At 39.2% G+C, this 576,716-nt stretch overlaps 1 protein-coding gene across 2 annotated transcripts; it reads left to right on the top strand.

The window, feature by feature from the left end:
* Positions 1-179,220: 179,220 nt before the first annotated feature.
* Positions 179,221-470,811, top strand: lingo2 (leucine rich repeat and Ig domain containing 2). 2 transcript variants are annotated; one of them, XM_061726173.1, is made up of 5 exons: positions 179,221-179,933; positions 229,732-229,795; positions 270,921-271,015; positions 342,006-342,092; positions 467,807-470,811. In XM_061726173.1, exon 5 carries the CDS (start codon positions 467,819-467,821, stop codon positions 469,658-469,660), a length of 1,842 nt encoding a protein of 613 aa, XP_061582157.1. In that variant the 5' UTR covers positions 179,221-179,933; positions 229,732-229,795; positions 270,921-271,015; positions 342,006-342,092; positions 467,807-467,818; the 3' UTR covers positions 469,661-470,811. The 2 variants fall into 2 exon arrangements, with proteins under 2 accessions (XP_061582157.1, XP_061582158.1); XM_061726174.1 differs by lacking the exons at positions 179,221-179,933; positions 229,732-229,795 and adding an exon at positions 238,376-238,437.
* Positions 470,812-576,716: the final 105,905 nt, after the last annotated feature.

The following is a 576,716-nucleotide window of genomic DNA, read 5'->3' as shown; positions in this document are numbered from 1 at the left end:
TGTGACCAGAGTGAAGCTGTTTGGTTGTTATGCACAGAGGGACACATACACCTGCTATTGTACTTGTCCCTCAAGAACACTGATTTGTAACGCTTTGGTTCCAGACTTAGAATAAACAAGCGCCGCATGGACAGCTCTAACCTTAACTTTAAACCTCAGATGTAATGATTCTTTGTCCGCACCAAGTGTTTATCCCCAGCTGACAGGTGAGTCACTACAAAACAGAGCCCCCCACTGTGTGATTACACACGACACACAAAATAGCATTTTTATTGCTTCACTAGTTCTTACTGTATGCTTTTGTACTGTGAGGAATGATTTCCCCTCCTTAATGACAATGCTGAATAACATCTATCTGTGAGTGTAATGCCATTGTGTTGAGTTTTCAGAATGAAGGTCACATCCCTCTTTAAAACATAGGCCTGTGGGCACAGAGTCTTGGACAGCAGCACGCATCCGAAGGGGCTTTCAACATGTTTTGGGCCTTAACAGCAATTTCAGATAGAAGTTGGGATGTTTGCTTTGTTGACTGACCTTGCACCTCGTACTCCCTGCAGGAAAGACATTGTGTATGATCTGGTATCCAGCTGTCTGAAGCAGGGTTAAAGAAGCTAAATTCTGACAGAGCTTTAAGCTGAACTCTTAACCACCGACTCGTCCAATAGAACATAAAAAAAGAATGCATTATTGCTTTTGAATGCTGTGGTATTATCACAAACTGGTGTGATGTTTTTGACTTTTAAAAAGATGAGGAAAATGTGTCTCAATGACATTTAAATTCTTCCGTTAAGTAAATAACAAAACAAATGTCTGTGCCTCATTTCAGGCAGCACTTGTAAATTATAAATCCAGCGACTGTTTGCAGTCATTTTTTATTTTAAAAAGATTGTATTAGTTATTGCAGGAAAAACAAATGACACCAATTGTTGTCTTAATGTGAACGAATGTGTCACAACAATGAAATGACTCACAGGGGAAGGGAATTAAGGCTTTCTTACTTTGGTCCAGCAGTCGTTACCATCTGGAATTTTAGCCCTCTAGGGAAGTATTTAATTAGCAGTTCAGTCCCAAATAAAATGACAATCAATGATACCTAATAATTTCAAATACAGATGCTGTGCTAAGGGCTGAAAGAGTGGGAACAGCTCAATTTTGCTTGACTGTGATGTCCCACATGGAGGCTCTGCATCTGACAGCAACAACCTGTGGTTAAAGAGAGACAACATTCATTGATTTTTACCAGTCTGCAACACCACTGGCAGCTCTCAGTACATCTGTGTGGGCCGACTTCTGCTGTCCAGTCACAACTACCCCTAATTATCACAGACGGTCATAAATGTGAGAAACTGTGGTGCAGTACAGCCGTCATGATATAGTGTGATGCCATCAGTTGAGTTTATCACCTGGAAAGTAAATGCATAATTGGTGCATATGCACAAAAACCCACGTGTAGAATATAATTGAATAGAATAGACTTTAATTGTCATTGTAAAACAATGTTTAGAACAATATCACAATAACATGTAGTTCAGAATCTCTGGTAAAAAAAAAAAAGAATTCAAAAGTAGACAAAGTAAAAACAATAACATATACAAGAGAGTGTGTACACAATTGCATAGTGATGTAAAGTTTCTGTTGTCAATGGTGTAAACCGTGTAGACAGTTATTGCAGCAGGACAAGCGTGGTGCATGGTGATAACTTATGTACATCATGCCTTTTTCAGACTGTGGATACATGTGACTTTAGAGCAGTTTATGACTTTAGTGCAGAAGGCAACAGTATGTAATAGACAGTTTCACTTGTGTTTTATAATTTGTTTCTACTGTATTTACATATAATAGTAGAAACTAAAGATCAGGCCTTGAGTACAGGAGCGATAGAAGGCAGGGTCTACCATGTCAGACAAGAAACTAGCTGCACACTGTGTAAAGATGCCTCTAAGACAACCCAACACATAATAGCGGGACATAAGATCCTAGCAGGTAAAGTATTAATGGAATGACACAACCAGGTACCAAGAACATCTCCCTGAGAATGGGTTGGAAGTCCCAAAGTCAAGGTGGGAGATACGTTCACCAGTGGTGGTGAGAGAGAGAGAGAGAGCAAAGAACCCGTGGGACTCCGAGATCCAGACCCATAAATTGGTGATGGCTAACCAACTGGTTGGTTGTGGCGGTTGACAAACTCCAGAAGAGAGCAGTGGTGATTGACGTGGTAATCCCAAGCGACAGCAATATCCACCAATATAAAGTTCCAATCTCCCTATTTCGCCAATGAGTGACTAGTTTTCTTTTTATCCAACCTGAAAACAAAGAAGTCGTCACAGAAAATAGATGTGGTCTGCGTCAACCCAAGTAGTTACATTTCAGGGGAGGCTAAGTACAGGTAATAGCTTAGGGTTCCCTGCCACAATGGATAATAATCAGTTTTCATTCTCTGTATATACTTGGATTCGGATTTTAGATGGATTAAAAAAAAAAAAAGTGAATATCCTATCAGAAACAAGCCCATCAGTGTTAAAAAGCTTTCTTCATATTTCAAAAGTATTGGTACTATATGGCAATAAATAATGTGAAACGAGCCCTACATCCTTTTAGCAGTGCTGTAGAGAATCATAATTAAATGCAGTTTTTTTAAAGTATGTTTTTCATTTTAAAATTAAATTTGCAAAATCTATGTTCAGTATTAATGTGATGAATTACCCTAACTTAGTTTCACCACTTTTGCCACAATGTTGCCTCAGGCGGTTCACAGTACAGACAGGAAATGTTATACAGGCAAGGGTTTAAAAAAATAAATAAATAAGAAAAATAAATAAAACTCTCTGCTGCTTTCAATTACTTGGAAAAATGGCATTATTTGTTGGCCTTGATTTATGGGAAAAACCAAACTTTTGATAAAATTTTCAACAGCTTTCCAAACTAATGTAGCATGGAGGGCCAGCGATTGAACTCCTGCATTAGCATAAAGAATAAAAATGAATAAAATATTGTAACACAAAAGCCTTTGAAAAGCAAGCAAGTTCATCAGACATGACGTGCAATCTGAAACACGACAGATCACCTTGGGAACATGCAGCTCTGCTTAGAAATCCACTCATTACAAAACATTACTATTGGTCCATTTACATATGAACATAGATACTTCTTTATCTATCATCAAAATGAGGTCACAATAACGGATGCAAATATAACTTTTTATGTCTTTGATTCATGGGTAGATTGGATGAGTTTTCTAAAAGGACAAAATGGCTTTTATTCTTTAAGATGAATGTAACTAAGTACATTCAACAAATGTAGCCAATAATTTCAGTCTCTTTAATATATATTGTTTCTGTGAATCTTCATTATTTTAAACATGGAGAAACGTGAACGTTCTTCTTCATAAATTGCTCCCAAGCTTACGTTTTACATTTCTGAATCTAAAACGTGTTGATCTATCTATGATGGATCACTTGTTCATGCTGCATTGATTACAATTGAGATTTTGATATAACAGCTAATGAATAATCAGCTGTTATATGTGACCCTGTAATAGTATAACTTGTCACCATCCAGCCATCACATACCATTTTATTTCTCTCCTCTGAATTATAAATCATCCACATTTCACATGTTCATTTTTGTGGTCAGGTGTTACATTTACATTATTATTCAGGCTGCATTTGAATATTGGGCAGATTCATTTTTAAAGTGCTGAAATGAAGCATCTCCATTCCTGTCTATCGCGTAACTTCTGACAGCCTTTGTAGTTTTGTGTTTAGAACCTTCATGACCTACAGATAAGGTGTTTTATGGCTCATTACAATTAAGATGTATTATAGTTGTACTCCTCTGTAAGTTGCTGTAAGTTTGGATAAAAAGCATCTGCTATATATTGTTTGTAAAAACAAAGTATTATTGTTCATTGGCACTGCTATGTTTGTTTTCTTTTATTCTGAATTTAGCGGCTTTGGCAGGTAAGTGATCTGGTAAATTTGCTACTACTAGTCTAAATAAGTTTAGATAACCTGGTGTCTAAACCTATCCAAACAATAAGTGCAGCAGAATATTGATCTGCTAAGTTCCTCCTTTACCACATACCACCTATCCAGTTGTTTTTTAGCAGATGAGGCTAATATACAGCAACATACTGTAAATCAAATGTTGATGTGATTTATATCTAGAGTTTCCAGGAACCATCTTGCTGTTGCCTCCTTGCAAGTAGGTTCCTGGTTCAAATCCAAGCAGGAATCTTTCTGAGTGGAGTTTGCATGTTCTGCTCGTGCTGCTCACGCTTCCTCCCACAGTCCAAATAACATGTATGTCAGATTCATTTCTGATTCTAAATTGCACATTGTGTGTGTGTGTGTGTGTGTGTGTGTGTGTGTGTGTGTGTGTGTGTGTGTGTGTGTGTGTCTTTACCTCTAGTTCTCCTCATTGACATAACACTGTCAGCGTCCCCTTTTAATAACAAGGTATAAAAGGGAGGGACCCTGTTGTTTTTTTTTTTTTTTGTTTAATAGTCAGTGATTGGCTTTTGTGAGCGCACAACTGTTTGTTCGGGTTTATGATTTAGTTTTATTTTGTAACAAGCAGGATTTAAATTGTTTTGGTTTTGTATTTCAGTTTTGGGATTTATTGTATTTTCTCTTCTTTTTAAGTCTACTACTTATCTTTTGGCCTCATTTTGTTTATTTTTTCTTTTGGGTTGTATGTTCCTGAGCGACTTTGGTCCCTTTTGTGTAGAGCATCCATTTACGGTCCATCTTTTTGCTTTTTCCCTTGTGTGTGTCTATTTGTTTGTGGTGTGAAATGTTGATTGTGGTGCTCCCATTTTTAGGTTGATACCTTCCCTCCCTCAGCTTAAGCACAAAGGCCTCAGCCCTGGAAAAATACATCTGGTTTGTTCCAAGTTTGCTTTTACCAGCTAGATTTATCCTGTTTTATATAAATAAACATTTATATTTTTGGAATACCTCTCTCGCCCACTCAATATTATGAACTTGTGTTGTTATTTGTTTAGATTTAGTTTTACTTTAGTCCTCTATCCTATGTTAGTTCTGAGTTAAGGTTTAAGTCATCAGGGCATGATTATTATTATATGATGCATCCAATGTTTTCAATTGGCAGGAAGGCTGGCCTTCAGGCAAGCCTGTCCAGCACCCAGCCTCTTCTCTGAAATGGATTTACTATTGGATTTACTACTACTAATACTGCAAATACTTCACCCCATAATTTGATCTGTATCCATTTATGATTTTCCTATCGACAGAGCCGAAAAAAAGTAAAATAGTAGGATGTGCCACAAACAGTGGGTGTCTGTGCCCACGTGCACATCTCCAGGTGCACAGCCTCATACGAAACCTCACGATGTCACTTTATCAGCCAAGGGCAAGCTGTCAGTCTCCTCACACCTGGCTTGTCTCTGAGAAAACCTGTAGGTTTGCAGAAGTGTCCCATGGTGGATGTCACAATCAAAAAGCCACAGCTACAGAATAGATTCATTCTGACGTTCCCAGCTACAGTAGTTATACCTGTCGACTCCAGTTTGAATGCAAGTTAAGTCTTGGAAATGTAACAATCTGATCTTAAAAATGGGGGGGGTAACCTCATAAAATGTTTTAGTACCATTTCATTTTTGATCATCATGCAATGATTTCACCCTCCTTTTAAAATGTTATTTATTAGAAAACATGAAGGGGGCGGACTTTAGCCAGCAATGTTTTTTGCTTATGATTTGTGTTTTTTTTTTTTTTTGTTTAGTTCTGAATATCAACAGACATGTCATATAGAAATCCCTTAACCTACTTTTTAAAGTGTGTGTGTGTGTGTGTGTGTGTGTGTACACACACACACACACACACATTTAATAATCAAACCAAACAGCAGAGTTTGCAGCAGATCATAAAAGACGGACACTATGATTCAAATGCATGTCTGAACAAGTAGGTTTTGAGATCTGATTTAAAAACTAGAACGGAATCAATATTTCTGATGTCAGGAGGGAGGGAGTTCCAGATAGAGCCCTGCGCGGGACTGTTTTCTTCATCCCGCTCCCGCTGAATTTCTGACCATTACCGCCCGAACCTGCAACATGTGTGTTCCACTCCCGCCTGCTCCCGCAAAACTCTGAGAATTTATGGCTGCACGGCACACAATAATAGAGATGCATTGATTTTGTGTCTTCTCCCGACCCGCAAGAGAAATGACTAAGACAAATCTATCTGATTTAATGTTAACATGACAGTTCATAGGTCACCTGACCAAAAGTTAGATGCAAATCCATCATTGTCATCATCGCACAAGCTTTTTCGTCTTTCGTACACGCATCAATTATGTGATTGAGGTTATAGCAACGAGAGTAGGCTGTGAGAGGCTCAAATAACACTAGTAAATAACATAAAATAAACAAAGTTAACGAATGAAACAAATTAATTTAACAAATGAATCGCTTGGCCATTATATCGCTGTGGAGGAAGAGAATGTTGCTGACTGACTATGGTCCCAATCCCGCGTCTCTCTTCCAAGATGCTCCACAGACACTAAACGCAATTTCTCCAGATATCTCACTGGCCTTGCTTTGTCTTTGTTTTGTAAAGACCTTGTTTCAGGTTCTTTTCCACGACATTGATGTCCATCTTGTCGCTAGACTACATCCCAATCCCACAGTATTTATTTTTAGTCGCCCGCTCCTGCCAGATTTGCGTTGGGACCCGGCGGGACCCAATCCCAATGCAGCCCTCTAGTTCCAGAGACCAGGTGCAGAGTGGCTGAAGGCTCTAGATCCCATGGTGGACGGGCTGGTTATATACATGCAAAGGAGGGCAGAGAGGTATGAGGGAACGAGGTTATGGATGGCCTTAAAGGAGACCTATTATGGCATTTAATGTATATTTTAAACAGGCCTTGAATGTCTTAAAAACAATCTAAAGCTTGTTTTTTCTACATAAATCAGAAATTCAGCCTCTGGGCCATGTCTCTAGTTTTACCGCTTCTAACCCCTTTTTCTGTGAGTGAGGCCTATGGTGACGTCACCCTAGGCGCAGATTCAGAATGGCTTGCGTGACACTGGCAGATTCAGCGGGCGGGGGGAACAGGCCTTGCAGATTTTCATGGGATTTTATCTTCCCTGTGTTGGCAGGGTGAGGGGAGACCACTTTATATATGTTAAAACAAGAAAAAACGTGTTTTTCATAATAGGTTAAAACGTCAAAAGGAGGATTTTGTAGTTGATACAGTGTTTGATGGGCAGTCAGTGGAGTTGGTGTGGAATGGGAGTGCTATGACTGATTTATTTATATATATATATATATATATATATATATATATATATATATACTATACAGAAAGAAAACATGGTGAGAAATTTGTATTTTACGAATCCAGCCTGCTTGGAAGACCTAAGGATGGAGCAAAATCCCAACAAAACCAATGTGAAACTGGACCGCAGCACTCCCCCTTCCTGTTGGACTCAACTGTCAAGTGTGAAGGCAGCAGCTGGACTGCGGTGCACCCTAGCAGCTATACCGAGACCTCCGATGAGACTGTCAGCACACTCTCTTGCGGTCGGTTTATGGCGTGAAAACTCCACGACCTGAACACCACATGTTTGACCTAAAAAGGCTTCCATTGACTGCTGAGTTGTGAATACACATAATCAAATCAAATCAAACTTTATTTATAAAGCACCTTTCATACATAGAATGCAGCACAAAGTGCTTTACATAAAACAAATACAAACATAAAACGTATGAATGCCCTGCCCCCCTCCCCCTCCCTGTACACACACAGACAGACACAAGCACATCAAAATTCACCCAAGTTACACACAGACACGCACGCAGACACACGGTGTAGACCGCAGCTACAAGGGAGGCCTCCACAGAGACCATCCCGGCCCGGACGGATAGAGGAGTCCACACCACAGCGGTGAAGCCGCTCCCTCCCTCTGACCTGTATCAAGTCAAAATTGAATTAAATAATAAGCACTTTTGCATTTATTTTATTTATTCTTTGAGAGACATCCCTTTTCTTATTTTGCATTATCTACACTGAAATTTGTATTCTATTTTATGAAAGACTATGTATCTATAAAATGGGCCCTTCTATGTTAGAGGGCATTTTGGTACTTGGCGCTGAGAAAAATCATGGAAAATGTGGGTCGGTATGTTCAAAAGAAAGACAGGGAAAAAAAGTAATTTAAAGACTTTCAACATGATCTGAGGCAATATGGAGGCAACAAGTAGCGCTTCACAGACATGAGCCAAGGACCCCAAGAAAGAATGGCACAGTGAGGAAAGATTCAGTTTTGCAAGATCATTCAGAGATACTTGCAGTCTTTTTGAGGTTTTTTTGTACAGTGTACAGATAACGGGTTGAAGCAAAATGCAGGACATGAAAGAGTGGTAATGCTAGGGCTGCTATACCTAAGGTAAAAAGCCTGGCAATCAAGTAATTTGGAGGTTGTCAGATTCTATGTTTGAAAGCATATGATTAGAGAGTGGAAGACCCCAGGTGATGTTCATGAAGGGAAGAAAAGGGTCCAGGTAAGCAACAAAAAACACCAGAATTTAAATAAATAAGTCCAGTTTGAGCAGGCAAAGAGAGTAATGAATACAGATGAACCAACAACTTGATGGTGAGTGGTTGGGTTAGATTGATAGGCAGGTAAAAAGAGAAGGAAAATAGCTGATCCTGTTGCATATTGATGTGAAGGCGTTTTACACCAGGACGTAGAAGCCACACAAGCTGATTTTCATGTCTTAATTTCTCCTTCTCTACTCCTCTTCCCTTGTTCTTTCCTTTAGAGATGAAAGCGAAGGAGGTGAAAAGAAAAAGTCAAAGAAACAAGCATTTTACCAAATGAAAGATTCTTGCTTTGAAGCTGTCATTTTAAACCAATGAAATGTGATAAACAAATGATTCACAATTGCAGCACCTGTCCAGAGTCTTGTTACAACCACTGTATTTTATAACTTCTGTCAGATCCGTCATAATTTAAACATTTTCCTTTGGTCCTTAAAAGTTAAAAATGAAAAACTAAAATACATGGAAAGTTAACTTTGCTTCCTTTTTTTATTGTGAAGTATTTTCTTTTGTGCATTAGATCCAGTTTTGCTTCCCACCCGTGTCTTACATCTGCATTTCTTGTACTGACATCATATTACTCTTTCCCCTCCTGAATACGGATATACTACCAACTTCCCTTTATTTATTTTTGTCCTGTGTTGTTCACCATGCTGTGCCAAACCCTGATATCCACCTTATTCCTGGAGCCTCTACTGTAGAAACGGCTGTGGGAGTAACTTCCGGTTAGCCGCCGGAAGTTCCGTAACGCCATTGACTAACCATGGCAGCTGAGCATGAACAGCGGTTTATTTTAAAGCAATTTGCTTTCAATCTAGCAGAGAAGTTACGGTTTTGTTTTCTGACATTTAATGTTTAACATGTTTATCAACCGTAGCATTTACTAAAATGTCCTTGCGGAGCTCGGGTACGTCGTTTTGTGGAGGAAAACCTGCATCATACTTTGTGGCTCGGATCCGACAGACTGCCGGAGGAGAGACGGGAATCCTCAGAGGATTGACAGGAATATCATGAGAATATCAGGTATGATTTCAGGTTAATGTCATGAGAATATCAGGTGTGATTTCAGGTTAATGTCATGAGAATATCAGTTATGATTTCAGGTGTATGGAGGACACAGCATTGTAGTATTTGTCTGGTAATGACAACCTTTAGTATTATTTATTATTATTTTCTGTGCAGTTAAAATACAAAGTGTGTTTATGGCACGGACTGCAGGGCAGCATTAGAATAAAAATACAATAGTTTCACTACAGACATGTTGATAAGAAAAAAGTTTTTTGTTAATTAAATTTTAAATCTTAGCTGTGATCAGTACTCAAGTTGTAAAAAAGAAATCAGGGGGGGATGGTGGATTTTATCATATGGGGATAGATCATTTTTGCTGATTACAAATAATATAATATATTACAAATAATAGCAGTGACCAAAAAACCTGCAGAAATACTGCAGGAATGACATAGCAGCAGTTAAATGCAGCCTTCTGTAAGCTTTAAATATCCACTGGGCTTACATCAAATACATCAAAACACAACAATAAAAAACACTTTTCTGAACTTATCAATATGACTCTGTCCTTCACAGGATAAGTAACATGGATCACTGCAAAAACTCAAAATCTTAACAAGAATATTTGTCTTATTTCTAGTTAAAATGTCTCATTTTAGTAAAAAAATCTCATTACACTTAAAACAAGACTCATCCCTGGAAAAAACAACAATTTTCACCTGTTTCAAGTAGATTTTCACTTAAAATAAGTAAAAAAATCTGCCAGTGCAACAAGACTTTTTTTGCTTGTAATAAGAAGATAAATCTTGTCCCACTGGCAGATTTTCTTACTTATTTCAAGTGAAAATTTACCTGAAACAGGTGAAAATTGTCACATTTTTGTGGTGATGACTCTAACCAGAATGTTAAATGTAAATGTTGAAATAGCAGTAAAACCACTTTCATTGATGAACTGACATAAGGGATGGAAAGGGGGGATGGCAGTTTTACAGGGGGGATGATTTGGACCGTTTTTATTTCAGGGTGGGGATGCCATCCCCCTTATCCCCCATCAACTCCAGTACTGGCTGTGATAATGTACCGGTATTTTCCTAAACTTCTGGAGGGCTTAGGTGATGTGGTTGCAGGTGGGGGGTTGTGGGTCTTCCCCCAGGTACATTTGATGAGGGGGCTGGGGGTGTTATAGTGGTAGGGAAAACCCTAATGCATCATATCTTATCTTAATAATTGTGTACTGTATTGCTCCCTCAGATGAGCCTGACCAGATGGATCAGAAGGAGGAGCTGTGATCAACACCAAAGCTTCCTGTGATGCCCAAACACAGTGGTCAGACCCAGGGATGGAGGACCACACCTATTCTATTATTTACGTGCTGGAGATGAGGTGATGGGTGACCATGGTTTCACAGTTAGAGACTTGCTGGAGGAGCGTAGGGTGAAGCTAATCATTCCAGCATTCACACGCAAAGGATGCCAGCTGACCAGTCAGGAGGTCACTCACACACGCCGCATTGCTCATGCAAGCATTCATGTTGAAAATGGCACCTGAAGGTGTACAAGATTCTTTCTCAAACAGGACCAAATTAACTTTGTGCCCAAAATTGACAAAATGCTCAAGATTTGTGCTGGTTTAGTGAATTAAAGAGCTGAGTTTATTTCAAGTGAAAAGTGAGAAGACATTTAATATTGCACTTAAACATACTTACATATTTCATTCATTTAACATTTTCTGAAAACAATTTAGGTACCGTTACACTTACAGTATCTTTAACACACAACTCTCAACAGGTTAAGTGCTGTATGTAGTTTGTAGAGCTGCACTTACATATTTCATTCATTTAACATTTTCTGAAAACAACTGAGGTCCAGCTGCAATTGTTGTTTTTTTGAGGAGATAAAAGTCTAAATATTGTGATTTCAGTTAGTCAGGTGTGAATATTTTCTGGTTTCTTAAGTCCTCCGACAGTAAACTGAATTTCTCTCACTTAAGACACAAATGTAATGTGCTTTTGTTAAACAATATTTTTGTGTTAAAATGTTTTGATTCATGTCCCTATATTGTATGTCCTAATGTGTCAGGAGGGGATCTTTCAGGTTCTGTTTTTAATAAAACTGAAAACAAAAATGAAGTCTGTTGTACTGTTTTCCCCCTAGCTTTATACAGAGAGGCAGAGCTGAATCTTCTTTGTACCAAATTCATCTACAAATGTTTGTGTGAAGTATGTGTGAAAAGTTCTGGAGGTGTTTCATGTGTGTAACTGAAGTCTTTGTCAAATGAAATTTGGAACTCCAGGTGCTCAGTTTGTGTCCAGATAACCAGCTTGCAGCTCTGCAGCCCCAGGCACATCACTGCCAGCTGGACCTGAAAGAATAAATATAAAAGATGGCTTACAGTTTGTCTTAATGTAGGTTCACAAGTAGCCTACCTGTCACATTAGTTCATAGATTATAAGCAGTACTCGAGTTGTAAAAAAAAAATCAGGGGGGGTGGTGGATTTTATCATATGGGGACAGATAATTTGTGCTGATTACAAATAATATAATATATTACAAACAATAGCACTGACCAAAAACACCTGCAGAAATACTGCAGGAATGACATAGCAGCAGTTAAATGCAGCCTTCTGTAAGCTTTAAATATCCACTGGGCTTACATCAAATACATCAAAACACAACAATAAAAAACACTTTTCTGAACTTATCAATATGACTCTGTCCTTCACAGGATAAGTAACATGGATCACTGCAAAAACTCACAATCTTAACAAGAATATTTGTCTTATTTCTAGTTAAAATGTCTCATTTTAGTAAAAAAAAATCTCATTACACTTAAAACAAGACTCATCACTGAAAGAACAATTTTCACCTGTTTCAAGTAGATTTTCACTTAAAATAAGTAGAAAAATCTGCCAGTGGAACAAGATTTTTTTGCTTGTAATAAGAAGATAAATCTTGTCCCACTGGCAGATTTTTCTACTTATTTCAGGTGAAAATTTACTTGAAAGAGGTGAAAATTGTTATTTTAAGTAATACGTTATTTTTCTGGTGATGACTCTAAATGTTGAAATAGCAGTAAAACCACATTCATTAATGAAATGACATAAGGGATGGAAAGGGGGATGATTTGGACCGTTTTTATTTCAGGGGGGATGCCATCCCCCCTCATCTCGAGTACTGATAAGTAACAATATTTACCCACCTGGAGGAGTATCCACTTTGCCCATTGGGAAAAATGAGATACTTCTCATCTTCTAAGCATTTCTTCACTTCTTCAGGTCGTCCTCCCATCCCTCAACAGCAGGAGGCAGAGGTGAGATGATATTGTCCCGTTTGAGCTGTGACAGGTGGTGTTTCCACATGTTTTATATCTCCGACGCTCGGAGAAAGAGGGTTAACGCGTTCACTCAGCATGTAAACAAACGCCGGTTGGGGCAGCACCGGAAGGAGCTCCCACAATTCGCGCAAAGCCTCATGGGCCGTAGGAATAAGGTGGATAAGAGTTGGGATTAGTGGGTTAGTGATGTCTGAGTTTGAAACCAGGCTTTTCAGTGACTTGAAAAGGGCCTTACTTTAATCTGGGGAGATCAACATGATCACTAACACTGAACTCATGATGTTTCCCACACCCGCTTTATTCACAGTTTCAGATTTTAAAATCAGCTAAATCCTACAGATTCACTTACCAATGATCACTGACAATTTCTGTGATCATACCTCTGCTCAAATCATGCGGAAACACCAGGCAGAAGTACTGTTTGACATACAGGTACTACTAAATAAAAATTGCCTATTAAGTTACAATGAATACATGTTGGCTGGTGAATGATAGAAATGTAGTAATTCAACCTTTGTCTTCAATGTGCATCAGTACATTTACATTGTGACTTAATTTGCTGGTGTAATCACAGTAAAATTTCGATTCAGAAACAATGTTCTGTTTGAGAATAATTTAGACAGATTTTTCAGTAGTTGCATCATTTGAATTGCAGCAGCTTAGTCATTTTTTCATTTGAATGATTTTCACACTCTGCATACTTTTGCTTCACACAACCTGGTTTTCTCATGAATGAAGTGTTGCAACTAACGTGCATTTTTGCATTAACGAACTGCCAGATGACGTGAACCACCCCCCTTTTTATGCAACTGCATACTGAGACAGAGGCAGAAAAGCTGGGGTTTTTTAGCTAATGGCCACCATCATAGTCCCAATTATCTCTAACTACGACTTTTGTTTCCTTGATCAGCTTTCTTGAAACTGTGGCTTTATTGAAATCCCTTCATAGTATTCTCTCCTGTTTCCTGCCCCCGCTGTTTCTTGTTTTGAAAAATCGGACTACCTGCCACAGCAGTGCCTTTCAACTTTGAGAGTAAAGAAACCTACTTCTTCCTGTAAGCTTCTGCCTGGCTCCTCACCTTACTATTCACCAGGCATTCATTGGCCACGGTTACATGATCTTTTTTAATTCGGAATTAATTATTCCAAATTAAATAATTCTGAATTAAACTATTTTCCTTCGAGTTTACATGGAAATAGGAATTCCGAATCGGGGTTTACATGGAAAACACGTTTGATCAGCTTTATCAAATTACTCTTAAGGTCTGGGGGTTGGGAAGGTTCTGATTGGATAGGGGGGCGGACCGGAAGTTACGTCTACCGGAAGAAAAAAAAAACGTAGCCGCTACAACTTTGAAAAGCTCACAAATTTTTTTTTTTTACTTGTCTGCACACGTATTAATGGTTAATACCAACCTAAGGCATATATATGTGCATTGTTAATATATTTATTTCATTAATATATATATACGCATACATACGCATACACACATATATATATATATATATATATATATATATATATATATATATATATATATATATATATATATATATATATATATATATACACTTACAAACCCAGGTCCTCCAAGCTATTTATTAAATAAATGGTCTCTGCTCTTGACCACCGTTTACTGCGTGCTGCCATCTTGAAACTTTGTTTGGAAAACAAGCCCAGCACGGAATATAATGAGTGTATATATGATCGCAGAATTATTCTATTCGGATTTAAAATCGGAATAAACCAGCCACTTATTTCGGAATTAAGTTTAATTCAGAATGGCCATTTTTATTTGGAATTAGGTGTTTACATGGTAATTTTTACTCATTTTAAATCGGATTTAACTTTAATTCTGAATTAAAGAGGAATTAAACTTCCCATATAAACACACTCATTGACCCCTTTCAGTTGTTGCACTGATATTAGTAATAGTTAATGATAATCCATGAAATCCAGTTACAAATTGTCGACACTAAAGCAATGTTTGAACACATTCTAAAATGGATTGAGATCTGATCACTGAGGGCGCCTTTTAAATGGATCTAGGACACTTCTGTCTGTTTGTGGGAACTGATTTGGGGACTGCCTATTAAACAAGAGTTTTTGACTTAAGCAAAGAATCATTTGATTTTGAGGTTAAATCTCAAAGTAAAGCTTTGTTATTCGGTTCCTTCATGTTTGTGGTAAATAGTTTCTTGCATTGTGTTTACCCTGATTTGTATTGTACCTATCCCCTTCTGAAATTGAGCTTTCCAGGGAATTTTTCTTTTCTCCCGCTAGGTATGCATAGTTTTTTTTGTAGCTCCTGCTCTTGACAAAAAAAAAATGCGGTTGGTGTTTGCAAAGAAAAATGTATGTGCCTGTTTTTTTGCATTTGTTTCCAGAAGGTCAAATCTGATCACGCAAGATCCATTTGCGCAAAAATTTTAATGCCAGGTCTGAATACAGATGCCAAGCGTCGGCCACTTATGATGGGATTTCTTTGAATTCATGTTAATACAAGGTATGAATGGGGCATTTAGGACAAGACTATAAAAGGTGTTTGTGTTAACATTTTTAGCTCTGGATTGAGTGTGTTAGACCTCACTTAGGTCTTAGGACAGATGGCAAAAACGTTCACAGGAAGCTCTTCCTGAAAACGTATCCGCTGGGTACATTTAAGAATTGAGATATCGTTGAAAAGATGTTCAAAGACAGGGGGTACAGAGGAAGAAGGTGTAAAAGAGGCATAAATAACAGAAATGACATGAGCCTAGAGATACTAGGAGCACAGGGGAGGCAAAAAAAGGAAACACTTTGGAGTCTTCTGGGTGTTTGACCAGAGCCTGAACACACAAGTAATGAGAGGAAAGCTGTTTGGGAATGCAGCCATCGGTTTGTTTAAAGGTAAAGAAAAGAGGCCCACAAGGAAATTAACCTACTACATGAACGCAAACATGTTGGAATTTCATCTCTTGGGCTTGTTTGCTGCCTCTGGCACTAAAAGAACTGAATATATCAAAGGCGTGATAAAATCAAAACATCACGAGGCATTTTGTAGCATTTGGAGTTCATGTTGATTAATTTTTGTCTAATGAATTTTGATAATCAATAAGTTGCATGTCTTTATAGTTTCTGAGCTTAAACGTATCTTGTTATCGGCTACTGAGGTGCTCAGTGACATTGTGGTTCCAGTTGAAGTCACAGTTCTTCAATAATTTGCAGAAAATCGAGTGGGAATTGTACGGTGCCCTTGTCTAAATCCCCAGTGGGAAAAAGTGGCCTTTTCTGGACAATGGATGAACATGAGGGATTCATTACTTGTGAAACTGGGCCCTGACTGGAATCATGTTTCAGATTAAATTCCAGGTCCTGTTTGTAAATGAGAATTTGTTCTCAAACCTTTACCTGGTAAAATAAAGGTTTAATAACAAAAAAGAACAAAAAAGAAAACGTGTTTAAAATTAATTAGTTGTGACAATAATGTAGTCATTTATTACCTCACTTCTCCTTCATCTTCAGTTTATTACAATTTCAACAAGATGTCCCCTACTGCCAGTCGCTCTGCTGTTGATTATGTTTACTATGTGCTTGTATCCTAAACTAAACCCTTATATATTTTATGCTGAGCTGAATGTAACTGATAAGCCCAACTGGGGATTTGCAGTGCAAATTAAATCCAGCTGGCATTTGGTAATGCTAAGTATGTTTTCTCAACACAAGTACATATTCAATAAATAAATAAATGGGAAATGTGTTACACGATGTCAAAAAAAAAAAAGTGAAAAAAATAAGTTTGAGCCGGATATCCTGGATCTCATGGCAAGACACCAACTTAAGGCAGACAGCAATAGCATGAAGCAGTAATTGAACATATATTTTGTGATAAACTGAATTCCTACAGAGAGAGCTGAAAGCTGCCTGGATTAAAAGAATTGTGGAAACCTTCAAAACTTTAAAAACACAACAGTGAAAGGACAGCAGAAACTACAAGCAGATTGCTATGATTGCATAAGAATTCTCCAATGGATAATGGTGCCAGCCTAGTCACATTTGTCTTTATTATTTCAATCTTGTGCGTGTTATTTTTGGTTCAGTAACCATGGAAATTCAATTTTATATTTGAATACGTTTTCGCCATAGAAATGTGATATATTCGCTTTTATTTATACAATACCCTCAATTAGGTTTTTGAAACTTGATGATGCCCAGACAGATAATTTGTGCGTATTGGAAATTAATACTCTTGTTCCACAATCTGTTGTTGTTTGAGGTTTTTCAGTCAGGATTTAGACTACATCATAGCACAGAAACGTCACTAATGACCCTTCTTATGGCCACAGAAAATGGACTGGTGTTCATACTGGTTCTGCAGGACCGCAGTGCTGCTTTTCACACTATGGATCTCAGCATTTTACTGCCCAGGTTAGAGCATGTTGTTGGGATTAAAGGGGCAGCATTAGGGTGGTTTAAATCATGTCTATCTGACAGATTCCAGTTCATTCATGTTAATTAGGTTTCTTCTGCACAGATATGGTGTCCCACAGGGTTCAGTGCTAAGGCCAATTTTGTTCAGTTTATACATGGAGCCCTTGGAAACTATTATCCAGAACCACAGCAACAATTTTATATCTATACTGATGATTCACAGCTGTATTTGTTTATGAAGCCAGGTGTAACAGAACAGTTGACCAACTAATTGTGACCGTATTTTTATTTAACAATGTCAATGTTTTCTTTGGCAGATACAGACTATCCTGGGTTTTCTTGTTTGTCATTTTAGTAAAGATATCTACATAACCATTTGAGTACACCAAGACACAAACCAGTATTCAAAAATGTTGTTCTGTTTATTTGGTTGAAACTGTTTATCTGTAATCAAATCACTCACCATACTTCCCTTGTGTTCCTGGATCAAAAGGGGAGGAGCTGACCCCTTTCTGTATTTATAGGGTTTTTCCTAATTAGTGAGATCATGGGAAAGGGTTAAGTATGGGGGAGATTTGCTGTGTTTAATGATGGAAATTGTTAGATTTTTCCACTGTTTAGTTGTGTATTGTATTTAAACTCAATTAGTGATTATTGTTATTTAAGTACTTGTTTGGGTTTATGTATCATAATATAAACAATGTGCTTACCTGAAAGTGGGAGATAGCAAGGGTAGCCATTTTGTGCATGGGGTTATTAAAGGCTGGCCTTTTGTCTGTGTAAGGAGGTTAATGTAGCAGGGTGCATGTGATTTTCAGTTTGTTCGATTTCAGTTAAAGGGGACCTATTATGGCATCTAATACCTATTTTAAACAGGCCTTGAATGTCTTAAAAACAAGCTTTTGATTGTTTTTACTAAATAAATTAGAAATTCAGTCTCTAAGTCTTTATCTTCCCCGTTTCCTTCTCTATGTGGGATTCTGAGTGGGCGGGGAGGCTATGATAATGAGGCTCTGTGCTGATTGGCTGCATGACGCAATGACGCAATCATGCGAATGACGCGATACACTGCTACGAAAAAATGGTGGAAGTGGAGTTAGTTGTGGGCGTGGTTTCACGCATCGTTCCTGTCCTGACGTCACAACGGGAGCAGAATCTGAACGGCTCGTAGAAGCCACATCACACTGGATGGCTCATCCGGGCAGCTGTACAGACACTGCAGAATTTGGTTGCTTTCCTCCTTCTCTGAGTTGGCAGGCTGAGGGGAGACCACTTTATATATGTTAAAGCAAGAGAAAACGTGTTTTTCATAATAGGTCCCCTTTAAGTTCTTTTTCTTTTTCTTTTTAAAATATTTTTATCTGGATTTTTTTTCCCATTTTCTTCACCCAGTGCTCCTGCTGCACGTTTTTGTGAGTGTGGCTCACATTAGCTACCCAAGGGAACACTGGGAGGACATGCAAACTCCACAAAGAAAGGCCCTTTCGCCAACCCCACCCAGGGTGTAGGTGCTGAAGTCATGGGGGAAGTAAACACACCCTCAACACCCACAGCGTCCCCGGCGATAATTGAACCCAGGACCTTCTAGATGGCGGCTGCACTACCAGCAGCACTACCAGCTGCACCACTGTGCCTTGATTTCAGTTACATCTCAGTTACGTTCAATTGGTAAAACTGTTGAGTTATGTTTTCTTTCTTTGCAATTCGTTCCTGATATATTTTGTTGCAACTTGGAAAAATAAATATTCCAAATTTTAAAAGACGTCTGCCAACTGCCATCTTTCTGCCATTCTGGTCACACAACCTACAACACAGAGGTTATTGTTTTTGGACCCAAACACCTTAAGGACGGATTAGCTGATTTTGCGAAACCTTGGAGTTATTTTTGATCAAGATTTCTCGTTTAAACAGCATATTAATCAGGTTTGTAGGACACCATTTTCTTCATTTCCATAATATATCAAGGAGGAGTGATGCTGAAAACTAATTCACACGTTTTTATATTCTAGACTAGATTACTGTAATGTCTTTCTAGCAGAATGGACGAATAATTCTCTGAATAGCCTCTAGCTGATCCAGAATGCAGCAGTGTGAGTGCTGACTGGAATCAGCAAGAGAGACAACGTGTTAGCCTCCCCCTATCGCCTCCTCGTAAAATATAGAAACTAATTCAAAATTCTGTTACTTCTGTATGAATTCCTGAACGATCAAGCTCCTCATTATCTACAAGACCTGATAGCGCCTTATGTTGTTAATAGAGTTCCACGCTCTCAGAGTGCACGTTTACTTGTAGTTCCTAGAATATCCAAATGTAGATTTGGAGGACAGGCCTCTGCTATCAGGCACCATTACGATGGAACCAACTTTAAATTTGGGTTAATGATTGGGTTAAAATATTTCTGTTTCTGTAGTAAAGCCTACAGTTAGAGTAAAGTATAAATATACAATTTTTTGTTTTATTTAAATTTGAATATACGTATATTACACTTTGACTTGCAAATAACATTTAGTTTTAATTTACACTTTAAACAGCATGGCAACTATTTCACACATTTTTGAACAGTCAAATGAATCCTTGATTTTAGATTGAATTAAAATGCAGCTGAAAAGTTAAAAATTCAGCTTAATGTATTTACATGCAAGTTTTACAGTAACAGATCTTGACACGCAAGCACAGAGGGTACAACAGAGTGGTTGTCATTTCTGATGCCAGAAACAAACCTCATGCAGTATTCAGCTTTAGACATGAATGTTAAAGTAAGTAACGTTTATTTATAGAGCACCTACATAAACCATTTACAAAGTGCTGTACAATAATATACATACAATACATGATAGCCTTAGATAAAAAAGAACATTAAGAAAAAAAACAACACAGCATTAAACAACATAAAACATCACTTAAAGACTTGTCTGAATAAAAATGTTTTCAAATGTCAAGTTTTTAAGTCTCCGGTGAGACTATAAGACAAATATATAATAGAGCATTCCAGAGTCTCAGTGCCACCACCCCAAATGCCCGGTCACTGGATGTTTTGAAATGAGAATGAGGCACCAGCAGTAATTTAGATCTGTAAATGTTAAAACAAGAATTTTAAAATTGATCCTAAAACTGATGGTAGGCCAGTGAAGATTTTGAAAATCGGAGTAACGTTTTCTCTTTTCTTGGAGTTGGATAAAAGGCATGCAGCTGCATTTTAAACAGACTGCAGGAAATTCAGGCATCTTTTGTTCAGGTAAAAAGAGAATTAAAGCTGCAAGCAGCGATGAACGGGCCCTCAAACCCTTGTGCACGTTCAGGTGTGCTGCAGTGGAAGCGTTTGTATGACTTGCATGTAGATTTTTCAGGCCTGGACATTTAGCGGATGACACCACCCACGACTCTCTGTATCAAACCATTCAAAAGTTATGGCAGAAAGTAGGAACTATCAGATATCGACCAATCAGATGAAGCGGCGGGGCTAATTTGCACCAATTATGTTCAAGGACTCAAAACCATGTCCGATGACACCACCAATGACTCTCTATGTCAAACCATTCCAAAGTTATAGCAAAAAGTAGGAACTATCAAATATGGACCAATCAGATGAAGGGGGGGCGTGCTTTTTGGCGTCTATTGTCGCCACGGTAACACTTTTGACTGAGAAAAGTAATGCGCATCGTCGCAGGATCTAGACGCACATTTTGATGTATAACACACCTGGGTGCATGTTACGTTTCGGGCGAAGAAACGGCCGAAGAAATGGCATAAATTGCGCCAAAATTACACGATTAATTCAAAATGGGTGACTTCCTGTTCGGTTTCAGCCATGGCGCCAAGAGACTTTTCTTTCAGTTGCAACATGATACAGGTGTGTACAGATTTTCGTGCATGTACGCCAAACCGTATTGTGAGGCTTGAGGCACCAAGTTTTCTAGGGGGCGCTGTTGAGCCATTAGGCCACGGCCATTAATGCAAACTGTGAAATATCAAATTTTTCACCAGGCCTGGCTTGCGTGCAAAATTTGGTGACTTTTGGGGCGCGTTTAGGGGGGCAAAAAGGCCCTCATTTCGTCGTTTGCATTTTTTACCTTTACTATAAAAAGTAATTAAGACATGTGTTACAGTCACTGTCACTAGACACTGGCAGATCTGTTGAGACTGGAGACACCAGTGGATTAATTGTTTCAAACAAGACTTTTGGATTTCGCTTGACAAAAGATATAAGATTAGCAAAATATCCAGCCCTGGCATCCTCTATCATATTATTCAAGACCATTAAACAGTCCTTCAGATACTCTGAACAGGTTTTGCAGATTTCTATAGATGTTCGGTCCTCTTACAGTCATTAATCCAATGTGGACAACTCTTGGAGGACGCTTATAATAATCATAATAATAATACTACTTATTATTTTTAAGTTCCTTTTGAAAAACCAAGGACACTACAACAAGCAAATTAAATAACAATGGATAAAATCAGCGTTTTCAAAAGGGGCCACTTTTGCAAGAACAGATGTGCATTGATTATAAAATAACAAAATAGCAATTGTCTTAATCTGACACAGAATCTGAGTTCAAAGTAAATAAATCACAGAAACAATCAGCCACATCCTGGTTAATGATGGACCGATGAATAAATTGTCTAGGTGACTCAGAAATCATGTTCAATTACTTAATTTTGTTCAACACATTGTAAAGGTCACACTTTAGATTTGATGTTTTTACAAGGGTTTGTTATTGAGCAGGTGTGGGTTGAGGACTGTCTCATCAGTAATCAAAGTTGTGTCTTTTTTAATCTAAGATTCCATAACATTTAAAAACTCAGAAGCACAAGCAGTATCATCGATGTGCAAATTAAAATCCCCAATAATATAAAACTTTTTCCAACCTTTTAAAATGGAAAGTCATTGAAATCCGATAAAAAATGCTCCAGCACGCCCAGGAGGACTGTGAACTAAAATGCAGTAATTTTGACTGGAACGAGCATTAAATCGACCCATCCCAACAGCAGAATCATTGCTGGTCTCATGGACCACTGTCCCAGAAAGCCTGTGCAGGTGCCGACCGTGCTTATGGCGGTAAGAAGACATCACTATACTTGTTCTGATAGGATCTCCTATCCTGACGAATTTGAAGCAGAGAATGCCGATCGTACATTATGTAAAAACAGCTCAAACATCCATAGATAGGACATTGGACAATATAATATGTAAAAACATTATGTAAACATAAGAATATCTCAATAACAGTGACAAAGTGACCACAGCAGTGGCAGAGCCAAGCACAGGTCATGCCTGCCACATCAATAAAAATGACAGAAAACCATTAAGCCTGTTTTCCTCAAGGAGATGTACATGAAGAACCTGTCACATCCACTCCAGCTCCATACCTGTCTCAGGCCCCGTTTACACATGGCAAAAACGGTGGTGTTTTCCTACGTTTTGGGAAGCTCAAAGTCACCGAAAACAATTATTTTCTGAAAACTCCGGCCAAAGTGGAGATTTACAAAAACTCTGTCTTCACGTTTGCTTGTAAACAGAGTGAAACTGACATTTAGGCTTCAGAACGTCACATTATGCGAGAGAAACGTCACCAGCGTCATGTGTGCGACCCGTGTTTACAATTTGTTTGGCCACCGTCAATATTTTCTTGTATTTTGCCTGTTTTATATTCTAAAGTCACACTTAAAAGTAACTCCACTTCTCTGTCACTCCAAACGAAAGACTCTCGTTCATCTTGGAAGTAACTGGAAGTTACTCGTGTCATTTGTTGATGTTTTTTTCCAGGATTCTGATTGGCTAGCGTGACTTTATGCTTCTCGTTACACTGCCCCCTGTTGGTTTGGCTGCTCATAGCACCTTAACAGCGTATTTATGCGGGTTTGTGTAATTTATGGTATTTTTCAAAACGTAGAGGGGGAAATATCCGTTTTTGTAAATACCCGGCTATGTGTAAACGTGGCCCCACTCACCTGCCCGCTCCGTCTCCTCATGTCACTTTGGTTTCTCCCGCCTTCCACACCTGCGCCGCATCTGCAATCAGCCCTGGGCTTCTACTCAAGCACTCCACTCCCAGCCCGTCACTGCCAGATTGTTCTTGTGTCATGCCTGACTTTCCAGCGGTTTTCCCCGGACTGATTGCCTGTCCCCGACCCGTTCGCCTGTCTCCGTCCTGGTGATCACCTCAGCCTTCTGTCCCTGACCACGAGTTCTGCCTGAGCGTCTCTGGTTTCTGTTTGCCTGCTCCCTGGGCTGCCTGGCGATTCTTCTGACTGACCAGCGTTTCAGTTCCTGTGTTCCAGCTTCCAGATCTGCTAAGCGCTCACACCAGCTGGTTTCTGATATTCGCTCTCCTGCCACTCTGATCTATTGCCTGGTGTGAGGTTGGCTTTCATAAAGACTTTTACTGAACACTCCGTGCTGTTGTGCTGCACTTGGGTCCTCCACACACCCTTCTCAGAACCAGTATCTGACTTGAGAATTGCATTAACTCGTCTAACCAGGAGCTGCCCCGTTTGCACTTGTTGAAACATTGCTGTTTCCCTGCATTGTTTTTTTCATTAAAAGCACCAATAAACTGTTGCCTACAGCTATTGTAATCTTGCTTGTGTGAAAGTTTTAATTATGTATATCCTCTTAATCATATAAGACACAACTGACACAATACAAACAGGTGGCCACACAAGCTGCATACACATATGTATGCGAACATAACCCAGACCCTTACCAGACTTTTTTTTTTTTAAAAGCCCAGTATGAAGCGCAAATGTTCCCCATATATCATAGTGTCATCTAGTATAAATATAAATGACCATAACAAATGTGTTGCCACATGATTTTACATTTGTCTTTCTGACTCCCTACAAACAACATCCTGTTCCAAGTACAATTCATATATCAACAGATCTTATCTCGGTATCTTATTTCTTTCTTTTCCTTTTCTCTTTTCAACGCCATATATTAGGAGTTACGTAGACTTATTAGATTTCTTGTAATGACAGAAGTCATTGCCCTGCATCAACTTTTTACTAGTTTACGAAGAATATTCGGACGATTACATGATTGACAAACAATATGAATTTCATCCTAAGTTAAATCAAAGAAAGGTAACAGCTGTGATGAGAAGAAAGCCACAGTGGAGAAAGATTTGAAGCTTTTTGGGTTTCATTATCAAAGGGAGCAGAGATTAATACCCTGCTCCACCACAGCCGAGGAAGAACACAATTAGGTTCTGACAATACAAATTCTCAAAATGAATGACCTGCAACAGTGGTGGACCAGTAACTATGTTACTGTTCAAGCTGCCAGCATTGTTTTATGCGAGAGGAAACCAAGCTATTTATTTGGATGTTACCATTATTTGATAACTAAGTGTGAACTAATAAAATAATTCCTTCTCGATTGTTTATGTACGGTTTTTACCAGCCTAACGTTGTTATGACTAATAATCCCACCACACGAAACAGTGTCACACTCCAACACACAACCGTTGTCTTTTCCACGGGTTTATTTTCCTCGGTAGCAACTGCACACATGCCAACTAAAACAGCGATCGTGCTGTCAGAAGGTAATCAACTGAAACATATAAATATAAACTGTATAAATACAAACATTCCTATATTAATTTTACACACATTTATGATATTTAACACAAATTAAAAGGATTTCGTTTACTAAACTCACCAGGTCAGCTTCACCGGTTAAACCGAGTCGCAGTATAAAAAAACCACAGAAGAAGAAAATTAACAGTGGATATTGCGACCGTTAGAATAACCGTTTACACTAAGAATAAAACAATATGAACCGTAGAAGGCAAAATAACATGCCTGAACAAGAATTCACACAGTTTATAAGGAGCTATAAACATGCATTTACCAATAATCCTCCATTAAGCTATACACATTAGTGTTACCCCAGCACCAATTTGTTAGTTGGGAGTATGGTATCATTTTTAGTAACATTAGGTTATAAGTCTAGAAAACTAATGTTGGCTAGGTAGGCTAAACTCAACTTCACATGACTGCTTTGGGGCTTATTTCTCCCAAAATATCTGCTGTGATTCTCAGGGTAGTTTGTGTCCTGTGACCATGTCAGGTGGTTACCTGTGCAGCCAGGCTTCCTTGATGATGTCATTACACTCGCTGGTTTTGGTGCTGTTGCAGTTGGAGGATTTTTTTTTTTTTAAATCATCACAACACTGGAGCTAATATAACTCTCTTTTGCCAATTTTTCAGTAGAACTAGGGGCCCCTGTGCTCCTTGTTGGAAAGCTGTAGGTGAACAGTTGAATCTTGACTTGAGGACCTGGCTCTCCTGTGGCTTACTGGGTTACAGATACTCCACATGTGAAGTGATTGTTTAGATTCTCCTTTATGAAGGTCCCCCCGGGCTACGAGAGGAGGTCTGCTGGTGGTTATCCCTGCTGTCACCAGGTGAGAGGCAGAGTAAATTGGACGGGTTGGCAGTCTATTACAGGGCCACAGAGACACAAATACTTCAGTACCTATGATAATTTTCCTCCTCACTGCTCCATTTAAAAAAAACAAACACGTATTTAGATTTCTTTGCTGACTTGACAAAGGCCCAGTATGTGTATTCACAGGTTATTTGTGCTTTCTTTATGTGGTTGTGACCTTTTTCTTTTTTATCTTTCATACTGAGTACAGTTTCACCCCGGTGTAGTAAACTTTGGTGGGTGAGTCAAAGCAGACATTGGTTTGTGTGTATACACAGAGAGAAAGACTGGTTGATTCCCAAAGACACGTAAAATAACATTTACTGAGTTGGCAGCAATATAAAGTCTGCAAAAGTCATCTAGTGGCAGATGTGGCTGTGTTTAAACTGACCTACGTCACTTAAAATGTTGGGTAATCTGCACTTATCTCCTGTAATGTAGTTGGTTGGTTTTTGATGTTAAGTGTTTATGCTCTTTTGTTCTTTAATGATTGCTGAAAGGGTAAACGCTCCAATGATCCAATTTAGTGAAACGTTGCCCTTAAGGGGCAATTTCAGAAATGACTCTGATTTCTGGAGCTGAATGTATGATTTCTGCTTGAGAGACATGAATTTGCCCCCAAAATACTGATTCGTCTCCACCCTCTATCTCTATATTATATTTGTTTGTTTGTTTACGAACATCACAATTCTATTTTAATGGACTTTTGATGATCATTGAGCAGATTTTCCTTGCAATGGTTACTTGGCTTCAAGCTAACCTCGTTGTGTCTTGACTGCCTGTAGATTTGGCCAGTATTTTCCCAGTTTTTACGACACAAAGTGCAGTGTCAGCAACTTGTGGTGTTATCGAAACTTTAATCGTAATCAAAGGCCCTGTCAACTCAATTGTTGAGTGTGTACTGCTCAGTTTGGGAGAAAATTTCAAATGTTTTCAAATTGCACCTTAGTGAAGTAACACAGCAAATTAGAGATAATCTTACATGCAAAAGTCAAGAGTTATAATGTATAAAGTAGCTGCAGGTTTGCCAATACACTAAAGGTTCTCCACCAAAATTGAGCAAAGCAGTAGAATTACTTACTGATATTTGAGATCAAGTGCTTATTAATGGGTTCAGTTAAAGAATGTTTCCCTTTCAGAAAGCAGGTTTAATGCAAACTCTTAGCATGTTAAAGCTGAAGGTTTTCCATTTTCAGATAATTACTTCTATTAGTACATACATACATATAAAGTAGCACAACTAAATGCTCGGCATTTGTTTTGTTTGCCTTGATTTGTTTTGATTTTGACTATATTTATAAATGTGACGGGTGGGACACTAGGACCTGGGAGCCACCTACCTAGACTTATGCAGAGCGGTAACCTGAGCCTGTATAAACCATGGATGTATTATATAACTGGATACAGTGCCAAAAATGGCCGCCCATTCATTTCAATGCATTCTGCTCAGCCAGCGCATGTGCCGAAAAAATTTCTGACTTCCTGGTTTACTTCCTGGTACACGGGCCCATAGAGCATGCGCAGTTGAGTCACCTCCCATGATGCTCTGGGGCCTCCCATCATGCCCCGGGGCAACATCAATGGCACCGACACGGCCGTGACGTCACGCCCAGAAAGAGACTTTTCTTTGACTTCTCTGGCCGTTATAAAACATTTTTGACGGATATAAAGTCCATGACTTAAAAATATAGAATACAAAGATTAGTAATTGCCAGTGATTACAGCTGGAGGTGTCCTGTGAACAGTTTTAGAGGCTTCTCTTTTACTATTGCGGTCTATGGGAAAAAAGCTTTCTGGGCCCCATGGGATTTTTGGTTGCAGTACCGCGGCTGGACACTGGAAAAAATCGGCACACCTTCTGAGCGCGAGACTGGGGGGCTGGTATAAACTCTCGAGAGAAGAGCGGAAGTATCGTTTGTTCTTGTTTGCTCCGTTGGGATCAGTGCGTGCGTGTGTGGGTGTGAGTGCAGCACCTGTGTGTGTGTCTAAAGTACCAAGACTGTGAATGGTGCTGTTGGGCCATAATTGGCTACAGATTCCACACAAACCGTAGCAGCAGAAACAGGTATGACCAGGGGTTAATTTGTGCCGGATCCTGCCGGAACAAGATCCGGCACCTCTCGATTTTGGCCTCCCTGTGTTCCGGGACTTATTTGGGCAGATCCGGCAACTCTCGTATATATATAAAACAATAATAATATAAAAAAGTTTTTTTTTAATGTATAAAAAATAATAATATGCATAAATTCATTTAAAGAACAAATCCCAAGCATTTCATGTTGTTTAGAAAGATTTAACGTCATTTGAAAGAGTCGGAGATTTGTTGATGCAATGAAAAGATGGGCCAGCAAACCATGCCCCTGACCAAAAAAACGTTGGAAATTTGCTGGATCTGGGGAGCCAGCAGCGAGCAACGCAAACATGTCAAAAAGACAGCTGAATTTACTGTCTTTTTTTCAAAAAGAAGGAAGAGTTGCATGATTCTTCAAAACGAATCAGAAAAGCAACAAGCGGCGATGAGGGCAGCTGCAGCACAATCAATGTGGTCCTTGCGCCGCGGACCACATACACATGAATGGATTTGTGTCGGTTGCTGTGGATTATGTTCTCACTACAAATAAAAAAACGGGCTGAAGCCCCCCATAATTTGATCTCAGCCCCCCAAAAATTAAGAGGACATTTTTCCCTTTCCAACAATACCAATATTGTGTTTGTACAATTTAAAACTGCGTTATTTTGGGGTTGATGCAGCCGCGTCTCTGCCTGCAGTCACTGCACTGTGCAGCAATGTCCCGCCCATAGCAGCATCTGATTGGTTACACACAGAGACAGGCACGGGAAACAGCCAATCAGCGGTGAAGGCTGTGCATGCTCTGTCTCACACAAACAGAGGGGGGAATAAGTTTAACCGGGTAGAGAAGCTCCGGAGAGGATATGTTTCCAAGGTAAGTTAAGGCAGCAGACACCCTATTATTGTTATTCTAGCTTTCCAAAGTGCACCAGATTGATGCATTTAAATGCATTATGCTCAAAAAATTTCCCGGGTCCCCTCGATGTTCCGGGACCTCTTCATGGACAAATTAAGCACTGGGTATGACTCATGCATTGGCATGCAACCACCCTCAGTATGATTTTGCATTATATTGTTAATTTAAAAATTAATATTATTTTGTTGTCTTACTGTGTTAGTCTGGACCTGGATTCCTGTGAGGATCCTGAGCCTTACTCCTACTTGCTGGGCAAGTAAATGCTGTAGGCCCAAGAGGTAGGGTGTTAGATGGCCAGTATATATGATAATGGACAAGTATAAGTATTCAGTGTCTAATTGGTCTGTGTATATTGCAGGCTGGACTGGTGACACAGCGGTCAGCAGGCAGCTATTGCTCCTTTCCTCAGTTTTATTTTTATACAGTTTTATTTTTATACAGTTTTTAATTTAAGCGTTGCTACTCTCGTGCCTCAACTAGTTTTCTAGGAAAATTCAATTCAATTTTATTTATATAGCGTCTAATACAACAGAGTTGTCTCTAGACGCTTTCCAGAGACCCATACCCAGAACATGACCCCCGAGCAGTTATTACATAAACAATGGCAGGTAAAAACTCCCCTAGTGGGAGAAAAACCTTAAGCCAAACAGTGGCAAGGAAAAACTCCCCTTTAGGAGGGAAGAAACCTTGAGCAGGACCAGACTCATAAGGGGGGACCCTCCTGCCGAGGGCCATACTGGTGGGTCAGGGACGGCAGCAGCACAGCAGGCAGGTGGAAGCAGCAACGGGATGACCAGGGGTGGGGACCGCAGGCCAGCATGCAGCTCCCGAAGCTCCGGCCCAATCATCAAGTCCCAGAAAAGTCATTTTATTTTGGTGTACCTCGTACATGGTGACCGGTGTGTCACCATGCACCACAAGAATGTTAGATGTAAGAATGTATGTCAGATTCAGGGCTAGGACTGGATAAGTGGTTACTTCATTCCTACTCCGTTTCGAACATGTTGGTGGATCCCTGAGGTCTTCCCAAGTGCTGTACATATATACACATTTGTATTCTGTTTTTTTACTTTTTTGTACACTTTTTTTTTTTTTTTTATCATGCATGTTTGAAATAAAAATCTTCAAATCAAAAATCAAATCAAATATCAAATCAATATCATTATTGATTTGATAACAATTTACATTTACATTTAAAGCATGATTCTGATTCTGACATGGCTATAGAGTCGATTGAGCTAATCATGATTTGATACCAGAAACTGCGTTTCTCATCTTAAGGTTTGTCAGCGATGGAATTTACATTTTAATAAAGACTTTGTTCAACCTATTTTCTTATATAGACCCCAAGTGTCTTTCCTGAGTTCTCCATAGTTGATGCCAGGTTGTTTGTTTTTTTTTTTTGCTATGCCTCAGTATCTTCACTTTTGGTGTAAATAAAGTATTTAGTTTGATACTCCTGGTTCATGGTCTCCTGCTTTAGACTCATATATTCCTAAACATCAACAGCATTAACAACAATGAAAATGCTGGTTTTAAAACGATACAGATCCACGTGCCCATCATTGTATCAGAGCACCTCTCCATCCACATGACATCGCTATAATCAGGTATCATATGGCCGTTCACGTTTCCATGGAAACTGCATTCATTGTAGGTTGCTCTTACGATGGCTCCTGTGCATTTAGGCAATTGCAGTGCTATTGACTGAAGAAATTAGTGAGCAGCACGTGCTCCTCATCTCCATGTCATTGTTGTTATTGTTTAATATTCTGGTGATGGTCACAGACTACGGACCCGTAAACTCATAAGGAAGGATACATAGTGACCCAAAAGATCAAATCCTGAAGCAAATCTGTGTAACTACCGTATTTTCGCGACCATTCGGCGCACCGTGTGGAAAGGCGCACCCTCATTTTTGTGTGTCATTTTTAGATTTAAAACATACATATGGCGCACCGACCCAAAAGGCGCAGTCTACAGAGCAGAGCTGCACACACGCGTGCCGCAAAACACGCCGGCCGGAAAACACACACACCCGCTGCAGAACGCACACACATGCAGAACGCACACACAAGCACACAAGCGCTTATTTAAAAAATAGAGCGGGAGCAAAACCTCTGTTTCTGCATTAAAGAGCTCCGCTAATTCAGCTGCGCCAGTCCGAATTTCCTCGGTGTCAGTCACTTTCTGCACAACAGTAAATAAACTTTTCATACCCCGTTGTGCGGATCCTCCACCGCGCAGAGCCCGTCTCTCCCCAGCGGGGTGGAGCAGCGCGTCCCGGGTCCCGGGTCCCGCGTCCCGCGTCCCGCGTCCCGGGTCCCGCGTCCCGCGTCCCGGGTCCCGGGTCCCGGGTCCCGGGTCCCGCGTCCCGCGTCCCGGGTCCCGCTCCGCGCTGGATCCGCTCCGCGCTGGACCGGGTCCGCTCCCCGCTCCGCTCCCTCGCGCTGGACCCGCTCACACACGCGCTGTCGGGGAGCCGGTACCGGGGTTTGTATCCGACAGGAGCTCCAGTCCGAATTTCCAGACCTGTCTCAGCCACCTGATCATCATCATCCCTTCATCCAGCCCCCCCTTTCCATTCGTCCTTATAATGACTCCGACTGGAAACGTCTTATGCAAAGTTTTTCTTTTAAAAATCCCCATAGGTTTCTGTCCATCAGCTGCGCCCGGCCAGCACCACATAAACCAGTAAGTGTGTGTCGCGCCGCGAATACACACCCGCGCATGTCGGGATCCGGTACCGGGTTTGTAACCGACAGATTTGGCTGCAAATTTCGGAGGGTGAAGCTGATCAGACCTGAGACAGACCCCAGAAATCTCTGCTCTTAAAGCGGCCGGGAACCAGGTCGATCGGACCGCTTTGGGAACCAGGAAGTCGGCTGCAGCAGCGACCATCACCGCGCTGCTGCAGCCGCTGCTTTAACCGGGGAAAGTGGACGGTTCCGACCAGCCCCCGGGTCTGGCACTCAGAAGGCGCGCCGATTTTTTCCAGTGGCCAACCGCGGTACTGCAACCAAAAATCCCATGCGGCCCAGAAAGCTTTTTTCTCATAGACCGCAATAGTAAAAGAGAAGCCTCTAAAACTGTTCACAGGACACCTCCAGCTGTAATCCCCGGCAATTACTAATCTTTGTATTCTATATTTTTAAGTCATGGACTTTATATCCGTCAAAAATGTTTTATAACGGCCAGAAAAGTAAAAGAAAAGTCTCTTTCTGGGCGTGACGTCACGGCTGACGTCACAGCCGTGTCCGTGCATTCCACGGATGTTTTATATTAATATATATTATATAATTATATTATATTAATACATTAATAATATATGTAATGCTATACATGTAATAATATACATTAATTAAGATATTATATTAATACATATTATATTAATACTCGCGTCATTGCCCCGGGGCATGATGGGAGGCCCCAGAGCATCATGGGAGGTGACTCAACTGCGCATGCTCTATGGGCCGCTGTATGCGGAAGTAAACCCGGAAGTCAGAGATTTTTTCGGCTTATGCGCTGGCTGAGCAGAATGCATTGAAATGAATGGGCGGCCATTTTTAGTCTCCAATCCAGTTTCTATAATACATCCATGGTTCCGACATGCAAAACACACGCGCGCTGCAGAACAAGTGTGCTTATTTAAATAGAGCGGGAGCAAAACTTAGTTTGATTGTATTTTATTTCACTTTACACATCAAGCAAATCCTTAAAAGTTTTCATCTTCTGTTTCGCATTAAACAGCTCAGTGGATGGTCTCATTCAGCTTCACCCGCCCCCTTCTCCCTTTACCGTTCTCATGGCCGGCCTTACATTACCGTAATTCAGGTAATAGACACGGCGCACCGTTTCTTAAGGCGCCCGGCACATTAAAAAAAAAAAAAAAAAAAAAAAAGTTGCGCCTTATGGTCGCGAAAATACGGTACACCACAATTTCTAAATATGTTTCAGATTAAACAGTAAACAGGCTCTGAAGTGGATCATATGTTTTGAGTATTTGAGAGTCACACTTTCTGAAAAAATATAGACACCAGGCATAACCATATGAAAAATTGTTACATTTTAAAATGTAACTGCACTTGTGTAGATATATTCAGCATTGCTGTTGAGGTAGATTGGCAAAAAGAAAATCTTTGCAATATGTATTGAATGTCTTATGCTTTAAAATATGTTTACAGGGAGAATTGAGTAAAGAGTCAGGTAAAAATGACTAGAAGGAAAAAAAGATGAAGTAACGGGACTGCGTCTTGACAGGAGACTATAACACAGCCAGCTCCATAGATCTCTGCCTGAGGGTCTGAGGCTGAACAATAGCTCATAGAGGGTTAGAGGTCCAAAAATATGGCTTTAAGCAAGACCTTGACAAGCACTAAAACTTATCAATCAAATTCTAAAAATCCGTCAGGAAGCTGAAAGGCGACCAGTGTTAGCATGCCAGAGTCAGAGTGATGTGGCCCCGTCTCTGAGCTGATTTAAAGTCCGGCTGCAGCTCTAGCTGTTGGTAAATAGTGTCACAGTAATACCGGAAAATGTAAACTCGTGCTTGTTTGTGACAGACATCACTAATCAAAGTTTAGCAACATAGGGTTGAAGTAACCGAATCACTGCAGCTTTCATATGGATGAAGGTTATATGGAACATGTCGTAGTGTTTAGGTGGAGCTTTATTTGTAAAATGGTAAAGTGATGCCCATGTTTGAACTGTCACACTTACATCCTTTATGTTTAGAGCAAATCAGACCTTTTAAGACAGCCAAATATGTGACACAAAGAAACGTTTGCAACAATCTAGTTGTAATTAAGACGGAGTATTTAGGACTGAAGATAATACCGTTTCATGGTCACCAGTGAGCATTATTGATAATTAATTTTGAAAATCATCTAAAAGGACAAAAGGAACCACTTATTTTGTTGGTATTTAGCAAAATGCTTAAATAATGGTATTTTGTGAATATATCTGTTTCCATGTCACTTCAAGGAACAATCTGTATCTAGAGAATATGAGATTAATGTCATAATAAAATGTCTTTATTTTTGGAAATTTGGGAATTGTTTGTTATTTAAAGATAATAAACCATATACAACCATATTAATATTGTATTGTAATAAATGCGAGGCAAAGACCAGGAGCAACAATTGCAGAAGATTATCCTACAAAAAATGGCCCATTGTTGTGATGAGATTTTATCAGGTTTCCACTCAAAGTTTTTTTGTGAGACTCTATTTAACATACATAAAGCAAAAAATGGAGAAACGGTCTGTACAAAAATAAAGTTAAAAGTCCCATATTATGCCTTTTTTTCCTTCCTTGTTCATATTGAAATGGCACCACAGTGGAGTCACTTTACTTTGACAGTGACTCAAAAACTCTGGGTCTTTTAGAGTATGTAGCCTAAAACTTCTATGCCGCAGTGAGCAGTGTTAGTGACCACTGCTTAACCAAACGTTATTGCCAGTCACAGCGACAGAAACAGATGGAAGATTAACCGTTTTGAACTGAATAATATCCAAAGCAGGCAGGACTGACCCCACATGGAGATAGATAAGTGAGCTTATTTGATCTGTGGTTGGAGTTTTGAGGAACAATCTCCACATGCAAATTCTGCTCTTGTGAGCAGAGAGTCCTTTTTGGGGAAAACAAAAAAGAAAAGAAAAAACAGTCTCTTTCATACTGTGCACTGCTTAAATCAATGATGCTGCTCTTAAAATGATGGCTAGATAGTCTGCAAACTTTAAATTACAGTTTAAGTCAGTTTAGAACCTTTGAAAGTCAGGAACATCATAATGGGACATTTAAACCCATGATTCAATTGGTAAAACTTTATCAAAAATAGTTTTCAATATAATTTCATCATTCTCGACATCATAATCATACTTGGCTGTGAATTATGGCCAACCATTTCCACACATATCCCCCGTTCTTTAGAGAAGTAGTTTGTTCAGAACACCAAACTGTGTTGCTACGATGTTTCGTCTGGGCTGTGTAAAGGAGCTTGAGGCAGGATTGAGGCAGGATTTATGAAAAAAATCCGTATACGTTTTAAGTTTTCTAGTAATAATGTCAGATGAAGCGTTCCAAACCCAAAAGAATGAGCCCTCTACCGTATCTCTCCATTGCCTTGAACAGGCTGTGTGCTGCAAAATGTGCTGCAATTCGGACTCCGAATTTCCCGCGCTGGGCGGCGGATGTGACGTCACATGACGCTGCATGCACGTTCTCCCCGTTCTCCCGTGCCGGCTTTGCTGTTGGCTGCAGTACCCCCGACGGCCGTCGGGGCGAAGGGTGGCGCTAGAGACTCTCATTTCTTAAAAGGAGCCTCATGCTCCTTTAAAGGGGACATATTATGGCATTTAATGTATATTTTAAACAGGCCTTGAATGTCTTAAAAACAATCTAAAGCTTGTTTTTTCTACATAAATCAGAAATCCAGCCTGTGGGCCCTGTCATTAGTTTTACCGCCTCTAACCCCTTTTTCTGTGCTTCATTTTAGGGGAGGGGAGGCTATGATAATGAGGCTCTGTGCTGATTGGCTCCCTGAATGACGTGTAGCAGGGGAGGAGAATAAACCTTGCTCCGCCAGAGCAGCCGCCTGCGTCGTACACAAACTGTGTCCCATGCGAGAAGCTTCTGCGACAAAATAAAATCCACTGCTTTATTTTTTTTGTATTGGACTGTCCTAACTGGCCGCGAGTTTAACAGTTTCAGTGTGGACAGAGAGCGTCCGATGTCACGCAGCTCGATAGTCGGACGCTCTCTTTCAGTTACACGCTGTAAACGGATCTTAAAGCCTGATTTACGGTTCTGCGTTAAATCGACACGTACCCTACGCCGTAGGCTCTTTGTTGGTGTAACGCGGAACCATAAATCAGCCTTTAGTCACCTCGTCTTCACACAGTAAGAATTCTCATCATTTCTTATGTTACAAGACAGATGAATCATGTTAACTGTAAATAAATCACAACACTGAATTTTCACAAATGGCAACTTTATTGTTAAAAAAATAAAATATGAGTTGTATATAAATAACATTTATGCACTATTTCAGCCGGATCTGCCCGGCGGATGCTGCGCGCTGGCCCCGCAATCCCACGGCGGGCGCCCGGCGCATGGCTCTGGGGCGCATCGCCCGTTACCGGTGATCAAACTGACAGATTTCGCTGAAAATCTCGGAGGGTCAAGCTGATCCAGCCTGGGACGTACCCCTGCTCCCAAAGCGGCCAGGAACCTGGAGAATTTAGTAGGACGGACCCCGCTTTGGGAACCAGGAAGTAGGCTGGAGCAGCGCGCATCACCGCGGCTTCAACCGGGGAATCTGACCGGTTCCGACCGGCCGGGACCGGAGGAACCCGCCTGGACTGGTAGCAGGGGCTCCCGGGGACCGACCAGCGGGATTTCAGCCGGATCTGCCCGGGGGATGCTGCGCGCTGGCCCCGCAACCCCACGGGGGGCGCCCGGCACACAGATCGGCTCCGGGGCGCATCCTATGCGCATCGTCGGTTACTGGGGATAAAACCGACAGATTTGGCTGAAAATCTCGGAGGGTGAAGCTGATCCGACCTGGGACAGACCCCCGAGGACCCAGCTCCCAAACCACCCGGGAACCTGGATGATTTAACCCGGATCCGCTCCGCCGCGGCGCCGCGTCCGACTGGCTCAAGGAAGGACCGCTCCAGCCGGCGGAGAGAGCTGGTTGTGGGCGTGGTTTCAGCAGCGGAGGCCAAACCTCTGCGCCTCAGGTGACGTCACCCTAGGCGCAGATTCTAATCGGCTCAAAAAAAAAAATCACGTGACACTGAGGGAATCTGTCGGGCGGGGGTCAGAGACCTTGCAGAAATTCATGGGATTTTGTCTCCCCTCTGCTGGCAGGGTGAGGGGAGACCACTTTATATATGTTAAAACAAGAAAAAACGTGTTTTTCATAATAGGTCCCCTTTAATGTGATGATATTCTTCTTCTCATCTAATGTATTATACATTTATTTCTTTATCTACTACAAATTCTGTAACATTGATACTTTTCACACTTTTTCCTCTCCTAAATACGCCTTCACTTTAAAATGATGGACTCCCAATTGTTTGGAAATGGACTTGAACATAAAAAAAACCCCAGCAATGATTGCTTCTCAAAGATAATTTTATCCTTGGAATTAACTTTAATGCTCCCGTCTGCCTAACAGCCAAGATCTCTCTTTTATCGAGATGCTAACACCTGCCGATAATCTATTAATCAAGTATATGTGATTAGCAGCATCTGGCTGCATCTCACCCAATTCATTTCTGTGAAACCAGTGAGGATGTGCTCATTATGGGCAAATATTTAAATCCCTGGATTTGAAAGAGGGTGTACTTTCTTTTTCACACGACATCTGATTTCCTTCAGAAAGTCACACCAAGGAGAATGCTTTAAGGGCTGATTTAAAGAGCTGACAGTTTTAGCGCACCTCAGGCATTCAGACAGCTTGCTCTACAGGTGCCGAGCATGGCAATTAAAAGCTTTGATCCTAGGAACACTGAGAAACCTGCCCCTCATGACCCAGTGGATCTGGCTGCTTTGTAAAAATGCAAGTAGATTAGAGATTTATTGAGGCACCACACCATTTGGTGATTAAAAGACAAAAAGTGAGGTTTTAAAACATCTCCTTTGATACGTAGAACGTCCAGGCGGAGATTTAAGGACTGGTGAAATGTGCTCGTACACCTTCTTTTAAATGAGTACGGGGGTTACACCATTGTGGACAAACTGTGGCTTTTTGCATATTTTTTCAAACGACAGGGCACATGTAAGCACTACTTCAAACAGTGACTATTGAAACAGGTACTACATGTAAGGTGGGAACTAAAAATTATGATTGGTTGATTCTTTAATTTGTTTGGGAGAAAAGTACCAAGTTCTTTCTCTCTCTCTCTCTCTCTCTCTCTCTCTCTCTCTCTCTCTCTCTCTCTCTCTCTCTCTCTCTCTCTCTCTCTCTCTCTCTCTCAGTAGCACCAAGTGAACGGACAGAACACAAAAAAAAGATGTTAAAATGCCGGAAAGGAACTGGAATTTACTGGGATACCTTAAACAAGGAAGCCAGGGACCGGTATTTGGAGAAAATAATGATTATTGCCACTCACTCGCTTTATTTTATACTATATACTATATACTATTTATACTTTTACTGTGACCACCAAATAATGTGGTTTTCCTGTCCTCCACCTCATCCACAACATCTCGATCTCAGTCTCCATGAAATTTAGTGGCACGGTGGCTCGACACGTCTCATTCATCCTGACGCACAGCAGAAACAGGCTGCAGGAAGCCGCTGCGCATGCTCAGCAGGCTCATTTATATGCAAATACAATCATCATGTAGTTTGCATTGCCCATTTATGGTATAATGTGGGCGTGTAGAGGGCGGGGTATGAGGCGAATTCATGTGCGCAACCTTCCAGCTGGACTGTGATTTATAAAGCGAACATTGCGTGCAGATGTGCGTGCACACGGTTTTATAAATCTGGATTTTTTTGTGCGCACGCCATTTTCGGCTTTTGGGCGGACGTGCACTTTTAGTATGGATCGTACACACTCTTTTATAAATGAGGCCCCAGGTTAGTGTAACTGCTTGAACGTAGGTTCCGATTACTGATGTTGATATTAAGTAGTGAGCCAGGATATGAAAGGCTGCTTGCAGTGATGGTTTTGTAGATGAAGTGATACCAGTGGATCAGTCTACAGATGCATGGCTTGATAGTACAATTAGCAAGTTAATGTAGTTTTGTGGTTCAGTCTTTAAAACATAATACGTGAGGATTGTGGTCATACTGCTGTAAGTATTTTGTATTTATTTGTTCATTTATTTGACAGGGACAATGCAGTCAAACATAGATACAAGCTTGCAGCTGATGTGGTGCATGTAGAGTTTAAAGCTAGTGCTAATTCTCTTCCACAACATTGCAGTACAATATAAAATTAATATACATCAATTAAAAATAGCATACAATTCAATAATGCAATATTGAATTTACATAATATAAAACCTTCCCTCACTTACTCTACCACGCAAATATACACACTATTTACAGATGAGTACAGTTTTGATTTTTCTTTAACCAGGTTTTAGTTTTGGTGATGACCATGTTAAACTCTGAGATGGATTTAATTTCTGACGGCAGTATGACGTATGATGTAAATCATGAGCCGTGATCTATGACCTGTCTATAAAATCCAAACCACAGATATAAAATTCTTTCCGACTTCACCATTGCATAGTTCATAGTTCAGGTTTCAGATGGGTTTTCTGCATTCTGCTCTCTTCTCTTAATTTGCCTTACACAGACGTTTGCAGCCATCTGTTTCAACACTACAAGGTAGACAGGCCTTAAATTGAGTTAAACATAATTCATATGGCCTCCTTCTGTAGTCTCACTGCACTGTGGAGCCAGTATCTATTAAAAGCAGAGCTTTGTATTTAAAAGAAAACTGGAGCATTTTTTTCTGCATCATAATACGGTATGTACTGCAGCAGCTGAGATAACCTCTCTGCAAACGCTCCGTGTGAACTGGAAGTTTAATGACTGAATGCCCCTCAACACCTCAGGCTGCACCAGCATCTGAGAGAATTACTGGGTCATTTTATAGCAATATTTGGGATGGAATAAGGGATGCAGTCTGAAATAGTGGACGTTGGCTAACTTTTCAGCATATCGAAAAGATCTAGGCTTTTGAGGAGATTAGAAAAAAATTTTAACATCAACTCAAGCAGAATAATTCAACCGTTTTTAAAGAAGTGAAAGAATTTGTTTGTCAAGCTAAAACAAAAAGAAGACATCAAAGAATTCAGGGCACAGTCTACAAAAGGTAAAGACAGATCCTGTATCTCTGTTTCTCTTTGAAAACAGAGCGTCTGCTTCACAAAGAAATAATTGAACTGCAGCTGTCAGCAGAAGAGTTGTTAAACTTGCTCTTGGTTCTGCCGTCTTTTTCTGCTGACGGTGACCTTGATGGGGACAGGCTGGCCATGGACGCCTCACGCTGGTTTGAGAGGGATTGTGTGCTTCGTCTCATGGAGAGCCAGCCATCTGGGATGGGGATATTCATCACACTACAACGCTAAAACACACAGCCACTGGCACAACCACTATCATCGCCATCATCATCACCACTCACCAGCATCATCACATGTTCCCAGGCTGTGTGAAAACTCTGGACTGCCAGCTTTACTGTCTCACAAGTTGATGTCACGCAAAGTCATCTTATCACCCTGGGCAATGATGCTGGCTAAATGCAGGAATTATTTAAATCACTGTCTGAAATCCAAAAGTGAAATCCATTCCCCTTTTAAGCAGTGATTGAAGAACAACCTTTTATTTTCTGATGTCATAGGATTATTTGCAGTTCATCCTGACACTTGTGCCCTTAATTGTGTTAATCTTTCGAATAACACTTTCAGATTTGCACAGTTGAACAGAGGAACCAGCACAGAAAGGTGAACTGCACAGCTTTACTGAAATTTAAGTGTATTTTTCCTCTTTTTATGACAACTCAGGTGACCTTGAACGGTGCACAGAACATGAAGGGACGAATAAATGAATGAACAAGGGCAAAGAACATAGAGAGTGCATGCTGTTTGATGTTTTTATTTTTAATTTTTAAGGTATGATATAAAATCAGGCAAAACTATTTATCCTTATAATCTGAAGTGATCTGATTCCACTTAAATCATGCTGGAGTGTACCTACAGTACCTTTCTCCTTTGGTGAGGTGCAGATTTGCCTTCAATATCATTGTTAAGATTAAGATAAGATAAATGTGTGGAAGCTGGATAATGCTACTCTGATCAATGTCACAATATCCTGTGAATCTGAACAGCCCACTGAATTACATATTTTCAGTCCAGGGCGCCCCCCCCCCCCAAAAGTAGTCATGTTATGTTTGAGCTATTAATTAGGTAGTCACTTCAAATATAAATTAAAGCTGCAAGCAGCGATGAACGGGCCCTCGCGCGTGCAATTTTCACCAATAAAGGTCAAGGACTCAAAACCAAGTCCGGTGACACCACCCATGACTCTTTATGTCAAACCATTCAAGAGTTATTGCAGAAAATAACTGTGGGCGCTGAAGTGCGTGTTAGTTCCCCCATGACTTCAGCGCCCACACCCTGGGTGGGGTTGGCGAAAGGGCCTTTCTGTGTGGAGTTTGCATGTTCTCCCCGTGTTCCCTTGGGTAGCAATGTGAGCCACACTCACAAAAACATGCACACAGTCCTGGGCTACACATGCCCCCTCTGGCCAACCGGGGCGCCAGATGGGGTGGGGAGGATCTGGCCGGAATAACGTGATCCTTCCACGCGCTACGTCCGTTGGTGAAAAGATGCGGCCTGCTCACTCCTCAGGTTAAAGAGGAGACCTGAGCTCAGTGCAGGGCCCTCCCTGGGTTGGTAGAGGGGAGCAATGCCCAGGGGCCTCATTTAAAATGGACTGCGTAGGATTCATACTAAAAGTGCACGTACACCCAAAAGCCGAAAATGCCGGGCGCAAAAAAAAATCCGGATCTATAAAACCGCGTGCACGCAGACTTGCACGCAATGTTCTCTTTATAAATCACATACCCGCTGGAAGGCTGTGCAGCTGAATCCGCCTCATATCCCGCCCTCTACACGCCCACTTTTTACCTTAAAAGCGTAATGCAAAGTAGTATTTGCATATGGATGAGCCTGCTGAGCATGCGCAGTGGCTTCCTGCAGCCTGTTTGGCGTCAGAATTAATGAGAGGGTGTCCAGCCACTGAATTTCACTGAAATCTGAGATCGAAATGTTGTGGATGAGGTGGAGGACAGGAAAACCACATTATTTGGTGGTGACAGTAAAAGTAGAAAAAGTATATAAATATAGGCTATAAAATAAAGCGAGTGAGTGGCAGCACGCCGTTGCTGCGCTTAACGCCGTGAGTGACCTGACGCAACAGGGGGGACATGTCCCCCCGTCTTCTCAAAATCATGTTATTTTCCCCCCCACTTTTTACAGTTTAAAAACTAACGGTAGGCTCATCCTGTAATTGGAAATCATCAACACACCCTGTGCGAAAGCCGGCCCGGCAGCCCCGCTTCACCCCCCGCTCCCCCCTCCCCTCAGAGCTGCTCTAAGCTGATTTATGGTTCCGCGTTACACCAACGCAGAGCCTACGGCGTAGGTGCGCGTCGCCGCGTACCCTATGCCGTAGGATCTGCGTCGTTTTAACGCGGAACCCTAATTTAGGCTTACACCCGCACGTAAAGGTTTCACGCGCGCGTAAAACTCATTATATACATGAAAAAAAATCTGTGTCCCTTTAGAGCCCATAAACGCTCTACGGACCCCCTCATTTGTTCTGTCCTAAGGCGGTGGGTGTGAGGACTTTCCCGGCGTGTCACCGCGGCTGCAGCAGCAGCACCAGAGTCCTGACTGACGCTGTGCTTCACACACAGAGGGACACGATCAGCGCTATTTTTTTATAAGTCTGATATATGTTGTGATATGTGATGACATTATTAAGAGTATGACATGAATCTGGCTTCATTTCACCCCCTCACAGCCTGCCTCGCCAGTTCCCCGTGTCTTACGTAAATTCTTACGGGTGAGGGCTGCCGTAGGGATCCGCAGATTTTTCGGATAGTTTTTTCGTTTTAGATCCAAGATCAGGCGCTTTTTCTGCACAAGCAAGCTTTATAGATGAGGCCCCAGGACTGTTAGGTAGGAGCACTGCGTGATGAAAAAAAAAAAGGGAAAAAATCGGGGATAAAAAAAAAAAAAAGGATCGAGACGCACATTTTGATTTATAACATACCTGGGTGCACGTTACGGTTTGGGCCATATTAACGGCCGAAGAAATGGCATAAATTGCGCCAAAATTACACGATTAATTCAAAATGGCCGACTTCCTGTTCGATTTCGGCCATGGCGCCAAGAGACTTTCCTTTAAGTTGCAACATGATACAGGTGTGTACCGATTTCCGTGCATGTACGTCAAACCGTATTGTGGGGCTTGAGGCACAAAGTTTTCTAGGGGGCGCTGTTGAGCCATTAGGCCATGCCCATTAATGCAAACCATTAAATATCACATTTTTCGCCAGGCTTGGCTTGCGCGCAAAATTTGGTGACTTTTGGGGCACGTTTAGTGGTGCAAAAAGGCCCTCATTTCGTCGGAAGAAAAACAAGAAAAACAAAAATTCCCACAGATACAATAGGGCCTTCGCCCTGTGAGTGCTCGGGCCCTAATTAGATATACATTCTCCTCAAGTGAAGGATCTTTTCATTGCTGTATGCTCCCTTCAATGATGTCTGTGTAATACTTTTTCCATAAAAAAAGAAGAAAAGAGAGGTAGCCAGTGTTGAATTAACTTCATTCCATGTACCCACCTCCCACTTTACCTCCCTTCATTTTTATCTGGCCTTCAGAGCGGTCGAGGCCTGGCTGTGAGCCTCACATAACATTCTCAGTCATTTAACATGCCAGTACAATCAGAATCGAAACACAGATTTATAAAACCGGCAACCCTTTTCTCATAACCAGCTCAGGGCCAGATCAATGTGATGTTATGTGTTCTGTGTGTAAGTACTGCAACATTTTAAAGGGGACGGACCAGATCCACCAACAATGTATCAGAACACACTGATTTGGTGCTGATAGCCTCCTCTTGGTCCATGTGAACTGGTAAAGGGAACAGCAGTGACTACACAAGGATATATTTTTTTTGGTGCTTCGATTTGGTGCCAACGCTACATAAAAATGGCTGGTGACATCAGATTAAACATTAGAATAATTGCTGGAGCGTTTCTCCCACCCGTCTGTTGCTCAAGGTGCATTGCGTGCATCAGTTTGACTTCTGGCTCTGGCAGTTTTCCTTTCATCACTCATCTCAGGGTTTCAGAGTGTGGTCCACCGGGACTCGCCACTTTCCCTGTCCCCACAGTCGACTTTTTGCCCTAAACCATGTGGAGTCAAGGATCCCTGCACTCAAACCCCTCCCATGGACTTTGCTATTTGACAGATATCTGGACTGTCAACACACTGCTGCAAGGGCAGTGGGGATGGAGATCAAACACAGAGTCCCGCCATAACTTCTGTAATAATCATCTCGTAAAGTTTTAGAAATCAGGTTTTGTTCCTTTATCCCATTCAGTAGAATAAATCCACTCTGAATCACAGAAGACAGAAAAACATCAACATGAGTTGAAGCTGCTTGTCAACCCTTGAAATTGTCCTAACAATAGTGCTGGGTTGCAAATTTGCAGTCACTGCGACAGCCAAGTCTGTTATGTCTAGTGCGTGTGCGTGTGCGTGTGTATAGATGCAATGTCCTTTCAAGCAAAAAGCTGGTGGAAGAAAATCCTCTGCTTTACTAGTCTTGTTGACTATGTGGCCGTATAGACTTTAAGGGCGCACGAAAGATTTCAAACGGATGACTAATACACCAGAGAAACGGTTGTGAAAATACAAATTCTTATTTTATTTAATTTCTATAAAAACCAGGATTCCTTTTAAAACAATACAATATATGACACAATCACATCCCTGTATTTTGGGGCAGGGATGAGGGGATCCTCGCTAATGATAGGGCTGAGGCCCACCAGCAGGGGGGGTTACCAAAGGAATGGATCAATGGTCCAGAGATTCACACCATGCAGACACACGTGTCACACTAACTATAAACCAAAAGTAAGTTAAATAAACCAAGAACTGCAAACGTAGGATAATAAAAATCAAGAGGCACAGCAAACTAAGGAAAACTAAGCATACGTGAAATTCACACACACGGAAAATAAAGCACCATCACCCAAGGATTGGCTTGCCACCCTGCCGTGGACGCTCAGCACCTGGAAAGCAAAGAAACCAAAAAAAAGGGTATTAGGAGATGAACAAACATACAAAACAGCACAAAAGTAATAGAAAGAAAAATAAAGAAATTAACCAATGTGGTTACCAACCACGCACGAACTCAAAAAGCTCTCGAGCCCCAAAACAAATAACAGGTATGGAAAGAAAAAGAACACAATAAACCCGGCCCAAAAACCTATTGGTTATCTGCAGTTATACAAATGGACCTCCTGCCAATAGGTTTTAAAGCAGGGGCAACAAAAAGAACACAAATTAACCCAAAAGAAGAATATCCCTCACACCACGCTCCAAACACACACTCTCTCTCACACACGCACACACACGCACACACACACGCACGCACGCTTGCTAAAAACTAAGTGTATCAAAAAGTCTTGGATGCTCGAAGGTCTTGCAGCCTCTTCACGTGAGCGGCCGCGTCAGTCCAGCCAGACCACGGCTCTGTTTCTTTCCCGTAGATAAGAACGCTGGCAAGAACGGCAGTGGGGGCTAAAACCAGCAACACCTAAGGACGTACAAAACACTTAATTGATGCCACAAATAAGAAATAACTGCAGCGAGATCGGGATTCATAAAAATAAGACACATACCAGGCGATGTAAGGCTTCTTAATTTATTCTAAAGCAGCTCGCTGCATTTCACGAGTCGTCTGCGCTGCAGACGCTCCCAGCGAGCCAATCATCCTCAGAAGGCGCAGCTGCGACCGACTGAAAGGACGCTGAACGACGGACGTGCTGGAAAAGTGATCAGGTGCAGGTCGGCAGTAAATTAAAAGAAAAGTAACCAAAGAGTGCGGTCACAGAATGCTGTAACCAGCCGACTACGTACCAGTTGCATGAATTCTTGCCACAAGATCCGCTTCTGACACGAGCCGGCCAAAGCCACAGGTGGATGAGGAACGAGACAGGAACCGACCGGAACCCGCAGTGGGCGGGGGCGAAGAGTCGCGCTTTGTTTCCGGGTTCGCCATCACCTCCCCTTAAATAGGCTGGCGACGCATGCCATTGGTCAAGGCTGCGCACTCACAAATAAGCACTTAAGTGCGTCTTACCACAACTACTTAAAGCACTTTTACATTACAAATCACATTTATGCACTGCTTTACACTTAAGCGATCAATACAGATTATTCTAATGTGTCTTTGAAGTGTTTATACTTATTATTGTTCTTTTCAAATCTTATTATACATACATACACACCATTGAATGAAGGGAGGCATTACTGGGTCAAACATCTTGATCAAGGACATTTTGAGACAAATCACAAGAAGTCATTGTCTGCGTCTTTAAAATATGTTCAGGAATACGTACTCTTTCCCATCACTATGTATACAGTAGCTAAAGTGCTTCTATTAAAAATCATGCAAAATTACGCAGCCACTTTCATATTATTGTTATGGCAGCATAAACACATAATGCAGTCCGACTGTAATAATACTTGTCTTGATTGAACGCTCATTATGATTACGTTAATACTGCCAAACATTTAACATACATACATCCATTTTCTCTACATGCTGAATCCAGTTCAGGGTCACAGTGGTCTGTTGAAGCCTATCCCAGAGGATTATGGGCAAAACGCAGGTTAACACCCTGGACGGGACGCCAGTCCATTGCATTCTGCATGGTCCAATTGTATCAAAGCAACATCAAGGATTTTTTTTTTTTTCATGTTTTAATATTAGCTTCAGTTTCATTTGACGGAATATTTGACAATTTTTAGGAAGCCTTTTTTGCCTCTCACTATCTCCCTCCTGCACTAATGGCAGTAATGAGGCAAAGTAAGTTTGGACTCCCATCCCACTCTTCTGCCTTGGCAATTGTGTATCGCTTTATGACACAATGTCAATGTCATCTTTTAAAGTGCCTGTTTTAAACCAGTAAGGGCTCTGATTTAAATGTAATGTTACAGAGATACAACTTCATTTGCAAATGCAAACACAGAATGCATGTTTCATTAATATAGATGTTACACTAAAAGTGGAGTGACATCGGATGTTACCATTTATAATTTATGACTATTTTGCCTTGGTTGTACTTGGCTTGCTGTCTTTAGTCTCACTAGACCACACTGACATATTTTCCAGCTATAAGATCAGTCAGAGAAAGGTTCATGAGATGATTGCTGTTGGGTTCTTTTTTAATTAGGCTTGCTTGCAAGTTTGTTGCATCATTGTTGAGAAGTTCTGTAATTAGGGGAAATCTTATATCTTATGCACAGGCTGTTGTCTGAGAGTCTATGAAGATTTGTAAGGGTTTTTTTTTTCATGAAAAAAACGTATAGTCACACATTGTGAATATTTTACATTGCATTAAAACTTAATTTTGTTCCCCTGTTGCTTTGTCTTAGAGACATACAAATCCTTTGTTGCTTTCACTAAACTCAAAGTTTTCACAGTACTGCGTGACACTTTCAAGCCGTGAGTCAGTTTACTAAACTTTTGACCCCTGTATTCTGTTGCTTTGTGTATAATTAAAGACAAAACATGAGAGATAATTTTCATCCGGCAGCAGCGCAACATTACTTATTCCTCCTTGTTTACAGTAATTCATTTGTGATGATTAGTAAAGCTGGCTGATTGTGCTGTCGACAACAGTTGTGACCAAAGGATCAATAGTGTTTTGTACTCTATAACAAGCTCTGTTGAATGGCAGATAATTGGGACTGACAGTCAGACCTTCAGCTGCTTGCTCAAATATGTCCAGGCTGAAAGAATGTTGGGATCCATTTTTCATTAAGGTATAAGAAAACATGCATGGCATGATGTCAAAAATATATTGGATCAACACAACGCATACTTTAATATTTTCATAAAAGTAAATCAGAAGTTGGCTGAAAAGTACTAATACAGTGACAATGAATTTACTACATACAATGGAAGTTTCTAGGTAGACAAGTCTTCAAGAACGTGGATATTCCCCATTTTGAAAACTTTACAGATTAATTCACTCCATTTGTGAGTTCAACTACACCCCCAATTTCCCCCAAAATTGGGACGCTGTGCAAAGTGTATATATACAAAGAATCCAATGAATTGAAAACGAATAAATGCATAATTTATTCCCAATAGAGTATAAAAATCAAACTGACACCGTTGAATCCGAGACTTTTGTCATTTCATGGAAAATACCATTATTTGGAATTTGATGCTAGTAACATATTTCAAAAAATGTTGGTGCAGGGTGTGTGTTTATCATTGTGTAGCATGCCTTATTTTTTTAGTGTCTTTCTGGAAACATCTGGGGAAGTGAGGACAGCAGTTGCTGGAGCTTTAGGAGAGAAATTTTTCTCCATTCTGGTCTGATGCAGAATTCAAGCTGCTCAACACTGCCAGGGCTTCATTAATGGATTTTCCGATCATGAGTTTCCAGATCTTTTCTACTGGTGAAAGGTCTGGACTGCAGGCAGGCAGGCTAGGTTAGCACCTGGATTCTTTTCCTGTGCATTTGTGGATTGCACGTTGAACTGTGTTCACGGACAGTGACGTTTTCATCTTAGCAGTGATTTACAGTAGAGAATCATGCCTGTATTTCAATGCAGTACCATCTGAAGGTCCAAAGATCACGAGCATTTACTTTTAACCTTCGGCCTCGTGACTTATGCATTGAGATTCCTCCTGATTCTCAGAATCCTTTGATGATACTACACACTGTAGATGATGGGAGCTTCAAGGTCTTTGCAATTTTATGTTGAAGAACATTTTTCTTGAAATTGTGACAAACTGCTTCGAAAAGCTGTGGACCAGAGTGGCGGATCTCTGTCCATGTTTACATCTGAGAGGATCTACCTCTCTGAAATGCCCAATTTATAGCCAGTCATGTTACTGACCTGTTCCTCATTAACCTGATTAAATGTCAACTACTCCCCAAGTTGTTTTTGATTTGTGCCAAATACCTTTCCAGCCTTTTGTTGCCCCTGTTCCAACTCCTTTGAGATACAGTATGTTGTTGCCATCAAATTTTAAATGAGTTAATGTTTTCCATCAAATGGTAAAATGTCTCAGTTTCAACCCTTGATATGCTATTTATGTTCTATTGGGACTAAAATAGTGGGTCATGAGATTTGCAAATCATTGCATTCGGTTTTTATTAAAATTTACACGGCATCCCAACTTTTTGGGAATATAGTGCTTTTATTCTGAAAATCAACTGGCTCTGATTCCACAGGTAGTTACACCCCACAGATTGCAAAGAGCTACATGTTTCCACTCCCTAATGGGAGGGTCAGCTCTGCTGGCTCCTTTGGCCCAGCTTCTGAGACGAACAGACCGCCACCTGTCTTATGCACGCCAACAGCTCCCCAGGAGAGGGGAACAGGGTGAGTCTGTTCAACTCTTCTTACTATAGGTTTCCTTCACCACATGGTAAGGGCCTGATAACAGCCACTGAACCTTGTCTGATGAAAAAAATCTTGCGTGAGGCTTTTTTACTCAATAGCCAAAGGTATGAGTGCAACAGCTAATTAACAGAGCTGGAACAACAAAAGAGCAGCAAGATGCATCTAAAACAAGCTTTAAATCTTTGTTTTTTTTCACGAGCAATGGTGTGTCTTGAACTGTGGTCAAACACACTGATCATAAGGAGTAAAGGATTCAAGTTGAACGGGCCCTTGCGCGTGCAATTTTCACCAATAAAGGTCAAGGACTTAAAACTAAGTCCGATGACACCACCCACGACTCTTTATGTCAAACCATTCAAAAGTTATAGCAGAAAATAGGGACTATCAAATATTGAGCAACCAGAAGAAGGGGCGGGGCTAATTCAGGCCAATGAAGGTCAAGTAATCAAAACCGAGTCAGATGACACCACCCACATGTCTTTATCACAACCCGTTCAAAAGTTATGGCAGAGAATAGGGACTATCAAATATCGACCAATCAGAAGAAGGGGTGGGGCTAATTTGCACCAATTATGGTCAAGGACTCAAAACCAAGTAAGATGACACCACCCACGACTCTCTATGTCAAACCATCCAAAAGTTATGGCAGAAAATAGGGACTATCAAATATGAACCAATCAGATGAAGGCATCTATCATTGTCACGGTAACGCTTTTGACTGAGAAATGTAATGCGCGTCGTCTCAGGATCGAGACGCACATTTTGATGTATAACACACCTGGGTGCAGGTTACGGTTCGGGCCGTATTAACGGCCGAAGAAATGGCATAAATTGCGCAACAATTACACGATTAATTCAAAATGGCCGACTTCCTGTTCGGTTTCGGCCATGGCGCCAAGAGACTTTTCTTTAAGTTGCCACATGATACAGGTGTGTACCGATTTTCGTGGATGTACGTCAAACCGTATTGTGGGGCTTGAGGCACAAAGTTTTCTAGGGTGCGCTGTTGAGCCATTTTTCCACGCCCATTAATGCAAACCATTAAATATCAAATTTTTTGCCAGGCCTGGCTTGCGTGCAAAATGGTGACTTTTGGGGGCACGTTTAGGGGGGCAAAAAGGCCCTCATTTCGTCGGAAAAATAAAAACGAGGAAAAAAAATTCCTACAGATACAATAGGGCCTTCGCACTGTCAGTGCCCGGGCCCTAAAAATAGATCTTGACTGTGATTTTTGTAAACATTTGATTTAGAAAGTTGTTGAAATAATGTTTTTGATTAGGTTTTTCTGCTGTTTAAAGCCTGGATATTCAAAGTAAAATCATACTGTGTTTTAAGTTGGCACATTTTAACAAAACTCCTACAAATGCTGTTGAACTGGACTTTCAAAAGTGCTTCCTTTTGAATATTTGTCCTGTTTAACCATATCTGAACACAGACACACAGTCAACACACAGTCATGAACTCTCTGGTCAACTTCATGGACAATATGTCTGCCATTTTGTAAACCCATCCCACTGTTTATGTGGGACACAGCTACAAATGTTGGTAAGGTTTTGTTTTCTGCATGACCAGTTTTATCACACTGCCAGTTAAGTCTTATTTTCTCCTCCAACTCTCTCACACACACCCATACATTTACCATGGGGAAACAGCCATGCTGGCTTCACGCTGAGCTGTGTAGTGTGTAGTTGCCTTCCCCACTGTGCATGCTCAGGATTTGATGCAATATGTTGTCTTCTTTTGGCAAACTGTTTTGAATAAGCTCCATATGAGCTTAGCTTGAACTGCAGCGGGACAGCTTGGTGGTTAGCACTGTTACCCTATAGCAAGAAGGTTACTGGTTTGACTCCAAGCAGGGATCTTTTCTGTGGGTGCTTCTTTCTACAGTCCAAAACCTTTTATGTCAATCTAATTGGTTCCCCATCCCCACCCCCAAGTGTGTGTGGTTGTGTGTGGTCGTCTCCTCCACTTAAATTAATCACTAGATAAACCTTTCTCATCTTTCCCAACATGTTAAAAGTGCGATTAGCGGTTATATGATTTATATGAAGTATTTACCATGAAAACACAATACTGCAAAGACAGAAGTATTTTGTGAAAAAAAAAAAAATTCTTTATGGATGATAATATTGTAAACTGGAATTAATTTAAAAAAAGTTGTAATTAATTTTATGACTAAATAGGTGTACCAAATGGCATGCCAAATATGTTAGTTACATTGTTGTTAGACATTTTAGTTAAACATAAAATCAAACTAACTGGAAAAACTAAAAAAAAAAAAGATGCTTCATAGGGAAGCAATAAATCCTGCATGTATTTTGGTCCAAGACCATGTAGAGCTTTGAAGACCAGTAATAGGATTATAAAATCTAGACTTTGACTCACAGGAAACCAGTGATGTGATCTCAGGACCGTTGTAATAAAGTTTAGCCTCCTGGTGCCAGTTAGAACTCTGGTAGCAGCATTCTGGATTAGCTGCAGCTGCTTTTATGATTTTTTTTTTTTTTCTTGTTCAAATGTGTGAAGACGCAGATTACTGTAGTCTAGCCTACTGAAAATTTAAAAAAAAAACTAATTAATTGCATTAATAAACTTACTCACTGAAAGTAAGGGACTGTAGTGGTGTGGTGAGACTGAAATGTGAAGCTTTCTGTCATCTGCATAAGTATAATAGCAAATGCTGTAGTTTTCCATTATCTGAGCGATGGGCAATATGCAGATATTGAATAACAGTGGTCCAATGGTGGACCCTTGGGGGACCCAGCAGGTTAACTTTGACCCTGGACAGGTCACTAATCTATCACAGGGCCCCAGAAACTCAAATGATATAGAAATACCCATGCTCACATTCATACCTTCTGTCAATTTAGAATCAACAATTTGCCTAAAATGTTTGTTTTCGGGGTCTGGGAGAAGGCCAGACAATCAGAGAAAAAAAACAATGCAGGCATAAGAAACGAAGAATGGTCTTGCTGTGAAAGAGCGCTAACCATCACATCTACACAACCACTGCTTTCATATTAACTTTTAAACTGTGCTTCATTTGTCACAGCAGAAGGATTGTGCAGTGGTTATTGGCGGGGGCCCTTATTCACAGCAGCACAGTTTGTCTCCGTAGCAGTGTGGGTTTACTTAGGTGCTTCAGTTCTCCATTAAAGACATGCATGGTTGATTAAATGGTGATTCTAAATAGCTTATAGATGTCAGTGTCATCATGTATTGATATTTGTCTCTCTATATTACCCTTGTTATAGACTGGTGACCTGTACAGGATCTATTGCTTAGGCAACATCAGGTGGGATAAGCTAGAGCGGCAAATCACCCTCTGCAAAATGTAAAAGGATAAAACAATGTGTCCAGTAATGGATATCTAAACCAGTTTTTATTTTTCCTTTTTAGGAGGCAAGTGGATTGAAGTTCAGCATTATAACCAAGAATTTCAAATATGTTCTTGTTTCATAGACAAGAAGCTAGTTGTATTGAGTTATCTGTAAAACATATTGTGATCTTAACTCCAAATCAAATGTTTGAGCCAATTTTAGATGTCCATCGGTAACAGGGGTCTTGAAAATCTTTCACATCCAAAATAGGGAATTATTTGAATAGAGGTTTGATAAGGCTAAAGTGGCAGATTTTTCAGGACAGCCATGGATGACAATTTTTATTTCTAGTTGGGATCAGTGTGCTTGGAATGTAAATGTACTTTATTTATATAGCCCTTTACAGCCACCTCTAGGTGAGCCAAAGTGCTTTACAGAATAAAACATACATAAATACAACATACAATCATAAGACAGAGCAAAAAAAAAAAAAATTTAATAAAAGAAAAAGAGTAAAAAGTGTCACCACACTACTGGGTATTAAAAGCCATTCTAAATAAATAGGTTTTAAGCCTTGATTTAAAAAGCAAAAGGCCTTACAATACTTATTGGTACAATGAAAATATACTATTATTGTGTTTTTAGTATATCACTGAAGAAAGGTACAGCAGCATAGGCCATTTGTGAGAAGGCTCAGCAATACAACCACAACTAATAACAGTGGCACTCAGAAGCTCTCCTGCTATGATGTTGGAAAATATTCCACTTGAGTGCCCACGCTGTTGTTGTTCTCATAGCTGGCTGAGCCGGTGTCCCCGACTGGAACCCTCCACCCCATCCTGGCCCCTCCATCCCAACACTTTCTCTGCACCATTCTGTCTTCATTTCCTGTGCAGCTCTTTCCTTTCTCTTTCTCTGTCCCCTCCCCTCTGAAACTTTTTTTTTCTCTCCTATGTCCCCCTTCTTATGTCGGGTCCTGTACTTCCCTCTGTTACAAGGATTCCTTGAACTCGCATCATGTGTGGGTGAGCAACCCCTAAAAGCAAAGGGCTCCTCTTGCCACAGGTGAATCACTTTGCTTTGCTTTTATCAGGTGGACACAGAGTCCCACAAAACCTAGGCATTTGTGTACGAGTAGGAGCAGTGAGTTTCAGATGTACGTGTTGTAAAGCCAAATGGCTATGAATAATAATAAAGAGGTGAGACATTCATCAATCCTCTTTCTATTTTCATGTCATCTCATGCAGGGTCAGAGAAGAGATGAGACATAGAAGCAGGCCGGATGTCCAGCACACATCTTCCAACATGTTTTCAACTGGGACTTATTTCTTTCTTTTTTTTTTTTTTTTTTTTTGAGTTTTATACATAGATTTATTGGCTACATAGCTCTGAGGGAAATTGCATAAAAAACCAAATAAGTCACTAGTATAAATTCATTGTTAAACAACAATAATAGGTATTATTACACCAATGCACCATGTTATTACATTTCCTAGAAAATAAAAAAAATTGTAATAATCTCAAAATGCAATAACTTATTACATAATGTGGCAAAATTGATTACAAAATGGGGCAGTTTATTACAAAATGAAATGAAAGTTATTGCATTTTGGACGTTTATTACAAAATGCGGCTCAACAAGGCTCTTCAGTTCTGAAGGATCTGATGTTCTATGTGCACCAGCCTGAGATAAACCTCCTTTATCATAATAATAATATATATTTTACATTTATAATGCCATAATTCAGACCCAACACTCTCCACTTATTTCTTATTTCTTTTAAGTATCTTAAATGTATTTGTGGACATGGTGATTCATTAATTCCTGATGAATTATCTTTTGAACAGAAGAGAGATTTATTTTTTCCTTTTGAAGACTAGGATCACTTTATTTATTTATTATTCCAAATGCATTTACTCCCCCAAAATTCTGACCCGTTTCATAAATTGACACTTCCCTGAGTAGAAAGAAAACCTGAGTCACAGCTGGCTTCCAAACTACAATACTTGTTTTCAATATTATGGGACACATCTCAAGGTCTACTAGAGCAGCTCTCTAGGGTTGCCTAGCTACGAGGCAATCGCATGTCTCTCAGCTCCCACTCTTTTCTTGTGTCTTGTTCAGCATGAACTGAATGTTTGCATCTCCAAGGAGAGAAGCTGGCTGCCAAACACTACAAAGAGAACCACATCAACACATGTTAATCATTCTCAACAAAAATATCTACTTCTTGTCATATAAAAAGGGTCTCACTAAATAATTAAAAGCTGACAGGGATTGATGAAGTTAGTAAAATGTCAGGACAGCCTCTAATAAACTATCTTGTTCATCTTACGTACTGAGTGGCTCAACAGCACGTGTCAGCGATGGATGATACTGGATATAGGAACACTGATTTTTAAAGGAGACATATTATGCCCCCTTTAATTTTCTTTTCATTTTTTGTCAAAGCTTGACACAATTGCCTGAGATCTTAATGAAGTATCTGACATATTTTAGTCAAAAGTCCAGTGTGAGAGCTCCCTTTTCAACCGTGCCTTCATGGCAGAAGGTTTAAGAGAATAGTGTCAAACACTTGACTACCATTCACCTTCCTTTTGTCTATGGGATGCTTTTTATTTTTTTAAATCAGTGTGACAGTTTTGTTTTACCCACTTCTGAGATACATTTGATCTTAAGTTTGAAGATAGAAATGAAGAGTCACAGAATCCTGTAAACCTGATCTGATCATGGACAAATGTATTGTAAGACCTAGGCAGCCTTACAAACGGTGACAGGGTTGTGACAAGTTTTTGAGTTGCTTATCACTTCTTAAGGTAAAATGTAGTCTGTAGGCGCATAAATTCTCTTTTACTTTTTGTTACGGAAAAAAATGTAATATCAAAGCACATTTCAGAAATAAAACAAAGTCAAACCAGTCCAATTAAATACAGAGCGACTTGGCTCAATTTTGTTCCAGTGAGTGCACTTGCATGGACAACAGTACTACAATATTAATCCAATTAACGTAATACTCAGAATAATAGACGACCATGTAAACAGGGACCTTAATCCAAATATTGTTATAATTGCCATTGGCAATAATTGCACTAAGACGTGTGGAGTAAGCCGATCATAGCTGCATTATTGTAGACGTATAAAACACCTTAATAACAATGGAGTGTCCTTTTAGGGAGACTTTGTTGCACCAAATGGCTCCCATACACTTGCTTGATGCTTAAGGACAAAAAGCATACAAGAAATGGAACTTAAATAAGAATCTGTACTTGAAGTTCTACAAAATCTAGAAAAAAAGGTAAAACTACATGATATCAACTAGATTCTGGAGGGAACACTGGATGAGGGCGGGCACGATTACATTTCCCCAATTCCCATTTCAGCTTCTCTTCATTGACTTCTCCTTACATACAGTATAAAGCGCTCTTAGGCTTCATCTTAAAGTGCCCTATTATCACAATAAAGCACTCCGACTAAAGGGTTACTTGTAGTTCCTAAATTAGAATGACAATTATCTGCCATTTTACGTAATCTGAATGTCAACTTTTTTTTTCCCCTTTGTTTCAATCAGCATCCTACCATTTCACATTGCTACTTTAATCTCCTAAAACTTTACACGGACACACAATGCATGAAACTGTTCAGATTGGTCCACACCATAAGTTTTTATGGGAAAAAGCCACATGAATTAAAGATGTGTTGTTCTTCAGTTTGATGGAAACACACCAAAGATAAAACCAAATTAAAGCTGCAAGCAGCGATAAACGGGCCCTCGCGCGTACAATTTTCACCAATAAAGGTCAAGGACTCAAAACTAAGTCCGATGACACCACCCATGACTCTTTATATCAAACCATTCAAAAGTTATGGAAGAAAATAGGATCTATCAAATATCGACCAATCAGAAGAAGGGGCGGGGCTAATTCAGGCCAATGATGGTCAAGGACTCAAAACCGAGTCAGATGACACCACCCATGACTCTTTATGTCAAACCATTCAAAAGTTATGGCAGAAAGTAGGGACTATCAAATATGGACCAATCAGATGAAGGGGGGCGCGCTTTTTGGCGTCTATTGTCGCCACGGTAACACTTTTGACTGAAAAAAATAATGCGCATCGTCGCAGGATTGAGACGCAGATTTTGATGTATAACACACCTGGGTGCACGTTACGGTTCGGGCGAAGAAGCGGCCAAAGAAATGGCGTAAATTGCGCCAAAATTACACGATTAATTCAAAATGGCTGACTTCCTGTTCGGTTTCGGCCATGGCGCCAAGAGACTTTTCTTTAAGTTGCGGCATGATACAGATGTGTACTGATTTTCGTGCATGTAAGTCAAACCATATTGTGAGGCTTGAGGCACGAAGTTTTCTAGGGGGCGCTGTTGAGCCATTAGGCCACGCCCATTAATGCAAACCATTAAATATCAAATTTTTCGCCAGGCCTGGCTTGCGTGAAAAATTTGGTGACTTTTGGGGCACGTTTAGGGGGGCAAAAGGCCCTAAATAATAATATGTACTGATGGCAATACATTGCTATAATGTCTCAATATATTGTGATAATTTATTGTACCCACAATTGGATAGAATAGCTTTGTATAACTGAATGTTCTTATTAGATGGAAGTTCTCCTGAATCTAGGTGTATTGATATAACACAGACTTATACCTAAGAAAAAATTGACACTGATACATTTTAAACAGTTCTAGCCTCTGCAGTTTTGTAAGGAGTAATTCATTTCAACATCTAGAGATTTCACGTGCGTACATTCTCTGAACCTGCTTTATCCTCTTCGATTCTGGACACATGACAAGTCGATCACAAGGAACAGCACTCCACTCCTAATTAAGAATTCCTAATTATCTTAGCATGCATGTCTTTGAGCTGTGTGATGGAAATAAAGCAGCCGGAAAGGAGTTTCAAACCAAGAACTGTATTGCTGGGAGTTAGCTGTGCCAGCCACTACACTGAATAGTAAGACCTTCTTGCAAATAAAGGTTGTGACTTAACAATTAGAAGACCCAAAAGAGCCATTTAAAATCGACTTACCTAAATCATGAAATAGGCCTCTAAACCTCTATGGAAAAGGCACAGTAAATGTAAAATAACCTCAGCAGGAATGATAATGTGATGGTGGCATTAAACAGTTGGCAGCCAGGACTTCGAGGGCTTTGAACACAATAGCAGTATTTAGTACAAATTATCTTCAGAGGGTAGAATGATCTGAAGTTATTTACTCATCTGTAACTTCATTTTTTGTTTAAAAAGGGTGACTTCAGAACCAAGTGCATCGCAAGAAAAAAATAAAAGAATAAAATGCAGGAGACATTGATGTGCTTGATGAGGTTACGCAGGGCTGTCGTTTGTTTGAATTTCAAACTGGTGTTTCAAGTCACTTGTGTTTCAAGTCAGTATTTCAGTTTATATTTAGACTCAAAGGTTCATACATAAATAACTAATTTACACATCCAGCTCATAAAGACAAATGCAACCCAGTTTTTTTTGGTCACTTGATAAATGCAGGGGTGATAGTAAAAAAAAATCCTGAGCCTGAACTTTTTTTCCCTGGGAGGTAAGCGAGCCCCTAAGCCAAGATATATGCCCCGATCAACACAATTGTCATTTTTTGTCCTCTTAAAGTGTAAGTCTGGTGTAAATTGACCCATGGTCCTGTTGTTCAAGCTCACCACATGCAGCCCATAGAAAACAGAATGAAACACATTTATTTTGGTGATTTCGGTTAACAGCCTGGAGCCTGGTGACGCGAGGCTAGAATCAATCTGATTGGCCAAAACCCAAGACCACCCCCTACACTATTACTGATTGGCTTAAGTATGGCTACTGGTGTGGTTTTGAGTGAAAGCATCTCTCGGATCTACACGAACGTAGTGCTGGGCGGTATGACCAAAAATTTATATCACTGTATTTTTCAAAAAAATTATATCGGTTTCACGGTATATCACGTTTTTTTTTTTTTTCATGCACAACTGGGTGTTAACCACATTTTCTAATGATTTGGAAAGGAATTGCTGCAGTAAATTGACTTAGAATGGCCTATTTTACTGTCATGAGGAGGAAATATTGTAGAAAAACATTAATGTCCACACTAGTATAAATACAGGTTTGCATGGCCTAACAAAATGATGCCGTTTACAATGAGGTGGCAGCACTTATGATTCTAATGTAGGGCTGAACGATTTTTGAAAATAATCTAATTGCGATTTTTTTCCTCAATATTACGATTGCGATTTAATATGTGGTTATTTTTTTTCAAGGTCCTGTTCTCATGTATTTTTCAACTACACAAGCAATAAATCAGTCTGTTTCAAGTAGATTTTCACTTGAAATAAGTAGAAAAATCTGCCAGTGGAACAAGATTTTTTTGCTTGTAATAAGTAGATAAATCTTGTCCCACTGGCAGATTTTTCTACTTATTTCAAGTGAAAATTTACTTGAAACAGGTGAAAATGGTCAAATAAGTTATTTTTCTGGTGTTATTTTTCTGGTGATGACTCTAAATGTTGAAATAGCAGTAAAACCACATTCATTGATGAAATGACATAAGGGATGGAAAAGGGGGGATGGCAGTTTTACAGGGGGGATGATTTGGATCGTTTTTATTCAGGGGGGATGATTTTGAGTGTTTTTATTTCAGGGGAGGGTGCCATCACATCACCCCTCATCCCCCCTCAACTCGAATACTGCTCACAGGGAACTCAGAACTTCTTCATAAATAACTCAAAAATCCCAGAGAGAAAAAAAACACCAGCAAGCTAACAAACAAACCAATAAAGCTCTGAGTTAACAAAACGTACCAGGAATGAACAACTGGTAGCCCCGCTGTTTTAACCTCTCATCCTCATCAGCTGATGGGCTGCAGGTGTGGTTTAAGGCTGATTTATGGTTCCGCGTTACACCAACGCAGGCCATACGCCGTGGGTTACGCGAACTACGGTGTACCCTACGGCGAAAGCTCCGCGTCGATTTAACGCGGAACTATAAATCAGGCTTCACAGCGCCCGGCTCGTACTCTTCGCCGCGCGCAGCTCCTCGCCAACTCCGCGCTCATATATTTAATACATTTATGAAGCCCATATATTTATAAAGCCTCACTTGGCCGAGCCCTAACGCTGGGGCCATGGTAGATTTAGGTTACACGCGGACAGGCAGCACTGTTGACTTTTCCCTGCCGGCTCTGCTCACTCGTTTCACAGTCCCCACACAAACAGTGTCCAGCGGCGCTACGTTCCGCTGCGCCGCGCGGCGTTCCCAACGTTGTGTTCGCTACTCACCGGTATTACGGTATATGAAAAATTCATATCATAAGAAAAATAAACGGCAAACCTGATTTTATTTATTTTTTCTCGCAAACACCTCGGTATGCCGGAAATCCGGTGTGACGCCGGAGCGCTATCACCCCTGTAAATGCTTGCTCAGTTAAGGCCCTCTACCAGCTCCTCATCTTTGTACTGCTAAATCCCCCACTTTAGTCAACAGCCAATTGCATGCTGTTTCTCTTTGTTTGATGCTGAGCAGGTAGTACACGGTAGGTCTATCAGGTAAGACTTAGGGCCAGTCCCAATACACCCCCTAGCCCAGGGGTGTCCAAAGTCGGTCCTTAAGGGCCGGTGTCCTGCAGGTTTTAGATGTTTCCCTGCTTCAGCACACCGTGATAAAAGTAGCTGTGTCACCAACAGAGTTGTCCAGGCCTTGATGGCAAGCTGGTGACGACCGTTAATTTGAATCAGGTGTGTTGAAGCAAGGAGACATCTAAAACATGCAGGACACCGGCCCTCGAGGACCGACTTTGGACAACCCTGCCCTAGCCCTACTTTTCAGCCCTACCTCTAAATTTTGCGCGTTCCCGTGAGGGTAGTGATGTCCCAATTCCTCTTTGCATGTAGGGGTAGTGGGCATAACAAGGGCTATGGAGTATGAATCAAGCCCTTAAAAGTGAGGGATTTCAGATGCTGACTCGCCGACCGAGGGCTAGAAAGATTTCCCAGAATGCTTTACGTCATCATTTGCATACTGAATCAAACAAAAAAACATGGCGGACATTTCTCATTTTTTTGTGAATAAAATCAATATTTTGAGTTAGTTTCGGCATAAAAATGCGTTTTGATTACATTTCTACCGAGAAATATATATTTTACTTTCATAATATTCACTCAGTGAATGTACATAATCACTCGCTTGCCCGTTGTTGAGAAGTTTTTTCAGATCTCGCCAGAATAAAGGCTGATTTAGGGTTCCGCGTAGGCGTAGGTTACGCGACGAAGCGCGCTGTACGGTGCGCGTCTCCGCGCGTCGCCGCGTAACCTACGGCGTAGGCTCTGCGTCAATTTAACGCGGAACCAGCTGCTGCTCCCGAGCCGGCGGCTCTTCTAATCCCCGAAAACATCGGAGCAAATTTCTTAACAGGTGTTATTTGGATAAACTGAGCCCAGGTTGGGGATCTTAACGGTTACTTTTACGCCTGGAAAAAATATTAAAACTTAAAGGAGCTTGAAGCAGGATTGAGGCAGGATTTATGAAAAACAATCGTAAACGTTTTAAGTTTTCTAGTAATAAGGTCAGATGAAGCGTTCCAAACCAAAACAAATGAGCCCTCTAGTGTATCTCTCCGTTGCCTTGAACAGGCTGTGTGCTGCAAAATGTGCTGCAGTGCTGGGGCCGAGTTTCCTGCGCTGTCCTGCGGATGTGACGTCACATGACGCTGCATGCGCGTGTTGGCTGTAGTACCCCCGACGGCCGTCGTGGTGAAGGGTGGCACTATAGAGTCTAATTTCTTAAAAGGAGCCTCATGCTCCTTTAATAAAGTGGCATATTAACAGCGCTACAGCGGAGATTAAAACAGCTTTTAGCTCTCGGCTTGACTGATATGGTGTGACGTATGTGCAAATGTAACTACGCAGTCGCTTACGTACTCGAACGTAAACCACGCAGTGACGTAGCAAGTGGTGTCGCAATTACAAAGCCCTACCCCTTGTGGCTTCATTTTGAGGGTGAAGTGGTAGTGGGTGAGGGCTAGTGGTAGTGAGTGAGGGCTAGTGGTAGTGAGTAGTGTGAACATTGGGATTGGCCCTAAAGCTAGTAAGTTAAAGACGACATTAAAAACCTCTGCAACCCTTGAAGAACTACAGAGCTGGTTTATCCATGTGTCACTACAGATAGCTTATGTTGCACACATATAGTACATCTGAAATGTGTGTATCAGTGTAAAAATATACAGTATTTATCTTAAGTAGGAATAGGTGCATTGGCTGGTTTGATCTGCAGCCCTGACTGGGCTCCACAAGGACGATGGCCTCCATGCATGGCATGCTTGCTCAACCAAGTGAGTTATCCAGCTTGCCACTAAAAAGTTTTAATCCCTAAACACAAACTCTTTTCACCCTGATACTGGTTGTAAGTGACACACAATCATTCAAGCTATTTTAGAGAGTCAAAGCATAAAGATACACACAGCACACGAAGCAAATGAGATAAATGTCTGTATTAAACTGGAAAAGGCCATTTCCATCATATTCCAAAATACAATTCCAATCAGCAGTGGAAAAAAAGGAAAATGCAATATGGCATATAAAGCCTGCACAAACAACTGGCTGCTACGCTCCTTAGACAAAAAGGTTATAAACTGAGAGCTGAGCTACGATTTCACAGATTGCAACGATACGAGGATCAGTACTCTGTAAGAAAAAACACTACTGAGCAAAAAAAATAAAATCTCTTTCAAGTCATCATTAGGGCCCGAGCACTGACAGTACGAAGGCCCTATTGTATCTGTAGGAATTTTATTTTTTCCTTCTTCCGACGAAATGAGGGCCTTTTTGCCCCCCCTAAACGTGCCCCAAAAACCATTTTGCACGCAAGCCAAGCCTGGCGAAAAATTTGATATTTGATGGTTTGCATTAATGGGCGTGGCCTAATGACTCAACAGCGCCCCCTTACAAAACTTCGTGCCTCAAGCCCCACAATATGGTTTGACGTACATACACGAAAATTGGTACACACCTGTATCATGTCGCAACTTAAAGACAGGTCTCTTGGCGCCATGGCCGGAACCGAACAGGAAGTTAGCCATTTTCAATTAATCATGTAATTTTGGCGCAATTTATGCCATTTCTTCAGCCGTTTCTTTGCCCAGACTGTAACGTGCACCCAGGTGTGTTATACATCAAAATGTGCGTCTCGATCCTGCGACGATGGGCATTACTTTTCTCAGTCAAAAGCGTTACCGTGGCAACAATAAGACGCCAAAAAGCGCGCCCCCTCTTCATCTGATACTTTCTGCCATAACTTTTGAATGGTTTGACACCGGACATGGTTTTGAGTCCTTGACCTTCATTGGCATGAATTAGCCCCGCCTCTTCTTCTGATTGGTCGATATGTGATAGTTCCTACTTTCTGCCATAACTTTTGAATGGTTTGATATAGAGAGTCATGGCTGGTGTCATCCGCTAAATGTCCAGGCCGGAAGAATCTACATGCAAGTCATATAAGCGTTTCCACTGCAGCCTGAACGTGCACAAGGGTGCGAGGGCCCGTTCATCGCTGCTTGCAGCTTTAATTATTATGGTTATTTGTTGTTACATGTATTAATATATATATATATATATATATATATATATATATATATATATATATATATATATATATATATGTATGTATGTGTGTGTATAAGTATATATATGTGTGTGTTTTTCAACGAGTATGAATAGCCACATTTTATGATGATCTAGCTGAAAGGGTTTAGGCCTGGGGCATGGTGGTGCAGCTGGTAGTGCAGCTTATCTTACAGACTTTGGAAACTGTTTTTTTGACCAGTAATTTGTGTTTGGCTCCTCTAGTGTTATTTCCCATTCTCTTCTGAGTTGTACTCATGCCATGTGGAGTAACATACGTACTTATCCTGGCTGTTATGATGTCTAACAGGAGGTTCCATGTTTCACAAAGTAGTTGGATGGAATCGCCTCTTTCTGGGGGTCCTTCATGATGTGGCTTTGGGTTAACATGGCATGAATTCCATCTATTAATTAGTAGCTGGTTCTTTTGTGCTGCTCGATATTCACAAAGTGTAATTAGTTTCTGCAACCACTTGGTGTGTATCATGTCCAGCCGCTGTCCAACTCTTCATACTTGAGACCTTTCTTGGATGTTTGCCATCGTGATGGTGACTATTCCTTGTTCTGAAAGAATGCTGTGGCGACTAGCCATGGAGCACTATTATGTGTTGCTTGTTTCTCCCATACTGTATGATTTTATTTTTCCATTACTGTTTTCATTTTTTGTGCAAGGATTCAGGATTTTTTAAACAAAATTTAATCTGGCTCTCCTTGCAGTGAGAGTAATTAAACCCTTTGTGTGTCTGCTTATGACATATACATACAATAGCCTGTGTTTGTCCTAGATTTTCATAGTTTTCTTTTTTTGGAGTTATCCCTCACCAAACTGTTTTGTATCAGAAGCATCAGAAAAAGTCTTTGGATGCTTGCTGGTGTTCAAACCTTTTGGCTTCATTGTACACCTAATAACTGTTGCTTTCTTAATTGTCTGCATGTTCCCTATTCCAGCTCTGGCAATCCACTCATCCTTGGTTTATGTAAAATATACAGCTATTGATGCACCTGTTCAGGAATGTTGCCACTGACACTGTTATTACTCTACTTACATTTTTTTTTTAAATGATACCTGGTGCGTAAAGATGTTCAGTATATTTTGTCTAAACATAAAGGGGCCTTTACCTTTTAATGTAATATGGTTTTTGACCAACTTGCTTAAGGGGATAGCCGAGGTATGGCACTATCTCTTAGGAATAGTGCACACTGTAGAGAACATATCAGAAATGCAATTGGTTCATGACTTACTACAACTATGTTATTATAAAACAGAATTCAGACTCATGCAAATGGATCTCCTTCAGTGTGACCAGTGGGAGCTGGCTCCCTGCAGGGGGGAGAAAGCCTTGAGGTGCAATTTTACATATGCACATACATTTTATTTAAAACATTTAGCAGAAATTTAAAGATATGTTATACCTAGATACAGTAATAACCAACTATTTGCTATGTGAAGAAATACTGGTGTAATGATGATCTAATGAGTGCGGAGTCATTGAACCTTTTGTTATTCCTATTGTACGAAGCCGGGGGGCTGCATGTGCTTGTTTTTACATGTGTCTGACAAAGTAAGCTTCATCTTAGCTTCTCCTACATTAAATAAACTGTATAATTTTTTTTTAATACATTTTTATCCCCAATTTTTTCCCCATTTCATCACCCTGTTCTCCTACCTAAGTATAAGTCCTGGGGATTGCTCCCCTCTACCAACCCCAGGAGGCCCTACACTGAGCTCAAGTCTCCTTCTTAACCTGAGGAGTGAGCAGGCCGCTTCTTTTCACCAGGCAGGGTGGGGTTTCTCTGGCCGGACATAACGCGTGGAAGGATGACGTTATTCCGGCCAGATCCTCCCCACCCCATCTGGCGCCCCGGCTGGCCAGAGGGGGCATGTATAGCCCAGGACTGTTGCATGTTTTTGTGAGGGTAGCTCCCATTAGCTACCCAAGGGAACACGGGGAGAACATGCAAACTCCACATAGAAAGGCCCTTTCGCTGACCCCACCCAGGGTGTGGGCACTGAAGTCATGGGGGAACTTAAAGGGGACCTATTATGGCATCTAATACCTATTTTAAACAGGCCTTGAATGTCTTAAAAACAAGCTTTTGATTTGTTTTGCTAAATAAATTAGAAACTCAGCCTCTGAGCCATGTCTTTATCTTCCCATACTCAAACCTCATTATCTATGAGGGATTCTGAGTGGGCGGGGCTATGATAATGAGGCACTGTGCTGATTGGCTGCCTGAATGACACGATACACCGCTACGAAAAAATGGCGGAAGCTCCAGCCGGTGGAGTTAGTTGTGGGCGTGGTTTCACGCATCGGAGGCCAACCTATGTAAATTGCATTTTGGTTACATAACGAAAGGGAGCAGAATCTGAACGGCTCGTAGATCCACATCACACTGTATGGCTCATCCGGGCGGCTGTACAGACACTGCAGAATTTGGTTGCTTTCCTCCTTCTCTGAGATGGCAGGCTGAGGGGAGACCACTTTATATATGTTAAAGCAAGAGAAAACCTGTTTTTCATAATAGGTCCCCTTTAACAGAGCACTCAGCACCCACAGCGTCCCCGGAGAGAATTGAACCCAGGAGAGTGCATCTGCCTGAAATGTATCATTTCGCAATGTCATAGTATCAGCAGAAGTACTTTCTGAAATCTTCTACAAAAACTCAAATATTGTGAGTCTAGGTTGTCTCCAACAACAAAAGTTTTTCCGGTCTGGCGCCGTTTTCCCACTCATTTGGACGTACAGTAGCTACAGCTCGGTTTGCAAAATGCATGTGTCCCTGATTCAAAGAAAAGCCCTTTAGTTCTTCTGAGGAGGAGAAGACGAGCAGCAGCAGCAAGGAGGGGATGGGTCCATGAAATCCTCATGAGAAGACAGGATTTGGGGGAATACAGGCTCGTTCGGGAGCTACAGCTCCATGATGGCCAGGTCTACTTCAGGCTGAATCATATTTTATTAAAAAACCTTTCTGAACTATGTTGTTGTTTTTTAGCTCATGTCAGTCATTTTAGCGGACCTGTAGTGCTTCAGTTTGCAAAAGTATTGACACGTGGTCTTTTCATAACCATATATTGATCAATGATTCAATTGATCCCCAGATGAGGCATGGAAATGCTATATTTTATTTTAAATTGACATTTTATTGTTAAAAGAGCAAAAGAATATCACATTTCTACCACTTTTAAACACACCAGGTGTGTCCAAATTCTGTGAGATTTCTCTCCACTTTTGTCCCTTTTTATTGATGTCCCGATAGTCCTGCAGTCTCATCCCACAGCTCCTCATAGACTCACAGCCAAGATCATTCTTTCTTCCATGTTGATCGGCTCTGATCTACAAGCTGCAACTTTTTTTTCTCCCTCCACCTTCTTTCCTATTGGACACCGCCGAGATGCCATCACAGGGCGCACGGTGAAATTAAAAAAAAATGCAATTCTACTGTTGTAGATTAGAAACGATCAAGATGGAAGAAAGAATGATCTTGGTTATGAACTATAGAAATATAGCCTCCTTTTTCTCAGATGAACACCCGAATTTGTTTAGAATTTGATTATTATTTGTGTGTGTGTGTCTGTGTGTGTGCGTGCGGCGTTCATGTCCGTTACCGCTGTTGAATCTACGTTGCTGAATTGCTGAATCTCGTGCGAAACGACACTACATGACATTCAGCACCCACCAGCAAAGACATAATTCGGCGCCTATGCTGTACCTGGTTTTGAATTCCATCCAATTGCAAAGGGACAGTTCTAAGCCTGTCTGTCACACATGCTGCTAATGTGTCTCCACATAAGTCTCAAGAGGCAACTTGTGATCAGATCTCACTTATCTGCCCATCGTATAAATAAACAAGTACATATTTTCTTTCTGAAAAGACCAATTGCATTGATGTTTTTTGGGGTTTTGTTTTCTTACCTGTGGTAGGTAGCAATGCAGTAAACTGCATATAGGTTGAAAAAACCTTAGGCACATATTGTTAGCTGTTTTTCTAATGGTGTGACTCTCAAGAGTGTTGAACTGGATTGAAGGTGGACAGATGCAGAAAAGAGAGTTGTGGAGATAGAGATGGGGGTAACTTTCATATCTGTAGGCCTGTGCATATTAAATTAGTTACTGTTTTATAGCATTTAAAGGCCATTTCAGGTTTATTTTCATTTGAAGGCTATAAATATGCAATTTTCCCAGGTTAAATCAAGGTCATTGATTGTTTTAATTGTGTTTCTGTCTTCTACTAGAGTGATTTACATGGACAAAAAGTTTACTCTAGTTTGCACATTAAATCAGATCCATTTTCTACCTTTTTGTAAGCATTTGGAGAACACACACAGATGATTCACGTTGTTGCAGTAAGTGGGTTTGAAAGGTACATCAAAAGAATGAGTCCACAGTCCTAAAACATAACAAATGAGATGCCTGATTTCCAGGTAGCTTTGATGTGCGGTTTCTTGCTGTTCCCTCATGTTTTAGCCATAATACAAAATATCTGCAAGTAGGCATGACTTTTAGAAACCTGCAACTCTGTCAAACCTTTGTTCATGGGTAATTTTTTGAAAGTATGGCTCCTGCACATACTGATACTCATTATGCACAGTTCAAAAGCAAAGATTATTAACTTAAAGGTTTTATAAAATGAATACCTTTTTTATAAAATTTATTTTTTTAATAACACAAACTCTAGAGTCTATATCTATAACATATACCATACCTCCCACATTATTTATCTATAAATACCCTGATGGCTGCTTAGCAGGTATCAACATTTTCAAAATATGTGATTATTCATTCTTTATTTGGGAACTTGCTAGAGATTTAAACGCATGAATTAAAAATGAAAAATATTCTTTAACTGCTTATCAGCCACTTTTACATGTTTTTACATGAAATATTAAGTTATTAATCATACCGATCTTGAAAAGAAAATGCTTTGGTGCTTAAAATAATATTATGCTGCCATTATAAGCTCATGAAATGGTAATGGAGCAGGCCAGACTTTAGCTGAATAAACTGGTAAAATGACCTTGATCACACATTCAAGATAATTATCTTTTTGAAAATCAATGGTGAGGCTTTTGACAAATGTGATTGTGAAGACAACTAACTGCGGTGTGGTCAGTTTTCTGTTTCAGTCAAATCTGTTCTTGCCAATCTTTTATTGGTATGATGCCAACAGTCAGTACAGAATTTCTAACTTGATTCTTGGCTTACACGCGCATGCACACAAATTAGAATTGCAATTACAATGTCAACATCACTCTGCAGTGATGTGCAAAACTAAGCCAAACCTAGTTTTTTGGTTTGTCAAAGTTTCATCATCGATGTTTGTTTGTTCACATTATTTCAGATACAAGCAGATAATACAGACGCCTGCCTACCTTAAACCCACATATAATGGAATCAACCAGGCTAGGGATATAGGCCTAAAAGACTTGCAGGTGCCCACACACTGAGCACAGCTGTTACGATACAGAGACTCTTCCTTGAATATGCTGGATTTGTTGAACAATTACCTTCGAGTTGCTGGCTCGGCTTTTTGCTTTGAATTGGTCACTATAGTTCCTCCGCAGTCCTATTGAGTTCTTGATAATGGCTCACAGTCTCTTGTTTTTTGTGCAGGTGTGCGGCATCGAGTCATACGTTTTCTTGTAGTCAAACGAAGCAGTGCATAGCCTTTGTTTGATCTTACAATCTTACATGACTGTTCTTTTTGCCTTTGTGGTGTCAGACAGGAGCTTCCATGTTGTGCAGATGCAGGTTTTTGGATGTAAGTTGAGTAGAATTGCCCCATTTTAGACGATCCTTAATAGTTAGTCACCTTCACCCTGGTGTTGAGCACTCTGGGTGGCTCCAAAGTATTAGTGCTGCTACGCCCCTTCATGGGCAGAAGGTGTATATCATATAAGGGTCTGATGCTGTCCAACTCTTTATTACTGAGTCTTTCTTGGATGCCTGCCATTGTGATGGTCACTTCTTCTTGTTTTGAAAGATTGCTATGGTCAGTTTATAGATTGTGTTGTGTTAACTGATGCCTCATTTTCCCAATCATTCCTTTTTTTGTTTCCTATTATTCAGTTTTAACCTTGGATGGGTTTATTTTCCTGCCAATGAAAGTACACATCAGATAATTATATATCTCAACCATATATATTTTATCTAGTGTGATCATGCATTTATTTCTAAGGTCAAATCACAGGCAGATATTTGATTAACATCTAAAAGTCAGTAAAAGCAAGCACAGCAGTCCTAAAGAGAATTTGTATTACAAGCAAATAGCAGATATTGACTTTTGTAACTCAGAACAGCGTAGTAAGATGTTTCCCATTTGGAAGACATCTTTAGGACTCTTACAACGGTAATGTGTCACCCGTTTTTTTTTAAGGTTTTAATATTGAATTCAGGACAAAGTAGCATGAAGTTAGTTATGATTTTGTTTTAATTAATGACTTCAAATTTATCCAATTTTATAAATATAGTGAAAGAAAATTGCATTTGTATGACATTATGTGCGCTCTCCTAAAACCTTACTTTCCACGTGCGTGCGTGCGTGCGTGCGTGCGTGCGCGTGTGCGTGTGTGTGTGTGTGTGTGTGTGTGTATAGATATATATGCAATGTCCTTTGATAAGGATCTGTGGTAAGTGAAATTCTTTTTACAATTAAAAAGACTTCAAATTGCGGAGATCAGCACCGCCTCGCACGTATTACACTGCTCTTCTGACTCCGCCGCTGCATCCCGACGCTGTAGCGTCTTTTTCTCCTAGAGCCCGCGGTGCAGGTGTGTTTTTTTTAGAGAAGAAAATAGTTATAGGTCGTTTTTTCGCTGTTTTTTCTTCTGGGCAAAAAGATTCTTATAAACCGACATGCCAACATTGGTTATATTTGAGACTGTAATGAACGATTCATCAAAGAGTCCCGTTCCTGAGCTGCTGCTGAAGCTCATTGGCCGTTCTCAGCTTGTTGCCTAGCAGGAACTATCAAATATGGACCAATTAGATGAAGGGGAGGCGTGCTTTTTGGCGTCTAGCGTCGCCACGGTAACACTTTTGAAAGAGAAAAGTAATGAGTGTTGTCGCAGGATGGAGACGCACATTTTGATGTATAACACACCTGGGTGCAGGTTACAGTTCGGGCCGTATTAATTGCCGAAGGAATGGCATAAATTGCGCAAAAATTACACGATTAATTCAAAATGGCCGACTTCCTGTTCGGTTTCGGCCATGGCGCCAAGAGACTTTTCTTTAAGTTGCGACATGATACAGGTGTGTACCGATTTTCGTGCATGTACGTCAAACCAAACAAACAAAATTTGGTGACTTTTGGGGCACGTTTAGGGGGGCAAAAAGGCCCTTCTTTCGTCAGAAAAATAAAAATAAAGAAAGAAAAAATTCCTACAGATACAATAGGGCCTTCGCACTGTAAGTGCTCGGGCCCTAATTAAAAAAAATTATAAGGAAAGAGGTAAAATAATAAAAAGCACAAGTTGTTCACTAACCCTAACCCCAAGTATTTAATTTAGGAGTACGCTTAGGGTGACCAGATGTCAACAAACCAAATGTGGGACAAAGAGCATGTTTGTGTGGGACAATGTGGGACACCTGGACACATTACCAATACTGAGAGGTAGACTAAAATTTTGACATAATGTAACTTAAAAAATTAACATTTCTATTACGTCCCTTAGCTCTTAGTACAGCCAAAAAAGACAGGTACAGTATTTAGTTCAAGGAACTTTAATGGAGCACTTCAAGTGTTCACTTTGTCCATCCATAAAAACTTTTCACTCAGTAGTGGCTATAACCCAACTACTGCATTCCATTAACACAAAATAAAATAAAGAAATTAAGTAAAACCAGATTAATAGAAATCAGAACCAGTCAGGAGGGAACAAAATAAATGTAATTTCAAGTCTTTAAAACCATCCTCCTAAGCCAATTGCATTTCACTTTAAATTGGGCACAATGAAACATATCTGATAAAATCAAATCATATTAATAAATCAAAACCAGCCAGGAGGGAACAACAAATAAAATTCAAGTAAATATTTTGTTATGTCCATCACAGCAACAACTGCAGCCCACTGCACTTTAAGCACCACGGAGAGCAGCTGCATGGCTGAAACACAACAATAGCATCTTATTAAAATCTAGCTCCACATTGGAGGCCCACAATATTCTATTTATCTGTCTGGTGGCAGTCGTCTTTGGCTTTCAGCAAGAATACATCCATAGACCGGGTTGTCTCTTTCTGAGCCACACGTTTCTTGTGAGTGTCACATACACTGTGTCGCTTGACATCATATTCCCCGCCGTGTGAAATAGAAAAATAACTGGCAAAGTTCGCAGAAAACCCGCTGTGAATCGCCTTTCACCTGTTTCACCCAGTCATATTTAATTTCCCAGTCTTTGTTATAGCTGCATCTCCTCTTTTTTGTTGTCGTTTCCATCATTTAGCCTGTTCCTCCTCCAGTTGAGTCGAGACTGTTTTCAGCACCGCCACCGTTGCGCGTGTACGCGCAGCTGCAGCAGCAACACACGTACAGGTTAAACTACTACACTTGACCACACGTGTGCGCAGTTTTATTGACAGCATCATCATCATCAAATAAACAGCCCCGTGATGACAGCCTTCTCTGTTTTCTTCGCAGCCATTGGATAAAAGCCAGAGGTAAAAAAAAGAAATACAGATGTCAATCAAATTGCGGGACATCATCTCAATATGCGGGACGCGGAAAAAGTGATGAAAATGTTGTGCAGTCCCGCACAAAGCGGGACATCTGGTCACCCTAAGTACCATTCAGTAAACTAATGTTTTAGGCCTGATTTAAAGTGGCTGACGGTTGGAGCAGACCTCAGGTCTACAGGAAGTTTGTTCCACCGGTGAGGAGCAGAATAACTGAACGCTGCCTCACCTTGCTTGGTTCTGGTTCTGGAACCACAACAAACCAGATCCAGATGAACCTCAGGGGTCTGGGAGCTTCATAGGAACTAACAGATCAAGCATGTATTTTGGTCCAAGGCCAGTCAGTGCTTTGTAGACCAGCAGTAAGATTTTAAACTCTATCCTTTGACTCACTGGAAGCCAGTGCACTCGAGGGATAACGATAATCAGTTAACAACAGGAGAGAAGAGAAAGTCACCCTTCAAGGCACAAATCAGTGCTAAAACTTAGGCTTTGAATATACTTGCTGTTTACATTGCATATATGTACACATAATGACTGCCACATGTTTATTGTTGGTTTGGTTTGTGACAAAATATGTGCAATACACACAAACTAATGTTAATGAATGTTAAAACTGCAGGAATTATTTATGACTTAACAAAATAACAGAACTGACCATGACTCAAAAACATCCTTTTTTTTACCTTGTGTTTTTCAGGCCATCTAAAATATTTGATTAGGCTAAACCTGCGGACCAGTTTCTTCTCTTGGTTGTGTATCCTGAAAGCTCCTGGATTCAAAACAATAAAGAGTAATACCCCAATAAATGTAAAATTAAAAGAGTCACTTCAAAATCATAAAGTTGTGAGAGGTGTACACAAACCAACTCTAGTGGATTTTTTTTTCTCCCATGAAATGTGAAAACAGGATGAAGTGGATGTTTTCACTTTCACAAGTTTTGTTGGAGTCTTAATTAAATAGGATACCTGGTAACGTACATGCATTACAACACAATAACCACATTAGTTATTCAGAAATATAAATTACCATCTATTCCTGACACAGAGGCAAAATTGGTCTGACTCTAACAATAAATCCCATTCTGTACTTCTCCACATCTCAGGCAGACGAATTACCACACAATGAGTCACAGTTTTACAATGAAATCATTTGTTTCACAGCAACCATCCCAGGTTGTGTCCTATGTTTGATGACAACATAGCCAGTTCCTGGCTGGTGTCTATAGCTTTATTGTCCTGTTAGTCTGATATGTTTTAGAGTAAAAACAAGAGTAAATGAAAATCAGCCTCACCTGGCACCCTTTGTCAAATGCTATATATGCATGAATGCATCAATGCAATCATATCACACGACATGTTTTTTCAGAATCACTTTGATATCACATCTGTGCTCACTTGGATTAAGAAGCATGCTATGAGTTGTATGCTGTTTTACTATTTATACTGCTGTACACATATTGTGTAGTGTTGACTGCAAGGGGTTGAGTAAAACAACACATGCTAGCCATTACTATGCGCTGAATGCTACCATGAATGTAATTTTGGATTGTCATCTGATAATTCTGTGACAGGGGTAAGAACCTTAAAGGAGCTTGAGGCCGGATTGTGGCAAGATTTATGAAAAAAATCCGTATACATTTTAAGTTTTCTAGTAATAATGTCAGATGAAGCGTTCCAAACCCAAAAGAATGAGCCCTCTAGTGTATCTCTCCTTTGCCTTGAACAGGCTGTGTGCTGCAAAATGTGCTGCAATTTGGTCCCGAATTTCCCGCGCTGGGCTGCGGATTTGACGTCACATGACGCTGCATGTGCGTTCTCCCCGTTCTCCCGTGCCGGCTTCACTGTTGGCTGCAGTACCCCCAACGGCCGTCGTGGTGAAGGGTGGCGCTAGAGAGTCTCATTTCTTAAAAGGAGCCTCAAGCTCCTGTAATGGAAGATACCAATTTTAAAAATAAAAAAAAAAAACAAATAACAAGTAATCAAGGAAAAAAGGAGTGTCAAATGGTAGGCAATAGGACAAAGAAACAGGAACAGGCAAAGGTCATAAACAAGAGCTGTTATTTTTCTGACCATGGAGAGTCCAAAATAAATACAGCAAGAATGAAGAAATAATTGACTAAAGGAATGCAGTTGTATGGCAATTTGTACAACATCCATGACATCTGCAAGTTATATTATGGCTTAAAGAAATTCTTGCATTATCTTTACATAATGTAAAAAAATAACCTACAATGACTTTTCATCTGTGCTCAGGATGAAATCAAACAAAGCATTATAATTCAGAAACTGTGGACAATGCCAAATCACAAGCAGAAATGTTATATTATGATTTTCCCTTTTGCTGTGAAAAACTGAGAGCCAGGCATTATAAAGAGCTGACTTACTGACAAGGCTGCCACTAAAGTTGCTTTCGTCAACAAAAATTATGACTAAATATCATCAACATTTATCACCTGAGGAAAACGAGATGAGACACAACGAAAATGCTGGTCATGTGATGATAACGATAATTAAATGTATAATGCAATATCGTAGATGAATAAAAACCAGACTAAAATGTAGATTACAAATTAAAAACTATGCTAAAATGTGTCTTATTTTTGTTGAACAAAACGAGATGAAATGTTCTACAATATGCAGCAGTTTGCCTTCTGACTGGGGGGAAAAGCAATGTGATCACTTACACTGGCTCTGTGTCCAGTTCAGGATCCCATTTCATGACTTTATTGCTTGTTTTTAAGTGTCTCAAAGGCATAGCACCAACCTACTTGTGTGAGGTCTTGAAGCCTCATACTCCAGTAAGAGCACTGACTTACACTGGGTTACTTACCAGGTTCTGCTGGATGTTCCCAGATCAACACTAAAAGATGCAGGTTATGGAGTCTTTTCAGTCATGGCCCACAGACTGTAGAATAGTGTACCTTTTTTTTAATATAAGAGCTAATAAAATCAGCAAACATCCTTCATAATTTTTTGAAATTCCTTTTTTTTTAATTGGCTTTTAGTTCCAAGTGAGCAATATTCAACAATAAGAAAAGAATCAGAATCACATAGGATGTCGAGACGACTCAAAAGCGTAGTAATCTTCCTCCAGCACACCCAGTCAACACGGTTGACAACCTTTTCCACTTAGTATATCTAAAGTACTGAACGCAAAGTAGGGATTTTAGTTTGGACCTGCGGGGGTTCCTCAATGGTCACAGTGTGGGGTTGTTTTGGGAATGGAGTCATGGACCCCTGCTAATAGAAACTTCCAAATGTTTCCTCCATGTTGTATGCATGCCCATCTGGGGTCCTGGCAATCAGTGCGTTTACATGGGAAGGTTAATTCCTCTTTAATTCAGAATTAAAATTAAATCCGATTTAAAATGAGTAAAAATTACCATGTAAACACCTAATTTCGAATGAAAATGGCCATTCCAAATTAAACTTAATTCCGTAGTAAGTGGCTGGTTTATTTCGATTTTAAATCCGAATAGAATAATTCCACGATCATGTAAACACTCATTCCGCTTTAAATTAATTCCGGTCTTTCTGCGCTGCTCGTTCCCTCGCCCTCTGTCGCCATGACGCTTTTATTCCGTGCTGGGCTTGTTTTCGAAACAAAGTTTCAAGATGGCAGCACGCAGTAAACGGTGGTCAAGAGCAGAGACCATTTATTTAATACATAGCTTGGAGGACCTGGAAATAATTAAAAGAACACATGGCAGGAAACATAAAAATTATGAGCTTTTCAAAGTTGTAGCGGCTAAGTTAGTTTTTCTTCTGGTAGACGTAACTTCCGGTCCGCCCCCCTATCCAATCAGAACCTTCCCAATCCCCAGACCTTAAGAGGAATTGCATAAAGAAAGCCGATCAAGCGTGTTTTCCGATGTAAACCTCAATTCGGAATTACTATTTCCATATAAACTCGAAGGAAAATAGTTTAATTCTGAATTATTTAATTTGGAATAATTAATTCCGAATTAAAAAACATCATGTAAACGTGGCCATTGTAGAGTCTGCTGGGGAGTCTTGGCCTAGGCTACATAGCCCGGCACTGATTTTTGGGGACCAGCTATCTTTCAGGTCTTTCTCAAATGTCCATAGCCATGCTTCCACATCTGAGAACCTCACCTCAAATTATGCCAAAAAAAAAAAAAGTTTTGTCATTAACACTCAAAAAGTCAGAGGAGTAGCTTAATATACGACACTCTGGGTAACTTGTGTGTGTGTGTGTATGTGTGTATATTTTCTCAATTTGATAGTTTTTTGATTTCACAATAAAAGCCACACACACACACACACACACACACACACACACACACACACACACACACACACACACACACACACACACACACACACACCATTGTAACTCGATGTCGTCTTTTGTTGTTCTTTGTACTGTAGGTTAATTAAAAAAAAAAACAAGATTACTAAAAGAAAATTTAAAAAGTGCAAATCATTACTTAGACTTTGGGATTTTTATTTTATTTTTAAAAAAAAAAGTATTTTATTTTATTTTATTTTTTGGGGACTAAAAAGCAGACTTTTATAGCCTGCTTTATTGGCTTAACTTGTATTGTTCGAGTGACCAAGTATCTTTACAGCTTGAGAGAGTGCAATCAACCGGCCAATCCAATTACTGTCATCATTTTGATATATTAACGGCAGCTCTGTGGTTCTTGGCATGTTATAGTTGATTCTAGGGGTCATTTGCTACTTAATTGACTTGCCAGGGGACAAGAACCCACATAGCCAAAGGGTTTTCTAGCTGTTTACATTTCCCCCATGGCTTGATGTTGATCCTGGCAGCAGGTGCATATGGCAGGATTACTTTCAGCTGACTTGGATTGCCCTGGGGGAAAAAAAAGGAGAAGAAACAGGCTTTGAAAGAACAAGGAGAAACTGCAGTTTAGTTGATGCAAGAGTGAGTGAGCACTGTGGAGTGCTGTATGTTGCAGGGTCAAGTACAAAATGCTGAAATGGCTCAATGCCAGTCATGATTTACTGTGAGTCGCAAATGATGTTGGTATCGTCATTCTTGCAAGACTTAAGGACAATTCAAATTAATCAAGATCCCACCTCAGGGTAATGAATTCAGTCTGGTCCTAGTGTGGGAGTAGTAAAGAGATGTTAAGGCTGACAAAGCGACGTACTGAGTGGAGACTTTTAAAAGGAAGTGTTTGGTACATTTAGAAGGATATAATGAATTGATCAAATCACATTTTGAAGCTTTTCAAAAAACAAAACAAACAGAAAAAATAAATGAATAAATAATGGACTGAATTTCCCTTTCATGGTGTTTATCGGGTTAATAATTCATCCTTGCGTAGTGCAATTCTCAGTGTAATTATTGCATAATGCGTCTTAGGATGTCTGAACAGTATCTGATGCTGGCTGTCATGGGATCATAATTAATTATAAAAAGGATGAGATATTAACTAGTGGGGTTCCTCATACACATTCTGAGGTCTTCAAAAAGCCTAATCACTTTGCTGAAAACATCTTCAGATAAAAACTTTAATGAACAGGATGGCTCTAAGAAGTGGTGTAGAAGTGGACTGTTAAAGGGTGTGGGGGGTGGAGAGTTTTGTCTGAATCTAAATATTTAAATAATTTAAGGACACTTACTGATCCGTCAAGTTACTACAGGGGAAGACACTAAGGTAAAATGGCAGATATAGGCCCGGCTAAACTTCAACTTTGGAGGATACTTCTATGATAAAACTTTAAATCAAGATCAGTGTTAAACTATCCCATGATGCATCATGGATCTAGTTGACTTCACATCTGTTTTGCCTCTGAACGGCTTTTAAATCCTGAGACGAGCCAAGATCCACTCAGCCCTGAAAACGCAGATCTGTGGTGAGTGAAGCTTTGAGCCACAAAAGAAGCATTAAATCGGAATACTGTTCTGCCAAATGGAAAGAGAAATAAATACAACCTTGGTTATCCCATTTTTTTTTATTTAATTTATTTATTTAGTTACAAAGATTTTTGGATAATGCTTTGAAAACATAACAAGTGCTGCATTGCTAATCCTTATGCAAAGCACGCACTAGGGGGAATTCAAAAGGAATGGTTTGAATAATAAATGCCCACAGCTGGAGAAAAAAAAAAAGTAGATAGGGAGAGGACTGCATCAGCAGATCTGGGACAAACAAGTAGGACAGAGGGGGCTTGGCACAAGCGGTACATTTTGACTAGTCACCCTGTTTTCCTACAAGCTATCTGAGCCACTAGCAAACAAAGAACTCAGCACTTGACTTGTATCATCGAAGCCCTCAAGACTAATTTCCACACTGCTTACTGCATCATAGTCATGTTCTCTCTCTCCCTCCTACCTCTTCCACTGTCTATACCTCGCTCTCGGTGGCTTGCAACCCATCTGAGCCAGTTGTGAGCCATCTCATACAAGCCACTTCCCACGTTATAAAAAAATGATTGTACCTCTTAATTATCTTCCTGCTTGTTGATTTTTATTCTATTTTTCTTCAAAAGCAGGAGTGATGTTTTCCGTTGGTCTCCCACCACTGTTTCTTTTCATACTTGACAATGGGACATGCAACACATTTTCAAAACAAAGATTCCTAACCTGGAACAACATTGGAAAACGGACCAAGCTGAACAGTCATGATAAGCAGGGGCGATTAATGGCCCCATTTGTATGATGAAAAAACAATAAACAAACACATTTAAAAAAAATATGATCAAATAAAGGACAATGCAACACCCTGTAAATACTCCTGCAGAATCGCTTCGGCATTGTAAGAATGCTTATATTTCTGCTTACCACTGCCTTCACTGTGGATTCCTCATAGTTAAAATACAGTTCAACTTGTACTCAGATACTCAAAAAGGAATTTAGAGATAATTGTCAAATGAATTATTCAGTTTTTATAGTTTTCATTAGAATCCCCCATGCCCCCGTGCTCGGGGCCATAGTCATTAGATGGGCATCATTAAGGGTCTCTGCCAGGCTGAAACCCATTTGCAGCTGCTGGATTTCATGCCAGTGGACCACAGTTTTTAAGAAGTGCTTAAATCCTACTTCAGTTGGATTCATTGTGAAAACGGAAACAAGTTCACAGTGGTTCAAAGTCCATGGAGGTCCCACTGAGATGCCCTTTTGTCCTTTTTTGTGTGACTGCAAGACTCTCTGCCCTCCATCTGCAATGATCAGGAATTTCTGTGGGCTTAAGATGGGGCCACCATGTCAGAAGTTGAATATCCAAAAAATAATCACAGTTTAGGTTTCCCTGTGGGATTTTTAAAATCCAACAAAACTAAGGGTGCTTTCACACCTGTCCCGTTTGGAGCAGTTGTCTCCGAAACAGGGAGCGTTTCCCCCTAAAGATTGGTTCGTTTGGTATATCTGAACACAGCAATCACGCGGACAAAACAAGCGAGCCGAGATCCCCTAGGAGAGGTGGATCTCGGCTCCCTTCCATTCCAGACCAGGAGCGGTTCCTTTGCAGTGAGAACATAATCGACAACCGACACAACTCACTCATAAGCTGCTTTCACAAAGAGCGCGGTTTGCGCCGCGCCCACCGCCGGGTAGGGCGCAAAGCCTCCACCTCCTCCTCTGCTATTGGACACAACTTTCTCTCTTTTCCCTTCTCTCTCTTCTCCCTTCTCTCCTATTGGATGTCTTCACATCGTGGCACGGGGAAATTAAAACATTTTCAATTCCAGTAAACGCCGTGGCAGAGCAGTCCACTCCTGCGCCACGGCAGCACATACACAATGTATGGGATTGCCGGCGGCGGTCTATGCTTTGCGCCCTCTGTGAAAGGGGCTATAACCATTGTTGTTTTTCCTGGGGTACGGAAGAGAAAACTCCTTCCGCGTTCATTTCTGACCAATGAGAGAACAGTTGGTTTGCGCATGGCATTTGTTAACAGCTTTGAACCGCTACAGACGGTTGCCTTGTGAACACAAACGCCACAAACGAAAAAATTAATCAACTGTATCAATTTAGCCCCTGAATCGGAACAAAACAAACGGGCCACAGGTCTGAATGCACCCTAAATTGGACAAGTACCCAGGATGATCCTGGTCCTGGTAGAGTGAATGAGAAGAATCTTCATACATGTACAAGCCTATGCGTCTTGAGCAGGCATCAGTGAAGAAAACTAAAGATGCACCGATCGATCGGCCCCTGATCGGGATCGGGCCGATAATGTCCCTATCAGTTTTGATCGGAGATCGGAAAATAATAGTTCAGAGCGGCCGATCTGATGACGTTTACAACAACAAACCGCTGCCCGCGTGGGCGTTCCCGCATCTCAGACCTCAGTGTGTCCAAAGGAGATACCACGATGAAGAATGTTACAAAAGAATTTCAACACAACGAAGCTGATAAGACATTTGAATGTTCGTCACACGGAGTATATTGAGTTTTCAAAGTTGGCTGCAGCAGAAAAAAGGGAGAGGAAAAAAGGAGCGCGCAATAACGGCACTAACTCAGCTGTAACACCTGTAACAGCGACTTATAAACGACAGGAAGAAAAATAAAGAACTACATCGTAAGGTAATGAATTCATATGCTTTGTTCATCAACCGCTTTCAGTTGTAGAAGACATCGGGTTTAAACACGTTTGCAGCTTGGATCCCGGTGCGCGCTGCTGCCGCCGCGGTGCGCGCTGCTGCCTCGTAAATATTTCACTGATTAAATGCTGTCGGAGTTTTACCAGACTATATACAGTCCAAAGCCTCATGCAGGACGACAATCGTGTCAGTCGCTTCAGGAGTGACATGTGGAGCTCTAGTGTGAAGAGTTTCACGCTTCACTCACAATAGTTTCCTCACACGCGCCGGATGCTACCGCTAAAGCTTTCACAAAGCTTAAAGCAGCACAACGGAACTTTCAGCTTTGTTGAGTTTGGCGCCTCCTTTGGACAAAAATCGGTAGTGCTTTACCAGAAAGAACACTCCATTTCCCATGAGCACCAGCGCGTACTGCCGGAAAACCCCCGTCCCCGCCGCTGCATTTGTTTTGATGAGACAAGACGGGACGGACTTTCAAAACGACTTTCCTGGTTTCAGCGGTCGTTTGCAGGATGGATAATGAAGAGGTAATGTATCTATTTTTGGCTAAACAATATAATATGACGATGTTGAAAAACACTAAGTTCAAATTGGTTTTATTAAGTTGTTTCAGCGAGATAATGCGCCCTACAAACTCATACGCTCTGCACCTTTTTCCTGTCACGTTTTTTAGAGGGACTTCGTCATAAATTAGTAGTCCAACATACTTACTGAAGAATATAAAAAATACTTTATAACCTGTGAATAACTGAATGCCCATTCCTTATATTTTGCAGATCAGCCCTGCACAATTTTACAGTTCTCAGGAAAAATACTAGAAATGTTCTATACATTTTCTTCGCATTGCATTATTTCCTCTAGTGCTGTAATTCTATTCAATTGTATTATTATTTTATAAAGCTTCCTCATTGCGAATTACACATTTTTATGATCACTATTATTTCTCTGTCTGTTGTTGATATTGTCAGTAATTTTAGAATTACCAAAACCCAAGACGAATCCCCAGTATGTGAAAACATTCTAATTTTGATTCTTATTGATCATAGAATTCTACATTTACATTTGTATCATAACAATTCTGTCTCTTGTTTTATCAGGAATCTGCTGTTCGTGAGAACACCTCTACCTCTGCATCATCAGAGTTTGAACCCCCACAAAGACAGAACCGACACGCAGCATATATATCATATATATATATATATATATATATATATATATATATATATATATATATGCATATATATACATATCGCCAGTTTGTGCTCTGGCAGCATGATGTTTGGAAAATAAGAGACACCTTTCCAGACCCAATGGGACAGTACACTGGTTTCAGGGCTCCCTGTCTTCTCTAGAATGGAACCTTTATGAGGATTACTGCAAATATTTTGATATTGTTTTTTTTTTTGTTCCATTTTTTCCTGTACAGTTGTTTTTGTGTGTTTAAAATAAAGACATTTGTGCAAAACAAGACAGACTTTTATTTACACACCTTTCAGAAAATAGAACATTCTTGAACTTTGTCATTTGCATAGTGACAGCAGTTATCCCATACATACAGTACTCGAGTTGAAGGGGGATGAGGGGGGATGGCATCCCCCCTGAAATAAAAACAGTAAAAATCATCCCCCCTGTAAAACTGCCATCCCCCTTTTCCATCCCTTATGTCATTTCATCAATGAATGTGGTTTTACTGCTATTTCAACATTTAGAGTGATCACCAGAAAAATAACACCAGAAAAATAACTTAACTGGGACAAGATTTATCTTCTCATTACAAGCAAAAAAAAATATTGTTCCCCAGGCAGATTTTTCTACTTATTTCAAGTGAAAATCTACTTGAAACAGGTGAAAATTGTTGTTTTTTCCAGTGATGAGTCTTGTTTTAAGTGTAATAAGATTTTTTACTAAAATGAGACATTTTAACTAGAAATAGGACAAATATTTTTATTTTGAGTTTTTGCAGTGAACCATTTTACTTATCCTGTGAAGGACAGAGGCATATTGATAAGTTCAGAAAACTGTTTTTTATTGTTGTGTTTTGATGTATTTGATGTAAGCCCAGTGGATATTTAAAGCTTACAGAAGGCTGCATTTAACTGCTGCTATGTCATTCCTGCAGGTGTTTTGGTCAGTGCTATTATTTGTAATATATTAAATTATTTGTAATCAGCACAAATTATCTGTCCCCATATGATAAAATCCACCATCCCCCCTGATTTTTTTTTACAACTCGAGTACTGCATACATACTTATTATAAACAATAAGTAATCTGTATCACAGTAGCAGTAATGAACAACTGTATGACAGGATAAATTACTCTGAATAAAGTAAACAAGTGTAAATAGAGTAGTAGAAAAATAAACTAAAAATAATGAACTGATAATAAAAACTGAACTATGAAACAGTGTAAGAAGTTACTGTAAATAAATACAATGACTATAGTAGCAGTAGCATCTTGTGTCCATCCTTGTTTCGTGCTGGGAGAGTCCGCGTGTGATTCACTGCTGGAGTAGGAGAACCTTCTGCATGAGGATGTGATTCTGGAAGTTTTCCAGATCTGATGTAGTCCTGCAGAGTGTGAGAATAAAGATACAAAAAACATTATGTCTTTCTGATAATTACTGACCTATAAATCATTCAACATATTTTGTTGATCACAAGTTTGAATTTTTTTCTTTGTTGAAGTCACTGTAATTATGCAGAAAGTAAAAGCAAGTAATGTATAGCTATAGAAAAATTAGAGAAATGTATATATTTATACACTCACAAGATAAAACGACACATTATAAACACCATAAGGTTTCTTTTACTACTCTTGTTATTATTTTAATATAATTTTCATCTGGAAGTGTATACTTTGCCTATATATTTCATTTTTCTGGCAATATTTTACTGTATCTACAAATGTGTTGCTTTTACCATCAGTGTATAAGTATCTGTATATACAGACCTGAAGAGTCACATCGTTTACATAGATATTGACATTTGATACAGTAGCAACACTTACACCAGCTGTAGTAGTTTCAGGATAATTGTTTTTGTAAAACACACTGACATAGGGGTTGACAAAAGTGCATACCTGGAGGTGATGAACGTCTTTACATCCTTCAACCATCTCGTCCAAGACGACGGCTACAAGGGCTTGTAGCGAGTGAACGCCGGGCCAATGTTTATTCTCCACCGGGCATTTAGCTTGTTACTCTCCCGCTTTCTTTTTTTCGCCTCCTCCGCTCCGTTAAAACTTTTATTTTCTTCGTTTTTTTCGCTGCTTCGGCCATGATACCAGCTCCTCGTTTAGCTCAACACCAGCTTCTGCTGAGCTCAGCCTCTGCGCTCCAAGCCCCGCCCATATTTGTCTCGACTACGAATCGGGAAGGAGGGGGAAGTGACGTATGTGCCGTAAAGCAGTCAAAGTCGTAAAATTTGTAGTTTTTTAGTGTGGCAGGGTTCCTACCATGCTCCTCAAAGTTACATAGTGCCAGTGAAAGCGATACAGACCCCCTCAGATCATGACAGAGGTGTCATTAAACCTGTTGGAAGTTGATGTACCATCACAATGACTCTGGAAATATGATATTAAGGTGGAAAAGTTACGTAGTGTCGCTTTAATAATTCATAATTAATTTTTATTTTAAGATTTAATTCCTCTTTCCACAGGAAAACTAAGGTTTATAGTTTACAACTTGTATCAACTTTTAGAGAGTGACATGTCTGCTGTTGTCTGTGTTGGTGCACATGTTGTACATAATTATTACCACAGGAATATGGAGCTAGAACAGTCTCATAATTGACAAATGCACAGGACAAGTTTTACAAATGCATAGACCGATTTGCAAATACACACACCGTTTCACACATGCACAGAACAATTCACACGTGCGAAGGACAAGATATACAAATGTATTTTTGATGCACACACAAATATAACCTGATTTACAAAGGTTTTTTTGTCTGTGAGCTGCGCTGGATTTGTGTGTGACTTTTGAGACTCCCCTGACGTGACTCGATCCACAAATATGTTTTTTTTTTTAACACGGAATGATCTGCAACCAATCAGATGTCTTCATTTGTTCCAGCCAATCATATGAGCGCACCCCACGTGGGGGACGCAGAGCAGTGGATAAAACACGATTTACTCTAAACCAATCAGATTAAAGGGGCGGATACACCTGCTGTTTGAACTGCGTTAGCGCCGTTCGCTTAGAAAAGTGATTAATATTTCGAGTTGGTGGAGTAAAGATAAATAAACAGCAACAGGAGATAAAAGATAAATAAACAGGATGGAGAGGAGATCACTGCTCTGCTTTTCTTGTGATTTTGGTAAAGAAAACAGCGCGATCGGAGATGGTTTGTGGGGCCGTTCAACCAGAGCCGTCAGCAGACTGCACTCCAATCCTGCCGATGCAGCAACTGATGATGCGAAACAGCGGAGATATTTCTGTATTTGAACTACAGGTGTCTTTCAGGAGAACGGGCCTGTTGACAGGGGTGAATATTGCTGCAGGTCGTGTTCTGGCTCTGGCCGCGAGTGGCGCTGGTCCCGGTCAGAAACCAGCTGACCACAGTGACCAGACGTGGAGGTCAGAAACAAGCAGCGGTTATCCTCACATTTATGATGTGACATCGCCACCACACAGAGACAAACATGTGTCAAAACAGCGGTGGCAGATCAACACATTCCCGGTGCAGAGTCATGCATGGGAAGATGCAGCCGTGATGATGCTGTTCGGGGTTTAGTCCATCGATCATCAAACATCTGAGCTGGATACAGAGGTTCTTCGGTTATCAGTCGACTGATACCGACTTTACTCCAGATATTTTGGTAAATTAATCTCCTGATATGCGCGTGCTGCTCCACCTGGCCGCTGCAGCTCGTCCCGTCAGGCAGCGCAGCAGCTCTCTGCTGCGGTCTGTCGGGTTCTGAATCAGCAGGACAATCCCAAGTAACACGTAGTCAAACCAAACTGAGCAAATACATAAATATCTCCGCTGTTTCTCATCATCAGGTGCTGCATCGGCAGGACTTGGAGTGCAGTCTCCTGACGGCTCTGGTTGAACGGCCCCACTTCTTTACCGAGATCACAAGAAAATCAGAACAGTGATCTCCTCTCCATCCTATATCTGCCTCTTTTATCTCCTGTTGCTTTTTATTTATCTTTACTCCACCAACTCGAAATATTAATCACTCTAAGCGAACGCAGTTCAAACATCAGGTGTATCCGCCCCTTTAATCTGATTGGTTGCAGATCCTTCCGTGTTAAAAAAAAAACGTATTTGTGGATCGAGTCACGTCAGAGGAGTCTCAAAAGTCACACACAAATCCAGCGCAGCTCACAGACAAAAAAACCTTTGTAAATCAGGTTATATTTGTGTGTGCATCAAAAATACATTTGTATATCTTGTCCTACGCACGTGTGAATTGTTCTGTGCATGTGTGAAACGGTGTGTGTATTTGCAAATCGGTCTGTGCATTTGTAAAACTTGTCCTGTGCATTTGTCAATTATGAGACTGTTCTAGCTCCATACAGGAAAGCTGAAGCTACTAAACTACACTTACTCTTTATAAGCCGAGTTTACACCTAATCTCCTAATTTTTATACCTAATAATACAATGTCAGTGTCGTGTACATGAGACAACAATATTGACAAATTTATGTATTTCCCCCTGTGATCGGTGATCGGCAAAATCGGGATAGGCCGATACTGGTTTTTCGAGATCGATGATCGGCCCTCAAAATCCTGATCGGTGCATCTCTAAAGAAAACCAGTGTCTTCTCTTTCAAAATTAGAACAACTAATTCAACAGCTACTTATCATAAGCTGGCAAACTAGTTTTCTTTAGTCCCGGTAAGGAAGTTTAAAAAAGTAAATGATTCATGAGCACAAGAATGTTTCATCTTCAGTTGTAAGGATCGCAGAGGTCTGCTAGGGCTTATCCTTGCTGTCATCTGGTGAAGAGTGGAGTACAGGTTGGCAGAACATTGCATACCTTTTTTTGTTTCATGTAAAAAAATAATTTTATTTCATCATCATCATCACATATTGATTTGAGAGCGCATCTGTAATGTCTAAAAAAGCGACCTCCTTTTCTCATCTTCAGCCATCTGCAGCATCCTTCTCCATATCAGCAGGCTGGTACATTTCTGATTAATTTACATAGTTTGATCCGTCATCAGTACCAGTTGTCAGTAAGTTTGTAAATTGAATGGACAACATCATAAATTAATCATAAAAATACAGCCAACTATGCATTCAAATAGCTTGAATAAGCAAGTGTACAGCAAACTGTCAATCACAGTCGGGTCAGGAACATGCAGCAATACGAAAAGGAAAGTAGGACTTCAAATAAAAAAAAAAAATACCACAAAAAATAGCACTGTATTCCTTATCGGGTCTAAAATAGGAGCTCAATAGAAACTCTGCTACTTAGATTTGTGGCTTGGTTTCCATTAAATAACATTGTGTATGTCATCTTTTGCTGCACATCTTTAGCTTTATTTTACTAATTTTACAACACGGCAAGGACAAAGTGACTTTGTTTTTCACAGTTGTATCCTAAAATCCTCTGTTTTGTCCAACTGCGTGATACAGAGTCGAGGGAACCTCCATGGGCTTTATGAGGGCTAAAGGTCCTTGTTGCAGCCGACCCAGTTCAAGTCCCAGTCGATGACCTATTGTAGGATACCATCTCCCCTTTCTCTTTGTCCATTTTTCTGTTTCTGCACTTGCCTCAACACCAGGAGTGCTCAAAACAATCTTTTTTTTTATTTGTATTTTTTAAGTAGGCTACAATACGGTAGAAAGTTGATTTTTAATTTTAAAAAAATATATATTTTTTTAATTTATGTTAATTAAACTTGCAGATACTCCTCACTAGTTTTAAACTGTAAATATTTAAATATTCCCCACACTCTGGCTTTATTTTATCTCATTTGTGTCAGTGTTCTGGCCTCTTATTGAAGCTCTCATGTTTCATCGTGAAAACTTCTTCTCAAATTCAATAAAAATAAAATATTCTTTACATCCATTGATGTGTTTTAATTTGTATTTCTTGAGAAACTTTTCGCTTAAGTTTAAACATGACTGCAAGTTTGTGATACTTTGCTCTCCAGCGAGGCGGAATGATGTCTTGTTGATAAGTCCTAATGTGAAATTCAAATGATTAAAAGCTGTTCCGACTGACTTACCTTGTTGAACAACTGCTTTCAACTCTGACATTTTTGTAAACACAAAACGAACATAAATGTGCATTTAAATTCATGATGTTTGTTGGTGGTCCTCATTTGTTTACTTTCACTAACAGGGCTGAGATGTTTGGAATTTTTCTCGGAGCACGTCATATGCAGCTGTTGCTGTCAACAGTTTTTTATCAGGAATACTGGTGTATTATTCAGATCTGGTAAATATTAAATGGCAACTGACTACTCTGTTTTAGAATCTGAGCATGTTTCGGTGCCTGTTTCTGTCCAGACACTTATTAGTAGTGCGGAAACACAATCAGCTCAACAGAATTATGTATGACAAGGTTGTTATTTTCTTTTTTGTTTTGGGGATTTTTTTGTGTATTTTTTTTTTTTGCAGTTTTTTTTTTGTTTCCCAACTGCATTTCCGGTGATTTGTCAATGTTTTGCAGTGCCTCACATAGTTTTGATTTCTCAAGAGAAAAAGGACAAGGCAAAAAAGACAAAATTATAACTTTGAACACGGCTTGTGGAGGAAAAGATGACATTTTATCAAGCGAGAAGTTATATGAATGCGTTTTTGATTGTAAGGTCATCAACTGAAATCATTTAGTAAAAACTTGATATCAAACAACGACAGAAAATGAGTGATGGGGCTTTGTTAATGAATTGCTACTGAAGCGTCCTTGAACATAGGAACTGAAATTAAAGCTCAATTGAGCTACAAAACTGTGGATGACAGTAATTACAGACTTATTTTTCAACAATATTACAATTCTCAAATTAATCTTTTGTAAACCTGACGATTTATTTAAGGTTAGCTGAAGTAGAGGCATAGCTATTCTGTCTTTCAGCTCAGGCGATGACAAAGATATTAGATGCTTTATACATACAGTCTCATTATAACAAAAATGTATAGATTATATAGGCATTTAGACTCAGGTTGTTGCTCATCACTACCAACTTCTCAATGTCAGTATTATCTTTGGAGAGTGATGAAGGTCAAAGACCCTGTCCTGAGATTTTGGTCCTCAGGGATCATTTTGAGGACCCGGTAGTTGTACAAGCGCTGGCAGTTGAACAATTTGCTCCTTAGAATAGGCTAATGAACTAGTAGGGGTAACTGGAACGGACCATGGGTGAGCGTTTTGCTTGAGTCGTCTACCTGAAGTAGCAAACAAGTGTTTTCTGACTGAGGTACAGTGTTATTAGACATGACCAGAGGCTTTGAAAACAAGGTACTGTAGATGTATATTGTAATTTTCTTGGGCACATGTTGAGTAATTTTCTAATGTTGGTTACATTTCTGAGGACAGAATTTCCTTTTCATATTTATATTCTCAGGGAATTGTGCAAGTGCTTCTTACTAAGTGTAGTGTTCTCGTGCAGTGTGTCAAAACTCTGACTAAACACCAAGTTAAACCGTTGCTAATGAAGACAGTCGTAGTAAGGTTGAGCGTTTACTGTCACACTTCTTCATTTAACATCCTGGGAAAAACTGTGAATAAAACAATACAAAATATTCTGTGTTTTTAACTAAATATTGCATTGTACATGAATTTAAACATGAATTCACATCGCTCTATGCACTTTAAGTAGAAATTAAAATGGCTACCAGCATGTTTTTTCACTTGTAAATAAATGTAAATAAACTTCCTTTTTTAACCGCTCATCAAATATAATTTTTTAACAAAGCATTACTGTTTATATTTTTTAACATCTTAAACATTAAATATATGAACTTATGGCATTGCCTCTATGTTTCCTAGCAGATGGACGCAGATTACTTTCAGAGCATGCACCACATGTCTGCCAACATTTTCTCAACAACAGGAAGTGACCTAACAGGACGTGATATCATCAGTGACCAAATATCAAAATATATCGTTCTTATAAACAAGTTAAACTTATAGCAGATTAATACACCATTTAAACTGAAATAAATACCAACGAATTATTTAAGGGACAAATAAATAAAAAACAAAGGAATGTCTTAGAGGTAGCACACTAATCATTCATCTCTTTGTTTACAAGGTGTTTCAAAAGTTATGTTTGGTTTGTTTTTTTTTTGGCTTCCCAGAGGGATTTAAAGTCTTTGATAGTTCTGGCAGACCTCACAGAAAGTTGAAGAGCTGCAACTGAAACGGCTCTGCCTCCCCTAGTCACAAGTGGGGTTCTGGGAACCACCAAGAGAATTAGATCTTCAAATCTCCGGGTTCTACTAGGACGATGTCTATGTAAGAGCTTGGAGAGTAAAGACTGGATTATGGTTCTGCGTTTAATCGATGCCGAGCGTGCGCCGCAGGTTGCGCCGCAATGAGCAGCCCACGGCGCACGCCACGTTGTGCCTGACGCGCACCTCCCAAAAATTTTAACTACGCATCAAGAGGTCGCAGACCCAACGCAGATCAAGAGGGCTGTGATTGGTTTGCTTGGTAGCAACGCATTTCCGGTTCCGGTTCGTGAAGCAGTAGTGAACTTTCAGCGCTCTTTTCTTCGTGTGTGTGTGATTTTTTTGTTTTTTGCACAATAGTTGTCCTTATCTCTTTGATTCACTGTGACCGGAAAAGTCGGATAAACCATTCAAGAAAAGAACGCACCCCCCTAGCGGTCGTGGGGGGTATTGCAGTGACAATGGCTAGCCATTGGGTTGGTCTACTGTCAGTTATATCAGAAATAAAGTTATTGTGGATGGATGGATGGATGGATGGATGGATGGATGGATGGATGGATGGATGGATGGATGGATGGATGGATGAAAACCCACGAGATCCAAAATGGTGGAGGAGATCAAACGTATGATTGTGCCACACTCTCGCAATATGTGTAGCACAAGAAAAACAAAACTGGTAAAACAAAGAACAAGGTTCCTCTGTCCAGACACGAAAAGACACCCTCTTAAGCGGTAATTGTTATCTTAGATAAGACCAGCATTTCTCTTGATTTGGGTAAACAGCTAAATGGTTGAACAGCTCTCTTTCTCCCTTTTTGGGGATGACGGGATGGGATGTCACTGGCACTGGCACCAGTTAAACAAATGTCGTTCCACCTCATGTCTGACATGTGTTGAAATGACAATAAAAACTCCTTGAATCCTAAGCTGTACCTGGAGCTGTGGCCTTCCCAGCTTACAAGGTCAGAAGAAATGATGTGACAGTCTGATTCAGTGCGGAAGAGTGAGGGGACTGCAGTATTGATGGGCCGGCCTGCTGCTACGCCTCCACAGTAAGCCCTGATGGGTTTCAGGGTTAAACACAAATGAGGATGTCATACATTGTCTCAAACCTAGGTGTGAAAAAAGAAAGTGCAAGGCCTGCTGGGATTTTGAGTAATTTTGCAGTTCTTTGGTACCCATGTGTTCAGGCCTTGTTGTACAGGGACGATCTTGGTGTTAACACATGGCTGTGGCCCAACACCAGAGAGTTGGTAATTTTCATTCACTATTTCATGCTGATCTTCTCAAGTTCTGAGATATTTTTGGCTCACTTGTATGCAGACCGTGTAAGAGTTATTCTCACATTTTGTGAAAGTTAGGCGTCTGTGTGAGTGTGTGTTGGATTGCATCCTGTTCTAGATGACAGCTGGACGGGTTGCAGCAGACCCTCATGACCCTGAATAGGAATAAACCGGTATGGATATTGGTAAAATGGAAAAAGTAGCATAATACTTAAAGACTCAATGCTGTGCACAGAATATAGGGTCGGATGATTTAACACTTTTTAAGGTGTATAATTCCCCACTCAACAATATAGTTAATGACATTACAATTTTAGGGGCATTAGTTAATCTTTTAATGTCTTTTCATAATGGAAATGGGCGCAATATTATAAATCAACTGAAAACTCTGGGTGGCATCTAACAGTATACCTGATAACATTTTATGCAACCCTTTTCTCAAAAATGTACATTCCTTGGATACGCAGAACTTGGTCAGCCTACTTAACAAGTCTTACAAGCTAAAAATAGTTTTTCTCACCAAAATGAGATGTATATAATTTGGTTTTTAAATGTGTTGTCATTGTATGACCACCACTGTGCTGTGATAGGATGCAATTGAGGGACCAAGAAGTGCTGTTAAGAAGAGAATTAGAAGGCTTAATTGTCTATCACTGACCCTGCACATGAATGATACTCTGAAACACGAGAACACCATAACAAAGAAGATACTGCTAAACGAAAGACCTTCTCTATGTAGTATTTCACCAGGAGCATAACACATTACTTTAAGTACCATCACACAAGTTGTTGATTTGCATTGCAGATTTAATTGCATACTTAAAAACAATTCTGATGTAAGCAGGAAGAGAATAGATATGCATATATTTTAACATTTATGGACAAGTGGAATAAAATTAAGAAGCATTTAATAGAAGTGGCACAACGTGGTGCTTGAAGTTACTTTGATGCAAAGTAGCAATTAGAAATGTCCTAAAAGATATTACTTACATAAAATCCACACAAACCTAATGCAACTATAAAGTGATGTAAATAAAATACTGTTTTATAACTGTATATTCTTTACTTTCATTTATCTTAAGAGAGATAAGGAAGACAAATCTGAAGTTGTTGTATTTGATCATTCCAATTCATCAACTGCACCTTGCAAAAAAAAAAAAAAAAAGCTCATAGTCTATTGAGCCAGTCCCCAAGCATTTTTGAGTCTAAAATTATTTGTTTGAGAAGTGGTTTGAGAAGTGAATCAGAAGAATTGGATGAGCAACACATTTTTTATGAAAATGGAATAGTCCAAAAACATGCATGTTAGACTAATTTGTGCTTCTAAGTAGCTCATTGGAGTGAGTGTGGTTGTGTGTAGTAGTTTGCCTACATATGTAGCCCTAGGATACACTGATCACGTGTCCATGGTAAACCCTTGCCATTCGCCCTGAGAGCTGCGAAACGCTCCAGAGGAACAAGCGGGTATAGAAAATGCATCAATAGATGGTTTCATTAGGGCCCGAGCACTGAAAGTGCGAGGACCCTATTGTATCTGTGATGTTTATTAGGGCCCGAGCACTGAAAGTGCGAGGACCCTATTGTATCTGTGATGTTTATTATTATTATTATTATTATTATTATTCTCGCCGTAAATAAATTGCCTTTTTGGAGGCCTTAAAATGCTCGAAAACTCACCAAATTTTGCACACGCTTCCAGAGTCGCGTAAAATTACGTATTTTATGGGTGACAGGCATGGGTCCACAAGAATGGGCTCTATAGCGCCACCTATTTTATGTTTTTTGACGAGCCCCACAATATGGTTTGACTTACAGCAATGACCTTTATGTGAGTATTATATCAGACAAAGAGCTACAAAAAAGTCTTTTGGACCCATGGTCTAAGTTACACAGGAAGTCCGGCATTTTGAACAGAAAATGTCATTTTTCATGAATTCTGGTCATTTCTAGGCCTCGTACTTTAACGAACTCCTCCTAGAGATTTTATCGAATTGGCTCACAAGTTGGTTTGTACAATCTAGACACATGGCCGACGCTAAATTGCGAAGCTTTTAAGTTTCTGCCAGAGGGCGTGATTGTAGTGATCCGGCGAAGTTTGAGGTCATTTTTAAGCTTCGCCATCAAACATCAATTGGCTGTAATTCAGCAATACATGATTTGATGTGGTCGAAAACGTATGTGCATGATTGTAGGCTGAGCCTGAAGACATCTATGGTGGAATATTCAGGATCGGTTGTAGCGCCACCTGTTGGCACCAGGAATTGTCATGTCTTCTAGTATGCATCTGTGCTCCAAACGAGATCAGTTTCTTGATCTCAAAGTTGGTGAGATAATAGGTAAGACATTGACGATGAGTGACAGAGAAAACTGTAAGTTTGTGTCAAAGGGCGTCGCCGTTAGTGGTAGTCAAATTTCGGTGTCTCGCCATGAACATAAAAGTTGTTGTAACTTAAACATAATTGGTCAGAATCAACCCAAAATCAATACATGTAATCAGGCTTCCATTCTGAACAAGTGGATATGACAATCTTGGATGAACTCCATAGCGCCACCTTTTGGTCAGGTATACATTTTTCATCAAATTATGTGCTACAATTGCTGTTTCGTTCATCCAATCTTAATGTGATCGACACATATGATTGGCAGTAGGTCCCTTGTTGACCGTGTCACGTATCGTGGTCGTAATTTGAAAGGAATTGGCATTTTTATGTCACTCTGTATTTCTGGTAAAATATTAATTAAAAATCAGAGATTTTGTGTAAGGAAAATTAAATGGCAGTTTCAGATAGCTTACAACAGGACTAAAAAATCATACACTGGAACATATTATTTTTGAAGAACTCCGTCACTCTAAAAATTAAAAAAATGAACTAATAACATAAAAAGCTATGTCTTTGTCACAAAATGTCAAAATTGACATCCGACTTCATAGATATGTTGTTTACTATAATGAGAAAAAATATCATGTTAATTCCATAAGTCAAAGATACATGAGTGATTTTTAAATAATATTTATGTGTGATCAGGCTGCCTGACATGTTGATCTCTCAGTCTCTCAGCTCCAGCAGCTCCAGCAGAGTGGAGAGGGGAGGGGCTGAGCTCCCGCCGGGCGAAGGTGTTTGGAATGCGTGCGCAGCTCCCCCGGGGGCGGGGGGGTGGGGGTGGGTGGAGGGGGTTGGGGGGGTGGAGTTTGGAATGCGCGCGCAGCTCCCACGGGGGGAGGGGCTGGTGTTCAGCGCGGCCGCCATCTTGGTCAAGGCGCCGCATTGACTGCCTGAGAACATCGGGCGTGGCCGCCATCTTGGATCGGTTTTTTTTTATTTATTTTTTTTACTTTATTTAAAAGAATTATCACAAAACAGTATACACGAACAGTATACAAATAAAAAACAGAACATGTGCCAGGGGTGATGTTTGTTATTCAAGAAGATTAAACATATAACACAAGTCTACGGTTTTAAAAGCCTTTTCATTTGTTGATTTTAGGATTAATTTCAAGTAAAGTTCCATTTCTTTCTGGAAAACAAAAAAACAAGGGGTTTTCTTTGAAAATTTACTCTTATGAATATGGAATTTGGCAAGAAATAAAAACAGATTTATCAAAAAGTAACATTTTCCTTCTTTTTTAGAGAAACAATGGAAACCAAAAACAACATTTTCCCAATATAAATTAAAATCTATACCAAAGGAGTCAATAATAAATTTGCTAATATCTGCCCATAGTTTTTTCGAATGAGAGCAAAGCCAAAATAAATGGACAACTGTTTCTGGATGTAAATTACAGAAGGAACAATTTGTATTAATGTCCTTTTTAAATTTCTGCATGTAATGGTTAGCAGGATCATATTTATGTATGATTTTGTAAGAGACCTCCTTAACCTTATTTGTGATTAAAAACTTGTTAGGAAGCATCCAAGTTTTTTTCCAATCAATATGATCTGTGAAACGATTCCAATAAACAGTAATATTAGGGGTAGCAACAATATCTTTTTGAAATAAGGCACGTACCCTTTTATTATTATTCTTTTGGGTCAGTGAAAAACATATTTTACCTATTGGGGAGTCAGTTGAGAATGGGACAGACACATTTGTAGACGAGGAAGTACAACTGTTTTTAAAAAGCATTAAGGTGCCTGATGGAATAGCATTGGCGACAACTGAGAATTCTTCAGGAGTTACTTGAAGACTATGTCGTGATGAAAAGTCTCTGTAAGACAGCACAACTCCTTCCTCATTTAGCAGCGGACTCACCAGCCAGATCCGGTTCTGAAACCAGGTTTAAAAAAAAAGGGATTTATTTCTAACTAGGATATCTCTATTGTTCCAAATAATATAACGGTGGGGTGAAAAGTTATGCTTATAGATGAGAGTCCATGCAAGGAGGACCTGTTTATGAAATACAGATAACTTAACTGGAATTTTTTCTACATTATAATTACAAGACAGTATGAAATGAAGGCCTCCAAAACGAGAGAAAATATGGTGGGGAATAAAATTCCAGATTGAGGTGGGATTCTTCATAAAATTTTTCGCCCAATTAATTTTGAATGTATTGTTTAAAGTTTTAAAATCCAGGAAATTAAGCCCTCCAGATTCATAAGTATTCATGACTATACTTTTTCTAATGTAATGTATACGATTTTTCCATAGGAAATTAAAAAGCATCTGGTTAACAGTTTTACTAATTTTATTATCTAAATGTAGTGAGATAGCAGCATAAGTTAGTCGAGAAATTCCTTGGATCGGTATCGCTTTGACTCCAGTGCGTTCACTTCTATTGTGGAAGGAGGTGTCTGCATAAGTAAAATAACTATAACTTGCTTAATTTTCAACCGATTTTCACGCAGTTTTCTTTGTTACAAACGGCAGACATGTAGCTACGATACAGGATGCTTGATGTACGTTAAATATGCAGGCTTTCATGCTAAAATACGTTCTGCAGGTAGTCACACTACTGGTTATGCTATTCAGGTATACACACACACACACACACACACACACACACACACACACACACACACACACACACATATATATATATATATATATATATATATATATATATATATATATATATATGTATGTATATATATATATACATACACAAACTCTCATCTGTACCGCCATGATTTTCTCTGTATGTGTGTCTCTTTCTTTCTTTCTTTCTTTCTTTCTTTCTTTCTTTCTTTCTTTCTTTCTTTCTTTCTTTCTTTCTTTCTTTCTTTCTTTCTTTCTTTCTTTCTTTCTTTCTTTCTTTCTTTCTTTCTTTCTTTCTTTCTTTCTTTCTTTCTTTCTATTCTTCTGACGAAAGGAGGTCCTTTTTGCCCCCCTAAACGGCCCAAAAAGTCATCAAATTTTGCACCAAGCCAGGCCTGGCGATAAATTTGATTTTTATGGTTTGCATTAATGGGCGTGGCCTAACGGCTCAACAGCGCCCCCTAGAAAACCTTTCTCTGCCATAACTTTTGAAAGGTTTGACATAAAGAGTTGCGGGTGGTGTCATGGGACTCGGCATTGAGTCCTTGACCATACTTGGTGACAATTAGCCCAGTCCCTTTTTCTGATTGGTTGTCCCTATTTCCTGCTATAACTTTTGAATGGTTTGACATAGAGAGTCGTGGGTGGTGTCATGGGGCTCTGTAATGAGTCCTTGAGCTTCTTTGGCCTTAATTAGCCCCGCCCCTTCTTCTGATTGGTCGTCCCTTTTTACTGCTATAACTTTTGAATGGTTTGACATAGGAAGTCGTAAGTGTCATTTCTGATATGCTTATGGGGGGTGGTGGCCGTGAGTGCGAGGGCCCGTTCATCGCTGCTTGCAGCTTTAATTATTATTATTATTATTATTCTCGCCGTAAATAAATTGCCTTTTTGGAGGCCTTAAAATGCTGGAAAACTCACCAAATTTTGCACACGCTTCCAGAGTCGCGTAAAATTACGTATTTTATGGGCGACAGGCATGGGTCCACAAGAATGGGCTCTATAGCGCCACCTATTTTATGTTTTTTGACGAGCCCCACAATATGGTTTGACTTACAGCAATGACCTTTATGTGAGTATTATATTAGACAAAGAGCTACAAAAAAGTCTTTTGGACCCATGGTCTAAGTTACACAGGAAGTCCGGCATTTTGAACAGAAAATGTCATTTTTCATGAATTCTGATCATTTCTAGGCCTCGTACTTTAACAAACTCCTCCTAGAGATTTTATCGAATTGGCTCACAACTTGGTTTGTACAATCTAGACACATGGCCGACGCTAAATTGCGAAGCTTTTAAGTTTCTGCCAGAGGGCGTGACCGTAGTGATCCGGCGAAGTTTGAGGTCATTTTTAAGCTTCGCCATCAAACATCAATTGGCTGTAATTCAGCAATACATGATTTGATGTGGTCGAAAACGTATGTGCATGATTGTAGGCTGAGCCTGAAGACATCTATGGTGGAATATTCAGGATCGGTTGTAGCGCCACCTGTTGGCACCAGGAATTGTCATGTCTTCTAGTATGCATCTGTGCTCCAAACGAGATCAGTTTCTTGATCTCAAAGTTGGTGAGATAATAGGTAAGACATTGACGATGACTGACAGAGAAAACTGTAAGTTTGTGTCAAAGGGCGTCGCTGTCAGAGGTTGTCAAATTTCGGGATCTCGCCATGAACATAAAAGTTGTTGTAACTTAAACATAATTGGTCAGAATGAACCCAAATTCAATACATTTAATCGGGCTTGCATTCTGAACAAGTGGATATGACAATCTTGGATGAACTCCATAGCGCCACCTTTTGGTCAGGTATACATTTTTCATCAAATTATGTGCTTTAGTTGCTGTTTGGTTTATCCAATCTTAAAGCAATTGACACATTTGATTGGCAGTAGGTCCCTTGTTGACCGTGTCGCGTATCGTGGCCGTAATTTGAAAGGAATTGGCATTTTTATGTCACTCTGTATTTCTGGTAAAATATTAATAAAAAATCAGAGATTTTGTGTAAGGAAAATTAAATGGCAGTTTCAGATAGCTTACAACAGGACTAAAAAATCATACACTGGAACATATTATTTTCTGAGAACTCCGTCACTCTAAAAATTAAAAAAATGAACTAATAACATAAAAAGCTATGTCTTTGTCACAAAATGTCAAAATTGACATCCGACTTCATAGATATGTTGTTTACTATAATGAGAAAATATCTTGTGAATTTCATAAGCCTGAGTGGGACCGTTGATTTTAGATTAATATTTATGTTAAATTCACTGGATTCTTAACTCTGACTGACTGCCTGCAGCGGGTGACAGCAAAGGAGGAGAGTAGAGAAAGGAGGGGTGCTCCCGCGGGGGACGGAGGGAGGGGTGGGGGGGGGGGGGGGGGGCTTGTTATGCGCGCGCATCTCCCGCGGGGGGCGGGGCATTGGAGCTGACGTTCAGCGCGGCCGCCATCTTGGATAAGGTACCGACGGCCATCTTGGAGAGGCTGGCAGAGATTTAGTTATGAAACAGGACGCTGTCACACATTAAAAATACGTACTTTTATGCTGAAAGACTTTGTATTATGCTCTTTTACAAAGACATGGTATGGAATATTGATAAATGTATAAATTAATTAATTGTATAAAGAAACAAGTTTGATTGTTCATTTGAATTTATTTGAAGGGGAGAGGGGTGTGTTGTTGTATTTATTTATATATATTTATTTATTTATTTATTTGAGAGTGAGAGTGAACTTTGTAATATTATAAGTCCTCTTGGCTTCCTATTCCTATCCATTTTTCATCGACTGTTTTTTGTTTTTTTTTTTATAGCAAAAGGTGCAAATAAAAATATACACCGTCGGAATTCGGAAACTGATGATTATTTCTTCATCCACTGCATCTTTCATCCACTGGTGCGTTCAGGGACAATTGGAATTTACTCAATTTGGCGAGAATTGACCATTGTGGTTTCTCCTGTTTACTGGTGTGATGAGTGATATCTAAATATTGTAATCTTTAAAGGAGCTTGAGGCTCCTTTTAAGAAATGAGACTCTCTAGCGCCACCCTTCACCACGACGGCCGTTGGGGGTACTGCAGCCAACAGCGAAGCCGGCACGGGAGAACGGGGAGAACGTGCATGCAGCGTCATGTGACGTCACATCCGCAGGGCAGCGCGGGAAATTCCGGGCACAATTGCAGCACATTTTGCAGCACACAGCCTGTTCAAGGCAAAGGAGAGATACACTAGAGGAAACATTCTTTTTGGTTTGGAACGCTTCATCTGACATTATTACTAGAAAACTTAAAACGTATACACATTTTTTTCATAAATCCTGCCTCAAACCTGCCTCATGCTCCTTTAATTACCAACTTCATCTAATTAATGTTTTTCATCTAACCTCAGTAGTGTGAGATATTGTTTCAATGGGAAACTGCACACAAACTCAGCAGCGGTTGGTGTTGTTTTTCCTATGGGCAAGCCAGGCCTGGCGATAAATTTGATTTTTCATGGTTTGCATTAATGGGCGTGGCCTAACGGCTCAACAGCGCCCACTAGAATACTTTTCTCTGCCATAACTTTTGAAAGGTTTGACATAAAGAGTCGTGGGTGGTATCATGGGACTCGGTATTGAGTCCTTGACCATAATTGGCGAAAATTAGCCCCGCCCCTTCTTCTGATTGGTTGTCCCGATTTTCTGCTATAACTTTTGAATGGTTTGACATAGAGAGTCGTGGGTGGTGTCATCACATTCTGTATGGAGTCCTTAACCTTCATTGGCCTGAATTAGCCCCGCCCCTTCTTCTGATTGGTTGTCCCTTTTTTCTGCTATAACTTTTGAATGGTTTGACATAGGAAGTCGTGGGTGGTGTCATTTTTGATATGCTTTTGGGGGGCGGTGGCCGTGAGTGCGAGGGCCCGTTCATCGCTGCTTGCAGCTTTAATTTCATTTATTTTGTTGTGCATTTTTACTATCATTTTTATTTTTTCATTTATCGGCTTTCAATATCAAACATTCATGTCCTCTACAGTAGTGTATTTTTAAAGCCTACATACATTGCTAAGGCTAAAAATTATTAATGTTCAGTGCAGTGCAGCTGAATCAGCCGATTTCTGTCTTCTCTGTGTAGTCGCTCTATTTGTAAATGACTCTCCAAAAGTAGCACCACTCACAAGATACAAAAAAATCATGCTTATCCTTTACCTTTTATTACCTATATTTTTGAAGTCATGATTTTGAACACAAGCACTGTATTTTTACATATATTTGCAACAAGTACACCAGCCTGGGTTTGATTCGATATTTGAGAAAAAAATATTTGGTTCTGGATATTACTAATTGAAAGTCTCCTGTTGCAGCTCCATTCCTTTCATTATTTTGATCCGGGGCTGTTACGGATTGTGATGTGGAGATTGCTCAGTCTTGTGTGGAAACTGACCTTTTGCAAAGCTCTGTATAAAGCCATTTGCACCTGCTGGGTGGTGTGGACTGAGTGATTTAAAAGCTTGACAGTAGTGACTTTGGCCATAATGACATGGTGATTTACTGCTGAATAGGTGGAGCATGAAAATCAGATGCTGTCAGATTCAAAATCTGTGAAAATACTCATTTGAAGTGTCTCCAAAATTTAGAGAAAAATAATCTCCAAAGATTCCCTGATACAGTGATTCATGAACATTTACCTTAAAGGGGACCTATTATGAAACACATGTTTTCTCTTGCTTTAACATATATAAAGTGGTCTCCCCTCAGCCTGCCAACTCAGAGAAGGAGGAAAGCAACCAAATTCTGCAGTGTGTGTACAGCCGCCCGGATGAGCCATCCAGTGTGATGTGGCTTCTACAAGCCGTTGAGATTCTGCTGCCGTCGTTACGTAACGAAAATGCAATTTACATAGGTTGGCCTCCGATGCGTGAAACCACGCCCACAGCTAACTCCGCCGGCCGGAGCTTCCGCCATTTTTTCATAGCGGTGTATCGCGTCATTCAGGCAGCCAATCAGCACAGTGCCTCATTATCATAGCCCCGCCCACTCAGAATCCTGCATAGATAATGAGGTTAGAGAATGGGATGCTAAAAACATGGATAAGAGGCTGAATTTCTAATTTATTTAGCAAAAACAATAAAAGCTTGTTTTTAAGACATTCAAGGCCTGTTTAAAATAGGTATTAGATGCCATAATAGGTCCCCTTTAACATTCATTGAAACAATAATCCTTTGAACTGTTTTGTTCTGCATTGACGTCACAAAATCCTTGAGTGTTTTGAGATGAATGCCTAATCTGTATCCCTAGTGATTAAGATTCTAAAAAAATGATTAAAATATCCTTTGTTTTTCATTATATAAGAATGATTTCAGACAAAAACAAAGATAATATGTATGAATATAAATTCCTTAAATTTTGCCAGAGATCATCACAAAATATAAAATGTTTTGTTTCATTGTTATTATTACTAAATAATCTCAAAGCAGCCCCACAGAAGAATTGGGCTTTTAAATACAGGAGCCCTAGCCACAGGCAGACACTGGGAGCTTACAAAACTTAGAAACGCAAAGACAAAAGAATCAGAAAACTGCAGAAATAAGAAATCTTTTTAAATCTGAATAGATTTCCACATGAATTGCTTTCTTACTAAAAACCAATGCACATTAAATTTGGATTTGATCTGAAAAAATGGGTCAATTTATTTAGGCTACTCGCAAATTGGTTATAAATACATAAAATACCTTTTTGCGTCTTTCAACATAGCATTCAAGAAGGGAAGCTAATATAGCCTGATGTAAAGTTGTATGCAAAAAAGGCATTTCTCGACATGAAGGAAAAATTCTGTTGCCTTTTTATAACCACAAATACCTCTTTACCAGTAATAATACTTGATGGAAACAGATGTCTCCACTGGGCTTAACAGCAAACTTCAAAGGTTTATTTTGTGTTATATTGCAATGTTTTATAATGATGCTTTGCTTTAAACACAAAACACACATTTTAAGAAATGATTGGTAGGAATAAAATGTACATTAATTTCCTTAATTTCAACTTATCATCACTGGTATTTTTGTGTCTTTGCACATGTATATATTATTTGTTTTTCAGGTTTAGTATTTCTTTTGTACATTGGTCATTTTTTTTATTTTTTATATTGCTCTTTTAATTACTTACTTTTTTAGGATATACTTTTTTATATCTTTTCATACTTTCGTGTATATTTTCTATCTTTTGTAAAAATTGTTGAGCGTGTGTATGTTTGCTGCAACACAAGTGAATTTCTCCTCTGGGGGATCAATAAAGTTTTATTCTATTCTATTCTTAATTTAAGTCTGTTGGTCCCCTTCGGCAGGCGGGCGCTCCAGTGCATTGGGGATCCCTGGCTCTAGGCCTTGTTTCAACACTGCAAGAGAATATTTTGTGCACCTTCTCAGTGTCCCAATTTAATCAACCCGTTGACATTTAAGAAACACAAGCTGAAGCTTATATACACACAATGCCTATTCATTAAGATAAATGTGCTATATTTCTAATACATTCTCCTGTTTTAAAAACCGTAGACTTGGTGCAATATTTTTTTCTTTTTGATTTTGGCCCCGTTAAGAAATTACATATGACATGGACAACAAAACGTGTAATGTGCAAAACAGGTCTTAGGGTGTTTAGGTTACATATTGTGAATAACATGGAAATTGAGATATAAGGCATCAACAAAGTAGTCACCATTTATGTGAACTTTGTATAGAGGGAATGCGCATGACGTCACAGATGTGACTTCACAGCGGGTTTCGCCCACTGAGTGGCAGAAAGACTGAGTGGCAGAAAGACTGAGTGGCAGCGTAAACTTTCAGTTTCAGCAACTCGAAAACATCTAAAATGGGAAAGAGCTGTTGTGCGATCAACTGTACTCATAGATTTAGCAAGAAATCGGAGTTATCGTTTTACAAACTGACGAAAAATAAGCTTAAAAGAGACAAATGGATCGCTGCAATTCGCAGAAACAACTGGATTCCAGGCACCGACACGTGGATTTGCGGTTCCCATTTTGTATCAGGTAATGTTGGATTTTTGGGTAGCTAACGTTAAACGGTCAAATCATAAAGTTCGGTGTCCTCATCACTTTAATTTCTCCAACAAATCCTGCCTTGAAGTAGGACCAAGCATCAAGACTTTTGTAAGCCTTCAAGCTTTGCTTCGTGTATTTCCCCGGCGTAGAAATTAAGTACATATAAATATCAGGAAACTGGATTCGTGGCCAAATATTAATGTCCATGGACCACTGGTTCTTGGGGTAACTGTACGGGTCACTGTCAAGTCCAACTGCCTTTAATTTAAGCCCATAATCGGCTGTTATCCCGTCTTCTCCACTAGTTGCGGCCATTTTTGCTGATGTTTTGCCACTTTGCCAGTGAGAGTAAGGGGGCGTGGTTCAGTGGGGAAGTGACGTCAATGCAGACCCTCTATACTCAAGTTCTATGCGTAGTTGGAGGCAGTAGTAGACTTTTTGTGTACTTTCAAAAGGTGTGTAACTACTACAATTTCTTGAATTCCAAAACATGCATGAATTTTGCCCTGCTCTGCTCACAGCACAATATTGTTGAATGACCCGGATAGCTCAGTGGGTTGAGCAGGCGTACCATACAGACTATTGCCCTCGTGCAGGTGGCGCAGGTTTGAATCCAGGTCTGTCACTCTGCCTGTCTTCCCCCATCTCTCCTGTCCAGAAATAAAGGCCACTAGAGCCAAAAATGACCTTTCTTGGAATAAAATGGAAAAAAATGAGGCCCCATTATCTCCACAAACAAGCACGCATCCCATTATTATTTTTGCCATGCTCTAATCAAAGTTACTGCACACAACTGATAACAGAATCCTAAAACACGTGAAAACAAAACAAAAAGACAATAAAAATCAAGCTAAGCATTGCAGAAACACTTGGACAGCTGCGATGCAGACATATGAGGGTGTAGATTAAGGTAGCTACAGTAGCGCCATATCCCTACAAATTATTTGGATTGACAGAACTTGACATCTTTTAAATAAAGGAATGCATTTTCAGTGTGCTACCATGTTTTCAGAACGACCAGTTATAATTGGATTAGCTGAGTGGAGATATGATGTGTACACATCATATCTGAAAGAGGTTCTTTCAGGGCTGAGCAGGGACTATTTCCGACGTCACCACCCTCCGCGCCAGTGATTGGTCGGGGGGCGGGGCCGTCAGACGTTTGAATCAGGAAGCGGGAGTCAGACGAGAGCGACCCGCGGCTCGGGGCGATTTTATTATACAGCACAAACGTCTGTTTGGTGATCCAACTCTGAGGTGCAGATGTTCATAAACCTGGTGGCTGTCGAGAAAATTAAAAAAGGGATGTAGACGGGCTGTTTTACTCTCAGCCGCTCGCGGCTCCAGCTGATTTCTCATCTGCGCCGACACAAACAAAGGTGCTGCGCAATCGAGTACGTCACTGCGCCGACACAAACAAAGGTGCTGCGCAATCGAGTACGTCACAGCAGCTTCACCCCAACCTGCCCACTTCTCACCTGGCTGGGTGGAGCCGCGTCGAGCCGAGCCGGGCTGAAGCGAGACTAGTGGAAAAGTGGCATTAGATGCTACCCTGCTTCAGCACACCGTGATAAAAGTACCTGTGTCATCAACAGAATTGTGCAGCCCTGGATGACAAGCTGATGACGATGATTAATTAGAATCAGGTGTGTTAAAGCAGGGTAGCATCTAAGACATGCAGGACAGTGGCACTCGAGGACCAGGGTTGCCTACCCCTGCTCTAGATACTAGCTATTATTAACATGTCTTGCATTAACAACCAAAGGGTTCATTCTGGCATCAACAAAGTGCACTGGAGTTTTCTTCTGAGGTGGTAGAATGTCTTCACAAAAACTCACAACATTCATCTTGAAAAAAGCACTTTCTGAGATCGTACATACTGTGATATCCAATATATTTTTCCTAGATGTAGATGTGCAACACATTTAGATCTGCATTTCTGGTGTTGGTAAAATGTTTAGTTAAATCACTATCAGAAGGTTTACCCAAAGTGAGATTGTCCTTTAGATAATTAATGCAAGGACGTTGGACAGCCTTATACGAAGAACTGAAGTTCAGGCTTGTCTCAAGTCCTCTTCCAAAAAGTTATTTTTTTCCCCATACAGTTCAATAAATATTTTCCGTCCAAAAAAACCTTCCTGTTGGTTCTTAATGTGTCGATATGAATATTTCCAGTAGCAGACGGTCTCAGCTACAGGGCCTGTAGAGTATGGGTTTTAATGAAGACTGGCTATTTAAAGGAGTTTACACAACAAATGCAATAGTTGTTCTCCCAGGGGACTTTGTAAATGAGATAAGAGTTTTACTCATCCAATAACAAGATATTTTTCCAACTATTTATTTCCTGTCTTTCCCTGAAGGCTGTTGCATGTTTGTGAGCTAATATGCTCTTTTGGGCCTGTTTCGATTACTGCTGAGTATGCACCTCTAAGTCGCCTATCTCTGCTGTCAAGAGGCTGTTAAACCCAAAATGGATGATGATCATAGATTTTCTTTTAACCAGATATTCTTCACTCTCTATGCCCAAATTGAGCATTGTCTTCTTTTCCATACGTTTAGTGTTGTGGCCATTAGCATCGTGACAGATATAAATGAAAGATAATTTGTTCGGGTTGGAGTCAAAAGTCATATGACCTCTTCCTGTAAGCAGAGAGATTTTGTAACACAATATCCAATTAGACTGGAGATGCTCGTGGTGGTGCCAGGCCAATTTGAGGGCAGCAACTGCAGTTTGCTGGAAGGATAATTGAGTCTGCAAGTTTCAGACAACTTGGTGCCATTACAAAGTAAACGCTTGACTTTTTAAATGCCACTGTTGTATTCAGCATGCAAACAATACAACGTCTGCAATCTGATACAGTTTAAATTTAAAGTTTGAACATTTCCAAATGAAAAAACTTATCAAAGCAATACTTTCAATATATCTGAATATTCATCCCAACTGCATCAAAACTGTCTGAGAGACACACAATCAGATTTTCTTTCAGAACGCCCAACCCTACTTTTAAAGTAATCTATTTCACTAAATCAGATCCACAAATTTCTTTTTTCTACCAGAATACATTTGATGTTGTTGCAAAACAAGTTTAACTTGCCACCCAATATGCTTTCGGGGAAAAAAAGATTTGTATCAGGTAGGTTTTGTGAGAGGATGCGTTATAATGCAAGAAGCCAGATACTTTCATCATCTACTTCTTAATGCCTGAACTTAACCAATGGCTTTTTAATGCCCTAACTAACCAGTGCCTAGAATTTAAAGTCAACAGTGACAGGAAGCAGATCTAAAATTCCAAGTTAATTCATTAAGAGCCAAGCCATCATGAACAATTAAACAAATAAAATAAAACCCTTATGCGTTTGCCTCAAGGAGAATAAAATATATCAATTCAAATATGGCCCTCATAAATAATTTTTGAGGTGAGTGAGAGGTGCCATGGAGGACTTTGCAGCACCGAGACGGACACAAGAACTCGTCTCAGTGAAGTATGATCTGAATTATTTTAACACGCCATCCTGAATGCCCACCCAGATTTCCAGGGGAAACGGGAGGATTTGGTGGATTGTATTGATTATATGAAGGCCTGGATGTAAATTTTTTACACTTTAGATCCAAATAAAAGGACCTTAGTTGTGTAGTGATTACTGTTGCCTCTAAGGTACATGTTGACTTGTGTTTTTTTTTTTTTAAGTAAAACTTAAAACTTACAGCAACAAGCCTGGGTGTAAAATTGGACAACAACTTTACTTTACGCAGAAAGATTCACTTCCTGTTTTTTTTTTAATCCTTTTGTAACTCTTTTCTTAGTCTTCTCGGCTTCTATCTGCTCAACTAGATTCGGATAAGGAGACTGGCAGTAGCACTGAACGTGACAGCAATTAATCTCCACCTCACATAACACACAACACAAGATATGGCATGAATGTTCGTATTCAACAATCACAATCACAAGAATTGAATTCACAGGATGAAATAGAATTAGCAAAAACAGGTAAGTACCGGTATGGAAAATAACTAACATAAAATAAAATGTATCTTTCCCCTTTAATGGGTTGAATTGTCCTTTTTATAAAGGGTATGCATTGACATCACTTTCCCACTGGACCAGCCCCCTTACTCGCACTGAGTGGCAGAAATGGCTGCAATTAGTGGAGAAGACGGGATAACAGCTGATTAAAGGCTTAAATTAAAGGCAGTTGGACTTGACAGTGACCCGTACAGTTACCCCAAGAACCAGTGGTCCATGGACATTAATATTTGGACACTAATCCAGTTTCCTGATATTTATATGTACTTACTGTAATTTCTACGCCGGGGAAATACACGAAGCAAAGCTTGAAGGCTTACAAAAGTCTTGACGCTTGGTCCTACTTCAAGGCAGGATTTGTTGTAGAAATTAAAGTAATGAGGACACCGAACTTTATGATTTGACCGTTTAACGTTAGCTATACCAAAAATCCAACATTACCTGATACAAATTGGGAACCACAAATCCACGTTTCGGGGACTGGAATCCAGTTGTTTCTGTGAATTGCAGCGATCCATTTGTCTCTCTTAAGCTGATTTTTCAGCAGTCTGTAAAACGATAACTCCGATTTCTTGCTAAATCTTAGAGTACAGTCGATCGCACAACAGCTCTTTCCCATTTTAGATGTTTTCCAGTTGTTCAAACTGAAAGTTTACGCTACCACTCATTCTTTCTGACACTCATTGGCGTAACCCGCTGTGAAGTCGCATCTGTGACGTCATGCGCATTCCCTCTATACCTTTTGTTCCCACTGCTTATTTCAGTTTATTTATTATCTTTCAGAATCCTCCCAGAAAAAAAACAGTTCCTTAAGTTCCTTTATCAAGTTGCTTTTTGCAAAAAAAATGTAAAACAAAAATAGGAAAAAAGTCAAAAATACTGAGATCTCAGAAATTAAATTAAATTAAAATGTGTGACTACTCAGGACTGAGTCCTGGCCAGCTTTGCCAACCGTCCCAAATCTAAAAAAATTTGAATATTTTATGAAATCAATAAACAATTCAATCATCAAAATTTTAACAAATAAAGGTTTAACATATCTTTCTTTGCATGTAATGAGACTAGGTAATATATTAGTTTCACCTTTTAAGTTGAATTATTTTAAATAAATTAACTTTTACACCATATTCCAATTTTCCGCACAGCATTTTCATCACTTTTTCCGCCTCCCGCATATTGAGATCGACATCTGTATTTTTTATTTTTTTTTTACCTCTGGCTTTTATCCAATGGCTGCGAACAGAGAAGGCTGTCATTACGGGGCTGTTTATTTGATGATGATGCTGTCAATAAAACTGCGCACACGTGTAGTAGTTTAACCTGTACGTGTGTTGCTGCTGCAGCTGCGCGTACACGCGCAACGGTGGCGGAGCTGAAAACAGTCTCGACTCGACTGGAGGAGGAACAGGCTAAATGATGGAAACGACAACAAAAAAGAGGAGATGCAGCTATAACAAAGACTGGGAAATTAAATATGACTGGGTGAAACAGGTGAAAGGCGATTCACAGCGGGTTTTCTGCGAAACTTTGCCAGTTATTTTTCTGTTTCACACGGCGGGGAATATGATGTCAAGCGATACAGTGTATGTGACACTCACAAGAAACGTGTGGCTCAGAAAGAGACAACCCGGTCTATGGATGTATTCCTGCTGAAAGCCAAAGACGACTGCCACCAGACAGATAAATAGAATATTGTGGGCGTCCAATGTGGAGCTAGATTTTAATAAGATGCTATTGTTGTGTTTCAGCCATGCAGCTGCTCTCCGTGGTGCTTAAAGTGCAGTGGGCTGCAGTTGTTGCTGTGATGGACATAACAAAATATTTACTTGAATTTTATTTGTTGTTCCCTCCTGGCTGGTTTTGATTTATTAATATGATTTGATTTTATCAGATATGTTTCATTGTGCCCAATTTAAAGTGAAATGCAATTGGCTTAAGAGGATGGTTTTAAAGACTTGAAATTAAATTTATTTTGTTCCCTCCTGACTGGTTCTGATTTCTATTAATCTGGTTTTACTTCATTTTTTATTTTATTTTGTATTAATGGAATGCAGTAGTTGGGTTATAGCCACTACTGAGTGAAAAGTGTTTATGGATGGACAAAGTGAACACTTGAAGTGCTCCATTAAAGTTCCTTGAACTAAATACTGTACCTGTCTTTTTTGGCTGTACTATGAGCTAAGGGACGTAATAGAAATGTTCATTTTTTAAGTTACATTATGTTAAAATTTTGGACTACCTCTCAGTATTGGTAATGTGTCTGGGTGTCCCACATTGTCCCACACAAACATGCTCTTTGTCCCACATTTGGTTTGTTGAGATCTGGTCACCCTAGCTGAAATCAGGACGTCTCTTATTTCTATTTCTGAAAGGTGGCTGGCAACATAGACATATATACGTAGACGCCCCATCGAGCGCTGCTGAGATACGTCAACGCCGCAGCCATATTGGATGTGGCAAGACTGCGCTGGAAACTAATACAAGTAAATTGACTTATTTTCATAAAGCGCCTTTCTACAAAGAAATTTACGTTTTACGTCTCATTTATTCATTCACAAACGCACTAATATACTTGGGAAACAGTTAGGCACCAAATATAATATATTTAATTTTCTTAGATGGCAAAAATAAGAACTTTATTGATCCCACATAGGAGTAATTCATGTTATATAAGCTATAGAGAACAAGCTAACGCCGAAAAACAATATATATCCCCCCCTCACAAAAATAAGAAAAATAGAGAAACATATTTTTCTTATCAACAAAACAAATTTAAATTTTTTCAAGTAACAAAATAACATATTTGAACCATTTTTCAGACAATAAAATAAGTGAAAAACATCTGAAAAATGGTTCAAATATGTTATTTTGTTACTTGAAAAATGTAAAATATGTTTATGTAAAATATTCTTTGTTGATGAGAAAATATGTTTTTCTATTTTACTTATTTTTGTGAGGGGGGATATATATTGTTTTTCGGCACTACCTTGTTCTCTATAGCTGATAGAACATGAATTACTCCTATGTGGGATCAATAAAGTTCTTATTTTTGCCATCTGAGAAAATTAAATATATTATATTTGGTGCCTAACTGTTTCCCAAGTATATGAGTGCGTGTGTGAATGAATAAATGAGACGTAAAACGTAAATTTCTTTGTAGAAAGGCGCTTTATGAAAATAAGTAAATTTACTTGTATCAGTTTCCAGCGCAGTCTTGCCACATCCAATATGGCGGCGTCGTTGACGTATCGCAGCAGCTCCATGGGAGGAGGAGACATGTCTATGGCTGGCAAGCCGCAACCCTAGTCCTGGCCTACCTCACTGATGCCCGCACTGGTTCCGATGGACCAAGAGTCTCCATAGCGCTGATACAGGTTGCAGTTGAACCAAGAGTTTTATCACAACTTCCACAAAATATCAACATGTTTGGCCGCCGAACGAACGGGACACTTTTGCTCTGCGGCCTCATGAGGTAACTTTTCCTCTCACCTTCTCCTTCTCACACACACCGACGCCCGAGGCGTTCAGGTGAGCTCAGAAATTCCACTATTGGAGGAGAAGCAACTACAACACGGGAAACCACGATGCATTTGAGGAAACCACGGTGCTTTTGAGTTTTGTAATTCTAACCAGGGTTACACTTTCTTAAAACATTTTCCTAAATGTAGCTTTTTACATATTCATAATAGGTATATTATAAATTATAAAGTCGTTGCAAACTATTTTGCTCAAAAGTGGAACAGATCTGGTGATAGTAGCAAATATTGCTACTTAAAGGAGCTTGAGGCCGGATTGTGGCAAGATTTATGAAAAAAATCCGTATACATTTTAAGTTTTCTAGTAATAATGTCAGATGAAGCGTTCCAAACCCAAAAGAATGAGCCCTCTAGTGTATCTCTCCTTTGCCTTGTGCTGCAAAATGTGCTGCAATTCGGTCCCGAATTTCCTCAAACTCCTTTTACTAGAAAACTTTTTTCATAAATCTTGCCACAATCCGGCCTCAAGCTCCTGATGTGGATGGTTGTTTACTTAATCTTTTATTTTTGGTTCAATTTATTATTTCAGGAATTGTTGTGAATGTTTTTTCACCCTTTTTTAGTTGGATTATTGTCATCTTTTGTATATCTATGTGTGGACCCCAGGAAGAATAGTCTTCCCATGGTGAAGACTAATGGGGATCCTTTTTAATTAACAATAAACATAATGTAATGTATTGCTCTGTATTTGTGCCTGTGTTCAGCACTTTGGTCAACTGTGTGGTTTTTAAATTGCTTTATAAATAAAGTTGAGTTTATTTCAAAAAGTGGCAGGAGCTTTGTCACATATGTGTCCCTGGTAGTATCAGAAGAAACTACTGACAATGTATTCCAGCTTAAATTTCCAGGCAGAATATTTTTACGAGCTTCCATGAATTTGAAACAAGAGTCGGTGACAAACATGTCATAGAAGCTTGTCGAAAATAGTAAGAGTTTGGCCAACTGAAGTTTTGAAAAACAGGATGACAGAACAGTTTTAATAAAATGTGGGCAGTTTAAATGTTGCTTCTGTGTGTTGCAAATGGACTAATAGTATATATATATATATATATATATATATATATATATATATATATATATATATATATATATATATATATAATGTATGTGTGTGTATAAACAGAACATTGCTCTACGACCGAAAGCTGGTTGGCACATGCATATGCATCAGTCAGACTGTTTTTAGGATTCAAGTATTTAGTGTGTTTGCCTTTTTGTTTCCTGTGATGAGGTTGGATGTTAATCTCACTGTATATGAAACTATTTGCAAACATGCACCTGCTTGTTTTCAGAAACTAGATAACGGTTGACTTAATCAGTGTTGTTTTTACACTTATTTGCCAGGAAAAATATTGAAAGAAATCACTTAAAAGACCATTCATTCATTTTCTATGCGTGCTAAATCCTTCCAGATGGAGCCCATCACAGAGATTCAGCATTATCTCTGAATAGGTTTCCAGGCAAACAACTCTCAAGGGAGTAAGTGTAACTGTTTATGCTCTCAAGGGAGTAAGTAAAAGTATTTACCTGCAAATCATAACTTGCAGTCAGTGACACAAATAATGTAGATGTGGGGCATACAAAACATGGCAAACCCAAGAAATCTGAAAGTATATACAGACAGGACAAACAACTCCAGGCAAGAAAAATGCATGGGGACCATTTACAACTCGGTTGCAAATGCACAGAAATACATTTTCCGATTCTCCAAAGTGTAGTTCTTTTTATAGGACCTGTGTCTAGAATGCTACCATAGAAGACATATTCCATATTGTCAGAATACAGCACAATCCACAGGAAGACTGTTATACTCTGCTAGCACACTCTAGGGTGTCAAATGTTACAATTTTGTCAAAGTCAGCAGAACTTCTTGGAGCAAGGAAAATCAAGGAAATGGTTTGCACAGTGCAGTTTGAGGCTTAAATCTGACTTGAATGCAGACTCTGACAAAGCTTTGATCTGTGACTTCTGTATGGTACAGTGCACCACAGTGTGGCTTGTTTCTCATGTGGACAGATTACTGTTATTTGCTGTATGAACAGAAGGATGACAAAAAAAAATCAGCGCTGAAACAGCACCCAAGATGCTGCAAGTGAAAAAAAGTGAGTACAAAGCCAGAGCTCTGGGCAGCATTATAAATTGAAGCTGTTTGGATAAACTAGGTGTTTATCTGCTCACAATTACTTCAGGTCTGCAGTTTATTCAACCTGGAGGTACAGTACAGCGCACTGATAGCTTCATACAAAAGGGCACACAGAGAAAATAATAGACAGCACATCCAACAGTAGGTCACAGATCTGCCAGATGTCCAGGGTTGCCTTATATTTGACATGTAGATATTCTGTTCCAGGGTGTTGGCACCCTGAAATTATGAACTTGGGACACAGAGTTACAGTAAATTGTTAAAATGCTAAAACGACTGAGTTGCACATGTATTATTTTGGGGGGAAATATATTTTCATTGCATATAATCAGAAATTAATATAATTATTCATTTCTAAAATTTGGGTATAATGACAAATTCCACGTTTTGTCAGTTCCAGTCAGAGAATATACAAAATGTATGTCAGTGTATGTTTATCAAATTTACATTTCCAATGTGTTCTAGAGAGACAGAAAAAAAGAGGGATTAAGCATTTTGTGTATTTCATATTAATTCATGATTTCCAGTATTGAAGGAACATCCAGTTCCACCACCCACTGACTCTTTCATCCACTTAGCTCTGAGCTGCTTTCCCACCTCTCTGAAAGTGATCCAGCTTACAAAGACTTTTCATAGCTGTATCGGGTATTCCTGTAGTTATTTGTCAGAGTGTACTACTCAGCTGTTTTCAAATGTAAGGACCAATAACTACTTTTTTTTTCCATTTTGTGAGATCATTTTATACTGTCCTCAGGGTGAGCCTTACAAAATAACATGAGTGAGAGACAAATAAACAAAGTCATGCTAGCTTGGTATGTGACATTAACTATTGTAAAGTAAAGCAGATTCTGAAGAGCCAGCTGAATGTGGAAAAAAAACAATGCAAGTTTATTTGTATAGCATATTTCATGTACAAGACAGTTGAAAGTGCTTTACATAAAAACAGTAAAACGGGCATTAAAAATAGAGTTTAAAAGCAGGATAAAACAAATTAAAGAGACATTTGGTAAGAAAAGAATAAAATGTATAAAAAAATGAAAAAATACAATGCATTGTGGAAGGTTACTGAAATTCAGCAGTAAATAAAGGTTTTCAACATCGACTTAAAGCAGCTGGGAGTTTCAGCAGCCCTGATGCATTCTGGGAGTTTGTTCCACGAGTTAGGAGCATAAAAGCTGAGCGTTGGTTCTGTTTGGTTTTTATTCTGGGTGCAGAAAGTAGGTTTGACCCTGACAACATGAGGATTCTGGTTTGTTAATAATAATAATGGACCAGGAGATCAGAGATGTATTTTGGCCCTAACCGAGCAGTGTAAAACTTATTTCCATTTCATGCCACATCAAGATCATAAATGACCTCAAAGGGCCAGTTGTGCTGTACTTAAGGTTGCTGCATGATGGAGACAGGCTGCTTTGATTAGACAATTATGGGCCCGATTTACTAAGATCCTAAATAAAGAGTACTCAATTGCGTGTGCACTGAAAAAGTTTGCACGTGCTGTTGTTGTGTGTTTTGCGGGTGATCAACTAAGATTGCGTGCGCAATTGATAACAGGTGCAAACCGCAGTATTTAAATGAGGTGTTGCGTGTCTTGCGGTTTGCGAGCGCAAAATGAAATTTGACGAGTTGGAGTTAGAGATATTAGTAGAAGAGGCAAATTGTTGTGCCGTATTCAGCACCCCTGCCGTGAAAAGCACCCCCTCGTATATTCAATGATAAGTAGACCAAGAAAAAAAGCAACACACTGACACTTCAATATATTTATATATACACACTCACACAAACACATACTTAGGAGTTTATATTATATATATTTACAAATATTATGGAAGACAACACAGTAAGCAGGCTATTAATTAATGACATCAATAACCATTTACCCGATTATTGTTATCTGTGACTGTGATTGTGGGAAAGTATGACTATTGTGGAATCCATGAGCGCATTTAAACATGAATCATTAACACAAAACTGGACGCTAAACAGAACGTGACACGGAATGAGAATATAATTTTTGTCAGACGAGGGGGTGCTTTTCACGGCAGGGGTGCTGAATACGGCACAACACCGGGGTATGACAACTGCAGAACAAGTATTGGCGCACAATAAGAAACACTTTTTTCTCCATGAAAACACGTGATTTATTTATTATCACAACTAAAAAAAATGAAGGTGCCTCCTGTGGCAACCTTTTGCTGAATAATACTCGATTTAACATTCAAATAAAATATTTCTCCTTTTGCATGTGGAGAATCCTCACCAACTTGAGCCATCCCCACCCCAGTCCTCAAATCAGGCACCAACAAGCATCCCTGCGTAATGCTGGGCAGATTAGCACCTTCCTTTCGAACGTATTAAATACAGACGCAATCACAATCCCCGCAAAAACTTTCAGGCTTGGTAAATCTCATTGCGTGTGGTAAATGGAGATATTTGCATTTTCCCCTCCCAGTATTTAGCGATTTCTAGTGGGTACGCCCCATATTGATTATTCATCAGGGCAAAAGTACTAAATGAATAGCGTGTGCTATTTTGCTCATTTGAGAGGCGCAGTCCTCTTTGCACGCTGTTAGTAGATCAGCTTGCACATTGGTTTGCGGGTGATGTCAAGTTTGCACACGTTTTTATGCACGCAAACCTTTAGTAAATCAGGCCCTATGACTTTTAATGTCGAGAGGGCCACATAAATACTTATGGCGACCAGATTTGGGCCGCGAGCCTCAAGTTTGACACATTCAGAGATTTATAAACCAACAGCAGAATTTTAAAATCTATTTAGTGACAGACATGAGGCCAGTGTAAAGATGTAGAAACTGGAGTTATAATGGTCAGCTGTCTTGGGCTTTAGTGAGGACTCAGGCAGCAGCATTCTGGACTAACTGCAGCTGTTTGATTTAATTTTACGTAGACCTGTGAGAACAGCTTTACAGCAATCCAGGCTACTGAAGTTAAAAGAATGGACAAACTTTTCCTGCTGATAGAATAGAATAGAATAGAAAGCCTTTATTGTCATTATAATAATATAATGAGATTAAGCAGCAGTTCCATAAAAGTGCACACATGGCTATGTAAAAACAAAATAAGAAACAGACAATATAAATACACTATGAAAATGAATGAATGAAAGAATATTGCACATAAATTAGTGAAAGAATATTGCACATGAATGGATGAAAGAATATTGCACAGTATGAGGTAGCTTATGAGTTCAGATACATCAATGCTTTAATTCTCGATATGCTCTATAGGTGATAATACTACTATGAACGTGGCTGTTAAAATTTAGGTCTGAGTCCAGAACCACACCCAGGTTTCTGGCATTGGCTCTTGGTTTTTTGGCTTTAGTGCTTGAAGCTGAGTGCTGACTTTTAATCTGTTTTCCTTGGCTCCAAAGACAATTGTTTCCGTTTCCAAGTCATTAACACATATGTCCTGCCAGTAATCGGATGCTCTGGTGTTATATAAACCTGGCTACAGCAGACGATGGAGGGTAGTTATGTCTAGACAGGATATATTTCCCTGGTATTGTAAACCAAGCAGAAAAACTGGTGAGTGTCAAAGCTGCCACCCAGGACAGAAAAAAGCAAAAGATCCACTTATAGAGCGCAAGTTTATTTGCATAGCACATTTCCTGAACAAAGGCACCTCAAAGTGCTTCAGAGAAGCATTAAGATGAAGGGAACATAAACAATTGAAATAACAAAAACAGCATATGATCGCAGATTACAATATCAAAAATAAAATAAACTCAAAATACATATAAACACAAACCCGGATTGGATATTCCATGTGCTGTTCAATCCCATTATGACAGTCTTGTTTCCCTGCTCTAGGGAAACTTGTGCTAGGAACATGCTAGGACGCCACAAGAGTAACCGATGCCAAGGTCTCTCGGGTATAAGATACAGGGTACATGAAATGCCATGACCAAGTAGCAGTAATATTTTACAGAATCCTTACAAACACCAGGAACCTGGACCACATTACACCGGTCATGAAATCGCTACACTGGCTTCCAGTGAGTCAAAGGATAGAGTTTAAAATCTTACTGCTGGACCAGAATACATGCTGGACCTGAAGCTCCCAGACCCCTGAGGTTCATCTGGATCTGGTTTGTTGTGGTTCCCAAGAACCAGAACCAAGCAAGGTGAGGCAGCGTTCAGTTATTCTGCTCCTCACCGGTGGAACAAAACAGCTGAGTTCAGATATTTACTCTTCGTTAAGTGAAGACAATGAAGAGAAACAGATTTTTTAACACTGATGGTTTGTATCCGTTATCTGGGTTGACATCTTAAGTAGGAAGCAATAAACAGGGACGCTGAAGGTCTGATATGTTTGGTAGATTGGTTTACGTACAAAGAACACCTCCCTTTTTAATATAAATACGACTGGATCCATGACCACCACGTGCATTTCTCTCCTGCCTATGTGGTTTGAGAGAAGTGTACCTCCGGCCGGAAAACATTGTGCATGATATAATAAAAGCTTATAATAACTTTGATTCTGTTCACTGGTTTTCTTATGGTGCACCAGACAAACGAACACGTAATATCTTTCATTTGCCTTGCCTTACAGGAATATCACACCAAGAACGAGTTGAACGTCCCAAAGTAAAATTGGGAGTTGCCTCCAAGGGTGGGGAAAGAATGAAAGAGCAACGGTCTTGTGGGAATTCCATATCTGCACAAATAAACTTGTGATGGGTAGTAAACCTTCAAAACCCAGGAGGAATGGAAATATATATATAAATATATAATAAAATATAATATAAAGGAACATGATATTTGAAAAATACCAGTAATTCAAAGAGTAAGTATAAAAAAGATGTGTAAAGTGGGGGTTTTAGTGGAGCCTGGGGTAATTGGAACATTCTGGATGTTGAAACCCAAACAGGGAGTTTGATCCTGGGAACAACATCACCTACTGCTATTTTCTTTTAGTTCTGATCTGGTACCTCAGCTGGACATCTTCTGACTTCTGAGGGAACTAAGCATAATCAGTGTTTCATCTGCTGCAGAAAATTTCCTCAGCCAACCACTGTGTCTATGCTCCTCAAAGTTCCCAGTTCCTTTCTACTTCTTCAAAGGAGCTTGAACAGGACATCTCGGCACCCATTCTGCTTTGAAATCTTTTACTGGTAGTGACCTTGCCGATGTAGGATAACTATGTATCTAGTTGCTGTGCTCAGTCTCGTACATGTAACATGAAGATGTCTACGACTGCCGAGGAGAGCTGGCTGTTCCTCACCCAGTTTTAAACCTCCTTTGCTGCCGTTTCTGCTACTGTGTTAAATGACTGTGTTTCAACCTACATATAATGATGGTCATAGGCACGTTTGGTATAATTGGTTATTCATATTGATCCTACGGAATCATTAACTTTGTGTGTCCACATACAGTCTTACTGTGCAGCAGGGTTTTTGCGTGTGTGTGTGTGTACATGTGTAAATAGCCAGATACATGGATACAATTGGAATAATTTAGGTTTACTTCAGTATATAATGTCTTTCACTCTTCAGCTATGGCGTGTCCATTTTTTTGCAAAAGGTTTTCGTAGAATGGCGATGCCTGACTCCTTCCAGTTTGAGATTCTAGCTTATTTAAGATTTCTACTTGTCAATTAAGAGAAAAGTGCTTTGGTAAGTGCCATGCTGTTAATGTCTTCTTTTGGCATTCCAGACATGTTTAAATGAATAGCCAGTCTCTCCATTCACATGCCCTCTCCTCCTGCCAGTGTTCGCTTGCCTCATTTATGCAGGAATTATCATAACCATGTCAAGCACAAAATTTAAGACGGCAGTAAATACTGACTCATCGGTGCACTGCATACTGCAAGTAAAAGAAAATCATACTACGTCCAAACTCGTGCACATTTGTTCCAAAACACCATTTTAAAGGCAAAAATATTTCTTCATCCACACCAGTGTTTCAGCTCCATGTGGTAGATATTGATACATATTACACGTCATATACAACATATCACATCCCTGCTGTGAAAGCATATCACATTACCATCTGTGCTCACTACCTGACTTACATGAGTTAAAAAGAAACTAAAAACCTCACTGGAAATGACCTTTGCTGCAAACTGTTCTTACAGTTGTTCATAATGGCTTTCCTCCTACGCACGTAGGCATCTGCAGTGCTATTAAATACAGAATTTTGCTGCAAAACAGTGGATCTCAAGGAAGGCAAATCCCCATAGGAGTTGGAGTTGCCGTTGCGTTTCCAAATTGCTTACACTGTTGTTAAGACACATCTGTATGCTCTTTCAGTGATGGCCATTAGATATGAATATAGATGGACACCAATAAAGATGCCGACCAAATGGATAATTTCCAAATGTTTTTTATTATTTTGTTCTGTTTTCTTAATTCACACTAATCAGCAATGACGGGGATTTTGAAATTAACTTACCTCTTCACTTTTTAAGTAAACACCAGCAGTGACTGTATGTAACAGAGGCAGAGGTAGGAAATCTTTCTAAAAAACAAGCCACACAAATGAGATTTTCTTTATTTTTTGCCATTTTTTTCACAAGTGTTTAATAATTTATTGCAGCTCGTGCTTGCTTCTTATTTAATTTGGATTCATCACAGATCCAATTTAAGATTCAAATTAACTGTGAATCCCCAATTCTTAACACTAGAAGCTTTCAAGCCCCACCTACAGTACAAGCGCCATGAAATGAATTACCAATTATGCCTTCAAGTGAAAAATACTACGTTTTAAAATATATAAAACATGTTCATGGCACCAGCACACTCCTAAAAACATGCCAAAAGGCACACAGAACACCACCACCCATTCCCGTCTCTAACCGTTTTTCCCCATTCAGCGCTGAGAAACCGAGCTCTATTTTGAGACATGTGAGGCCGACTCCAGCAACCATAGTTAGGTGCATTCCAGGGTCCAGAGCGGGCGGCATTGAAGTAAATTTGAAGCTGCTGGCAAAGAGTAATTGTAAATTCAGTTAAGTTATCATACATGTCGGCACTAATGCGTTTACAGTCGTTGTCGATTCTCTACACTAACCAAGCACAGCGTGATAGAAGCATTAATCAAAATAACCTTCTAAAAATAAAAACCAATATGCACTTAGTGCCAATTAAAGACCGAAAAGTTAGATGCGGATTACTAAATAAACAATCCGTATTAGTAAACAATATAATTACCGAGACCAGGAGTGATATTTTCTGTTTATCAAAAACTTGGCTAGAGGAGGAAGCTGCCTGGTTACTTTAATTATCATATTCCTGGTTGAGTCAGAGGAGTGGTGCCGATATAGCACTCCAGTCTTAAAACAAAATCTAAACTTAAATGCAATTTTATAATACGTTCAAAAGCCTCGTGCTTAGTATAAAACCCCTGAGCTGGAAATCAGAGAAGCCAGTTTTGTTGGTGGTAGTGTACCGGCAGCCTGCTGGTGTTTATGATTATAGTTTCCAAATTCAGTCTAAAAGATTTGTAACGTGTGGCTCAAGTGTGATGGACTGGGACACACTAAAGTAGTGGTTAGTTGTGATATATCCATATGATATATATATAGAGTTGACAGGTACATAATTTCTGCATCACCGGTGAGAGTTAGATTACGAAAAATAACTTGTTTTTGCTTTGTTCTTGTGCTATTCAATGTTTATTCTTGATTTAACTACTCTGACTCAACGTCACCATAATAAAGTTTCATGTTCCATTACGCTCTGAATTGAGTTACTAACTGGTCAGAGACAAATTACTAAGTGGTTGGCTCCAAGACACCTCATTCATTAAAATGTCCTACAGCTACAGGTAGTAAGGATATGTTAAAAAAAAGATTTTAGAAAAGTGTTGTGTGTTGGAAATCACTTGGCATGAACTTGTTGCATAATTTTCACCAAAGGTGAAAGCTTTCATGTTTTTTACAATGTATTGCAATGTTTTTGAATGCATGCCCCTGCTTTTAAGGCCAAGGTAGGAAATCTTATCTAAGTGCATCTAAGTGTTTTGTGTGAACAACCTGTAAAGATATTAAGTCATCTGTCTTACTTTGGTCTAATAACTGGAGCTGTTGGGCAACTCCTTATTTGAACTTCAGTCAATGACAGAGCAAGGAAAGAAGTGAGGTCACTGTTAGAAAAGGGATACTGGCAAAGCTAAAGGGTTATCATCTAGACTTTCAGTGTGACAGAATACACTTTACAATACAACCCCAAAGAAGCTCTTTTTTTGTTTTCTTTTTTTTATTCCCTGAACAATGTTTTTTGTCATTTATTTGTTACCAGTAATTCGTGTTCCAAATGAGTCGTGGTGCAATTTTCACATTTTGTTCCTTCCATCAGACCATTTTCAACAAATCAACTCCTGTTTGTTGGCAAACTATTGTTTGGAGAACTGTCAAGTGATTGAGTCGGTGTCTGTTGTGTAGTTTGGGACCCCAACCTCCCTGCACATCGGCCATGTAGCGTGACCACCAAAGTGATTTGAAGACTTTTAACATTCCTCTTGTGTTACCCTTCTGTTCCTATCTGCCATGTTAATGGGTTGAGAGAGGCTTGTTTTAATATAATAGGTGTGGCGCCCTGAACATTTCTTTTCACAAAATATCTCTCGTTTTCACTCTAAAAAAATCTGAAATTGACATTAAGAGAATTTTATGAATAAATAAAATGTTTTTACATGATCTAACTATCAGTGTGACATATTAGAACACATCTCTTAAATAATTTATCATTTATATTTTATATATTTTATTCTAATGTTATTAACCATAGCAACATCTGTAGTATTATGGGTAAATGCCAACCCATTCATTTTTTATATAACAAAAAATACTTAAACCTTTTTTTTTTGTTTTTTCCACAACTCTGTTGTCAAGTGATATTGTGACCATGCAGTCCAGCAGTCATATTGGGGACTACATATTTTTCTCATTTTTTTTTTTTTAAGGATGCTGCTTGCAGCTTGTCCTATATAAATGTGTAGAATACATGCATAGCTGTTTTTTTTTTCATCACAGGCTGCCAAACGTTTAATGGTACATTTTCCTGACCTACTGGGCATGTAATCCTGGAAGGAGCATTTTCCACAAAAAGGGACAAAATGTTCATCTACTATCACCTATGGCCCTGGCTTTTAACATCAATGGACGTTTTGATGATCAGTGGTCGTTAAAATGAACCAGGGGTCAATTTGAAGACATTTGCAGTAGCTCCCTGCCATGTATACCAGGAGGTACTGAGTTCCAACAGATGTTACCATTTTTGAACTTGTAAGTTCCAGCAGGAGTGGAACATCAGACTTGTCTGCCTCTATGTCCTCTTCTTGATGCTATATGTTGCCTTGATGGAATAAACATATTTAAATGGTACTTTTAAACATTTAAAACCTACAAATGGGTCAGTGACTGCCCTAACACAACAAGATTACAAAATACTGAGTCTAGTCTGAACAAAAAATGAAGAAAAAAAATCGACCACTGAATCTTGTACATTGTGAAAGCAACCATAGGGCAGAGGTGGACGAGCTTCACTGTGGTTATGCTCTGTCCTCAGGGCAACCTTTGGCCCAACAAGGTGAGTTTCAGAAGCAGAGTACCTCCATATACTGCCTGCTCAGCTGGATTGTTCAGATTACAAGTTTACCTGGGGGTTTTGAGATGACGTAAGAATCATGCAGTAATCTGCAAGACATTTGTCATGTCATGTCCTTTTTGATTATCAAAGGATGAGCTGTGTTTATGTCATTTTCAACTTCTATGCAAAGAAAAAAGATAAATGTGTTGCTCTATAACATCAAATAATATTTCTCCATTTTACATGTCTCCTTCCAGCATCAACATAGACATCAAGTTTAATCGTTATTACAATAATTTATAAAAGATCCGCCACTCTACCCCACATTTATTTTTTACTTTTATATGTCAGACTAAATTAATGAAGAGAAGCAGAAGGTTCCTTTACGATTCTTACAAGGGGCCAAGCCCTCTAAAAGTTTACCATGTGTAACTTGATAGAGGCGTGAATCAAGATAACCTTGTAAAAATAAAAACCGTTATGCATTTAGTGCCAATTAAAGACTGTAAAATTACATGCAGACAACTAAATATACGATCTTTAAGCTCAAAGTCTCTATAGGTAAGCATTCTAATTACAGACACCCGGAGTGATATTTTGTGTTTATTAGAAACTTGTCTAAACAAGGACGAGTATGTTACTTTACGTGAATTAATGGCACCCAGCTTTTTTAATTATCATATTCCCCGAAGCATGGGCTGAGGCAGAGGAGTAGCAGCCAACTATAACTCCAGTCTTGAAATAAAATCTAGACCTAGATGTGATTTAAAGCCTCACACTTAATCCAAAGCTGGACATCAGAGAAGCCAGTTTTGTTGGTGGTAGTGTACCGGCCCCCTGCCTATGCTTATCTAGAGTTTGTCTGTGTTTTAAGATTTTCCTATTTTGGTTTATTGTTCGGTACAAACGGAAGTTATCATTGTGGGTAAGGTAAGTCAAGTTTATTTATATAGCACATTTCAGCAAATAGGCAATTCAAAGTGCTTTACATAATAAATACATGAAAAGTGAATAGAAATAGGAAAAAACCCATTAATATGGATGTTGAGAGGGATAGCTTTAAGTTTGCTTTTAATTCTCTTTTAAAATCGATGGGCATCTTGCAAAAAGCAAACGAAGTAACACACTGCTTTAATCATACCCTCAATCTCGTCCTCGCCTACAGTATAGAACCTGGTCATTTTAGTGTTGTCTGTGAACTCCCTCCTATCCAACAACTATTTAATAACATTTGAATATAACATTGTCAATGCTAGAGCACATAATGAAAGGTATTATTTTAGAATATATATATATTGATAATGCTTTTGGCAAATTTAAGGAGGCTGTTGTTTTACATTTTCCTACATTAGAATATAGTGAAACTATCGAGGGCTATGACCTAAATTCTACCGCTGCAGAGCCAGCATTGATTTGTTTGTCAGGAATACTGCAGCTTTGCTGCGCTCAGTTTTCGATGCAGTTGCTCCTTTTGACAAAGAAGTTCTCTAACCATAGGAGCTTGACTCCCTGATATAATTTTCATGTCCAGATCCTGAAACAAAGTGCGTAAATATGGAAAGGAAGTGGTAATCTTGTAAGTCTGTAGATTTTCATTGTGCATGGAAGGATAGTCTAATAGTATATAAAAAGCCCTTTGGAAAGCTAGAACACCTTATTTTTCATCCTATCTTCATAGAAGATAATAAAAAATAATCCATATTTTCTGTTCAGCACTGTAGCCAGGTTGACAAATAGTCATAACTTGGTTGACGTGTGCATTCCTACAGATCTCAGTAGTGAAGACTTTGAACTTCTTTAGCAGTAAAATCCTCATAATTAGAAAAGACATTAACCAGTCCTACCCGGAATTTCTTAATCTTCAATAGCCTCCTTAGATGCCAACCTGACTCTAGACTGTTTTCTTTCTGTAGACATCCCTGACCTGAACTCAGTCATCAATAAAGCAAAACTCATTCACATGTCTTAGACCCCATCCCAACTCAACTATTCAAAAATATTTCTCACTTATTAGTACGACAATATTGGGCCAGATAACCTATACCTAATTTGAGGATATGTGCTGCAGGTTTTTAAATTTGCAGTACCTAAACCTTTACTCAAAAAAACGCTCTCTTGACCCAGACTCCAACCTTCCATTCATATCTAAAATTCTGGAAAAGTTAGTTTCAGAATTCATTATAACACAGAAACAGCACTGGTTAGTCACTAATGACCTTCTTATAGCCTCTGTTAATGGATTAGTGTCCATACGACTCCTGCTGGAACTCAGTGCTTCTTTTGATACTGTAGATCAAAGAATTTTAATGCACGGGTTAGAGCAGGGGTTCCCAACCTTTTTTGAGCCAAGGACCAGCAGAAGTATAAACAAAAAGCTCAGGGACCGGTTGACAATTTATGTCAATTTTAATAAACATTTTAGAAAAAAACAATGCATTTTAAAATGCAGGCTATCATCAGCGACGTTAGCTGATGTTGTGGCCTTTAAAACTTGCTTCTGCAAATGTAACTCACGTTTTTTCCTTTCGAAAAAATCCACTGGTTTGTCTTTGAGAGAAGGATGTTTTGTATTTAAGTGTCTTTGGAGCTTGGATGGCTTCATTGCTTCGTTGCCGAGCGTTTCTCCACATAAAATACATAGTGGGTTTGGCGCCTCCAAATCGCCCGTTGCAACAAATCCGTATTTTATATACATAATGTCGTACTTGCGATTAAAGCTTTTGCTTTTCTTTTTGGTAGGATTTTCCACTTGTTCATCACTATTTCTTTTACTCGAACAACCAGTAAAGAAACGACTCATGGAGGTTTGCTGAGGTCCGCTCATCTCTGCAGCTGACTGTACCTGCATACAGCACCTGTGCATGGCGCTGTTCAATCCGGTCGGGTACCAGAACTTATTGTCCGCCAAGCCATGACAGGGCTGCCACTCAAAGAAACACATTTCGATTTATACAAGTTTTGGATGAAATTATATGACAAAAAAATGCAAAAATTGTTTTCTTAAATTTAGTATGAGGTTGCTTTAATTATGTGGCAAATGATAATAAACACGAGAAAGATGGGTACTTCAATGAAAAATAGATATTTTATTCAAATTTGCTGCTGTTCATACAAAAAGTAAATAAAAAAAACAACAATTTTCACCTGTTTCAAGTAGATTTTCACTTGAAATAAGTAGAAAAATCTGAGATTTTTTTGCTTGTAATGAGAAGATAAATCTTGTTCCACTGGCAGATTTTCCTACTTATTTCAAGTGAAAATTGACTTGAAACAGGTGAAAATTGTCAAATGAGTTATTTTTCTGGTGATGACTCTAAATGTTGAAATAGCAGTAAAACCACATTCATTGATGAAATGACATAAGGGATGGAAAGGAGGGGTGGCAGTTTTACAGGGGGGATGATTTGGACTTTTTTTTATTTCAGGGGGGATGATTCTGACCGTTTTTATTTCGGGGGGGGTGATTTGGACCGTTTTTATTTCAGGGGGGGATGATTTGGACCGTTTTTATTTCGGGGGGGGATGATTTGGACCGTTTTTATTTCAGGGGGGGATGATTTGGACCGTTTTTATTTCAGGGGGGGATGATTTGGACCGTTTTTATTTCAGGGGGATGCTGGCTTTAGTTCTTCTGAGGAGGAGACGAGCAGCAGCAGCAAGGAGGGTCCATGAAATCCTCATGAGAAGACAGGATTTGGGGGAATCCAGGCTCGTTGGAGCTACAGCTCCATGATGACCAGGTCTACTTCAGATTGAACAGGGAGCAGTTTGACAGCCTGTTGGGGAGTGGGTCCTCAGCAGGATGACAACCACCTTCTCTCCTATTGGTCGCACCGAGATGCCCTCACAGCGCGATGAAATTAAAAAATGCTCAAATCAGACGCAGGCAGGTGAAACGCCCGTGGCAGGTGGCCTCTCGCGCGCCGCCAAGCTCGCCAGCAGAGCGGTCCACTCTTGCGCTGCGGCAACACATACACATGAATGGGAAAGCCGGCGGCGGTCCCGCTTTGCGCCCTCTATGTGAAAGGGGCTTAATATTGTTGGCCCCTGAAGGTTACATTTGGCCCCATAATGGCCCCTGTTTCAGAAAAATTCTAGAACCCCCAGTGCCAAGTTTTGTTACCCGCAACTGCGCTGAGACGCAAAAAAAAAAAAAGCTGCACTGAGACCCTGCCGTGCAGCGCTGCTCTTGGCAGAGATTGTATGAGGTGAAGTGAAGTGAGATGCCTCACTCCATTGGGAAAAAAAACGTCTGGTGACAATTTTGATTATCGCTTTTTGTCGACAACGTCGACGAATCGTTGCAGCCCTAATTATGATCGGAACACAAGCCATTCCACGGCCCGGTAGTAACGGCTCTACGGACCGGTACCGGTCCGGGGACCGGGGGTTGGGAATCACGGGGTTAGAGCATGTTGTTGGGATTAAAGAGACAGCTTTAGGTTGGTTTAAATCATGTCTGTCTGACAAATCTCAGTTGGTCAGTGTTAATGAGGTTTCTTCTGCAAAGACGAGATTCTGCTACAGTGTCCCACAGGGTTTAGTGCTAGGGCCAATCTTGTTCAGTTTATACATGTATATGCATAGAACTCCTGCTAATAGATAATTAATACTCATATCGTTTCTCTTTTACCTTTGACAAAATATATGTGCCTCTCCTCATCATCTCTCTTTTTGCCATTCTCTCTTTCCCATCTCCCTTTTCCTGCTCTACCTGGCTGGCCTGATTGGAGGGTTCCTCCTTATGAGCCAGTTTTCTTCACTCTTAAAGGGGAGTTTTTCCTTGCCACTGTTTAGCTTAAGCTAGAGATCCTAGAGATAACTTGTATTGTAATGGATACTATATACATGAAAAAAAATTGAACTGAATTGTTCAAAATTACAATTGTTGAAATCCTCTCTAAATATCAGACTGTTAATCTTGTTGAGTCTCATCAGCATATGATATTCTCAACAAACTGTGTCCAGAATATAATTGTATGAATTATATGATGATCAAAAAGAAGAACATAAGGAAAAATAACTTGAACATTGCGTGGGTGCTCATGAGTAGTTTCCTTATCTGTCAGTCTCAGCTCATCCTCATTCAAAATGCATTTCCATGCTTATAAGGAGTGGGTGTTTCTTCCTGAAAGAAAACATAATATGAGGCTTACATTTATAGTTCTGCCATATAGAAAAACCTCCACTCTGGATGTCAGTGATAATGTTTGGTGAAAGGCAGAAAGAAAAACTGCAGGCTTTGTACTAGTAATTCAGTTCCACTTTTATAGTTTATGGTTTCTTATATCTGCAATTTAAATGTCACAGTATAATAATTTCCTCAAAAAATACAAAGATTTCCCTTTTCCAACAGAGAAAAAGAGGGATGATATTTTTTTTAAAGAAAGCTGTCAGTCCTACTTCTATACTCAGAGTACAATCATCAGGTTTTATATAGTTCCTTCCCTTAAATGTTTATTCACTTTAAAATCATTCTATTATTATAACTGTTCGTAAATGAATGTTAATATTTTCATGTCGTAGTATGTTGCTGACAAAAAGTAGGCTGAGAAACCACAGTGTTTAACAGTCAACTGTGTGTGATGCCTTTTTCAGTCCTGTCAAAGAGAAAGTGACCTTTTGGCAGACAGTCACTGAAAGACAGGCAACAAATGAAGACGTCCCACACAAAGGTCATGCTCTTCTTCAAAAAGGACATCACAGAAAAAGCATCCGACTGTAGTTATGACGAAAGGGTTGGGGGACTGAGGAAATACTATTCTTCTTTGGCAAAAAGGTTGTGCAGGGCTTATGAGTATTATGTAGGGCCAAATGCCAAACAGATTCAGCCAAACAGAAAAAAGAGAGGGAAAACAAAAAACAAATGAGTGGGGATGCCTGAGACTTTTTTTTCTCTAGAGGCTTATGTACCTTTGTCTGTGTGTGAGTGGATGAGCAATCTTTATTTTGCTTCACGCAAAAAAAGTGCTTGAATAATACATTATAAATGTGTTATAGAGGAATTTGGAGGTGTAACATATTTGGCACTTACCCTTTGACTTCTGTGATCCTTCCATTTGAGTAAAAAGTGAATTCAATCTTTTTCATAAGTGACTTGGAGAAGAATAGTGATGTTTTCCGGTCAAACTCTTTGGTGTTCAACATGAGTGATATGAATTCTTTTTTTTTGGACAAGGCAGAAAGTCTTTGAGCTTGCAATTTTGGGGATTAAGGGAAAGAGGAAATGTCATATTGGATATTGCAATGTCATATTTGTTTTTTTTTATGCCCCCCCCCCCAAAAAAAAAGAAAGGAATAGCTTTTGTGGAGCTACTAGTGACCGCATCAAACAATTATCATCACAAAAGGATTAAGCTTGTGGTTTTTTGTTGCAGATTTCCAGTGCTTGACGTGTGTTTCCGTGTGTTCCTGCTTCCTGGATTGGCAGTGGATGTCGTCACCCCCCCCCCCCCCCCCCCAAAAAAAAAAAATGGGTTTGTATGTGTATATTTATGTATGTGTACGCATATGTATGCGTATATATATATGTATATATATTAAATATAGTAATAATGCACATATATATACCTTTGGTTTCTACCGTCATGGTATCAATCATTAATATGTGTGCAGACAAGGTAAAAAAAACTTCTCCCTCGCCTCCCGCTCGCTCGCTTGCATGGGTGTCTGGGCCCTTGGTGGCGATGCCCGTGGATTGGCTGGATGCCTCCCGTCACACTCCGTCGCTGCTGAGATATCTCTGCTACCGGGGGGGTGGCTGCCTGTGCCCCCTGGGACGGGTTGGGTGGGAGTTGCAGGCCCCGGGACTCGTGTCTCGGTGGCTGGCTCTCCAGTGTTGCTGTGGGGGCTCAGTGTGCTGGTGTTGGTGCGGTGCCTTGTACCGACCAATCGGCACCGGGGATATTCTGTTCTTGTTCTGTCACAGGGGAGTGCTGGGTGAGGGGCTGGTGGGGGGGCTGGACATGTGTGGTTGTAGGTCTATACATGTGTATATATGCATGTGGAAATGCATGATACATTTATAGATAGTAACAAGTTTGTTTGTTTTTTTTGTTTTATTTAGGATCCCCGTTAGCATTAGCAACAGCATTAGCTATTCTTCCTGGGGTCCGACTAGGGTTGCCACCTTTCAGAAATAGAGGGATGCCCTGATTTCAGCAGCGCAGGAGCCAAAAAAAAGCCCCAAAACTTCTAAACTGAATAAAAATGTGTTTATTTTATATGAAAAAACAAAATGCTTTGATTTAAAGTTTAAAGTGCTTTAATAGCATTGAACTTGCATGACTGTACAGACAGCCAACCATATAGCAGCTGAAATAGCCTCCTATGCTACGTATGTCCATATCAGCCCAGATGTAATATAGCCTACAGGTGAAGAATATGGTGTAAAAGTTAATTTATTTCAATAATTCAACTAGAATATAGTGTAAAAGTTAACTTATTTCAATAATTCAACTAGAATATGGTGTAAAAGTTAATTTATTTCAATAATTCAACTAGAATATGATGTAAAAGTTAATGAAAATACAGTACAAATCGTGTCCCGTATTAGTTCAATACAGGACGCAACATTTTTTTCTCAAATAAAGGACAATTCCGTATTTTACGGGACGGGTGGCAACCCTAGGTCCGACATACATTATACATACAAAACAATAATAGACACAACTCCCCTAGTGACAAACAACACAGAGGATAACTAAATCACCATTTTTCTCAGATGTAAATACTTCAATCAAATCAAATCAAATAAAACACCTTCATAACAATACCTGCCTGAAATGACCTTATATTATATTATATATTATATTATATTATATATTACATTCTTTGACCACTTTTCACCTTTATTGTGATAGGGTTTACATTACCTGTAATTCTATTCAAACTTCACTCTGTTCCTTCTAAATGTCAAATCATCATTCATTACATTTTTAAAAGATATTGTTTCAACTGAAACTTAAACCAATCTTTGCTACCCGCATGAGAAATATGAACTGTTATAGAGTTCCAGCCAAATCTGTAAAAAAAAGTTATCTGAATCATAACTGTTCTAACCCTTGGTAGTATGAACCCCCTTTCTGATGTGATTCTTGTATTGTAACCATGGTGAGCAAAATGATAATATAATCTGTCCTACAGTTGTTTCGGAGACGTGTCACCAGTATATTTCTCAGAAAATTTAACAAAGTATACGTAGACCTTTGTCTTATAGATAACCAGCCTAGATTCTTATGCATGCTGGACACATCAGATCTATAAGGACACAATAGAGCACAACTATGCGTATACAAGTATATGTGTATATGTATGCTTCAATGCGTATATAACAATCTGAGTAAGAATTCTTGTAATGAATAAGATTGTACAAGGGTGTAAATTCACATCGTAAATAATGTACGCATTTATGTATAGAAGAATACAGGGACTCAGGTAAATAGTGTTTTAAAGACAGTGACATAATTGTACATGACGAGAATCACTCAGGTATCTGCCAATTTATACTCGAGTATACCACAATATAAATTTATACTGTGTAAAATATCCTAGTATTAATATGTCAAGATATTTGGTATCTAACAACGAGGGTCCATCTGAAAAAATAGTATGGAGTTTAAGGGATAGGAGTTCATAAGGTTTTTTACTTCTTCTTGCTCCTTTTCGAAAATGTCAAGACTGCTGCTGCTACCAAAAAAAAAGTGTCTCTTCTGCATTCATTGTTTAAATGTTCAAACATGTCGGTTACTTACACTATCGTGTTCGAAATAGAGTTTTTGAATTTGAACTCTTCAATAGTGTAAAGGTGATGTTATAGAAGGTTTGTTTTGTTCTTTTTTTACAGTCCATGATGGTAATTTAAGTCTTAATGGCAGCTCAGACAGCTCAAACACAACCCTAATTAATCAATTGCAGTTGTGCTGCAAGTAAGTCTGTATTTAACACAGTATAATTGCATAAACCAGCTTTTCAGTAGTAAGATAAGAGAAAAAAAAAAATATTTCACCCTGTCAAGGCTGCATCATTAAATGAGTCAAATGTAGATTCTGTATTTTATAATCTGTAGCTTACCTTTTTATACATAATGCAATCTTTAAAATGAAAGATAAATGCAGCTTGAGTAATTAAAGAAAAAAAACTAAAAACTTTCTCATAATTCATTCCAATTTATTCATTTATTTCTATGTGAACATGACTAATAACAGTAGTTGTGTTGATTAAGAATTGATAAGGCTTCAATTAATTTCAGCTACATCTAATAATTACAAAGAGATTCAGGAGAGTAATACAGTGGAAACAATTTTACACTCAATTGTCAAACAAATTACACATAATGAGGCTTTTTTGGAAGGAAAACAACCTCCATTCTGGCTGCTTTTTGACTGAGACTGTGCCCAGTTGTGTTGTGAATTCATGCCAGGTCTGTCTCTCCACACATTTGTAAGTGTTGCGTGCTTAGCATAGGCAGTATGTGTTGAGGGTCTCTGCTGACCTTGCCCTAGTTTTGCATGAAATCTATGCTCTCTCCTTGCACCTCACACAACATCAGGCTGACCTCTTTCAGGCCGTCAGTCCAATGAGGCCTCATTAAAATAGGTTTCGAGGAGAGGTTAGATTCCAAGCTCCCACCCCACCATCCCAATGTTTGACCATCAAAGCTTGCAAGACTGGACTGTACAGCTTAACATTTTATCAGGACAGGTTGCAAAAAGATGCCATCCATCCTCTTTTACCCATGATCATTTATTGAAATATTTTTATTTTTTATGGTGTCTACTAAATTACTCAGATGGAAGGCAATTATTATACACAATACAGTGAAATCTTATCATGACTTACAAGAATTTGAGTGAAACCATTTTAGTACCTCTGGAATGAAAGCAGCTGCAAAAACATCAATTTCTACAGGTACAAAATACCATAGAAATCACCAATGGGCCAACATTTTTGCCATCCTTCCAGGAACCGTTTTAACATTTCTTTTACTGATAAAATGAAGCTATTGTGTTTGAACTAACATAGCAAATGAATATACTGTATGTCATTTGAGGTTTCCTATCTTGTCACATTAATGTAGATCAAAGTACATTATTTCACACTATGCTCAGCCCTTAATCACAAAGTCTGCTTCAAAAGACTGCAAAGTCAACAAGCGCTGCCAGCAAATAGCAGTAACAATACAAAGTTGCTGCTCAGAATGAAGTGCATGATATGTACAATGACTGAAGTGATGATATGAGATATAAGGGGCAGATTCACCTACTGTAGACAAAACTGTTGGTAATTCTGAACCACAATTCAAAAGGTGTTTGAAGTTCCTAACCAAAGGTTAGCACAAGTATTCACATTCAGTGAAACCTTACTGAGATTACAAATTTCACTCCATTAGCAGCATTAAACGTGTAAGCACGAGTATAAATATACCAGATTGTAAAACAACTGTAACATAGTTTGGACCTTTTCTTTTCTTTACTAAATTGTCAGAATATAAGATCATCTTATCAAGGTCAGAGAATCTTGCCTTTTCAAAGGTTATTCTTTTAAAAATGCATGAAACCCTTCTCAATGGCACTTTGTGCAGCCATGTCTGAACAGACAGCAATTTGATCTAGATGCATCTTCTGAATACCACAGTCTTCAAGGTCCTCTCGACAACAAAGAAGCACGTTTCAAATTCACATACGTGAGAAACAAGATAAAACTTTATGTTTTTTTTAATTAGTATCAAAACTTTGTCGTGTCAGAGGTGGGCATAGTGATCCCTGTTTTCATGTCACACAAGTGTGTCCAATACACGTCCCTAAGTTCTGAAATAAGCTTATCTAGTTGAGTGCCGGTGATTGGCTGCGTCATATATTTGTTTGTTGTTTGTTTTGACCAACGAGACGGTCTTTGAGTACCTTTTGATGTGAGGACAATCTATGATTTGAAAAGGGAGCGCAGGCACTGGTGAGTGTCCCGGGTGATTTATCCCTGTGTCAGTGTTATTGGAGGCTCATCCTATCAAACAGTTGGAAAACAAAATCATAATTAAAGACTTTTTGTAGTGGGGATTTAACTTTCATTATGGCACAAGACAGCATAAAGCCCCCAAGCTTTGCTACATGTTCAGCCAACAATGTCATAAAGTGCAATATGGCTGCAGCAACGTCCGTAGTGAAAAGACCAAATGACTCTCTTGCCAGACATAATCTGCTTTGTATGTCATGTTGACATGAACAGAATGTTAACGCATATTGCACTTTGATGCTGGCAGCACCGGCACAAAGCTGATTTAAAAAAAAAAAAATGCAATAGAACACAATGGAAAAACATTGCCCAAGTGGCATCTGAATTGAACAACAATCATAGAGCCCTAGCCATCTAGAGACGGTGTGGTGTATTAGGACTCAAACCACTACGGCACTTTATGTTCATCTTTGCAAAGCCCTGGGATGATACAATATCCCTGAAAGGAGTCTAGCCTCTGGCTCACACTTCTAGAAAGACACACTGCTGGCATGGATACAAACAGAAATGGCTATTTGTTTATCTTTCTTTTTTCTTTTTTCCCACACCAGAACAGCAGCTGATGTGGAGAACAGTCTGAACACAAGTATAAGTTGTTCCCAGTGAAATTCATGTTTCACAGGCAATATTAAGGGCATTTCTGCATTATGAAGAGCAAGTGCAGAGTTGAAAGATTCCGGATTCAGGCAATGGCCCATAAAGAAAGAGAAAAATCACATGGTGGGAAGGTTTCAGTCTGATTTTTATCCACCTTGTCATGAGCACATTATGTCACATGCTCCTAGGCCTGTTGTGCCACAGCAATCTCAGCAGGGATTTGGGAATTGTTTTGGTGGCAGTGATAATGAGATGGAAACCTCAACATCTTTTAGAGTTTTGAAAAAAATATGACAAAGCCACCTCGCAAAGCAGCATTGGTTAATCTATTCCACCCACACACTGATGAAGAATGCATTATACAAGCTCAAGTTGACATCTTCCTCTGGGATGAAAACACCGTTTCAAAAATTGCCTGAACCGCCCTTGACGATATTCCTTATTCTGGAGCTGTAAGTGAAACCCAACACTACACACATTAATTTTATATGTGCAAATATTCATTTATGGTCACACATAAACCCTCAGAGTAAAATACACAAATCAACATGAGTTGTGAAGTCCAGTTTCTTAATTTATCTTGTCATAATGATTGAAGTTATGGGGTTGCAGAAGTGGAACGAGAGCATTTAATAATACAGGTGTTACTGCCAGGAGAAAGCAGGAAGGTGATCTTTGTAAGACCTGAACATGGTTGTTGGTCATTAAATTGTCCGTGTGGAAAATGTGATTTTTGTCACGTAAATTTACAAATTGATATAATCTTATATTCTTTTGCCTCATCCTTAAATGAGTCTGCCCCTCAAAGTTGATAAATCAACCGCACGATGAGGGACAATTGTGGAAACAGTGTTCTCTTCAGCATTAAAGATGTTTATGTATTTTGTTTTCTGTGGAGGCTGAGTGTGTATAAACTGAACGCGCACAAGAAAACCTTTCTAATGTTTTTGAACCTTTTATATGTATTAATAAAATTACTTTATATTTAGAATTGGAGCATTGTGAATGAGGGCTCGCCCACAATGATTTTCGAGTTTAAATAAAGATATATATATATATATATATATATATATATATATATATATATATATATATATATATATATATATATATTTGGAGAAAGTGGCTCCAGCAAATCCCTGGAGCAACATCAGATCTCTGTCCAGAAATGTGTAGTCCTAGGAGGAACAAAGATACTGAATACAACCCTTAAGCTCAGAGCCCTCTGGTAGAGGACCTTAGCTTGAAGAGGCCAACTGCCCACAGAGAGCGTGTGTGTGTGTGTGTGTGTATTGCACAGAACAGTAGTCCAAAACTGGGCCAATTGCAGTGACACTTGGAATGTGGCCAATTTAGCTGTGCTTTAACATGATACTACTGAAGTAGTTGTTTTTGGATCAAAAGAAGAGCGTTTAGGATTCAGCACACAGCTTCAGCTATTACAGCTACAAACCACTGATAAGGCCTGAAATCTGGGACTCATGGACTCGGAGCTGAATCTTTAGAGACACATTAAAACAATTATAGAGTCGGCCTTCTATCACCTGAAGAACATCTCCAGGATCAAAGGACTAATGTCTCAGCAGGACCTTGAAAAACTCATCCATGCGTTTATCTTCAGTCGATTCGAGTACTACAACAGTGTCTTCGCATGTCTGCCTAAAAATTCAATCAGACGGCTACAACTGATCCAGAATGCTGCTGCTCCAGTTCTCACCAGAACTAAGGAAGTGGACCGCATCACTCCAGCTCTGAGGTCCTTACACCAGCTCCTTGAACCTCAGTGAATAAACTTCAAAATACTTCTATTAGTTTATAAATCCCTGAATGGTTTAGGACCAAAATACATCAGAGACTTGCTGTTGCCATATCAACCAATCAGACCTCTTGGGTCTTCTGGTCCAGGTCTGCTCCGTGTCTCCAGAATCAGAACCAAACATGGAGAAGCAGCATTCAGCTTTTATGCTCCCAGATGTGGAACAAATATGCAGAAATGCTGAGACCCTCAGTTCCTTTAAATCAAGGTTAAGAACTCTAAACAGCTCCAAAACTCTGTAAAAAACTTTACAAACTTTAACTAAATTATTTAAACCATTCTGAATTTAGAAAGAACAATGTTAATTTCAGTAAGCAGTACTACATTGTAACTCTAGCTTAAAGGGGACCTATTATGAAAAACACATTTTTTCTTGCTTTAGCATATATAAAGTGGTCTCCGCTCAGCCTGCCAACTCAGAGAAGGAGGAAAGCAACCAAATTCTGCAGTGTCTGTACAGCCGCCCGGATGAGCCTTCCAGTCTGATGTGGCTTCTACGAGCCGTTCAGATTCTGCGTTCAGATTCTCCGTTCAGATTTTCGTTACGTAACCAAAATGCAAACCACGCCCACTACTAAACACCATGTCCTAACTGCATGCGAGCGTCCAACTATCGCGTCGCACTGCGTGACATCAGACGCTCTCTGTCCATCTCCCTCCAGCCAGCTGCCACTTTATTGAGGTTTTTGTAGTGAAATGAGGAGGTATCATAGAGATAACTTCTCATTTCAACTAACTGGATCAGCCGTTCCTCATCCATGACCGTTTCCTACAGCGCTTTCATCCGGCTTTCAACACGAGCGACAGGAAGAAAATAGAAGCAGGGCGTCCGACAAATGTTCTGCTCAAAACGTCGCGCTGCGTCGCGCTGCGTCGCGCTGCGTCGCGCTGCGTCGCGCTGCGTCGCGCTGCGTCGCTACGGCCAGTTAGGACAGTCCAATAGAAAATAAAGCAAATGGATGGATGGAGTTGATTTTGTCGCTGACGCTCGCTCGCATCGCATGCAGTTAGGACACGGTGTAACTCCGCCGGCCGGAGCTTCCGCCATTTTTTCATACCGGTGTATCGTGTCATTCAGGCAGCCAATCAGCACAGTGCCTCATTATCATAGCCGCCCGCCCCCTCAGAATCCCGCATAGAGAAGGAGGTTAGAGACTGGGATGATAAAGACATGGCTCAGAGGCGGAATTTCTAATTTATTTAGCAAAAACAATCAAAAGCTTGTTTTTAAGACATCCCAGGCCTGTTTAAAATAGGTATTAGATGGCATAATAGGTCCCCTTTAAGTCTAACTTCACTTTGCCACTGCACTGTGACTTATAATATTTAATTCATTTATTTAATTAATTTGTTTCCTTTTACTTTTCATGTTTTTCTTCATACTTTTCATTGTGTAAAGCACCTTGAATTGCTTTGTTGCTGAAATGTGCTGTACAAATAAACTTGCGTTGCCTGGCTTTGCCTTGTCTCAACAGAAACATTTTGAACTGAACCTGCAGCTGCACCGTCACAACGACAACAGCGTCAGCCGTCAGCTTTGCCTCTCCTCGGCTCAGCTAAGGGGCTCAGGAGCAACAGCAACAGCATTAGGACTGCAACCGTGACCTGGACCTTCCAGGCTGCTCTTGAATAGTGCAGGGGGAAAGGTAGCTTTTCGAATGCAGGTCGCTGAAAGAGTGACTAGCTCGACCCCGGGCTGCCTCCGACCACAGGCCATCTGCTCACTGGCAGCTTCATCTAGCAGAAAGCTGCTTTGACAGTCGCCTGAGGTCTTAGCCAGAGGTTGCAAACGTTTGGCAGTCTACTGCCCGAACTATTCAAGGCTCACCTGTAGCAGGTAGCAGCAGTCTGTCAGAACCCTTAACAACACGAAAAGCCATATTATCGTGAAAAAATTAGTAATTGTGCTCTTTTTAAATTCTTAAATCACAGATATGATGTCAAATTCACTGAAGATGCTGAGGGCTAGTAGGTAACGTGATGACACCTGGTCATTAACACGCTATATTGACATACTGTATACATGTATTAAGTCATACTGCGAATTAGGCATGAGACAATAATAATTTATCTGATCGGTCATGTAGAAATTCACCATTGTACAGCCGTCATGGATGTAAAATCTTGCCATGGTGACTAAAACCTTTTTTCTGTACCGGACTGTAAATATGTCTATTTCTGCTGCAAAGTTGGACATTTTAACGTGGGGTTCAGTGGAAATTGACTCACTTTTGGGGGGAAGCCCCATGCAGTCTTTTGATGAATGGCAATTTTTCCACCTCAGTATTACGACAGCTCCTTAAACCTGATGATGACCTGTGGGTTTAACTCAGTGTTCTCAAAAAAAAAAAAAAATCACATTAACCACTGAATATCTCTTTTCTTGCATGTTTGCTCAAACCTGACCAAGGTAAGTTTTGACAATAATCAAAATAATTTTTTTCGGACTCTTGTCCCTACACTAGTTTTTTTTAACATTTACCCATATGTAGGCCCAATGCAGTCAGAAATTCGTTGAAATACAACAAAAATTGAATATGCAAGCAGCGATGAATGGGCCCTCGCGCGTGCAATGTGCACCAATTATGTTCAAGGACTCAAAACCGAGTGACACCACCCACAAGTCTTTATGTCAAACCATTCAAAAGTTATTGCAGAAAATAGGAACTATCACATATCGACCAATCAAAAGAAGGGGCGGGGCTAATTTGCACCAATTAAGGTGAAGGAGTCAAAACCAAGTCCGATGACACCAACCACGACTCTCTATGTCAACCATTCAAAAGTTATGGCAGAAAGTAGGAACTATCAAATATGGACCAATCAGATGAAGGGGGGGCACGCTTTTTGGCGTCTATCGTCGCCACGGTGACTGAGAAAAGTAATGCCCATCGTCGCAGGATCGAATCGCACATTTTGATGTATAACACACCTGGGTGCACGTTACAGTTCGGGCGAAGAAGCGGCCGAAGAAATGGCATAAATTGCGCCAAAATTACACGATTAATTCAAAATGGACGACTTCCTGTTCAGTTTCAGCCATGGCGCCAAGAAACTTTTCTTTAAGTTGTGACATGATACAGGTGTGTACCGATTTTCGTGCATGTACATCAAACTGTATTGTGGTGCTTGAGGCACAAAGTTTTCTAGGGGGCGCTGTTGAGCCATTAGGTCACGCCCATTAATGCAAACCATGAAATATCAAATTTATCGCCAGGCCTGGCTTGCTTGAAAAATTTGGTGACTTTTGGGGCACGTTTAGAAACGTTTAAAAACGAGAACGAGGAAAACAACAATTCCTACAGATACAATAGGGCCTTCGCACTGTAAGTGCTCGGGCCCTAATAAAATGATTTCCTAACTTTATTGGCATAAATGCTTCAGATTTGCAGCTTCTGTGCCACTGCCAAATTGGAAGCTACACTTTGAAGTAAACTAAAGCTTCTGGTTTCCAGATAGTTTAACTGCAGATCAGCTGAACCCATGATCGGTGGTACTTCTGTTGGTGCCTCTTGACCAAGTCCTTTTACTTGGTAAAATAAAATGTTTTATTAAATAAGTTATGGCACTACAATTAATTTCAACCCATGTACAGCTGTGGGTTAACTTTGAAATGTTGGCATTTAGGTAAAACACTGCTAACATCTAAAACTAACAGCAAAACAGCCACATGCTAACCAAAGGTGCAGTTGGCCCAGCAAAGTTATCAGAATTCTGTTGGATTATTCTCATGCAATCAGCAAAAGTGCAGAAGGAATACTGAAAAAAAAAACAAAGCAAAATCCAGGGAAACCCATGACAAGCCACAAGTTACAAACAAGGAAACTATTGACAAAGTATTGACATTATGAAATCATGCATATTATAAATCCATGATTCAAAACATGCTCTTAACATTGCACAGATACGCAATAACCTCCTCCCCTCCACACTCCATGAGGCACCAACAGAAGAGAGCAGCAATGTCTGATAGGCAGCGTTTAATTCCAGTCCTTTATTAAGAATAGGTATGTAGATGATTTTGCAGCACAGCAGCCCATACTTTGTATTCAAAAGCATTTCCTTGCCCCATGCAGTTGTATTACTTTCAGTTACAGCTCATGAATAACATCAAACAGACCATGAAGTGCATAGAAATAGAAAATTTGATAACTATGAGGGTGTATCCAGTCACTGTTTGAAGTACCTTTGAGCCTCCGGATCTTGAGATGTGGGCATAAGGAAATGCATATTTCTGTAGTGCTGTGTAATAAAAATCATTGGATAAATTGGTTGATTATAAGATTATGGACATGGTATAAGAGCGAAAATTGCCAAAGGCATAATATAGTAGTAACGAAATGAGAGGCTGCAGCTTTCTAATGTTGGTTTCAGACCAATGTTTATTCAAAACACACATCAATGTGCCTTCTGCCTTTTGGACATATTCTGGAGAAGGAATTTCCACATTCAGTATATTTCATTATTCATTTACTCTGCTTACTTGAGGTATGCATGCTTATGAAAATGATTTGGAATACTAATATTTGGAGCAAATAGTTTATTGTACACCTATCACTGAAGCAACCAGAAATGTCAGTAGAATTGCAAATCTGTGTTTTCTAAAGAGTATCTAAAGACTGCATTTCAGCAAAAAAGCTTTTAAATTCATCCTTGAAGACATAGCAAAGACTTATCAATTTATTTGAGCTCCACAAACTTAATATGTTAAAAGATCATTATAAATTGAGGATAGTAAGACACAATTACATAATACTGTTTATATATATTCAATATGCGCATATATTTTTTTATATATATATACACATACTCCCTATGTGTTTAATTTAGATTTCTCAACAATCGGCTGTAAAAATGTTTTGTATTCAACAGCTCACAAACCCTTTTTTTTCGGTCTAAATATTTTAAGTAATAAAAACAAGACATATGTTCTTAAAAAAATGACTATGGTTGGACAAGGTTACATTTTTTTAAGTAAGAGATATGACAGATTAGTAGGCTCCGTTCAGTTTTTCTTGTAGAAATGTTCACCAATACTGCTGGCAGCTAAATCTGGAGTGAAACAATTTGTAGATATGTTTTAAAATCACATTTCTATGCATCTCCAGATGTGGTATTGATCCATTTCGTGAGGTTAAAAAAAAAAAGTCAGTGCTTTTGGAATTTTATAAAAACAATGTAGAAAAAAAAAGTTTTATTACAATATTTACAATGTAAATATTCATAACCCTGGTTAAAAAGATAAAAAATTTCATTTTAAAAAAAGGCACAGGGATGTTCCATCCAAAACAACGCTTTATAATTCAAGAGGAAACAAAAATATTGAAAGCCTCAGCATTATTTTTACTCTCATAGGAGGTGTTTTGTGAATGTCCAGCTAGAAGATGGCCCCGGGGCAGAACCAGAACACACTGCAAGGATTATCCTTATGGGATGTCTGAGGAACTCCTTGGTATTCCCAAAGACAGACTAGAGCAGGTGATTGAGGAGAGCGAGGTTTGTGCCTCTGATTAAAATCCCTGCTACCTGAGCTCAAATAAATGATAGTTGTTAGATTGATGGATGAATAGCTCAATAAATTAAGGTTTTACAAATTCAACCTCAGAATAATGACACATGATGCACTACATCATGCGTCATTATTTATTCAAGGAAAAAATATCCAAATTTAGACAGTCTGGACAAATAATGTTGATTTGGTAGCTTTGGTGAATCATTTTCGGTATGATGTCATGAGCCTCTCACCTCATTGAAGAAGATTTTGGTCGACTCCTTTTTAAGGGACAGTACAATATAATAATAAATATATATATTATCCTGGATCATCAGGTTGTTTTTTGTTTTCTTTAATTAATTAGTTCCCATCTGACAGTATGTAATCACTGTATAACAAACATAATTGCTTTCCAGATGGAGCCTGGATAGAAAAATAATGTTTTCTTCTTCCATCTTCTGTGTGAATGTTTAGATGATCAAAAATGAAAAGATTTAAAATTTGCATGACGTCCTTCTTTTAATTCATTATAAATTATCATGCATCTTTTATCTTAGTTTCTAAAATAATTTTACTTTTAAACTTGTTTAGAAACTTGATCATAGTTTAACTACTGATTTTATCAGATTTTTATCAATTGTTATTTTTTGTTAAAATTTTAAATCATGCTTTTTATTTATGTTTTAATGTCTTTATAAAGCACTTTGAATCACCTTGTTGTTATATTGTGGTATAGAAATAAACTTGCCCTGCCTTATATTGTTTAGACGAAAGGTGTGTTGAGTGAAATTCTGTCCATATAAAGGCAGTTTTCAACAAATTGCTACACCCCACCACAGATACAGATCTAATGAGGGAGAAGTGTGATCCTTATACAAATGCAATTTCTTTGCACGTGACACAGTGGTGATGCACATTCTGCATTCAACAAACACTGACACATTTAATATGAGGTGCTTTCACAGCCTCCGTTTCTTATTGAGCGCTTGTCAACTTGGCAGCCTTGCAGATATTAAGCCATAACAAATACCATCGAGCTTCTACTGTAGGATGTCCTTAGTGTCATTGGTGATGTTAATGCACTGGAAAGAACCCCTCCCTTCACCACTTTCATTTCATGTTTCTCTCCTTTCTTCTTCAGCATATATGTAGAGTTTGTTCCTGTGGGTCAGCGAGTCAAACGCAAGATAAATAGATGCAGATGAAATACATTGCTATAGGTCCGTACAAATATTGCCTTGTAGATGCAATTTTTCATTGTATAAACCCACACTGACAAATGAGCCTCGATGATAAGTGGGGATATGTGCATGGCAATTGATCATCCCGTGAGCCATGCCGAACCTTCAAACCATGCTCTGTTGGCTAAAGTGGTTTGAGGAGGGCAGTTTATGTTTCAGCCCTTAATTGGTTATCTAAATCTTCATTATTCACTTGTTTAGCAGTCAGCACTTTATGGTGCCACTTGAACCTCTTTGTGAAATGAGAGGCATGAACCCAAATAGGAAGATGCCTGCTCATTTATTTGGCTACTCAGAGTAAATAAAAGAAATGAGCAATACATACACCTTGGTGTGCCACCATACTTTAGCCTCCATAATTGTGGTCATAACTTATTTCAGGCATGTCATCTCACACAGCAACCTGCAACCTGGTGTTGTTTCATCAGCCTGTGCATAGTATAATACCACACGTCACATGCTTTTAGAATGTACATAATTGCCAATTCAGAGTATTATTGAATTACATAATAGTATAGTAGAGTGTATGGCTTTGTTATATTGTGCTGTACATAATGTGCTGCCCCTGGGTTCCAGTGCTGAGTGTGTTTGTTGTTGGAAGTTTATACGCAGCTCTATCTCTGCACACCGACTATATTAATGCAATGAATTTACATTGAATTTATAGCAAGTGTATCTACCAAGCTAGGGTGTATGCCATCTCTCTCTCTCTCTCTCTCTCTCTATATATATATATATATATATATACAGACACACACACACACAATATATTGCATAGTAGCTGTGATTTATCGCAATACTTGGAAGATGATTCCAATGCAGTTTTGTTCCACAATTACTGCAGCAAAAATATATAGGTACTGAAGCAGCAAACATGGAAAATATAGAGATTTATTGCTATAGTTCCAGCCGGAGGTCATGTCAGCGTTAATATCTATGATCTAAAGTTAACCATACGTCCCTAAGCTTGTGTAATCAAATATCTTTTATGTGTGGCACTTGAGAACAATGCATTCAAGTGAGACGTTCTCACATTATGCCTCTTCAAGACCTCTCTGCCATGAGGAGCAGTATTACATTAGTGCCACTTTGATTATCCTGGGTACTTTTGCACATTTTAATTAAGTACGGGTCACATATGCAGTGACACTCTTTTCACATCTTATCTGAAAAAAGAGAATAAAAACTTGGTGTTTTGTAAAGTTTCTGGCTATCTTTTCATCACTGTGGAAAACTGAGCTGCTGAAAAAGGTTTCCATTCCCACTGACACTTCAAAAGAAGAAGCTGGTGACACAAATGATTGGTATAGCATATCTTGATCATATTGTACTTTACACAGTGACTCTGTACAGGATTAAACAAGCATAGAAAATGGATGGATATTGTACCTTAAAAGACAGTACCAAATAGGAAAGGACTTTCCAATCTAAAATGCTTATATCTAAGAGAGAGAACTCTTCCCCCCAGCCACAATGACAATTGTTGTTTTTACTGCATAGAGTCATTTTCCAGAGATAAAACAACCCAAAGATGATTATTAGATCGTAGAAATTGCAAACGTGCATTGATATGATAGTAGTTGGAGCAGTTTTCAGAAAAGAATTCAAGTTTGCAGAAAAATGGACTGGATGGACTTACATCTAAAAACAGTCTTCTTTATACACTTTCTGGACACTTACAATGTTAAACAGTCTTTGGTTTGTGTGTAGGGACTTTATTCCCACTGCTATTTAAGTGGAATTACATTTTTGTGTGTTTTTGAGAGGTTAAAAATAGCAATTCATATTGATGTAGGTTGATTACTGCCCGTGCTGTAAACATCTTTTTTTTTTTAACCCAAACTACCTCAATTCCTAGTGTTTTGATCCCAAATGAAAGTTGACCTTTCCATCTAATAATAGATCTGGGGTTGTTTTTTAATATTACTTTTTTAATAGGCTACTTTTTTGTATTTTGATAATCAGTGGGAAAATAAAAAGGAAAATCCAAGTGCTTATTGTTTCCACTGAGTTTTTGAGATCAAAGCCCCTTTCAGACATCGTCTCAACTAATGTGTGTAACCCTCTTCATATAAATATTTACTGTTATGTTAAAAAGGATAAAAATGTTCTTGAGCATGGGGAAAAAAATCATGTAAGTGTTTTATTAAAAAGGAAACACATGCATCTTATTTTGAAATTCCCGGAAATTAAAGAAAGGCAAACTCCGCCCCTTCCGGTGTCTGAGTTGGAAAAAGACGGTTTGGAAAAAAAGACGAGAGAAAAGAAACACGTAAGTGACATTTTTCTTTGTTAGAAAATTGTCAGATAGACCTGGATAACCACCAGTGAAGCGAACCCTGTTCTGTTATTCTGATATTTTTGTGTTTGTGTTTATTTGGACTCTTCTGGGTGAGTTTAACTGTTTCTAAAATGAGTAGTTCATGGCTGTAAAACTTTAATGGCGGCCGCTGTGTTGTGAGCAGTGCTCTTACGCTGTTTAACTGACACTGGTTATATGTACGTTGTAGAGCAGTGGTCCTCAACCTTTTTTCAGTGATGTACCCCCTGTGAAATATTTTTTCAGCCAAGTACCCCCTAACCAGCGCAAAGAACTTTTGGTTGTAAAAAAAAAGACCTAAAACAGAGCACTGTGCCGTCAGTAACTGATTTATTAAACATAAAAATATTGCTGCTATGCTTCAACCACGACTCCATCGTTGGTCCAAGTGATTGACAGGTGAAACCAGGTGATTGACAGGTTAGGTGGAACCAGCCTGGTGTGGGGGATACTCTGCGGTTTTAGGATAATAAGTTGAATAGCCTACTCCTGAAGATAAAATTCATTTTATTAATTTAGACTTATATTTTCCTCAATTATTTATGAAATATTTATTTTTAAAGGATTTTTGCATGGATGCTACTTTTTAAATATAGCCTATGTATTTTAAAATCTCACATACCCCCTGTATTGCCTTCACGTACCCCCATTTGAGAACCACTGTTGTAGAGTGTGTGTATGCATATGGCCCTTTCGCACTCGTACCGCCTTAGCCCGGCTCGGCTCGTCCCGGCTCCACCCGTTTTGTCCCCGTTTGTTTTTCCACAGTCAGGTCAGAAGTGGGGGGGTTTGGGTGAATCTGCTGTGACTTACTCGATTGCGCAACACCTTTGTTCGTGTCGGTGCAGATGAGAAATCAGCTGGAGCCTCGAGCGGCTGAGGAAAAAAAAAGCCCGTCTACATCCCTTTTTTAATTCTCTCCTCAGCCACCAGGTTTATTAACATCTGCACCTCAGAGTTGGATCACCAAACAGATGTTTGCGCTTTATAATAAAATCGCCGCGAGTCGCCCTTGCGCTGACTCCCGCTTCCTGATTCAAACGTCTGCCGGCCCCCCGACCAATCAGTGGCGCGGATGGTGGTGACGTCAGAAATAGTCCCGGCTCAGCCCGGATAGAACCTCGCCAGAATGGTTACAGAAAAAGTATCGGCTTGGAGCGGCTCTGCCCGCCTCAGCCCCTAGTGCAAAAGCGCAAGGCTGTGGCGGGTAGAACCGAGCTGAGGCAGGACTAGTGCGAAAGGGCCAATAGACAGCTCTCCGTATCCGCCCCACAGAGCGCTGCTGCGATACGTCAACGTCGCCGGCATATTGGATGTGGCAAGACTGCGCTGTAAACTAATACAAATAAATTGACTTATTTTCATAAAGCGCCTTTCTACAAAGAAATGTACGTTTTACGTCTCATTTATTCATTCACACACGCACTAATATACTTGGGAAAGAGTTAGGCACCAAATATAATATATTTTATTTTCTCAGACGGCAAAAATAAGAACTTTATTGATCCCACATAGGAGTAAGTCATGTTATATCAGCTATAGAGTATAGTGCCGAAAAACAATATATATCCCTCCTCACAAAAATAAGAAAAATAGAGAAACATATTTTCTCATCAACAAAGCATATTTCACATAAACATATTTTTTTAAGTTTTTCAAGTAACAAAATAACATATTTGAACAATTTTTCAGTTATTGTCAGAAAAATGGTTAAAATATGTTATTTTGTTATTTGAAAAATTTGAAATTTGTTTTGTTGATGAGAAAATATGTTTCTCTATTTTTATTATTTTTGGGAGGGCACTACCTACCACTATTTTTGTTTTTCAGCACTACCTTGTTCTCTATAGCTGATATAACATGAAATACTCCTACGTGGGATCAATAAAGTTCTTATTTTTGCCATCTGAGAAAATTAAATATATTATATTTGGTGCCTAACTGTTTCCCACGTATATGTGAATGTGTGAATGAATAAATGAGACGTAAAACGTACATTTCTTTGTAGAAAGGCGCTTTATGAAAATAAGTCCATTTACTTGTATTAGTTTATGGTGCAGTCTTGCCACATCCAATATGGCGGCGTCGTTGACGTATCGCAGCAGCGGGCAAGACCACTCGATGGGGCGTCTACGTATATATGTCTATGTGTGTATGTCCCCATGTGCACCAAATTAAACTAAAATGCACAATACAATGCACTGAAAAAAGGCGTTTTGTTCTGTTGTGTGTCGGCAGCGCACTGTCGCCATTTTGAGACGTCAGGAGAGCCCGTTTACGTATTCCTTTGGTAAGAAAACCTTTTGCATCACTTTTGGTTTGTTTTATGACTTTATGTTTACACTGTTAAATCAAATAGTAAAAATGTGAGCTAACCACTGTGATGGAAAGATTAAGACATTTAGATATATATAGAAAATTGCTCTGACTGTTATGCAGGTCAGGTTTTGATGTATGATTCTGCGTGCTGATCCAGTCCAGAGGTGGCGAGCCAGCTGTACCAGGACCCACGGATATCTGCTGATTTGGAGAGTTTGATTTCTTCTGGACTGCCTGAACTTTGCTGATCCTGCTTGGTGGTAGGATAAAATTGCATTTCACCGTTCTTCTGCATACTCTGAAAGGAGGAAACCAGAACCCACATTACAGTGGTGTGGATTTATACCACAGTGACTGACTCAAAATCCCCCGGGGGTGTATTTTGTTTTTATTTAGTGATCTGGGCCCAGCTTTCAGTTTGTTTATTTTGATGATCATATTTGTGTTTTCTTGTGGACTTGTTTTTTTTTCTGGACTGTTTAATACAGGTACCTAAACTAATGGCGCTTTTCCACTAGTACTTATTCAGCCCGACTCGGCTCGTCACGCCTCTACCCGTTTTGTCCCCGTTTGTTTTTCCACAGCCAGTTGAGAAGTTGCCAGGTTGGGATGAAGCTGCTGTGACGTACTCGATTGCGCAACCGCTTTGTTCATGTTGGCGCTGATCAGAAATCAGCTGGAGCTGCGAGTGGCTGAGAGTAAAACAGCCCGTCTACATCCCTTTTTTAATTCTCTTGTCAGCCACCAGGTTTATGAACATCTGCACCTCAGAGTCTGATCACCAAACAGACGTTTTGCGCTTTATAATAAAATCGCCGCGAGTCGCTCTCGCGCTGACTCCCGCTTCCTGATTCAAACGTCGGACGGCCCCGCCCCCCGACCAATCAGTGGCGCGGAGGGTGGTGACGTCAGATTTAGTGCCGGCTCAGCCCGGTTAGAACCTCGGCAGAATGGTTACAGAAATAGTATCTGCTTGGCGCGGCTCGGCCCGCCTTGGCCCGTAGTGGAAAAGTGCAAGACGGGGGCGTGGCGGGTAGAAGCGAGCTGAGGTGGTACTAGTGGAAAAGGGCCATAAGGGTGCTTTCACACCTGTGGCCCGTTTGTTTTGTTCCGATTAAGGGGCTAAATCGATACAGTTGTTTTGTTTCTCGTTTGTGGGGTTTGTGTTCACAAGGCAACCGTCTGCAAAGCTGTTAACAAATGCCATGCGCGAACCAACTGTTCTCTGATTGGTCAGAACTGAACGCGGAAGGAGTTTCCTCTTCCGGACCCCGGGATAAACAACAAGCCCCTTTCACAGAGAGGGCGCAAAGCGTAGACAGCCGCCGGCTTTCCCATTCATTTATGTACTACCGTCGCAAGACCGCTCTGCGGACGAGAGGCCGCCTGCCGCGGCGTTTGCGCTGCGCAAACCCTGCCGGAATTGAACATTTTTTTATTTCACCGTGCCGCGCTTTGACAACATCTCGACACGGAGAGAAGGGGGTGGAAGCTGCGCCGACTCTTCTCCTTGCGCCGGTAGCAAATACACATGAATGGAGTTGTGTCGGTTGCTGTGTCGATTATGTTCTCACTACAAATAAGAAAAACAACCGCTTCAGGTCTCGAATGGAATCGGGCCGAGACCACCTCTCCTAGGTCATCTCGGCTCGCTTGTTTTGTGCCGCTAAATGAACCGATCTTTAGGGGGAAACGCTCCCTGTTCCGGAACATCTGCTCCAAACGGGACAGGTGTGAAAGCAGCCTAAGTTTGTTTTGTGGCTTCATTAATTATCTCTCCTGCTCCAGTAGCCGAACCTAATCTTTAAATATAAAAAACTAACTAAGTTCCCGATTAATCACTTCTATATTGAAGTGGGTGTTACATGTGCCCTTTTCACTTGGGACATGGGAAAGGCAACATTGGCTGTAGTGACGTGATAATTTTCACGATGGTACAGGACTGAACTGTGTGGTGTCACGTGTGACCAACAGCGAACAAAAGAACAGTATTCGACGCAACCCCTGTGAGGTGAACTAATATGGAGTAAAAGATAACATTTTCTTGTTGGACAACAACAGTCATTACTTAATGACACTTTTTAAAATTTCTCTTGGTTTATTCTTTGCTTAATGAGAGTAATAGGTTGCATACGGTGTCCTACTGAAGGGTCCCAAACCTTTTATTTTTTTGTTCTCCTTATGAAGCCATGGCAATAGTATAAGACTTAGTTAGCATATTGCACTGGAGGCATTATTTAGTCACTGCAGCCCTTATTTTCAATGCAATAAATGAAAACATTCCAACTCAGTGAATAAAAACATTCCAACTCACCAGTATTACTGAATTACTGGGACTCCTGAGGTTGTTCGCCTACAATTAATTGGCCCCAGAGAGGGATAACGGGAAACAGCGACACCTCTAGCATACTGTTATAAAGAGCCTGGTTTTGGACAGATCTGTGGTTTCATCCAAAGTACCTGGTAACTTTTAGATGATGCAATGCCCCATTTTCCACTTGCTATCACCAAAGTTCCAGTGAGGGAAATGTGTGCCTATCATTCAATGTCATGATGAAACTTAATTTCCATTTTTTTTTTGTCCAATCAGCCTGATTTCAAGGGTCACTGGATGATGATGTCATCATCTATGAATTTATCATCAGAACACAACACAGTTCTTAAAACAATACAACAGCTTTCTATCTATGATTAATTATTTTATTTTTATTTTTTTTATTATTTTATTTATTTACACATACTTGAAAATAAGCACTGTCCCAGTTTAAAACTGTTATTGGGCTCTTAACCCAGACAGTTACGGGTTTTCTTCTTTGGCTGACACACTGTACGTACTGTCAGGATTTATCTTTTCAACCATCTATCCATCCATCATCGATACCCACTTATTCCTATTCAGTGTCAGATATCTGCTGAAACATATCCCAGTTCAGGTGAAAGGCAGAGCCACATATAAACACACAGTCACACTTGCTCCTATGGGCAATTTAGAATCACTAATTAGTCTAACTTGTTGTTTTTAGACTGCGGGAAGAAACTGCAGTGACAATCTTCATCAAAATTAAATAAATAAAATGTACTCTCAAGAGGAAAGGGAATTTCCAACACAGCAAAAATGTTGTAGAGAATAATCAGCTGATTTTAATAAAATATTGTTTTACAAAACTGAAACAACTGATAGGTGCAACTACAGTGCAAGCAAGAGACCATCACCTTGTAAGTTGATTATGATTACAATGTTATATTTACAACAGAAAAAAAACAGTTCCTGTAATTTAGAATGAAAAAACGTACCATAATTGTGTTGTCAGTTTACACTAGGCTGAACAATTAATCGCGTTTGCAATATCATAAAACGCGATTTTGAAATTGCAACATGAGCGATTTATAGAGTTTTGACGTGATGGGAGAGTGAACGAGCACTCGACTGCATCGACTCTTCATGCTGAGCTTTACTCAGCGCAATGGCCTCTGGCTAGTCCGTTTTATACAGTCCATGGGCTAGGTGTAACAGTCTGAAGCTTAATCAGCTGAAACTGTCCAGAACAGGAACAACATATCCAGACTGTATGGATATTTGAGTTTTTACAAAAGGGAGATACAATGCAACGTCAGGTGGTAAGAGCAAGCTGTGCTAACGTTTCTACTGTTTGATATTCATTGTATACAACAAAAGTAAGACATTTGTTGCACAGGAACCATGTTTTCTGCTGTGCATATTGCAATAAAGTATACTACTTTTCACAATCTATTGTGGAATATATTGAGTGTGCTTTATAGGGATTAACCATTATCACGACATATTTAGCCACCACTACAGAATGGTGAGAGTGGAATGTAGTGGACTATTGTTTATGGGATGCTCTCGGGCAAAGCCAAAATCTTTCAAGCATGTCTTGGGTCTATTCTGTGGCCAAAAAAACCTCCTTTTACAAGATTTGTAGGAGGCATTTTGTTCAGATGCCCGAGCCACCTCAACTGACTCCTCTCTGGGAAGCACCAGTGATTCTGCTCCACATCTTTCACAAATTACTGAACTTCTCACCCACTCTGTCCTGGAGAGTCCTGTCATTTCAGTCGCCTGTACCCACTATCCACTGTTTTTGGTCACTATCCACAGTTCATTACTATAGGTGAGGGTAAGAACAGAAATCTTCCAGTAAAAAGCGAATTTTGTCTTACTGCTAATGCACTCATACCCTCCAAGTAGTATGTGCAGGTGTGCAATTTAGAGCATATTGTTTAGAACAAAAACAGTAGCAGGGGCTCTGATGCCTTTGATATTTTCTGTTTGTGTGTTGTGTGGCAACAAAAAGCAATAAGCAGACATGACCAAAAGTTGGTGAAAATGGATTGCTTACTTTAAAAAGTGACAACAAAATAATTCCTTGCAGTTTGATTTTATATTGGCTGCCTATGATAAACAAACAAAACAGTGGAAGGACTTCAAATAACCTTCATGTTATGACATTGCAGAATACTGTTGGTTTTAAAAACATGGGGGATAGACAAAAATAAATGTTTACTTGAAAAAACGAAAACAATGTTTGATTAAATCCCAAATGCTCTTTTTGTTGCTGAGTGAATTGACAGTAACGGGCATCTCTGGCTGAAGGAGGGAAAAAAAAGAAATTTCACAAAAAATAAATAAATGACACAGTATAATGGGTGTCGGACAAGAGACAACTTCACAAACATAATAATACCAAATAATAATTAAAGCTGCAATCAGCGATGAACGGGCCCTCGCACCCTTGTGTACGTTCAGGCGTGCTGCAGTGGAAGCGCTTGTATGACTTGCATGTAAATGTCTTCAGGCCTGGACATTCAGTGGATGACACCACCCACGACTCTCTATATCAAACCATTCAAAAGTTATGGCAGAAAGTAGGATCTATCAAATATCGACCAATCTGAAAAAGGGGCGGGGCTAATTCATGCCAATGAATGTCAAGTACTCAAAACCGAGTCCGTTGACACCACCCACGAGTCTTTATGTCAAACCATTCAAAGGTTATTGCAGAAAATTGGAACTATCACATATCGACCAATCAGAAGAAGGGACGGGCCTAATTTGCACCAATTAAGGTGAAGGAGTCTAAACCGAGTCGGATGACACCACCAACGACTCTCTATGGGAAACTATTCAAAAGTTATGCCAGAAAATAGGGACTATCAAATATTGACCAATCAGAAGAAGGGAGGGGCTAATTCAGGCCAATGAAGGTCAAGTACTCAATACAGAGTCCGATGACACCACCCGCCTGTCTATCACAACCCGTCAAAAAGTTATGGCAGAAAGTAGGAACTATCAAATATGGACCAATCAGATGAAGGGGGGTCGCTCTTTTTACGTCTATCATCGCCACGGTAACGCTTTTGACTGAGAAAAGTAATACCCATCGTCGCAAGATCTAGACGCACATTTTGATGTATAACACACCTGGGTGCACGTTACGGTTCGGGCCGTATTAACGGCCGAAGAAGTGGCATAAATTGCGCCAAAATTACACGATTCATTCAAAATGGCCGACTTCTTGTTCGGTTTCGGCCATGGCGCCAAGAGACTTTTCTTTAAGTTGTGACATGATGCAGGTGTGTACCGATTTTCGTGCATGAACGTCAAACTGTATTGTGGGGCTTGAGGCACAAAGTTTTCTAGGGGGCGCTGTTGAGCCATTTTGCCACACCCATTAATGCAAACCATTAAATATCAAGTCTTTCGCCAGGATTGGCTTGCGTGCAAAATTTGGTGACTTTTGGGGCACGTTTAGGGGGGCAAAAAGGCCCTCCTTTCGTCGGAAAAATAAAGAAAGAAAGAAAGAAGAAAGAAAAATTCCTACAGATACAATAGAGCCTTCGCACTGTAAGTGCTCGGGCCCTAATTAATACAATAATAACGGGTACCACAGTTCAAAAGCAGTGTTATTAATCATTGATTTAGTCAGTTTCCAAGTTATTTCAGTAACGATTGTGGGTTCTTCATGCTTCAACAGAAGTGTGCCAGCACATTTTTTTCACGTGTACATACCAACATGCGTCTGAAATTAAACAACCTCTGTGAGTTAATTCGGGCAGGCAGTCTCCGTAGTGTGTGTGGTGTTACATTCACCCTTTGTACGGTCCATTCCAATTACACCATCACATTCTTTGACCTTTACAAGGAGCTAGAAGTATTTGTTCTCAGATGCCTTTGGATGTCTCGCCAACCGAGCTCACTGCCATTCTCCAGCGGTAACCCCACCTCCCTCCCGGCTTCCATCTTTGGACTTCGATTCTCTGGAGGGGTCGTGTTCTGCAGCCCTATTTCTATATAAGCCTGATGAATGGTGAGACTAAACACCAAAATCAAGTATAGTGTCCCATTTAAGTGTTTGAAATATTACTGTGTCGTCTGTTGTATGACTGAATTGTACTTCCATTAGTGGTTTCACTGCCAACAAATTGCCAACAAAACAGTTCTTCTTAGCAACAATTCCCTTAGATATACAAAGCATTACCACTTAGTCATGCAACTCTGCAGGGCTGATAATAGGTTAATAATTAGAGTAATAAAGAAAATGTACTGTTACAATTCTGGGGATAACTTACGAGGATAATCAGTTTGAAGATAATCTACTCTGAAAATAGCGTATGTTTGAAAAAAAAAAAATGTGAGGATTTTTTTTAAATGATATTTGATCATAAGCATATAGCAGGCAGTTATAAAAGCTGGTATAATCTAAAAGGCTTACTTTCCATCCTATTGTGGATTTAATTGCTACGTCCTCAATGATAACTTGTTTTTATTTCTTTTCTTATCTATGAAGACATTCTTTATTTTTTCAAGTCTTTAAAAAAAGAAACATTCAGCCAAAAAATCTGAAAGACTGAAGTGACATTGAAAATGCAAAACATTGTCTTCAGTTCCTGTCATTCACTATTACTCCCTATAACTGTACAATGTATTTAGGATGTTCCCCGTTGAGTTTGGGAATTCTTTGTCAACCACAGCAATGCAAACTTACATTCAACATTTCCACTTAAAAATATACTCTGTGGGAGAAAAAAAACATCTTCTCAACCTCTGATCTTTAGAGGAATCTGGATGGATAGACACATGTACTGTGGCCAATCATGTGAGTATTTCTGTGCCATGGGACCAAAATTGAAAGAACCATCCAAACTGTTATCAGAACGCGGTTGTGTTGTGATTTTGCTTAAAGAATAAGACAATGTAATGCATCGCATCCTCAATGCCAGGTTATAATTCAAATAGTTTGGGAAGGACCAGCAACATTTTAAAAGTAGTGAAACCTGTACTGTTTTAGAATATAATCCAAGTCAAACATTAAAGGAAGATGGCAAGACAAAATATAAAATAACTTGGATTTTTGTTGTGAGCTGTGTATGAACAGTAAAACATACAGTATTTCAAGCAATGACTGCATTAGTTTCATTTTTAATGTTTTCCATATTGTTTCCACTTTTTTTCTTTTTTGTTGATTATCTTATTAATGCTAGACTTTCTGAATACACCTGCAGCAGTTGCTCACAGCCTGACACAACTTGCAATGCAGAATCTCATACACAAAAGGAAATCCTCTTAAGTATTTGGAGATAATTACAGATCATTATACGGCACGTCAGGGAGCGCGGTGGCCTGAAGCCTGTGCCAAGTGGTTAATACTGGGAACACTTGGTTCATACTAACTAGAAGCCAAATCATTCAAAGTGTGATGATTTAAATATTGGAACATTAAATAATTCATCTGTAGTATAACTGATGCCATTAAAAGCACATTGGTGCATGATGAGTCATAGTGATTTAATTTAATAGTTTTTGTAGGGTTCATCAAATTACAATAATGCAAAGTACTGTCTGGATGCACCTTGGTTACATGTAACTTGCTCTACTTCTCCCTACCGTCATCTATTAGTGTAGACCAAATTGGGATGAGTTGTTCACACTGTTCATTTGCCAAACCCCTCTACTGTGGGAATGAAAAAAATTGTACACACAGAAGATGTGTGTTGTGGAATTTAATAGTACTCTGCTTGTCCTATGTGACATAGGGGGAACCTACGTGGATGAGTCATTGTATATCAAATCAAACTTTATTTATATAGCACTTTTCATACAATACTAACACAAAGTGTTTTAACATAATATAATCAACATTTAACATTTAACACACACATGGTTAAAAACACACTGCTGGTCATTTTTACACATCCTCACATTAAAACCCACACAGCACACATACACGTTAAAACATAATTATGAACATCATAAATAAACATCATAAATAAGTACATGGCTTGACGCTGAGGTGAGGAACGATATCTATCCACACTAAGAGCCCCATGTGGAAAAACACTGGAATTAACATATTAAACAGTAAAAACAACATTAAAATAAACCTAAGAATAAACTAAAAAAAGTTAACGTAAAAGAATAAGTACATAATCGAATAATTGAAAAATAAATATTTAAAATAATAAGAAACAACTACCGGTAGATAACGATAAACATAACCACACTAATTAAAATAAATGAAATTCAGTTATAAGCCAAACTAAAGAGCTGAGGTTCTCTGGTAGGCTGTTCCACAGATGAGGACCGTAGTAGTGGAACGAGGTCTCGCCAAAAGTTTTTGTTCTAACTTTAGGAGCAATTAAAAGGCTGGTGCCAGAAGACCTCAGGTGTCACGGTTGATTACTTCCTGTTTTATTTTGAAGCCCATCGGTGCGTCCGAAATGTCATACTAAACAGTATATACTCAAAAAGTATACTTAAGTTCGGCACACTTTGAGTAAATATCAGTAGTATGCATTAATTTGGACGTACTATTCAGAGCCACACGGCACTTCTTGCTGTTGGGAGGGGGAGTTGTTACCATGGTAACAACTCACAGCAGCAGTAGCAGCACCGCTCCGCTCTTTCCCGTTTATTCTGGCCGAAACAAGATGACATTATATAATATTATTATATACGAATATTATAATATTATATAATAAAATTATTCTACTTAATATTATACTTATGACATATACGTATCACTTAGCAACCAAACACTGCTGCATTGCATTGTGGGAAGTTTCTGCTTAGCTAGTGTCCTTCAATCCACACTAATACATTTCTCCAGAATGAGTATGGATAGCGCATACTAGTGTGTACGTACTAATGTTTCGGACGCACTAAAAAATCTCACATACTGTTTTTGGTACTCATTAGGGTGGAAGTATGGAATTTCGGACGCAGCTCATGTCTTTGTGTTTGAGTTCTTGTTTGACCTTCCTGTTCCCCATCTGCCCTGATCGTCTGCACCTGTGTCTCGTTAACCCTTGTGTATATCTAGTCTTGTCTTTTCCCTGCTCCCTGCTGGTCTTGACTGTTTCCTCCCTCTGTGTTTTCCATGTGTTTGTATTTTTTTTATTCTTGTTCCAAGTTTTTTGCCGTCCTGCAAAGCAGCGCCTTTTGTTTGATTAAATAAATCTCAGTATTTTTGGGAACTCCTGCCTCCTGCTCTCCTGCATCTGGGTCCTATTCCAACCGCTTCGTGACATCAAGGTCTGCGAGGGCTCTTAATTTAAAAGTAGATCAGATGAATAAGAATGCCCAAGACCATTAAGACATTTACAAACTAATAAAAGATCCTTAAAATCAATCCTGAAACGCACAGGGAGTCAATGCAGCGATTTAAAAACTGGTGTAATATGGTCTCGCCCCCTGGTCCTCGTCAGGAGGCGTGTGTGGCTCAATTCTGTAGTAGTTGTAAACTTGAAATACTCTTTTTAGGAAGTCCAGAGAGCAGGGCATTACAGTAATCTATTCTACTTGAAATAAAAGCGTGCATCATAGTAATAGTGATTCTTCATATTGCATTTGTTTTTCACTCTTGCTCGCTCAGTACTTCAGTTTGAAACTGAATTACAGCTCTGGCTGCAGAGGTACGTTTAAATGTTGCAGAAAGTGCAATATTGGCACATGATTTTGCTATATAGCTCACTATTAATCCTACAGAAACAATAGTGCACCCTTAATTCAATGCATCAAATCATGCAATTTAGGGCTGCACGATTCTGGACAAAATGAGAATCACGATTTTTTTGCTTAGAATTGAGATCACGATTCTCTCACGATTTTTTTCCAATATAAAATTTATTGCACTTATTACTTTAACTTTGCAACAGCTGAACAAAAATATAATAACAATAAACATCTCTTGTCTTCTTTACACAAACCTTTGAATAATTTAAACAATAATAACAATTTTGAACAATATTTGTTCCTCCCTGAGTTGAACACCCTTTCAGAAAGGGGACTTGTAACAGATCCTGTAGTTCTGAGGCAACAAATTATTCCTCTGGCTGCTTTTTGCTGTAACAGCTGACATTGAACATAAAAACAATAAACATCTCTCTTGTCTTTAAATAATTTTAACAATAACAATTTTAACAATATTTATGTGCAATATGTGTCAGGTGATGAGAAAGGTAGATGTTTCTCCAAATGTAATCCACAATCATTAACAAAATATAACAAACATGACAACATGATAGTTGACCATGACAGGACTACAACAACCTAGAACATAGGCCTAGTCCTTTTTTTATGCAGCCATCTTTATAAAAAAAAAAAAAAAAAAAAAAAAAAAAATTTTTAAATCGTCGTCATTCGGAAATGAGATCGCTTTCAAGCATGAATCGAGATCGCGATTTTTTAACGATTAATCGTGCAGCCCTAATGCAATTCTAGGCTTTTGATCCTGTCTAGGTTGGGTGTTTAACAGAACCACACCCGATCTCCATTTGAATTGGGACCACTTCTTTTTGAGTGTTCGCCCACTTGTTAAAGCTAATCAGAGAAAGAAAGAAAGAATGAATGTGATATCAACAGGATTAGTATTAAGCCGGGCATACACTGCGCGATTATTGGCTCGTTTTGAGCCGATTTTCCAGTCATGCGACTATTTTTTGGATCGGGACGGATTTTGACCCAATCGTTGCTCGTGCCTCGTGCCGTATACGTGCGGTAACGACGAGAGATTAACACCTCACGACGAGAGAGTAACACCTCACGACGAGCTCCCGATCACGAATCGTGAGCTCGCAAGAAAATCAAGCTTGTTTGAAATCCTGGTCGCTCCTCGTAAAGGAATCGCACAGTTTGAAGCAGCTACGACCTGATTTGCCTCATCCTTTCACAGAGAGCATGCGCAATCTCTGATGTCACGTCAAAAACTATTATTTGTAGTTTAAAGGTGACCTATTATGGCATTTAATGTATATTTTAAACAGGCCTTGAATGTCTTAAAAACAATCTAAAGCTTGTTTTTTCTACATAAATCATAAATCCAGCCTGTGGGCCCTGTCACTAGTTTTACCGCTTCTAACCTCTTTTTCTGCGCCTCATTTTTAGGGAAGGGGGGGGTATGATAATGAGGCTCTGTGCTGATTGGCTCCCTGAATGACGTGTAGCAGGGGAGGAGCATAAACCTCGCTCCGCCAGAGCAGCCCGAGCCTGTAAATTATCACAACACTGAATTTTCACAAATGGAAACTTTATTGTTAAAAAAATAAAATATGAGTTGTATATAAATAACATTTATGCACTATTTAAGCCGGATCTACCCGGCGGATGCTGAACGCTGGCCCCGGAGCCACGCCGGGCGCCCGGGAGCAGCGCTGCTGGAGCAGCGCGCATCACCGCGGCTTTAACGGGGGAATCTGACCGGTTCCGACCGGCCGGGACCGCAGGAACCGGCCTGGACTGATAGCAGGGACTCCCGGGGACCGACCAGCGGAATTTCAGCTGGATCTACGCGGCGGATGCTGCGCGACGGGCGCTGCGCGACGGGCGCTGCAACCCCACGGCAGGCGCACAGATCGGCTCCGGAGCGCATCCTGTGCGCATCGTCGGTTACCGGTGATCAAACCGACAGATTTGCCTGAAAATCTCGGAGGGTGAAGCTGGTCCAGCCTGGGACGGACCCCCGAGGACCCAGCTCCCAAACCACCCGGGAACCTGGATGATTTAACCCGGATCCGCTCCGCCGCGGCGCCGCGTCCGACTGGATCAAGGAAGCACCGCTCCAGAGCTGGTTGTGGGCGTGGTTTCAGCAGCGGAGGCTGAACCTATGGAAATCTGCTCCTGTCGTTACGTAACGACAGGAGCAGATTCTAATCGGCTCAAAAAAAAACACGTGACACTGGGGGACTCTGTCCGGCGGGGGTCAGACACCTTGCAGAAATTCATGGTATTTTGTCTCCCCTGTGCTGGCAGGGTGAGGGGAGACCACTTTATATATGTTAAAACAAGAAAAAACGTGTTTTTCATAATAGGTCCCCTTTAAGTGTTGCAAATTCACATTACAAATCATGTTTTAATAGCAGGAAAAAAAAGACTGCATTTCCACGTACAGTGCGGGTCGCCGCGTACCCTACGCCGTAGGCTCTGCGTTGGTGTAACGCGGAACCATAAATCAGCCTTTAATGTGCGCTCTGTGCGCACACTACACTTCTCTTCTCTGTTGTGCTCATTTCGCTGGGAGTCCGGGTCCCTCCGCCGAGACACAACTTTTGCGGTATGCGTTCATTGTTGTGTCTAAAAATGATGCGCAGTGCCCACCCAATCAGAAACGGTACAGATATTTGGGGATTTTTTTTGTATATATAAAAAAATTAAATTATAAAAAAAATAAAGGATCCCCATAACCTTTGATCGGGTGGGCAGGACACACGTTCGGGTGGGCACAGCCCACCCCTGCCCCAAAACCGGCCTCGAGTTCCAGTAACAGAGGTCCGACGGGAGGATTATGAACGTATGGTGTGAGCAGACGGAGCATCCGAGCATCGGGTCGTACAGTGTGAGACCATAAATCGTGGGCTGTGAACTTTTGAACTCCACGATCTACTCACACAGTGTGAGGGCAGTCTCAAACGATTTTAAAATATCGCACAGTGTATGCCCAGCTTTAGACTGTTTATCCGTATGTAATATTTAAGGAATCGCTGTTCCTGACAGAATAAGAGTCATTGTTTCTGTTGCTAGAATAAATGTGATGTTTTATTTTTCATATATGTTGAACCATAGGAATTGCAGAAATCAGTTTTGTCTGAGGATAAGACTACACCATTATATGACCCACTGTTATATTGGTTTTACTTTGTCAGCCTACACATGCATTTCCAGACCCCTGACTTCTGAATGCAGATAAAACAGAAAAATAGAAACATTGCTCGTGATAATGTTGTTCCATTCAGTAATATTTTAGATGTAATTTTAGAAATGCCTGTTTATGTTGTCCGCCTTTATTCCGCCTACACAAATGTGGTGTGCCAAGAACATGTTTTGTGTGTATGCATCTGTTTTAATTTACATAACATTTTCTAAATTAAGAAATAAACGATGGCCGAGGATTACTACCGCTGCAATAAAACAGTCAGGCAGAGACACATTTTAGGTCTGTTACCGTATTAACCTGAAGCAACATGTGTGTATTGCATAAACGGTGGTTCTGGTCCAGTTGAACGAGAGGTTAACGTATTTTTGAAGTATGCAAAAAATATTATATTTAGCAAAATCATATTATCTAAAATCTCAAATATCATATATAATGTCAAAAGAAATGAATTTAAACCATCTTCTGTCAGTTCATCCGTTAAGGTTGAAATCTTGGAAAATAAGGCATATTTTTGTCTACATTTGACCGTTTCAGATTCTCTGCTTTTTTAAATTGAATTAAAACGTGAATTAAAACGTTCTCCTCTCTAAAACACCTGTAACCTTTTATATACCCCTCATTCATATACTGTATACAGATGTATATTTTTTCAGTCATGTTTTTGATCTGTTTGGTGTGTTCTCTTGATCCTTTCTCTTATTTTTTTCTGACCCATAACTCCAACCTGATCAAGCCCTCCCTTCTCCTCAAATGTTTTCACTTTTTCTAATCAGCTTCTCTTCAGCTCCACTCTGTTCTTTTTCCAGATCATCAGTCTACTCTGTGCCCTTGCCTTACACGTCATGCTTTACTTTGTTTTCTGAACCACTTCTGATTTCTACTCCAGCTTGCTGACTGTGTTTCAATCTACTGCATTTCTTTCTTTTTGAATTTTCTAACTATTTTGTTTAAACTTGTCTTCTGCCTGTTTCTGCATTGTGCTCTTAAGCCAAACTTTAATGAAAGAAAAAAAAAAAAAGGTAAATTGAGGAGCTTGCATGTTGGCACTGTTAACTTTTCTAGATTCAGAAAATGTTTATTAATTAAACATACAGGAAGAATAAAGTAAATCTTCTATCTATTTACAAACTTGCAAGTAAGGCTTTGAAGTTTGAATTATGTCTTCAATTTTTCCTCAACTTTAGGTTGAGCACTTGTGTTGCCTTCCATCTACAGCAGGGGTCGGCAACCCAAAATGTTGAAAGAGCCGTATTGGACCAAAAACATAAAAAACAAATATGTCTGGAGCCGCAAAAAATGAAAAATCTTGTATAAGTCTTAGAATGAAGGCAACACATGCTGTATGTATCTATATTAGTTATAACTGGGTACTCGGCTGCAAATGTAGCTGCTAACGTCTTTCCACATGACTCTTTTTGTTCTTGGACAACTTCTCGCTACAGAGCAAACATTCAGGCAATGAATGCAAATGATTCGCTCCAAGAAACGTTGAATCCTCTTTTTCTCCTCAGTTATTTTTCTCTTTTTCCCTTTGGAAACGATCCCTTTGGCCGGTTTGTTTACAACAGCCACCTACCCTGGCGCCGCCCTGCTGATAGCGTCATAGCGTGGCTATGATGCGAATCTATGGAAGAGTATTAGTGCCAGGCAGGAGAAAAATAAAAATAATATTTTTAGAGGAGGAAGATTTTTTTTTTCATTATGCACTTGAAAAAAGTCGAAATGTCGAGATTAATGTTGAAGTACAATTTCGAGGAAAAAGTCAGTGTCGAGAAAAAAGTTGAAATGTCGAGAAAAAAATCGAAATGACGAGATTAATGTCGAAGTACAATTTCGAGAAAAAAGTCGAAATGTTGAGAAAAAGTCAAAATTTCGACTTTATTCTTGAAATTGTATTTAAACATTAATCTCGACATTTAGACTTTTTTCTCGAAGTGCACAATAAAAAAAAATCTTCCCCTCTCAAATATTTTTTCTCCTGCATGGCCCTAAATAATCTTCCGTACAAATCTTTGTTAACAGAAATGTTGACATTTTGTATTCTACATTTTTACAGCATTGGAAAACATTAATAATGTTTGTGTCATGTTTGTCCTCCTACAGAAACCATATGAAAACAAAAAATATATTTCCCTCCCCCATCTATATCCATTTTCAAACATTTTTGAAAAAGCTCCAGGAGCCACTAGGGCGGCGCTAAAGAGCCGCATGCGGCTCTAGAGCTGCGGGTTGCCGACCCCCGATCTACAGTATATCTTTGTTTCTAATACTGTTTGGTGTGTTCTTGACATGACCTATACAACTTTAGATATTTATTTGGGATTGATGCATTACCTTTAGTTACCATTAGTAACTATTTCCTCTTGCAATATAAACATGCTTATGGATTAGAGTAAAAACGTCTTTATTTCTTAGAATGTCTAAAGACACTTCCAACAAAATTAATACAAGGAATAACTGTCTGCAAATAGTGGAGGAGATTATATACCATAGTAGCTCTTGTCAGACTTATCACAGTTTAAAGCTCCTGGATTCTGTTTTCATTACTATATATATATATATATTTTGTCTCTTCCCTTATTTGGTTCAGTCTGTAGTTTGGAACAGCGTGGAACTCTTAAAGTCATCCATTTGTGCATTTTGAAGTAGGGCTGGGCGATATGGCAAAAAAAGTGATCACGATTTTTTTTCCCATATTGAATGATCTCGATTTTTAATCACGATTTTTTTAAATCAGAAGATCCCCCCTCCCTTCTGGAATAAAATAGAAAGAAACCAGAGATTAGTTTTTTTTTTATTAACAAATAAAGCAAATAGCATGTTTTAACAAGAATCCAGAATGCTACCAGTGGTACCCACCGAAAAAACTAGATTTGAGGCCGAAACTGAAGCGGAATAAAATTTAAAGATTTGGCTGAATACTGAGTACTGAATAGCCTACGGAATGCGGTTGTTCACAGTTTTTCATTTATTTTGCCATTTTTTTCACAATTGCATAGATAAAATTGCAATGACATTATTAAAAACAAAAACAGTAAACTAATATGAGTTGAGCCACTGTCAAGCAGCTGGCGATGCGGTTGCTTAAATTGACCAACAGGTGGCTCTTTAACATCACAGATTGTGTACTGTGACGCTGGTTGGTAATTAAGGAGTTAAAACTCACTCGCCACTTACAGGACTCAGTAGCCAGCAGAAACGGCAGTTTTATTACATTTATTAACTGTAGTACCGCTATTATGAGAGGTTATTTCTCACAGTATTAGCCTAAAGGGACTTAAGGCTGATTTATGGTCCCGCGTTACACCAACGCAGAGCCTACGGCGTCATCTGGTGAGCTCTGCTTGTTGCCTCCGCGCTCCGACACGTTCACTCCGCTGAGCGCGCACACGCACGCACGCACGCACACACACACCCATGTCGGGGCCGCGGAGTTTCTGAAGTTGGCGGTGATCAGAGTAATTTGTGGTACAAGCAGAGCGAATCACAACTTTAATGAGTGCGGTTCGAATACACAATACATCCATCACGAAGGGCATTTTGTGAATCCATCACACCCTCCTCCTGTACGCTCAGAAGAAGTTGTCCGGCGAAATAAATAAATAAATAACCGCTAACCGTGAGTCCCGGTCGGCTCGAAGCTAAGCTAACGCTAGCCTGCGGTTGTTGTCTTGTAGTTGTATTCTCTCTGGTCACGCTTGCTTCCACCAGTGCAGGGGAGGCAGATGTGACTACTTTACTGCCTATGGTCATGCAACTTGCCGCGGCATGTCATGCGCATGATCAATTAATGCAGACAGCGCAGTGCCAGGAAAGCGGGTTGTGATTGGTTGTCGTGCACTTTGCTGCAGCATGTTTTGCACGTGATCGAGAAAGTAGACCCACAGCTGATCACCGTGATCGAACTTAATTTGATCGCGATCACAAATCGAGATCGTATAATCGCCCAGCCCTATTTTGAAGTATTGGAAACCATTTGAATTTAATTTACATATTTTTAATCCCTAAAGGCAAATTAATGTATTGTAGTGTTAATGTATGGGTATAATCAACCAGTAACCAAAAAGGAAAAATGGAAATTAAACAATTACGTAACTATAATAAAAATCCTGCTCAACAACAGTTGAAGTGACTGATAAAATTTCATCATTAGATTTAGATTTAAAATGTACATTATGTTGAGATGTATGTGCAACATTCTTCTTTTCTTTCACAATTTGCACGGTACAAAGCAGCACAACTGTAGTCATCTGCCATTTCTGCGGATGACAGGACTCTGAGTCTTACTGGAAGTCTGGGGTAATACAGAGTAAAGAGATGATGAGAAAGCAATCCTGCGAGGCCGACCACCTTCTCAGAGACACAACCCTCGAGTCGCTCGAAATGTGACCTGTCTGTCAGGTAGCCAGTAATCCAGCTGTGTGTGGAGGCATCCGCCTGCACTTTCTGGGGCTTCGGAAACAGCAGTACAGGCGGAATAACGTTAAACATACTGGAAAAATCAAAAAGGTCACATCGATCCTCACCGAATACTGATTTCAAGTAGTCACCAGTTTGGAAACTGTGCTGTCCTCACGACACGTGACTATGCGAAGCTACACAGCCAGCGAACAAAATAAGAGGTCTACACACAAGGCTTGCTTTTCTTGAGTTTACTGAAGCTCTTTTTTGAATCCTTTAACAAGTTTTGTTTTTGTAACCACACTTAAATTGAATAATGTAGCCTGATTTTACGTGCCTTATTAGGGCCCGAGCACTGACAGTGCGAAGGCCCTATTGTATCTGTAGGAATTTTTTTTTTCCTCGTTTTTATTTTTTTTCTCGTTTTTATTTTTCCGACGAAATGAGGGCCTTTTTGCCCCCCCCCCCCCTAAACGTGCCCCAAAAGTCACCAAATTTTGCACGCAAGCCAGGCCTGGCGAAAAATTTGATATTAATGGTTTGCATTAATGGGCGTGGCCTAATGGCTCAACAGCGCCCCCTAGAAAACTTTGTGCCTCAAGCCCCACAATACGGTTTGACGTACATGCACGAAAATCGGTACACACCTGTATCATGTCGCAACTTAAAGAAAAGTCTCTTGGCACCATGGCTGAAACCGAACAGGAAATCTGCTATTTTGAATTAATCGTGTAATTTTGGCGCAATTTATGCCATTCCTTCGGCAGTTAATGCGGCCCTAACCGTAACGTGCACCCAGGTGTGTCATACATCAAAATGTGCGTCTCGATCCTGCGACAAGTGCACATTATTATTTATGTAACTTATTCGTAATATGGACAGATTACTGTCCTTGACCAAAGGGCATCACGGAAACATTCTAAAAAAAATCTGGTATTTTACTTTAAACATTGTACCATAGGTTTTTGGTATAAATAATGTCAATGCATGACTTTGAAATGGTTATAAGGAATCAGAAATGGTCATTCATGGTGCTAAACATCGTGTATTTTGAGTTTCATTACAGTAATCCTGTCAGGTGTGAAATCCAACAGGTCAGAAATGAATAAATTGTGGATTTAACTAAAAGTAGCTGAACTGACTCTGGCATAGGGAAATCCACACTGGCTGTATTTGTCAAACAGGACGTTATGTACATTTTTTTTTTATACAATCTGTGTTCAATTGAGTAGATCTACACATTAAGAGCAATAATGTTAATGATAGAAAACATGTGGGCTCCAGGGTTAATGGATAATGTATGATTCTCTGACAGTTTGGCACAAAATGATGTCTTATTCTTGCTTCGGAAGAATGTTCCTTTGGTAGATGCTGCTTTTACACCAATTTCTGATACAGTACTTTCCTCAAGCTTGGGTACACAAGCTTGTTCCATTGTGAAATCTGATTAGTTTTATTTGTTTTTTTGTTTTTTTTACCTTGTCTGCACACATATTATTGATTGATACCATGACGGTAGAAACCAAAAGTGTATATGTGTGCATTATTACTATATTTAATATATATACATATATATACGCACACATATGCGTACACATACATAAATATACATATACAAACCCAGTGTTTTTTTTTTTTTTTTTTGGGTGGGGGTGGGGGGGTGACGACCTCCACTGCCAATCCAGGAAGCAGGAACACACGGAGACACACGTCAAGCACTGGAAATCTGCAACAAAAAACCACAAACAAAGCACGAAACCGGCACGGAGCCAACCAAAACAATAACAGCAATCGACCTAAATCTTGAGATCTGATCGCAGTCTGAGCTAAGCTATCGCTACCGCTACCTAAACCCAAAAAGTTTAGTTTTATTTGTTTACCTTGTTTCTATCGCCGGTTCCCACACATCTGTGTACTACCAACAAAAGTATAAAAAAACTCAGTCATTTAATGCTTAGTTTTGATACCTTATAGCCATAAAGGCTTTATTGTTGAACACGCAGTGAAGCACCTCAGTCACACCCGTCTAATCGTCCAGTCCTGATGTGACAATGCAGCAGCAGTGTCGAATAACCTGTGGAACACTATTAGTAGCTCTAATCTGTAATGGAATATGCGAAGAGGACTGAAAGTCAGCTGCTGAAGACTTGTCATCACTATGTCCTGCAAGTGCATTGCTTAGTCTGCATGTCCTTTGTTTATAACAAATGTTCATTAGACTGCTGTAATCTGCTTTGTGGAAGTTTTAAATTGATTCCTGTTTTTGTTAATGGATAACTGGCTTGTTCCATGAGTTTAAACTTCATAAATATTGTACATAAGAAAGCAAACTGTTCCAGTTTCCTGTTCCAGTCCTGTTGTTTTGGGTTAAATGGAACATATCAAGTGAGTGAATAGAAATCTATTGTTTTTCCGCCTTTGTGAGACCGTCGAGACTGTCAGTTTTAGAATAGAATAGAAAGTCTTTATTATCATTATACTGGTACAATGAGATTAGGCAGCAGCTCCGTAGAAGTGCACACATGCAAAGACTATGTAAACAAAGACTGTGTAAACAACTAAATGAGAAACAGGAAACATATATATATATATATATATATATATATATATATATATATATATTATACACTATAAAAATGAGTGAATGAGAGAATAATAATGCACATGAATGGATGGAAGAATATTGCACATTATGGATAGAGAATATTGCACAGTATGTGGTACAGTAGTTTACTGGTTTAGAAAGTACACAGCTTTGGGGAAGAAGCTGTCCCTGAGTCTGTTTGTTCGGGTTCGTATGGAGGGCAGAGGGCAGCCGATGATCTTCTGTGCTGTGTTTGCCACCCTCTGCAGCCTCTTTCTGTCTGCTTCCGTGCAGCTGGAGTGCCACACTGTCACAGCAGGTCAGCAGGCTCTCAATGGTGGAACGGTAGAAGGTCGCCAGCAGCTGTCTGTTCAGGTGCTCCTTCCTGAGCACCCTCAGGAAGTGCAGCCGCTGCTGAGCCTTCTTGACCAGTGCAGTGGTGTTGACAGACCAGGACAGATCTGCGGTGATGTGGACGCCCAGGAACTTGAAGGACTGCACTTGCTCCACACATTCACCGTTGATGTACATGGGGGCGGGGGCGGCTCTGTTCCGCCTGAAATCCAGGATGAGTTCCTTGGTTTTGGTGGTGTTCAGTGCCAGGTTGTTCAGTGCGCACCACTCACCAAGTTTAAAGACCTCATCTCTGTAGGCCGCCTCGTTTCCCCCTGTGATCAGCCCCACCACCGTTGTGTCATCAGCAAACTTGACAATGATGTTCTCTGGGTGTGCGGGGCTGCATTCCGATGTATAGAGGGAGTACAGTAGTGGGCTCAGTGCATTCAACACTGTAACAACTTAAAAAAAAAATGAACATTTTCTAAATTTAGTGTCCAATGTAACTTCCTATATGCTGATTTTTTTATTTATTTTAACATTGATATCAGCTAAAACTATTGTCGAGGTATTGGTATTGATATCAATGCTGATGAATGTTAAATCATACTTGGCCCTAGCCAGGCTGCAGAATTATGTTTACATATATTAATGATTTGGCCTAGAAATACACATCTGTGGTTCTTTTCCACTCTCAGTGTAAAACACTGAATTTTTGTGCCTCTATTGTCTACCTTCAAAAGGAAGTGTCATTATGACTGTGACCAAACCCCAGCTTTGGTGAACATGGACTAAAATATTGGAAATAACCTAAACAGAACCCACCCTTGACCACAGTTATGTTCACATGGTGTTTCCATAGCAATTAACATAACATGTGCTTTTAGGAAACAAACATAGATTACTGATTAGTCTGAGTTTAATTAACCAGGTAAAAGATAAAAACCCACTTTCTGGAATACCTACTTGTGCTGGTAGTGTATATTCTTTTATATTCTGCTTTTTATGAGAACATATTTCTGGAGTTCTTGCCTGCAGCGCCTTTAGTTTTTGTTCTGTCCATAAGCTAACAAGATATATGTTTTCTGGCTTGTTGCCTCTTGTTTTCTGTTTCCTCCCTACCAGCCACTCATGATTATCTAGGTTGCAATCAATTGGGCTGGTTATTTATTATCATAATATTGGAGAGATATAACTTCCTCTGAATGGAGCGACTGTGCTGAGTGTCTGCCTGATCTTTACTTTAATGAGGCTTATTATTAACACGTCAGAATTTAAGATGCAACCGTTGATCAAAGCGGTGGAGAATTTTTCTTACGGCTAAACATATTGGACATTTTGTGGAAATGCCTATCTTAAGTGATTTTCAATGTTTAGTTGACTATGCCAGTAGTCACTTGTCCCGAAAGGTAGAATGAAAGAAACAAAGCATGGTTTATATCACACATATATCAGATTCAACTGTTGTGCCAGGTCATTTATTGTATCTGTAGGAATTTTTATTTTCCTTCTTCTGACGAAACTAGGGCCTTTTTGCCTCCCTAAACGTGCCCCAAAAGTCACCAAATTTTGCACGCAAGCCAGGCCTGGCGAAAAATCTGATATTTAAAGGGGACATATTATGGCATTTAATGTATATTTTAAAAAGGCCTTGAATGTCTTAAAAACAATCTAAAGCTTGTTTTTTCTACATACATCAAAAATTCAGCCTGTGAGCCATGTCTATAGTTTTACCGCTTCTAACCTCTTTTTCTGCGCCTCATTCTTAGGGAAGGGGGGGGTATGATAATGAGGCTCTGTGCTGATTGGCTCCCTGAATGACGTGTAGCAGGGGAGGAGCATAAGCCTGGCATTCAGTTACACGATCTTAAAGCCTGATTTACGGTTCTGCGTTAAATCGACGCGTACCCTACGCCGTAGGCTCTGCGTTGGTGAAACGCAGAACCATAAATCAGCCTTTAGTCACCTCGGATTCACACAGGAAGGCTAACACACACACACACACACACACACACACACACACACACACGTGTGGATTTAAAAATAGAGCGGGAGCAAAATTTAGTTTGATTGTGCTTTATTTAAGTTATTACATTAATCAAACCCATAGAAATCTCCATCCTCCGTTTCTTCATTCATCCGAGCCTGATCAATGAGACCATGAGAACTGCGACGGGCAGAGCCTGCAGCTCTCTGGGGGGCGGTTCCTCCCGGAGGAACCACCGCCCGGTCCTCCCGGAGGAACCACCGCCCGGTCTTCGGGCAGAGACGGGTCTTCAAGCCCGCCTCTGCAGAGCAGCGTCTCCTTCTCCGCTCCAGGCGCCCCGCCACAGAGCCTACGCCGTAGGCTCTGCGTTGGTGTAACGCAGAACCATAAATCAGCCTTTTGCTTGGATGATCTGAAATGAACAGAAGAAAAAAAAAAAAAAAAAAAAAGGTCCGTGAGCGGCCCCGGAGCTCCGAGCTAAGCTAAATACTTAGCCCATGCAAAGATCATACTTGTAGACAAATATAAATAACGTTCTTACCGCTGACTCGTGTGCAGTTGCCGGGTCCGTGCTGTTGGTACTGATCCTTTTATAAGGGTAAATGTTGATGCAAAATCTCATTTCTACTCTCCCTCGCTGTTCAAACAGCCACCGCTTGTAAACACTGGCTGGAGCTCCAGCTGGCGTAGCTGGCTGGTTGTGGACGTGGTTTCAGCAGCGGAGGCTGAACCTATGGAAATCTGCTCCCGTCGTGACGTCACAGATTCTAATCGGCTCAAAAAAAGTCACGTGACATTGGGGGACTCTGCAGGGCGGGGGTCAAAGACCTTGCAGAAATTCATGGTATTTCGTCTCCCCTCTGCTGGCAGGGTGAGGGGAGACCACTTTATATATGTTAAAACAAGAAAAAATGTGTTTTTCATAATAGGTCCCTTTAATGGTTTGCATTAATGGACGTGGCCTAATGGCTCAACAGCGCCCCCTAGAAAACTTGCGCCTCAAGCCCCACAATACGGTTTGACGTACATGCACGAAAATCGGTACACACCTGTATCATGTCGCAACTTAAAGAAAAGTCTCTTGGCGCCATGGCCGAAACCGAACAGGAAGTCGACCATTTTGAACATTTTGATTTAATCGTGTAATTTTGGCGCAATTTATGCCATTCCTTCGGCAGTTAATACGGCCCGAACCGTAACGTGCACCCAGGTGTGTTATACTGTACATCAAAATGTGCGTCTCCATCCTGCGTCAAAAGCATTACCGTGGCGTCGATAGACGCCAAAAAGTGTGCCCCCCCTTCATCTGATTGGTCTGCCATAACTTTTGAATGGTTTGATTTAGAGAGTCGTAGGTGGTGTCATCCGCCAAATGTCCAGGCCTGAAGAATCTACACGCAAGTCATACAAGCACTTCCACTGCAGCACGCCTGAACGTGCACAAGGGTGCGAGGGCCTGTTCATCGCTGCTTGCAGCTTTAATTATATTTATTGTTTGAATTTACAGATGTCTTTCTGATGGGAAAGAATACACCACACTGAGGGTTTTGGGGCTAAAAAATAAATAAAAATGCTGTAGATGAGTGTCTCTCAATCCTGGTTCTCAAGTACCACTGCCCGGCATGTTGAAGATGTTTCCTTGCTCAAACACAAACATCCTAAAGGGTCATTGACAGACTTGTACATACCTTAATGCCAAGCAATTCATGTGATTTATTATTTTGAATCAGCTGCATTAGCACAGGGAAACACCCACAATACTGTATGCACTCGAGGACCAGGTTTGAGAAACATTGCCAGAGATCAACCTTTTATAAGAAGATATATTTGTTCCAGTTATTCCACAGGCTGTAAACAGATTAAAAATTCAGACAACATGGGGAATTGTCACTTTCATTGGAAAAATTCAAGGCTCTCAGCCTCGCGTTGTTTAAGGTGTATGGTTTGTTCATGTTCAGCGGTGCCTAATAAACTTTGACAGAGTGCTAAACATTGCTTAGCTGACTGCAATGAAAGTCAACGTCCCAACTGATCAAGAGGCTTCATAACACAATAGTTGCAACAGAAATGGAAACAAATATGTGCTCAGCCAAGAGAGTACGAACTATAACAACTGACATTTATCTACTAATTTGCAAGAGTTCACATGATAAAGTCTAAATCTCTGTGTACTTTTATGTCATTTCATACACTGTATTTCTCATTACTACTGCTACTTTTATATTTTCAAGTCGGATAAAGACTATATGCTGCAATGCTTGTAAAAGCTTCTGTTCTTCGACATTTATCAACTCCAACTCAAATAAGATCTTCTTTATTTGCTCTGTTGCCTGAGGTAAATAAGTAAAACAAAGTTTTAATGAGTGAGAAGGACCCCAAAACTGCTGCTGTTGAGTATTTGCTGGTGAAATTACAGACAAACAAGAGCAGATGTAAGTCGCTTTGGATAAAAAGCATTTGGTAAATGACAGCAGCAGCAGTAGCAGCCAGGTATAAATGCCGATTGTGACATAGGTGTGAAGGTGTGTGTATTTGCAACTTAAAAATCATAAATAGGCTTTAGGTTTAAAATCGGTGTTAGACAGTCTGAAATTGCACATCATGTTGGTGTTTGCCCGTCTGTCTGGCTGCACACACACCAATACATACACTCTGTCCTTGGCCTGCAGCAGCCAGGTTTTTATTGTTAGATTAAGATTGAAATTATCCCACAGAAATAGGCAAACCCATTGGTGCTTGTTGTGGTTTGCAACAACATGCTTGGTTTAGTCAATACAGCCCTACAAGTATTGGAAAAACCTTCTACTGGCCAAAATTATGCCATCAAACCCTCTAATTGTATTGATTTCTCATAGTTTAGTAACTGAAATACAGTCAAAACCTCTCACTCCAGGCAGCTGCGAGAATGAATGAAACATCTTTGTCTGAGATTGCATTTTTTGAGTCTCCACGACAATAACAACAGCAAAGGCAGCTGTAACAAAAATGGCCAAAAGTTTTTTAACTGATGGCTGTTTGGAACAATGATCTTGAGTGGAAAAGCTGGAAACCACGCTGGCTCATAAATGAGATTCATGGATGTCCGTGCCGTTACCTGAGCGAGAGAGCTTACCCATGCTCATTTGCAAACTGTACAGCAGAAAAGGTTAGAGATAAGCATGCACGTTTTCTTTAAACAGTAGAAGCATTTGTAATTTACATTGATTTGTTTTTGCTTCTTTTAAAACATTAATTAGATTTTTTTTATTTAAACATTTTTTTTTTCTTTTTGTTTATACTGACAGTTGACAGACGTCTTTAACTACACTGTACCATCTGACAGAGGCAAAGCACCACCCGTCCCTTAACAACAATAAAAAAACCTATTTTTTTTATTTCTCCTTGTTTTCGTAGGTCATGAACAAATCAACTTTATTTGGCTTAATATATCACACTGGAATGTCATGATCAGGACTGCATTAAATTGCCATGGGCCCTGGGGCTACAGTTGTTTTCAACGAGCTCTCTCCCCCATCAATTATTGCTCCAGCTAACCTGCACAAGCATTAGCTACACTGGATTTGCATATGGCAATGCATACACAAATACAATATAATAAAACTTTGGCTGTTTTAGAATACAGGTTACATTTTTGTAAGACCTCAATGAAACAGTGTAAAATCAACACACTCACTCGTCAAAGTCCAACTTTCTATGGGTTTTCTACACTTGTAACAACACACGCTTGCCAAGACTATAAATTCAGATCCCATTATGTATCAATGCCCACAATAAAAAAAGGAACAGATTTCCTAAGACAAAGCTGTACAACACCAGTAATTGAAAGGTCCATCCATCCTTCTGTCTACAGAGAAGTGGTGCAAACATAAGCACATTGAATACTGTGAATCAATAACAACTGCAAGTATAAAACTCAGTACCTAGCTTTAGAAAGTCTTCTTTAGTTTTGACAAAACAGATGAAGAAAATATGAAAAAAAATAACTGACAGGTTCATGATGAAATCAGAAAGGGGAGCTGTGCATGGTTGTTTGTGTCTGTGTGGCTCCATGATAACCTGGCCAGGGTGTACCCGACATTTCATCTAATGACAGCTGAGATGACAGTAAATAGAATAAAGCAAGAGTAGAAAATGACTGGATGATGAACCTTTTGAATCTGTCAAAAATGTGAATTCATTTTAGATTGACAATGTGTACCCAATTTGTTTTAATGGCAGCCTATATGTGAGCTGTATGCGGTCCACGGACGAATGTAAAATATTTAAAATTAATGAAATGTCACATGAACTGACAGGAGGTTGAGAGATACTGGCTAGAGATAGTCCGGCTCTTGGGCTCTGGAACCCAGCTCCTGGAAAGGGGCTGGACCCTCCACTACTCTGGAGTTGCCCAGGGTGAGAGACGGCAAACTGGTGTGGGCTTGTTTATAGCCCCCCAGCTCAGCCGCAGTGTGTTGGAGTTTACCCCGGTGAAAGAGAGGGTCGCTTCCCTGCGCCTTCGGGTCGGGAAAAGGTCTCTCACTGTTGTTTGTGCCTACGGGCCGAACAGCAGTGTTGGGGTCCCTGGGAGGGGTACTTGATGGTGCTCCAACTGGAGACTCCATTGTTCTATTCCATTGTACTGGGGGACTTCAAGAACGACCCCCAGGATGACCCCCCTGCAGGCCAGAATCCACTCCCAGCATGGAGGGCTCCCCATGAGGAAAACACTGGAGCTAAAAGCTACAAGAAAGCAGGATAAGATATGCTATGAGGTTAAAATACACACTAAAAGAGTTTAAAAGTATAACATAAAATCCTAAAAGTAGGTCTAGAAAGCAAGACCTGCTAAAACAAGCATAAGAACAACTTAAAACCATAAGACTGTAAGACCTGGGTTAAAACAACAAGAACAGCTAGTTAAAACAAGGGTATACGAGAAAGACTAAAAGGAATCAGCTAAAAGCCAATTTAAAAAGGTGAGTCTTGAGCTTTTAAAAACATCACGTGGGCATTGATAGTGATACCTGTAGGGGTGTGATTGGGAGGAACGGCCTCCCCGATCTGAACCCGAGTGGTGCTCTATTATTGGACTTCTGTGTCACAGTTTGGGTGTCCATCAGTGCACGTGGCACCAGGACACCCTAGGCCGGAGGTCAATGATCGACTTTTTTTTTGTATTCGGCCGTATGTCTTGGACACTCGGGTGAAGAGAGGGGCTGAGCTGTCAACTGATCACCACCTGGTTGTGAGTTGGATGTGCTGGCGGAGGAGGAAGTTGGACCCAAACGTATCGTGAGGGTCTGTTGCGAACGTCTGGCTGAGCCCTCTGTCAAGGATATCTTCAACTCTCATCTCCGAGAGAACTTCTCTCAGATCTCGGGGGGGCTGGGGACATTGAGGTGGACCATGTTCTCTGCCTCCAATGTCATGTGAGGTTTGGGAAAGAGAAAAAATGTATTTACTTTTTAACTACATTAAAATTTGATGATTTGCACACTTGGGAGATATAATATTAGCCTTGATGTAGCCAAAAGAAAAATAATTCAACTATTCACCAGATATGGCTCAAGTGTCCCGCTCACCTGAGGATATCTGTAAACAGCTGTCACTTCTGTACCTTAAGGAAAGTGAATATACCAAAAGTCTGTGGTGTGGCACTAATGGCGCTTTTCCACTAGTACCTACTCAGCCCGACTCGACTCGCCTCGGTTTTGCGCTTCTCCACTACGGGTGGAGGCGGGTGGACGCGTGCCGAGTAGATACTTTTTCTGTATCTATTCTGCCGAGGTTCTAAGCGGCTGAGTCGGCTGTACGGGCGATAAGGAACGGCCAGATCCACCAGGAGCTCTGTCACTTCATAGCTGCTCGCGGCTCTAGCTGACTTTTCAGCAGCGCCGAGACAAACAAAAAAAAAAAAAACGTTGCCGCTCGAAGCTTCTTTCACTCTTATTTTTAACTTAACACGGGCCACAGACCTAGCAGCACATATACAGTGGGGAGAACAAGTATTTGATACACTGCCGATTTTGCAGGTTTTGTAAGTCTGTAATTTTTATCATAGGTACTCTTCAACTGTGAGTGACAGAATCTAAAAAAAAAATCCAGAAAATCACATTGTATGATTTTTAAGTAATTAATTTGCATTTTATTGCATGACATACGTATTTGATCACCTGTCAACCAGTAAGACTTCCGGCTCTCACAGACCTGTTAGTTCTTCTTTAAGAAGCCCTCCTGTTCTCCACTCATTACCTGTATTAACACCTGTTTGAACTCGTTACCTGTATAAAAGACACCTGTCCACACACAATCAAACAAACTCCAACCTCTCCACAATGGCCAAGACCAGAGAGCTGTGTAAGGACATCAGGGATAAAATTGTAGACCTGCACAAGGCTGGGATGGACTACAGGACAATAGGCAAGCAGCTTGGTGAGAAGGCAACAACTGTTGGCACAATTATTAGAAAATGGAAGAAGTTCAAGATGACCGTCAATCTCCCTCGGTCTGGGGCTCCATGCAAAATCTCATCTCGTGGGGCATCAATGATCATGAGGAAGGTGAGGGATCAGCCCAGAACTACACGGCAGGACCTGGTCAATGACCTGAAGAGAGCTGGGACCACAGTCTCAAAGAAAACCATTAGTAACACACTACGCCGTCATGGATTAAAATCCTGCAGCGCACGCAAGGTCCCCCTGCTCAAGCCATTGCATGTCAAGGCCCGTCTGAAGTTTGCCAATGACCATCTGGATGATCCAGAGGAGGAATGGGAGAAGGTCATGTGGTCTGATGAGACTAAAATAGAGCTTTTTGGTCTAAACTCCATTCGCCGTGTTTGGAGGAAGAAGAAGGATGAGTACAACCCCAAGAACACCACCCCAACCGTGAAGCATGGAGGTGGAAACATCATTCTTTGGGGATGCTTTTCTGCAAAGGGGACAGGACGACTGCACCGTGTTGAGGGGAGGATGGATGGGGCCATGTATCGCGAGATCTTGGCCAACAACCTCCTTCCCTGAGTAAGAGCATTGAAGATGGGTCGTGGCTGGGTCTTCCAGCATGACAACGACCCGAAACACACAGCCAGGGCAACTAAGGAGTGGCTCCGTAAGAAGCATTTCAAGGTCCCGGAGTGGCCTAGCCAGTCTCCAGACCTGAACCCAATAGAAAATCTTTGGAAGGAGCTTAAAGTCCGTACTGCCCAGCGACAGCCCCGAAACCTGAAGGATCTGGAGAAGATCTGTATGGAGGAGTGGGCCAAAATCCCTGCTGCAGTGTGTGCAAACCTGGTCAAGAACTACAGGAAACGTCTGATCTCTGCAAACAAAGGTTTCTGTACCAAATATTAAGTTCTGTTTTTCTGATGTACCAAATACTTATGTCATACAATAAAATGCAAATTAATTACTTAAAAATCATACAATGTGATTTTCTGGATTTTTTTTTTTTAGATTCTGTCACTCACAGTTGAAGAGTACCTATGATTAAAAATTACAGACTTCTACATACTTTGCAAGTGGGAAAACCTGCAAAATCGGCAGTGTATCAAATACTTGTTCTCCCCACTGTATCATCTCCTCCAGGTTCTACATCTTTAGTGTTGTTGTCTTCTCCGTTTAGATCACACAATCAAATACGTCACAGCAGCTTCGCTCCAACCTTCTACTTCTCATCTGGGTATCGCAAAGAAACGAGGGCAAGGCGAGTCGAGTCGGGCTGAGTATGTGCTAGTGTAAAAGTGCCATAATTTCACACAAAAACCAAAAATAAACTGGTAATGTTATTGATTTAAAAATACTTTATTTTCCAGAACTTCTAAGGTTTTTTATTAACCTTATGTCAATTAAAAGTATTTTGGCTATTGTAGCATTTTATCACGGTGACTTGAATAATTGGCATAAATAGAAAATATTTACACCTTCATCCAGTGTTGATGCCACATTGGAACAACTATTGCAGCCATGTCAGTTGCAAAATGTATGATGTGTCAAGTTTACTTCACTTAATCAATAGTAAGGGATTTACCATTGATTATGAATATAATTAAAGCATTTCTATTCAACTTTGCTTTTTCTGTAAAGCGCCCAGTGGTTTATTTTTGTTTTTAAATGCTGCATTTTAGAAGAGATGGAAAAAGTGAACTGAACTGAATTGTGTGGCAATTAAATTGTGCTACTGTTTTCCATCTAAACTGAACATACCAACGGTTGCACATACGGTACCAGTTTAAACAGAAAAATCATTCTCATTTTTGCTGCAAAGTTCAGATTTATCAAAATAGCTTATGAGATCCCCAATAGCTTAGTGGCTTGGCGGGCATTAGTTTTCATGATGTGTTGAAAAGTGTTAACAGTTGTTTGGCATGAAAGAGGAAGATTGAGGACACATGGTTATATTGAAATAAATGATCTGCTGTTGCAACTCCAAAAGGAAAGAGTCAGAAGGATAAAATAAATAATACTGTTGTTGGTGTGGAGTGATTTTAAGTTTTTTAGCTTCACGGGACAATGTTACTATGCAGTGAATGATCTATAAATATGTAGGAGTTGTGAGATACTGGCTGTTCGGGACTCTTCTTTATTTTTTACAGGATTTATTTTTGTACAGAGTAACTTAAGTAATAATCACTGAACATGCACATATGGTGATACTAAACTTAAGGGTAACATATAAAGTGCATAATTGTACAACTGTTACTGCAAATGCACTCTTTCAGGGGACTGTGTGCAGACTACCACACCTACAAAGTTTAGTATTGTGTTGTTTGGAAGACAATAACTTCTGTCTTCTTGACCCAAGTAAAATGCATATGGAGTCACAGATGAGTTTTTGTTTAGGGTAGATCCTTGTAATGCTAGCCCCCGTAACATGGTAAACAGTGATTTTTAAATGCCTTTCGCTTCTGTAGCTTTTAAAATATTCAAAAGAAGTGATTCTCCTTTCAAAACATCCACCGGGTGGAAGTGGTGCCTGATGGGAAGTTGATGACAAGTTATGTTTACCTGGTCTTGACTCTCTGTACAGTAAAGACAATTTCCAATTGATCCTTTGGATATATAGCTTAAACATAGGAAGCAGCAGTGTTTGCCCCTCTTGGAAGATTTGCTAACCAGCCTTTCGTGGTGTCTGTTCATTTTTATCCAGCGAGCTTCACTTACAAAAAGCATTTGTTAAATCTGAATATACAAACGTGTACAGATGAGCGGCAGAATGAAACAGAGTTTCTTGGTGTATTTGTCCAGACCTTTGAGCTTCGCATCTAAAACGTTTCCTTCAGGTTGACTCAGATTTCTTTCGCCATTTTGTTAAATGTGTTCATTGCTGTACTACGCAACTTAAGCAATGATTAATGAACATCCACATGTGGCGATACTAAACTTAATGGCGATATACAGTATTTAAGTGTCTAATTATGCAGATTTGCTGCTGCTGCACTTGCATCGTCTCCATGCATTATTCTGCTCTTGCTAGCTATTTTTGTCTTCCCTTCAGTCACTCTTGACAGTTGGCCAGTATTGTATATTAAACCAACCTCACTAAAGAGAAAAGTTATGACAAAGAAGAGATGCAAAACATCATCAGCCCGAGGGATAATCAGCAATCAGGTTACGAGGATGAAGAAAGGAGATTAGATTGTCTCTTGGCTCGGTGCACTTTTCCATGCTGCCGCGCTTCCTCTTCATATCTACTTAATTTTACATATTTATCAAGCATTATTTGCTTCTCTGAGGAATATGGGCGGTGAACCTTTCTGTCTGACATGGCTGGAAATGGCACAGCCGTAATTGTCAAAAGCCAGAGCTCGAGAAGTGCATATCTCAGTGTGTGTATAAAGGGAGGGAGGGGAGGAGAGCGGAGAGGAAAGGGTGGGGAGGTGCAGTGAGAAGCAGGGAGGGTGCTTGTACGAGGGAGGGTGAAAGCGAGGGAGAGAGAAAGAGACACACAGCAGGAGAACGAGCAGCTCGCCTCATTCCGCTGCTTTGTCAGCATCCATTCTGTGAGAACCTATTCCGGAGAGTCGCCGGCTACATAACACACAAATTGGAGAGGAAGAAAGGAGAAAATCCACTGATGAAGGATCTTGTGGAAAATAACGCATAATCAGGACACACTGGCAATCCCTGTCACCTCTTATAGCATTGGCGGAGGTGTGTGAAAGTTTTCATCCTGGGGGGGATACCCTCCCCTTGATGTGAGGATGAGCAGCAGATGCTGAATTTCACTCCGAAGGCAGGAGCGCTGTGAGGACCGGCTGGTGGATTCACTTGCATTGGAGCTAGTTGCCCACACCAGAAAAGATCCTACACTGGCTTTTTTTCTTCCCTTTTGCCTTTTCTGTTTTCCTCTCTCTTTCTCAGTCTCTTACAAGAAACATCTTTCAGTAGAACACGTTACATTATTTTACCTTGGCAAGGTGGAGTATCAGGGGGAACCACTGCAAAAGAAATCATCCTGAACCAGGAAAGTCAAAGGAAATGGATTATGAACAAATGTGGTAAAGGACGTTCAGTTCACAGAAATTCAGCTGGAGTCAGAAACAGCTCTGATTTGGTTTCTGGGTCTGAGAGACTTGGATGATTTTTTTTTTTGCATTTCATTTTCCCGTTTGGTGTGGAGCAGCTTATTTTCTGACATCTTGTGGTCTGTAACGGTTTGGAAGGAATTTCAAGGTAAGGAAGCATCATCTGCTTTTTCACATCAACATCAGTCTCCAGTTTTATCATCTTCCTCTCTATAGAAAGAGGAAGATGAGAGAGCTGAAAGACTCAACGTGACAAATGGTGATGTGTGAGAGAGAACGAATTATGAAGAGTATTATCCTTACAGTTCTACAGAAAGTTGGAAAATGTGGCTTATACATATGATATTGATTTTCAATGACTTATAGAAAACATAACTGCCTTTTTCTTTTTTTTAATGGCTACTAGAAGGCTACTCCCCTCTGCAGAGAAAAATGTATCCATGTGCATCTGCATATTTGTGCATGTGCATTTGCTGAGAAGGGAGATGCCCGTCTGCAAAGCAATTCATTTTGCTCCTTCTGTGCTACATGGCAGTTATTGCCAGGGGAGGCTGCTGGTGGAATGGGGCAAAATTGGAGCAGTTTTTCGCTTAGGTGTCTGTAACATCGAATATCTGGGCTGAGAAATTACTTTTCTACACTGGCTACATGTTTTTCATGACCGTGAACGCTTCTGCATTGTAAAAGCTGCTGCGTCCCCTTGATTTTTATATCTCTTCAGACGGATAACTGATTGTGTCCGGTACTGAACATGTTGGACGCCCTTAATTATATCTTCACGCTTAGTTTCCATGTATATCTGATTTAGATTGTGGTCCAGCAATACATCCTTTTACAAATCTCATTCAACTCTTATTCATAGAAATTGTTTTTCTTAGTATGTCTCGCTTATAAAGTTTCTTTTAAAACTGAAATCCAGACTCTTTTAGGGGACTGAACAGACTTGAAAGGTATAGTCGTGTGTTGTTTGGAAGATGTAATCTACTGTCCACTAATCAATACCAGACACGTCTGACGCTAACTCCTTTTGTACATCATGGTTGAAATATTTATTCCTTGAGCATCATGCCCGCCCCAAAAAAAATAAAAATATATATTTAAAGTAACTGAATAATGAATAACCTGGCTATGCTGTCACAGACCAGTTTTTGGGGTAGATACTTGAAATGCCACCTCCTCATTTAACATCGTAAACAGTCACCATTAAATGCCTTTGCCTCCTGATATAAAATATTCAAAAGAAGTGATTCTCCTTTGAAAACCTCCACAGGGGGGAAGTGGTGCCTGATGGGAAGTTGATGACAGGTCATGTGTACCTGGCGTTGACTTTCTGTACAGTCTAGAAATGTTCCAATTGTTCCTATGGATACAGTACATAGCTTAAATATAATAAGCAGCTGTGCAAAAATGTTGTATTGAAATCACATTTAACCTTCAGCAGACTCGATCTGTGTTTGTCTCTCTTGCTAACCAACCATCCATTCTGTCTGTTTTTCATTTTTCGTCCAGCAAGTTTCCCTTACACAAAGCATTCGTTAAATCTGCATACAAATGTGTACAGATGTGCGTCAGAATAAAAGGCAGTTTCTGTATTGGGCTTCTGCGTTGGTGTATTTGTCCAGACCTTTGAGCTTCGTGCCTTTTGATGTTTTATTAAGTGTTAACTAGGGGAAGGGCTGACGCATTCCCTCTGATATGGAATAGCATGGCAAAAGGAAGGCACTAAGATGGACTTTGCTGTGTGCTTTAGAAATGCTCTATTTATTTCAGTGCTCAGGATATGGTCAATTATCTGGTTTAGCAACTGCATACGTGCATAAATGTATCTTTGTTGTGCACGTGGACACTTCTGAAGGAGGGTCATTGGGTTGAATGTGCATTTTTTTGTCTAAACACGGAGTGAGACCGTGTGCACAGGTGAGTGTCTGCTTGGGTGTTTTTAATCCCTCTTCCTCTATGTAACAGTAGGCTCTCTGGCACCCCCCACCATCTCTGATGTAAATAAAGGAAGAAAAGACAAGGCCCTCCATTTTCAAAGCTAATATGCATCCTCTGAATCACACAAACTGGACCGAACAGAGGGAAGGAGCTCCCTTCTGCCTCATGATTATCCGGTGCTGCTGACAGCATGCTCACATGGCAAACAGCTTTGAAGGAAGAAATGCAGTTTTTTTTTCATTTAGTACTCATAATGACTGCCTGTGTCAGGAAGCATACACGCCAGTAGGCTGCGGAAATCTGACACATCGACTTCAAATATGATAAATCAATTGAAATCTGTGTCGCTATGAACAAAAGTGATAGCATAATTCAAACACGGCTTGAAGCTCACTTATTAAATTTTCATCAGTGTTTGTGAATGCAGGATTATTTGTTTTTGTATTCAAATAGACCAGGAAAAAGGTGGAGATAGCTTACATTTAATCAGCTTAGAATAATTTCTAAGACTTAAATACAGGTTGTGTTTCTAGATGGCATAAACTGAGAATTGGGTGTCATTCTGTGGAATTGTTAAAGTCACATGGACAGGAAACCTTTCATGTGTAACCTGTGACACTTTCAAAAACAGCATGCTACACATGTGTGTACACTGCAGTGTACAGTATGTACTGGATGATGGGATGGCAGTCTCAGCAGTCACATGGCCAACCAGCTTCTGTAGTGGCCAGTTGCATAATGGAGAAGAGTGTGTAAGGTAGACTGGACATTTTCCTAGAAGTAGCAGTTGTTCGCACACTGAATACTTACTTTGGTACTATACTAGTAATATTTGTAGTTTCTAAAACTGCCACTCTGTACTTGTCTAACCATAATCCTGTGTTTTGAACGCCTAAACCATGTATGACAGACAGATTCTTATGCTTATCATTCCTAGCTGAGAGCAACATAGAGGAGTAAGAGGAGTAAAGAAAAATATATGACCCTGAAATGGGGAGAGAGGATGGGTGGATGACAATTGTTCTGCGGGGAAAAGGTCTCCAAGTAGCATTTTCTTGCCTTGACCTCTATAGACTTGTGCACCAACAATAAATCCCTGTCCAAACTATAGATGACACATATACATACAGTATCACGGATGTAAATATGGGAGAAAAAGGACAAAACCGTTGTGTGTTGCTGAACCGATTCAGTATGCGTATACTGCAGGGAATGCACTTCCTGCAGAAACATGGCATTTTGTTGAGGCCTGTATGAAGTGTTGTCTTACATGTCGGCCCAAAATCTCTTAAGTGTTCAGCTGCATTGAGATCTGGTGACTGTGAAGGCAATAAAAACAAAGAAAAACAAAAAGTTTTACATCATTTCCATATGTCAAAACAATGCATGACCCTCCTCTGCTCTCTGGCCCAAACCTTTTCACTCTTTTGATAAGCGTATGTGTTTTCAAGCTTGTCAAGATTTAGAAAAGTCTCTTTTAAAAGAGAAACACATTTTGGAGGAACAAAATGTGACATTTCTGCAAAAGTAATGAGAAGCAAAACAATTTTAATTGTTTTTGTGTTTAGGGCTACAAAGAAGTTTAAAGATCATCTGCAATGCATTTATGCCTTTCCAATACCTAAACTAAGATCAGGTTCAGCTTAAATTGTTAAAGGCTGATGTGTAGTGAGCTTTGTCAAAATAAAACCTGTACCCAGAAGCAGTGTATTTATAGCCCATCGATTAGGGATATGGAAGAAAAATCAATGATTCCAGGCTGAAACACTGGGTTTCAAGTTTATTTCGTTTATCCCCCCTCTGACATCTGAACACAATAATACATGTACACTTTGTAGAGTACATATTAATATCTAGCTTGTTAAAGCATTTCACATGCATCCCACTCGTCCATTTTCTGTACTTGCTTCCTCCTGTACCGGGTCCTGGCTGGGTGGGAGCCTGTCCTGGCTGTCATCAGGCTCGAGCTGGGATACACTGGCCGTGTAACCCGACTCGTGCCTGATGACAGCCAGGGTCACACAGATCCAAGAGAGACACACAACCCCACTGATCAACCTAAAATGCACATTTTTTGTGAGATTGTGGGAGTATAGAAATACGGAATACGGAGTATTAGGGCCATGCAGGAGAAAAAATATTTGAGAGGGGAAGATTTTTTTTTTGTGCACTTCGAGAAAAAAGTCGAAATGTTGAAAAAAATGTCAAGAATAATGTTGAAATACAATCTCGTGAATAAAGTCGAAATGTCTCCTCTGGCCCATCAAGTCCTAATACTGATAACTACACCGTCTTTTTTTGTTACTGAAGCTGATTCTGAAGTACAGTTTCACCAGTTCATCTATGGGCATATGAGGCATTTTGTAAAGGCAGTCACATGCACTGTTTGTTATAGTCTCAGAAGGTTGGCTTTATTCACAACATTTCGACTTTTTTCTCAACATTTTGACTTTTTTCTCGAAATTGTACTTAGACATTAATCCTGACATTTCGGCTTTTTTCTCGACATTTCGACTTTTTTCTCGAAGTGCATAATGGAAAAAAAAATCTTCCTCCTCTAAAATCTAATTTTTATTTTTCTCCTGCCTGGCCCTAATACTCTTCCGTATAGAAAAATCTTACAGGAACAAAAAAAAGTTTTACCACAGAAAGACCGCAGCCAAGATTTAAAGCTGTTACTTTCTAGCTGTGAGGCATCAACTACCAGGCCACTATTTGTTTTGACCTAATAATGTTTGAGTTAAATGGGTAGAATAACTTTCAATTGCAAATCTATGTAACTTCACCATATATACCATCACATTAAAGGCTACTATGTGGCTGTAAATTAGAAATACATTGGCACTGTCACGTCATCTATCACGAGCCACGCGTCTGTGTAGGATATACATCACCACCTGGCTGAGACAAATCCTTATTTTTAACGGAGGACTGGTCAGGTGGAGACCAAGCCGTGAACGGATGCGGCTGATCTGTTTATAAGCCCCTTTGAATCCCTGATGAGGGGAAACAATATGCTTGAACAGCTGGGTCATTTATGGAATATGCTTACTCATCATCATTGTTTACTGCCTCTTATAAAAGGAGGAAACAAGCGTGCTTTGAGAATGCTTAAATTAAAGACAAATGACTACATATCTGATGTGTAAAAGAGAGAGAATGTTTGCTTTTATTTTTCCGTTGAGGATACTGTGCTAAGTGACTGCTGGTGGCACTGCAGCCCTTTCATGATCCGGTTTCTTGGGAGAGGCAGCTTTGGGCAGGAGAAGTGATCTGCCAACAGCTTTAAATGACATTGACCTTGTTGCCTGTGTCACTTTGAGGTTTGACCTTCTCAGGCAAGCAGCTGAGGGCAATCTGTGTCTAACAACCTTTAAAAAGTCAACTTTTGTGTGTGTTGACAAGGAGCATTAGCATGGGTCGGGGGTGATGTGGCTGGGTAAGAATAGGAGGTGCAGCATGCAGCAGCTGAGTGTGAGCAGGGGACGAGGAAAAGGGCATTATAATTTTGGGGGGCTGTTCTCTAAATCTGAAGCCTGGCTAAAATCTTATTTAAACATGTCACACAAAGTGCATGTGGATAAAGTCATATTTAATTGATTAAAACGTGATTTCACGAGCTAGCAGAGGTATATAAACGGACATTCAGTTCATTCGCAGGTCTTTTGAACAGAGTATTGTTGCTTTTTTACAGTTCCAACTAACTCCTATTCCTATCTTATTCCCATTCTTCCTTTTAATCTGTTCTTGAATGCAGGAATGGCATGGTTGAATTATTTCTCTTGTAAACACTGACCCTACATTCTTTTTTTTTTTTTTTGAAGAGCTGTGTTTGAGTCTTGTGCTATTAAATCACGTTTTCCACCTTATTTTGCCTTGGGCATCCTGGTTTCAATCTTCTCTGGGTTTCAGACTTCTGTGCGTTTCAGGTGAGACCACTTTTTGACTTTTCATTTGCTAGTTAAGTATAGGTCAAGGTTGTTTAAAATGATTTGGTGTAAAGTACAGCTTTTGAAATCCTTGTCAAAGCATCATTGGATCAGGTACGGAAAACACTTGACAATTTGTCTGAGAAATATTAATATCTATTCTGTGGTTTATAAGTTGTAACTATGACAACATTTTGCTCTCACAAGAGGGGGAGAGTACAGTACATACTGATACCCCATGCAGTACATTGACCATAATGTTTTACAATGTTTCTTTTCAGTATGTAAATGGATATTGTGTCAACACTAATTCAGCCAGGAATCGTCGACCTAAAAACATTATTTGATCCACAAACATGCAAACACAGCAGCCATCCCTTCCATCCCAATATTGATCATGAAAGCTGTGCACACACCCCAATGACACCCAAAGACAATAGTTATTCCTAAGTAAAGCCACTGCAGCCAATTATTTTGGTTCAGGTTTGGATCAGCTGCTTCAAGACATCCTTTTCCTTGAAATGGGATCCTTAATTGTCACCTTATTAAATTTGCTCTTTATATCATTAACATCTTCACTCTTACATTATAAATATTCTGGGCATTTTTGGGCACCCACAACTTCTTATATATCAATGAAGCGTTTCTGCTTCATTGATTCTGAACCAAACACAGTTCAGAATTGTATTGTAATTCAGGAAACTTTTGAAGAACATCTTTAAAAAATAGTGTAAAAGATTTGAATGCCTAATTAATGCTAAAGTTTAAATATGTGCATGGATCATATAAACATATTTGAGTCAGTTATTTAGATAACAAATAATAAAAAAGAATGTCAGGAAAAAGATGTTTCAGTTGGTATCAGACAGGCAGTGGTTTAAATTGCATTCGCTGTGAGCAGCCAGCCTTTTACCCGGAAAGGTTAGGTCATTACACACTTCACAATATCTCTACTAATGCCTCTCAGGTGGGGGGGGCGTTCTCAGATTGTAGTCTTTTCATTGCAACAATACTGGAAATGTCAGTACGTGGATACATCGTTTGACTCAGTGGGGACTGTGGAATCTCCGGCGCTACTCGGGTCTTGTAGTGGACGATCTCCCGTAACCCCACCGCCGCCAGATCTGTGAAAGGTTCTCGGCAGGACACTGGGCAAGCACTAGTTAGTGCAGGTCGCTGATCCTTTCCTCCTTCAGGCTTATGGCTGGTATATACCAAAGTGTACTGTCCGTGTTTGTTAGTTGCTAATGCTATAAGGAGTCTGTCGGAACAGTAAGGATGCCTACAAACCTTAAAATCCAGGAGACTTTTAAGGATGAATTTACTGACCTCCGGGGTATTCACACAATACTTTGCTGAATCTCGTTGGTGAGTTTTCATCTCTTATGAGGATGTGAATGCTTGTACGAAGCTTTAGCTCAGTGGTCCTCATTCCTGCTCCTCGAGAGCCGCTGTCCTGCATGTTTTTGATGTTTCCCTGCATCAACACACCTGATTCTAATTAGTGGTCATCACCAATGTTTCCTCCAGGTCTGCACAGTTCTGTTGGTGACACAGTCATCTGTATCAGGGTTTACTGGAGCACGGAAACATCTTAAGATATGCAGCACAGCGGCTCTCGAGGACCTGGAATGAAGACCACTGCTTTAGCTTTTCATTCAGGGAAACATGATGGAAAAACAGAGAAAACAAGATGAGATCGTGGCTGCACTATTATATACAGTTAATTTCTGTTGTTGCCATGTCTTCTGTGGAGATTCAGAGCCTAAATGCCAATGTTTTACCATGCAATTGTCATTAATATTATATTTCAAAGCCCTGGACAACATTCATTTAATTGTCATAACTGTACCATTTCATCATGAAAGCGGCAGCTGCCATCCAGCCAATGCTAACAAGCAACCAACTTAAATGACTGTGTGCTGATGCTTCACTCCTGTAGTGTGCAGTAACCGTCTCTATTTTAGGTTGTTATATAAGCTCACAGCGTCAAGGAAGTGATGCAGTGTTTTCATTTCAATGTGTTCCTTGCTTCATTTCTTACATTTGTGAAACCTCAAATAACCATAAGTTAGGCGGAGCACTCATTAGCAACTTTGTCATGGTTTTTCCTCCTGAGCTGGAGAACATACTGAATAGATAAGAATGTCTTCTCTCCCATCCTTTCCCCTCTGCTCTCTTTATCTCCTCTGCTCCGTCCCTCTTTTTCCTCCCAGCTCGCTTAGTGTGTTACAAAAAGCTTTATTGTCAAGTTGAAACTCTAAACGTTTCAGAGTCTTTCAGGGAGGTGATAGAGGTTCTGATGGCAGCACATAATCTTCTCCCTGTTGTGGTTGCTCTTGTTCGCCTTTTGGTTACAGAGCGATGCTCTTTGAAGATTCAGTAACTTGTCTGGAGCAAGACTACTGTGTGCGTAAGACTATGTTGTTTACGGGTTTACACACAGTAGAGGGAGAGCAAGTAAGATTTGTGCAGCGTGACAGAAAAAGAGGTATTCGGGTCTCAGAACTTGTCAGGATGTTATCAAGTCTTCTTAATGCAGTTTTAAATGATTAACTCTGAAAACATTGTTTTCTTTCCACTCCACTTGTTATTTTACATGTTGGAGCAATCATTTTTAATGGTAATAATGTGATAGTCTGCTGCCATAAGTCTCCAATTGATATGACTTGAGAGACAGAACATTGTCAACATCAACAAAGCGATTCAGTCTGTCATCCAGAGGATTTGCATGTTTCCAGGTACTTGATATTGACTGTCCGACTGGACTTCTTTTTACACTCACTTAGGCTGACTGCAGATGTAGATACATTTCCATATACTGTACTTCTCCCCCAAATTGCAGAGAACAGTATGTCTCTTTAGCAGTGGAACTAACACATTATTATGCCTGCTCTCATGATGGCCCAGCGTCAGATGCCCAAATGATATGCATTGCTTTTAAAATGTATGCACTCACAAAAAAAACAGGAGAGCCTCTTTGTGCATCACATGTTCAAAAACCACAGACGAGAGAAAATAAATGACTTCACATGCCTTTGTGAATAAGATTGCAGATGACAGCACTATGACAACTAGCTCTCTCCTGTCAAGCTTATAATACGAACAACTCATGGCAGAGATTAAATGCACGTGTCCTGAGAAATAATCAACGCACACGGAGTGAATTGAGCTTGCCAGCCACATTAGATATCACACGGAGTGCTGTTTGATAAGCTGGGAATTAAACCTTCAAATTCAAACATTGACCTTTACTTCCGAGTATACAAAAGCCACTGCTATTGTCAACATGTGTAATTCCTAGCTTTGGATGCCAGTATGTTGGCTGTGAATTATAAATCAATGAGCACATATTAGTGTAAAATCCTCCAGCTCCTGGGGCTTCGCACACGACGGAAGAATGAATGAGGGAGACAAGGGCATCTCAGAGGGTATCAAGCTGTCCAGTGCTGGATGTACTGGACACAACCTGGACCTGATCCATGCATGTGAAGAGACACGGGGCTCAGAGACTCTGCTCTGGGAGGAAATAAATAAAAACAATAAAACAAAGAGAGGAAAAAAAGGGCTCTATGCTTGGAGACTGTTGTATTGTGTTGGGCAATGTCCACGTACCATGACATGGAAACCAAAGTCATGAATCATAAAATATGTAGCCCCTTAAAATAAATACAATAGGGATTTCAGTGATATTGCACGCAGTGTTTAACAAACTGCTTGCTTGACAAGCATTGGCTGAGCTGTTTGTCGCTTCACTTGTCCATCAACAAATTGCACAGTTTTGTGAGATTGTGGGATTCCCAATCAAATCAATGGATTCAGGGGACTGACGAATAAACATACAGCAATGAGGAGAGTGATTTAGAAGTATTAAAACATGCATGATAGAAAAAATATTTGATGTAATTATGAGACATTAAATTATGGTTTTAATATAAAAATGATTATCTAACCTCAAGACATTACACATACAGAAATGCAACACACTTATACACACAAACACATTATACTGTATGCCTAAGCCTTGTAGACACATTTGAATTCATTTTGATGCTATGCATATGAGAAAAAGCATAAAAGCATTCAGCAGAAAGTGATATGATTATCGTATTTGACTCCATCAGTAACTCTGTTTGACGTGTAATAATGATTTAATACATAAGCAATTTAATGACCCTAGTCACTAAGGATACTAACCCAAATGTCACCATATTTTTTTTATGTTTTATCTTGAGCAGTTTATATGGAGTCACAGTTAAGGCAGGACAACATGAATTTTCCACATGAGGCAAACGAGGCAGATAGCACAGCTGATAATCAGAGCGTTACTTCACTGCCCTGCAGGAAGAACAAATTAGGCTTTCTGTGTGTTTTTATGGGGCCACATGATTAAGTCATCACCTTTTGAGAAGTTGTTACGAGAACTTTCTGTACTTGTAGCTATTTTGACATGCCACCTCATGAAATGTGAGAGTAAGGAGTACATTATCTTAACAATTTATTTTCTGTTGGGAGATGAAAGCCTTCTACCAGTGTTTTATGACCACCACCTTTTGTCCTTAGTACACTAAGTCGCCCTGATTTTCCCCTCGTCTGATTTGACATCTGTCATATCCCATTACTGTTTTTGACTAGTTACCATCGGGAGGGAAAAAAATCCCTGCATAAATAATGTATTCCTCGGCTGTATCCACCCCCAGATCAATGGCAATATAAAGACCATCTACAAAGAGGGTTGGCTCAAGGCCATATTTGATCACTTCCACTGTGCACAATCACTGTTCCCTTTTTTGTCAGCCCGCTGAGACTCAATTATTTCCAAGTGTTTGTAAGCTATTGTTGAAAGAACACGAAGTGAATATTTGAAGTTGGTGAGGGGAAGAAAATCTTTGATGAGGCAAGCAGATGGAGGGTAATGTGAGCTGTTAAACAGGGAGAAGGGAGGAAAAATGAGTGGAGAAGAAAATGATAGGATGCTACATCCTGTGCCTGGGATTCTGGGAAAAGTTTTGTGCGAGACTGCAAACTAGCCTCTGCTGTGTTCATGCAATATGCCAGTGCAAAGGGGAAATTGAAGTGCACTTGATCATTTCAAAGTAGCTCACAGAGGAGTTGACACCACTTAACCAGACAGGAGGAAATGCTGTACGACTTCAATGCAGCTTTTTATTTCAAGAAGCTTTAAACTTTTCTTTTTCAACAGCAAATCTTAGACATTGTTTATTGTTGCCCCCTAAGATCAACCAGAAACAAAAAATGTATAAACGACCCACAAAGTGTCTAAGGTCAATAATGAATATAGTGAAGAAGCTGATGCATCTTGACTGTTGGAGGAACTGCTGACATACTCTTAATCCTAATTTATTTTTCTAGGCCTTTCTGGACTTATCTCTACATGACCCAGATGGTTGGGCTCATGGCCCAAAATTTCCACCTTATAAAACCTTTTTTTTTCTTTCAGCATATCAAACAAAGCAAAGCCTTCAGTCCTTCAGTGAAGATTGATGGTGCATCTGATTGACACGACTCACCCACTCTGACTGTGCCACGGATAATGAGTATTTGTGTGCAGGGCAAAGCACACACTAAAATTAGATCAAAGTTCTGAAGTCTAATATAGGTATCAAACAGTGGGCAGGAGTAATGCTCCAGAATGGGCCTTTTCAGTTACTCAGCTGTCATAACACCGGTTACGTCTGGATCTGCTAAAGGAAACCTCTTTGATGTGCACTCTTTTAGCAAAAATGGTTTTGAATTTTGTGATCTTATTTTATTTCCACGCACATAACATGAACGTAAAACAGGGTGCTTTCTAGGGGTGTAACGATACACTAATCTCACGATACGATACGATACACGATATTGAGGTCACGATAACGATACGATACGATATTATAGCAGTATTTTTTTAACAACCTTACATGAGGAACATATGAAAAGAAAAAATGGTCTTTTATTTGAAAGACACAAAATACAAAACAATGCTGTGCATTTGCTGTATTGTACAGTTTGTAATGCTTTATAACTGTTTAAGTTTTAAAGAGAAAGCCAGGCCCAGCATTTTCCACAAACTGAACTAAAAGTAAATGTCAGGTTTGCATTATGCATCTTCAGTTTCATACAAATAAAAATATTTAGCCACAAACTGAATAGTTTCTCTCATGTATGATTTGACTTTTTTCTTTTCCAGAAATTTAACAACTAAAATCAAATAAATAAATAAAAGTAAATGAATACATACAATTTTACATCATAAAACAGATTGATTCATGCTCACCTTATAAGTGTAAGAGGAGATTTATTTTTGTTAAGAAGGTTATTTTGGTAATTCAGGGTTCATTATTTTATAAATATATTCTGTAAATTAGGGACTATAATGACACTAGTCAGTTTATCTGTAGTGCTTAGTATGTTTTAGATTGGGCGGAGTGATACAGCACTAGGTGCTGTGTTGATGTCCTAAAATCCTATGCTGTTGAGCGGACATTAAAGTACTCTCGGTCTCAGCAGAAGTTGTCGCCGTGTTTATCCTACTCACAACCCGAAAAAGGTTTAATTTAATAAGGTAAGGCTTAACTCTACACCAGACTTAAACGTTCAGAGCTCAAAACCCCCCAAAGAGTCCCGTGATCGGGACCGCAAAACGGGACTAGTTTCTTCTGAGCGGAGTAAGATTTTGGTCCGCGGGTCAACGCGCGGTCGGCACGCGCGGTCGGCACGCGCGGTCGGCACACGCGGTCGGCACGCGCGGTCGGATGCGCGTTTCTAGTCATCACAATAGATTAATATTAATAACCCAATATCGCGATACAGTTTGTCACCTCCACGACACGTATTGTGACGTTTTTGTATCGCAAAATTTCGTGGCACGATATATTGTTACACCCCTAGTGCTTTCAGAATCATCGGTCAGAACTCGCAGATTGGTTTCAGTTAAAGGTATCATCTAGTAAGATCTACACGAGCTGAAATTATTCAGTACTTCCACAATTACATGTCAGCCACACATAAGAGTAAAAAATTTACTTTTCAAATGAAATAAAATCCACTGTGATTTATATGTAAGAAGTTTTTGAGTGTATAAATAGAACCCAGTTCAAGAACAAGGTAACGTCGCACTGATGCTCCAGGTTGAACATGAGGCAAGGCAAGTTTATTTGTATAGCCTAATTCAACAACAAGGTGATTCAACTCTTTACAGAGACATTAGGGTCTGACTTTTGATGGAAAAAATGTGGGACTTTAACAGGGTTTGAATAACTTACACCTTGGTCCCAATGGGCACTGACTGCCGTGTTCCTGCTGTGCTGTACAAGCTGTGAATTGTTTCGCAGGAGCAACCGGCAACTCTGTTCCAAGAAAGAAATATGCTGATTATATTGTGCTATTTACCCACGGCTGAGCCACATTCATTTACACCATATAGGGTGTAAAAAACACTGAACATACCCCATGTGATGTCAGCCATAGGTTTTCTAAAGAATGCTTTTAAAGCCTCTCTTATATGGTGGCATGTTTTATATGGTGGTATGTTTTAAATGAGTGGAATAAGCAGGCCCAGATGCCAGCTAGACTCCCCCACCTTAGTTTATTTACCAGAAGATGGCAGTTTCAGCATTACTGGCTTAGCTTATGCTAACCAATATTACTAATTAATATTACTTTACACTCATTCTGATCTGTTCTGTCCAAACATCCTTGTAGGCTTGCCCAACCTGGAACCGAATGCAACTGGCTTAAGCTTGAATTATGGTTCCACGTTAAACCAACGCAGAGCCTACGCCGTTGCCGTGACGCCGTCGTGAACCCTTCAGACTTCTCCGTCACTCCATTTCGCCGCGGTGCAATACCCCCCCAGAAGCGCTAGTTGATACTTTGTTTAGCTTCCGGCTTTTCCGGTCAGAGTGAATCAAAGAGATGAGGACAACTATTGTGAAAAAAACCAAAACAACCCAAAAAAGAAAAAAATCACAAACACATGAAGAAAACAGCACTGAAAGTTCACTACTGCTTCACGAACCGGAACCAGAAATGCGTTGCTACCAAGCAAACCAATCAGTGGCCTGCGGCAGCCGACGCAGCCCCGCGGACGGGGAGGTCGGCCTGCCCGGCGGCGGCTCCGTAGTTTACTGTTGTGCTTGGCTGCCACGTTAATGGACAGAAACTGCCTGCGAGCGGCGTGGGAGAGATGGATGACCGGCATCATTTCCGAGGTGCCGCATGGCACGGAAATGACTCTGACAGCGAAGAAAGTGGAACAGTTGTCAGGACTGAAGCCCGATCGCGCTGATCGGGCCAGAGTGGCCAGTGAGCTGCGCGCCCGGCTTGTGCCCGTCGCAGCGCTGAGCAGTTCTCCTGGTCTCAGCCCGTCGGGGCTTCATCCGCTTCATGCTCAAGATAAAAGCCCGACGCTTGTTTTAATTTTTGATTATTCATTGGTGATTTAAAAAATGTTAGTACTGTAATAAAGACTTAAATAAAGCACAATCAAACTCAGTTTTGCTCCCGCTCTATTTTTAAATACGCACACTTGTATGCTTGTGTGTGTGTGTTGTTGTAAGGTGGTGCGCCATTTGTGTGTGTAGACGTTGCCTTTTCGTACGGTGCACCGTGTGTGTGTTAAATACATTAATGACACACATAACTGAGACGGCGCCTTTTTATACGGCGCGCCGTATGGTTGTGAAAATATGGTAGTTTAATTTTTTGGGAGGTGCACGTCAGGCTACAGCGTAGGCTACGGAGAGCCTCCCGCGTAGCCACGAAACCTACGGCGTAGGTTTAAAGCTAGGGATGGGAATCGAGAACCGGTTCTTAGTGAGAACCGGTTCCCAGTGTTTCAATTCCTTGGAATCGTTTGCCTTTTTCCCAAACGATTCCCTTATCGATTCCAGTGGGCGCGTATGACGTCACCAAGCACGTTGCGCACCGTGCGCATTCGCGCCCAGCAGGAAAACACGGGGACAAAGCGGCATAAATGCTCGAAAGTTTGGTTACATTTTACCAAAAAGGATGACAACAGGGCGACAATTCTTGCAATGTGGACATTTCAACAAAGGGGGGAAACTGTTAGGACTCGGCCGGCTGATGTGCTGGGAGCGCGGAGTCAGCCGGCGTGTGGTAAGGCTGATTTATGGTTCCGCGTTACACCAACGCAGAGCCTACGGCGTAGGGTACGCGGCAACACGCCGCACGTCGCCGCGCGTCGCCGCGTACCCTACGCCGAGGGCTCTGCGTCGATTTAACGCGGAACCATAATTCATGCTTTAGAAGAGCTGCGCTCTCGGCCACGCGGACGTGCCGGGCCGCTCCGGCGGACAGCGGAGCTCCTGACACAGCTGCAGCTCGTCAGCTCATTTATGGAGAAGTTAAAGAGCATCCACCGCTAGATTCTCCATTCATCAAGGCAGGGAAGAGTATCAGGCCAGAATAGATGAATGTCACCAGCAGTGACTAAGTTTGTGGTGTTGAACATGTTACTGGACATTCTTGTGTAATTGCTACAAAATAATTTGTTGTTTTTCGTTAATTTCTACAGAAGAATATTTATTAGGGCCCGAGCACTTGCAGTGCGAAGGCCCTATTGTATTTGCAGGAATTTTTATTATTATTATTAGGGCCCGAGCACTTGCAGTGCGAAGGCCCTATTGTATTTGCAGGAATTTTTATTAGGGCCCGAGCACCTTCAGTGCGAAGGCCCTATTGTATTTGCAGGAATTTTTATTATTAGGGCCCGAGCACTTGCAGTGCGAAGGCCCTATTGTATTTGCAGGAATTTTTATTATTATTATTATTATTATTTTTTTTTTTCTTCTGACAAAGTGATGGCCTTTTTGCCCCCCTTAACGTGCCCAAAAAGTCACCAAATTTTGCACCCAAGTCAGGCCTGGCGAAAAATTTGATATTTAATGGTTTGCATTAATGGGCGTGGCAAAATGGCTCAACAGCGCCCCCTTGAAAACTTTGTGCCTCAAGCCCCACGATACGGTTTGACGTACATGCACGAAAATCGGTACACACCTGTATCATGGGACAACTTAAAGAAAAGTCTCTTGGCGTCATGCCCGAAACCGAACAGGAAGTCGGCCATTTTGAATTAATCGTGTCACTTTGGCGCAATTTATGCCATTCCTTCGGCAGTTAATTCAGCCCGAACCGTAACGTGCACCCAGGTGTGTTATACATCAAAATGTGCGTCTCCCTCCTGCGACCACACGCATTACTTTTCTCTTTCGAAAGCGTTACCGTGGCGACGCTAGACGCCAACAAGCGCACCCCCCCTTCATCTGATTGGTCCATATTTGATAGTTCTCCAAAAGTCACCAAATTTTGCATGCAAGCCAGACTTGGCGATAAATTTGATATTTTATGGTTTGCATTAATGGGCGTGGCCTAACGGCTCAACAGCGCCCCCCGGAAAACTTTTATCTGCCATAACTTTTGAATGGTTTGACATAGGAAGTTGTGGGTGGTGTCATGGGACTCTGTAATGAGTTCTTAAGCTTCGTTGGCCTTAATTAGCCCCGCCCCTTCTTCTGATTGGTTGTCCCTTTTTTCTGTTATAACTTTTGAATGGTTTGACATAGAAAGTCGTGGGTGGTGTCATTTCTGATATGCTTATGGGGGGCGGTGGACGTGAGTGCGAGGGCCCGTTCATCGCTGCTTGCAGCTTTAATTATTATTATTATTATTATTATTATTTTCCTGACAAAGTGAAGGCCTTTTTGCCCCCCTTAACATGCCCAAAAAGTCACCAAATTTTGCACCCTAGTCAGGCCTGGCGAAAAATTTGATATTTAAAGGTTTGCATTAATGGGCGTGGCAAAATGGCTCAACAGCGCCCCCTTGAAAACTTTGTGCCTCAAGCCCCACGATACGTTTTGACGTACATGCACGAAAATCGGTACACACCTGTATCATGGGACAACTTAAACAAAAGTCTCTTGGGGTCATGCCCGAAACCGAACAGGATGTCGGCCATTTTGAATTAGTCGTGTCATTTTGGCGAAATTTATGCCATTCCTTCGAAAGTTAATTCAGCCCGAACCGTAACGTGCCCCCAAGTGTGTTATACATCAAAATGTGCGTCTCCATCCTGCGACAACACGCATTACTTTTCTCTTTCAAAAGCGTTACCGTGGCGACGCTAGACGCCAAAAAGCGCGCCCACCCTTCATCTGGTTGGTTCAGACAGAAAAAACTTTGCGCCTCAAGCCCCAGAATACGGTGTGACGTACATAAACGAAAATTGGTACACTCCTGTATCATGTCGCAACTAAAAGAAAAGTCTCTTGGCGCCATGGCCGAAACCGAACAGGAAGTCGGCCATTTTGAACATTCTGAATTAATCGCGTAATTTTGGAGCAATATATGCCATTCCTTCGAGAGTTAATTCAGCCCGAACCGTATCGTGAACCCAGATGTGTTATACATCAAAATGTGCGTCTCCATCCTGCGACTACACGCATTACTTTTCTCTTTCAAAAGTGTTACCGTGGCGACGCTAGACGCCAACAAGCGCACCCCCCCTTCATCTGATTGGTCCATATTTGATAGTTCCCCAAAAGGCACCAAATTTGGCATGCAAGCCAGGCCTGGCGATAAATTTGATATTTCATGGTTTGCATTAATGGGCGTGGCAGAATGGCTCAACAGCACCCCCCGGAAAACTTTGTGCCTCAAGCCCCACAATACGGTTTAACGTACATGCACGAAAATCGCTACACACCTGTATCATGGCACAACTTAAAGAAAAGTCTCTTGGAGCCATGGCCGAAACCGAACAGGATGTCGGCCATTTTGAATAAATTGTGTCATTTTGGCGAAATTTATGCCATTCCTTCGGCAGTTAATTCAGCCCGAACCGCAACGTGCACCCAGGTGTGTTATACATCAAAATGTGCGTCTACATCCTGCAACACCACGCATTACTTTTCTCTTTCAAAAGTGTTACCGTGGCGACGCTAGACGCCAAAAGGCGCGCCCCCACTTCATGTGATTGGTCCATATTTGATAGTTCTCCAAAAGTCACCAAATTTTGCATGCAAGCCAGACTTGGCGATAAATTTGATATTTCATGGTTTGCATTAATGGGTGTGGCCTAACGGCTCAACAGCGCCCCCTAGAATACTTTTATCTGCCATAACTTTTGAATGGTTTGACATAGGAAGTTGTGGGTGGTGTCATGGGACTCTGTAATGAGTCCTTAAGCTTCGTTGGCCTTAATTAGCCCCGCCCCTTCTTCTGATTGGTTGTCCCTTTTTTCTGCTATAACTTTTTAATGGTTTGACTCCCGCTTCCTGATTCAAACGTCTGCCGGCCCCGCCCCCCGACCAATCAGGGGCGAGTAGGGTGATGACGGCCCCGCCCCCCGACCAATCAGTGGCGAGTAGGGTGATGACGGCCCCGCTCCCCGACCGATCAGCTGTTGTAATGTGGTGATGTCAGAAATAGTCCCGTGCTCAGCCCGGTTAGAACCTCGGTAGAATGCTTACAGAAAGAGTAATAAATGAAATTGTAGTTTTACTAATATTTATACCTTACAAATATTTAAAAAATGAGGAAAAAACGAATTCCAGACATTTTATTGCTATGTTGGTCTCTCCTAAGCCAGTAAGTCAAAGCGAAAGGAATGGCTGAGACATAGCTCACCCAGAGCATATCGGTCTTTGGTTCCAGAGGTCGGGTGTTCGAGCCTGGCTGTAGCTTATGATGAAATTTTTGTCAGCAATTTTTTTTTTTTTTTTACTTCAAAATGTGCGTCTCTGTCCTGCGACGACGCACATTACTTTTCTCTTTCAAAAGTGTTACCGTGGCGACGCTAGACGCGAAAAAGCGCGCCTCCCCTTCATCTGAACGGTCCATATTTGATAGTTCTCCAAAAGTCACCAAATTTTGCATGCAGGCCAGGCCTGGTGATAAATTTGATATTTCATGGTTTGCATTAATGGGCGTTGCCTAACGGCTCAACAGCGCCCCCTAGAATACTTTTCTCTGCCATAACTTTTGAAAGGTTTGACATAAAGAGTCGTGGGTGATGTCATGGGACTCGGTATTGAGTCCTTGACCATAATTGGTGAAAATTAGCCCCGCCCCTTCTTCTGATTGGTCGTCCCGATTTTCTGCTATAACTTTTGAATGGTTTGACATAGAGAGTCGTGGGTGGTGTCATCAGATTCTGTATGGAGTCCTTGACCTTCATTGGCCTGAATTAGCCCCGCCCCTTCTTCTGATTGGTTGTCCCTTTTTTCTGCTATATCTTTTGAATGGTTTGACATAGGAAGTCGTGGGTGGTGTCATTTCTGATATGCTTATGGGGGCGGTGGCCGTGAGTGCGAGGGCCCGTTCATCGCTGCTTGCAGCTTTAATTATTATTATTATTTTTTTTTTTTTTCTTCTGACAAAGTGATGGCCTTTTTGCCCCCCTTAACATGCCCAAAAAGTCACCAAATTTTGCACCCAAGTCAGGCCTGGCGAAAAATTTGATATTTAATAGTTTGCATTAATGGGCGTGGCAAAATGGCTCAACAGCGCCCCCTTGAAAACTTTGTGCCTCAAGCCCCACGATACGGTTTGACGTACATGCACGAAAATCGGTACACACCTGTATCATGGGACAACTTAAAGAAAAGTCTCTTGGTGTCATGCCCGAAACCGAACAGGAAGTCGGCCATTTTGAATTAATCGTGTCACTTTGGCGCAATTTATGCCATTCCTTCGAGAGTTAATTCAGCCCGAACCGTATCGTGAACCCAGATGTGTTATACATCAAAATGTGCGTCTCCATCCTGCGACTACACGCATTACTTTTCTCTTTCAAAAGTGTTACCGTGGCGACGCTAGACGCCAACAAGCGCACCCCCCCTTCATCTGATTGGTCCATATTTGATAGTTCCCCAAAAGGCACCAAATTTGGCATGCAAGCCAGGCCTGGTGATAAATTTGATATTTCATGGTTTGCATTAATGGGCGTGGCAAAATGGCTCAACAGCGCCCCCCGGAAAACTTTGTGCCTCAAGCCCCACAATACGGTTTGACGTACATGCACGAAAATCGCTACACACCTGTATTATGGAACAACTTAAAGAAAAGTCTCTTGGAGCCATGGCCGAAAGCGAACAGGATGTCGGCCATTTTGAATAAATTGTGTCATTTTGGCGAAATTTATGCCATTCCTTCGGCAGTTAATTCAGCCCGAACCGTAACGTGCACCCAGGTGTGTTATACATCAAAATGTGCGTCTCCATCCTGCGACACCACGCATTACTTTTCTCTTTCAAAAGCGTTACCGTGGCGACGCTAGACGCTAACAAGTGCACCCCACCTTCATCTGATTGGTCCATATTTGATAGTTCTCCAAAAGTCACCAAATTTTGCATGCAAGCCAGGCCTGGTGATACATTTGATATTTCATGGTTTGCATTAATGGGCGTGGCCTAACGGCTCAACAACGCCCCCTAGAATACTTTTCTCTGCCATAACTTTTGAATGGTTTGACATAGGAAGTTGTGGGTGGTGTCATGGGACTCTGTAATGAGTCCTTAAGCTTCGTTGGCCTTAATTAGCCCCGCCCCTTTTTCTGATTGGTTGTCCCGATTTTCTGCTATAACTTTGGAGTGGTTTGACATAGAGAGTCGTGGGTGGTGCCATCAGATTCTTTATGGAGTCCTTGACCTCCATTGGCCTGAATTAGCCCCGCCCCTTCTTCTGATTGGTTGTCCCTTTTTTCTGCTATAACTTTTGAATGGTTTGACATAGGAAGTCGTGGGTGGTGTCATTTCTGATATGCTTATGGGGGGCGGTGGCTGTGAGTGCGAGGGCCCGTTCATCGCTGCTTGCAGCTTTAATTATTATTATTATTATTTTCCTGACAAAGTGAAGGCCTTTTTGCCCCCCTTAACATGCCCAAAAAGTCACCAAATTTTGCACCCTAGTCAGGCCTGGCGAAAAATTTGATATTTAAAGGTTTGCATTAATGGGCGTCGCAAAATGGCTCAACAGCGCCCCCTTGAAAACTTTGTGCCTCAAGCCCCACGATACTGTTAGACGTACATGGACGAAAATCGGTACACACCTGTATCATGGGACAACTTAAACAAAAGTCTCTTGGGGTCATGCCCGAAACCGAACAGGATGTCGGCCATTTTGAATTAGTCGTGTCATTTTGGCGAAATTTATGCCATTCCTTCGAAAGTTAATTCAGCCCGAACCGTAACGTTCCCCCAAGTGTGTTATACATCAAAATGTGCGTCTCCATCATCCGACCCCACGCATTACTTTTCTCTTTCGAAAGCGTTACCGTGGCGACGCTAGACGCCAAAAAGCGTGCCCACCCTTCATCTGATTGGTTCAGACAGAAAAAACTTTGCGCCTCAAGCCCCATAATACGCTTTGACGTACATGAACGAAAATCGGTACACACCTGTATCATGTCGCAACTAAAAGAAAAGTCTCTTGGCGCCATGGCCGAAACCGAACAGGAAGTCGGCCATTTTGAACATTCTGCATTAATCGCGTAATTTTGGAGCAATATATGCCATTCCTTCGAGAGTTAATTCAGCCCGAACCGTATCGTGAACCCAGATGTGTTATACATCAAAATGTGCGTCTCCATCCTGCGACTACACGCATTACTTTTCTCTTTCCAAAGTGTTACCGTGGCGACGCTAGACGCCAACAAGCGCACCCCCCCTTCATGTGATTGGTCCATATTTGATAGTTCCCCAAAAGGCACCAAATTTTGCACCCAAGCCAGGCCTGACGAAAAATTTGGTATTTAATGGTTTGCATTAATTGGCGTGGCAAAATGGCTCAACAGCGCCCCCTTGAAAACTTTGTGCCTCAAGCCCCGCAATACTGTTAGACGTACATGCACGGAAATCGGTACACACCTGTATCATGGCGCAACTTAAACAAAAGTCTCTTGGGGTCATGCCCGAAACCGAACAGGATGTCGGCCATTTTGAATTAATCGTGTCATTTTGGCGAAATTTATGCCATTCATTCGGCAGTTAATTCAGCCCGAACTGTAACGTGTCCCCAAGTGTGTTATACATCAAAATGTGCGTCTCCATCCTGCAACTACGCGCATTACTTTTCTCTTTCAAAAGTGTTACCGTGGCGACGCTAGACGCCAAAAGGCGCGCCCCCCCTTCATCTGATTGGTCCATATTTGATAGTTCTCCAAAAGTCACCAAATTTTGCATGCAAGCCAGGCCTGGTGATAAATTTGATATTTCATGCCTTGCATTAATGGGCGTGGCCTAACGGCTCAACAGCGCCCCCTAGAATACTTTTCTCTGCCATAACTTTTGAATGGTTTGACATAGAGTCGTGGGTGGTGTCATCAGATTCTTTATGGAGCCCTTGACCTTCATTGGCCTGAATTAGCCCCGCCCCTTCTTCTGATTGGTTGTCCATTTTTTCTGCTATAACTTTTGAATTGTTTGACATAGGAAGTCGTGGGTAGTGTCATGGGACTCTGTAATGAGTCCTTAAGCTTCGTTAGCCTTAATTAGCCCTGCCCCTTCTTCTGATTGGTTGTCCCGATTTTCTGCTATAACTTTTGAATTGTTTGACATAGGAAGTCGTGGGTAGTGTCATGGGACTCTGTAATGAGTCCTTAAGCTTCGTTAGCCTTAATTAGCCCCGCCCCTTCTTCTGATTGGTTGTCCCGATTTTCTGCTATAACTTTGGAATGGTTTGACATAGAGAGTCGTGGGTGGTGTCATCAGATTCTGTATGGAGTCCTTGACTTTCATTGGCCTGAATTAGCCCCGCCCCTTCTTCTGATTGATTGTCCCTTTTTTCTGCTATAGCTTTTCAATGGTTTGACATAGGAAGTCGTGGGTGGTGTCATTTCTGATATGCTTATGGGGGGGCGGTGGCCGTGAGTGCGAGGGCCCGTTCATTGCTGCTTGCAGCTTTAATTTTATTATTATTATTTTATATTAAATACATATTTTACTGTATATTACAAATCATTTTGTGGGGACCCTCTGGCACCGTGGAGGAGCCCAAGGCTGGGGGCATCTTAAGACCCCACTTATATTTTTTTTGTTCAAAGATATAAAAGTTTTATATCTTTGAACAAAAAAGATCGGAGAAACAAAGAAATTGAAACAAAGAAACAATTTTAGTATCAACTTTGTTTTATTAAAACAAAGTTGATACTAAAATTGTTTCTTCTCCTTTTTTCCAAATGAGAATCGATAAGAGAATCGATAAAGAATCGAATCGATAAGAGAATCGGAATCGAAAAAATCTTATCAATTCCCATCCCTATTTAACGCAGAACCATAATTCAGCCTTTAGCCCCGCAAGCAACAGGCTGAGTGACGGCTGGTCTCAGTGGACCTCTGGCAACATTATTTTTAGCATTTGTATTGGAATTTTTAGGCTAGTGGTCTGAGTCAAACAAGAAGCATCCTGAAATTATCCCAGGTATTATCCATTGACCGCATGACCTACTGTAGCTGCGGTGGGTGGTAAGAATCAATTGGCTAGAAAAAGGCTAGCTTGTTCTCTGGTCAGCCATGTCCAGCAGCCTTTAAAGGGAAACAAAGATAGCTGTTTTGCTCAGTTTTGACCCTGGAACCTTGAAAGCCAAGACAAAGCCAGTCAAAGCAGTTAATGTAATTAGTGCTTAATACTGTTAACATCATAACAAACCATATTATCTTTGCAATAAAAATGACTATGCCGTGAAAGGTCTTTATTCATGTCTCAGAAGTCAAGTCCTCACAGTGCTAAGCGCTAAGTAGTTAAAATGATGACAGCTTGCCAGCCACCAATCAAAAGATTACGCTCCTAATTATCCATAAACGTTTGTCTTTATATAATTTTATGTGCTACTAAAAATTATTCCTTCTACAGTTGACATGTATAGTATGTTAAATCTTGATATTTTGTTTTAATAAGGCTGTAAATACAGTATATTTCTCTGCTGGAAAGTTGGACATTTACCAGAGGGGCCCTATTGGACACTCAGAGAACTGATTTTTCCTGAACTACCACTTTGGCCTCAGACTAGCAAACCCAATGTACACATCGCAAATTAAGACGGAATAAGCTACACAAGAATAGCTGAATTTTTTAGAGTGACATTTGTGTATTACCTATCGATTAGGGGTGCACACATACTGGTACTCCGGGGCCATGTCAGTTGCATGTTTTAGATGTTTACCTGCGTCAAAACAACCCTGATAGACATGGCTGTGTCGCCGATGACGACCAGTGATTAGAATCAGCTGTGTTGAAGCAGGGGAACATTTAAAACGTGCAGTGGACTCGCCCTCAAGTACCGGCTTGTGTGCACCCCTGCTAATAATCACATCCCTAAACAAGCAGATTTCTATGTGATGTTGTGATGATTATCATGCAGTCTCAAAACATTTGTTGTAAACTCATAATCTCCTGAATTCAACCAAAATTGGAGCTGTCAGATGGCGTTCTGCTTATAAAAAGCGTCCACTGGGACCTGAAGTCTCATTTAGACCAGAACAAGGAAGACCATGTTTTATCCCTGGTGGGACCCAAGAGTAAAGCACAGGTTGCAATTTTTGTTAGGAAATCATGCCATATACATTTCAGTCAATTTAATCCAGAAGCAGCAAAAACATTCTTGCCAGCCAGTTTATAAAGACGCGAGTGTCGACGATTAAAATGAAGTGTTAAAAAAAGTAAAATAGTGAATATTAATGGATTGTTTTAACAAAGTAGTTTTTGGAATTGAAAAAGCTAAGTATTGTATTTGAAAATATATTTTTTATTACTTCAGTTTATCATCTGCTGACAAAACACTTTGTATAATTACTAATAATGCGACACAGACTAGTCAGATGATCAGTTATCATTTGATAAGCATGTGGCTGGCTCTTGTCACCACAAATTTAATTAGTGCAGTTGGTGCCAGTGGCACAAGTGCCTCCTCCTTTCACCGCTGTCTCATGAGATAAAGTAAACACCTTTAGTAACAGAGCGAACCTCATAACACGAACTTGGAATGAGTCAGATAATCCAAGCTTACCAACCACTGTACCGTCTATCACCATTTTTTAATTCCTGTAAAATGGACAATGTGGATTCATGGTGATGAAGAGGTGATGAAATAACCAGCAGTCCTGCAAGTCATGCTCACGACATGGGACTGGCGCTGATAAACGGGCCAAAGCTCATTTACTTTTTATATTATTATCATCACATTGTCATCATTTTTTTCGTGATCATGAAACTAGAAAGTAAAAAAACAACAAACTACTTTTAGTTATAATAGGCTCATATATATATATATATATATATATATATATATATATATATATATATATGTATGTTAGTGTGTGTGTGTGTGTGTATATATATATATATATATATGTGTGTGTGTGTATGTGGCATTATAGTTTTGTGTAATTCCCAGAGGTTTTGCACAGATAGGGTAGAAAGGCTTACTCTACAGTATATTCTTCATTTTATGAAACTACTGTATGGCTTAAGGTTGTCACATATGCTCCTTGATAAAGTCTTGCATCTAAGTCTTGCTATCTCAGTGGTAACTACTGTCTGCTGGAACAATTGCAAAGAAAGAAAATGCATAGGTTGCACTTCTACTACTATATCACCCATTAAGTAAGATGTGCCGACGAGTGTCTGCTGCAGGCTTCTTCTGGAGTTTGCTACATAAAACCTACGTAAAACATTTTCCTCTTGACCACACAACTAAGATAATGAATTTGAAATGTCACTGATATTCCAAATGATAAGTTCCTTAATTGCCCTGAAAATTCTCAGATTAGAAGTAATTCATTTGACATTCCTGTGTCTTAAGTAATGTTGTAGCGTGTCTTTAACATTTGTATATGACATTGATGTATGCAATATCATGTATTTGTGTAGCTCTGAAATGGTAGATGTAACTGTATTAGAAACAACATGAGGTGATCATAATCCAGCAAAATGGAAGTCTAAGCACAGGAAGCTTTTTCAGGGAGTTCCTATATGTGGGCTCTGCGTTGAGCTCTGAGAGAATACCCTTGGGTTTCAAAGGCTTAGTCCAAAGATCCTTTGTGGGTTGTATTAGACTATCTGTCTGACCCTCTAAAGGAAGAACTTTGATCTCTCTGCCGCCCTGGGAGGTGGTGACATTTTGCTGGCTTTGACCTTTCAAGCTGTTTTTTTTTTTCCTCTTCTCACTTTTCTTTTTTTTGTTTTGTTTTGTTGTTTTTTTTTCTTTTGCTCAAAATAGATTTATAAAGTTAATGTTGACAAAAATGCATTCAGACGCTGTCTGCAGTACATAAGTGATCAGAGAAAACATTAAATTGCTTACAATAAAGATAACTCAGGGTGCTTGCGCAAGTCTTGAAAGTCTTAATAAGTATGGAATTTTGAAACACTGTTTTCCAGACCTTGAAAAGTCTTGAATTTTGTGTGAAAGTCTTAATAAAGTATGGGGAAAAAATGTATGGTAGAATTTTACAGTATGCTCAAAGGCATTGTGAAAATGTGAAATTCATGTACTTGTGATTTTCATGTTTTGAAACGTTTTCATCAGTAAAAACATAATTTACGGTGAATAATGCATTCGTTCATTGAATACTAGCCTATAAAAAATTCTAAGAAACATTTCTAATAAACACAATTGGTAAAATCTCAACCAATGAAGTAGGCAGTAGGCACACAAGTATACAAGTACGTAAAGTTAAGGTCTTGGGAAAAAAAATATCAGTTTTAAAAAAGTCTGGGAAAAGTCTGGAATTTTAACTTGGAAAAAGAGCAAGCACCCTGTAACTGATATTTACTCTCACTCGTCTTGGAAATGCTTGGAAATGCTTATGACATTAAATAACTGTATGTGTTTAATTTGTTACTGTGTGTAAATTGTAAGTAATGTAACAGCAGATAAGTATCTTGTGATACATTTTCCAAAAGACTGCGCTTCCATGGCTGTGCTGGCGAGAGTGGAGTGCATTTTACTTATGTCTATCAACAAATATCAGTCCATTTGACAATTCCATATGCTATAATTAAGATAACATTTTCCCCAAGTGTGCAAAATTCTGCACATTAAATAAGCCAGAGTATTTCCTCAGTTGATTACAGAAATGAACAGGAAGACAGGTCATTCGGTTTGTCGATATAAAGGCCAGTATTTAAATGGGGATGCTGCAGAGTGCCTGCTTTTCTTCCTTGTGTCTGGTCATCTGAGCTGAGGTCTTGTGTGGTTATTTACCAGAAATGAATTAGCTAATGCAACCATTTCCTTTTCTATAAAGGCGTCTTCACATTCAGAAAGTGCTGAGTGCCTGCTGAGTCTCTTATGAGGGGAGCGATATCCTGGGTACTTTCTGAAAGGATCTGTGAAATGTTATATAATTATATAAGAAGTTTAAGGTGTGGTGCACTTAAAAAAAAGAGAGGCAAACACAGCAATATGTCAACTGATTAATATGGCAATTGACTCCCAGTTGAAAAACTGCACATAAATCTGTACTGCAGGAGGAGGTGGGGCAAGTAAACAGCGTGGGAAAAATGGTCTAAGATATACTTCAGTAATTTTAATGGAACTTCTCCCAAGGACTTTATAGGATAATATAAAAAAAGAGTCAAAGTCAAATGATTGAGCTGAAGAAAGAAAATCCAACAAAACCATTAATATTAGAAACTCTGCTAATGTATTCTATAATGGTTTCAGGGCTTTTGTGAAATCATTTTAAGCCAGTAATGCATAAAATTTAGCAAAAAATGCTTGAAAAAATTTCTTTTTTAAAAAAAAAGGAAATTATTTCGTCACTCAAAACAAAAGTTGCGAAATTGTAGTGGTTGCATATCAGATTTTCCCAGTGAAAGGGTTTCAGCCCTGAGGGAGGCTTGGACTTCTCAGGTTGGGTTGATTACATATTTACTGTCATATACCCTCATACACACCCCGACTGACAAACACATAGAGACAGATAGTGCCGCTGAAATGTGATAGATCTTTGGGACAATACATCATGGTAATGTGTCAGCACCAGCATTTGTCCCGATGTGCCCGATGCCAGTGATGGAGGAATCCACGGTGGTGGTGTGATGTGGGAGGATTTTAATTATTAAACCATACTATTTCATTTTTCTGTTCTTGGTGTTTCAGCCTTTGCTAAAGCACTTTGCTCCATGCCACGTCTTTAACCACTTTTTTTGTGAGCATGAGGAACTCCAAGAGTACTTTAGAGACTTCCCCGACATTGAGGTGGCTCACTGTCAGGTTTCATTCACATCATCTACACCATTGCAGAACTACAGTGGTGGGTTTTATTCCAAACAAAAGTCTCATTGAATCTATTACCAGGCTTTTTCTTATCATAAAACTTTCTCTTTGGGTGCAACTGTAAGGACATGTCAACGGCAAATAGCACAGTGGCTTAATAAGTCATGTTCCGTCTATCAGATTCTGAACATTTTCATCTTATTTTAAACACTCAGTACTTGTTTCACTTGTGCATTCGGGAGTATGCTCAGTTTTTCATGCAGGCACATATTTGTGGTTGAGTTGATTTGGCACATAAACCATAAAACTGCAATTCATTTTGCAATTCATGCATCCAAAATATTGAACTATTCAAATAGTTTTCATAAATTTGTAATGCTGCTTGAGCAACGTAGCACAGGAGCTCAACTGGACATGTTTGCCCTGTGAGGTGAGCAATTAAAAATCAGTGCATGGGCAGGAGTTTGCATGCCAAGTCACATTGAAAGAGCCATGGTTATAATTACATCCAAAGGTTTTTTTTCTTTATTTATTTATTTCAAGCCCCTGCTCATTTTATGATTTATTGCACTAACCCAGCTGTCAGAGCTCAGGCTTCAGTGATTGGCTCCTAAATGGGAATGTTATTAAAATGCAAGTGCACTGCTACTGAGCTGCCCAAATGGTTACACTGAGGCTCTTGACAGTAAGCTGTAACCAGTGTTGAACGTAACAGCTGTTTTTGCATGGTGAAACAATGTGGTAATGAGTAGAATAGATTGGGGATGAGGGTCACAACGCTGTGACATATTGCTTACTCTGAGACAGCGATGCATCATCTCTGGAAATGGCTGCTCGGTTGAAACATGCTGTTATGGGTTTGTTTAAAAGATATTTTAATCTGATGTTTACAGAGGGCATCCTTTCCTCTTGGATCAACACATGATCAGAGCCAAATATTGCTCACAGATACACTGATGTAGCTTCAAACGCGGTCCTCTTGTTTCACTGGAGTAAATTAGGAGGCTTCTTTTAAAGCGGATTACAAAATCTGGTTGCGCCCACAGCAGCTCACAAAAATATGCAGATCTGTAAAGCCTGCTTTTAAAAATCCTTCTAAAATAAAAAGAATGAGGTTTGTTGTAATTTTTTAATTTTCTGTTTCATATTTTTTGTTCCAAGGATGTGGAAAACGTGTGCAGTATGCATTATAATATTTAAATGGCACCACTTGGAAATGTTGTATACCTTGATCATAGGGCGTTTTTAATTTTGATTCCAGCATAAACACATCATGACGCTTTAATGTGTAGTATATAACTATCAAAACGGTTTCCCTTGGACTCACTATATGTTTTAACATTTATTTTATTCAATCCACCCATAATGAGCGGACAAACAAATATTTTAAGAAGAGAGACACCAGTGGAAATTCCCTTTGATGATTCCAGGGTCCCATTTTCTTAAAGCTCCGACCCTCTGGTATCAATGTTGACTGACTGTGATTTTCTTTTAAATGAATATTATCAACTGCATAAATTAACTCAACCAACAATGAAAGATAGCAGTGGCTGCCAGCTGTGGAGTCTTAAAGCCTTATTTTTAGCCTCTAAGCCTTTGTTAGCTTCACAACATTAAGCACATTCATCAAGGTAAAGTTGTTTTAATTGTTAGATTAAGTTTGTACTTCTAAATTCATTGGCTGCTGCTCGATATGTTAGTTTTTACCTTTCAGGCTGTGGAAATGTATTTATTTGCTTTTCTGTACTCAAAAAGAAAAGTTTGCACAACATGGCCGATGTAACTGCAATGCCCTCAGACAGACAGGACTGTTGTGGACATTCTTGAAGTTTTTTATTTCTGACGTATCTTCATACCAATGAATAACCTATCAAATGTGTTCCCACCAGGTGAAAAGTAAGCCTGGTACTTTGACACTGTTTATGACGATCACACTACACAGCTAATGTCTAACATAAGCTGTGTAGTGTGATTGGCTGATTCTTGTGTTATGGCACTTTTACACTCGTCTAGTCAGCTCTACTCATCTCAGCTCGGCTAGACTCAACTCGGCCAAATTTCTTTTCCATAACAATTCAACATCTGGAGAAGTAGGCGGTGTGACGTATTTGATTGTGTGATCTAAACGAATAAGACAACAACACTAAAGATGTAGAACATGGTGTAAATGATATATATGTGCTGCTTGGTCTGTGGCTTGTGTTCAATATCATGTTGAAAAATGACAGTGAGAGAAGCTTCAAGCTTTTTTTTTGTTTGTTTGTCTCGGCGCTGCTGAAAAGTCCGTTGGGAGCCGTGAGCAGCTATGAAGAGACAAAGCTCCTGGTAGATCTGGCCGTTACTTATCGCCCGTCTAGATCCCTTTTTAATTCTCTCCTCAGTCACCAGGTTTATGAACGTCTGCACCTCAGAGTTGGATCATGAAACAGACTTTTGCGCTGCCATTGCCTGGTGAATAAAATGAACAAGAAGCCGTCAGAGTCGCTCTTTCGCTGATTTCCACCTCCTGACTCAGACGTCTGACTCCAGCCCCCCGACCAATCGGTGACCTGTAGTGTGATGACGTCAGATACAGCTTACTCAGCCGCTTAGAACCTCGGCAGAGTAGTTGCAGAAAAAGTATCTACTCGGCACGTTAGACCCCTAGTGGAAAAGCGCAAAACTGAGGCGAGACGAGTCATTAGAGCCTGAAAAGTAGAATTTTCCTCAACCTCTCATGAGAGCAGCTCTTCCACCGCACTGCAATGGATGCATCATTCAGCTCAGCATCGCTTGACCCTGTCAGGAAGGACATTTGATTGTCAATATTCTAAGCTGATTCATTTAACTGATGAACCTCCCTATACATTACATCCTCCTACACTAAAAAAACTGCATATTATATTTTTGCACTAGGTGCCAATAATGTCACGGCTTTGTCACTTCCTGTTTTATTTTGAAGCCTGTGTCCTTGTGTTTAAGTTCTGGTTTGACTTTCCTGTTCCCCATCTGCCCTGATTGTCTGCACCTGTGTCTCGTTATCCCTTGTGTATATCTGGTCTTGTTTTTCCCTGCTCCCTGCTGGTCTGGACTGTTTTGCCCTCCATGTGCCATGTCATGTTTTTGCACTTATTGATCATGTTCAAGCTCTAGTTTAATCTATCCTGCTTAGCAGCGTTTTGTTTTTGTTTTATTTAATAAATCACATTTTTTGGAAGTCCTGCCTTCTGGTCTCCTGCATCTGGGTCTTACTACAACCTCCCTGACAAATAATTCTAAATTGACCCTAGGAGGTAAGAGGTCCGTAGTTATTTGTCTCTGTGTGGCCCCTTTCACTTGTTGACAGCTGGAATTAGCTCAAGTAGACCATGACCGCAAAAGTGATTAATGGATTTTAACCTCTAATAATGTTAAACCCAACTTAAATGCAAAATAGGCTTAAAACTAGCATAAACACTCAAATCATGAGCATATTATGATTCTGAAATGAGCACAAGGCTCTGCAATGTTTTCCTTTGATTCCCTATATGTTTTTATGCTATATATTTCCATTTATTCATTTAAAACCAACTAAATGGGTGCAGAGGTATAATACACAACATTTGGGTGTCATAGTCAGTGTCCATCTTAGACAAAAATACCTTTCATTGCAAGAAGCTTCACAAAAATGTCCTTCTAATGTCAGTTGAGATATCTGTCATTACTGTACAGTGTTTCGCATGTTTCCTAGAGGTAAAAATGCTGCCAGCCGTGTTTTGCTGGCATAGGCTTTGCTTGTGACCATGTGAAAAGGTGCCTGGTGTGCAATCAGTTGTAGTAACAAGCTAATACATGTCAAGAGTGCAGAAACAACAGAGCCTGTCTAATTAGCTGTACAACCGAGCGGTAGCTCAATAAATGTCTTCTGTAAGACCGGACAGCCGTTACAGCCAGAAACCTAATGGCTCAGTGAGAATGAGTGATTATTGGTCCCTGAGTCTTTGACAATGGCCCCTTTATTACAGATCCGTCTTTGAAGCCATGGCTTACAGTCCCCATAATATGCATCAGCTCCAACTCCCAGCGGTTTAATATTCCAAGATTGCTGGGTTAGGCTGTTAACCTGGCCTGTACTAAGGAAGGCAAGAGAGGATGTAAGAAACATATTGCCATCTTTAAATTACTCAGTTTATACTGCAAAGGCAGCACTTCAGTTCAAAGTTTGGCCGTGGTTTCCCCCCTTAGCTTAATGGACATTCTAAAAGCATCAGAAAGAAGAAGAACCAACTCTCAGAATGGAAATAATCAGATTTGTTCCCTGACTTTACTAAAAACAAAAGGACTCAGCCATTTTCTGCAATTATCTGAGAGTATAAACAGTGTCATGCCTGGAACTTGCTTGGTAGTTGGGCATGTTGGCTGAGTAGAAGCTGTTTCATTGGTTCACTTCAACAAAACTCAGTCTTGAACATTACTGGGCTGCATAAAGCCTGTTTACTAGATGTAAAGGTGTTGCCAGCTCTAAAATGCTTAATGTTAAAGAAAAGGTCCACAAAAGAAAATATGTCCAACTTTGCAGCCCATTTTTTTTACATTATTTTGAAACTGTAAACTGTTTTCGTGTTTGCATGTAGCTCAATAATAAAAAAACATGCTTGAAAGCAGTGGCGGCTGGTGATAAAGATTTTTGGGGGGGCGCACTGGCGAGTGGGGATTACAACACAACTATAAACTCTACTTGAACATACATTTTTTTTGTTATTTTTGATTACATATCACTACATATACTACATATACATATACTACATATACATGTAGCATATTTTACATAAACATATTTAACATTTTTCAAGTAACAAAATAACATATTTGAACCATTTTTCAGGGTTTTTCAGTTATTATATAGAGATATTGACAGATTGTCTGAAAAATGGTTCAAATATGATATTTTGTTATTTGAAAAATTTAAAATTTGTTTTGTTGATGAGGAAATACGTTTCTCTATTTTTCTTATTTTTGTGAGGGGGGATATATATTGTTTTTCGGCACTACCTTGTTCTCTATAGCTGATTTAACATGAATTACTCCTATGTGGGATCAATAAAGTTCTTATTTTTGCCATCTCAGAAATTTAAATATATTATATTTGGTGCCTAACTGTTTCCCAAGTATATTGGGTGAATGAATAAATGAGACGTAAAATGCAAATTTCTTTGTAGAAAGGCGCTTTATGAAAATAAATCCATTTACTTGTATTAGTTTACAGCAGTGATTCTTAACCATAGGGCCGCGGCCCACACTTGGGCCGCGAGCGCCATCTAGTGGGCCGCCAAAAAAAATTCTGTTTTGTACGTGTGGGCCGCGAGGGCCGCGGGACTGCATAGCAACTCCCAATCAAATGAGGAGAAGAAGACACTCAGCTAGCTGTACGTGTAATAGTAAGAGAAATGGTGTGTCTTTACAGAGAAAATCCTTCATTTTGCACAGAGTAGGTTTAGATCCGCCAGGATTAGGGATCGATTAATTGGGTCTGCGCCCAGAGCAAGCGAGCGCGGCGTGATCATTTATTCCGGCGCGTCCCCGCGGCCGGGGAGGTCGGCTGAGGCTGCCGCTCGGGCGGTGGGCTCCGTCGTTACTGCTGAAGGATGGTAGATGTAGATGCGTGGGCTGTCGTGTCTGCTGGACTGGACTGTTCGGGCTTTCGAAAAAGCATCGGAAAGTAACTGCTGCAGCGCGACCAGAGAGCTGCGGTGCGGGCTGTGCCCGTCGCAGCTGATCAGGCTCCGATGAACCCGACACACTGAGTCCTGACAACGTATTAATGTAAATAACTTAAAGTAAAATCAAACTAAGTTTTGTCCTCGCTGCATTTTTAAATTAGCAACCCGGAATGGACAGATTGATCCTGGTTCAGTCTTCACACTGGGACAAAACCAGTGTCTAATACGTTCAGAGACCGTGGCGTTCAAAGTGCGAAAGTGAAACGTCACTGAAACAAAACACAAAGTTTTTCATACAACATATCCACTCAAGTTTGAACTGAAGTCACAGAAAATAAACTGACCATCTTAAAACATCCTGCCCATATTTGGGTCCAGATACAGCTGTGAGGCAGCTTTCTCCACAATGAACATAATTAAAACTAAATATCGTTTCAGGCTCATCAATGAGCACCTCCACATGTACATGAGAACCTGACACCATCCAGCCCAGATTTAAAGTCCTGACAGGAGAAATTAGAGCTCAGTTCTCTCACTGAACAACAGAAAGTGGGGGCATAAGATTATAACAGGGGAAGAAAGAAAAACTGCAAAACTGTTAAGATGTGTTTATATTAATTTAGTATAAAAATGTGTTGAGACAATTAACAAAGAAAAGGGGAAATTCAAACTGCTGGTAGAGAAATAAAATAAGATAGCATTTGAAAAATAAAATAAAATCTACTTTATTTTTAAGAGAAAAAAATATGTTTAATTCAAGTTAAACATGTTAATTGGCAAAAATGTACTTTTTTTTAATATAACAGTCAGATGCAGATGTTGATACAACTATGAGGCTACTTGAATATATATACACACACACACACACACACACACACACATATATATATATATATATATATATATATATATATATATATATATATATATATATATATATATATAATGATGTTCTGGACCTTCGCTTGAGTAAATTTTCTCTAAATGGACCTCTTAAAGTTTTAGTTGAATACCCCTGCTATACAGTGTTTATATTTAATGGGCCCCGGGCCACTCTGTACTGAAAAAATTGGGCCCCAAGGTCAGAAAGGTTAAGAACCCCTGGTTTACAGCGCAGTCTTGCCACTTCCAATATGGCGGCGACGTTGACGTGTATATATATACATATATATACGTGTATATATATTTTTTTTTTTTCCTGTAATTTTAATGGGGGCGGCGCCCCCTATTGACAAGCCACCACTGCTTGAAAGCCTCTCAACAGCTGAATCCACATCCTATATTCTTTCTGACATTTTCATGTTGGAAAGAAATCTGTCTATCGATTGCTTTTTTTATATTCCCTTTCGATCTTATTCTCATTGTTTTATCCCTTCATTTACCTTGGAGAATCTAAACATGCAAAATACTGAGCTATGTCAAACAACACCTTGGTCATCAGGCTTACACTATTACTGCTTTGTATGCGGTCCATGTGTTACCATCGCTGACGTGGAATCCTTAAGCTGATTTTTATGGTAATTTCTTTTATGCTAATCCAATCTTTGCTTTGCAGCTGGAGTGGAATTTCTTGTTCATGTGATTTACGCTAAAAGACAGAATACAAAACGTTTTCCTTTTTCTTTTTAAAAATACCATACATTGAGCTTATGCAACTAAAAGCTTGATGTTGAGTCAAGAAGTCATCAATAATATTTGCAGCTGGTTCAACCGTTAAAGGGGACATATGAAGAAAAAAAGTGCTAATACATTTGGACGTATTAAATTAATGTCAAATCATAAACTGAAGTAACATGGCCATGTCATTAAGATTCAAGTAGCCTCCGTCTAAAAGTCTGTCATTCAGTGAGCTTTCGGACTGATCAGTGATGTCAAGGGCACAAATTAGGGAAGAAATGCCCAGGTTCCTCATCTTTTTCTCCTCTAAGCTTTATCATGGTGCATTTACTTTTCCTCTGATGTGGGTGATGGGAAGAATTAACAGCAATCTCAAAACAGACAAATCTCACAGAAAAGAAGGGGGCGGAAAGGGTAAGTGGCCAACTCCACTTTTTAGAACAGGCTGCTATGAATAATGAGTGTCTGGAGGAGTGGCTTATGGGCTCAGGAGGTTAGGCAGAAGATTACAATAAATATTAAGATTTCTTCTCTGCAGGGGGATCAGATGGTCTGCATTGTATGACGTTCCAAATGACTGCGCAAGACCGAATGAAGCCCACGTGCTTTACTGAACAAGTGTGGTTCAGTTACAAGGTGTTTCACACCGACAACATCGAACGAATGAGATCCAAAGATTGCAGTTAACCCAAAAAGTAAAAGTTGAAAATGTAATGTATTTTACAATAATGAATCATAATTTTCAATGAGTTTGATCAGAAATAACAGAAATAGTAATAGTATACATGTTTTTAATGCTGACTCAGACCTCTGTTGTATCATATTCTTATTAACACACTATTAGCTCCCCACAAATTCATCACAGAAATGACTAGCTGATTGTGATGCTGCGCTGGAGAACCCGGCAACTTAACACAGCTATGCAAACCAAAGCGGATGTTAGACTTCTGATGAAGAAATTCTTTGATGTTCTTCCAGCTCTGGCAGGCTTTCATTCGTTATCTTGCAGTGTATTACATAAACAGGCAGATGTCGTCCCGCTCAGTCCTTCACAAGCGAACTTTAGATCCAGACAGGAAGTCAAAGAACAAAATTGGAGTCAAAGCATCGCTTTGTTGTTGGCATGCACAACTTCACTCGCTGGTCGAGCAGTTGTCTGTCGATCAAAAGGTCAATGTTTCAGTCCCTGCCTTTCCCAGTTTGCAAATTGAAGTGTCCTCGAAAAGGACAGTGAAGCCCACAGTGCCCTGAGGCATTCATCTGTGCGCTGTATCATTGAGAGTATGTGAATGTGGATGGTGGTGTGAAGTGCTTTGAGTGGTCAACAAGACCGCACAAATGTCCATTTACAATTTCCTGTTGAATCAGAACATGTCACTGTTTGCCATTGTACAAAATCAGTTTAAAAAAGTTCATTAGGCTGCAAGAATATATTTAGTCAGGAAAGATGGGGTGGCAGATGTGACATAAGGCTTTCCATCTCTCACTACGCCTTTCCAAAGCCTCTTGGGCGGCTCCGCTGTGGGTGTACTATAGCTCCAGTCTTCCTCCATGCTCTCCTGCAATTTTGGATTCTATAAATAACAAGGGGCAGACGGAGGCAAAGACAATGAGAAACTGAGGACAATGTGGCAAGGAGGCTGAGAGACTGAATAAGAAACAGACAGTTGGTTGTCCTAAAGACAAAAAGAGCCAAACATTGATTTGTTGTTAGGAACAGAGGCAGATTTGGGATGAATTAGTAGCATGACATTGGGAGAACAAAAAAGGAAAACACTGCAGTGGAGAGATAAGGCTCCCCATATAAAGGTAAAGGGAAAGAGCACGATGCTCATTTGCCTCAAGCAAATCTATTTGCATCACGTATTACAATGTACTGTACTGTATATACTGTGGAGAGGATAATTGAACGACTAAAAGGTAGCACATTTTCATAGAAGTTAAAGATACTTAAAAAAAAAAATAGAATTCAGAATTGTATTTTATTTTTTTGCAGCCTGTAAATAAACTATAAACATTTCAATGTTGCAAACATTTATTATTTTTATTTTTAATTTATCCTATTAAATTAACTGCTATTGATTAATATGTGTGCTACAATAAATGAGAAGGGAGTTCAGTCCCACCAGGGCAAAGTATATTTAACTAAATTCCACTGAGTACTGCTGTAGGCTAAAGGAGTGTGTTAATATACAGCAGATTATGTTGACATTTAAATTATAAATGAGTTTGCTATTAAAGTAAGATTGAAAACAAACCCAATGATTTAGCAGTCAGATGAAAATCAATTGGAATTGTACAATATAGATTAAAACTGGTTAATACTATACTGTGTGCAGTTTTTTACAGCTGCAGTTTGATGTACTTGGGGTTTAAGTGCTTTTGGTTTTATATTGCTTGTTATTCATCTGCATATATCATACATATCTGTTGCACTTCACACACTTTACATGCTTGATTTCCATATCATGAGCTAACTTTCTGGGCAAATACGGAGGTTCCATTTTTAGGGTGAAATTTGTATTCGCCCCGAGCTGAAGGAGGGAAGGAGGTAAAGGGAGTTTCTGCACAGAAGGAGAAGAGGCTGCGGAGTTTATTTAGTCACAAGGACCCTTGTGGATTATGTTTTATTCATTCTAATATATACAGGGAGAGCATGCAGGCATGGGACTAACTCAATGAAGCCAACACACAAGGACAATGCTAGTTTTCTTTGGGTCAGTGAACAAATGGGGGTTGAGTACTACTGCTACACCTGAAGCTGATTACAGTCTTCTGTCCAATGTCATGGTATTTCACTGCACTCCTTACTTTTGGAAAATAAAAATGACATTTCACAGTGTCTGTGTTTCAACTGACCACATTTTGCAAGTATGTAGGTGACACATTTGCTAAATATACATTACGTGCCCCCAACGTGTGACATAAGTGCAAGATTGGAGGAATTATATGCTATAAAAAGGAAATATCAAGCCAAATTTAATAATCTCATCATGTGGCAGTAGAAACAATTTATATGACTGGTTTGTCATTTTCAAAAACCTTGCTGTTGAGTAATTGGAGACGGTTTGGGAATTAAGGATGTTCGGCCCTGACATTTAAAAGGTCTCTGGTAAGGTTGTGCACACAAGGTTCAGGGTCTGCTGATATGAAACTTGGAAGGTACTGCAAAGTAGCTGTCATTAGAGAGGTAGCAGACACCATGACTCTGTAAATGGACATGTTGGAGAGTTTTGTCAGCGACTGTAAACCAAAAATAGTAAATAGACTTACTGAACCAAGTGGCATGCAAATAATTATCTATAAGACCCAAAGTGCATTGTTTATTCATTATTCCGGTTCTGATTCATTATTGTAAAGATACATTTCAAATTTCAGCATGGACTTTTTATGGAAATACGTTCTTAGCTTTTCACGACTTAATACAAAATGAATGGCACATTTAACTAATGTTCTATTGATGTTTGAAGCTTGTTAAGAAAGATGTCTTTGTCTTGAAGATGTCTAGATTGTGTGTAATTATAGTGTTAGAAGGAATAAGTAACACCACATTTATAAATAAAGCATGCTTGTTCAGCAGCATTATAAAAAGCCTATCTCTTCCAAGTTTAAAAGCAAAGTGCTCTCTTAAACCGCAGTCTTTTACTCATTTAAATACAATCGTTTGTCTGGCCACGTACAAGGGAATGTTTGTTGTGCTGATTTTTTTTATAATTAAGACTATGATTTTTTATATTAAGGTACATGATGTACAAAATGGTTTGCAAGTCATTAATTTGCAAATAAATTGTTTTTATATTTCATTTAAAGAAGTGTGAAAAACACACAGCACTGTTCTTGCAATGCCTTCCTTTTTTATTCCTTAATATGTTTATCTTTTTTTAGATGAATTATAGTTGTCCTGGGGTTATATTCTGTTGTTCTACTAGATGCAATCGGCTGCACCCATAGCACGTTTCCACTTCTTACATAAACAACTGGAGGGCAGCACATCTGTGTGCTGGCCTTGTTTGTTGTGTGCAATTAAGAGTGTTCATATTGGATAAAACGCAGACTGAATATAACTTTTTTGAAATTGTCCCATTCCTCTATGGTTTCTGAGCAACCATTAAATAGAGTAAAGTAGTGCATGGAGTCAAATGTCATGATGTGTTTTGAAATCTTGGATATTTGTAGTTTTGATAGCATGTACCCCAACAACCAGCAAACAAGCCTGCATTTGCTACAGTATAGAATATTTTAATTTTGACTGTACACAGAAATACTTTATCTTTGTTTCTTATCATAACAGTGGTAATGGCATATGCATACATGGAGAGTAAAGAAGGTGGACATCCAGGCATATAAGTCATTCAACTGTTCTTGTACTTTCACTGTTCTCTGTTCTCATCTGGCTTCATATATGGGTATTGTCACAGTTTTGATTTTATGTCATGGTTTGGGGTTTTTCACATTTTGGTTAGTTGTGTTCCTGTTTTATTGTGTTTACTGTAAGTTATTTCTTGACGTACGCTCCTATCTACCCTGATCGTCTGCACCTGTGTCCTGTCAACTTTTGGATTTTGTCTAGTTTAAACTCTTGTGTTTTTTAGTTAATCCTGCTCAGCAGTGCTTTTGCTTTTTTTGTTGTTTAAATAAATCAAGTGTTATTGGAACTCCTGCCTCCTTGTCTCTCCTGTATCTCGGTCTTACTCAACCCCCACTGTTACAGGTAGAGCTTAGTGTCATCTCTATACTAAGGATATTACCTAACGGAAGCCGAATGAAAAGTATTGGTCCAAGCACATGACCCGATGGGACACCCAGACTTACTCTGGTGTAAGAGGAACATGATTTGTTCATGTAAATAAACTTGGATCTATCAAACCTGGCTAATAACTCATTCAAGCTACTGAAATGGAATGATGTAATTGATCGTATTAAATGCACCATTGAGATATAATACAGCCTTCTGAGCTCTTGGCTTGATTCTGTACTTCATCCAGCCATGTCCCCTACTTTCTTTGTTTTATGTTATACTGCAGTGAAGCCTTTTGACCCATTTGATCTCCTATGTGGCTGTCGGATCAGGTCAAGTCCTCACATGTTTTGAAGTTCAGCTGTTTTTGAGGCATTCAGGTTGTCTGTCTTCAAATTATACCCCAGTTTAACTGTTAATCGTATATTTTTAAGGAAAGAAAATAATGCTTTATGAGTTCAGTAAGAGAATTTATTTTCCAATATTTAGCAACAGATTCTCTGGGCGTGCCACCCTGTGTACTTGCATGGTATTGATGAAAAAAGTGATTTATATCAGCATTTAGGGCTGGGCGATATGGACCAAAAGTCATATCTCGATATTTTCTAGCTAAATGGCGACACTCGATATATATCTCGATATTATTTCTGTGCCTTAATTGGGGTTTCCCCCAAAGCATTATAGCATAGCATCTCTGTTAGCATCTCTGTTAGCTTCATTTTTTTCTGAGGCAAACCCTTAAAAAAACAGTCAGTTTTAATACAAAGCCTCGTGCCAAATGTCACACAGGTACCTTTGTTAACAGAGGTCTGCACAATATCAACATGTATAAAACAAATGAAATAAAAATAAACTGCCTGCATATATAGAATAAAAATGCTTCTTGAATAAAATAAAACAAATATCCCTTTCCTGCATAACAATTAAATTAAAATACACTGTAATTAATACAATGTAGACAGTAACAGGCAGACTTTTCCACTGAGGTTGACAGTTGTGCAAATAACAAAACATGTGTGCAAATCTCAAATAAAACATTCAAGTCAATTTGTCACAAAATAAGCTATATCAAAATCATTAAAAAAAAATGTAAAAAATTATTATTTTTTTTTTAAATCGATATAAACGATATTGTCTCGTACCATATCGTGTTTGAAAATATATCGATATATATTAAAATCTCGATATATGGGGGGCACGGTGGCGCAGCTGGTAGTGCAGCGGTCTCACAGCAAGAAGGTCCTGGGTTCGATTCCCGCCGGGGGACGCTGTGGGCGCTGAAGTGCGTGTTAGTTCCCCCATGACTTCAGTGCCCACACCATGGGTGGGGTTGGCGAAAGGATCTTTCTGTGTGGAGTTTGTATGTTCTCCCCGTGTTCCCCTGGGTAGCTAGTGTGAGCTACCCTCACAAAAACATGCACACAGTCCTGGGCTATACATGCCCCCTCTGGCCAACCGGGGCGCCAGATGGGGTGGGGAGGATCTGGCCGGAATAACGTGATCCTTCCACGCGCTACGTTCGGCCGGAGAAGCCCCACCCTGTCTGGTGAAAAGATGCGGCCTGCTCACTCCTCAGGTTAAGGAGGAGACCTGAGCTCAGTGCAGGGCCCTCCCGGGGTTGGTAGAGGATGGCAATGCCTCCTCTACCAACCCCAGGACTGTCAGTAGGTAGGAGCACGGGGTGGTAAAAATGGGAAAAAAACCGGGATAAAAATATTTAAAAAAAAAAAATCTCGATATATCGCCCAGCCCTATCAGCATTTAAATCATCTACTTCACCAATACAAAAGTATTACATTTTAAAATATTTTAAACGAACCTCACTCTTAAAACAAAGCTTTTAAAATCTGGACAGAAATATAACTACAACTCGAAAATTTCAGGAAATTTGAGTATGCCCTACTGCCCATTCGTCCCCTCTAGCAGCAATATTCCAACTGTGGTTTGATTATTTATCATTTTTTTATTGAGTGTGCTGCTTTGTGGGGCTTCTTTTGCAATTGATTGCTCCAACAACATGACTGCAGGTTGGTGAACGGATGCTTTTGTTAAAAACGCCTCAGCTTGCTGTGTAAAATAACTGAGAGTAGTTTTAAAAAGTTAAATTGGCACATTTAAAGTGCTTGGAGTAAGCAATTACCATGTAAAAGACTGTCACCTTTATTGGAATAAAGAACAGTTTAAGTGCTCCTTGAATTAAAGTTTTGTCTTAGTTCTCCAGGAATTATGCCATTAAACTGTCAATCACTTTTAACCAGCTGTGTGGAGCAAAAAATGTTTGCTTAAACTTCATTCATTTTATGAGGTAAATACCTTTTACATTATTTAAAGTGGTTTATTTGATTATATGCAGCTGTTTCTGCATTCATTTGTGTTGAGACATTTAAAGAACTCACTGTATTTTTATAGGCATGTCAGTCCTCTAACATTCTCAAAATTACTGTGAAACATTTTAGCAGAATCTGTCTTCTCTAAAGAAGGAGAGCATTAAGCATCAAGTGCAGAACGTGTACGTCATGGCTTTTTATTCAAACAAGCCAAGTATTTCGGAGATGTTGTCTTCCATCAAACTTTAAAAATGTATAGCTGGGTTTTAAAAATGTTCAAACTGCTTCTGAAACTGTTGATGATCATTAGCCTCCATTACTCTCTACCATGTTTGCTTAGGACACGTTTACACATTTACAAAAACGGATATTTCCCCCTCTACGTTTTGAAAAATACCATAATTTACACGAACCTGCATAAATAAACTGTTAAGGTGCTATGAGCAGCCAAACCTGCAGGGGGCAGTGTAACGAGAAGCTAAAGTCATGCTAGCCAATCGGAATCCTGGAAAAAAACATCAACAAATGACACGATTAACTTCCAGTTACTTCCAAGATGAACGAGAGTCTTTTGTTTGTAGTGACAGAGAAGTGGAGTTACTTTTAAGTGCGACTTTAGAATATAAAACAGGTAAAATACAAGAAAATATTGACGGTGGCCAAACAAATTGTAAACACAGGTCGCACACTTGACGCTTTCTGTCGCATAATGTGACGTTCTGAAGCCTAAATGTCCGTTTCCCTCCGTTTAGACGCAAACGTGAAAATGGAGTTTTTGCAAATCTCCACTTTGGCCGGAGTTTTCAGAAATGATCGTTTTTGGTGACTTTGAGCTCAGTTTTCGTGTAAACGAACGGCCAAAACGCATGAAAACACCACCGTTTTGCTACGTGTAAACGGGGCCTCAGTCCCTCAAAGCAGAAGGGTCTCCACAACGGACCAGCAAAGTCCGCACATCAATCTGGCACAGGTTATACACAAGCTGCCACTCCTGAAGCAATCCCACAAGCCCAGGGAGAGGGGATTTCAACACCGGACCCACATACACTCCAACACTCGACCAACCGAAGCATTCATGTCCCCCTGGATCTTTGGCCTACGGACACATTAAAGATGAAATAAAAGAAAAACCAATTAAAATGGAGATTCACAAAATCTGTTGAATAAAATCATTTATACTGTATAATTGTACCAACTTAATGTTCCAAGTATGCAGAGCTGTTGTGTGTTTGGAGTGTCTTTGGAATTTAATTTTTTTTGAGTTTTATTGTCAAATATTTTTTGATCTCCCATTTAACCATTTAATTTATGATAATTTAAAGGAAAAATGAAAATATTGCAATATTTTTTTCACTTATTTCTTCTTAGTGCACAGTATGGAGAAATATACAGTATTCCTTGAGTATTCATATTCATTGCCTCCTTAATTCATACATTGAAGTGACTGGTTAAGTGGGATTTTCAAAATTAGTTTAGGAAAGAGGAAAGAAAACCACATCTTTAAACATTTTTTTTTTTTTTTAATTGTGGCTCTAGTGCCATTTATTTTTAAAGTGGCTAGACACGAAACTTGGGTAGAGAGAGGGAGAAAGACACAAAGTAAAGAGCGTCAGGCTGGGATTTGAACCCGCACCGCCTGCCTGAGGGCGCCCGCTTAACCATCTGAGGCCTTGTCTTTTTTTTTTGCACATGACATACACTATGTGCCTAGTTGTGCAACGCTTTAGTGAATATGAGCAAGGTCTCTCTTTAACTGTCGATGTCTATTGTGCCATTTAAAACCTTTGAATGAATTTGAATTTCTCTTTGTTCTCCTTGTTTTCAGTACTTTGCACTTCAGCCTGTCTACTGTACTGACGGTAGAGATTAAAAAGACCACACAAAAGTATTCTGCAAAGGTTAGATATAGATAAGATGAGAGGATGCCATTTGGAGGTGTTTTATTGAACTATCATCTAAAATCAGTGTTGTCATTTTGTGAAGATTTATTTATTTGTTTAACCTAGTCATGTCTTATAAATTGCGAGGACTGCATGCTGTTTTAATGTGAAGTGAAGTTTTGCCACAAGCGTTTAGCTGCTCAGTTGATAATTAATGGAAGACCAACTTGTACTCACTCATCTTAGAGAGAAGTTCTTATCTATTGACAAATTGTCTTACAATTCAATCTAGAGCTGCATTAATCTGGACATAAAAGATACATAGCATCACAAATCAGTCATTTATTGGTCAAACAGTTTCAGCATGTTTGGACTTTTTAAAAGTGTTGTTCAAGTTTACTGAATAATTAAAAAGGCGAATGAGAAAACGTTCTTTTTGAGTGAGGATTGTTATTTTCTTTCCCTATAGTTATCTCCTCTCGCAATATATTATTCTACCCTGAAATTAGTCTATGTCACAACTCTGTCTCCGGACTGACTTGGTAAAACCAAAGCCAAGAAAAATACGGGTCTTTGATGTCTGCTTGTGAGGTCCTGGCACTCTAATGAAAACCGGATCCCTTTGTCTCAGCACCCAATTCTTGGCATGATGGAAGACAGTCGTAATTCTAAGTGAAGATTTACAGACTTCCGTTTGTTTCAAAGCTTCTGGAGCTTTTCCTTTCCTGAGAGAGATGCAGGCACTCCTCTCAGAGACAAACAGCTTTCAGGCTCATAAATTATTAAGCATCAGTTGCCTTCAGGAAACTCCTGAGGAATTATGATGATAAATGCAATGAAAAGACAGGAAGGGCATAACTTTGAACACTTGAATAGGAATAGTTTTAATATCTTGTATATAAGAAATGGGTTTACAACGATTGAAATGCTGGGGCAAAATCAAAATTTATTCACTCTCCACCTATATTAAAAAACTAAATGAATAGTACAATCACAAAAAACGACTTGGGTAGTTAAGGGATGCCTCTGAAAGGATTATAAAAAGCGCACTGTTTACAGTTGATAAATACCCATGTGATGTGGGAATGTTTCCCCCATTGTCCTTGTCTGAACTGACTTGTTTATAATGAATAAGGATGAATGTTTTAAGACTGATAACTAACTGAACATGCAGCCAAACAAGAACATTGTTTTCTCTCTCTCTCTCCGAAATGTTACGTATAAGAGGACAGAAGGATGATTTCTTAATGGCCTCTACGGAGTCTATTGAAACATTAAATGAACATTTAGCAAACATTTAAGATATTCCTTCAGGGTGTTAACTGCCATACTCATGGGAAATATGTTCATGCTTACTACAAAAAAAATAAACGAATTAAAAAAGAATACGAGTTGGTCTGAAGGAAAACATGGAAAAAGAAAGAAATACAAATCAGAAAAATGGCATTTGATTTGACCCTCTTGCTTTTGCGAGGTGCCCACTTTTGATAATGTATAAATTTGATCATTTTATTTTTTAAATATATATTTAATATATAGTTTTCATCATTTTGAGTCAGTAGAGAAGGAATTTGTTAAATTTAGAATTTTAAATGAGGGCAGTTATGATCACAATGGGGGGAAAAAAAGCTCTGAACACACTGTAATAACATATTGTATTACTATTAGGATCATCATACTGCATAAAGTCAAGTGGGTTTTATTTGATATAACTCAGAAATTATACATTTACCCCAAGGTTTGACCATCTCATACCCAGCCTGCTCTCTTTCATAGCGGATGAAATATTGATGTCTTCTCAGTTGCGTCTCTTCCATACACATAAGGTGTTCTGTGGTATCGCTGCCCTGATGCAATGAACCAATATTCTGGACTGTTTGCTTTTGAGCAAGGCGATGGAACAGACAGTCACGGGTTGGGGAAGGTGAAGTTTCTGCTGTAAAACCAGTTGTTTAGTTTCTGTCCTTGTTTTATTTTGTATAGTTTTGCAGTGTAAGTAAGTGCTAAAGTTTAGTGAAGGTAAAATAAATGCAATTTTTTTCCTCATCGTGCCAATGTTTTTTAGAAAAAATAAGAACTGCTAACAAAAGAGAAACAATCCAAGCTTTTGTTCGATGCAGCCACATAAAGTACTTTAAGAATTAAGCCTTGATATTCATTTGTTTCTAAGGTCAGTTAGATATCAGTTATTTTATAACTTCAACAAGCATATTTTATCATTTGTCCAGACTGCAAAGTCATGATTTTATGAAAGAGGCAATATATCAGCGATATCAAAAGGCATTGGATGCACATTGCATAGCTGAGAGTCAACTCTCCAGACAAAGACAACTGGCATTCATTACAGTCCAGCAAAAGAGGAAAATGCAAGCAGGGGATTTTAAAAAGACCAGAGGCTGAATGTGCAAACAATTTAAATGTTTTGTGTAGGCTATATGTCATGGGTCCAGAAGATTATTTCAGCCCTGGGTTTCTTGTCATGAGGTTTAAGGTACCGTAGCAATTAGGCCAGTAAAGTCAATTGAACCACGAAACATCTCTTCAACGTTATGTTGTGACTTTACAAGCTATGATAGAGGCTAAATATGAGCGGACAGACAGAAAAGCAGAAGTAACATGCTGGTTACCCAACCAATCAGAGATTTTCACTGCTTCCCTGCTCCAAGGGTTTACGGTCATCTCTAAAGTACTTCTCTCCCTAGCAGGACCCTTTTCTGGGGTGAAATATCTCCCCTGGAACTCCCATCATTCCTGCAGTGGAAATGGAGGGGGGCAATAACCGGCTCCCCCTAAAGACCCTAGCTCCTGGAAAACGTTCTTGCAGTTAAAATACAGTTTGATATATTGACACAAAAGAGAGAGGGAAAACGGTATGTTTGTGTGCTAGGGAGTACGGCCCCATATAGCCAAGTGTGAGCCCAGTGGTAATTTAGCATTTCTCAGCAGGTTGTGTTCAGGGACGAGCTAATATGGGCAATGTGGCGTCCAGTTTGTGTGTGTGTTTGCCTGCTGGTCTGTGTGTATGTGTATGTCTGTTTGGCAGAGTTTCATTTCATAGTGAGAGTTCTGCTGACCTTGGCAAACTCGAGATTTCATCCCACTGGTGTCTCATCCCCTTTCTCTTCCCCTTCTGCCTCTCCTTGTTCTCTCTCTACTGAAACCATTCCAAAGTTTCACAGCTGCTCCTGCACAAGGCCTGCGTGACGTAAACTTTGCCATCTCCACCTCTGTGGCCGAACACCTGCAACCAAAAAAAAAAAGTGACTTCACGGACTGAGTGTGCCAGCTATGCCAGCACAGTATGAAAAAACAAAAACAAGGATGCTTGTTTCGTGAAGGAAAGACTCAGCAGAATCGTTATCTTGTGCTTCTAATGCTTTACAGATAAGAGTACAAGGGCTGCAGACTGATTAAATGCACATGCATAGAGCACGACCGTGTAGATGATCCAAATTTGACATGATTTTAGCCAACATACACGTCATAATTGGATTGTGCAGACAATGTTATCCTGAATTTAGCTTCATCTGCACAAATTCCCTCCCAGGAGGATGCAATCCTCCCTTTGTGGACAAAATGGCTAAACCCTGGGACACGGTAGAAATATACTAGCATCGTTTTCACATTAATGAGGTCAAACAAGGGTTTAATTAAAGCAGACAAATGCCCATCAGTAGTGAGTGTGAAGAATATAGCTACTGGTAAGCTTTGATGCACCTACTTGTCATTTGAACTCTATTTGACTTTTCTTGTCGTCGTTGTTTCTTCTACATCATACCTTTCAGGGTTATGTAAGTTCTCACTATACATTGTGGTCAGAAAAGCAGAAATACATTGGACGCCAAATTTTGACAGGTTTTCCTGTTTCCTTTTTTTTTTTTTTTTTTTACAGACAATCTCAACAGATATAACACACATGGTGAAACATTTGCTCATTACATGATTCATAATGACTGGAAATGACTGCGGCAATTCTTTCCCCTGCTACGTGATGACATTTTGCTATTCCAATAGTTTTCCTCAGGTTGACAAAACAACCAACAAGGGGAAGATAGTTTGTAAAAAAAAAAGTGCTTTTAGTGTTGTTTGTAAAATCCCTCACAGTTGATGGACATGTGGTTACTAAATGTTTTAAAAAGCGCTTGTAAGACTCAACACTTTTTTTTAGGGATGTCAAATTAGCGTATTATTTAATTACAGGCATATTTAGCGCATTATGTTTTTTAATCGTTTAATCTATTTTGGAATCTCTAACTTTACTTTTATTTGCGAGTTGCCTTTATTTTGAAATCTGTGTTTGTGCAGTGGGTTTGTTAGGGGTGGAAAACAACGGTGAGTCACACCTAGAAGTGAACACTGATTGGCTGTCACTGTGTGTGGGCGTGGTTAATTACGCTGGTAGGGGTTAATATTATCCATGTGGTAGGGTCCCATTGTAGCTGGACAGTCATGGCGAGGAGTAGCGGAGAAGACAGGTGAAAATAAATGGAAGAGCATGTGAAAGTTGTCCAAGGCAATGGTGTTGCCACAGCAACGCTCTTCCCCAAACTAGACTCGAGGAGAGAACCGCGCGCATGCGCACGTCTTTGACCGAGAGTATGGCGAATGTGGATGTAAGTGGATGTAAATAACTAGGACTGCATCTGTTCAATCTGTTAAAAAATGAATTAATGACTTTATAAATCCACTTTTCTTTTGTTATATATCAATCTTTTGATCTGCCACAATAATGTAATGAATTTAAAGGAAAACACTTCAAGTTTTTTTTTTGCATTTTTTAGGTGAGATTAAAAGAGATTAATTAGATTAATTCATTACAGATCTAAATTAATCTAAATGTAATTTTTTTTTTAATTTAAAATAAAATGGAAAAAAATGACTCACTCATAGAGAACTAAAAGGGTTAGAAATCTGGATCTCAATATTATTTATTCATTTTTCCATTTACATCATGCAAAGTATAATTTTATTAACACTGTTTTAGTAAATCTTGACCAATCAATATATTTCCTACAAGGACCGGATATGACATCATATTAGAGATATACGTGAAAGCTCAAAAACAGCAAAAAAAAAAAAAAAAATCTGTATTGTTTTATGAATGATCGAATTACTGAACTTTAAAGATAATACTATTCTCTAATATCTCATTGTTTTCAGTCCCTGGTCAGGATATGTTTAGCTGATGTGTTAACAAACGATTCACTTCACTGATGGTTTGCTTCAAGCTGAGTGATCATTTTAAAATACATCATAAAACAATGAATGACTTTAACAAATTTACATTGTAATATGTTGCATTTGTAAAATCATTATTATATATTAATATTGTAGTGATTCACTATCTTTCTGCAAGCTTGCGTTCAATGTTACCATCATGATAATTTACATGCAGAGAAGGGACATGTGTAGGATATGGGGGCTGCAAAAATGTTCAAATATTTTGTGCATTCTGCAGTTGTTTGCATTGATGAATACTGCATTACACAAGTGTCCTGCATGCTGACGTTGAAAATATTTCTGATGTGGCTGTGTTGTGAAGTAACATCAAACATAAATATTGCATTTCCTTAAAGAGGTATTTGTTTTGTTTCAGACTGAATCTGCACAGAGACCTATCAGCATGAAGCAGACATGTTCTTCAGCTCTGCCCCAGTATTGTAAGTTCTTTTTTCTTTCTTTCTTTCTTTGCATAAATAAATTTGCAGGGCCTCATGCACGACTAAACCAGGTGTTAACCATGAATATTCTTGAATTCATGAATACACACAGAGTGCTGAATGCCATCTGCTTTAAAAAGCTTTTTCAAAATAAGAATATCTTTAATTTAGGAAAATATATTTGTGGGAATTAAACTTTCCTACCTCTTTAACTTTACTCTGGTTAAAACAAATATAAAAAAAAATATGGAGTGATGTTCCATTAAGAGAAGACAGCAGCTGCCTCCCCAAAACTTGAAAAACAGTCACAGTAGCACTTTTAAAAAGTAAAAAACACATCTACTAACATTATACCATCTTTGAGAACGTATTGTTTCTTCATAAAGTGCTTCAAAGGCATTCTAAACCAGCTCTGAATTGTCCAAATAAGTTATGGGATTTTTCAGCACAGTTAATTAAATCCACATGTTCATGTGTTCTGCTGAGATTCAGATATTTTGAGTTTTATGGAATTTTAGGTTGTATAAGATTTTCACGGTAACATCCGAGCATCATGCTTAATAATGCTTAGTGACCAAACTCCCTGGAACTTAGTTATTTACAAGTCCTGCTCTGCAGCCTTCAGTCTGCTCATAAATGTATTCCCTGTATTTTTGTTGACAGCTAGGCTAGGCAATTAATTCTACCTGGTTTATCACCCAGAAAACTTGATTAGATCACTAGCCTGTCATCATGTGAGTACACAGAAAAAAAATCTAAATTAAAAAGTCATCATACACATACCTGACTCTGTAAGCTGGAACAAACAGAAAAAGATTCAGTCTTGCCCCAAAAGCATGACAAACATTGCTCTAGCTAAATCATGGACAAGGAGAAGGTCTGTGCTCTTGAGGGGGCATGTTTTCTCGGGCAGTGCTTGTAATACTGTAAGTGGAAGAAACAGCCTGGTATCGGCAGACATGGCGCCACCAATCCCTTTCCTTACAACTATCCCTAAACAACAGATAAGACTAGCTTCCTATGGATACGACTAACAAATCATCCACTTTGCGTCACTTAGCAATACCTACACCAAAAATATTATCAAAATAAAATAATTACAGCTCATACATTTGTGACAAGCACAGATTATGAACAATTTTCGTATGTGTGTGTGTGTGTATATATATATATATATATATATATATATATATATATATATATATATATATATATATATATATATATATATATATATATATATATATGTATATATATATGTATTTAAACACAGATAGAAATGCAGCGGCAGGTGCTTTGCTATCTGGTGAATCCGTGGGTGGCTTTTCAAACTAGGTCACCAGTACTCGCTGTTCTTTATACACACTTTTTTTTTTGGTATGCTGACAGGAAGAGAAAATGAGAAACATAACATTGATTCCAACACATTTTTTGTCAACTCAGCACAGTAAAAAGATGTGATAAAGACCTAATGAGACTCTAATGATCTACTCTACTGCAGAAATATTCTGTTATTCTGCAGCTGTAACTGCATGATAGCAAATTTTTCTGTACTTGAAGTTTAATACATTCTTGTGGTAATTAATGTAGCATGATCCTTGTCGTGGTGTACTGCTGATATACGGATGCCTCATTTTCAGTGATACATTTTTTAAATGTTGGTTTCATCCACTGATGTAAGACTGCAATTGTCCATAAGCCGTCTAACAAAGGCGGTGCAAATACTTGAGGGCCCCGGGACAAAACAAGAGCTAGGAGGGTTTCAGTCCAGAGGCACAAATCCAGTATTATTAAATATATCCTCTTGTACCAATCCATGTCATTGTGCTGAACATGATAAGAGCATGCTCACAGGTCCATGACAACTACTGTGGCCATTCAGTAGGTCCAAATTGCACCGGGGAGGTTAGAGGAGAGGACATACCACAGTGGAATGGAATGCAGTGAAGCATGGTGTAGCCCGTTATTGCAGAATCACATGTTAACTGTTTAGTTTTTAATAAAACAGTACAACTATATGTTTCATTAGGGACATGATCTGGTTGTTTTATTTTTTAATGGCCAGTACAGCTTAATAAAAGTGGAAGTGTTGCCTGAGGTTTATTGGGTTCTAGTAAAGTCCTGGCAGCTTTGACATTGCTGTTACTATCCTGCAGGTGCTGGTATTGATGACAGTGAAAATGATCTGCACCAACTGCAGCTCCTCAGATAGTTTCTGAGCCTGAGACACTAAGGAAATTACACTGAATATGGGAGTAAGCAATTAATTTAAAAATGTTAAAATAAACACATGTTGTATTTGTCCTGAACATGTTCAGGTTGAATGTAAAATAAAGCATCGATTTGTGTCCAACTTGGGCTAACAAATTAAAAAAGATAATACAAAATACATATTTTTCTTTTATCTATAGATTGTTTAAATTGAATGTATTAGTATTAGAAGATATACATTTTGTGTTAATACTCTATTTTTTTAGAGATTGATTTTAATTAATTTGCTTAGGTTATACGTTCTGACTTCGGAGTAGCAGTCACAATAAATTTCAGATCAAAAAGTTACTTAAAGGGGACCTATTATGGCATCTAATACCTATTTTAAACAGGGCTTGAATGTTTTAAAAACAAACTTTGATTATTTTTGCTAAATAAATTAGAAATTCAGCCTCTGAGCCATGTCTTGACCATTCTCTAAACTCATTATCTATGTGGGATTCTGAGTGGGCGGGGAAGCTATGATAATGAGGCTCTGTGCTGATTGAACACAAACAGATATAAAGAACACATATCTTTTAATAACAATCTAAAGATGCATATGTGTATTTAACAGTTCAACTGAAACATTTGTAGAGACTTAACTTAAACCTAGACTAAATCTTAAAACTCATTGACATGTGATCTTTAGCCGGCTCATATTTATCTCTCCAGTATGCTGATACAAAAATGAGTGACAAAAATGAAAAAAAAACCCCAAAAGAAACTAATGCTAATAATCCTGGACATTCAACGTTGGAGTTTTGCTACATTTTTCTTTTAAGCTGTTTCTAAATCTAAGAGTGTGGCTGATTTTAAATCTTGCCCTGGTGGCTATGAAAGAAAAGTACCATTCAAGACAGGTCAACTGGTTTCTTGTCCGACATCAGCTGCAGCTGTGATGTAGAGCAGTGGTCCTCAACCTTTTTTCAGTGATGTACCCCCTGTGAAATATTGTATTGACCCATTTTTTGCAGCTGCTGTTTTGTTTGCATTTTTGGGGTAAATACCTTTTTCGGCTATTTTTGTTGTGAGGCGTTATTTCTAACGCTTTAATATCTGAAAATTCTGAGCTTTGAATTTGTTGAACTGAACATGTCATAATATCTCTAATTGGTGTCAACCTTGTAGGCAATCATCTCTCCAACATGCTGATACAAAAATGAATCACAAAAATGAAAAAAAAAAAATAAACCCAAAAGAAACTAATGCTAATAATCCTGGACATTCAACGTTGGAGTTTTGCTACATTTTTCTTTTAAGCTGTTTCTAAATCTAAGAGTGTGGCTGTTTTTAAATCTTGCCCTTGTGGCTATGAAAGAAAAGTACCATTCAAGACAGGTCAACTGGTTTCTTGTCCGACATCAGCTGCAGCTGTGATGTAGAGAAACTGTTTAACTGGCTCCAGACTTCTCAGCTCAGCAACCCCAAAGGGTCTTTTACTGGGCCTAGTTAAAACTATATATTCAGGCAGAGGAAGAGTTAGGGGAGGGAAGGCGAGTCGGGAGGTGCGATCCTCGAAAATAAAATGTAACCATGTAGAATAACGTATTTTATCAGCAAGATTCATACAGTGTCAGACAGATGTACTTTTCAAAACGAGGATAGATGAACATCAGGGTGAATGTTTTTGGCCGGGTGTTGCTTCTTGCAAAGCCCCGGTTTGTCATCTTCCTGTCTAGTTGTTCAAATAATGGACAATCCTTTGTGGTTCTGGACATACGCCGGTTTATGGCGGCCTCGGCTCCTCAGCTGAGTAACTTGCGGATCTCATTGTCCCCCCTGTTACTCATCTTGTTAATATAGTTCCTACCTGTGACGTTCTGCTGCTGCTGGACTCATCAGCGGTTTCCTTTATTTTATAAAACAATAATAGTAAATTAAAGCTGCAAGCAGTGATGAACGGGCCCTCGTGCATGCAATTTTCACCAATAAAAGTCAAGGACTCAAAACTAAGTCCGATGACACCACCCATGACTCTTTATGTCAAACCATTCAAAAGTTATGGCAGAAAATAGGAACTATCAAATATGGACCAATCAGAAGAAGGGGCGGGGCTAATTTGCACCAATTATGGTCAATGACTCAATACCGAGTCCGATGACACCACCCACGAGTTTTTATGTCAAACCATTCAAAAGTTATGGCAGAAAGTAGGAACCATCAAATATGGACCAATTAGATGAAGGGGGGCCGCCATTTTTGGCGTCTATCATCGCCACGGTAACGCTTTTGACTGAGAAAAGTAATGCGCATCGTCGCAGGATGGAGACTCAAATTTTGATGTATAACACACCTGGGTGCACATTACAGTTCGGGTCGCATTAACGGCCGAAGCAATGGCATAACATGCGCCAAAATTACACGATTAATTCAAAATGGCCGACTTCCTGTTTGGTTTCGGCCACTTTTCTTTAAGTTGCTCCATGATACAGGTGTGTAGCGATTTTCGTGCATGTACGTCAAACCGTATTGTGGTGCTTGAGGCACAAAGTTTTCTAGGGGGCGCTGTTGAGCCATTAGGCCCAGTCCATTAATGCAAACCATTAAATATCAAATTTATCGCCAGGCCTGGCTCGCGTGCAAAATTGGGTGACTTTTGGGGCACGTTTAGGGGGGCAAAAAGGCCCTCATTTCAGAAAAATAAGAAGGGGGAAAAAAAAATAAATTCCTACTGATACAATAGGGCCTTCGCACTGTCAGTGCTCGGGCCCTAAATATATAAAAAAACATCCCTGGTGGGTTGTACTCAGGTTACGTGATATACAACCCCCCTCCCCACGACCCGCCACTCCGTGTTAGTTCTGTTTACATTAGACCTGACCTGCGGTTCAGACGACCCTCGGAGGAGAGTTATTCGCGGGGCAACTCGACCCGCCGCCCAACGTAAAAGGAGCACACGACATGCTAGATCTGCGCGTTAATCGCGGGATATTCACCAATGTAAAAAGGGCTTAAGTAACAATAACTTTCTCATAAATTGGACAGCTGCATATATTGTGAGGCAACGTTCATTATTTTAAAAAAGAAAAGCAAAAAACATGCATTGACCCACTTTTTGCAGCTGCTGTTTTGTTTGCATTTTTGGGGTAAATACCTTTTTCGGCTATTTTTGTTGTGAGGCGTTATTTCTAACGCTTTAATATCTGAAAATTCCGGGCTTTGAATTTGTTGAACTGAACATGTCATATCTCTAATTGGTGTCAACCTTGTAGGCAATCATCTCTCCAGCATGCTGATACAAAAATGAGTCACAAAAATGAAGAAAAAAAAAAAAAGTCAACAATATTCTCTCTTCATTACTCATATGTACAATTGATTAAACTTTGTGCAACATTTGATATTCGTTTTGATATTTGTCTTTAACAAAAGCCGTTTAATATTCATGAATTGATTTATCAAGCTGTATGTAAGCTATTAGAATTACATTAAATTACTATCTGTAAATGTGAAAAGGCACCGTAGAGTTGAATTCTTTCTTACTGACACTTTAAATATTGGCTGTCAGTGCTACACTGCAATTTAGAAAAATGTTGCCGACTAACTCGTGAAATCAGATGTGGATTTCCACTGTGAGGGGGGCTGTTGTGCCGCCGCTGCACTCATCTATGTATTTGTATGGTAATTTATATGGTCAGAGAAAAGATTACAGACGGGAATTATTTCAAGGTCGTTTTCATGTTGCTGCGCACCCGTGGGTGTGGCCTTGCTGCACAATTTTTCAGTTAGTTAAGTTTGTGTTTGAGTTTTATTTTTCACTCTTCCCCAAATGCTGCACCACAAGTCACATGACAACAGTCTGCAGTCTTTGGTCAATATCAGTCTCAGCCGAACGTCATGTTTTTAGTGACAACTGGCCTGACATCAAGAACTGAAAAGCAAGATGATGCAACTATGCGTTTTTACCCAGGGTTAGCCATTTTCTAAGATATATTGTTTCTTTGTACCACTCTACACAAACTGTAGTTTTTACATAAAGTGTGATTACATCTGGAAAGGTTAAATACCCCGTTGTGTCAAAGACTCCATTAACAGTAAACGATATGAAATCAACACTCCACTGGTTCTCTCAATTTATTTAGTCTGGACTTGATTTCACTGATTCTTTCACTTGTAGTTTGGTTAGTATGTTAAGCATGTTATGAAAAAATCTGACTAATTCTGTTCTCGAGACCAAATTCAACCCTGTGACTAAAGTTTGTCATTTAGTGAGGTGTTTGCAGGGACTATGACACCACAGATTCTGATCTGAGTAGGATCAAGAGAATAATGGCACTTTTACACTAGTACCTACTCAGCCTGACTCCACTCGCCTTGCCCTCGTTTATTTTCGATACCCAGATCAGAAGTAGGAGGTTGGAGTGAAGCTGCTGTGACGTATTTGATTGTGTGATCTAAACAGAGAAGACAACAACACTAAAGATGTAGAACCTGGAGGAGATGATAAATGTGCTGCTGGGTCTGTGGCTTGTGTTCGATATCAAGTTAAAAAATGAGAGTGAAAGAAGCTTCAAGCAGCAACTCTTTTTTTCGTTTGTTTGTTTGTCTCTGCGCTGCTGAAAAGTCAGCTGGAGCCGCGAGCAGCTATGAAGTGACAGAACTCCTGGTGGATCTGGTCGTTCCTTATCGCCCGTCTAGATCCCTTTTTAATTCTCTCCTCAGCCACCAGGTTTATGAACATCTGCACCTCAGAGTTGGATCATGAAACAGACTTTTGCACTGCCATTGCCTGTTGAATAAAATGAACAAGAAGCCGCAAGTCGCTCTGTTGCTGATGTCACATCCTGACTCAGACGTCCGACTCCAACCCCCTGACCAATCGGTGGCCTGTAGTGTGATGACATCACAGCCCCACTCAGCCGCTTAGAACCTCGGCAGAATAGATACAGAAAAGTATCTACTCGGCACGTTAGACCCCTAGTGGAAAAGCGCAAAGGCGAATCGAGTCGGCCGAGTAGGTTTTTTGTGCAGGGGTGGGCAATCCTGGTCCTCGAGGGCCGGTGTCACTGCATGTTTTAGATGTTTCCCTGCTCTAACACACCTGATTCTAATTAATCATCATCATCAGCTTGTCATCAAGGTCGGCACGATTCTGTTAATGACACAGTCACTTGTATCATGGTGCAATGAAGCAAGGAAACATGTAAAACCTGTAGGACACCGGCCCTCGAGGACCAGGATTGCCCACCCCTGTTATAGTGGAAAAGCACCATAAGTAAGGAGCTCAAAGTGTTGGCTATCCATGCAAGAGAAGGGAATAGCGTGACAGAATCCAGAATCCAAATCCTAAAACCATTTGCTATGGACAGAATAGTAGTCGTGGTTGTATTTTGATCATAGTGTATGATCAAAAGTTTTTAGGATGTAAAAATATCTTTCCTTTTAAATGTAGGACTTAAGTGCTATCTGTAAAAGTACTCTTTAAAAGGGAATGCAATTCCAGCTGATTTTTAACCCAACCAATCAAATACCATCATGAACAGAATCATCGAAAAGGGGAGGGTTAATGCCTCTGGTGGGGAGTGTTTTCGTATGTTGATGTTTTGCTGAAATATTGACAGACATAACATAACATCATGCAAATTCTTACCCTATCTTTAAATTGCAGTGTTATATAACTGTCAATAAGTGCGAGTCCAAAGCCTTCTTAGCCATTCCCTATGTGGAAAGTTTGTATTTTACGTGTTCCTCAGCATTGCACTTAATTGGATCCATTGTTTAATACACAACTTTCTTTGTGCATATATATCAGTTTATAGTCATCTGTTCCAGATGCGTTTGTGCACTCAATAAAGACAGAGATCCGACATCTTTTCCTTTGAGGCAGGTTTAATGAAGCCCGTGGCACAAGCAAAAAGGTAGTTGCATGTTACCAACTGGCCTCCCTGAATTCATAATCGTGTCAAACCACACACATTCTTGAGGGATATTTATAGTGTTTGTGCTGCGGTGAAAAAAAACAAACAAAAAAAAAACAAGATTCATAGAGATCATCAAAAGATCAGCCAATAAATTCTACATTAAAAAAAAAAAAAAAATTGATGGCACACAAAGTTGTGAAAAAAAAGTCAGCGTGCAGTGCTTTACATAGGTCTAAAACCTGAAGCTCAACATAAAGGACATCAGTGACATTGAATCTGTTTGATATAACTCCTGCATACCTGCTCATGCAAACCTGCAGTGTGCGTTACATACTCTTCCTCTCTGTTAACATAACATCATCACTTTCCAACCCGACTCCCACCAGGGGCCCAGCAGTCGCTGTAGAGCAAAGACTTGCCACATCAGAGGCTCCTCCAGAGCTCACAGGCGGCAGCATCATGCTAAGAGGTGAGGAGGTGGCGGAGCATGAAAGAATCCATCAGGAATTATGCAGATCTACACAAAACCAGGTCAGGGTTTGACTTCACAGTGCCAGCTCGCTGTAAGTACCATAGAAAGGCAAAGGTGGCATAATAGAAACATCGTGACACTGATTATGTTTAAGATAGTCCAAGGAAGAGGAACCAAAGGCCAGCAAACAGAGGTGTCAGAGTTTAATTTGATTTATCTTTTTATCAGTTTTTTTTTTCTGTACAACAGCAGTCACTTGATAACCGTTCAAACCAAAAGTAGATTTCACATGAGAAATGATCTTTGTTGAGTGCACGTTGCAGCCATTGAAAATTGCTCTCAGCAGTAACTCAGGAGTGAATGTGCAAGAGAGGTGATTATCGATCTTATTGATCTGACGCAACCAAATTTACAGCTCATGTTTGCTGTTGTTTTATCTCAGATGCTACAGCTTTGTATCCCAGCTGGTGCTGCAGTGCCTTTTTATTCCTCCTACACACTGTAGCAGAACTGTGCAGTCTGATGAGGCACGAATGGATTGATCTCAAGTAAGGCATAAATCTGAGCTCAAACGATAAGAGAGTGGAGCCGTATAGTGACAATATTGGGAGGTGGTGACGATATAATCAATCATTTACTGTACATGATGTGCAGCGGATATAGAGATGAAGAGATGGCGCTTTTCTTTCTTCATTTGCCGAAGACTCTGAAATTACTCACTGAGACACATTTCTGTTAACGCTCCCGTCATCCATCTTAAAAAGAAACGGCATGTATTCATTTGACTCAAGCCGGCTAGCTAAACCTTTGCTTAAGGTTTTCACATTGTATCACTTTTAGTTAAAATTGGAAACTGATAGATCAGAGGCTATTTGTCATTGGTGATCGGTGATACTTTTATCACTGACTTGTTTAGCTTGTGCCAAATCCCTCCTCTGTCATTGTAACGTCAGGCGATTTGTATTCCCAGTGCATATGTCTTTTTGAGTTGCCAAGGCAATAAGGAGAGGTTTGACAGCAACGACCAAGCAAATGACATTTGATTGACAGCGCAATGTTCCAGGGAGAAGCAGAGAAGTTATCTGAGTGTTCAGCATAAGGATTAATACTCTTTGAGTGCTCATGAATATCAAACGCTATGTGGATAGTGAATAGAAGAAAAAAACATGGAATTAATTTAAAACACATTTTTGAGGACAATGCAGGCAGAAATTTGATTTTGTATAAGCACTGAAGAAAATTGGGTTGACACAAAGTTGGCCAAATCAAATGTGAATTCAAATGTTGTTTTGCTGAGGAGACTCACTGTATCAGCCTCTTTTTCAGCAGCATTTTTGTTCAACAAAAAAAAATACTACAAATTTCTTTGACAACTGTAACTCTATCAAAATTACTCAGCCCTTTGTGTCTTCTACTAGGACTGAATGCAGATAAATTGTGCTAGCGAAACTTTACCAGCAGTCCTTCATCATGTTATTCTTGCCTCCCCTCTTTGGCTTTCAGCAATTCCCCAATTTAAACATTTTCTTGCTTACACACAGGGTCTTGCATGGCATAGTACCTTTATTTCAACTGTCTGCTTCGCTGATTTTCTGAACAAGACTTTGCATCAATTTGCCATTTCAGATGCAAGGGTGAGTGGGCTTTTGATATTTTTGCTACCTAACTTTAGGGCAGCCCTCTTTATCTTGGTAGAACTGCTGAATATGTGGTTTATTTCCACCATGAACTAAGAGCCATTGTTGCCACTTAGCCTTTTTGTCATTATTCTGTATTTTCGTGACTTTTACTTGCTAATGTAGTAGTGAACACAGTCCTCATGAACACATACAAAATGCATATGCATGCATGCATGGTTCATGACCTTGCAGCACGTCTTGTATGATAAATGGCAATCCTTTGAGGAATGCCCAGTCACAGCCTCATATCGACCACATGGTTAGCTATGTTTAGAGCAGATAGTGCGGTAAAGTGTGTTTGTGTGTGTGTTTGTGTGTGTGTGTGTGTGTGTGTGTGTGTGTGTGCACGTATATGTATGTGTGCGTATATATGTATGTGTGCGTATGTATGTATATGTGTGTGTGTATGTATATGTATATATATATATATATATATATATATATATATATATATATATATATATATACATACACACACAGACACACACAACATAGTTGTTGTGTGGTGTCTCAATCACACAAGCATACCACAATCCATTAGAGCAGTTACTCAGGAAAGTCAGGAAGTTGGAAAAAGAAATGGCAGGAAGTTGGACTGACTGGTTGTGCTGAGGAGCAAATATCTGATCAGATTAGTGAAACCATAAGAAATGCAGTTATCTTTGATAAAACTGTTAAAATGCTCAACAAAGCAAGGTGTCTCAATGAACATAAAGCAATTTATTGATGAATTGAAACCACTTTAAAAAGAAAAGGAAAGGAAAGAAAAAGGTTGTGACATCAGTGGTCATCACTGGCAAAGTACCAGTAGACATTAGAGTTCAAATGGATCAACAGTTGTCCCCAAGTCCCAGAGTTCACAAAAAAAGCGTTGCTTTACCACAGCCTTAGATTCTGAAATTGGGTATACAAGAGACAAGTGACCAGAGCAGCCAGCCAACAGAGAATTCAGTACAATTGAGTCTGAGTATGAAATAATATTTTAAAATAGATTAATAATCATACTTGTGCTGTCAACCTGCCTTGGCTTTGTGGATGGATATCCTGAAAACAGTTCTTTTAGCAGCAACACCTTAAATATCGTGCAGCCATTTCATCCAGCTGTCTAACTTCTTGATCTCCGAAACCATTACTCTGTGTCTCATTTCCTGGAGTATTGACACCTTGGACTGAGCTTCCAAAGTGCCCACAGGGATGGATGCTCTATGGATTGATTTCAGTTGTTCCGGCGTAGCCAACTGGCATCGGTTAACAGGACAGTGGTGGTTCTTTCACAAACTACTGGAATAAAAGGTATGAAAGGTAACAGGGCAACAGATTAAAAAAAATAAATAAATAAATAGGAAACTAACTAAATATCAGTGCTATTTCTCTCTGCAACATCACTATTCACAGCAACGAATGCGATGGCTAAAACGGATTGAGGCAGTCTCTGGAACAAGTAGCCCATTTTGTGATGCAGGGCACTTCCTTTGGACATGAATGGACTTGTGCCACCTATTGCCTTTCCTTTCACATTTACATCTGACTTCTACTGGTGTTTCTGTTAAACCTCGCTGAAATGGAAATAACAGGCAATTGATATTCTTGTCTGCAACAGGCCATTTGTATGGCTGACGTGTACTCTGCATGTTGAAACTAATGAAATAATGACAATGACTGCAATGCAGAGGCATGTGAAATTCATTTCCATTTGGTAACATTTATGGCATGTTATATGATTGCCTTTATTTACTGGGTGCTATGTATATGCACAACAAATTTGGAGATATAGTTAGGTTTTTCAACAATAACATCAACCTCGTGTTCTTTTTGTCATGATATGCAAGTGTCTCTTTTATTCATTCTTACTCAGATTCATTTATATTCATTCGTTTTCAGCATTCATTTCATAGCGACACATGTGTAAGTCAAAGGATGTATGAATATTACACTGAATGACTGAGGCTGCCAGAGGCAAGATCTCAAGACAATATAATGGTCTTACCCAACTGGATAAGGACTGACAGTGATTGCAGGAGAGACTTGAGAAGCCGGGCGAGTGCTCTGAGAGTGCAGGCAGCTGGACGGCAGTAATTAGCCAGGGAAGCTCTTTGTGGTTGGGGGGCAGCTGACCACTAAGAAAACTGGGAGAGATTCTTCTCCCTCTCAAATGATTTTGATTAACATCAGCAATTACTTGCATACTTTTCGGACCTCTTTTTTCCTTTAACCCAATTAGGTGTGTATAGCCTTAATTACCAAATAAAGAATAACATACTTAGTAGTACATCTTCACATCTTCCTTTTCCAAATTTGCAGATATGTCTCTTAATCCTAGAATGCATAAGAAGACAGAGAAAAATATTTCACCACATGTTTAGTTATGTTATTATCTGTAGATAGGATCTCAGGTCTTGATTTCACCATTCGAAATGCACCATAACCTTTTTATATTTTTATATTATTTATATTTCTTATCTGTACCCATGTATATATCATATATCAACTTTATTGCAGACACAGGTCCATATAAAACATAATACAATATGTATAAAAAAGAAATACAAAAATACAAAATATTCAATTTATAAAACATACAAGCTATTGCACCAATGCCACCTTAGCCTAGAGGTGAATCTATAGCAGCTTTTCAAAGTATAATCACAATAAAAGTATTCTATTCTATTCTAAAAGCTTCTGGTGATGTCACCCTTTTATGAATAGTGTTTTCTAACACTGGAACACTCCCACCTTAATTCAGACACTCAAAATTAGATTAATTAAAAAAAATAAATTAAAAAAATTAGATTATATTTCGGCTAGCTTTGCATATGCTAACCTTTGATACTAATTAATATCCCAAAATATGTATATGTAGCTAAAGAAACTTTTCAGATTGACCCTCAATATCTAGTTGTTCTCTTCAGGCTCTACTTCCGAGCTTTTGTGTGATGATGTGACCAAAATGTCTGGTTAAATTAGATGGGTCATTTGCACACAGCAATGCTTAAGATTTCCTCCACCGGCCTGCCTCCTCGTATGATTGGATTGGCCAGCACCGAGGGTGCAGATGCAAAATTTGACTGACTGACACTTGCATTTGTTTAAATTTTCATTCAAAACATGGTCTGTTCACCAAAACTTAAAGTTACAGACAATTATTTAACATATGTGACTTTTATTTTCTGTTCTTGAGCTCTATTTTTCATAAAAATGTAAAGCATCTTTGAGATGAAATGAAAAGTCTGTATGTACATGATTTTTTAAAATCTTTTGCTATTGTAATATTCACTGCAAATGTGGAATTATTAAATGCTCAGAAATCATTTAAGTCAATAGAATAAATCAAACCTTTTAAAATTTGAAAAAGAAAATCAATTCCTTCCCTCCTTATTATTGTGAAAACTGGAGCAAAGAACCATTGGCTTACTTATTACTATTGATTTTGAGGGGTATAATTTACTTTTGTTCTAAAGCAAGCTTTTCACCCCATTACACTTTGCTCATGGCTATTTGGCCAGGGCCAGCTATAGTCTCCATCATCATTAACACCTGCCTGATTATTAAACTGAGAAGCCAGATGAGGGGACAGATTTTATGGATTCCATCAGTGCTCTTCACATCACACTCGCCAGTCATTTGTGTGAAAGTCTGTTTAGTGTGGCAGAAGGCCACATAGATCTACAGTACTAAAAAGTCTCCTTGGAGACAGCTGGATCAAGCCCCAATGTGTGGAATTGTTTTATGCATCAATTCTTGACACTCATTACAAACCAAATCACAGTATTGCTCAACAAGGTTGAAAGCTGAGTTTGCAGCTCATTCATAAAAAAAAAAATAAAAAAAATCCTGGTTAAAGTAATGCCAGATGTGTTCAACTGGAGTACATCAGGATTCCCTCAATTTGTTTGTGTACAAAACTCACAAATGTGGATATATTTTACATCCATACACACATTTTCTTACTACTAAACTAACATCCCATGCCATATGTGTCTGTGTAATTGCTTCCAGTGTTTCCCCTACCATTATATAGGCCTGGCGGGGCCGCCAGGCCAATGAGACCCCCCGCCAGGCCTAAAAAAAAAAAAAATCAATGATCATTTACGTTTAGGAGTCTCTGCAGCTGCAACGGGAGTCAACCTGCTTCGTTGCCTAGTAACGCTGCTGAGAGCGCGGGCAAATTATTATATATTATGGGATGTATAGAGTTTGTAACTAGCCAAAAAAAAAAGAAAAAATATCGCGGGCGACAGACAACATGATATAAAGAAATGTTTCTGCAGGTCCGTGTGTTTGTGTTTGCATGAGACGCTGCAGGGAAGCATGAGAAAACACAGCCCGACCACACACCAGGCGTCCGCGGGGTCCTAGCGCCAGCCATGTATGAGCGTCTAGGCTTGTAGACGTGCGCGTCGCCGTGTACCCTACGCCGTAGGCTCTGCGTTGGTGTAACGCGGAACCATAAATCAGCCTTTACCGTCGCTGACACCGGTCCGACTGGTGACCCAGTAAAAAACAACGCATTTAAACATCTGGCTGGGATCCCTAATGGCTTAATAACCATAAATACAGCCCTTGGTTGTACCACACTCCCCATGGTACATTTCCAATTTGTTGTTTACTTACATTTTTGTTCTGATTGAGCTTCTTTTTTTGGTAAGCAATAATGATGAAAATAACACAGACAATAGATTGTCTTTCCACTAGAACCACTAAAGGTTCATTTTTTTTCCCAGTCAAATGCATGTAACTCTGTTATAACCAAACGGGGAAAAAAATCTTCTACAACGTTTAAATTATTTATAACTGATATAATCTCAATTGTGAATAGGGATGTTTTGTGGCATATGCCGTCAGCACAAGCATCTTGTTAAAAGAGGACCATCCCAGAAGGTTTACATAGAGATCCCTCTGAAATATATAGAAAAGATGTGCTCAATGCTCATATGGGTCAGACCAGCACACTGCAGCCTTTCAGGCCCAAAGGTTAGATTAAATCTTATTATTTCATTGAAGTGATATCATTCAGCAATATAGGCCTACAATGATTTTAATGTAAAACTTTGTTAGATTGCTACATGTCCAATATGCCGTCCCACGCGCCTCGTCTGTTTAGGATTTTTTCGGTGGGTACCACCGGGCCTGAAAAAAATTCTAGGGGAAACACTGGCTTCCATTACATCATTGTTAATAAAACTCTTTACACATAACTATTTCATACCTTTGCATGTCTGTGTCTGTTTCTTTCAAATTGCTCCATTCCTATGAACTCAATCGATACATCCTTGTCTGCAAAAAAGTCACTGTCAGTTGCTGGAATTAGTTAGCATACCACAGAATAGTTGTTGGACTTTTCCTATGTTATTCAGCAATTGAAAAACACACAGAGTATCTCGAGAACATTTGAGTTAAAGAAAGGTCAAATCTAAACATTTTCACTTTTTTATAGCCAAATAAGTTAAATGACTTGCCAATTCAAACAATATGAAATAAAAAGATCTGTTTTTGAAAATAAAGGTCAAAAAATTAAACACGCTTGCACAGAAAAGGTTCACATTTGGCTATTTGCGCAATTATTCAGATCCAAAGGTTTACAAGCTTCAAATAAAGTTGTCTTACTGAATATCAATTACAATTTCTGAACAGACAAAAAAGAACATCTATCCAATATTACTGAACATAAAAGTCTATTTCTCCTTCACTGAAGAATTATCATGTAACAATAGAGTGATGGGGAAAACAAAACCCTGAATAGCAGGGTCTATTTCCAGTTAGCAGTTGCCAGTCATTGATTTAAGAGGTAGCTTGACTTTTTGTGCAGACTCAATCCATTATTGATCCTCAAAGTGTCAAGTTCTTGTCAAGGGTCTTGTTCTTGTCTTGTCTGCACCATTTCCTGATGCAATACCTTGGCAGGGCAAAAAATATGCACTGAGAAAATCCGAGTCAGGAAAGAGGGAGACTGGTGTGCATGTGTGTGTGGATGAGGGGAATACGAGGGTGAAGAACAATCACTGACATGATGAAAACTACAGCAATGATATTAATTTTTGTGGTTGTTTGGGGAAGTAGTATCACATCACATTGCTACATCTTATTGGCTACTCCAGCTAATGCTCTCTGAAGCTCTGACAGGGATGGTTACTAAGCAGTTGAGATTTCAAGGGCATCCACTGGCACCAGGCAGGAAATTTGAGTGTGGCTAAACTTTCTGCAGACATTCACTGACGCAAATGCTTGTTTTGATTCTCACAAAGCTCGCAGTTGTTTTGTAGCGCTGCAATGTCAGTCAGTCTTGCAAGTTTTGACATCATTTTTATGTATTTTCTTCCCAGCACAAAGTGCAGCAAAGAAAATAAAAAGTGATGCATAATAAAAATACCAGTAATATTTAGACAGGCATAAGCAGAGTTAAAGCAGAGCAAGTAATTATTACCCACACAGCTACAGTTTCAGTTGAAGCTGGAGGGAGCCTCATTTATAGTTATATGTCAGAATGAAGCAGGAAGCTGCTTTTATCTCTGTTGGTATCTTAGCTACCTTGGGAATTTTATGTTTCTTGGTTGTACAAACATAATTATATGTAATATGTTGTGGAGTCATGACATATATTGATGCATAACAATGATTTATCAATAAGGTATACAGTACTGCTTCATAATGCAATGATTTCAGGCTGACATGCTTATTTTTAGTGAGAATAGTGGACATAAGTCAATATAATATGAAGCTTTGAGAGGACACCCCAGGGACTAACAATCCTACTTGCTGGTGCAATATTTTTAAAATGACTCAGTCAGTTAATGCCATGAGCTCTCAATTATAGCCCTCTTATTTAAATGGTTAATGTTGTGCAATTACAAAGCCCCTTTTTAACCTTGTTGAGAATCTTCATTACATAATCCCATTCACCCATTCACACAATCATTTGTAAAGCACTTCTTATTATCCACTGCATAACAAAAGAGGCAGTGCATTATAAACTAAACAAACAGGTAAAAGCTTTCCATTGGAAAAAGCATCACTGTGATGAATAAGTTTCTGCTTTAACAAGTTATTGAATCTTACTAATGTGATGCGTAGCTCCTTATTAATTGAAGAAGCATGTGAGAAGGCAGTCCTGTGGTCATGGAAAACATGTTATCTGCTTCAGACGTTAAATTATTGGTCTGCATCAAACCAACAAAATAACTAAAGACATGGATGCATCATGTTAAAAACTGTCCAAAGCATTATACAAATCTGTAAGGATCGTAGTCAAGCATCGGCTTTGAGGAAGAAAGAATTGAGAACATTCTTGAATGTTTGTAATTGGGGATAATTTAAACATCCCAGTGAAAAATCATCAAAGGAAGTCAACAAAAACAGAAATGTTTAATAATGGAAGGCAAGGCTTTGATTGACTGAGTGGCAGAAAAATTGAATTGTGGAGCCATGAAAGTTCATGTGTTCACCCTGTTCCACAGTCCTGGACACATCACTGACTACGTTTACATGCAGTAAAAATTCGGGTTAAGGTCAATATTCCGGTTACTGAAACATTCGGAATAATCTGTTTCCATGGTGAGCAAACAGGGTTATCCCTGTATACATGGTGATTGTAATAATTTGGGATTTCTCCATCAAACCAGCGACGCACGGAGAACGTCATGATGCAATTCCCCTCATTTCCGCTTCTTCTTCCTGTATCCAAAACAATAACAGCAGCACGACGGATAATCGCTGGTACCGTTTTGTTTCTTGTCCCTGTAATTCGCCTTTTTCAGCGTCTTCCAGCGGAGCTTGATCTGGTCTGGCGTTCGTACAAATGCTGCTTCGCGCAACTTTTGGCTCACCTTTTTGTAAATCCTGCTATCCCGGTACTTTCTACCGTCTACAAATGCCAAAATGTTCATATCTTTCATTACATTTATGAAGTGATTAGTCTTCTCCTGGTCTTGCGTTTCTCCATGTTTATAAGAACTTCCTGGACTCAAAAGAGCAAGATTCCTTGCGAAAAGAACATGCGCAGAAAACAAATTCCTGTTCCTTTTTTTTTTTAATTCAAGATCTTTTTATTAAAATTTTCACAAGGTAAAAAAGGAAAAGGTGAAATGCTGAATGTCAATTACAAACATTTTGATTAGGCATGGGCATGTTGATCATAGCATACACCAGTGTACAAAATATAAAAAACAATTAAGCAGTATGAAAAGATATAAAATAGTAACAAAAACAAACTACAGACCAAACTAATCCCTCCCATGTCACTGCCAGATTACTAATCACAATATGAGGTCATTCTAACATCAAAAGCCTGCACTAGGAATACAAAAGAAATATGAAGTATAGTTCACAGGGTCTGGAATGCTTCTAGAAAAGGTCCCCACACTTTCTGGAACTTATTTGATTGCTGAAGCGAGTATCTAATTTTCTCCAGTTTTAAGCAGGACATGATGTCTTCCAGCCATTGTGCACGAGTAGGAGGGAAGGGATCCTTCCATCTGAACAGAATTGCCCGCCGAGCCAAAAGGGAGGCAAAAGACAAAGTGTGATTCCTGTTCCTTTTGATGGGGAAATCCCGTTAGGCTATACCCAAATATTCGGGTTAGAAAAGGAGTAACCCAGGGGTCATATTCAGGTTTTTAAAAACCGGAATATGAGCAAATTCCGGTTATTCAAAGGGTTTATTGGTGTTTACATGGCCATGCGCAACCGGGTTATTGCTAATATTCCGGTATTCCATGCTGAGAGATTCAGGATCCATCCTATCTTTATCTCTGACTGTTTCTCATATCACTTGAAAGTATATGTCAGCACAGTTGAATGCTTGAGTGATGGCAGCTGTAGCCCCTCTCTCCAGGGTCACAAACAGAATTCTGCAAAGAGCCAATTATGTTTCAGTACAAGGGCTGCAGCCCTCTTTAAATAGTTGCTTTTTATAGGCTTTAGGTAAACAGTCTTGGTTTTCCTTTTTTTTTTTAAATATATATTTCATACACAGTTTTGCTATCATAATTACATTAAATGCAGTTTAAAGGTCCACTGTCAATGACATAATAACTGTGGTTTATCTAATGGTTGTAAAATATCCTTGGGGTATAGCATTAACATTTCTGCAATATATGAACAGAAGTACTAAAAAATGGGCAGTAATGCAGGAACAAATTACAATCAACAGCAGACACCAATCTAGAACACTAATAAGTGAAAACATGAATTATAGTAATGGCCAAGGAGGAACATCTACAAAGATAAAATATTGTGAAAATAACATCAAAAGACTTGGGGAGACAGTTATTCAGTTATAAATGCTTAAAAAAACAAAACAAGAATAGTGTGTGTGGTATCTGTGGTTGTGTTGACCCCCTAAGTGGGAAAAGGACTGTATCATTTTGCAGTCTGGGGAAATTAAATGGGTTTCATAGTAAAACCTACTGGGAAGGCCAAATGTTTTGTCCAGGGTCTGTTTAACCTCTAAAGAGACATGGAAGAGTAAACACAAAACTCTTCCCTTGAACTCAACTTTTTCTACCTTACATCATTAAAGCATCTTTGGCAGCATTGTTTATATTTGACTCACAGTGTCTCTGCACTGTTTCTGACCTTTTTATCATGTTGTACTTCTAAAATCATGCTGCAATGGTGAAATTACACCTTTTATAGCAAAGGTGTTATGCCTTTCCCGAGAGCACACAAAAAAAAAAAAAAATCTGACAACAGGTGTCCAAAACTTGGTAGTCTTACAATATATTAGCAGAAAACATTGACATGACAACATTTTTGAAGTCTGTTGTTTGTCATAAGATAGGTGAAAATATTTTTTCATGGGTTTCATGCAAAAATGAACTTTTAAGACTTGAATAGTTTTTCTTCAGTTCATGCATCATCTTGCTGTCTGTTGGATATTTTGCATGTTTTATCTCTCAAATTAAGATCTTTCAAGCATCAATAAAGTTTAAACATGAATTATGAAACTATGTCATGCAACATTGTTGAAGCATTGGACACATACATTTGCAGGGCAATGGGGGGGGGGGGGGACAAAACCAAACAAACCAAATAAAATAGCGTCTAAATGCTTAATGGTAACAAAAAAAATTATGATATAATGATTTTTCTCTTGGCATGAATCATAGCAATTGATACGTCCAGTCAGCCTCACCCATTCTAGTCTCTCAGAAGAGAAAATACAGATAATTCAGAAACAATACGTATTAGCAGGCTTGGCAGCTCTCCGGCTCACCACCCTGTTGTTCTGCAGCTTCTCTCACCAAGTGCAGTGTCACTGTCCGGGCAAACTCCTTTGGTTTTTGTGACTTTAAAGTAAAAGAGACACTATTTATGCACTTATGTTAGTTTTATTTCAGCTGAGCTCCTACTTTGTCTGCAAGGCATGCCACTCAGGCACTCTTGTGCAGTTAAGTTGTTGGTGAAGGAGATTTTTAGTGTTAAAATATTGAATATGATGAAAGAAAAGTTGATTAAAGATGGCCGCAGAAGAAGGAATTCAATATGACATAAAATTGGACCAATTCATTCAATCATTTGGCCACTGATAATTTTTTGACGGTTAGGCATTGGGATGTGTGACATTTTCTTGTGACACCAGGGCATTTATTTAAAATATATTTTGTCTAGGAGTACTGCTGGTCCCCATGGCATTCACTCAAGTTTTTAAGTTTACCTGAGTTTATAGTTGTAAGTAGGTTGTAACATACAGTAAAAAAGACAACAGTATTTTCAGACCCCTTTACATAATTGAGAAACAATTCACCAATTTCCTCTTAGAAAACACTGTGCAACATCTGGGGAAGAAGACTCACTTTTAACAGGAAGAAACCTCTGGCAGAAGCAGGCTCAGGGAGGTGAGCCATCTGCCACCGCCGCAGGGGGGATGACGACAGCAAGAGAGGAAAGGACAGTGAGAGAAAAGCAAAGACTGTGGAAGAAAGACACCTCATTAATAATATGTAATAAAGGCATGAATGACTGGCAAGTGACTACATCATGGAAGCAGCTGGAGCCTGGTTCAGCAAGCACCAACTATAAACGTAACATTTTTTACTCTAATATACAATTGGAGACGGTGTCCCTCAACAATTTTCCACAGGAAATGTTAAAATGTTTATATGTATATAGTAATACCACATTTGTTTATTGTTTATTTGTTTATTGTTTATTTTTTTTTACTACCAAAGAGCGAAATAACCGAATCAAATTCCTTGTTGGACAATGTTCGAACCTGGCCAATAAAGCTGATTCTGATTCTGATTCTGAGGAGACGACCCTGATGACGGGATTATTTATCTCCTTTTCTTTCTTTTCTTTTTTAAAATTCACTGAATCTTTTTAAACTGTAATTGCTTTGTAATGCTGCCATTGCTTTTCACAACACTCAAAAGTTATTTTGGTTGTGAAGATACCAAGTGATTAAACCGTGGTGGATTTAGGATTTTTCAAAGTATTGAAAAATGGGAATAGAGGGTCTGCATTGACGTCACATTCCCACTGGAGTGGCAAAAACATCTGCAACTAGTAGGGGAAACTGTGGAAAAGACGGGATAACAGCCGATTATGGGCTTAAATATAAGGCAGTTGGACTTGACAGTGACCCGTACAGTTACCCCAAGAATCAGTGGTCCATGGACATTAATATTTGGCCAGGAATCGAATTTCTTGATATTTATATATACTTAATTTTCTACGCCGGGGAAATACACAAAGCGAAGCTTGAAGGCGTACAAAAGTCTTGACGCTTGGTCCTACTTCATGGCAGGATTTGTTGGTGAAATTAAAGTGATGAGGACACCGAACTTTATGATTTGACCGTTTAACGTTATACCTACCCAAAAATCCAACATTCGGTGCCTGGAATCCAGTTGTTTCTGCGAATTGCAGCGACCCATTTGTCTGTCTTAAGCTTATTTTTCGGCAGTCTGTAAAACGATAACTCCGATTTCTTGCTAAATCTATGAGTACAGTCGATCGCATAACAGCTCTTTCCCATTTTTGATGTTTTCCAGTTGCTCAAACTGAAAGTTTACGCTGCCACTCAGTCTTCCTGACACTCAGTCTTCCTGACACTCAGTGGGCGAAACCCGCTGTGAAGTGGCATCTGTGACGTCATGCGCATTCCCTCTATTGAGGTGCCACATATTTGTGATCCAAAACAATCTTCCTTACCAAATGTATATTTAGTGAGCATAGAAAAACATGTTTAAAACACACACAGTTTGTCAGCAGCTCCTGAAAGCACAATGACATGTTCACGCCTTATATATAATGCTGACTTGGAATGAGCAGGTAAAGATAATGGATTGACACTGTCCCAACCTTTTCTGATTTCATGCTTTAGAGTACAGTTCCCAGATATTAAAGTAATGACAAAATCAGTAACACTGAAAACTGTCTACATTCCTTTTGGGGCATATCGATTTGCCACCGACTATGAGGGATATTGAAAAAAGGATTGCATGCAACAAACATGGAGCAATGGATTCATTTTTGTATCTTGTTGACCTACAGCTGGATAACCTTGAGTCGAATGGGCTGCTGTTATTGATGGCAAAGAGCACACTTTGGTGTGAGTGCAGCAGCACAAGACATACCTGTCTAAAAGGCGGAGAGCAATCAATTGAAAAGCATGCAGATAGCATCTGACATTTCAGCTTATACTGCTGAGATCTTTATCTTATAGACGAATATTTGAGTTTGGATAGTTTGATTGGACTGTCCTCTTGAAGAGGAAGGACTGAAGAAAGGCAAGGTTAGACACTGCTACAAAAACTTTAGAAACTTGATAAACACAGCAGAATATTCAAAAGAGTTTCTTAAACACATATTGGGATATTGCTGTTGCACTTGCATTTCATCACATCAATCAAGCTTATGTTTTTCATCTGCTGTTGATGAGCCAAAAGTAGTAGTAATACATTCACAGGGCTGGTTTGTTTGATCTTAACATTAAATGAAATGAACCTTTGGTAAACTGAATGAAATCACATCACAATAGTTTCCAGGAAGGCTTTGTGCAGAACTAATCCTAACAATATGTATTCATGTGGTACATACAGTAAATAAGCAGAGTTAAAGCTTTCCTAGGGAGCTTATATCAAGACTATCACAGCAGCCACAGTAGTATCGAGCTCTTGTAACATAGGCAAAATAAATTTGACGATTGTGGCTTTTTTAATACAGTGATTGAAAAAAATCAGGATGTCATTTAGGGATACACTTATTTGAAAAGTGGTGTAATTCTAATTGTCCCGAGAGCAGCATCCCATCTGCTTCATCTTCACCCATGAAATTACATTTTCACTAGACCAGCTCTGAGTTGATAGTAAATGCTCCCGGTACAAAAGAAAAAGAGAACCGGTGCTTGACTTCCTTTCACAGTGGTCAGCCATAACTTTTGTGGCAAAATTCAGTCTTTGACTGATATCAATGTACAGCACATTTAATGTGTGTGATGTGTTTGTGCACTTGTTGTACCAAAATCTCTCACTTTCTAAGAGGTAGGGGATGAAGCTAATGTACTTAATGTGTTTCCTATGCAAATGGAGGGGTATGAGAATTTATTCCTGGATGCGAAGTGTTTTCAAAGAGGCTCATTAAGAAGATCCATCATTTTAATACCCGAAGGTGGATATTTCATATAATGTTTGTGATATTACAATTCCTGATTCTGTGTGTCTAATGTTCCGTGAAGGAGGTGACATGAAAGGTGCCTTTTTTTCCCGCTTATTTCCAGAAAAAACTCTTTACTGATTAAGTTGCATTAGTGGTCTGTAACTCACTGATGCAAACTTGAGAGACCATAGCTGAGCCCACTCCTTTTGAATGTTGATAAACAGTGGATTAGCAGGGGAATATGACTCAGTCATTTGCCATGATCTTGAAATAAGCAGACTGGTTTAAGAGTGTAAAAACTGTGATCCACAGGAGCCTAGGAGGATACGCACAGGGCGCTGATCACTTGGTTTGCAAGTTGTGAACATGGAGCCTTCAAAGAGACACAAACTCCGGGCCATGTTCACAAATGTTTTAAGTATATTCCAAGAGAGTTCCAAATTTAACTTGGAGAATATTTCATGAAAATAATAAAATAACAAGTCTTTGCTTGAGATCATATATTTTATTGTCTTAAGTAACTACAAAACTAGATACAACATAGTCCTTTTGTTGTGTTTGTGCCCCCCTGAGTCTAAAAAAAATGTCACTTAGGGATCTTTTCAAACTTACTGTGCCATCTAAGACTCAGATTTATCTACTGTAGCTTCTCATGTTTATCCCTCCCAAACTTCACATCATGCTGCTTTTACTGTATCCCTTTGTAATGGGTTTCTTGATTGAGAAAAATGAATGAAATCAGAGCTCAGAGCAACACAATGTTGGAGGAGATGTGGTTGACCCCCTTGTGTGATCCAAGAAGGACGATGAAATGAATATTATCTATTTGAAGACAAACAGGATGGTGGAATCAACCAATCTCATTGCAAATTTATTCTCCATGAAGACATGAGGTCATCGGCAGTGTTTTATTACGATTTATCCAGAAATACTGGGGAAATTACCAGCATGATCAATAAGTGTAAGTCAAGCAACTATAAGCATTTGTCTAATTTCATGCTTTATTCATCTCTGAATAAATCATAAACCATCTTTTTAAAGGTTCTGTTTGAAATGCTTGACTAGAGTCAAGGCATATACCGATACTTGTTAGATCAATTTGCTTATATCCAGTTTCATCAGAGTCTCTAATTGTTTGCAGGTGTATAGGTCGTGAAAGTGGAGGCACTTAAGTCATCCCCTTTAAAACAGTGAACAGATCAGCTAAATACCACTCACTACATTAATAGAGCACAACATTCTAAGGGGAAAGATGTCATTACAGCACTTCCTGCACATTTTTCCCCTCTCAAATAATCTTAGTGTTGTGATCCCTTTCATTTTTTTTGACACAACACTAGCAGTCTTTTAATCTGTAGCATGTCATGAACTGGCTGATACTCTCTATTTCATGAACGTTTCCTTTGCCAGCTCAGGCGATGCAGCCGAGCTCAGCTGAGGGCCACCTTCACCTCTGCAGCCTCAGTCCCAGCACTGCTGCTGCTGGCTGCTTCGGTGGACCACGGCAGGCGTCCAGCTAAGAAGCATCAGGATATTTAGCATCTTACCTTGTCTACGTAAGCTTGGAAGAAACCACAGCTAGCATTCAAGTGGCAACACAGGGCTATACCTGCTCTGACAGTAGGGGTGGGTAAAAATATAGAAAAATCGATGCATTGCAATTATCCCCGCCCTAATTCAATATCGATTAAGCAAAGCCTCTGAATCAATTCACCTCCTGGCCAGTGGGGGCGCTGTGCGCAACATTTTCTTATGATTCGCGTTTTGTGGACGGTGTCTGCACGCGACCAAACAACAATAAAATTGCGACGATGGCAAGTGGAAAATCTTTCAGATCAGACATTTGGACTCATTTTGAATTGCCATTTAAAGAAGGAACACGGGAAACGGACAAAAGTAGGGTGGTGTGTAAAGCCCCTTTCACATAGAGGGCGCAAAACGCAGCCCGCCGCCGGCGATCCCATTCATTGTGTATGTGCTACCGCGATGCAAGAGCGGACCGCTCTGCCGCCGAGCTCGAATCGATATTGAATCGAATCGAAACCTAAATAATCGAAATCGAATCGTGAGAACTCCTGAAGTCCTCATTTCACATTGTTTTAGTGGCAGTGACATGTGAGACCAAGATTAATGGATGGATTTCCTCAGTTTATATCAGATAACATTAGTTAGCATCATAGGTCAACATTAGGTAATAGCAATCTTGTGGTAACTAAGGTAAATGAAGCTTGTTCTAACTAACTGTAAGGCTTGTTTGGTCCAAACCACAGCTCCTGCCAAACCAGTGTCCCCAACGGGCTTCAAAACCACTCATCAGAAACCCAAGGGCAGTGTCACAGAGGAGTTCGCCCTACGGTTTACTTACATAATCGGCGAGAGTTGGCAAAGAAAGGAGAATACTGCGACTTTTAAACTTTATGGGGATTGAATTGATTTACACTTTCCTCTGTTAAAAAGTTTGGAACTATGAATGGAAACTTATCATGCAACATGTATGGCTACTTACACAAAACTTTTTTTTTTATAAACTCTGAGAACATGGAACCATTGTGAGCACTATGACTGACATGACTTAGTCATTGACCAATAGAAATAACCGAAGGTGGCCATCACAAAATGTTTTTCTAAGCTGTTGTGTTTCTAAGTGACTCATTCCATGTGGGGATAATCTGCCTTGTACAAATAGTTCTAAGAGAAGCTACAGTTTATTTTATGCATATTCATCAGTGGATGTATTTGTTCTCTTTCTGTAGTCGGTTTAGATAAGCATTCATTGTTGTAGCTGTTGTTACTACAGTGGTGTTATTGCACCACTGGAGCTGTGAACCAGATATGGAAGAAATTAAAAGACAGGTGTTGAACAATAGAACTGAATTTTAATGTATATTAATCGTTTATCATTTGACAATGGGGCATAGCACCAGGTTTTTACTGCACTACCAATCCATAAAATTTACTTTCTAGTGCTATAAAGTCATTTGAAACAAATATGATGAGAAAAATTATAAACATACGTTTATTTTAAATGGATGTCGAGTGGAATCTTTTGTACAATAAACGATTGACCATTCCTTAAGCTCTGTTTACCCTACAAGGAATCAGCAGTTTCTATCAGATGTATGTTTAATCTCTTAAATCCTCTCATCTTGCTGCAGTTAAACAACCTCATGCCGACTGGCTCATGAAAAACCGAAAACACACTGCACAATGCAGGGTTATATTTCCAAAAGTATTTTTTTTCTCTCAATCTTCTTCCATAAAATCCTTTCTGATCATGTGCAATCCTCCCCCTCAGTACCTGGCTGCTGACCATTTTCTGCACGCACATTGCAGCAGACATGATTCTGCTTAACACTTTGAAGCCAGACAAATTAGGCCAAGATGCCGGCTGTTTAGCATGGGAAGGCTAATCAATTGAGGAGAATGCTAAAGGATTATGCAGTCAAAAAAGAGTTGTTCTGAATATAATATAATACAATACAGATGACAGCATATGTGCTGTTGGTTTTGTTATCTGAACACTTTCCTCTTGTTCATTTTGTAGCCTCGACTTGAGCTCGTTATTTATTGCTGCTGTTTACCACAGGCTTGTTTGGGAGGAAGTGTCCAATTAACTGCGGATTTGGTGGCATGCGTGATCACATCAGTGCTCCTGGAGTCTCACGTCATTCGTGTGCTTGTGTGGCAGGGTGTGAGGGCTTCAGGCCAGGAGGTTTGAGTCACTTCTCAAGGCTGGATGTACTGCATAAAAGATGCATGCAATAAAGAGAGAGAGAGTGTTTTCAGAAAGACTGAATGTCCCTGTTGGACAAAGGGTTACTTTTCTGTATATTTTATAATCATAAGCATTGAATCATAATGGCAAGATACAATGCAAAATAAAGTAATAGAGGGAATGATCATGACGTCACAGATGCGACTTCACAGTGGGTTTCGCCCACCGAGTGGCAGAAAGACTGAGGCTATGTACACACGTAGCTGGGTATTTTTAAAACCGAATATTTCCCCCCTCCGTTTATAAAATAATTTGTATCCACATTACATCGTTTTAAAAAAAAAACCTTCCACACATAACCGAAGATCTGCGTTTTCGACCACATTCATAAGCATTCCAAACCTGTCATCTGTTCCTCCAGCCTTCGGGCCGGCCTCCGTGGCGCAGCTCCCCCGCCAGCCGCGTCTCCTTCTCGGTAACGAGCCTGAGTTCCCCCAGGTCCCGCCACGGAGCTGCCGCGTTATCGACGCAGCCGTACGCCGTATCCTACGCCGTAGGATACGGCGTACGGTGCGCGTCGCCGCGTACCCTACGGCGTAGGCTCTGTGTCGGTGTAATGCAGTAAACGGTGGTCAAGAGCAGAGACCATTTATTTAATAAATAGGTTGGAGAACAGATGGTGGATCATCTGTAGTTCTGTAGTAAACCAAGGTTGCACGTCAGAGCAGATTTGTTGTTGATTTGGCGCATAATTTGACGTTCGAAAACGCAAAACTCCGGTTGTCTCTGTCTACACGCATCTACATAAACGGAGTTTTAAAAAATCTTCACTTTGCCTTTGCCGTTTATTTGCGTTTTCATGTGGATGACAGGTCCAAACGTGGGAAAATATCTTCGGTTTAGCAGATACCCGGCTACGTGTGGACGGGGTCTGAGTGGCAGAAAGACTGAGTGGCAGCGTAGACTTTCAGTTTGAGCAACTCAAAAACATCTATAATGGGAAAGAGCTGTTGTGCGATCGACTGTACTCATAGATTTAGCAAGAAATCGGATTTATCGTTTTACAGACTGCTGAAAAATCAACTTAAGAGAGACAAATGGATCGCTGCAATTCACAGAAATAACTGGATTCCAGGCACCGAAACGTGGATTTGCGGTTCCCATTTTGTATCAGGTAATGTTGGATTTTTGGGTAGCTAACGTTAAACGGTCAAATCATAAAGTTCGGTGTCCTCATCACTTTAATTTCACCAACAAATCCTGCCTTGAAGTAGGACCAAGCGTCAAGACTTTTGTATGCCTTCAAGCTTTGCTTCCTGTATTTCCCCGGCGTAGAAATTAAGTACATATAAATATCAGGAAACTGCATTCGTGGCCAAATATTAATGTCCATGGACCACTGGTTCTTGGGGTAACTGTACGGGTCACTGTCAAGTCCAACTGCCTTTAATTTAAGCCGATAACCGGCTGTTATCCCGTCTTCTCCACACTTTCCCCTACGAGTTGCAGCCATTTTTGCTGATGTTTTGCCACTCAGTGCGTGGTCCAGTGGGGAAGTGACGTCAATGCATACGTACCCTCTATAGACCGTTGAATTCTGTTTCAGAATGAACAACAATCACGCATGGCCGAACAGTTATGGGGTTTTGTTTATCAATCACCTTTACCCATCCATCTGCATTATTCAAATTCTGATACACACAAGACTTATGATTTCCTTATGATTTAGAACGGCATATTTTTATAACAATTAATTCTTGTGCTTTTCTTCCATGACATTGCAGCCTAATGCATCTCTGTGTAAGACTATAGCAGAATATCTTAAGAAGTGGAAACGCAACACATTCTCTTAATAAGCAGGACAGTTCCACGAGAGGGATTAAAGCAAGACAAGAAGAGAAAAAGCAAGATAATCTTCAGTTATGCTTAATCACACCAGTGTTTTTATGAGACAGTTGTACAAAGGAGTTGCTTCTTTATTGAGTTTCCTTTTTTCAAAAGCCATAGCTGGGTATCATGTTAAAAGCACTAATACGTGTGTACTGCATGGATTATAGCTGTAGACAGTAACATTTGGACAATTTTTGGACAATGATACACAGATTTCACAGATCAAGATTTCAGACTGTACAGAAAATGAAAAGTTTTCTTTAAAGTTTTTGGAAACCGTTTTTTGTTTTATGACAGTGTGGGAGTAAGAGGGTTGCATTTTGCTGCAATTAGAAATGATTCAGGCTTACATTGTGTTTTCTAACTGTTGTGGAAGGCATCAGAGAGTCGGGTGGGGGGGGGGCCCGCGCTTTATTCTTCTCTCTGCAAATTGTTCAAAATTGACCTCATAAAACAAGGTCCCAAGGTTGAGACACAGTAGGAGTCTGACTCAGGCACTGTTTGTTACAAGCAATGAAGCAATAAACCTTTGTTTTGGAAAGTACTCACGCAACATTACACTGAGGTATCCACTGAGCACTCAGCATGGGGGAAATGGCAAAAGTATTTTTTCTCTATCAGCCTATTTTCAATATATTTCCCTAAGGGTATTCCCTTTGATGTATACACAGTTTCTCGTGTACCATTCGGAGTAAATGTATTGCTGTAGTTCCCTTCACTTCGATATGCAAACACCTTTATTGTGTGTGCTTGTTTTGTTATTGTCAAGTGTCTTAATTTTTCCATTTGTTTAGAGTACTGATACTCTCCTAAACATGGTTTCCATTTTTATTTTATGCAGTCAATGCAGGTGCACAATTGTTTACAAAGCTGCATGTTATTTCTGATTTGGGAATTTCTGATGTCATTTTTTTCTTCTTTTTATTTGACATTTCAGTGATCTTTTGAATGGATCATATCTACATTTCTTTAGAAATTCTTCCTTTCGGTGTTTTCAAAGAAAAACAAGTAAGTGAGCCAGTGGAATTTGCTTTTCTAGTTTAGTTTTTTATTCTCTTTGAAGAAAGGTGGATAAAAGAAAGATCTGGAGGTTGTTTAAGATTTTAATAAAGTTACTCCAGGCAAAATGAATTGGAGGCTTAAAGCATTTTTTCATAGAAATGTAACTGATTTAACCAGTCTGGTTAAAGTGTACCTCCCCTTTCATTCGATACCATACCAGTTGATTAAAAATAGTATTGTCTAGTGGTTTATGAAAGATTTTCATTATATATACCTATATTACATCATATTCATCTCATTAGCATATTGTAGCATATTGCCAATCTAATATACTCCAAATGGGAAGGAGATATGAGATGTAGGTGCAGTTAGTTTGGATTAGCAGTGACTGTTTGACATTCGTATTCATGTCCTGATGGATAAAAACAGTAACAGACAAATGTTTATCATTTCTTTACAGTGAAACATCAATCATTACATAAATGAAGTCCGTTTTACCACACTGAATGCTTCTAGCTTTCAAAATTCCCTCAAACTGCATTTATTTATTGCATAAATATATCTGCATAAAACTTAATGAATGAGCTAAAACCAATTATAATAACCAGAAATAAAAAAAAAAAAAAGATCCAGTAGAATACAAACATGAAAACTTTGTAAGACACCAGAGCTTACATCCATAAAGGAAAATTATTTTACTGCAAAAGTGTTGACAGGGAAAATGTTCTATAATCTACTGTATAACAAATCAGCTCAAAATAAATTAAGGACAAAGCTAGCAATCTTTGTCATTAGTTGTCCTTACTGTGCAGGCAACATAATTGGACTTTGGATCAATGAAACTGGGCCTAAAAGCTTCCTTTGGCACATAGTTTCATCAGTTGAATTTATTACACAAACATGTCCTTTATTTTTTACCACATTGTGAAACTGCTGCCTTGAGGCTGAGTAACACTGTTGCACATAATGAATGGGAACGCAAAACCAAAACCTCTGAGCAACAAAAAGTAAGTAAAAAGGAATTATTCCACATAACAACTCACAGGTTTGAGAATGATAGCTGTTTATCTTTAAAAGGATATTCACAGTTTTGTGTATTTATGTAACAAGGACAGAAAGACAGTGAATAACCACCGGAGTGAGCTGAGCCTTGTTGACAGCGTGGCCTTTTGTTCCTGGCGAGGACAGTTGCTGGATTGAATTGATCTGACTTTAGAGCCCTAGCATTTATCTTGGTCATTCATATCTGATCTGTGGCTGTCAAGTGGAGACAGGCGCCTTCGAGAAATGAACTGTTTGGAGAGCTAGTGATGGTTTACCTCAAATACAAAGGTGTGTGAGTCAAACGTCTATGGTTCTCCATAAATAAATGATTACAGCTGTAAATGACTCAGTTGTTTAAATGAGTTGGGCAGTGGCTCATTCTCTGTTTCTGATTGTTCTGTGTAGGGATGTTAACAATTAATCGATTTTCGATTAATTGCCGTTAGGGCTGGGCGATATATCGAGGATAGCCGATGTATCTCGGCTTCTACTCTGCGCGATGTACAAAATGACTCTATCGTGCATATTCGAATATAAATTTTCACGCATTTTGCTTTTAGCCGCGGGCATTAAATTACAGGCTTTTCTCGCTCTCTCGTCTCGTCTCTCCTTCTCTGAGACATAAAACAAGCGCACCCTGTCACACATGTCAGTCACGTGCTGTCGTGTGTGTATTATCATTGGCCCCCGACCAGCTGCAGGTGTCAGCGCTGCTGTCCGGGACGCTGCGTTATTTAATACATCCATGCCGCCGGTCACTTCCCCGCTTTAACTTTAACTTAACTTTTCCAAACTCGGACTGTTTGCGCCGTGAGCTCATCTGCGCGGTTGCTACGCGCGGCGGACTCTTTTCAAAGCTAACCGGCTTAGTAAAGACGGGAGGGGTTTTCTCCTCGCACGACGCGCACGGCTCTCTCCGAGCCGAGGAGCCGCTTAGCGCTACACACGCAGCCGAGCCTTTAGGCTGATTTATGGTACCGCGTTACACCAACGCAGAGCCTACAGCGTAAGCTCGCATTGCCGCGCACCTTACGCCGTAGGTTCTGCGTCGATTTTACGCGGAACCATAATTCAGACTTTTCTCTTCCAGAACTGAGAAACGTCACCTAGTTTTGCTTAAATGTGGCCACATGAAACCAATCACTATCATCAAAACAAAGTCAAACAAGACTATATGACATCATATTTCTAACAATAAATGAAAGTGATGCAAAGTAAAGGAGGACAGGATGAAACATTGCAGTCCCTGCACCTACAATTTAATATAAAGCTGCTCAAAGGGGCCCCTGCTGCTCAGAGCAGCTCATCCTGGTAAAACCAGGTAAAACCAGGTAAAACCAGGACCAGAACATGTTCTTAACAGATGTTCTTCAGACGGGGAGTCAGAGATGCAACGTGCACTTTCTATTTTGAAATTACACTTTCTATGTTTGTGCCACTCACTGCTTAGTAACTGTTTAATAAATACAGTTTTGGTAAATTTGACTTATTCCCCCTTTTTGAATGAAAGTTTAAAATGAGCATATATTAATGCAGCATGAACAAGAATGTTTTAATGTAGACATATAGAATCATCATACTGGTGTGATTGTAGCATCAAAGTGTTAATTCAAGGCTAAGGCAAAATATCGAGATATATATCGTGTATCGTGACATGGCCTAAAAATATCGAGATATTAATAAAAGGCCATATCGCCCAGCCCTAATTGCCGTTATGAAATTACCCGATTAAAATTAACGATTACAATTGATCTATTTATTTATTTATTTTTTTCGTTTAATTTCACCAGCTGGTATTACGCCCCGACCACATTTAATGCGACACAACGCGCTGCGCCCCGCACATAAAGTTAGAAGAAAGAGACGGCGGATATGTTTGGTTTTAGTAACATCATGCTCAGGCAATGAGTCTGCAATGGCCCAGACGGGAGACACATGTAGCTCAGTGCTTAACTTTTATTTTTAATCCACTCTATATTCTTCTGGTTGTTTTCCGATATGCTCCCCTAAAGCCTGAATTATGGTTCCGCCTTAAATCGACGCAGAGCCGCCGCCGTAGCCTACGCCGTAGCCTACGCCGTAGCCTACGCCGTAGCCTACGCCGTAGCCTACGCCGTAGCCTACGCCGTAGCCTACGCCGTAGCCTACGCCGTAGCCTACGCCGTAGGCTCTGCGTTGTTGTAACGCGGAACCATAAATCAGCCTTCACCCGGTACATACATAGGTTTCTCTAAACATCTGTCCCCGCTACAGTTTTAACTAAAAGAAAATGTGCTCCAATACAGCAGGTCTCATAATTTTATTTTGAACACTACCAAAACTCTAACTTAAAACGTAACTAGAACTTAAAATTTGCTTGACACAAATTACACTATTATGGCTGCTGCTACTACTAATAGCCTTGAAGTGCACTTTATATTATATTCCTTGTGGTACAAAAATGTCTTTTTGTTACTTTTGTATCAAATAAATATTTGATTAAGGAATACATTAAAATGTCCTTTGTATTTTATATAAGCAAAAAAAATTATGTTTGTATCTCAGATGGGGGAAAAACGCCGCTTATCAACTAATCGATGATCGATCGATAAGGTTATCAACTGTCAATTAATGAAATAATCGATAATTTGCACCCCTAGTTCTGTGGTGGACAATTGTCTGTGTTACTCTGCCGTGTTTGTTAGTACGTTTTTTTTAGATGACCATACCCACAACTCCACCATGCTGCGACCCCTGGGGTGGGTTTGGGGGGCCCAGCACAGACATACACCCGCCAGGTAGTGCACACATCTGGGCAGCGATGAAGAGCAACAGCAGGCACCACAGCCAAACTTGGAGCATTGCCACCAAGGGCCTGAACACCCAGCCAGCGCGGTGCTCCAACCCAACGCCCCAAATTCCACAAGGACCCCCAGAACCCTGCCCCCGCCCCGTCACCACGGGGCACCAAATGTGGACCACTGCTGGAACCTAAACGCAAACAACCAGGGAACAACACAGCAACCCAGAGGGACCAGGAAAAGCAAAGGAGATCCAACTACCTCCCAATTCAACATTACTTATCCACAAACACACGCCCACCCAAAAATATACAATCATACTCATGTACAATCCTGTTCACTGCGAAGACACACCCTCAGATCACTTCTCAGATCACCATCATTGTACTTGTTGAAAATCACCAGTCTGAGCCCCTTCTTAAAGGTATTGTGACATGAAAAACAAATTTTTCTTGATTTTTTGTGTTTTGTTCGGTGTCTTGACATCAATTACACCCAAAAAACAACAAACTTTTAACATTCAGTGTATTGTGTGCTTTCTGGGATTTTCCGCTTAACTATGCAAAAACGGCGCATTTGGTTTGGTGGCGGATCGTTACGTATAGATCCGCTAAATCACCGCCCCCTCCACCCAGCTCCCTGCCTCCTCTCCTCTCCAGCACACCATAAAGGTTGATTTATGGTTCCGCGTTACACCGACGCAGAGCCTACGGCGTAGGGTTACGCGGCGACGCGCTCCGTACGCTGAACCCTACGGCGTAGGCTCTGCGTCGATTTAACGCGGAACCATAAATCAGGCTTAACACGGAGCTGTTTAGAGCCTCTTTTGTTCACATCACCGGAGGAAAACTGCTAAGAAGACCCGCGGCCACTGACTGGACTTAAGATAAGGGGACACTGCTGTTTGCATGCCTTTATTTTTATGATTGTTTGCTGTGGTTCACCCTGCTGCTTTTCCGTGCATGCTTCGCCTGTCGCTCCCGGCTTAACTCTCCGGCGCCGCTGTGAGCGTATGGCTGGAGGAGGAGGTTTGGAGGAGGAGCGGGGCAATGATTGACAGGAAAGGGGGAAAAGGAAGCGTTTTTCACGGCGCAAAAAAACACTGTAATAAAAAGCCTGGAATGGAGTACTAGAGTGAAGTTTTTCTTGTTACACTCTTTTAGACACATTTGAGGGATGTTGGCCAAGACTTTTAATAGTGTTAAAAGCATGTTAAAAATGATGTCACAATACCTTTAAACAAACGCATGCTTGGACGTTGCTTCAGTTCTTGGTTGAGTTAATTCCAAACCTTCACACCACTGACTGAAGTGCACATTTTCTTCATGGTTGTTCGAACACTCCTGGTTCTGAAGTTAAGGTTCCCCTGGAATCATAACCCCCCCTCTTTATCAGTAATATCATACATTATCATCTTAGATGTATGGTCATATTCCTCAGGGAGTATATGTTGGCAAGAGAAAGCTGAAAGAAAAAGCTTCTACTTTAGAAGCAATCAGTTGTTCAGCAGGTATTAATACTAATGTATTTAATCCATCCAGGTCTATCTGCTACATACAAAACATTTAGCTTTTGTTTAAAAATTGCCAAAAGAAATGTATTTTTGGTTGAGAGAAAGTTGGTCAACTAAAGCCCAGTGGGAGCAGTTTATTTGTCCATGCAAGTTGTGTGAGGGAATAGATTTCTTAGATTTTTAATTTTATTTTAATGCTTTAGGCTTCCAGAAAGTCTGAGAAAACTGTTGTGCTTTGCTGGCAACCAGCGCATCTAAGCATTACTTACAAACATGTTTGGTGCACTGAGCATAGTATTACCCTTTTATGCTGTCTCATGCCACATATTAGACATGATCTAACTCAGTTTGCATAATATTGCTTTTTCTACACCTATACCTATTAACCCCAATGTTTTTTTTGCGTACACATGAAAGCATATGTAGCTAGTGAGTGACTGAAACATGAAGTAACCCATAATGTCACACAATAGCACTTAATGAACGTGGCATTTACTCAACAGAGCCATCCAGCTGTAATCTTTGTTGTCACGATTCATTATGCTGTCAACTTCCGTATTCTAAATCTGATTCTTACTCAAGCATGCAAGAAAAGATTTGAGGTGTTGAAATCACTCATGGGAAATGTAGAAAATGTAGCATTAACAGTCTTTTGAGAAGCCGAAAATGGGAGTTGTGCATGTCCATGAGGCATCAGCTGAGCCTTGTGGGAAAAAAAAATTGCCAAATCTACTGGTTTTCAGGGGGAGCCTCTCCTTATGATTCCTGGTATTTGTGGTATTAAAGTCATTACAGGCTTTTGGAGATGTGCTGGCTAAATGAATCTGGAGGTACTAGAGATTTAATGGAAGGATAGGGGCATAGTGACTGCTAGAGCTTTTTGTCTTATTTCACTGTTACTGTGAAAATATGTAGGTTTAGATATAATCAGTTCAGCAAGAACGTAATTCAGATAAAACAGTTGTCGAAAATAATCATTACTGTATGCATATATATATGTATATATACTAAATATAGTAATAATCCACATATATATGCCTCAGGTTTTTACCGGCATGGTATCAACCATTAAAATGGGTGCAGACAAGATTAAAAAAAAATAAAAAATCATTACTTTCACTGCAGAAATTTGTGTAAATCGTGTGATTTTTTTTTTTTAAACTTCTTTTAAGAAAACAACAAAATACTTCTACAACCGACAAATATTTCAACAGGTTTAAGTTAGTTAAAAATAAACACTACAATGAGTTTAAAGGGAAAGTTCGGTTTTTTACAACCTGGACCTTATTTCTGGCATTTTTTATGGTTGTATACTCACCCAGAGGTGTTTGGTGTCATTTGGAGTCCTTCGGAAGATATTAGGAGTTTTTTGCGAGCCTCTTCTCCATATAACGGTAGCGCATAGGGCACTCGCGGGACACAGACGATGCAGCGTCTAAATAACACATGATTGCCGCGAAACTCTTCATTTCTTTTATGAATCACTAGATCTGCTTCCAGGACCTGTTGTAACATTGTGGCGCTGTCTGTGTAATAAATAAAATAAATAAATCCGTTAGTAAACAAGACCTCTGAACTCATGACGTCATCTCTGTGCGCGCGTCCCAGACGCAGCTCCGTGTACAGAAACCTCACGCTACTGTTAGTTTACTGTTAGTTATTTGAAACATGTCTGAATATTTGTCAAATTCTGAGGTTGTGGACGACGACTTTGAATATGATGCACGTCCTTACCGTTTTGAGCCGGAGTATACGGCTGAAGAGCTCACGGAACGGAGGACAGAGTGCGCGCACTCGCGATGACGTCATGAGTTCAGAGGTCTTGTTTACAAACAGATTTATTTATTTTATTTATTACACAGACAGCGCCACAATGTTACAACAGGTCCTGGAAGCAGATCTAGTGATTCATAAAAGAAATGAAGAGTTTTGCGGCAATCATGTGTTATTTAGACGCTGCATCGTCTGTGTCCCGCGGGTGCCCTATGCGCTACCGTTATATGGAGAAGAGGCTCGCAAAAAACTCCTAATATCTTCTGAAGGACTCCAAATGACACCAAACACCTCTGGGTGAGTATACAACCATAAAAAAATGCCAGAAATAAGGTCCAGATTGTAAAAAACCGAACTTTCCCTTTAAGTACATAGGTAATACACTTACAATTAAATATGTTTAACTAGCAGGTGCTCCTGCTCCAGGGTTGCTCTGATTGTAAAGCCTTTGGCTCTGCAACAGAGATTCCCGAGTTAGTTCACCTTTCTCTCAAAATAAATCAGGATGGGAAAAATAATTAAATAAAAATTGTACCGACACAGTTGCAGCTCAGTGGTGTCACTCCAATTTGAGAAGCTGAGCTGATCCTCCTGACCACGTCTTCCGCTACCTGGGCCATTTCTAAGCCACAGATGATAATCCTCAAGGGGCCCTCATTAAGTCTTTGCTCCAATTAAGCCACAGTCATTTTGCAGCCGCACAATTACTATGTACCACAACTCACAAATCCTCCAACAGTGGATTAGCCTGTTCACTGGGTGGGATCAGAAACAGCAGCACGGGTAAGTTAGTAGAGGAGGTGAGCTCTCTCAAGGTGATAGCAGCTCCTGCTCGCCCCTCTCATGACATGCATCAAATTATCCAAGTCCAAGGGAATTATAGCAGATTTGAAATTATCCTGAATTTTTAGCTCAAGTAGTTATGACCTCTTTAAGTAGCTCTAATGTAGCTTAGCAAGTCAAGAACACCACTGACCTTTTGATAATGGGTGCAATTTCCAGCAGGCAGTAAGACTTTTTGAGTCTTACTTTTTTTGTCTTTTACCAGTTCATAACATGACCTTAAACTTCACTGGATGAGCATTACTATAGAAGCTATATGTATACTAATTTAATAAAGATCATTTTGTCCATGGCTTTACAATTTAATTTGCTGATTCTTTTCGTTGGACAAGAATATTTAGGTTTTTTAATACCTGACATGTTTTGGGTATTACTTCCACCTTCATCAGAGTCACAAGATGGTGTGTCCTGTGAATATGTATACTGTTTATAAATATAAATATAAAGGTGCAATAATAACTCTCTACAAAAAAAAATACTATTTTCAATAAGATTATCTTATCATTTTTCATAGATTGCATTTCACTTATGGGCTTCCTGTGTGCTCAGTTCCACACCTGTGTCTTGTTAGCTCATGGCTCTTCACCCGATTTTAGTCAGTATTGCCGTCTCTCTCAACATATTCCTTTAAATCCTTTTTTTTTTCTTGGCTACATTTTCTTTATAATTTTTTCCCAGTCAAGCAAGCCAGGATTTATTTCTGTCCTTTTTTTTAATGATCTCTACCTATTACTGGGTTCTGTCTCTTTGCCCGCTTCAATATTTGGATAGATTTTGACTTTTTTTTTTGTCTTTGCCTGCTGGCCATCTGTTACCTGCTGCTTTGACTGCCTCCATGTGTGTCCTCTGCAGTCATGGAAATGGACCCGCTATGAACCATCATGTTTATTGTGAAGTATTAGTATGTAGATCGAAATCTAAAGAGTTAAACTAATGTATTCTTTTAAAAAATCTATCAAGGTTTGGTGTTAGGATCTATTCTTTTTGCAGTTCATGACTTACTTTGTGTAATAATCTCTCTCACTGCCAAGTTTCCCTTTTATGCTGATTTTGCAGTCTGCTTCCCCCATTTGTCTTGTCCACCCTGCAGAAATTAAAACTTCTATTAAACCTATGTAAAAGTAAAGTCATGCAGCTCTCTAGCAAAAATGAGTTGTCATTTAACTCCTCAATGATCTTAAATTTGAAAATAAAGCAACTCAAAGTATCTTTTGTGGCTTTTGATTGATAACTTTAAAGTTAATTTAAGGTTGCTGATGCAAACTGGCTATACTGATGTCCTTTGACATGTGTCCCTGTCTATGGTCGTCTCACTCATCATTGCACGTTTTTTATATTCTAAACCTGACTTGTCTTTGTGGTTTGAAGAATTGTGTGCTGGCTAATATTTATCTACGAAGCATTTCTTGGCTTGTTCCCCTTCTATTTATGGACATATCTCAGGAGATACAACTGTATATGCTGAGCTCTGATTGAACTAGGGTGGAAAATTCTTCATCAACATTCTTCTTCTAAAATTGCTTCATCTTATTACTGTGAAAGCCTTTGGTTTCATAAATGACAATCAAATATGACAACAGGCCAATCACTGTGCTGCCGCATTCCCGATTAAATCAAGTTTAAAGAAAAGAAACCTACAATGTTCTAAACATAACTTACACTGGCAAACATTCTCAAAGACCATGCAAATTTAAAACCTTAGCTCACAAAATACATCTCCCTAACCCTGACCCTTTTTCATGCTCATAATTATTGTAGTATATTCACATCATGAGCAAGTGTCATTTTGTAGCTCAAAGAATAATTGAGGAAATTAATGAAAAAGTAAACCACAGTTTTGAGTACAAGGCAAGTTTATTTCTGTAGCACAATTCAACGCAAGGTAATTCTAAGTGCTTTACATCAACATTAAAAGCGGCAAGACACAATTAAACGGTAAATAACTAATAAAATGAAATAAAATGGTAAGAAAAGAGGTAAAATAATAAAAAGCACAAGTTGTTCAAAAGTAAGGGCAGTAGAGTACAGCAGGGACACATCTCATTCTTACAATGGCAAGAATTACGTTTCTATACGGTCAAATAGTACAAAGACCTGGTCAAATACAGTATTACAAAAGTAATCTGTAACAATTCGTACGGTGACTTAAACCAATTATACAATTGTATGCCACAACGCCTGTTTCCAATGTTATTTTGCAAATAAATGTCACTTTTGCCTACAGAAAATACTGAAATAAAGTGTGTAAAATGTTTGACAGTTGATTTTGAGTATGCTGTATTCAGCTTTTTTTTCTTTCTCTTTTATTGTCACTCATGCACTTTTCCCACATGCGTGTGTGAGTCAGTTAGCACATTCTCTGGTTGAGGCTGAACCACCAAACCAAAGGACTTGTCGTGTCGCTTGTTCTCTCCAGCTGAAATGATGGTGTAATGAGCCATTCTGTGGCAGCTGTTTAGGCAGAAAAATGATCATGTTGACCAGGCAAGGAGAAAGATACTGTGCATCTGTCAAATGGTGTTTTCTTGGCTGCTGCCCTGGTGTGGTTTAGCTAATATTCTTTCTTGGACTGACATTTCTTCAAGGATGTTTATCCCGGATCGTTGGACATTTGTGGTGGCTGAGTCAGTTAAAATCTCGAGCTCACTCTTCATGTCTGCTCTGATTTGTGATGTTTTTATTTTTTCTCCACTCTTTCTCCTTTTAGACCCTGGAGTAAGTGACCTGTGAATAGAGCCACACTGAGGATTTTTGAAAGAACTTCCTTCCTTCTGTAACACCGAACAGACATCCAACGCCCTGGTATGTCACGATACATTTGTATCTTTTCATTTTCTTGATGTTGACATTTTGATATTATTTCAGAATGTCATTTTTTAAATGGCAAAGATATTTGGGTAAAAATACAACTGAAATTTAGTTGAAAGAATAAAGCTAGGGCACGGTAAAAGTTTAGCGAAATCTGCATATGCCAGCCACTGAAAGCAATGTGTATTTAAAATGGATGTCACTCTGCCATCTGCTCTGCTGTTTAGGACAGTGAAAGCCCAATTACTCCCAGTGCATAAAATACCACAGATAATTAGCATGTTTGTTGCCCTCAGCTTGCACTTAGATTTAAGCATTTATCACACAACATGTGTGCTTAGATTTCTATATTAATGATGCAAGCCCCACGGCCAGTGGGAAAGAAGTGAGAGAAGCATGAACTGACACACTTACTGACTTCATTATAAAAAAAACTTTTGAACTTCATCCACTAGTTTTCTGCTAAACATTGTCTTTGCAAACATCAGCTGCTTTATCTGGTTTTAGAGGTTTGACTTGACTCTGTCATAATAAAAGATGTAAGCACACTTCATTTAAATTTTCAGCATTGCTTTAACCCTCTTTTAAACCATACCTTTGCATAAATGCAGTGTACTTTACCAACACTTAAAGGAAAATGGATTTATTATTCTTCAGTAAAAAGTGCCCCCTTGGCCTCATAAAACACAACCAACTATTTAAGCAGCAAATGTGGGTGTTTTGTTTGACTGTCCACTGCTGTCTAATATCAGTTTCCTTAAAAATGTTCAGTATCCGTCAATAAAAATCTCTTCACGTACAAAATGTTTTGAACTTCTCTTGCATGTAGTGGCCATTCCAAATCCCCGTACAGCATTTAATAGGATTTAAATCCAGGTTTTAACTTGGGCATTCCCTATCAGTGCCATGCATTTCTTCCTCTTTGAGCCATTCATTGGTGGTGTTTGAAAAATGGTGAGGATCTTTTTCTGCTGAGATGTCACATCATTTTCAGTGCTGAAATCTTATATCTGTCTTCAACAAATGTCTCTATAAGCATTTATAGAGACAGTTATAAAATGCACAGTCTGTGCACTTTATGGGAGGCACAGCACTGAGAGTTCTCATCAAAATTGTACAAAACACAAATAAACTGTTTTGTGATCCATAATATACAAAGGATCTGACCAAAGACATTATTTTGTCTGTCTGAATATAATAATGGTAAGTGGCAAAAATGTAATGTATGAAAATCATTTTCTACAGGTGATATAATTCAATTGAACTGGTCAGAGGATTTACATGTGAATATTTGTTTTATTTGTTAAATATCTCATGGTATTTTGGTGCAGTTGATCTCCTACTTAAAAACAGGGTCTGTTCCCAAGTCCAAAATGTGTTCTCCTTTGTGGAGAATAGTTTTAGATCCAGACACATTTAGATTTAGATGTTAAAATGGTGTTCCTCAGTTCTTTTTTATTTATCAACATGAGAACATGTTGTACCATGACATTGGTGGTCACACTTGAGGAGTGTGAGACTTAAAAAAAAAAGAAATATATATATATGCTATATTAAAATATATATTATATATTTAAAATGTATATATATGCATTAGGTTTTTACCAACATGGTATTAACCATTAATATACTGTATATGCAGACAAAAAAAAAAAAAAAGCGGATACCTGCTGCCGCCACATGGCAGACATGTGAGTTATGGAAATGAGGCACACTCATTAATTTGGACATGAGAACCACTTTATTTGCGTGAATCAAAGTCCACGACTTGAATCTTCCTTTTCTAGAATGGCGCCAGTTAAGTACATTAATATGGAGACAGCATGTGGACTCTCGTGCATCTCTTTGAACATTTTGCATGATACAAGCAAACAAAAGCCTCGACATGAACCAGAAAGAGTGTCGTATGTGTCTGCATGAGCAGTGGAAATCTACAATCCTGGACATGCTACTATGAAGGAGCATCTCTGCATCCTCGATGTTGGACGGTTCGCTGTGAGTTTTTCAGCACTAACCATCAAGCACATGTTCTCTGGAGGTACGAACAAAGCCGATGTCTCTGTGATACGCTTCCTGCTCTCCAACAGCATATCAACTGATGTTTATTTGAATTTAACTTAATTTCTTATATATTTTTTCTCTAATAATTTACAATGCAATGTCATCACTTTTCCACTTTTCTTGGTAGTGTAGTGGTTACAGAGGTGGGCTTAGGTCTGGAGGAACCAGGTTCAAGCCCCGAAGATGGCAACCAAAATATACCACCTTGGGTCCCTGAGCAAGGCCCTTTACCCTAATTGCGCCACGGGCGCCAGAATAAAGACAGCCCTCTGCTCCTAGTCTAACTAGTGATGGGTTAAAAGCAGAGGACACATTTCACTGTGTTTCCATGTATACCGACAATAAAGTGGTTCAATCAATCAATCAAATTTTATTTATATAGCACTTTCATCCAGGTACATGAAATACTTATAATAAGTGCTTAACATTTTGACTGAAAAATAAGCATAATAAAAATAAAAATAAAATAAAAACTGGGAGACCAATGCACACTGACATACAATATAGTTAATTAAAATACAATTATGATAAAAGTTCAAGAATTAAGGCTAAAAATAATCAGTCCACAACAATAAAATATAACAATAATAAAAACATTACAATAAATAGATAAATAAATAAAACAAATACCTCTAAAAAAATGTTAAACAGAATAAAACTATAAAATTTGATGCTACATAAAAGTCAGACCAAAGAGGTTAGTTTTTAGTCTACGTTTAAAAATGTCTGGCTAAAAGCAGCATCACCAAATGTTTTAGTTCTACTCTGTGGAACAGCTAAAAAGGAAGAGCCAGAGATGGTTATTATTATTAAATATTATTATTATTTTCAATTTTTCTTTTATTGAGGAGGCTCATGCTGTCCAAACCAACCTGGCGTAATTCAGTCGGGTTAACTGTGGGCATAAATAAGGGATCAAAACAGGAACAGCATGTCCATCTGGATGCAACATGCATCAGGCTCAGTGGTTCTGAATGTTTTGGCCTATTACTTTTTTTTGGGGGGGGGGGGGGGGGGGGGGTCAGGACAAAGAGTCACTTAACAATCCCTGGCTTTATTATTGTTTCAAAGGGCTTCTTTTATCAGAGGGTAGAGAGGACGCAGGCACAGAATGACCTGGAAGGCTTCAGACTCATCTGGCCAACATGCTTAAATGCACAACTTCAGTGCCAGTGCTTCATGTTTCTAGTCACACCTAATGACTGTGGCTATGTTTTTCACCGTTTTCCTTTCATGTCTCATTTTTAATATGTGCATTCAGAGAAAACACTGCAAATGAAAAAAAAAAAAAGAAATAGTGTGACCGGCTGGAAATTAATGCGATCATGCCACAGAAGGGACTGTGCTGAACGACGTGTGCAAAGAAAATGTCTCTCCGTACTCCTTTGCTGCCTTGAGGCATAACACAATTAGACTTTAGATTGTTTTTCTTCTCCTTCTGCCCATCTGATTTCTGCTTCTGCCAGACTATTCTCTTTCATCTGCTTTATTCCTCTGTATTGTCATAATGTAGCAGACCCTGAGTGCTCTCACAGATCACTGGTACAGCTTATCAGTGAAGTGGTGCCGCTTCAAATTGGGTGCTTTAATTTCGTCTCTCTACATTCATTGTCGGCATTACACTTTCAGGGGAAAAGGCTGCAGTGGTGGAGGGAAAAGATAAACATTCTCTAGGTAGAACAATCTAGAGTAGCACATGAAAATCTCATGCTAAAGTTTGGAACCAAGGCAAGAAAAAAAAGTGTGTTTAAAGTTTTGAATGCCGAAGTAGCTCTCTGCGGTTGGAAACAGCTTCCTGGATCGATGCCCAGCAGTGTTGGTAGCATATTGAAAAGCATTAGGAAAATAGGATATCAAGTTAAGAGTTAAAACTGTAATTGGATCTGCTTTGATACTATAACCATATAAGAATTGCTTCTGTGGAAAACCACTTTGTTTAATATTGAAGTTACAGGATTACTGTTTTGAAACACATGCTAATGACCAAATTTGGAGCAGTTCTTTTTATTACACAATTTTACAAAATTGTCTTTGCAATATACTTTCTCAGTTAAATATGACGCAATCTTTATATCTAAATGTGACGATTCGAAATGCATCCACAGTGGTGGATGGGCGTATTTACAGAATAATTGTAATCTCTGGCAGGATAATGTGGTTCTTCATCTTCTTCTTCATCTCATCCTTTGTCATCATTGTCACTTTCATAAAAACTCAATATGTAAATTACATTTGATTAAAATTCAATGAGTGCACTGAGGCATTACAGGAAATATCCACATGTTGACTGCTGTATAGACAGAATGAAGGCATGTTAATAAAATCGTTCATCTTTATTAGGTTTTTCAGTTTAATAGCATTCCTCTATCTTGAGAAACAATGACGAGTGATCCAGTTTAGCTCAGGATTTACGGAACACAATACAACAGACTACTGAGAAGCAAAGCTAATTACAAAACCAGCGTACGTACGCAGTTAGTGACTACCAAGTCTAAGCTCTCTCTTACCCCCTGAGCTCATGCAGAGGAAAAACAAAAATAGAGCAACCTCTGTTAACTTTCTGCCACTTAAGTGAGACAGTGTTGTTGATAACTGAAATTACATTTTCTATGTTCTTATTGTTGCATGTTCACAGTCTCAGAAGCTGATTTTCTGAAAAAAAAAAGACACTTAACACCGTTTAACTTTAATATGTTCATTACATTGTTTTCAATGTAAGCATTTAACAAAACAATATACGTTGTGGTTGTAGTTGAGATTCCAACTGAGTGTTTAGATAAAGTGCCTGGTATAATCTCTTTTACTGAATTTAATGGTTGGGTTTTTCTCCATATTTTGGTTTCTACAGTGTATGCTATTTTTTCTGAATTACTGTATCAATCTTTACCAATCTTTATTTGTATAGCTCTTTTCATACAAATAAAAAATGCAACGCAAAATGCTTTACATAAAACATAAAACTAAGCACTAAGCATTGTAAGAGCATTATCCACACACATGTCATTTATATGGTATCTTGCTCATGTGAGTGGATTTGTGTCCCTCTCAGAAAACACAACTACATAACTAACTAAGGCTTTCCCATAGTGGTGCATTCCAATGATGCATTTTTCATGATGCCTACCATGAAATGTCTTCATTTTTATTTTGTGGTATTGAACTGAAGCTTGTATTGACGGAAAAGAGCAGCCTCTTCAAAGAGCAGCTCCTGAAGGACTAAATGATGAACTATTTATTAGCACTTGCCCTTAATTCTTTACATAAAATACATTTTGATATTTTTAAGGTCACTGCTCTAACACAATGTTGGATATTTAGATATTTACCACTTACATTGTTCCATTTATCATTATGATCCATTAATTATAAATGCACATATTTATAAATTATACATAAGTTGCAGATATTCACTATAGTGACTCAATTTAAAATACCTGATATAACAAAAATAACTAACTTGTTTTTTGTTATAATTGTCCTAATTGTGTTATCTATCTGTCTATCTGTCTATCTGTCTATCTAGTTTGATCCTTCTAAAACTGGATTTTCTAATGAAAGTTTACAGCTACAATATTGCAAATGTTTATTTGCAGTGTGCTGTTTTTTTTTGTCGTCATTATTTACTTATTATTCATGGATAAAGGGGTTAAAATATTAAATTGTGGTCAATCTACTGGATCAATCGTAAATGGATGATTAGGCAATTTAGTGCCACATATATAAATATTTTTTGTGCAAATAAATGCAAAATCCTGCTGTATGTTATAATAGTGGATGTAACATTTTAATTAAACATAGGAACCAAGGCAAGATTACAGGAGGCTTCTTTCAGTGTAGACGATATTAACCATACTGTCTACCAGAAAACCGAATAAATCTGACATCCCCTTTAATCTTTACAGTACTCACAGAGAATGGCAGCAGAGTAACAAAATGCATTTTTGTCAGATTGAATATTGTGCTGCAATAGCAGCAAATACATACTTCTATTCTAATTTCTTAACTAAGCTGAGCTTAAATATAACATATCAAATGTATTTTTCTTTTTTTTTTCTTTTTCCTGTATTGCCGTGTTCATAAACATCACCCCTGGAAGCAGAAGTTGATTAATTTGACACACAGAATGCCAACATGAAGCTCACATGGGCAGAAGCCGTGAATTTTGATCCTTTATGTTTAACTAAAGGAATTAGTTAATTTATTTTTTGTATTCTATATGCAAAGCATAAATGAATCAAGGGTGGATTTTACATCTGTCTGGTTTTATTTCCCATGATAAGACAGTAAAAGGGATGAGCCTGTTGATTTCTCTTGAACCACCATCTTATAGTAGCTTTTTATTTTTTTCACCTAAAATGAGTGGGAAAAAAAGGAAAAGCCAGCTTAGATTTTCTATTAAGATTTTTGGTTTTAAATTAGTCAGGAATATTTGCAATTAATAGAATTATCCCTTTTTGCATCAAGTATCTGCACTTAAACTGCTCAATAATACAAGGAGGAAGAGGAGAAAGAGTATTACTGCACAAATCTGCATATACTGTAAATGCATGACTGACACATTTTCAAATACAGTGTATATGTATCTTATTCTACTCATGTGATGTTTCCTGACAGTAGTTCCGGATGTAGCTATTTGCTCCCTATGATTTACAAAGCAATTTTAACGTGCAGCTAAGGAGCTGCCGAGCTGTCGTGGTTAAAGGTTTACTTTCTGCACTGCTTTCATCCTATGCACTACGATAATACATAACTTGACATTATAATGATACATTATTAAAATGTCACGGTAATGATACAAATTTTCTATGACATTCAAAAGAATCTCATGAATTGGACTGATGGAATTTCTGTGTACTGCATTGATGAAAATATTAGACACAAATCCGCCAGTAAAAGCTCTGGATATTGGTAAAAAGGCAATTATAATCTACTGAGGATTTTCAGATATTGCAAAGCCTGCTGCACACATCCCTGTCAAAGCAGTCTGACTAGTATTTTGAGTGGGATGTGTCAGACAAACAATGAAGGATGAAGACTAACTTCAAAGTGGAGATGTGTCAGTGGAGTCGTCTGTTCTGACAAACGCTGGAAAGCAGAAGCAGAGGAAACATTCAGCACCATGGAGAGCTCAACGTTATACTGCATCGCTATCAGGACCCTGGACAGCTCCATCCTCCACAGTACTGGACAAGGATTAGTTTCTAATTACGGGCATGCCATGTAGTGGCATGACCATATTGCAATCTCCAGAATGGCCCAAAGGGAAATGTTGCTAGCATTTTGCTAACAAGCTAAAGTCGCAAAAGTCCCACTGCGCACCAACGGGTGTACGCTCTGTTGAGGAAAAAAAAAATTCCCAAAAAATAAGACATGCCCGAAGAAACATGAAAATGAAGGCGATATAATAGTATACAGAAAAGGTTTCCCTTTTCTTATTATTTTTCTGCACGCTTTTTTCGTCCGTTAATGCGGCCCGAACCTCATCATGCTAATAATTACGGTTTTTGCGATATTTAACTTTCAATTAAAAAAAAAAATTCCATTTGACTTTGGACGCTTCTTGCTAGGCAACAGGTTATCGTAGAGACATCGTACAAATGTTCCCCGACTCGGCACGCTGTGGACTTCAACATATTCAAATTTCATGAATCTGTGATTTAAGGAAATTTTATGTCAAAATCCAGGCCAAAGGAAAAAGGCAGGGCCTTTTATCCCCCCCTAAACGTGCCCCAAAAGTCACCAAATTTTGCACGCAAGCCAGGCCTGGCGAAAAATTTGATATTTAATGGTTTGCATTAATGGCTCAACAGCGCCTCCTAGAAAACTTTGTGCCTCAAGCCCCACAATACGGTTTGACGTACATGCACGAAAATCGGTACACACCTGTATCATGTCACAACTTAAATAAGTCTCTTGGCGCCATGGCCGAAACCGAACAGGAAGTCAGCCATTTTGAATTAATCGTGTAATTTTGGCGCAATTTATGCCACTTCTTCGGCCGTTAATACGGCCCGAACCGTAACGTGCACCCAGGTGTGTTATACATCAAAATGTGCGTCTAGAGCCTGCGACAATGGGCATTACTTTTCTCAGTCAAAAGCTTTACCGTGGCGACGCTAGACGGCAAAAAGCACGCCCCCCCCCTTCATCCGATTGGTCCATATTTGATAGTTCCTACTTTCTGCCATAACTTTTGAACGGGTTGTGATAAAGACATGTGGTGGTGTGATCGGGCTCGGTATTGAGTACTTGACCTTCATTGGCCTGAATTTGCCCCGCCCTTCTTCTGATTGGTCAATATTTTATAGTCCCTATTTTCTGGTATAACTTTTGAATGGTTTCCCATAGAGAGTCGTTGGTGGTGTCATCTGACTTAGTTTTGACTCTTTCACCTTAATTGGTGCAAATTAGCCCCGCCCCTTCTTCTGATTGGTCGATATGTGATAGTTCCGATTTTTTGCAATAACTTTTGAATGCTTTGACATAGAGAGTCGTGGGTGGTGTCATCCGCTAAATGTCCAGGCCTGAAGAATCTACATGCAAGTCATACAAACGCTTCCACTGCAGCACGCCTGAATGTGCACAAGGGTGCAATGGCCTGTTCATCGCTGCGTGCAGCTTTAATTATGTTTAGATTTTCTGTGAATTGATTTTATGATGCAGGTGAATTTTGTAGCTGATTCCCTGCGGAAAGAGCAGCATATCTGAAAGCATTTTTGTACACGTTGAAATATAGATACAAGGAATAGTTTCTTTATAGTAAAGACTATAATTTTCCAATCATTTGAAAAGACTTGCATGCACATTAGCTAATATTTGCTATTCACTTCTCTGATGGACTGGTGACCTATCCAGGGTGTGTACTTTTCACCCGAAGAGAGCTGTGAGCTCCCATGACCCAGAATATGTACAGTATATGGTTATTCAGCCAGTTACTAAATGGGAGATGTAAATAAAGAGAATCATGACTCCGAGGTGTCTCTGGTGAACCACACAAACCAATGTTTTCTCCCTGAAATAATCATTTGTACTTTTGTTTAATGTGTGACTTTTTCATTACTACAAACAGAACCTCTGGCAATTTATCATTTTCTTCATTATTGCTATTCACTGCAGAACACATTTCATATTCAGTGTAAATGACCATTCATATTGGATTACCATAACCCTGACCAGGACCAGGCTGAAATCATAAACATAAAATCTTTTTATAGTCTGACTGACAGCACAACATTTCACTTTATCCTGATGACCCTTTGCTTCTAGAACTCTGCATGTTGTACCTGATTGCCTTTTTTATTATAGATAACACCTCGGTGTAGTAAATAGAATCACCTTGATTTGAATGTTGTGTAAAAGAGCACACAATGTGCACTCTGAATCTGTTTGTTCTGTGCAGTTTATGACGGGTCTAATGAAGCTGCTTAATGCTCTCCCAAAGCTCCAGGGTTATTTTATTGCTGTTCCAGTTGTTTTACCGATACTTCAATGGAAAAATAAATCTGTAGAATTTTATAGTGCATCTATCAGCACTCCTTTTTCTTCATTTTAAGTTGAAGATCCTTGAAATCTTCCCAGATTTGTTTTGCATCCGTACAGCAAGTTCTGAGTGTTGTACAATAGTCATAATTTAGCAACAACTTTATAATCAGTGTAATTTTTCTGTCACAAATGAACTGAAATGACTCACTTTCCTCGTCAGCCCCATTATACTTTTTTTCATGCAGTCAGTCCTATTGTAGGTGAACTGAATCATGCTGTGTACAGTGTAAAAGACTGTAACGGAGATTTCTTGCATTACATGAAATCTTGCTGTGAGACAAAGGTTCAATACTACAGTTTCAGGTTTTTAGAGGATGAAATACAGATTTCTGTGGGGTAAATGTTACTGTAATGTTGTCCAACATGTCCTTAAAGTTCAAGGTTGTTGTTGATATAGAAATATTTTTGTAAATCATTGTGTGAAACTGCAAAGATGCCCACCGATTTAAGATTACTATTGTTATTTCTCGCTCCTCATTTCATTACCGTTGCATAATTTGTAGCTTCAGATATACTATCTCATTTTATACTTTATGCTATTGTTATCTTAGATTAAAGTCCTTTCACCTCAATGAACTCATGTTAATCTAAAATTGGAGGTAAAATGCTATTGTTTGGGAACTGATAAAGCATGGGCCTCTCTCTAACGGTGGACTTACTTCTTCCTTACATTTTTTTCTGTTTTGTTTGTGTAAAGTGTTGATGAGTGATCATGCTTTTGTAATCATGATTATGGTAGCATTATTATAAAAACGATTTTTGACAAATTTCCGCTGAGAAGATATATATCTGTAAGCACTTTTCAAAAGGCACATGTAGTTTACCAATCCAACACAAATTGAGACATCATAAGAAGGTTCATGTGTGTATATATATATATATATATATATATATATGTGTATATATATATATGTATATATATATATATATATATATATATATATATATATATATATATATATATATATATTTAAAATAACTATAAAGAAACTATTTAAGAATAATTAAGTCTATAATTGTAAAAGATTTCACTTATAGTTTGATCTAATACTGATACTATACTTGTTCGTGTTGCTGAAAATTGTAAACAAAAACAAACCATCTTTTCTCATATTTTTGCCCCTTTGACTTCAGTCATCACTGAGCCAGAAACACTAACTCTCAGAGACTTGTCATACAGAGTTATGTCAACTTGTTTCTGATTTTTTTTTTTTTTTACTGTGTACATGCTTATGGATCAGAGATGGCATAAAATATGCAAACATACCCTCCAGCTCTGAAGACAAGTAAGGGGATGCACCAGTTGCTAAAAAAAAAAGAAAAAAAAAAGATGCCAGTCTTTGAAAACACGTTCCCAACTTGTTGCTTATTTCATATCTTATTTTATTTGTAAATGATGACGTCACTAAGAGTAAGGCAATCAAAAGTGATGCTTTAATGGTTTCCTAATCTAGAAATTTCAGATTTACAAGCCATACAAAATTTGGGGGGGGCGCTGCCCAGCGGTGCCGGCTATCCGGAGGGATGGGAGTGGTGAGAGAATGATTGTCCTTGTCATTGTCAGTGAGTGTATGTGTGTAAGGGTGTCGTGCGATGGAAGCTGCACCAAACTTTGGGCCTCCATCAGCAGAAAGTAAAAATGAAAACAGAATATTCAAATCAATTCAATTTTATTTGTATAGCATCTAATACAACAAAAGTTGTCTCTAGACGCTTTCCAGAGACCCAGAACATGACCCCCGAGCAATTATTACATAAACAATGGCAGGTAAAAACTCCCCTAGTGGGATATATCAGTTTTAGTTTCATTTGAAGGCATGTTTCCCGACAGGAAGTGTTTTCTAGCTTTTGATCTCCTAATTCAGTAAAATACAGCCAAAAAAACAGTCTTTTGAAATAACTTCACATTGATTTATAACGTCACACATGAACATTGATGAAACTAGTTCAGAGCTGCACTTGAGAGAATGGCAAATGCAACTCAGAGACTCAAGAAAGGGATGATGGTGTTATAAACTAAGAGCTACCATAATCACAACACACTCTTAAGTGACATCATAGCTTGAGATTGACAGTAAAAGCCATGATTATGGCTCATTTTTACTCATAAAATGTATGTGAAACTTTACAATCAAAACTCTTTTATCATACTGCAACAGCTATTCTGCTTTTCATTACATGATTGATCATTGAAGCAATTTCACTGGAATGGAATTGTATTAAGAAATTCATGCTTGCACTCTCAGCATCAGTTTGACACGGTGTTTGAGGCAACTAGGACTCTTTGCCATTTATTATAATTAGTGCAGCAACATGACTTCAGCATAACTAGAAAACTCTAAATAAAATTAGATTTTACAGCAGTGTAAACAAATGAATGTTGTTTACACTGCCATAAAGACAAATCACATATCACAGGCCAGTATTAGTCTGCACAGGTAAAGTCCACATCAATAACATTCTTGTGAAGTGTTTTCAGCTCAGTAACCTCAGAGGTTTCTTTTTTTCTCTCTTTGACATTTTCCAGACGTAACTTTTGAAATCTCACATATAACATCATCACAGTGAGTACCAACAATAATATAAGCTAATAAGCCCAGCTCGATTGGTATTCAAGCAAAAACGATCCACCTTTTGAAGCATCAGCTGTAATTATGATTAAAGTTGTAAAATGCTCTGCTCCATGACATGTTTACATTATTTTATTGGCTGCTTCCATATCTAAATCAATGAACTGTGGTAAATGGAGTTAAGTACCAGGTGCTATGCAAATGAGGAATATATGCAATTGTAAATATATGATATGTAGACAAAGATTTTACATCATCTCCTCCTAATTTCAACTTTTTAAGGCCCAGCTGTAGCAGAGCTGGCGTTCCAACCCCCTACTGTGGCCTTTTCACTGGGGTGAATCAGAGCACTGCAGCAGACAAACGGTGACAATGAGATGGGAGTCCTTGTAAAGAAATACCATTCAGTCCCTTCTGATTGTGAGTCTTTTGAGCCCTTTAGCTGGAGCTTATATCTAAAACTGTCTTCTCAATAACTCAATTCCGCTCTTATCTTGGGCACATGGAAGAGATTTAGAGTGAGGCGGGAGAGGTTTCTTGTTCGCTGTAGGATGTATCCAACAGACCAGACTGTAAAGAAATACAGAGGAGTCCCTCTCCCCAATCAATGATGTATTTGAGAGATTACCATGAAGATGGGCATTAATAACTTGACACAGCATGTGGCAACGGATGGGTTATTGATGGGCACATCAAACAAAAGGCGCTGGTGACAAATGTCTCCACAAATACTGTAAGACTGCTTGTGCTGCTTATAAATGGAGGAGATGGGTCTATCTGTGACATTGACTTTCTTTATTTTTGCTATAAATCCAAGAATGGTCTGGTTAAAGCAATTACTGGTATAAAGGTGTAGATCAGCAGATGCTCTGCTGCAAGATTCTATATTATCTATTACCTCATGAAATCAAAATGTTTATAGTTTTTGCTTGTTCCGTGGATTGCATGTTACAGCTGACCCTTTAAAATGATCATTGATTCAGAAGTGTCCATCATTGTGTTTGTTGGCTGAAATCAAAAATCCATTGTGCTCAAAATAAGATGTGTGGAAACTCGGCCATGCAAAGAGACTGCCGAGGTAGAAAGGTGTGAGACCCGGAGCGCACGCAAGACAAGTGGGAGGTGTTGGATAAGTGTTTAATGTCAAGACTCTCTGAAGTCAACCCAGGATTTCTTTTTTTCCTTTATGCCAAACCATGTTGGTTCTACACTTAAACAGTTCAGTTAATTGATCCCCCAAGCTGTATCTTTCACAGTCATGCTGAATGCTTGCAACAAATGTTGATTACGAGTCCTGTTTATTTTTTTGAAGCACTGCCTGTCATTTGTTGCATATGTTATAGAGCTGAGGGCTGAGGGGAAATGCTTAATCCAATCCAATCCAATTTTATTTGTTAAGCACGTTTAAAACAACCACAGCTGTACAGAATAAATAACAAGACAAAACAGCTCAAGACATAAAATGTTAAATAAAATAAATACAAAAAGTTAAGAGACATAAAATAAAGGTAACAGTCATACAATCAGTCAATAAAATAGGATCAAATAAAAGATAAAAGAATAAAATAAAGCATAAAAGGATAAAATAAAGTCAACTTAGCAGCATATACAGCAAAGCACACTTGTGATGTCATGACCCAGTATAGATTAATTTTGCTAGAAAGAATCCCCCCTATGTCCACATATTTATTTAAGCACACACCCTTAAAACTGCACCCATCCATATTTTTGAGGTAGAAGAAGTTTTTTCTTTTCTTCAAGAAAAGAAAAAAAAAAACCTGAATAACGTGTCATACAAACAGCTTTTTAAAAAACAGTTGTATTAACACACTATCCCTTATTTTACCAAGAAAATAGTATACGTTTTGCATTGAAATAAATTATAATTCCACCTCGGGACATCAGTTCTCTCATGGGCAAAACAAAGCATTTTAGTCACAGAACACAAGGAAATGATTAGGTATTCACTGGGAAAAAGAACATGTTGATACTAATCCGTCCTGACGCCAGATATGTGTCCTCCAATTTCCTTTAGTTCTTCCTTTATTTGAAGTTTTTCTCTGCCTCACGCAGTTCTCAATTTATTCTTTCATTTATTTATTTATATCCTCAATTCCCCTTCTATTTAACTGTGTGGAATTTGTATGAGACACACAATTTGCATTGCTGGCTACGCAGAATAAAAAATGAACTCCACTTTCTGGCTGTTCCTGCTCCCGCTTGTTTGTTTCCTGCCCTTTATGTCTTTTGTTCCCTATTTGACATTATTTGGCCAACTTGTTTATTGTCAGACCCAGTTTGTTCAACTCCTGGTTTGTCTGCCTTTTGTATTTGTCTTAATGTTTACAGACAGCAGTATGTATTTTTTCTCTCTTTGTTTGTTTTTGCTGTGTGGCGAGGAGCTTTGCTGGTTCATATATACGGACCGATCACTCTGGAGAGATGAGTCACGCAGTCCCAAAAATGTTCACCTGGCCATAGACTGAATTATACGGTACTCTCGAGAGTAACATCCTTTTTGAAGAAAATATATTGAACTCATACCTCTGCAGTAGAATTGTGTTGAGAATAACAGTAAAAATGGGTAGTATACTGCTTTCCAGTTCAACAGTTCCCTTAGAAATACTGGGCTTATTTGCTTCAACTATTTTGTTAGATTGCAACCATACAGACATGCAAAGTATGCTATTCTGGGGTTTAATAGGTATACAGATGTACAGTTTCACTTAAAAAAATGTAAAGCCTTGCTTCACAGCTTTTCAGTAACCCTTACAAGGCAGTTCTCAGTGTCAATAATTAAAGTTTACTCTTTTTTTTCAGAATCAGAATCAGAATAGGGTTTATTGCCAAGTTTTCACACGAGGAATTTGTTTTGGGGATTGGTGCAACACAATACAAATATAAAAACAAATATATAAGAGATAAAATAAAATGAAATGTATAAACAATAAAAAGTATAAACAGTAAAATAAAATGTACACCGGAAATGTACAAAATGAGGTTTTAAAGTGCCGGGTGAGTCTGTTTTTGAGACCTGTTGTCTGAAAAGCTACAGTAAGTAAACTTTATCGGAGACTCCGAACGCATCTGCTGTAGCCTGATGTTCACCTTTACAGAAATCTAACAATACGGTACGTGGGGTTGATGTAGACTCCTCGAAATGGGGTGGATCCGTTTGTTTGTGTTTATTTTAGTTTTCTCACTACTGCTACTTCTTTGAGGTTTCAAATTCAGGTAGAAATGTAGATGGCTGTAATTACTGTTGCTCGGAATTCATCAGCCTTAACTCGTATAACACTTTCATTTGTCCGAGTTACACATAGGAAGTAAACAAACAAACAGGAAGTTCAGCACTGGAAGCTACGGTTCTGCAGAAAAGAACCTGCACCGCCACTTTGCGTCTAGTGGTGAAATTGCAGAGCGACAAAAACATCAGTAGATGAGTATAAATGCCAATTGCAACGTACCTTCTGTGCAGTCATCAAAATAACCACAGGAATATTTTTAAAATGATAAAATGTAGTTTTTTTGCAAGTCTATGTACATGCTGTGGTACTGTGTGATTACTTTGGTTGCTACTGCTAACACCAACTTGAGTTAATGGGCACAGCAAATGCTCATTAAGGAAGGTTTCCAGTGCTGCATGGAAGACGGGTGAACAAGTATGCGTGGTGAAAGGCCAATCTCTCCAGCTTTGGCCTGGTCTTTTGTCATATTGTCCTCCTTACACTGCTTACGTGGCTTTTCTGTTTTTGCATTTGTGGATTTACTTTGTTTCCCTGTGAGTTTTTAGACTTTAATTGAATTGAAAAGCAGATGAAAGGTCACTTGAGTCAGAAATAATGGGTTCGACATGTTTGGATTTCTGAGGAGCAAAGTTTATCATGTCAAAAGCGATATATCTGTGTGCCCATCAAGAACGAGATGTAAAGCTGCTGCTGTAATAACAAATAGCTTTATGGTGGCAGGGACTTGGCTGATATATAGCGAACTTGGTCAAACTTTGATTTTATGCAGCCTTTCTGCATCCATGTGAACATTTTATGGTTCATGGACATGTAAATGTCAAGTGTTTTTGCAGAAGAATGGTTGAACCATGGAGGTCTCTTTCTAGGTTTACGTCAAGCTTCAATTCAGTCCCCTTATCTGTCCCATGATATTATCTCTTCCCTTTTCCCTCCTGCATTTGTCCTTTCTCTCTATCTGTGTCTGTAGTGTGGCACACATGACCTGTCCACTTGTTTGCGGAGGGCACTGTAGTAATGCTGTGTGGCAGTTGCTGAGGACAATGCCCACCGGGTGTTTTGTGATGTAATGATCCCTGCCTTCGCCTTTCAACTCCCTCTGGTCAGCCGAGGCGAGAACAGGATGGACGGTAACATGCCAAGTACAAACACGCACGAGGAGGAGCGGTGTATGCTAATGGAGTCAGGCTTGGAACGGTTTCTGTCTGTGTTGTACAGGCAAATTAGCCAGTGGCACGAAGTGGAAACCACAACTGCTGAGGTGCACTTGGGCAAAGCATTCTGTCCCCGGATGCTTTGAGGATTTTGCTCAGTGTTGACCTGTGAAGATGGTGTTTAAGCATGGGATTGCGAAGCAAGGCTGCTCTGGAAATGTTTTGTTGCTACAGATTCCTCCAAGACTCACAGACCACAACAAATGACTCATATTTTATAAATTATTAATCCTAAAATGACAAGAACGATGGTATATTATCTATAAGAGGCACAGATATGAATGCAATGCCATAGAATGAGCCAATTCCACCTTAAAAAGGGCAAAAGTTCCATGGAGGCGATTGCATCTCCAGTCTTTGTGCAATAGCTTGTAGTGGCCAAACGGTAGCAGTAAACAGGCTTGATAGGGGAGGGTAAATAAGGGTTATTGGCCATTCTACAGTAGATGTCCCTAAATGCACTGCTCCATTATCCAAAGATTCACTTTATTGGTGCCAAAATCACCTTGGGGCCCTCTATACACGCTTTGACAGTGGCAGTTCAGTTTAAATCCTTTCTGAGCCTGGAGTGAGAAACTGAGCTCGAAAAAGAAAAATGGTCTTAGATCAGTTCAGTTTAAACTGCGTTTGTTTTTTAGGCAGTCAAAACACTGCAGTTGCTTGAAGAAAAAACATGTTCTAGTCACTTCCGCATCACATATTTTTACGCTTTTAAACCAAAAAACGCTGTCAGTAGATGATCTCTATATTGTTCAATGAAAGGAGGCATGTTTTTTTTGTTTGTTTGTATGATTTGGTCCATGTGAGGATATAGCTGTGTCAAGGCCTACATTTTGGAAGAGAGAGGTGGGGTTAAGGCCCAATATCAATACTCCCCCTACTTTTCTTCACTCGCCCTTCTTTTCTTCACTCGCCCTTCTTTTCTTCCCTACCCCCTAAAAAAGAGGGGGGAGATTTTAGGGCACGTGAGATCTAGAGCACTTGGCCCAGGTGCCTGTCCCAATTCTCCCCCTACCCCTCGTTTTCATCCCTACCCTGATCAGGAAGCTGAGAGCAAAAGCTGTTTTAATTTCAGCTGTAGCGCTGTTAATATGCCACTTTATTAAGTTTTAATATTTTTCAGGCATAAAAGTAACCTTTAAGATCCCCAACCTGGGCTCAGTTTATCCAAATAACGCCTGTTAAGAAATTTGACTTGACGTTTTCGGAGATGAGAATAGCCGCCGGCCCCGGGGAGCAGCAGCAGCTCACAGCCCGAGAACAGACGTGATCGCTGGGTCGACCCACGCCGTCGTCCTGGGAGAGAAACCTGCAGCTCTGTTGAGAATTACGCTGGCTGAAATAAATCATTTAGGAAGATGTTGGTTTAATAGATGAAATCTAACAGTTGTAGCTACGCCTGTTAAGAAATTTGCTCCAAAAATTTAGAGAATTCTGCCTGCCCGCTCCGGAGCTTATGGGTCCGCGTTAAATCGATGCAGAGCCTACGGCGTAGGGTACGGCGTACGGCGCGCGTCGCCGCGTAACCTACGCTGTAGGCTCTGCGTCGATTTAACGCAGAACCATAAAACAGCTCCGCTATCTTCACTTCAGCTTTATCTGAAAGTGTGTAAATTAGCCAGATAACAGCTTTGTGGTTTCTGAAAACTATTATATCAGAAACATCCAAAACAAATCTGACGAGTCACAGGATTATTTCTCTCTATTTCCTACAAAAAAATGCTTGCTCCCTCGGTCACAATCTGAGACGAGTCTGGAAATGATGTTTGCCCTCGGTCGTCGAGTCAAATCGACGCAGAGCCTACGCGTATGTTACGTAGCACGCATTCAGGGAAATTTTTTATACCCCCTCGCTCGCAAAGTCAGCATGTGAAATCCCTCGCTTTGAAGGGGCTATTCTCAGCCCATGGCCCTCGTTATGCCCCCTCCCCCTAGGTGAAAAGAGGAATTGGGACACCACTACCCTCACGGGAACACGCAAAATTTAGGGGTAGTGAAGAAAGCGAGGGGGAGTATTGGGACGGGGCCTAAGTCTCTTAATCAACCTCCTAAAACCAGCTGCTATGAACCGAGCAGTGAAGACATGGTTAAAAAGGGAGGTTTCATGCTTTATCTCTGGGGTACTTTGACTAAATATTGTCATTTTGTAAATTAAGTCCCCCTTTGAAGAAATGTTTAAATTATACACCCATTGGATCTTCGGACTTTTTAGAGATAAGGGAGGAAAAAAGATAATCATCATTAATAGAGAGTAAGATGGTAATTTATTGTGAGTTACTAGCTTCTAGGTTTCAATACAACACAATAATAAGTTGGAAGCCAACTTTATGCTCTTTTTAAACTTTATGCACAGTTTAAAAATTCTCTAAGAAGCTGTCGCTGGATTGTTTGTGGTCAGCGCTTTGTTGCATTTCAGTACGGCACAGCTCCCTAGCCTATAGGCATTTATTCAAGATGTGTTTGGTGCTATTGTATCTATAATCCAGCATGTCTGCTATCATATGCTCAGATATCGCTGATAAGTTTTGAAGGTAGAATCACATTTAAGATTCTGAATTGTATTTCTCAGCACAGCCAGAGGTTCACTGTAACTGCCAACATGAGTAGGGCATGGAAACCCCTGAGTGGAATTGAAAAGCGAAAGAAAAAAAAAATTGCATGAATGCTTGTTAGTGTAGAAATAAACAACACAAACATTTAGATTGTCTGACACTCATGGCATATCTGCTAAGCTAACAGGTGACATTAATGACACACGAGCAGCTCATCTAAAACTCTTTGCCAGTTTACATGAAAATACTGTCAGTCGCAGTTTCCTGTTTGATCTTAATGTATGCAACAGTATTGGGCTTTCATAATTTAATTTTTGATTTAAAAAAGACTTCAAATTTCTTTCATGGTTAACAAGTGAGAACTGCAGGCAGTTCAGTTCAGCAGCTCTACCCCCTTCTTCCTCAGCCATAAGTTTGCTGTACGCCCAGAATAGGCTTTGTCATTGTTTTGCTGAAAAATGCATTGAAAATATGTGGTATTGAAGACAGAATATATTCCTATAAAAGGCATTACTTAGTTGATCACCATGGAGACACTGGGTGTTGTATTTGTAGCCTGTCAACAACTGAGCTCATGATTTCACATGGTTGCACTGCAGTGTTGTGTTTGGCAGCCATTTTAGATTTAGTCTTAGTCTTAGTCTTTTGGACGAAAATGCTTAATAGTTTTAGTCACATTTTTGTCATTTCTCTATGTGATAGTTTTAGTCGACAAAAACTCAAAAAGGTTTTAGTTCAGTTTTAGTTAAAAAAAGAAAGTATCTTCACCAATATTTACAATAATAAAGGTATATTCTGTTTTAGCCTAAAGCTAGCAGACTCTACGTATGATAAAGCTGCACATATAACTGACCAGTTTAACATATCAACGTGCTGATGGAACATAAACACACAGGGAGGACCACACCATCACTGAATGTAAACATGGTTAAACATGCTGCTAACGTTACAAAAAAAAGCCAAGTGTGCTGTTCATTTAGACACATGGGGAACAGCAACAGGTTTTAAATGCTATATTTTCGTCTACGTTTCGGACAGTCACTCAAACATGGGTCAATATGAACTTATTACACTTGCAGCCCGACCAAAATCCCCTCATGTACGACACACAGGCTACCAGTAACACACACACAAGCTACTGAATTGATGTCACCACAACTAAACTAACTTTAGCCTGGGTTAGGAGCGCAACCAAGCTCATTTTAGACTGAAGTCAGCAATTGATCATATGAAATTGATCACAAACCGATTGTGGAGTAACATTGTATGTATATGATGTTAACAGGACATAGTGTAACTTACCTTCGAAATAATATCAGCCTGGTGAGTCTTCAGGAGCCGCTTGAGGTTGGTGGGATTCTTCCCACCTAGTTTGCCACATTTATCGCCGTCTCCCTCTACGATGCATTCTGTTTTTCTTTCTGCTTGATTATATTGAAAATATGTCCATATATGATCTCGTCGTTTCTGACCACCAAGCCACTTGCCGCAGCCATCAAGGTCCATCATCCTAGTGTACTGCGTGTGTGACTGCAACCGCAGCTGTGTTGCTCAGGTGCTGCAGGTGATGCCATGTGGTCGTTCCAAACCAGGATAGGTTGCAGCGCTATTGCTGATATTTTTTAAATTTTTGACAGACATGACAAAGGCAGGCAGAAATGTTATGCATTTTGAACATCTGACCCACTAACATTTTCGTCTAGTCTCGTCTGGTCAACGAAAACTCAAACACGTCTCGTCATGTTTTAATCATCAAAGGGCCAAGTTAAGCTCGTCACCGTCTCGTTATCGTCATGAAAAAAAAGGTGCGTCGACGAAATAATTTCATCATCGTTGACGAAAACAACACTGTTGCACTGGTGACCTGTCTCACTTAACAACATGGATAATTATAACCAGTAGTTCAATGTTCACGGTGCAAAGAAGCTCCTGTGTAGTAACAGATCCAGAATAATACATTCTGTTGGCGAGGCACCACCGTCCTACCTTGTTTACTCTGGTGCTGGAGTCTGGAAGATGCTCCTGCAGCCAAGTCACCAGGCTTATCTCATGAGAACCAAGAACAGAGGTTTCTTTATGTTTTGAGTAGTATTTCAATCTTCTCCCAAAAAACAAACAAACAGGAGGCCTACAAATTCCAATCAAAGTGTGTTCAGAGTGAAAACACAACTAACAGAAGGTAAATTGTCAGTAATTAAAATGTACATCACAACTTCTTGTTGAAAATGCACCGCAGGCTGTTTTTCCATCTGTTAATTACTTTGAGTGGCTTGTTAGGTGAAGGCCTTGGCACTTACCTTCATTTAAGATATATTTAGCTGATTAGTATAACATAATTGAAGAGATGTAGATTTGTTTTTCTTGGAGCTAAATTTCAAACATTTTTTAAGCATGTCCCATTTCTCAGGGGATAAGACTATTATATAAGACAATTTCAGTCATTTTCTGTTCCCTATAGTTGACTGTGTGCATTGCTTCTTTATCAATTTCAAAAAGGTTGTATGTTTGTAGGAGTTCACAAATTTACTATGTTCCCCTTAATGGACCATTCAGCTTTTATAAAAGTGATGTCCCTGCTCTAAAACATAATGTTTGATCATACGTTCTCAGCTTTATGATATGCAAATCTATTAATTATGTAATCTTGAGCTATTCATTTTCTGCTGCATCTTCATGCTCACAAAGACAAACTTTTAAAAATGCTCATCCATCATAGTGTCAGTATCTTACCGAGTCAAAGTTTGTATAAATCAACTTGTAATTTCAACACATAAATCAAATTAGATCACTAAACATTGCTCCCACATCTGGGACAATAACACAGCTGAGCTGTGGCTTATGCAAGGGAAACAAAAGGAGCCTTCCACCGTAAACAAATCTAAATGTCAGCTTGCTGTAATGCCTGTGACACAACACCTCATTCTTCTGATTAGGAACAATAACATCACATCTTATGTTTTTTGTTCAGTTTAAGTGAACTTTGATTGGACCCATGTAAAACTAACATTCAAAGGTCTCATGTTGTGTTGCAGCATATCAGTTGGCCTCAGGCCTGGAGTTTGACTAGAACAATCTTGATTATTGCAATATTGAGTCTAGATTTTCTGTTGTTTTTTTTTTTTTCTTCTTTTTAAGATCATTGTCTTGTTGCATGACCCACTTTAAACGAAGCTGTTAGACAGATGGCCTTACATTTGAGTCTATATTTCTCTTGTATGTAACCAAGTTCATGGGGAAATGATTGCATGAAGGTGCCCAGGTTCTGTGACTGGACAACATCCCAAACTCATCACTACCGCTGTGGTTGACGAGGGGTATGAGGTGATTATTCGGAAATATTATTTTTATTTCTTCTTCTCTAAACATGGAGTTTTGAAATTGTAGGTTTCTGGAACCTGTGTGCTCATTGATCTGAGGAAGAAGATAGATACTTAGAAATAAAGAGAAACAACTTCTCTTCGTTGAAGTTGTTCTTATTGGAGATTCAAAGCAACCTTGTACAAGGACATTTTCTGTTAGGCCAAAAACCTTTCAGAATTTTTTTTTTTTTAAATTTACATAGAGGATTTCTGCTGATAAAAATGGAAACATGTAGATATGTGATTACAAATAATTGGCTAAACTGACGGAGAGGGTTTGCCGTGGTTTAGATGTAGCCCGCCTTTATTTGTCTGAGCCTTCGTTCGTCCCAATGACAAGGCTCTACGTCGTCTTTCACTCCCCAAACATTGTGGACTTGTACTCATGTAACCATTCTTTGTTTGTCTCCTCCTCAAGCCTTTTATTGTGATAAGGCAATTGCTTCAAGTGATAAAGAATTTACTTGCATAAGCTTGTGAGCAAGGTCACAAATTCCAATTATTTAGACCTTTCTATTAGGCCTGAACGATTTTGGAAAAAAAATATTTTTCAATTCATTGAAGTGATTGTGATTTAATATGTGATATTTTTTTTTGTTCAATACAACTGATTGGATGATTGAGGTTGTATTTGCATAATAGTAAGAGGCACTATTATCAGATGATTTTCAATAATGTTTTTAGATACAGAGAAAATAAAAACAGCTTAAAAAGCCGAAGTGCTAATTTTTCCACGATTGTCGCTCTCTTGACCGTTCTTTACATTTAAATAGCAGTGAAACTAAATCATAGTTTAAACTGTGGAGCAACTGAGTCTGTTATCTTCATTAAACCTGAATAACTGCTTTTTCTTCTCTGCTGTTTGTTTACCTTGATTAGCTAATTGTGAATTACAAAGCTTTAGGTTTTCATCTATAAAGATCAGAGCAGCCCATAAAAGTTTGCCTTTAAGTTCTTACATCTATAAATCAGCCTTTGTTAAAGTTCTCTGGTTGCACAACTGTTCATTATAACTTTAAATCCATAGCCTATGGTTTTCTCATGATGAACGCCACAATGAATTCTGATTGCAACGACTCACCCTCAAATTTAGTTCAGTTTTTCTTCTTGCAAAGAGACCTGCTCCCAACAACAAAGGCCTATTTGTGCACTTTCATCTGGCCATCCCTTGCTAAAGTGGGTTCGCCCACACATTCTCCTCTCCAGTGAAAAAGGATTTGATCACTGCTGCCAAGCAGAGCCGGCACGAGTGTGGAAATGTTATGCTAGAAGTGGGTGAGATCTGTGTGCAGTCTGAGCATGCCTGTGATGTCTCTATCAGGTCTATGCAAATACAGGCACAACCACACTCCACTAGTGAGTGAAATATATTCGGATGGTGTTACAATGAAATATAAGGATCTTAACACATTTCCCTTATTAACTTATAGCATAATATAAATGCACTGCACAGGTTATTTTGTATGCAACATTTTTCACCTAATGTAACTCATATAAGCAGGTGCTTTAATGGAGTTTTAATCAATGGGGGGTTGCTTGAATTGCTGCAATTAACGCAGGAATATAATATGTAGAATAACTGAAATTAACTACGTTATTAGAAAGTCGTAGAAAAAAAAGTAACAATTTATTAAACATGTTCCCAAGTATTGTTATTATGATTATTATGATTATCCACACTAAGCCTTGGTTAAACCACTTCAGTGACATTTTTATTTGTATTTTTCTTCCCTCCTCCCAGAGGCATCCATTCTCCTTTTTTAGCAGTCCTTCCACTTTATTTTCTCTTAGTGGTTTGAGACGGATGAGAATAACACCCTCCTGAAAGGCTTCACCTTTTATTTTGGTATTTTTAAATAATTTAATGAGTTTAAAAATGTATCATTGTGAAAATTTAACTATGTTCTTACACCTTAGCTGAGGCCATTCATCCAACTCTCACCTCCCTCTTTACATAAACAGGCAGAACTGCACGTCATTGTGTTATTTATTCATTTATTTATAACTATTCTACTGTCAGGGACCCCGAGAAATGCCATCATAAAAACCATAAAAGACTCCCCGGTCTCACAGTAATAATCACCATTCACATGTTTGTTTGTGGTCTGTATATTATATTAATTTGAAAAATGTTTAAACATTTTCATGCAAATGTATTGTTTAAAACTAAATATGGTCTATAAATGTTAAATGTGTACACATGCATTAGCCTACACAGATATAAGTGCCATTACCATCAAGCCAAAACGCTAAGTTACAAGTTTATATTCCTTTACTTAATTCCTAATTTTTAGTTAAGGGAGTTTTTGACAAGTATAACATCTTTATTAGTGTTTGATCTCAGTATATACTTGAGGCTTTTAAAGACTACAGTTTTATTAATTAAGACTCCTCAATGCATATAAATTTATGCTGTGCAATATTGGCACTTGTCAAAGGCTTACGTTCTACAGAATACCGTCATATTTAATGTTTCATTCTTTTGTTGGGTTTCTCAGTACGTACAACATTCTGGCAGCCTTTTGTTTCTTCCCATTAGCTTTGATCATCCCACTCCATCAAACACTGACATGTTTAAATTGAAGCTGAGATCATCTAGACTCTTATGGTACCTGTAATTATATTTATCAGTAGATGCACTGACGCAAATGTGTTTGAGTTTTCTCATCTATCCATCTTTTGTAACCAGGCACTGTATCTGCTTTTGCTGTTGATCAGTTACATGTCAGATCAGAGACGATGTGAGCTTACTGCTGTATCTTTTTATCTTTCTTTGTTCTCTCTCTCATCCATCTTCTGCAGATATGCGTGCAGCATGAACTGTACAGTTGTGATCATATAATGAGCCAAGACTCTTTAGGGCAGATAGGGCAGCATGTAAACAGTACTTGTAAATAGAACTGATTAGATCTGTTGCCTACTGGAAATCAATGGCAACCAGTTCAGTCAGCCAGAGCTAGCCCTCATTAAGATAATTACAGTTGGAATAAGTAACAAAAGGCCTTCACACTGCTGAAAACACTCTTCATCAATTCTGAGCAATGATGCAGCTAAGAGTCAATTGCACTCACCCTACAGTGTGACATTTAGCAGTGAGATATAGTGGGATGCTGACCGGTGTTAACCATGCTAATGCACTGCTAGTAGTCCACCAAGTAAAAAAAAAACAACAAAAAAACTAAGTGCTTATTCTAAAAAGAACTTATGAAGTACCCCAGTACAATTTTGACTTTTTAAAAACTTGTCATAAGAGATCAAAACATTTTATGACATGGATATCATGGGCTCAAACCAAACACAATACTATAGTTAGTACCCCTAGTTTAATACTGTTTTTTGTGTAAAACATATCAAAGTAGGTCTTACTATTTGGCAAATCCAGCCTCACATGAACAAGATATAACATGTATCAGTGTGGCAAAATGTATTTATCAACAATGAATTAAAAGAGAAAAACAATCATGTGGGCAACACCAAGTATCCCCTCTGAAGCATTAAGGTGTGTGATCACATAATGCCAAGAGAGAAAGACACGTGCAATAGTCTAAGGGTGCTTTCAGACCTGTGGCCCGTTTGTTTTGTTCCGATTCAGGGGCTAAATCGATACAGTTGTTTCGTTTTTCGTTTGTGTTCACAAGGCAACCGTCTGTAGTGGTTCAAAGCTGTTAACAAATGCCATGCGCTAACCAACTGTTCTCTCATTGGTCAGAAATGAACGCGGAAGGAGTTTCTTCTTCCGTACCCCTGGAAAAACAACAATGGTTATAGCCCCTTTCACAGAGAGGGCGCAAATCGCAGACCGTCGCCGGCGATCCCATTCATTGTGTATGAGCTAATGCGGCGCAAGAGCGGACCGCCTGCATGCCCGAATTGAACATTTTTTAATTTCACCGTGCAGCGCTGTGATGACATATCGGCGCATCCAATAGGGGAGAAGGGAGGAGAGAGAGAAGGGAGAAGTTGTGTCCAATAGAAGGTGGTGGAAGCTCTGTGCCCTACCCGGCGGTGGGCACGGCGCAAACCGCGTCTCTCTTTTATGTGAAAGCAGCTTATGAGTGAGTTGTGTCGGTTGCTGTGTCGATTATGTTCTCACTGCAAACGAACTGCTCCAGGTCTGGAATGGAAGCGAGCCGAGACCACCTCTCGGCTCGCTTGTTTTGCATCCGAGCGAGATTGCTGTGTTCACATATACCAAACAAACCGATCTTTAGGGGGAAACGCTCCCTGTTTCGGAACAACTGCTCCAAACGGGACAGGTGTGAAAGCACCCTAAAACAAGCAATTATTTCTGCACCTCAGTCTGGAGCGGTTAATAAAACCAGATTAATTTGTGATTCTAAATTGTCCATGGGTATGAATGTGAGTGAGTGAGTGAGTGAGTGAGAAAAAGCGAGTGTGTGTGTTCTCTGTGCTGGCAGGTTTGCGTCAGGATGAGTACCTTGTGTAAAACCTGTGCTGAATTTATGTGCAGGCTGCACCGTTCCACCGTGCCAATCTTTCCACTTAGAGAGAATAAGCCGAAATGGTTGAGAGGGAGCTGCATCTCAGACCCTACAGGCCTCACTGAGAATGTTAAAGTCCATGACAACACAATCGGAGAAAAGTTTGAACAAGTACGGTCTGTCTGAAAGAGTTGCCAAGTGAAAAACGCTTCTTTCTTAAAGACAGAAGTCGCACTTATGAAACACCTCTGAGGTTCACAAAAGCTGTAATACTTGTGGAAGATAGGCCCTGTTTCCACTGAATGGTCCGGTATTTTGTGTGTTTCCATTATAAAATGGTCCCATTCAACCGTACCATACCCTTTCTGGATCCTCGTTGTTTGTAGGTCCATAGAAAAATGACATGGTACGGTAAGGTAAGGGCGATGCTACTGGCATCACACGATACAATCAGTTCATTTGTGGACAGAAAACATCACTACCCATGACAAAGGCAACATAAAAACCAGCACAAGAGTTTGTAAACACTCTTCATTGCCCACAATCTTCTCTCAAACAACGTGGCATGGATTGTACATACAAAGTACCCAAAGCAAAGCATAACAAAAACATGCTGCTGGATAATCATTTTTTTCCATTTTTGCTGTTTGTAGTATCTCTATGGCAGCTTCGCTTTTGTTGTTGTTGCACTAGTATGACGCCATGCGCTCCACACCCAGGATGCGAAGTGGCGGTGGAAACGCGCAGTGGAAACGCTCACCTTAAAGGGGACCTATTATGGCATCTAATACCTATTTTAAACAGGCCTTGAATGTCTTAAAAACAAGCTTTTGATTGTTTTTGCTAAATAAATTAGAAATTCAGCCTCTGAGCCACGTCTTTATCTTCCCATTCTCTAACCTCATTATCTATGTGGGATTCTGAGTGGGCGGGGCTATGATAATGAGGCACTGTGCTGATTGGCTGCCTGAATGACGCGGTACACCGCTACGGAAAAATGGCGGAAGCTCCAGCCGGCGGAGTTAGTTGTGGGTGTGGTTTCACGCATCGGAGGCCAACCTCTGTAAATCGCTCCCGTCGTTACGTAACGACGGGAGCAGAATCTGAACGGCTCGTAGATCCACATCACACTGGATGGCTCATCCGGGCGGCTGTACAGACACTGCAGAATTTGGTTGCTTTCCTCCTTCTCCGAGTTGGCAGGCTGAGGGGAGACCACTTTATATATGTTAAAGCAAAATAAAACGTGTTTTTCATAATAGGTCGCCTTTAGTTGACTGGACAATTGTAAACCGTACTGAACCATACCGGACCAGACCGAACTGCTCACTGGAAACGGGGCTAAAATCCTTCAGACAGATGAGACTAAAGTGGAATTGCTTGAATTAAATGCCCAGTGCTACATTTAGTGACATTGAAATACAGCATTTCAGCAAAAACGCCACCTACCCACTCCCAAGCACGGAGGTGGAAGGTGGGTGATTTGGTGTTGTTTTGCAGTCAAAGGGTCTTGGAAACATGCAGATACTGAGTTGACTATAAACTCTTCTTTATGCCAGAGTCATCTACTGGGAAATGGGAGGCCATCTGTCTTACAGCTAAAGCAACGAGACGAATAGCCCAATCACAAGTCTACATGAGACTTTTTGGGAATGGCCTGCTCAAAGTCCAGACTTCCAGAACAAGTCAAATGCTTTGTTTGCAAAGTTTTGATGCAAACAAAAAAAACCTTCAGGATTAAAAGAGGGGGAGCAAACATTTGCACGTACCATGAAAAAAAACATGATGTAATGATTTAAAGAAAGTAATTGTACCATATACTTACCATTCACATTTAATTCGACTGAAACAGTAAGTGACCTTTTTTGGTGGGGTGCATAAAGTATTAGGACTTCATTTAAAAATCAAATAATCAAGTATAAAACTTTTGTCGATGCACTGGGATCAATTAGCCAGGTGAAGCTGCCACAGCCTTCTTGAAGAGAATTTTTCTTTTTTTATTCGCAGCAGTCATTATTCTTCTGACATTGTTATTTAGGGATTAGCTTTCTTTTTTCAAGTGAATCGATACACAAAGACCTTCGGGATAGACGATATACCTTCATCTGGTTCTGCAGCAACAACAAATGTAAAAAGTAACAAACTCCATTCAACATGAAAGCCTCACTCTTTTAACTGTTGGAGCACTAGTCTCATTAAAATTAAGATCATTAGAAATTATATTTATCAAATAGGATTTAAGTAGGAATGAAGGACCACAAGGTTGTACAGTGCTCTTTTGATGTGCTTTGTTAATTATCCATATTTAATTCATTTTTTATTTCCTCTGTTGAACCTACTTAACCTTGCTGCCCTGAAGAAAAAATGAGGTATAAAGCGATCGAGTCAGCAGAGACCTCTACTTGTGGGAGGATGACTAAGTTCGCTTCACCTCACTGAACCATCATCAGGTGGAATAAATCAAAATGTTGAACTATTAACCAAAAGGTATAAATTATTTTGCAGTATTAGGATGATTGATGATTTTAATGTCTATCATTTGTCAGTCAGTGGACCAATTGGGCTTCAAATTAAAGCATTTCAGAATGAGATGTATTCCAAACTTGAAAATTTATGTTAAATCCTTGAAAGATTTTACATAGTAAGTATTATGCATATAAAAACAATGTGTCTTGGTTTGCATGGCCTTTTTTTTTTCATTTTTTGTAATGAATGGAAATTCATTGGTCTAACAGTCTCTTGCTATGAAACTGGTATTAATAGCCTCAGTAAATGAATGCGGCTTCCACTTGATAAAAAAGTCATGTTCTTTTCCCACCCAGTGAAGACAAACTTGTCTTACAAGAAAAAAATGGGCTGCATACAAATGATCCCAAAGGTATGGCTTTATATTCATACCATAATAAGTATGATTCAAAAAGGGGTAAAGTTATTAGGTACATGTTTTTAAAAAAGAATAAGAAAAAACATGAAAGGTGTTGGCATTCCTGTTTGTTTCTTTTTTTTTTTTGCATTTTGCATTTATAATGTAGTTGGTTTATAAGAATAGTCATTTTTATCAACAGCTTTTTAAAAAAAAATATTTTGTTAAAAAAAAAAGAGACAAAAACAAAAAGAAAAACGTTTTCAATGTGTCAAAGTGGATTTTCAGCCATTTGTTTTATCTAGGGTACTTCTACATTATTACATAGGCATCATACTTCAAAAAACGTGTTATTTCTTGAGATCACTTAATTAAAATATCACAATAATTTTTCCTAAACCAGATCATCTAAACTCTCCTGTTAGGTGACATTTAAGTAGGTTTTCTGCAATAGATGTAGGAGCCTCATGAATGTGAACAGCTCTCGCTGTCAACAGGTCAGGAACAGAAATCAGAGCTCCAAACCAAGCTCTGATAACTGTGTTTTGAACAATGACAGTGGTGGTTATGAAAGTCCAAACATCGAGCCATATGTCAGTATGTAAGCCATCAACCAGAAGAACTGCAACAACAGTGATTGAATGTTTTGGACAGTAAAAGCATCCACTTCCATCTTCTTATAGAAGCCCATGTTTTTTTCAAGACATTATGCAAAAAAAAATATAATTCTGCAGTTTTTTTATGATGCAGAAGCTGATCACTCCTTCCCTGGCACGTTGTAAAAGCTGTTTTACTTTTAAAACGAATGCAGTGTGTATGCAAATCATAACACTAAAGCGACTATATTGCCTTTTCCCATTGGCTGGGCCAGTGCTCATGAACATGCAGGGCCTGATTCGTCTACTGCAGAACCTGACCAATCAAGGCAACACCCATCCTATGTCAACTTGCCGAAAATCACTGACTGCATTTACATGTAGTCAATAAACCTCTTCTAACCAGAATATTAGCAACAACCCGGTTGCGCATGGCCATGTAAACACCAATAACCCCTTTGAATAACCTGAATTTGCCCCTGGGTTACTCCTTTTCTAACCCGAATATTTGGTCATGTATCTACTAACGGGATTTCCCCATCAAAAGGAACAGGAATTTGTTTTCTGCGCATGTTCTTTACGCAAGGAATCTTGTTCTTTTGAGTCCAGGAAATTCTTATAAACATGGAGAAACGCAAGACCATGAGGAGACTAATCACTTCATAAATGCAATGGAAGATTTGAACATTTTGGTATTTGTAGACGGTAGAAAGTACCGGGATAGCCAGATTTACAAAAAGGTGAGCGGAAAGTTGCGCGAAGCAGGATTTGTAGGAACGCCAGACCAGATCAAGCACCGCTGGAAGACGCGAAAAAGGCGAACTACAGGGCCGAGAAACAAAACGGTACCAGCGGGTCCGATTATCCGCCGTGCTGCTGTTATTGTTGTTGATTTGGATTTGCATACAGGAAGAAGAAGCGGAAATGACGGGAATTGCATCATGACATTCTCCGTGCGTCGCTGGTTTGATCCAGATATCCCAAATGATTAATTACCATGTATACAGGGATAACCCTGTTTGCTCACGCATGGAAACAGATTATTCCCAATGTTTCAGTAACCGGAATATTGACCGTAACCCCAATTTTGACTGAATGTAAACGTAGTCACTGACAGCTCAGTGGAAGAATGTTGAAATGCACTGATATGTGTTCAGGTCTGAACATAAAGCACACGCTGTATCAGCTCCACTCCATTGGCCAAATGTGTCTGATTATTTTAACTCCTTGAAGGACTGTGCTTTTAAGTTTGCCAAGCAACTGGAGCACATCTCATGGTCACATTTGCTTTCAGTTGCCATGGTATTGTAGGCTGAACTCTGACGGTAGTAATGATCATGTCTACACACCTTTCGTATCCAACTCACTCCGGAAAAATGTACTTATTGAGAGAAAATGCTGCAATATGTGTCTCTGTCTCACGGATTGAAGGACATCCAATACTTGCATGACTCTGAGGGAAGAAAAGTAACACAAAGATTTGAATGACTAAATCCCCAAACCCACGGGGCTGTTGTCCTGAGATTATTTGTTATGTTGGTTTTACTCCTTCATAGATGCTTTGTTAATGATTCATGAGTTTTTCAATCATACAGTAAATAACAAAAGGTGAAACTGTCCATCTACACATTGGATTTTGTCCAAATATTGCACAACCCACTAACCTCTGCATGCCATATTTACTCATAAAGGATTCATGAAGCGCTGAGAAAGTCTTTTATTTAGCTTCTGATGCCAAAACTTCTCATCTACATTTCTGTTTGCATCTTGCATTTTTACAAGAATTAACATGAAGAAATTGCCTGCATCCTTATTATTTTGGAATGTGGGCTCTTGATGTGTTTTCCTTTTTTAGTCTTCTCAGTTTTAACTGTGATTCTGTGGTAAATCAGTTGGTGGGGGTTTGCCATGACAGACAAGAAAATATATTTAGATGAAACTGAATGATAAAGTACCCCAGGAAAATTGGAGACAGTGATGGATCCTTTGATTTTTCTCTCCTTTCATTTTGTATTTGTTAGTATGGCCAAAAGCTGTATGTCAATTAAACTGAGGCCTGATGTGAAACCTAAATTACAAGGAACCTATTATGCTTTTCTCTCCATTTATGTGGGAAAGATACCAGAGATGCCCAAAGGTTAGGAAATAAAAGTCATGTATCCAGAGGTAAACCTTGTGGGCAGTTTTAGCTGGCTTTTTGTGAATTCTTTAAGTGAGTTTTTTTTAATTCCTTTAAACAGTCCATATCAGGACTTTTGTCGAGTTAGTGTTACAGGTCTCAGATTGAGCACCGTGCAGCGTAAACCCTGCTTTTCCCAGTAGACGCCTCACTTTGCTGTGCTGCCGCTGGACTTTTCTTCCATCGGTGTCGGAGGTGTAAACTGTAAGTAACGTCTTCACAATCAAGCTGTGAACTGTAAGTCGGCCTGATGAAACAGACGTGGATACAGTTCTATATCTAGCCAGAATCCAAGATTTTTACTGTATGTTAAAAATGTAGTCCTATTGTTTGAGTCACAAATATGCTGCATATCACCCAAAGGTCCTGTTAATATACATCTGGTAACAAAAACTTCAATAGTAAAACCAGCTGCTGTGACCATGGAAGAAAACATGGTTGAAAAGGGCACTCTTGTAGTTTATTTCAGTGGTGTTTTGACCAAAGCAAGCCGTCAATGTTTCCTTAAGACATCAGGAAACTTTCAGCAGTCAAATATGGTTATTTATTATTAAAAATAAATAAATATTAGTAATACAAAAAAAATAAATATATATATAAATATGATATATATTAAATTATATATGATATACAATATATATACTGTATGTATATATATATATATATATATATATATATATATATATATATATATATATATATATATATATATATATATATATATATATATATATATGTATGTATGCCTCAGGTTTTTACCAACATGGTATTAACCATTAATATATATGCAGACAAAGAAAAAACATTTTTTTTTTTATTTATCTCCTCTAGCCACATCTATTTTTCAGCTCTTCAAGAATTTTAAGCATGAAAGAAAAAAAGAGAATGCTGAAATATTCCGCATTTTTGCAGATTACTGACCATATTGTCATGTAGAAAAATGTGTAATATTTAAAGATGGTTGGACAAGTTCGTGCAACTCCCGGCATAAAGGGAAGGTTAGTGAAATGACGTGATTTCTAACCCACTGCTCGTATATTTAATCATCCACAAGCTCGAATGAGTTCATGATGAGGTGTGTTTTCTTGGAGCACTGGAGGGGCAAGGGAAAAAAAGAGCAAGCTCATTGTTTTTTTAATTTATTTTTCTTCCAAATATAAGCAGACAAGATGTGATCCAAAAATTCCCTGCAATTAGAAAAAAGTTAAAAGCCCACATATGCAGCATAAGATCACAGTAGGGCATACAGCCGTGCTTGATGAAATGGAACAGACAGAACATATAGATTGACCTGCAGGTGATCCCGAGATTGCATGCTTACACAGGAATTATTTAAGCAAGTCCTTTCCTCTAAAAGCATTTTCAATCGCATTCCAGCAGAAACATCAGGTTCAAGGATTCCAGGAGTTTAATTCTCATACCAGCACACATTTGTATATGAGAGTGTATGAAATTTGGTCTCAGTCAAAGGTCGGACCTAAAAACTATAAATGATACGAAAACAGTAAACTTAAAAACAGAGCTATATTCTACAGAGCAATATTAACATTATATGACAATATAAACATTAAAATAAGATTAAATGAGAAGAAATCTGAATTTAGCTTTGCTAATACATGGAATATATTTGGAACTGCTTCCCTGGAGTTAGCTGCTGTTTAGATTATTTACTTTGAACATTTTAGACTTTTAAGCTAGATTTGAACTCATTTGAATTATTACATTCTGTTCCACAAAAAGCAATTTGTTTAACCAGAGATAAGGTAAGCCATGTTTTCATTCATTCAAAATGTCAGGTCTTTTGAAATAACATCATTGTATTCAAAAAGTAGTATTGACTCTATTATTCCAGCACCAACTAATGTAGGTACTGGAATTTAACACTAATGCAGGATCAAATGGTTTCCATTTGTGAAACAGGAAAATGACTATAATCGTCTGCCTGCCGTTTCCAAAGTTACTCTGATAATCACTGATCTGGTGAACTTTAATTGTGCTGAACCACATTGTATTTAATGTTAAAGCAAGAACAGTTTCAGCAGAGACTGTTTCCCTTTCTCCTTCTTCTTCATAGCACACTATAAAAAGGACCCCATGTTGTTCAATGCGGGAGGTCTGGAACAAACATTTGTGACCTCACCTTAAAGAAAAACAAGCAGGGAGCATATCAATAACAAGTCCTTTGGATTTCATAGTTTGACAAACAACAACAATATCCAACCACTGGCCATCAGCCTCTGTCTTTCTAGTTTGTACATTTGGTACCCACCCTCGATATCCATTCTCCCTTCTGCAGCCGGAATAGCTTCGTCACTGTTTATTTGGGATCGTTATTCATATTTGTATGTGTGATGGGTGAGAAATATTGCAGGTGGGTACTCCTTTACCTGTAGGAAATGAAAATGGTGCTCAACATCTCTGATATGATGATATTAAATGTAGTGCTGTCAAGCGATTAAAAAAAAAAACTGAGCCATTAATTAATCCGTAATTAATTCATCTCTTTTTTAATCTCACCTAAAAATTGTTGAGAAAAGCCCTCAACTTGAGGTGTTTTCCTTTAAATTCATTACATTGTTGTGGCAGATCAAAATATTGATATATAAGAACAAAAAAAGTGGCTTTATAAAGTTATTAATTATTTTTTTAACAGATGCAGTCCTAAACATTTACATCCACTTGGCAGGAACATTCACCAGCCTCTCTGTCGCAGACGTGCGCATGCGCCGAGTGCTTAACCATATGATCAAATTAATAATTTATTACATTATATAGGCCTTGAGAGATAAACAAATTCATGAACTAGTAGTTTATTTAAATGATAAATTTTTTTAAGGTAAATGCAGTATCAATTGTGATATTTGTTTTTACTATAATTTTTAAAACATGGCATTTCTGTGCCATTGAGTTAAAAGAGCCAAATTCAAACACTTTTATCTAGTTCAGTTAAAGTCTAAAGTCGGAGAACGAAGACCTTATTCAATTCATAATTTCTGTATATTCTCCTTTTAACCGCCAATTTTTTCCTTACTACACTGTGCCGTTTTTTCAGAGATAATTTCTTTTTCTTTTTACAGAACTTGTTTCACTGCGTAAGTTACACAAAAGGCTTCCTTAAATGAACACATCCATCCGCCGCGGACCATATGCTACTTTTTGTTGTGCACCAGCTTCGGCGCTCTAAAGGCATTTTGAAGCCAACATGCAGAACAGAGTTGGCAGCTTATGTTTATTTTAACCGCTAAATGGACCACTTTATGTTAATTCAGGTGAAAACCATTAAATGTTTGCTGCCTATTTTCAACAGAATCGTAACCAGGTGTTAGTGCCCAGATGTACTGGCACATGTTTCCGTAGCAGACGTCTAGTACCACATTCAAAAGGCTTTTAGAAAACATGCCAACCTTACAGAAATATGTGCTCACGTGTTAGTGTCTTTGTTTGTCTCACAATAGCCATTGTGATGGCAAAACCACCAAATTTTGCCAGAGTATTGTATATTTGTCTCAGACCTAAACTATTTATTTGAATTTCTTTCTCAAAGAACAGGGATAGGTTGGTCCATACAACTGCCTGTCATTTTAAATTCTTCAAGCAGTAACTTTCTTGGTTTAGGTTTTTAGGAAAGTTTTCCCACACATTGGTATAAGAGATATTTAAGCAACCTGTATGTGTCGACATATTTTTTGATACATCACATGAAGGCAAACAGGCATGTACAGTATAACTCGGTGCCTAGCAGAGCAATCACCTGATTGAAATTGCATGATTTGGATAAAAAATATAACCATCTTTTCTAAAAGGGCTTGGAGCTAAATACAGAATCATGACCTGCTCCAGGTCTGCTCCTTCTGACACTTCTGATGAGACGCATACGTTTTCTGTCGTGAGAGGAAAATATTCAAATTTAATTATCCGGTTGTTGCATGTTGATGTGCGTGTTGTTGTGATTGAAGTGTGCCATAATGTCTCAGAAAAACAATCTGTTTTCCTTCTGGGGGGTTCTAAATATAGCATAGCTGTAAAGAAAAACATGTCAATGTATTCATCTAGAAGACATTATATGATTATAAACTGAGTTTACAGTCTGCTTACTGAAATGAAATACATTCATTGTTCCAGCCTCTCGCATTCAATCTGTGCATGCACAAATTTCGATGTGAAATGTCAAGGTGGTTGCTGGAAGAGGGAAAAGATTTAAAAATGGGCGACTGAAGCAGTGATCATTCAAGGTTGAATGCTATTTTCAATGTATGAACAGACTAAGCATTCCATTTATTCAAAGCAGCCTTTATGCTTTTGTCTGTCAGAATGTGACATTATGCAATAAGTCCTCATTCTCCATTCAATGCAGCTTATTTAAGGTCTTGAGAGCGACAAAAGTATCTTTGTCAAACGTGTACTGGTTACTGGTCATGGATTGTGTGGCTACCTGTATTTGTTTTCACAGTTCAATATCATCCAAGAATAACCTATGTTTGGTCTCCAAGTTTGTACTTTTTCCAGAAAACCATTTTAATATTCTTTTTAAACACAATGGTGAAGTTTTTGCAATTTTTTGTTGATTTAATTTGATATGAAGAAAAAGCACCAACAAATATCACATGAGAATATGATGCATACATACACGTACACTGTACATAAAATGGCATCAACAAAAAACAGGATGACTTGACCACAATATTAACTAAAGATGTATCATGCCCCCATAATACCCAATGAAATCTAAAATATGTGGATATACCTCGAAAAGAGTTGATTGTGCAAGACTCTTACAAGAAAATTTGGTGAAAATCTCATAAAATCCTCCAAAATGAACAGTTCCCTGTTAATTTCAAAATGCATAATATTGTTACTTAAACCCTCCGACCCGTGGTTGATAAATTGGCAATGCTTTTACAATGTCATTGTTTTAAGTATGTCCTCATCAAAGACAAATTAAGGGATACTTCTATCATTATCACTGAAATGAGCCAGAAGAATTGCGAGGCACGTTTTAATCTGTGAGAAGAGCCTGCTTTCGACCTGCCATCTGGCAGGCAAATGAAATGAGAGCAGAAAGACGTGAGCATTTATTCTGTAGAAAGAGAGAATACATAGAAAGAAACATTCACAAGATTCCTCAGCTAACAGTGGAGGGATAGAAAATGGGCCGAAAGAGGTTTTTCCTGAATTAATCTTGGTGGAACAAAGACATTTTATTTTCTCTGAAAGAATGAGTTTACATATACATACGTGTGTGTGTGTGTGTGTGTGTGTGTGTGTGTGTGTGTGTGTGTATGTATATATATATATATATATATATATATATATATATATATATATATATATATATATATATATATAATATATATATTCTTTAATATGTATCCAAACCACTCCATCAAGACTTGTCTTTTTTTTTTTTTTAGATCATACTGAAACAACAACAAGCAGCAAATATGTCTTTTCTTTTCTTCTTAGTTGTGTTGTCTCTCATCCTTTTTTTCCTGTTGTCAAAGGCTACGGCAGCTCCAACCCCCTCAATGTGGCTTCAGGGGGAGAGAAACCAGAGGCCGCGAGCAGGGTTTGCTAATCTTAGAGATGCAGGCTGTGATTTTCACAGAGGAAAGGAAAATGAACCATTGTTAAACCATACACAGACGAAGAAAGCATGAGACTCTAAACATTGATTACCAGAATTTTTTTAATTAAATTAAATTCAGCTGTTTTAAGGAACGCCAAATGAGTGTTAAAAACCACCATGTATCGTCACATGTTGTTGTTGCCTCTTTTATTGTCTTGAAGCACATTAGACTCGATGTCTGTGACACATAGCATCTCACTTTGGACTCATTTCCATATTTTTTTTTAAACGGGAGATAAAATTATAAAACACAAGAAACTGTCTTTTCACGTTCATCTGTAAATCATCTTCAGTTTATCTTAGTCTTGAGACCACGATTCAGCCCTCTGTCATAAAATATTAAACATGAGTATACTGTTGAAATTATAAGACATGTCGTCCCTCTTAGGTCAAATCAGCAAGAAAACAAATACAGCTGCATCATGAAACGCGTACAGAGATCGGATAATTCTGCATAATCTTGAAATACTGAATAATTCAGGTAAATATGTGAGGCAATAGTTTGATAGTGTTAATAGTGTGATTAGTACTCACCACATGGTGAAAAGTTTGTATATTTTCCAATCCTTGGGTGAGTTTCCCACTGAATAAACCCATGCAAATCAGGCAGTGATGCGTCATTTGCAGACAAACTAATCTGGATAACCAAATTCATTTCCATTTCAATTAATTTTGCTTTGGGAATTTATAAAGCATTTTTATAATATAGTATTTTTGAAATCCTTCCTAGAAATAGAAACTCTTGTGACTATGAGTAACTCTCCTTTGTTTTGTTTTTTGCAATTGCGAGAAAAAGCTGCTTTTTCAGTCCCTCTAAGTAACTATAGGTGTTCTAGGTCAGTTTTACCAGCCAGTCAAATGCCAGCTTTCAGCACTCATTTATGCCTCATTGGGTCTTACAGTGGGAATGTTATGGACTGGATCATATGCCCCAAATTGGGAGCTATCATTGCAGGAAACTAATATCCTTGGCTGTTCAAAAACAAATGAAAATTTAATAAATTCTTTCACTGTGACGAAGAGAAATGTATCTTTAGTGGAGATGAAGGTAGTAAACTTCCTGCACCACATAGGCCTCATTAGGTCTTAAGATGATAACAATTTGGCCTCATCTATTAATGATTCAGTTGGTTGAATGTGGGTGAGTCGGTGTCATTCATGAACAACTGACTCAAAGTATTAAATTTGGTACTCTTATCTTCATTGAGCGATAAGAGACTGAGTTCAGGAGGAACTGAATGAGTGAGAGTGTGAACGTGTGACTGAAATCCATGAATGTATCAAAGAGTTTAACTTGCATTTTTTCACAATTTTAAATTATTTTAATCAAGGTTTATACTCAATTGGGTTCTCTGACTGATAACTTGCTCGATTTAGTTAATACATTATAAAAAGACAAATAAATAAATGATCCCTCAACATCCTGAGGATGGCTCCTTAGGTAACACCTAAGAAAGCTTCTTAAATTAAAAGATGTTTTGGGCAACATAATGTATCTCCTGAGCCTGTGGAGCACAGAGGTTATTTCCTTTGCCAATTAAAGTTTTAGATTAGACCCTGATGGAGACATATTTAAATTTCCAGTGAACTTGATGACACAATCAAAACTAACTAAGTCTTTTCAAAGACCTGATTCAGTATTCATTTCGTATTCTCTAATGCTAATGTTTAGTCAGTGAGTTGGGTGGGTTTCTTTATATGGCTCCATGACACTGGCAACATGTCTACTGTAGGTTGAATCCTGCTAAAGAATCTCATCACAAAAAGCAGGACAAACCGTCTCTCATACCACCCACAAGTTTTTTGAGGAGCATTTTTAAGCCCATTTTGTTAGGCAACACCAATTTTGTTGGAGATGACTCCACCCATCTGCCATTAATCCCAAAATGGCTGTATGGGTGGAATGAATAATCCTTGGAGCTGGTTTAGACAATCCTGCTTTACTTCAGTCACTGGAAGGCTTGATATTTTAGTTTGGCCTTGCTCATGCTAAGCTACAGTGCTAACTACGCTGTCTGATTTCATTCTGTCTGAATATCTCCAACCATTTTCATTTCTGTCACATCCAAAATCTCATTTGAAAGTAGCACTGATGGAACTAAAGATTTTATTTGCTACATCGATCCAACGCAAAATAATTAAAAACCGTGCTTATTAATCCAAAAACACAGTTTAAACAATATGACCAAATCCGCTACGACCCGGTGTGTCAGTGTTCACCGCAGACAGACTGCAGCTTCACCGGGACCAACGGCTCTGATGGTTGCTATTGATCCAGGACCAACCTGGTTAAAAAGGATCAAACTCACTCTTATCTACGCGGAAATAACGTTGAAATATAAAGAAGGCTTCCCAAAGTGTGATCCATGGTGAAATAGGAAACTGAAGATGTGCACGCTATATGTAGATATATGTAGACTATATGCACTTTCTTCCCTCCAGTTCTGCAGCGCAGCTTGCAGGCCCCGCCCCCTAAGCCCCGCCCCCTACAGGCCCCGCCCACTGCAGGCGTCGACAGAATATAGCTGTTCCAACTCGGTCTAGCAGCTGATGAGCACGAGGCCGTCCAGCTAACTGTAATCCAGTTGGCCCCAACCAGCAACCTTCAACCAGAGGTGACTGTAGCTGCTGCTGCATCCGTCCCTCCCAACCCAGAGCTGGTTCCAGCGGTCTATTAGCACGCTCAACAGCACACCAAGATCACATTTTAATCATTATCATTAAAGGTCATTAACAACATGAATAATCATTACCAAGGTATTTAATCAAAACTTAGAAGTCAATTTCACTTTTAAAAAAACTAGTTCTGTCACCACAGACTGAAACAAAGCTCTCACTTATTAAATAAAGACAAATAAATAATTGTATGCATCATTTTTTAAGTCTTATCACCTGAGGAGGAACATAAAAAAACTGCCTATACTCTCGTAGTGGAGCAGGTCCCTACTGGTAATTTAATAAATTAAAATTTTTGCTACTTCTTCACTGATGAAAGTGGGAGTTTAGTTAGCCATAGTTGCACAAGCGGTAACTGCTTTTTGTATGTTGTTGTGAAACTAAAAATATAGTCAATGTGGCCAATTATTTACATCAACACATTTATATTCATTAAATAAGCAAATACTGTGAGAAAGTCTTCCATTTTGGTTTTCTGGAAACCTTAATAGTCACTGAAACAGCTGGTTGAGCTATTTCACATTCTGGATTCAGATGTATTCTAAAGAGCAGTCATCACAAATATAAAGAAACCACTTTATAAGTTGTGTAAAGTTAAAACTAGTTCTGTATAGACACAATGGCAGTGCTGATCAGAAACCCCTCAAAAGGCTGATAAAGAATGCTCAGTGACACCTCTTATTTCCGAGTTTGTCAGTATTAAATCAGAGAGATAGAGTATAAATCATAGAGAAAACTGAACTGACAGCATCTACGTGCCATATTTTTTGTGATTCAAGTTTTAGTGATATTTTCTTTACCAATTAACTTTCTGTTACATATTGTTAAACATGGGTTCTGTAATGTCAGAAGATTGTTTTTTTGTCTCATAATTCATTATGATTCACAGGTTTGCCTCAGTATCCTTTTACATATTTGATCATCTTATGAATTTATCACCTGATCTTTATTTTTACAGTAAATAGTTTAGGGAGCCTGTAATTGAAAATGCTGCAGAAATGGTGAAGATTTTTAATAACTTTGCAGAATGTTATATCTGTAAAAAAATAAAAACTATGACTCGAGGAATTATTCACGTGGTCGACACAAATGTGTCAAACTAACTGCATCGTAATGTTATCTACTGTAAAATAATGAGATTCAGTGTTCCCTTTTAATGTTATTTCGTTTTTTATAACCAAGGGTCAAGTATGAGCTTTTACCGCTCTTGAGCCCTTCTAATTTTATCTTCTGCCATGCACATTTTTAGGAGCACCATACTTTGTGCTGTGTTCCAGTTACTCAAATGCTAGAGCATTATGACTCACCAAAGAGTACGGATCAACGGCCATTTGCTTGCTGCAAGTGTGAGTCCAAGCTGATGTGAGTGATGGCTATTAGCTGAATGATAATGGGTTGGAGAGGCGACATGGACGCAGCATTCTTGTGAGCGAATCTCTCCCATTAAGCGAGGACTCTCTACCCAAGCAGAAGTGCACTGCTTAATTGGTTCATTTCATCATGGGCAAAAAGCATTAATTGGTGACACACTGTAAAATGGATGGATCCGTTGTCATGGAAAAGGTATTGGCGTTATCCAAGGTGGATGATTTGGTGTGATTTGTGTTTGCAAGTAGAGGCTTTAGAAAGATTATGTTAATAGGGCTCATTATGTCAACTGAGAAATGTCTCGCTTAAAAATGAATGGAATACACAAGAAAGTGCCTGCCTTTGTAAAGGTACTACAGGCCTAAAATACTACAACATGCTTGAAGTAAATGCTGCATGTAGGTGCCGAGAATGCAAACCTACAGAGCAGCAGCCTAAACATATTGGATGTATGGTTGAGGAGCAAACGTATTAATGGAAATTATTTTGAGTTGAGTGTAACCTGAAGTAGGGCTGTTCGATTTTGCCCAAAAATAAAATCTCGATTTTTTTCTCTGAAAATCCGATTTTCGATTACGATTATTTTGTGAATTGACAAAAGGCAAAGAAATGATTTCAAATATGCTGTTTTTTTATTGAACATTTGCCCCATTGGGCTTTAAGTGCAAACTTTGCTCTTATTAAACCAAAAATGAATGAATAAAGTGCAAAATTCTGTAAAATAAGTTGAAAAAAAGTTTTAAAAAATATAATAACATATAGTTTTATCTCTGAAAAAAAAATCAGCAAATCAGCACTTGCAAACATACAGTAAGTTATATTTCCAATTAAATAAAACAAGACATTTTCTAATTAAACTAAACTGGGTCTTTGCATGCTAAATAATAATGCAACCCATGAAGGAGGTAGAGGTGTGTAATGTCAGTCATTACATTTGCTATTCACATTTGCAAGTTTTTTGCAAGGAACACGAGCCGCTCTACCGCATCTGGCTTGAGGGATGCCCGGTGGCATGTGACAACGCCCCCTCCTACACTAAAGAGCCTCTCCGATGGGGCACTTGTCGCAGGTATTTCCATCAATCATTAATATGGTATCAATCATTAATATGTGTGCAGACAAGGTTAAAAAAAAAAAAAAAAAAAATGGAAAAATCGATTTTGCGATTTTCACATTTTAACATCGTTCTAATTACATAATCGCGATTACGATTTAAAATCGATTAATCGAACAGCCCTAACCTGAAGTCTAAATGAAGATAGATGACTATCTCCATCCGTTCTCTGAACGGTATCTCTACACCTAAACCAACATAATGCTGTACATGTTTTCAAAAACACATCAACTCCACGTTCATTTGTCATACATTTCTGTTTCTTTCTTTTCTTTCAGTAAAGTTTGGCTCACAATAATTTAAATCACTATGTAATTACGAGTATTCAGAACGGCGACTCGTCAGTTATTTTGGAGATAAAGAGAGAATAATTACCTATGTTTCTACATTGTCATAAATGAGGGTATTATCCCTGCAGATGTTCAGCAGACGCGTTAAACCGTACATTAGGTCACCAGCTATAACCTTTCAGGTGACACTGGTTCATGTATTTTAGAAAATCTAACAAAAACATACAAAGAAATACTAAGTTCTAACTTTGGTAGCTGGCATAAAAAAGAGTTACTGTTTTATGAATCACAGAGCTGAATCAATTGTTTTTGTTCTCACTGAACTGCAAAAAAGGAAGTGCTCTACTGCTTACTGACAACCTAACACCTACATTTGGAGCATCAGTTTTACGTGGAAATCACTGAAGAACTAGATTACAGTATTTTTATAAATAAGCTCAGTGTTTTTTAGGCATCTGCCGTAGTTTTCCAGTAATTAAGAGTACCCATTACAAACCAGAATACACTACCGAAAATATGAAATGTACAGAGCATTGATTCCAATTCATGCCACATGCTTGTAGGCAGCAGGTGTGCAGCTTTTATCCATATTTAAGTTAGCATATGTTGCATAGGTGTTTCAGTAGCCAGTTACCAGATGTGCAGCAGGGATATGCACTAAATGCAGTAAAAGAAATATGTATCAGCAATAGAAAGTTACAGTTAACTCTGAAAATAATGGTTTATTTTTTGCAACACAGATCTGAAACTAGAGATTTCATTAAAGAGGAATCTGTCTTGAATTTGTTTTTTTAGACAAAATGTAGCTGTTGGGGTAAAACTGCACATTTTCTGCCTTTTACAGCTCTGAAAACAAGACTCACTGCAGCATCTATAATTATTGAGTGTGGATATGTGAATGTGCGCTCATTCCTTTGCCACACTCAGCTCACTTTATTGATGCACTGCAATGTGTCTGCCGAATTTCCCTTCATGTGGTAGACTACTAAATGTGTTGTTTTTGTACTTCTTATTCGCCCCTCTTCCATCTGTCTGTGTTTTCTGACTGCCGAATAAAATGACATTTTTGAATTGAGGGTAATGTTGTTTGTTCCATATTACTGGATGTTGTTTTCCCTTAAGGCTTGCCATACATTCCTGCATGAATATAAACCATCTGAGATACCGACAAAGAGCAAGAGGAACTTTGGAGACTTATGGAATCATGGAAATCTGTAGATTTAATAAACATAGAACGTTCCTTTTTTGACATTCCTCTTACCAAGGGATCAATCAAATAAACAAAAGTACTTGGTGCATGAATTCTGGATCCTATAACAAAACTGAGATTGGGGTGTAAGCCTTAACCTCAGAAAGGTCTGCATCAATGATTGTCTAATAAAAAGATGTTGCCTGTGGCCATGATTAATGCTGAGTCAGCCCAAGCTGTAAAAACTGTTGTCACAACATCATGGCTGTTATTACAAATCCTCCTCGGAATGGACATGAATTGATGGCTATCTAATCAAGAGAGATGCATTAATGATTTTTCAGTTTAGGGGTCCACAATGATGTACAGTGGATATATAAGTGACATTAACAGCCTTAAATGGATACGTTTAGAGGATTTGGCAACATCTCGTTACAAGGTCATATTTTCCAACTAAGTAAAAGTCTCATATCTCACCCTACATTTGCAAACAGGAAGGAAGCACTTCTTTGACTTCTTAAAATTGATAAAACAGAGCGAACATTAATAAGAAGTCAGGTGCTTTGACGGTCCAATAATTGCTCTCCTTTATTGGTTTCCACTAGCTCCCCCCATCACTACAAATGAAACTCATTTCATTTATTAGTGAGACATTACCTTTGTCTTACAGGTGATTGATCTCAGGAAAGTAATCAAAATTATTTTTTGTAATTGTGCTGATGGCAACTGGTTGCTGTGGCTAGAAATTGACATTAGTAAAACAAAAATGGCAACATTAAAAAAACAAACAGTTGTTGTTGAGACTTATAGCCAGGTGAAGGTTTGTTTTGGGTTTATCTCTAGGAATTAATGTCCATATCATTTCCTTGTGGCCATGCAAATCGTGTGAGCTAGAGGCCAACGTACATTATTGAAAAAAGAATTTAAAAAAATAAATCAGGGAAATATGTAAAATTAGACGGATAAAATGGTTTTATCTTTCAATATGTTTACTGTCTATGCCATGCATGGATGGCATGTATTTGATAACACTGTCAGCGCTGTAGTGTGTAATTATACCACACTACATGATCGAGACTAAATCTGACACCTGCTCAGCTCATCTTGGCAGAGAAGAAAAAAACGCCCAGGTGCTATCTGTATCTTTATTTCTCTCTCCATCGCCCTCCTTTCTATTTTTCTGTGCGCTCGTGTGCCGGTGGGTGTTTATGAGTAGGAAACGGCATGTGTGTATTTCGGTGTGCTTTTGCTATCCCAGTGGTGCCTTGCACCAGTTTTGCCCACAAGCTAGCGACCTATTTTTCTCAGTGCTGAACTAAGTAGAGATTTGAACACGGAGAGAAACAGAGAGAGATGGGAAAAGAGGGGGTGCAGATCAGTTCCTCTGCTTTTGTTCAGGCCTGTGGATTAATTACGCTGTACCTAAACCTGATCCCGTGCTGTGAATGAGACACTTTGGCCTCGGCCCGATCAATAATGCATTTTTCTGTCTCTCCATTTAATTTGCGCGCAGGCCCCACATCTCGTCTCCCTAAAAAGGTGGAGGAGATACCTGATACCCAGCGTGCAACACTCTACTCTTACTCGCATAATGCTTCCTCCCAGTTGTTCACGGACACATCGATTCTCTGTGTGCTTCATTGGAAAAAAAAAAAAACTATCCCCAATCTTAAGGAGCATAGTAATACGATTCAAGACATATTGGAATAGTTCACTGGTTTAATTTGTAATAATCTCCACTTCAAGGGACATTTTTAGACTTTTTTTCAAAAATATTTGTGGAAGAGCTCATGTCTCAGCTGTATTATAGTTGCAACCTGCTTGTTCATGGCATAGCTAGTATGCCGCTTCGTTTGCAGCTGTCAAACAAGAGTAGATGTAAGCACAAATAGGTAAGTCATCTGACCTTGTGTGATTTATCCGTTGTGTATTTGTGTGTGTTTGGCCCTGCATTGAAAGAAAAGCTGTTTGTTGGGACATTAGACTACTATTTGATAGCGTGCGGTTTTCTTAAGTACCTACATGAGCAGCCACTCTCTAATATTAAATAACAGTCTCCAGACATTGTGAGATGTTCAGGTTGTTCTTAAAACAGACCAATGGAGATGGAAATCAGCTGCCAATGTTATTTTGTTTGTTTGGTTTTTTTTATCTATTTTTTGACCAAATAGCTCCATTTTGTAAGGTGAACACATGCCGATTTTTGAAATAAAAGGGACATATTGGGTGTCCAAATGTGTAACACTGAGTCATAATCATGCTTGAGCTAGATGTGGCATCTGCTAAAACATCATCATTCTCACTAATGTGCAATGTTGCTGACAAACATTAAAAATATTATGAAATATTTAAGTTTAACTATTTAACTCAATGTTTTTCCTGACACCGTGGTTCAATTCTGGTGTACTGGTTTCTTTTGTGATCACGCTGCAGCTGAGCCACGAAATGCAGTAATATTCAGAGATGTAAAGTAGAGAATTGATAATTACACCCATAAAAAAAAAAAGAATCCTCATAAGTCCAGTTAAGAAGTTCATACAATAATGCTTAAATAAATAAAGCAAGTCCACATTACTGAAATATTAATATCTGCTGTACAGTATGTGTCACAGTTTTTATGTTCAGTCATTTTTCTTCTCTTGGTCAGCAAAAAAAATAAAGAAATAAGTAAAATGGAAATGGATTTTGTGTGACTCAACCCTGTCTATTGAAAGATATCAGGATAAGTGATGCAGTGAGCCATTCGAATATACGTAGGCTCTCATGGGGAAGTTGTGAAGAGTAGTTGTCTCCTACATCTGTTGTTAGAGTTTATCTATAAATAATAAATGAGACATGTCTGCTGCCACTCAACAGACCTATTATTGGTGTGCTTGCATCATTAACGAATAGAAAAACAGTGTATAATCCCTTAGCATGATCCTATCCTTGTGGGGTGACGTTGTTGCTCCAGGTCTCTTTACATTTTTCGTAACATTAACTTTGTTCATTGTCTTCTTACTTGATTACCTTTTACTAATTTGACAGTGTTGATTTGGCCACAGATACAAGAAGACCATAGTTCAACACTGCACAATGTTTTGTTTCCCACACTCTGCTCAGGTTTTACCCTCACCAATGAATACTTTGGGTTGAGCGTTAAAAACATGTGGTTAGGGTTAAAATTATAGTTGGTTACAAATTCATGGGTCACAGTTCAGTTGATGTCATGTGAACACGATACAAAACAAAAGCTTCATGAAGTACATTTCCTGCCGCTTAACTACGACTGGGTCATATGGGTATTAGCTTGAGCAGAATTCCCCAGACCTCCCTCTATCCTAGCAACTTCTGCCACGGGGACACCAGTAAGTCTTAGGTTTTCCCTATGACTTTCTTTTGAAGGGACGTGTCTGAAACGTCTCCCCTGGAAAGTGTCTGGCAGACATTCTAACCAGATGCCCAAATCACCTCAATTGGCTCCTTTTGATCCTCCTCTCATATAACTGAGCCCCCCCCCCCCACCCACCCCTAATTCTTGGGTCCCACTGCCTTTGGAGGCAATGCCTTCCAGTATTATTTTGTAGTCGGTGGCAAATAAAATATTTTGTCAACTTCTAAGAATAACTTTTACTCATCCACGACTGAAATCTTATTTGAACCCCTCTGACTTGTTTACCTTTGACCCTCCTCCACATATATCGATTGACAAATCAGTCTGCTCCTAGTCCTTTATTTTGAAAATCAACAAGTTCTCGTCATCATTCTTTTTTCTTTTTTTTTTTTCTTTTTTATATTTTTATCCCTGATTTTTTTCCCCATTATATCACCCAGTGCTCCTACCTAAGTACCAGTCCTGGGCATTGCCATCCTGTACAAACCCCGGGAGGCCCTGCACTGAGCTCAGGTCTCCTTCTTAACCTGAGGAGTGAGCAGGCCGCTTCTTGTCACCAGACAGAGTGGGGCTTCTCCGGCCAGACGTAGTGCGTGGAAGGATCACGTTATTCCGGACAGATCCTCCCCACCCCATCTGGCCTTGGCATCTGGAACACCGGGAGAACATGCAAACTCCACACAGAAAGGATTCAACCCCACCCAGGGTACGGGCGCTGAAGTCATGGGGGAACTTAAAGGGGACCTATTATGGCATCTAATACCTATTTTAAACAGGCCTTGAATGTATTAAAAACAAGCTTTTGATTGTTTTTGCTAAATAAATTAGAAATTCAGCCTCTGAGCCATGTCTTTATCTTCCCATTCTCTAACCTCATTATCTATGAGGGATTCTGAGTGGGCGGGGCTATGATAATGATGCACTGTGCTGATTGGCTGCCTGAATAACGCGATACACCGCTACGAAAAATTGCGGAAGCTCCGGCCGGAGGAGTTAGTTGTGGGCGTGGTTTCACGCATCGGAGGCCAACCTATGTAAATCAGAATCTGAATGGCTCGTAGAAGCCACATAAAGACTGGATGGCTCATCCGGGCGGCTGCACAGACACTGCAGAATTTGGTTGCTTTCCTCCTTCTCTGAGTTGGCAGGCTGAGGGGAGACCACTTTATATATGTTAAAGCAAGAGAAAACATGTTTTTCAAAATAGGTCCCCTTTAACACTCACTTCAGCCGGCAGCATCCCCGGCGGGAATTGAACCCAGGACCTTCTTGCTGTGAGACAGCTGCACTACCGTGCCCCTTCTTCTCATCATCATTCATGTCTGACTTCCTCCTAGCTTAACCTGTGGCTAAATGCCAAAATGAACTCGGTACGTATCTATAGCAAGGGGTTTATGCTTCTTAAAGAAGACCTTGTTGCATCAGGTGAGGTCACTGTCATTGACTATAGTGGCCGTTATTCACAACAGCACAGCTGGACATGTAGCATTTTCACACCTGGTGGGACCTTAGGGAACAGATTTGTCCAGCCATCCTTTGGAGAAAGCTAATTTTGGCATCTTGTATTTGCTATCTTTTTGGTCTCAACCCAAAGTTAATGGCCATCAACTTGTAGATTGAGAGCTTTGTCTTTCTGTTCAGTTATCTTTTCATACTGCCATCTCAAAATTTGACACTAGCATGTTTTTGGGGAGGTGGACGAACTTGCTGATTAAATCTGTGAGACTGAGCTCTTTGGGGACCCATCACCAACCCAGTTGTCCCTATTATATAATGTATACAAGCCATAGCATGCTGACCATTATTCTCTTGCATGTTGTTTAGGTCTTATTGTTCATGTAGCATGTTTTGAAGAATTTATTCTCCAGTTTTTCATTTGTGAACAAAGCCACACAAGTGAACTACACATTTATTGGTCTTGTTAAGTGATTCTTGCCAGCGCTTACATGTACCTACCTCAGTAGAGATCCAGACTGACATCAACAAGGCACTTACCGCTGAGTACTTAGAGAATACAGAGCCAATTAACCAGCTGCCTGACTCCAGGCGATGCCATGAAATATAAACTGTTCTAACCACTACCTTGCCCAGTATACTCAGATACATCATCTCACTTAAGTGCATTGGAATATGATTTGAATCTTTTATTATTTTTCATTCTTGGTTTTGCAAGACAAAAGCTTCAAATGAATTGCTCATTACATCATCATTAACCCAATGACACCATTAGCCTCCAAAAAATACCACTGTGGCACAGGAGGGAAATTTAATTGGAGCAATTTCACTCACCATCTCCAAAATGTGGTCTTTGTTGTGAATGGAGTCGGATATAAGGGCTCTATTTGAAGCACACCTGTGTGTTGCTGCTCATTAAATTCAGGAACACATTGATGGTGCTCTGTCACAATGGTATCCACTTAGTAAAATGCTTGTGGATCAAGGAAATATATACAGTTTGTGTATATGTGAGATGCAGTCAAGTCAAAACTGTGTATTTGTATATTTGCATTGCTTAAATCTCCGAGTGCATTATGATGAGTTGTTGGGCACAATTGCCAGTGATACAGACATTATAATAGACATAATTATGTTTGATAGCCACCATAGTGAACCTTTTTTCAACATGGTTATGTTGCCGTGTAGTAACACTCTATAAAGCTGTCTTTTAGCAGTTTGATGTTTTGAGAACTGAAAATCTTGCAGTGCAGTATTTTGTCGGGTTGTAGTTATTTATCACAGCACACTTTACTAAAAGACCATCCAGAAACAAATCTAACTTTTATTAGCATTGCAAAGTATGCTGCATAATGACTATTCCACCCACTAGTGCTTTTGTAGTGACATTTGAGCTTTTGTATCTAAATGTGTGCGCTCAGGTGTTTAAAGTGACCATATTAATGTGAATTAGTGTGCAAGAGGGCTCAGGGAAATCGATGGGGGTGACCTAATGACTTTAATCCTACTCAAAAATTCTGACCTGTAGTTCTCAAACAGTTTCCTTTGCACAGTGGGCTTAGCGTCCATATGAAAAGGTGTCATATTAGCGATCACTGCCAGCAGTTTTGTTCACATTACAGGTACTGATTATCCATTAGTATGTTTACAGCAGAAAAAAGCTTTTTAAGTGACTTGTTTAATCGAATTAATGGAAATGCAGCCACAGTTCTTCCTTTGGATTTGGGTGCACAGCTGCAAACTGAACGTGTACTCATGGTGTTGTTTGCTTACACCTGCCCCTTTTGTATTTGTCTCCACTTGTATCGTGTATCAAATGATACCATATTTCTGGTTAATCATACATATGTGTTCAGCGTTTGCTGTATCAAAACAAACAAAAAGTATTTTTTTACCAGGTGTTGGGGCCTGAGCTCAGTCATCACAGCAGCACTGGGATACAGTAATGTACTCTCGTAACTTCCGCTTTAAGTAGACTGCTGAATGTTGAAATAGAGATTTTTTGGCTCATACTATACTCTCATCCCCCCATTGCAACCTTTTTTTCATTTCCCATCCTCTTAGGCACCGATCCAACAGAAGTTATTTGAGCAAGAAGAGAACAGTAATGAGATAGTGGCATAATGTTTTGCTTTTATTTACAGTCGGCAAAGTGGCAGAAAAGGTTGTACAAGCAGCTTTCAATTGATTATGTTACTGGAAAGGAAGCAAAGCAATACACTTTTCTGTTAAGCTTTAATGGTATTTCATTACTGCTTTTTCCCTAAAGCAATAGAGACTGTTGAAATAACTAGATGCATTTTTATTAAAGGCTACTCTTCATCATTAAGTCCCCATGTGAGAAATGCTTTTTTTTTTTTAATAGCTATTGTTTCTAAGAAGAAGAAAATAACAATCTCAAAGTGTTTTTTTTTATCAACTTGCTTTTGCAAATTTAACCAAATTTTCCCATTCCCTTAAGCACAGTAACCAATAGTTTGAACCAATACTTAATAGTATGCAGATGCTTTAGTGTCACTAAGGAATAGTTAATAACAAAAACAACGCAAAACCATTTAGTTGGTTTATTGCACATTCATCTACAAAACAGCAAAAAAGAATAGATACTCAGTGGCGAATGCAGCGAATCCACCAATACATCCTCAAAATCACAAGTACTTCACACTGTTTGTTTTACATGTTCAGTCCATGATACTGACAGAAATGGGCCTCTCATTGTTCATAAATGATACTTTGATTATCTTCAACCCATGCTCCAAGAAAGGCTACTGAGGCAGATAACACATGAGCACTGTTGCTTTTAAGGTTGCCAAGAGAACCATCAAACAACATGAAAATTGCCAGCAAACCATAATGCAGACAGTGGGTTTCTGGAACGTGCGCATGCCATGAGCACAGGACACGGATGGCACAAATAGAAGCTAAAAAATGTGTGGTTTCTACTATTAAAAACTCGGATGGTAATTCATTACATAATTATATACATTATACCAAATCATTTCTAATTAAGTGCATATGATAACTTTCAGATATTCCTGTATTTAAATAATAATAAAAAAATGTCGATAATAAAGGCGATAGCATGGTGCTTTGACCGTTACACTGTAAATGAATGGACCCACCAATAGCTAAACATTAAACCTGCCAATGCTTACATGTACCCATGGATATGTTTTTGTGTATCATTGTAATTGTCAAGTCCACCTCTTTTTCCCTCCAAAGGACGCAAGGACAACTCAATTCCAATTTCCAACTCAAACTTTTATTTTTCTTTAGGTTGGTTGGTCACCTCATCACAATAGGTTGTAAACCTTTAAAGACAGAAACAAAAGTTAACATCTTAAACATTTTAAATGAATGAAATATCTTAAACATTTTAAACATGTTTAAATTAGTCACTTTTAAGCCTTTTAAATTGAATAAAGAAAATCTAATTTCATGAACTTTCCACATTTTTAGTAAAGTTTTAACATTCAACAGAATTGTAAACATTTACACCTTTGTATTATCCTTCTGTATTCTATACTTTTAATTTTTCAAACTCGAAATGAAATATTTTCTTACTGAAAAATATTATCTTAGTGCAAACTCATTCAACACAAAACCAATGAAGTCAATGCTGCAATGCTTTCATTAACCAATTAATCTACACAGCAGTTAAACATAAACCATATTAAGCAGCATTTCACAAACTATGAAAGAAAATAAAACATTTCAGGGACCATTGGCGTCTTTGGACTGAATCCATGAGTGGAGCTTCTTTTCTCTGAAGTTTGTTTGTTTGACTAACTGAGCTTCCCCCAGTCTTTCTCCAGTCTTTCTCGACTGATCAGGTGACCAGCAGCCTGCTTGCTGCTCCTGGTGCATTCTGGGAAGTGTAGTTGGGATCCATTCCTGAGATTCAGCTCAACAGTAATCTATGTGTGATCTCTGAGCTGCTAGTAAACAGAAAAGCTAGTTAGTTAAAAACTAGTGCATGTATGTAGTACTTGCTACTCATATTAGGTGCTTCTCTCCGAGAGATCTATCGTCTGGTTTAGAAGAAGCAAAATGCACAATTTACAGATATATTGAATTTGAGATTTATTAATGGTGTTACAGTATATATTGCCGTATAAAGTACATGTATTTTGTTAAATTGGTAATGCGGAACCAAAACATTACGATAACATCAGAGCTTATTCATACTCCTTTTGGCCTCCATTTAATACATTTTTTTTGTACTCATCCCTCTGCTCATGTATTTGATATTCCAATTATTATTGCAATTTTTATTGCATAGAGGAAGGAAATCTTATTTCATGCTTGTGGCTTTTATTTCATTTAATTTGATTCATAAATGGTAGAAAAGATCATCAGTAGCAGCCTAAGGTAAATGTTCCTTTCTGAAGCTATTACCATCAAAACTCTGATACCAAAGAAAATGCTGCTTTGAATTAATTTCATAATTTATTCAATTGTGCCAGTGTGTGTAGGTGTAACCATAAACTAAACAGACAGGTGTGACTGTTTAGGTATCATAACAGTGGCAAAAAAACAAGCCTTACCACGATCAAACAATAAACAGCATGTCCTCTCTCTCTAAAAAAATTCTCACTTATTTAATCTTGACCATGAAAACTAGTACGTTATAATAAATAAAAAAGGTAAAAAAAAACATGAATATACTTGTGAATCTGTATTTTGGAATCAAAAGTGCAAGAACTTTGTATAAAAATGTCAATAGTAAATTCATTTATCCTATACTCTTATATGGTTAATCAAATTGACTTTTATGGCATGCATTTATATTATATGGTCATATTTTAAGATTCTCTACGCACTCAGTCATTTTGATGAGGCAGGTGACTGAAAATGAAAGCAGGTGATATATTGGATGTGGCATGGATGTGGCACCTGGTACTGATAAGACCCTAAACATTGCTTTTATAATAAATTTACTAAAACAAGCTGCTGATAGAAAAAACGAAGTGAAAAAGTGATCTTTGCGGTCTCATCTTCTGACTGGCACACTGCAAAATTCTGGGAAAGCTGCACACAAATAGGTCAAAGAATGACGAATCCAAATATGCTCATCAATTGACTTTTGTTCTGCATATTCAAATGTTTTTCTTTTTGAAGAATGGGGTATGCAAAATGTTGCATGCAAAAGATAAGATGCAAAACAACACCTTTTTTTTTCCTCATGATTTGCACTTGGCCTAAATAACGAGCCTGTGGAAGCTATAAATGACACTGCTGTAGGTGGAAATGTGCTAAACCAACTAAGTGAGGGGAGTCTATTTGTGCCGTGGTGTGTACAGCAGTACACATAAAGCTAATGAAGCATTTCCATTGATTGTCACTTTCTTGGGTTCCACGGTTTGGGAATGAGGAATCAGGGGTCTCCCCCTATCAGCTGACACAGCCCATTGTTCACCATGGACTAATAAAGAGCTTTACTGATCCTATTATGCATTCTCTGCAGCTAGTGAGCCTCAGAGATAGAAGCCATAGTTAAACAATAACTGATGAAGGCTGGATTGCCTCAGGAAGCATAAACCTGTATGCTGTATTATTTCAAATATATGCCATTTTGTATGTCTGGTTTCATTTGTGTGCCTAACAGGGCTGTCAGGGGTATATACTCTATATGTTTACCTTTTGATACCAGAATACATATTAACATTGGATAACACCGTCTGCAAAAAATATCTTTTTCAGGCTTGTTTTGCTAAAGTTTAATCGCACCAAGGAGAAAAAAAATATATATATACAGTTCAGGAAAAAAAAAATTACTGCATATTCAGTCCATGTATACAGCAATCTGTTATAAAGGACTGTATTTTTGTGTTTAGATTATGTACAGCATCCTGAGGTTCACCCTATTTTTGTGCTAAGTGCTTTGATTTAATGCATCCATGCAGGAAGTTAGTCGAGTGTTGTGTCGGATTGAATTGAGAATGTAAGGTCAGTGGATGAATACAGCAGCTTCCAGCATTATAATAAAAATGATAAAAAGGAGTTTGCAGAAGGGAAAAAAAAGGTGCTGTCACTGTAAATCATTAGCCAAAAAGCCATATGTTCCATCTTGAGTGTGAGGAGGATACAATGTTCTACCGTCATGTTATAATCTTAGTCTAATGGTCGGTATTGAGAATTCTTAGTTCACTTCACTTCGTTGATCCTTCTGTCCTTCTGCTCTGTAAATAATTAACCAGTTCCTTTATCTTAATCACAAACACTTAACAAAAATTGGTGTGACTATTGCTATAGACTTAAAGATGTCAGGCTATATATATATATATATATGTGTATATATATATATATATATATATATATATATATATATATATATGTATATATATATATATATATATATATATATATATATATATATATATATATATATATGTGTATATATATATATATATATATATATATATATATATATATATATACACATACATACATACATACATACATACATACCGGTACATACAAATACGGCATATTGCATCCTAAAACTTATTGTGTGATAACACTATTAACTTTGATAGTTAAGAATAATCAACATGCAAGAATTCCATTATTTTTTAACTCGACAGTTTCCCTTTGAAATAGCTTTGTGAACACAAACAGCTCAATTCAATCTGGAAAGAAAACAAGCGTTTCCATGCGGGAAAGTTTTCTCACCTGAAGGTACAGAGAAAGAAAAAGCAGATACACGAAGTAAAATACAAAAAGAGCTTTGTCCCCCGCTGCATACAATTTCAGAACACTTAAATGATTCTGAATCTCAGCATGCCTGAGTCTGCCACCGCCATGACAGATGCTCTAAAATTGAATATAGATTTCAGTGAGCAAGGCAGGCGTGCCTGATGAATCGCAATTTGTCGCTGTCTATATTTCAGAGGGAGTGAGGGGTACGTCGCAACACCTGCCAAACTGTCAGTTTTCTATTGTTGAAATTTGATTTGTGTCTGGTAGAAATTGTATTTGTTTCACACTCATTCTTGACCTACATCATTTAACTATTTATATGTACGATTTCAGATCAGGAAAGAAGGAATAGGCACTAAGACAAATGTAATTTCAGAGGTTCTTTGAAAAGGAAAAAAGAAACGCTTATGATGCCAATTACCGAGACTGTTGAAGGGCTTGGCGGGGTGAGGGTGAAGGATTGCGTGAGTGTGTGTGTGTGTGTTTTTGGTTGTGTGTGTGCTGAATCTACAATGTGTTCTTCACATTGATATTGAAATGTTCCTAAAGCCTTTATTGAGCTTACATTCATTCAGTATAAAGTTACTGAATTCACCCAGTCCAGTGTAAAAAAGATCTGCTCACTCTTATTTTTTTTGGAGCCATTAGCCAATTTAGAAAGGATGTAACAACAGCAATCAGTCACTTAACAGCAGCTGCAGCATAGTATACTGTACCACTAGAAGTGTAACGCGTTATGCAACATGATAAGCGGAAAGAAATGGAACACAGCATGAAACCCAAGATAGCATGTTGGAAATGCAATACTGTCGAAGCCTCGGTACATCGCAGCAGCTTAATTATCAAAGCTTTCTAGTCATATGTTGTTCTGCCCGTTTTTCACATCACAGCTGAGCTATTCTCAACATGTTTATCTTTTAGATCTGTGTTCTCGATATGAAGAAAGCTTTAGGTGGTTGGTCTTTGCTCCAAACGTGCTGAAACAGTGCAGCGTCCAAGTCCAAGTAACAAATTCATTACCGAAGGAAAATAAAGGAGAAAACGCAGGCACAGTAGGAATAAAAGGGTATTCACACACAAAGTCCTACCCCCCATCATCATCATTGACATCTGAATGTCTTTTAATACAATATTTTAATTAATTTGCTAATTTGTAATTGAACCAAAAGAAATACAGAGTAATGAATTAGAAAAAAAAATGGTAGTTAAGAATAACATTTCTCATATTTCTTCATTACCAGCTTAATTGTGCCATGAAGTGTTTAACTAATGTATTACTTATTTTAATGCAAATTTCATTTGAAAAAGTAGTTAAACAATCACCTCATCTACAACAATTAAGTGCCAGATAAGAAAACAATATCTACCTGTTTCAGGGCCAAACAAGCCTCTTTGGCAACTTCAAAAAGACGTTTTACTGTACATATACTGTATATTATAATAATAATGTAATGGTTTTGGCATTAAGTTCCCGGTTTATTTTGAAATCCAGTGTCCGTGTTTCAGTTATGTCTTGACTTCGTGCGAACCTGTGTCTCGTCAAACCCTCTGTGTATATCTTGTATTTTCTTTCCTTTGTTCCCCGCTGGTCCGGACTGTTTCCTTTCTCCATGTGTCAGGTTATTTTGAATTTGTCATGTTCCTGTTCTTGTTTTTCAGTCCTGCTAAGCAGCGCCTGTTCTTTTGTATAAGTTTGAAAGAAACACGGTTTTTGGTTTTTCCTTCCTGTATCGAGTCCTTTTCGCCACATCCTTGACAAATTAGTTATTAGGCAAGGCAAGTTTATTTTGATAGCACAGTTCAACAAAAAGGTGATTCAAAGTGATTTACAAAGACATTAAAAGTTTAAACCAAAAAAAGCAATAAAACAAAACAGAATTTACAGGACTCAAACATATGTTGTACTGTCTTCTGTTGCTAACTTTTCGGTAGGCGTTGATATTGCGATGCATCATGAGCAAGAGCACTTGTACGTCTAGTAACCAATATTATCTAGTTACATTTGTCAATAGTGAGACAGGAAAAGAGGACAGACGGAGAGCGAGATGGAGGCCACGTTTACACATAGCCGGATATTTTGAAAAATGGATATTTCCCCCTCTACGTTTTAAAAAATACCATAATTTACACGAACCCGCATAAATACGCTGTTAAGGTGCAATGAGCAGCCAAACCTACAGGGGGCAGTGTAACGAGAAGCATAAAGTCATGCTAGCCAATCGGAATCCTGGAAAAAAACATCAACAAATGACACGAGTAACTTCCAGTTACTTCCAAGATGGAACGAGAGTCTTTTGTTTGGAGTGACAGAGAAGTGGAGTTACTTTTAAGTGTGACTTTAGAATATAAAACAGGTAAAATACAAGAAAATATTGACGGTGGCCAAACAAATTGCAAACACAGGTCTCACACATGGTGCCGGTGACGTTTCTGTCGCATAATGTGACGTTCTGAAGCCTAAATGTCCGTTTCCCTCTGTTTACAAGCAAACATGAAGATGGAGTTTTTGCAAATCTCCACTTTGGAGTTTTCAGAAATGATCGTTTTTGGTGATTTTGAGCTTCGTTTTCGTGTAAACGAACGGCCAAACCGCATGAAAACACCACTGTTTTTGCTATGCGTAAACGGGGCCGGAGAGAGCTAGAGAACATGGGCCGCCTGCACAAGGATTGTTGCTTCTGTACGTTGAGCACCTGTTAAACCAGGTGAGCTACAGTATCTGCCATGTAGTCCTGCTAAAAACAAAGCTTCTGCTACACTATTTGACTGACCTAAAACTACTTAACAACCTCCAAAGCTTTTGATCAAATTTTGTTTTCTACAGTTAAAGTCCCCGAAATAAAATCAACAATTTAAATTTAAAATTTGTTTTTATAAGATATTTTACTTTACTTGACTTTACTTTACTAGCAGTATAAACGGAGCAGCTTAACTCTTCTCTATGCTGTGATTAAAACAGACGTGCTACATGTGTCTGTATGTTGCTGCGACTCATTAAAGCGAGGTATGGCCCACTGACCCAGCTAAGGGGAACAGACAGGGAGCATGTGTTTGTGTATTCTTTCACAAATGCCACAGCTCTCTGCTTTTCTTCCTCTCTGGAGTCACACTGAGACCTCTGGAGTCAAGACGGGTAAAAATGGTTGTACTCGATGTGACGTGAAGGCCTTTAAAAACGGCATTGTCCCTACAGATTTGAGGTGTGAGTAAACGTGTTCTTTAAAAAAAACAGAAAAAGTATGCAAGTTAGTGTTGAAATTATCGAAAAGACTATAACCTGAACCTACATGCATTTTTGGAAGTTTTTCTGCTTTGCCTGTAAAGCTTTCTTTTCATTATTTTACCATTTTACCAAACTCCACATTGATAAAGTTTTATAAAATTGGGGCAGGGTAACCCTGATCTTATTTCTTGCTAGGCTGGATTTTATTTGAAGTTTCCACAGTGGAAATAGTGGAATATACAGTGGGAAAATGGAGAGGGTGCACAAGCAGTCCACTTCTTCTGAGTTTACATATAAAACAAACAGGAAATCTTAGGTTACCAAGTATGATTGCAGTTTTTGGGGAAGGTGGGAGGGGGTACTTAATTTTTTTAGATGCAGATTGCTTTCATTCTCAAGTGTGTTTCTGGTTTGGGAGTGTGTATTGGATTAAAAATCAGGTAAAGATGAAATAATGTGGGAAGTTGTAATATCGCAGTCATTAGTTTAACGCCTCAAACAACAACACCAACTGAATTTAAAGTTATGAGAATTTTACACTGAAGCTATAAAGAAGGATTGCGGTAATCTATTTTATGTGCTCTTGTCAGCAAATAAATGGGATTACAGGAAGCAACAAGGGTAAAACAGAAAGGGAAGCCATTATAGTAACACAACGTCTTTTTTGTTTTTTTTTCTTCTTTTTTTTAATGAGAAAAATCGGTAACATTAAGCTGAAAAAGCTTTACAGTCTGACAGAACTCTCAATTAATCTGAGCACTAACAAGGATTCTGCTGACAAAGTTAATCCCTTAAAGCAAAATGATTGCTCCTAGTTTAGTAAGTATTACCATGGAGCGCATTACTGTAGGACCCCCAAAACAAAAGTGTAGTGATGATATGGCACCAAAGCATGTTCCAAATTCCCTTAACTCCTCTAAGCTTTTCATTCCGAGATGAAAATACCTCATAATGATCACACTGGGTCATGATACCAAAGTTATGGCTTAATGCAGTGTCTGGGGAGTTGCTGGTTCGACTCCTCGCTTCATAGATCAGATGTTAAAGTGTCCTTAAGCAAAGATGTTGAACCCCACGTTTCTCCTGATTGGTTCTTTGGTGGGTGATTTTGTATAACGAACAAATAGCTGCATAGAAATCTGTATAGTTGTGGATAGACTGAGAGTGCTGTATGAATGTACAAGTTGATGGATGAATGTGGCCTCTATTGTACGAGGGCTTTGACTGGTCAACAAGACTAGAAAAGAGGTATATTATAGCAGTCCATTTACCATTTACAGGCCTCAATAGCTCAGTATGGATACTTTGGTACCACATAAAATATTATAATGTAGGATAAATAAAGGAAGTTCCTGTTTATGAATGACTTGGGGATAAATTAGCAAAATGTTGGAATTCCTCTCTATGCTGATGATATTATAATTTACTATATTACAGCCTCTGTTGATCAGGCTCTGTTGAGCTTGAGACTGCTCAGTCTTTTGAAACTGCTCCTAAATCTAAAAGAAGCACATGATTATTACAAATACTTGTTCTAAAAAAATAGAGTAGAGCAGTATTTGGATCTTAGAAATAGAAAAAAAAGTGTCATCTTACAAATACAAATCTACAAATACTTCGGCATATGGATTAATGACAAATTGTGTTTTTTTTTTTTTTTTTTTTACCCCAAGTGGAATATCTGTTAAAACAGCTTAAAGCTGTCCTTGGCATTTTGTACAGACCCAAATCCTGTCTCAATCCTGACATGAGAAAATAGCTTTTACAAATAACTTTTCTGAGTGTGTTGGATTATAGAGACATCATCGACATAAATGCTGCTTCGTCAGCTCTCCACTGTCTGGACGCTGTATTACTCTTAACATTTTATCTCAAAGGCTGCCTTCGGGACCCACCACTGTGAACTTTAGGCCAGAGAGGGAACAGCACTGGTTTTCATTTATTTACAAGGCTGTTTTGAGCAAACTACCCCATATCTGTGTCGCCTCATGTCTCCAGCCAGGGGAGAGTCTGACTCTCACACATTACATTGGCTCCTCTTCAGTCCCCAAAATCCACTTTGGTCATGAAACAATCTGCAAAATTCACACCAGCTTCCCTGGACAGATTTATAACTACGTACAAACTGTTTGATAGAGTGTTACTGCTATTCTTAAATTGGTCCCAAATTATTTTATGTCTCAGTTGTATGCTCTGCTCTTTTTTTTTCCTTAAGTTTTAATTTGGTTTTGCTCTAGTGCACCAAAATGATTTTATGCCATGTGTGTTTTCTTTTTCTTTTTTTTAACACTTTTGAATAATGTACTGGTTTGTCTCTTGGCAAAGTCTCCCCCAAGAAATGAGACTGTATCTCAAGGGACTTCCTGGTAAAGGTTGTGTAAATAAACAAAATAAAATAGAATAATGGAACCCCCCCCCCGCCCCCACACACACACACACACACACAAACAAACATGTGGAAGATCAAATATATGTATTTAATTTGATGTCAGGTGGTTAAATTATGGGATTATTTCAATCTTATATTTTTCTTCTTTTTTTTGTATATTTTATAGATCATAAACTACTGGATTACTTTTAAGAGACCCCCATGTCAATTTGAAAACAAATGTTAACAAAAATGTCAACCATTTAAAAAGTTCTTGTGGTTTTTGTAGCTTTAAAACATTTAAAGATGAGCGCTGTAGTTTGTGTTGACTTGCCTTTACAGTTTCAGCTACTGCATGATCATGAATTGACTAAGAGGAAAAATAAAAAAAAGAATTGTTACAAAAATGCTTTCATTTATATTGTATCTAATAAAATTGGATCCTTAATGCCCCAGACTATGTGAAGCCCCTTGAAGTACGATATCTCGTTTACACCTAGGTTAATGTAGGGTAACATACGATGGTTATATTTAAAAAAAATACATTTTTCTATAGAAATGCCCCATTAAAATGTACTACTTTTTTACAAGCTACCTTGTGGAGATGAAGCATTCACATGGGAATATATGTAAATAACATGCAAATAAACTAGAACATTTTCTCCAACACAGAATATTAAAATATAATTTAAAAAAAGTCTATAAATACAGTAATGATGTTTTACGATTTTCACCATTACAATAAGGGAAAGCATTTGGCAAAAATGACTGCTCATGATAACTTATATATCTAATATTACTAAAATCAGTGCACATATTGAAAATGTGAATTTAGATTTCATGTGGCATTAATACAAAAGTAACCCTCAAATATAATGTATAAATCCATAATGTTATAAATGCTTATAACCCAAATGAAAAGCACCAGCACATCAGTTGAACTATGACAGAGTCAGACAAGCTCTCTCTTGTCAAGGAAACGCAAGCTACAGTCAATTAAAATGAAAACAATAGTGAAATCCAGTGAATGGTGCCCCGATGGAGGGGTAGCGGCTTGACAACAAACACCCAGTTCCTGAGGCAGAAATGGAAGGACACATGGTGCATTAAAATGAAAAGCACAGAAAGTAACCCATCAGCTAATGTGTTACCACGGTTATCATGATTTCACCGTTCACCTGGAGCAAATATTTTTTGTTTACTTCCAGCTGTGATCTTGCCAACCACTGTTGATGCAGTGTAATAATAGAGTAAACTTTCTATATATTAGTTTCAGGACACAACACTTAGGCAATGAATTACTTAAAAGGAAGTTAGACTAAATGCTTGACTTTGAGAGCATGGGCGTCAGTTTGATTTCAGAAGTGCTGGGGACATTTACCATAAACCTGAGTAAGGTTTGAAAAGTGCTGGGTACGAGCTACGCCCATTACTTCCGAATTGAGGTTTCATGATAAATAATAGGCAATGCTTATTATTATTATTATTTTAATGTTGCTGATCATGGCTTACAGTTTAAGAAAACTCAAATATCCTATCTCAAAAAATTTGAATATTCTGGGAATCTTAATCTTAAACTGTAAGCCATAATCAGCAATATTAAAATAATAAAAGGCTTGCAATATTTCAGTTGATTTGTAATGAATCCAGAATGTATGACATTTTTAGACTCCAGAAAAATAAAGGACTTTATCACAATATTCTAATTTTCTGAGACAGTCCTGTAAACTTGCTTGTGTCGTTGTGCTGAACCACTTCCAAATATCCACGGTTACTTTGTGTTAACGGAGCAGCAGAGAGCAGCGTCTTGCTGCTGCAGGAAACTGCGCGCTGGAAGCAGATCAGTGACGGACACTGGCTGATTTATGGTTCCGCGTTGCACCAACGCAAAGCGTACGGCGTAGGATACGCAGGGATGCGAACGTACGTAGCGCCACGCTGCGTAACCTACGCCGTAGCCTACGCCGTAGCCTACGCCGTCGATTAAACGCGGAACCATAAATCAGGCTTGACGCGCGGGCATTTGTCAGTTTTCTTTTCGTCTTTTCAACTGAGCATGAAGACACATAAAATGAGGGTGCAATGCTTGCTTATGCACCCTCGTAGAACCGGGCCTGCGGAACGCAACTTTTAATTCCCATTTCCCAAGCCCTACCTGGAGGTTCAGCTCGAGTCCTCCCCGCAGCGCTGTCTGGCACATATAAAGATCTGGCACAGACGCAGCAGGTCCTGTTGTCCCGCCACAAAGATTTTGCTGGCCTTAATGTTTTCTGTGTTTTATTTTGTTCATTATTGATACATTTAGTGTTGATGTGTGTGTGACAGACGTGTGTATGGGGCGTTAATGAAAATACGGGACAAATCGCGTCTTACTTAATTTTTTTTTTTTTTTTAAGTGGTGGGGACAAATCTGCTCGTCAGACAAAGTGGTGGGGACGCGTCCCCACCGTCCCCGGCGGAAATGACGCGCCTGTTTGAGAGTTAATTTGTTTCATGTTAGCAAAGTAATTTAACAGCAACTTTCCATAAATTCCATCATTATAAATCAGTGTTCCCATTGTTTCTCTAAAAACGATGTTAGATCTATGAAATGGAAGCCATTTCAGAAGTTTCCTCAGTTTCCTCAAAAAGTGAGGGTCCTCAGTGGAGGGTGGAGATACTGCCATAGTTGCAAAATATCTCACTGATATTCCACTGATTCCACACTTTTTGGTCCATCTTCCACCAGGAGAGTTTCAGGAGTGGAGCATTTGTTCCTGCTCAAGTGTACAAGTAGCAGTTGATCAGACGAAACCGCTAATTTCAGTGATAAGCTACTCTGAGTCCACTTCTGTTCTTCCCCTAAGTGTCTGTCAGTAATTTTCATGCTTTGTCCTTGGTTTTTGTCCTATATACAAATGTGTCTGTAGTGCCATATAGCACATTTTCAAACATCTCTTTATCCATTATTTACTTTCATGATTCATGCACTATGGACATTATGTTTTTGGAAACAGTCCAGATTGTTTTTGCAGGGCACATATACTGTACGACTCGTGCACTGCAAAACTGTGTCAAACAAAAATAGATCAGGTGCATATTTTGATGATGACGTGCACAGTCTTCAAAGATGCATTAGAAACAGGCCGTAAGTCATCTTGCTCAAGAAAAACTAATGCAGTCACATCTTAAACATGGCAACTGATTACTGTACATGTTATTTTACACTGGGATGGTATAGATCAGTAACAATTTCCTTTCTGAGAGCCAAAACCCACCTCATGTTTTGTAAATCCTATAGCTTGGTCATTCAAAGTCTGGATAAGATTTAAGATTCATCGAGCGTGCTTCACTCCCCATTCTCACAATGAATAGGTTGTTACAATATTATGTGCACTGCCATGTCATCAAGATATTTATTCAGAATGTAAATGGAAAGTTAATGACTGGAGCTGAAGTCATAAAAATGATCAGCATCATCACACTGTAATAAACAGTACGGTAATTTCACAATTATAAAAAGAGACCAGTACACTCGTACACTTATGGTGGGCGCATGTGAACCCCTTGTCCATATGGAAGAGTGGAAAGATGGATTTGATTTAATGAGAAACATTAACTTCCTGTTGGGGCTCATTGTCATGTCTTCTTTTGCTGGTTTTCTACCTTCACTGGAGCAGACCAACTTCTTAATTGGCAAGATAATGTGATTAAATGCTTTCTTGTCATTGGGCCTGCTGAGTTTTGCACTGTAAAGAAGTATAAATCGGGCGTGTATTTACAAGCAATCAAATGTTCAAGATCAGAAAGCACATATAAAAAGATGCCCAGCTGTGAAAAGTAATTGGTTCTGCTCTATTAGCTGCATATCATTAGTTGGAAGTACAAACTTTTAGATCAGGGGGATGAGTTATTTTGGCATGTGATTAAAAATCTCCTCAGTGTTGGTTAAGCAGTAAAATTAAAACAACTTACAGAAAGCAGTAATGGGTGTCCCATTGAGAAAAAATACCCCCCCCCCCCCCCCCCCTCCCCTGCAGCCATGTTATTAAACTATTTTAGAAATATTTTATCCAGTTCATCTTTTTCTTGCCCATTGTATCATTAAATAATGAATAAATATTGATACTTCTAGCATGCACTTTTTAGAAGATTGTTTTTTTGTCCACTGCACCTGAAAAGAGACTTACTGAGCAACATGTGAAATTATTTTTCACTCAATTCAATTTGCCAATTATTTTCGTCTGACAGAATTTTTTGAGGTTTTTTAACTAACTCACATGTTTCGGCGATTCCTTTCGCCTTCATCAGCTGATAAATGACGGACCACACACTTGTGACTGATAAAAGCGAAAGGAATCGGCGAAACATAAATAAATAAAAATAAATAAATTATATAAAAAAAATAAAAATTGGCAGACAAAAATAATTAACAAATTAAATTGTAAATCCATAGAAAAAATTAACTTCATAACTTCTAAATCATAGATTACACTCATTTTGAGTTTGGTGCCATCATCAAGGAGAGTTTGGGTATACGGTATATGTATACTTTGGTAGTGTGTTTTTGACAAATTAAGCCAAAACTTATAAACTAGATTTTACATTAGTAGTCACATTCAAAGTTTCATCTTGCCTAAAATATCTGTTTTTTGTTGTTTTTTTTACATGCGGCATATTAGCAATCCACTTTTCAACTTTTCAGTCTTGCTGGTGGCAACAAATATTTCATCTTGTTCCATTTTAATTTAAGTAAAATGTAAAACTCAAAAGAAATGTAAAGCTCAAAGACCTCATAACCTGGTCTCGCCCCTATGTCTGAACTATTCTACATAATAAAGCAACATTTTTATGGGTATAAGCCGCAGTTGTTAAGAACAAATGCTGATGAAACGTAGGTGTCTTTAACAGCATCCAGGTGCTCTTGCATATTAACTGGTTTTGTGGCCACATAAATAATGAGAGAAGCTATTGTCATGATTGGTCTGCATCTTGACTCCAGGTGGCAAATGGTGTTTTAATGTATCCTTGTGAATTAAAGCCAAGTTTGTGACAGGGGAATTAATGCAACTGTGTTTTAAGAGAGACTATGATTGTTAATAAAAGGTCATCATGTCTCATTATATGCAATAATGGACTGTAGGTGTAAATCTCAACTGTGATCTCTTAATTTGCTTGGAAAAACAAAAAAAGGGTGAATATTAGAGCAACCACAACAGCAACAACCCTGGAAGTTGACATAAATAAGAGTCCTGTGATACTGTGAGACTACAAAACCTTGTCCTAAGGTAAATGCTAATTTCTATTGTCAGTGTAAAAAAGCCTTTATGCTCAGAAAGACGGTGCTAACACATGCTTATGTTCAATGTTCACCATTACACCTTGTTTGCCAAGGAACATTAAATATATATAAAAATGAACCTCAGCTGATTGAAGCACTGAGCAAATTAAGGTGACCTTATAATATCACTTAAAGGGGACAGATGTACTATAAAGTATATATTTAGGTTCCCGAGGTGACTTCCGGCTTTAAAACTTTGAGATAACACAGCTTTGTTACTTTGTTTTCAGCCTAAAAGTCTGGTCAATCCAAGTCTAGTCAATGAGCGGTTAATGTCAATGTCAGCAAATGTAATTAACATTTGGAAAAAGAAAAAATGTATTTAAATAAAATGAATAATTATTTCAATTCAGTTGATAGTGTCGGGGCCTTAAGTGACAGTTTCTGCATTTTATACAGAAACAGAATGATCCATAATCGTGGTATCCCTGAAAAAGAACTCGCTAAACCTCAGAATATATAAAAAAAAAGGAATAGGTGGAAATGTGCATTTGACCCAGTGACCATCAATAGAAGTGAAGCGCTCATGAAAAATGAATAGATGTTGAAAACTGTAATATGGTTGTGGCACAAGACTAGAAAGAGCGTCATTCTCACTGATGCATTTTTTTTTTAAACACAATTTTATGGCAATCCCTCCAGCAGCTGACATTAATATCTACTTGAATTACAAGTCCTTGCCAGGATGAGAACAGTATTTATCATTTGCCTCTAATAATATATTAGGATTCTTGGGAGAATTAAACAAACATCAGGCAATTAACTTTTCAATATGGAATGTAAAATATGCTCGGCTCATCTGTTATATTCAAGGCACACAAAAAGGGTATTATTATGAATTGATTAAAATTACCCTTTAGCGGCTCATCAATATTCTGGCAATAGCGAGGGAAAAAAGGTTCTGGATTAATGAGGGAATCCGATTGATAAATGATCAAAGAAACTGGACAGATTTTGTCCTTGAACTCATAATGGGACACTAACAGAACAAGGTGTCAGGAATAATTCTGCTAAGAGTGTCCTGTGTCTGACTCTTTTTTGGTCCCATTTTTTTAATCACTCTGCCTTTAGACTTGAGGAAGCTGATGCTGTTCTCTCTCTCTATCTCCCTCTCTCTCTCTTATATACATCAACTCACCAACATGGGCACAATTTTTGCATAATAGCCATTTTTATTTTCCTCCTACAGTTTGCTTAGGGAGACTCATTAAAGTGTAGAAAAATGCCCCTTTTCCTGGACAGCTACCATATCACAGTGAAGATCTGTCATGAGCTTTTGCTGCGCTTTTTGGTCCGAATTAAACTGAAGTAACATAATGATGCAATGGTATATGAATCTGAGCCGTGATGTGTACCACAAAAGCATCCGAACATTGGATATATTAGATATCATTCTGTGCTGGGACGGGAGAGGTTTTCTGGAGTCTTTCTCGTCTTCTAAAGCCCCCATTATATTGGCTGTAAAAAAACCTGCTGTAGCCATCGTTCAGGCCATATTGTGTGCAGGACGCTAAAAAGAGTTTGAGAACTTGAAACTGTGCTAAAAACGTAAGGAAATAGTGGCCACCAACAGTTTTACCTGTGTGAAAAAAAACCATAGGTATGCAATACATCATATGGCGTTCCATCATGTGGTTTGAAAACTCAGGACGCTTTAGAGCTTTTGTACACAGTACACAGAAATTCAGTACACAGTGAAATTCTGTGGATGAACATAGCCATTTCAAGAAGGGGATAGTCAACAACATCTAATCTACTTTATCTCAGGATGCCTCATCATGTTGCAAATCAGTGTTTTTACCTGAATGCAATTTAAATTTGAAAGACTGGCAAAACTACAAATAATTGACACATGGTATGAATTTGTACAGATAATCTGACGTCTAACATAATCGGGTAGTTAGCTGGTTTCCTACCAGCTAGTCTGGTGTGTGTGCAGAGCTGTCTGTCTAAGGTTATTTTTGTGGTTTAGTGATTGTAAATAAAGTGGACAGTGTGTGAAAAGGCACAGTGATTTGACTCGGCACACAACACAAATTCATCAAGATATCTGTTCTACTGCCTTTATACGCCAGCAGGGATTTAGTTATCTGAAAGAGGATTTCCACACAATTTAAAACAGCTCTAGAAACAGATACTTTAAGATTCGCACACAACGTATAGATAACTGGTGGCTTATTTACTGCTGTCCCTGGTTTAACCTCATTAAAGGGAGTTTTTTCTTTTTTTTTTTTATTTCCTTGAAGTGGGTTTTTGTGATGTACTGCTGTAGTTATTGTCTTACCGGCATTAAACAGCAGTTACAGCTTGGAGTTTTAATCTTTTTGCGGATTTGTCACATCTAAAACACCTCAAACCACAGAAGATTCAGCAAACTTTTGCTGATTTTTACTCCATGTCAGTTTTTCTGGACAGATACGTGTAGTCTATGCCGCATGGCGTTGCATCACAGACCGTGTTACATGAATGTGATAGTGACAGAAAATAACAGTCTAAAGGAAAACTGGCATGCTGTAAATATATCTAACAGAGGATCCACTTGAACTTTGATCCAAATTTGAGGTTTCTGTTATTTAGATGTTACAAATTTAAAGGAGCATGAGGCTCCTTTTAAGAAATGAGACTCTCTAGCGCCACCCTTCACCACGACGGCAGTTGGGGGTACTGCAGCCAACAGTGAAGCCGGCACGGGAGAACGGGGAGAACGCACATGCAGCGTCATGTGACGTCACATCCGCAGCCCAGCGCGGGAAATTCGGGACCGAATTGCAGCACATTTTGCAGCACACAGCCTGTTCAAGGCAAAGGAGAGATACACTAGAGGGCTCATTCTTTTGGGTTTGGAACGCTTCATCTGACATTATTACTAGAAAACTTAAAATGTATACAGATTTTTTTCATAAATCTTGCCACAATTCGGCCTCAAGCTCCTTTAATTCTATGGATCTCATTTTAGGTAGCTGTTGGCCTAGGCAACAGATAGCTGCTAGCGTAGTAGCAGTGGCCTTGCTGATAAAGTTGTAAAGCGACAGTCAACTGACATCATGCCAAAAGAGACTTGGACTGGCTCATGTGAATGAACCTCCCACCGGTTTCAGTTTCTCATGGATGCAAAGGCAGATTTTAGGAAGACACTCAACTGTCAGAGTATAACAATAACTGTCCGTAAGAGAAACAGAACTTCAAGTTTATCAGTCCTGATATGCATTTGTCCTGTTATCTTTATAGTACAGAATGTGGCATCCTGGCTTTCATTTAACACGCAGCCACAGAGCAGCGTGACGCCTCCGCTGGCGCTTCCACGAAACAGAACTGAAGTCACAGACGCTTCTGTCTCCTCACACTAACTTCAGTTCACTTTCTTAGACGCTTTACCTCAGAGTCCCCCCATTTTCCCACCATAATAATATATCGACTGTTGCATACACATGGCAATTCACGTTCTAAGTCATTTATAAAATCTTTCAACAAAATATTTTGAGAGCATTTTTCATACCCTTGACAAAAGGGCCTTTTATGTTTATGTCCATCGACTCTCTCACTGTTTTCAGTCATTTGAAATTACAATCTTTTTAGGTATTGATTCTCACTATGGTTCATAAACCTGCCCAGAATGTATCTTTTTATCTCTACCTCTTACTTCTCCTCTCTTTGTAGATAAAAGACTGAGAGTGGGGAAAACAACAGCACAAGAAGCGGGAGAGGAAAAGGCCATGGCTGAGAGGATGATTACTTCTGAAAGTGGTAAGCAGCCGACATTTACAGTCTCTTAGCTGACTTGCTGAGCGATGTTGGATAAAGGCCAGCACTCATACTATTTCAATTCTTTTTCAACCATTTTGTTTTTCCATAATGTCCAGCCCCCCACATTTTGTTTTGTACCCGTTCAAGAAATACTTTGTTTTCTTATTTATACCCCCCTATATTTGATAGTTAGTGTTTTTCTATTATTTTACTAAACACACACAAACACACTTGAATTTCCAAAGTACTATAGCTAATTGAGCTGCTCTCCTTGGGCAGAAAGAAGCTAAGGACGTTACATTAAGACAGAATGCTGAAGCATGTAATACGGTCCAGTTCTGGTTGCGCTTCGGGGCAGATGTTTGTTTCATTTCTGCCTGAAAAAGTGGACTTCTGCATCGTTTGCGTGGGTTAACTGGACGGCTGTGTGGTCAGCACTGTTTGACTGTGGTTTAGTGTTTGGACAAAAGGTTTAGAGCTCAATTCAATTCAATTCAATTTTATTTATATAGCGTCTAATACAACAGATGTTGTCTCTAGACGCTTTCCAGAGATCCAGAACATGAACATAAACATAAACATAAACATAAACATAAACCCCCGAGCAATTATTATATAAACAATGGCAGGTAAAAACTCCCTTAGTGGGAGAAAAGCCTTAAGCCAAACAGTGGCAAGGAAAAACTCCCCTTTAGGAGGGAAGAAACCTTGAGCAGGACCAGGCTCATAAGGGGGGACCCTCCTGCCGAAGGCCAGACTGGGGGAGTCAGGGACGTCGACAGCACACAGCAGGCAGGTGGAAGCAGCAGCGGGATGACCAGAGGTGGGGGGGGGGGGGGCGTCAGCAGCACACAACAGTCATGTGGAAGCAGCAGCGGGATGACCAGAGGGGGGGGGGGGTGCAGGCAGGCGGAAGCAGCAACAGCAGACATCCACGTAGGCAGGTGGAAGAAGCAATGGGATGACCAGAGGGGGGGGAGGGCCGGGAACACAGGCCAGAACGCAGCTCCTGAGGCTCCGGCCTGCAAACATACACAAAAGAGAAAAAAGGGGGGCCGGCACAAGAAACTACAGGAACAATGGACAAAAATGATAGCTATGAGATATTTATAATAAATAAAAATGGTAATGGAGAAGAGAGGCAGGGAAAAGGAGAGGAGAAGAAGGGTGAGAGGCACCGCCCAGCGGATCATGTCGGTGCCCCCCTGCAGCATAAGCCTATAGCAGCATATCTACCGCGAAGCTATATTTGAGACTAACTATTATAGTTTTGTTCTATAGCTGCGACAATGACTACTGACTCTAACACACTAAAGTTTACACTACCTAGAGATTTACCAACACCAGCTAGAGGTTTACTTAACACTAACTATAAGCTTTACTAAACAGAAAGGTTTTAAGTTTAGTTTTAAAGGTGGAGGTGGTGTCAGCCTCCTTAACCCAGATTGGAAGTTGGTTCCAAAGTAATGGTGCCTGATAGCAGAACGCCCGCCCTCCAAATCTACATTTAGATACTCTAGGAACTACGAGTAAACCTGCACCCTGGGAGCGGAGAGCTCGGCCAGGAACATAAGGCACTATCAAATCTTGTAAATACTGCGGAGCTAAGCCGTTTTGGGCTTTATATGCAAGTAATAAAATTTTAAATTGAATTCTGAATTTTACAGGTAGCCAATGGAGCGACGCTAACACTGGAGAGACGTGGTCTCTCCTGCTAATTCCTGTCAGTACTCGTGCTGCTGCATTTTGGATCAGCTGGAGCCTATTCAGCAAATTACTTGGACATCCTGCTAACAACACATTACAGTAATCCAGTCTAGAAGATACAAACGCATGAACTAGTTTCTCTGCATCCCTCTGCGAGAGGATTTTCCTAATTTTTGCAATATTACGGAGATGGAAAAACGCTATTTTACAAACCTGATTAACATATGGTTTAAACGACAAATCCTGATCGAAAACAACACCAAGGTTTCTCACAGTTGCACTGGAAGCCATCGCAACACCATCTAATCCCTTCCTAAGATGCTCTGGACCAAGAATGATAACCTCTGTTTTATCTGAATTTAGAAGCAAGAAATTTCTGGACATCCAGTCCTTGATGTCCCTAAGACATGCCTGAAGTTTAACTAACGGTTCTGTTTCATCCGGCTTCATAGACAAGTAGAGCTGCGTATCATCAGCATAACAATGAAAGTGTATGCCGTGATTCTGGATTATACTTCCCAACGGCTGCATGTATAAACTGAACAAGACTGGCCCTAGCACTGAACCCTGCGGAACACCATAACAGACCCTCGACTGTTCTGAAGAAACCTCATGTACATGAACAAACTGGAACCTGTCAGATAGATATGATTTAAACCAACGTAGAGCTGTCCCTTTAATCCCAACAACATGCTCTAACCTGTGCAGTAAAATGCCATGATCAACAGTGTCAAAAGCAGCACTGAGGTCCAGTAAAACCAATATGGACACTAATCCCTTATCTGAGGCCATAAGAAGGTCATTCGTAACTCGAACCAGTGCTGTCTCTGTGCTATGATGCATTCTGAACCCTGACTGAAAGACTTCAAACAGATCATTTCTATACAAATAGTCACATAACTGGCTTGAAACTGCCTTTTCCAGAATTTTAGATACAAATGGAAGGTTAGAAATTGGCCTATAATTAGCTAAGGTGTCTGGGTCAAGGGAAGGTTTTTTAAGTAAAGGTTTAATTACTGCCACTTTGAAAACCTGTGGTACATATCCTAAGCTTAGGGATAGGTTGATTTGGTCCAGTATTGTCACACCAATAAGAGAAAAAACATTTTTGAATAGTCGAGTCGGGATGGGGATGGGGGATTGAGTCAGCTCAAGCATGAGCAACTAAAAAACAACAACAACAACAAAAACTCTGTTTTGGGCAATTTTCTCATCAGAATAGATTCCTGCTAAGTTGACTGGCTGACTGTCAAAGAGCTTTATAGGTTTCTTTCCCTGAGTTAATAACCAGGATGTTGTCAGGGTAACCATTTGCACCATTAATTGCACATTTCTTAATTTATTTTGAGTGCAGATGCGGAAGGTAATCAAGTATTATCAAGTCAGTCTTAATGAAAGGTCAAGTTTCTCTGGAAAATGATTAATTCAGAAATTCATGCTGGTTTAGTTTTGTTTGCTCAGATCTCAACTTAGGTCACTGATTGCCTTGAGGTTGAGCTCAGTCTGCATCTTTAGTGAAGGGACTTTTCATTTCTATTTCTAGATGTCTTTTTAGTTCAAGGACCTGTTTGAAGAGCTTTGGGGAGAGAGAAAAAAATTGCCAAACATCAAAAACAAAACTTTCCTCTTTATGTCAGTGTGACATGAGTGTGAGTATGTTACCCACAACCATCTTGATATTCAGTTGTTTTTTGTTTCATCTTTTTTTTCCTGCAGCCTACTTCACTTTCATGATTTGTGGTCACTGCAGAAGGTTTAACACTCCTCCACAAAGAAGAGCACTCTAATCAAGAATCATGAATTATGCCATTGACTCGTACTGTTACATAATACAATTCACTTCAAACTGTTTTGCTGCGCTCAGGTTTCATCCAGATAAAACCTTCAGCTTACTCACCCTGGAAATGTTCACGTTTTCCAGCTTCATTGACTCTCTGTGCTCCGTGTCACTATGGCAGTGTTGAGTCAGAGTCCCCTCGTGTAGCTTTTCTGACCACTTTCCGACCGTAAATTATTTGCAGAATAATATTTTGATTCTTCATCAATTCCGCCTGGACATGCGGGTCAAAACAGCAGGATCTGCAGCTTTTATTTTCTTGTCATCCTCGATTTTTCAGCCACACAAAGTCACTTTATATTTACACTGAGTCCATGAACTCTTCACAGCTTCTAGAGAAAGCAGCTGTGATTTATAAATACCTCAGTTATGGATTGTAAGTTCCTTGTCCTTCTCCACTCAGTCGTGTAAGTCAAACAAAAGAGTATCTGGATTCTTGTGTGCTTGTAATTCAGTACAGTTCTTTACATTCATTTTGAGAAAACTTTGAAATATGACAGGGAATCTACTAGGGCTGGGCGATATGGACCAAAAGTCATATCTCGATATTTTCTAGCTAAATGGCGATACTCGATATATATCTCGATATTTTTTCTGTGCCTTAATTGGGGTTTCCCCCAAAGCATTATAGCATAGCATCTCTGTTAGCTTCATTTTTTTCTGAGGCAAACCCTTAAAAAAACAGTCAGTTTTAATACAAAGCCTCGTCCCAAATGTCACACAGGTTCCTTTATTAACAGAGGTAGCCTATGCACAATATCAAAATGTATAAAACAAATGAAATAAAAATAAACTGCCTGCATATATAGAATAAAATGCTTCTTGAATAAAGTAAAACAAATATCCCTTTCCTGCATAACAATTAAATTAAAATACACTGTAATTAATACAATGTAGACAGTAACAGGCAGACTTTTCCACTGAGGTTGACAGTTGTGCAAATAACAAAACATTTGTGCAAATCTCAAATAAAACATTCAAGTCAATTTGTCACAAAATAAGCTATATCAAAATCATAAAAAAAAAAAATGTATTTTTTTTTTTTTTTTTTTTTTTTTTTTTTAAATCGATATAAACGATATTGTCTTGTACCATATCGTGTTTGAAAATATATCGATATATATTAAAATCTCGATATATCGCCCAGCCCTAGAATCTACTTATTTCCAGTCAGGGAACATTGCTTGAATCCTCCGTGTGCCTCGGGTTCACGTTTACAACCGCCAGTTCTTCTGTGAGCCACCTTGACCCCAAGTGAAATCTAATCCCTCATTAATTCACACTGTAATGCCACTTGAAATATAAAGGGAAAATGTGCTTTAAAGAAGGAAAACCATCCCAGATACACATTTGACCCTGATAAGACATGACTGCGGCAAAGACATATATAACCCACATCTGAGGGCTTGGTCCGAATAAATAAAAGATGCAAGTTGCCTGACTGAATTTGATGCTGACTGATGTACACTATAGATTTTAATACTGTTGACATCCTTTCATTCCTTATCAGCCTGCAGAGCAATAAAGACCTCTTCTGACTTCTGTTAGACAACACATCAAAAGTGATTATCAATGCAAATGAATGCAAAAAAAAAAAGGCAATGGCTGCCATCCCTGTATGTCACATATACATAATTAAAGCCTTTTTTTGATGACACCTACACTGTTGCATGGCCCAGAACAAGGCATCCCCTTCAGGTGTGTTTGCTTTGCCAGACAGTGGGCAGATCCATCGCTTCTGAAGCCAGTTCTAAAGCCAACAAAAAAAGAGTTTGAAATGAACCATCAAACTTTGCCTGCCTGTGGCAGAGCTTTCTACAAATGTAAAATGACATGAAGGAGTCTTTACATTTTGTGCATGTAGATCAGCACAATAAATCAACTTCATATATTTGTTTGTGGATCAAAGCAGAACTGTGTTAAAAAATGGGTCTTCATCTTTGTTTGAGGGAGCGAAAGGTGTGCACAAGCAACAGAGGTGATGCTGCGTTAAGACACAGATATTGCCATTCCCTCAATATCACCATTAAATCTTAATCTCCCGGCCTGTCATGGGAGGAGCCAGCCGAGCGTAGGATTGTGTTTTGCATCTAAATCACAAAGTCTTGTTCTTGCAGAGTGCTTCATTGAGACACAGATTACTGTCTGTTCTCAGCTTCACAGATGTCTGGATACCAACGCTGATCATCCAGCCGTTGTTGGTTCTCATGTTTTGTTAAATGCAATTTATTTGTGAAGTGTAACATCCCCTAATCAATTATACAGAAATGGGGAAATTTTAACTCCATGGTGATGTAATTATCATCCACATGTGGAAGTTGCAAGAAGTTGCATCATGTGGGCTGGGATTTGGTGGCTGGCTGTCCCTCCAGCTAAAACCAGACCTGTGATTACAGACAGTATGAAACTGTTCAGCTTTTAGTGAACAACACAATATTCAGGTCTGCTTTTTGATCAATGTTTTAGTCTGTTGACAGCGAAGTGAGCTTTGCTTCTAAGACTAAGACTGTTTTGTTCTCATCAGCAATTAAAAATGTAACATTTCAGACCTTTGTATTTAAAATGCCAAATCCAAAATAGTTTTTAGTACAAATCCCTTTTAGCTTTTCAGGCCTGGAATTAATCCCAAAGGGATATTATGATGGGAGCAATTTAATGCTGGTAATGGAGTCAACAACAAGAATGATACTACAAAAAAACACTTCTGTGATGCCAGCATAAACTCAGAATAGTACACTCAGTTTTTCAAACACCCTATGCTCTCTTTAAGACAACATCTCGTGCAACTACAGCCATTCTGCACACATTGTCTGGAGAATTTTGAAATGAAAATAAACTTAACACATGTTTACATGAAGAATGAGACAAAATAACCTCCTATCTTGCTCGGTGTCAGTCAGTGCGGTTACATGCACATCTGAATCAAGCTATTGGCAACAATCTAGCTCAGGGTTAAAATGGAGTTTCCGAGGAATCCAAGTTTACATGCGCCAGAAGACAATCATTCATTGAGAGAGGTCCGTTCGACTCCGCGATACCAGGTGGCGCCACACGTACTTTTGCATTGGCTTTCTTCCAGTTAGTTCTTTGTTGTTCGTCTTCTTCTTCTCATACTGTGTTGATATTCTGGCTCTCGCGGTGTCGTCAGTTACAGAAGGAGGAGTCCCGGGGCATCAGTAGCTCGGCTAAGCGTGGGTTGCGTATACATGCCGGAATAACTCGAATTAGGAGCATTATTTTGCACTAAAAGCTCGATCTCAAGAGCTTCATTTGGGCCCGGCTAAGCTGTTTACATGGCTGTTAAAATTTCGATATCGGTCGGATTAAGGCAACAATTCGACTTTCTGTTGCATGTAAACGTGCTGAGTGTTAAGAATGTTTTTATTATGTGGGTGTGTGAAGAAATGGCAACATTATAAACAGCTACAATCTTTACCTCCTCAACTTTCTTTGGAATGTGCTGCAGGCCTGAAATGAAAAAAATAGATGTGTATGAACAAAGAAAATACAATTTGATAACAAAAAGATATATGCAATGGCTTCACTTTGCAAAGAGAGTAAAATACTGCAGGTTATGCAGTTCTATGACATCCTAACTCTCATTTGTATGATGGCCTATCCATCTTTCCATCCATCAGACGGCTGGAGTGTGTTGCTGCTGTCACTGGGAGAGAGGCGGGTTACATCCTTGACAGGTTGCCAATCCACAAAATACACATTCTTTTTTCAATGGAAAATACTTTAAAAAAAAAACAAAAAAAACCGAAACTCTGGTGAAATGTAGTTCTTAGTTATTGGTTATTTTAGTTCAAACAGCTGAATCTAGTGCTGAAATACCCGCTCTAAAAACCTGTTTTTAGAGCGCTATTACGTACTGTGATTTTCACTATTTTTTTGTTTTTGTTTGGTTTATTCATTTTAACTGAATGTAACCCCATTCATGCTATTGTAAACACTCCCCAGCATAGTTCATCATGCACGTGGCATGCAATTAACATTCAACCCACACATTCATTGTGCTCTGCTTTCTTAAATCAGTCCTGTCACCGTCTAAATATTTAATTTTATCATCCTACAAAAAGAAGTAAATTATAATCACGTCACCAGGACTTTACCACAACAGGAAGCTTTTCTTCCACATCGTTTCTCAGCAGGAAACGGCATTGACTTCGCCAATACCTTCCTATTTTCTCAGCTGGTTGAAGACGTTAGCAGCCATCCCAACATGATGTATTTCAGGGGACCATTTCGTTTACCCCTGAAAATTTCCATCTGCCACACAGCAGTGTGACAGAAGAAAAAAAGAAAAGAAAAAAAAAATGTCAGGGCTGTTAATTATAGCTCCTGGAAGAATATTCACAGGAAGAGATACTCTGGTGCTGGCTGAAACTCCCTGATAGAGAAAATGGTCTTTAGTTGACTTTACTTTGTCATTTTCCTCCAATGAAGGGAGAATTAAATGTCCATGGTATTAGTATATCTGGCTGTTCACTTTGAGATGTGAAGCTAAAGACAAAAAAATGAAGTAAAATGAAAGTCTGAATGAGTTGACAGCACAGTGAAACCCGATTCAAAGCCTGGGTGAAAAAGACTGGTCTGGAGATGGAAGCCTGCTCACTGCAGAGGGAGCGAGGAGGGATAAACCAGCAGCTATTCTTGTATCTCATTCTGATTTATTATGAATATGATTGTTTTTTCCATGCAACACCCGTCTCATAGCTCGAAAACAAACAACCCCCTTTTATTCTTGGACAACCGCAATTTATTGGAGAGTATTGGGAGGAAAATGTATGGGAAGTAAAAAACAAACAAACCAAAAAAATATAAAAACACATGAGTTGCTTTAGAGTTTGCCATTATGAGATAATAGTGATTACCATATAATGTGAAATTGTTATTCTGGCCTCTGAGCAGATATTTCTTTTTCCCTACTTTGTTATAATGAAGAAAACAATCTTACGGAGTGCTTTTTTTTCTTCTCCCTAGTTTCATTTGGACACTTTCATAGAAATGGAATACATATACAATACATGCATCATTATTCTTGGTAATAGACTCACCTCTTCTGCATGTATATTGATCAATTACTATTTGATAAACCCTTCCTACCAAACATATCAGTTACAGCCATATAAGTGTATTGTATGGCGCTAAGAGATCCTGCACTATATCAAGCTTTACTTAGTAAGTTCTGGTTATAAAAGAATACCTTATCAGCAGAGAATAAATACTGCCATATAATCTCCGGTTTCATCACCTGAGAGAAACATCTCAATTTTACATTTTTAGAAATCACTTTGGCAACATTTATAGAAAATAAAAATAAGCGCATGGTAGTATGTCAGCAGAAGAATAAGTGTCTTTAGGACACAAGTTCAACTGCAGAACTACAGTTTTTCCATCTTACAATAAACCTTGGACGGTGGAAGTGATAAATACACTATTTTCCATCTTTGGTGAAATATGCTTACATTATATTATCCATCCAAAAGTTGTGTTTTTTTAAGTTTAACGTAACACTATGTCATATAACTGGGTTAGCAAGTAATAACTGTGAGATCAACAAGATATTGGCTTTGAACAAAGAATATTTGCTCCAAAACACATCATCCTTTATCTATACCCATCTATTCCTCTGTAGGGTCGACATGTGTACAAACAGCTACACACTTTGGGCAAATTAGAACCAAAACACACTTGCGTTGGGACTGTGGGAGGAAGCTGCAGGACCCGGAGTCAGTCCTTGCAAGTACAGGAAGAAAATGTCAACTCCACACAGAAAGGCCCCTGCCGGTATCCAAACCAGGGATTTTTCTGTGCTAACCACCAAACTAACTTGCTGCCCAGACATAAAATCCTTCACCTCTGTAAAAGATTGAATGTAATTTAAAGTGGTAAAAAGTTACCTCTGCAACTTTTAGATCCGAGGATCCCCCTGTAGGTATGGAGATTAAAACTGCTTTTACGACAGTATCCAAGATTCATTTGGTCCCTAGTTGCGTCATTTGTCCTCTGTCATTACTTATTCAGTCTCTTCATCATCTCTACCATGATTTCCACTGCAGCTTTGTGAGCTAGTTTGATCATTATTTACATGTGGCATACTGCTTTCAAGTGAAACACAGTTGTGACAAGGGATTGCAAGATGGTAATCCATAATGACTCCAGCTGGTTTTTGATCATATTAGGGATGGTAGACTAGACCAGGCTTTATAATAGTACAATATTCCTTTAAATGAAAAGAAAAATATACTTTAAACGTGGTATAAAACAAGATAAGAGCTTACGTTGATTATTTCAACGGTCTAAAAGATAAACTCCACTTAATTTACATGCTTATCTTTCCTCCTTTTAACCCATTACTGCCCTGAATATCTCATCTCTTTACTTGATAAGTTGAATTTGCTGATGCTTTTGTTATGCTGGTCCCTCATATGCCATCTGGTTACCTCAAGCATGGGTTCTATCTGTATCAGATTTTGGGCCAATAACATGTTTTAGGGCCTGGAAAGACTTGATTTGTTATCTTATTTATTTTGGTAAACCTTCATTAGTAAGTGACACTGTCCTCAAAATTATCTATGAATTGATTACGTAGATGCCAGTGCTTTTCCAGATAATAAGAGGGGGGGAAAAAAAAACAAAAAAAAAAAGATTTAATGAGTGAGTGAACACAACTTGGAGTGTCATCATTATCACCATCTAATACTGCAGCCCCTACATCTCCAAGAAAACAGTGTTTTTGTATTCTCGTCACTCGTTTCCTACTATGACCAGAAGGACCCGATTCGGTTTTTTTCTCAAGAACACAGATGTGAAGTTACTATAAATGTCACTTTCAGTATAAAAAAAAACATAATTAGGAGCATGTTGGCTGTTGGGCAAGTTTTGCTCTGTCCTATTTAGAAGAAGCTTTCAGGTTGAATTGCCAAAATGTATGATCTTGGGACCCAAAGGCCACAAAAATGGAGTAAAAAAATAAAATAAAAATAAAGAAATTCAGGCCCGTGTTCTTAAAGGAGCAATTCCAGGGCCAGTCTCATTATACTAACAAGGGTCATGAATAATTCATTACTAGCCCAAAACAAGTATCCTGCCTTTTACATATCAGACTTTCAAGGGCTATTTAGCCTGTTCTCGTGGCAAATACACGGCGATATCAGGCATTCTTTTAACACCAAATTATTTATGTAATCACTATGCAATATGTGTTTCACAATAAGATTGCTTCCTGTTTAAAGTCTGTTGTTTTGTTAGTTTTTTTCCATATGGTTATGCATGCATACAGCAGAGGGATTTCCATATGCTTTTAAAACAGGCTTTTGGAAATGAGGATAATCAGTGAGCATGAGCAATTTGAGACAGTACGTTGTACACTGGAATCAACTCTCGGAACAAATTAAAGAAGCAACTGTAATTTAAACTTGAAGGACAATTAACCACTAGTGTTGCAGTTTGGAACTTACTGCTGCCAAAGTGGAATACATTTAAGCATGTTTGTTTGTTGGATATAATCATTGAGGGCGTTGGATAATTTGTATACACACTGAATGGCATTTTATAGTCTCAGGCAGCCCCACACGAATGAGACAAGGGTTGTGGTTTACCGTTTACCAGTTTGAATTAGACTTTAAGTTGGACATACAAATACAGAGCATACAGAAGGACATTTCCATGATATAATCCCCTAATACATGTGTTTTGTTTTCTTTCTTTCTTTCTTTCTTTCTTTCTTTCTTTCTTTCTTTCTTTCTTTCTTTCTTTCTTTCTTTCTTTCTTTCTTTCTTTCTTTCTTGTGAAACAATACTTTTTTTTTGTCTATGTTCTTCATCTTCAATGCTAAATCCTTCCACACTCACAGTGTCTAAGGGTGCTTTCAGACCTGTGGCCCGTTTGTTTTGTTCCGATTCAGGGGCTAAATCGATACAGTTGTTTAGTTTTTTCGTTTGTGGTGTTTGTGTTCACAAGGCAACCGTCTGTAGCGGTTCAAAGCTGTTAACAAATGCCATGCGCAAACCAACTGTTCTCTCATTGGTCAAAACTGAACGCAGAAGGAGTTTCCTCTTCCGTACCCCGCGAAAAACAACAATGGTTATAAAGCCCCTTTCACAGAGAGGGCGCAAATCGCACACCGCCGTCGGTTTTCCCATTCATTGTGTATGTGCTACCGCGGAGCTCTGTGGCGCGCAAGAGGGCGCCTGCCGCGGCGTTTGGGCCGCGTCTGCCTGCTGAAACAAAGTTGTGTCCAATAGGAGAGGAGGGGGTGGAGGCTCTGTACCCTATACGACTGTGGCCGTGGCGCAAACCGCGCTCTGTGTGAAAGCAGCTTATGAGTGAGTTGTGTCGTTGTTGCTGTGTCGATTATGTTCTCACTGCAAACGAACCGCTCCAGGTCTGGAATGGAAGCGAGACGAGACCACCTCTCCTAGGCGATCTCGTCTCGTTTGTTTTGTGCCGCATCCGAGCGTGATGGCTGTGTTCACATATACCAAACAAACCGATCTTTAGGGGGAAACGCTCCCTGTTTCGGAACAACTGCTCCAAACGGGACAGGTGTGAAAGCACCCTTAGTTACAAATATATCAACTCATCAAATAAGAAAAAAACACCTCGATGGTAAAAGAAAAAGAAACATTGACGTCATTTGAGAATGACGTCATGAATGCCGTCCCTTAGACTTTTCTTTCATTTTTTTTCTCCCCAAGTTACTCCCTTGCCATATGATTAGATTTTTTTCTCATTACTAAGCACTTTTACAAGCTGTACTTCACTGATTGACTTCAACCCAAACAATTGGTAGTGCTGTAATTATGCTATGTTAATGTCCTTTCTGTTGTTGGTCAGCAGTTGGCTGGCTGACCTCTGCAAAAACTAACAAGCTTTTATTTATTTTATTTATTTTATTTATTTTATTTATTTTATTTTATTTTATTTATTTTATTTGTTTTATTTATTTTATCTGTTTACTTAAAATTAATCTCTTTCTTTGGAGAGTGGGGGTGGGGCATTAAAAAGGTAGAAAATGATCCTTGAGTGTCTGCAAACTAGCTCGCCATTACCCTCCAACTCTCTGCAAATTAGCTCACCATTCGCCTCCAACTCTCTTAAACCTTGTAAATCTTGATTACTCTTGATTATGTCCTGTGGGAGAACACCACCACTCCTCAACCTACTGAGATTGAACACGTTTAGTATCTAATCCTAACAACATTTTACCATTTGTACTTGTATCGAAAAGATCATTTGGATCTGGAAATCCAGCAGACTTAATATATATAAAATATAAAACACCTATTGTGTAACCTATTGTGGTTTTTGGAGAGGGTGAGTGCTTGTTTTTCATTTGAATTAATGGAAAATACATTTTGAAATGATTTGATATATTATAAAGTGTGACATATGTAAAAACAGAAAAACGGATGTCCGTATGATGAGACCAACATCAACATTGAAGATGTTTTCAATTTTATTAATTTTTCATGCCAGCCGATGTGTATGTTTCAACATTCAGCGTAATAAAACCAACACTTGTGACACTGACTGTTGTTACCAGACAATTTGTGGATCTGTCATCAGTCTTAAATGCAGGCAGATATACTGGAAAACAAATTAGAGGCTTGTAAGGACACAATAGTTTGTTCTAACCTATGAAAATAGCAGAGGTGAATAACAAAGAGGGCAGCAACTGAGAACGTGAACACATCCATTATACAAAGGTCTGTCCTTTCATAAAGCCCACAATTATTGCAGGCTTTAATAACAGAGTCCATTGTGGGAAGCAAGGGGTAAGCTCCCTGTGGCTTTCTCCCACCAATGTTTGTTTGTTGTTTCTTGTTGTTTTCCCACATAGCCAATGCAAAGCTTCTCATTAAGTCTTGGAGGGGGAGAATTAAGAATCTTCGTCTGACTGTGAGCGGCTATCACAAACTCGATTCCAATGTTTAATTTATGTGTGCTTAATTATTTATGGATTTCATGATGTTTGTCAGTAAAAACTTTTTTTTTGCCGGCTTTGATTTTATGAAGTGTTTTTGACTTTGGGACAGAAAAGACAGAAATATAGAATGCTTATTCAGTCATATGAAAGAGAAAATATACCCTACTTCCGAGGTTTTTTCGTTTCAGAATGGAATGAAAAAAACATCTACTTCGTACCAGATAGCAAAACTTGAAAAATCGCACTGCGTCATTTATGATCAAGTAAGCCAAAATGCAGAGGAAAAAAAAAGCGTGTGAAAATATAAGTTCACCCTTACTAATTTCATGGGAATTAAAAAAATAAAAAAAGGTTAAGAAACAGCCAGCTGCTGCTGATCAAAGCGCTTGATTAAACGATATCGGCTACTGTGGCCACTTTAAAAGCAGTAGTGCTAACATTATATGAACGAGGGTTCCAGCATCACGACCTGTGCACTGTGTAGCTATTCAGTTCACCAAAATTCTGCATGTACTAGAGTTCAAAACTCCGATTGGAGGCCACATATCCCATAGTTAAACTTGATTCTTCCCACATGACAAAATCTACAATTCGTGAATAAGTAATAATAATGTCTAATATTTGATGTTTTGTTCATCTGAGGATTAACTGGATTAACATTATCACCTCATAATGATGGAAATATGTGTCATGATTACAGAAATCATACAGTACAATTTTGTATTTAAACTGCTGTAGTCATGTTTTGGTTTTACATTCTACTTTTGTGTGTAAAGACAAATTGTAGACAGTTTTACTGGCTCATAAGGCTTTATATGGAGTCTTTTGGAAAGCAATGTGGTTTTATGGGGAAGTACAAAAAACAAACAATATAATACAGAGAAATATGTCAATTACAGTAAAAAAAAAGCTAAAAACTAAATGGGAGTACAGAAAAAGTACTCATTACAAAACCAAAAAACAGAATATGTCAAAGTTTCCCCCATGCCCTTATGGTATTTTTTTTGATAAGATTACTTTAAATAACTAATGATCAATGATTTTACCAGTTCTATCACCATACAAATCATTTGCAGAGCTCAGGTTTCCTGTTCAAAGTCTGGTCACCTTTCTTTCTTCAGCCTGGTTGTAGCAGCAGAAAGAGTCAAAATTGAGATTCTGGAGCTGTGGTCTGACTCATAAGACTTTATATAAAGTCTTTACAACATTGTGCATCTATGCGATACATAACAAAACCCTACACGCAGTAAATGTATGTGTCCTCAGGAGGCTTTACCTAATAACAGTTACGTACCTCACCTGATTTAAGACGGACACCAAATGATATTGTTGTGAAGGGATGAAGTGAATCTAAACTACTGAGGCAATTTTGTCCCCATTATCAAAAAAAAAGTAACCTACAATCAAATGTCTTTATTTAAAAATAGGTCTCCATAGTCTCACTTAGTAGCAGTAAATCATTATCAAGTCTGAAAATGTAGAAGGGATAATAATCCCTGTGACATCTCTGCCAGCATGAAAGGGGCCCATGTTTGTGTTGCCTCCTGAAACCTTTAATGTGCAGCGATGCAGCTCTAACCTGCGGAACATCTTACACTAAGCTGAGCATACTGAGAGTTGCATCTACACATGAAAATATGGCCTGGATCAGCAGGTGTGACTGCTGGGATAGCCCAGATTTTAAAGGGGTAGAAATACGGGAAAAAATAAATAATTAATGTCACGTTTTCTCACAAGACAGTTGAAAGGGATTTGCAGGGGTGCTGATCAATATTAGTAAGAGATCCTGCTATGGAGGGAGACTGAGTGAGAGTGAGTATCATAACTTCAAGTGTAAAGGGAACTGGCTACAGTTTATGGCTTAGTTTAAAGAATGTGGATTTATAAGAAGCCTCTATAACAGAAGCTGGGCAACCATGTTTCCCCCATCAGAACAGACCAACAGAACAATAAAAAAATAAAAAAATATATATTATACTGAGCTTTCACATTTCATAGAGAATACTGGATATACAGTATGTAATTGGGATTTCAAAAACCACCCAAAATAACTTTGGACTTCCATCCTGGTCGACTCTCACGACCTCCGCGAATCACTTTGACATGGGACACATCAGCAAAGATGGAGGTTGTTTGAAGAGCAGTGGTCATCATGGCAGAGGCAACTAATGCCAACCTTATGCTTAATAATTTTACAAGTAATTTCAAGGTTGCAAACAAAATTTATACGGCTGGAAAAGAAAAAAAAACATTATAGGTGTTGCATTAGTTAGGGCATGGTACTATGATCTAGGTTGGTAGGTGTCGAGCGAACTAGCTGTCTTTTACACCTCTTGGCCTTATTGCAAAAATAGAAACATGTTTGATATGAACTGAAGTTTTCAGTTTGGTTACATGCCACTTGGCTTGTTCCATGGCACAATCCGGACAGCAACCATCCTTAGCTGTGCTTTGAATAACAGGAATTTTGCTGAAGTCACAAAAATAGCAACTGAGCGAAATCTCCAGACTCTCTTTATATGTGAGCGGTTATCATCGTCATCAAATCTTTCTAAAGTTATTGCAGTTGTCTAGTTTATGGTCACCATAAAAAAGGAATTATGAAAGAAATGAGAAAACACAAAATGTGGCACCCATTTCAGCTCCTCCCAATGTTGATCTTGTTGTTATTGTTTGTTTTTCTTTATTTCCCCTCCTTCTTTTCTGTCTTATTTTTAGGGGTGAAAGTAGATTAAAGTTCTTGCTTGTTCTCCTCCCACCACCAGCTTCTTGCATCCCTGAACACGCATTCAATTTCTAGGCCTATAGCAAATTATTTATTTAAATGGTGTAAATAAAGGCCAGTCCGGACCAAGAATTGTCAAAGAATATTTTGTAAATGTTGACAAAACTTTCAAAATCATAACAATTTGTTTGGTTTCAAATTAGAATAAATGTACAGTTAAATTCATCAGCAGCTGAACAGTTAACAAGTCTCTGTCTTTGAATTTTCAGAACATTGGGCACATAAATTAAAGAAGAGATGGTGATGAGTAAAATGTCTCTTACAATGTGTGCATTGAAATGGAAGATAACTTCTTTAGCATTTTTTTTCATCAAAGCAAAACACTTAAAACATTTAAAAAAAAACGTTACTTCAACATTTTTGCCGCTTTTTTTCTTTTTTTTTCCTGAAACGTGGAATGAAAACCAATCACAAATATCATATTTGTGATTATTTGGCGTGTGATTATTTACCAGCATATTTGAAATATGCTGGTAATGTGTCAGCCAACCACAAAAATCTTTGGATTTTATTTTTTGTCCTTGCCCAGTGCAAATGACATAAATAAAGTGCGTGGTTTTGTCGTGAAAAAATAAAAAGTAATTAAATTTGATTACTGAACAATAAATCAAACGTGCCCTTCCATGCAGTGTGTGTGTTTAGGAAGTAAAGACTGGAATATGCTATTCACAAAAGCACAAATAGTGGGGTTTTACTAATATTTATATCGTACAAATATTTTAAAAATTATTCGTACGAAAAAACAGGTCGGGACTCAGTTAGTGTAGCAAGATTATATTGCTACTTCCATCTCTCCTCGCTGTGTCTTTGTGATAAATATATATGACTGTATGTTCAACTGAAGGCGGAGCTGAGTCATGGCTGAGTGGTCAGCGTCGCCGTCTTTGGTGTGAGAGATCGAGAGTTTGAGACCCGCTGTATGCAAAGATTATTTTCACTAATTTGTGTGTTTTTTTTCCCGGTACTGCATACCGGCACTGAATCTTTTGGTGGTATGGAGTACCGGATCGTACCGGCTTACTTTCATCCCTGCTTATTTTATTTATCCGCCGTTGACAAACAGCTAAAATGGTGAAAGCCACTACCAAGTGATATTAGGTGGTAGTTTGTGAAGTGAGTAGATCCTACTCTGGCCCACAGATAATTGGTACCTGGCTTTTTGGTGATGTGTTCGGGTCTGATTGACATGAAGCAGCTGCTGATGTTTTCAAAACAACTGTACCTCTGTGGCCGACAGGACAGCAGGGTTAACGAAATGCCTAAATAAACATAGCAAGAACAAGCTTAACATAGTTAACATAGTCAGTGATCTGAAGGGAGGTGGATACATAAACCAGATATTTATGGAGGTAGATGATAGACAGGAGCTGACACCAGATAGTCACACACCAGGGACTGTTCCTGCAATTAAAACAGAAACGACAGAGAGGGGAAAGGAAGAGGGAAAAGTATTGTCTGCTGACTTAGTCTCATAAACTATACATAAAATATTGATATCTGAAATGTATGAGTCTATTTAAACCCTTCTCTCATCACCATATACATGCAGTTACATTAGATTCAGGTTTTATGATCAGTGTTTTAGTAGTTATTTTGAAAATACTTCCAAAATTGAATAGATTAGTAGTCAGAGAAATGATTTACTAGTCAGTTTTTAGGTATTTTTTACCAATGGACGGTGCTACGGTAACTAAATCCATGCTTTAACAGTCTGTGATTCACTTCAGTAGGCAATGATCAGTGTTTTGGGGTTTCCCCTGTACCCTGGTGGATTTTCTCACTGCCTCTCATTACCTGCCTTCATCATTGTTTCGATGCGGGTAATTTAAAAATTTCATTAAAACCTGTATCATGTTCAGAAGATTGCTAGTGTTTTAATTTCCTCTGCCCTCCAGATAACCAACATGTGACCAAAATTCACTATGCTTCATGTGATTGGTAATCACCTTGCTGACTAAAAATGCATATGAAATGCAAACCAAAGGTTTTCCAGTGCCAAATATTTTCCCTCGCCTGAAGAGCCAATGTATTTATGCTTGTATTTGTTGTAAATTATTTCACTAGTAAGAGATTTCCACTGTTGTGATACTATACTTTTACCAGAAAGAGCATGACCATGTGGAAACGCCTATACGTAAATGACAAATGGAGCAACTGCTATCATGCAAACAAACCATTCACAATACTGGACTGAGAAAAGAAACACTGGCCCTCACCATCTAATAGCAGTCTGAATAATGTAATGAAAAAGCAGTTTTCTGAGAGCAGGACCATCAGACTTTAGCCTCAACTATCATATGTCATGCAACTCAACTCCATCCCATTATTCATTAATCTCGATTTTCCCCCTATCCATTCTGCAGGGTATTTCTTATTTGAGATTGGTTGCATGCCGATGTGCAACCATGCAAAATAAACTTGGACAAAGATCACACTCAATAACCACTGAATCATGCATTTACCATGTAAAAGGGCAAGCAGTACCGCTCACAATGGGACATAGAGCCAGCCAAACCCAGTTTCTTTGGAAGCTACAATCAAGAATTGTTGCTTTAATAACCCATATTCTATTGATGTTTGTGTTGAAATGAGAGAAAATGTGTAATTCTGTAATTACTTTCAATGACAGCTGTAACTTGGCAGCATCAACATCTACAAAGATTGTGAGAAAATTCAAAACTACAATCAAAAAATGGTATTTGTGATTAGGAATAGAAAACATGAGGCAATATTCTTGTAAGGTATAAGGTAACTTATGTGTTAAATTAAGATGAACTACATAACTACTAAAAAATATGTTAAAAGCAAAGCAACACAAAACAAGGGTGAAATAGTTTAAATTCCCACTTGTGAGGCACAACAAATTCAACGATTTGAAATTGAAGATGGATGGAGACAAAGTTCTGGAGGATGGTTTATTTTACTTCGAGTTACATCGGTGATATAACTGCAGAACCACCCTACAAATCCAAATGGCTTTCTCAATTGTGTATTTTCAGACCTAAGTGGCCCCAAAGATAGGGGAAGGCTTGTGCTTTTCTGAATTTTGAAGTAGCAAACAAGTTCTGACACCCAAATGCATTTTCTGAAGCATAGAAGGAGATACATTTGATGATATTTCCCTTTTAAGCAACATAGTCAAACATACAATTGACAACTAAGATTAGAAAACGTTCTCCATGGTAGAAATGCAAAACATACTCAATTTACTGAAGCTCTGGGCTTGTGAAGTGTCAAAAATGGGTGGATTTCTAAGTCCAAATGGCTGAAAGAAAACCGTTTCCCAAGGTTATGTCATCTCATTCCTATCTGATATAGTGATTTAATTTTGATCTTTGTGGGCACTGATCTAATTACCTTGTTTTCTGACCTCTCTGCTGACAAGCATTTTTATTTGTATGTTACATTTGAGAAGACTGTGCAAATCAATTGAACCTAAATTGATGAATAGAGTTAAATTAAATCTCAAATCCTGGAAGAAACTCTGCTTTATGTAATTTTCCTTTTTTTTTTAATTTAAAGCTGAAGGATCAAGTAATTTCCACTGCTGCACCATCTGGAATCCTCTTTTTTTATCGACAGACCTGGTCCCCATCAATTTACAGGGAAATGATGCAGTATAGCGCATATAAGAGTGCATTTTATGTGTTCTTTTGGGAGTCTGAATGGCCTTGAGTGATCGGCTATGGGAGAGGGGGTTGTTTTAACGCCTGACTGAAGGTGAACCTGACCTCTCATGTGGGCTGCAAAGATGGTAAAACACCTTCCAGTGTAGCAAAAGCAAACACAGCAGGTTCGGGCTCTGAGGGGTCATTACCCCAAGGTGATGAGCAAAGAACATTGCCGGGCCATTATCAGTTCGTTTCTATAGGTGATTGTGTCTGCTAGAGTACCATAAAAGATTATATGGTCTATTCAGCCTCTAGTATATTTACATAGTTTGACTACACTGCATCCACTCGAGTATAGAAGTTATGTTTGAGTCATCAATCACGGAGTCGGAAAATCACTCTGTATGGAATTCATTCATCAAGCATTTATTATATATAGTTTCGGTTTAATAAAGACAGACACAGAAACAACACTTTAAATGCTGTATATTTAATGAAAAGGAAAAATGAAACAGAACACCCTTTTTAGAGCATAAACAGGAACAAATGTGGCATTTAGAAAATAGGCAGTAAATAAGAAAAGGCATTGGATGCTAGGATGCAGAAGGGTGTGAAGAAATTGGTCATTTGTCAGCTTGGATAAGGTCACCATCAAACTTTCAAACAGCTCGGTAATTGACTGCCGTTGGGGTAAGGTAGCTAATTTCAGCTCAAATTAAGTCTTGGAATAATATGATATTCCATGCTCATTAGCACGTTGTCCAAACTACCAAAGATCGTCACTAGTGCAATCACAATTAAAACATGCAAATGGGAGGAGTCGAGTCACAGGGTCAATAAAAAAAAAGAAAAGAAAAACAACTGCACCTGACTCTTCTTTAATGACTTCGTTAACGCACTCTCTCAAGAATCAAGAATTTTTATGGTCACTATCCAGGCATAATTAAATTTTGTTCGGGATATCTTGGATTGGTACAGTATACACAAAAAAACACATAGGCACCCAGGTTGAATATATATAAATGAAGTTAAAATTGTAAAAGTAAACAAACGTCAGATCAGTCTTTGGGTTGGGGTGGGGGGGGGGGTAGATGTTTGGGCGTACGGGATATAAATATTATATTATATTTATGATAGAGCTTACATTTTGTATTAAACAGGTTATTTTTGTAAAAATTATATATAGTTATACAAATGAGAGTATAGTATAAAAAAATAAATCCAGACATAATTTATGTTCAGTTGTGGAAAGGGGGTGGGATTAAATAAGTTTATACTTCCTCCCACTCCTTTTCAAACATGTAATTTGAAATATCGAGGGCTGAAGAACATAACCACCTATCTGAAAATGTCACTTTTTTGGGAATGCTATTTTGTTTTAAGGATACCTACAGTTGAGGACGATTTTATTAGCCCCCTTACAAAATAGTGCTTGTTTTCTAAGTGTTTTCCAAGTGATATTAACCAGAGCAAAATAAACTGAACACAGCTTTTTGTAGACTTCGTAGTTTTATTTTGGATGCTTACACTATTTTATATTCCACTCCGAAATGAAGATATTGTACAAAACACAAAAACTACCAGGGTCAAAATTATTAGCCCCCCACACCCTAATAGTCAATTGTGTATCCTTTTTGCTGTATTAATTCCTGCAGACATTTGTTGTAGTTTACAACAAGTCTCTCACACTTCATTTGAGGAATCCTGGCCCATTCTTCTTTGGCAAATCTCTCCAGTTCCTCTAGATTTGATGGGTGCCTGGCATGGACATGTTTCTTTAGGTCACCCCACAGATTTTCTATTGGATTTAAGTCAGGGCTTTGTGCAGGCCATTCAATGACATTCACTTTGGTCGTCTGGAGATAGTTCTTCACCAAGAGGGAGGTGTGTTTAGGATCCTTGTCATGTTGGAAGATGAAGTGACGTCTCAGACCCAGTTTCACAGCTGACTGCCTAAGGTTCTCTTTCAAAATAGCCAAATATTTTTCTTTATTCATGATTCCATCCACCTTGACAAGATTTCCTGTTCCAGATGCACTGAAGCATCCCCACAGCATAATACTCCCACCACCATGCTTCACTGTGGGGATGGTGTTCTTTGGGTTGAATGCCTGTCCTTTTTTTCTCCAAACGTAAGCAGTGTCCCTGTGGCCAAAGAGCTCTAGTTTAGTCTCGTCAGACCATAAGACACGCTTCCAGTATGAATAATCTTTCTCCAGGTTGTCTCGAGCATACTGAAGTCTGGCTTGAAGGTGCCTCTTCCTCTAGGTCATTCCTGTGCAGAGCTCTAGTTATGGTCTTCTTCGAGACAATAATTCCTGATGTGGCCAAGTCATTTGCCAGCGCCTTGGAAGTTAATCTGGGGTCTCTAGACACGTCTCTCACCAGTTTCCTCTCCAGTCTCTCTGAAATATTTTGTCTTTCTACCTCTGCCAGGCTTGTTCTGCACTGTGTTACTGTCTTTGGAGCGTTGAATGATGCCTCTCACTCCAGTCCTTGACACCTGGAAACGGTTGGACATCTTCGTATATCCCTCCCCTGCTTTGTGGGCATCTATAATTCTTATTCTGAGGTCCACACTGATCCCCTTTGTTTTTGGCATGTTGCTTCCTCAACTGCCAGCTTTTATACCATGTTTTGGCTTGAGTTAATTAACTTAACTGAATTGAGTGCAATCACCTGTTTGACCTGATTACCTTTATGTACATCACCTGTGAAGGCTAAGCACATCACTGCATAAAAGTGGCTAGTGTGATGACTTAATAAATGGTAATTTCTTAAAGGGGGCTAATAATAATGTCCCTGGTCATTTTAGCTTTTTCTTACATAATAATGTTTTGGTGCACAAATTAGGGATGCAAATTATCGATTATTTCATTAATTGACAGTTGATAACCTTATCGATCGATCATCGATTAGTTGATAAGCGGCGTTTTTCCCCCATCTGAGATACAAACATAATTTTTTTTGCTTATACAAAATACAAAGGACATTTTAATGTATTCCTTAATCAAATATTTATTTGATACAAAAGTAACAAAAAGACATTTTTGTACCACAAGGAATATAATATAAAGTGCACTTCAAGGCTATTAGTAGTAGCAGCAGCCATAATAGTGTCAATTGTGTCAAGCAAATTTTAAGTTCTAGTTACGTTTCAAGTTAGAGTTTTGGCAGTGTTCAAAATAAAATTATGAGACCTGCTGTATTGGAGCACATTTTCTTTTAGTTGAAACTGTAGCGGGGGCCGGTGTTTAGAGAAACCTATGTATGTACCGGGTGAAGGCTGATTTATGGTTCCGCGTTACAACAACGCAGAGCCGCCGCCGTAGGCTACGGCGGCGGCTCTGCGTTGATTTAAGGCGGAACCTTCAGGCTTTAGGGGAACATATCGGAGAACAACCAGAAGAATATAGAGTGGATTAAAAATAAAAGCACTGAGCTACATGTGTCTCCCGTCTGGGCCATTGCAGACTGTCTGAGCATGATATTAAACGAAAAAAATAAATAAATAAATAGATTAATTGTAATCGTTAATTTTAATCGGGTAATTTCATAACGGCAATTAATCGAAAATCGATTAATTATTAACATCCCTAGCACAAATATAAATTAACAAACATATAAAAACGAACAAACGAACGGGGTGAGAGGGATTTTACAGCTTTGGGGAAGAAGCTGTGTCTCAGTCTGTTTGTGTGGGTTTTGATGCCCCTGTACCCAGTTCTGGGTAGAAGTGTCCTGGGTGGGTCGGGTCTGTGGCCCCCCCCTTCGGACTCGACTGTCGTATACTGAGTCGAGATGTGGGAGAGAAAATGTTTGTCCACTTAAAGGGGACCTATTATGGCATCTAATACCTATTTTAAACAGGCCTTGAATGTCTTAAAAACAAGCTTTTGATTGTTTTTGCTAAATAAATTAGAAATTGAGCCTCTGAGCAATGTCTTTATCATCCCAGTCTCTAACTTCATTATCTATGCAGGATTCTGAGTGGGCGGGGCTATGATAATGAGGCACTGTGCTGATTGGCTGCCTGAATGACGCGATGCAAAAATGAAAAAATGGCGGAAGCTCCGGCTGGCGGAGTTACACCGAGTCCTAACTGCATGCGATGCGAGCAAGCCTCAGGGACAAATATCAATTCCATTGCTTTATTTTCTATTTACATGCGTTCAATGTCACACAGTGCTACGCGATAGTCGGACGCTCGCAAGCAGTTACACGGTTTTATAGTTGTGGGCGTGGTTTGCATTTTGGTTACGTAACGAAAATACGCAGAATCTGAACGGCTCGTAGAAGCCACATCAGACTGGACGGCTCATCCGGGCGGCTGTACAGACACTGCAGAATTTGGTTGCTTTCCTCCTTCTCTGAGTTGGCAGGCTGAAAGGAGACCACTTTTATGCTAAAGCAAGAAAAAACATGTTTTTCATAATAGGTCCCCTTTAAAGGGATCTTAAAGGTATTGTGACATCATTTTTAACATGCTTTTAACACTATTAAAAGTCTTGGCCAACATCCCTCAAATGTGTCTAAAAGAGTGTAACAAGAAAAACTTCACTCTAGTACTCTTTTCCTGGCTTTTTATTACAGTGTTTTTTTGCGCCGTGAAAAATGCTTCCTTTCCCCCCTTTCCTGTCAATCATTGCTCCGCTCCTCCTCCAAACCTCCTCCTCCTCCAGCCATACGCTCACAGCGGCGTCGGAGAGTTAAGCCGGGAGCGACAGGCGAAGCATGCACGGAAAAGCAGCAGGGCGAAGCAGACAGTCCACAGCAAACAATCACAAAAATAAAGGCATGCAAGCAGCAGTGTCCTCTTATCTTAAGTCCAGTCAGTGGCCGCGGGTCTTCTTAGCAGTTCTCCTCCGGTGATTAGAACAAAAGAGGCTCTAAACAGCTCCGTCTTAAGCCTCATTTATGGTTCCGCGTTAAATCGAAGCAGAGCCTACACCGTAGGGTTCAGCGTATGGTGCGCGTCGCCGCGTAACCCTACGTCGTAGGCTCTGCGTCGGTGTAACGCGGAACCATAAATCATCCTTTATGGTGCGCTGGAGAGGAGAGGAGGGGAGGCAGGGAGCTGGGTGGAGGGGGCGGTGATTTAGCGGATCGTTACGTAACGATCCGCCACCAAACCAGGTGCGCCGTTTTTGCACAGTTATGCGGAAAATCCCAGAAAGCACACAATACACTGAATGTTAAAAGTTCGTTGTTTTTTGGGTGTAATTGATGTCAAGACACCCAACAAAACACAAAAAATCAAGAAAAATGTGTTTTTCATGTCACAATCCCTAGAGTGTAGTGCTGCAGTGATACAGTTGTATTGGTGTGCAGTTGGATGTTGCTCTCTCCATTAGATTGCATTAGCTGGGTAACGTATGTATATATAGACCATGTTATACATGTTATACAGTACATGCAACAAGAAAACATTGTGTGATTACTTTATGGCATTTAGAAAAAAAAACACAATTGAGTTACATAAGAATTGTTTTTGCAAACATGTAGGGGAGACATAATGAGATGTGTCAAATGTGTCAGAAAGCAGGAATGTTTTTTGATGGGAAAGCAAAGATCATTCCAACTGCATAATGGAGATAAGTAATTATTAGCAGCTCCTCTTCTACAGAGAAATAATTACTCGCTGTGCATGACCCTCTTGGAAAGCAGGGCATGGAAGCTGCTTTTACAGCTTAGAAATATTGCGGGAAACTGAAAGAATGAAACAAATAAGTCTTTGAAGAGTTTGCATTGCTAAATATCGTATAAGCAAGATTATTTTGTGGTGGTGGGTGACAAATTCAAATGATTTTTATAGTGCGCCAGTTTTGTTCTATTTTTCATTTAAATAGGGCCATATATTCTCATTCTTAAATTTTTTTCAGTGGATTTATCCATGTATAACTGAAGTAAATAAAATTGTTAACCACACTCATACCTGTATGCATTGTGCTATTTGAATTCTGGTTTGGATTGTTAAAACAGTGTCCTCACTTGTACAGAACATCTTCTAACAATTATTAGGGCCCGAGCACTTGCAGTGCGAAGGCCCTATTGTATCTGTAGGAATTCTTCTTCTTCTTCTTCTTCTTCTTCTTCTTCTTCTTATTGTTCTGACAAAAGGAAGGCCTTTTTGCCCCCCTAAACGTGCCCAAAAAGTCACCAAATTTTGCATGCAAGTCAGGCCTGGCGAAAAATTTGATATTTAATGGTTTACATTAATGGGCGTGGCAAAATGGCTCAACAGCGCCCCCTTGAAAACTTTGTGCCTCAAGCCCCACGATACGTTTTGACGTACATGCACGAAAATCGGTACACACCTGTATCATGGCGCAACTTAAAGAAAAGTCTCTTGGTGCCATGCCCGAAACCGAACAGGATGTCGGCCATTTTCAATTAATCGTGTCATTTTGGCGAAATTTATGCCATTCCTTCGGCAGTTAATACGGCCCGAACCGTAATGTGCCCCCAAGTGTGTTATACATCAAAATGTCCGTCTCCATCCTCCGACACCACGCATTACTTTTCTCTTTCAAAAGCGTTACCGTGGCGATGCTAGATGCCAAAAAGCGCGCCCACCCTTCATCTGATTGGTTCTGACAGAAAAAACTTTGCGCCTCAAGCCCCATAATACGGTTTGACGTACATGAACGAAAATCGGTACACTCCTGTATCATGTCGCAACTAAAAGAAAAGTCTCTTGGCGCCATGGCCGAAACCGAAAACAGGAAGTCGGCCATTTTGGACATTCTGAATTAGTCGCGTAATTTTGGAGCAATTTATGCCATTCATTTGAGAATTAATACGGCCCGAACCGTAATGGGCACCCAGGTGTGTTATACATCAAAATGTGCGTCTACATCCTGCAACACCACGCATTACTTTTCTCTTTCAAAAGTGTTACCGTGGCGACACTAGACGCCAAAAGGCGCGCCCCCCCTTCATGTGATTGGTCCATATTTGATAGTTCCCCAAAAGTCACCAAATTTTGCATGCAAGCCAGACTTGGCGATAAATTTGATATTTCATGGTTTGCATTAATGGGCGTGGCCTAACGGCTCAACAGCGCCCCCTAGAATACTTTTATCTGCCATAACTTTTGAATGGTTTGACATAGGAAGTTGTGGGTGGTGTCATGGGACTCTGTAATGAGTCCTTAAGCTTTGTTGGCCTTAATTAGCCCCGCCCCTTCTTCTGATTGGTTGTCCCGATTTTCTGCTATAACATTGGAATGGTTTGACATAGAGAGTCCTGGGTGGTGTCATCAGATTCTTTATGGAGTCCTTGACCTTCATTGGCCTGAATTAGCCCCGCCCCTTCTTCTGATTGGTTGTCCCTTTTTTCTGCTATAACTGTTGAATGGTTTGACATAGGAAGTCGTGGGTGGTGTCATGGGACTCTGTAATGAGTTCTTAAGCTTCGTTGGCCTTAATTAGCCCCGCCCCTTCTTCTGATTGCTTGTCCCGATTTTCTGCTATAACTTTGGAATGGTTTGACATAGAGAGTCGTGGGTGGTGTCATCAGATTCTGTATGGAGTTCTTGACCTTCATTGGCCTGAATTAGCCCCGCCCCTTCTTCTGATTGGTTGTCCCTTTTTTCTGCTATAACTTTTGAATGGTTTGACATAGGAAGTCGTGGGTGGTGTCTTTTCTGATATGCTTATGGGGGGCGGTGGCCGTGAGTGCGAGGGCCCGTTCATCGCTGCTTGCAGCTTTAATTGATTTTAAGTCCATATTATAAACTTCCAATGTTCTAATCAACCCACACTTTTTTTTTTTTTCAGGTCTTGGTAGTTTAGTTTTCCTGGATGATTTATTGTTTGAATCAATGGAGGTTTAATGTTTTTTATTTCCAGCGCACAAAACTATTCGTCAGACTAAGATTCATTTTGGTGGTTTTATTCTTCAGCCATGAATAACTCATATAAAAGGTTTTATGAGCTACAAGAAACACTGATGATGGCAGTGTTTTTACAGAGATTGGTTTGTGATGGAAGCGTAGGCTAAATCATAAAAAACTCCCCCAGCCCTCTCTATTGACCCCACTTCATTCACCGCGTAAAGAAATTCAAATGGATGCAGAAAAGGCCAGAAGAAATGTTTTTTTTTTTTTTTTTATAGAACATGTGCATCGATAAAAATCACAAATCCCAGTTTTAAGTCCCAATTTTAATGTGGTTTGTCACGGAACACCATTATGAATCCTTAACAATGTCTGCTTAGGTAAAAATAATGTGGGTATAATGGAGATGTGCTTCCTGCTACTAAGTTTATCCAATAGTTATTTTTCGACAGTTGTCACATTTCCAACACAGTTAGAGTTAATGTCAGGATGATAAGAAACCTCCTGCAGTGTCAGAACTAATGTGGATGTTCATGTTTTGTTGTCCACTCTACTACATCTTGAAAATCTTAAACTCAAAAGATCAATCGGAACCTCAGTCCCCCTTCTGTGATTGTGTTATCAATTCCCTAACTCATGCAGCCGTCAAGCAGTTTCTATTTAATGCAGTCTTTTGGTGATGTTGCCCTTAAGGACTTAAAAACCAGGTTTAGTCATTACTGGGAAGGATGAGTAGCTGTACTGCCCGGCATCAATCTCTCGATGGCACTCTTATCTTTATACTTTTCTTTCCCTGTCTTGTTTTAATTGTATTAGAAACTCCCTGTTCCTCCAGGGAGGAGTTGCTTTCAAGGGATGTTCAACTTTTGAAATCATTTATGGACCTCAGACCTACCCACTTCTAAGGTAAAGCAGCATGATGTGCGGTTTGTGGGGGGATGAAGATGGAAGGTCCGTTATTCAGCTGCAGAGTCTAGGTCTGTGATATATTGTTACCCCACAAATCTGAACCAGTCACTGAATGACACACTTTCAGACCGAGGAAGCCCCAAGCAAAGTGCCATGGTTGTGTTATGTCAGAGCTTTTTAAGTTGGTCTTAAGATCTACAAACATACAGATAAGTACATGCACACATATATAAATGTAATAACGTCCAGGATATGTTCATAAAGCAGGTCATTATTAACTCATCATCATTGCATGTAGAAAACTGATATTCTTTCCTTGCTTTTTTTGTTTTCTCTCCTTTACAGCAATGCAAACCATAAATGAACTGATTAAGCATGAGCACTGAAGACAATTAGCAAGCTTGAGTAAGTTTAAACTCCACGAAAGCATTCATGACACATAACTGTGTGTGCCTGTCATGAAAGATCTTACTCAGATCAGTGATTTCGGCTGCTTAACAGATGGCTGATGTAAGCAAAGCATCTTCAGGCTATGAAAGAAATAGAAAAAAAAATAAAAATTTAAATAACAAACTCAAAATGATCTCAGGCTTTTGCCCAGGAGACCTCTGACTTGTTTCAAGTTTGTATGCAGTTCCACCATATTTCTTTACTTATTTTGAAAGTATCATACTTTATACTGAACCTAATCTTTGATTTTATTTGCATCTCATTGCAGTGAACCTTTCTGCTTCTAAGTCCTTAGGACTTTTCTCCTAACTTTTTTTTCTTCTTTGATCTCATGATGTTCTTCAACAAGGTCAAAGAAAAAGTGCTTAGAAATGGCTACGAGAGGTAATTTTTACACTGTACTGCGGGGCACTGAAGAGAAATGAATCACTATAACCTTCAAGTGGGTCATAAGTGATGGATTTTGTTTAAATCTTTACTTATTCAGTTTCATCTGTCTGTAAAGCTTTAGACTATCATTACTGTATATGAAGCCACTTTGAGTGACAGTTTGGAACAATGATTGTAGAACAGTGAACAATGTTCAAACTCAAGGCTTTATTATTTCAGCAATAGCGTCTCATGTTTTTTTGTGTTGCTTGATAACAGAAGTGGTTGCTCACATTTCAGTATGTATTGATTTGAGTGTGATTACCCCCAAAGCCGGAGTTTAACAACTGAAACTCAGAGGAAAGCATGCTGCGTTAATTAGAACTGAAGTGGCATGAACGGGTACCATTGGTTTGCTTTTCAGATTCAAGGAGAGTTGCAGTAAAACTGTCCCTAATCCATCCATATAAAATAATTTGAGCCCCTGAAGAAGTTGCGAACCCGTCTCACACTGTATCAGTCTCAACAGTCTTAACATCTGGGGCTTTTCCACTCGCACCTACTCGGATCTACTCATCTCAACTCGGCTCGACTCAACTTGGCCTAGTTTCTTTTCCATTACAATCCAGTACCTGGAGCTGAAGTAAGCAGGGTTGCAGCCAAGCTGTGTGTGAAAAGACTGAAAAATAGAAATAAGTCCAGGTTGTAGAACTGAGAGCCTTAATAAAGTGTAATTGTACCACAAAAGGGGCCTTATTTGTTTATCATCTGTATTCATGTTTGATCACGCATTTGTGATCTCCCATGTCTGTGGAATCACCGCTGTGAAAGCATTACATGTGTGTTCTCGTAGTCTGGGTGAATCATAGAGTATGTGTTCAGAGGACTATGATAATAAAAATCTTTGTCTCCCAAATCCCTTAAGATTTCAAAATCATCTAGTATGTAGCCAGCTTTAAAAATCATGCCTGTATTCCACAACTTTGAACAACAAGACCCACCACATCAGGTGGTGTGAATTACTAATGAATAGTAATGTATTCATAATAATGTGCCATATCATATCAAATGTGGCCGTGAGATGTACGCACATATTTTCTTCCCATGTAAACACTCAAAGAAACATTGCAACTAGTGAAGCATGTTTTTATGTGACTTGGACATAATAAAGAAGGATAATGTTGATGGTATAGCAATGTGCTTTGCTGGAATTCATTTAATTGAAAACAGGATGGGCTGACAGGCAATTACACTGGGTGAGAAGTGATAATAAAACAAATACGAGGGGGATTTTGAGATAGGCACTGAAGTGTCCAGGGAATTCTAACAGGCAAGCAGAGCTGAATGGAGATTGAGGGCTTCCAGCTTGCGTTAACATCCAACCTGATGATTAATATCTTGATAATGCGGCCCGCTTGCTGCCCTCGCTTAGATATTCTGCTGACAGAAGGAAGACGTGTGTGCAAGTTAAAGCAGTTTGAGGGAATCCGGTGACAAAGCAATATTTTATTTTATTTATCTTACTTTTCCTGCTATTCATTGCTACTATTCATTACCTCTGTGACAGGCCAGGCCATGCCATTTGTTGATGTGTGGGGAAACGAGTTGTAAAGTGTGTGGGGGATGTTCCCAGCAAGACATTTCCATTCATTGTTTATAGGAAAAACAAAAGTTACTATCACCCTGAAGTTGATGGAGAAGAGAACAGACGGAGTGAAACATGTTTCATGTCCTCTTCTGTTGATTTAAGAAAGAGTTGTACCCAAGCAAATCTTCATCTGAGTAAGATGCTACCCAGCATGAAGCACCTTCAGAGCTTAACATCATTCTAGTATACCGTGATAGACATCTGAGTGGATTGGTTGTGTTTCAAAAAAGACTTTTCATGATCATGTGCGAGGAGTTTTTTAAACGGATCAGAACAGAATTCACATTCTGTGGCAGTAATTCAACAGGATGAACAGTCTCCTGATTGTTTCCTAGTGATTCCCACTGTTTGTGAGAATTAAAAAAACGCAGATTGAAATAAATGAACATGCTCAGTTGTTTAGCAGCAAACATCCATTTGTCTCAGCTGTTGTTTGTCTCTTATATAGTGCAGTTAATTAAAATCTGACCCCTCATCACTGTGCCAATTAAAATGTGATTTATTTGAAAATAATCAATAGTCTGCAGGAACACAATGGTGACCTGTTAGTGAAGCAAGTCAGAGACTAAATGATGCTCACAAGTGTGGCTTTTTGCTCCTTCCGACAAAGAGAACAACATGATGGCATTTTGAGGAGATGCTTTTTGGCAGTGTGGAGTAAGATCCCCTTACATGAAAATGAAGGCTTTTGGCAGCAGTAGTTATGGAAGAGAAAATGGAAGAGAAAAGAGGCCCCACTTGACCTCGAGCTAAGTCATTGTGACCAGTTGTTGTTTATCCTTGTGTGTTCGTCAGGACTGCAAACAATGTCTACAGGATTACCAGGCATCCACATGGGTCAGCTATGGAGGCATACTGTGCAAAATCATTTTATTTCTAGACAAAAATGGAAGTCTGAAACAGCAACGCATTATAAATGACAGGGGCTTACTGGGATTGCTGGCCAACCCACAGCGAAAAGCAAACCAACACCAGGACAGAAACAAAGCACACAAAGCTTCTCCAGACTTAAAAACGGAGCTGGAGAGATTTTCAAGAGGCGTTTTTGATTTTATTGGTTACATTATGATAATACATAATTCATGTTATCTGTGGAGGCAAGGGTTCTGTACAAATAAAGAAAGAAAATGGTAGTTAAATGCACTCATCTCATGCACCAGAGCATGTGACCGATGCTGCCATTAGTTGGCAGAACTAACGTCAGCTGGCTACATTGGCATAGCAAATGAGCTCAGTGACTGACAAGGAACCGAAAACTAGTGAGGGATGAAAGAGTCTATTGTCGGTTTCATAGACGGGTACCAAAAAAACAAAGACTGGATGGTGCAAGCAGAAAATTACGTGACTTATCATCCATGGTGACAGTTGAGGCAACAGCAGGGACTGAAGAGTGATGCCATGCTGAGTGGAGTTTTTCACTGAAATGTAATTTTGGACAATGACACATCAAAGATAATGAATTCAAAGTCAGACTATAAAAAGTAAAGTTGTTTTTTTTTCTGTAACTCCAGGCTCAGTAAGTCTTTGTTGCAATGTGGTGACCCCTCTACTGTTGCAATCTCTGGAGTGTTAACTTTTAACCAATAACTAGAGATGCACCGATCGATCGGCAACCGATCGGTATCTGCCCGATAATGGCCCTATCGATTTTGATCGGATAAATAATAGTTCAAAGTGGGCCGATCAGATGACATTTACAACAAACCGCCGCCCGCTCGTGCGTTCCCACATCTCAGACCGAGCTGTCCTAAAACATCAACACTGAAAATGGCGTCGCCGGTATGGGAGTTTTACAATAGGACAACAAATTTGCAGTTTGCAAGGTGTGTAAAGGAGATACCCGAGGAGGAATGTTACAATAGAATTTCAACACAACAAAGCGGATAAGACATTTGAAAGTTTTTCACATGAACGAGTATATTGAGTTGCCAAAGTTGGCTGCCGCTAAGGCAGAGACAGAAAAGGAGCAACGCCGCTAACTCAACTGAACGTAACAGAGACCTAGAAATGACAGCAAGAAAAATAAAGAACTACATTGAAAGGTAATGAATTCATATGTTTTGCTCATCAGCCGCTTCCTGTTGTAGAAGACATCGGGTTTAAACACGTCGTTTGCAGCTTGGATCTATAGTTCGTGCTGCCGCGTCGTAAATATTTCACTGATGAATGTCCGCCAGAGTTATACCAGACTATATACAGTCCAAAGTCTAATGCAGTCAGCTTCATGAGTGACATTTGGAGTTCTAGTGTGAAGAGTTTCACTCACAAGAGTTTCCTCACACGCGGCTGATGCTATCACTAAAGCTTTCACAAAGCTTCATAATTCATAATTCATTTTTATTTTAAGATTGAATTCCTCTTTCCACAGGCAAACTAAGATTTATAGTTTACAACTTGTATAAACTTTTAGAGAGTGACATGTCTGCTGCTGTGTGTGTTGCTGCACATGTTGTGTTGTACACATTTATTACCACAAGAAAGCTGAAGCTAGTAAGCTACACTTACTCTTTGTAAGCAGAGTCCAAGTCGTCTCTGAGAGTCTCTAGAGGGTAGAATATTGCATATTGCCTACAATAAAACAGTCAATTCATGATACTTTCTCATATCCTAATTTGTATACATAATAATACAATGTCAGTGTTGTGTACATGAGACAACACTATTGACGAATTTATGGATTTCACGCTGTGATTGGTGATCGGCAGATACTGCTTTTGGAGATCGGTTATCGGTGATCGGCCCTCAAAATCCTGATTGGTGCATCTCTACCAATAACTGTCTATTATTTTTTATTACAGTATATGGAGCATTAAAGGGGACCTATTATGAAAAACACGTTTTCTCTTGCTTTAACATATATAAAGTGGTCTCCCCTCAGCCTGCCAACTCAGAGAAGGAGGAAAGCAACCAAATTCTGCAGTGTCTGTACAGCCGCCTGGATGAGCCGTCCAGTGTGATGTGGCTTCTACGAGCCCTTCAGGTTCTGCTCCTGTCGTTACGTAACGACAGGAGCGATGCGTGAAACCACGCCCAGAACTAACTCTGGCTGGAACAACAACAACAACAACTCCGCCGGCCGGAGCTTCCGCCATTTTTTCGTAGCGGTGTATCACGTAATTCGCGTCATCGCGTCATTCAAGCAGCCAATCAGCACAGAGCCTCATTATCATAGCCTCCCCGCCCACTCAGAATCCTGCATAGATAATGAGGTTAGAGAATGGGAAGATAAAGACATGGCTCAGAGGCTGAATTTCTAATTTATTTATCAAAAACAATCAAAAGCTTGTTTTTAAAACATTCAAGGCCTGTTTAAAATTGGTATTAGATGCCATAATAGGTCCCCTTTAAGTAATGGGACCCATTGGTTTCTGAAGATCGGTTTTGAAGCCTCTAATTATTTGGACTGAGCAGAGCCATGTTGCCCAGGGAGCTAATGGGAACACAGTCACTGTATGTCAATCAAAGTAAGCAGTGGCTACAAGCTCCTTCAGCCAATTTCCTCCAAAATAGTTGCAGAGCTACCGGCAGATGTTTACAGCAGAATATCCCGTTTCACATGTAAACTGGAGGTCGAAATCACAAATTACTGCTGTGTTTAGCCAATGTTGCGTTAGCGCAAACTGCTGATTGCTTCACTAAGTGCAGTAGCATAACAGTAATAGATGAGGAAATAATAGTGACTAGCCATTGCCTGAGCTGACTCCCAATCAATTATATTAGAAACACAATATTCTAATATAAAATATATAAACTCTTCTGAGATGGTACCAAAAAATCATGGATTTGAAATCAAAATGAGGAGGCCAACATGTTGTTTTTTTTTTTAACCAGGCTGTAAACATTTTGGTTTCTAAAACTGGACATTTTAACAAGGGAGTCAATGGAGATGTACTTGCTTTTGGATTGATCTTCTAGTGGCCAGTCATGGAACTGCAATGAATCCTACTACTGCATGAGACTCAACCCAGTAGTTCGATGGTTGCTGCATAACATACCAGTTTGTATAAGCACAACCTCGATGCGAGTGCCACTTTTCTGTTTCCAGTGTGTTCCCTTAGCAACTTGGAGTATAGGTCAAAATTTTCTTTAAACACTCGAAGCTGAGCTTCTTTTTTTTTCATTTTTCTTGTTTGTTTGATTTAAATATTGTTTTTTGAAGGCGTGATTCAGGAGGTTTTTCATTCATTTATTTTATGGAAGTTAAGAGGAAGAGACCCTGTAAAAAAAACAAAAAAACAATACAGTACACTCGTGGTTTTAACACAGTTCCACTTCCATTTAAACTAAAATATCATAATATGCAGAGCAGACAAAGAAACTTACAGTGCCATAGGTAGATTTAGAAGATTGATTTTTGCTTCCCTATTTACCTCCGTTCTGGAAAAATCATAGTTTAGCAGAGGCAAGTACGGAAGGTCTCTCAGGGAAACGGAAAGGCGCCCATAAAATGGATGCACTGAGGGAAAAACCGGTAACACTGCTGATGTTCAGTGGAGTTCTTCATGTGTATCTCCGGTTTAAATGTGAGCAAGTGTGTATAGAGCCTGGAAAAAAAAAGAAGAGAAGCAATGAAAGGAGTGAATGCTTCCTTGCTTTGGACAAAGACATGGTCTTTGCAGACGGCTTGTTAAAGCTGCAGAGGATGAGTCAGTGAACAGTCCCGTATCAAAAGCCCTCGTTGTACAGAGTCCAGTCTGTTTTCATCTTGTCAGCTTTCCTCAGGGCTAGTTTATTAAAAAAAGAAGAAAAAAAGAACATCATAACGAGACACTTTCTCTGTGCCCTCATTTTGACATTTTCTCTATTAAATAACATAAATGCTGTCTTACACGCAACTCTGGGTCAGAAGAACTATCACTCAAATGACATATTGTACTGCTTCCACCTAAACTGCTTCTTTTGTAATATTGTTTAATTCTTCAATGTGTCATTTTCATAAAATGATATAGATAACAGTGATGGCTTTGTTGAACGCACCCGGTGTCCGTTATGTTTACGTGGAAAAAAAATATTCTGTGTTCATTAGAAAAATCTAGACTTAAAAGGATATTTTAATCTTGACTTTGTGTGAAAGAAGTGTAACGATCAGATCACAATAACAACACAAACTTCATCTGTTTAGCCCAGAGCGGTAACTTTTACCGAAGCATGAACGGCATTAGTGAGGGAGAAAAGCAATGCTTCATTAACCCAGCTTCTGACTAAAGAATTGAAGGCAGTTTTCCCACTCTCATATTCTGTAATATATAACTGGAGAAAATAAAAACCAAACTTATGAGTGACCCTTTCCTTTAAAAACAACTGTAGGATTGAACCGCTGGTGTATATTGTTGACGGATCACATTAACAGAGCCGATGTTGCACTTTCATGAAAAAAGAAGAGTGAGGACAATTGATACGAGGAGCATCCACAGATTCCATCATCACTTTTTATTCCCCTTTCATTTCAGATATAATGCCAAGCCACTGCCCACGTTGTTTTGGCCAAAGGCGAAAGCTTATGTGTGACCAATCTTTATTTAATTATTACAACACTGGTACACATTGCTGTTTTCATGTTGTACGCTTTTTATTTTCTTTCTGTTTTTGAAGAAAACTGGTCCTTGATAACAAGGGAAGGCTTTTATTCAGATTTATTAAAACATTGAGTGTCATGAATCACAAAATCCTCCTCAGAGAGAAATAAAAATATCAGCGCGGAAATTGAATAAACTACAGACTAAAATTATTTCCTATCAAATACCCTTCAGGCACAAATTACAAATGTGCGATTGTGAATCGTGACATTTTTAAATCTATCCCTTCCACCATCAATAATATTGTTCTAAACAGGCCCTTTTCATATGTACATTTAAAATGTGAAGAAAACATTTTTATTACACATTTATTAATTGCTATACTTTTTCTAAAAAAAAAAAAAAGAAGCTAACCATATATGTGTGTGTACATATATGTGTGTGTACAATTTTTATGGTGTATAAGGAATTCTTTCATTTCCTTGTATGTGGAAGTGCTGATGCCACGCAAAGCCCTCTCAACCCACATGTGCTTTACAGTCTGCAGGCAGTTAATATTTCAGTGCGGTGGAGTTGCATTTGGCGACAGAAAAGAAGTTGGGTCAGGCTCACAGTGCCACTGCGTGCCATCATCCAAGAGACTGTTTAATATTTGATTTTCTATTTCTTCTTAAAGTTCCCTTATTTTTTGAATCCCTTAAAATGTTTTATTTTTTGTTTCCCCTTTAGATTTATTATGGGTCAAACAGACTAATCTCTTTACATGGTCACACCACAAGTTATAAATACACCTTCTGGAAAGATTTCCTTGTTTTTATAAGGCTTTTCTGCAGATGCCTGCAACACTGCCTGTGTCAACTTCACACATTGCTTGATGACATGACAGTTAGAGGTAAAAGGGGGAAAAAAAAAGGTTCAGGATTTCAGAGCGGTGTCAGGTGAATGATGGAAGCTCATTCTCGGTTTACGATACATTGGTGAATTGGGAGGTGCACATGACATGCAATTTTTGAGACAGAATGGCAGGTGAGTGGCTTTGAGAAGGTGAAAGAGGGTGGCCAATATTTCGCGTGAGAGGTAGAAGTTGTGATATGAAGGTCATGTTTGGATCGCTGGTATTTAAATGCCACTGTGTTTCAATTAAAATAAAAACAAACATAATTGATAAAACACTTTTTTGTTTTAAATCCAGTTGTTTAAGCTAACATGTGTGACTTGATATTAACCACTGAGTCAAATATATTAGATTGAAGGAGGAATACCTGTTAGTCAGAAGTTGACATAATTTAGTGAAGTGACAAGTCTTGGTCAAATAGTGACTTTGCACTTCTGTTTATAGCAGCCAGTTTTAAGATGTTAACACTTTTATTCTAATTTGGGTCTGAGCTTCAGATTTGAATCTAAACAAATGGAAATACTTTGCCATAATATGGCCCCAATGATTATGGCACCCCAATTGGCACTTATAAGACATAAGATTAAAAAATAAGATTAAAAAAGGACAGAAGAACAGTGTGAGCAAGTGTTCTGAAGCATATCCACTGAGGAGATTTTCATCTCAGACGAGCTCAGTTAAACCTGGTAATTTGACAAACAGAAATTATTTTGTTTTAACTGAATCAAACTGTTCAGATATGGGACACATCTGAATAGTTTGATTAGAACATGGAACATAAACTGCAGGTATAAGCAATTATGTTCCTTTCCAGCCGTGATGTTATTACCAAATTAAACTCTAAAAACAACCATTATGACCATAATAACAAATGTGATCCCTGACAGATGTGTCCTGCTGATGTGAATGGCAGAGGGAAATGGAAGCCGGGGAGAGGTTCCGTTCAGCTTTAAAGCTGTGGCAGAGGTTAATGTCTTAATCCTAGCTGTGTCTGATGCAAATTTTAAAACTTTTACCAGGTGCAAAATGGATGGGATCAATTCCTTACCCTGTCAAGTGTCGAAGTGTCCTTGGGCAGGATGTGAAGGATCACAAGCCACCGTTCTCACACGGCCTTTCGCAAGCCCGGTTAAATCAGGAGAGAAGGCAGTGTGCAAAATGATACGGCATATGCATATATATATATATATATATATATATATATATATATATATATATATATATATATATATATATATGATCCACTGCAATGAAGTAATTGAAAAGAAAAAACAGACGAGGTCTAAGTGCAAGACGGACGCTACAGCTTGCGTTGATGTTGATGCTCAGCTCTCTGTCAGGAGATAAGTATTACATTTTATACTGAGTTACACATGCAGTCTCCTTATAGCCTGAGAGCAACAAGCTCCCTCAAACCTACCAGTCCAGGGTGGGTTCAGTCCCAATGACATGTTCAACTTCAGCACTTTACAGGATTAATCCAAGTTTTTTTTTTTAAGGACACAGAGCCTTTTAGGCAACTTCAAAAAATATATCAACATGTGAAAATACGGTGTGGACGAACAGAGACTTTTATAAGGGCTAATATATGTATTTCTAGCCCTGTTCCATATAATGAGAGGGAGACACATGACACACAGAGAATAAAAATACTGCACATCCAGGTTAGAGCACTATTATGCTGCTGTTTTTCAGATGTTGGTAAGCGTTATCCTTTGATATTAAATCAACGGTATAAATAAGCAGCCCACGTTCTTGTGCAAATTTTGTCAATTAGGGAAAGAAGGCAAAGAAAACATGGAAGACAGGTCAGCTATTCCAGCTATATCAATTATTTTTGGCATGTTTTAAGCAGTTATTTTCTGACATGTATAGTTTACTCATGGCAAATCTCTGAATATGATTTGAACTTGATTGAATCTGACTTGAAATGTTAATATCTTTTTTTTTCTGCAAAATGTAAAACCTTTACTTGAAGTCTGTCCCTGTTCGTGTTTTAAAAGCAGGTACTGTACGTTAGTATAAACAATAGCAATTATGAATAAAAAGACACCCCCACAACATTCCTACGCTAAGTTTACTTTACGAGAGAAGCATAACTGACATGGAAGATGTTTATTAGTGGACGTGTTTGATAACCGTTCCATCAATTCTCTCCAAAGAGCCATTTACCACGGGGTTCTTTGTTGTTCCTTCAGAGCAATGTCAGACAGCAAATTGCCTCCCAGGGTGCGGCCCAAGTGGTAGGAGATGAAGAAGAAGGAAGTGACAAGACTGTTGCCCTAAATTGCTATTGATTCAGCTCTCCGAACCTTGTTCTCCAAAAGGTTAAGAGTCTAGGAGGTGCCGGGGCTGAGGTTCAAAAGAAGGAGCTGTCACCAAGTCTGGACTGAGAGCGATGTTTGTTGCACCCTGTCATCCTTCTCTCATTGTCCAGTTTGTTCAAAAATGTGTTCAAAAAATGAAGCATCTTTCAGATTATTGTGAAACTGTCAACTCCTGATATTGAATGTTTTTCGCTGTGATTTGCGGCCAAACCTTCCCCGTACTTTAACTTTGTATCACAGTTGATTTGATGTCAAGTCATACATCAAAATTTCAGTTACAAGCAGCAACACTGATCAGCATAATAGCTGGCACATTTGTATTTTGCTTGGGATGAAAGCTAAAAGCTGATTATAAAACAATTGATCATATTGATAAACCTTGACGTTCACCGCCGCTTATAAAAGTTAAAGAATTTATTGACTTAAGTACCCAATGAGCTCTGCACTGCAGAGAGCAGTCCGTGCCAAATGGCCTATAATGGATGATGGTGTCTGATCGATGGGAATGCCTGAGCGTTTCTAACATGAGAAAATCACTTGAAGTCTGGAATGGCACATGAGGAGGAACGGCATTTAACAGCAGTTTGTATTGATTTAAAATAGAGGTCCGAAATCCATTTCAGGAACCAATAAATTGCACAGGCTTATTTTGACCAATATTCAACCAGTATGTATTTACTTCTTCAGCTTTCTTTGTCAATGTTGTATTTTGTTAGAAATATGTGTAATACATGAGTGTGTCTGAAGCATAATAATCCTGTCAGACTATCAGTTCCTCCCTGTTGGAGACGATAGTATTCCAACAAACAGTGGAAACTGAACTTACAGTTTGGGGGTTTTAAAAGCCCCCATTGCTCTGAATTGATTTGTATTTATTTATTTTGTTGAAATGGGTATTTGGTACACACACATCCACACACATGCACACACACACACAAAATGACATGCTTCTAAAAGACATCAGAAAGGCACCATGCATGGATGGGATATTATGCTGCAAAATGGCCTCTTTGAGCTCATTTACTGATGGTGCTGCACAACATCTTTCATCCCTTGTTTAATAACAGCGTGAAAGAAAGTCAGTAACAGCTGGTGTCATATTCCACACAACAAAACTTAAACTCATTTCACTCTTTCACGCCCCCTCCTTTTCCCTAAATCTCCCCTACCTACCGCTCCCTCTCTTTTAGTTTTGCCGCATCAATAACATTTGAAGAATCACAAATATTTCAGAGCCATGCCTGTGGAAGGATTCCATCAACTTGATTGGATTCCATCAACTTGAGGTGATTTGCATTTTTTAAACGAGGCCAGTGCAATGCATTATGCAACACTGGCAATATACTCTGCATAAATCCAGTAGTAGGGTACATATTTGAGAATCGAACAGTTCATGGATTCCTTTTTGTGGCCTGAACAGAAGTAAGAGGCTGTTCCTCAATGGCTTTAATCTGAAAACTGAAAATTGAACCAAATCACTGCATGTTTAACTTTTCAATATCTGTATGTAACGCATGTACATTTTGCAACTCTGTAGGGTGATGTGGTTCCTCCCAAAGCCGCTTTTTATGAGTGAGCAAACGGGATTTAACACTATAACACACAGTAAGATGGCAATGTGCACCACTCCCATACAGTGGTCCTGTTTCAGGTTAAAGCTTTCTGAGTCTTAAACTAAAGTGCATTCACAGTTATATATAGTCATGAGCGTGGTATCTTTAGAAACGAGATCGTCCATGCTATTACAATTGTAGGTAAAGAAATGTATACACACAAGAAAATGACCTTATAACACAACCTTATTTTCATGAGCCTGTCACGTGTCAAAAAACAGGAAAGGAATGGAGGAAGAAATTTGAGAGAGGAAATAAAGGCTGAAATGTACTAATGTGTTGTTGATGTTGGGTTATGTGTTCTTTTTCCTCACATATCGCAGTAAATTAAAACTAAAGGTAATATTTTTAAACCTGGAGTATCAAACAGGACACAAAATAAAACCTGTATCCCAAAGAATCTGCTCGTGGGCTTGTGGTCATCTCCCTGGGTAACAGAGCGATGCCGTGTTTCACGGTGCCAGAAACATTGGAGCTGGAGTGGGAGGGGAAATCACAGCAAACATGACAGATGAGCTGTTATATTCAAGAAAGAAGACATACAGCGCACAAGTGACATCTCACCCCTCTATTTATACCTCACATACCTTTGCCTACACTATTGATGTCATTTAGTTCTGACTTCTACTTTTGTTAAATAGAATTCCAGCACTTTTTTTTTTTTTACAAATAATAGTGCTCAAGCCATGGTTGTGTTTGTTGTTCAAAAAGGCCGCGTTCAGACTGCAGGCAAATCTGATTCATATCTGATTCCTTCTCATATCTGATTTTCAGGGCTGACTGTCCACACTGTTTTTAGCAAGTGTCCAAATCAGATCTGGCTCTGTTCAGACTGGGCCACATCATTGACTGATCTGATGGGTTGCCGTAGCAACGACGTCGGAGCGGAGGCGTCACCCAGCGCGTGTATTGTATGAAGTCATGTATTTTTTTTATAGATAAAAAAATCCCAAAATATCTGTACCGTTTCTGATTGGGTCGGCACTGCGCATCATTTTTAGACATAACAATGAACGCATACCGCAAAAGTTGTGTCTCGGTGGAGGGACCCGGCGTCCCAGCAAAATGAGAAACAGAGAAAAGTGTTCAGAACAAAACCACCAGCAAACTAACAAACCAACCAACAAAGCTCAGAGTTAACAAAACGAACCAGCAATGAATAACTGGCAGCCCCGCTCCATAACCTCTCCTCCTGATGAGCTGACGGGCTGCAGGTTCAGGCTCACAGCGCGACTGAAGGCTGATTTATGGTTCCGCGTTACACCAACGCAGAGCCTACGGCGTAGGGTACGCGGCGACCCACACCGTACGTGGAAATGCGGCCTTTTTTTCTGCTATTAAAACATGATTTGTAATGTGAATTTGCAACACTTAAACTACAAATAATAGTTTTTGACGTGACATCAGAGATTGTGCATGCTCTCTGTGAAAGGATGAGTAGCTCCACAACTGGAAATGGGCGGGTGGTTTGGAGCGTCTGGGACAGTCATATCCGATCTGAGTGTTTGGATGTTCAGACTGACACGCATCTGCCCAAATGCGATATGAATGCGATATGAAACTACCTCCCGGAGGTGGTTTCGAACTGGTTTGCAAAAATCGGATCTCATGCGGTTTGGGACTGTTCAGACTTCAAAAGAGTCATCCAGTTTCAATCTGGATGGGGTAAAAATCGGATATTGGCTGGCAGTCTGAACGCGGCCAAAAAGAAGAAAAAAAATGCTGGTTGAGTGCCGTCTCTTCGTCTGAACAGAGTGCACTGATGCAGGAAGGTTAGCGCTGTAAAGTCCAGATAAAATGGTTTGGTGTGGGGAAATGTGTATTTTTATTAAAACTATAAGGTACACTGATGAAAATTGCAACATGAGATCAATTTACATTATCAAAGCTGGAAAAAATCTAATCTTTATCCTGATAAATTGTAGGTATTCTTTGAATAATTTATTGTTTAAATTTCTACATGAATGTATCATACAATAGACTAAATATCAGTAACTTTTCAAATCCATATTTCCACAGAGAATTACGTAAATACTTTGTAAATAACACGACCTTCAGCTTCCAGTTTGATGTTGAATAGCATATTCAGGCATAAGAGCTTAATCAGTTTTTTTCTGTGTCATTTTCCTAAATATGCCATAATATTTAAATATTGTGGTGGCATGTCAGTAGAATTTCCAGTTCATCAGCATAACAAAGTATTTTGGACATAATGAAGACAGCACACTGCAGATGAGTAGTGTGACAGCATGTCTGATTTATTATTCAGATTGTGTGAGATTAAAGAAGAAAAGAGGAAAATGATTCATTATTTAATGATTCATACAGAACGAATTATTCCTCTCATAAGGTTTTCACACTGTGGAGAAGCATCATCTAAATTTAATTAGGGAGCAAGAGATAACCTTTTGTCTTAATTCAGAGTCTGTGAGTGTATAGGATGTGCCTCTTTTCAATGTCTATTTTTTCCGTGCTTTAGCCTGTTGATTAATCTGCTAATGTGTACATATTTCATTAGTGTTTAATTGGTGGCATTTCACTGTTGTTTCACTTAGTCCCAAAGCCTGTGACTTTTACAAACAAAATTGAATTGTTAAAGTAAGAGGAGAATGATCAATAGTTTCATTATATAGGAAGCATTTAAACCTAACTAAAAAAAAAAGTAAATATAAACAGCTCTAAAAGCAAGCTCTACAGGCAAGTATCACCCCATAACATCTATTTTTCTCCGGTTTGAGCAGAAACAAATGTTTTTTTCCTCATAATTCATTGTGTACTAACACCGAAGAGACATCGGTCTCCAGAGAGTCTCTGTGATTTATATCACTTCTGTATATACTTTTGGCATCCAATTGAGCACTGACTACAGCTAATGCATGATCCAGATCGTACTCCCTCGACAAAAGGATGGTACTAGTATCAGTAATCTAGCCAATGGAAAATAATCAGTCAAATTTGTCTTGATAGCATCAAAATAAGTTGCATAAAAGAGCAACTTCTATTAGACGGGATTGTTTTTACTCATAGCCAGTGGGTGGTGTTGAATGAAATTCCCGTTTGGATTCCTCCAGGACATATAAGCAAACTAGATCCCATGTTTCATGGTCACACTGGCCCTCAGTGCTTTTGAATTCTTTCACAAACTGGCACTTGGGGGTACATGCAGCTCAATAGCCTGTGTTTAGCGTATAGACTCAGTGCCTAACGCTTCTACAATAACATTGCAGTGAAGATATCAGGTGGCCATGTTGAGGTTTGGCGTTTTGCCCAACAGCGCTGACATGTAACGGGTCTGGGGCTCAAGACATCGAACGTTACCGAATATTACCACCTGATATGTTCGGAAATATTTAAGTTCATTGTAAAGCACTTTGTAGAACATAGACAAGGTGTTAAATGAGTGCAGACTCAGCATTATCTACCGTAGAGATGGTCAGTTAAGTCCATGTCGATTCTTGAGTCTTTTCATTGCAAATCCAAGTAGAGTCTATTGTACTCTATGATGATGAGTCTCAGGAATTCAAAGCTTGTAAAGTGTTATAATTTATTTTATGACATAATCTGTTTATTACCCCATTCCACCTCTGAACCCAGTGTAGTCAGTCCGCAATGTTACGTAGTCAACAATAAATCTGTAACGTGCCTGTAACCGTCATTAACAAAGTTTCTATCTCTCTGTCTGTGTCAACAGCCAGCAGATGGTTACAGGAGAACTGGAATAATTAAGTTTGTTAGGTCTTTTTAAGAACTTACACAACTAGCAGTCTAATCAAAATAAACTGTTCTTCTTTTTTTTAAATTGACCTGCCTTTGAAGTGATGGCTGCAATCAACAGAAGCTATCATTTCGAAGTTTACCAACAATCAGCTGTTAACTATGTCTGAAGTGAGGTGAAGTAAACTTTATTGCTGTAGTAATATAGTTGCTTTTGTCATCTGCAGTTGCAACACGTGAATCGTCTTCCTTGATTGTAGGAAAGGAAATTATTTTCTAACATAAAATGGATTTGTCTTGGGTAGAAATGGATAAATGATTTACGAGAGATAGTTATAACACATGCATCCATGTAGGATCTCACGACGTTTGACGTGTCATGTCACGGATGTGTCTGATTGAAGTTAGACTCGAGTCCGCATTTCATAGATTTACACTGTTGACCTTCTAGCAACGTTAACATGCTTTCTCCTGACATTAATGTAGTGATGGAGGGACTTCATGCAAACAAGGCTCCTCATTTAAGCAGCTAAAAAGATGCCATTTGACATCCAGTATATGAGCCACGATACCACATATTTCTTCTGCAGTTATAAAATAAAAGGTAGAACTTTTACCCATACTTACAAGAACTGCACCAAGGTTACTGCGATCTGAAAGCACCTTCGTTGTTACACCTTTATTATCTGATCTTCCAAGCTCTAAAACATTGCAGCCCTTGCTCCAACCTAGTCTCAAGGAAGACAGCGTTTCTACTCTCTATCTGTCTTTCAGGACAAAAGGGACTTTTTTTTTTTGCTTCCCAAGGGCTACGGCCCGCTCCTCTGCCAATCAGGAATCAGTGATTGAATTAGTGCCAGATCTCCTGGCTAGTGCTTCCGCTGAGCGACAGACAGATGCAAAGTCAAGATTAGGCAAGTGTGAAGTTCACCCTTCTTCAGAACTCCTCATATGCATCTCCGTCTCCCCAGCTCTCAAAGGCACCTCAGAAGAGAGAGCTCTGCACTGACAGGCCCTGAATCGTCCAGCCTGTGCAGAATGCAAATTAGCCGGATGACCCTCTCTTCCTTCACAACTCTCGAGGAAAAGCAAGAAATCGCATAGATGCGACATTAAGGATGCAGCAGTAGAGCTGCTGGAATGAAAATGAATTTGCAAGACAAAATTGTGCACGTAATGCATCTTACAGCACAAACATGGTGATAAATATCATATCCCAATCTGGCAGGTCAGAACACTTTTTGAATGAACTGTTTTCTCTCTACGGCAGCAACTACAGTTAAGCATGTTTCATTTGTTTGCATGCTCTAGACTGAAATACTTGTATCCTAGTATTAAAAAAAGAGTCCAGCAAAGTAAATGTGAAAGATCTTCTATTTAAACAATATACATGGATATTAATACCATTCCGACACATTGCTCACACAAACCTCCATCTTATAACAGGCAGTCCCATTTTTTGTCGTCTAAAACATGGCCAATGCTAATCACGTTTGGTGTCATCAGCGATGGGAAGTGTGGTACTCTCCAGAATCCCATTATCATCATACAGTAGTTGTCATCAACCTTGTGTTAGCACGACAAACACCGTCTCATTGCCTTTAAGTTCCCTCCTGAGCCAAATGGTGATGCTAAAACAGCAAGATGATTGCAAGAAGAATGGATGTGCAAGGCTTTTATATTTTATTGGAAGGAGTCAAGGAAACAAAAGCAATGCCAAGAAACAGTACAGACGCCTCCTGACAGACTGTATAACAGATTGCACTGAAGAAAGAGGGATTTATTTTTGTGAATATCACATCTTACTGCAGTAAATAGTTCATAATTCCACAGCAGTCTTAAGGTCTGTGCATTTGGGGTTTTTTGTTATTGTTTTGTTTTTTAAGAAATTGAGATGATTGGCACTGATGATGACGTAAAAAAAATGTTGCAACTTGTTCTGCTTCCTGATTTCCTATTTTAGACAAAATGCTCAAACCCTATTTTGTAACACTTTGGACGACTTAAATTATGTAAATTAATTTTATGACAGCTCTGTAGTAATAAACAAGAGGTGTTCATTATACACTAAACCTCACCTGACCTGCAATCATTTAAAAGTGTAGCAATGTATTACACATTCACATCAGGAGAAATACAACTTGTAGTGGTGCAGTCTACTGTAATCATTGCAGTGGTGCCGACAATGATTAGGGGCACTTGCTCAGAGGAGGCAAATAATCTGCTTAACTAATCCATTTCTGTACCTGATATGGGGAAATAGCACTCAATGAGAGGTTTACAGAGCGCAGTTGCTGTGTAATATGAGCAGACAGTGAGCCCAGTTTAACCCAGAAATGTGTAATACTTACATTTGTCCACATCTCCAAAATTTAGAAGTGATACTGTCCATAAAGTTATTATCTGTGCACTCTGGCATGTTTAGGTCAGTGTCCGTGTGACATGATAGGAACTGCAACCCATGAATATCAAAATATGTAAACCCTTCTCTATGAATTCTAGCATTCTTAGTTTGAACATTAATTTTTAATAAGTAACCCTAACTATATGTATTAATTCTAACCCCTTAGCATTTGTGATTAAGAGAAAAGTAAAAAAAGTCAAAAACTGCCAGTGAGAGCAAAAAAGGAAAATGAACAGACTGGATAATCAGTGATGGGCATCAAACTCTGGGGGTCTAACACCTTTGACCGCTTTTCAAACCTCATTAAAGATGCTCGTGACCAAATGAATATTGCACTTCTACAACTGTGAAAAAGCTAGTGGTCTCTCTTTTAATCATGTGTGTGTGTCTGTGTACGTGCATGTGTAAAAACCTCATCAAAATGATCTAATCATAGTTGGTCTTTGTATTAATCAAATATCACGACCTCCAATGAGCAGCTTAATACATGCCTGTATGATCCAATACCATGCAGATCCACCTTTAGCTTTGGAAGCACAGTACTTCCTTTTTTGATTTGGTTTGTTTTGTTTTAACTCTGTAAGGCTATCTACTTCTTTTCAATCAAATGTCTGTCTTTGAATCCGGCTTGAGGATATACATACTAAATAGATTTCCCTTTCTCTACCTCACCTGAAATACAAGGAATGGAAAACAATATTAGACCGATCACATTGGTCGTGTTCTGCGTCAACCCAACGTGTACTGTAGTTGCATTTCTGAGGATGTTCATGTGAAGATACGGCGGAGGCTGCACCACCATGTGCTCAGCCTCACTGCAAATATGTCATCATTTTGGTGTAGGAGCATAAATGACCCATAAGTAGGAGAGTGCTCGCATCCATTAATGGTTAAAAATGGGAGTGAAAGTCAGGCATGTGATTTGAGCATAAAATTCCATGATAATTAAGAATCATAAAATTAAACGATATGGAACCACAGCTTACACAGCTTCGTAAATCTGTCCCAAAAAAAAGAAAATGTGTGCACGTCGGTCTTTATAGGAATCTGCAGATTTACTCCTATAACCACATACTATTTTTGCATCTGGCTCCAGATCCCCTCCAGGACTCTGGAGTTTGCAACATGTCACTGTCTGGTGATTGACACTGTGAGACTTCAAGCATGACAAAGCAAGAAGGGGAATGTGAACTTTATATTGGAATATACTCTTACACAGCTTGTTTCAAGTAAATAAGTAAGGAAAAAAATGGTTGTGCAATTTCCAAGCCTTTATTGTAAACCGATGTTACGTTGTGACATTCTGACACAAGATTGCTTTAATACTTTCACAAGTGTTAAGGGTATTGCAACTTTGCAAGACTTAAAAACATATAGTCAAGGAAAACATTTTAAGCTTTCTCAATAAATAAAATGTACTTTCATACCAGACATCTTTCAGTTTAGGACTGAATGCACCAAAACATCCACATGTACACATTAATTCAAGTGGCCTGCCTTTCTGTGTTTTATATGAAAAATTGTTATTAGTGAGTTATGTCAACTGTACAGAGAAATTAATACATGTGATTTGTGGATTTACATTGCTAAGATAATCATGGCACATCAACACAACATAAATCTTCAGGCTGTGTTTGATTCTCAGATAGATGTATACTTTTCTGAATGTGCAGTACTCCAGCTCTATCCTCCAACCATCAATTTCTTGAAGTGGTGGATGCACTTGAGTGATGGCAGCAAAAAAGTAGTGACACTCAACCATCACAGAATGAGAGTGTCAAATGAATGCCTGAGCGAAATCACTGTATCTTCAAATGACTTTGAGAATAGCACCAATCCCTCTCTGCTTTTCCTCCACTTGCTCCACTCCAGCAGCTGAAGTTTCTTTTTGACTTATGTTATCAGCTTGTGGTTCATTGTGGTGCACAGTCTTGTGAAATGGCACTTTGGTCCTGCAGGGTGCCCATAGTGGAAATTTGATTACCTTTCTTGAAGATCCTAAGCTTAGATTTGCAGTTACCAGGCAACTCTTGGACCCAACTAAACTCTAACTAAACACGTGTATTTTTCTGGAGTTTTCAAGGAAAAATGGGCATGAGGTTATGTGACTCAGCTTTCTAGCAAAGTATTGCAGCTGTTCACAGGAGCTATAATGGAGCAGTGCTAAGACTACCATAAACATTATCCCTCATGAGAAGCCAAAAATTGGGTTCTCCCCTCCTGTTATATGACAGAATGAAGGATGAACAAAGTCGGCTTAGACTGTGAATCGACTCTCTTTTTGCAGGGGGAGTTTAAACGGGTTTCTTTTTTTTCCCCTTTGTCTTATGTCCCTCATATCTGACACTCAATAAACCAGCCTGTGTGTCTCTTCATCAAAGGACAGCATACAAAAGCGTCATTCCCCAGCAATAATGGCTTCTAAACGGCCTTCTGTCATGTGAGCGGTAGTAATTAGCAATAACAGAGACCAGCTACGGAAGGAATTGGAGTCCTTGAGATCACTGCAGAGGATGGCAAAGCCGAAGGACTCAAATTGGAACCTTATTAGTATTTAATTAACACGCCTTTTACCTTGTTCTTCAGTGTTGCCTGGGTAATTAACGCTCTGTCGTGCTCCCTCACAGACCACAGGAGGCCTTTTAAGGAAGGCAATTCCTCAGTGGACTTGGTGCTGTGCAGCTGGAAATCACTGCAGCCCATTTTCCTTCTCTGATCACATGGAGCTGGATCATTTAGCTTTGTCTCCCAACAACTTAACACGGGCTGTACATTTTGCTCGGCAAAGGGCTTTTACAAGTGGTAAAAGAGGGCAAGCTACTTTCCATCATTTTATTTTCATTATGCTCATAGAACGGTAATGGATTGTGTATTATTACATATCTTAGAAGCATGCTGTGTTTTATTGCTTTTGTTGATATGGAGAAGGCCAGAAAACTCAACTGCATCAACAGGAAGTCCTTTGATTCCGCATCTGAAGTGAAATCATTAAGTAATTTAGAAAGAAAATGTATTTGTCGACATGATCATAAAGTCAAGTCTTAGGGGTATGATGTGGATTCAATGAAATGTATTTCATTTAAATGCAAAAATGTGCAAATATCTGAGGGCATTGTGAGGTGAATGGACTAGATAAAAGAGATGATAAGCAGCAGCACCAAGGGACTGTAGATTTCTTACTGAACTATTTCTGTTATTTGTTTATCATGTGGATGTTTATTGAACTAAACCCAGCGCTGTTGATCTGTATAAAGATGCAGGGCTTTAGCTGCTCCAACACTGAACACTCAAAACAGGTCCAATGATTAATTATTGTCATTGTTATAATATCATCTCTGATAGCTTTGATTGACTGTGTTTCAGTTGCATACAAGGTGTTCATCACCCATAAACAACAAAATAATTACTCAAGCTTATCTTAATGACCTTTAAAGGGAATATTCTAGAGTGTGCCGCCTGTCTCTGAGCAGCTCTAGGAAAACGAGTAAATAAACATCAGTACTGTCAATAATGAATAACAATTAAGTCTCATCCCAGAAGAATGAATATTTGCATGGCAGCTGATTCGAGGTCCCAGCTCTCTAGACGCCTACTGTGCAAACTCACTAGTCCACAACACCTACACACTGTGTTCATCTAAAGTCTGAATTTGGGCTTTTTACAATCCATTGGAGCACCATTTGATAGGACAGGGATGGATGAGAACAAGTATTATGTTCAGATCTTATTTTCCACTCTCTGTGTTCGCTGTTGGTTGTCATGCTGTTGGTGAATGGACCAGTGAATCCTTTACAATGTAATGTGTCTGCAATTCCTGCTGGTCAGAGTATTATGAAGATGACTGTGCAAAAACATGTTTAAAAGATTACTTCAGTTATTTAGTCATTTGAACTTAAAAATTGATATCTAGGTGTTTTTTTTTGTTAGTAGAAAAATTGCTTTTGGTCCCATTCCTTGAACTATTCCTCTTCTCTATATTGGTGTTTCCCAATCCCGGTCCGCAGGAATCATGACCTCATTGCCTTAAATGTTTTAAATGTTTCTATGTCCACTTAGGAGTCAGCTACTATTAAATGTGGTTAATTCACACTTTAAATTATTATTTCATGGGAAACTTTGCTGACTGGTCACAATGGCGAGGCCTTAAGGCTGTCTTTACTTGTTTGAACCTTTCCAGGAGGCAACTATTTGTAATGCGATAATAGGAAACTCTGTGTATGACCGGCTGGTCTGTTTTTAATGGGGATCCTGAAATCATGTATCTTTTCAGAGGTGCCAGGCTTAAGTTAGTGCAAGTAGTATATTTGCTTGAATAAGAGGTAACAATCAGATATATTTTTTGTTTATAATATTTTTTCTCAGGTGTTTTAATATTATTCTCACTCCTTGTTCTTTCCTCTCTTCTCTGCTGCTCTTGATGTAGGTAAGTGTTTTTGTTTTACAAGTATGTGTATATATTTAATGACTTGATTTAAACTTTTAGTTCATTTGACAGGCAAGAAAGAACACGTTGCTCTTTTGTTGCCATGGAAACAATTGTTCGATCCATCTGAAGCCAGTCAGTCTTTAAACCCATAACAACTCTGTTGTTACAGACTGTTTTTATTCATTACTATATGAATGCCAAGGTTGTCTCTGTCAAAAGCCTTATGTAATGAGATTCCTTCTCCGTTTTCTATTATTTCATATTAATTACGGAAATAGTGAATTTCACTACCATGGAAATTCCCATGGAAAAACTCATGGAATATAAAAGAATCAGACATGGCATCCTTGTCAGTTTTCCCAAAATACCCAAGGCACGTGCATTGCTCTATCTTAAAGTAAGAAAAATATGATTTTAGATGTGAAAAGACACTGAATTCCTGAAGGATGAGCTTAGCGGGAAGGGTTTGAGATAAGGATTGACTCACTTGTAACTTAGACGAGTGCCGTGGTGTATTTTCAGAGGGATTCAGTCAAGTACAGATCAGAGAGGTCATTAAGATTCTAGGCAGTTTTGATCTGGCAAGCTGCAGCATGTTCCAGTGTCTTCTAGAGAAAAAGGTGGATGTTGAAGTTGTTCTCATGTTGTAATGTAAGCCAGGGGTGAGACCAGGCTTTCTAGGGATAGGTGGATATATATTATTGCGCCTATTTTCTCACCTGCTCCGTTCTTTTCCTTTTGTAGTTTGCTGTAGGCTTTATGTTCATTCAGGACAACACCTGAGTATTTCTAAAGTATACACTGCTTACATTAAACATGCTTCATCAGTGGGCTGTACATGCGGTTCTTTTTTAGCAGACAACTACAATATTTGTTTTTATTGTACATTCTGTGGTTTTCCTTTTCTTTTTTAATGGTAAAGACACAGTTCAGACAGAAATGAGGGAAGGAGATTAAGTTTCAAGATCTGGCATCAGTACTTACACCCACATTGAGCGTAATACTAACAGAAAGCATCTGTTAGCCCGTAATGAATTCAGACCCTTACCCTATAGCTGTCTATCTAGGCCAAGAAACTGCTAGAATGATTTATTTGCTTTACATCAATTTCTCAAGAGTTATCTAAAGTATCTCCCCAAAGCACACCTAATCTGGGAGGCTGACCTGAAAAGCCCAAGGCCGGATCAAACTCGGGGCCAGAGCCACGGCTTTCCCACAGTCCCTGCCACAGCAGGCCGCCCTTTGATAGTTTTAACGCCCCAATCCTTTAAATGTCGGGCAGACTTTGAGGGACAACCACAACTAAGCAAAAGAAGCAGTCGCTTGCTGGGAGTGCACTTTCTCAAGGGAAAAGCATTGTCCCACTTTGGAAAGAGGGAGAGTAGCGTCACATCACTGTGGGTACCTTTCAGGCAACTTTCAAGCCGTGGCAGCAGGTATGAGGACATTCCTACTCCCAGATGGTTATGTGCATGCGGAGCAGTCGCCTCCATCTTCAGTCTTCCTGTCTCATGCATCACACTTGTGATGCGGTGGAGGCTGGGGTCGGCTCCGACGGGAATTCAGCCCAGTCACAGTGCAGGTTCCTGGCTGACACCTTGTTTTGTGTCGCTCTCAGAGCAGTAGTGAACAAAATGCATTCAGCCATGTATTATATCCTTAATGATTAAGCTGTGTTCTTGCGTCCTGGATTAGCATAGGATATATGTGTGTGTGTGTGTGTGAGGCACCAGAGCGGCCTCCCCACGTACAAGGGGACAAGGCAAAACTGGACCTGGGTGATGAGGTGTAAAAAAAACCTTGCAGAGCGTAGAATGCCAAAAAAATAAGGCTTTTTATTTGATGTAAAAAAGACGCAGACCACGCCCAATCCTCCACTCTGCCACACACATAAAAAAAAAGTCCGGTGATGGTGAGAAGGGGAGGGGTTGCTCACTTTCTCACAGTATATATATATATATATATATATATATATATATATATATATATATATATATATATATATATATATATATTAATAAATGTGACATATGTGTGACATATAAAAATATATATATATACATCATATGTATTTTATATGAAAATGCACATATATGTACGTGCATTTTAATATAAAATACATATGATGTCACATATATTTCTCTTATGAATATATTAATATATATATATATATATATATATATATATATATATATATATATATATATATATATATATATATATATATATATATATATATATATATATATATATATATATGCCTTAGGTTCTTACCAGCATGGTATTAATCATTAATATGTGTGCAGACAAGGTTTTTTTTAGTCTATTTCGTTAGTCAAAGCAGTAAAAGAAAAACCAGCAAATGTTTTTTTATGAAGTTGTCTTAAATAAATTGGATTATGTGCCTGTATCTAATATTTAGAGTTTTGAACATGAATATTCAGAATCAGAATCATGTTTATTGGCCAAGTCAGGTCAAACAAGAATTTGACTCGGTTATTTTCGCTCACTGTACATTAGATAGACAATAGGCAAATGACAGCTCTTATTAACATATATACAATTTGTTGTATATGTTGTGGTAACCATCTGCCTTCTGGTGACATGCAGTAAAATAATGACGTTTCACTCCATCTGACTTTTTTAAGACAAAGCAAAAGGTCAAGGTCATCTTTAGTTTAGCTTCAGAGTGAGTTCTGGAAGATACTACGGATGGGAAATCATCAATGGTTGATATGGTTTAACAGAATTCGTCATTTTTATATAATTTAGGCTTACAAGTCAGAATGTGTGAGCACTACCACACTAAGGGGGTCCCATGTTCAGATTAGCTTCAGATTGTGTCTCCGTTGTCAGCTTTACCTCCATTTTAGTCTGTGCTTTTTTGTCAGCAGGGAACATGGAAGGCAGAGCAGACAGTTTGTGAAGAAGTCTTTGAAGGACAATTTCAAGGGAACCTCAGAGGGGGAGAGACTTCAGAAGTGGATAAATGTTTTGCAGCTTTTGGGCAACAAGGAAAAGAGATTTTCCTGGAGGTTGAAGTTGGAAAAAAGGAGCACTTGATCTGTGAAAGTGGATATAATGTATTTCAAAGAGAAAAATTAAAAGAGACGATAACATTAAGATATTGTGGAGTGGGAAATATGAAAGATAAAACCAAGGAAGCTCAAAGGCTGATGATTTTAGCAACATTGAAAGGCACAATGGGAAAGCGGATATGAATGAATGACAGTGATTACTGTCCAGGTAACACATGGGAGCTAAAGGATACAAAGAAAGTAACCTGATGTTCAGAGATTTCAACTTGCTTAAAGGAGCTACACAGGGGCATTTCTTCTGTGAATTATACCTTGGCAAAGCAGTTTTAGATCACCGGAAAGGTGGGATTAAAGGAACTCATTTAAATTGACTGATTGGTTTTAATTGATTTTATCATGAGCTAATGAGGGTAGGACTCTGTTATCGGTCCAAGGCAATACAACCGAATTAATAATAAATGACAATTGCACTCCTGGGCTTTTAAATGAGTATTAGTGTAGCAGCATCTTAGCAGGAAAGTGACATCACGTAAGATAACCACCTCTTTTCATTCATTCTTCTGTTGATCTGGAGTAACAATTCTTTTTTTCTGATTTAAGAAAATGAAAGTTTTGGGTTTCTGCATGTACATCCATAAGATATATCCATAATCACACATGCAGCAATTCCTGCATCACTATGCCATGCAAAATCTGTTTTTTAGACACAGAACACAAGGCAGAACATGAATTTGTATTTGCATCTGAGTTCTTAAAAACAGGCAGAAATATGGGAGGTTTACAGTCTTTTGGCACCTTAAATGATCTAGATTAATTTTGAACTTTTGAACTACCTAATTATTTTTGAGGCATGGCTTCATAGCTTCTCAAGGTACTACATATTTGATGGTCCCATGGTGGAAATACTAAGATGTACCACAGCCTAAAGGTGACTGTGGATGCTATTTTAGTGCACTGATCTTAGTGCACTGAAGAATGAAAACACAGATTGAGCTGAATTGATCTGTGTCACGTGCTGCATTAACCTGCATGAAGTAGCCATCAGATGAAGCACACTAGTAAGTAAGTAATGACTATGCTCATAAAGGGATGGACATGGTCAGCAAGGAGTACCTGGGTACTTGAGAGAAGCCAGAATCCCCCCCACCCACTCCTAACCTGAACCTTTCATTCAAATTTGGATCCATGCTTTCATGCTATTTACTCCAAATCCTGATCCTACCATCCAGATGCCACAGCAGAAATCAACTCATCACACCAGGTGTTGTTTTTTTCAATTTCTAATGTCCAGTTTAAGTGAACTTGGCCTAAAGCCTCAATTTTCTTTTCTTAGCCGACAGTAAGGGCACTCACTGTTGTCTGCTGCAACTAAAGCCCATCTCCTTCAAGGTTGCACGTGTTGTGTGTCCAGAGATGGCTGTCTGCATATCTTGGTTGTAATAAGTGGTTATACAAGTTACTTTTAGCTTTCATTTCAAACTATTCTGACCATCCTTTTCTGATCTTTGACATCAGCAGGGCATGTCCACCCAGAGAACTGCAGCTCACAGGGTATTTTTTTTCTTTTTAGGACCATTCTCTGTAAACTGCAGTGATGGTTGTGGGTGAAAATCCCTGTAGATGTAGATCAGCAGTTTCTGAAATAGTCAGACCAGCCAATCTCGCATCATCAGCAACATCGACAATTTTAAAGTAATTTAAATCACCGTTCTTCCCTATTCTGATGCTTGATTTTAGCCAGCAGGTCGTCCTGACCTAACTCACTACCGAAATGGTTTGAGCTGATGCCATGTGACTGGCTGATTAGATATTTTCTTCAACAAGCAGCTGAAAAGGTGCACGTGGTAAAGTAGCCTGTGAGTTTATATAGATCATGAGACAGATTCTAAAAACATCCCCATACAGTATTCGTCTTTCTGAAGCGGGTCTGCCCTGAGATCCCAGTAGGTCCTTGTCATTGCTGCCCCCCTCTCTATTCTTCTGTACCTCTCTCTGTCATCGGAGAAAAAAAAGGATGAAGTCGGTTAGCACTCAGTGCCCGCACAAGGGAGGAAATTGAAATGCTGAAATAAGGAGTAGCTTGGGAGAAGATGGAGGAGCTATAACCGGAACAAAATTGCTCCGCCATGATGAGAAGGAAAGACATATCTATTCGGACACAGGGGAGTTCCTCATCACTGGAGCATGTTGCCATCCTTTATTCTTCATTCCAATCTTGGTTTAGTGTCGGCACCAGCTTGAAGAATACTTCTGTTTCACGTGGGTTTTTTTTTTTTCCTTTTTTTTTCATTGCTTGTTGTATCCACATTCTCTCTGAAATTACATTGCCAAGCTGGGCAATACTGGTTTGTGAGTTTAGGGATTTAATGCACTTGAATGAAATGGGCATCTTCCTGCTTGTTCTTACATGAGATTACTCCAGGGGTTTTGATAGAGCTACAAGAATTCATCTTTTTTGGCTCGGGCCTTGAAAACCGGACACAACACACAAAGAGTGTATACGCTTGGGTCACACATGTACCCACAAACACGCTCACACACCCGCCATGGTTTTACTGTAATATACTCAAGCCAAACTATATTGTAGCTCGGTCTTCAGCGGTTCTTTCATTGCAGTGCTCCCTGGTGGCACATCTTCTGTATTTGTTTTGTCACACTACATCACTCTCACCCCACACTTATTCAAACTCTAAATCTATACCTCATGTGAGATTATTTTTTTCTTCCTGTTGACATTAATAATTCCAATTTTATGCTGAGGTGTACTAAACTCCGTGCTCAAATTGGATAACAAAAAACAATGTATACTTCCTGTGGTTTCCACATCTAGAAAGCCATTTGATCAGCGTTGGAACGACACATGCTGAGATCTGCTGACAATGAAGTTTATGCTCGTGCTGCGTACCAAATAGCTTGTTGTTTTATGAGAAAGTGAAAGAGACATAGAGAGTGACTCAGACAGTCCAATTCAAAAACCCATAACATGTGGCAGATCTGATGCTTATCAGACTTGTCACTTTAGTGAATCTTTTCTGTAGACGGTGCCTGTTCTCTCAACAGCAGGCTGTTCTCCCCAGCTGTGTTGTCTTGTCCTTGTGGCTTTTTTTCTTTTTTAAACCATGTACAGTTACATGGAAAAGAAAGTGCAGCCTCATTTCTGAGCTTTTACAGGACATAACATTTTTATCTGGTCTTCATAGGTCTGAACAGCGTGTAACTGTACCCCACTTGAACAATCATCAATACAGTTTTGCATTTATCCCATATTATTATTTATTTAATTACAATTAAATCAAAATCTAGAGGCAGCCTATGAAAAAAGATCTGGCAGCTTCTCTGCCTCCTTAGAAATTAAGAGGGTAAGTAGCTGCAAGGTGCTTCTTATTAAATGCACTTGATTAATTAATCATCAGCCAGTGTGGGCATCTCCATGGAAACAGAGATTTTGACAGTTTGCAGGTTTGGAAAAATTCCCTCAATAACGGGACGGAGGCCCCAAAATTTATCTTAGACAAGGTAAATTGGAAGTCAATCAGTCAATCAATCTATGATGGGTTGTAGGGCGATTCCTAATCAATTTGGAGTCCAACATTCAGAAAGATTATTGACAAGTGTAAAACATTCAAAGACAAAAAAAGTTTATCCCAAGGATAGACAGTGTAGCTTTCACAGGAATTGCTGAATTCCAAGACCTACATCCCACACAGCTTGGGAATTAATAAATATTATTGTTAATAAAAGTACTGTATTTTCTGCACTATAAGGCGCACTTAAAATCCTTAAGTTTTCTCAAAAATCAGCAGTGTGCCTTATGATCAGGTGCTCCTTATTGTATGAATTCCTGCCATCTGTTCTTTTAATTATTTCCACGTCCTCCAAGCTATTTATTAAATAAATGGTCTCTGCTCTTGACCACCGTTTACTGCGTGCTGCCATCTTGAAACTTTGTTTAGAAAACAAGCCCAGCGCGGAATATAAGCGTCATGGACGAGCAGCGCAGAAAGACCGGGATTAATTTAAAGTGGAATGAGTGTTTACATGATCACGGAATTATTCTATTCGGATTTAAAATCGGAATAAACCCGCCACTTACTTTGGAATTAAGTTTAATTCGGAATGGCCATTTTCATTTGGAATTAGGTGTTTTTTACTCATTTTAAATCTGATTTAATTTTAATTCTGAATTAAAGAGGAATTAAACTTCCCATGTAAACGCACTGATTGTCTTCGTAAAGCACTTTGAATCACCTTGTTGTTGAATTGTGGTATACAAATACATTTGCCTTGCCTTTTGAATTCGGGGAAGACGAATGATTTAAAATGTGAGTATTTTTCTGTATTAGTTACAACTGAACGATATTCTGAGTTAATGTGAATGAGTTGAATAGAGTTTGACTTACCAGACTGTTTTGTTTAGCTTTATATATGTTTTATCATACGCCTTATAACGCCTTATGTATGAAAATAGACCTGTTCATTGATGTTGCACCTTATAATGCGGTGCTAATGGTCCGCAAAATACGGAACTCCATGACATAGTCTCAAGAGATGTAACTGTTTTTTGAAAGGGTTACTAAAAACCTGACAAGACAACGGAGGTTTGCAAAGCTACATGCAAACAACCCACAAAACCTGTAGAATAATGTCCTCTCAGTGGAGATGTTTGCTGTTTGGGCAACTGACGTTTACAACAGCTCAAGAAAGGATCTCTGACTTTGATGGCACCCTGTGTTCAGAGAGGTTTTGTGAAGAAATACCATAAAAAATCCTGACGAAAAAAGCTAACTGAAACAAATCAAATCATACACGGGTGAACTCAGATTTGAGTCTGTTTACAGACCAAATCAAGTGATAAATGCCTTGAAGGCACTTGTAATATGTGATGTATTAATGTCCTGTCGTATACAATTAAAATGGTCTATTTCCAAGTGGAACAATAGAGTAAATCTCATTTTTGAACCATGTCATTTGTTTCAGCCCCACAGATGAAAAACTTCTACCCTCATTTAATATTACTTAGAGGTCCAACTCTATTTGCTGCCATTCACTATCCCACAAGTGTGGTAGGTAAATTAGACTTTCTCTGTCAGCATTTTGGCTAGATCTTCATCGGAGCAGGAACAGGAGTACCAGTGATCCTGCTGCTTTTCTTCACTCTTTTGTTTAGATTGTTCTTGTTACGGGCCACGCAGCTCCAGAACCAAGAAGCACTGAGATGTTTTCAGTGTCACCTGTGGCAAGGTGACCTGCAGTTGACAACTCCTGTGGTCTTTTAATGACTCTCCCGTGTGGTTAGTCCAGGGTAAACTGTCAACTAGATAAACTCTGAGGAACTTCACACTGCTGACCCTCTCCACAGTAGCACCATTGAATTGTGTTTTATGGCATTTGGCAAACGTTCTGAAACCAGTGATCATCTCCTTTGTCTTCTGCTAAATAAATATGAGGTAGTGTGATCTAGGTCATTCTGTAAGCATGTCCACATCCAACCCCCTTCACGCCAGCTGAATAAACCCTGGTTTTCTCTGTTGTTTTAGACCCAAATGTTTAGAACTCTAAATGATAGTACTGTTTATCAATGGGTGCGGTTGGATCCAGTGTTGCCGCCAACGCTAACTTCTATGGAAAACGGAAAACAGAATTATCATTGTCCAACTAAGAATATTAAAGTAAACAAAAAACAGGAGTCTCTTCTGGATGGCCTCAAAGTAAGTGATCAAGCACAGAAAGGATGATTATTTTAATATTATCCCTTTAATGTTGACCGTAAAATGACTTGCTTATGATATCGTCTAATGCTATTCATTGCATACTTTCAGCTGTCAGTCATGGCGAGGAATGCTAATTAGTTTGCCCTTCAACTCTTCTGGGCTTTACTTCTATTGATGGGGACTGCTGAAGCCATCTTTTCATGCTGAGCATCTCCTTCCATTAGAAAGAGCATGTGATTGGCTGTGTCTCTGGTTTATGTCAATCACTGACCCTTTAGCTCTGGTGGCCTGATCTCTATCGGGTTCATGTCAGGGATTAGAATATCAAACTGTCCTTTGCAGCCTGTCATGGAAGAAGACATCTAATACAGAGGTGGTGGCCTGTCTTGACCATTTGCTACTGTGTGTGACTAGATACACTACAAAGACTCAGTGTCGGCCAGAGATAATATACTTTGTCATCTCTTTCTGCCTCCGTGACACCAAGTTGTTTGCTAATTTGAAACTGAACAAAGAAGCCCTGAATATTGAGGTTCAGTTTTTAAAACTTTTAAACCTGAAAAAAATGTTTTTTTTGAAAATAATGTTTGAGTTAACTTTGGATAATACTGTATTTTGAAAAATTTGAGTCACTGCAACTACAGTATAATGTTGATCTACAATTTTTCGGAGTTTCACATGTGGTAACGTTCTTCCGTGGTATTAGTTTTGTGGACAAAAACTTTGTAAGTGCTGACCTGAAAAAGTGCTCATGCTTGCAAAACGTGTTGCAACCTTAAACTTTGGTCTGAGAAAGGGTTAATCTTTATTTTTGGAATTTGGCAGATGTATGTTTTCCCCCTTCTATTTCAAAGTTAACGATATGATATCCCCTTTTCAAAGATTCACCCACTGCAAGCTTTTAAGTCCTGCGATTTTTTATTTTTTTTTGGCACCATTTTCTCAATTCAATTCAGTTTTATTTATACAACATCTATTACAACAAACTGTCTCTAGGCGCTTTACAGAGATCCAGAACATGACCCCCAAGTAACGATACATAAACATAAACAATGGCAGGTAAAAACTCCCCTAGTGGGAGAAAAACCTTAAGGCAAACAGTGGCAAGGAAAAACTCCCCTTTAGGAGGGTAGAAACCTGGACCAGGACCTGGATCATAAGGGGGTGATCTGGATCCTGCTGAAGACCACCTTCGCAGAGCAGGAAAAGAGAGAACAGACAGAGAAAATTGAGAACAGAGAAAGGAGAGACACAGACACAATGGCTAACTGGTGCGTTACTGGGATGACTAGAGTATATAAGCAGATCTAGACAGCAGAGACTGAGGGGGTCAGAGGGCGAGACTGCAGGTCAGGATGTCAGCAGGCATCCAACAGATATCCATAAAGACAGGTGGAAGCAAACAGTGGGATGATCAGCTCCACAGTCTACCTGAGTATCGTTTCTGACCATGTCCATCCCTTCATGACCACAATCTACCATCTTCTGATGCTACTTCCAGCAGGATAACGCGCCATGTCATAAAGCGCGAATCATCTCAGACTGGTTTCTTGAACATGACAATTCTCCTTGCTGCCTCACGATTGGGACTATTAAATAGAAATGAGGCTCAGAGGAAGGTGGCAAAGAGCAGTGCTTTTGTTGGGGCTATTTTAGGGCTGGGCGATATATCGAGATTTTAATATATATCGATATATTTTCAAACACAATATGGTACGAGACAATATCGTTTATATCGATTTAAAAAAAAAAAAAATTAAATTTTTTTTTTTTTTACATTTTTTTTTTAATGATTTTGATATATCTTATTTTGTGACAAATTGACTTGAATGTTTTATTTGAGATTTGCACAAATGTTTTGTTATTTGCACAACTGTCAACCTCAGTGGAAAAGTCTGCCTGTTACTGTCTACATTGTATTAATTCCACAGTGTATTTTAATTTAATTGTTATGCAGGAAAGGGATATTTGTTTTATTTTATTCAAGAAGCATTTTTATTCTATATATGCAGGCAGTTTATTTTTATTTCATTTGTTTTATACATTTTGATATTGTGCAGACCTCTGTTAACAAAGGTACCTGTGTGACATTTGGCACGAGGCTTTGTATTAAAACTGACTGTTTTTTTAAGGGTTTGCCTCAGAATAAAATGAAGCTAACAGAGATGCTATGCTATAATGCTTTCGGGGAAACCCCAATTAAGGCACAGAAAAAATATCGAGATATATATCGAGTATCGCCATTTAGCTAGAAAATATCGAGATATGACTTTTGGTCCATATCGCCCAGCCCTAGGCTATTTGGTTAAAGTTGGAATCAACTTTGGATTTTTAAAAACAAGCTTCCATTGTAAACCTCTCCACGACAAAATAGGAGGATTGCATCTGCATGCACAATCACCCCTGGTATAGTGAGCGTGTGGCCTGGGAGTAGTCCCACCAAAAACAACAAAGCTGTCAGAATCAAGCCTACCAGATTTTAAACTTGCAGACACATTTTTGTTTTCATTTTTTCAATATGACATGACAGATTTACTGGTCTACTCTCAAAAATGTGGGTAATATGAGCCATGCTAAAATCTACAAAGTTTGTCCCTGTGTTCTGAAAACTGAAAAAGGGCAAATGTTCAAGTTCCTATCATTTTCACACACTGGTGTATGTACTTCTGTTACTGCAGCTTTTAACAACATAAGACTGACTTCTCCATCACAGCATCTATTTTTTTTAGAGCTTGATTACATTGCATTACCCCCATTTCTTTCTTGCGGAAATTGAAAGTCACATAGGGCATGTGGGCAGGTAGAAAATGATTTACAACGTATCGGGAGTAAATGAGAATTCCGAGGTGTGTATGTGGGATGTGATCATGTGTATCTCCCCAGTGTTTGAGAGAAGCAAACCCTTATCAGGAAAAAAGAAAATACAAAGCCCCATGGCATGTGTTCCCTTGGTTCAATTTTTGTTTATTTGGACACATTTAGTTCTGATTTCATTTCTATTGACCTTTTTTTTTTCTCCTTTTTTCTTCTGTAACATGTCGAAGAACTGTGCTCACACGCTCTGGTGAGTGGCAAAAGAAATAGTCTGCTAGTAAAGGGTGGTACCATATTTAATAGTCTCTACCAACCCTTGCAGTAAGAAGATTAAGCCTTCCTGATTGGGAGAAGTCTCAGTGTCCTTCCCTGCAGGATCAGCCCTGTTGTTGTTGAACAAAAACTGAAAGCCAGTGGCAGATCTTCACATCGTAGACTTAAGGCTTTACCACATCAGTCCTGCCCCTACATATGCAAACAAAGACTGCATGCTGAGTGTGAGTGCATTGTTTTTTTTTTTATGACGCTGTCAATTCTAATATATGTATTAGAACTTAAGAAAATAAGAACACATATATCATAAGAACAGTTTGAAAATGGATCCCAGCTCTAGGATGTGAATATCTTTGGCAACCAAAAGTACTCAGATCTCAATCCAGCTGTGTATCTCTGAGATGCATTTCAAAGAAAATTCCCATCTGTAGAGGCCTCACCATGCAGCTTACAGGGTTCAAACAATCTCTCAGATTTGCAGTAGACCTTTCTTGCAAAGAAAATGTGGAAAACATTGTTATTCAGCAAAAGCGATGTCTCGTATGCAACTGCGAGCAGCAAATTAGCAGCATCAATAGCTGCAGCTGGGGTTGTCCGTCTCTATTCTGGATATTTTCCCTCTCAGCTCTGTTTAATCCTAGCAGATTCTTCCAGTGCTCAACGCTCCATATCCCAATGCATTTACTTGCACATGAAAGTCAGAATATTTTGTCTTGAAACCTAAACTCTTGATTATATGTGTGAGTGCAAATGAAGCGTGTGTCATTATACGGCCAGTGAAGACAGCTGCACTGATTTAAGATGAAGTGAATTAGTTCCATCACACAGACAAGAGACAGAAGACTGAAAATGTGGTAAGAAAGTCACATGCAGAGGTGGCCTGGCAGAGAAAGCCCCAGTTTTCCGTAACAGAGAGGAGATTGGGTATGTAAGATCAGAGCCGGAGCTGGTTGGATTGTGTCTCCACCGGGGAATTGTCGCGCAGGGCTGCGAATAGCCATGGGTTATGGCATTGCTGACGCAACAAGAAAGTCGAAATTGTGTTCGGCTTTTCCTCAGAAACTTAGTTGAATTCCACATGTGGCTCGGGTGCTTTGATTCAACATCATCTTCTGCAGCAGGAGACCTGATATTTAGTGTATCCCAGCAGGGTGAGATGTCAAAATTGACATAGAAGTAATTGTTGTAATGAAATTCTATAAAAGGCAGCCGATTATTACCTCGCACAAGGCTCCGTTGGCTGCAAGAATGTGTGGGATTGACCTGTGATTTGACTTTTTTCACCTTAGCATGCATTAGGGCTGGGCGATATATCGAGATTTTAATATATATCGATATATTTTCAAACGCGATATGGTACGAGACAATATCGTTTATATGGATTATTTTTTTTTTATTTTTATTTTTTTACGATTGTAATATATCTTATTTTGTGACAAATTGACTTGAATGTTTTATTTGAGATTTGCACAAATGTTTTGTTATTTGCACAACTGTCAACCTCAGTTGAAAAGTCTGCCTGTTACTGTCTACATTGTATTAATTGCACAGTGTATTTTAATTTAATTGTTATGCAGGAAAGGGATATTTGTTTAATTTTATTCAAGAAGCATTTTTATTCTATATATGTAGGCAGTTTATTTTTATTTCATTTGTTTTATACATTTTGATATTGTGCAGACCTCTGTTAATAAAGGTACCTGTGTGACATTTGGCACGAGGCTTTGTATTGAAACTGACTGTTTTTTAAGGGTTTGCCTCAGAAAAAAATGAAGCTAACAGAGATGCTATGCTATAATGCTTTGGGGGAAACCCCAATTATGGCACAGAAAAAATATTGATATATATCGAGTATCGCCATTCAGCTAGAAAATATCGAGATATGACTTTTGGTCCATATCGCCCAGCCCTAGCATGCATGTAACAATGCACATGTAGTAACAGATATCACATATGAAGTATATTCCATACATATTCCTTAAATAATGAAAATGCAAGCTTAGAAAACACAAGGAGGCATGCATGTATCTACCATCGGCATCTTAATGATGTCCTTAGTCACTCTGATCAGCTGAAGTCATGCATACAAATATATATTGCTTCTCAAAACACTCACACAGTTATTGCCTATGCTTAAGCAGAGTAGGACCTTTTATTACATTTTAAACAGACTGAGTGACACCAGGCACCCATTATTCACCCTCCACTCTATGGCAATCTATTCTTTCCTAATTATTTGGAGGGGCTTGGCTTGAGATCTACCTTAATTTGCCACAGTGCACTGTGCAATTAATCAAGGCCCATGCTAACTGACAGCCTTAATGGACGCACTCAACTCCTCTGTGATTGTCTGCTTGCTGCCTGTTCCCTCACTGCGTAGCCTCAGAACTCAGACAAGCATATCCTTCAAGAGCTGCTACACATACAAGGACACTTCCAGTGAATTGAATGGTGGGGTGGAGGCCGAAATGAGTACATTCATCTTTGCTTACCGACACCCACCTCTCAACTGCACTGTAGTAATAACAGAGCTAGAAATACCAACCTATGATTCTTTATGATACTGAAAAGCTCATACCCAACTCCAGCCTTTGTACCTGCAGTTCAGTTTGAGTTTAGATGACTCGCATCTTTCTGTTGCTCTGCCTTTTATTTGAACTGACGAATGAAGACTCTGTGATTATATAAAAAGGGTGGAGAGCAAGTAACATGGAGACAAATGCAATCGTGGCTGCTTTTAAGCCTCCCAAATAGTTCTCCAGCACTTTAAATTTCTATTGCACTCAGATTGAGAGTGAGGGTGTTGCCTGAGTTGTAATGCAGTGACAGAGATGTGGCTGCATTTACACTCAAGTGGTCTGCATTCTTCATACAGTCTGGCAAATTCTGGCATGTGATGGAGTGTCTTATAAGACATTAATTCTAAAGTTAAGGGCCTTATTCAAGTGTGCAACATCTTTACAGGGATCATTTAAATGAAATATCTCAGTTTCAGACTTTGGAAGTAAAGGGCATACCTTAGGGCTTTTACTGTACTGTCCAATACTCTTTATGTGTGCAATACTGTCCTCTAACTTTTCTATAAGATCACAAGTATGTTGCTGTGTTCGCTGTAGTTCAAAAGTTGTGTAAAACTACAAAATGGGAAGTGGTGTTGAGCTTGTTACTCAAAAATACTATTCCACAAAAATATGCTAATAGCATTACTTTATAACTCCATGTCACGCCTCCACTCCCCTCGTATATGGCTTCCTTGCGTCGCAATGCTGCAACATTTTCCCATGAAACCTTTCTCCTCCGCTTTTAAATAAAACATAAATCACATAAGGTGTTTTTATGCTTGGATGTTGAACTAAAGAAGTATGTCTGCTGCAGCTCCGACTCCATGCCCTGACCGCCGCTGCTCCCTGACTCGCATCTCCACGTCAACAGAAAAGCCAGAGTGCTCCTATACTAGGGACTTAAAAGATGGAAGAGGGTTGTCAAGTTCTTCATGCTCCACATGTTTACCACTGCTGCCCACCGTCCAAGCATTTATAATTCACACCACTGCATCCATTTTTTTTTCTTTTTTTGGTTAGGTAAATCTGTGTGAGGCTCATGTGACGTGCTGGAGGTCAGGAGGTGATCTTGGTAGACCACAGATCAGCCGTGATACATTAAAGCCCCCATTCATTGTGATAACTATTGTGAGAATGCATCTTTGTGTACTGTAGGTAATGCTGAGACTTAATTGGAGTTAAGGGTGAATGGAGCTGAAGGCTTGAATTTACACAGTTTCATATCCTGTAGCAATGAATCTGTAAAAGTTACTGTCAGTACATGAAGCTAATCTGTGGTGACATGGGAGACAAGGGCGTCTGTAATGTCCGTAAATGTTACCTCCTCCTGCTCCCTGCAGCGTCTTCCTTGTCCGTAGTTCTCAATCAACACGCTGATGCTTTTTTAAATATATTTACAAAATTTGATCCATTCTGGATTAGGACTGGACATGAATACTTGGATTTCCGGATATATTTATTTGCGAGACGACCATCTGCTTTTCAGTTTGGGTGTCTGCATGTTCTCGTTTTGGCTTTTGCAAGCTAACTGCAAAATTCAGGGCTCTCACTCACTGTTGGTCAAGGACTTCACCTGCAGTAATGCTGCAGTTCATTTGAGCTTTTAAAGGGACAGCAGCTTGCCGAAGACATCAACTGTGGCAGCACTTATGATGACAAGTTGGCAAATAAACACCTTCCCCCTTACATTTATTTTTATGTTATTTTTTTCCCCGATAAAAGAAGCTTTCCATCTAGTGTATTTCTTTTGCGCATTAATAACTCAAACTCCTCTCTGTCTCGGCCATGTGTGCTACACTTTTCAGCCGCATGTGTGCGCCCCCGTTACTGGATTATGTGTGTGGGGAGCTCATTGTCACACGTATGTGGGCCACAATTGTTTGGTGTCGCACATGCTTTCACTGCGACACACAACGCAGAACCCCAGAGCACTCCACTGCCGTTTTCTTGCACAAAAAAATTCACGCATTAATCCAAAAAGTATTTTTATGATTGGCATTCAAGATGTGTAGACATATTTCTTGTCAAATGTACTCAGTTTGCATTTGACAATACATTGTTACACATTTTGTATAACATCAAACATTTTCTGCTTTATGAAGGCCATGTTTCCATGGTTAGGGCCGGTACAGTTGGGAACGTTAAACCTCGACCTGGTATCTCCAATTCCAAGTGGGTCGATCAAATTATTATATGTTTATCACTGTGTTATATCAGCTATGCCACAGTGTGAGATCACACTTGCACAACACAGTGTCTTCTGTCAATAAAGTAATAGCACCACCAAGGACAACACCGTCTGAGATAAACACTGGACATTCTGTGGTGCTGTTTCCTTTGTGGTTAAGCGAGGTCGCCAACACTTTAGCAACAGTAACTTACCCCCAGGGTTGTCTCTAGCGGAAAAGCAACATGATAAAATGCTCCTCATCGTCCTACTCTCACTGATATGTGGATGGTTTAGGAGTCCATTAATTCAAATACGTCATACTTCCATCCTTTCCATGAGGGGTGAAAATATTTCTTTACTAACAAATTTACTTACTGACAAAACACGCATATCTTGGGTCCATGCTAATCAACAGGTTATACTGTGTGTTTTCTTTCCATCATGTTTTTTGTTAACTATGTGACCCAGGAGTGGTGATCTCTTTTTGACCAATCAAAAGCCTGCAGGGTTTCTAGCTCCACCTTTCCAGCTTACTTTACGCTTCAGTACAGTGCCAAAAATTGGTAGACTCTCTATCTAGCTCTATTAAAAATTGCAAAATGGCATCAAAGAGGGTAATGCAAGTGTTAAAAACCCCCTAAAAACATGGTCAACTATTTCCCACACTGTCACATCTTGATTTCACAGCTTGCCCCTATCACGAAGAAACAAACATGATGTCGTAATGGTTAAGTGACTCAGTTTCAGCTTAAATCCACTCCAGGGAACACATAAATTGCCTATTTTTTGTGTCCATTTACACATTTCACAGATTCAAAGACAAAACAAACAACAAATATGTAAAGAGAAAAAAAAAAAACATTGTTCATTTGCTCTCAGTGGGAATGGAAATGAATCAATTTCTGTAAGATCCATTCACTCATTTTTGAGGCAGAGCTGCAGTAAAACGTACAAGCTGTGGACCAACACATAACTTGGGCCTCAGTTATCATTTTTTATTTCAATCACTGTCAGTGTTTTAAGACCCCATAGGTGAAAACAAATGGCAAATTACTGAGAGCACATGAGGATGAGCTGTGATAATGAAAGCACAAGCAGTACAGAAAAAGGTTGGTGGAGAGAAAGCTCCCAATGTGGCGATGAGGCTGTGCAGAGCTGGGTGAAAGGAGGACCATTGACTTTGTTGTTTTCGACAGGAATGCTGAGTGGGTCTCATCTTGCTGTGAGAGCTCTTAGCACAAAGTACATGTGAAGCCACAAAATGGCAGGAAGCCTAACGAGGTCTTCTAAGCTTTGTGCCAATCTTTTTCTTTCTCCTTATTAAACTTCCATTGGGATCCATCAGGAGTTTTACAGAGCTGAGACTTTGGATCCGTCTGCAGCATTTGGCTGAAATCGAAAGCATGACATGGGATCTATTGAAATTGGACTATTTGTATCTATGAAAAGTTGATTAGCGCATCAAAAACTTTTCAAACTTCACAAACAGTTGGAAAGGTGCAAGGTATTGACAAAAAAACGTAACATTTTCCATCAAATCCTGCCAAGAGCAATTATTTTTCCCATGTTTAATAGATATCCATAGATAATCATTACATGAAATCAGGAGTTGTTCTTTGGGCTGTGAAAATATTCTGCCACTGTGGCCTGATGAAACGATTCGTCGCGATGAATCCTGGTGAGAGACGAGCCTTAGAGTTATCTTGCATTTCTGTGTTTGACCCAAGAAGGAAAATAATTTCACACCTCTGGAATTTTCTGCTGTTGCTTAGGGGTTTTAATGTTTACTTTGCACATACTGTTGGATCTTTATATATATATATATATATATATATATATATATATATATATATATATATATATATATATATATATATATATATATATATATATATATATATATATATATATACATACATACATACATACATACATACATACATACATACATACATACATACATACATACATACATACATACATACATACACACACACACATATATATATATATATATATATATTTTTTTTTTTTTTTTTTTTTTTTTCTTTTTCTATATACAGATGCCCATACAGTTGGAATATTTTTTGTCTTACAATTTTTTTCAATTAAATTATTCCATATAAAAAGAGGAATTTAAAAAAAGGATGTTCCTAAAAAAAAAACATATTCGATTTTGCCCAAAAATAAATATCGATTTTTTTCTCTCAAAATCCGATTTTCGATTACGATTACGATTATTTTGTGAATTGACAAAAGGCAAAGAAATGATTTCAAATATGCTGTTTTTTTATTGAACATTTGCCCCATTGGACTTTAAGTGCAAACGTTGCTCTTATTAAACCAAAAAGGAATGAATGAAGTGCAAAACTCTGTAAAATAAGTTGAAAAAAAGTTTTAAAAAATATAATAAAATATAAAGTTTTATCTCTGAAAAAAAAAATCAGCAAATCAGCACTTGCAAACATACAGTAAGTTATATTTCCAATTAAATAAAACAAGACATTTTCTAATTAAACTAAACTGGGTCTTTGCATGCTAAATAATAATGCAACCCATGAAGGAGGTAGAGGTGTGTAATGTCAGTCATTACATTTGATATTCACATTTGCAAGTTTTTTGTTCCAACGCCCCCTCCTACACTAAAGAGCCTCTCCCATGGGGCACTTGTCGCAGGTATCAAGAGGTATTTCCATCAATCATTAATATGGTATCAATCATTAATATGTGTGCAGACAAGGTAAAAAAAAAAAAAAAAAAAGTGAAAAATCGATTTTACGATTTTCACGTTTTAACATCGTTCTAATTACATTATCGTGATTACGATTTAAAATCGATTAATCGAACAGCCCTAATTTAGACTTTATGTGTATATAGGCAACTTGCTTCATATGGGATAATTCATCTGCAGCAGCATTGTATGACATACTACTGACCAGAAAATTGGAGACAGTAGCACTCCTATCAATGTGTGCATCAGTCTTTGTTGTTTTGCACCCATATGCAGAGTCCACATTGATGGAGAAGCCCCAGGGTTATTGTGATATGAATGACCAAACACCTACCTATGACTCTTCTGCACTTTACCCCAACTGTGAATAAATGACTTGAAAGGGGCCCATCCCAGATAAATGTGCTCTGATAGCCTTGAGCTGCTCACAAAGAAGAGAAAAGAGAGTGGAGAAAAAAAAAAGTGCAGAGTAAACTAAAAGAGAACAGTTACGGTATATACTGTTGTGTTTGTCCGTCAGGAGTCAGCCCTGATTCAAATGCAATAGAGGGACCACAACTGGTTCTAAAATTAGATTAAGTATTATATGCAGATATGTGTAATGAATCATCATTACGCAGTTGGATGATTACAGCCATTAGTATTAACTTACGTAAGTTATAACTCATTCATTTGTTTAAAGCTGTTGAATAAAGTAGTACGTAACAAAAGGGCATCATTATGAATTTATCCATGTTCTGAAATCTCCGGTAACCACAAATAAAAAATTAAAAAGGATCATAACTGGTCTCCATGTGTGATCACAACTCCAAAGCCCAGTGGAATATGTCAGCTGTTAAAGTGTGAAACATTTAGAGAGATCTTGACAGCGATGCAATATGATATTCAGAACCACAGAATATTGCCATTACTGTGTCACCTCAGAAATGGCTGCATTTAAGATTTTAAAATTTTAGAGGCTGTCTGGAGTCCTTAAAAAGTCTCTCTGTGAGAATGTGTTGGAGCTTTCATAAGGCTTTAATTCGGATGTTAAGGGAATAATTCAAGAAACACTCCTTTTTGAACTGAATCTCAAGGTTTCAAAGATTTCTTTTCCACAAGAACTCCTGCTGTGCAACTAATAGTGTTCTTTTCTTTTCTTTTGAGTGTCACGTGTATTGATTCTTGCACTCTATCTCGTCTTCCTGTTATTCTTAGCATAATGTACATGTGAAACCACTAATGATGGGAAGGCCATGAATAATATAACATCAAACACTGTGTGTTGACTAGAAGGTTACTTGAATTGCACACGATCCAGTGTTGAAAAAGGTTATTAAGAATGGTAACATGCTTTTTTTTTGCGTGTTTTTCTTTTTTTAACCACCTGTCCTTCTCAATTTACCCCTGCACCAATGGAACAGTCAGCCACTAGTTTGGTAGTGTACAGTATATGGAAAACTCTCATGAATCACTGTGGGATTTATTTTCCCTACAAGTCATTTGTTCTTCCACAGAATCCACTGTTTGGCACAATCATGGCTCGCAGTAGCTCTGGAGCAGCCTTTTAGCATTTTTAGCTAAAACAGCAGTGTCTTCTCCATGTCTTGAGATGAATATTTGGTTGCAATTTTCTTTTCTTTTTTTTCCTGCAAGATATCTCTAAATCCTACTCAGTCAAAGTAAGCAGATTAGACTATTGATAATGCTCTCAAATCCGCACAGTTAATATATGTATATCCAAAAGCCAAAAAACTAAGATTAGCATAGACTTGAAAATCAGGGAAATGGTTTACTCGCTACTGATCAAATTTAACAGCTTCTGCTTATCCATAGATCAAATCCTGGAATGAATCCAGAACATCACGTCAATGACATTTCTTTGTTCCATCCTCTGAAAAGTCCCAGTCCACAATGGGGGTGTCTGCCCAGCCCATAATTACATTCCATTAAAAAGCAGTAAGAGATTCAACTCATTTACTAAAAATCCAAATGTAATACAGAATATTTTAGAAGCCCTGAAACACATCCGTTAAACACAAAACAATAACATTTGAATCAATCTTAAGATACAGCAATGACAGCTCAACTGTTTTCTTTTTCCTCGACTTGTTTTCTCTTGCATCTTTTCATACATATTGAAGGTTGGTCTTCTTTCAGGTCCTAGAGTGACCACTTTAAGCAGAATGGGATATAAAAATGAAACTATAAGTCAAACTTTTTATTGTATCGAAAAGAGGATCCATGAGAAATTTTTTTTGTTTGTATCTGTATAGTTGTCGATAAAACAGTGGAGAATAGCATATTGGATTTCACAGTGCAGTTGATAGATTTGAGGTCTAACTTGAGGTGATCCATAGGGCAAAATATTTTATACTGACGCTGAGTCAGTGATGCATATCTGAACAATGTTGTTTCAGGGCACCTCAAACTTCAGACGTGTTTCTTCACAACTGAAATACGAATAGCTTGAAGGAAACCAACCGGATATTAAACATGAAATAATTTTAGTGTGAGATTGACATTCTTTTGTTTTCTTCCACAGTTTTCCATTTATCATCTGCCCAATGTCTGCCAGTTATTGTCAGATTTGATTCCAAACAAAATGGATGCGGTTGGTGTAGTTTCATATTGTGATACATTTTTTGCAGCAAGAAGATAAATAGTCCAGATATGTTTGCGCTTGTACAAGCATTTTACAGGCCTAGCACATTTGTCAAGTGCTGCTGAGACTGTTGTGGAGGAGTCCTTGTGGATTGGTTGTTATTCAGAAAACAGAGGCCGGAGCAGATGGTCATTATAAATGTAGATGTCACTTTTGCATGACTTTAAACAGAGCTTCAAAATACTTTACTACGTCAAACTCGTATGTAATAAATTCTTGTGTTTGCATGTGTTGTTTGTCAGCTTGATTCCACCCACAACGGGAGCCACGGAGATAGTTGCTGATGAATTATGGCATGCCAGCTGAGTTTGTTTTTTTTCTTTTCTTATAGTTTTATATGACTTGAATATGAATCAATTTCTTTTTCAGCTGCTCTTTCTTCTGCTGGTAAAGTAAGATGCTTAGGGCCTGGGAGCATTGTTTAACTGCAGGGCCTAATTAGGCAAAAATGAAAAATCAGACAGCGAGCTGTGAGGAGATAGGTTTGGGATGCCAATAGAATAAAGAGTTGAATCTGGAAAAGTCATGGCCCAGAGCACAACAGCATAAGCCTCGTGTTGCTTTCTTTGCATTTCACTCACCACGGCATCACCAGCTTGTTATTCCCCTTTCCTGAGGCTCGAGGTGCTAGTTTGCACATTCTTAGCCACTGCTTGATCAGAGACCCCCACCGGCCAGCCCTCCGCCGCTATCACTTCACTTGTGAAGCTGCTTGGAGTTAATTAAATCTGAGCTAAGTGAAGCAGCAGAGTTTGGGTGAGAGGTTATGCTCCCCCATCTTCAGCCAGGACTGTAGAGTGTCCTGTCCAATCACAGAGCAAAAGTGATGTAGAGCAGTGGAAAAGCGAAGGCACAGGCACATAGCTATGGAGGACGAGGGCAACATGCCGTTAAATTGAATAGGAAAGGATCTTTAAGGCTGGTTGCAGCTCTCGGGCAGTGGGCAGAACTGGTAATTTCAATGTCAACTAATCACGTAAATGCCACCTGGACATTGTGTCTGTGTAATATTTGATTATATCAGTCAGGGATGTCTTGTTTTGTTTGTTTTTTTTGTTTCTGTTGTGAGTCATAGAACACCTAATGAAACAGCCTTCCTGACTTAATGAAAAAAAAACAGTCGCTAAAAGGAAACTTTCAATTGCAATTGCAATAGATATTGTATAGACTGTGCTTTATGTGTGCATTTATTTGATCTTTAATGAGAAATATACAAGAATCAACTTTGAAATTATAACCTACAGTGGACATAGTATGAAGGAAAAAAAAAACTTTTCCAAGAATTCATAGGAGTATAAAAATGTGTAAAAAGGAGTATAGAAAAAACGCCCAAATCATTTAATTTGTTTGGGTATGTCTAGATATTAAAATATGTAATTCGGTGAGACATTCAGATATGTATTGAATTTGGTATATTACAGATGTAGTTCAGGGTGAATTATTTAGCATTTCCATCTTTATTTCTATCAAACTTCTCAGTTGAATTATGTTTTTTTCTGGGAAATGGGTCGAAAAGCTTTTCTGCTTTTCTTTGCTTTAACAGAAAATTCTCTTTGGCAGCAAGATAGTTAACTCAATTAGGAAATCTGACTACTTCTTGGCTTTCTCTTTTATTTTATTTTCTTCTCCTATCTTTCCCTAAAGCAGTACCAAACTGGAGCCTGATGCGGTACTGCAAACTGTAAACAAAGGTATTTGGGTTAAAACTCTTATAAGCAGCAGTTCATAGCGTTAGTCCCTAGATACCAAAGAAGGAATGGAGCGACAGTGAAACCCAGGGCTGTATCCAACTAATATGTGACACAGGTCTTAAGTTGAGTTTTTAACAGTGAGCTGGCTTTGACCACAGTACTGCTGTCTGTGGTGTGGGATTTTAACAACCAGGGCCAACTAACTGCATGACTTATGATAAGATTGGGCCTTAAAAGAAGGATCAGTACTAACTTTCAGTGGATAAAGTGCAGATTAGGGAAGTATTTGAGCTTAAAATTGTCAGTCAAGTATTTTGTTCATTTTGGTGTGTGGCAGTGTGAGCTTTTTAGGTACTGTATGCTCTCTCATATGAATTATGCTGTGAAGGTAATTGGGGGTAATTTGTGTTCAAATGTATGCGCGCATGATGGCTTGAAGCTGTTGGACGGATCCCAAATAAGGCACACTTTAGCTAGAGAGAGGGGTGGAACAGGGTCATGTATCTCACTTAACTTTACTCAACTATTTGCTGTGAAAACAGCTGTTAAGACATGTTTAAAAAGGAAGTAGTTGTATTTATCTGTGGTATTTTAATCAAAGCATGTCATAGATATTTCATAAGAACATATATCCTTTAACAGCAATCCTGAGGCTGTTAGAGTAATAATAAAAGTTAGCACCGCTTGTTCCAATCCTATGTTGTGTTTTTTTGTTAATACATAATAAAAATAACATGATCATTGATGTTTTTTGGGGGCTATTATTTTAACACAACAATGAGCATCAAAACTTATCTTTGTGTGATTAGTTTTGTTTGTTTGTGGGTTTTTTTTACAAAAATGAAGGCAAAAAGAAAAAAATGATGTGAGCAACCCCTCTGCTTCTTGGGGGTTTAATGAGTAAATTGCAGCCAGATGCTGCTAATCAGTTCAGCCTAAAACCAGCTTCTTGAGCTGAGGAATGATGGCCTTTTTTCTGCTATTAAAACATGATTTGTAATGTGAATTTGCAACACTTTAAACTACAAATAATAGTTTTTGACGTGACATCAGAGATTGTGCATGCTCTCTGCGAAAGGATGAGGCCAATCGGGTCGTAGCTGCTTCAACTGTGCGATTCCTTCACGAGGAGCGATCAGGATCGTACACTGCACGAGGCACGAGCAACGATTGGATCGAAATCTGGCCCTATCCAAAAAATTAGTCGCACGACTGGAAAATTGGTTCAAAACGAGCCGACAATCGCACAGTGTCGGCCCGGCATTACAGAAGAATATCCTGGTTCAGATTTTGTTTTGGTGGGAAGGTCAAAAACTGCTGCTGCCTTCAGCCAACGCTGGATTAGTTATTACAGCTGATTACTTTGCTTAGTTTCGCAGCATGAAGATGATTGATGAGGAAATAAAAATGGCTAGTCGTCACCTCAGTCGACTGTCAATCAAAAGGCTAAGGCTTATCTATCCATCCATTTCTCCTAACCTGCTTAATCCTGTACAGGGTGGCAGGGCTCGGCTGGAGCCTTTCCAAGCTTGTTTCACGCAAAAGGCAATGGTACAGACTGAGCATTATATTAGAAATAAATGTATTGATTTCATATTAATTTACGTGATATTATACACAGAAATTCAGCCCACAGAGTCATGGAATGTGAAATCAAACAATGGAGACAAAAACGGTTTTTGAAGCAGGCTGTAACTATAGTATGTTTATTTCCGCCATAAAGTTGGACCTTTTAACAAAGGGGTCAATGAAGAATGAGTCACTATCAGAGCCACATTCCAGGTTCCAGCCGAGGAAGTGACATTTTTGCAACAAGCCGGAAGTTAGATGGTTGATGCTTGGTCCAGATTTCATCCCGACTGAAATACTGTGGTGTGAGCTTTCACCCTTTTAAGAGAGATATGCCCAAAAAACGTCATTCAAGTAAAGCAATGCTCTAATAAAGAATGGATTAACATTATCCATAGTCTTACCCCAAAAACAACGTCATTTAGGGAAAAACTTCTTCAAGCTGTTCTCGTTAAAGATCGTTCTACAAGTTCTTGAAATCATATATTTCTTTTGGGGTTCCCTTTTGTTAAACAAATAAAGTTACATTACTATCCCTGATTTCAAAATCTGAATTTGAGGGGGGGGAAAAATAAAATAAAATCTTAAATTTGACATTTGCAGTCTTTTTCTTATTTTCAGTGCTGCAATATTCACTGCAACATAGATTAAATAAATTATAACCCTAATAATTTGACTTACTTATGTGTATTCATCAGGAACAAACAAACAAGGAACATACAATATAAACGCCTTTAAACAGTGTCTGACAATATCAGCTCAGCTTTGAACATTTTGTAACATCTTAGTAATATTGACGGAAAACTAAAGTTTCCATTTGTAGCTGCCTGATTAATAGCACATAAAAAGATTTGGCATGAGAATGATGCGCATCATAGAGCTTTTTACTCTCAACTGTAATAAGCATAAATAAATACAATTTAAAAGATCCAAGCTCAAAATCAGTCAAAATCAATATTGAAACTATTTGTGCGCTACACCACTTACATTATCCTAATGCTGGTACCCTGACAAATAATTGATTTATATTGCACAGCACATTTACATTTTGGTTATTATCTCTCACACACACTACAGTTGCCAGTGGTGATGGCAACCATATACCAAATACCATACTATGATGGAGGGGAAGATTTCTGAGATGAGCTTTCATGCATTAAAAAAAGTTTCTTCATGTCGAAGTGACATGTGGCGAGAGGTTGCGAGTGGATAAGTACAAATTTCAGTGCTGACCTGATCTAATCTCCCGGAGTGAATGTGGCACAATGGTCCCTGCTTCGGGGGATTTAATGTCATTCAGAAGCGCGACAAATTGAGGCTCATACGGTTGTTATGGGGAAAAGGAAATCTGCATCCAGAGCTAGAATTTTTAGACCATATGCATAAAAAAAAAATGTAAAAGCTCAAGTAGTTTGCGCAGGTGCCATTTCAGACTAGAACTGATCTCTGAGGAGTAAACATATTTAGGGCGTGATATTTCCATTCATCAATCTGACAAGCTGAGCTGTAATGGTCAAGAAATCAATAAAAAAGTGTCCATTAATGAGGATCCCAGCGGTTGTCACACTGCATCAGATGACATGTAGCCGTTCAACATGTGCTGTGGACAACAAATCTGCAGGTCTGAGCAGGGAGCCGTTTTGTTGTTGAAAATTGCACAAAGGATTTTTTTTACAGATGCAGCAAAGGTGTTTTATAGGGAAAGGATGTGACAGAGAAGTCATTTTTACCTCAAGCTTGTGTGAAACGTGTGCTTGGAAATGACAGTGAGGCATGCAGGGATTCATTTTTGAACCTGACTGTGCGAGACTCGATAACTAAGCCAGAGAGTAGCAGACGGACAGAATGGAAAGAAATGTACGGTGAATTACTTTTTTCCTCAACTCTTGCTTCAACATGTCAGAAACCTTTCTCACTGTTGATTAATAATGCAGCCTTATATTCTTTGGAAATGCGCTTATAAACGGTCCCAGATTGATAGACAGAAACATGTGCTTCTCGAAGATCATGCTGATGACTTTCCTGGTTTGCATTGACTTAATAAACACAGTTGACATTTTTTTTTGGGTGCTGCTGACCTTCTCAATGCATGTTAACAATAAAGGCTTACTTAGTTTATTTTATCTTATTTTTACACACACATTCTGCATTTTGACATAGGCTTTGTTTAATAAATAGTGACATAGTGTAATATGTTTCTTTTTTGTGATAGGGGTGATAGGAGTATTAATTAATGACAATTTGGAAAAAGTGGATGGTATTCTCGGTGTGACCTCTGGCTGTAATTACACATCACCCCAAAATAACCTCTAAATTTATACTGTTAGTCTTCTGGACAGCTGCTTTCTGTGACATGTTTTCGACTTTGTTCATAAGGCTGTGCTGTAGTGGTGAATTGAAACCTTTATAAGGCTCTGCAACCGTCAGTATTAAATAAACACAATCATGGATGAATCCAGCTCAGTCTCCCACGAAAACGTTTCCGAGGTACGCTTGACCGTGTGGTCACAATATAGTTGTGTCATAATAAGTGTTTGTCCAAAGATGAGGACTCTGCGTGATAACGGCCACTGCAGCCTGATGTAACTCCTCAGAGACTGCAACAAATGTGACTGGCCCACTTGGTAGCATTACATTTTCTTCTTTATATTTCTGGCTACAGGCTGAGCCTCATGTTAGGAACTTGGTTTTTACCTTTTCTTTCTCGTTTCCAAATTGGATATCTTAAAGGGGACCTATTATGAAAAGCACGTTTTCTCTTGCTTTAACATAAATAAAGTGGTCTCCCCTCAGCCTGCCAACTCAGAGAAAGAGGAAAGCAACCAAATTCTGCAGTGTCTGTACAGCCGCCCGGATGAGCCGTCCAGTGTGATTTGGCTTCTACGAGCCGTTCAGATTCTGCTCCCTTTCGTTAGGTAACGAAAATGCGATTTACATCGGTTGGCCTCCAATGCGTGAAACCACGCCCACAACTAACTCCGCCGGCCGGAGCTTCCGCCATTTTTTCGTAGCGGAGTATCACGTTATTCAGGCAGCCAATCAGCACAGTGCCTCATTATCATAGCCCCGCCCACTCAGAATCCCACATAGATAATGAGGTTAGAGAATAGGAAGATAAAAACATGGCTCAGAGGCTGAATTTCTAATTTATTTAGCAAAAACAATCAAAAGCTTGTTTTTAAGACATTCAAGGCCTGTTTAAAATAGGTATTAGATGCCATAATAGGTCCCCTTTAATATATTGCTGTAATGTCAGGATAAGTTACTGTTCAATTCAATGTTTTCGATCCTAGAGACAACTTCTGGAGACAACGAAAAGTTGTCTCTAGACGCTTTCCAGAGACCCAGAACATGATCCCCGAGCAATTATTACATAAACAATGGCAGGTAAAAACTCCCCTATTGGGAGAAAAACCTTAAGCCAAACAGTGGCAAGGAAAAGCTCCCCTTTAGGAGGGAAGAAACCTGGACCAGGACCTGGATCATAAGGGGGACCCTCCTGCCGGAGGCCAGACTGTTGAAACAGACTGTTGTAGCCTGTTCTGCTACATAATTCAGGTCCAACTCGCATAAGGTATGCTTCATTTGCTCTGTTGTCATGTCTGAAGTACACAAAGAAAGTAATCAAATGGAGGCTGCCACGCTGCAGAAAAGACCCACCACCATCTACCTAAACAACCAACAGGTAGAAATGCCAACGACGGCGTAGCAGGCCGTGCAGTTGCAACATAGACGCAAACATCGCTCTCTATGCATAACCACAAACTGCTGTCTTGAGGTAGTGAAGTGAAAAACTCCTTGGACAGTATTGATTAGATGGGGCTTCAGCTACGCTCTCTGATGTGACACTCTTATAAACATTTTTCAGTTATGTTTTCAGATATAGTTGTCCAATTATGTATTTCACAAAATGCAAAATGAAAACAAAGTGATTTTACAATGAATTGCGCTGATTTGAAAAAATAATTGAACAGAAATGAACTGTAAATAATTGGACTGCTCGTGATTTTCATTGTGAATTGGTTGTATACAAATGATCTAAATTGATTTAACGTGTATTTTTATGTTCGGTCATCAAATCTAGCTGATGGAGCTTGTAATATCAATGCGATTAAATTGACCCACTAATGAAACCTCTGGCTAAAGATGAAAATCTGAGTTGATGCAGATGTTTTTCAGACAAACATTAGTTACTGCTGAGCATCAAAACTAAATCTGTGTACATCAGTTGTGAAGACGTCCCTGCGTGTCTCGACCTCATGCTTGCATGAAGGGTTTCTTTGCTGTTAGACGCCCACAAAAGAGTCCAGATGAATGGATGTCCAAACAAACTTGACTTGATGTGCTCCACCTCCATCTTTCTCGCCCACACCAGTGCTGTTTCTGTCTCTTCAGCTTTCACTCTACTTCTCTCCCACTGCTCCTGAAGCGGGAGGTTCTGACACGCTCATTATGACAGGTGGAAAGCCACACGAATGCCCAGCTAACGAAGCCATTAGCTGCTTTTGAAATTGAATTACTAAAATGGTTTGCGATGCCAGATGTCAGTAGTTCTCACATCCAAAGGAGAACATGAACCCATTTTAGTTTTATTCTTTACCTTAATTGATCAGAAAAATACAGCTTTTACATTTAAAATCTATCTCGGAAGAATATGCAGCAGCTCAATCAGCAAAGGTTATATACATAATGTAAAAAGCAGCATATATAAAATAAGTGAGTACATGTAGGCCTATATAAAATAAAGAATAATCAGCGTAGTCAGAAGAATCATTTAAAACCTTTGCAGATAGATGTATGTGGATATAAGTAAAGTATTATTTGCTTTTTGCCACATTATATTTCACCTAATCATATTAATCAAAAGCATTTGAGTCATGAACAACTTTTAGCAACTTAGAAGTAATAACTTTTAAAAAGTAACATTATAAACCTTTGTATGCATCAGATGAAGAATTTGCAAAGTACATTTTAGATAATGGCAACACAACTCCAATCTAGTCCAAGTATGCAGTGTACATCAGGAATACACAATTAGACCCTCATGGTACGCAGTATCCAGTAGTTCTAAGGTTCTGAGATGCTTCCATCTGATGTCTGCGCTGAATTACTGCAATGCCAAAGTGGTAATTGTGACTGGGGTACATTTTCTGGAACGTCCACTTCCAAGAAGATTGGCAACTGTCTTGAATGCCTTGCATTTGTGGATAATCCTTCGCACTGTTAAGTGCTGAACTTCAGATTGTTTGGATATGTTTTCATAAGCCTTTGAGGATTGATGTGCAGCAATAATTGGACTTTATACAAAAAAAAAAGTACTAAAAGGAGCGCTTTTGCACATGTCTGTATTTCTTTGCACAGAAGCTTACAATGATGTACAAGAGATAAAATGATCAATTAGACTCCTCAGTGACAGGCAAAATTATAATAAACAGCAGATTGTAGGTTCAGAGGCTTATTAGATTATCACTTTTGTGGCAAAATTTAATACATCTGATTGTACAAGCATAGAAAGCCTACACAAACTCCTTTCCTGTGCTGATGGTCACCTTTTTACATAAACACTGGAGGGAAGATTTACCAGATCCATGTATTCACACAAGGATTCTAAATGGCAACCTCAACCTTGCATACTTCTGTAATTATTATCGCCATCATGTTAGTTCTTCTTCCTCCCTACGAGGCTGGTTTTGCCCTTGAAATCCAACATGACTAATCTAATATCTGATATGATTCAACTGTCGCATGCAAAACACGTAAAGGTCTGATAAACACTCTGCTGAAGCTTTCACATTCAAGCTGTAAAAGTAAAGCCTCTCCTGAATTAAAAACTGAATTTTACTGGGTGATGCATACATAGTCCCACACAGCTCGTAGTATTTATTGCCAGGAGGAAAAGCGTTTGTTTTTATTTTCTTCTCCTACATGTACTCCCTTGAAGAAAGATTTTGAAAGAGGGACAGAAATGCAAAAACAAGGGTCGACTGCAGAGACTGGCATTTCCATGGATGCTGAGCATGATTAAAGTAGGCATTTGTGGCAGGCCCCTTGTCAACATGTAAACAGGCATGTGAATTTTCAGGTGTCAATTATTGTTTATCACGAAGACCAGAGAGTGGCAAGTGTGCCAAGAACATGCTGACGTAGTTATCGTTCAATTGCCTGTCATTGCATCATCAAGACATGACATAACACCTATATCCATTTTTCTGTGACTGTCCTCCCGAGAAATAAGACACTGTTGTCTTGTTTTTGTTTTATTCTTTTTTCAGTATATTCAAAAAAAATTCTGAATACCTTTTTTTTTTTTAACACAGAGCTTAGTATGGGTGATGGAAATATCAGATGTGTGAACTAAAGTGGGATATAAAGTGATATTTGAGAGCAGGAGAAGATAGATGAAGCATAATGGCCCCATTAGTCGTAAGACTTTGAGTGTTTTCTCTCTTTGTTACTGTTTTTAATAGAGATTAGTTCACTTTAACTGTGTTACATGGGATGAAGGAGGTCAAGCTGGTTTATTAAGTCAAATTCTTCTTTAATAACATAATGTCACCAGTACCTTTAATTTGATGAAAAAAAAAATTGATTTTCCAAACTTCAGTCAAAGTATTAAACGATGATCCTAAACGCAATGTAACACTCAGTTCTGACAAACTCTCAATATACCAACACAATGTATACCCGGAGAGAAATACATTGGGAATTCTTCCATGAAAACAATGTTGTGCACAATTTCAGGGTCAAAAATAATGCATCAGTAGCTCATCTTTTAAATATGAAAAAAAAGGGAGAGAGAAAAAAGTCACAGCTGGGAATACTGTGGTAAAGGAGCCAAAAAAAAAAACAAAGAGATACATGAAGGAACACACGGGCCAACTGCTGTTCAGTTCAAAGTCGCCTTATATCCATTTGATGAAGAAACAGGTGTTTTCGCTTCACCCATTTTGTTAATGACACTTTGGGAGCTGGCCTTTACTTGTCAAACATCCCTGAATGCACTTTCAGGTAACCAGAGAGCAATACAGCAAAACAGAGGAAAGGGATTGTGCCGGAATATGTCAATTTAGGTTCAACTCAGCAGCATATTTTACGCTGCTTTCTGAGACATCCTGGATTACTTCATTCTACTTTTGTGCAACAAGCCCTCAGCGTCAGTGTCTGAGATCTTTCAGATTAACCTTTTTATGACATTCCAGTTCACATCAGGCAACTCCTTTCAAAAGTACTCTGGAGACATTTGAGTGAAGATTATCTTGCCGGTGTAAAGTATGATACACTTGACATCATCACAACCCAGTTGATCTGGTCAAAGTCTTGTCATCAGAAGTCCAAACACCTGAGCGAACTTGACAAAGCTGAACTTTGCTTTTATACAGTCCTGGCAAATACTGTCAGAAATTGCTTCTATGTTCATAGTTTCTCCACAAACATTTTGTCCGATTGCTGTAGAACTGGTTTGACCAAAGACCAAAACTGTTTCTTTTTCTTATTTCTTCAAAATTTCACTCCCATAATTCTATGTCATTTTGTAATAAAGCTTAATTTCTCGTTAAGGTTTTTAGAGTAATATATGCCAAAATGTTTAAATAAAAATGTGCATTCATTCAATATCTATTAATATTGTAAAGTATTCAGTCTTTGAGCCAGTTATCTAAATTTGGACAAGAATTGTTGGTTGTCTATGGTCCAACAAGGCAATAGTTTCAATCTTTTGTATCACAAAACGTGTGTGCACAATTGACTCAGGTGATGTAAAGTGTGAAATATACCTTACTTATTTAAAGGCTTGGTAGGAAATGTTTTTTCTTGTTTTACTATATTTCATTATAATTCACTTTAGACAACGACTGTAAATAGTTAAATTACAAAGACTAAATGCTTCCTACTTTCAAACAACAATTTCTTAATCCCTTTGCTTTTAAATGTAGTGATTTTTACAGCGGGATAAATCTGAACTATTACCTTTTAAAAGTTTTTAAAGTACTTACCGTAAACAATTTAAGAATTGAAGAACAGCCCTCCAACTCCAAACATAATTGAATTTCTTGAATTAGAAGACATGCATCCACCCTGAGCCTCCAGTAAATGCTGAACGCTGCTCCTCATGCTACTGCCAAAGTATCTTCATTTAAGGAATTCAGGAAAGAATTGATTATTTTCTACCTGTGTCCTGGTTAGTTTGAAGGGAAGACTTTGCCATCACTTACAGGAACCACTAGCTGCACAAACAATGTGCAGATAATGTGACTGTAACTTTTTTTTTTTTTACTGTTTCCCTTTTGCCAGCTAGCCTACTTTCAGTTGGAGTTTTATAAAGACAAGTATCCCTCTGGGTGTTTTTGTCTTTCCTTCCTTACAGTATGTACCACTAAAGGAGATGTACTTAATCATTAAAGCAAAAGCTGCCATTACTGAGTGCATTTCAATAACTTGACTGCTTTATGATGTCTCAGCGTGAAACACTGTTTGAAGTGTGAGACACCACAAGGATGACTTTTTATGTGCACACAGAATTCTTCCTTTTTTCTTAATAATTAAGCTGTCTTACAAGAAAGGTCTCTACAAAATGTATATATTTTGTTCTTCTTTCCTTTTCAACATAGGTGTGTATAATTAATTGCCCAGCAGCCATTAGAATGCACCTATACTTATTATGTATATGTGGCGGAAAAGAAAAGAAAAGAAAAGAACCCTGTCAATCATCCATGAGCGGGATGGTGAATGAAAAAGAAAGATGTGAGTCTTTTAGCAACAGCGGAGAGAAACATGCTGTACGGAAAGATTATGGTCTTAACTTCTGTAACATTTGATTGAAATGGGAGCGCAATTACATTACAACAGACTGCTAATGGCTCCAGTCTGTGGTGAGTGATAAATCATAGATCAGTGAAATCGCCCTAATTGCAAACTGCTAACTATTTTGAGAAACAAAACCACAAAAGGTGGAGCATATAATTACAGACAGAGCAGTATTCCCTGTAATACGTTGTGATTTCATCCCGATCGGTTGACATAAAAGTCTCAAGAGGGGACTGCACAGCTGAAATATCACAGGATTTCACACTAAAGTTCAAAAGCCTGCTGGTTCACAGACTTTTGGGTCTTTTCTCTGCCTTCTCCTCTCCATTTTGTGCGTAGGCACCATCGTGTTTGCACTGTGGTTTGAAAAAAGCTCCCCAGGGCTTAACAGAGGGAAGAGAATGTGTTTACTACAACACTTTTATGCCATATACAATGTTCAGTTTGTGGGCTTGATTGAACCCAGTAGTCCCATCGAGATCGCAGCCTCCGCTCTCTGCAAACCTCTGGGGGTTAATTAACCAGAATAGGTAACTAGCTAGCAGCCTCTGATTGCATTAACAGACAAACAAACCTATTGAATATTCTTTGTCTGTGTTCTGCTTGCGTTAGGTTGTGTTTGCAAAGTTAAAACAGATTTAGTCCGTGTAGCGGGGAGCGGCGAATAACAAATACAGCATTTGGTTTTTCTCTCCCCAGACAAAAGAGAAAAAAAAGTCCTGAAAGACAGTTGTTGCAAACTGCAGGTGATAGTTTTCGGGGGTTTATTTTTCCTGAAAACGAGGAAAACATGAGACGAGGATGAGGATTACATTTTTTTAGGGACTTTGTTTTGGTTTGGTTCATCTTTGGGACGTCAGCATGAATAGGCCTTCTGATGACCGGTAAGACACTTTTAATTCAGACTTCAGTTAAGAACTCATCGTTATTGGATTAATTGTGAATGATAATCACGAGAGCCTAAAGATGCTGTAGTGGGAAGCGTCTATACTAATTTCTGCACTCTTTTTTTATTTCTTAAGGATAATGCATCTGCTTATTCATACTCCTTAATATCACATACATGTGTGTATTTTACTTTAAATGCTTGCAGGTGTATATTTTACATAAGTTACAAAGTTTATATGCATGACATTACATTAGCGTCTGAAACAGCTTATGCGCCACTCATGAATTGTGTTTTCCGTCAGACAAATAATTATTTTTTGACTGATGCACAGATGGGGGTAAAGCCATTCATCCCATAAAATCCCTGTCACTTCCAACCCCACTGTACTGAAGAATCATGACGCCAGCTATCCTTTGTGGAAAACTGGAACAGCATATGCCTCAGTTGCCTCTCAGAGTTGCACGCATCCTACGACAGAACTTTTGTGTACACTATACCCATCTTATTATCCGATTACTCATCTGTTCATGTGGAGCAGATGAGTAATAGGATTCTGCAGCAGGGGAGAACGGCACACTGACTGATGAATTCATCTTTTCATGAATCCTCAATTATAACATGAATAGCTATCTTGTAACCTTCAATTTTTCCTTTCATTACATGTCAGACTCAGACCTATTATGTCACTCAAGACAATGTGACAAAAAGAATATTGAGGACTTTTTGTCCAGAGAGATATATAGGGGATATATGGACGTCCAGTTACAATAAAACAAAAAGGAAAAGAAAAAAAAAAATGGAAGATGGGAGTATTTAATGCATACTCCTTCCAAGTGACACACAATCTTTCTCCTGTGAAAATGGTGTGAAAGTTTGATCCATTATTGTCTTACACAGTGAGGTGTAATGAGCATGCAATGCTAGTGTGGGAGGTTTAACCAATCCGCTGACGCTTAAGGAAATAGAGACCACGATTAATCATGTTTTTCAGGTCTGCCTTTATTGGAGGGGAAGTTGTTTTTTTGTTGTTTTTTTTTTTTAAAAGAAAAAAGGGCTATGGCTCTGTCACCCAGAGAATCTGTTATCGCTTTTGGCAACATCTTGAGAATTGATGTCTCACATCAGACTTTTGTTTGAATGACTTGGCAAAAAGTGAGCACTTAGGGTGGAAGTAATTTATGATAAGGTCACTCTGGAAACACAAAATCGAATGCCGTGGGACTTGAACTTGCTTCAGATAAAGATGCATGGAGAATCCTTAATTTTTTTAACATCTTTTCTTTGAAATGTGGTAATGAAAGAAATAAAATGCCTAAGTGAACAGATTCATGTTTTTTATATTGATTATAGATGGAATAACAGTTAACAATGATTGTTCTTTTCTCTCATGTCCTGGTTATATCAAATAAAACTGCTCTTGTCATTGAGGCGCAACCCCGAATCATGACGCCTGAATGTGCAAACCTTTATCTGTTGTCTTGGTTGTAGTGAGCAATCGGAATATTAATTTGCATTGGCATGACATCGCTCTTTAGGCCTTCGGTAATGTCATCACATGTGTTTTACAACTATTGAATTTCCAACCTAACGCAACATTCAGAAGATAGATGAGACAGTAAATATATCCACTTAAAAGCAGATTTGTCGAGGAAATGGAATAACCCCTGCTGTACAGAGCTATCAGTCGACAACAACAGGAGGCTCTGCATAATGGTTCCCTACACACCTGATGCTTCAGTTGTTGCAATAAATAATACACAACAGCAGAAGATGTGGCGCATAACAACCAACATAAAAACCAGCTACATTTTTTTTTAAATGTACATGTTGTTCTCCGAGTTTGCAACTCAGTCTCTATGATCTGTGATTTTTACCTTTTTATCCTGTTTTGTCTTGTAAATTACTTATAATTTCTGGAATGAATCCCTCCCCTCCTGTACATACAATGTACAATTTATACCTTACAATCTCTAACTTCAAGAAAGCGACCGACTTGTAAATATGGAGCTTTTACCGCTGGATCCCACCTCAAGCAAAACCACTCCCGTCTGGATGTAGCATGACCTTGCTGCATCCACAGCACGACCTCAGGGAACTGGGAACACTTTCAACAACTGCCTGATAAAAGTTTATCCATAAGTGTTGAGATCACATGACACTCACACTGTAATGTAAGGTGGGGGTGTGTTTATGTGCTTGAAAACTGGTGTTCTAACAACGAAAGAGTCACTGCTCAGCGTCTTTAGAAGCTCTGTCTGTACAATGTAGGCCATTCTATCTGCCTTGGGAGCTAACGGTGGTGACTGTAACATCCATTTATATACCCCTGGACACTAACGTTAGCTTGGCACTAGGACACCTTCAGAGCATCATAAACAAACAATAAAAGGCACATCCAGAGGGAGTACCATAAGCTGAGAGTTTTACCAGACATGCATGAAGGACGTATTTTTATCAGAAATGCCTGGAGAAAGTATTTCTCAAACTCTACGAACATGTCAAATGTCCCACAAGGGAAGGAAACACTGTAGACCAGGTTTACACGGACATCAAGCATGCTTATAAAGCAATCCCTCACTCCACCTGGGACAATCCGACAATCTCTCCTTGTTTATGATACCTGCCTACACCTGCGTTAAAAGATGGACTGAACTTTGCACAGAGAAAACATAAGGACCTGAAAATCCCCTCTCAGTTATAGGACTGCTTTGCATGCACAGAATGGAGCATTTTTGAACAGCCTGATCTAGAGGATTACACAGAGACTGTTCTTTTCTACATAAAGATCTGCAAAGAATACCTCAGTGGAAAAACGCATCCAGGTTTTCCCAAACAGGAAACCCTGGCTGACAAGTAAAGTCAACACTCTGATCAGAGCTTGGAATAACGCCTTCAGATCACGACAGAGTGCCCTGTACAGCATGGCTAGAACCAATCTGAGAAGAGGCATCACTCTGGCCAATGCTGACTGCAAACAAAGGATGGAGGCTTACATGAGAGACAACAATCCTCTGCAAATATGGAAGGGTATTCAGACTTTAACCAATTACAAACACCAGAGTCCATCAAGCAATAACAGTAGCAACTCACTGGCAGAGGAGCTAAACAGCATCTTTGCTCATTTTGAGACCTCCAAAGCATTGCTCTCATTTCCTCCTCTGGACTCCAGCACCTCCACCATCTGCCTCCAGGAGGATGTGGTGAGGAAAACACTGAGAGCACTGAACACCAAGAAAGCTGGTGGACCTGATGGCATCCTGCATGCGATGGTCAAAGCTTCTGCTGACCAACTGGTTGGGATCCTCACCAAGCTTTCCAACCTCTCCCTGCCTGGAGCTACAGTCCCCAAATATGTCTATAGACCTCCACCATCCTCCCCATTCCAAAAAACCTGCCAGACAGTTTCAATCATTACAGACCTATCGATCTTGTGTCTGTTGTCATGATTTGTTTCGAGTTAGTTTCCCAGCACATTAAGGACGGCCTCGCTCCCATCCTCGATCTGCATTAGTTTGCACCTCGATCAAACACTTCCTCACCAACTCAATCAGCCAATGAGTCAGATTTGGCCTTCACCTCTCCTCCACATTTACAATCAGCACTGGTAACCCCCTATGGTTGTGTGCTGAGCTACTTACGGTATACAGTAATCCCTTGTTTTTGGCGGGGATTTACGTTCCAAAAAGAACCCGTGATAAGTGAAATCCGCGAAGTAGCAACTTTTTTTTTATTTTTTTTTACAATTAATATACAAGGCTTCAAATTGCGGAGATCAGCCCCGCCCCACCGCGACTCGAACGGGAGAAAATGAAAAATTATTATGAAAAAAAATACAATAAGTACAGTAGGAGAAATTGTGACTCGCTGCTCTCCTGACTGCAGCTCCATCCTGACTCGCTCTGTAGCGTCTTTTTCTTCTAAAGTTTGCGATGCAGGTGTGTTTTTTCGAGAGAAGAACATAGTTATGTGTAGTTGTCGGCCATTTTTTTCTTCTGGTCAAAAAGATTCTTATAAACCGACATGCCATCATCGATTATATCTGAGAACTGTAATGAACGATTCATCAAAGGGTCCCGTTCTTGAGCTGCTCGCTGAAGTTCATTGGCCGTTCTCAGCACTGTTGCTAAGCGACCAACGTTATTGACACAGGAAGTGAAAAAGCGGGGAGACTATTTAGCCAATCAGAATGCAGAACACGATGCACAATGCAAATCCGTGAAGCAGCGAGACGTGAAAGGTGAACCGCGTTATAGCAAGGGATTACTGTACCCTATACACTTATGACTGAATCCCATCCAATCCCATCCAACTAATTCCATTATCAAGTGATGAGGCCACCATGGTTGGGATCATCACGCATAGAGACGAGTCAGCATACAGGGCTGTGGTAGAGGATCTATATGTGAGGTGCTTAGAGAACACCCCCCCCCCCCCCAAATTGTCTCTTCATTCAGGTTTCTGGGCACTTTGAATATCTGCAGACCTCTCCCGGTCAAAACACATGACGCCCTTAGTAAAGAAGGCTCAGCAGCTGCACTTCCTGCCCATCCTGAGGAAAAACAACCTGGTCAAGAAGCTGCTGCTGGTCTTCTATCACTCTTCTATCATACTCCCTCAGGGTCTGGTATCCAGGCACCACAGTTAAGGAAAGAGAGGGTGCACACAATCATATACATGGCCCAAAAGATAATCAGCTGCCCCCTGCCCTCCCTGGATGCCATATCCAGATCTTGGTGCCTCAGCAGAGTCAAATACATTACCGGTAACCCTTCACATCCCTCACACCACCTGTGTGACCTGCTGCCGTCTAGACGGCGCTTCAGGTCAATAAGATCTCACACTTCCAGACTCACAAACAGTTTCTTCCCATCGGCTATACGGCTGTAAAAAACACTGATCACGTAGCAGCTATTCTGCCCCATCTGCTGTGCCTTTAGGCAATAAAACCGGACACCTTGCATTACATTATGTTACATTACTAATTAACCTTATCTGTTTGCTGCTGCCATTTAGTCCACTTGTATGTCTTAAACTGTTATTTATTTTTTCATGAATGTGTAACTTGCTATTTTGTTTCATTTATCGCTTTTGTGTTTTTTAATGCCTTATTCTTTTTTATTACCCCTTCTGTAAGTGTTTTTATAAGAGTGCACTATTAGTGGTAGACCACTGCAGTTTGTTGTTACTTTGTACAACAACAATAAAGACAATTCTATTCTATACACATGGTTGCAGTGAATAAAATCATAGGATGAAATCTCTAGAGTGGGCAGGTTTTCTGGTGAAGATCAAATATGTCAAGAGTACATACAGCTATGTTTTAAAACCATAAGAGTTTGTACAAAAGCAATGAGACACAAATATTCAGTTTAATAAGAACTAGTTTCTTTTTCTTGAGGGAGGATGGGGGGGTTGACTATTTGCAGCACAGTCAATATCGAACTTCTGAAAATCCTGCCCATTCAGCCCATCTGAACGATGCTGCAATTAGGACACAGCAGTGCCTTCTAGCTGTATGTCCTCAAGTTTCCCCTTTTCCCCCACCAGATTGGAACCAATAACCTTTTCCCCTGGACATTTTTACTGTCATTACATATTGTCCTTCAAAGACACCCTTGAGGGCACCTTGGGACAAGTTAAGCACTAAGTACTGCACAACTGTTTTTGGCTGCTATGGACATTCACACCAAACTCCTGATAAAAAGTGGTCAGTGAAGAAATTCAGTGACAACAAGACACTCTTTTGATTTGATTTGATTTGATTTGAAGATTTTATTTCGAACATGCATGATAAAAAAAGAGTGCAAAAAAGTAAAAAAAACAGTATATATGTGTGTATATATATATATATATATATATATATATATATATATATATATATATATATATATATATATACTGTTCTGACCTCACACATCCACCAACATGCTCGAAACGGGGTAGGAATGAAGTAACCACTTATCGAGTCCTACCACTGAATCTTACATACATTCTATACATATAACAAGAGTTTCAATAGGCTGACTTATAAAACACCCATACCTACTTTAATAACTGTTCAATACAGTGATATTATACTCAATTATATGTATATATAAATATAGGCAAAATCAAACAAATCAAGGCAAACAAAAGAAAACAAAACAAACGCCCAGCATTTAGTTTTGCTACTATGTATGTATGTACTAATAGAAGTAATTATAATGCATAGTATTACATTATCATTACTTTACTATAATACTACAATATAATAGAGAACAATAGACAGCAATGGTATAACAATATACTTGAATAACTATATAAGAGTAAGATATACTAGGATAGTGAAGAAATTCAGTGACAACAAGACACTCTTTTGATTTGATTTGATTTGATTTGAAGATTTTATTTCGAACATGCATGATAAAAAAAGAGTGCAAAAAAGTAAAAAAAACAGTATATATGTGTGTATATATATATATATATATATATATATATATATATATATATATATATATATATATATATATATATATATATATATATATATACTGTTCTGACCTCACACATCCACCAACATGCTCGAAACGGGGTAGGAATGAAGTAACCACTTATCGAGTCCTACCACTGAATCTTACATACATTCTATACATATAACAAGAGTTTCAATAGGCTGACTTATAAAACACCCATACCTACTTTAATAACTGTTCAATACAGTGATATTATACTCAATTATATGTATATATAAATATAGGCAAAATCAAACAAATCAAGGCAAACAAAAGAAAACAAAACAAACGCCCAGCATTTAGTTTTGCTACTATGTATGTATGTACTAATAGAAGTAATTATAATGCATAGTATTACATTATCATTACTTTACTATAATACTACAATATAATAGAGAACAATAGACAGCAATGGTATAACAATATACTTGAATAACTATATAAGAGTAAGATATACTATATATACATTGGTTCATACATTTACCTCCAATTATCTACATAAAAATTACTATAAATCTATATATCGACATATCTGCAGATAACTATAAATCAGCATATATTCATAGAGATATAGATACACAAATACGTCTGTGTGCGTCTGTTGAGAACTTTAAAATTAAACTGACCCGTGAGGTTGTAGCCTCCCTCTCTTTCAAAAAATATCCCCTGTATATGTCCCGGTAATGAATTATTCTTTGTTTTGAACATTAGTTGTGCTGTATTGAAACTGACAAGATCCAGAAATTTTAGTGATTTGGATTGAGCATAGTCTCACGAAGAAGCATGCAATATGTATGACAAGGTAGTGTATGGATTGGCTGTTGGACTGCAAACCACAAGAGTTAAAATGTCTCTTTAATACCAGTGCATACTGTTCTAATCCTAATCATGTATTGTAAGCATCTAATATATATTTACCCATGTATTAATTGTACCTATAATTTAACTTTTATGTCTTAACCCTTAACGTTCGTGGGTGTAAGAATCACAAGTGGGAGGGAGATGAAAAATGAAAGGACTGTGGAAAGGTTGGACATACATTTCTCAAAATAGCAACATCTTACATGACTGTAATCATGCTCTACCCTTCTTTCTTTAAGTTATGAAATTATTGATGTGTGGACATTGTCCTGTAACAAGAGCTCAGACGTGAACAAGAATGAAACAGAATGTTACCATATGTCATTTTTAAAGTCTACTGTACATGTGCTCTTGCTACATAAACTACCAAGTGTGGAAAACACAGTCACGGTACACATTCAGAGATTTTTCTGTGGAACTGCAAGGTTTTGTGTCCTGAATCAATGTCACCATCACACATGCTGTTGTGAAATTTGATTGTGATGAAGTTCCCTACTGACATATCATATTACACTATATCCAGCCATGATTTATACGCGGTTATTCCTGTTCAGGCCCTACTGGAGTCTATAGCTCTCTTTGGGCGAAAGGCAGAGATAAACCCTCGACAGCTCGCGAGTCCATCACAGAGCCAGATATAGACAACCACACACACTGATGTATATGCAGTGAAGAAAATATCATTATTACATAAACATAATAATACACGTATAAAATGATGTAAGGAATATACTGCTAGGTCCAGACGTAAATAGACAAGGAGTTATCATTTCATCTTTATAAACCACCACAATGTATTTGATTTAAAATAATCAAGATGCAATCAGAGTGTCTCACAAAAGTCTCACAAAAGTAAGGCATTTACTATCAAGGATTAACTGTTATTGTTTTGTTTTTTTATTCAAAGTATATTATATTCAGATGTTCAAAACTATTTGGACAACATGGCAAAGTGGCTGTAAATATAATCATTTTTTTAAATATTTTGATGAAACTCCTTTGTCCACATGGACATTTCCTCCATAGAGATGCTTTACCAGGTTTTCACTGCTGTCACATTCAGCTGTGTGGGGGCATTTCAGTACCTGAAACTCACACCACTTAGGCTGTGATCAGGTGACTGCCTTAAAAATGTCTATAGTTACTTTCACAGTATGCTTAGGGTCATTATCCGTCTGCATTGTGAGGTGCCGCTCCATCAGATGTGTAGCCTTTGGCTGAATGTGAGCAGAGTGTAATCAGTACTGGAGTTGAGGGGGTATGAGGGGGGATGGCATCCCCCCTGAAATAAAAACGGTCAAAATCATCCCCCCTGTAAAACTACCATCCCCCCTTTCCATCCCTTATGTCATTTCATCAATGAATGTGGTTTTACTGCTATTTCAACATTTAGAGTCATCACCAGAAAAATAACTTATTTGACCATTTTCACCTGTTTCAAGTAAATTTTCACTTTAAATAAGTAGGAAAATCTGCCACTGGGACAAGATTTATCTTCTTATTACAAGCAAAAAAATCTTGTTCCACTGGCAGATTTTTCTACTTATTTCAAGTGAAAATTTACTTGAAACAGGTGAAAATTGTTGTTTTATTTCCAGTGATGAGTCTTGTTTTAAGTGTAATGAGATTTTTTTTACTAAAATTAGACATTTTAACTAGAAATAAGACAAATATTCTTGTTAAGATTTTGAGTTTTTGCAGTGATCCATTTTACTTATCCTGTGAAGGACAGAGTCATATTGATAAATTCAGAAAACTTTTTTTTTATTGTTGTGTTTTGATGTATTTGATGTAAGCCCAGTGGATATTTAAAGCTTACAGAAGGCTGCATTTAACTGCTGCTATGTCATTCCTGCAGTATTTCTGCAGGTGTTTTGGTCACTGCTATTATTTGTAATATATTATTTGTAATCAGCACAAATTATCTGTCCCCATATGATAAAATCCACCACCCCCCTGAATTCTTTTTACAACTCGAGTACTGAGTGTAATCCTATACACCTCAGAACTCATCTTGGTGCTTTTATTAGTCGTCACATCATCAGGAAACACTAGTGCTCCCATTGCAATTACAGTAATACATGCCCATATCCTAAACCTGCCTCCACCATGTTTGACAAATGATGTGATATGCTTTGGATCATTATTTCCAGAACATGGGATTCTTTTTTTTTTTTTTTTTTTTTTTTTTAACATATTTTTGCAAGATTCCTATTATGTAGGTCTAGTTTGCTTCTCCTGTTCTTGGATGTCACCAGTGGCTTGTACTTTGTTTTAAACCCTCTGTATTCATGAAGGATTGATGGGAAATTAGGGTGTTTTTCTTTGCTAAGAATAAAAAAAAACAAATGGATCCAGTGATCACCCATTTGAATGATCTGCTGTGGTCTTCCTGCCCTTCTAAAGTTGTAAAGCTCCCCAAAAAGCTGTTTTTCTTCTTAATGTCCAATATTACCGGTACTGATGTGGTCTTACTCAACTAACTCATCTGCTATTTCTCGTATAGATTGAGGTTGGTTTTTTTTCAGCCTAATGATGGCCTCCTTTACTTGTATTGAGATGTCCGAGACTTTATATTAGTAGCTCCAAACAGCTGCCAAATCTCAACTCAATACCCGATATAAACCCCAGACCTTTTATCTGCTTTTTTATCTGGTAGTAATGAGGAAGTGGACCTTACCAAGCCATTCAAATTCCTTTCAGTAAACTGCTCAAGTACTTTTGAGCCCCTTGAAAATGAAGGTATTTTGATTAAAGTGACTGCATTTTGTAAATTGTAATTACCATATTTTTGTGAAACATTTAGAATTAAATTCTTAACATTTGATCATTCCTTTTTTTTTTCAAATATATTGTGGTTTTGTATGAAATTACATAAACTGGAAAAAATGTTTAAACTGTCATTGTCCAAATGATTCTGGACCTAGTTGAGTATATAGAGAATATATTAACACTTACACAGTATAATCAGTTCCTAAATCTGTCTTTTTCTATCAGTTACTAGGCACTGGAGTTATAATAATTACACGTGAAAGCTCCTGATTGGAGAAGTGACCTTTTGCTTACATGCAGCCCACATAAACCTGTTGTATCTTTTAGTTAATATCCTCTTATAGCCTCAAACACAGATTAAAACAATGCCTGGCCACGCTTTTGTTGTATGTGGTGACTCAATTATGTCCTTTTGTTTTTGTTGGTTTTTTTCATATCCTTCTACAACAGCAGTTTTTATCATTTTTTTCTGAATTACTACCGATTTATTTATTTTTAACCATAATGTTTTGCTTCTTATCAGCGGTGTGATCTCTTTTATGACTTATTGTGTCCTGTCATTATATAACTACTACTGGAATGTTGCTGCAGCTAATGCTGCCACCATAGATGCAGCAAGAACCTGGTGTTAAAATGTTTTCCAGTAAACCTGATCACAGGTGGCTAACAGTAATTCAAGGTCTTAATAGGAACACTAATAGTTTGTTTGTATTGTTGTGTTGTAGGCTGTACATCCTGATTTGTATTGCAAGTTACACCTACTTATTAACAGCAACATACAACATATTTGGTCATTGCAAGCAAACACCAACATCCAGCTGGTGATCCCAAGAGGCTCGGCACTTATGTGTGAACCCAAGTAAAGCCTCTCATGATTGGATCGATGCAAGGTTGGAGCAGGGCTTTAGTGGGTTGTGAGCTTCATTTGGGATCGTCCTTGGTTTGTGACCTGATGATTGGACATTTAAATGGCATTGTGAGAAGTCTTGATTTAAATAAAAAAAAAACTAATCAAAGAAAAAAGAAAAACAGGCACTTGTTTTCCAAAAAGACCAAGATGCACAAGGCAGGAAAACAAATTAGTGATTCCACAACACTTAATTCATTTCCAAGTATTTTGCTGGGTGAACTTGGGCCTTAAATAACAACCCAAAAGAACCCTGCCTGTGCAGGTTTGTCCATATTCTGAGCCCTTTCCTAGGTTTCCTTGGAACCTACAGTATATTTGTTCACCCATCAAAGCTTGTAGATGTTGGGAATATGAAATTGTGCCCTGAGCTATAAAGTAATGCCTGCCTCTGTCACAGTGCAATCTCCTTAAATCTTTAAGTAAATAGGTGTGAAAATATTTCAAGGGTATGAGCACACACTGACAGATGGCTTTGTCAGACAGATTTTAAAACGTACAGCTGCCTTATAAAACAGCTGCAACAAAAAACGAGTTTAGCTCTAAGAATGCTTATCTGCCCCCCATGGCAGTTTACCCATAGTAAAGTATTTTTCAGTTTAAAGCATAAGAATTTGACATTGAGCTGCAAACAAATACAGTGAATTGTCATAAATACCTGATCATAAATTATAATGATGGATAATAAATGGTCTTTGTCAGGAGAATGCAGTATTAACAGTCATTTGCAGACTGAAAAACACGTGTCAGTAAAACTGCATAGTTATGAGAGTAATGAGATTTGTGTGGGGCAGTCTGATAAACCCAAAGATAATTTTAATCTGTTTTCAATAAACCGTTATTAGCATCCCCTTTTTTCAGTATTACCTTTCAGCCTTCTTAAAAGATTATAGCTGCACTTCTCAATCACTTACTTGTGAAAAGTCAAGAAAGTCATTAAGTTAAGCAGCCACCGTGAGTGTTCAGGATGCTGAAAACGATGGGAAAAATCACTGAAGTGCCATGAGAAATGGCCTTGTTAATGATTTCTTTGCAAAAGGGTTTGTCTGCAGCGAAGCTGGCTATGGCTTATCTTCAGCAAACAGACCCTTTTATGAAGCCCGCCCCAAGTCTCCAGGTGGCAACAAACTTTAACTCTGAGGAAGTCGAAACTCTCAAAACACCTACTGTAGGAATAGAGTCATTTAGGGGAGGCATCTCTGAAATGATTTCTTTGGTAAAATCGGTCCACAGATAATCACAGCTCCTATGCAGTTAGATAAACGGGGATGGCTTTAAAATATCAGGAACAGAAAAGTCTGGCTTCCACCCTCTATACTGTTACATATTCTTTGACACTGACATGAAATCAAGCTTCTGAGCTAAGTCATTTTGTCACTGCATTTTATGGTTATCAGTCAGTCAGTCAAAATTAGTTGTGATGCATCAGATATCTGCAGTTAGCTTATGCCAGCAGATTAGTCAGCCCAGCTATTTTAGACTGACATCTCCATGGCAAATGGCGCTTATCATGTCTCTTTTCATGTTGATTGAGTGCTTCAAGTGAAGTACAGTCAAGGATACTCGCCGTCTCGTCTCCTTACTTTTTCTTCCGATCAGTATGAAAGTCTTAACTTTTATGTAAGAATTGACCTTGTTTTTCTGCCACTTGTTCCAGAAATTGAACAATGTTTCATAGTATTGCTGACATCTTATGTGAGTTTTGATTTGATTGGCGGAGCTGTTGTGAATACTTCTATCCTGTCAGGTTCTGCTAGAAATATACACATTTCAGTGATACTTGGCGGGTCACCAAAGAGTTCCACTCATAAATATTTCAAAACATGCTGCTACCACTACCTTCACAAATAGCATTTGATACAGAACTTGCTTGGTGTACTCATTGAAGTATTAACAGAGGCTTTCTGAATACAATTTAAGGTTTATGTAATGTTATATAAGGTTGGGTTATATAAGGTTGATATATCATTAAATACATGGATTTCAAAGTCTATCCTAAATCAACAAAATTATTTTATTACATATTTCTATGCCTCCAAAGGCATATGTTGTGGCAAAACAAGAAAATGGGGTAAAGAAATCCTTCAAAAAGCGGTGATATGGTGTAATATCATAAATGCAATGTAGCCTATTCTAAGCAATGTAGCCTATACATTTGCATCATTGTGTATTTGCAAGTCTGTGAACATGCAAATTAGCCCCACTTTCCCTCACCATCACTTGCATTGAGATCTCTATGCTGTCCCTCTGCGGAAAGATGCAAGGAGGCCTGGTCTGCAGGCTCACTGAGCTATACATAGCTTAAATGTATGCTGGAGTGTGTGTGGGTGGGTGTGTTTTGTTAACCCATTACAACCTAAGGCTGCGTTCAATAAATCCTTATAAAACCCGGAGGGTTCAACATGAAACTGCATCCATTAGAACCCCTTTATGTACATCAGCCTACTAGAAAATATAAAATAATACCATCAGAGATTTTACCAGAACTTTTATAATCACGCTAGGAAAAATTTGAGATATGAGATTAATAATATGAAATTTGAGATAATATTTTTTTTAAAGCAATTCTTGAATTTACTTTGACACGGTTATTTGCTGACAGTATAAACCAAACGTATTGTTAATACAACAATTTTTTGGCAAATTAATTTTATATAACGAAGTAATGGCTAATAACATGTATTTTTGTATGTCAGCCTTGCAACATGGTTGTTAATTCATTGCATATATGTATCTTCTGTGCTCTAAATAATGTGTGAGTCCCCCAAGATTGACCTTTTATCATCTATATGCTCCCACTTTCTCAATGTATGAAAAAGAACAGTGTGTTACAATAACTATGCAGATGACACAAAAATCTATAAAATTATCTCACCAGAAGATTATAATTCAATGCAAATATTCATCACATGCATTGATCGAAATAAAGAGTGACATCATTTTCTTCAGTTAAATGGAGATGAGGCAGGAAGCCAAGGAAGAAAGATTAAAAGTCAGCACTCTGCCTCAAGCAGTGAAGCTAAAACCAGGAGCTAAACCAGAAATATGGATTGGTTCTGGACTCAGACCTGAATTTTAACAGCCACATTCAGACGGTTGTGAAGTCGGCCTATTATCACCTAAAGAACATATTAAGAATAAAAGAAATGGTGTCTCAGCAGGACTTAAAAACACTCGTCCATGCTTTTATCTTTCGTAGACTGGACTACTGTAACACTGTTCACACGGGTCTCCACAAAAAAAACCATCAAACATCTGCAGTTAGTTCAGAACGCTGCTGCAACACTAAGCCCAAGAAGGCAGGTCATATAACTCGTTCTTAGATCCTCACGCTGGCTTCCTGTCTGTCCCAGACTAGATTGTAAAATCCTGCTGTTGGTTTATAAATCTCTGAATGTTCAAGGGCCAAAATACATCTCTGGATGTCCTGGTCCATTATGAACAACCAGAACCCTCAGGTCGTCAGGGTCATGCCTGCTTTCTGAGTAAGAACCAAACACAGTGAGGCAGCTTTCAGCTTTTATGCTTCTCACCTGTGGAGGAAACTCCCAAACTGCATCAGGGCTGTGGAAACTGTCAGTAAATCGAGGTTGAAAACCTTTTTTCATTTCACTTCTTTCATTTGTTTTATTATTTCTAACTTATCTGTGTCTCTTGAATTTCTTAATCTCCTTTTGAACTCTTACTGTTTTTAAATAACAATTTTTTAGTGTTTTTATGTAAAACATTCTGAACTGTCTTTTACATTAAATGTGAGGTACAAATAAACTTGCCTTGGGTTAGGGTTAGGGATTTCAATTTGGCCTCACCAGCTGAACCAAATCCATTTGTTTTTTTTCTTATAATAGGTCAACCTGAAAACTCAAGTGCTAACAAGCTTAATGCATTCTACTGTCACCATGTATGGCAAAGTTTGACACTCTGGTCCATAATTAATTCCGCTGCATGAATATTGCATGTATGCTGGGGGAAAAAAAAAGAAACCGATTAACCAACCTAAATCAGCAATAAATGTAGTTCAACTAAAATGTGCAAATAAATGTACTGGCGGTACTAGAACACCCATGAAAGGGTGGAGAGCAGAAATAATAAGTAGTAATTTTTTTCAATGCTGCACTCTCTCTGAATTGTATTTAAGTTAATTTTGTCCTTTCTATTGGTGTTCTACTGGCTTCTATCTTATGCTTTTAGTTTAATGTCTACCAGCTCCTTCAACGGAAGAGATGTTAATCCATCGCAAATTGTATAGCTACTGAGGAATGAAAGATGTTTTTATTCCATTTCCTAAAGAGATTATATCCAAAACCTCTCTAGTAAACACCCTGGAGACTTATCATATGTGGCAAAAGTAATACTTGTACTTAATAAAATTTCTCGTTTTCTGCCTGAAAGATTGCAAGAGATCATAATAACCTATATATCCTGACCATGTTTCCAGTTGAGCCTGTGGATTTTTAACAGATCATGAATGTCTGCAGTCGTCCTACCTGTTTGATTGAAATTTCCTGACTGTGTGAGTAATTTGAGATAGAAGTACGCATCAAACATTTCACACACTAAAGTTACCTTGAGCACATTGGCAGAGCTGCTGTCAAAATATTGGCTTCCCACACCGACCCCTTTTCCTAGCGCTTAAACTAATCACCCAGGGCTATTGTTAGCTAAACTGCTGCAGAGTAGAAAGCTAGAGTCCCTGGATGGAGCCAAATTATTTCTCTCGGCTCCACCTTCATAGAGAAAGAAACTTCAAGGAAACTTGAAACAAATAAACTGGATATAAGAAAGTGAAGAACAAGAGGTGTTAATTTTTTCTACATCCTTTGTAAATATTTTATGAAAATATTAACCAGAGATCTACAAACTCTAACATTACCAACTATCTTAGAATAAATTAATTGTATTTCTTGTGTTATATTAGTTTTTTATTCTGGTTAGAAAAACAGCTGGAAATTTCACTTTTTGTTTAATAATTTATTTAGGAAAGGAAATGTTTTGGTTTCGTCTACTCAAAGAAGAAGATTCAAAACTGAGTATTTTAATGATTAATTAAAAAGACAATGATCACAGGGTTGAATTTCTGTTTTTTATTTTTTTTATTTTAAGAGGTTTGGAAAAAAACAACAACAGACATTTAACTTTTAGGAATTGCAGCCATAGCAGCACTTTGACTGGATCTACCAATGGAAAGTCCAAGAAATGAAGGTGGAATCTCCAGGAACAAAACTCAGACTTTGGTCATGTCCATTGGCTCCAGACTTCAGGCAGCCATTGACTGTAAAGGATTTTCATTCAAGTTTCAAAATTATCTACAGTATGTTTGAACTAATTCATTATGAGATTTTCTTTCTTTCACAAGTTTCATTTTCTTTCACAAGTTTTTTCCGACTTGAATTTTCCCATACTTGAACTGTCTGCTAATCTTATACCAGTGTTTGTACTTGAGGCAATCCGCAAGAGAGAAAACAGTTTAATTAATTTGAACATGTTTATTTTCGATTAAATTATGGCTACATTGTTTTCACAAGTCAACACTGTTTAGGCTGTGACATTACCTGAGCAGCCACTGGCAATGCAAACAAAATCCTACTCACAAGTGTTTGACTGAACGCAGCCTGTGGCTATTGCCTTTAACAACCAGCTCCGGCAGCTCTGTACTCAAATTTAAACATCTCTACTTTAGTTTTTTTTTTTTCTTGTTTTGCTCTCACCGCTTGCCTTCCCAACATTGTTCCAAGTGACAACTTTGTGAATGAAACAGTGAGACTGCCTGGCTTGTTCCATTCAAATTATTCAGAAGCAAAAGACGGGAACATATCATGATGGCTAATTAATCTTACAACTAAATGTTGATGAAGAATATTTGTGTTACTTTGATCTGTTTCTTGAATGCATGCACTTACAACAGCAACATGTCAGCCAAAACTCTAGTGCAAAGTGCAGACTTCTTAATATGCAGCTTACATACTCTGCTTACATAATGTATGTCACTTCTTGTAGAACATGTATATCATCTTATGAACAAAAGTATGGTTAAGCTCTGCGTGGGGTTATTTATTATGCTTTTTTTTAAATCCTTGTTTTGTCAAATACTGCATGTTAAATATTTGTTTGCAGGTCAAAGCTCACACCTATAGCATTGGTGTGATTCACAACCTTTTTGGATCAATCATACACTTCATCTGGAGGCTCAAAATTCAATTAAATTCAATTTAATTACATTTTATTCATCCAGCCTCTATTACAACACACATGTCTTTAGGCGCTTCCAGAGACCCAGAACATGACCCCTGAGCAATTATTACAAAAACCAGTACATAAACCAACAATATCAGATACCAAACTGAATTCCTAATATCACATATCCATTATTTATAGATTTTTTTTTTTTTTTTACATATTCTGTCTTTGAAATGGTGTGGAAGAAGATCAAGTAGTTTTTCCTACAGTATTTCAAGGAATCTTTCCTGGTTATTGAGTCATCAAAAGTCATCAAGCCAAACATATTTTATTTACAATTGCATAAAACAGGAAAGAAGAAATGTGAGATATTTGACCGGGTGAGGCTTAGCCTGCCATCATGATTCCTTTCCAATGAATTTGACTTTGATTTCCAGGAGACAGTAGTGACAGACAGAAAAGAAACTGCCTTTGGAAACCAATAGAGAGGGACGCGAATTCTCCTGGTGTGAATGGATACGGCTGCCTTGGCTGGCTGTGGTGACAAAAAATGGACATCAGATTGCCTTTACTGTTTTATTTAGGGTACATCTACATTAGGTTCACCCTTCATACTTCCAAACAACTGAAAATCTGAAATCTGTAATTTCAGACACTACATTTACTATTTACAGTTGATACATTTAGTAAATGTGTGTTGTGTTAGTAGTCAAAGCTAACTGAGACCAGTTTTAATAAACGCATAGAAATGGACAGAAAAGTACATTTGTGACCTTTTCTGTTTCTCTTTGGGTACTGAAAGACTGTCATAAAAAAAGAGGGCAGATATGATGACAGGCTGTTTCAGTGATATACTGAAGTGAAACTGCGCAGCATGACGGATCATAAAACGTAATATTGACTGAGACTTCCAGTTAAGAATCAGCAGGCCCATTATTTTAGGACAGCATCTGTTACAACTTGCTATAACATTTGTTTTGTCTGGTTTTCTGGCTTTTGTTTTAAAACCTCTGAATTACGTGAACTGGTCAATATCCAGTAGGATTGTGTGATCCTTGCGTGGACAATAATCTTACACATGAACCAAAGTAGATGGATGATGATGGTTAACTGTGAATCGGTCAAATAAACCAAATGGCAACTTTGATTTCCCCTCTGAGGGTTCAACAAGGTCAACTTTAGATGTGACTGCAATCGAAATAGTCCTGCCGTGTGAATTTCAGTGGGTTATACTGTGAGGGAAGGCAACCATATAAAGTTTTTATACCTTGAGTCACCTGCAGTGTTGCAGTAATGTTTTTTTTTCCTAATTAAATTCTATATTTTTTAAGTTTAAATTAATGAAAGGGTAAAGAGGATTAGCAGATGTGAACTGTCCTTCACATCCTTTGATCCATCCATCCATCCATCCATCCATCCATCCATTCGTCACCTTCTGAGTTCTGGTCCAGACCTACCTCTCCACAATCAGCACTTCAAGGACACCAAGGCATTCCCAGGCCATCCTGGAAATATAATATATCTAGTCAGTTCTGCCTCAAGGCCTTCTCCTGGTTTGACACATCTAAACCTCCTCCTAAAGGAGGTGAGAAGGGAGGCGTCATAACCAGGTGCCCCTATAACATTGACTGCCTCAATGTGGAGAAGAAGCTGCTTTACTCCACATGTACCTTTCACAGTGCAGAGACAACTCATTTTGGCTTCTTGTATTTGCAGTCTCATTATTTTGGCCACGTGTGCTCATTCATGACATATGATAGTGAGACTACATCATATTTGACCGTGCATATCATCAGAGAGTGGAAGAAATACTTCAAGGATCTTATCAATCACATCTTCCTCAGAGGAAGCATGAGTCTGTGGACTGTGAGATGGACTTTGCTATACTACTACTGTCATTTATCAGACGCTTTTATCCAAAGCGACTTACATCTGAGACACACACCATGGAGCAATTAGGGATAAGGCCTTGCTCAGGGACCCAAGGTGGTTCGTCTTGGTTGCCATTCTGGGGCTTGAACCTGGGTCCTCCAGAGCCAAGCCCACCATTGTGTCCTTATAGATCGAATGTGTCCAGCAGCATAAGAATCTAGGCTGGTTATCTATAAGACAAAGGTCTACGTATACTTTGTTAAATTTTCTGAGGAATATACTGGTGACACGATCTCTGAAACAACTGTATGATGGATATACTATCATTTTGATCACCATGGTTACAATACAAGAATCATATCAGAAAGGGGGTTCATACTACCAAGGGTGAGAACAGGTTTGATACAGAGAACTTTGTTTTACAGAGCCATGGTTGGTTGGAACTCTACACCAGTTCATATTTCTCATGCAGGTAGCAAAGATTGGTTTAAGTTTCAGTTGAAACAATATCTTTTTAAAATTTAATGAATGATTATTTGACATTTAGAAGGAACATAATGAAGGTTGAATAGAATTACAGGTAGTGTAAACCCTATCACAATAAAGGTGAAAAGTGGTCAATAATTCTAAGATAAGGTTATTTCAGGCAGGTATTGTTATGAAGGTGTTTTATTTGATTTCCTTTTTTATGTATTTATGTCTGAGAATGATGGTAATTTTGTTATCCTATGTGTTGTTTGTGACTTAGGGAGTTGTGTCTAATTATTGTTTTGTTTGTCATGTATGTCTGTTATGTATTAAGTGTTAATTTGTGTGTTGTGTGTATGTCGGACCCCAGGAGGAATAGCTAATGATGTTGCTAATGCTAATGGGGATCCTAAATAAAACAAACAAACAAATACACCTCTGTAGCCACTAGACTACCACCCACCTATAACTATAACTGTGGTTAGCTCACCGGGATAGTTGAAAAGCTCTGCAATGATAAGGATCTGGCAGTGGATAAAGTCCACCATGAGCTCCTCGAGGGTCTGGATTTGGGCGGTCTGTCCTGGTCTACTTGCTTCTGCAATGTTGCATGGACATCGGGGGCAGTCCTTGAGGTTTAGACTGGGGCGGTGGCTCCACCTTTTAACAAGGGGACCATGGACGTGCTACAGTTACAGGGAAATAACACCCCTCAGCCTCTATCTGCTGGAGAACACAGTCTGGCCAACAGTCAAAATGAAATGCGAAGGACCAATGTACAGTATGTTCCATCCTGGCTGTGAAATGCTGGGCCGGCTCTATACATTTGCTAGAGCGCTGGACAGAGCATGGGATGAGAGCATGGCTAATGAGTCCCCTGATATCCTGTGGGGGTTGATCTGGGCGTACGGGGTACTGGGGTCTCTTGCTCTGTGACATTCATAACTTATTCCACCAGATTGTGAATCTATTTTGAATAAAAACAAAGGCTGAAGAATTGCGTGACAGATATTCATAGAGGAATTCCTGCCGAGCTGTTGGGACTTTCCAGAGATAGAAGAGCTCCTGTGCTCATTTAAGCTAACATCATCAATATTTTATGCCCTCTACAAAAATTGTTAAAATGTAAATGCTTTGTTTATCCGTTTTGGTCATTGAGAAAAATAGATTAAAATTCTCAGCAGCAGTCCCTTATGGCTGAGCTGAAAACAGCTGAAAACTTTGATGAATTTGTAAGGCTTGTGCAAAATTTAACAGCATTGGACAGTAGGTGAATATGGAGACGTTTCTCTTGTATCTGTATGCTCCCAGTTTTTCATTGTATAATATTGAAAATGCATTGACTGAAGATAATGTTTAGTCTTAACTGCAGTGGCAGCGGGAAACATGATGCGTTCATTATGCTGCACTTACGGAGTTTGTTGTTTTCTGATTTTATTCCTAGAGACAGTTGTAGAGTCGGCGTAGACGTCTTCATTTATTATGGCTGATTGCTGATACGGCTGCATTGTTTCTTTGACCATGCTGTATTTCCAGTTTTTGGCATCACTCTGTACAAGCTGCTCGGTATATTTAGTTATCATTAGACTGTTTAGATGTAAGTATTGGCCAGGATGTAGCGTGTGGGTGGTGGTGCAAAGGGCTTTGCCAACCACTTTTAACTGTCCCTGAGGTTGAGTCACCGCACGGATGAAACACCTCCTGACTCAGACCTGATGTAGGCTGTCCAGACGTGGAGGGGTGGGGGTGGGGAAGGTGTATCAGTGGGTGCAAGAAACGAATACATGAGGGCTCTCAGGAGCCTACACACTGTGTTAACGGCGGCTGCAGATGCATTTTAATCACTCCACACAATTTATCTCATGAGGCTTTTCAGCTTAAAGTTGGGAGGGGAGGGGGGGCAAATTCACACGAGATTGTGCTTAACCTTTTAAAAGTGCTCTTTAGACTTGAGGCTAAGTGAGAATACAGTCTAGGTCAGTAAAAATATATGAGGTGGGTTTTGAAAATTTGAGTCAGACTATGGTGGTTATGCAAGTTTATGATTAAGTCATTAAATGAAAGACAAGATTATGGAAAAGAGGAGGTAAAAGCCCTTCTTTCTTTATTTTACGCCCGAATATTATCCTTTCTTTCTCTTCTGCTGGCAGCAGTCTGGCATGATTTAGTGTGCAGATCTCTAGCACCTGCAGCACTCTTGGTTCAAGCCCTTTTGTTGGCAAATGATGCACAAACTGTTGATTGCACCTGTGAGCGAGAAACGGCATTCTTCGCCGCATCGGGATTGCTGTTATGAGTTAATCTCTCTGTGGGGTAGCAGGTGGAAAAAAAGAAATTCCCTGCAGGCATCAGTGACTTATGGCAGGAGCATTGCCCGAAATTTGAAAAGAAAACTGTCTGCCATAAATCATGCATTGTGTAAGCTGCGCATTGTATCATCATGTCTCCATATTTTACCCAGGTGCTGATCATTGGTGGTTTGTTATTACAATTAGTCAATAAAATGATTGTGCTCATCTATATAAATACTGGTTCTATGCTTGTGTCACAGGATTTGTGGCCTTTGATGCAGTTATTGATTTTTCACTCAATATAGCAAGTGTAGCTGACTGAGCTGCACTTAGTATGAAGAGTTTGAGTAAAGATATACAGTATATGCTGGATAGGATGGTCAAGTGTCTCTTTTCAATGTCCAACTATTCATTTTACAAAAATAGGCCACAAAGAAAAAAAAAACGTCTGGATAATAATAAGTATCATCTTAGTTTTTCACAGAGGTTTATAATCCAGGTGCCATAAAGTAAAAATCCAGTCCAGCAGTTGTTCCAACCAATCACTAAACCAGCTCCTCTGCAGGTAAATGGTAGGTCATTAGTGAAAACCCCTGTTCTAAATGTACAGGCTGATCCAGAAACATGGCAGCATTTTTACTTTATCTCTTGAATGTGCTTTAATGTTTTTTTTTTTTTTACAAAATCAAAAATAGTTTTGAATCAATCTTAAATTAAGACCAATTTTGAAATGGGGTCAGTCTCAAAGCACCATTAGTCAAATAATTTTCTTTACATTAAGCTGATATTTGCTCATTAAAACATATACCTGTGGATCAGCCAGTTTTCACTAACAACCTACCATCTACCTGCAGAGGAGCTGGTTTAGTGATGGATTTTTACTTTATGGCACCTGGATTATACACCTCTGGTTTTTCATCAGGATATGAAAAAGTACTTGATGAGTTGATCATCAGAGAAATGTGTAGAGTGAGTATCCGTGGCCCTGGGATGGATTGGCGACCTGTCAAGGGTGTGTCCCTGCCTCTCGCCTGTAATGAGCTGGGATTGGCTCCAGCAGACCCCCTTGACCCTGCAAAGGACAAAACGGGTAAAAAAAAAAAATGTAATTTATTTCATATGATATCTTTTTGGCATTTTTTTCTCCTGTTAATTTGAGGTTGATCTGTTGTAAATGTATTAATGAAGACATGCAGCCTCTGTTTGAGATCACGGTCCTGCTGAAGTGGTAATATAAAGCAACAATCATATCACATTAATAAAAGGGTGCATTCATTTCTGTGTTATGAAATGCAAAGGGAGAGTGGGCGGCATTTTTACACTAGAAAAGGTGCCACAATAAAATCTTATTGCATAATGCGTCGTCTTCTAGTAAACAGATAAAATGGTTGATTATCGTCCGTATTTTTATGTCTCCCTACCATTCCCTACGTTAAGTCCTCTCATATTATCAATGTGCTTTTTTTCTTTTTTTGAATAATCTTCTCACATTTATTTATAAAGTTTTTTCACCTGTTTTACAAGCTCTTGCTTCCGTCTAAAGTGTTGGATTTAATAACAGCCACTAAACATGTCATGAAGTCTCGTCTCCGAGAATATCCTCCAGTGGCATGATTCAAGATCTGATCGTTTGAAGCAGCAATTTGACTCAATACCAAACTAAGAAGTTATCGGAGTCATAAAGAGAAAAAAAATAAAAAATGACTCAATCAACCAAGTTTATCTCTAATTAACATGGATTAATTGAGCTTTGACTTCGCTTTGCAAGCAAAGCAGAAGGGTAATTTGTGCACGGCAGCTTGTTATTGCCCTGAGGCTGTTGATCCTTACAGTTAAGGACTTGACGTCTCAAAACCCTAAATCATGTGAACATGTTGCTCTCGCAAAGGGCACATGTGCATGAAATATACCTTTTCCCACAGTGAATAGAGTTTATGATTAGACTTTTTAGATTTTTCACTCGATCTGCAAATATTAAGAATCCACAACACTATGGCAACTTTATTTGGCTCCTTTGTTTTTCTAAATGTATTCCTTCGTGCCATGAGAAATAGTGCTGCTTTCTACCTATTAATTATTTATGTTCTGCAAAATTGAAGCAGCAGAGTCATTTAATCGTATCCAGGTCACATCCTGTGGAGGCATTCTGTTGCATGAGAAGCCAGACAGAGCGTGGTTTATCAAAGGAACACAGTGTCATTTTGCATGTTGGCCAGTTCACCTTTAAAGCCTTCCTGCTCTTTACAAAGATCCTCTCAATAATGGATAAAGAAAAGAGTGCTGCTGTCTCTTCCCACTCGATATGATCAGTTTTGACTACTCACCAATGGTCTTTTTAAAATATGTGTTAATTGCCATTTTAGATGTGAACTTACCTGCATGTTAATGATATCTTTCCCTCTGGGTGGCATTATTAGAAATTAGTATGACCCTTGTGATGTTGTACTTTTGTTTTGTACTGATGTGGGAAATTAAGAGGCTTTTGCCTTTACTCTGCTGCGTCTGAAAAGAGGAAATGTAATAATTCCTTGATTACAGAAAAATGAACTAAACATACACAATTTTTTTAAGCTGCAAAATGTTTTTACTTCTTCCTTTTAATGGATTGAGGAAACATTTTGCAAGCATTGTTTCTAAACCTTCACTCATTCTCTTTTGTTCTGAAGGGGCTTCTGTCATTTTGTCTCTCATTATATCCAATTAGCAATTTGAAAAGAGTTGGACCTGCTACCATGAGGCAGCCATGTCAGATGCTGGTGCGTTAGAAAGCTCAATATATAACCACTGTGCCCAGTATGTAGCACATTCACACTCTGCATGGTTACACATAATGTGGCTTTCATTACTGATTTATCCCTCAACGCCCCGTTCCTCTGCACGGTTGGCATGTGTTCTCAGAGTAAAATATCCTCCTTTTGCTTCCTTCAGGAAGGGCTCTTCCACCACATCTATCAAGCCAAAATATCACAATCTGATGCCTTTATTATGCATTTATGGGTTGTTGATAATTGGTCATTAAAAAATAAAAATAAAAAAAAAGCAATTGTCTCCCACATACCAACTACAAGCATAGAGAAGCTTTTCTGTGTGAGAAGGAAGTGCGTTTGTGTGCAGTGATCAGCGCCTGGGGGCCGCATCAAATACAGTATGAAAACCTTTCCAGAGGCGAGAGAAGATGACCAATTTCACAAGTGGCTTTTTATTGGTTGATTGCACAGAGGCCATGTTGTTATCTAAATCCTGAAAATGCTTGGGGAAAATAAGAAGTGTCTTGTGAGCTTTGAGGCTGTGAAGTTACCCGTCAGATAACTGCTAAAGCAAAATGTTCACAACCAAGAATGATGGTTTAAGATACCATGGGTTAGCAGAGTGCGGTGCTTACAGAGTCAAAAATAGATCAATAAAGCTATAAATGATTAGGGATGGGAATTGATACGATTTTTACGACTTCAATTTCGTTTTCGATTCCCTTATCGATTCTCATTTGGGAAAAAAAAGACAAATAAGGACGATAAGCAACACCAATATAACATTTTTATCATAATAAAATCAATAATCTTCCGTAGAAATTCATACAATACAAATTGAATTATTCTGTGGCAATTCACGAGAATGTCCAACATTTTTCTAATAGAAAATTAAAATTCTCCTTTTTAAAAGGATATATGAACTGAGCACTCAACAGCAACGTGCGTGATGACGTCATTCGTCCCCACTGGAGTCAAAAAGGGAATCGAAACACTGGGAACCAGTTCTGAACAAGAACCGGTTCTCGACTCCCATCCCTATTAGTGATGCTATTTTTTTCCTTTTTTAATGAACGCATGAACGCATTTTTTTTTATATTGTTACAACTTAGATGCAAATGATTTTACAATAAAAGGCAAAAGAAAGTAAAAATATGCAATATTCACCTTTAAATGTTTCAAAATGTGCCTCCATTCCAGTGACCCTACTGCAGCTTAACAAGCTGACCTTTGCTGCAGTCAGGTCTACGAATAACCAACTTAATTTATCATTTTGCATAATTAGATTTACTCCATGTTGGAGCAGTGGGGATAATTAGTTGGTAATTTCTTTGAAATCAAACATGGCCAGTAGGTGACCACTCAGCATAGTGAAAGAAGAGAGACTGATGAGCAAACTGACCCGTGATTGCTTGACACAGTGAGCTCCAATTAAAACGAAATCAACTAACTTGTTTCTGTTGTGCATCTTCCTGCTGGATCAGACGGGTTCTGCTCCAAACTACATCTGCCATCTGCACATGCCGCATTAAATATCAGCACACTTTTATTACCTGGTGCTGTCTTTATTATGTCATAATGTATGCAAAGATCACACAAAACTGAAGAAAAAAAAACTGGAGGGATGATTTTTAGTTTTCATGTTTTCACAAAAGAAAATTAATTGTTGGATAGATATAAATGTCAGGCTTTCATACTGAAACATCATGCTCATAATAATTCAACAACCTCATGCACTTTCACATTTAAGCAGTAAATACTTTGTTTTCATTGCTGTTACAATTTTCCGGGCATTTACAAGGGGAAAACACACACAAACAAACATACAGATACATATAATTGATTATTTAAAGCCCGTCTATGAAGTAATACCACTGCGGACCACATGGGGGCGTTGAGATTCTCTCTGTTGAGCAAAAAGCTACTGACTATCCTCCGCTAGTGAGTGGCGACGGCCCAGAACATCTTGGAATGCTACTTCCTACTACAGGTGAACTTTTTTATCTTACACTAGGATTTGAAAAATGAACTTTATTGTGATATGGTGCCCCCATCTTGTCAGAAATGGTCTTGTTACATAGGCCAAGGTTACATGATGTTTTTTAATTTGTAATTAATTATTCCGAATTAAATAATTCCGAATTAAACTATTTTCCTTCGAGTTAACATGGAAATAGTAATTCCGAATTGAGGTTTACATAGAAAACACGTTTGATCGGCTTTATCCAATTCCTCTTAAGGTCTGGGGGTTGGGAAGGGTTCTGATTGGATAGGGGAAGTTACATCTACCGGAAGAAAAACAAACTTAGCTGCTTAGCCGGTACAACTTTGAAAAGCTCACAATTGTTATGTTTCCTTCCATCTGTTCTTTTAATTATTTCCAGGTTGTAATGAAGCTCTTGGTGGTTCAGGAAAAGTAGTCAACGATATGGGGTGTCTAGTCAGGACGCGGGAGGCAGGAATAACCTTTAAATGGTTTATTGTGGCTTTATGGCATAGAACAGATCACTCTGTTTCAGTTTCAGTTTATTTTTATTTGTTAGAGAGGGACAACGTACATTAAGAAACATTTTATAAAATAAAATGTAAATGTACCCAATTGTAGCCAAAAGGCTAGTTTACATTGGCAGTCCCCCACCCAGAAATAATAGGCTAGTACCTAGTAAAAAAGATTGAAACACAAGTACAAACACATCAGCAATAACCAGAGGTGGAAAAAGTACTGAAAAATTGTAATTGAGTAAAAGTATCTTTACTTTGCTTAAATTCTACTCAAAGTAAAAGTAAAAGTACTCATCTAAAAATTTACTCGAGTAAAAGTACAAAAGTACTTCATTTAAAATGTAATTTGAGTAAAAGTTACTTTCAGTTATTTCATGCAAAAAAAGGATGAGTCACGAATCAAATCCAGCACAAGTTGTTTTAATCAACTTGGAGGCATATTAAAGTTAAACATCCACACTTGTAAAAGCTCAGCTGAGCTCAGTAACATGATCCTTTTACTTCTGCAGAACAGGACAAAAAGGACAGTCACAACTTGTACTGTAAAGTGCAAACTATTTTCCGTCATATTGTCCAACCGACAACACTAACACCAGAATCAAAGTATTCAAACACAAAATAAAGTGCCCAATGCCCGCAGGATCCTGCTATGCAATAAACCAAAATAAAATGCCCACAAGATCCCACAATACTGCCCACAATCTACAACTTTAGACTGGAAAAGCTCTTGTTTAATTTCAGCAGCAGCTGATTTTCGAAGTTTTTTGCTCTCTGGTGTAGCCTTATTAAGGCTCTCTCTCTCTCTCCTTATCTGAGAAACGCCTCTTTTTCCGGTCAGTTGCCATGACAACGTGACACTCACTGATCAACTGTTTGGACCTGAGTGAAAACTCAAACGACGGATCATTTTCACGTGTGGTGAAAGCATCTTAGCTCACAGAAGCTTTGAGCTCTGTGCTAACAGCTACCAGTCATGCTACAGCAGTGGCTGTGCCTTGTGAAGCCGCGGCTCGGTTCTCATTAACTCGGTCGGACCTCTCGGTCAGCTGGTGAAGCAGCGGTTTATGAGCATGACGTCTTTGACATGTCCCGTTATGCGCGACAATGCTCAACGAAGTTGTGACGTTACCAGGTGATGAAAAAGACATCTGCTCATGTGTTGATGGAGTGCGAAAAATTCATTTAATGAAATTAATAAATAATTAATGAAACAGCCCTCGCCAAATCTCACACCTACGTTTCTGGGAAAGTTGGCAGCACTGTGTTATCTGGGATTTTAAAACCAAACAACAAATAAACCGTTTGGGATGTAAGAAACAAAAACACATGCGCTCACTTACCACCACATGCTTTCGTAAATTAGATGTTGATGTCTTGAATGCTGAAAGCTCCGTTCTGCCGGGCAGGCACATTTTACACTGCATTATAATGTTGTTGCCTTTTGTGCGTTTGAACGCGAATAAGTCTTCCAAATTTGGCCAAGGGTTTTTTGTGGCTTTCCGCTCCAGAATTTGTATCTTCGTCGGGCCCTTCCTCCTCCATGATCTCCATATCAGCAACATCCATCTTCAAACGCGTAGATCCAACAGAGCGCGCAGAACGCAAGGCCCACTTTCACGTTCACTTCCGGGACACAGGGGTTTCCACCGCATTTAATTTTTTCACCATAAATTTTGTACTCAGTAACGTGAGGGGATTCAAATGTAGCGAAGTAAAATACTTGGGTCAAAATGTACTCGAGTAAAAGTAAAAATTACATATTTCAAAAACTACTTAGAAAATTACAAATTACTCATAAAAAGTACTCAATTACAGTAACGTGAGTAAATGTAATTCGTTACTTTCCACCCCTGGCAATAACATATAACATATATAATTCAACCCTTACAATATACAGTTCATCCCCACATCGATAGTATACACATCAATGTTCACATCTTTGATTATCGATCAACCAATGTACCTCTGTATCAGTGTGTGGTTCTAAATGAAAGAATAAGGGGTATAAATATTATAATACTAAATAGACTATAGACTCTACTGTTAGACAATTGAAATAGTTAAATTACTAATAAATAATTACTAATGATAATTTACGGCAAGAATAATGATTGAAGGCTAAATAAAAGGGACAGATAAAGGAAATAATCGCTCAACACAAACTAGTGGTAAATTATCACATAAATACCTCTTAGACTTACAACAACAACATATAATCACTAACAGTCACTAAATGTCTTAAATATAAACAATTAAACACTTACTTGTGGTCATGAATGCAACACAAACTGAGAAACCAACTCAACTAGATGATTAACTGTACAGTAACTGTTTCAGTCTGTCAAACGCCACGGTCACATGATATTTTTTAATTCAGAATTAATTATTCCAAATTAAATAATTCAGAATTAAATTATTTTCCTTCGAGTTTACATGGAAATAGTAATTCCGAATTGAGGTTTACATGATCGGCTTTATCCAATTCCTCTTATGGTCTGGGGGTTGGGAAGGTTCTGATTGGATAGGGGGGGCGGACCGGAAGTTACGTCTACCGGAAGAAAAACAAACTTATCCGCTACAACTTTGAAAAGCTCACAATTTTGATGTTTCCTGCCATCTGTTCTTTTAATTATTTCCACATCCTCCTAGCTATTTATTAAATAAAACGTCTCTGCTCTTGACCACCGTTTACTTCGTGCTGCCATCTTGAAACTTTGTTTTGAAAACTAGCCCAGCGCGGAATATAAGCGTCATCGCGACAGACGGGCGAGGGAACGAGCAGCGCAGAAAGATCGGAATTAATTTAAAGAGGAATGAGTGTAAACATGGTCGCAGAATTATTCTATTCAGATTTAAAATCGAAATAAACTCGCCACTTACTTTGGAATTAAGCTTAATTCGGAATGGCCATTTTCATTCGGAATAAGGTGGCAATTTTTAATCATTTTAAATCGGATTTAATTTTAGTTCTGAATTAAAGTGGAATTAAACTTCCCATGTAAACGCACTGATAGTGTTTTTTAAAAGGACATCTTCTCCCCAGCATTGCCATGCTGCAGTTTTAAGGAGCCATACTGGTGGATTTTTATTTGTTGCACATCATCATTCAGTATAATTCAAAACTCACTTGAGCTGTCATAATAGTGTGAATGCACTTTTGGAAGGTAATTTAAACTGAAAGTGGCTAAGAAAGAGCAGTATGAGCAAAATAAAAGCCAGTGAGGGTGTGCAACATCAGAAATCTAGCAATAATAGAGAAGAAATCAGCCAACTGTCTGGGGAGTGATTGCAATCCTCTGTACAGAGCAACATTCTCACTTTAGGTTTCTTTTTGATTAAACTTTTTGTAGTGTTCACTTACCTGGAAATCAAGTTGAGAGGTCAGACGTAGACAAAGATGTATTGGTCTGACAAAAAGAGTGAGAAAGAAGCTTTAATTTTGTGAATGAATCTGTTGCTTACATTGAAAAAAATGCAAGCCCTCTATGAGCCTGAAACAAAGAGGATTTTATGCTGGTGGGATTAAAATTTGAGGCTCAAAACTGACAACCTGGGATGGAAATGCCCTGGTGTTTTTAGTTATTCATACTTTTTCTAGCTACATGCTTTCTAAAAGGACAGATATAGTCACCTAAATCTGTCACAGAAGTGAAATGAACACTGACTTGGGCTTGGCGATGAGGGCATCGGGCCGACGAGCCGGTGAAACGGCTGCTCACATTTATGCTGAGTCAGACACCATTAGCTGTTATCATGCTGCTCTCAGGATCCAGCCCTTCACTAATGTGGGTCAGGGGCCACTGCAGAAACACCTTCAATGTCCAGTCTTATCAGCCAGCAATGCAGGATTCCTGCTATTGGACTCTTACCAACTGCCACTTTCAAAATATTGAGATTGAACACAATGTGTGTGGAAAAAATTGTAAAATGACCCAGGGTTACAATTTTTCTTATTCATTTGAGGTCAGAACATGTTTTTATACAGATGTTAAGTTCCAATAACCCGTTTGTTATGAGATCTTGTTTTGAGACCACTGCTTGAAAAATGACACACCCTTCTAAAAATTAAAATGCCAAGAATCGATTCAGAATCGATTATCAAGATTTGATTCGATTCGATTCCGATATTGATTTGGGTTAGTGTTATTAAAACTGTTTTTTGAGCTGTTGAATAAATTATATGACTGTGTAGTTATGCAACATATTAATACTAGTATTATATTGAAATTCAACAGCAAGTATTGGCAGCTAATGATGCTGTAAGGACCAATCAGCTCCCAGAATGCTGATGTAACTGTTTTCAGAAACATTGTGTGGCAGAATTACCAAACAGATCCAGGGCAGCAAACAGAGGACGTATGAAATTGGTTTTATTTTTTCCCACATTCCGTTTTAATTTTTTCCATTTTCGGCCTATTTCAGTTTTTAATTTTTGAGAATTTGGTTTTTAGCATTTTATGCAAATGTAACCCCCAGACATTATATAAAGTAATGAAATATAGACAATGAATGCCATTATAACTGAAAACTTTAATGTTTTCATACCTTTAAACATATTTAAAGGCGATTTTTAGACATACGAATCGATTTATAGGAATTAATATGAGAATCGATTTAGAATCAGAACATCGATTTTTTCAACACAGGCCTAATATATATATATATATATATATATATATATATATATATATATACATATATATATATATATATATATATATATATATATATATATATATATATATATATATATATATATATAATATTTCTGCGGCAACTCAATTTGCCTTCTTGTGTTAGATTCTATTCGTACACAAAATAGAGATTAAGAATGATATTAAATTGACAGAGATTTTAATTGACAGAGATACATAAATGGAGCTGAATTTTTCCACTGGAATATAATTCATGCAAAAACACCAACAAACAAACAAAGTTTGGGTGTAGAAAGTGACGTTTTTTTGTTTATTTGTGTTTTGCGGTTGTCGTCCTTACATTCTTGGCAACTGTGAAGACTCAGCTTTGGGCCAGAAGCTCTGGTTTTCTGGGGAACATTGCTTTCTTGTCTTTTAATAATGAGAACTGTGTTTTATTTGAGTGGAATTGATCTTCATGGGATTAAAGCTAAGCTTTTCCCCATCTCTTTGGTGTGCTGCATGTGTATATCGTAAGATGTTTTGTATGATTCAAAATGGCATTTTCTCTCAATGTGGAAAAGAAACCCCACCAAAATATGTCTCAGAAACAGATTTCTGAATTTTGACAATCAAATTTTCACATGATAAGAAATGTTGAAAGTGATCAGCTGCTGCCAGTTAATTCAGTGGAAAACGGTTCAAAAACATGTAAAACATGTTTTGGGGATTTAATTTCAAGAAGTTGCCCCTGGGCACCGATCATTTCTTGGCAGTATTCATTCCTACACGTGGAGCGCACTTCAGCAGGTGCAACTGATCATGCACTTGAATAAAGGTGAGAGGGACACAACACATGCTCAGAAATCCAGTCACTTTCTTGATCAGACTCCACTTTGGATAACCAGGCAGTAGGGATTTGGTTATTCCAGCAAAAGCAAAGCGCTTTCTATAATAAACACGTGCCATGTAGGCACTTGGATCTGTGTAAACCACTGAGTAGCCATTGTTGCACAAAGCGCAGTGGAAAGCCATTTTCAGGCTAATCATTCAATAGAGGTCTCTGAGGCCCCGTTTACACGTAGCAAAAACAGTGGCGTTTTGGTCGTTCGTTTACACGAAAACGAAGCTCAAAGTCACCAAAAACGATCATTTCTGAAAACTCCGGCCAAAATGGAAATTTGCAAAAACTCCGTCTTCACGTTTGCTTGTAAACAGAGGGAAACGGACATTTAGGCCGCGTTCAGACTGCAGGCAAACCGCATGAGATCCGATTTTTGCAAACCAGATCGAAACCACCTCCGGGAGGTAGTTTCATATCGCATTCATATCGCATTTGGGCAGATGCGTCTCAGTCTGAACAGCTCCAAACACTCAGATCGGATATGACTGTCCCAGACGCTCCAAACCACCCGCCCATTGTGGAGCTACTCATCCTTTCGCAGAGAGCATGTACAATCTCTGATGTCACGTCAAAAACTATTATTGGTAGTTTAAGTGTTGCAAATTCACATTACAAATCATGTTTTAATAGCAGAAAAAAAGACCGCATTTCCACGTACGGTGCGGGTCGCCGCGTACCCTACGCCGTAGGCTCTGTGTTGGTGTAACGCGGAACCATAAATCAGCCTTCAGTCGCGCTGTGAGCCTGAACCTGCAGCCCGTCAGCTCATCAGGAGGAGAGGTTATGGAGCGTTAAAGGCTGCCAGTTGTTCATTGCTGGTTCGTTTTGTTAACTCTGAGCTTTGTTGGTTGGTTTGTTAGTTTGCTGGTGGTTTTGTTCTGAACACTTTTCTCTGTTTCTCATTTTGCTGGGACGTCGGGTCACTCCGCAGAGACACAACTTTTGCGGTATGCGTTCATTGTTATGTCTAAAAATGATGCGCAGTGCCGACCCAATCAGAAACGGTACAGATATTTTGGGATGTTTTTATAAATATAAAAAAATAAAATTATAAAAAAATAAAGGATCCCCATAACCTTTGATCGGGGGGGCAGGACGCACGTTTGGGTGGACACAGCGCCCGAAACGTCACCAGCGTCATGTGTGCGACCTGTGTTTACATTTTTTTTGGCCACCGTCAATATTTTCGTTTTATATTCTAAAGTCACACTTAAAAGTAACTCCACTTCTCTATCACTCCAAACCAAAGACTCTCGTTCATCTTGGAAGTAACTGGAAGTTACTCGTGTCATTTGTTGACGTTTTTTCCAGGATTCCGATTGGCTAGCATGACTTTATGTTTCTCGTTACACTGCCCCCTGTAGGTTTGGCTGCTCATAGCACAGTAAGAGCGTATTCATGCAGGTTCGTGTAAATGATGGTATTTTTCAAAACGTAGAGGGGGAAATATCCATTTTTGTAAATACCCGGCTATGTGTAAACATGGCCTGAAAGTGTGCAACAAACTCCTGAAGAGCACAGACAAATGTTCTCTGCCACTGCACCGCGGTAACCCAGGAAACAGGAAAGGTGTGTGGCAAAACAGACAAATGTGTCATTAAACAAATAGGTATTTTCATCAAAACCTTTTTTAAGTTATTTTCATTATAACTTTCATTTCATTTCAACAAAATAAGTGTGTTTGGTGCCAAACGTTAAGTAGAAATATATAAATGTCAGTGGAGCAATAGCTCCAGATAGAACTACAGTAATGGGTTCAAACTGCTGTCTCATTGTTGGGAATCCCATGAAGATGCTGGAAAAGAGAACTAGAGTCTATCTCTCTGTTTCATTACCACAAAGTTTTTAGTTTGGGTCAGAAATGGGTGACAAGGGGTGAACCTGAACTTGTTGTTTCCAAGAAACGCAGTGCTCTCAACAGTTTGTGTGTGTGTCCACTGTTAAAGATTGTTTTAATGTTTTGTTGAGATGGAGCAATATTTTGCCAACTTGTTTTTGACACAAATGCCATGTGGGTATTATGGGAGAAGATAAAGTTCATAGGTTGCTGAGATAGTTTGGTAGCTTAGACTACCTGGGCTCATCAATCTATTTCTTTACATGTATGATACAAAGAGTTAATCTGTTTCCTGTGGATTAAATTTAGATTTTCCGGAGGCATGACCAACGGCTGCAGGAAAAAAACAGCCTCTAAATGCCCTTGGATAAGCATACGAGCAGTCAAAAAAACGTTTTTGCAGGAAAAAAGACTTGTTGATCCAATGTTTATTCTGTCGGCATCTTGGTTTTGGAAGCTCCTGAATGAGTCATCTTGTCTTATGCAATTAGTTTGGTACATTCTGTAGCGGTAGAAATGGCGGCAAGTGGAAGGGGTTCCAGCAGTGTTGTGCAAGTTCATACTTCTCATGAACTAGTTCAAAGTTCAGTTCACATAGTTTAAAAATAAACAGTTCACGTTCATAGTTCACCATTTTCATTTTGAACTAGTTCAAATTCAGTTCATTTCAATATTTTTAGGTGAGAAGTACGAATGAAAATCCCCCTATCCTAAAACTGTTCACTGTATAGCAGTGGTCTTCAAGCCTGGTCCTCAGGACCCCCTTCCTGCATGTTTTAGATATTTCCCTGCTTCAGCACCCTGATAAAAATGACTGTGTCATTAACAGACTTGTGCAGACCTGGATGACAAGCTAATGACGACCATTAATTAGAATCAGGTGTGATGATGCAAGGAATCATCTAAAACATGCAGGACGGGGGTCCCGGGGACCAGGGTTGAAGCCCCCTGCTGTATACAGTCATGTATTGTACTAGTGGCTTTTCAACTTCACTCAGAGGCTGTAAATCTCCAACAATATAGTCCATTATCAGTTTGTCTCCCTGTTGCTGGTAAATCAACCCCCTGAAGGTGCAGCAGGGGGACTGGGGTCGTTTGGGGCTGTTGGGTCTTCTTGGTCTTTCCTGATGACTTTGTTTGATTGTTAAGGACTTGCAGATATTTTCTCCCACTGGACGGATGCTTTAACTCCACATGACGTTTTAAATTTGAAGTTGACGAGGCAGACGTTCGGACTTGTTTTCTCAGCGCAGGTGGACATCATTTGCACAGAAAGGTTAGATTTTTACCGTCGGACTCTTTGGGAGACGATGTGTAAAATTCCTGCAGATAATGATAAGCGGATCATCCTCTGACAGCTCGCTGACGCTGCGTCTGCAACGACTCTCTTCACTGGTCATGTAAAGACTGCACCGGGCTTGAGCCGCTGTTGCCATGGAGCTGGTGCCCGTTGCTATGCTAGTGTGCACTGCATTGTGGGTAATGTAGTGTGAAGTCGTCGTCTCGTGGAGTATTTTAAATGTGTGCGCCGCCCGCTGGTGAAATGAGAAGGACGATTATTCTGTTATAATTGGACCTAAACAGTGAAGCTGAAACTCACATAATCTGAACAGTTCAAATTCTCACAGAAATTAACATGTTCAATAAACGCGTTCATTTGAACTCGTTCATGCACAACACTGGGTTCCAGACCCATTTGATAGAAAAAGAAGGTTCACTAAGTGAACTGCTATGAATGGCCAGACTACGTTTAGCTGTGGAAAACATAGTGAGTGCTTGGTGTTTGAGTTTGATTTGAAAAAAGAGAAAACATCACTGATGGTCCTTTAGTCTTGGAAGGTCCATCCAGTTATCCAGAGTATACTGAGGTGGCAGATGGGCATTTTGCTGGGGGACGTTTCTGTCCAAAGACCATTTTATATACAAATGATGTGCAAATGGATGGTGATATGCTGTAGCTTTATCATTCCTGGTCACAATTAACAACAACTGTGACAATTTCTCTAAAATCTCTCCAGAGAAACATGTTGGTGTGTCAGGTGTCTCAATGCTGCTGCAGTGTGACTGTTAATTCCTGTTTAATTAGTCCAATCACAAAAAAAACGCGACAGATTAAACAATTTGCCCTTTTGGTTTCACATAGCTGCAAGATTTAACGTGTGATGGAAAAAGGCTTCAAAAGGCAAGGATTCACAGTAGACATTGATGCAAAAAGTACCATCAGATTGCCAACAACATGTTTCTCACTGCCTTATTTGAGCAAACCTCCCACCTTTGTGTTTCTCTCCCTCCACCTGTGCACTTTGTGTTCTGCGCTCAGCACCAGAACGGAACAGTCTCAAGTTCATGGACGGACCAGCAGCCATTGTGCAGGTTGTCAAAATCAATAGCAAGCTCTTTCTCCAATAGGCACCCATGTAACTGTAGTTTAGTATTGCACAAACACAAAGACGGGCAAGGAGAGTCCTTTATGAAAAGCTTGAGCAAAAGAAACTACACTTCTGACAGTCACAGTTCTTTATATATGGTAACATTTAGACTAGGATTTTAAATTGTAATGCTGAATGGAGCTTCCTAGAAACTCTAGAAAGACAGTTTATAGATATGAGAAATTGATAAATATGAGGCCTCTGATTTATGGTTGAAAATATGCAGCAAAATAAATAAATAAAAGTGTATGTCAAACTGCCACAGATAGTGTCCTTGTCAATATCCTTGGCTAAATATTAATATGTATGTATATATATATATATATATATATATATATATATATATATATATATATATATATATATATATATATATATATATATATATATATATATATATATATACATATATATATATATATGTATGTATGTATATATGTATTTCAAATCCAGGGTGGATTTGAAATACAACAACAAAGTAGACTTTCAGCTTTAGTTTGGGATCTTCCCATAGGTATTTATGTTTAAGTTCATTTTCACTTTGATCAAACACTTTTGAGCCCCTGGAAATTGAGGTACTTTGCCTTTGAGCTGTACTTCCTAGATAATAAATTCCATATTTTTTGAAACCTGTTAAATGAAAGCAAAAATGTCATAGTTTGGTCATATTGTTTTATTTCAGGTAAATTGTGCTGGTATATAAAGACAAACCATAGCTAATTTTCCAAACAGTTTTGCATGTAACTGTAGATAGATGGATGTGTCATGCCTTCCCACCATAGCTAGTTTGCACAGCCAGCAGCCTGAGGAAAATATCAAATTCTCCCTTTCATCTTGAAGCAACGTCCATAACAACAAAAGAAAGGGAATAGTGTGCACTATGTATATGTAAGCATTGCACCAATTTAAAACATTGAGTACTACTTGCAACTGCATACTTTGAGTTTATTTTTTGTTGTTTTCAAATCATTTTAAAAAGGCTCCATTACTTTTTTTTTTAAGAAAACCTGATTATTTGGGTAGAAATTGTATGGTTTTTTTATCTACTACAGAAAGAATCTCTACGTTTGATTAAAAACCCCTTGAGTACGACAAACATTACCAAAAAGAAAAAAATGCAGCAAAAACTAGCAAAGAAGCATTTCATTTCAAACAAGCATGTTGTTTGAGGTGTTGAAAAATGTTGATTAAAGTTAGCCACACTTGTCAATGAACTACGTGAATTGCCTATTTTTCATAACTGACGTCTCCCATAACTACGTCCAAGAAACAAAGATGCTGTGTGTGAATGTTATTATTTAGAAGTAAAGGAAAAAGAGAATGTGTTTCAAAATATGCCTGAAAAACCTGTGTTATCCTGATGTGTATCGATGTCTTAGATTTGCACAAAACACTATGAGAGCTTCTTTTAAAGGAAGATAGAAAGTAATCTCATTTATTGTGTTGCCAAAGTTGTCATTTGCACTCTCTCCAACTACACATGAATTTGGTTGACGATGATCACCAGGGATGTGTTTTAAGCCAGCACAGTTGGGGCTTGATGAGTATCTCATTGAAGAAAGAAATGAAAAGACAGCGAGACTCAATTCCTGGTGGGAAAAGATGCAAAAGAAAGAGTTCTTTAATTCACATGAAAAAACTCTTGGAGATGGACCCCAGCAGTTCAATTTGTGTTTGAAACGTTACCAGATGGGAACAGGAAGGCAAAAATGAGCTTTGTGTGTGCTTCAAACTCCATTTTATCTGTTGTCAAATGACATTTAAATCAATAACAAAATGCATTTGAACTGTCAAATACTCTGCTGGAAATGTTTGTCCAGATGAGTCTCTAGACGGAGTCCTTTTATGTTAATTAATTCCACAGGAACATAGCTATTGAAGTCCATTCTTAGTCACTTGCTAAACTCTTTCTTTCTGTCTTTGCTTTTTCTTTTCTTGCAGAACCGTGACAGAATGGTGGACTGTATGAGCAAAGTCATGCTGCACACGGCCGTCTCATGCTGGCAGCCATTCCTGGGATTGGTCTTTGTGGCTGTCTTCGTAGGTTCCAGCTTGGGATGCCCCTCACGCTGCGAGTGCTCAGCGCAGACCAAGGCGGTTGTCTGCCACCGCAAGCGCATGCCCAGCATCCCAGATGGCATCCCAACTGAGACCAGGATCCTGGACCTGAGTAAGAACAAGCTGACAATGATCAACCCTGATGACTTTGCTCCTTTTCCTGGGCTTGAGGAACTTGATCTCAGTGGAAATATTATCAGCTATGTTGAGCCTGGAGCTTTTAACGCTCTGTTTAACATGCACTCACTCAGTCTTAAGAGCAACCGTATCAAGCTCATTCCTCTGGGGGTCTTCACAGCCCTAACAAATCTCACCCAACTGGATATAAGTGACAACAAAATCGTAATTCTCCTGGATTATATGTTCCAGGACTTGCATAATCTAAAGGTTTTGGAAGTGGGCGACAATGATCTGGTTTATATTTCTCACCGTTCTTTCAGTGGACTCATAAGCCTGGAGACACTAACCTTAGAAAGATGCAACCTTACAGTTGTACCCACCGAGGCCCTTTCCCACCTGCACAACCTGGTCAGTCTTCATCTACGTTACCTCAGCATTAGCACTTTGCATCCGTACTCATTCAAAAAGCTGTTCCGGCTGCGACATTTAGAAATTGATAACTGGCATTCACTGGACCATGTGCCAGCCAATACCCTGCATGGCCTAAACTTGACCACGCTGTTTATAACCAACACCAACTTGTCTTCATTCCCCTACCAAGCTCTTAAGCATCTGCCCTACCTGACACACCTCAACCTGTCTCACAATCGCATCAGGCATATTGAAGGCGGTATGCTGATGGAGCTGGTTCGGCTTCGAGAGTTGCATCTTGCTGGAGCTCAACTGAGCACCATAGAACCGTACGCTTTCCAAGGGGTTCGGGGTCTCAAAGTCCTCAATGTCTCTCACAACCGACTGGATACTCTGGAGAAGGGCGTGTTTCAGTCTTCTGAGACTCTGGAGGTTCTTCTAATTGACAACAATCCATTAGTGTGTGATTGTCGTCTCATGTGGATCCTACAGAAAAGGCACTCCATCTTCTTTGGGGATTCCCAGCCTGAATGCAACACACCGGAAGGTATTCGTGGACAGCCTTTTAAGGAGTTTAAGGAGACTCTTCTCTCTTATTATGTGACATGCACCAAGCCAAAAATTCGTGAGAATAAAACACAAACAATCACTGTGGATGAGGGCCAACAGGCGATGCTGCGCTGCAGTGCTGATGGGACACCCAGGCCCAGCGTGTCCTGGATGTCCCCACGTCGACGAACGCTGACAAACAAGAGCCATGGAAGAGTGATCGTGCACAACAATGGCACACTGGAGATAAAGTCGGCAGAGATGCAAGACAGCGGAGTCTATGTTTGCCACGCCTCCAACTCTGTAGGAAATGACACCCTGATGACGTCATTGGCGGTGAAAAGCCTGGGATCGCTCTATGCTAACAGAACCCAGTACCACGTTGATCCCAACAATACCACTGCCAACGGGACAACCCATGTAACCCTCGGTTTGGACCTTAAAACTATTTTAGTGTCAACAGCTATGGGATGTTTCACGTTTTTGGGAGTGGTCTTGTTTTGCTTCCTGCTTCTTTTTGTGTGGAGCAGAGGAAAAGGAAAACATAAAAACAACATCGATGTTGAGTATGTCCCTCGGTCAAAGTCTAACGGCACAAATGTTGACTCAGCAGAGGGTCAAGCTGGTCCTCGTCGTTTTAACATGAAAATGATGTGAATTATTTTATACAGACAGACAGTTCCAAGTCTGGATTATGAAAATGCCCAAAGTACAATGTGTCTTTTTTTCCCTTTCTTATTTTTTTTCCTTTTGGAAACAGGACAACTGAATTTCTCACAGCAGCAGGGAAAGTAATCATGAAAATCTTTAGGGCATCATAATACAATGAGCAGTACCTTGAATCACTGGATCTTGACATAATGCTTGGATTACGTGTTTCAAATATGAGAAACGGAGTAGAACTATTACATAATTGCCAACTGGCAACTTCTCGGATGAGGAGTGGAAACAGTTATCGCTATGAGGACCTGAAGGGAAAAGGTGTCCTGTATCATCTTTTTGAAGTTTATATGCCCAAAAAGAAGCCCTCGGTTTCAGGTTGACTCTTCAGACTCAGCTGGACTATGTACAGTAAAAATTTGTATCTAAGCTATTAACCTACTTTGTTTAGTCTTGCGCCATGCTTATTCACTGAAAAAATAAGAAAAAAAAAAGAAATGGACCATTGTTTCTTTAGTTTCGTACTATGTGTACCTAATGCTTCATTATGTACATGTATGTACATAATTCATTCAAGAGACACTATTCATAGCAATATTCATGGGATGCATTAGCCAAAATTGATATAACCCCAAATGTTCAGCAAGGACCTTCTTCAGACTTTAAGTTTCCATTGAATCAGGAAGGGCTTCTATGGATGATTATCTGTCCCTTTTCTCCCAACGACACATGGATATTGATGAAAATATAGTATTTACTCGTAAAAAATATATGAAAAAAGAATTTTACAAAAATCAGTCTATCAGCATTGGTCAGGATCAAACATTAGTATTGGTCAAAGCACCCACATGAACCATCCTTTTGTCCTTTTTTGTCCATTTTTTTTCTTTAAGTGTAACTTCGCTGGTTGGCAAACTAACATTTGCTTCATTTTCCCAGTAGGAAATTTGGACTTTGTTGTGGTAGTTCTTCATTTTGTTGTTGAATCATTTAGATTGTGAAAACTTCAAAAGTTTAAGAAAAAAATGGATGTGAAATAAATGAAGATGTATTTGTACCCATGAGTCTGACTGAATGTCTAAAATGTAACAAATCTTCTCCTTTTCAGCCCCGTTGAACGACATAACTATGTATGAATGTATTGCTAATAGATGGCCAAATATCAACATAAAGTAAAACTAATACACTGCTCTAAAGCTGTATCAACTTTACATTTTCATAACTGATACACATATTTTTCCTCTTTTTGGCTATTCCCCTTAGTTCCCCTCAGGAGATTGTTCCTTTCCATCTTCAGCAACTGACAGACCAAAATATAAAATAATGAATTGCATGTTTTTTCAAAGACTATAAAGATAAATTATGGTAAATGACAGCCTGCTAAATATAATTTAGAGACATGCACACACACTCTTTCCAGTTTCATTTTCTGGGTTTGTTAAATTAGCTTCAGAACCAAGTGCATTAAGTGATTAACAGAACAGTGTTGACTATGTTGAACTGCCATTAGGCTTGGAGCTTTTTCCCCAGTTTTTATTTAATTACTTTCACTAAAAGATTAATTCTACTTGTTCTGTATGTTTCCCATCTGTGCCAATGACAAACAGACAAATCAAGAGCCAAACTGACTTCATTGAGTATACTTTTGATTGGTGAGTCTTACAGATTAATGTTTAATATTAACCATGTATACACTCCAACAATTACGTGGGAATGATATCATGAACAGATTGTCATGTTCATGTGAATATTTGTGTTGCAGTGATATAAAAAGCATTTGAAGTTTAATTGGACTACCATCTACAGTCTCTATACCTGCTCCATCCTATTCAGGGTCACAAGGGTCTGCTGGAGCCTGTCCCAGATGTCCTCAGGTGAATAACAAGGTCCACCCTGGACAGGTCATCAGTCCATTGCAGGGCCACATGTGGACAAGCACACACTCACACTCACACCTTGGTTCAATTCAATTTAGAATCACCAGTACGTGTTGATGTGCATGTTTTTGGACTGTGTGAGTAAACTGGAGAACCTGGAGAAAACCGTGCAAGCACAAGAAAGACAAAAACTTCCCACCGAAAGGCCCCAACCTGTTAGACAAGCACAGCTTTGACTGACCACAAAAATGTTTGTTTATTTTTTGACCGCACATAACCAGAGGTGTCAGAAATCCATTCCACAGAAATCAAGCACTATTTTAACTGAGCAAAGAAGTGTTTAAAAGAGTGAAAAGAGAGCTTTATTTGGGTTAATTTTTCATGATGATATTCTTCAAATTCCTGAAAATATTTCCATCTGTGCTCATCTTAAAATTTGGATGTATATTATCTGCATCACTTTAAACTGAAATGTCTGAAAGAGTGATTCTCTTCATTTGCAGATGAAATAAGTCGTGGTAATACATGAACAAATACAAGCCCAGTTCCCCAAAAAGCTGGCACATTGTGTAAAATGTAGATAAAAACTGAATACAATGATCTGCAAATCTCTTAAGCTCATATTTTACTGTGAATAAAACATAGACAACATTTCAGAGGTGGAAACTGAGACGTTTCATCATTTCATAGAAAATATGACATTTTTAATTTGATGGTAGCAAAAAAGTTAGCACAGGGCAATGTGTAGCATCCCCTCTACTTTTACTGTCCGTAACTGTCCACCACATAGTTAAAAATATATATTAGGGCTATGTCTCCTTTAACATCTTCTGCTTGTGTGAATCATCACCAGTTACTTGCAAATTCTCACAACTTTTTCACTTTTTTTTAATTTTTTATGTCACATATCGCTTGTGTCCTACTTTTTAGGTCAATATCGCCCCCGTCCACAGTGTTCATGCCTTAAAAAATGTTAAATGGTATCAACCATTAATATGTGTGCAGACAAGGTTAAAAAAAAATGTTAAATGCCTTCAATCTTGAGACTGAACCCAACTTTGATATGATTTGTTCACTAGATTGTGACTGAATAGACAAAAACCAATGCATAAATCCCCTGTATATAAAGTGTATTAATATGAGTAACTGAGTGAACAGGGAATAATAGGAAATAAACCACATTGCAGTGTTTTGTGTAACTTATATAGTGATTTTAACATTATCTAAGTGCCAGTTATGTAGTATAAATCACAGACATTTAAATAAAAAAAACACATATTGAGAAATATGTGGTAATTTTTCCTTCTCAAAAGATTTAAACATCCTTATGATGCAAGTATTATACAACTGACATCCATCTTTATATAGAAAGACATTGATTGGAATTACATCCGTAAAGACCAGTATGTAACCTAGATACATTTCAAATGTGTAAATTGTGTTTCCATGGCGACATTCTGAATAATCCTTTTGGTTTTGTTTGAATCTATTTATACTAATTGGCTTCATTTTGATTGGGCTGCTGCATTTGCATTTCATCTGCAAAGCCATCATCCTGTGACTGCTTGCTCCCCTCTTGTCAGATATTGATTGATTTGACCACCGCTTTTCACATTAATTAGTGAGATAATCCTGCAAAGCAAGTGGGTGTCTCAGCTTAATGTGACTAATGCAGTTGCTGTTAAAATGGGAATATGTGTGAACAGTCACACAGGGAAAAAAAAAAGGGACTGGCTTATCATCATAACCATTCTCAATAAATCCCATTATTCATTTTCTTCAGTCATATGTAGTCAAATGATGCAAGGTGTCTGAAAGGTCAGATGCAAGTCAAAACGTTTAATCCTTTTGAATAATCATGTTTCACTAAAAGATGTTTGAAAAATATTCTGGTACTTTGATACTTTTCAATCCTAAAAATAAAATAAAATCCTCATATAACATCCAAAAGGATCACAATTTTATCAGGATCTCTCCTATTACAGGGAGAGAGAGAGGGAAAATACAGCCATGCATCTGCCCAAGTTGTCAAAGGCAAATAATGTAAAAGTGACTGGATATTATGTTTACATTGCTTATTTAGATCAGCCAAAAAAAATGAAGACAAGAGTTTTTTATGGTCATTTTCTGCAAGTACTTGATGACCAGTCAGTCTTTATTGCTAACCACTTGTGACTGGATTTCAATTTCTAAGGTCTGATCCCTTTCCAGATCTGCTACACTATGACACTAACATCAAAGTAGTAGTGTCAAAGACACAGTTTTTGTCAAAGCCAGTAGTGACTGTATGAATTTCACATGGCGTCGGTAGTGAAAGTTGTCATTTGAAGAACTAACCAGCTTTGGTGAGGCGTCTCACAGCCTCTGGTGACACCCAGCTTTAAGTTGGCTACGTTCACACTCCACTTCTAACGTGAACAGGTGCCCCCTTTGAAGTGACTCGCATACACGGGAGGACAAAGAGACGCATTGCATCAAGTGTACGGATGTAAACAAAGATGCAACAACAGGGAGCCTGTAGGATTTCTTTTTGAAGCTTTTGTGCAGTGAAAGTCAAATTCATAAACTAATTCTCATGAGAGGAAACCTGAGGAAAGTTTTTTAACGTTGGCCTCTGTGCGGAGCGATGGCCTCAGCAACTGTACAGAGATGTGTGTGAATGAGGAATCGGAGCCAGGAATGAAGGAACATGACGTGACCAGCTTTACTGAAGCAGATTTCATACAAAAACATCCTGCCGGTGCAGAATTGTGACATTAATCACATAACAGTGAGCTCAAAGACGGATGAGATGCGACATCACAGTTCACACTCAAGTCATGTTGGAAAACATCATAGGTATCAGATTAAGCACCAGAAATGAAAGTGATGCAGGTCTGAGCTTTAGAGAAAAATCGGATTTGGTGTCACCTTTCCATGCAGCATGAATGTAGTCTTACACGGGAGAGATCGGAGTAAACTTCCTTCAAAGTGTTGTGTAACACAGTCTTTTTCTGTCCTGGTCCTCAGGGAACACTGTCCTGCATATTTTAGATGTTTCTCTGTACCAACACACCTGATTCAATGGATGGATCACCATCAGCTTGTTGTCAAGGTCGACACTAGTATGTCAATGGTCCGTGAAACCGAGTAACTGAATGTAATCAATAGTTGTCTCAAACTCTGGTTTTATCTGTCAAAGCCCTCTTACTTTCCCCCACCTCACCTTGTAGCCTACTTATGAGGATCTGCCTTCTTATTCTAAATTAAAAGTCCAAGATGACGCTTGTGCACGTCTCTGACATCACAGGCTTTTACAGAGTGTCAGTATTTGATGTAGTGGGTTTGAGACAAAAGGTTGAAAAACCTGCCGAAGTGCATTAACGTCAGGTCTTAATATAGAAGAATTAATGCAAATCACTAAGGGTGTGGGATCATTCTCACACTTTTAAGTGAGATCATTATAACTGTCGTCTTAGCAAAAGTGAAAATGCAACAGGACAAGAATTGGTTACATAACTACTTAATGGGTTTATTTTAGCAATAAAATAAATTGTGGAAAGTAAAACCCATTGAATGAGACTGCAGATATAAAACTTTGAGAGCAGCGCAATATTCTGAGTTTAGAATAACAATGATATAGTTAGCATGCTAATATTAACTCATTTTGTAATTAACTTATTTTTATTTACTCATCTTCTTTGTTTTGGCATGCTAGCATTTTATACATTAATTAATTTTGATTATTTGTCATGAATACTAAAAAATATATATGTTTTGCCAAAATAACTAAAAAAATTAAAGCCAATGACAAGAAATCCAAACTGTATTTTTTTTTATGGGATCAATTCAACCGGATGCTATGGTTTGTTTACCTTAAACCGTAAGAAACAAAACAAAGGTAGACAAAATGCCATTAACCACTTCAGACGCACTCAAACATACCACCATTCCTTCAGCACTAAATCTTATGAACAGGATACCACTTGAATGATATTCATATGTTCAATGAATGAATCAATGAGCTATTTTTTATGAGAAAAAAAAGTTAGCACCGGATGGAGAAGAGTTTCTTTTATCGCTGTTGCCTGTGTGAAAACACATCTCTTCAATACAACTTTAAGGAAAAGGAAACAAAGAAAAAAATCAACTCATGTTTGTTATGATTCCAGTAGTTCTTGAAATTATCCCATGTTTATGGATATCTTTCCATGCCCATGGGCACACGGAGTGCAGCACATAAAAGATCATATAAGCCCACAACCCGAGAGAGAAAAAGAGAGCGTGGAAATGAGAGCTGTGTGGTTTTGGTTTGACAAGAGAGTGCGGCTGGTTGCAGCTGAAGTGTTGGCGGTGAGTGCTTTCATTAGGCTCCTCGGTGGCAGGCCGGGCTGCCAAATGAGCTCCCATGTGAGCTGACTCCAGTTCCAACCTGATGTCCAAAAATTGTGTCTGGCTGCAGTAGATGAATACATGCATGTGGTGCTATGCGGCTTCTACAAACAATCAAGCAGTCACTAACCTGAAATAAATCCATGGTTCCGGCAAAAGATGATGCTCAATGCTTAAATTCTTTGGCACATTGTGAGAAGCATCCACACACACACACACACACACACACACACACACACACACACACACACACACACACACACTCACACACACACTGTCTCCTGCTTTTTGCTGATCTGCTAGTTAAGACAACCTCTTTTGTCTTTACTCACAAAACAAAGGTAAAGCTGTGGGATTGGGAAAGAGTTATTCTCCTATTTTTAAACATAAACCTTGCCCACACCCCAGTGCTACAGTAAAAAATGTCTCCTGGATAATGGAGGGGAGAATATTGTTAGCGGCAAAAAACCTTGCACAATTCACACCCAATGTTTTTTTCCTGCAAGCCAACAGTCAATATTTCTTTGTGTTTCCGCGAAAGGGCAAACACACAATCACAGAATGCAGTAACACAATAACAGTCCAAAGGAAGAAAAAATTGAATTAAAAAAAAAAAGAACTGGATGGAAAAATACTGAATTCTTTGCCTCTGTAATTGTTTAATGCAAAATTGACTTGTAAATTGGGGCAGAGAGACCGAAAGTTTTAAATTCCTCCTCTGAGGAAGTATAAGCAATATTTCCCCTCAGAGGTATGAAATCATTTTTCATTCTGCTTGCAGCTACAGCTGAGGTAGCACCATCGTCTTCAAGAAAGAAATTCTGGTGATAAATCTTATGACTGGAGGGAGGCTATATTTTGATGGGTTACCTGAAAGCCAGGGCTGAAACCTAAAGAGTAGACAAGATGAAGTCATATGTAGAGTTGTGGGAAATCTTCTTTGTCACATTGTGAATCCGAGAGTGATTTAAACTCGGCCGAGGTTGAGCCCTCAAGAATAAGTCTCACATTTATACTCATAAATGCTTAAATGTCACCTAAGCTTTTATCTACTAAGGTTTTCAGAGAAGGGTGCAGAATAGATAATTGGTCTTGCTTTCATGTTTCAGGACATCACATAAGTTAATGCAATAAAGTCTGAGGAAGACTAGAAAAAGACAAATTATCCAAGGGAAATTATTAAAATAAGGAAATGTTTTATGACCTCAAAGACTCAGTTCACGGGCAATGTTTTAGACCTAATCTATCGCCAACTTTATTTAGTTAACTTAACACATTTGTACGAATGTACGAATCATCTCCCATCCTTCTCCCACAAGACGCCAGTCGTGAGCTGAACCCGCACCAAACCATTTGTGGTATTGCAGTGATGCACATGTACTCTCTAGGGCCTCAACAGTTTTAAATGTGTGCTGGCAGGGTGCAGATGGAAAATAAATACAATTTAGAAGTATTTTAGTAATTCTAAATAAAAATTAAATGATTGCTGTGAAGGGTTAATCAAAAGAAAAATAATGAAAAAACTTTTTTTAGCATTTTATCTGATGTGCATTTGAACTGAAAGAGTCCCAACTCCTGGCAAACATTAATTGTGGAAGTTTATTCTAATGGGCAAGACTGACATCCTGTATCCAGTGGATCTGAAGAAGCCTCTAACTGGAGATACTGTTATTTCATTTTTGTATTGGGCAGATTATGTCCAATGGTTACCTTATGATTTGCAACTTATGCTTCATTCATCTTTCCACAATCAGCTCTTGGGGCTAAACAGATTTCCCCAGCGCCAACCGTCTTTGTCAGGTTTGATTAGTTTCTTTGACTCACTGGCTCTTACTAAACTAAGGTCTCCACCACAGACTCAAAGATCATATGCAACACCTTACTGAAAACACTGAAGACCCTAAGTTTAGTCATTTGTCCTTTGTCCCTTCTTGTAGACAGCTTCAAGGTTGCATGTCCAATCAAGTTCATTGTACGGATGAATACTCAGATATCCGTTGTCCTCCACCACAATCACCTGTTTTCCTAAAATTTAAATAGTTTTCAGATTATTCCTTCCCCCCCCCAAAATCCACAATCATCCATTTTTGTCTTGCTCATAATAGGTCATCGTTCCCACCCCATGACATCAGATCTATCCTAGTATTTCTGGAGATGACAACAGTCTGAAGTGGACTGGAAGTTTGAGGTGTACACAGTAGAGGGCTGCATTGGGATTGGGTCCCGCCTGGTCCTGCGGGACCCAACGCAAATCTCGCGGTAGCGGGCGGTTTGAACTTTGCTGCAGACGGGAACAGGCCGCTAAAAAAAACACTGCGGGATCGGGTTGTAGTCCAGCGACAAGATGGAAATCAATGACGTGGAAAAGAACCTCAAACAAGGTCTTTACAAAACAAAGATAAAGCAAGGCCAGTCAGATATTTGGAGAAACTGCGTTTAGTGTCTGTGGCGCATCTTGGAAGGGAGACGCAGGGATTGGGACCACAGTCAGTCAGCAGCATTATATTCCTCCACAGCAATACAATGGCCAAGCGATTCATTTGTTAAATTAATTCATTTTATTCGTTAATTTTGTTCATTTTACGTTATTTATTAGTGTTATTTGAGCCTCTCACAGCCTACTCTCGTTGCTATAACCTCAATCACATAATTGATGCGCGAAAGGCGAAATAGCTTGTGCGATGATGACAATGATGGATTTGCATCTAACTTTTGGTCAGGTGCCTATGAACTGTCAATTATCCATCAAGCTCCACAATGATCATGTTAACATTAAATCAGATAGATTTTTCTAGGACAACTTTTCTCTCGCGGGACGGGAGAAGACACAAAATCAATGCATCTCTATTATTGTGCGGCATGAATTGTCAGAGTTTTGCGGATGCGGGCGGGAGTGTAACACATGTTGCAGGTTCGGGCGGTAATGGTCAGATTGGCAGCGGGAGCGAGCCGGAGCGGGATGAAGAAAACAGTCCCTTGCAGGGCTCTAGTACCGCGTAAATGGAAACATTGAGAGCACGCCCGCCGATAGGGGGGGACAAACGGGTCTGTGGTCCCGGGCCCAGGGTAGGGGGTGGCCCAGAACTGAATTTTTTTTTTTTTTTTATTCTCATTAAATTATCGAATTATTTTTCAAAATGTTTCAAAATATGCCTATTTGTGGAAAAAATATGTAGTATTTGAGTTACATAAAAGCTTGTGATTTGTTTTCTTCCTAATTGTCCTTGTGGTCAAGAACCCCCAACACAAAAATGGTTTGGCCGCTGATCAAAATTTGATGTTATCATTTAATTCAACCATTAGAATGGTCAAAATGTCCGGTCAGCACAAGTCCGGTGCTCAGAAAAGAAGAGAAGAAGAGAAGAAGAAAATAGAGGCCTCAGAGATTCTCTACACAAATATTTTAAAAAGGGGGTGACGGTGAAGCTGGAATTAATAAAGTCAGCGTAGAGCAAGGTAAGAAACAGCCCAGCCAACGTTTACCAACCTTGTAACTTAACCTCACTGGCTAACTCTAATGTTAACGTCCATTAGCTTGTATAAAAACCTGAAGAGCAGAGGGAGAGGAAGAGGGAGAAGGAGAGATCCGGGCGCAGGGGGGCCCATCTTAGATTATTTTGTCCGGGGCCCAGGCAAGACTGTCAGCTGGCCTGATTGAGAGTACAGTAGGCCTGGGCGAAAAACTGAAAATTTACCATTACCGACATTCACTGCGATGACCGACATACATTTTCCCATGCCAGTAAATTCGGTGTTTTGATAAAAGAAGAAAGAAAAGAAACATCTTTTTGTCCGTTTTGACTGTGTGCATTCCCCTTTAAGGCGGTGTTTAATCACGTGACTCCACCCATCCAGTCCGAGTGAGAAGGGAAACCCAAGAAAATGGCTGATGGTTCAAATGAAGAAGCAGCTGACATAACAGGGCTGTCTAGTGTGAGACTCAAGCATTTCAACAAGTTCCCACACTCTCACACCACACATGGCATTTTTCACGCTGAGAAATTGACTTCACCACACAGTAACTCCAACAGCCCATCACACAAACGAGTCACGGTACGCTACTGTGCGCTGAGCTCTCAGCTCAGAGCAGCTGTATGGAGTTACCGACCCATCAGCCAATCATAAAAAATAGAAATTGTTATTGACGGCTAAGATCTGAGTTTCAGCTTCAAGCGTTCCATGAATGCGTAGCGGAGGTAACCTAATGGCGCTTTTCCACTAGTACCTCAACTCGGCTCGACTCAACTTGGCCTAGTTCCTTTTCCATTACAATCCAGTACCCGGAGCAGAAGTAGGCGGCTTGGAGCGACGCTGCTGTGATGTACTTGACTGTCTGACACAATCGAAGAAGAAGAAAACACCACTAAAAACGTAGAACATGGAGGAGATGGTGTATATGCTGCTTCCACTGTGGCGTTTTTGTTGCCGGCTATGGTCTGAGTTTCAGCATCAAGCATTCCATGAATACGTAGCAGAGGTAACCTAAGTTACAACACACATCACTCTTAAACACACACACACACACACACACACACACACACACACACACACACACACACACACACACACACACACACGGACAGAATAACCACCACCGTTCAAAGAGCCCATTTGGGGCTAAATGTGTGTTTCTTTATTTAATTATTTTGTGTTTGTTTAGAGCAGAATGATACCACTGCTGTTCAATTATTATTATCATCATACATCACTGAGACAAATTATTTAATATAACAGGAATATTGTGAAGAGACAATGGCCACTACAGTGTTTTTCTTTGTTATAAAACGGTGTGGTTGATATAGTCAGATCTGTTCTTTCTGAAGACGCTGGGTCAATTTGACACTGGGAGGGGGTTTAAACACTTCATGACAGTATCCGACAAAAGGTACACCATACCATCGCACGGGGGGGTGTTATCGTTCATTTATCGTTATCGAGGTAAAACTGCCCAATTTATCTTGATATTGATTTGAGGTCATATCGCCCAGCTGTAGAGTACAGTCCCCTGTGATTGTGCTCCGCTGCTGAGCACCCACTCAGAAACGACCCTTCAGTCTTACACACTGTGGTTCTGTTTGTCGATGATTCCTGTGAATGCAGGCCTACATACCCACCTGTATTTTCCGATTATGGCATCTTTGAATCAAACCTCACAACATTGAGGAAACTACAGTGACCACTGAGGAGTGTCTGATGTCTTCCTCAGGTAAGCCTTTTTTCCAGGACTTTCAGTGTTTTCATGATAAGGGATGTTAAGGCAAATGGTGTGCAGTCTTTGAGGAAAGAAAGGGGAGACTAGGTACCAAAGCAAGACCGAATTCCTTCCGCAGCATTGATACTTGCTGTTGACTCTGGGCTCATGTTCAGGTTGAAGAAGTTTTAAGAATTCCAATTTGAATAAGATTAAGTTTCAATCTTAAAATTTGAAAGTGACAACCAAAGCATGTTTTTATTGTCTAAACAATGAAGGGCTGACAGGTCACGAGATATTCACTGAATAAACAAAAGTATAACGTGTTAGAAGTCATTTAGAAAATGTATAACTTATGTTAGTGACCAACCAATAACATACAGCATGTAAATCTTCATACCTTATCTTAAATCTTCTTGCAGGGAGTCCCTCAGAAAAAATAGACTTGTATGACATTTTGAGAAATAGGAATGTTTTTCTAGTATCTATTTTGACGTTTTCAGTTGAACTCATCTATACATTAGGCCAAGTTATGAACAAAATATCTCATCAGTCAGGAAAACATCATGATAGATTTATCATGTAGGCCTACAGTACAGAATTTTGTGATGTAACCATCATGTTGCATACTGCAGTCAATGAAATTCCCCTTATTCCCCTAATTTAAGCAAGGATAAGAAACCATGGCTGGGTTTACGTAACCATGGGTCTAGAGTCTAGACTCTAGAGTAAACATCAGAGGCTGGAAATGTAATGAAGCCACCCTACTCATCAGTTCTTTCAGCCGTTGTGTTGCCATTACAATGTCAAACATAATAGGATCCACTGACCTGACAAGCTTGTACTCCATACCACTAGGTGCTGGCAATGCAGCATTTGTACTTTTTGCCAACTGCCAATAAATAAAAGAACAAAACTACTAAAAAACAACATGAAGAAGATTAAAAAAGCATGAGGAAGAAATAGACAGGGAAGGAGCTGTGATGGTTGCTGCTTTTCTGTTTACAGCGTTTGTATACAAATGAATGATGGATGTGAACGAGAAAATACACTTGTGAGGGAGCTTGCAAGGGCTGTACATCGTCTGCTGCTATGGCATAGCAAATTAGAATGGAGTTAATAGCTAATACAACCATTTTCTATGTAAGTCACGATTTAGGTTTTGGTTATAATTCTCCCCCTGTTGATTTAGATGGGGATCTGAACAAGAAAATGCTTCTTGAAGATGATCATAAGATGACTACACAAAGAGTGTTGGTATTTTTCTTTTTTTCCCTTTTCTTAATCTAAAGTCCCCTCCAATGTTGTTTTTGGCAGCCATTTTAGATTTAGTCTTAGTCTTTTGGACGAAAATGCTTATTAGTTTCAGCCAACCACATTTTAGTCATTTCTATATGTGATAGTTTTAGTCTAGTTTTAGTCTAGTTTTAGTCGACGAAAAAACTCAAAAAGGTTTTAGTCCAGTTTTAGTCAGTTTTAGTTAAAAAAAAGTAAGTATTTCCACCAATATTTACAATAATAAAGGTATATTCTGTTTAAGCCTAAACCTAGCAGACTCTACGTATGATAAAGCTGCACATATAACTGACCAGTTTAACATATCAACGTGCTGGCGGAACATAAACACACAGAGAGGACCAAACCGTTATTAATGTAAACATGGTTAAACATGCTGCTAACGTTACAAAAAAAAGCCAAGTGTGCTTCATTTAGACACATGGGGAACAGCAACACGTCTCAAATGCTATATTTTTGTCTACGTTTCAGACAGTCACTCAAACATGGGTCAATATGAACTTATTACACTTGCAGCCCGACCAAAATCCTTTCATGTACTAAACATAGTAATACACACATAAGCTATTAAATTGATGTCAGCAATAACTAAACTAACTTTAGCCTGGGTTAGCAGCGCAACCAAGCTCATTTTAGACTGAAGTCAGCAATTGATCATATGAAATTGATCACAAGCCGATTGTGGAGTAACATTGTATGTATATGATATGTTAACAGGACTTAGTGTAACTTACCTTCGAAATAATATCAGGTCTTCAGGTGCCGCTTGAGGTTGGTGGGATTCTTTCCACCTAGTTTGTGGCCACATTTATCGCCGTCTCCCTCTACGATGCATTCTGTTTTTCTTTATGCTTGATTGTATTGAAAATATGTCCATGTATCATCTCGTCGTTTCCGACCACCAAGGTCCATTATACCGGACTGTGTGTGTGACTGTGATGCAGCCGTGTTGCTCAGGTGCTGCTGGCGTGATGCCAGGTGGTCGGGACCAAACAAGGATGAATTGCAGCGCTGATATTTTTTAATTTTTGACAGACATGTCAAAGGCAGGCAGAAATGTCATGCATTTTGAACGTCTGACCCACTAACATTTTCGTCTAGTCTCGTCAACGAAAACTCAAACACGTCTCGTCATGTTTTAGTCATCAAAGAGCCACGTTAAGCTCGTCACCGTCTCGTTATCGTCATGAAAAAAATAATTTCGTCATCGTTATCGTTGACGAAAACAACACTGGTCCCCTCATTGTTCCCTCAATGTGTATTCAAAATATTGTTTCCCCCTGATATATATTGATTCAGAATATTTGAAACTGTTAATGTTTTACTTTTTTTGTACACTGTTATGATTACCTACTCTCCTCTCTCTAGCAAGCTGATGCTCATTCATAACTCCCAACTTCCCCTCATTCTCTCACAGCAGCATCTTCTTATAACTCCTTTTCCACATCTCTGTAAGATGTTATCTTTTTATTTATTGGTTTAATAAAAATCTCACATTTTCTGCTTTAATTGTGGATATGGATTTTCCCCATGATATTAAAATGGTATCATTATTCAAGCACATATCCCAGTACCTTGAACGAAAGCTACCACTTTGTATATTTTCAGCTACAGCAAAGCAACACTCCAGATACACACACCGGCCACTGTACTGAGTGAAATGTTTCAGGTCATCCACAAGCTTGATGGGCCCAAATTCTGAATGACACCAGTCCTGATAAGATGGATGCATGTACCACCACTCTCTGCAGACACACCAGACACCAGTTAATAAATACCTTTGACCATTGCATTAATGGCCAAGCCATACTGCTGTTGCCCTGGGATTTTGATTCACTGCAATACATAGTTTTTCCAGAATGTTAAAAAAAAAGAACATACAGTAGTTCACTGTGAGTGTCAGCTCAGCGGACAGGAACACCTTGTTGGCAAGAGAGGTCAAAGGAAACTGACCAGTCTGGTCTGAACAGACAAGCGGTCTATGCTAACCTCTCTTTACAACTGTGGTGGAAAGAAAAGCATGTCAGACTGCACATGTCAAACCTTGAGCTAGATAGGTTACAACAGTAGCTGACCACGTCAGGTTCCCCTCATGACAGCTAAGAACATAAATCAAGGCTGCAGTGGGAACACGTTCACCAAAAGTGGACAGCTGGAAACCTTGAGAAGAAAAAAAAAACTTGAGACAAGTTTCTTTTTCTGCTGAGGCTGCAGATGGTGGGTGTAGAGCTTGGCATCCACTGCACAGATCAATGGGTCCAGCCTGTCTTATGTTATCTTTTCAGACTGTTGCGGATGCTTTAATGGAATCGGTTATGTTTTCTTGGCACACTATGAACCCTTTGATGGTAATCAATAATCATTTACCACAACCTGTCTGTGTTGCTGACCATATGAACCCCTTCATGACCACAGTTTTCCTATGATAAAATGGCAGCTTTAAGCATGATAAGTAACTGTCTTAAAAATAAAGTGTACTCTTAACTGTGTTTATTCAATGTGATACAATAGCTTCCCAATCACTTGATTCACTTCACATGAATCTGCTGCATCTTTTATGAAGTGGTAGAACAAGAGATCTGAGCTTGAATGAATGCCATAGCTGACAACTCTGGAAAAAGGTTTTTAGTTTTTTCAGCATGGACCAGTATCTCTAGAAGATGTAACAGCTTGTAAAATCCCTGACACAGAGATGAGGCTGTTATGGAAATAAATAGAAGCCCGAACCATAGGCATGGTAAGTGCTGAGTGTAAAAAGGGCTGGCTTGTGTAAAACAAAGACCTCAAGGTAAGCCTGAACCAGAACAATATGGAATAAAATTATAAACCAGATAGTAACTGTATACAGAGGTGTCCAGTGTGTTCCTTTAGGGGAACTGCTAGGATAGCCAGAGAGATTATATTTTGATTTATGGCCTCTCACCTTCAGTTATTGTAATCCTGTATCTGTATCAGACAGATGCAATTTATGAGAATCATGAGGCAAAATGTATCTACCAATGAAATCAGGTATCAGTTTGATACCAAGTTTCCTATGATGTCAGTTCAGCAGTAAAGGCTACTAGTGGAGAAATGGATAAGTGTGACCATAATGCACAGGGATACATTTGGTGATTAAACACAGCATGTCACCAGAAACTCCTTCAACCAAATGTAGATCAAGATAGTTTGATTCAGGGTCCTTTGGCAATTACAGGACCTGAACACCTCAAAGTCAATAAATCAGCTAAGAATACCTCTCGATACCAAAGTAATCTGAAGTTCAGAGTAAGGATGTCTGTTCAGCGTCTAAAGCTTGACTGAAATTGAAGTTACAATTGTTCAAAGTACAAACCTCAATTCAACACGCTCTTCAGTAAACATTATTAATACAAGCGGACCTAAATAACATACTAGAATTATGAAGACAAATACTTAAGGTTAGAGATAACGAGGCTTCTACAACCTATTGAATCATTGGGATATTGTTGTAATATTTCATCTGTTTATGTTAATGCTATGTTGATATGTTGTTTTTCGTCATAAGGCCCTTTTACTTTGGCGAATACCATGCGCTTAACGCGTGGATCTAGCGTGTCGCATGCCCCTTTTACATTGACCGGTAATAACTTGCCTCCGATGGTAGTCTTAACCGCGGGTCAGGTCTAATGTCAACAGAACTAATGTGAGGTGGAAGGTTGTGGGAGGGGTTTGTAGTTCACATAACCTGAGTACAACCCTCCAGTAAAATTTAAATTAAAAAAAAGTATTATTATTTGATAAAATAAGGAAACAGCTGATGAGAGTAACAACAGCAGCAGACATTCACAGGTGGGGTCTGTATGTGCAAGAGACGAGGAGATCCGTGAGTGAGCTACTCGGCCTCGGAGCCGAGGACGTTATAAACCGGCGTATGTCCGGAACCACAAAGGATGGTCCATTATTTGACCAAGTGGCCACAAAAATGACAAACCGGGGCTTTGCAAAAAGCAAAACCTGGCCAAAACACACTCATCCCGATGTTCATCTATCCTCGTTTTAAAAAGTAAACCTGTCTGACACTGTATGAATCTTACTGATGTAGGGACAATACATCATTCTACTCGTTATGTTTCGGGGATAACGCCTCCTGACTCGCCTTCCCTTCCCTCAACTCGCCTTCAGGAACAAAGTGACAAATGACACGCCTTGCATTTTATATAACTCAACCCACATTAAACACGCGTTCATCATCCAGCGATAATAGCAGGATTCCATCTAAAAGCGCCTACAGTTTCTGTTGGGTTTTAGTTTTGGTTAATGTCCTGTTTTATTTTGAAAATCTGTTTCCTTGTGTATTAAGTTCTTGAGTAACTTCTCTTAACCAATCTTGCCTGAAAGTTTGCACCTCTGGAGCTTTGCATGTATTTTCTTATGTTGCCATTCCTCAGTACAGGTCCATACTGCGTGTATTCCTGGGTGTGTGTGTCCAGTTTATGGATTTCCTGTGTTCTGGTGGAGGTTTTCGTTATCACTTTCTGGATTCCTGTTGAACATCGCCTCTTGTTTATCAAATTGTTTATCAAACAGTTTTTACCTCACTGTTGTAATATAGCATGAAATATAATCTTACTAGCATAGAGATTATAATACATGGAACTATTAAACTACACAGGGTGTTCAAACTTTTTCACATAGCCTAACCCTATATTGTATGATTTTAATTATTTATATAAAATATAATTATTTTCATCAAAATTAAAGCAAGATATGATTATGGCTTTTCATTTTTACGTTTGGTTTGTCTTTAATTAATTTTATTGTCATAATACTCAATAATTCATACATACACTGTTCTACATTGAATTAAAGTTTGGGAAATGAGATGGAGATGTGAATGTCCTGTAAACAATTCTATAGGTTAATTAACCTGATTGACCATATGCACATGAGCAATGAGTAGCCACATTACTCCTGTGAAAATTGAATTTTCAAACTTGTAACAGCCTTTTTGCATTGTAAAATGCGTTTTTTTCGGACGTTTCTTTTTCGCAATTTTTTTTCGGGGAAGTGCAATGCGATCGATGTGTAGTTGTGACACTAAAACAATGTAAACTGTAGTGTTTGTCACGTGATTTTGTTTCGATGACTGTAAGAAAATTTTTTTGGAAACATAAGTTTATGTTTGTTTCAAATATATATTTTATTATTGTTTAAACTATAAATATTCAGTGCGTACACACAGTTCTGTAATTGCCCTACTTAAATCAATAACCCCTCTCTAAAACAAAGCACACAGCTGAAGCAGATGTCTTCAATGTAACATTACAATGATTAGGTGTATTTAAACCCATTACATCAGAATCAGAATCATCTTTATTGGCCAGGTTCGAACATTGTCCAACAAGGAATTTGACTCAAAAAAATAAACAAATGTGGTATTTGTTGACATATATACAATAAAGATCTAAGGTGCAGCAGTTTGAGGTAGAGAAAAAAAAGGAAAGCTCTGAATAAAATAACCTATATACCATTATACAAAACAAATTATACAAAAAAATACAAAAAGTGAGAGCTGCAGCAGAATGAGGCAGACATGATTATTGCCGACTGTGCTTGTTACAGCATGTAACTGATATTGTAACTGATATTGTCAGCAGTTTCTATTGTTATTATTATTGCACGTTATTGGTCACTCTGAGACTGTTAGTTGTGGGATTTCATCAGAGCAACGGCTTGCGGGAAGAATACCATGCATACCATGAAGCATCCCATGTTATGCTAGATAATTTATACATACACCCTCTTAGCATTGCATTCCCTTCCCACACACTGTACGCCCTTAGTGGTCTGATGGATTTCCTTTAGCACCTTTCTGTGTTTTGTATAGATACCTGGGAGGTTTCAAATGGTTGCTTATTGCATTGTGACCTGGTCATTAAAGTCGAATTTCAGTCTTGTAATATCATCATCTTTTGTCTGAAAGAAAATAATTTAGGATGAGTTCTTAAGGAAGTAATGAGCCATTAAAAGTGGGAGAATCTGGAGATGTCTGCATTACAGTGGCCATTACTGTGAAGTCCTGACTTCAGTGCAAGGTTTACTCAACCATTGTGTGGCCAGAAAGAAGAAGAGCGTCTACCAAAAAAGACAGAGCAGGAATGCAAAGTGCAACATGAAGCTCATATCTTTGCAGAGTGAGAGTGTTTGGTTTTAACATCAAGAAAAAAAAGTGAGGCCCATTCTGGACAAGCTGCAGATGACTAAGATCAGATGAAGAACCACACTTCCCCCCCCTCAGTGTGGAAGGAGCAAATCCGCCATCATATATCCACATACGTCCAGATGGTGGATAGTCTTCATTTCTGCCCCTTGATGATGCAGTAAGCTGTCAGTTCGTGTTAGTGCACACATCCAGCTGTATAATGTGACAATAGTTTTCTGCTTTGCACTTCCCTGTTAGTCATTTTAAGATGCAATCAAAACAACAGCAAGCTGACAGCATAATCAAAGCACAATGTGGATGAAATGTTTCTTTAAATTGTTGTTTCATTGTCATGTTCAATGTTTGCTCCTCTTCCGTCATTTCTGAGGAAAAACTAATTTCCACATATCTTCATTTTTGGCACTTTGAGTCAAAGGAAATCTTTGGCTCCGTATGCCTGAAATAGACTTAGATATTTTTCTTTACTTTTGCACAAGAAGCTCTGGCACTGCTAGCCAGAGATGCATGTCAGGATTGTCAACAGAATGTCTGTCAGAGTTTCCTTGACTGAGCAGTTGTTGAGTCTGAAGGTGCTCTGCAGCCCAGATGATAACCAGGGGCAATGTGCACAAACACATTCAGCATCACCCGGGGAGCAGGTGTATTTTCCCCCTCCATCTCCCTTCTTTACATACACACACACACACACACACACACACACACACACACACACACACACACACACACACACACACACACACACACACACACACACACACACACACACACACACCCCAAAGCAGGTTGCACAGAGGACTCATAAAAAAATTGAACAATGTGAAAAAGTGATAAACCAATTGATTCATCCACGATGAAGATGATTCACCACAGTAGTAAAGTAAAAGGATTTGAACCCAAGATGTTAAATGTAAAAACCTTGAACATTAAATAGAGCAAAATATTTTGTTTTTGTAATACCACAAATATATTGTGTGATTTTGGCCTTGCAGTGAACTGCATGTCTTTTCAAACACAGAGTGAGGTAAAAATGAGGAGCCACACCTGTAGGCAAAACATTGCTCTGCGGGAAAGTGTTGTTATTTACTTTGCAAGGTGACAGGTATCCCGGCTCGACATATATCCAGCATGCTGACAAATAAATGAGACTGAATGCTCCAGCTGTGGAAAATAGAGCAGAATTTCTGCTGACATTTTGAATTGATTGCATTCGCGATAAGCCGACCCCACCTGTGCTGCAGAGAGATAAGAGATTTACAAGACGCACCGGTCTCAGCCAGCATCATGCAGCTCTTTGTTCTTATAGGATGAACACAACATTGGGGAAGAATAATACAATTTCATCTGGTGGTTGCATCTCCTTGCTTCTTTAGATCCTAGTGGGACTTCAAGAGCTTCTTATTTAGTCTGGGAGATGAAGTTGTTTTCCTGAGCCATTGTGTGACAGGCCACCTGAGTTCAGATATGCTGGAATGTATGTCACAACTCCTCACAATAGAAGATCAAAGCCACACCTCTGGGCTTTGTAATATATTGAGTTAACTTCCAACGTTTGCGATGCATCTCTCTCTTCCTTTGCTCTTTCCCCTTTTGGCAAAAGAAAAATATTAAAGTCGACTTGTGACATCATACGCAATCCGTCTTCATTTGTGAATGCGTCAGAGCCGGTTGGTACTTCATTGTGGGCTGAAACCAGGCGACAGTTTGTTTTAAAACTCGTACGTACCACCAAGGCTGTCAGTAAGTATTCAAGGTCTCTGACATCAGATCTTTTCAGCACTGGATCTGACATACTTGTGGAGGAGGAAAACGCAAATCAAAGACAAGTGCCACAGCCTTAATCATTGTATCTGCCAAGTACTTTTCTAATCATGATTTAAAGATTAAACTAGAAAGAGCCCATTAAAACTGTTTTATTACTCTTTCATTAGTGTAGCCTACACATAGACTAAATTGTTGGCGTCTTTTTATTACATAAAGAAAAACCCACAAAGGTCACTGAAAATAACTTGTGACTCACAAAAGTAACTAGAAAACTAGCTTTTAAACTATTTCCATCATGTTCAAAGTTGCAAAAGTGAAGGATTCAAAAAGAAGACTTTTGACTAATCAGAAGTGGCTTTCTTAGCCCTTAACTAAATCCTATTGAACATCTGAAAAGAGCTGAAATGTGCAGTCTAGAGAAGAACCTTTCAAACCTGAGACTGGTGGAGCAGTTTGTTCATGAGGAGTGGGCTAAAATACCAGTCTACAGGTGTAGAGGTCTCTTTGAGAGTTACAGAGATTCCTTGATCTCAGAGATTGTCTCAATAGGTTGTGCAACAAAATTTTAAGTTGAGGGTACCAAGTAATTTGTTCTTTTTTCGGGATCCTGTTCAATCCATTTAAAATGTCTTATTTCCATGTAATGGTTTTAGGTAAATTACTAATTTCTTTTGCCAATTTCAAGTTGTTTCAGTGACCATTTCCTTCTTTAAGGGATGGGTAGCAACAAATTTGTCAATGTCTGTATCTGAAAAGAATACAGAAAATAAATTGCAATTACTGTATTTTAATGACTTCTGTGTCTCAGGAAATTATTACCTTTCTTAATATTTTTTTGGCACATTAATTAGTAATAATCCTAAAGTTACTAGGTCCCTAAGCAGAACATATGCCCTGATAAGATTCTAATAAAAAAGGATGTCCACCAACAGTTAATAGCCCCCCCACTCATTAAAAACTCCCTACTCTAATTTTGCATTAATTATCTGCTCATGGTACATCTCCAGAGCATTGTTCTGCTCCAGTCAGGTTTTAGACAGCACCACAGCACTAAGACTGCTCTGACCAGAGTGTTTAATGACATTTTCACCGTCTGAATACAGACGGTGGAAAAATGTCAGTCTTAGTTTTACTGATTGTCAGTGCTGCATTTGATACAGTTGACCACAATATATTACTCAAACAACTGGGGAACTGGGCGGGTCTTTCCGCAACTGTACTAAACTGGTTCCAAACATATTTAGAGAACAGGAATTGCTTTGTCTCAATAGGTAATTTTACATCTGAACAGACAAGAATCACATGTGGAGTTCCCCAAGGTTCCATCCTGGGACCTCTTCTGTTTAACATCTACAGGCTCCCACTGGCACAGATTATAACAAATAACAAAATAAACTACCATAGCATACCATAGATGACATGCAGATATATATTACAATGTCACCAGGAGACCGGGGCCTTGTACAGTAAAGTACAGTAAATGCATTGAAGATTAATGACTGGATGTGCAACAACTTTCTCCAGTTAAACAAAAATAAAATTGAGGTAATTGTCTTTGGAGCCAAAGAGAAACGATTACAGGTCACCACAGAGCTTCAATCTATACACCTGAAAACTACCAACTAGGACAGAAATCTGGATTTACTGATGAACTCTGACCTACATTTGGAAAAACACATTAAGGCAATAACAAAGTCAGCCTATTATCACCTCAAGAATATATCAAGATTAAAAGAGCTGATGTCTCAGCAGGAACTGGAAAACCTAGTCCATGCATCCATCTTTAGTAGGCTTGATTATTGTAACAGCATCTTTACAGGTTTACCTAGAAGGTTAGTTAGCCAACTGCAGCTCCTTCAGAGACAGCTCCCCGTCAGAGGATAGACTTCAATGTTCTGATGCTGGTCTATAAAGCTCTGAATGGTTTAGGACCAAAATACATCAGTGACCTTCAGACCCAGTATAAACCTTCCAGACCTCTCAGGTCATCTGGATCATTTTTTTATCAATACCCAGAGTCACAACCAGACATGGAGAAGCTGCATTTAGCTTTGATCCTCTTCATGTCTGAAACAAACACCCAGAAAGTCTCAGATCAACTGAAACATTCAGTGTATTTAAGTCCAGGTTGAAGACTCACCTATTTTCAGCTGCCTTTGAACAAAGCTCTAAATCTGCAGTTCCAAAACATAATCATATTTTAACTACTGATTGTATCTATTGTTCGTATTTCTTTTTTTTTTTATTTGAATTTTAAATCATACTTTTTATTTCTGTTTTAATGTCTTTGTAAAGCACTTTGAATCCCCTTGTTGAATTGTACTATAGAAATAATCTTGCCTTTCCGTGCATTTGCATGGACTCATTTGGTTTCCTTTTTAATAAGATCTGTGTCAAAAGAGCATTTTAGAACAGATTTCTAAAGAATTCTCGACTCATCCAAATCCCACCGAATGCTCTAAGAGCTCCTGTTAAAACTTAAGCTTTGTCCCTTCCAACACCTTTGTCTCATCAAGCGATCTGTGAGCATCAGGGTAGACCACAGGCATGTCACTGATCTGTCACAGGGAAACCAACACATTCACACCTACAAGCAACTTGTGTGTCCCTTTCACCTGCTTGCTTTTGAACTGGGGAAGGAAACTCGTGCAGACACAGGGAGTACGTGATGTGAGACCAGCTGGCTGTGAGGTGACAAAGCTAAATGCTGAGAAACCACACCATGTTGACATTTCATCTGAGCTGCTGCAGTTAAAATTAAAATATGTCTGTTCGTCTGCCCTTTGTACACACGCACACACACACACACACACACGCACACACTGCACCATCCCCCTGTCAATCAGCACCCCAGCCTCGGCTCTGACAAGTAATCATCTTTGTGATTCGGAGAACACTTTCTTTTCTATTATTTTCACTACAAGGTTGTTGATTCTTAGAAGTTACATGTTTTAGCATAGAAAAATATACATTTGACTTTTCAAGGGTGTGGCTACTGTGACTACGCATGAAAAATCATGCTTAATAAAAATAACAAGCAAACCTGTAAATATGCATCTTGTGATTATGTTTATGCTCGACGTCATTGTAAATGAGGGCTCGCCCTCAAGGATTTTCGAGTTTAAATAAAGATATATATATAAATGGAACCCCAGAACCTTTTAAATTGACTGTATTGGAATGAATTGGATTATTAATAAATTGCAACAAATTGGATTTAATTGGAATTCAATTGGTTCATAATTGAACTGTAACAACCTGGACCACACAGCTATTTTTCACTGGCATGGAGATATTGTTAAAAGTTAGCACACATAAAGTATGTGTCTCTCAGATGTCTTTCCTTTTGCAGTTTTCTAAACCAGCTCTCCCCCCACCTAGAGAGAGAGATGGAAATCAGGTTTAATCAAAAATGCAAGCAGCAATACATACATGCAGCCATACATGCATGCAGCCATGCATGCAGCAATACATACATGCATACATACATACTCACTCAAGTGTATCTTGAACATCATGGGTTTCCCACACTTGAAAAGGGAAGGATTTGGACCAGACTCAGGATTTCACTCACTTGAGTTTTTTATTGACCAGTTCACAGTAGTTGTAGATGTTGGTAGTTAGTTCGTTAGGTAGTTTGTTAGGTGAAAACCCTTTAAAAAAGGACAAAGAAAATAATCAAATTAAAGCAGTATCAAATACACAATGTAAATTACTCAGACTTTCAAACAAAAAACACATCTAACTAGGCAAAGGTAAATAGACTATATTAAACATGCATGAATCATTATTTTAGTTTAAACATCTAAAGCAAATTATCAATTTAAACTTGGTGTAAATGTAAATGGCCTATATTAATGAACCATTAATTAATTCTAAACATAAGGCAGATAGGCAAATATTCTGTAAATAAGCAGGCACATAACACATAACAGGCACAAACAATTTTAGGCCTAGGTGCTGTTGAGGAATAATACAAAGTCCAGTTCAGGAATCCGCTGTGGGATGAGAGATTTTATTCAACCGGCGGTGAGCAGACCTACACAGACGCAGTGTCTTGGTCGGTGTGCTGACCCAGATTGATTTGGCCACAGGGTTTTTATACAAAAGTTCTATCAACAAAGACAGGAATAAACAAGCCAAGTGAGAGACAGTCAGGTGTGAACTTTCAGTTTTGGGACAACCCCTGAGTAGTCAGGAAGTCCATATATGGTCCTCGTCTCTGCAGGGGCTGGAAGTCAAAGCCACTCCCACAGTGCCATCTCGGCAGGGATTCAAGACGCCGGAACTTGTGTGAGACAATAGGTCACAGACGAAAAGTAATTTACAGTTGGATGTGATCTGTGGCCAAATGTCCCCATCGGGGCATTTGGCATGACTGTCACCAAGTTCCAAATCACCCCATGGGGTGCTCTAGTGTTCCAAGTCTGTTTGAGGCAACTTCCAAGGTGTCGTCTCGGCAGGGGGGGGTAGGAAGCTGGATAGGAAGTTGAAGCTACCTCAAAGGTGTCGAGTCCAGTTGTCTGTTTGAACCAACTTCCAAGGTGTCGTCTTCTGCATGGGGGTAGGAAGTTGAAGCTACTTAAAAGGTGTTGAGTCCAGTTCAAAGCCCTGCAGGCGGGGGTATGAGACTGGGGCAACCTGCAAAGCGTCGTTGTCCCTGCAGGGGGCCACGTGCTGTCAAAATGCTTCATCAGTGCAAACAAAAAGCCTGTTTTTTAGAACCACCTACTGTAGGCCAACTTTTAAGTTAACATTTTACCTTGTGTTTTAACCAAGATTATTTTACACATTTTATGACATATTTAAATCACACTTAATTTTGATGAAATCAAATGTTTCAAATGATTTTAGTATTCATAATCATTTCATCATCATCTTAATCCTTTTAAATGCATAATCATTTTAACACAAACCAAGCATTTTACTCATTGTAGTTCAATAAGCAGAGTTCGTTTTACTTAAAGGAGACCTATTATGGCATTTAATGTATATTTTAAACAGGCCTTGAATGTCTTAAAAACAATCAAAAGCTTGTTTTTTCTACATGAATCAGAAATTCAGCCTCTGGCCATGTCTTTATTTTTACCGCTTCTAACCTCCTTCTCTATGAGGGATTCTGAAGGGCGGGGAGGCTATGATAATGAGGCTCTGCGCTGATTGGCTGCCTGAATGACGTGTAGCAGGGGAGGGAACAAAGCCTCTCCGGCCAGAAGAGCAGCGGCTCCGTACACAAAACGTGTCCCATGCGATGCGATCGAACTTCAGTGACAAAATAAATTCCATTGCTTTATTTTCTATTGGACTGTCCTAACTGGCCGCGAGTTTAACGGTTTCAGTGTGGACAGAGAGCGTCCGATGTCACGGAGCTCGACGCGATAGTCGGACGCTCTCATGCATTTATGACACAGTGTGGGATCTTAAGCCTGAATTACGGTTCTGCGTTAAATCGGCGCGTACCCTACGCCGTAGGCTCTGCGTTGGTGTAACGCGGAACCATAAATCAGCCTTTAGTCACCTCGTCTTCACACTAATTCACACAGGAAGATTTCATTGAATTCTAAACAGTTACACCACAGTTATTTACTCCGATTCCTCCTAATTTCATTTTCTTATGTTACAAGACAAATGAATCATGTTAACTGTAAAGAAATCACAACACTGAATGTTCACAAATGGCAACTATATTGTTAAAAAAAAAAAACATAAGTTGTATATAAATAACATTTATGCACTATTGCTGACTCAAAGAAGGACCGTGCATCTTCTGAAGGTGTCGTTGAACAGCTTCAGGTGCATTGCTTGGAAGATCTGAAACCATAAACAGAAGAAAATGTATACTGAAGGCACCCTAAGTGAGCGCTACCAAGACCTGTATACCCAAACTAGGAGATTAGGATAGGTGATGCATTTAAAAAAGGAGGATAGCGACACAGTCCTGTGCCGCACCCTGCTCACCACTCTCCACCAACGCGGCACCTCAGAATAATCTAGTGTGTAACCTTAGTGTAACCTTCTGTAAAATTGCTTGCATCTAGTGATGTGCATTAAAAGAGGCATGGCAAGAGATCAGCCCCCAAGGCTGGCAAGTGCAGGGTAGTGACCTAGTCTCCCAACCTAGATAGATAAAAAACGAATAGAGCTCCGTAAGACCGGAGCTAAGCTAAATACTTAGCCCATGCAAAGATTATACTTGTAAACAAATATAAATAACATAAAAAATTAACGTCACTTACCGCTGACTCGTGTGCAGTTGCCGGGTCCATACTGTTGGGTACTGATCCTTTTATGAGGGTAAGTGTCAATGCAAACCTAATTTCTACTGTCCCTTGCTGTTCAAAGAGCCACCGCTTCTGGAACAATGGCTGACACTCCAGCTGGCGGAGTTAGTTGTGGGCATAGTTTCAGCAGCGGAAGAGACCGAGGCGTGGTTTGCATTTTGGTGACGTAACGAAAATGCACAAATCTGAATGGCTCGTAAAAGTCACATGACACTAGAAGGATCCTCCGGGCGGGGTAGGGATGGGAATCGAGAACCAGTTCTTGTTGAGAACCGGTTCCCAGTGTTTCAATTCCTTGGAATCGTTTGCCTTTTTCGCAAACGATTCTCTTATCGATTCCAGCGGGCGCAAATGACGTCACCAAGCACGTTGCGCAACGTGCGCATTCGCGCCCCCAGCAGGAAAACAGGGGACAAAGCGGCATAAACCCTCGAAAGTTTGGTTACATTTTACCAAAAAAGGATGACAACAGGGCGACAAGACTTGCAATGTGGACATTTCAACAAAGGGGGGAAACTGTTAGGACTCGGCCAGCTGATGCGCTGGGAGCGCGGAGTCAGCCGGCGTGTGGTAAGGCTGATTTATGGTTCTGCGTTACACGCAGAGCCTACGGCATAGGGTACGCGGGGACACGCACCGTACGGCGCGCGTCCCTGCGTCCCCTACGCCGTAGGCGCTGAGTCGATTTAACGCGGAACCATAATTCGTGCTTTAGACACCCGATACCCACGTTGTCATTCCATTGAATAGGCGCATTATCAATGATATCATGCCATATCTTTAGGCCAGTATGTCCCTACTGGCCTACCAGTATGTTCGGTAGATTGATATCCCCCATTTTTAAGGCTGACATAATGTTATTGTATGTGCTGTGACGTTACTGGCCCACCAGTATGTTCTGGTAGATTGATATCACCCATTTTTAAGGCTGACATAATGTTATTGTATTTCAACCCAGTCTCATATAAAAACGTACCCTGGCTACGTTGGTCCAAAGTGCAAAAACGTAGAGGGGTTACAATATTAGCCCTTGAAATGTATAACTGTTACATTTTTCTAGCGCTTGAAATGTATAACTGTTACATTTTTCTGCCTATTCGTTTTGCGTCCAAGTCACGTGACTTTTAAGATTCTGGCCGTGATACCAACAAACACGGTGGACATTTTTCATTTTTGAGTGAAAAAAATCTATATTTTGAGTTAACAAACACGTGGACATTTTTCATTTTTGAGTGAAAAAAATCTATATTTTGAGTTAGTTTCTGCATAGAAATGCGTTTTGATTACATTTCTACAATATATAAATGTAGATAATCTCTTGCTTGCTCGTGGTTGCAACGTTTTTTTCAGATCTCGTCAGAATAATGTAAAACTGGAACGTTTTAATAACGTGAAATGGTTACATTTTTGGTAGCTGGACACGCTGGGAAACAAATCAATATTTTGAGTTAGTTTCTGCATAGAAATGCGTTTTGATTGCATTTCTAGCAATACATATTTCACTTTCATAATATTCACTCAGTAAATATAATCTCTTGCTTGCTCGTGGTTGCAAGGTTTTTTCAGATCTCGTCAGAATAATGTAAAACTGGAACGTTTTAATAACGTGAAATGGTTACATTTTTGGTTGCTGGACGCGCTGTGAAAAAAAATCAATATTTTGAGTTAGTTTCTGCATAGAAATGCGTTTTGATTACATTTCTAGCAATACATATTTCACTTTCATAATATTCACTCAGTAAATGTATATAATCTCTTGCTTGCTCGTGGTTGCAAGGTTTTTTCAGATCTCGTAAGAATAATGTAAAACTGGAACGTTTTAATAACGTGAAATGGTTACATTTTTGGTTGCTGGACACACTGTGAAAAAAATCAATATTTTGAGTTAGTTTCTGCATAGAAATGCGTTTTGATTACATTTCTAGCAATACATATTTCACTTTCATAATATTCACTCAATAAATGTATATAAGCTCTTGCTTGCTCTGGTTGCAAGGTTTTTCAGATCTCGTCAGAATACCCTGGCTACGTTGGTCCAAAGTGCAAAAACGTAGAGGGGTATGTATTGCTAGGAATATAATCAAAACGCATTTCTATGCAGAAACTAACTCAAGATATTGATTTTTTTTTGCCGGCACTGTCCAGCAACCAAAAACGTAACGATTTCACGTTATTAAAACGTTCCAGTTTTACATTATTCTGACGAGATCTGAAAAAACCTTGCAACCACGAGCAAGCAAGAGATTATATTTACTGAGTGAATATTATGAAAGTGAAATATGTATTGCTAGAAATGCAATCAAAACGCATTTCTATGCAGAAACTAACTCAAAATATTGATTTTTTTTCACAGCGCGTCCAGCAACCAAAAATGTAACCATTTCACGTTATTAAAACGTTCCAGTTTTACATTATTCTGACGAGATCTGAAAAAACCTTCCAACCACGAGCAAGCAAGAGATTATATACATTTACTGAGTGAATATTATGAAAGTGAAATATGTATTGCTAGAAATGTAATCAAAACGCATTTCTATGCAGAAACTAACTCAAAATATTGATTTGTTTCCCAGCGTGTCCAGCTACCAAAAATGTAACCATTTCACGTTATTAAAACGTTCCAGTTTTACATTATTCTGACGAGATCTGAAAAAAACGTTGCAACCACGAGCAAGCAAGAGATTATCTACATTTATATATTGTAGAAATGTAATCAAAACGCATTTCTATGGAGAAACTAACTCAAAATATAGATTTTTTTCACTCAAAAATGAAAAATGTCCACCGTGTTTGTTAACTCAAAATATAGATTTTTTTCACTCAAAAATGAAAAATGTCCACCGTGTTTGTTGGTATCACGGCCAGAATCTTAAAAGTCACGTGACTTGGACGCAAAACGAATAGGCAGAAAAATGTAACAGTTATACATTTCAAGCGCTAGAAAAATGTAACAGTTATACATTTCAAGGGCTAATATTGTAACCCCTCTACGTTTTTGCACTTTGGACCAACGTAGCCAGGGTACGTTTTTATATGAGACTGGGTTGAAATACAATAACATTATGTCAGCCTTAAAAATGGGTGATATCAATCTACCAGAACATACTGGTGGGCCAGTAACGTCACAGCACATACAATAACATTATGTCAGCCTTAAAAATGGGTGATATCAATCTACCGAACATACTGGTAGGCCAGTAGGGACATACTGGCCTAAAGATATGGCATGATATCATTGATAATGCGCCTATTCAATGGAATGACAACGTGGGTATCGGGTGCTTTAGAAGAGCTGCGCGGTCCGGCGGACAGCGGAGCGCGCTCCTGACACACCTGCAGCTCCTCAGCTCATCTATGGGAGAAGTTAAAGACCATCTACCGCTAACTTCTCCTTTTATCAAGGCAGGGAAGAGATTAGAATAGATTAATGTTACCAAGCAGTGACTAAGTTTGTGGTGTTGAACATGTTACTGGACATTCTTATGTAATTGCCACAAAATAATTTGTTGTATTTAGTTAATTTCTACAGAAGAATATTTATTTTATTATTATTATTTTATATTAAATACATATTTTATATTACAAATAATTTTGTGGGGACCTCACTCACTTATATTTTTTTTGTTCAAAGATATAAAACAAAGTTGATACTAAAATTGTTTGTTCTCCTTTTTCCAAATGAGAACCGATAAAAGAATCGATAAAGAATCGAATCGTTAAGCAGAATCGAAAATGGAATCGGAATCGAAAAAATCTTATCAATTCCCCTCCCTAGGGCGGGGTGTACAGACATTACAGAATTTAGTTGCTTTCCTTCTATGTGTTGGCAGGGTGAGGGGAGACCACTTTATATATGTTAAATCCTGTTTCCCATCAGCCCTGATTGTCTGCACCTGTGTCTCGTTATCCCCTGTGTATATCTAGTCTTGTCTTACCCCTGCTCCCTGTCGGTCCGTACTGTTTGCTCCCTCCATGTTCTCCTCTAGTTTTGGATTCCTGTTTCTGTTCTGCATTTTTTGATCCTGCTAAGCAGCGCTTTTGTATTTGTTTTTGTCTCCTGACCTCCTCACCTGCTCTCCTGCTCTCCTGCTCTTGGGTCCTCAACAATACCACACTGTGACATGCACAATAGAAAATAGAAAACAAGATATTCCTTTCTAGTCCTATGCACCTCCAATGCTTGGGTCCTAAGTACAACAGTTGAAGAATTATTCTGAAGAGATTTGTGATAGTCAATTTGCTACTGTTGGACCACCGTCATGTGATCATGTGAACTCTGAACTTTTATTGGCCCGGTTTCCCAGATCAGTTAAGTAGTTCTTAACAGCGAAAGACTTCTTTCAAACCATCTTAAGGAGCCTGTGAAAGAAGTCTTTCGCTGTTAAGAACTACTTAACTGATCTGGGAAACCGGGCCATTGACTGTTTATGAACACTTGTGAATTCGACTTTAAAGCTGGCTCAACCCCCGGTCTGAAATCAGCTTCGAATGCCTCCTAAAATGGCCGCATTGTAATGGACTACAAAGCCCAGTGTGCTTTGGAGGCGGCGCCTGAAGCGGCGCGCGTCCAATCACTGGCCAGGCGCTGATGACGTCATCGCAGCCCGCAAAACGAAAACTCTGTTTTCCTCCCAGCTCTTTCTCTTTTTCCCCTCAGCCAGCGGCGGGATACATCCATTGCCATGTCTCCCCTATTTTTCCCGAGAGCTGGGGGGAAGAGCCCCTTTGGACCCGGATTGACCGGCCAAGCGTAAGATCTGATCCGAGTGCGGCACACTCTTAACTCTCCTGTCTTGCCAACTCCTCTTCTTGTTCCGAGCCCTCTCCTACACCAGGAAACGTGGCCTTCCGAGGACGATCGCCCGCGTGAGCCAGAATCCGCCGCAGTAGCTCCAGCCTTGGACCCGTGAAGCCCACGCAGCCTGGCGACACGGACAAGCCGCAATTCCGAGGGAAGGAACCGGCCCCCGTGCGCAGCGAGGCAGCGTTAGAGGCACACAGAGGGCCGGCGTGAGGCGCCGCTGCAGCAACTGTCCTTTCTCTTTTCGAAGTTAGGAGCAGGATAGGGACTGAGGAGTCGCTCGCTACCAGAGAATCCCCGCCAGAAGTGATCGGCAGTGGGATCCGAGCCGAACCGAACCAAACCGAGGGCTCTCCCACACCTGGAAAAGCTTGCAGACCCGGAATCAAAGGAGAGGCGAGAGGGTTATGGTTTTGGGCAATCAGTTTAATTTAGAGCGGTGCAGAGCTAAATTTGTGTTTGATGTTAAGTTACTGTATGCATATTACTGTTGTTTGTTCATTTTGTGGCGCCGTTACGCCAGTTGATCACGTTTTAAACACCTTGATCGCCATCCTGTCTGATTGCACGTGGTGTGACGAGGGTGCTGCCATCTTTAAATACAACGTGCAGCCAAGTCGTTTTGAAACACAGATGATCGGAAGTTTTATATCACGTGTTTACTGTTTTGATTTCTTTTCCTTATGCAGTTAACGTTTTATTCTTGTTGTTTTTTTCTTTATGGTTAGTGTTTTATGTTTTTAATGTAGTTTGCCGTCAGGATTTATTCAAGGTGTCGCTTTTCCACCTGCTTGACACCTAAATGTAAATAAATTCTGATTGATTCTAATGAGAGAAGTTGTTGGTGTTGTTTTGCACATGTTTTGTCACATGGCTGGTTTGACAGAGCTCGAGCCGAACTCGTAACCGCCTTCAACATTATTCTGCAGAAATAAGAGCCTTTACTGTTATTCTGGTAGAATAATCCCTATTATGAGACTGATTCTGCTGTTATCATTTTCCTGGTTAGAGCCCAGGTGGTGCCCCAAATTATTAAGTTATTTTGAATAATTCAATTTGATAAATAATCTACTTTATTAATTAATAATAATTGTTGAAGGACAATTATTAATAACTCTTGATAACTGAAACAGCGCCCCATATCTGCTGTGTGGCACAACACTACCATTAATTGGTATTGCAGCTTGGCTCATTATAATTTTCTCAACCATTTAATATCATTCCAACGAAATGATACAAATCCAGTCCAAATCCTGTCTACAAATGAGTTTTCAAGATCTGTAGTCCACAACTAAAAAATTATAGAGTGCAGTAACAGTCACTACATATTAGCACCTTATTGGTCTTTACATGATACACTCATTCTAAATCTGACAACTGGGTACACACACACACACACACACACACACACACACACACACGAGAATAAAAAATATAAACCTGAAATTAAATCTTTTCCATCCTGACCTTTTGCCATGCAAGAGCCTTGGCATGTTCTCAGACATTTCGTGAGAGTATCTTGTCTGCTGTATCTGAATCTGAATCTTGCTGTAATTGCATTCTGATGGACTGAAATACAATAATATGAATAAGTATTAGAATAAGACCAGTTTATGGATGTCTTTGCAGAAAGGAAAATAAGATTTCAGGGTGTTGGTGAAGAGAGCAATGGTAACAAATATACATCTTGACATGCTGCATGATAGCCTTCTGCCATTGCATGCTGGGTATTAATCTTCTTCAACTTTCACCAGCATCAGAGAATGTCACTTTTTGATATGACAATAAAACCTCTTGGGAGCAAGTGTCTGCAGTCTGGACGAGTGAAATTGCAGCTTCTCTGAATACGCTAGGATCCACCTTTTTTGATGATAAAATTCATTATTCAAGTATTTAGTTGTTGACTGGTGACTTTAAGGGAGTTCGTTTTTCTGCCTATGAACACCAAGCACACACTTATAGTTTCTGCTCCTCCTTGGCCATAGCTGGTGTTCCCATGAGATCAGCTGCTATTTAGAGCTCACTTCCATTAGTAAACTGGAGCTAACTTAACTGCAGTCTTGTTATACTTCACCTTTTACATTGCCAGCGAATCTTGACAGCCATAAGACGGGCAACTCAGACGTATTGAAATGCACCTAATGATTTACATTATGGGAAAGTGGAAATGGTGTACAATCGGGTTTTGCAAAGCCAAGGAAACAACCTCAGATTACAATGAGCCACTGTTTGAAAAACTGCTTTATTTTGTCCCCTACCTGTCTTAGATTTTTCTGAATTGAATCCCACACAAAAAAGAAGTAAACAATAGGTTCAGTAAATAAAAAATAAAAAAAGTGTCCCAATAATTAGTTCCCCTGGGGAAAGCATTTTGTGAAAAGTCCCCCTGCAGTTCAAACAATTTAAACTTGGAGTTGTTTTATCTTCATATGAATTTCAAACATGGAGACCAAATAAAGTAAAATGGATCAATTTTAAAAGTCCTGTTTTCACATAGGAAACTTTCCCCAAGTCTGCACACACACATTCTTTTTTTTCCTAAAGCATTTCCTTGAAAATATAGTACTATTGATTCCTCCAACGATCATGGCAGACTTTGCTTGGTGTGGCTCTTTTCCCTTCGGTATAACGACTGGCAGAGTGTTGGCTTGTTAGTCAAATGAGTCTCACCTGTGCTACATGCCCTGGAGCATTTAAAAGATGGCCTCAACATGTCCTCTTTGCTACCGTCTTAAATGTTTTTTTTCTGCATCTAACCAACCATATTTTTGTTTTCCTCCTTTTGTTTTATTCCAAACTAGTCAACTTATAAGCAGAATCTGTGTAAATCGTTTCAGCGCTCCTTGTCTATTTCTTCCTGGCATACTTCAGTTTAGCTCATGTCGCCTTGAGGACACACTCTTGAGGCTTACCTCATTTGTCCAATTTGTACCTCCTTTTCTGCTCTCTCTCCTTTTACTTCCAACATATAACCCATATATTAATATCAGTGATATATTTGAAAGAGGCCCCAATTTCTAAACTAGGATGTGAGAGAGCGTTTGTTGGAGGAGTTATTTCTGTTTGTGTATAGTTGAGAAGGGGTGAACTAATAAACTAAATTATGGACCATCCAGTTCTGAAAAGTCAAAGATGGTCAAACAGTTGCTCCATAATTGCTTTATTTTTTTTCTTCAAACTAGCCACTGGGAAGGCATTATGAAATATGCAGAAGAGATAACAAAGAATATTACTCTTTGGTGTGGACTTTTAGTTATTAAAATTCTGCAAAGTCTAAAAAACAAAAATAGGTCTATGACCTAAAGTTAGTGTGCGTGAATGTGAATATCTCCAAGCCTTTCTCTTGCTGTAATACAGCATATGTTAAGTGATAGTTCTTCCTGGATTAGTTTGTTTGAATAAATTATTTACTTGTGTGGAAAAGTTAATTCATAGTTTGGGTTGAGCTCAGACACAACTTTAAAATGATATTTACCTTCGGTATGTTGGTTAAACATAAACTAAAATGGTTTATGTGGAACAAACTAGACACACAGGCCAGAAATATACTGGTAAAGATACTCTATCTCATATTGTTTTTTGTTTTGTTTTCATGTAAACCACTATGGATTAAGAAATCTGATTAAAATGGATGAAATATAACTTAAAAACACCTTCCTTTAAACAGCATATAAATTCATAATGTGTGCAGCTAATCCGAGACATATTTGCCAACTATATTTGTTCATACAATTTAAAACAAGCAGCAAATGGAAACAACATATATTGTACAATGTAGACTGTACGGAGAATCAAAAGTCTTTTATTTTCACCGACACCAGACACTTCTGACTTATCACAGCAGGAAAGTGGAACTAATTACATTAATGATGGCTTAGTTTTATTTACATGACATTGAAGCAGCATTAACCATAATGAGACATTATCTCAGTGGACTGCAGATCATAATAAAAGCTGTGTGTTTAATTCATGACAAGACGAACAGAAGTTTTGGAGATTCAGCCCAAACATAGCAGAAATAAGTGAACTGGTAAACTGAAGGTGTCTCCGGTTACAGCGTGTTGGCCTCCCTGCTGCTTGGTTCCCTAACCCCACTCCGGTCTCCGTCTGGCTGAAGCACTTCTGGCCACCAGGGTAGGGATCTCTCACACCAAGGGGTGGGTGGGTGTGCCCTTTCACGCCTGCAACGTCCCCCTGCTGTGGCCAGCTGTCCCTCAGGTTGGCCCCGCTGGGCCTTCATGGGTCGGCCCTCCCTCCTTGACTGCTGGGGGCTGTGCTCCTGTCTGGGCCAGTCGGGTGGGGGATGTGGGGTTGGGAGACTAGGTCACCACCCTGCCCTTGCCAGCCTTGGGGGCTGATCTCTTGCCATGCCTCTTTTAATGCACATCACTAGATGCAAGCAATTTTACAGAGGGTTACACTAAGGTTACACACTAGATTATTCTGAGGTGCCGCGTTGGTGGAGAGGAACAAGTGCTGAGCAGGGTGCGGCACAGGACTGTGTCGCTATCCTCCTTTTTTAAATGCATCACCTATCCTAATCTCCTAGTTTGGGTATACGGGTCTTGGTAGCACTCATTTAGGGTGCTTTCAGACCTGTGGCCCGTTTGTTTTGTTCCGATTCAGGGGCTAAATCGATACAGTTGTTTCGTTTTCCGTTTGTGGTGTTTGTGTTCACAAGGTAACTGTCTGTAGTGGTTCAAAGCTGTTAACAAATGCCATGCGCGAACCAACTGTTCTCTCATTGGTCAGAAATGAACGCAGAAGGAGTTTCCTCTTCTGTACCCCTGGAAAAACAACTATGGAGCATCGTAAGAGAGTGTTGCTAGTTTGTTTCTGTGGTTAATGTACCAGTGTTCTGTAACTGAAAATATTCAGTTCTACCGGAAATCTAGACTGCGCAGGGAAAATAATATCCTATTGCATTTACTCAGAAGAAGACGTCCCGCAATAAGGAATTGCCGACGAAGATGGGCTCTGATACATGCACAATCTGCACATCACAACACGACGTTACTCACACAACACCACCGATGGTGCATGAGGTAAGCTTCGTTAGATTATTATCTTCTTAGCTGCATGTCTGTGTATTGTCATCATGTTTTAGGCGACGTCATAGAGCAACGTCATGTCTTCTGAGCAATATTCTGCAAGTACGTTTATGCTGAACCACAGTTATGAGTGAGTTGTGTCGGTTGCTGTGTCGATTATGTTCTCACTGCAAACGAACCGCTCCAGGTCTGGAATGGAAGCGAGACGAGACCACCTCTCCTAGGCGATCTCAGCTCGCTTGTTTTGTGCCGCATCCGAGTGCGATTGCTGTGTTCACATATACCAACCCAACCGATCTTTAGGGGGAAACGCTCCCTGTTTCGGAACAACTACTAAGCACCTATACTGTATATTGTTTTTTAATCAGAAAGTCGGAAAACAGCCTAACTTTACATCGACGCCACCACACACGGTTAAAGCAGCACAATGTAACTTTTCCACCTTAATATAATATTTCCAGAGTCATTGTGATGGTTCATCAACTTACAACAGGTTTAATGACACCTCTGTCATGGTCTGAGGGTGTCTGTATCGCCTTCACTGGCACTATGTAACTTTGAGGTGCATGGTAGGAACCCTTCCACACTACTGGTAAAGCACTACCGCTTTTGTACAAAGGAGCAGCCAAACTCAACAAAAGCTGAAAGTTACATTGTGCTGCTTTAAGCTTCTGAGGCTACTTGGCACTGACCAGACTGGGGTGGAGGGAGGTCATGGTGGCCCTAGATTATCCTTGATTATTATCCTTCCCCCTTCTCCCCACTATTCCCTCTCTCACCTGCTATGGTTGGGGTCTCAGCCCTTGGTAGGCGGTGGCAGAATGGGTCGTCCCTGGGATCTGGTGGTGCTAGTGGTATGAGGGCGATTGTGTTGTGGCAGCCTAATTTGGGTGTTGATCTGACACCTGGCCTCTTGAGGGGATCCTTGGCTGAAACCCTGGTTCCTCAATTCTGCCTTGTGCCTCGTGGGCAGGGAAGCGACGGGTTGGGGGCTGGTAACCCTCCCTCCCCATCCATGTGCAGGTGTGTGACGGCCCTGCTAGCTGGTGACAATAGACAACATTTCATAATCTCAATACTAAAAAAATGGCATACTGTAGTAGAACCTGTTTTACGCTGAGCTTTTGCCCCTTCATATTGCCTGCTGTTAATGGTTTTTAGTTTATTTAAATGTCCAATTGGATGAATGCCCACCACGCCTTCATGCAAAGACCTTGATGTTTAACATCAGTTATCATCTATTTCATGCTGTGCGGGTGCTGGGCATTCAGACAGAGCACTCTGTTGTGCTATTCAGCAAGAGGGTAAGATAAAATAACGAAATTCATCCATGTCAAGTTATACATGCTGTGCTGTAAGACCCAAATGATCTTATTCATGGGTTTTACCAGGGCCAAACAATTCATTAATTAATGAGGATGAATTATGAGATCAGGTTTCTTTTTATTAAAATGACCTTTTCCCACATTTCACAGACGATGTTTAACCCAAGGATTTATGGTACGGTGTGCTGTTTCTTTTAAAGGTGCAGACCATCTGCATGTATGCTACCGAGGTGTGTGTGAGATCATATTTGCAGCCTGTTTCCACAGTTTTGGTCTCCTTAGCTACATTTGACTTCCATGGCAACTGTATAGTGTGGAAGTACATGCAGCGCTGCAGCAATGATGACTCCAGAAATCAACCCAGTTAAGGGACAGACTAGACATGGCTGTGAATAGGTCTACATTCTATTTGGAAAAATGTATTTATATCTTATCAATAAAGGAGTTTTTTCTAGTCTAGTGATGCTAGGATCGTTAATGTATGTATGTATGTATGTATGTACAGTAAGTATGATCTACAGTTGAGAGCAGCATACTTTACGCAAAGTTTTTTTTACTTATCAGTTTTTTGTCTCTTTGGAGGATGTGAAACATCCTCAGCAGGAGCCTGAGAAAGCGCTGCCCAGCACTCATCCTTGCGAATCTCTTTTAAGGACTCCAGTGATGCTCCAACAACCTCACATGCAGTGCACATATCCCCTGACTACAACTGTGAAATTGTATTTGCTGGTTTCAAAACACGGAGTACTAGTACAAGAAGCCTGTCAACCTCAAAGAAACGAAGGCTTTTAATTTCAACAGCCCTGATGCTTCAGTACACAAATCAACTATGGCAGCATGATCTTCTGAGATCTCTGACGGGATAGAGAGGAGGTCAACAATGCACATCAGAATAGCTTGTCCAGTGAATTTCAAGCAGTCTTTTGAGCCAAGGGCACATACGGTGGTGATGGAAGAAGTTATGAGGGGAACTAGAGTTTTAAGAAATGTATTTGGTTAATTGCTAAGTCTCATTGGTATGCAAGAACCACTAGGTACAACAATTGGACATAATAGTGAACATATTGAATGTCTCCCAAATTTATTTGAACTAATACTTGCACACCACCAGTTACCCCACTCATTACTGATACATTATCATAACAATGGCTACCTATGTTTTCAGCTCTGTAGCCAGTGTCATAAAAACCTCTCAGTACTTCAGGAGATAAGTACTCAGCATCAAGCTGATGCAAGTTAAGTAACTGTTGTGGAAGAAAGTATCTAACACTTCTGTATAAACATATTTTAACCACCTGCAATACCTGAAAAAGACATAAATAATATATAATAAAGACTTTGCAATATGGCTCAACTTTCTAAATTATTTATCTTTTGCATGCAAAAGAGTCAAAATATACATCTCTAGAGTGACCCAGAGAGTCGCCAGTAAAACCGTTTTATAGAACAGAGCTGGGTGCTCTTTCAACAAAATGACATGCAGTTCATCTTTGCAGCTTTGTAAGACAGATACACTCAAACTGCACAGGCACAACACTAGTCTGAACTTAGTGAACTCATAATAAACTCACAGAAGGCTGAACATTTCCATCACAGCAACTCAATAAGATGATTGTCTGGCATAGAATTAATAATAGACAAATTCTCTACATCACGCCCCTATTGCTACCACTTTTCAGGTAAAACCTGTCAAAATCCCCATGCCTTTTTCGTACCTGCTCATGAACCGTGTTTGCCAGTGTTTTCAACCATTTAATTTTGAATGTCCATTGAAGGGTATTTTAGATTTTTTTTTTCTTTTTAGTTACACCCTCACCAATATCAACTAGCTTCTCCTCCTTCTCTAATGTGTATTCAGTTTCAAGCAAAGAGCCAGCAGCACTGTCATCAGGCTCAGCATCCCTCGGCAGCCACTTGACTTGTGATTTAACACGTTTTAAAGATTATTTTGTGACCGGGTGGGCAAGATGCAAATGTTGGCATTGTGTGAGCAGGGTCTGCGGTAAAACCTGGGAGGCTGGACTTGTGACTGGTTCAATTTCATGCCTGGTCCTTTCAGCTTGTTTACCTTTTTATTACACTGACTGACCACATCCAGTGGCTTAGCAAAGTAGCATGTCACTTGGTGATACTGTACCACTCTCACTTTTTCCCAGCTACCAAAAATGTAAAGCATAGCGAAGAAGAGGGAAAATGTTTTAGCCCCATATAAATAACTAATGCAAAACCACCTTTTTAAGTTTCTCATCACTCACCTGATGTGATGTATTATGATAAAGGAAAAGAAGAAGACCAAAAAGGCAATTTGTCCTTTTAATACCCACAAGTTTTTATGGTGGATATACACTACACTGTATGTGGGAGTGGCCACATACTCTTTAGACCGCCCCCAAGTAGCAGCAAACTGCTACAACAAGTATGTTGCACGTAGATACATGCACATTTGTAGGTGTGGAGATAAGTTCTGGGCTTTGATAACAACACACCAAATATCCACATGGTAGCAGCAATATTTCTGTTAAGATATTCAAAAATTGCCTTTGAACTTTGTGCAACAAATATTTTTTTTAACTAATTTATCCTTTTCGTTTTTTTTTTTTTAAATCCAAATTCTCCCAGCATGTCTTAACTCGTTTGTTTAACTGTAAGCCCAAAATTGGCTAATTGGCTTGGCTAAAATTATTTTTTTGGCTATAAATTGAGTGAAAATATAGTCACATTTTATGATTTCGTTAATGCTGCGTTAAAGTTGAGAACCAACACAAAGGCTAACTGTTGTCTCTACCTATTACATCCTCTGTAGAACACCCTTGAAACATTTTCAGACTAAATTACGTTTCTGACAATGAGCACTGCTGTGTCATGTTGTGAACTGAGACCCAAGGAGGCGACTGTAGAGAGAAAGGCCTCTTTTGTAGCCACATCAGAGCTTAACTGTCAGGCGTCTTGCCAGGGCAGCTGCATCCGTTTGAAGACTTGCAGTCACGACCATCAAGCACCTCAGAGGAGAGTCTCATGTATGGATATTACATAACCTGGAGGAAGCAGCACGAGGTGCGGAGTGAGGAGGCCAGATGGCACAACAGCCACATTATGGTCAAAAAGAAAACAATCCTTGTTCTGGATCAAGTTCATTGGATGGTGAATCCTACAATGCAACACTCACCATTGGACTTGCAGTCATTATCTACAGCTCCTCCAATCCAAAATTGCTTTTGCATTTAATGTTAACATTTCCAACAGCAAAGTAACATCAAGTTGTAGTTGTCTAATGCTTTTGCATTGCAAGTGATTTTTATTTTTTACAGTTATTATTCAGATTTATTTATTTCTTTTTAAAGAAAAACACAGAGGGGCACACTAAAAATAAAAACAACTTAAAAATGGTGTCCAATTACAATTGAATTATGCAATATGATTTTAATACACTTATTTCTAAGTAACGCCACTAAAAGGTAAATAAGCAGTTTTATTAAGGGTGCCCTAACATTTATTTGAAACATATTAACTTAAAAATACGTGTGTCTGCATTCATGGAGATAACTGTGTGTGTGTGTGTGTGTGTGTGTGTGTGTGTGTGTGTGTGTGTGTGTGTGTGTGTGTGTGTGTGTGTGTGTGTGTGTGTGTGTGTGTGTGTGTGTGTGTGTGTGTGTGTGTGTGTGTGTGTGTTTTAAACTTAGCACAAAAAGTAAGGAAATTTGTGTTAGGTAGATTATTTCTTTGTAGTAACAATGCTTCATGGCAATAAATCTTATACTGTTGGAAAACCTGTTTATTTTCCTTTTGTAATGGTGCCATATTTGTAAGGAACATGCTTTTGTGGGAGGAACAGCAGAGATGAGCTGTGGGTTGCACCCATGAACAATTTTTCAAATCGTTTCTGCCAATGCCAAACAGCTTATCTTGCTGTTGCTATTGACTCTTTGTTTTTAGCTTCTGGTACCCACAGTTGTTGCCAAGACCGTTTCCTAACCCTGTCAGCACTAAGGTACTGTAGGCTGTCTTCTAGATTTGCAGTCAAGGTTTGCAGGATGATATGGCCAAAGGCTCCCTGCCCAGACAATCCAGAACAGGACTCACTTGCCGAAGGCAGCTGGATTGTGGGTATAAAGTGTGAAGAAGATGTGGAAAACGCTATGCCGATTAATAGATAGATAGCCATCAATAGAGTAACATTTTTTGGTGGGGGCAGTGTGATGGTGTGGGGGAGCAAGCTCAATGCAGAGAGATAGATATGGAGGTGAGATTCTACAACCAGTGGCAATCCCATATCTTCATAGTCTGGGACCAAACTCCATCCATCCAGATGACAACGCTCACCCCCAAGGAGCGGGGTTTATCAGAGATCACCTCCGGAATTTGGAAGTGGAGAGGATGGAATGGCCTGCCAGCAGTCCTGATCTCAACCCCACAGAACACACTGGGATAGGCTTGCTGTTTGTGCCAGAGTGACCAACACAACTACGTTGACTGACTTGCGACAAATTCTGGTTGAAGAATGGGATGCCACCCCTCAGCAGTGTGTGGCCAGGCTGGTGACCAGGGCGCCCTTAAAATGTGCCTGTATTGCCTAATGGGCCAGCCAGCTCTGGCTTAAGCAGAAAAGTGATATAAGCCAGGGTCTATCACACCAAACAAGACACAAAACTGTGCAAAGATGTCCCCGAAATAATCCAGCACATAATAGTGGGTCGGAAGACGCTGACAGGCAAAGCATAATTGGAACAGCACAACCAGGTGGCAGTTATTTTGTACAGAAAGATCTGGACAGAACATGCCTTGGAAGTCCCAAACTCAAGGTGGGAGACACCTCCACGGGTGGTGGAGAATGAAAGTGCAAAGATCCTGTGGGACTTCCAGATCCAGAACAATAAAGTGGCGATGGCTTACCAACTGGCCATAGTGGTAGTTGCTAAACTGAAGACTGAAGTGGTGAATGATGTGGCAATCCCAAGTGATGGCAATATCAAGAAGAAGAAACAAGAAAAATTGGAGAAGTGCCTGGGGTTGAAGGAGGAGATAGAGAAGATCTGGAAGGTGAAGGAAGCAGTAGTGCCAATAATAGCTGTGTCCTCCAAGCTGGGAGTGTGGCTTCAGCAGATCCGACAAACATCATCAGAGATCTCCCTCCAGAGGAGCGCAGTCCTAGGAACAGCATAAATACTCCACAGAACTCTTAAGCTCCCAGGCCTCTGGGAGAGGACTTGAGCTTGGATAGGGCATCTCCCCACAGAGGAATGGGCGAGAGTAGAGTTTTTTGGTTTATTTTTAATTCACATACATACATACATACATACATACATACATACATACATACATACATACATACATACATACATACATGTGGAAAAATAGAAGGAAGAGATCCACGCACTCGAGACGAGCTAGATTAAAAAGATAAAAAAAGCCTTTATTAAAAGACGCCTGCCAACATGTTTTGGCCTATCTGGCCTTCATCACGGCAATGCAGAGAAGGGAACCCGTATAAATAGCCACGGGTGTGGTAATGAGCACAGGTGAAAATAATCACTCACCATGGCGAAAACACAAGTGAACCATATAGCGACATTTTAAGGTGGTATGGGAAGTTACACTCATCACAACAAATAATCATTGGAAAAAAACATCCATATAGCACACAAAAAAAGCGCTGCACATATGAGCAAAAATGTCTCAAAACCTGTATGCGCTCTCTGCATCAGTCGTGTGTTTGGCTGCAAGTGGTATTTGAGACTCGACTTACATCGATGGTAATTCATTTCAAATCGACATGCAAATAACTTTAGTCTTGTCCAGCGAACCATCTGGCATTTCAAAAAAGTTCACACAGTAGTCCACCATACTACTACCACTACGGTGCCGTCGACCGCCAGAAATTATATAATGCGCTTTTCCTTTTTGGCAAGGGCTGCAAGAAGTAGTTGAAGCCCACTCTAGCTTTTAATTCAAACAGCTAGTAATGTGATATTGAGTTATACTTATCAGGGGGGATTTTTAAGACATAATGTATTTTAAAGGATAGGAACCTGTCATAGCTCTGTGTTGAAGACAGCTAGCTGTGCTCAAAATCTGTAAATATAATTTATGTTTAACATAGTTCAGAAAAAGGAATGAGGCCACTCATTTAAATCAGACTAAATCCACATATTCAATTTGTATCTCTGTGTTCCGCTTAAAAATGTCTAAGATTAGACAAAAACCCCCAGGAAAAGCATGAGTTATTCATGAACAGAGGAGCTGCACTTGGCACCTGGTATTTAAATGAAAGGAGCATCAGATAGATGAATACTAAATGGGGAAGTCAAGCACCGTCCCAAGGAATTTCTACTTTGAGCAAGAGCTCTTGCATGCGAACTGCTGTAATGGTTTACAAACAATAACAGGAAAATAAACATCCCAGATGGGTTTTTACAGCTTTGTGAAAATTATTGCAGTTGGAGAACAAATTCATGCTAATTTTATAGGTACTGTCTTGAGTTTAAAAAAGAGAATAATTTGAAAACTGGCACAACACATATATAATTACTTCAATAATCCAAATTATTTTGCAACTGGAGCACTGATCTTTACTCTCAAATGGAAGAAAAAATTAGAAAACAAAAGCATTTTGATGATTTCATATTGCATTCCATGTAGTAAACACACAGTGAAATTATGAGTAATTATCATGATGAATAATATGAAGTCTAACATTGCCCTTTAATTAGTCTACAATTTATTTTGGAGAAATAATTAAACATATAATTGCTCGAGTGTAAAGGGATTCTTGCAGGTGAAATTTCTACAAATTATTCCCTTAGCTGCCAGCTCTATGTCAGAGTTTTATCTTATCAGCCATTTTGATATTAGACGAATATAAAGATCTAAGGATTGAGTCTTCCCCTCCTTGAACTGCCACCTTACTGTGGTGGAGGGGTTTCTGTTGCCCGAGTGATCCTAGGAGCTATGTTGTCGGGGGCATTACGCCCCTGGTAGTGTCTCCCATGGCAAAAAGGTCCTAGGTGACGGGCCAGACTTAGGGCCTGATTTACTAAAGGTTTGCGTGCGTAAAAACGTGTGCAAACTTGACATCACCGGCAAACCAATGTGCAAGCTGATCTACTAACAGCGTGCAAAGAGGACTGCGCCTATCAAATGAGCAAAATAGCACACGCTATTCATTTAGTACTTTTGCCCTGATGAATAATAAATATGGGGCGTACCCGCCAGAAATTGCTAAATACTGGGAGGGGAAAATGCAAATATCTCCTTTTACCACACGCAATGAGATTTACCAAGCCTGAAAGTTTTTGCGGGGATTGTGATTTCGTCTGTATTTAATACGTTCGAAACGAAGGTGCTAATCTGCCCAGCATTACGCAGGGATGCTTGTTGGTGCCTGATTTGAGGACTGGGGTGGGGATGGCTCAACTTGTGGTGAGGATTCTCCACATGCAAAAGGAGAAATATTTTATTTGAATGTTAAATCGAGTATTATTCAGCAAAAGGTTGCCACAGGAGGCACCTTTATTTTTTTATTTGTGATAATAAATAAATAAAGTTTTCATGGAGAAAAAAGTGTTTCTTATTGTGTGCCTATACTTGTTCTGCAGTTGTCATACCCCGGTGTTGTGCCGTATTCAGCACCCCCTCGTCTGACAAAAATTATATTCTAATTCCGTGTCACGTTCTGTTTAGCGTCCAGTTTTGTGTTAATGATTCATGTTTAAATGCGCTCATGGATTCCACAATAGTCATACTTTCCCACAATCACAGTCACAGATAACAAAAATCGGGTAAATGGTTATTGATGTCATTAATTAATAACCTGCTTACTGTGTTGTCTTCCATAATATTTGTAAATATATATAATATAAACTCCTAAGTATGTGTTTGTGTGAGTGTGTATATATAAATATATTGAAGTGTCAGTGTGTTGTTTTTTTCCTTGGTCTACTTATCATTGAATATACGAGGGGGTGCTTTTCACGGCAGGGGTGCTGAGTACGGCACAACAATTTGCCTCTTCCACTAATATCTCTAACTCCAACTCGTCAAATTTCATTTTGCGCTCGCAAACTGTAACACGCAACACCTCATTTAAATACTGCGGTTTGCACTTGTTATCAATTGCGCACGCAATCTTAGTTGATCACCCGCAAAACACACAACAAAAGCACGTGCAAACTTTTTCAGTGCACACGCAATTTAGTACTCTTTATTTAAGATCTTAGTAAATCGGGCCCTAAGAGGACTTCATGTGGACCATGAGGACCATGTTCTCTGCCTCCATTGTCGACGCAGTGGCTTGAAGTTGTGGACGCAAGGTCTTCGGTGCCTGTCGTGGCGGCAATCCTAGAACCCGGTGGTGGACACCGGAAGTACAGGATGCCGTCAGACTGAAGAAGGAGTCCTACCGGGCTACTTTAGCCTGTGGGACTCCTGACGCAGTAGATGGGTACCGGCAGGCCAAGCAAGCTGCGGCTCGGGCAGTCCTGGAGGCAAAAACTCGGGTCTGGGAGGAGTTCGGGGAGGCCGTGGAAGAAGACTTTCGGTCGGCCTCGAAGAAATTCTGGCAGACTGTTCGGCGCCTCAGAAGGGGGAAGCAGTACTCTGCCGGCACCATTTACGGTGAGGGTGGGGAGCTGTTGACCTCGACTGGGGACATCGTCGGACGGTGGAAGGAATACTTCGAGAATCTCCTCAACCCGACTGACATGCCTTCCATTGAGGAAGCAGAGAGTGTGGACTCGGGGACGTGCTCATCCATCACCCAAGCAGAGGTCACTGAGGTGGTTTGTAAGCTCCTCAGTGGCACCGGGGGTGGATGAGATTGGCCCTGAGTACCTCAAGTCTCTGGATGTCGTAGGGCTGTCTTGGTTGACACGCCTCTGCGACATTGCATGGAGGAAGGGGACAGTGCCGCTGGAGTGGCAAACCGGGGTGGTGGTCCCTCTTTTTAAAAAGAGGGACCGGAGAGTGTGCTCCAACTATAGGGGGATCACACTTCTCAGCCTCCCAGGGAAAGTCTACGCCAGGGTACTGGAGAGGAGATTACGGCCGATAGTGGAACCTTGGATTCAGGAGGAACAATGCTGTTTTTGTCCCGGTCGTGGAACACTGGACCTGCTCTATACCCTCCTCAGGGTGCTTGAAGGTTCATGGGAATGTGCCCAACCAGTCAACATGTGCTTTGTGGATCTGGAGAAGGCATTTGACCGTGTCCCTCGTGCCATTCTGTGGGGGGCGCTAAGTGAGTATGGGGTCCGGGGCCCTCTATTAAGGGCTGTCCAGTCTCTATATGATCGAAGCAGGAGTTTGGTTCGCATTGCCGGCATTGAGTCTGACTTTTTCCCGGTGCATCTTGGACTCCGGCAGGGCTACAAGCAGCCGAGATGAGTTTTCAGGGTGGCTGGAGGCTCCCTTAGAGATAGGGTGAGGAGTTCGGTCACCCGGGAGGAGCTCGGAGTCGAGCCGCTGCTCCTTCACATTGAGAGGAGTCAGCTGAGGTGGCTTGGGCATCTGTATCGGATCCTCCTGGATGCCTCCCTAGGGAGGTGTTCCAGGCATGTCCCTCCGGGAGGAGACCCCGGGAAAGACCCAAAACATGCTGGAGAGACTATGTCTCTCGGCTGGCCTGGGAACGCCTCGGACTCCCCTGGAACAGCTGGAGGAAGTGTCTGGGGTGAAGGAAGTCTGGGCATCTCTGCTAAGACTGCTGCCCCCGCAACCCGGTAACGGATAAGCGGCGGACGATGGATGGATGGATGGATGGATGGATGGATGGATGGATTAAGTCTTCCTCACATGCCTCAATAAGCAAACAATGTAGTTGTTGCAACCTAAGTCTTTTTGTCTGTTTGTTCTTGTTTTGTTCTTTTTTATTGCAAACTAAACTTGGGACGTTTTTGTTTTTTGGCTTGGTGTTGTGTCTTTTGTCTCAGTCACAATCTTTTTATGTTTATAGAGTTTGATAAAAAAATATATATAAAAATAAATATAATCGATCATTCAATATAATTATACCTCAAAACACACTCAATATTGATGGACTGAATTGATGTCATGCTTAACATAAAAGTAACTCTTTTCTGCAGCATTATAAAACATGCCATTATGAGTATATACATATAAATAAAAGGCTGTTCAATATGATCTCTGAGCCAAGCTTTCAGCATAATGGTGTCACCCACTTCGCCCCTTACTTCAATACAAATACCTAGAATAACGTGTGTGTGTGTTAATCGGTCAGTGTAATAATGGCAGCTGGGAGTACTGAATTTTAAAATGGGCAGGGCCCATATTGTGGTCTCTCAATGGTTTTACAGTAGAAATCCAGGCACTGTATGTGTGATGAATTAAACGTTCTCCCAGACAATACCAGTACGGTGAGGTTTAAGGGCTTTTGTTGGACACTACACACAACACACCTGTCCCACTTGGTTACACGATTGGACAGGAGACTAAAACCCAATATTTGAGAAGAGGATTGGCCTCATATCATAGATGGCTAAGAAGTGCAAGCTTGCTTAGCTGGAGCCAGAAAAAAAAATCCATCATGAAATTCTTTCAACAAACCACAACAGTTAACTTGGAGCTAAAAAGTACTTAATCAAGTTGTCAAATTGTATATCTATAGCAACATTTAACACAGATTGCACAGATAAAAAGAACAATGTCAACAGTAGAATTAACTAAGATCAATAAACCTAATACAATAAAGGGAGAAAATAACAACATAAAGATAGAACATTGTGTGTATGATTACAAACCCTTACAACTGAAACTAAATGGCGAAAATGTGTTTTCAGGAGAACTTCACAATGATCAATCATGCTAGCAGTTCTAATATAAAAAGGTAAACTGCTCCAGAGTGTTGGGGCCGCCACCAAGAATGACCTCTTCACCCCCCCCCCGCTTTTCTTTTTTAATCTTGATCTGTGAACATCCAGGAGCAGCTGGTTATGAGGCTCACACAAGTAGGGTAGAGCTGAGACTTTGAGACATTTGCAAATGAGTAATAAAAGTTTGAACTGGATCCTGAAACAGACTTGGAGCCAGTGTAAGGAACTTTTTTTCTTTCTCTGTCAGCAAGCAAGCTGCTGCTTTTTGTGCTGATTCTCATCCCTGCCGCATTCCACCCGGCCTCAAACCGCCCCAGCACATGCTGAAGGTCCCGGTCCAATGCAGCCAACAGGACAACATCTTCCGCAAAAAGCAGAGATTAAATCCTGTGGTTCCCAAACCGGATGCCCTCCGGCCCCTGATCAAAACCAATACAAAGAATTCCAATAATTCAAATAAGATGTTATAAAAGCATGACTAACTCTCTCAAAGTCCTGTGAGGGGAGATGGGAGTTCATTTTACTGAGAAGTTTTAGTTGAAAAAAGCTGGTCTTGACAACTGAGCTAATCTGTTTATCACCTTTTAAATACTCCTTCGAAAATCACATCCAGGTTTCTCGCAGATGAATGACAGTAAGAGTCTGACCGGCCAGGAACAGCATCATGGCCATCTAGCAGGTTAGGCTTTCTATAAAGAATGATTTATTTTTTGGTTTTGTTTAGACTCAGGAAGTTTGACCCCATCTATGACTGAACATCTCTGAGACAGTTCAGCAGAGCCTCAGTGTTCACACAGCTATCTGACTGAGCGAGGCATGATTGGAAAAAAATACTTCACTACAGTGAAGATATTTATCCAGTATAAACTATTGTTTCGAGCCCGAAAAAAACAAAGGAAGACCTCTTGTGGGTATGACAATAAGCTTCTATTTGCCAATATGTCTGTGTTACGCATGACCCTGGTGCTTAGAAGAGCTGATATATTGATCAAATTGAAGAGGAGATCATATAAATCAATTCTGCACTGTTATGGGCATCTGTTTTTGTCAACATGTCCAACGACGCTTACCAATCTATTATCTAACAAATAAAATGAATGAGGTATAAATGAATGACCTGCATACAATAGAGAGAGGAAAAATCTATCGATTTTTCTACTGCTCTCTGTCAAGGTCATTGAAATGACTGTAATTGAAGTCCTTTAATGGGCCCCGTGAAATATTGTGGAGTGGAAGAGAGGGTCCGCCGAGACTGGCCCGAGGAGATAACCTCCACTGTTGTCCATAGATGTATTGTTCAGTGAGCAGCCAATAAAATGTAATAAGGATGGCGATTAAACATTAAAATACAGTCAAATAATGTGACAAAACCCTGATTTAACCTCCCAGACAATGAGCTGTATGAATTCATTAGTTTTATTTGCTTGCTTTGTCCTTCACAAGGTCAACATATATCTTCAATTCAGACAAGCAAAAATGCTTCTCATGTAATTTGGTGGAGAATTGTATATAATAAAATGTTTGACATATTTATGTCAGGTCTTACTTATTGATTTATTCATGCGCTTCAATTTGACTAGTATCCTTAGAAGCATCCATAAATTACAAAAATGTTGGTCTTATGCATACAAAATATGTTGGATTTTGATTTTAGAAATACAGCTTAAACGTAACAACCTGCTGTATAATTATTTAAATAGTCGCTATTATTTAGAGTAATTCATGAAGTAATCCCATTTCCACAGAGAGACTTGTGCATTTCTTTTATGTGCAGGTTTCTTCTGCAGTGGTCTACAAGAGTGTGCTCTCGCAGCAGCAGCCCTTTTGCAGGTGTTGAGCAGCATCTGGTTGCTGCTGTTGGGTGTCGGTGACAAACACGATTCTGTTCATTTTTAGTTTGGTGTTGGCACCTTGTTTTGTTTTTGTTGGAAATAGTCATAAACATGTTTTTACAATCTTTATTCTCAGCTTTATGTAATAATTAATGCTTATTTCATCCGCTTTTAGTTGCATCAGACCCTGATCTTGAGTTTTAAATCATGGCAACTTTATTGAGCATTTGAACTTTATGGATTTTGTCTTCGTTCAATCTGGGTGCGATATGTGTCACATCTGTTCTATGTTAAATTCATAACATCCCTTTCCTCTTCTCCCCCTCTCCTCATCTATTCTCCTCACATCTAACGTGTCGTTTTATCTTTATTCTTTGCACATGTATTGTGTCCTCTGGCAGGCTAAGTAGCTCATTGTTGTGGGGAGAATGCTCTCTCGTGGGAGCTGTAGCCAGTCAAAAGTAGATTGCTTCAGTGAGATGCATTTTTACTTTGTCTGACAGTTGTGATAAAGGATAAGAAACTCTGTGTTCTTCTGACACTTACTGCATCAAATATTGGAATTGTAAAATCCTTTTTTTTCTTTTAAAGGCATTTCTTTACATAAAGCTGAGAAACATTTAGAAAGATGGTTATATCAAACCACATGGTGATGTAAGACCTTTACTAAACGTATAACTGAGTCATCTCTCTCTATCAGACTGTTTAGTATTGACCTCATGTACAGTTTTAAAGGTGCAATAATGTGAATATTGCTGTTCCTGTAATACAGTATGTGTATTGATTATTGTTACATTCACTGTTAAGTTTTCATAGTGGCAACGCAACAAAGAAAACATTTCTGTAATCGACCTCAGCTGAAAACTGTAAGATCAAGGTCAGAACCAGACTGCACTTTTAATGTGCATCGTGTAACTTTTTTTTTTTTTTTTTTACATCAATGCAACATATTTCATGTCTTATAAGCATATAAGCCCATAGATTTTCAGACATATGGCCTTTGGATTCTTGCCACACCAGTAGCTTGGTATTAACTCCAGCAAATCTACTCATAAGCCTACGTCAAAGGCAAAGTACCTATATTCTAGATCTAAAGAATGTATATTCTTCTTTGGCAGCCTGTGAAACAATAGTTACACTTTAGTTCTTGAGAATTGCAAATTCACTTGCCTGTAGTAGACGGTGATTATTGTGGGGTAGTGAATAAAACTTACACCGCATGTTCTAACTGCTGTTAACAAAACACTGACTCCCCCTTCCAAATTATGTCCTGATTCCTGTGTGCTGAATCCAGGTGGAAACTATGCATCGTTTCCAGTTGTGAGAAAGCTTTTCATCCGGAGAATCTCCTGCTGTTTGGTGCTGTTGCAAACAGGCCAAGTCAGGAAATTATCAGGTGTTCATTAGTGGAAACAAGTATAGTCATCACACACCTGTGAAGGCGGGCAGCAGATATCCTCATTTATACAAGTTTCAGACAGTCCAAGAGATTTACTTTTGACTGCAGAAGATTTTCTGGTGTAGGGATTTGTTTAGTCTAAAATAAATGTGATGCATGCTGTAATTTGTTACAGCTTAAGGGGACATCTCAAACAGACCAAATGTGAAACGAAGGGACACCGGGTTAGTTCAGCTACCAAAGGACAAATGCTCCGATTTTGAGAGACACCAGATTCTATATTTGTGATGTTTATTTAAACCTTTCTGAGCCACAGACAAGTTATCCCAGCCATGTTTGACATTTCACTTTTGTCTTCAGTGCATTTTTTTAGGGGTGAAACGGTCAGGTCTTACTGTGAAACTGAGAATGAAAATCTTGTTTACTTAAAAACGGAGAAAAAAAAAGTAGTTTCAATACAGCCAAAAGACAAAAAAAGCAAAAGCTGGTATGTCCCTGACTTTGTAACATCCCGATGTTTTGTTTAAAACGCTCAGTGAATAGAAAATCTGTCTTAGACACAAAACCATGGTCTTTTAGTGTCAAATGCAGGACACTATTGTCTGTGTCACATAAAGGCTTTAATGCCAGCACCTTGGCCAAAATATCCAAACTAAAATGGTAACCCTGATAGCAAAATATGAGTGAATCAATGTTGGAATATGGTCAGGCAGAAACATTGAATACATGTTGAAGCCATGTCCGCGACAAACAGAATACGTTGATTCAACATTGATTACACGTTGGCATTAGAATTGGATGATTGATTGGTGGTTGATCCACCATCAATCGTCCACCTTAACCAAAAATCAATCTTTTTGACCATAATTCAACATTGATTTAACATCGTTTTCTATCTGGCTAAGACATCTCTTTAAGTTTTGAATCTTATTATTGAAAAGCACGAAAGCAAAATGTGAATAATGGACCTATCCTAGACAACATGCTCAATGGTATTGATAAACTACATCAATAAGAGAGGATCCAGGGGAAAAAAGATTTAGGATGGAGGAAGGCATGTTTGAGGGAATAATATTTAGAATATATATATATATATATATATATATATATATATATAATTTTAGTAGGATGAGAAAGCTGAACTGTGCAGATTTCCCGCAAACTTATTTCCCTTCCTCTGCTTTCCTTCTATTTCTTTCCAGCACAGTTAACAGTTTTACAGTTTTCTGTGCAACCAGTCGTGTCTAGCTCTATCTGTTTACCATCCTTGAGATACAGTATATAAACCGTAAGTATTCCCATATTGTCTTTCATCCATCCCCAGTCAATCTGCTCATATTGGCTAATGAACTCCTCCATGATGGGAAATGTTGAGCGTAAACCGTCAAAAAAAAGTTTTTAAAAAAAAGGGAACAGTCAAAGGAGAGGTGCAGCTTCTTATGCTTCAGGATAAAAATCCCCAACCTCATGGGCCAGAATCCACTATGAAATTAAAAGCCACTTTCACAGGACTGGAAATGGTTGCAACACACTCTGCCTAGGATATATGTGCTTTTGAAGCATTGTTGGGCTATTAAATACTGCATGAGCTTATCTCACTTTTTAACTTGTACACCACAGACTTGAGGATCTGGGTGTGAGCATTACACCAAAGAACAAAACAGACTGTTGATTTTTGTGTCCAGATTATGTTGAAAAGAATAAAACACAGGATTACAATGCAAGTTTACACTATCCATCTCTTGTCAATAATTTTGAAGCAAATTAAATGTTAAGCTGTTCCACCCTTCAGCCAGTTTTACAAAATAAAAAGGTTGAGGTCCTTTAAAATTACTTACGGACCTTATGCGGATGTTAAATTTGTGTATACTCTGATCACATCAGGACGTTTTTTCTGACGAAATTATATGAATTAGCAATAAACAATAAAAAAGCATCACCTAATGACTACCCATGATCCTCCATTCCTTCCTCCTCATGTTCCACCAGGGAGAGTGAGAGTGATGTGGGGTGTGCCTGAAGTTTTCTACTTACCCTTATTGCTTTTGCTACCGAAGAAAATATTATCTCCTGCTGCAGGCCTCGGAGCACACAACTTGTAAATAATAAACCATGCTGGACAGAAGCCTGTGAGGCCACTTCTAATCCTGGTATTATTCCACTTTTATTGTTGCTATTTGCTCATTATTTCTCATCTCCTCTGGCTGAAGACGGCCAGTTAAATTATTTTCACCCATTGTTTTCTTCTGCCACAGAGACAGAATTAGCATTAAGGACAGTCTACATTTAGAGAGTTTTCAGCCCTCCTTTGCTCACTCTTCGCCCATTTAGAACAAACCTGCTATCACAAAATAGCACTGTGGGTGTCAGCAGATGCTCTTCCTTCTGAATGTAATCTTGACAAATATTTGTTTGTGTTAATTTGCTACATCCCTCCATTTAGAAAAGGTCCAGGAATTGCAGGTAGTGAGAACCAGATTGTAGCTAACGTCCTGGATGTCCAGGGAAATTGAGATCTACGCAGAGCTAAACCAGATTAATGTTTTTACTTAAAATCCAATTCAAATAGTTGCATCAGTATCAGCAGTATAAGGGTGTTGTGTTAACCTCCATAAAGCTGTGGATAGCAACACTTTATCCAGTTTTGTCTCCGTAATATCTTTTTATTGGAAGGAATGTCCCTGACGGGCCTCAGGCCAAACGTAGTGGTTTGTTTCAGTGGTGCCTTCTGAAAGTGTGAAAGCATCAAAACATATTCAGTTAATGAAACAACTGTGACGTGTCACTAAACAGAAAAAAGCTTTTCAGGGCAGGATTGTTGTTTTTTGTGTGTGTATTTGATGTTTTTTTATATTTTAGCACAGAATGAATAAGAAAAAGAAAAATGAATAATCCAAATCACATAAAAAACTGCAGTCAAAGCTTTTCAAAAAGGTTATATATGTCACGTCTGGAGGTAAGGTGTGGACCCAAACGCAAGAGAGCAGGAGGCAGGAGTCGGCAAAAATAGGATTTATTAACAAAAAAAAAAACAAACTAAAGCGCTGCAGTGCAGAGCAGGATCAAGATAAACTAAAAAGGGATCAAAAAACTTGAGGAGCAAAACGTGGCAGGAAAACATGGGGAGCAAACAGTACAGTCCGACAGGGAACATGGTAATGACAAGACCAGATATACTGAGGGGGTAACGAGACATGACGAGACACAGGTGCAGACACAATCAAGGCAGATGGGACACAGTCGGGGCAAGAAAGAAACTGAAAGCTGGGGGGAATGTCAACCTTGACAATATATCTATCCTCCGTGTCGTCTTTTTGACTTGGCGTCATGGAGATGATGGCAGAGAAAGGTTAGTGTGTATTTAGTATTTTGATCCATGAGGAAAAAGTGGCCCAGCTGTGCAACTTTCAACCAGGGGCTGGGGCATCTGTTGTGGGACCATTATTATTTCTCCTCATTCTGTCACTTTCAGATGAAAACTTGACATTCTGCCCCGTTGTGCCCTACGTGTGTCTCATGTGAGAAACAACAACTAATTTTACTGTAGCTGTTTTGAAGCCAGATGGACAATCAGAAAAACCTCCAACGGACAGGAGTTGAATGGGAAATGTTTCAGTCTTTCACTTTTCCACCCAGAACCCTCCAATTGACCACTTTCTCAAATCCCTCAAATTCTAGTGTGTGTTGTTACTTTGCTAAAAAGCATGGTTTTCACGGTTTTACATACATAAAGTTTGTGTAAGATCTGCAGCCTTTTCACTTCAACTCTGGTTTTGTCATCTCAGTTTCCAGGGTGACACGGCTCATGACAGACAAAGGATATATTGTGCCCTTACTCACAGCATATCCTTCCCTGATTCACAAAGCCTTTATCGTGTGTTCATCACTTTATCGCGTGACCAAATTTATTTATTATTTATTTATTATTTATTGGATCCCCATTAGTCCACATAAATATGAAGACTATTCTTCCTGGGGTCCACATTAAATCATACAATTAATCAACAATACAGCATTTGTACAAAGAATAACATAGATCAGGGGTCACCAACCCTGGTCCTCGAGGGCCGGTGTCCTGCATGTTTTAGATGTTTCCCTGCCTTAACACACCTGATTCTAATTAATCATCGTCATCAGCTTGTCATCAAAGTCTGGATAGTTCTGTTGATGACACAGTCACTTGTATCATGGTGCAATGAAGCAGGGAAACATCTAAAACCTGCAGGGACACCGGCCCTCGAGGACCAGGATTGGTGACCCCTGACATAGATCAATTAACCTGAAAAAATTAACATAAATTTCTCAGTGCATATGAACAAATACTAATAATAATAATATGAACATTGAAAAATTAACATGAATGGATTCCTTTAACGTAGTTTTCTAATAGACTATTGTAACAGAATATTATGTCGAAACACAGCTTCTCTCAGTTTACTTTTGAAAGTAAACCAAATAAAACCAAATAAAAGTAAACGTACCTAAATGACGACATACAGTAAGCATCAACATGGAGACGGAGCAGCAAACACTGCATAGTTTCTTGTCTTTGGGATCTGCTGTTATCCAGTGATTGTCTGATTGTTAGACGTGGCTGAATGTGCATGATGAAAGCCATTTTAAGTCCAATTAAAGCTGCAAGCAGCGATGAACGGGCCCTCGCTCCCCTTGGGCACGTTCAGGTGTGCTGCAGTGGAAGCGCTTGTATGACTTGCATGTAGATGTCTTCAGGCCTGGACATTTAGCAGATGACACCACCCACGACTCTCTATATCAAACCATTCAAAAGTTATGGCAGAAAGTAGGAACTATCAAATATCAACCAATCAGATGAAGGGGCGGGGCTAATTTTCACCGATTATGTTCAAGGACTCAAAACCGAGTCCGATGACACCACCCACGAGTCTTCATGTCAAACCATTCAAAAGTTATGGCAGAAAGTAGGGACCATCAAATATGGACCAATCAGATGAAGGGGGGGGAGCGCATTTTTTGGCATCTATTGTCGCCACGGTAACGCTTTTGACTGAGAAAAGTAATGCGCGTCATCGCAGGATGGAGACACACATTTTGATGTACAGTATAACACACCTGGGTGCACGTTACGGTTCGGGCCGCATTAACGGCCGAAGAAATGGAGTGAATTGCGCCAAAATTACACAATTAATTCAAAATGGCCGACTTCATGTTGGGTTTCGGCCATGGCGCCAAGAGACTTTTCTTTAAGTTGCAACATGATACAGGTGTGTACCGTGCATGTACGTCAAACCGTATTGTGGGGCTTGAGGCACAAAGTTTTCTAGGGGGCGCTGATAAGATAAGTGTGTGTATGCATATGTGTATATGTATATATCTATTTACTGTATATATAGACACATACATTCATTCTAGTGTGAACCTTGTTATGCTCTACACAATGGTTTTGACATGTCTGGAATGAATCAATAAATGAAATGAAATGAAAATAAATGAATGAAACGTTCTGCTTCTAAACTGTGAAATACACTACTAAAACCCACTAAAATATGTCAGAAAAAAATCAAGTGAACTTACAAGTCTGAATTGGTTTGAAGTCCTGATGGATGAAAAGTTGTGATGACAGCCTTCATTAGTCGGCAGGTCATTCGTTTGGAAGAAAAAATAAAGGGCATAAGAGCTTGGTTTTAATGGTGATGAATAATTCCTCTGGGACAAACAGTGAATTCTTCAAAAACGTCACTCACACAAACCTAGAAGGAGTGGGCAGGCTGTAACAGTACCTTGATAGCATTTCCTCAGTCTCTTCAATTATGCTAATCTGTCAGCACAAATTCCTAAAGCCTTTTGCTGGTAATGAACTCAAGCCAAACGTCAGTGAAAATGGCAGCAGAGGTTGTGACTCTGTGATCACAGCTCCAGAAGAGCAGCAGTTTATACCGCTGTGTCTCCTCTGGCTTAAGATTCAGCAAATGCATTGATTTTACAATGCTAAGAGGAGAACACTTCTATCGCCTGAGGCTAGTACTCACTGCATGACTGTGATGCAGTGCCTCCCTAATAAACAGTTTACATTGTAGCAATAAACAAAAAGAGATATTAGTCATTTGCATAAGTGCATCATAAGCTGAGCAGTTTCTCATTAGATTAAAAAATATGATAGATGAGGCTGCACCAGTGAACAGCTTAAGCTACTAGTTTTTATTGCACCGACATTAAGAATACAAGTATGTACTAAACTTTTGTATAAAAGGGCCTTCTTGTCACTTTTTCTTATTCACTTCAAAAGAGGCAAAAAAATAAATCTGACATTGTATAGGTCTTGAGAATGATTGATCTTCATCACCCAGGTAAACCAAGGGTTATGTTGATGAGAAGTTGTGTTTAGTGCTGTATTTGTGCTTGGTGCTTGTCATTGAGGTCCGATCCTAAGCTCTTCCAGTGCCCATTGATCCCAACACATCTGCTAATTTCTGAACCAAAAGTAGTCTTGACCCTCTAATGCTTGCATATGAAATAACACCCCCCCCAAAAAAATCTTCTTTTTTGAAGTCTTGATTATACATTAAAATGAAAAACACTTTGAATTTTTTAGGTAAACATTCCCAAATAATAGTTTTTCCTATCAATATGAATACATTAGTTCAGATGCATTTTTATTAGGGCCCGAGCACTGACAGTGCGAAGGTCCTATTGTTTCTGTAGGAATTTTTTTTTTCCTCGTTTTTTTTTCTTACGACGAAATGAGGGCCTATTTGCCCCCCTAAACGTGCCCCAAAAGTCACCAAATTTTGGACGCAAGCCAGGCCTGGCAAAAAATTTGACATTTAATAGTTTGCATTAATGGGCGTGGCCTAATGGCTCAACAGTGCCCCCTAGAAAACTTTGTGCCTCAAGCCCCACAATACGGTTTGACGTACATGCACAAAAATCGGTACACACCTGTATCATGTCGCAACTTAAAGAAAAGTCTCTTGGCGCCATGGCCGAAACTGAACAGGAAGTCGGCCATTTTTATTTAATCCTGTCATTTTGGCGATATTTATGCCATTCCTTCGACAGTTAATACGGCCCGAACCGTAACATGCACTCAGGTGTGTTATACATCAAAATATGCGTCTCGATTACTTTTCTCAGTCAAAAGCGTTACCGTGGCGACGATAGACGCCAAAAAGCACGCCCCCCCCTTCATCTGATTGGTCCATATTTGATAGTTCCTACTTTCTGCCATAACTTTTGAATGGGGTTTGACATCAAGACTCGTGGGTGGTGTCATCGGACTCGATTTTGAGTCCTTGAACATAATTGGTGCAAATTAGCCACGCCCCTTCATCTGATTGGTCGATATTTGATATACCCTATTCTCTGCCATAACTTTTGAACGGGTTGTGAGAAAGACATGTGGGTGGTATCATCGGACTCGGTATTGAGTACTTGACCTTCATTGGCATGAATTAGCCCCGCCCCTTCTTTTGATTGGTCAATATTGGATAGTCCCTATCTTCTGCCATAACTTTTGAATGGTATGACATGAAGAGTCGTGGGTGGTGTAATCAGACTCGGTTTTGACTCCTTCACCTTAATTGGTGCAAATTAGCCCCGCCCCTTCTTCTGATTGGTCGATATCTGATAGTTCCTACTTTCTGCCATAACTTTTGAATGGTTTGATATAGAGAGTCGTGGGTGGTGTCATCCGCTAAATGTCCAGGCCTGAAGAATCTACATGCAAGTCATACAGGCGCTTCCACTGCAGCCTGAACGTGCACAAGGGCCCGTTCATCGCTGATTGCAGCTTTAATTTAGTTGTTTTTATCTTTTATAAATTTTTTTGGTTTGTATAAAACTTTGTTTTTCAATTTAGGCGGTGATCACTCAGAAATCCATCAATCAATTATGATACATCTGGCATTAACTGCTCTACTTTGGATCAGGCCTCTTTCAGTTGGGGGGTCAATTACCCGTAACTCCCTTTGTGAGACTCCAGCAAATACCTGTGACTAAATGGGGATGGGTGGGTGGGTATAAATATGGATGGAAAGAAAGTACCATGTCTTAAAGGGAACCTATTATGAAAAACATGTTTTTCTTGCTTTAACAGATATAAAGTGGTCTCCCCTCAGCCTGCCAACTCAGAGAAGGAGAAAAGCAACCACATTCTGCAGTGTCTGTACAGCCCGCCCGGATTTCTAATTTATTTAGCAAAAACAATCAAAAGCTTGTTTTTAAGACATTCAAGGCCTGTTTAAAATAGGTATTAGATGCCATAATAGGTCCCCTTTAACTTGTGTTGCAAATTGGTACAATACAAGTAAAGTGAACTAAATCAAATTAAATTGGTCAATAGACATGCGATCAAGGTACTTTGCAGGCATGTTGCTCTTGATAGCTTGGATATTTTGGGAGGTTTCCTTCCAATTGTGATTATATTATTTTCTTTCCTTGTCTTGTAATCCTAACTATCTTTAGGATGTGGTGATTATTCTCTAGCCATATCTCAGGCCATATCATATGTTACAGGGCTTCCTTGTTTTTCTGATCCTTGAAGCTAACTTGTGCTGACTCTGGCAGTAAAATGGAGGCCATTTAACAGCAGCAGAATTAGTTTGGAGCCGCTCAGACACATTTCTGATGGTTTTGCCTAATAAATCCAGTAGTTTTTCAGTGTTGCACAGCCTGTCACTGGCAGAATTTTTAACAGACAGGAAAAAGTCCAGTAGGATGCTGCCACTTAAAAGTAGCGTGTACAATTATTTGCTTATAAAACTGATAATTCTTTCAAGGCAGCATATGAGGCTAATTAGATCACTTATCGTTGAGTAACACATAGACGTTTTGTACTTATCAGTTTCATTTATAGCTAGTTCTACAACTCACTAAGTAACTTTTTAATGGCGGAAGTTCTGTTAAGGAACAAGTACAACAAAACATTTAATATGTCCATGGTGTCTCATGTATAAAAAGGTGTTCCATCACACCAGTAGCTTGCAGTGAAAGGCAGACTTCTGACAAAGTACTACACTTGTCACTGCTTTCAAAGACTCTTCCTGTATCTTGTCACACCTTTAACAGCCAACATTGTGAAGGGAAACCTTTCTGGCAGGTCTCCATTGATCTGTTCCAGAGCTGTGATAATTGGGCTGTTAAGATCTCTAAAAGGCACCCAGCATGTGGCAGAAATGGAGCCCAACACTCTGCCAACAGAAATAGCTTACCAACTCCTTGGCATCGTTTTTGAATCATTTTTGTAATGATATAGATTATGTACCAGAGCAGCAGATTGTAGCTGTTGTAATAAGGGGTAGGATGGAACAATCTGATTACACTGCTGTTTATAGGTCACAAACTTAATTGGAACAAGTTAAAGTCAGGTTTTTTTTATGAAAATGTACAATTGTAGAAAGGGTAATGCAACTGCATTGATGCACTATAAAGGGTCAAGTGGGCACAATGATGCACTGTTTTCCATTTGCAGGAAAGTAACGGGATATGATGGTGTTATATCTTCTTAAGCACCCTGGTGCTTTTTTTTGTTAGATGTTGTGATAGCACTCTGGATATGTTTGACCTAATTACAAAAATCAATCATTTTTAGCGAGTTACAAGTCTGAACTGCACCAATCACATTAACTGACATGCATGATCGGCTGTTCAGAAGAATCTGAAGAAGAGCTTTAATAAATAAGTAAATAACACTGCTTGTCCAAACCCCCCCCCCCATGCTTTTGCATTGATCATCTGCAAACCCCTTACCACTTCTTTAAAGCATCTGAACTAAATGAACAAGAGAAACCCTTTGAGCTGCAGCTGAAGCCTCAGATCTATCTGAAGTGATATCAATATTTTGGACCACTCCCATCAACCACCACTTTGATAATAATGTGATCCACATGAATATTTTTAAGCAAAATACATGTTAGCTGTTTTGTTTGTCGTTGGGGGTTTCTCATATGACTAATATAGAAATATCTACAGTTATATATCCCCGCTGCCAAAAATAAAATAATAAAAGTCTAAATTTCAATTAAATCAAAACATCTACAATGTTAATGTAATGCAATAAAACCCCTCACAAGTGTCGCATTATGTCACAAAGTGCATCGTGTTTGAGTGATAAGGATTTGAAAACAAAATTAAAAGAGAAAAACTACCTGGTCCTTATCAGGTCCTAAAATAAGATAAACGCAACCCTGAATTTGCAACAACACATGGCATATTAAACTTTTGTCATTATTTATTTAACAAAACATAAAAATTCAGAAGCGCTGGCGAATATCAAAGAAATCCAGAGGTTTTGGAGGCTTGCTGGATGGTATCATAAGCCAGACTTCTCAAATGTTTCTCAGCCACTGAATGATCTATAAAAGAAAAGGATAGCTTTCGTCTGGAATCAAGCATGTCAGTATTCCTCCGACCAATTCAAGTCATGTTTGATCGAGTGCAGAATCATTCAGGATGGATGCAATTCCAGGATTACTGGGCTGGCCGACTGTGACTGCTTGTTTGAGATGCGTTGCAGAGGCCTGACACATACATCCACACCCTCAGGCTGTTCTATGCTTTGACATATGATTAATTACCCTCGGTAGCAGTAAACATTTCCTTTTAAACGTCAACTCTTCATGCACAGCAGCTGCGTGTGTTTTATAAATATGGGTTATTATGCCTGTAGAAATATCTGTAGTCAACATTACTTTTTTTGTTCCAAAAAATATACAATTATCAGGATAAAGTCACGGGTTACTCCCAAAATCTATTAGGTAGCCTCTTTGATGATTGAATTTAAAGTGGTCTAATAGAGGGTTAACAAGAAATTGTAGAAATTGGGAATTACCTGTTTAGCGTAAATTCAACTTTGTTGACATAGTGGGAGTAATGTGCTGGATTCTCTTCCTACAAGCCTTTATTGGAGGATAAGAAAATCATATGTAAACAGAGTTGGAAACCTCTGTATCATGACTCGATTCATAAGCAATGGAAAAAACAGATGAACAGGGTTAAGGCCGATAATAAATTAATTTACAATAACAAGTGAGTTTGATTAGTGGGGGTAGTGCTCTGGAAGAGGGAATAATACTGACAAATATGCTATTTGAACATGTAAATATAACTAAGATGCACAGGGGAAAAGTTCCTCCCCACTATGGAAAGTCTGGGGTTCAAAAAAGAAGACTGGTTAACCTGAGTCAGAACTAGGCCTGCAACACTTTGAGATTCAGCTTAAAGTGAAGCTTTGGTGAATGCAATTGCAGTGTCAGGTTCAGCTGATTAAACTGTCTTGAAACCAAAACTCTGCTGATGATACTATCAGAGAGAGACACTGATTAGTCATAACATTGAACAGATCCTCCTTGTGTTCCTGTTTGAGCTCTGACCAGTTGCATACACGCCCTCCTCACATTTATTTGCATCAGTACCACCAGAGACATCAGGAATTGTGCTCTCTCTCCAAGCACGTGTCTCTATTGTTAAGATGGACATTTTGCCTCGCATTAACTTTCTTTCTTCCATGATTCCGCAAAATTCCCATCCACAAAAGTACTGGGAAAATATCCACTCCAGTATCTCAAAATTCATTTGGAAAGGGAAGCAACCCAGAGTAAAACTAGCCACTCTCCAGCGTGACAAAACTGCAGCAGGTCTATCGCTTCCGAACTTCAAACTTTATGCATTAGCTTTTATTTTAAGACCTCTTTCTGTTTGGTTTGACCCACACATACAGGTGACTTGGAGGCCCATAGAAGAACATTTAGTCTACCCTTGTAGACTTCAGGATGTAGTCTATTCAGGAATCACTCACAAACATGCTAAATTACAGTTTGGCCCTATAATTTCTCACCTCTTACTGAGTTGGCAAGAAGCACAGAAGATCACAAAAACAACACAAAAATGGCACTTGGAATCTCCAATTTTTCATAGCCATTCTCTGTCTTTCCTCCTTGGACAGACAGAGGAGTCCATCCTTTAAAAGATCTTTATGGAGATGAAGGTCTGCGTACATTTCTTGACATCAAACAGCAATATAATCTACCTGGTACTTCTTTCTTCTTTTATCTGAGACTGAGATCCTCGATGAAAGCGTATGGAGTACCCTGGGACAGAAAACTGGACTCACTGCCTTTCCACGTGGTTATTGTCAAGGCCAATAAATCCAGAGGCTTAGCTTCATCATTGTATGAATTACTTCTCAAGTCGACATATAAAAACCTTACTTTTCAGTCACTTTGGCAGACTGATCTAATCTGTGATGAATTACCCTAGAAACACATTTTCACAAACTTAAAACTTACCTCAAAAAATCCTAATCACCAGTTGATTCATTTTAACTTTCTGCATAGAACTTATTTAACACCAAAAAAACAACATGCAATGAACAAAATCAATTCTCCTCTTTGCAGTTTGTGTTCAAGTAACACCACAGGATCATTCCTTCACATGTTTTGGCAATGCCCGCCTGTATTATCCTTCTGGCAAAAAGTCAGTATATATATATATATATATATATATATATATATTTTTTTTTTTTTTTTTTTTTTTTTTTTTTTTTTTCGCGACCATTAGGCGCACATAAAATTATTTTTTCTTTTAAAGAATGTGCCGCGCGCCCAATGAAACGGTGCGCCATTTCTATTACCTGTATTACGGTAATGTAAGGCGGACAACCACCATGAGAACGGTAAAGTGAGAAGGTGTGAAGCACCCGTGAGTTGCGGACGTGATAGAGACCATCCTCAGACGTTAAAGGGGGGAGGGGGGGTATGTGAAGCACAGAGCGAGTGGGAGGAGCGTTTCAACGGCCACCATTCGACTGAAAGCAGTAGCGCTGGCGGAAGAAATTAAAATGTAACATTTTCATGGAGGTCAGTCTTGGTGCTTTCGCTTCATGAAACGGTGCCAGCGCAGCACCAGCGCCCGGCGGATTATATGGGAAAGATGGAGAGCTTCCGCTCATTCTGCAGCCGACACATCACCGACAAACGCATCCAGCCACATAACCAACATGGACGACGTGCCGTTCACGTTCGACATCCCAGTGAATCACACGGTGGAGGGGACGGGGGTGCGCGTCGCCGCCGTACCCTATGCCGTACCCTATGCCGTACCCTATGCCGTACCCTATGCCGTAGACTAGCGCGATGGAGAGGACGGGGACCGTCCGGCGCGGCGGAGAGGACGGGGGCCGGCGCAGCGGAGAGGATGGGAACAGCGCGGTGGAGAGGACAGGAACAGCGCGGTGGGGATCCGCACAACGGGGTATGAAAAACTTTGCCTAAATAATAATAAATAATAAAACTTTATTTGTATAGCACATTTCATACAAGAATTGTAGCTCAAAGTGCTTTACATCAATAATAAGGCAAACAGCAAGTGCAGTTTAAATAAGAGAAAGGTATAAAATAACAATCAACATCATATCAGATCCTAGCGTTCTAATAGGTTACTTGAATTACCATAATCTCATTACGGAGTATAAATAGTGACAGTTAAAAATGTGAAGTTTAAAAATATAAAAGTTTACAAAAAATTAAACAGTAGTGCGTACAGTGCAGAGTAAGTTAAAAGAGCAAGTCGTGCAGTAAGAACTGGAACAAGTATTTAGGGTATTTAATGATGGAGGTGGGTCAAGGTGGTGATGAAGGTGATGAGGGTGGGTCAATCAAATGCTTTGGTGTACAGATATGTTTTAAGCTGCCTTTTGAATATCTCTAAGGTGTTTGCTTCCCTGATATTTGAGGGTAGTGCATTCCACAGCTTTGGGGCATAGTTAACAAAGGCTGCATCACCAATCTTTTTATGACTACTTCTGCTGATCTCTAATAGACGTGCATCAGATGATCGGAGTGTTCTAGCTGGTGTGTAGTTTGTTAGGGAGTTTGCAATGTAGCTTGGTCCTTGTCCATTTAGGGCTTTGTATGTGAGAAGGAGGGCCTTAAAATCAATTCTAAAAGTCACAGGTAGCCAATGTAGAGTAGCTAAGACTGGACTAATGTGTTCTCGCCTCTTGGTTTTGGTTAGTAGTCTAGCTGCACAGTTTTGAATAAGTTGGAGTCTTTCAGTGGTTTTCTTAGGAAGACCAGTGAAGAGTGCATTGCAGTAGTCCAGTCGGCTAGATATGAACGCATGAATTAGCTTCTCAGCATCATTTTGATTTATGAATGGACGAACCTTTGCTATGTTTCTGAGATGGAAAAAAGCTGTTTTGGTCACTTTGTTTATGTGTGAGTTGAAGTTCAAGTCTGAGTCAAGGATGACGCCAAGACTAGTTACCTCAGGTTTAATCCAGGAAGTTAAGCTTCCAAGGTTTTTAGTTAGCATCTCTCTCTTTGATTTGGGACCAACTAGAAGAACTTCAGTTTTATCTTCATTTAGTTTGAGGAAATTTGCATTCATCCATTTATTTATTGCCAACAAGCAGTTGGTAATGGATTTAATTGCTGTTGTATCGTTAGGTTCAGCGGATATGTACAATTGTGTGTCGTCTGCGTAGCTATGGAAATCTACATTAAAAGAGACTTTTCCAGCCGGAGTCATTATAAAGGCAAATGAAAAGGGCTGGATGGATGAAGAGATGATCGAGTGGCTGAGGCAGGTCTATGTGCAGCGACCCAGTGTTTTTTTTCACACATCATGCGTGGGCTAATGTGTCTGCTGAGACTGTTGTTCAGGCATTTGCAAAAGCCGGCATTTCCGAGGCGCCGCACGGCACAGAAAGTCACTCCAACAGCGAGGAAATTCGGACTGGCAAAACTGAATTAGCGGAGCTCTTTAATGCAGAAACAGAGGATGAGGACTTTGAAGGGTTTGATTAATGTAAGAACTGAAATAAAATACAATCAAACTAAGTTTTTCTCCCGCTATATTTTCAAATAAGCACACTTGTGTGCTTGTGTGTGTGTTCTGCAGCGTGCGTGTGTGTTTTGCGGCGCGTGTGTGTGTGTTTTGCGGCGTGCGTGTGCGCGCGCTCCGTGTCTGTAGACGGCGCCTTTTGGGACGGTGCGCTGTATGTGTGTTTTAAATCCAAAAATGACACACAGAACTGAGGGTGCGGGTGAAAATACGGTATATATATATATATATATATCATGTCACTGGTTTAATCTGTTTATGAACATTATACATATGGAACTTTCAGTGGCAGGAATTCATGGTGCGGGACCCAGGACATTAAAAATATGGACACATCCCATTGAAAAGCTGAAAGAACTGAATATTGACTGAACATTTATCTATTTTTTTGGCTTTTTTGTCTTGCTTGTTTTGTCCTGTTGTTGTGTTTTTGTTGTCTTGTGATTTAAAGGTTTTTGCTATACAATTGCGTCCATAGTTGTTCGATTTAATTGTATGCATAAACAAAATAATAAAAAACAGTTGATCACAAAAAAAAGGAATTGTGCTGTGCGTGAACTCAGGCAGCACTTAGTGCATTATCTTTGCTGTGCATCAACTGAATCCCAACCCAATTCTTCACAGCTTGTTGAAGACCAAATACATATACCTAGAATAAACAAAAAGAGACAAATTCAAAGTAATATGTCACCAGTTTCTCAGTGGAGTAATTCTGTATTTTTCCATGGAGTGAGGTCTGGATTTTTATATGCTTGGGATTGCCCTGGCTTTATTGCAAATGTAATTGATGGGTAGACTTTCATTTGGAGAAGCCCTATCACGGCAGTGAAGAGACCTGGCAGGCGTTGCTGCGTGAAGAGAGCAGAGCAGCCAAGCAATTTGCCGTGCCAGGCATTTCATATCAATGGAATTCCATTCCATTGTTGTACCTGAGGCAGACAAAAATATCGGCCACAAAAATAATTCTTGAAAGGAGAGCAGCTTATGACCAACAACTTGCAGACTCAGCACTCCAAGTTATTGTCTGTCCATCAAAGTCTTTTTTCTTTTAATATGTATAATTTATTATTAGAATTTTAGGTATTTAACTTTTAACCACACCTTTCAATCATTCCTGACACATGCAATGGATTTAGTCTTATTGAGTCTAATTTGCTGATGCATGCAGGTATATTTCACGTCTCTATAACCAGGTTAGGTTCTATTTGGCAGTATTTGGCAGACACGGCTTCACAAGCACCATCTTCAGTCAATCCTGCAGCCTTGTGTGAAAAGCCAGTGATTATCTGATAAGTTTTAAACTTTCAGTTTGACCTTTAATGTGATCAGTTTGTATATGTTGAATTATATTTGCTTACATTAATATTTAAGCCATTTTTTAAATGATAAGTGTTGTCCAGCTCTCCATTACAGTTTGAGCACCTTCTTTTTATAACTCAAAAGTAAACATTCATACTATTTCCAGAAGGAATACCAGGGATGTACTTTCAGGTCTCCAATTTGCCAGTTTTGTCTTTTATGAACTACAGCATGTTTAAATTCATACACTGATGCAGAATGTATCTATTTGTTAAAGGAGCTTGAGGCTGGATTTATGAAAAAAATTGTATACGTTTTAATTTTTCTAGTAATAATGTCAGATGAAGCGTTCCAAACCAAAAAGAGTGAGCCCTCTAGTATATCTGTCCGTTGCCTTGAACAGGCTGTGTGCTGCAAAATGTGCTGCAAGGCTGGGGCCGCTTTTCCCACGCTGCCCTGCAGATGTGACGTCACATGACGCTGCATGCGCGTTCTCCCCGTTCTCCCGTGCCGGCTTCGCTGTTGGCTGCAGTACCCCCGACGGCCGTCGTGGCGAAGGGTGGCGCTAGAGAGTCTTATTTCTTAAAAGGAGCCTCATGCTCCTTTAAATAACTGTGTTTTTAGGCAGTTTTTTGGAGTGAATCGACTGAATCACAACTTAGTTTCTCAAGGCTTATTCAAGACCAAGTACATAATTATAGATATTGGATAGGTGAATGGATGAATGAATGGGATGCCTGGGTCTGGGGCCCTCCGTTGTCGGGCCCGCGCGGGTGTCGCCCTGTTCGGGGGTTCCCTTTCTCCAGGCCCGTCTCCGGTCCCCCCCGCTGCCTCCGCGGCGGGGCGCCCCTCTGGTCCTGGAGGGCCACTTTCGTGGGGGCGGGTGCACCTGCCTGCGTCGGCAGCCGGGGCGGCTCTGTCTCTCCGGGCAGGCTAGCCCCTCGTCGGGTGGGGGTCGTTGGCCTGGAGGGTGAGGGCGCTTCGCTGGCGGTGGGTTGCCTCCCGCCCTCTTCTCGCCCTCTGTGGAGTTGCTGGTGGCCTGGGTTCCGGGTTCTTCCTCGTCGGTCCCTGGTCTCGCGGGTGGCGGGGTTGCTCCCCCCCCTCCCTCACTATAGATACACTTCAGGTGGAGCTTTGATAGGATTTTTACGCACACACACACCCACACTCCCATACCCACTCCCATACCAACACACATACATACACATAGCCACATAGACATATACACACACACTCACTCAAGCACACATACACATATATATATACCGAATTGGCCCGAATATAAGACGACCCTGATTGTAAGACGACCCCTTTTTTCAAGACTCAAATTTGAAAAAATACTTTTTAAACACCAAATTAAATTTTTATACAGAAAATAATTACAGTACATCTGAAACAAATGATTATAACAAAAAAATTGCATGTTTCTTTGCCTCATTCAAATCATGATCTTGAAGTTTGCATCATAACTTCTTCGACCCACTTTTCTCCAGATTGACGCTACGTTTCTCCTTTTCTGTTATCTTTTCTGTTATTTTCTTCTCTTTTCTTTTTTACCGCTATTTTTTATTTTTCTTCTTGATGCTACTGCTATTTTTATTTTTCTTCTTGGTGACAGGGGTTGGCCTGGGGAGTTAATTTCGGCATTCGCTTTAAAGATATCTGGCACCATCTAGCGGTGTGAATGGGTATAATGTCTAGACTCCGAATGTAAGACGACCCCCACTTTTTCAGTCTTATTTCAATGCAAAAAACACCGTCTTATATTCGGGACAATACGGTATGTATGTATTCATACATGTACACATACATACACATAGCTACACATACACACACCTAGCCACACACACCTAGCCACACATACATATACATGTGTACACACACACATACAACCACTTAAGTCATATTCATATACACACACATACACACACACATAGCCACACAAACATATATATATATACACACACACAAATACATACACACATACACACACAAATAGCCACACAGACATGTACGTACACACGCACGTATACATATACATACACACACACAGTCATATACATACACGCATACACACACACACATACTGTAGATATATACACTGGCTTGTTCACCTGCATGCTTGTTCTGTAGTTTTTGGGGTTAGTTAGTGGTAGCTTAGCTCAGACCGTGTTCAGATCTCGAGATTTGGGTCGATCGCTGCTCGTGTTTTGGTCGGCTCCGTGTCGGTTTTGTGTTTCGTTTGTGGTTTTTGTTGCAGATTTCCAGTGCTTGACGTGTGCCTCCATGTGTTCCTGCTTCCTGGATAGGCAGACACTTTGATAAATAACATAAAAACACATACAGTAAGTATTGTGACAGAAAAAGAATCATTCCCTTTTTCCTGCTGTGTTTATCATCATGTGTCAACCAAGATTTATGTTGAGGTTTATTGTCAGCCAGTAAAGTATTCCCCAAAAACAAGTAGATTGACTATGCCCCCCCCCCCAATCATTTTATGGTAGATTATTTTTGTTTTAATGCTGTTATTTCAATTGGAAAAAAAGCATGCAGAACTGTGTTTTATGACCTTTTTTTTAATGACCCTTTAATACTCATCCCTGGAGTGTACTGGTCATCGGCTGCTGAGCCTTTCAAATCTCGGTTTTTGCCACAGCTGTTAGTCATCTCCCAACTGGCTCAGAAATACTGGGTTTGTTTGTTTTTACTTTAGTTGCACCGAGATTTTCAAATCCAATGTTTGTGTGTTTACTAAACAATGAAGAGATTTGTATGTATTTCTTTTTGGTACATACAATATCAGCAGAAATGTACAACCTTTTTCAATGACTGTGTTTGTTTTGTTTGTTTTTACTTTTGTCGTGGCTTCAGCTATAGCCTTCCAGGTATTCTTTTTAATTTAAACCATTTTTAGAACAACTTAACGAGGAAAATCTTGAATCAGAGAGATTGGGAAAAAAATACGGTGAAAAAAACTGTCAAAGTTGGACAAGTGCAATCTCTTATTAGTGGGATGTCCTGAACTCACTCTGAACAGCCTCCAGATGACCGAGAATGCTGCAACAAGACTTCTGATTAGGTACACCAGGAGAGATCATATTTCTCCAGTTTCAGCTTCTCTTTATTGGCTTAATTCTGTCTTGTGAAATCTTGGATAGACTTTTAAATTCTTCACCTCACATAGGCCTACAGTTTAAATCCATTAAAAGCCAAGCTGCTACTTATTAAGACTGCATGCTATTGGAAAAACAAAAGTTATAATATTATGTTTGAAAAGTGAAAGGATGTGACTAAGGGCTGCACAATTAATCGAATTCAATTGCGTTCACGATTTTGGCTTCCCACGATCCGTGTTATCTGTGCTTTCATCCTCAGCCAGCTGTGTTGTAAGATTTTCTGCTAGTTCCTTCACTCGGTCCGCGATGGTGTTTCTTGATAAACTGACATTTTTAAGAGTCTGTAACTGGTCGGGACACACCTGCTTACATATCTTCAGCATGCACTGCTTCAGAAACGCTCCCTCTGTAAAAGACTTGGAAGCGTCGGGGATTTCTTCAGCCACAATGAAGCTAGCTTTCACTGCGGCCTCGTTTTTGGCTGTGGATTTCGTGGACAAACTCTGCTGTGACTGTAGTTTGCCTTTTAATTCTTGGGCAATTTGTTGCTTTTCTTGAAGGCTAGCTTTAGCGTACTTTAGCTCAGTATTTGGTGTCAAAATGTCGACGCAGATTGTACTCTTTGACAACCGACACAAAAGACATACCGGTCTTTCTCCTTGAAAGACAAACAAGTATTCGCCTTCCCATATTTCTTGAAACAGTCTTCCATCTGCAACTTTTCCATGGGATATGTACTTTTGAATGAACTCCCAAGCTTGTACATCCAAATGGCTGACCTTGATTAGCCTGGTTCTAGTAGATGTTTCTTCCTGTTAATAGGGAGCTTTTCTTTCCACTGTCGCCTCATTTTCACTGAGGAGAGGTAACTAAAGGTTTGAATCAATCTGTTGGATTCCTTAGCTTAGTCATCTATTTTTTCATGAAGTGGCAGTATACAAATTTGTTTTTGGACTGGACTATGAAAGCACAATCACAAATTGGATTTAACAGAAATGTAGGCTAGTTGGATTTATAATGGGTATAAATCTTAATGGTCTGCATTGACCCTTTTTTACTTTCTGTGTAAAATGCCATGAGGAAACCTGTCTTGTGAATTGGCAAAACACAAATAAACTGAATTGTAAAATTAATTCCATTTTTATGAAAAGGTGGAAGCACTAAGTCATGGATTTCCTAAATGTCCGATACTGATTACCACCTGTCTGAGCATTTCAAATGAATTCACTGCAAAATGTTCACCCCTCAGAACACAAGGTGAAGCAACCTCACATTATTAGTGTTGGCAGCACGAGCGTGGGGCTCCGACACCGTTCTTGATTAGGTGAGTCAACTGGCCCAGGGAGGACACTTTTCTCCTATTGACCCTGCTGATGTGTCATCAGCAATATTCTCAGGGAGCGTTTGATAGGAAGTACTCTTTTCGTTGAGGAAAGGCACTGATCGCTACTCCCCGAGATCCTCGTCTCCTGTGCTTCAGGAAAATTGCCTGATGATTTTAAATGAGGGCCAGCTGACACTCATCAGCTGATGCAGATGAACCGCACCATGAGACGTCACTGAGAAGAATGTATAAGGAACCGAGTGCAAAAGCACAAAAGGGATTTAGTGCTGAGAGTCCTGCCAGCATGCAGGTGCTGCTTTTCAGCTTAGTCAAATTTGCTTTCTTTTTTTTCTGCTTTCTGAAAATATCAATAATATCAACTGGTTATGTCCACCATCCTTATCGAATAAGGAAGCTATTTATATTTGCCCAACATTTTTTTACTACTTTCAGACTTCCCTATTCATGTCATTAGTGTTTTGTTTTTAAGAACTAATAGGCTGAAAAAGATCCAAGGTCTCATGTTTACTGCAACATCTACCTTGATAAATCTGCTACAATTAGTGATTTACAGTGAGACTAAAGCACTGGCAAAATTAAGGTTTTGTACCCCTTACTTTTTCTTTTTTTTTGGGTAAAGCTACAATGTTAATTTTTGCTTGTTTTAGATTAATTGCTTTTTTGGGTAATTACTTTTTGTTTCATCTCCTGCCTCATTGTAAAATGTAATATTTGTAAGCCTGTGTGTAACCTTGTTTGCCATGTTGACCAAACCTCTTGTTGTGATGTTTTCCAAATCAAATGGGACCTTAATGGAAAGTTACTTATGTATTTTTTTATAGAATTTATATTATATAAAGGGACAATAACAAAGCAAACACTGATGCTGAAATGGCCTCAAACGTGCCCCCTCACACAGATCCATCTTCAAACTTGGCCGTTATGTCTGTTTGTTTAGATTTAATTTTTCACCATCTTATTGGGCTAGATAACTCGTCCTTCTTATAGCAGTGGAATTGTAACTTGTTTTTAGTTTAATTTTGTTCTCAAATTTTCATTTAAAATGAAACACAGTTAAAATAACTTTTGAAGTAATATGTTTATAAATCATTCGGTTTCTTGATTTCATTCAAATTAAAGACAAAAGTCATAATCTCAGCCCACTTTACTGACAAGGACTTTACAGAGGTTTTTTTATGATTCTTTTAAGACAAAGGAAGAATAAGACCACAATAAAAAGACTTGATACCTCATTATAAATTCAGAGATGTGTGATGATTTTAATTGTTCATAAACCTCCTGCCTCCAGAGATATACAATAGGCTGCATGCATTACAAGCCAACTGTGAGGTAATGGTGCGAATAAAATGCAAAACCATTAATGTGTTTTATTCTACTTTGTCTGTTGAGTGGTAAAAGTAATGGGAGATGTCTGACACATCCTGTGTTGTAAGTTGACCTTTGTAAAGCCGTTACTTACTGCAGCTCAGCCACCACTTACACACATCCAGGGAGACGGCAGTGTTGTGAGCCGTGTGGTCAGCGACGGTGCAGGCAGTGAACCAAAAAGCTGTGAGTTACAGAAGATGGGGAAACATGCTCCTTTAAGACGAGGTCTGAACAGCGTTTTTCTTTTTATCTATAATTTACAGAAGTAGGAAGGAACATGAATCTTTGCTTAGTCCCTGTGACTATCTGAAGTAATCAGAAGCTTTTTTTCAGCCTCGATAGAAAACATTAATATTGATCTGTTAAAACAATGAAATTCTGTTATTCAGACAATGGTCACTTTTGTGTTGTGGTTCTTCATGGCCAAACTCCTTAAAGGTGAATTGTCTCACATGATATCAAATCCCTGTTACAATTTTTAGGATGCCTACCACTTCTCCTCCAGTATAGCAAGTGAATTTTGTGCTCATTCTGGCTAAATATTATTCTAGCTGCTCAGCAGTCCCTGCTCATCCTTGTCTGATTCTTCTCTTCATGATGCATCTTACATACTTAATAGGAGACAGATCTTGACTGCAGAAAGGCCAATGGGGCACACACACTCTGTGCTTGTGAAGTCATGTTGTTATAAGTAGTGTAAAATGAGATTTTGCAAGCTAATGCAGAGGTAACACGATACCTAGTGAAGAAAAAGGCGTTAATGTGATTGTAGAATACAGCTCTATGAAGTCCCAGCGTACAGTACATATCTGCATCAGTGGTACCTTCACACACGTGAAAGATGCCCACGGCAGGAGTTAATGCACGCTTATTTGTGGCTTTCGCTACAGCCTGGATCTCATTTTTGACATATAGGATCAGGCGCCCATTTTTCCCAAAAGTAAGCTGAAATGTAGGCTCATCTAACCAAAAATCATGCAGGTCATTTGTCTTGTGATGGAACCATCTGATGCAAAAATGTTCTGTTTGTCGCAGACCAGCTCAACTAAGTGGAAACTATGGTTGCAGTCTTCCAGAACACTGATAAAGAGCATCTATTTTATATACTATGTTATTCCTCTGATTCTATCCCATAATTTTTTTTTGTTTTGTTTAAGAATATGCTTTTATTACTATCCAAATCTACTTTTGTAGAAGTTTTCTAAATACAGTGGATGCGTGAATACCCTGGAAATCTATATATTTGTGCTAGTTTTCTTTTAAACAGAAAACAATCCCAATTTTTTGGGAAACCACATTTGTGTTTTGAAACTTGACTTTCTGATCCATGTGTCATGTTGTACAGCCTTATATGGTATAGAATTTCTCTACTCAACACCGTCATGGTCTGGTTACAGATAAGGATATCAAGAAAAGGTAAATGTCCTGGCATGAAATGCTTGCCCATTTGGCAGGAAATAAGAGCTGTAGACACTGCACATGCATTTACAAAACTTTAGATACCGCAGAACATAATATTCGCACTTGATGCATTTGACGAGTTAATCATGCATTTTCCTGGAGACAAAAAATAAGATGTTGACCCTCCTTAAACCAGTGGGGTTGCTATGTGTTACTCTAAAATGTTAGTCTAAACTAACACTTGCTGAAAATCTACCTTCTTTTTTTTCTTTTAACTGTACATATATCATCTATAAAGTTGTTTTTTACTTTTTCCTTCTGAGAGTTCCATTGTCATCTCCATTGGTCAACTGATTCTGTTTCTCAGAGTTGTCACTGAGAGGCTTTGGCACATAATTTCTGCAGTTGTTGTTGTTTGGGGATTGTCATGTTGACAAACAGGGTTTCTATAGCATTTAGCATATTTATTCATTCATTTGACATTTACTGTTGAGGAAGCAGATGGTCTGCATCTTGGTTGCAAGTTTCTGACACCCCAAGGATTCACTGAATCGATTATACCAGTATGTTTGGCGGAGCTTAAAAGCCTGTGTCTTTTTAATCAATGACATATGAGCACTATTACAGCAGAGGTATTAAAAGCTAAATCATTCTTTAACGAGCTTATTTGCATGTATATACTGTGTACTTGTGTGTAATTCCCAGCATTTAACTGTATTGTGTAAAAAGTCCCAGATGCTTGAAGTTTACAACATCCAGCGGTCCTGTGCTGAATGTAAAAAGGACTTTTAGAAATTCTTAAAACTTTCAACGTTGATAAAGTTAAAGACATATGCCATTAAAGTTTATTATTATTCCATGTTCATAAAACTAAATGGACATTTTTGTCACCGCACATTTTAAAAAGACTTCTTTAGAAAAATCCAGAACTCATTTCATATTTGATCACATACCGCTCCACATTTGCCATGCTACTTTTTAAAGAAGACCTCCAAAAAGAAAGCATTCTTGGTATGAAAAGATTAAAAAAAATATCAATCAGTGTGGTTCACATCATGAATCAGTTTCCTACAGCTTTTTCTATTACATCTGGTTAATGATCCCAGATAAATGCTTACCCCTTTTCATCTTTTACTTCATAAATGTAATAATTTGTTAAAGATAAACACATTCTGCAATTCTACATTGCCGTAGATGTACTTGCATAATATGCTGAATATGTTTCAAACTTGTTGCAAAACTAGTGAAATCAGTGATTGGATTTTTTTTTTTTTTTTTTAAATCAGAATTCCAGCAGTTATTGCCCCAAGTATATGTTGTGCCACAGAGGGTGGCGCTGTTATTAATACAGTTATTAATAATTGTCCTTCAACAATTATTAATAATTAAGTAGATATTTTTATCAAATTGAATCATCAAATAACTTAATCAAGACGGGGCACCACCTGGGAGATGGAACCAGGAAAATGATAACTTTAACAGCAGAATCAGTCTCAAAAATAGGGATTATTCTACCAGAATAACAGTAAAGGCTATTATTTCTATGGAGCTAGAACAGTCTCATAATTCGCAAATGCACACACCGTTTCACAAATGCACAGGACAAAATCCACAAATGCACACACCGATCCGCAAATGCACACACCGTTTTACAAATGCACAGGACAAAATTCAAAAATGCACACACTGATTTGCAAATGCACACAGCGTTTCACAAATGCACAGGACAAGTTTCACAAATGCACAGAACAATTCACACGTGCGTAAGACAAGATATACAAATGTATTTGGTACTGGTATGGGCACGCTGCCGGAGGATCGGGTCCTCCTGGCGAAAGGAACTCAAAACAGAGAAAAAGTTAATAAGAGAGAGCCGGGAGCCGGTGATCCCGATGGGCTTTTGGCAAGAACCCAAGAGCTGAACAGCGTAACGGCGAAGAGGTGAAGAGAGTAAGCTGAAGCGAAAAGCAGAGTTTTGTCCATCGAGGTGCGGTGACGTCATCAGCGCCTGGCCAGTGATTGGACGCGCACCCTTCGGACGCCACTTTATTTCACACCTCCAAAGCATGCTGGGCCTTGGAGCCCTTTACAAAGCGGCCATTTTAGGAGGCATTCTAAGCTGATTTCAGACCGAGGATTGAGCCAGCTTTAAAGTTGAATTTCACCGAAACACAAATGTTCATAAACATTCATAAGAGTTCAGAGTTCACATGATCACATGACGGTAGCACAACATATAGTAAAAAGTAAAGTCAAAGCAGGAAGATCAGAGAGGGCAGAGCTGCTTGAGCAGGAGCTGCTGTAGTAATACTTTTGTTGTATTAGACGCTATACAAATAAAATTGAATTGAATTGAATAGTAATAAGTGCATTATTACTATTTTCCTGTGAGGACTCTGCATTGACATGCAGATATTCATCAAAATGTGCTGAAGCAGGTGCAACCGTTACCATCTACCTCTGATTTATCTTCAGAAGCTCACTCTTTCCACAGCTTTCTCTAGAGTTCTTGTTTTTTTGGGGGGGGGTTACAATTTTTTTTCTTTTCCTCTCATTGACAACTATCAGTTCTTTCCAAACATGAACTGGGTGCAGTAGTTGGATGGAGGGGAGCTGTTTACGCACTCATCCCCAACTTGGAGGCATATTGACAATCCCAGCAAGCAGATGCTTACCAATTCTAATGCAGGAGCCTTGCCAGTATGGAAAACAGCCTCGTCTCTGCTCCAGTTTCTTTACTGCTATGAAATTGTTGATGAAGAAGTGCTAACTCATGCTGACTGTGGCAGGAGGGTGTAAATGTTTGAAGCAATACCTCTTGCCTGACCCTTTATTCACACTACGATATGAAATCCCAATATTACTTCAGTCTTTGGATTTAATCTAAAATTTACTTGGATTTATGGTTTGCCAGTTTAAGTAAAAGTTTATGAACCCTTAGGAGTAGTAAGAAGCATATTTAAACAAGGTTTGATTTACATATACAGTACGTTACATTTGTAGAAGGTCACAATCAATCTAAACCAGTAAAACAGATCATCATTTTCACATCTTTATCAAACAGCCTGAGCGGTCAAAATACACCAAACCTTTTATGGAGTTGGGCATTCCAGTTTACTGAACAGAACTAAAACTGAAAGTACTTAAGTAATTCTAAAGGGAAATTAAATTGTTGAAGTATATAATTAACCGAAATGAAAAATACAAGAAAGTGCAGAAAAGGAGGAAAGTAGATCATGCATTTCATGCTTAAAGGAATAGCCTCTCCTGGCAGAGAGAGTTATTAAGGTTATTGTGGTGGGCAGGAATGGCCTTATGTATCAACCCTTATTTCAGTGGAGCTGAAAAAGCCTATTAGTGAAGCGCCCCTGTTGTTTTATCAGCATATTGTGCAGAGGGTGTGCCATGTTGTTCATTTAATTTAGCATCATTCTTTCTTCTGAAACCAGCTCTCGGGGCTCCATAGCGGTACCCAGCACAAAGTCAGCCTTTATCACTCTCTTTTGGTCACTGGCTCAGAGGCTGCTGCCCCAACAGATAATTGCTAAGAAAACTCTGCGCTACCCCACAGACATATAAAAGCTACGCAGCAACTTGCTGCTAACACTGAAGGGCCATCTCCTCCTTTTGTTATCCAGGTGAAGAGCCTGTACTCCTCAGCCACTTCCCCAGGATGTGAATATTTTTGTTCTTATTCTAAGTCCTAAAAGACCTACAGGACTCTAGGGTTGACACCATTTGGAAAAAAAAACGCCATGTTCCAGTTCAGTCTCTCCAGCTGCTTCTTTATTTGACTGCTGGAGACAGACAAGTGGGGAGGGTGAGGCAAAGGGGCTACCGGTGTTTCCTGACATGTTAATGGCCCATGATGAGTCTGTATTAAGATCCATGATGAGATGGAAGATGAGACTACAGAGGTGTGACAGAGGTTGTGGGCTCAGGGAGGTTATGATGTCCTCATGGCTGAAAGCAGGAGAGGAAGATACTATGCGAAAAAATGTATTCAGTACATTGGGTCTGTTCAGGCCTCTACCATTTTGATCTCTCCTCGGTTTCTTTTTCATGCCTTATCAAACATTTTGCACATTATTCTGCTGAAGCTTCATCTCCTGCTTTTTCCTGTACACATCTTTGCTCCCTCTTAGCTTGACTTTAAACTGTTTCAGCACACTCATCGTTCATAAAACTCCATGTTTCTCAACATAACAAACTACAAAGGGTTATCATGAACGTGCAAAATGTTTTTGATTTTAATTTAATGCATGCATTAACCACTGTCGGTCCTGATTCACATGAGACTTGAATGTCTCAGCATCCTATAAACAAAGAAATGATGTCCAAGTGCCTTCTATTCCAGCATTACAGGATCATACAATAACTCCCTGTACTTCCCTGAAGGACCTTATTTTTTCTGGCCTTGGAGCTCTATAAGGCCACTAGTGATCCAACACTTGTTATTGGATTGTGTGTGTGTGTGTGTGTGTGTGTGTGTGTGTGTGTGTGTGTGTGTGTGTGTGTGTGTGTGTGTGTGTGTGTGTGTGTGTGTGTGTGTGTGTGTGTGTGTGTGTGTGTGTGTGTGTGTGTGTGTGTGTGTGAGAGAGAGAGAGAGAGACAGATACATTAACTACACTAAATCATACCGTAGGTGTAATCTCCACATGGATCACAGAATGCATATTTACTCTGTAGCTTCAAAACATCCATTTATAGTGTCATCGGCTTCCTGTGGCCACCTCCTCACAGTTCTGTAGGACACAGGTTGCCACAGAACAATGGGTGTGTAGGTGTAGGTGAGAAGTATCAGACAGAAATCCCACATAATGAGCTTTTCCCTGCTATTCATAGCAGCTGAGTTTTGTCTTACATTTATCTACAATTTAAAAACAGCATTTTATTTCCTCAAGTGGAACAGTTGACTGTTGGAAAGAAGGATAGCAGGGACAGAGAGGTATAGTTGACATCTCCAGATACCCCCATAAATGCTGGGGTTGTTGTTGTTTGATTGTTTGTTTGTATTGTTGGTGTTTTTACCCACCAAAAACTAAGCGCATAACATCACATGATAAGCAGAATTAGCAGAAGCTGATGGCAAGATATAGACTGCTACAAAAATAGCACAGTTAAATCCTTTAATTAGGTGTCATGGATGCAAATTCACTGCTTAATTTTCAGGCTTCAGAGATGCTACGTCACAGTAACATGTCCTGGATTACACCAGCGGTTTTTAATCAGCATTGCTCTTCCACCACCATCTACTTGGGTCTCTCAGTGTAAAGTCTGTCTGCCAGAAAGTGGCATATAGATGCATTGGCATCAGGGATGTGCTTCTGAGGTCATGTCTAAGTGAAACGCATAATGCTGAATGTCTTTATAGGGTCATCATGTTCTCATAATTTCTCCAATTGCATCCATGTTACATGCCCAGGAGTTATTCCACGTATTCCACCACACCACACTCTGGTCCACGGTCGAATGCCTTCTCCAGGTCCACAAAGCATGCGCTCACTGGTTGGGTAAACTCCTATGCCCCCTCAACCGAGGGTGTAGAGGAGGTCCACTGCTCCATGGACAGGACGAAAAACACATTGAACATTTTGAATCCAAGATTTAACATCCAACTAACACTCCTTTCCAGTACCCCCAAATATACCTTATTAGAGAAACTGAGAAGTGTGTTTCCTCTGTAGTTAGAGGCCACCCTCTTACATAACCACCCCAGTCTGCCCCTGGCACTTTTCTGGCTGGTTTGCCTTGGGTGACCCTACCCGGGACATTAAGTCCGTACAACTCAGCTCCCGGGACAATTTAGGAACACACAAACTCCTCCACCATGATAGAGTGGTGGGGAAGGTTTCACTTAACTTTGGAGTCAATGGCCGTGCTACATCCAAATCACATGATTGATTAACAATAACAGAGCAGCGAGATGCTGCCTTACTGAGTCTCAGTTTCAATTTGTCTTGTGTGAAAGTGCAGGCTTCAAACTACATACCAATCTTTGAATCTTGTTGATAGGCCTAGTACAACCAAAGTAATGATAATAATACACCTCATATTTTTTCTGGATATTGCCATCATGTTTGGTGCACGTTTGGCGCAAATGGTAAAAATGGCTCATTATTGTAAAAGTGTTCACAAGAGTGGAAAAAAAAGACAAAAGATAAAAGAAAAACATGACACCCCCTTTCCTATTGGGGGGGGGGGGGGGGGGGGTACAAAAAACATGTGAGACATTGTCTGTCATTGTCTGTCTTTATCGTTTGTTTTCCAAATCATGCTTTTTAATTTTTCATTTTCTACTATGCGATTATGTTTTAATGTCTTTGTCTTTGAATAATCTTGTTGTTGATTGTGCTACACAAATAAACTTGCCTGGCCATATGCAGTTACTGGCCTCAATTTGGCATTTTGCGATTTAGATTTTGTCTTTGCTGTGGGACGTATTAAAGATTCGTAGATGGCCTGTAGTCCATCATGGATAATTTTGTTAACAATAAGAGATGATTCATAGAAGACCTGCCACCAAACCTGACAGAGTTTCAAGATTGGTGCATACACCAATCACCTTAGTTGTGTCTTTTACTTCATGAAATAGAAATTATATAACACCAATGTCTTTCTCAAAGACTGGGCTGCAGAAAATTTCAATAGAAACTGTTTGCATTGCAGAAAGACTCCTCCAGATTAATGAGAGAACTGTAGTCTCTTGATCTATTAGCGCACTCTCCTGAGCTCTATTTATCACCACATATATTCCCCATGTCATCTTATTGTTCTCTTTGTTTATCTGATATGCTTTTAAAGTATCGGTATGTTTGTACCACAAATTGCCTCTCAAAGGAGATTAAAGTTTAAGTCTAAGCCTTGGGTATGAAAATATTCATGATAGACTACAATGCAGATGAGTCAACAACTACCAACTCCCTCGTCTTTGATCCTATCCTTGCAAAGTAGTTTAATACAGATCTCTTACTTTATAGCCCAAAATTTGCTGAAGATGAATTAAAAAACTACCTAGGTCTGCAGGTGCGCTTGAGGTAGATGTCAGATAGATTCCAAAACTGTCTCAGTGGACTTATTAAACCCTTCATCTGACTTATTTCACAGCCAGAGCAATGTGGATATTATGCAACAAAAACTGCAGAAAAAAGAATTTTAAGCAGAATTTATTAATAATCAGGAGTTGAAGTTTGTTTCCCATTTTTTCACAAATTGTACCTACATTACTACATGTTGGTTAAGAACTTAGTGACAATAGCAGCATATATAATAAAATCACCCTGAACTGTTACCTTTTATCTTGAACTGCGATGACTTTGATTACTTAAAGGAGCTTGAGGCTCCTTTTAAGAAATGAGACTCTCTAGCGCCACCCTTCACCACGACGGCCGTTGGGGGTACTGCAGCCAACAGTGAAGCCGGCACGGGAGAACGGGGAGAACGCACATGCAGCGTCATGTGACGTCACATCCACAGCCCAGCGCGGGAAATTCGGGACCGAATTGCAGGACATTTTGCAGCACACAGCCTGTTCAAGGCAAAGGAGAGATACACTAGAGGGCTCATTCTTTTGGGTTTGGAACGCTTCATCTGACATTATTACTAGAAAACTTAAAATGTATACGGATTTTTTTCATAAATCTTGCCACAATCCGGCCTCAAGCTCCTTTTAAGGTGTTTTTAGATTGGATTCCGCTGATATTGCTGGATGATGAACATGTTTAATGTGTGTTGGCAATGTAAATGCAAGGCATGTTACTTCACCTCGGGCCTGAAGGCAAGTTGAGGGGATGGAAGGCAAGAGGTGAGGCGTTATCCATGAAACAAAACGTCACCCGTGTGGGCATGTAGATTTACGTATTGTTCCCTCATCAGCAAGATCATACGCCATCGGACACGTGTACTTTTAAAAAACGAGGATGTGTGTGCATCGGGATGAGTGTTTTTGCCCGGGTTTTGCTTCTTCCCGGTCTGTCATCTTTGTGTCCACTTGTTCAAACAACGGACCATCCTTTGTAGTCTTTATGTCAAACCATTCAAAAGTTATTGCAGAAAATAGGAACTATCACAGATCGACCAATCAGAAGAAGGGGCGGGGCTAATTTGGACCAATTAAGGTGAAGGAGTCAAAACCGAGTCCGATGACCCCACCCCCGACTCTGTATGTCATACCATTCAAAAGTTATGGCAGAAAATAGGGACTATCAAATATGGACCAATCAGATGAAGGGGCGGGGCTAATTCATGCCAATGAAGGTCAAGTACTCAAAACCGAGTCAGATGACACCACCCACAACTCTATGTCAAACCATTCAAAAGTTATGGCAGAAAATAGAGACTATCAAATATGGACCAATCAGATGAAGGGGGGGCACGCTTTTTGGCATCTATCGTTGCCCGATAACGCTTTTGACTGAGAAAAGTAAAGCCCATCGTTGCAGGATCGAGACGCACATTTTGATGTATAACACACCTGGGTGCACGTTACGGTTCGGGCCACATTAACAGCCGAAGAAATGGCATAAATTGCGCCAGAATTACATGATTAATTCAAAATGGCCTACTTCCTGTTCAGTTTCGGCCATGGCCCCAAGAGACTTTTCTTTAATTTGCGACATGATACAGGTGTGTACCAATTTTCGTGCATGTATGTCAAACCGTATTGTGGGGCTTGAGGCACAAAGTTTTCTAGGGAGCGCTGTTGAGCCATTAGGCAACGCCCATTAATGCAAACCATTAAATATCAAATCTTTCGCCAGGCCGGGCTTGCGTGCAAATTTTGGTGACTTTTGGGGCACGTTTAGGGGGGCAAAAAGGCCCTCATTTCGTCGGAAGAAAAACGAGAACGAGAAAAACAAAAACGAGAAAAACGAGAAAAATTCACCTGCTTTGTTTCTTTTGGTACAGGGTGTCTGAATCTGTGCAATGTACAATGAAATGTCAGGAACATCAAAGTATTCTGCAGCGAAATGTGTACCCTAGTGTAAGAAAGGTTGGTCTCACTCATAGGCCATGTGTCCTTTAACAGGATAATAACTAACAGCAAAATATTGGACCATTCTGAAATGTCCATTTAGTGTCCATCTATCCTATTGAACATCTGGAAAGAACTGAATTGTGAAGTCTGGAGAAGAAACGCCTTAAAACTCATTAAACCCAAGAAAGGGGGAGCAGTTTTCTTATGAGTGGAACAATATACCTGTCTTCGGATCCAGAAGTCTCATTCCATAACTCAGTGAGAGTTATGGAAATCGCCTGATTGCATCTCTGTCTCAAAAAGTGGTTCAGGGCCATATTCTGTCTGTTTCTTTTTTTAATGATTCTGCTGAATCCCAATTCAAGACAATATCTGATTTTCATTAGTAAATTATCTTACTACTTTTGTCAATTTCAAGTTATCTCAGTGATAATTGTGGGGTTTTTTGTTCTCTTTTGGAAGGTTCCTAACACATTTGTTCATGTCTGTACTGAATGTGTACTGATTGGCCAGAATTTATAAACAGTTCATTTATGTGGACTCAGTACACAGTGATATTGTTGTGTATACGCATCTTTCCTAATTACAATTTTCCTAATTTAAGTCAATATTTGCCGAACATACTAAATGTGGTCGTGAGAAACCACCACGTTTACCTTAACTGTTGGCTTCGTACATGTAAACCTATCTATGAAAAAGTTTGTATTACTGTTAAATAACCACATCATTCTAATGCATCACTTTCATTACTTTTACTGACAACTGAAAACCTACCAAGTAAAATATAAGATTTAACATGAAAAGTATAACACAAAATTGCTGCCAAATTGTAAAAAAAAAAAAAAAAATCTACTTAAACTGGGATCACAGTGTAGTTATAGGACAGGCACACTTTTTGATCACGTACTACCTAGACTTAGGATGGAATTTAGCAGCACTGAACAGAACAATAGAGGCATTTTCTAACGTTTGAAATAATGAATACCTTACTTGAAATGTAAATGATGTAAGTTTACAGAAAGGATAATGCAAATATGTCTTTTTAGATAAGCAAAACTGATTTCCATAACCTCTGTTGCACAAACCATCAAGAAAAAATTCTCACTCCATAAGACATGTTTGAAATATCAATTTCTTAGACACCTGAGGGCATGAAGTCTTGCCATGACTTCAGATGATGGATTTTAGTTTGTAGTTTTAAAGACTTTTTTAAAGATATTTCACTTTTCAAAGAATCTCCTCTGAATACTTAAATCTTAATGATACTCACCCCCACCCCCCTAATTTTGTTTTTGTATTTAACACAATAGTTGTTCTCAATAAGCCAAACATGAGACATGCAGTTAGATATGAAGGAAATGCTTCATATTACTGTGATGGAACGTTTAGGGTATTCATGAAACATGAAACCCTTTCTTAACTTATTTAAAGAACATATTAATTTGGTCAGTTTTTTGTAGTAGTATTTACAAATATCTCCTGATATAATTGTGATTTTAACAACCATGTAACATAGTTTTTTTTTGTCCAAACTCAATGTCTAATTGTTGCACAAATAATCCTCATGCTGACAGTAATATCTGGAAAATGTTTTAACAATAAAACAGTTTTGTTGCTGCCTTGCATTAAGTTGACATACATGCGCAACTGCTGCCAGTTGTAAAACATAGGATGTGTCTAGATTTTAGTACAGTACATTCCTGCCAAAATGATTAATAGACCCATCTGTCCATTACTGGATCAATGTCACATTCAGCTTCACTTTAGAATAAAAATTAGATGCTTCTGCTGTGTGACCTCACCAAAGTTTCAAGCGAATTTTGGCACATTTATTTAACAGAAGTGACCACAAAGGAAACGATTCTCAAGGAACAACCTTCTTTGATTTTTGAAAATGTAAACTAATGCAGAAATAGTAAATTAATCAGTCCATCAGAAGATTCATTTATGATGGAAGACGAGCTGGAAACATTTAAAGACTTCTCTGTGTATACCCAATCCCAACACTCTAAGACTTTGTCAGAGAATCACTAAAGTGTGTGTGTGTGTGTGCGTGCGTGCGTGCGTGCGTGCGTGCGTGCGTGCGTGCGTGCGTGCGTGCGTGCGTGCGTGCGTGCGTGCGTGCGTGCGTGCGTGCGTGCGTGCGTGCGTGCGTGCGTGCGTGCGTGCGTGCGTGCGTGCGTGCGTGCGTGCGTGTGTGCGTGTGCGTGCGTTACCATGGCGGTGGCCGATCTCTTTTTTTTCTAATTTATTTCACTTTTTTTTTCCCTTCTTGTGGAAAATACTTTGTACATACTTTTTAAGACAGCACTGCACTTTTGTTGTTTGTAGGAGTCCTTATTTTTAACAATATCATACTAGCCGGCATTACAATGCATAAAGCGGCCCATGTGTGGTTTGTTTACAGCAGGGAATAGCTGATTGCGCCGTGTAGCACTGTAGTGTTCCCTCAAGACAGACACCAGATCCCCAAGAGATTGCACAGGAAAGCGTCGCAAAAAGAAGAGACGCTTCTCTTTGTCACCATGGGTAACGTGACGTGATATCTTGTGAGATCTCTACCCAACAAGATGGACAAGCTGGCCACGTTACCACGATACCAACGGGAGTACAGAGAGAGCAGTGTCCTTCTTTTCATGGGGACCTGGCTTACACCGAGCATCCTAGATGCCACAGTTATGCTGGAAAACTTTCACCTTATATGGGCAGACAGAACAGCTGACAGCGGTAAGGGGAAAGGAGGAGGCCTGGTTGTGTTTGTGAACCTACACACTACACTGTTAAAGCAAAACCGTCTAGTAAGGACATTGAACTGTTAGCAGTTAGCATGAAACCATACTGCCACTGGAGTTTTCACATGCTATCGTGATAGTGGTATACGTCCCCCATTCTGCTAAGGCGGACACAGCTTCTGATGGCCTCCTCTCAGTTACCAGCAAGCTGCAGACAAAGCATCAACAGGCCCTCCTCCTCATCTCTGGAGACTTGAATCATGCTGAGCTGACCACAACGTTGTTCGTCTGCAGTCTGTATATAAGCCTACTGTACACAGGCAGCTTGTGGTCCACACACAGTGAAGAGCTGACTGCATAACGGACTACATAAACTTCTGCTTTGAGAACATTGTTTCCTCCAGGGTGGTACGGTGTTTCCCAAATAACAAGCTGTGGATATTAACGCTCTGCTGAAGGAGAAGAAGAGAGCTTTCTGATCAAGGAATAAGGATGAGCTGAGGACCATACAGAATGAGCTGAGAAGGAAAATCAAGGAGGGAAAGGCCAGCAACAGGAGGAAGATGGAGGAGCAGCTGCAGCTGCAGGACATCAGAAGGGTGTGGAGAAGCCTTAAAACCATTTTGGGCTACAAAACACCCCATGAACAGGTTGAGGGGGATGGACAGTGGGCCAAGGATCTAAATCTACATTTCAATAGGTTTGATCAAGCACCCACTCCTTCCCCCATGCAGCTGGTCCCTCATTTGCTGAAACCTGGCTTATGCCCTCCTCACTCAGCCCTTTGCACCCCTGGCTCATCAGACGATACAACCACTTCATACCAAGATGGAGCCACTTATTCCCCACCCCTGTCCTTCAAAGTAGACCAGGTGAGAAAAGAGCTTGGGAGGATGGAAATGAGGAAAGCAGCTGGACTGGATGGTATCAGCTCCAGGCTCCTTAAGTCCTGTGCAAACGAACTGTCTGGACTTGTGGAGCATGTCTTCAACATGAGCCTTAAGCTGAGAGTGGTACCACAGATTTGGAAGACCTCATGCAGGGTTCCGGTCCCGAAAAAGCTCAGCAGCTAAAGACAAGTATCTTTAACATCCCAGCTCATGAAGACACTGGAGAGACTGATCATGGGACATCTCCGCTCTGAGGTGAGCCCCTCAATGGACCCACTACAGTCCTAATGTTAGAGTGGAGGACGTTGTTATCTTCATGCTCTTCCAGCTCTCGCTCACCTGGAAAAGCCCGGCAGCACTGAAAATCACCTTTTTTGCACTCCAGTGCGTTTAACATCATCAGCCGATGATTCGGAGGGACAAACTGGAGAAGATAGGTGTGGACCACCAGCTGTCTTCATGAGTCCTGGACTACCTCACAGACTGACCACAGTTTGTGAGAAACAAGAACTTTGTGTCTGACCGGCTCAACAGCAGCACAGGTGTCCCCCAGGGGACTATCCTGGCCCCCTTTCTTTTCACCCTCTACACAGCAGACTTCAGACACAACACCGGACAGTTGTGTACTGCAAAGTTCTCTGATACCTATGTGATTGTTGACCTCATAAGGAGACGATGACGACGCAGAATACAGTGGACTGATGGAGAACTTTGTGGACTGGTGTCAGTGAAACCACCCCCCGATCAACGTGGGGAAAACCAAGAAAATGGTGGTGGATTTTCGCAGACGCTGTTTCGCAGGCTCAACCTTCTGACACAACTGAGTTCTTTTGGAGTGAACGGGGCACTCCTGAAGACCTTCTATGAATCTGTAGTGGCATCATCCAGCTACCGGGCGGATCTGGTTGATATCTTCTCTAATTCTGATGATTTAACTGCTAAAGAAGCTCATAAAGTATTCACTACTAAAAGCTGCAGGTATGCGCAGCTCAACAGAGTTGTGACTCTTTGTCAGCTTGGCTACAGTGCTAAACCGAAAATGTGGGTTATTTTTATTATCCTCTATCAATGATGAATAATAAGCCGTTCTAGCTTTGAGAAAGGCTTTTTTTATATACTATTAGACTATCTTTCTATGCACTATAAGAGTCTACAGACTTACAAGGGTACCACTTCCTTTCCATTTTCAGTAAATTTTGTTTTAACATGCGCAAATCGTACCAGGGAGTTGAGCTCCTATGGTGAAAGACCCCTTCTCAAAGGAGCAACTGCATCTAAAGCTGAGTACAGCAAATCCGCAGTGTTACTGACAAGGATATCAACATCTGTAGAAGTATAGAACCTAGGTCACAGCCCTCAACTGCTTCACTGTTCGACTGTAGTAAGATGAGCGATGTCCTCCCTAAATCTAGCAATAGCTTTATCGGATAAACATCTGCTAAAGTAATACCTCCTATTTTGCACTTTAACGTTGACAATGTGAAATTCAAACATTATTAAATAGTGATCAGATAGGAGGGAGTTTAGAGGGCGACGCTAGCAGATTATCAGGTTCTACACCATAGGCGTGTAGAAAATCAAAGGTATGATTTAAAACAGTGCGTCAGTTTGTTTACTTTTAGTGAAATGGCCATCGATTCTAGAAGAGAATTAAAAGTTAATTTAAGATTATCAATGTCAACATCCATATGAATGTTAAAGTCACCCACTATTATGAGTTTATCTGTACTGATCAATAAACCAGATAGGAAATCTGAAAACTCAGACAGAAACTCTAGATAAGAACCAGCACGGGACCGGTACACACTACCACTAACAAAACTGGCTTCTCTGATTTCCAGATTGGGAGTTTTAGACTAAGCGCAAGGCTTTCAAACGTATTATAATCGCATTTAGGTTTAGATTTATTTATTTATTTAATATATTTCTTTTTTTTTTTAATTAGTACTGGCATTATCATGACTGCATTTTTTTTACAGATAAATAAAAGAAATGTGTGTAAAGTAAAAACACTATTTATTTTCCCTTCATGTGTTAGTCCATTAAATCGGGTTACAGCATCTGATTTGTAACAGAAAAAAATCTAATGAAATCAAAAAACCCTAAAGGATTAAACTCTGAACCAATCTTGGGTATTTTTTAACGTGAGGCAGAGTTTTTAAGAAGATGCCTGTTGTATTATGTAAAATTCTATATTTCAGCATATTTTAGATGGAACAGCAGTTACTCACAGCCAACCCCAAATTCTGACATTTAACAAGATGGTCTTTAACACATTGACTCACTTTTTCACCTTCAGGCATGGTTTGACTCAGCCATATATGTCTCATCACATTAACCTCATTTGGGAATTTTGAATTTTTTTATTATTATTATTTTACTGGTGCTTTATGGTTATGCAAAAGAGAAGTGCACCAGTTTTAATTGGTTGAGACTTTATCTATCTGGATATCATAAAAATAATCTGTTCAGTACCAACTCCTAACATTAAGTAAACACAGCCCCAGATGAACATCAGCATATGATATATGCTGATATATACCGTATGCTATATACCTGTAGATTTCATTAAATACGTTTCTTTTTTTTTGGTTGTTATTGTTTTTTAACATTAGTAGTATCTCACATCATTTGTGGAGAAATATAACAATTTTTTGCACAGAATGATATTTGCACAAGTCTCTCTAGGCTTGGCAAACTGTTTCATATGAGATTTAGGTTTGAACTTTGGACCATTGCAACACCTTGCCTCTTTTCTTTTTCAGACTGCCATTCTGTTGTAGATTTTTCTGGTTTACCCAGGATCATTCTCCTGTTGCATGACTCAATTTCACCCAGGCATTGGGCTGATGGCCTTGCAATTGACTTCTGAATACTTTGATGTGCAGAAAAGTTCATTCTTGACTCACTGATTGCAAGGTGCCAAGTGCAAATCAGCAAGCTTTTGCTCTTCTTTTTTTTTTTTTAAACCTTGAAATCGTTTTTAAAATAACTGTGTGTAAGTTCAGATTTATTTATTTTGTGCCAGGAAAAAGTGCTTCTCTGTACCTCTTCTGCATTTTAGATATTTTTTCTTAAACAGATAATAAGATGTGATTTTGTTTTGATGTCATTTTAAGGCATGGTAAGGAGCATATTTTATATTAGCTCCTGTTACAAAAATAATTAAAGCTGCAAGCAGCGATGAACGGGCCCTCGCACTCATGGCCACCGCCCCCCATAAGCATATCAGAAATGACACCACCCACGAACCATTCAAAAGTTATGGCAGAAAATAGGAACTATGAAATCTCGACCAATCAGAAGAAGGGGCGGGGCTAATTCATGCCAATGAAGGTCAAGTACTCAAAACTGAGTCGGATGACACCACCCACAACTCTCTATTCTCCATTCAAAAGTTATGGCAGAAAGTAGGGACTATCAAATATGGACCAATCAGATGAGGGGGGGGGGGGGGGGCGCTTTTTGGCATCTAGCGTCGCCACGGTAACGCTTTTGACTGAGAAAAGTAAGGTGCCTCGTCACAGGATGGAGACGCACATTTTGATGTATAACACACCGGGGTGCACGTTACGGTTCGGGCCGCATTAACAGCCGAAGAAATGGCATAAATTGCGCCAGAATTACACGATTACTTCAAAATGACCGACTTCCTGTTCGGTTTCGGCCATGGCCCCAAGAGACTTTTCTTTAAGTTGCGACATGATACAGGTGTGTACCGATTTTTGTGCATGTATGTCAAACCGTATTGTGGGGCTTGAGGCACAAAGTTTTCTAGGGAGTGCTGTTGAGCCATTAGACCACACCCATTAATGCAAACCATTAAATATCACATTTTTCACCAGGCTGGGCTTACGTGGAAAATTTGGTGACTTTTGGGGCACGCTTAGGGGGCCAAAAAAGCCCCTATTTCGTCGGAAGAAGGGGGAAAAAACAGAAAAAAAAAACAGAAAAATTACTACAGATACAATAGGGCCTTCGCACTGTCAGTGCTCGGGCCCTAATAATCAGAGACTGTTATTACAGCACTGTGTTGAATTACTGTGGCCATACTGCACAGATAAATGTGGCTGCAAAGACAAAAGGGAAAAGACAAAAGGTTATAAAAGAAGCAAGATGTCTGGTATTGATAAACAAAATTTGAGACTCAATTATATTTTAGCTGGCGTTCATTCCCTGAGTCCTTTGGGCTTTTTAAAGATTTTCCTTTTTTGATTGAGGGTCGTCTGTACATCACAGCTGTCATTGTTCTTCTGTAGATCTGAATGTGTTGGAGACCAAGTACCTGGGTACAGTTCGAAATATTCTAAAATGTTTGTAGTTACTTTGTTATCTAAGCTTTCCTTTTCAGTTTCAGTTGAACATAGGTCCAGCACATCAGCATGAAACATGGGTTAAGCCTTCTATCTATGGTCAAACTCCTTTCAGAAGGGATTTTGGTTGGAAGCAGTAAAGCACAGACTTACACATGTGTAGGAGAAAGACTGGATATTAGAGAGAGACTGCATGATTGAGAGAGAAGATAACTTTTTTTTCTAACTCTCAATTGGCTCTGCTGCTTGTTGCCTAGTAACTGCAATCCCCTTTGAAAGGCACTCTTCCCAGCACAAAATATCGCTCAAGATATACATTCAGTCTTGTAGACTCTCACTGACAATAGGACAATGAATTTCATTTTGGAGAAACAATGCATGCTAAAACTTCCCTTTTGTTAATGTAATTCTTTTACCCCTAAGAAAGTCCTGTTTTACAGCGCCATCAGACTAAGCTCACCGGGTAGCCTTTGTGTGTTACAGCTGATACTGATTGCTTCCTGGCTGAAAATTTGTAATTTTCTGATATGTTGAGTTTCTGCAGCAGTAGATGAAGCTTACTTGAAAAAAGGCAATCTGGAAATTTTAATGACTCACTCAGTTGCTATGGTACAGTGGGTGTTGTATGTGGTGTAGCTTGGCTCACTTATTGTAAATATATTTGGGTTTGTTTTATTTTTCAAAAGTCCTTTTCAATTACTGCCATTCTTGTTTTTTTTTTTTATTTCACACTGTGATGGTCAGTCAGTCTGTGATGTGATGGTTCTGTGGTTTTAATCTTGGGTTGAAGTTTTTTGTTTTTGTCTATCAATGTTCGTGTTTAAGTTACGTTTTCCTTTTCCTAACAACTGGGTTCTTTTACTTCCTGTTCTAGTTCGAAAGCCATATTGTTCTTCTCTGTCCTGGTTGTTCACAACTGTGTCCTTTCAGCCCCTGTGGGTATATACAGTATTAGCCAATTCTCAATATGCTTTCTTCTATGTACTTGTGTTCTTTTGAACTGCATTACTCGCAGCCAAAGTACTGTTCCAATTCAAAGTACAGGTCGAGTCAAGTATCACTAGATCTGTTCTTGCGTCTATTTTATATACTGTACATCCAGTAGAGGCTTGTGTGGAGATGGAACAGCCAAGTATCCTACAAAGCATTTTGCATCAACTAATGGATGTAATGGGGGAGAAGAAGGCTTAAACAGAGGGTGAGAATAGGGTGCCAAAACAGAGAAATTAGGTGAATGTAGCCATGTTGACTTAAACTTGAAGGCTATTTTAGCCTTACTTAATATTTGGAAATACATGTACAATGTTGTTTTGCAAGTAGGCTTGGATTTATCAACAGTGTAAGCAAGATAAATTAATTACTTGTTTGAAAGTTAATCATCTAATTACAATGCTGTCACTCCACTCTTGTTGCTGTTGTAGACCAATAAAAAATAGAAGCATATTTCCTTGCCTGTTTGTGAGAAAAAGACTGAGTGATGGAAATGAATTTAAAAACCATAGTATGTTGTAGAATATACATTATTAATGCTCAGGGTTATGCTATGTGAACACGCACTGCTTCCCTACACTTCAGTGAAGGTCACAGTGTGTCAGTATAGTCTGTGTTACAAAGAAAATTAGTATAGTGTTTAACCATACTTGCATGTCAGGCTAAGTATTACATATCTGTTGTTTTTTTTTACCATACTTAATTAGATTAATTAGTGTTTATGTACATTCTTTGCCATGGTTGCCTTGACTCATGTTCCCTGGTTTCTGGTTTAAATCCCATCTCGAGCTTTTCTGTAGGGAATGTGCATGTTCAATTATTGCACATGTTTTCTTTGAGTACTTCTCCCACAATCTGAAAACACAGATGTTTGTTTGCTTGACTATTCTGTATTTACCATAACAGCAAGTCTGAATGTCCATTGTTTGTGGCCCCCATGATGGACTGTCCAGGTTGAGCTTGTCACTTGTTTGATGACAGCTAGAGTATGGTTTGTCCCCCCTCCCTCCATGACCGTGAACAGGATAAAGTGAGTACAGCAGATTAATGTATTAATATATTTTCAAGTATTCATTGGAAAATGTGGAAAAAGGCTTAGAAACCTTACCCAACCCAACCTAACCCTCATTAATTATAATATTGATTTGGTTGCATACCCCAAACTTATTAAGTCAGGAAAAGAAATCAAAATGCAGCACTGAATACATCAATAAAAGTTCAGCATCACTGGCTTTTATGATGGAATCTCTTCTATAATAGATATACTCAGGGAAGGTACCTTGCACTGGTATCACTTTATTTTATGAGTACCAGATTTGCCATTTTGTTTTTTCCCATTTTATTGCACTTATTCCAGTACTCATTAATATATTTAGTTTTATTACTGTTCATATTAAAAGTACTGTTTATTAATAAGGTAGACAGCAAAGTACTCATATGACATGAGAAACAGATGAACTCCAATAAAATCGATCCTCTAGATATCCAAGTTCTGTCCCAGACCAGTTGTTCGACCACATTTCCTGTCTGCTTGAGCCATAAATATACTTTATTACACTTTCAGAAATGTTCAATGTACTCTTCCACTTCTGCTAGAAAAAGGACAAAAAAAAGTGATCCAATGTTTTTCCAAAGTCAGAATTTTAAGAAAAGAGGAAGGGGAAAAAAAGATTTCTAACCCGAAATTCCTGTTTCACTTTACCTGGTTGACAACCTTTTTAAAAACAAGTCACCACCAAGTTGCTGTTGGTGTTAGTGCATTTGAGCATTTTGGTCTCCAGTATATCTGAATTTTAGGTGAAAATCAATAATATCTGAAAATATATGCAAGATATTGTATCGTGTATTAAAATCAATTATATGACATTCTGGAAGTAATATCAGGAACATTTCTCACAAATAGGCATTTTAATTAGCATGGATTTACCAAATGTAGCTGTTCAAACGTAGCAGATATGACACATCTAAAGAAATGTGATCCAATAGTTACCATCAAATAATTGTAACATTACAGTTTATTCACCTCTCTTGACTTTAAAAGACTGATACAAATGCAATTAGCATTGTTTGGATAGATGCAGCAGAAGCAAATTATTAGACCAACTGTCTACCTAAGCACAATGGCTAACCTGTCAGTCAAAGTTAAAAGAAGACCGATGAAATTTCACGTTGCAATTGCAAAATCAATGCTGTTACAAAAAACTACTTATTTAAATTAGCTAGGTGAAACGAGTTAGCTAGCGATGTTATGGCAGCAGTCTGTGAATTTTGTGGGAAATACACTCACTGGCCACTTTATTAGGTACACCAGTCCAACTGCTAGTTAACACAAATTTCTAATCAGCCAATCACATGGCAGCAACTCAATGCATTTAGGCATGTAGACATGGTCAAGACGATCTTCTGCAGTTCAAACCGAGCATCAGAATGAGGAAGAAAGGGGATTTAAGTGACTTTTAACATGGCATGGTTGTTGGTGGCAGACGGGCTGGTCTGAACTGCTGATCTAATTGGATTTTCACGCACAACCATCTCTAGGGTTTACAGAGAACGGTCCAAAACAGAGACAAATATCCAATCCAAGTTCTGTGGGGGCAAATGCCTTGTTGATGTCTGGGTCTCTAGGAGAATGGCCAGACTGGTTGGAGCTGATAGAAAGGCAACAGTAACTCAACTAACCACTCATTACAACCTGAGCTATGCAGAAGAGCATCTCTGAATGCAAAACATTTGGAACCTTGAGACGAATGGGCTACAGCAGCCAAGACCACACCGGGTCACTCCTGTCAGCTAAGAACAGGAAACCGAGGCTACAATTCATACAGGTTCACCAAAATTGGACACCAGACAATTGGAAAAACGTTGCCTGGTCTGATGAGCCTCAATTTCTGCTGCGACATTCGGATGGTAGGGTCAGAATTTGGCGTCAACATGAAAGCGTGGATCCATCCTGCCTTGTATCAACGGTTCAGGCTGGTGGTGGGGGTGTAATGGTGTGGGGGATATTTTCCTGGCACACGTTGGGCCCATTAGTACCAACTGAGCATCGTGTCAATGCCACAGTCTACCGGAGTATTGTTGCTGACCAGGTCCATCCCTTTATGACCACAGTGTACCATCATCTGATGGTTACTTCCAGCAGGATAACGCACCATGTCATAAAGCGTGAATCATCTCAGACTGGTTTCTTGAAGATGACAATGAGTTATCCGTACTGAAATGGCCTCCACAGTCACCAGATCTCAATCCACTGGAGCACCTTTGGGATGTGGTGGAACGGGAAATTTGCATCATAGATGTGCAGCCGACAAATCTGCAGCAACTGCGTGATGATATCATGTCAATATGGACCAAACTCTCTGAGGAATGTTTCCAGTACCTTGTTGAATCTATGCCACGAAGGATTATGGCAGTTATGAAGGCAAAAGGGGGTCCAACCCGGTACTAGCAAAGTGTACCTAATCAAGTGGCCGGTGAGTGTATACTAACCCTAACCTAACCCTGACTTCTGCAGAAAAAAGTAGAAGAGGCTCTTGTCCCTTAATCTGTTGAAGTCAAGTTCACCCTTTGTTCTCCCCTTTCTTATTGGTGTTTATCAGCCACTAGCTCTATGTTTGTAATTGCATGGCTAAAAATGTTGTGGTACAATATATGCTATAAACTGAACTCAAACTGCTTATTTTAATTGGTAATGTCTAAAAGTACTGTATGTCCTTAAGATAATTCATGATGTACAAAGCTTTTGAGAGTGTTAATGTGTAAATGTTACATTTTTTTTATTATGGGTATACTTTTTTCAGGTATCTGCTAAGCTAATGCTAAAGATAAGAGGAATATGTAATAAGATATTTACACCAAAAAGTAACATGTTTAAATGTGCTTTAGAAACATGGTTAGGGCAAACCTTGTAAATCACCTCTTTTTACAGGTAGTTTAGTTTAGTTTATTAAGAATCCCCATTAGCTGGTACCGTAGTAACCAACTAGTCTTCCTGGGGTCCACAATGGTGGTAGTGTTAAAACAAGTAGTAGAGTGTTTACCCCCAATGCTCTGAGAGCTGTACTTGACCTTGTAAACTATGACAACAAGAAGCAATGTACTTAACCCTAGTTTTCTAATCACAGATGCAAGAGCCAGCGAGAAGTGATGAGGAGCTGCAAAGACGTATTACAGATGTTGAATGGAATGAAAGCATTTGCCAGTGGGACAAATTACCACATTAAAACAGCCATGATCTGTCGCAGATACTTTGTTTTATTATGTCATCCATCACTGACAAGATATAAGTGTCACGGAGAAAAAAGAAAAATTGCCAACAATCATTTATTGGCAGTCTTGAATTAATAGATTCAATGATTTACATTTTCTGTTCAGTACTACAGTGTGTCTCACACCTAAAACAACTTCTTGTTTATGGCAGGATGGGCAGGTGGGCATGTATACCAATTGGACTATTGGGTCTGAACAGGGCTGATGAACCTTTTTGAGCTGTTGTGTAGATTGTGCCTAGCTGGTTCCCTGAGGGTTTATAACTGTGTTGCAAAGATGGTACAGATCATCTGAAACATGCAGTCTGTGTTGGAAAACAATTTGTGATTTACACAACTTTCTATGATAATCAGACTGGATGGAGAAAAATCCTTAATGTTGACTGCCAACAAATATCCAACATGACAAATATTGTTGGGCAACTCCCAAACCTGCAGCCAATGAGAGAGCAAGACACTGAGAGAGGTCACCGTGGAGAATGGAATTCCAACCTGAAACTGCAAAGCAAGGAGAGACCCTGTTAACAATCAACAAGACATGATGCACCGTACCACAATGCAAGCAAGCAATTACTTTTGTTTTTATTGGAAAAGGTTTTATACTCAACTTACACTCTTTGTAGCACAGACAACCCCTGGTGCTTTCATGTGTCAATCTATCCGTTTACCAAGTTCTTTTTTTCATTTGTGTCCTAAATAAATCATTGTACAAACAGAACCTTTTTAATTTCTTGCCTTTGGACCCTTTTTAAATAATGGACCCCTGTTTTGCATGTGTAAGACCATTTCCTGCATGTGTTGATGTTGTTGTTATTGTTGTTTTCCCTTACAAAACATAGTTTAGAGACCAGCTGGGTGATTGAGTCGCCATTATATCATGTAGTGCGTGATCTTAGAAATATAGTAATGCTGCTGCTTCAGTAATAAAACTGCACAATTGCTGAATATGTGGAAATTTACTGCCTAAAAGCTGGAACAAAAGTTAGGCTTTTGAGGGAACCAGTCTTTTCTGGCAGCAACCAGTTGGACACTATCTTGCAGACTCAATCCAACCAACCTGTCAGGAGGTATAAATGGCCAGTAGAAATAGCACGAATGCTGACAGAAGGCTGGAGTCTGAACAGGTCAGAGACAGATGTGATTGGAAACCTGATCAAAAGCAAAAGATCCAGTGTGGGGAGGAAGCAACCCTCTTTCAATTTGCTTGAGGCTGAATGGCAGATGAGGTGATTTCCTTCAAGTTTGCCCATGGGTTTGAACAATTCAGATCCTTATGTTCGCATATTTGAAATGTTTCCAAGAAAGATGTTTGCAAGACAGTGAGCTAAACTAACTCAAGACAATTTATTTTTCTCAGAATAAATCTATACACACTATAGAGTTATTTTTGTTCAGCGTCTCATTAAAACATGCTTGAGGGTATGTGATAATATCACATGTTTTTAAAGGGAGGAGTAAGAGTCCTTCTTTCTCAAAAATAGGCCATCCAACCCAGTGAGGAGTTACATAGTGAAGTTGTTCAATAGGGAAATGATTGAACTGTAAAATACACGTCCCCCCTAAAATAAAAAAAACAACCCCTAAGAGAAGAAATAGATTTTCATTTTCAGGCAAATAAGAAGAAATTGTTCATGTGATAGCCTGTTTGTTTGTGGCAGTTATGGTACCATATAAAAAGGGAGGACAATCTGGACTACTGCCTTTTAAAACTATGAATGAGCTGGCACCTCCATATTTGATTGAGCTACTTACTGTTCATTCTGCAGCCAGCATTAAGGTCATTTGATCACTTGCTTTTAGAAGTGCACAGTACAAGACATCAAATTAGGGATGATTGAGCTTTTAAGGCTGCAGCGACTAAATTGTGGAACAGGCTTCCGCTGAACATAAGATCTGCTCCCACATTAGGACTTTTGAAATCGCTTTTTAAGACCCATCTACTCTCCTTGGCTTTTGTCACAGATTGTTTTAACCCAACAGTTTAATTAATTAATTAATTCATACATTTTTAAAATTAATTTCATCATTTTAAATTTCCATTAGTTTTATTTGATTTTTACTAGCTTTATCATTTTATTGGGTCATTTTAAGGGTTTTGTTACCTTATATTTAAAGTTTATAATAAAGTTGACTTGATTTGACAGCAATCTGTCCATCTCGGCTGGGAGGTACAGCTGGCCTTATAATCAGCTATATTTTACCCTGCAAACTTAAAATGTTTTATACAGGACTGGTCAAAAGTATCGACACAGGTTTGAAACAGCCTATTAATATAAATGGATAGCTATGTCAAACCTTTGACCAGTTCTGTATGTGCAACAGCACTTTAGCTGAATCACCACAAACCAAACGGATGCACAAACAGACGCACAGTTCACGCTGCCCTTACCCTAAACAATAGCTACTCTTGACAGAGGGTTCAATAAAGGTTGTAAGCATGTGGTTGGATTAGTCAACTCTGAAAAGTAGTTATATTATAAAAATAAGGTATTGTCCTTATTTTTAACAACAGATTATCCACCATGCATAACAACAGTGTTTCACAAATGTCAGGAAAGATTAATTTTTTCTTCCCCTTTCCTAAGAGATAGTGAGCCTAATTAAATAATTTTGTGGGTTTTTTTGTTGGTTTTATTTGTTATTTGCCGATGACACACAACTCTATATTTCAGTGTCACCACATGACTACAGTCCCCTACTTCAATTGAGTAACTGTATTCATCAAATCAATGAGTGGGTGTGCCAGAATTTTCTCCAGCTAAACGCAGAAAAGACAGAGGTGATCATTTCGCCCTAAAAATGAAAGGGAAAAGATCAGCGCTCACCTTGGCTCCATGTCATTGACAGTTACAAATCAAGCCAGAAATCTTGGTGTAATTATTGACTCAGACCTGAACTTCAACAGCCATCTAAAGTTTATCACTAAATCTGCGTATTACCACCTGAAAAACATTGCTAGAATTAAGGGGTTTCTGTCTAAACAAGACATGGAAAAACTTATTAATGCATTCATTCATGCATTCATTTTTGTACTTTGTTCTCATAGTGCCAGTCACAAGCCTGGAAAAATTGGGAGGATTGTATCAGGCAGGGCATCCCACATAAAAAACTTAAAGGAGCTGTCTGTAAGAAATGGCCAAAACTGGTACTGCAGTCACTTTCAAAATATTGTTGAGCGGCGTGTACCCTCCCCCTCCTCCCCCCGACCAGAGGTTGCCAGGTTTTTCATCCAACACGTTCGTATCGGCTGCTGCGATAATTAGAGCCGAGCTGGCAACCCGGATGCCGAAACAATACTGACTTTGTGATTGGGAGATAGGTGGAGGGTGGAGCTTCAGGCCAAAACAAAAAATGAAAACATCTACATCAGTTGAGGGCTGCAACTCCTCTTTTTAAACTGGAATATCCTGGCTTGAGTGCTGTTGTCAGTGACATAAGTATTTGAAATGAACATGATTTTTAAATGTCTGTTGACATACCGGGGTCATTTTATGATTCCTTTTATTATTGCTCTTACATACAGCTCCTTTAAGCCAGAGCAATATGCGAAACACAATGATCTGCTGTGGCAACCTCTAAAAGCAAAACGTCAATAAAAGTTTATTTTTATTTAAAGGAATTAAAGGTTTAAGTGGCAGCTGGAGCTTTTTTTTATGAAAAACCATCCTATACACAGAATCACTGAGCAAAACACTCACTTGAGCAGACATCTTTCCCTGCTCCTCTTGCTTGTACTGTGCTGTCATTGAAACTACAAAACCCACTTTTCTTTTATTTCATCCGTCTCTTATTTCCCCTGAAATAATTCTGAACATCTTACAAATATAACATGTCCACTTGAAGACTGCTATACTACAGCGAGTATGTGTGGCTTTCACTCTGCTTTTGCTTTGCTTGTTTTTGCAGGCATTCATTGTTCAAATTCAATTCTCTTATAACATAGTTTTCCCAACACCTTTTTTTTCTCAGAAATTTTATATAAATTAAAATCTTGGCATTTTAAGCCACAGAGGCTGATGCAATTCAATATCCATCACACTGTGTCAACCCCCACACAAACCTGGATTTACACTAATCTATGTGTCAAGTCTCAAAGCAATTGCATGTATCTTTATTTGAACCAGATAAACACACAAATAAACATGTCCAAATAGCCCAGTGTCCTTGATATAATTTCATCTTTATAAGTGATAATAAGGCAAGACCCACTTACCTCCAGCTTATTACCTTAACTACAGCTGGTCAATCACCTTCCCGCATCATTTGTCATTTTTGTGTAGTCTCACTATCTGATTTTTCAACTCCTCTGGTATTATTTTCATTGTGGATCCTTGCAGATACACAGATATGCAGAAGGTAAAGGTTCAATAATGAGAATGATCTATACTTCCTTTGGCTCTTTAAAAAAACAGAGACATTGCTAATATTACTTTTCTTTCGCCTACTTTTACTGGTGCTATGACTCAAAATATCTCTGGTGGTGGGGGAAAAAAGGCATTTTACTCCATTTCAAAGGGAATAATACGTAAAAGACAGCAGCCAGGTAGTTAATTCAGAATAATTAACTGGCCTTGAACCCTATCATGGTTTTGAATTTAAAGATGTTTCTCTGAGAAACTCTGTGATCATCAGATCAAAAAGGCAGTCAGAGTCTGGTTTCTCAAGTGAAAGAGAGCTAGTTAGTAATACTATCAGAAACTTTTCCCTTTGATTCTAAGCTTGAAGTAAAAATCTAAGATCACGAATTGGCTCAGCTAGTTTGCTAAGCAGAACGGCCAGCATTTTTGAACAATTCCTTACCAGGTTTAGTCATCATGTGTGATCCAGCCTCTAGTTAGTGTTCCTCATCCAAAATAACTTGGTTAAACAATGTAGATGCAAATGTTACTATTCGCTTCCTGGCTGAATTTGAAGGTTGTTGTTTAGCTAACCAATTGAAGAAAGGTAGCTGCTGTTATGATGAATTATTATAGAACTGAGATTTTCAACTAACTTTTGTTGTGTTTCAAAATGGCTTCACAAAAGTTGACATTAGAAAAAGGACATTTTGACAAATGAAAGTCGCAAAACTTTCTTCCATTTGCAGTGTTATTTGAATGCACAACTTTCAGTGTGTAAAAGTGCACCAAAAGAGTGACTGAATGCACATATGACATTCCAGGATAAAAGTTACTTTGAATCGCCATTGATTGGGTTGGGATTTGAAAACATTTCTTCTACTCGACATCTATGTACAAAGCACCACCACCCAACCCTTCAAGCCGCCAAATTTCCGACATCTTTGTACAAAAAGTTGCCAAGTATAGTGACAGTGTGTTCTTCTAGGTAGTTATTATTTGTGTGCATTAGCTCAAAAAAGAGAACATTTTCATTGTGGATGTAAATCAATAGACACATTTTCTTGTTGAAGTTTTTGTGTAGAGTTGAGAGACAGGGATTGATTTTTGAATGGTTTTGTTTCACTGTGGCCAGCTCTTCAGTAAAGAATTTTGGATACTTAAAAAAAATCGCAAAATAAATTTGAGAATAGGCTGCTAAATACACCTTAGATATGATAACATACAATATTGTAATATGCAGTATGGGTAAAGTCTTGCTGCAGGGTTGCAGTTCGGACACCCAAGCTTAATGGCCTTTATGCTTGTAAGATCATGTAAATCAAACCTGCCCTTATTTTATATACAGCCACCTTAAAGTCAGCCAATCATTAATGATTAAAGCATTTGCCAAATGATTAAAATCATATTTCATAAAAATAAGAGCACGTGCTCAGTCTTTTCACACTGTAGTGAATAATATTTACAGAGAACACACTTAAATCAACGCACATTACTGTTCTTTCAGATTTTTTCTCCATTCATTATTATATTTTTTGAAAAAAAGTAAGTCATCCATCATGTTGACATACTAGCATATGGGGGATGTACGCCTTAAGTAGTCCACAATGAATTTGCACATGTAGACCTTTAGCAGACCTCCTCTCCACTAGTGTGTGCTATTAATTCTTTATGTTTCAACTCATGAGGGCATCTTTACTGACTTTGACACCATTCTTAATGCATCCAACACCACTCTAAAAGCGACAGTGTATTAAAGACTCTCGGGCATCTGAGGCGTCTGAGCCCATCTGTGAAAACTACAGGATACAGAACAGTGCAGTGAAAATGTGTGCTGTGGGAATTCAGTGAAGTGAATGCTTGTACAATCACGAAAGTGTAATCCCACATTCAGAGTCTTGCGGACTCCTGAACACTTCCCTGAGAGAAATGTCCTGACTTTAAAACACCGCCCGAAGTGGTGCTGGTAATTCTGGTTCCCTCTGTGGCAGCAAGCAAGTTTCAGGTTTCAGGTTTCCGGACAAAATTAAAACATCAACAAAAAGTTGCCTTTCCAAAGCAGAGGCACAAGCTGCCTCTGCAGCAGTCTCTTTTAATGCATTTGGTCTTCACAAGCCACCACCCACTAAGTCCATGCAGAGCAAGAGTGAAGTTTTATTTCAGGTTTAGGCTCAATTTCTATTTTAAATTATTTCTGGGTTTTGGTTTGTCCATGTTTGATCTATAATTGTGCAGTTATGTAAAAATGCAGATTTACTATTTGCCTCTTTAAACCTGAATTATGGTTCGGCGTTAAACCAACGCAGAGCATACGCCGTTGCCGTGACGCCGTCGTGAACCCTTCGGACTTCTCCGTCACTCCATTTCGCTGCGGTGCAAGACTCCCCCAGAGCGCTAGTTGATAGCCTACTTTGTTTAGCTTCCGGCTTTTCCGGTCACAGTGAATCAAAGAGATAAGGACAACTATTGTGCAAAAAAACAAAACAAAAAAAATCACACACACGAAGAAAAGAGCACTGAAAGTTCACTACTGCTTCACAAACCAGAACCGGAAATGCGTTGCTACCAAGCAAACCAATCCCTCTCGGTCTGCGTTGGGTCTGTGTCGCCTCGACGCGTAGTTCCATTTTTTGGGAGGTGCACGTCAGGCTACGGCATAGGCTACGGAGAGACTCTCGCGTAGCCGCATAACCTACGCGTAGGTTTAACGCAGAACCATAATTCAGCCTTTAGAAATAACTTGTGTTTTTGAAGCCCTGCTGTAATTCCAGTTAGTAAAAAAGGACACATATTTGTGATTGTGACAAAATGCGAAGTCAGAGATCCTGTTTGCATTTAATGGTGTCAATAAATTATATATATTCAGCTTTGCCACAGTGAATCAATCTCATCCATCTCCTCCTGTCCTCTCCCATACTCACGCCAACTATTCCCATGTCTTCTTTCACCACATGAATCTCCTCTTTGGTCTTTCATGAAGCTCCATCGCCAATATCTTTTTACCAAGATATCCATTGTCCCTCCTCTGCACATGTCCAAGCCAACTTAATCTGGTCATTTTAATTTTGTATCACAAACAGCCAACCTGAGCTGTCCCTCTGATGTGCTCATTAGGGCCCGAGCACTGACAGTGCGAAGGCCCTATTGTATCTGTAGGCATTTTTTTTCTCTTTTTTTTATTTTCCTTCTTGCGACGAAATTAGGTCCTTTTTGCCCCTCTAAACATGCCCCAAAAGTCACCAAATTTTGCATGCAAGCTAGGCCTGGCGAAAAATTCGATATTTCATGGTTTATATTAATGGGCGTGGCCTAATGGCTCAACAGCGCCCCCTAGAAAACTTCGTGCCTCAATCCCCACAATACGGTTTGACGTACTGTCACGGGTGTGGTTTGTTGAGGACCCAAATGCAGGAGAGCAGGAGACATGAGTTGTAAAAAGGCAGGATTTATTAATCAAAAAACAAGAACCAAAAACGCTGCAGAGCAGGATGAGCAAAACACGAGAGCAAAAACCTAAAACCTGACAGGACACATGGAGGAAGGAAACAGTATGGACCGACAAGACCAGATATACCCAGGGGATAACGAGACACAGGTGCGGACAATCAGGGCAGATGGAACACAGGAGGTGCAGAACTGAAAACATAAACTGGGGGATATGTCAAACCCTGACATTACCCCCCCCCCCTCAAGGGACAGATCCCAGATGTCCCAAGGAACCCAACCCAGGGCGGGCGGAGCGGGCCCGGAGGAGGGCCCAGGCCAACACATGGCCAAAGTTCCGGGGCCGTCCTCGGGACCGGGCATGGGACTTGGACGTGGCTGTGGCTGTGGAGGAGCAGGTTTCGGGGGACAAAGGATCCTTGGAGCTGGCTGAGAGGGAACCCGGGTCGTTGGCGCTGGCTGCGGGGGGACCCGGGTCACCATCGGCGGCAGTTTCTGTCCATCAGCGTGGCAGGCAAGCACAACAGTAGGCTAAATAAACTTTTCATACCCCGTCGTTCGGATCCCGACCGCGGTGGACCCGGTCTGCTCCCCCGCGGTGGTCCCGCCGCTCCGCTTCCCCGCGGTGGTCCTGGGTCCCGGTCCGCTCCCCCGCGGTGGACCCGGTCGTCCGCTCCCCCGCGGTGGACCCGGTCGTCCGCTCCCCCGCGGTGGACCCGGTCCGCTGGTCCACCGGTCCACCGCTCCCCCGCGGTGGACCCGGTCCGCTCCCCGGCGCTGGTCTCCGTTAACTCCACCATGTGATTTACCGGGATGTGGAACGTGAGCGGCACCTCGTCCATGTCGGGGAAGTGTCGGCTGCAGAATGAGCGGATCTCTCCATCTTTTCCATGTAATCCGCCGGGCGCTGCTGCTGCGCTGGCACCGTTTCATGAAGCGAAAGCAACAGGACGGACCTCCATGAAAATGTTCAATTTTCATTTCTTCCGCCAGCGCTACTGCTTTCAGTCGGACTCAGCCGCAACTCACGGGTGCTTCACACGCTCCCTTCTCCGTTTACCGTTCTCATGGTGGCTCCACCTCACATTACCGTAATTTAGGTTATAGATACGGCGCACCGTTTCATAGGGCGCGCGGCACATTTTAGAAAAAAAAAAAAATGTATGTGCGCCTTATGGTCGCGAAAATACGGTACATCAAAATGTGCGTCTCGATCCTGCAACGATGCGCATTACTTTTCTCAGTCAAAAGCATTACTGTGGCGACGATAGACGCCAAAAAGCGTGCCCCCCCTTCCTCTGATTGGTCCATACAATAAAAAACTTTGTGCCTCAAGCCAACAATACGGTTTGACGTACATGCACGAAAATCGGTACACACCTGTATCATGTCGCAACTTAAAGAAAAGTCTCTTCGCTCCATGGTCGAAACCGAACAGGAAGTCGGCCATTTTGAATTAATCGTGTAATTTTGGTGCAATTTATGCCATTTCTTCGGCCGCTTCTTCGCCCGAACCGTAACGTGCAACCAGGTGTGTTATACATCAAAATGTGCCTCTCGA

This window comes from Cololabis saira, chromosome 7 (genome assembly GCF_033807715.1).
Source record: "Cololabis saira isolate AMF1-May2022 chromosome 7, fColSai1.1, whole genome shotgun sequence".
NCBI lineage: Eukaryota > Metazoa > Chordata > Actinopteri > Beloniformes > Belonidae > Cololabis > Cololabis saira.
The sequence above is the reverse complement of the archived record's forward strand: the minus strand, read 5'-3'. Positions and strand labels throughout refer to the sequence as shown.

Bases quoted from the DNA above. Each gene is read 5' to 3' on its own strand.
- lingo2 (XM_061726173.1), top strand. From the start codon at position 467,819: ATGGTGGACTGTATGAGCAAAGTCATGCTGCACACGGCCGTCTCATGC.